Genomic DNA, 576,716 nt, shown 5'->3' with positions numbered 1-576,716 from the left:
AGTGAGATATTGGTTACTCCCACAATCTTTGCATTACCATTGCAATAGCATGTCTTGCAGGCAGGACACCACTGTAGATTAAGCATTTGTAGCTGGGTTTGTATCTACATTTATCCTTTGGTATCATTCAGAGTACTTTTCCGTAAAAGAACACTGGCCAGTAGGGGTGAAGACTCTAGGTGGGCACCAGCTCAAGATATCAATGTTCAATGAAATGTGTAGATACTGTATTTAGCAATGGGACCTTACTCTCTTTTTGTGGGGAGAAACCTATAGTCTTTGCAATAGCCTGTGCTGTTTTGGAGCTTCCATGAGACAAACTATTTGAAGCTTTATTTGGTGGTGAGAGATGCCCAGTTGGGACTCTGTCTTCTTTGTTATTTGGCAATTTCAATTAGATCACCTTCATATATGTATATAATTTAGGAAGCTTCTATCATATTACTTTTCCTTATGATCCCTCAAATGGTCCTTAATTTCAGCTGTTCCTCGCTATGTTTCTTCCCTCACTTCCTTCCCTTCTCTTCTGTGTATTATCCTCCCACTCTAGTCCCCCAATTTTTAAATCAAGTGTTAACATACAAAATGCTACAGAGCAAAGGACACTTACATGCATAATTTATAGCCCTGAAAGTCTGTCTGAAGGAGTTGTCAGAGGAGAGCCAAGGTCTTAACTTAATTGAATGGTTGGCCCAGCTTTTCTGCTTGCATTGCCAGCAAAGTGCTGATCTTACTGATGTCGCATGATACCCAAGACAAACAAAAACATCTACCATCTTCAAAGCCACATTTTGTCACTGTAAATAACAAACATTTTAAATGCACTTACAGAAATATACCTACCAGGTCCTGATGAACAATTTCTTGTTTCAAACATACTAGAAATTTGCCAAGTTCAGTAATGAAGTGGGCTCACCATAAGGAATCTGGAAATATAAAATACCTGCTGGAGTGCTACCAATCTGTCTCTCAGCCAGTGCCAAAGGCAACAGAAACACTGAGTCCCTTGTAGCATTAAAACCTTAAAAGCTGCTCTGTGGCTTAGAGATTTTATTGCCTCTTTTTATTACTTATATACCATGTAAAATGTTTCTCCATTTTGCTACCAAGTACATGTTAATCCCATAATGGCCTTTACTGATTGAACATTTTCTGTTGTTTTTACCCTTAAATGTCATATGCTAAATTTTTAGGTATCTCTAAAGCAAGTAAGTTCTCTTTTGGATGAATTTCCATTGCTGCTAATATCGTCATCATTTTAGCATCTATTATATTATTTCAATTGTCTGTTTCATGTTTAATAAAAATTAATTGTATATATTTAGGGGCACAAAATATCTTAGCAGATTTATACACTGTATAATAATCAAGTCCTAGTAATTATCATATCTGCTACCTGATATACTTAATATATCTGTGGCATAAGAATATTAAAAATCCTTCTTCTGCTGATGAAGACATATTCTTCAGCCCTTACTGTGAATCAAATGAACTAAATACAAGCACAGCGCTAGTAACTTTCTGACAATATACAAATACGATGCCAATAATTTTCAACTATATAGCCAGCCATTTATTGTAAAAATTCTCCTAAAGAGTATGTCTATGCAATTCAACCACATTAGACCTTGAAGACCTGTGATGGCTGTTTTCAAATCTGCTATGGTTATGCTGCTCTGGACACTATAACATTAACTGCTGGTTTACTTCTTTGGAAGCTATTGCTAAACTGTTTTAGTCCCCAAAACCCTGAGACCACTCTAGTCTGGATTAATTTCACTCTTGACTGGCCCTATAAGGTCCCAGTGTGTTTTATGGCTCAGTTCAAATGGGTTATAAACAGTTTTCATCCCGTAGTATCTGCAGCTATATGTGCCCACATGCTATAAATAGGAATATGTGTATATTGAAACCAAAACCATTCAGTGGGGTCTGTTTGGGTCACTTATCTGCATTTCTTCCTTCCTTCATTAAAAACAGCAGGGACAATGGCATGGCATAGTAGAAAAACGTACATGCTGCCAAGCCTGAGAGCATGAGTTCAATCCTCAAGACCCAAATAGTGGAGGGAGAACACTGATTACCATAAGTTGTCCTCTGACCTCCATATGTGCACTGTGGTTTGTGCACCCTAAAGAAAGAAATACAATTCAAAATTACAATATATTTAGTACATACTCACTTTTGTGTAGTGCGTGGGAAACAGGAAATATCATGGTGAAGAAAAGCAATGCCTGACTCTCAAATGAATAACCAAGACAGCTTCCTGTAGGATTCCCAGTCCATCATCTATTGTTTATATTCCTCCAGAAAAATTCTTTTGAACATCATATGCCAATATGGAGTGACTTCCAAAATGACTTCCTGTGAATTTTGTGCTCTTAATTATTCAGAAGTAAAACTTATATCTGTGGCTATCTACCCACGCAACTAGGTATTAAGAGTTCCTTAGGCAAATCATTTTAATGACAATTTTATTTTATACCATTATTGCATAAAATGGAGATTCTAAAATATACCCAAGACTTGCTGAATCAGGATTTCTGGGTTAATAGTGAAATATGTATTTTGAAACACATTTTATAGATAGTTTTAATTAATTATCTAAGAATTATAATATACCCAATCATATTTACCCATATACTCCCCAAACTTCTCACAGATCTACCCCCACTTCAATTTGTATCCTTCCTTTTTCAAAAAAAATAGCCCACTAATCCATTTTTAGTGCCCATATATATTCCTGGGTTTGGAGCCATTTACTGAAGCATGGATAATCTAATCAAGATTCACACTCTTAAGGAGAACTGACTCTCCCTTCCCCAGAAGCCATCAACTGTGTATAAGTCCTCAGGAGTGAGGGTTGGTAAACGTGTTTGTCTTTCATGTTATACTGCTTACTAGCTTGATCTTATTCAAGTTATGTGACAATTACAGCTGCTGAGAATTAATGAGCACATCATGTTCAGAAGGCACAACCTCTCTCTACTCCTCCCTGACTCTGACTTTACACTCCTTCTGCCCCTTCTTCCATGATAGGCCTTGAGCCTTGCAGAAAGAGGATAACAAAGATGTACCATTTATAGTTGTGTAATGCACTGAGACTTAATTCTGAGTGCTCTGATCAGTTTCTGTGTTAACCACAATCCACACAAACACACACACACACACACACACACACACACACACACACACCCTTATCTGATGAGATCTGATATATGTAGGAACATGAATTTTTGGGTCAGTTTGTTACTGTGTTTATTTAGCAAGATAATGATAGATGGTTCGCCCCGGAGCCTGTGATCTCCCAAACCATGAACACTGGGCCATATTGTGATACTAGGCATGGATTTTCTCATGTGAAATGGACCTTAAACCCAATCAGAAAACATTTGGTTACCCAATAACATTCATCTTCAACAAATGGTGCTGGCATTACTGGTTGCAGACATGTAGAAGACTGCAGTTAGACCCAAGCCTATCGCCTTGCACAAAACTTAAGTCAAAATGGATCAAAGACCTCAACATAAATGCAGCTTCACTGAACCTATTAGAAGACAAAGTGGGAAATACCCTTGAAGCAATTGGTACAGGAGACCACTTCCTGAACATTACACCAGTAGCACAGACACTGAGGTCAACAATTGATAAATGGGACCTCCTGAAACTGAGAAGCTTCTATAAGGCAAAGGAGACAGTCAGCAAGACAAAACGGCAGCCCGCAAACTAGGAAAGGATATTCACCAACCCCACATCTGGCAGAGGGCTGATTTCCAAAATATACAAAGAACTCAAGAAGATAGTCTCCAAAACACCAAACAACCCAATTAAAAAGTGAGGTACAGAATTAAATAGACAATTCTCAATAGAGGAATCTAAAACAGCTGAAAGACACATAAGAAAGTGTTCAACCTCCTTAGCCATCAGGGAAATGCAAATCAAAACAACTCTGAGATACCATCTTACTCCTGTCAGAATGGCCAAAATCAAAAACACCAATGACAGTTCATGTTGGAGAGGATGTGGAGAAAGGGGAACACTCCTCCACTGCTGGTGGGAGTGCCAACTTGTACAGCCACTTTGGAAATCAGTAAGGCAACTCCTCGAGAAAATGGGAATGAGTCTACCACAAGATCCAGCAATTCCATTCTTAGGCATATAGCCAAAAGAAGCACATTCATACAACAAAGACATATGTTCAACGATGTTCTTAGCAGCACTATTTGTAATAGCCAGAAATTGGAAGCAGCCTAGATGCCCCTCAACGGAAGAATGGATAGAGAAAATGTGGTACATTTACACAATGGAGTATTACTCAGCTGAAAAAAACAATGGAATCTTGAAATTTGCAGGAAAATGGATGGATCTAGAAGAAACCATTCTGAGCGAGGTAACCCAATCGCAAAAAGACAAACATGGTATGTACTCACTCATATGGGGATTTTAGACATAGAGTAAGAATTACCAGCCTACAATCCACACTGCCAATGAAGCTAATAAACATGGAGGTCCCTAAGAGAGACATACATGGTCCCCTGGAGAAGGGGAGAGGCTCAAGATCTGCTGAGCAAATTGGGAGCACGGGAAGAGGGGGGAGGGAGCTAGGAGAATGAGAAGGGGAGAGGAAGAGGAATGCCGAGGACATGAGGGGGCAGAAAATATGAGCCAGGGGAAAAGTACAAGATAACAAGAATGGAGATATCATAATAGAGGGAGACACTTTTGGTTTACAGAGAAATCAGGCGCTAGGGAAATGTCTGGAGATCTACAAAGATGACACCAGCTAACTATCTCAGCAACTGAGGAGAGGCTACCTCAAATGCCCTCCCCTGATTATGAGATTGATGACAGACTTATATGACCTCATCCAGCAGCTGGTGAAAGTAGAAGCAGACACCCATAACTAATCACCTATTTGAACAGACCCCAGATGCAGATAGCTGGAATACTAGCATGGGACTGATCCAGACCCCAGGAACATGGGTTTCTGTGAGGAAACCTCAGAAAACTATGGGACCTCCAATAGAAGCCCAGTATTTATCCCTAACATAGGTGTGGACTTTGGGAGCCCATTCCATACAGAGGAATACTCCCTGAGCCACGACACACGGGGATGGGCCTAGGCCCTATCCCAAAGGAAACGAAAGACTCTGATGACACCCTATGGAAGGCCTCACCATCCAGAGGCAGTAGAGAAGATATGTGACAGATAAGGTTTTAGTGGCGGGGGCGGGAAAGGGAGGAGGTGTGGGAGAAGGGAAATGGGATTGTCATGTAAAACAATCCTGTTTCTAATTCAAATAAAAAAGTTGGAAAAATTTAGCATACATATGATGGATTTTTAAAGGATAAAACCCAATTTTATTATTTTATATGTGCATACTCATTTTCCTATCACCTTGTATTGAAAATGTCTTCTCTACATTGAACGTTTTTCACAGCTGCATCAAAAATATGGTGGCTATGGCAGAATAGATTAATTTCTGGATCCTTTATTTTTATTCTTTTAGTTTAAATGCCAACTTTCATGTCGTGGCTCTGTAGTATAATTTAAAACCAGTTACTGTGATACCTCCTACATTATTCTTTCTGTCTAGAATCCTATGGATTTTCCACATGTATCATGCTTCCATTTGAACGTCTGGCTTGTTTTTCTCTCTTAAAGGATTGAATGTCATTTGCTTCTTTTTCTCCCAATTTACTTTTCCCCCATCTAATGTGTGCCATTTTATTATTTCAATGCCATCAAATGCTTCCTATTTCTCCTTTTCCCATATATTCCTTTAAAACCTTTCGACTTTCCTGTACTATGACTACAAAATTAACTTCTCTTTCCTCCCCCCGCCCCTTCTTCTTCTATTCATTAGGATTTCCTAAAGTAATTTTTATAGTGTTGCCTTATTAAATTGCTTTAATTTCAAAATTTTGTTAAATATCTTTCTCTTACTGTCAATTTTATTTTCATTTGTGGTGTGTGTGTATGTGTGTGTGTGTGTGTGTGTGTGTGTGTGTGTGTGTGTGTGTCTGTGAGAGAGAGAGAGAGAGAGAGAGAAGAGAGAGAGAGAGAGAGAGAGGGGGGGGGGAATAGTGGCAATCATGGATACCATAAGAGGAAGTTGGATCCCTGGAGCTTCAGTTGCAGGCAGTTGTGAGCCTACGAATGATGGAAACTGAACTTGGGTCCCCTGGAAGAGTGGTAAGAACTGCTTACCACTGAGCCCTTTCTCCAGCTCCACCTCCCTGCTCCTGTGAATTTTAAGAGATATCTTTTCTGGGTTCAGCAGTATTGGTAGGTGTTTGGTTAACTTCATGATTTGAAACAAATCATAAACTATTCTCTTGTATCTTGGGCTTGCTTTGGCAGCAGAGGTGTGGTTTTATTCTGATTTACTATATAAGTGAGTTGATTATTTTCTTGTATCATTTTATAGTGTTGTTGCTTTTGCCATCTTTATTACAATGTGATATGGAGAGAAGTTCTATCTTTTGACATGTCTGTTTGGGGTTCTAATTGTTTCATGTGCTTACATGTCCATTTCTTTCCCAATATTTGGGAAATTTTCTGCTCTATTTTCATCAAGTATATTTTCTACACTTTTAATATTTATCTCAGGGCTTCCTAGCTTATGAATTCTTATGTCTGGTCACTTGATCTAAGTGGTCTTGGATGCTTTACTGATGTTTATTTAATTTTTTCTTAATGCATTATTTTTCACTTTTGTATTCTATTCCTGACATTCTTTTTTGTTGAACCAGGGCATCAGTGATACTTTCCACTGTGTTTTTCATTTGTTTCTCTTTTACTTTCATTTTACATTCCAACCACAGTTCTATCTCCCACCCCTCCTCCTGCCCCCCCTAGCCTCCCTCTCAGCCCATCCCCCAAACCCCCTTCCCATAGGGAAGTCAACAAAGCCTGGGACATTAAGTTGGGGCAGGACCAAACCCCTCCCCACTGCATTAAGGCTGAGCATGGCAATTCACCATAGGGAATGGGCTCCCTCAAAGCTAGCTCAAGCACCAGGGATAGATCCTGGTCCCACTGCCCCTCAGATAGACCAAGCTACACAACTGTCTCCCATGTGCAGGGGGCCTAGTTGGATATGGAGGCTCCACAGCTGTCGGTCTATTGTTCATGATTTCCCAGGAGCTTGGTTCAGCAGTTTCTGTGGATTTCCCCTTCATGATCTTGACCGCCCTTGCTCTTTGACTCTCTTCCCTCTCTTCGACTGGATTCCAGAGGCTCACCTTGGTGCTTGGTTGTGGATCTTTGTATCTGGTTCCATCAGTTACTGGATGAAGGTTCTATGATGACAGTATGATGACAGTTGGACGGATTTACTAATTTGATTTCAAGGGAAGGCCAGTTCAGGCATCATCTCCAGTATTGATTGCTAGGACTCAGTTTTTAAGTTGTTTATTTCCAACATTTCTTTTTATGTAATTATAACTTTCTTGGAGAATTTCTCAACCATATTGCTGGTTTCTCTTGTACATTTCTGACTTTCATATCTACAACATGAATTCATTTAGCTACTTCAATTATCTGTTTATTTCCTTTTTCAAGTCTTTAAAGTCATTCATTATTTTTGGAAGAAGATCTTTGAAATTTCAAGTAGTCTAGTATCTTTTGATTTGCTATTTGAGAAACTATGATTTATTGGAAGCCTTGTGCTATCTTGCTTTTTCATGGCTTTCTTTCTAATTATGTGTTGTAATTTATAATCTCCTGGCTTGGTTACCTCTTCTGGTTTTACTTGAGGATGTTCTTACTAAAAAGATTAACCTTGAGGGTTCAACCCCTGGAAGTGCTCAACTTTTGGATGAGGTTCCTGCTTTTCCTCCCACTCACTGGGAAGCTGGAGCCACATGCAACTTGCTCCTATTATTGTACCATCCTTATATTTCTATGTACCCTTCAACTGTCCTATCACCAACATTATGATAATTGATACATATATTATTTATTATTTTGAAATATCTTATTCACTATGTCACATGGAGACAGTTACTAATCTTCAAATTTACACTAGAATCCACCTGTATATACCAATATGTCACGATTATTATTTTTTTAATTTTCTCTTTTTATAATAAGTGCATGAAGTATTGTTGCTGTTGATTCTCCCCCTTTCATGGCCCCATCCGTCTGGATCCACTCCAATGACATATGTATTCTTTTCCCCTTCTCTCCTTCTTCATCACCACTTCTTCCCACCACATGATCTCCTTTCCAGTTGCATAGCCTATAACAATACTCACACCCATTTATGCATATACACAGATGCATTAAAATATAAGATCAGAGATGGTCAGTGGTGGTGCAGGCAGATCTCTGTAAGTTTGAGACCAGCCTGGTCTACAAGAGCTAGTTCCATGACAGCCTCCAAAGCCACAGAGAAACCCTGTCTCAATGATCGGCATACAGGAGGTCACATATTTTTGTCTCTCTTGAGTCTATGTCATCTCATTTATAAAACTGCTTTCCAGAGACATCCATTTTGCATAAATTTAATAGTTGTGTTGTTCCTTACAGCTGAAGAAAATTTCATTGTACATATGTATCATATTTTTCTTGTTCATTCATCTATGAGGGGCATCTAGATTAATTTTATTTCCTTAGTGTTGCAAATAGAGCAGAAATAAATGTGGATGTAAAAGTATCTTTGTCACAGGGAATAGTGTCCTTTGGGTATATGTTCAAGGTTGATATAGCTGGATCATGATAGTTTGGCTTTAAATTTTTAAAGAAACTCCGCAGAGATTTCCATAATGGTTTTACTAGCTTATACTACCAATATCAATGAATAAGAGTGGAGTACAGAACTAAATAGACAATTCTCAATAGAGGAATCTAAAATGGTCGAAAGACACATGAAAAAGTGTCCAACATCCTTAGTCATCAGGGAAATGAAAATCAAAACAACTCTGAGATACCATCTTACTCCTGTCAGAATGGCTAAGATCAAAAAATACTGAGGACAGCTTATGTTGGAGAGGATGTGGAGTAAGGGGCACACTACTCCACTGCTGGTGGGAGTGCCAACTTGTACAGCCACTGTGGAAATCAGTATGGCGACTTCTCAAGAAAATGGGAATGAGTCTACCACAAGATCCAGCAATTCCACTCCTAGGCATATACCCAAAAGAAGCACATTCATATAACAAGGACATATGTTCAACCATGTTCATAGCAGCATTATTTGTAATAGCCAGAAACTGGAAGCAGCCTAGATGCCCCTCAACCGAAGAATGGATAGAGAAATTGTGGTACATTTACACAGTGGAGTACTGCTCAGCAGAAAAAACAATGGAATCTTGAAATTTGCAGGAAAATGATGGAACTCCAAGAAACCATCCTGAGCGAGGTAACCCAATCACACAAAAAGACAAACATGATATATACTCACTCATATGTGGACCTGCTTTATGATACAGAGTAGTGACCATGGTTTATCAGAGCTGTTTTTGATGATGTTGCTTAGAATGGTTTCCTCCCAGACGATGACTGAGAAACTAATTTAAAAAAAAATGGTGCCAAGTACCACAAGAGTAAAAGAACTGTGCTGTCTTCTGGGATTTTGTTTCTTACTTTTTTGTTGTTGTTGTTTGTTTGCTTTTTGTTTTTGTTTGTTTTTTGTTTTTTTTAAATGGAGTGTGCTGGATGTCTCTACAATTTTGTTCAAATGACTGCAGAACCTGGAAAAGCTGTTGCTGCTATTGATGCATAACATATTGCCATTGTTGATATATATAATTAATTAATTGAAACTCAAATATGTGATGAATCCAAGGTGTTTCAGTGAGTGCTCACCTGTGCATGCAAATTTGATTTTATCTTTAGTAAGTAGTAAAGTTATATGCTTGCCAAAAAAAAAAAATAAGTGACACACTGGAAGACAAATGTCCCACAATTTCAATTGTATGTGTAACCTAGAAATGATGAACTTATGGGAACAGAGAGCAGAACTGTGGCTATTAGGCTTCAATGTGGATTTTTAACAATGGGGAAACGATTGGTTTAAGGATATAAAACTGCAGTTGGACAAGAGGCATGGACTCTGTGAAGTCTTGAGGTCTACTGAGAGCATGATAAATATGGTTGATAACAATATGCTATATTTTAAAAGTTGTGAGATAGTATACTTTAAGTGTTCTCAAAACAAAAATGATGAATGTATGTGTTATAACATGTTAATTGGTTTAATTTAGCAATGCCATTGTGAACATACTGTATTCTGTATCATAATTGTGCATGACTTTATTTATGAACTAAATAAATGAATGAAAAAAAGAGTCATATTTCATCAAGAATAACAGTCCCAAAGCCACAGATAACTTACATCCTTGAATTTCAGAATAGAAAAACTGATGTCTATGTTAACTTACATCTTCAGATCAGACATTTGACTACATTCTATGAGTTAATACAACATCAACCAAGTGTGATTTCAGGAGAAGGCATCATATCAACTTCTACCAACTTCATCTGAGTTCATAATCCATTGAAAATATCCTATTCAATTCAGAGTAACTTCCTCTTGTTTGAGTCTTTCATTATCAATAGGCAATTAATCACCAGGTTCCACCTCAGTGCTATAGGAATATTTTTTAACGATTTATTCTACAAGATGAAAAAGTCTCCAATGGCATAATATGCATAATGTGTATTTTAATTAGAAGGCAATTTAGATATTTATTTAGGCTTCTGCTCATGTGCAAGTTATTTCTAATGATGGAAAACTGATTTAGTGGAACTAATTATGATAAATTACTAACAGTGGTTGCAAACATTAGGTGTTTATCCAAATTCATCAATAGACCAAAAGCCAAGCTTAGACATAGTTTGGGATGCTTTACATGAAATTCTCACTGGATTCTTAAAAGTGTCCCTATTTTTATTTTTATTTTTTCAGGAGAAAATGTATCCTCTAAGTACATTAAAGCTTTTTCAAAGTCGCTTAAATATAAAAATATATGAGCCCCTATGTCTTTAGGTTTTGGACTCTGCACTCTCCTATAATGTGCTTAATTTCAGAAAAAAAAACTGTGGTGCTAATACAATGTTGAAATATCCCAAGTAAGCTTTGTTTTTCTCAGAAATCAACCTTTTTCTGTACAAAAAGTGCTGAGCTTGATGGGAACCAGTTAGATAAAAAAATTAATTTTGCAAATTGTTCATTTAATTTCATATTCACTGTCAATGCAAAACTAAAGTAATTTCCATATGGCCACAAATCAAGTACAAGAGAAATGTACTCAGACCACATGAAGTCCATTTTAAAATGGGCTGAACAAATGGATCTTTTGCCATCCAAAACAATCTTGCTCAAGAATGCAGCTGCTTGAGGCCTCATCACAAAAGTGTCCTGGTTCTGTGCACTGTAGAAACTTTATGGTAAGGAGGGCTTCCTAGTTTGCCTGATACTCCAATGGACTAGATCATAATGGGGGAAAATGTCCATAAATTCTGGGACTCATCCTGCCAGGATATGCTTCAGGCTTGCAGTTTTAAATGTGTTTCCTTATTTAAGAACTGCAGAAGACATAACAAGTAATTCAAATCATTTCATGTCCACCACACATTTTATGAAGTAAAAACATCGAATATACACATGAAGGTACACATACATCTTTTTTTATTCTATTCCCTCTTTCCTAACCCAAAGCAATCACTACTATAAATACAATTTATGTTATTTCCATATTGGTTTTATATTATTCTTTAAACATATATGTATAACTATAAATATGATACAATATTTTTATGCTTTATAGTATATGGTATATATTTTTACTGAAATATTTTCTTTTATTCTGTCACCATTAAGCATTTTTATGCAACAATGTTGCTATGCATAGCTCTCACTAAATTGTTATTTGTGTTTGGCTAGTATTCCTACAATACAATTTTATAATGTTTATAGATGAAAATTAAGGTTGTTTACATCTTTTTATTATTATAAATAATGTAACTTTGATCATGGTTTCCTGTATTAATGTTCAAAAGTTTCCCTAGGATTATATGTGTGAATGGGATTATTGTAGTATCAAACACACACATGTTGCTTTCCATAGTATATCAGTTTACATTCCCATCAGCATATAAGAGGATTTCTTTAGTCCTTTTCCCTTAAAAAAGTTATGCATTTTTATCTCAGCATTACTTGCTAGCTCATTTCCTATAACACTGGTATTTTTAATGTGACACCAAGCCAGTCATTGGAATTATCTAGGCATCACCCTGAGAACCAAATGAATGACTTCAGGGTCTTACTTAACAGTTCAACATATATCAGAACACAAATGGTGAGGACAGGGATCTTTATCTTTGTTAAGTTATCCACTTCATTTTCTGTACTTTAACCTCTTTATGCTCTTGCTGTCTCTTCTTCTGAGCTCAGTTATGCTATGACCACTCTGCATTTGTGTTCTATACAGCTCCCATTCACATCACAGTTTACCTGTACATTTCATATTCATTTATTTACTCTTTCAGTCACTCCATTATTCACCCAAATGTACTGAGTATCTACTATTTTGAGATACTGTGTGATAAGATTTAAATAGGAAGATTTGTGGGTTAAAACGAAGGGGAGTATAAGAATGAAGGAGTCATACCTCTTGTGCTTTGTGCCCTAATTTTCCTCTTTTTTTGTCAGCAAACCTCGTCAATTGAGTCAAAGTACAAAAAAAGCAAGCATCAATTAAGTATTTACTATAAGCTAATATATCCGTGGATGAAAGTGACCTGTTTATTTGTATATAACATATTCATGTATTAATATTTTCATCCCTGCTCTAATGTAAAGTGAGTAGAATTAAATCATCATTAATGGAATATAATACCAGTATTTCCCAAGTACAAAAGCATTTCCTTTGTCTCCTCTTAAAATAATACTTTCAGATAAGGATTTTTTTTTTTCATTTAGTGAATCCCAAATTCACTTGTTCAACATCTGATCCTGAGTGATCTAAGATTCAAATTCTGATCAAATTCTACAAATCCATTGCCACTTAGGGCTGATAATAGAAATTTTAAATACCGTGAGCCAGACAAGGAAAATGAGGTGTTCCACCCTGTTCAGGCCAGACAGACAAGATGTAATTTGCTGGTGTGATATTTGCCAAGAAAACATCAAAAGAATCTTTAATCACTTTGAGTGGGCTAAGGTTCCAATGTCCATAATAGATGGTGTAACTCCTTCAGGACAAGGTCATGATGCATAAGGCTTGATACACTGCCCAGTCTTGTTTCATATTGTGAAAGCTAAGGACTGACTTCTGGATTCAGGTTTCCACAGAAAGTTTTCCCATGATGTCTCAGTGAATGGGTGGACCAAGGAAGAAGCTGAGAGGTCACAGGTTGTACCTTTCAAATGTGCTGGACATCCTTGGACTTAGCAGCAACCAAAAACACTGGGTAAAATGACACCATGGAGACATCTATGGGAATCAAAAGGAAGCAGCTAGCAAGCACTCTGTTTTTATCGGAAGGGACTTATAAATAAGATCTAAATTTAGGTGACAGTTCTGGAATGATTTCACTACCCAATCAGGGCTAATACTATCCTTACTTAAATAAAATCATGGTTTTCCTCACCATGGGTGTGACAATATCGTATTACAATTTTCCAGTCTCCTGTATGTTTTTGTTCCATTGAGACTGTGAATTCCATGAGAAGGGGCATCACAATATTCATTTAATTTAGGTATTTACAGGTTGACATATTGGTTGACACAAAACAGGCATTCAAGGAGTGTGAGATCTGTGCATTAATTAATGCTTGTCTGTTAATAAGTGAATGTGTGGGATAATGACTGAATGAACAAATGAAGTTAAGGTTAAATTTTCCATCCACACTTCTTTTGCAAAGTTATGCAAACATGTTCAGAGTGAAGAATTATAAGAAGCTATAATAAATAGAAAACAGGACCTCACAGATATTCAAAATATCATTAATTACTAGCATTTACCATATGCTAGGCCTCATTCTACTTTCTGTTAACCTATTTAACACTCACAAAAATCTGATGAGATTGATTCTGTCATGATCTACATTTAATACTCCAGGAAATTGAAACAGACGGATTCAATGGTTCATGGGATACCATTTTTCTAGGAAGTACTAGTGCTTGAATATGAACCAAAACAGTCACAAACTCCCACATCAGTGATGTTAGTTACCTGGGTAAATCATAATATTATAAAGGATTTTAAAAAAACAGACTCCATTATTTGAGAGAAATGACCCTCCCCATGGATCTGTATTCCTTGACTTAATATATTTTAGGTGTTTAAGCAATGTAACATGTTAAGCTCTGCATACAAGAAGACATATATTTGAATAATGTTAACATTTTCTTTGGGATACATTACCTTAGCTTGAGCTCTGTCATCAGACAAAACTGGGTTTAAATGCAAGCCCTGACATTTACTAATAAAGCCTTGAACACCCTGCTTACCTAATAAAGAAATAATGCTGGTAACTATGCCAAAGACTTCTCTAAGTACCAAATTCAGTAGATTCTGCGAAATGATTAGTACAGTGCCTGGCATAGAAAGACACTTCAACAAACACATGTAAACTTGCTTATGAGATTTATTTTCTTCTTTTAATAAATGGCCATCCTAGTGTGTTTCCCAACAGTACTGTGCAGTCTAATGGACCTTGGAGAGACGGTACGTGCAGCAAGAAGCTAGATTGTGCTCTTTTCTCCTCTTTGTCTCAGTTTTTCTTACTTGCAGTCCAGCTTTAAACTAAGCACTATAGTAAAACCGTGCTTTAAAAGGTCAGCTATAACTTACAAAATGCCAGCTCCAATGCTCTTTTTCTCAAACAGCCAATTTGCCCTATCTGCTACTTCGTATTTTTTTTTATTGACCACTTCTGTCTTACATTTCTCCCTTCTTGGTCTGTCTAAAATTACATTCGCTTCTTGTTGCTGCTACTGTTACAGGTTCTTAGACAAGAACATCCTCTCTTCCAAAGTTTTCAACAGAAAGTTGCCAAGGTTACAGTTCTGGCACTTTCTGGTTCCCACTGAGCTTACCCATGTTGAGCAAACATATCCATTCCTACAGCTGTCAGAGTTTATTTTATATGGATGTTCCCCAAATTGATGGCTTTGTCCTCAAATGAGTTCAAGTCTTAAATCTATTTCTTGCTAGATATGTAACTTGGCATTTATCCTGTCCTTTTCATATATAATATCTATTCTTATTGTTCCTTGTCAGTTAATGGCCTTTCCATCCTAGTATGCCACCAAATCTTGAAATTCCAGTTATTTCCTTCAGTTGTAGTCTTTACAGATTGTTTGGGATTTTGTTTGTTTGCTTAAACTGGGTGACAGCTACCAAATACCTTGATGATCCCAGCCTAATTTTGCCTCCCCAATCCTTCACTTGGCATCAGGTTCATATATCTAATAATCCACTTGCACATGTGGCATGTTTGCACATGTGGCAAGGAGCAGGTTTGAAGCACTTAATGCCTAATTGAGCAATATTAGCTTCATATTTCTTTACTAACAAGACTGTCTCTTCTAAAGTTAACACTATTGTTCCCTTTAGCACTTATCAAATTCCCCTTCTCTTCACTAAATCTTTTATATTGTCGGAGTATTCTCTCCTTAGACTGTCTTATATAAGTTTCTTTTCAAAGATCCATGTTAATAGCACATTCATTCTTTCACCCTCCCTAAGATCTATCATAGCGATTTTAATGGAGTGTCTCTCTCTCTCTCTCTCTCTCTCTCTCTCTCTCTCTCTCTCTCTCTCTCTCTGTGTGTGTGTGTGTGTGTGTGTGTGTGTCTGTCTGTCTGTCTGTCTGTCTGTCTGTCTGTCTCTCAGTTATTTACATCTAGAAACATTATTTTTGAGTGGCAGGATTTCAGATTGTATGATTCTATTGCTGGATGTGCATATATGTATGCTTTATTGTAATTGAGCTTTGGGTATTCTGAACCCCCAAAATTTCAGAAGTCTGAAGAGTTGCATGGACTTCCTAAATATATAGATTCAGAAGCCTAACAAACTCTTTTGTCCAGTTCACTGAATAGCTTAATATGACATTGAACACAAACTTTTACCTTACTATCATCAACCTGTAACCAGAAAGTATGTCAGTCATATAAATTGACAATTAGAAGAAATATTCCATTGAGATAATCTTAAGATCCCACTGGTGGAGCTCACAGAAAACTCAGACACAGGAATTGACAATGGCTACTGATAAAGCACAGTGGACAGCTTGTTACTACAAAAGCATCACTATTAATTCACCCTTAATATTTAAAGTGACATAATTACAGTAAGCATTAACTAATTTTCATGTGATAATAGTAATAACAGCACATAGCTTATAAAATCCATCATCCATATTTTAATAACACAGCCTGAATTCATAAAATAAAGCAGTCTCTTAAGTACAGCAAATAGATATATTCCACTATTAATAGTTTATAGTAATAATAATTTAGATTCCTGTGTTGAAGTTGGTTGTATTTGTCTTTTAGTTGTTGAATCTCTGAGTAGCACAATTATGGATGCTCATTTTTCAAAAATACTGACATGAGATAATCTTACATGATAAAGTTACAGCTGCAGAATAGCTACTTGCAAGATATAACTTCTAAAATCGCATACCACCCCCGAATTTCAGTGACCCAAGCTACCAAAGTACAAGACATCATGACTGACATATCACCTCTAGAACAGACATTTTAGAAAACTACCTGAGGTGTGCCACATAAAAGCAATGCTTTCAGAATCATCCTTGGCTTGGATACTTGGGTTTAAAAGCTTAAATTGCATTTCTCTTTGGCAAGTCACTTAACACCCTGCTTAAAAACATCTTAGAAGATAAAGGTAGTATCATTCATCTTTCATTGGAAGATTATGTGATATAATATGCATAAAATGCCTGACATGGAAAGAATTCAATACACAGTATCCAGTATTCTCATTTCGAATTGTTTCATGGCATAAGTCCAAAGTTTTAAATTGATCTTACATATATCAGTTCACATATATATTGATATATTCTGCAGACCATTTTTCATTAAGCAGACACTTGTAAATCAATCCTAAGAGCCCTTTACCTTTCATAGTTCAAAGTCTAGAATCAGTAACAGATATCTAGTATCAGGTGTCACCCGTGTCATGATAGTTACAAGTACAGTAGAGCTTAGTGAAGACTTTTTGAAAAGGGTAGGGCCTGCATTTAGACATGATAGAATAGCTATTGCCAATATCGGGGAAAATAGCTCTTTGTCAGAGGATATATTGTAAACAAGAAGTATCTGACTTTTCCATTGAAACAGGCTTAACTCCCAACTCTCCAGAGTCCCTGAAATAAAAGTTAACCTTTAGAGAGAAAACCATCTCCTCACCATCCTGGGGGAATAGCTCAGACCTTGCTGAAAGAACAAGAAACAGGTAGAATTATTGTCTTTTCAATTGCTGTGAAGAGATAACATGACCAAGGCAACTTATAAAAGAGAAGGTTTATTGGAGCTTATGGTTAAAGAGAGATAGAGTCCATGATCATCAAGGAAGGGAACACAGCAGCAGGGAGGCAAGCATGGTGCTGGAGCATTAGCTAAGAGCTTACCTCCTGATTTGCAAGTTGAAGGCAGAGAAAAAGAATGCTAAGTTGGCATTGTGTGGACTTTTGAAACGTCAACTCCTCCCCCTCAGTGACACACCTCCACCACCAAGACCACACCTTCTAATCCTTCCCAATATATTCCACCAACTAGGAAACATTCATTAAACTATATGTCTATGGGGGTCAATTTTATTCAAATTTATCTATCGATAATTAAGATTAGCAAATTATTGACTTAAGTTTCTCAAAGGTCTTTAAGATAGAAATAAACAAAGAATTTAATGCTGTAATGGAAGTGCTCTTTTAGTTGAATTTGGTCAACTGAAGAAAATTTCAATTTACTAAAGAGATTTTTTTAAGATTTTACATAAAGGTTCTGGCAGTCTGAAAAAACTACTGTGTGAATCAAAATGATTTTTGCCAATTTTTGTCTTAATCAGTGTTTCGTAAACATGTGTGAAAGATTTCTAAGGTTTCTGTGAAACTGACTACCTGTTTGCCCCATCAAAATGCTCAGGAGCATCCTGGAATTGCCAGGGTCCTGAAGTAGTAAACCCTGGCAGTGATATACATGGTCATTTTATGAACCTTATAATATTCTGGTAAGAAACAAAGTTAGAATTTAAAATTTCACTGTACATTATATTGGGGCTAGAGTTTAGATGGTCATCAGGAATATTGTCAGGGTCATCATCATCATCATCATCATCATCATCATCATCATCAGTAGTAGCATTTCTAGTAATGAGTAAGCATCCCATATATGCAAAGCCATCTAGTTTCTTCCAAATATCTTGTTCTGCTCTTGGTATCACAAAATAACCAGAACAAATGGGATTTTACTTTATAATAACCAGAAGACCCTTGATTATAATGAGAAACAACTATTAATTCAACCAATTAATACCATGACACTAAACTAAGCATATGCTAGCATGCTTAAGAATATTATTACCAGGTACTTTGGATGTGTCTCAGTTAGTACGGTGTTATCTTATCTTTCGCCAGTCCCTAGGCTCCATTCCCACTACATCATAAGCAGGATGTGGTAATTAGTGAATACCTGTAATCCAGTACTCAAGTGTTGGAAGCTAAAAGATCTTACATTAAAAGTCATCCTTTGCTACATAGCCAGTTTGAAACCAGCCCGAACTAAAATCTGCATACCTATAATAAACATGATAGCTATCTACTTATCATTACATGAATAAGCTGTAAATATGACTTATATATGCAAATGGAGATATTGATGGTTTGCTGCATCTCATTTAACAGGGAAATTGAATATTCTACTGAAAAGGTAACAAATGATATTGGGGCAGGTTATCTTGAGTCCAGCTTTTCACTATCCCTTATTTTCTATTTAAAACACAAACTAGACAAGCAATCATTCTACATACCACACTTTAGGATTTTATATTTTTATCCAAAGCATGTTTCAAGGTCCATTAGGGGAATGTTTCTGCCTGACCGGGTTACCCAGTCAGTCCAGGGCATACTCTAAGGGAGAAGTCTCCTAATTGGCTGTCAGTGACTTACTGTTGTCTACAGCCTTTCACACTCTGTTAACATAGCCTTCCTGAAGCAGCCCTGGAGCACATTGGAAGTATAGGTACAGTGCAGGAATAAGTGGATAGAGAGACACTCTGAATTTGAACTTTGAAACTTGAGGATACTCCCCAAATATCTCCACAACAAATGTGCTTCAGTCACATAAATTAAGTAAAAGAGTTTGACAACTTTCTGTTTGGCTCTGGTTTCAACTACTGTGATAATGACCTGATTAATTTAGTGCCTAAAGGGATTGACAAGAGTCAGAAGCTCACTAAGACAGTTCTTTGTAAAGGGAATTTTGGGGGTTTATAATGTAGCAATTAACCCTAAGAACTCACAATCTGTTATGCAGGCTACCACGACTTCTTACAAACTGCAACAGAAGAGAAAAATCAAACATTTGCAGTATTTAAATATGTTCACCTTCCAAATACATTTTCTTGTCTTTAAATATGATGTTAATAGTGGCAATCAGAATTTGGAGCTAACTTCAAAGTTTAACTTTTCTGTCTCTAAGACTTATGTGGCTTTAGGTAAGATACTTCACTTCTCTATCTTGTGTTCTTACAAGTTTAAAAACAGTTTGTTTCTTTTGCACTTTGGTAGCTTTTTGTTTGTTTTCATTTTGAGATGTGGTCTCCCATACCCCAGGCTGACCTAGAACTTGTTATGTTTCTGAACTTCTGACCCTCCTGCTTCCACTTCTCAGGTGCTGAATTATAAACATCAGCCAGCATCCCTGGATTACTTACAAAAAATGGAATTGTAAATCCCTAATTCCAAAATGCATTGTGAATTTACATGTGATTTCAGTTTACATGTGAAAACGCAACATAGGATTATTATGAGTGTCCATTAGAAAACACTTAGCAGAGTAGCCAATCAATATATGTCAACTTTCTTCCTTTCCTTGACTGGAATGTTTGTTTATGACTTACTATTACTGCTAGCAAGACACACAGTACAGGGGAAGCACACAAAACACTTCTGCATACCAATACCCAATTGATATTTCCAATCTTACATTGTTCTACTGATGCTGATTGTCTTAGTTAGGGTTACTATTGTGACAACACCAAGACCAAAAGTAAGATGGGGAGGAAAGGTTTTATTTGGCTTACACTTTCACATTGATACTCATCATCAATGGAAGTCAGGACAAAAACTTGAACAGGGCAGGAACCTGGAAGCAGGAGCTGAGGCAAAGGTCGTAGAGGAGTGCTGCTTACTGCTTGCTCCCTCTGGCTTACTCAGCCTGTTTTCTTCTAGATCCCAAGACCTCCAACCCAGGAGTGGCCCCACCCACAATGAACTAGTTCCTCCACCATCAATTACTAATTAAGATAATATCTTGCAGCCATATCATATGGAGACATTTTCTCAAGTAAGATTCCCTCCATTCAGATAACTCTGGTTTGTGTGTGAGTTAACTGATTTTCCAAGGGAAATGAAATCTGTCATATCCACTGCCAGTAGAAACTTCCCTCTGAGACTTAATATTCTTTGGACTCTTCTTGAGCATTGATCCCTGAAGATAAAGTACCTAAGCAATATTCTGGCACAACCTTTAGGCTTGCAGCATTCAGTCTTTTAAAAGTTTTTATTCTGTTGCTACTAACTGACCTTCTGGCTCTTAAGTGCTAGCAAATGCCCTTGTGGTTGAAATATCTTAGACTTTCAAATCATATTGCTTAAAAAATGGAGTACTCAGGGAGGAAATAGGATATGACAAAAATCCAATTGAGCTCATATTTTCTCATTATTGGGGTTGCTATGTGTAGTTCAGATGTCACTAAGCCTTGAGATAGGGTTGAGCCTCTCTCTCTCTCTCTATCTCTCTCTCTCTCTCTCTCTCTCTCTCTCTCTCTCTCTCTCTCTCTCTCCGTCTCAATCATATGATTACCTTATAAAATACTTACTATACTGTATTAATTTCTAAGCTCTTTTAGGACAGGACCTGTGTCTTGAATTTTGTCATAAACCTATAAGATATGCATTTTGTTCACCTAATTTTGTCAAAAGAGATATGAATGAGAGAATGAATGCTGACAAAATTACATATATTTTCTAAATCTTCTGAATCTCCTACTCCGTTCCCCTATTATATTTTTAAATATACTGAATCAAACATGAGAAAATAACACTTTCTCTACCTCTCTGAGAAAAGCAAACTAGTTATTAAATATTCCTGATATGCCAACTGTGCTTGTTGACCTCCAACTAAACACACAGTCCATTATTTAACCCCAGGAATAAAAGAACAAACTGAAATACACACACTTGGCAGTCCTCCACTCCCTGTTGTTCTTCAGTCTGAATATATATTGCAAATGTGCCATTCTTCTCTGTCTGGCTTGCAAGCCAGCATGACAGAGAATGAGTCTCCTCACATCCTGAGCCAGCAAATCAGAAAGCTGGCACCATCTGAATGGCATTACCTGGAATCTAACAGTCTAGGTTCAATAGAATGCTTCCATTGGACTATTGAGACCTTCAAATGAGTTAGCATATACAATGCACCCTGCACAGTCTTCAACACAGTGGCTGTGTGGTATCTGAGCTGACTAGCTAACTTTCTCTTGCTTTAAATCAGAGGATATCAAGTAGCTTTTGGAGCATTTCTGTTTACTGATCAGTGAACCTTCGAAAAAAGACTCAAACAATCCTATGCTACATTCCCTTCTGCATGATTATTCATTTACTGTTGTTCTAATACAGAGAAATTTACTAAACAAACAAGACTTGTATTAAATGCAAATTCATTCCCTGTTCACCCTCTCTCTCTCTCTCCCTCTCTCTCTCTCTCTCCCTCTCTCTCTCTCTCTCTGTGTGTGTATGTATGTGTGTAAATATTCACATATAAGTATTGTGTGTGTCTAAGTGCTTTTGCAATTCTATGCTGCATGCATGTGAAGGACAGAAGTCAATATCAAATACTCCCCATCTTTTTGTTTGAGACAGAACCTCTCTGAACTTGGAGCCCACAGATTTGGCAAGCCCCAAGGAGCTTCTAGATTCTACCTCTCCAGTGCTAATATTACCAGTGCACATCATCAGGCCCAGCATTTACAAAGATCCTGGAGGAAATCTTCGGGCTTCAATGCAAGAATTTGATTGAATGAGCCAACTCCCCAGTCCAGCCTTCATGTTTCAAGCTATGTTTTACTTTCATTTGAAGGCACCATTTCCTTTTTCTCCACAAATTTCACAGTTTTAAAAAATTTAATAGACTTTTATCTTTCTTGAAGGTAGTAGAATTTCCTTTTACGTGGCACATTTAAAATCACAATGAAAAGAAACAACTTATGGCAAAGCTCTATACAATACCCATTTCTTTGTATACCATCTGCTCATTCCAATAATCCATACCCAGTCCACTTGGACTTGTAATGGAAAAGTCTCAGACATTATTAATTCATAATTCATCCTATTTTTTTTTGGACTGTGTCAACACTTACTAGTCAAATTCCATGACCTGATCCTTTCTGTCTCATAATTTATTTGAGAAATCCAGAGTTTTATCAATTTAGGCATTCATTTGTCTTGAACTTTTGTTAAATTTCCTGAATATGTCCCCTTAGATATTTCTTGGCACAGAAGAAGGGGTTATCATATTGACTTAAATGGACTGATCATGGGGAATGATCATTATAACTAACAGAACTTGGGTAAAGGTAGTTACATTCTCCTTGCTGTTTATATACTATAGTGTGGATCATCTTACTTCTGATGGTTTTCAGCCCAATAACACTCTCAATGCTGTTGGGTCTTCCTTGTGCAGAACTATAAAGTTACATTTCTATTAGACTATTAGACATTCCACATCTACAAATCTTATTATTCTATCTATAAAAAATAACTAGTGATTTATCAAATAAATGATATAGCCAATGCAGAAACTTACAGGCAAGAAACTTTGCTACCTTAATGGGAAACACTGAATTTTAATTTAGTCAGAAAAGATAATTTCATAGCCAGTTATTACATTTGATCCATAAGGTAAAACAGCATATTTATACCAAAATGGTGGAAGAAAACTGTCACCACATACAGATTAGAAAATAGCATCAGGCCAGTGATAAACACCGAGGTCAAACTAAAGACAAATGTCATTTTTTCTGCTTATGTAATGCTATTATATCCCATTAGTGCTTCCTGAAAATTCACTACTCAGCCCACAATTGAGTTCTGGCTTTTCACCATCTCAATGATGCTGGAGTTATGGGAAGGTACATTGCTATTATGGGAAATCGGCTTAGTTAAGAAGATAAGGGGAAGAAAACCTATGGAATTATCTCATTTAATATAATCTCTAAACTCTATGTAATAACTACTATTATTACTCCCATTGACGAGAAAAGAAAATAGAAATAGAAAAGTCAGTGGTCACTAAACTGAACAGAATTTTCAGTCTTTAACATCTGATTCCTATGACAAATTACTCTGCACAAATCAGAGACAGTCTTTTTTATTAAATTCACACTGTTACTTAGTAATAGTATCAAGGCATTCTTCATTCCAATTCTAGTGCTCCAACCACAATTTAAACTCATCCTACTCAGCCAAATTCAATCTTTTCTCTTCAAACATTTTATGTCCATTTTGGTAAGGCCTCAATTCATTTGTAGGGTGCTATGTACATTTTCTAATTTATATTTGCCCATTTTTAAATAGTATATTTTGGGTGTCAGAGACTATGCAAAAACATTGGAGCTTAGAATGGAAAATGAAATAGTGAAGACAAAGTTCTAATTTTGTTGGCATTATTTCCAAAATAATGAGAAACACAGACAATAAACAATCAGCAAATAGATAATTATGAATACAATTAAGGAATATTACAGAGGATAAGAATGTATAATAGCAGGAATAATTTGGCTTACATGTGGTATATTCAGGGAAGGCTTTTGAATGAGAGTAAATTTAAAATACAAATAAAAAGATAAGTAGCAGGTGGTCAAACAGACTCCAATATTATCATGCAAGGTTTTATGTGTATGATGGTTTCATTCGTTCTATAAAATTGAACACTTATCCACCTTAATATTCATATCTTAGAGGTCATATCATAAAGTATATTACCATGAGATGTTTCAAAATTTTTGGATGGTAATTGTTGAAAAGGACTCAAAGTCAGCCTTAAACAACACAGTTCATTGTTTCAAACATTCAAGTGTAACTATTTATTACTGAGAAGTTTATGATCTTCCTCTAAAGCAGAGGCATAAGTTAAGCAAAGACAATAAAATGCTCCTTCCAGAAATGGTCAAGTAATTCCATCTACTGGGATGATCAACAGTTTTAGTTCCTCTCACATGTACCTCTATCAATTCTAAAATATTGCCAAATACATATATATATATATATATATATATGATGCATATGATAACTACTACATATAAAATAAACTAAAATCATTTAAATGACACATCACTGTTACAAATAAAGAATGAAAGTGGAATCTACTCACATGTTTGGTATGCATGCACTAAGTTGAGATAAATTGTCCTCATTCCAAAAACTAGATGAAATGACTCAAGACTGCCCCAAGGTCAATTGAAATTGTGCTGCATCATAAAACAAGAAAAGGAGAAAGTGAATCAGCATTGGAGACTGAATGTAACTTTTTAAAAGACTTACTATAGGAAACAGAAGGCAATTTAAAATAGTATATTCTTTGTGCGGAACAAAATTCATGGAAATTTAAACTCTGGAATATGCATATGGATTACAAGCAAAACAATTACATTTAAGAAGGAAATTCTCATTTTAATGGTATTATAAAGTTTGTCTGGGAATTCAATAGTGAATCTGCTCTAAATATCACCGTATGTTACTTCTATAGACCCATTCAAAGAAAAATGCCTACAACTAAAACATGCTCTCCTGACTAACAAGAAATTTATTTTTGAAAAATACAGATTATGAAATTGATAGATGATTTCAAATTCCTATGACAATCATTTAAACAGCCTCTGATCATACCATTTTCCCAAATCTAGGGGTTAAATTTTGTATGCAAAGACACCAATTTCAAGAAATGATTTAACTATAGCTATTATTTTGTTCCACACATCCAATGCTTTTTTGTTCTCTGAATTTAATTCATAACTACTATCTAGGTAGTCTATATATTAACAACAAAGAACATGTGGGCAGATCTTTGCATTCTTAAAGGCTCCTTTGCAACAAAATTGTAGAAAGAGATAGAATATCACAATTAACTGAAAAAGACATGCTTCAAACATCTGAAGCAATAAACAGTACAAATTAAATTGATACTGTGACAAAATTTAGTCTTCACAAATTTTGGTATTTTTTATGCATCATACTGCCATCTGACAAGAAAATTCTATCATGGGACTGTGGGAAGCAGAATTTTCATATATGGTTAGTAGAAATGCAAGATCAAGTACTACATATGAAGAGGAGACTTATTTAACAATTACGCATGCATTACCCTGTTATTTAAAATCCCCAGTGGTAGAACTCTATCCCAAAGACACAGTGAAAAAATGTAAAAATGACAAATGATGAAAGTGATTTAAAGACTGTGAACATGTCACATAGTTATTAGTTGAGGAGGAGCTGAATGATATACAGCACTCAAATTTGGAAACCACAGGAAAGAATGTATATATTACTATGTATATATTACTATGCCATGGGCCCAGAGTAGAATGTTTTGTAAAACAATATAAAGTGAGATCAGAACACTATGTAGCACTGTAGTGTTTATATAAGAAAGTGAGAATGGTTAGGAATTATAGGTATCTGTATCTATATACTTGCTTCTATTTTAAATAGACAGTATAAAACTAAAGAACTTAATGCTTTTGTAGCACAAATGAACTGAAAATTGATAACAAAAAATGTTTTTTAAATGTTTACTTGGTGCACATCATATGAATGCAGTTACAGTGACTGTGACTTCATGTGTGCATCTGATCTGTCATATTCACCAAATGTTTAGCCACAGACCTCAACTACTTGTGGCTCAAAATCTTCCTAGCCCATATTCTTCTATGATCCTTGAGGCTAGCAATGGCTATTGGGGGACAGAAAGTAAGTTTTCTTCAAGAGTGCAGCCCCTGAGACTATTTATGCTCCTCTAACTGGTCTTACAACCATGTACAGACAGGAAATACTAAGCAGATGTTAAAAACAAGACAGAGCTGAACTTGAATGAGAGAAATGGTGGGAACAATAGAAGAAAACTGAATTTGGAAAATGGAACTGAAAATCATCAAGGTACTAATTCTTTCTCTTGTGGAATATTAGTTGAAGATATATGACATTCATTTATGCTGGGGAATAATTATTTAATGATGCAAAGATATGTTACATTTTTATATATGTTGAATTTGTTTAACTCTGTAAAGCTGTGTTATTTGCCTGTCTAAAACACCGGATTGCTCTAATCAAGAGCTGAACAGCCAATAGCTGGAGAGGGATAGGTACAGCTTGTCGGGTAGAGAGAATAAATAGGAAGATAAAAGATAGAGGTTAGAGTGAGAAAGTGGGGAGATGAGGGTACCAGGGGCCAGCCATTCAGACAGACAGCCAGTCATGCAGTAAGAAGGAAAGAAATATATATAAACGTAAAAGCCAAGAGGCAAAATATACACAGGATAATTTAAGAGAAGCTGGATAGAAATACGCAAAGCTAAGGCCAGGAATTCATAGAATTCATAGTAAGAATAAGTCTCTGTGTATTTATTTGGTAGCTGTGTGTTGGGCTGCCAAAGATCAAAGAGAAAAATCTCTCTCTCTCTCTCTCTCTCTCTCTCTCTCTCTCTCTCTCTCTCTCTCTCTCTCTCTCTCTCCTCCCTCCCTCCCTCCCTCCCTCCCCCCTCTCTCTCTCTCTCAGTAGTTTTTAGTTTCTTCAGTCAGGGGTAGGAACCTATCAAATTTCTCCATCTCTGCTGGGATCCTAACTGTGACTTTAATTGTTTAGCTCTTTTTAAAGTAACCATGTGTTGAGATTGTATGGGTATTTCCTCCCTGTCATGGCTAAAAGGCCTATGTATACACAGTAAAAAGATAGCAGCATTATTTGTAATAGCCAGAAACTGGAAACAGCCTAGATGCCCCTCAACCGAAGAATGGATAGAGAAATTGTGGTACATTTACACAATGGAGTACTACTCAGCAGAAAAAAAACAATGGAATCTTGAAATTTGCAGGAAAATGATGGAACTCCAAGAAATTCTGAGCGAGGTAACCCAATCACAAAAAGACAAACATGATATGTACTCACTCATATGTGGGACTGCTTTATGATACATAGTAGTGAACATGCTTTATCAGATCTGTTTTTAATGATGTTGCTCAGAATGGTTTCCTCCAAGATGATGACTGAGAAGCTAATTTAAAAAAAATGGTGCTAAGTACCACAAGAGTAACAGAATTGTGCTGTTTTCTGGGATTTTGTTTTTTACTTTTTTTGTTGTTTGTTTGTTTCTTTGTTTCTTTGTTTTTGTTTCTTTGATTTTTTTAAATGGAGGGTGCTGGATATCACTACAAATTTGTTCAAATGACTGCAGAACCTGGAAAAGCTGTTGCTGCTATTGATGTATAACATATTGCATATATATATATATATATATATATATATATATATATATATATATATATATGCTAATTGAAACTCAAATATGTGATGAATCCAAGGTGTTTCCGAGAGTGCTCACCTGTGCATGCAAATTTGATTTTATCTTTAGTAAGTAGTAAAGTTATATGCTTGCCAAAAAAAAGTGACACACTGGAAGACAAATGTCACACAATTTCAATTGTATGTGTAACCTAGAAATGATGAACGTATGGGAACAGAGAGCAGAACTGTGGCTATTATGCTTCAATGTGGATTTTTAACAATGGGGAAACGATTGGTTTAAGGATATAAAACTGCAGTTGGACAAGAGGCATGGACTCTGTGATGTCTTGAGGTCTACTGAGACCATGATAAATATGGTTGATAACAATATGCTATATTTTAAAAGTTGTGAGATAGTATACTTTAAGTGTTCTCAAAACAAAAATGATGAATATGTGTGATATAACATGTTAATTGGTTTAATTCAGCCATGCCATTGTGAACATATGTATTGTGTATCATAATTGTGCATGACTTTATTTATGAGCAAAATAAATGAATGGAGAAAAAGATGGCTGCATTTCTATAATCAGGGCATAGAATTATAGCATAAGACAAGAAGAGAACAATATTTTTAAAAATAAGTAAAATTCATAAGCCCAAATTGATAACATGATGATAAAAACAGACTTTATATATTTTCTACTAAACTGGTGTAAAATATGATAGCTATATTCTAAGTATTGAAGATACAATTGCAGACCAGATAAATGGCCAAGACAATTTCTGGTTAAGTTCCTAGGAAGGAAAATATAAGATAGATCAGTAGGTTGTATAAGTATTTAAATCTAAGATCAGTTTCTTTATGATGCAGCATAAATGGGAATAGAAAACAAAAGAATTAATTTAAAATAACTACAGAGAGGATGGAGAATGTAGAGATAGTTGCCACACCTAAAAAGTGCCTTTGGAAAATAAGGAAAGCTGTGTAAAACAAGGTGTAAAGCTCTCCAAAGATGGGTAAGTTAGCAGATAGAAATGGCTCACCAGTTAACAAACTAAAATGCCTTTTAAATGACTAATTAATAAACATATGCATATCTCTTTTTACCTAAATATATTAGAGTCTCACAAGTATTCACTTTTCCTAGAAAGCTGTTCATTACAAAGAAAATAAGACCTATGTCAGCTTTCTCCACTGTGATACTGAAAGACTATGAATAGACTACGTAGCTATAATAACAAGGAGGTAGAAAAGAAAGTGATTTAGAAATATTAAAAACCTAAGAGTAGAAAAGAGTGTGTCAAGCAAATATAAACAAAATAAAATCTGACTTTTCAATATTAACATTCAAGGCAAAAAGTTGATTCCAAGGCAAAAAGCATTTTCAAAGACAAGAAAGTTAATCTTTACTGATGACATTCATTCTTGTGATTTTTTCTATGATGTGCCAAGCAACATGAAACTGGGTCAACTAAATAACACTTAAAATATAAACTATATCTTATTTGTATCAGTAACCAAACTATAAAATATACTTAACTAAGACAATGTAGAAATATCTATGAACAGCTCACAGACTCAGGACTGATAGCTGGGGAACCTGCATAAGACAAAACTTGGCCCTCTGGAGGTGGGTGTCAGTTAGGAGGACTGGGAAGACAATGAGACTTCTGGCAGTGGAACCAGTGTTACCCCTAGTATGCGAATGGGCTTTGGAAGCCCATTCCCCATAGAGGGATACTCTCTCAATCTAGACACACAGGGAAGGGCCTATGCCCTGCCCCAAATGATGTGACAAACTTTGATGATCCCCCATAGAAGGTCTCACCCTCCCTGGGGAGTGGATGAGGGGGCTGGGATGGGGAGATAGGGGGGGGGGGTTGGGAGGACAGAAGGGAGAAGGAACTGGGATTGGTATGTAAAATTAGATTGCTTTCAATTTAACTAAAAACATTAATTAAAAAAGAAATCATAAAAAGAAATATCTGTGAAAAAGCACACAGTTTCAATGAAAAATACAAAAGAATAATAATGCTGCTAAATAATAAATAAGCCATCTTCTAGAATATGAATATTTCTTTAAAATATTTACATTCTTTCCAGGTGTAAAAATTTAGTGCAACTCTGATTCAAATAAATGGAAAATTTTCAAACATCCACAAATTCTTTCTGAGTATACAAAGAGGAAAGGGCTATTTTTCAGATGTTATAAGAAAATATTTAAAACAAATCAAAAGAGGTTATATACTAAACATAATATATACTATTCAACATATGGAAGCAGAAATAATTAGTGCATACATAAAAGTATATAAACTGAAAGACAAATTTTAAAACAAGATTAATTTGACACTTAAAATTCATATCATGATTATTGATATAATTATACCATGAAAATTTGAGGTTATAGTGCAACAGGGACTTAAACCACTATTGGCATGAAAACAAATTGCACAATATTTTTGAAGGCAGTTTGATATATGTTTTCTCCATTACCTGCCTTAAATGAAAGCACAAAAATATGTACAGATCTAAATTATCAGTCTAATTCATAAGAATTTATAAAAAAAGAAGTAAGATACTCTTAAAAGAGATATTTAGTAATACACATAATGTTCAATGATAACTGACAATTTATACTATACAATGGGATACATCTGAGTGACCTTTTTAATGCTCATGGTTACTTTATAAAGTTATCATGTTATAGATGAATATGAGGGAGACAGAAGTTAAGTGACTTATCAAGATCACAGAGACAGTGAGCATGAAATCCAGGATTCAAACTCAGGCCCATGTAATTCCAGATCCTCAGCTCTTGAACCATGTCTCTATTCTTTGTTTCTTTTTAGTTTCTAGAGGCTGAACTCATGATATTCTTTAAAATATAGTGATTAGTTAATTGTGGCAATTTAGAAATATTCCATATAGCTGAGCGTTGGTGGTGCATGCCTTTAATCCCTGCACTCGGGAGGCAGAGGCAGGTGGATCTCTGTGAGTTCGAGGCCAGCCTGGTCTCCAGAGCGAGTGCCAAGATAGGCTCCAAAGCTACACAGAGAAACCCTGTCTCGAAAAACCAAAAAAAGAGAAATATTCCACATAGCTACAAAATCCATAACACAAGATAGAGACTGACAGGATATCTTCTTTGAGACACTGTCTTCTAGAAAAGACAAGGAAGCTGCATCCATGAAATCTCAACAATATGGTTGCCCAACAAAACCTAAATAACAATAGCACCAGTTGACCTGCCAAAGGGCATAGAGAAAATTTCACAAAACCCACCCACATATAAGGAGGTATCAGTAATCAATGGCTGCTTGAGGAGGCAAAAACTATTATCTTCAAAGACATGATACTGATAGGATATCCCTTCCCAAGTGATCAGCCCTAAACAAGTGTACATACAAATAGCACTAAATAGATGCAGCAAGAGATACGTGTATTTGTGTGAGTGTATGTCTGTGTGTGCCTATTCATGTAACAATTAAAGTAATTAAAGAAGATGTCATGAATTTGAAAGGGAGAGGGCACTGAAGAGTTGGAGGGGTTGAGGCCATGGTATAAATGGTGTACATGCAGTACTCATGCATTAAATTAAAACATATTTTTAAAACATCAGGAGTCTGTTCAAATGAGTGTAAAAAACATACTATCACTAATTTGCCCCATTAATTTAAAAAATGCACTCAAGAGAAATATACCTTTATAGAGATATTGGATTTAAATTTCTTAAGACCCTTAACTCAGAGAGAGCATTGATCTTAGTTTACTGAAGGTTGTAGTAAATGAGACAGCTGGCATATTTTTTAAAAAACATGATTATCATTGTTATTATTTGCAGACAAATGCATTAAAATGAATTAATTTAAAGAATATATTTAGCAGAAGTCTAAGTAGGTGAGATCAAAGCCTAGCCTAAAGGGCCAAATGAGAATAGCAGAGAAAGGGATGGTAATGATAATAATACCTTGGCTTTGTGTAACTCTCATCCTCCCTCACACACTTTGTTGATGTGAGCAACATTTGTAAGAGCCTGGAGAAGAAAATGCAAGTTTAATTTCTCTAGCTTGGATTTCAAGAGCTCTCACAAAAGGAACTGCTTAATAGAGAATAAAATCAAGACCAGTTTTAAAAGGCCCACCTAGACACACATATTTCAGATATCTCTTTGTCATTCTTATTAACAGAGCATCATTCTCAAAATAAAGTTAAGATGCATTTGTAAAACAGTAAGGAATCAAATAAAAAGAAATGGTGTATTAGTGTTGCTGTTCTTCTGATATGACCATGAAAATAACATTGTGGCCCAAGGTGACCTCTGTACTCCTGAATGAGTTTCAGACAAGTCTCATAAGATAATACAGTTGGCACATCCTGGCTGCATTCATTGGAATTAGTTATGGAATTAGTTTCACCTCACTCACCAGACTTGGTCAAGCATCACTGTAAAATCCAGATTTTGGGTGCTTTTCAACAGAGAATCTAATTCAATTAGTTTTGTACTAGAACCCTTCATTTTAGTAAGCATTTATGGTTATCTAGTATGGGAATTTCAAGTCTAGACTATGTGTCCTTCTTTTAAATAGTGGCAATGATGACTAGAGCAATTATGACAATGAAGACATTGAGTTGACACTCTTCTATGACAGAAATTAAAAGCCTACATAATCCAATTTTGGCTTAAGTACAATTAGAAAAAACTACTGAAGAACCAAACTTTTAATTGAAAAAAAGCACTAGTTGATAAAATGTATCCTTAAACATAGTTATACTTTAAAAAATTAACTATGATATAAAACAACTTTGAAATAATTGAGAATTAATAGAACATAGCATCTCTATGGCATTCAAAGTTTCTAGCTTGGTGAAAGAAAAAACTGTTTTTGAGCTTCAGCATTGTTTCTTAGGTTCTCAATTGTGAGAAACAATAGAGCACTCAAAATCTTCAGCCTCAGAGAACTTTTCAAGGCTCATGTTTCTTCACACGTGCCCACAAGTCCAATATAAAGTAGAAAAATTAAGTTTATCTTAAATTGTCTTTATAAAAATCTAAAACGGACAACAACAATTACTTGTTTCTGTATCTAGTGTATAAAATATTCTCAGGTAAATGCCCATTTATGGTGATACCTTACTCTGAAAACACCTCTTCTCTTCAAAGAGACCATGCCACCTAGTTGATGTGCTTTAAGATTATTTAAGACTTTGTATTTAACCTGCTATCCTAGTGTGTACTCTACTTGATTAAGTTTAACCTGCCTTTAAAAACAGCAGAGTAATCAACCTTATGATGATTTGCATTTCCCATTTTCATAGCATAAGCTATGAAGTAGTTTCAGTTTTAAAATGTGTAGTCTTTATGGCCCTGACTAAGGTGTGTGTGTGTGTGTGTGTGTGTGTGTGTGTGTGTGTGTGTGTGTGTGTGTGTGTGTGTGTTTGGGGAAATCATTTGCTTAAAGCAACCAATAGGTTGAAAATAATATTTCCATAAAGATGGAAATACACAGAGAATCTAGATACTGTATGTTATTATGTTGTCTTTGAATTGCTTGATTGCTGAGGAAGAGGAACAGTTGATAAAAGACATTTGATTATAAATGATGCTGTATTAATCCAACCTATGTATTTTGAAAATGCCTTGAATTCTAAATTTAAGTCTAAGGACGTGTTACTTTGGAAAAGAGCTTCTACTTTTGTTTCCACAGAAGATGAAAAGCTTTGGATTCCTTTCAGTCAAATATTGTTTGATCAAGCAAGACCCCCCTGAAGCAGTGGCCCAGGTGATCCAACATCCAAAACAGCTGAAATGATGCAGCCTCAGTCTACTACAGCAAGGATTGGGCCAGGTTTCTGGGTTTTATCAGGATCTCCTTGGGATTGACAGTGTTCCCCAAATAGCAGGAAGCAGTATGGAGAAAACAATACCCAAATTCCCAAATATTTTTTGTAAATGTTTGTTTCCATTTAAACGAGGTTGGTTATAAATGGTTAATGATCACAGTCAATTTCTTTCTAAAGAAAAAGGAAATATGATATAGAAATGAATACTTTGCATTGGTGTGGATTTTGGTTTATTGATACAAATCTAAGGTCAATTTTGTTATATGCATATTTCAAGTGTTGTTTAGGTATTGTGTATATACAGATAATTTTAAAGTGTAATATATAATTAAATACAGATTATAGTCACCTAAAATTTATAGTGTTAGTTAGGTTTTCTAGACATACAGAGATATAGTTGAGATGGATAGATATTATTTAAAACCTTTCAAAGACCTTCAAAGTATGGCATTTAAAATGGTTTATTAGAGTTTTTCATGACAGTGAGACACAACTGGTCCTTGCAACACCAATTACATCAGAGAGCAAGAGGCATCAAAGAAACTCGTTATGAAGTTTGCCTTCAACACGGCAGAAATAGCCATTTGAGCAAGAAACTGCTCTTGCCTTGACTGTTTGACTGTATTCTGTATAAACTGAATATGAGTGACCCACAGGAAAGTGACTGCTGAACTTGCCAAAACAAGATGGGATAGTCCTGCAGAATTCCTGATTCATGGAAGAGTCTGCCAGACATTCTGCAGGACACAGAAAAAAGCGACTGACAAACTGCCAATACAGGAGGGACAGTTTCAAATTTCCTGCTTCACTGAGAAGACTGCTAGACACTGTAGGCCTATAGGCTGAAAATAGATGCCCCCAACTTTACAGAAGAACTTTAGGTGACTGTCCAGGCAGCAAGATGTCTCTGTCAATTCTGGAGTTTATATATTATACTTCTGAGGTCTTTGATGGAGTTGAAGTCAGATAGTTATGGTTTTATTTAGTTGTGATAAATACAAAGTTAGGATAGATGATAGAATATTTTCTTTAAATTTTGCCAAATGTTAATGGACTAAATATTGTTAACTATAGTTCTTGCTTGATAACAGTTTTGTTACATATAATTTTACTATGTTAAAGGTAAAACTTTTATTTTTATTTAGACAGGAAAGAGTAGGTGATGGGTGATGCTCTTCTGTACCTATATTTCTCTTATTGGTTGATGAATAAAACACTGATTAGACAGTAGCCAGTCAAGAAGTGTAGGCAGGGCTACCAGACAAGGAGAATAATGGGGAGAGGAAGGCAGAGAGAAGCCACCGGGGAGAGACTCCATGTAGCTAAGGGAAGCTCGGATGCCACATTCTCCAGTAAGATAAGGTCATGTAGAAATACATAGATTAATAGTTATGGGTTAATAAGAGAGAGATACCCAGCAAGAAGCCAGAGCCACCAGCCAAACAGTTTATAATTAACATAAGTCTCTGTGTATTTATTTGAGGCTAAACAGCTATGAGACCAGGCTGAACAGAAACTCAGTTTATAGCTGAGCTCCTGGAGTCCAGTCAAAGAGATGGAGGAGGGATTACATGAGCAAGGGGATCAAGATGATGGGAAACCCATAAAGACTGCTGACCTGAGCTGATGGGAGCTCAAGGACTCTAGAGGGCTGGAGAGTCTGCATGGGGTCAAAACAGAACCTCTGCATGTGGGCAACAGTTGTGTAGCTTAGTCTGTCTGTGGACCCCTGACAGTGGAACCAGGATCTATCCAGCGTGAGCTGGAATTTTGGTGCCTGTTCTATATGGTGGGATGCAGTACTCAGCCTTGATGCAGGAGGAGGTGCTTGGTCCCGTCTCAACTAAATGTGCCAAGCTTTGTTGACTCCCCTTTCTTACCTTTTGGAGTTCTTACCCTTTCTAAGGAGTGGATAGGGAGGTAGGTTGGAGGCAGTGGGGGAAAGAGGGAGGATGGGAGGGAAGGAAACTTTGGTTCAGTAGGGAAAGAGGGAGGATGGGAGTGAAGAGGAACTGGGGTTGGTATGTAAAACAAATAAAAAAATAAATTAATTAAAAAGGAACAATTTTGAAAAATAAAGCAACATTTTTAAAAAAGATCACATAAACATTAAAAGCAACATGTAAATAGAGATTAAGAACTTCTGTGTACAATATTGAGTTAACATTATAGTGGGTAAGTTTTCTCGGTGAAGTAATTTATTCCCTTATAGAACTCTTAAATATTTCTGTATGGGAGAATTTTCCATCTTCTGGTACCTTCTTCAATTTCTTTCTTCAATGTCTTCAAGTTTTTCATCGCACACCATTAGTACAGGCACTAGGACCAACAATAAATGGGACCTTGTGAAACTGAAAAAAATCTGTATGCCAAAGGACAACATCATTTGCAAATATCTACAGGCTACATAATGGAGAAAGAATTTACCAATCATAAATTTGATAGATGGCTAATATTCAAACATTGACAGCAACATGTAAATATAGATTGAGAACTTACTGTGTCAGAGCCTTTTCTTTTATTTCTTTTTGAAATTGTCTCATTTTATTACTAATTTTTTAACCCTACTGACCCTTTTCAAATATATTATAGCTTCCAGTTTTATGGTTTTTTGTTGAATTCCTGAATATGCAAATGAGTGGGTCTCTGCATCTATATATGTTTCTTGTGATCTTTCCTGGACTCTTTTCCTTCTGTTTGCTTGTTTTGTCCTATTTTGATTTTCTTTCATTTGTTTTATCTTATTTTATTTCATTGTTATCCTTTAGATGCCTGCTGGTTTTCTAAGAAGGGATAGAACAGGGATTAACCCACATTGGAGGAGGGGCAGAGAAGAACTAGGAGGAGTGGAAGGAGGAAAAATAATAATAGGAATATATTGTATAAAATATTACTGTATAAAGGTATTTATCATTTTCTTCCTCTATCATGTTTTCTGTGCTATTCAATAAATAGAGAGCCAAATGATTTGTTGTGAACAGACATGACACAGAGGCAACACAGACAGGCAACAGGAACGTATCAGACACATACAACAGACAGCAGATTATTTCTGAGCATATCATTTGTCTTGTCAGTATAATGCTCTGGTCTACCTAATACACAGGCCTTAAGAGTTTACATTTTCAAAGAATGAAGCATTAATAAATGTGAAATAGAATCATCATTATAAGAATTATATCTCCATATCCAAAAATCTTGCAAAGTATTTAATATTTTACAGAAAATTGCCAATAGGCAATGTCTGAAATATGACATAGAATGCTATGGAAATTTCTGAGTAGTATTCAGGAGTGAATGTATGAAAGATGTGACTATGATTATTATCTGTACTAATTAGTTATTACCATATAACAAGTCTTCCACCAAATAAAAAGAATAATCACTTATTCTCAGTGTAATAGATCTTTAGGCTACCTGTGTTTCATATATCAAAATTAGCAACATTTGAATATAAACTGTAGGTTGAATGCAGGTCTGCGGCATATGTCTTTGTTCTTTGACTAGTTAGATAATTGAGGGAGAATTCTATTCATGATCATGGCAAAGGCATAATGATAACTAATCTCAAGCAGATAAACATGGTTTTAGGCACCTCTAGCAGCATATCAGAAAAACTTAGATTGACCCAAACAAGCCATAAGGGATGTTTCTTTATCATGGGGACATGATAAGGTTGTGACTGCATACTACTACTAAAAGGTAGCAAAAAGTTAAAAAAATAAGTGATTCAATTTAATGTGATAATGGACTCTAAGAAAGGGCAGTGGAAACTGGAGCCTACTTTGATAGTACACATATGGGGCATGGGAGTGAAAAGAAAAAGAATTATACTGAGAAAAGCTAAGACGTGACCAAAAACGAACTCATTCATATTTCTAACTTTCAGAAAGTTATGGTTGGGATAATTTATCATCTCTTTAATTATTTCTTTAAAGAATCTGAATCCACATGATTTTGTATAAATTTTCTGTAATAGACTATCTCACTTCTCTTAAGTCTGTTATCAAGAAAATAATGAGTGTTTTGTGGTTGTAGCATAATTCCTGGGGCCTTCATCGAATCATCTGTAAGGGGAGTCTTGGTAATGAGTAAATTAACTTGCAATGCCTTTAAACTCTATTCACATTCATGCATATGCTGTTCTTTTCTTCTGCAACTAAATAATGGCACAATGTGTGAGCAGGTCACCACATGAATCTGTTACATGTCAAACTGAGTTTGATTAGGTGCACGCTTTCCAAGACTCTAAGAAATACACTTGTCACTCAAACTACAGATTATCTGGTATGATCCTTTACACTAAGAAACGAAGACAGGGCACTGGAAAGATGACTCAATGGTTAAGAGCAATGGGTGTTCTTCCAGAGGACTTGAGTTCAATTCCTAGTATACACATAGTGAACTAAAACCATCTGTGATGCCAGTTCCAGGAGATCTAAAGCCATCCTCTGGCCTCCAGTAGCACCAGGCATGTGTGTGGTGTCTAGACATACATATAGTTAAAAGGCCCATACACATAAAGTAGAATTATATTTTTAATCACTGAAATCAATAATAAAAAGGCTGTGAACTCAAGAAGGAAAACCATGTGTAAAAGACAAGGGCCTAGACCAAGATGAATCAGTGACCAAGTAACCACCCAAATAGTTTCCATTGAGAAGACAGAGGCAAGGAGGAGCCTTAAAAAGGATTACTTTTCACAAGTCAGTATTACTGAATATGTGTTCCTACCAGTATAGGTGTTTTATTCATGTTACCTCTAGTGATCCCTTTGTATACACAGCATTTTATTCGCATTTCACAGATAAAGCAACTAAAGGTCATCACAAAAAATGAGTAATCCAAATTCATGCCACAATGTACTCCACAAGACAAAGGCCAGTCCTTTCAGAACACTTCTTTAAAACCATCTCTGATGTCTGTATTATTTAATCACAGCTTGCTATTTCTACATAAGAACAAAATGTTTGAGAAAGTCATTACACAAACTGCACATAGTAGGTTCACAGGGAGCAATGAAAGGATAAGGGAGGTAAGAAGCAGCAAATGGAGAAACTGGAGGTTTAATGCAAAAAAGCAAAAGAACCAATTCACAATATCCTTATAGTTCATCTCCAGAGGGGAAAAAAAAAACACAATTGCTTAGTCAGTCAAATTGGAACCTTGGAAAGAACTAATAGAGACCTAAGCCTGGATTCTCAGTACCACTGACTGGCCACTCAGCCCTGCATTCAAAACATCTCTGTCAGAGGATCTTCCTTTATAAGCCCCTTATGTAGATATTAGTATAACTGGCTTCTCTGGCCTTTCAAACGAGTGAGTATCTAGTGTAAATATTAAACTGGAGGGAAATGGCATTGTATGAACTCCGTATTTGTTCCTCTGCTGGCCCACTGAACATTAATGTTTGCAGAAGGAGCTGTTTACAACTGCTTACTCTGATCCGCTCAGCAAAGAGCATTAAAAGGGTAGTGTTTGTGTTAGGAAGCAACCATATTGGGTCCCTGCAAAAAGAGCATGCAATAAGCCTCCACTTCTTCTAGAAAGCTAAGATGCTTTTGTTTTAACCTTATAATTACATTTCTCCTTTTCCTCCCTCCAAACCCTCCGTTATCCCCCTCTCCTTCCAATTCAGAGTCTCCTTTTTCACTGTTATTACATACACATATTTACATGTATAAACATATATTCCTAAATATAACCTGTCAAGTCCATATAATGCCACTTGTATATATGTCTTCTGGGCTGACCATTTAGCACTATGCAACCACTTGTTGTGGTCTTCCCTGGGGAGAACCACCACTCCTGGTCCCAGCTTTCCTCAGTTGCCTATAGTTCTTTGCATAGGGTTGAAACCACAAAGTTCCCCCATGACTTTGGCATATTCATTAGTGTTGTTCTTGTTAAGTTGGCATTTGGTCTGTCATGTTAGTGAGACTTCATGTATGTAACCTTGGACATTACTAGGTGACAGAATCTTATAACAAGCTCCCCAATTCTCTGGCTCTTACAACCCTTCTTCTCCTTCTGCTTCAATGACTCCTGAACCTTAGGTGTGGGTGGGTTTTCAGATATACCCACTAGGAGTGGGTCATCCTCTCATCAAGGAAACTTCTTTTTACAACAGCCCAAGATGCTTTTTGAGAACATTGGCTGAAGGAAAAAGAAAAGGTAAAATTTATGGCTAAGCTTTTTGTGAACCAACTTGATGTTTACTGGAAATTTCTGGATTAGAGGAACTGGCTAGCAAAAGAATGTTTCGTTTGCTTTTTTGCTTGTTTGTTTGTATTTTGCTTACCCTCAGTGGTCTATCTAATCTTACATGTAAGTGATCTGAGTCAGGGACTTACCAACTGATTGTGGGAATCTGCTCATTTAAACATAAAATTCCACACTTAAAATTCAGTTTTTCAAATTGAATAGCATTTTGTTCTCAGTCAAAATCCATTGGCAGTAAAATACTTATTAGTTAACTCTTTTATTATCTGTAATTTAGACATTCTTAAAATCTAAAGTGTAAGTAAAAAAAAAACTTACAAAGGGTCCATCAGGTTGTGGGAATTTCTTCCACCAATAGACTTGGGTACCAGTCTTAAGGTGTGGCCTCTTGTCTGTGAACATGACCTCTTATAAGGTAGGGGGTGGTTGTGTGTTCTCCCTCCCTCCTCCCTCCCTCCACCCTCCCTCCTCCCTCCCTCCTCCCCCTCCCCTCCCTCTTCCTCTCTCTCTCTCTCTCTCTCTCTCTCTCTCTCTCTCTCTTTCTCTCTCTCAGGATGTCAGAGCAGAAGCAAGTCTTGTGGCTGTTCACATCTCCCCTGGGCAGAACAGCAGGACACTGCAGCTGGATCCATAGCAGTTTTCACCTTGTCCTATATGTGTGAGTCTGTATTTCCCATTGAATCCACATAATAAAGACTTTTGTCAAGTCTCGCATCATCTGGAGCCCAACAGGGGGCTCAAACCCAAGACCCTGAGATTAATGGATCCATCAGAAATTATAGTACCTTTAACTAATGAGGAAATTTCCTCCTTATGGGAAGATAATGAGTATTGGCAAAGAGCTTGCAGTAATTTTTTCAGAAAGATTAGCAATAGTTATCCCCAAAGTGAGATAATTAAATTCATAAAAAGAAGCAGCTGGAAGGCAGCTATGCTCACCACCATACCACCAATGCCTGCTGTCAGTTTGGAGGTCTGCTTAATCTATGGGGCCTCTGGCATTTATCCCTAGTACATGAATGGACTTTGGGAGCCCACTCCACATAGAGGGATACTCTCTCAGCCTAGACACACAAGGGAGGGTCTAGGCCCTGCTCCAAATGATATGAAAGACTTTGAAGATCCCCATGGAAGGCCTCATCCTCCATAGGGAGCAGAAAGGGGATGGGATAGGGAGGCAGTGGGGGGCAGAGGAGGAGGGGAGGGAGAGGGAGCAGGGATTGACATGTAAAACAAGCTTGTTTGTAATTTAAATAAAATAAGGGGGGAGAAGCAGTTGCATCCACTGCTTGTGGAAGGCATTCCTACATTCTGGAGTCCCTAAATTCTATACTGATGCAAATAAATCAGTAAAGGTAGGCTATAAATCAGAAAACTTAAGCAAAATGGTTCAAAGCCCTTTTAATTCTGTGTAAAAGTCAGAATTGTATGCTATTCTCATGGTGCTAATGCATCATAAAGAATCTCTCAATATAGTTATTGAATCTCAATATTTATAAAGAATTATTTTACATATTGAGACCGCTGAAGTTATTACTTATAGAACAGAATTGACTTCATTATTTATACAACTACAGGAAATAAATCAGGAATAGGAAATCAGATCCCCTGTGCGTCTGCCAGGTCCTCTAGCACAAGGTAATGATGAAATTGATTGGTTATTAATAGGAAGTATACTAGAGGTCTCAGAATTTCATAAAAAACCACCATGTCAATAACAAAAGTTTATAAAAGGATTTTTCCATCACTTGGAAACAAGCCAAGAAAATCTTTAAAAAAGTCCTACTTGTTTCTTCTATAACCAAACTCCTTTACCAGCAGGAAGTAACCCTAAAGGTATGCAAAGAAATGAAATTTGGCAAGCGGATGTGGTTCATTTTTCAGCATTTGGGAAATTAATATATGTACACCATACAACAGTAACGTTTTCAGGACTTCAATGGGCAACTGCTTTGAGTTCTGAAAAGAGTGATTCTGTAATTACACACCTATTAGAAGTCATGGCCATTATAAAAATACCTACACAAATTAAGCCGGACAATGCTCCAACATTATGTCTCTAGTAAAATGGAAAATTTTTGCATATTGTAATATAAAGCATATCACAGGTATACCACACAATCCTACAGGACAAGTGCTTGTTGAAAGCTCTGATCACACTTTAAAAGAAATGCTTAATAAACAGAATGGAGGAATTAAACCCCAAAGGTAGATTGCATAATGATTTATTAACCTTGAATTTCCTTAGTGCTAATAAGAAAGGAATAACAGCTGTGGAGAGACAGTTGACAATTTAAAAAATCTACTAAGTTAAATCAGTCTGGGTACTTCAAAATGTGTTGACCTCAGAATGGAAACCAGGATATGTGCTATTCTGGGGGAGATGTTTCACTTTTGTTTCCAAAGGAGAAGAAAAGCTATGGATACAATCAAAATTAATTAAGATTTGATTTGAAGAGGAGAAGTCTCCTGATAAGGACAAGTGATAGTGTGATAGTATCACTGGTGTTACAATCCTACAAGGTGTAAGGTAAACTCACAAGAGTTGGGGCAGGGTTCTGCTTTTGTCTTTACAGGAAAATAGAAATAGCCATCTTCAAGAAATCAAAAGACTTTGGACATCTAGATTTCTAAAGAAGAAGGAAAAGATATCCAGAAAAAATTACTAAGCAAAGAGAAATGTGATCTATGGTACCAACATTCTCTGCAGGTAAAATCTCACTACCTAAACATCCATATCTTTTTACTCCTCAGAAAAGATGTAGTTCTGACTCAATTAAAAGTCAAAGCTGGCTTTGGAGTTGGACCATGGCTCTCTCCTTTTCTAAATCCAAGCATGTTATTAAAAGAAAACCTCAGAGTTGCTGTCTCATATCAGAAAAGCCACCTTGTGTGGGAGAGAATAAAACCAAAACTCTAAGGACTATTGTCAAAACTCTGTTATTGTCCCCAAATTATATTTCTCCTCATATTCATTTTTGACTTTTTGGTAACATTCTTTGGATAAACATCTATCTTAAAATTTAAACTTTCCATTTTGATATTAATAATGTTTAAGTTTTCCACAGTGAACAATAAATCTTCCTAACAGCAATCTCTAAAGTATCCAAAGGAAGATGGGGCCCCACAACAAGGGATCTATCCAGCTCATAATGATGCCATCAAGGTGATAAGCACCACTCCACCATTGTCTTTGGACTACAGAGTGCTCAAGACAATTCCAAATTGGCTAGCAAAGATGTTCCATCTTCTTATAACACTCCAGCAGAACTGCAGATTAGAACTTCAGATAAACCTTACACACTACTCAAAGACTAGTTAGAGATGTTGCAGTTAGTCCTCTTGAGACTTAACCATTATTTTAGGATTTTTTCAGGATCCCATAGAGATACTGTCACCTCCTAGACAGCAGGAAATAATTCTCAGAAAATGCCAACCCCTCTCACAACATTTTTTTCTCATAGTATGGATAATTGTCATCTGTAAGGGCTTGGTTATAAGTTGTAACAGGGTTGGGGGTGGAACAATGAAATTTAGAGTCAGGAATATCATTTGGAAAGAAAAAAAGGGAAATAGATAGGATAGAATAATAAGGTAGATCAGTGTATCTACTTGTAAACTATCTTGACAACTATTAGTTTTCGACAATTCACATTGGGACAGATTCTTGTATATTGATACATATATAAAACTAGTTTTGTATTCCTAAGATAATTTGTATATTGATACAAATTCAAAATTATATTTATCATGTTGTGTATGCTCCTATTTGTATTTAAAATACTTTTGTACACAACTGTAAATTTTCCTGTATTCCTGAGTCTGTATTTCCCATTGAATCCCTGTAATAAAGACTTTTGTCAATTTTTGTATCGTGTGACTCTTCAACTTTGCTCATATACCACCAAATTAATCACATAGTGTTAAACAATGAGTTTGCTAGTAGCCCAATAAAACTCTATTAACAACAACAACAACAACAAGAAAAAACAATTGTGAATCAAATTGGGTTGACCCATAATCTTAATAGAAGTTCTCTGATCAAAGAAGATGAGATCCAAGGGCAAGAAAATCAGAAAGCATTCAGGGTCACAAGCTATAATGAGTTCTATAGATCACTGCAATACATACGAAAGACTTACATTAAAAACACAGATATTTTGTTGTGTGGTGTACACTCTTGAAGGAAAAGAAAAGCCAGTATCTTTCACCACAGCTTCACAAAGAAAGCTAACCTCACAAAGGACACAACAGTAGGAAGCAGTTTACCTCCTCTTCACTTGTCCCTTACCCTGGTCATCCTGAAAAAGCTCAATTATCTCCATATCTCCCTTCTCACATCTTTCCACCATCCCCCTAGAGAAATAATTTCTGTTTCCCACTTTTATTCATCATTTCATGTCACTTATTTTCTGCTTTTAGCTTTGCACTTGAATTACAGATAAACATACATTCACTTGTAATAGGTTGAGTTTAAGATATTACTAATTCTCAACCTGATCCTGGCTAATGAAAATAAAATGATGTACTTACAGCTAATGAGCCTATTAGTGTTCTGCCAGACACACAGTCTATTTTTCATCCTATTATGTTACTGAAGTTATTACAGATATACAGTGATATGTTGATCAGAATCTGCTTGACTCAACAATAGCACAAACACCAGAATGTGGGGCTAGGTGGAAGCTTAGCTTTGAGGAGTAGAAGTCCAAGTTTTGGCTTCCAATTTAAAAATCATACAAATTTTAAAAAAACTAGAACAAAAGCAATTTCTAAAAGGCAAGTCCCATAAAAGAACTATAGTCACAAAGCCAATCACAACCTTCAAAAACTGGAGAGTTAGCCATATACAAAGACAAATAACCCTAAAATGTTATATATTTAGAACAGAAGTCATAGAAATTTCTTAGCTGTTATGGACATATCACAATTAAAACCATTATTTTGTACAATTAATATGTATTAATAAAAATAAATTTTAAAGGACATTATATAATGAAAAAGGGTTAATTTTCCTGGAAGACATGGAAAATGTATCAAAATTCATGAGTTAAAAGGTGTTGCAGAGAGGGAGGAGAGAAGAGCAAAGGGCTCAGGACGAGGCTGGTGAAACCCACAGAAACAGCCGACCTGAACAAGGGGGAGCACATGGACACCAGACTGATGTCTGGAGGCTAGCACAGGACTGATCCAGACCCTTGAATGTGGATGTCAATGAGGAGACCTCAGAACTCTATGGGGCTCCTGGTAGTGAATCAGTATTTATCCCTGGCATAAGAAGGGACTTTGGGAGCCCATCCCACATGGAGGAATGCTCTCTCAGCCTGGACACATGGGAGAGGGCCTAGGCCCTGACCAGGATGATATGACAGACTTTGGGGAACCCCCATGAAGGGCCTTACCCTACCTGAGGAGTAGAGGGGGGATGAGGTGGGAGCACGTGGGGGCTTGGGGAGAGAGATGGGAGAGGGAAAAGGGATTGACATGTGAAGCAACCTTGTTTCTAATTTGAACTAATAAAAATAATCTCTTGGGAAAAAAAGAAAAAGTTTGAAAGAGAAAAAACAAAGGTGATAGAATTGAAAAACCATATAAACCCACATTATACTAAGAAACTTCAGCACCCCTCTAAAAACAAATGATATATTAATTAGGCAAAAAATCAGTGACTTTATAGATGACCATAATGGAACTATCAATCAACTTGATGAAATTTATATTTATCAGATATTGTATACAATATCACAGTATTTTATACTTTGCTTATGTTTACATGGAACACTCAATAAAGAAAGAACATAGTCTGGGCTCTAAAGTAATGCTTTAAGATATTTGAAAAACTAAAAAATCATTACTATACACTAAGACCAAAATGGAATTAAACTAGAAATCTGTAATAGAAATATATCTGGATAATGTCTAAATATTGGGTGGTTAAATAATACACTTCCCAAAAGACTGTGAGTCAAACAATAAATCCCAATTAATAACCAAATTATTTAGAAGTATTTTAAACTTAATAAAAATAGAGTTATCAGAATGTATGAATATAGGCAATAGAATATTTAATTAAAACATATAGTATTAAATATATGTAAAAATGTGTATAAGATTAATACTTGTAGAGCTACTATGGAAATCAATATGGCAGTTCCCAGAAAGACAAGAATAGATCTACCTCAAGATCTACCTATACCACTCTTGGGAATATACCCAAAGGAAGCTTCATTCTACTACAGGGATGCTGCTCATCCATGTTTATTGCTGTTCTATTCACAACATCCAGAAATTGGAAACAATCTAGATGTCCCTCAACAGAAGAATGGATGAATAGAATGTGGTACAATTACACAGTGAAGTATTATTCACAAAATAAAACACAACAACAACAACATTAAAAACTCATGAAATATGCTGGCAAATGTGCAGAACTAGAAAAAGAATCAATCTCAGTGAGTTAGCATAGACCCAGAAAGATGAATGTGTTAAATGTGTTATGTATACACTTATATCTGGATATTAAACACTAAATAAATGATAACCAAACTACAATCCACAGACCCAGAGAGGTTAGACATACAGAAAGTGACTTGGGGTATGACACATGGATCTCCCTGGGAGAGGGAAGTAGAATTGATTTTATGAGTAGACTGGAGCCAAGGGTGGGGGAGGGATCAGAACAGTAGGATAGGTGCAATGTGGGGAGAGGATATGGGACTGAAGAAGGGAATGTGGGGAGAATCAGCTAGAATCAAAGAGCGAGCTGTGGTCTGGAAACTTACTATAATATATGAAGGTGATACTGATGAAGTCTCCAAATAATGAGTGTGATAGACCCTCAGCTGCTGGCCATCATTTGTCACCAAAGGAAGCTTTTGGCACTGGAACTGGGTTTCATCCAATTGAGTAGTTTGCCGAAAGGGTCTCATGGAAATCCCCAAACAACCCAGGTTCTGGCCAAGACAAAAGTTTGCTCTCCACAAACTGACAGCAAGATTCCATCGCTGAAGACAACACCTATACACCTCATTGAATATGGATAGATCAAGCTGGTACCTTCATAGAACCCTCACTCCCATGCTGTAGTGTCTATGCATGGAAAGGTACTCTGCAAGCTATCAAAAGAGAAAAGAAACACTAACCAAACCACAAAAACTTCCATCGACAATCTCTCCTGTCTGCAAAATATGTTAGAGCACAGTTGGCACAAATCTTGTGGGAGTATCCAACCAATGTCAAACTTGGCTTAATGGCCACTCCACGAGATGGAACCCATATGAGTGAGACACTGCTTAATTAACCAAGAGCCAGAACCTATGAATCCCAGTGATCTAGAGAAAAACATAATTGCTGGTCTACAAAGATTAACAATGCTGCTACACTCTTAGATTGATTCCTTATTTAGCCATCATCAGAGTGGCTTCCTCCTGCAGCTGATGGGAAGAAATACAGAGACCCATAACCAGACATTATGCAGAGAGAGACACCTTGGGACACACAACTCTAAATGTGATGTCTCCGTTAAATCCCTCCCCTTTGAGCACGAGGAACCCCACATAAGAGGAAGCAGAAAGAGCCAGGTGGAATGGAGAACAAGGCCCTCTGAACCAACTGAGCAAGAATCATATAAACTCATAGTGATTGAAGGACCAAGAACAGAGCTTACACAGGTCTGCAACCAGGTCCTCTGTATACATACTATAGCTTTCAGCTTGGTATTTTTATGGGACTCCTGAGTGTCTGAATGAACATGTGGATCTGTGATTCTTATTTCTACTCTTAGGGTTCTTTTCCTTCTCTTGGTTTGTTGTGTCAACTTTGATGTGATGTTTTTTTGTTTTATCTCATTATATTTTATTTTCTCATGTTTGGTTTTTGTCACCTAGAAGCCTGTTCTTTTCTACTAAGAGATAGAGAGGGAGACTATGTGGGGGAGAACTAAGAGGGGTAGAGGGATGGGAAACTGTTCAGATTATATTGTATGAGAAAGAATCTGCACTTAATTAAAGGGGAAAATAAAATGGAAAACATGATTAGTACTCCAAATTTCAACCTTACGTAACACAGGAAATAGTAAATTAATTCCAAAGTGAAGAGAAGAAAGGAATTCATACACACTACAGCAAAAAAAATCAATGAAATTGAAAATAGAAAAATAGAGACAATGGACTGGACCAGTTACTTTTCTGTTGTTGCCATAAAGTACTGTGACCAAGCACAACTTAATGGAAAGTTTGCTTTAGCTTACAGTTACAGAGGGCTGGATGTCCACGATGCCCGTAATGACAGGGAAGGCATGGCAGCAGGAACAGAAAGCTGAGATATCACACATCTCAGCATTACACAGGAAGCAGAGAGAGAAATAAAAGTAAGGTAAAACTAATAAATCTCAGCCAGGTGTTGGTGGCACACTCCTTTAATCCAAGCACTCAGGAGGCAGAGGCAGGCTGATCTCTGTGAGTTCGAGGCCAGCCTGATCTCCAGAGCGAGTGCCAAGATAGTCTCCAAAGCTACACAGAGAAACCCTGTCTCAAAAAACCAAAAAAAAAATACTAATAAATCTCAAAGCCTAACACCAATGATTTATTTCTTATAGCAAGGTTCCTGTCCTAACAGTTCCAAACCCCTCTCCAGTATCAGAACTGAGGGCCAAGTGTTTAAAAACACGTGCCTATGATGGGGGTCATTTTTTATTCAAATGTTAATTTTTAAAAACATATACAAAATGGATAAACCTCTAGACAATCAGAACAAAAATAGAAGTGAAAAAAAAACACAGTTAATCTATATCATCAATAAAGTTTAGGTTACCATCAAGGACACTAAATGGATAAAAAGGAAAATTTGAGAAATTAAACAACCACAGATTTGATAACTGAGTTGATGCAGGTCAAATCTTAGACATACATCTCTCTCTCTCTCTCTCTCTCTCTCTCTCTCTCTCTCTCTCTCTCTCTCTCCCTCTCCCTCTCTCATGCTAGAAAAATATTGATCTATCTTTAAAATACATAAATCCTCAGTATGAAAACTTCCATAACAAAATATTCCATACCCAAATAGTTTCACTGCTTAATTTTAGCCAACATTTAAGAAAGATATAATTGTAAAATTTATGCAGACAGAACATTCCTCATTTTACAAGCCCAGAATCATCCTATTATGAAAACCAGACAAAATATCTTTGTTCTTTCTTTCTATTTTCTTTTCTTTTTAAATTTTTTGTTCATTTTCCATACCAACCACATCTCCCCTCTCTCCCCTCCTACTGCTCCCCCAACTTTACCCCAACCTTTCCCCTTCCACTCCTCTGAAAGGATAAGGTCACTCATATGGAGTTAACAAAGCTTGGCATATTAAGTTGAGGCAGGACCAAGCCCCTCTCCCCTACATCAAGGCTGAGGAATGGCATCCCTATCCCTCCATAGGGAATGGGCTCCAAAAAGCCACCTCCTGCACCAGGGATTGAGTCTGGCTCCACAGCTACAATCCCCTCAAAAAGACCAAGCTACTCAACTGTCACACACATGCAGAGGGTCTAGTTAGGTCCCATGCAGGCTCCACAGCTGTCAGTCTAGAGTTTGTGAGTTCCCATGAGATTGGTTCAGTTGTCTCTGTAGATTTCCCCATCAAGATCCTGACCTCCTTGTCCATATATTCTCTCCTCCATCTCTTCAAGTGGCCTCTCAGAGTATGGCCTGTTGCTTGGTTGTGTATCTTTACATTTGCTTCCATCAGCTACTGGATGAAGGCTCTATGATGACATGGTATACACCAATCTGACTAGCAGAAGGTCAGTTCAGGCACTTGCTCTACTATTGCTAGGACTATTAGCTGGGGTTATCCTTGTGGATTCCTGGGAATTTACCTAGGGCCAGATTTGTTCCAAACCCCATAATGGCTCTCTCTACCAAGATATCTGTTTCAATGCTCTCCCAATCCATCCCTCCCCAACTCAACCATTCCATTCCCTCATGTTCTCTATCCCACATCCCCTCCCCTCTTCTGAGCCCTTGCCCCTAGATTGCCCAGGAGATCTCATATATTTCATATTTCAAGTTCCCCAGGTCATCCATATATCCCTCTTAGGGTTATCCTTGTCTAGCTTCTCTGGGGCTATGGATTGTATACTGGTTATTCTTTGCATTACATCTAGTATTCAAAATGACAGCCTACAAAATAGGAAAATATCTTCATCAACTCCATATCTGACAGTAGGATGATAATGAAAATATATAAAGAACTCAAGAAACTAGACATTAAAATACCAAATTATCAAATTAAAATTGGGGTACAGATCTAACACAGAATTCTCAACAGAAGAAACTCAAATGGCCAAAGCCCACTTAAGGAAATGCTCAACACCCGTAGGCATCAGGGAATTGCAAATCAAAACAACTCTGAGATATCATCTTACACCTATCAGAATGGCTAGGATAATAAACACCAATGATAACTTATACTAGACAGGATACAGAGTAAGGGGAACATAAATCCACTGCTGGTGGGAGTGCAAGCTTTTACAACCACTTTGGAAATCAGTATGGCAGTTTCTCAGAAAATTGGAAATCAATATACCACAAGACACAGCCATTCTACTCTTGGGCATATACCCAAAAGATGCACTCTCACACCACAAGGACATGAGCTCAACTGTGTTCATAACTGCATTATTTGTAATAGTTAGAACCTGGAAATGACCTAGATGCCACTTAAATGAAGAATGGATGAGGAAAATGTGGTATATTTACATAGTGGAGTACTACTTGGCTGTAAAAAGCAATGACATCATGAAATTTGCAGGCAAATGGATGGAACTAGAAAAACCATCCTGAGTGAGGGTAATCCAGACCCAGAAAGACAAACACAGTATGTACTCACACATAAGTGGATAATATAATAAAGCAAAGGATAGCCAGCCTATAGTCTGTGGCCCCCCAAAAGCTAGGTAACAAGGATAACAGTAAGAAAGGCATACATGGATGCCGTGGGAAAGGTAAATAGACAGGATATCCTGAGAAACTTGCAAGCATATTAGGGTGGAGATGAAAGGGGGAGGAGAGAAGAGGAATGGGGAGGAGAACATTAGGGAAATAGATTGTGGAGATGGGGAAGGACAGAGAGGGAAAACAAGGAAAGAGATATCTTGATTGAGGGAGTCTTTATGGGGCTATTGAGAAACCTGATACTTAGGAAATTCCCAGGAATCCATAAAGATAATCCCAGATAAGACCCTAAGCATTAGTGGAGAGGGTGCCTGAACTGGCCTTCCTCTGTAATCAGATTAATGGCTACCTGAATTACCATCATAGAACCTTCATCCATCAACTGATGGAAGCAGATGCTGAGCTCCTAGAGTCCAGTTGAAGAGAGGGAGGAGTCATAATATGAACAAAGAGGTCAAGATAATTATGAGGATACCCACAGACATAGCAGACCTGAGATAGTGGGAGCTCATTGACTCCAAACTGACAGCTGAAGAACCTTCATGGGACAGAACTGGGCCCTCTGAATGTGGGTAACCGTTGTGTGGCCTGGGCAGTCTGTGAAGCCACTGGAGCAGAATTCATCCCTAGAGCTTGAATTGGCTTTTTGGAGACCATTCTCTTTTGAGGAATACCTTTCTCACCCTAGATATAGGGGGAAGGGCCTTGGTCCTGCCTCAAAGAGATGCACCAGACTTCATTGACTCCCCATGGGAAGCCTTACCCTCTCTGAGGAGTGGTTGATGTGGGGTGGGGGATTAGGTGGGGAAAGCAGGAGGACAGGAGGGAGTATGAACTGGGATTGGTATATAAAATGAGAAAAGATTGTTTTAAAATAAAAAAAATGTCATGTGTAAAAAACATCATATATTACTTCATTACTTAATATACATATGTCTATAATATGTAATAATATATACATACATAACTTAATTATATGTGAATAATTAGGTTAAACCACTTGGGGTGATGATAATGCTCTGCTCAAGAACCATAGACCATCTAACAGTCTAGAAACAGGCATGGATGGGAGACCTCCTTTTGAGTTATTGGTCAGGAGAGTTCAGGAAACTCTCCAAATAATATAAGCTATTGCCATTAACCTTCATTGCCTCTCATAACCTGAAAGCAATCTTTCTATCCACACAATTCAGACAAAGGATTTGAAAAAATTTAGTGGAACTGGCCTGGGAGCCTTTTCTCTGAGGACTTCTCACATAGTGCTAGAAGGTGTCATGTAAGCTGCCAATGGAGGAAATCAATCAATAGTCCTACAAAACTATGAGTTTCAACAATGACCAGCATAGCAAAAGGATAAACCACAGTTGTCTAGTTAGTCCCAGGGCCCCCATAACAGGACAGACTTTATTCCCAGTACTATAAATCTAGAAAACTTCCCGTGATTAGTGGGCAGATCTTCCCAACTGAGTTAATAAACTCAAGATAATCTCATACAGACACAATCATAGGTCAGCCTATTCTAGATAATCCCTCTCTATCTGCCCAGGTTAATATAGAGCTTTTGCTGAGATCATAATTAAAACTGACAAGCACAAATATATGTAAGCATATTAAAATATGATTGATATAATCTGTCTTTAGAGACATGTAAATTAAAGGAACAGAAATAGACATACACATAATATGATAGGAACAAATAATGATGAGGACTCAAACATACAAAAATATTTCACCACTTTGAATGAAAGTATGGTCAATTAACAAAACTTAATATGTAACCCAGAAATCATGTTTCTTAGTATTTATTGACTGTTTTGAGTAATGTATAACCAGAGATATTATCCTGATCTTGGTTCCTCCAGAAATGAATGGGGTCTGTAAAACTAACTGAAAATATCATTTGTAAGTACTGCCCTCTGGTTATAAAGGTGTGCCCTATGGTGGTGTGAGATAATACTATTGTATATGCACCCTGAAGTGATTTTTATTACTAGAGAGATAGACCACAGACAAGTAGGATGAGGATGCTCAAATGAGTCATACAGTAATAGATAAGAATCAGTGATGTCAAAAATATGTTAAAGATCACATTATATGACATATGAAGTACACAATTAAATATATATTGTATATGAATTAATATATGCACATATATTTGTTATTACTATTAGTTGAAAGGGCCTAGAAGCCATCTAAATATAGTAGAGAGCAGACATACAAACCAGGTCTTAGTTTCAAATATGATTGTCTAATAAAATATGACATGTCCATCAGAAAAATGAGTGAATCAGGATCTGGGACTGAAAATGGACAAAATAAATCCGGAGCATCTTACAATACCAGAGGTTAAGGCAGTCCTCACATGTACACATTCACAGAAAGGAGTGTATCTAAAGGGCACACCAACCATTGAGAAGAGGTTCAATAGGTACAGGTGGAACAAATACAGCAACAAAATGAATGCATTGACACATTATGTTATTGCCCCACACCACCAGAGGACACAGCTTAATAGCTGGAATATGGTGTTTATGAAACATATTTTCACAATCTTATAGAACCAATTCACTGCTAAAAGTACTGAAATCAGGATATTTAGCTTTGTCTTCATAAATGACTATGAACCAAAGCATTAAATAAACACCAATGAATCCACACAACTATAAGTAAATGGTTGACTAACTATATTAAAGGAAAAGAATAGATAAATATCTCAGCCAGAACTTTAAAAAAATAAATTTGCATTTTTCAAGAAGTAGAGCATTCTTCACTTTGGAGTTACACAGAATAACTTCCTTCTAAACAGAATATCATGGAAAAGGATGAAGAGAATATTTTTCTTTTATTATAATTTCATTATTTAAATTTAATTGTATTTTGATAAAATTCTTTCCCTCTCCCAAGTCCTTCCAGATCCTCACCCAGTCCCTGCCAATTGCAACTTAAAGTTCTTTCTCAAACAAGCACAATAAAACAATGGCTCCCCTCCAAACCAAGAAAACAAAATAAATAATGTCCAAAAGAAAGAAAAAACAACAAACTGCAACCAACTAAAAGCATGGTAGATCATATGTGTAATCCTAACATGTCGGAGGCTGAGGCAGAAGGATCTTGAGTTCAAGGCCAGCCTGTTTTACATGTTGAGACCCTGTCTCAAAGAGAGCCTTAAGGAAACCATGAGAACAAAATATTGTATTTTATCTTTGACATATTCTGAAAACAGAATAAAAATATTACATCTAAGCTAATGAAATCCAAATCATATATGGACTTTAGTTAATAATAATATGCCAGTTTCAGTTCAGAGGTCATGAGCAATGTGCCATAACCTTTATTTAAATAGATATGCTATTCTTACTTTCTGGGTGTTGAGCCTCATACATAATAAGCAAGTGCTATGTAATGTACCATAGTAAAATTAGCAGTAAACTAGGATACAGAGTAACTTTGAAAGACTTACAACTTTTTATTTTTCTAAAACTACTCTGAAATTAAATGTTTGTTAATTATTGCTTTTAAAATGCAAACCTTATCCCCAAATGTGTAGCCCTAGTCTCAAGTGCCACCATTACAGCACAGAGAACCATTACACCTTAGGTCTCATTTTGTGAAGATAGTCCTCCTGTGTATTCTATTAAAGAATGCTGCTTTCTTGTTTAACACATGAGGAGGGTGTTTTGACACCAATGAGAAAGGAAGCTACTATGGGGTCTGACACAGTCAGGGTAGAGATAAGTAGGTTACTTCACAAAAGGGTAGCAGTTCTTAAGACTCGGGCCCTGTGTTTGTGAAAGTCTACAGAATAAACAGCACAGAGAGGCAAGTTGGAGCAGGTCCAGTTTGAATGTGGAGAGAAGGGTCTGCTGGCCTTTGCTAGCTCTTACCTCAGGGGCCTCAGCATGGAGTCCTAGGACATCCTGAAGCACTCTCACAAAGCAGTTCACAACATCTCAAATTAAAAGCTGTCTTTCCCTGGTGATGTATTACCGTAAACCTTCCACAAGTAATGGTGGACTCTCAGTAGCACTTGACTTTATTTTGTCACAAGTTAAAAGAAGGCTGATAAAAGGTGTTTAGGAAGTGAGTAATTATCAAATAGGAAGACAAACTCACACGTTTTGCCTTGCAGAAATGTTCCAACATGCATCTGGGTTCAGCTTGGTATGGGTGAATTCTCACTTAGCCAAATCATCATGCTTGTGAAAATATCCAGGAGTAAGAGTGAGATAATCAACATTTATCAGAAAGTGGTATTTCTGCCTTCGGTTTCCTGTCACTTTGGAATTGTTGTATATCCATATCCATATCCTGGATCCTCAATGTGCTATGATTCCTCAGCATGAGTTACAATTTTCTATTTCCTTTTCTACTTTTTCTATTAAGGAGTTGAATTTATAAACAATTAATAAAACAGAAAAGACTTATCTTTAATGGCTTGCCCATTGACATATTTTCTTTAATCATTTTTTCTCTGTCTATGCCATTATACCCTTGTCTCTCAAGCAAAACATATATGACATCCTATGGGATTGCCATAGATGAGCATTTTAGAGACAGATCCAGCCCTCCCCCCACCACACACACACACACACACACACACACACACACAAAGAAAAAAGACAAGCCAAATCAAGGAGTTATTACATCTAACTCATCATAATAATTTTCTCAATAGCTTATTAAAAATGTAATCTTCAGGCCAGTAAGATTGCTCACTAAGGAAAGCCATTTACTTTGCAAACCTGGTGGCCTGAACCCCAGAAATTAGAGAACCTATTTTGAGGTGAGAGAAGAGAACTGACTTCAGGTTTCTCTCTGGCCTTTGTGTGCACATATCATGACCACCTCCAAAATAGCATTTTTAAAATATAATTTCAAGCTATACCTCACACCTCCTGAACTTGAGTTCATTAAGGTAGGGCTTGGGAATCAGTATATTTAAGGACAACGATTCTACACTTAACTAAATCGAAAAAGAATGCAACTAATTCCAGTAATTCTGCTGATTAACCAGTGGTGAAACACTCTGAGTCTACCCACAGAATAGAGATTAGCAATCAGGACAGCATTGCCACATCGAGTAACTCCATACAGATGAACATTGCTGCAGAACTCAGTAGCATGTTGACAGAGGTAACAAATAGATATTAGCTTCTTTATATTTCTGTTCACAATTCTCCTGCAAGAGGAGAGGACCAGGTTTATTTTATGTATAATCAATATAAGGAATACAATTTCCTTTACTTCAACCCAGGCAGGTCATCTTCCATGTAATCTAATTTGAGCAAGTGGAAAACACCGGAGAATCATTTCCTCACCTTAAGTCTTCCATACTACTTGGGATTGGCACCAAAATTTAAATACTAGTTCCTAACCCACCAAATAAATAGAAATATTTGCAGGAAATTACCTAGGATTTTACGTGGTAGGATGATTCAAATTATGAAAATCTGAATCACAAGACAAAGCATCTTCATGTTTGGAGCCCTAAAGTTCTTCATTTTCAGACAGAAGAGCTTTCAAGAAGCAGGTGCCTCCACTGGACACAATCATCTCCTAATGCAACATACAAGAAGACTGTGATGTTTCCTTTTTGTGGTACCCTACTTTGAATATTCTACAGGAGTCAAAAAACACCTTGATATTAGCTATTTTTGTTAACCAGTTGACTGATCTAAAATGAATTGCTTATCTTTGAACTTTAATTCTCACATATGAAAATGAAGGAATTAAGGTGAAAAAGCTTTTACAGATAATGGTGGCTCTCTTGTCTAATGTCACTTATCATTTGCATTACTTAGGGTGCAATTATTTGTAAGGAATTCCTAAAACAAACTCAAAGAATTATGTGCTATAAAATTCAGATGCTGAGATACTCCAGCATTTTTCTCCAGTTCACCTTGCACTAGATTCAGAATTTTGATCAGTAAGTTTCCCATTAATGAGGCAATGGAGAAGAGGAAATCTGTATTAGTACTGCTTCTAAGCCTGAAAGGGTTTGTCAAAAACCCACATTTCTGAAGATAATTGAGTTCCATATATACAAATAAATATATACAAATAAATGTCATATCTCTAACCAAAGCGCCAAATGAGATAAAATCCCAAAAGCCTTTCCATTGCCACAATATTATTCAACATTGGTTCTATAGAAGATGATATCAATGAAGACAGGGACCCAGTTATTTTGTGTAACATCTTAAAGGAGAAGGAGCACATTAATGTGGTATATGGAAAGTAGGTATTTCTCAACCTAATAGAGAATTCATTCTCTCTATTTCTCTGTCTGCCTCTGTGTCTGTGTCTCTGTCTCTCTCTCCCTTTTTCCCTTTACTCCCTCTTTATATTCATGTCTGGGCCCCCTTCTCCTCCTTAGCCTCAACATAATGACTTGTTTGCTTCCTTGCTAGATCTTGAGTCTTGCCAGCTGATCTCTCACTGTAATTCTAATTTCTGATGAAATGGCCCTCTATGACCAAATTATAGGCACAGACTTAATCTACATTTGAAGATAGTGATTTTTTTCCTTTTCTCATTTATCTCCCTCCTTTTTTCTCTCCCTCTTTTTCTCTCCCTCTCTCGTTTCCTTCCCCCTCTTTGCTGATGCAAGTTAGCAGGATGAAGCAAAGATATTATTTTGATCCCAAAACATAATGCAGATTGCCCACACTATTAAACTAACTAGCCTTATAAAACATCAAGCCATATTTGTACCTTCTACAGAGAGCCCATAAATAACAGAAAATGTCAAAGAAAAGTCCATTTCTTCCCAAGTATAAACAGATCCTTTTATAATACTATTACCAAAGGTCAGGTCTCATACCCAAGGATAGCATACTACTGGACAACATCACTGCCTTGAACACAGTTTGATGATTGTCAATGCAAATTGTCATCCATATTTTATCTAAAAATGGCCATTACCTGTGACCATCTCTGGATCCGCCTTTCCTGGAAGTTATTAAATATCTGTTTCAAATGTCAGCACAATTTCACCAGATTTGGTACTGAAAAGCATTATTTTTTGACTGCTTAGATCACCATTGTCATAACAAGAAAAGACAGGTAATCCCCTGATACATAGGGTTCTTCTGAAAAGCAGCTAGAGAGCTAAAAAGCACTCTCTTTGCTATGTGAACAACATTCTATTCTCTAGACTTTATCTCCATCACAAGGACATGGATAAAGGGGCACAACTGAAAAGAGGGAATGAATATCCTATGGAAGATTTCTGAATTCTCTAACTGTGAATAACCCCAATATAACAACTTACCTAAGTACTTGTCCATAAAGACATCTAAACCTGTGCCAGGGTCATATACTACTATGTTATAGTTTCAGATCCACCAGATCCCTAGTCAAGAGAAAGCTAAGAAACATGCTTCCAGCATTCCTCGGGCAGAAATGGCTGTGCTGGAATAAAGGGTTTCACTTTTAATTTGTTGTAGTTCTTCCTTAAGACCACTTTGGAAATCAGTATGGCAGTTGCTCAGGAAAATGGGAATCAGTCTACCTCAAGATCCAGCAATTCCCCTCTTGGACATATACCCAAATATGAATGTTCATACAACAAGGACATATGCACAACCATGTTCATAGCAGCATTGTTTGTAATAGCCAGAACCTGAAAGCAACCTTGGTGCCCAACAACGGAAGAATGGATAGAGAAAATGTGGTACATTTACACAATAGAGTACTACTCAGCAGAAAAAAGCAATGGAATCTTGAAATTCACAGGCAAATGGATGGAACTAGAAGAAACCATCCTGAGTGAGGTAACCCAGTCACAAAAAGACAAACAAGGTATGTACTCACTCATATATGAATTTTAGACATAGAGTAAAGGATTACCAGCCTATAATCCTCATCACCAAAGGAACTAGGAAACAAGGAGGACACTAAGAGAAAAATGCATGGATCCAGGAGAATGGGAAGGGACAGGATCTCCTGAGATAATTGGGAGCATGAGTGTAGGGGAGAGGGAGCTGGCAGAATGTGAGGAGGAGAAGAGGAGGGGAGAGGAGGAAACAGAGGAGCAGAAAGGTTGAGTTGGGGAAAGAATAGAGGATAGCATGATGAAAGATACCATAACAAAGGGAGATATTATAGGTCCGAGGAGATATCTGGCACTAGGGAGATTTCCAGAGATCTACAAGGATGACACCAACTGACAATCTAGGCAATGGTGGAGAGGCTACCCTAAATGCCCTTCCCCTATAATGAGACTGATGACTACTTTATATGCCATCCTAGAGCCTTCACCCAGCGGCTGATGGAAGCAGAGGCAGATACCCACAGCTATACACTGAACTAAACTCTGGAACCCAGTTACAGAGAGGGAGGAATGAAGATCAAAGGGGTCGGGACCAAGCTGATGAAACCCACAAAAACAGCTGGCCTGAACAGGGAGAGCACGGATGCCAGACTGCTGTCTGAGAGGCCAGCACGGGACTGATCCAGACCCCTGAACATGGATGTCAATGAGGAGGCCTCTGCACTCTATGGGGCCCCTGGCAGTGGGTCAGTATTTTTCCCTGGTGTAAGAAGGGACTTTGAGAGCCCATTCCATGAGAAGGGATGCTCTGCTGGCCTGGACACATGGGGGAGGGACTAGGCCTGGCCCAGGATGATGTGGTGGACTTTGGGGAATCCCAGTGGAAGGCCCTACTTTCCCTGGGGAGCAGAGGGGGGTGGGATGGGGTGCTGGAGGGGTTGGGGGAGGGTAGGGAGAGGGAGAAAAAGAGGGAGAAAAAGAGGGAGAAGGGATTGTCATGTGAAGCAATCTGGCTCCTAATTTGAACTAATAAAAAAAGAATTTGGCTGGAAAAAATTATGTATTTATGTATTTATGTATTTATGTATTTATTTATTTATTTATTTGTTTTTTGATACAAGGTTTCTCTGTGTTAACAAGCCTGGTTTTCCTGGAACTCACTTTGTAGACCAGGATGGCCTCAAACTCACAGAGATCCACCTGTCTCTGCTTCCCAAGTACTGGGATTAAAGGTGTGTGCCACCGTTGCCCTGTTTAATTTTTATGTTTCTGTATCATTTTACATTCTAACCACAGTTCTCCCTCACACCCCTCCTTCCACCCTCCTCACTTCCACCCCCCAGCCTACCTCCATCCACTCATCCCAACAAGAAAGAGCTCCAGTGGGGAGTTAACAAAGTATGGCACATTAAGTTGAAGCAGGACCAAGCCCCTCCACCCTGAATTGAGGCTGAGCATGGCATCCCCTCACAGGGAATGGGCTCCAACAAGCTAGCTCATGCACTAGGGATAGATCTTGGTCTGACTGCCAGGGGCCCCTCAGGTAGACTGAGCTTCACAACTAGAGGGAGAGCAAGGAAGAGATAACCTTGATAGAGAGAGCCACTATAGGGATAGTTGTTCCTTTTAAGTCAATATGGCTCATATTCTTCTTTCAATAATCTGGTCCATTTTACTCTTTAAATTTTCATTATATTTGTTAGCAATGGGTACTATATTACATAAAGACATTTTCACATAAGGCTATATTATACATTGAGCATATGTGCTCTCTAACTTCCCTATATTTCCCTGACTTTTTTCCATTCCCTTTCAGTCTCTTCTGTTCCTCCTAGACAGTTTTGCTTCTACTTTTATATCATATGAACATAAATTATTTTTACATATCTGTACAATGTCAAGATACCTCATATATGTATATTAGCTGTCTTTCTTATACTGTCTTAATTTAATAAGATTGTCTCCAGTTGCACTCATTTTCTTGCAAATGATAAAATGCATACTTTATGGCTGAAAAATTCTGTTGTATACATATACATTTGTATTACTTCTTTTGTTATTAGACACACAGGTTGGTTCCATAGCTATGCTTTTTTTGGACATTATTGCAATGAATACTGAGGTGGATATGTAATTATCTCTGTGATATGTTGAATTGGGACACTTTGGGTAAACACCCAGGGATGATAAAACTGGATTTATAAGGTAAATCTATTTTTAATGATTTTAAGAGCATCCATCATGATCCCCATAGTGGCTAGACTAGATTACATTGCCACCAGCAGTGTATAAGTGCTTTTCTGAATCTTTTTTATTGGAAACAAGCTTCTTTTGCATATCAATCCCAGTTCTCTTTCCCTCCCCTCCTCCCCTGCCCCTCCACCCCCATCCCAACACTTTGCTGCTCCCCAGGGAGGGCAAGGCCTTCCATGGGAGATCTTCAAAGTCTGTCATATCATTTGGAGCAGGGCCTAGACTCTCCTCTGTGTGTCTAGGCTGAGAGAGTGTCCCTCCATGTGGACAGGGCTCCCAAAGTCCAATTATACTAGGGATAAATACTGATCCATTACCTGAGGCCCCATAGATTGCCAGGACTTCCAAACTGACATCCTCTCTCAGGGCGTCTGGAACAGCTGGTTTCCCAGCTATCAGTCTGGGTACATGAGAAATCCCTCGTTCAGGTCAGCTGCCCCTGTGTGTTTCTCCACTCTTGTTCTGACCCCTTTGCTCATCAGTCCTCTCTCTCTGCAACTGGATTCCAGAGTTCAGCTCAGTGTTTAGCTGTGGGTGTCTGTTTCTGCTTCCATCAGCTACTGGATGAAGGCTCTAGGATGGCATATAAGGTAGTCACTAATCTCATTATCGGAGAAGGGCACTTAAGGTAGCCTCTCAACCACTGCTTAGATTGTTATTTGGAGTCAAAATCGTAGATCTCTGGACATTTCCCTAGTGCCAGATTTCTCTTTTAACATATAATTGCTCCCTCTATTGTAGTATCTCTTCTCACTCTCCTCAATTCTAACCCTGACTAAATCTTCCTACTCTCTCATGTCCTCTTTTCCCCTCCTGTTCTCCCCCTCTTTTTCTTCTAGCTCCCTCTCCCCTCCGCCCATGCTCCGAATTAGCTCAGAAGCTCTTGTCCCTTTACCCTTCTCAGGGGGAACATGCATGTCTCTCTTAGGGTCCTCCATGTTTCCTAGCTTCTCTGGCCGTGTGGATTGTAGGCTGGTACTCCTTTGCTCTATGCCTAAAATCCATATATGAGTGAGTACCTAGCATGTTTGTCTTTATGTGACTGGGTTATATCACTCAGGATGGTTTCTTCTAATTCCATCCATTTGCCTGCAAATTTCAAGATTCCATTGTTTTTCCCCCGCTGAGTAGTACTCTATTGTGTAAATGTATCATATTTTCTCCATCCATATTTCAGTTGATGGGAATCTAGGTTGCTTCCAGGTTCTGGCTATTACAAATAATCCTGCTATGAACATGGTTGAGCAGATGTCCTTGTTGTATGAATGTGCATCTTTTGGGTATATGCCTAAGAGTGGAATTGCTGGATCTTGTGGTAGACTGATCCCCATTTTCCCCAGGAACCACCATACCCATTTCCAAAGTGGCTGCATGAGTTGGCTCTCACACCAGCAGTGGAGGAGTGCTCCCCTTTCTCCACATCCTCTCTAGCATAAGCTATCATTGGTGTTTTTTATTTTAGCCATTCTGCAGGAGTAAGATTATGAACACCTGATTTTTGACAAAGAAGCTAAAATTATACAATGGAAAAAAGAAAGCATCTTCAACAAATGGTGCTGGCATAACTGGATGCAGGCATGTAGAAGACTGAAGATTGATACCATCCACAAAAGTTAAGTCCAAATGGATCAAAGACCTCAACATAAATCCAGCCACACTGAACCTATTAAAAGAGAAACTAGGTAGTACCCTCGAATGAATTAGTACAGGAGACCACTTCCTGAATATCACACCAGTAGCAGACACTGAGATGGACAATTAATAAATGGGACCTCCTGAAACTGAGAAGCTTTTGTAAGGCAAAGGACACAGTCAACAAAACAAAATGGCAGCTCACAGAATGGGAAAATATTCACCAACCCCACATCTGACAGAAGGCTGATTTCCAAAATATACAAAGAACTCAAGAAGCTAGTCACCAAAACATCAACTAATCCAATTAAAAAGTGGGATACAGAACAAAATAGAGAATTCTCAATGGAGGAATCTAAACTGGCTGAAAGACACATAAGAAAGTGCTCAACATCCTTAGCCATCAGGGAAATGCAAATCAAAACAACTCTGAATCTTTTGTTTTTGTATCTTTCTGTTCTTAATACCTGCTAATTGCCAGAAGTATGTGCCTGCTATCTAAAGCAACAGTGTTCTGTATATTTGTCCTATAGCTTACTCCAAAGGATTCTTGGGGCCACTTGCTGTTCCCAATAAGTTTCTATGGAGTCCAGGCCTCATCTTTACTTATTCTGGCTGATCAAATTAATACCCAAGACTAAGTTCTAAAAACCTAGAAAGACTTCTGTAACCAGAATATCACTGGGAATATGTCTGATGCACAGGTATTCCTACTCATCTTGAGTGGCTAGTAAATTATATTGGCTATCTGACTGCTCTACATGTCATGTAACAGGACAGGCAAGGGGTTTGTTAGTAACAGCTAGCAAGGTAACCCTTCTTGTCCTCATCAGAAAGAGACAAGGCTCTGAAATAACTGTCAGTAAACAAAGTCTCCTGTATGACTCAGGGAATGAATCTCAAGTTCCCTCCCCGCAGCTAAAATAGCTTCGATCCTAAATGCAAAATTGTACATGCAATTGTATTCCATCATTCACTTTGAAAGAATAGTGATTCTCTAGTAGAACTCAAACATTAAAGTAATTACATGTCCTAATTGCCTAGGTTCTCCTTGAGTTTATGCAACTTATGTATATTACTGTCCTGACACAAGCAACTCATTGCCTTATCCAATCAAAATGACATTCAGTCTGATGATCATTGAAATATTTGCTCATAAGGAGTCCAATCCCAGGATGTGCATGTCCAAGGAATTTGTGACATATCTGATTCAAATTCAGAATTATCATTGACTTTCTTCTTGGATCTTAGACATGAGATTAGAGTCTTACCTTTCTGTGAGTCTCTTCTCCAAGTCTGAAACACTGATACAAAGTCATAGCATCTTTATTCTTTTACTCAACAAATACCCATTAAACATCTAATCAGAATACATCAGGCAATAAAATAGACAAAATCCCCAGTTATGGAGCTAGTATACAAATATTTTAAAAAGCAAAGTTAAAAACATATTCTAATAGAGGCTACAGAAATAAACCAGCTCAGAGAAGAGAAATGCTTTATTGTAGGAAGGACTATGAATTTTGAGTTGCTTGTCAGAGTAGGGTTCTCTTATATGTGGTGCTTAAGCAAAGACCTAAAGCCGACCAGAAAGGGACCCATGTGGATATCTGTAGGGAAGAAGCTCATAAGCAAAGGATAGAGTCAAGACAAAGAACCTGAAACAAAGCTGTGTTTTATGTGTTCAAAGAGCAGCAAAAGAGCCAGTGTGTTTGAAGTAGTGAATTAGACAGGAGTAACAAAGGACCAGGGGCCTAATCACAGATCATTGTGGGAGCACTTGATTTTACCATGAGTGATGTAGGACACCAAGTAGCAGATTTTGAGCCAAAAAAAGTGATAGAAGATTTATATTTTAATAAGACCAGTCTGGCTGCTATATGGATAGTTGGATAAAAGAAACAAAGAAAATAACAAGGAGATCAAGGTGAAAGATGATAACTGCAAAGACCAGGGAAAGAGCTTCAAGAAGTAAGTTGTCAGAGGTTATCTTTTTGACATGCAGATCTTAAGTCTTCTTTAGCTGATCTTACTTCTTATTTATACTGCTGCCTCTAGCTCAATTTATTATAAGTTGCATTCTTTTGCCAAAATGTCTGTGGCCCTGTTCTAGATACAAGGATTGGATCTTACTGAGTATTTGGAGACAGAGAGAGAATGCTTCAGTGGAAGTCTTTTAGCTAGGAGACGGGAACAACAGTTTTCCCAACAAGAAAGAGACTAACTCATGATATAGTCTCTGGTTCACAGAAACTCAGGAAGGAACCCCCATATCAACAAACATGAGTTCCATTGCCTTCAATAGTCTTAACTAAATAAGTTATCATGTAACACTATTGTTTTGACTGCTCACTATATTGCAAACATTGAGTACGATTTTCTACAGAGATTATTATGTAAACTTTTAAACAAAACTAGAGAAAGACCCTATCATTACTCACCTGTGAAAGTTACTTTATATGTTAATATGACAAGGCAATAGTACTGAAATTTTTAATCAAGGGTATTAGATTTTATGTTTTTATTTTTCTCTGTGGGAATACTCTGTCCACGCTATCAAAATTTAGGCAAGTCCAATTTTTTGACATTGTGACATGATGTGAGCATCTAAAAAGTTCATGCTGAAAAAATGTACAATCATGCTTTTTAAATATCATGTTTTAAATAAGTTAATAATCATATATTGATCCACATTCATGGGTATCTTCATTAGCATGCAGCCACATGTAGCCTACAGGTTGGTTATGCCTGCGTAGGCTTTAAGATTATCCTTAATAATAGGTGACCCTTACACAATCAGTTCAGGAACATTAAACATAAAGATGAGTTTTTTTCTTAGACAAAAAGTGCCTCAAGACTACAGCATCAACTCATGCTTGAGTTTCCTGTCTGCCAGGAAGCCCTACAGATTTTAGAAGTGTTAGCACCCACAATCAAGTAAACCAATTCCTTACAAAAATGTACATCATGTTTTCTCCATTTCTGTGAATAACACTAACTGATAGAACTTTGACAGATAAAGGGTAAGATTAAAAGTAAACAAGTTATTCAAGGTCACACCAGCTAGTGTTAGTGATAGGAATTAGAACTGAGTACATTGAGCTGTATAACCCATCTTCTGCCTTCCTCTTATATATATGAATCCATTTAAGAATTGCTTGATCCTGGAAACCTCGGGGAAATATTTCAAGAATCTGTATACTTATTAGAATGCCAAAAAGCTATGTTTATGATTATATTATCTGGGATAACTATTTCTATAATGTATTAAGTCGCTACTATATATAAATTATCATAATGAGCATTTTGTATTTATTATGTATCATCACAGTACCATATTACATAGTTGATTGTATTGTCATTTTTATATGGCAAACATGAGTCACAGACATTAAGTAACTTGTTCAAAATTACATAGCTGGTAAGTACAGAGCTTGGCCTGTCATTTAAGGTCATTGCCCTGGTCTAAATTCTCCTGAACTAGTATGAACAGAAATCAGAGATTATCCTGCTTAAACCCTAAGGACTAATCATTACTTTTGTAATAGTCACTTGGTAATTTACTGTATAGGTTTATGTCTCTACTTGGTTAGGGTCACTGCTCCAAATCAATTAAATGTCCAGTATATTTCCTAAAAGTAATGGATCTGTCATGTACAGTCTTGATTTGGAAACCACCATTTTTGTGACTTGCTTCAGGAAAACCTATTTTTGAGGTCAATTACTCTATTTAGAAGTAGTAAGAGATAAAGAGGTCAAATCTTCTGAGCCTAGGAAATAAATTTTTAAAATATAGCACTTTTGTTTCACCCTGTGTCTCCTAAACCCCAGCACATATGCTGTTTTGAACCATAATTTCTTCATCTGGGCAACAAAAATGACCATTTCTAGGGAATTGTTTGGGAGATTCAAAAGTTAATGTGTGGAAAACATTAGGCCACACTCTGGTCTCACTAAATTTGAGCTTTATGAGGGAAATTAAAATCTCTAGTTCTGAATATTGAGTCCCCAATCTGACCTGAGTTAGATATCTCACCATGCACTGGGAAATATTTGACTGATCTGTAAACTAAAGATAACCTGAAGGTTAGACAAACATAGCCCTACTTCATAGTAAGTAAGCAAAAAAGGTTGAGTCAACACCCAGAAAGTGATACCATACCCCTTTGTTTCTGACATGTTCTATTTGTTAGAATAGTAAATCTATTCAGCTTTGAATGGAAAAGGATTAGACAACATGAATAGAAGCAGTTGGGGATTTGAGGAGAGTCATCTTTGAAAGTACCTCACGGTCTCTAACGTCATCAAAGGAAGGAATCTGCATCTACTCTCTCACCCAATGATTAGTCTGGCTTTTACAGAACACATATACAATTGAATTCAGGATAAGTTACTGCAGTAAAGACCAGACACTATGTCTAATTATACAAGCCCTGTTAGGATTATACTTGGACTTCTGTTACTTTCATTAGCTTAATTTCTGCTCTTATTACTAGTCTTTTCCAGACATGTTTTTCAAACAAACAAAACTAGAGTGTGTCTTCCTTTCTCTGACTACATTTCTGATCTAAGCAGACTCCTCTAATTAGTCTTACCTGGTACAAAAGGTCTTCTATTCTGAGACCGAAGTCTGATCCTTTAAGATACCTTTATAGGCAAAGGATGGGTTACACTTGGAAGTTAGAATGGCTAAATTTAATGACATTTTCTGTGTGCCATAAGGTCAGATAGAACCACAGGCCTCCAAGTATGCATCATGCAAAATTAATGCCCATAAAAGCAAAATTATGCTCACTGGGAAAAGAAATAAAATGAGTATTACTTGTCACCAAAGACAATAGCTTACTTTAGTAAGGGTTTACTGCTCTCTGCTGTGAAGATGACCAGTTTTCTAGATGCTGGATCTGTATGCACAACTTCTTCCTTTATCTCTACTAGGATAACAATTACTGATCTCTGATCTGCTTGGGCTAACACTTAACCACTTCTTGATAATGTTGCTTAAGTTATTAGAAAGTTCAACTTGATTTTTCTGAACTCATTTGCTCAACCAAGCTGAAAGATTTTGTTGATTCCCTCTTTTTTCCTTTTTTATTTTATTTTTTGCTTCTTTTAAAGCCAAGTATCATAGTTCTGACTGGCCTTGAACTCACTAACTAGTCAAGGATAACATTGAACCTCAGACCCATTTGCCTATACCTCCCAAGTGTTGGCATTACAGTCAGATGCCATTATGCCTGGCTTGATTTTCTGTTTTCTAAGAAAATCACAAGTTTTAATTCCTGCTGTCCATGCTCTGGTCTGGTGGCACATATTCCATATAGTGAAAATCTTCCTGTACTCTAAGCAAATTCTCCACCTCTGTTAAGAAACCAGTATTTAGGGACATAGACTTCTTTTTCTAACCTTATCTCAGCCTGTACTGCCTAGACTTTGTATGAACTTGAACACATTATTTGCAATTACCTACATCTACCATCAAATTTACCTTTTTCCTGTCCAAGTACCCTCAATGTTTTCTACCTGATAAATTAACTCATGGTGAGTTGCTGATTGCTTGAAATATTTTGATGATATGTTCTGTATAAAATTGCCCCTACATTTGAAGATAAAAATGCCACTCTACAAAGTGCATAGCAATGGTAAAATGTTCTGGCACTCTGGCAGAATAGTGGGAATTTTACTTGGGATACAAGGATATAATAGTAGTGTTCTCTAATCTACACTATAGGTGGCCTCCTGCTCTACTTACTCAAAGCACCAGTACTTTCAGTTCAGGAAAGACACTGCTCTAAAAAAGAAACAGCTAACATTGACCCACTAAGGCTGACTTTGCAAAAACACTCTAAATACTGGGAGAAATCCATGGAAAATTTGATGTTTTTTAACAAGCTTTTAATTTTTTTCTTTTAAATGAGTGGACAATAGAAAAATATGTAGAAAAGTATATGGTTCTTCCTATTCTCAGAACCAGGATCCTCTAGCTCATTCTTTTCTCTTTTGAAAGGACAGTAGTGGTCACACATCATGTTCCTATGCAATTTTGAATCACCCAAAACTAATCTTAAATACCCTGTCATCTACATGAAAAACAGAAAAATATCAAGTATGTATATTTTATATAGCATTGCTTCCAAGCCATCAGGTAGTCAATGTCTTAGAACAATAGCTTGGTAAATGAAGTTTTGGAAGTTAACCCATTTGTATGTCAGGGTGTGCCTATGTTATGCAAGTGGTGGAGTCCCGGCATTTTAAACATTATCCTAGGAAAGATCTAGATACTTTTTAATCAGAAATTAATCCAAATCATTTCCATCTTTACCACCATACAGTGAGAGGTACAAATCATCATCACTGCGTCTGGGTATAACAAAACTGTCATTAGAAAGACGAGGTATTTTGAGTTGCCAAGGTAAATGGTTTCCAACATACACACACCTCCCAAAGAGACCTTTAAATAATACATAATATATATACTGACAAATGTTCAAATGAATTGCAATATATATTCCCAAGGGGAAAAAATCAATATTCTACTTTATATTTGATTCATAGGGGGATGTGAATACACGGAAGAAAAGGTGATCCCATCTTCTGTATTTGGCATCTGTAGGATAGAGGCCAATTTCCTCTAGAATGGTTTATAATATTCCCCAACTTAGTTTACCAGACTCTTCTCTCTCTCTTGCTACACATAATTTTTGTAGAACTCTCATTAGTTCCTAAGCATCAATGTCTCTGTGCCTTTGCTTGCATCATCTGCTCTGCCTGATGGTATCAAACTGTCTTCATTAGCAAAAGCTAGTCTGGTATGGTGAGAGAAGAATGAGTTCTAGAGTCAAGAAAGAATTATTCATTTTTTGTTCTACTATTTAACATCCACATGCCTTCAATCATCATTGATTAGTTTCTCCAAACTGTAATTATTTTGCTAGAAATCTTAGACTATTAATGCCACCTACATTGAAAGAATCTAATATGGCATTGTAAAGTTACAGTTCCTAACAACTATGATTTATCATTATCATCATAATCATCATTGTCTTTTTCATGTGTATATGTGCATGTGTGTACACAGATATATGTGACATATAATCTCTTGTACATATGTATGTCTGTGTACACATATGTGAAGGCCAGAGATCTGTCAGGTGTCTTCCTTTAGTTCTCTCTGTCTTATATTTTGAGACAGGGTCTATTACTAAATCAGGACTTAATGCTTTTGATTAGGCTAGCTGGACAGTGAGGCCCCAAGATCCACTTGACTTCTTCCTACCCCAGTACTGTGGTTACAGATGAAGGCTGCTATGTCAGACTTGTATGTGAATACTAGGGATCAAATTCGAGTACTCATGGTTATATGGCTATGCTATGCTGACTGAGCCACCTCCCTAGATTGTTATAAAGTAACAATCTCTAATCTATTCCACAGATATATTTCTATGTTGCCTATAATATAGAATCTAATAGTATCTATATTATGTGTCTAGTACTAATATTGTTAGTTTTACTTGTTTCTAAATATTTTCATTGAATGTATTTTGATCATATTCTTTGCCTTCCCCAAGTCCCCCATATCCTCCCTACATTCCTACCTACCCAAGTATTTTAACTTCTTATCCATACTGAAAGCTCATTTATAGGTATTCAATTTTATTCTGTATTCTCCATGATAATATTTTATATAAAAAGGGGAATCTTCCAAAATATCTGCTGACTATATAACATTTTAAGTAGAGAATCAGTAATTAGTAATTGTAAGATGATAACATGGGAATTAAGAGTAGTACAGTTAAATAATATGTCTTGCAATTCTTATTTTATTGCAGTTACTGTTACTAAAAATAACATGCAATGAGTATTGGTGACATAGCATTCTTCCAGGTATGTGACATGTATGACACCTTCTTGTCACAACACTGTTGCCACAGGTGTTCTTAATTCCATTTTGCAGATGAGAAAGTTGAGTATCAAAGAGATTAGACAAATTTTCCAGAGTCACAAAACTGACCAAGGAGTCAAAATTCAAGAGAAGATCATTTTGGTTTCTAAAACAATGGGTCTGATTTATTAAGGGAAGGCGTGGGCAATTTTTCAAAGGTCATTTCAATGTTGGTAACCTGGCTATAGTGAAAAGGTATATATACTAAACTATATGCAGCATTTCAGTATTCATGGTTGGAAAAACAAGGTAGCTGTGGTTTCCCAGAGCACCCCCACACTCATTCACTGCATTTTAATTCCTAATCATCTTTAACTGGGAATCCAGTATCTGTGAGGAGAAAAGGGAGGATGATCAAAGGGAGGCAGATAGGTGGGCAGATGGCTGGAGGAGTATATGGCCATGTGGGAGAGTACAGGGACTGTTGCCTGCTGTGTCCCCAAAAGACTCGGTGTCCATCAAGGGAGGAAAGAGATTGGGAAACACTTAACAGTGAAACATACCAAATGGAATAAGAGCCTATTCATCCACTTGGAGCAAGAAAAAAGTAACAGTGCCCACTGCCTGTGTGGGTGTTCTTGGCCTTTTCCAGCAAGGTGTACATTTAAAAAAAGATTAGTACAATAGGGCACGAACAGTCCTATTGAAAACAGCCGCCTGCATAGACTTGGCAGATTTGTACTGTGGAACAGTTCCGTCTGACATTTAAAATGTGACAAAACTACTTAAATTAAATTTAAAAATAAGTTTTCTATAGCCCCTTATTTTCTTCTTATAAGCATGAGTTCAATGAAGATGGCATCATGAGCTTTGCATGATGCCCTTCAGAATGAAGGCTTGCCAAAGACAAGAATAGGTGGCACTAAGTGATGACAAGCTGATTAGACTGCACCAATTCTCAGGCTTGTGATCAAAAAGTCTGCTTCCGCAAGAGAATATTTGTGGGAGGAATTTGGTTTAAAGTTTGGAGCTGAGATGTAGCTCCAAACAACTGCAGCCAAATTCATAAGAGAAACATATGACCTGCTCTTCTCGATGGTAGAGCCTGACTCATTTTAATGAATAAATGCCAAAGAGTAAGGGAACATAGAAGGATATCTTCTGTAAGGTCACTGAGGAACCACTGGCTCAGGACTACATCCTACTTCCACAAAAGTGGTTGAATTGGATGAAAATGATTTTGTAACCACAAAACTCCAACCTGATAAATCAGAGAGCATTGCCACTGGCATGCTCTTCCATAATCTAAAGATTTGTGATGTATTTTGGAGACCTCATTGGCAGACTTCTTTTTCTCACGTAAGATCCTTCCTGGCAAGCAGTGCCCACGTTTCCCAAGATATTGTCCTGTTTTCTTACTGATGCTTTCTACCAGAGCTGTGTTTATCTGCTGGAAAACACATTTTCCAGGGTTTGAGCATTGCAGATGGAAACTCCCTTCTCTCAGAATCCCTGCCTCTCTCTCCTAAAGCAAGAGCATTTGCTATGCTTACCAGTCAAACATGTACACCATCAAATACATCTTATTTGAAAGCTAGGTACAGTTATTTAATAGGTTGGTCTTGTTTCTGTGTCACCTGAACTTTTGGGAATGGTCTAGAGCATTTGTGGAGAATCACTGATCTCTTAACTTCCTCTTATCTTCCCACATCAGGAACAAAACTGAGAGCCTTTTTTATATTTCCTGTATGCCTCTATATGAAGGTAGAGTGGTTGATAAACTTGAAGCTCTTCTTGAGATCTTGCTCCATGTCTCATTCACTTTCCACTTAATTCTCTGCACCAAGTACAACTGAGTATATAGAACACAAGATTAAGATAAGGGATTATGGATAATTAATTTTCTAATACCTTCAAACTAAGTTTTATTTACCACTTCTACTGTGGATTGGTTCAGCTGCCAATGGAATAAAGAATGATAAATAAATATCTAATTATTGTTCTTGGCACATTGTTTCCTTGATATAGAACTGTGCTAGAAAGGGGTCACTGGTCAAACCTGAGACTCACGCCATGAGAGGGGACCCACCTGTGACACTGCCTGGAGAATCAGGACCCAGAGGATGGGTAGCCCAGAGACCTAGGATAGAACCAAACACAACTGGCAAAAACTTTCAATGTAATGATGCCTAATGATATTCTGCTATAGTAATAGATTGGTGCCTAGTCTAATTGTCACCAGAGAGGCTTCATCTAGCAATTGATGGAAACAGATGCAGAGACGCACAGCCAAACATTGGGCAGAGCTCAGGGGCATGAAGTATTATAGGAGCCAGAGGGGTCACAGAAACTATAAAATAACCTACAAAATCAACTATCCTGAACTCACAGGGACTCATAGAACCTGACCAACAACCAGGGAGCCAACATGTAGGCCCTCTGCGTATATTTTACAGTTGTGTCACTTGCTCTTCTTGTGGAACTCCTAACAGTGGAATCAGGGGCTATCTCTGCCTGTTTGTCCAGCTTTTGGGAAGCCTATTCCTCATACTGAGTTGCCTTGTCCAGTCCTAATATGAGGGTGTGTGCCTAGCCTTACTGCAGCTTGATAAGCCATGTCTAGTTGATATCCATAGGAAGCCTGCCATTTTCCGAGTAGAAATGAAGGAAGAGTGAATTGAGGGACAGGGGGAAGGTAGAGGGAGAAACTGGGAGGGGAGGAAGGAAGGAAAACTGTGGTTGGGATGTAAATAATAATAATAAATCATTAAAAAGGAGTGGGACACTGATAAAACAAACTAAAGATCCTAGAGCCATATAGCACTTGGATACCATTGGATCTCTACCTAGAATTCCTGTCTTGGAACTGAAAATACACCCTCCCCATAAAGAAGATTCTATATCATATTATTTTTAGTACATTTTGAGTTCACTCTTCCTTAAAAGTGGTTATCTATTTATGCTTTATATGCTTCCTATGAGTGTTTTGACCATTGTCAGCTCTAAGTGGTTCTCAAATTTGTGTTGAGAAATACCAAGTACTGTGCTGCATCCAGCCTGTCCACTCAGCCAGACTTCATGCCTCCTTCTCCCTGGTCGAATCTAGTGAATCTCCCTGACCTCCCTATCTATGTAAAATATGTATGTAGCCAAGAAGATAATACTGTCTAAAACATATATGTACCAAATAGGATGCCAAATATCATAAAAAGCATGCTACCTGATTTAAAGACAATGATTAACAATAATCCATTAACAGTGGGCAATGTCAATACCCTACTTTCTCCAATAGACCAGTCATCTGAACAAAAAACTAGACAAACATCAGAATTAACTGATATCAAACATCATGTGGACTTAGCATATTTTCACAGAGTATTCCACCCAAACATCAAAGAATATATATTCTACTCAGGAAAATATAGAAGCATTTTTGCAATAGACAACATCCTAGAACACACACACACACACACACACACACACACACACACACACACACACACACACACACCTGTATAGATTTAAAGATATTGGAATAACCCCATAGTTACAGTTTTATTGCAGTGAAGAGACACCATGACCAAGGCAGCCTACAAACAAAACATTTGAGTCTAAGCTGCAGGCAGAGAGAGAGAGAGAGAGAGAGAGAGAGAGAGAGAGAGAGAGAGAGAGAGTCTGAGCCTGTGGGCTTTTAAAACTTCAAATCCTACCCCCAGTGACATACCTCCTCCAACAAGACCACAATTCCCATTCTGCAAACAGTTCATGAACTGGGGACCAAACATGCAAATATATATGAGCCCAGGGGAACAATCTCATTTAAACCACCACACTTCTATTTTATCTGACCACATTGCAGTACAACTTAAAGTTGACAGCACACAAATTTCTGGGAAATACACAAACTAATGGATATTAAATAACTCACTACTGAATGTTGAATGTATCAAGGAAGAAATTGAGAAAGAGATGAAAATTTCCTGAAACTGAATAAAAATGAAAACACAACACAACAAAACCATTGATATGTATTGAAAGCAGTGCCCTATGGGAAATTTGTAGCCCTAATTGCCTATATTAAAAAATCAGAAAAGGCATAGATAATGACAATAATACAACTCAAAAATTTGGAGAGACAAGGACAAACCAAATTGAAACCCAGTTAATGGGAAGAAATAATTAACACCAGAGAAGAAATCAGTGAAATAGAAACTGTCAGACCCCCCAAGAAATTCCTTTCCCCAAGGTCTGGCATCCAGACAAAGGCCAGAATTCCCTCAGGGGCTTGAAGAAAGTTCCTACTTGCTAAAAGGGTCATTCCCCTTATCTCTGGAAAAAGTCACTCCTCCATTGACAAATGACTGTGGTGCCTATTACCTTGTCAAGGCCCTTGCTGTCTTCAAGGCTCCCTCAGTCCCCACTCTAGCTCATAGGCTGCCTTCCTCCCAAGTACCCATTCCAATAGAACCCAAGAGATACCCCCTACCCCATTCACCCCTACCCCCACCTCTGACACTTTTCCTCCTCACTTTTCTCTGCTCTCTCATGCAACAGCCTTGGCAGCTTGGAGTAAATTTTCCCCCTTTCACCCATGGTAAGGATATTTTGGTGTCTTCACTGTACCCATTTTTTCACAACAAAGAAAATAATACAAAAAAATTAAGTAATCTAAGAGCTGGTTCTTTGAGAAGATAAACAAAATTGACAGACTAACTATCCAAAAGAATGAAATGACAAAAATTAACACAACAAAAAATGAACAGAGAAATACTGCAGCAGAAACCAAAGAAATTCAGAATGGTATAAATACTTTAAAAATGTATACTTCATTAAACAGGAAACCCTAAAAGAAATGGATGACGTTCTAGTTCAGCCATACCATCAAAATTAAACTAAGAAGAAGTCAACAACCTAAACAAAACCATAACAAATGAAGATATTGAAATAGTAATAAAAAGCCTTCCAGGTAAAAATCATGATGGGATGTGTCTATAGCACCAGTTTTACACCAGACTTTCAGAACCAGGTAAATGCACACAAAAAAAACCCTGCAGGCCAATATTTCTGGTGAATATATTCTCAGTAAAATATTTTAAAACAGAAGATAAACATATATAAAAGATTGTCAGTCATGATCAACTTGGTTTTATCTCTGAAATGCAGGGATTGTTTGGAGTATTGTGGTCCAGATCCAAATACTCTTGGAGACAGCAATGTTACAAGTTTATTAAGGCCAGGCCAACTTTTTCTCCTTGGGAATAGGAGGAGGAAGCAGCCCTCCTCTGCAGCAAGGGGGAATATTATATGGGTCCTTCATGACCTTTGCAAGTAAGGAAATCTTAATACAAAAGCAGAACTTTGGTTGCTACCATTTAGCACAAACACATTGTCAAAAGTTCTTGATATCATTGTGGTTGACCAGTTTCAGAAAGCCTCATTTTTTAAGTCATGTCGACCTAGTTCTAGAAGGTCTTTGTGGTCTGTTGATTTGCAAAACAGTATGAACAATAGGAACATAAATCTCACTCTACCTCAGAAATACAAAATATCAAGATCATGGAAACAAGAAAAAGGCAGTGGAGGCCTTATTCAATCCATATTATAATCAATAGTGAAAGCAGAAATGGAGGTGTCAGCCTCCAATGGGATAGCTGAACATTTTCAAGTCAATAAATGTAATTGACCACGTAAATAGACTTAAAGACAAAAATCTCCTGATCATCTCAAGAACTAGAGAAAAACCCTTTGGCAAAAATCTATCATTTCTTCATGATAAATCCTAGAGAATGTAGTGCTAGAGGGACTATACCTCAACATAATAAAAATTCACAGCCACCATCATCCAAAATGGAGAAAAACTTGAAGCAATCCATCTGAAGTCAGGAATTAGACCAGGATGTACACTATCCTCACTCTTTTGCAGTATTGTGCTAGAAATACCAGCTGGACCAACAAGGCAAGAGAAGGCAATTAAATGGATACAAGTAAGGGAATCCAAAAAAATCCTAATTTGCAGATGATATGATACTATACATTTAGAGATCCCAAAAATTCTTTGAGAAAATGTCTATAAATAATAAACGAATTCAGAAATATGGCATGATACAGAGTGAACATGCACAAATCAATAGCTTATGTACACAACAATAGCTTATGTAACAAACATACAGAGAAGTGGATCATAGACACACTCCCAATCACAAATATCATTAAAGAAAGTAAAATAAGAACCTCTACAATGAGATAGAAAACTCTGAAGAAAGAGAAATTGTTGATCCCACCAGGTGAGAATCAGACCACTACCACAGAATACAAACCAAATTTAAAGCAAACTTTAGTAAATACTGGACAGGACAATTGACACTAGCCAGGTACATATTCAGGACTCCCAGAGAATGGTTGCAAATTATGTTAGTCTGGTGCTTATACTTATTGAGGCAAAATCCACAAGGTTATGTTCTTCCCACCTTCTTCCAGTTGGGGCAAGTACATATCCTGACATATTTCCTGCCTATGTATCTTCCACCTACATTTGAACAACTATATCCTATGCAGTTGGTGAAACTGAGATTGTTTACAGAAGTTAAAAACACATGGCTTGTAATCTTACATGAATAACAGCCCCCATCATTCTAGGAAGTTGTATTTCCTTGGGAAAGTGAGACTTACAGGTTAGAGGCATTTTTGTTTCATAGATTTCTTAAACACAGTAGTTTAAACTTAAAACATAACATTAGCCCTCATCCCCCCCCCCTGTTGATTTGTATGCTGAGTACCTATTTATATTGGGATCTAATAATCATCAACTTTGATGGTATCCAGATGGGAATTTATGTATCTGCTTATGGCAGATAAAATTATAAAATTATAAAATTACCTGCTGGTGAATCTACCTGATGATAGATTTGGGTTTATTTAGTTTTAATATGTGTGTTTCCTGATATACCAATAGGCACTATAAGTAGCCATTTTGTCCCCTATACCAGAGAGTTTCCTTTTGACTTAGCATCCCAGCCTGTTGAGGAGAAAGGGTGACACACACTTTTCTGTAACTAATTCCTGCTGAAATTAGGACATTATCGTCAGGGCCCAGGAAGACTGGAATGCCAGTCAAAGATAGGGAAGGGCTTCAGGCAACAGGGTTTTCATCAGAAGCATCTGGTTAGCTGACCCATGTGAAGAAACAGGGATCAGTCACTTGGGCTGGACTGGTTTGAAGACAGGGTGTTAATGAGTTCACTAGACCCAAGAAAAATGATAAATGTGTGTTTCATTGTGAAACAACTTACACAGAACCATCATGGCATTCCAGAAGATGCAGTCTCTGCCCTTTCGATGTGATCTATGACACAAGAGAGAAAGAGCCCTCCTATCTTCCTGCCTCTGTTGGCCAAACTGTTTTTCATCAACAAATAAGAGAAAATATACATATACAGGACAGTATCTAACAGTCAAGTGGAAATTTTCTGAGACACATAATGACTAGAGGCAGAAGTTAAAGTTTAGAAATGTAAAGGAAAATTTTACATTTGGAACTTGAAGGCCCACAGTCCTGGTAGTTAGGGGAAGGGAAGAATCCTAAGACCAGATTAGAATAGGCAACTGGGGAAACTTATCTGGAGTCCATTTGACCTATGAAAGGTAGATCCAAGTCTTATGACTCCCTGGACTCTCTGAAACTTACATTTTTTTTTTTTAGTTTACAAAACCAGAAAAAGTTTTCAGATACATTATCCTTTGAGTCATAGCAAGTGATATGGCTTTGGGTTAAAATATATGAACATTCTTTTCTCTGTCCAGAATGTTAGATATTTACAGATTTGACAGAAATGTTTTTAGCCCAGTGAGAAGCACGTTTAAGTCTATACTTAGAAGACAACCACAGGACAAGAGGAAGTTCATGAAACTAAAAAGCTTTTGCACAGCTAAATAACAAACAGCAATGTAAATAGTTAACTCAGAGAATGGGAGAGAATCTTTCCCAGATACATATCTGACAGTGGATTAACATTAAGAATATATAAAGAACTCAAAAAACAAAGTCAAAAAATCAAATGATGCATTCTAAAAATTGGCTTGGGACCTGAATAAAGAGTTCTCAAAGAAGAAAAAAATGACTAAGAAACATCTCAAGAATGTTCATCATCTCTAGAAATTATGAAAATGCAAATCACTGGAATAGATATTAGATTAACAAACAACAAGTTGTAAAGGGAATGCTGAGAAAAGGGAATCCCTGCTCAGTATTGGTGTGATTATAAACTAGTGAAGCTACTATGGAAATCAGTGAGGATAATTCTCAAAAAGGTAAACAGTCTACCATATGACCTAGCTATATCATTCCTCAGCATATGACCAAAAGTCTGGACATTGTATTCCACATATACTTGCTCAGTAATACTCATTACTACTCTATTCACTATAGCTAGGAAAAGGAAACAACCTAAATGTCCTTCAACTGACTAATGGATAACAGAAATGTGGCACATATACAAAATTGAATACTAAACATGTATAACAACTGAAAAACTCCAGAAATCATGAACATTGCAGATAAATGGATGGAACTAGAAAAGATCACATTGAGTGAAAGAAAGAGACTGGACCTTGAATGGGACTTTGACACCTCTAATCCCACCTCCAGTGGCACACTTCCTCCAATAGGCCATACTATTCCAGCAAGGACACACCTCTCAATCCTTCCCAATCAGTTCTACTAACTGGGTAGCAAGTATTCAAACAAATGAACCTATGGTGGCCTTTCTCATTCAAACCCCCACAATATCCTTCACTATGCTGAGCTCTGCTGTATCCAGTCCCACTCTTTCCAAAACTGTAAACATAAAAGCATGATGGATTTTGACAAAAGATTTTACTTGCATCTCTTGAAGTGACTATGAGACTTCTTTTATCCCTAAGTCTATTTCTGTGATTTATTGCTTTTAATGTGTTGGATCAACCTTGTATTTCCAAAATGAACTATATTAAAATGTGAGTGTTTGCAACTATAGAGGTCTGATAATTGATAGAGATGATACATTCTAGAGAAAAGACAGCATCTTCAACAAATGGTGCGGGGAAAACTGGCCTCCATATGTAGAAGAATGAAATTAGACTAATATCTATTACAGTATGCAGTAAATATAATTGTATGTGCATAATATATATATCCATATATATATATATATATATATATATATATATATATATTATATATATGTGTGTGTGTGTGTGTGTGTGTGTGTGTGTGTGTGTGTGTGTGTATGAGTTATATATCTTAAAGGAAGTTAAGACACTTGGGCTGACAATGCTCTACTCAACAACCATAAACTAACAAAACCCTAGTACTAGGTATGAAAAATCTCTTTTCAAATAGTTGGACAGGATGGTCTAGGAGATTCCCAAAACAGTATTGACTATCAATATAGCCCTTGGTTGTCTCCCAGGGGATAGAGGTAAGCCACATTACTAAAGAAGTTGCATGCTTAGGACATTGGACTTGGATGATTCAAGTTCCATCTGACCTGAAATACTCTTTTTCTATGGTTCCAGAAAATGCTGTGTAAGCTGCAAAGGGAGGAAACAATTAAACAGTCCTACTCAGCAGCAGAACCTATGGCTCATAACAATGACAATTGTGTCAAGATATCCATAAAATTTCAATAAGTGGCACTAACACATCAGTGGTTACCAATAGCTGTCTAATTGGATTTATGACCTACTCAATAGAAAGAAAAATTATGCCTGGTACTAGAAACCTAACCAGCTTCCAAGGCTAGTGAGGTCATGTACCTTAGAAAAGAATCTACTATTGACACTTTTCTAGACAAGGATAATTCATTAGTATATTCTAAATCTTATCCTTATGGCCATAAATAATTGTAGCTATCACTTCTCATCAAAGAAGACTGTCGTTACAGTAAATGGAGGCCATCACATCAAATTACTACAATACACAATGCAAAGAACAGTGGATTGGGGGGGGGAGGCCAGTCCCCCAAAATACATCTATATCACAAATCCTGCATCTATGGCTCAGCAAAACTTTGTAGAAGAGGGGTCAGAAGGATTGTAAAAGCCAAGACATTTTAACATGGAACAGGGAAAATATTGCAGAGTGCTATCCCTAAACAAAGAACAACAGGCAATAATGATTACTGATGGAAGGCTAGTCATCCTCTCCCATGTATGAATCTACGTATTAGTTATTCAGTATAGAGTGGTAATCCCTAAAACCATATACACACAAACAACAAAAACAGACTCAGCAAATTGTATTTATATATGTTTGTGCATACACATACACATATATGTAAGAATAATAATCAAAGGAAAAAATGCTATCAATTTGAATGTGGAAAGCATAGTAGGAGTTGGAAAGATGGCTTCGGCTTCTGGCAGGACCAGGAAAGAAGAAAATAAGGAAGACAGAATGTTATATGATTCTTTTTATTTAAACTATAAAGAATAATCTTTTGATTTTTGCAGAATGGGTAGGCTTTATACTTTTTTCAGACAATCACTGAGATAAAAATGATGAACACATTACTAGTATAATTTCCCTCCTGATTGGCTTGAATTCATTGATTAGCATTACCATACTGGAGTATTTCTCCTGTACTGTAATCACCAAGGTTCAAATTCCAGACACTCAAAAGAAAATAGTTAACATGTATTAAACAATTATGAGATACTGTTCCATAGCCTTACATAAGAGTTTAAGGATATTTCATTTATAAAAATGCCATACCTTCATAATAATTTATAAAATAGGTAGTACTTTCATTATAATTCTATAGATCAGAAAACTGAAGTACTGAGATGTCAATTGTGTGACTTTCTACAACTCCTAAGTGGTAGAGCTATAATTTTAAATTAAAGTCTGGTGCTTAAAGTCCACAATTAATAACTATTCTATCATTTTGCATATTATTGGAAAAAATGAAACACTTAATTTGACATATGTAATCCTTGATGCATCCTTACTGGGACCCTGGGGACCAAAACCAGATTCTCTCAGTACTTGTCATCTAGTTCTTTATCAATCATCTAAGTACTCCACAAAGATTTATGTGAAAATCATTGGCCTATCATTTCTGAAATCAGACACCTCCTTTTTAAATAATGAAATTATAAGTACTTTGTAATTACATTCAGACAGAGATCCCTCTAATTGTATTAATATATTTTATGACCTATGACTAAGCAGACTGCTTGCATACAATAATTAAAAGTCAACTTCCAGAATTCTACTAAATATTTAACAAGTATCCTTGGCAGAAAGGCAGAAACCATAACCAAAAATCTCAAGAAAGGCTCTGTAAACCCATTCACTGGGAGAGAAAATGAAGCAGAAGAAAGTTTATATTCAAAGCAGACACTTGTAATTATCACATCGGACCACGCATCTGTCTAGCCACCTTCTGTTCACAAGATGAAATTAAAACTGTTGGTGTGCCAACTTGCTATTCCTGTTAGCTAAAATCTCCTATTTTCCCACAGGTAGAGATGTTCTGAAGTGCTATTTCATTTCACTGACATTTTGAGCAAGCCGAGCAACCCTTCTGATTTTTCTCTTGTACCTATTATGGTCTGATATAATTTTATATCCATAGAAAGCTATTTATTGCAATTTCTTTTTATTGTTATGATATTTTGCTGAGTTTCGATGGAGTAAGTTTATGTGAATACATGATTGGGTGGGAGATGGGAGAAGATATAAAAGGAAATAAATAGCTAACTTGGCTTTCTGTATATGAACCATAGGATATTTTTGGTCGAAACTATTCACATCTGTGTTAGTAATAATTTTATGACAATTATCACCTTCACAAGTTTAAAATATAAATCTTAGGAAAATCCAGATTTCTATTTTTCCATCTTGTATACAAAAGTCTAGGCATTCTTATTCATTTTAGATGTTTTAAGATGAAACCTATATACTCAAAGCATTATTGAACAAATTTTCACAAAATGTTTAACATTTCTAATTTCATAGATTTTACTAATTTCAATTATTTATGATTCTAATTATTTACAGTTGCAATATAAGCAAATATCTTCAGGCATTATTACAAAATTCTGAAGATACTATGATAAATGAGGCAGATATGGTTCTTACCCTCATAAACCTAATATCCTTCTGAGCTAAAGAGACAAAAATATATAATTTAATGACTAAACAAACAATAATTTCAGATAGTAAAAAATGATTTTAATGAACTAAAACAGAGGTCCTAAAACTGAGCATGTCAGGGTAAATGAGTAGGAACTACTTCAGATAGACCCATCAGAATGGGTCTTTCCTAGGCAGTTACCTATAATCTGAATCCTATAGACTACTTCATTAAAATAGCAAGGCATAGTTAAATGTAGAAAACATGGAGTGTTGCAAATGCCTGGAGAAAAGAATTTATTGTGTTCAAAGAGAAGTATGAGATCCAATATGGCTGAAGTAGAATATAATAATAATAATAACGGTGCTATATGATGCTGACAAAAGGCAGTGGGCAGCTCATGTAGGAATTGGTAAGGTCTAGCAGACCTTACGAATCTTTAGAAGAAAAAATGGCTTAATTCCACTTATGTAGAGATTTGAAGAGTTCCACCATAAAGAATTCTGCTTAGCATATTTAATCCAGTAGTTTCCATGCACATTTCATTACTAAAGGTATTTATCCCTATAGCACACATATTAACATCTTTGACCAAATGTCCAAAAGTATACCTGTTTAGAAAATACTGGTTGAGATGAATGTGTGGGTAAAATATCCATTATGTGTGGGAATATAAGAAGTTTGAGAATATAGTGAAACTGAAGATGAATAGAAACAGATGGATGAAGGCAACACCACAAGTCTTTGCCCTATCTTTTTTTTCCAACTTATTTTATTTGGATTAGAAACAGGAGTGTTTTACATGACAATCCCAGTTCGCTTCTCCCACCCGTCCTCCCCTACAGCACCCCCCACCCAACTAAACCCTACCTATCACATATCCTTTCTGCTCCCCCTGGATGGTGAGGCCTTCCATAGGGTGTCATCAGGGTCTATTGTATCCTTTGGGATAGGGCCTAGGCCCACCCCCATGTGTCTTGGCTCAGGGAGTATCCCTCTATGTAGAATGGGCTCCCAAAGTCCACACCTATGCTAGGGATAAGTACTGGGCTTCTACAGGAGGTCCCGTGGATTTCTGAGGTTTCTTCACAGAAACCCATGTTCCTGGGGTCTGGATCAGGCCCATGCTGGTATCACAGCTATCAGTCTGGAGAGCAAGAGTTCCTCCATGTTCAGGTCAGCTGTTTCTGTGGGTTTCACCAGCCTGGTCTGGACCCCGGTGCTCTTTACTCGTCCTTCACTGCATCTGGGTTCCAGTTCACTTGGTGATTAATTGTGGGTGTCTGCTTCTACTTCCACCAGCTGCTGGATGAGGGCTATCGGGTGGCATATAAGTCAGTCATCAATCTCATAATCAGGGGAGGGCATTTAAGGTAGCTTCTCCTCTGTTGCTTAGATGGTTAGCTGGTGTCATCTTTGTAGATCTCCCGACATTTCCCTAGTGCCTGATTTCTCTGTAAACCAGAAATGTCTCCCTCTATTATGATATCTCCATTCTTGTTATCATCTATTCTTCCCCTGACTCAACCTTTCTGCTCCCTCATGTCCTCTGCATCCTTCTTCTTCTCCCTTTCTCATTCTCCTTGCTCCCTCCCCACTCTTCCCAATTTGCTCAGCAGATCTTGACCCTCTCCCCTTCTCCAGGGGACCATGTATGTCTCTCTTAGGGTCCTCCTTGTTTATTAGCTTCTTTGGCAGTGTAGATTATAGGCTGGTAATCCTTTACTCTATGTCTAAAATCCACATATGAGTGAGTACATAACATGTTTGTCTTTTTGTGATTGGATTACCTCGCTCAGAATGGTTTCTTCTAGATCCATCCATTTTCCTGCAAATTTCAAGATTCCATTGTTTTTCCCTGCTGAGTAGTACTCCATTGTGTAAATGTACTACATGTTCTCTATCCATTCTTCAGTTGAGGGGCATCTAGGCTGCTTCCAGTTTCTCGCTATTACAAATAGTGCTGCTATGAACATCGTTGAACAGATGTCCTTGTTGTATGAATGTGCTTCTTTTGGGTATATGCCTAAGAGTGGAACTGCTGGATCTTGTGGTAGACTGATTCCCATTTTCTTGAGGAGTCGCCATACTGATTTCCAAAGTGGCTGTACAAGTTGGCACTCCAAACAACAGTGGAGGAGTGTTTCCCTTTCTCCATATCCTCTCCAACATGAACTGTCATTGGTGTTTTTTATTTTGGCCATTCTGACAGGAGTAAGATAGCATCTTAGAGTTGTTTTTCTGTTGTTGTTGTTGTTTGCTTTTTTGGTTTTGTTTTGTTTTGTTTTGTTTTTCGAGACAGGGTTTCTCTGTGTAGCTTTGGAGCCCATCCTGGCACTCGCTCTGGAGACCAGGCTGGCCTTGAACTCACAGAGATCCGCCTGCCTCTGCCTCCCGAGTGCTGGGATTAAAGGCGTGCGACCACCAATGCCCAGCTCTCAGAGTTTTTTTAATTTGCATTCCTCTGATGACTAAGGATGTTGAACACTTTCTTGTGTGTCTTTCAGCCATTTTATATTCCTCTATTGAATATAAATATATTCATGAATATGAATATATTGTCTATTTAGTTCTGTACCCCACTTTTTAATTGTATTGTTTGGTGTTTTGGAGACTAGCTTCTTGAGTTCTTTGTATATTTTAGAGACCAGCCCTCTGTCAGATGTGGCGATGGTGAATATCTTTTCCCAGTCTGTGGGCTGTCGTTTTGTCTTTCTGACTATGTCTTTTGCCTTACAGAAGCTTCTCAGTTTCAGGAGGTCCCATTTATCAATTGTTGACCTCAGTGTCTGTGTTACTGGTGTAATGTTCAGGAAGCAGTCTCCTGTACCAATTAATTCGAGGGTGTTTCCCACTTTGTCTTCTAATAGGTTCAGTGTAGCTGGATTTATGTTGAGATGTTTGATCCATTTTGACTTAAGTTTTGTGCAAGGTGATAGGCTTGGGTCTAACTGCAGTCTTCTACATGTCTGCAACCAGTTATGCCAGAACCATTTTTTGAAGATTTTCTCTTTGTTTCATCGTATAAATTTGGATTATCAAAAATCGGGTGTTCATAAGTGTGTAGGTTAATATCAGGGTTTTCTACTCTATTCCCTTGGTCTACCTGTCTATTTTTGTGCCAATACCAAGCTGTTTTCAGGACTATAGCTTGGTAATAGAGCTTGAAGTCAGGGATTGTGATGCCTCCAGAAGTTCCTTTATTGTACAGGGATGTTTTGACTATCCTGGGTCTTTTGTTTCTCCATATAAAGTTATTTATTAGACCATAAGTTTGGGTTGATTTTAAAGATGATGGAATTAGCATATAAAATAACCCTGTTTTCTTCTCTGAAGCACTGCCATTAGTTTTCAAGATTTCTTTATATCTAGACTTCTCATTATTTGTTCAAAGAAAGAACTGACAGAAAAGTGATTGGAGCAAGATCTAATTTCCTGTTTGTGGTTCACATTAAGACTATAATCAATGTGACTGGGGACACAGTTTAGTTGTTACAGGGCTTGCCTAGAATGCACAAAGTCTAGGTTCAATCCCCAGGACTCACAAACCTGTAATCCTGACACTTAAAAGCAAAAGGGTCAGAAGGCAGAGGTCAGTGTTTGAAGTAAGCATAGGCTACATGAGACTATAACCCCAAAAGAACAAACTAATAATTCATGATTATCTCTTACTCTATGCATTTTTAAAAGAAGAAATGAAAGAAATGTAAGTTAAAAGACACAGTGAAATAATAGGTAGGAGAAGGATGTTCACATTGAGTCTCTGGTATCCCCAATATAATCAACACCAGTATCTTTCCATAGCAATGCCATCCACACTTTGCAGCATACATGAAAGATGAGGACTATATGAAGTTGAAACAGTGAATGAAGAATTGGTATAACTGAGCAGTAAAATATGTGGGGATATGAAGTCACAATTGGGCTCTACATTCCACTTTAGCAGTTTACTACTAGCTTCAATTTGAACAGTATGGCAGTAGGAACTCAAAATTCTAGGACAGATGGAGAAAGAGAATTGTAGGCAGGGTCTGTTATTGGCACCACTGGCTCCCCAAATAAACACATAGAGATTTATTATTAATTATAGATGCTCAGCCAATAGCTTAGACTTGTTGCCAACTAGTTCTTATATCTTAAATTAATCCATATTTCTTATATACTCTCTACCATGTGACAGTACATCTTTTCAATATGGGATTTTTATCTCCTGCTTCCTCTGAGTCTTGATGGAATTCCTGTGTGACTCCACTCTTCTTCCCAGCATTCTTTCAGTTTGGCCCTTCTGCCTAATGTCTTCCTGCCTAGCTATTGTCCAGGCAGCTCTTTGTTAACAATGAGAGCAACACATTTTCACAGTGTACCAAAGGATTATTCCACAAAAGAAAATACTTCAAATGTCTCTGGATTTGGAAGTGCTAAGAGTAAGAGTAAGAGAAGTTTTAATTAATTTTCATTTAAATTAAAAGCAATCTTATTTTACATACCAATCCCAGTTTCCTCTCCCTGCTGTCATCCCATTCCCCCCACCCAGCACCATCTCCCCATTCTACCTCCCATCCACTCCTCAGGGAGGGTGAGGCTTCCAATGGGGAATCATCAAAGTCTGTCACATCATTTGGAGCAGGACCTAGGCCCTCCTCCATGTATCTAGGTTGAGAGAGTATTCCTCCATAGGGAATGGGCTCCCAGAGTCAATTTGTGCACTAGGAATAAATACTTGTTCCTCTGCCAGTGGCCCCATAGACTGCCCAAGAAGTTTTAAAGTTAGTAGACTTCCTAGAGGAGGCCTTACTCTCTCTGAAAAGCAGATGGGAGGTAGGGGGAGTGGCGGGACTGGGAGGAGAAGATGGAGGGGGAAGTTGGATTGGAATGTAAAAAATAAATTAATAAAAATGTTTGAAAAGGGTAATCAGACAGAAAGAATGATGCATGGAAAAGAATTCAGTGGTGATAGCTCAGAGGCAGAGCACATAGCTAGGCAAACATCACATCCCCAGTATCACCAAAGCAAAACCTTAGGTGAGGTTTTTTGACAATCTATTCTTTGTCTTATTATCACCCAAATCAGATTAGAGTAATATTAAGTAGTCTTCAATGGCATCTCCTTAAGAAACTGGCAACTACACAGGCTATGTACCTTTACCTTCGTTCTACTGTCTGAGAATTTCTCTCAGCCCTCTTGACCCTTTTTCTATTTTTGACCAGCATCACTTTCTAAGGCAATGGTAGCCTTGTGTGTACCATTTACTGCACAAAGTGGTACTTTACTTTATTGCTTTTAAACTACTACTCCTAGTTCCAAGTAATAGTACTTGTCTTTGACAAGTTTTAAGTGCTGTAATGATATCCCAAAATAATCCAGTGACAAATGACAATGCCACTTTTTTTGTTCTGAAAATCATGGTTATTGCAACTGCATTTGATCCTCAGGGGATTACAGGTTGTATGGGTCACTATATATTCTAATGGGTTGTTGTAACCTGCCTTGAAAATTGAAACACCTGATTAATACTTACTATTAGTTAAGGTTTTTGCTTTTAGAATACCGTTACAATCTAACTGTGCTATAGCTAAAACTAAAAACAATCATTTAACATCCTAGTTTATTGTTTTTTCACAATAGATTATATAGACTTAGGATTATGTCAGCTTGGATTTTGGAAAAAGTATATTAGGAAACAGATCAATGATTAGTGATCTGTTGTCTGAGATGGAGTACCACAAAAGAGTCAGTATAATGAAACCATGCATCTGTTGAGGAAACAAGATATGATGATAGATATTTTAAGCATTTGGAGTAATTTAATTTCAACAAAATTTAAATTATTACCTCAAATTCTGTAGTACATTTTTGTTGATTCATTTTCTCCTCTAAGACACAGGTGAAAATTGAAACTGAAGCTTTTTAAACCTCCATCACAAGCAACTGATTGAAATGATTCATGGATGATAAATAATGAAAAAACAATATTTCATTGGGTTGGTTGTTTTCTGAAACTTTATTTGGCCTTTGAGTGTTTTGCAGTCAATCATCTTTGTGTGGAGATTTTAATTGACTACATAAAGGCCTCTTTGACTCCAACTTACCTGAATCTGTCAGTAGAATACCATTGCATCACTTCTTCCCAGACTAACATCTTTTTAATGACACTCATCTTGTAGAAACTAAGTTCATAGGGAATCAGCATTCAATGATACTGTTTATAGATCACTCTTGTGAATGAGAATGGTTGTCATGGGCTCATATGTTTGAATATTTGGTCCCTACTTGGTGAAACTGTTTGGAAAGGAATATAAGATATGATATTGTTGGAAAATGTGTGACAATTTTGGTGGCATTTGAAGTTTCTAAAAACTCATGCTATTCCCAGTTCTCTCTGTGTCTGTCTGTGTGTCTGTCTGTGTCTGTCTGTCTGTCTGTCTGTCTGTCTCTCTCTCTCTCTCTCTCTCTCTCTCTCTCTCTCTCTCTCTCTCTCTCTCTCTGCCTGTCTTGATCTTTCATGCATTTTGTATCAAGCTCTCAGCTTCCTGCCACTGTGCATTTGTTCCACCTTCATGGACTCTAACCTTTTGTAACTGTAAGTTCCATATGAACTCTGTTCTATAACTTGTCTTGGTCATGGTATTTTATCAAAACAATAGCAAAGCAACTAAGAAACTGCTTTCCTTTAGGTTTAAAAAATTTATTATTTATCATTCGGGCCTTCAGGGGACACAGGCACAAATAAAAATAAATTCATGTCTTCAAAAACCATATGATAAAGAATATAATAACTCTCTCTTATCCTGTCTTTATTCTCGACAAGCAAAACATAGACATATCTGAGAACTTCTGTTGAGAAAATGCCTCTACAGTAGGGGCATTTTCTTGATTAAAGATCAATGTAGAGAACCTAGGCCATTGTGGTTGGTGCAACCTCTGAGTAGATGGTCCTCAGTTGTATAAGAAACAACCTGACCAAACATGAGGAACAAGCCAGTAAGCAACATTCTTCCATGGTGTCTACTTTAGTTCCTGCTTCCAAGTTCCTTTCTTGTGATCTTGCCCTGACATCCTTCAGTGATAGATTCTAACCTGAGAGTTGTAAGATGAAATAAACCATTTATAACATATGTTCCTTGTTGTTTGATCAAAGCCATCGAATCTTAAGACACTCCTATACATTATTCAACACTCATTTATCACATTCTTATTTATTATCTACTGTGCCAAAACCTATGTGAGGTATTAGATGACAGCGAAAACAGGTACATTCCCTAGCCTCAGTGAACTTTTCATTTTACAGACATTTGTGGCTTATTTTGATGTGAGACACAACTCATCTTAGATTACCCAGAGTGAAAGCTCTTTATTTGAGTATTGGCTTATGTTTCTCTTAGATAATGATTCAAGAGAGTATATGACATTTAACAGTAGGTTGAAAATAATCACCAAAACGTATGAAAAGGAAGCATTTTAGTGAGAAACAAACAGCATAACAAGAGTGATGGATGAGTCTGAGATACATGAATAGTTAATTTTCTAATTACAGTAAGATACCTGAATTAAACAACAAAATCAAAGTTGGAAAACAAGGTCAGAATAACATCTTCTGTAGTTAGTATCTAAAATGGGTTAAAGGTTTGCTCTACAGGATAATATTCTTGGAATGCAGTATAATCTTTGAAAAGTAAGGACTAGTTAAATGTTCTTATAGAGATGTTTTAAAGAGGATTCAGTGCTTCCAATTTCCCCATTATCTTTTTCTGGATGTGAGTTGAGTAAGCTTTACTCTAGCATAAGCACTCACTATGATAGGTTGACTCAGGACATGCATAAAGCAAGCAACCAACCAATCATGTCCTGAAACCTCTAAAACAATAAGCCAAGAAGACTTGAAGAAGATTGGACTTGTCAGCATTCCATCATGGAAAGGTAGGGAGTAATGAGGTCATATCCCTCTCTGATGATCTATAGGCAGTTAACTGTTGCTAGGGAGGGGGAGTTACATGGCTACACTGTGGTGATAACTTGCTTGTACAAATAAAGCTTGCTTTTATTATTTAGACCAATTAGAACTCCATTTATACCTCACCTGAAGATCTATTGACATTTAATGGCTGGTGGATATTTTCTTCACTGGTACAGCCACTGGTAAGTTGACCATACTCCTATGAACCCCTCACCCATGATCCTGTAAATAATACTAATTAAACTCATTGGGTCATTAAAATAAGATATAACATCAAAGTAGGAGAGAAACTAGTTATGAAGAAGAAGAGGATATATGGGAGTGTGAAGAAGACAAGTGAGTATAATATGGAGAGAATATGATTGAAATTCATTACATATGTGTATAATACAATAAGTCTATTATTTTGCATAATTAATATATTCTAAAAATTTTTAAAAACTGAGTCAAAATATATGTTTACTTTTTATTATCTAATTAGTTCAGATATTTTGTTTTATGAACTGAAGTGTGACTAAAAGAAAAACAAAGAGAAATTTGAATCCTAAGCTGAAAATGCTACACTTAACTGGACAACAATGTTTCAATTATACTATCATATAGATTTCAAATTTACTGAGCAAAGAATTGATATAACTAGATGGAAACCTCCAAAAGATTAATATGGCATTCTGTATACTGAATAACTAGGAAGTGAAGAAAGGCAAGAAGCAGAAAGATGTTAGAAGATTTCTATAATAATTCAGAGAAAAGTTGATTAAAAAGATCTGTACAAAGTGTCAGTGGGTGTAGAAAGAAATAAGTCGTACAAAAATAAAATCTATCTGATTTAGAAATGACTAATCTTAGGTAGGAGCAATCAAAGGGAGTGCCAATGGTGGGGTAGAAGAAAAAATTAATTATATTTTATGTATTAGTTAGGAATTAAGGATTTGTAGTTTTGTGCAATTCTAGGGCTTTCCTGCAAATCTTTTCCTTACAGCAGTGTTAAAAATTAATCAAGAACCTAGCTAATCCAGAAATCAGTACAAATGATTAGACTCAATTTATCATTTGCTCATTAAGCAGCCACTATATCCTAAGCTTCCTTCAAAGGACTGGGGATATAATAACAAAGAAAATAGGCATGGTTGCCTTTAAGACTTATAGTCTTTTGTACAATTAGGCATCTTCTGGTTACCCTTAAAATATAAATGTCATTATTGCCCATCTGATGATTTATATAGCCTTGTTGGTCATCATTGTGGTTCATATTCATCACACCTGGATAAGGCTATTGATTGTTTTCTATCTATTGGCAGCTTACAAAACTCTACTAAACAGAAGGGAATTTATGCCTCACACTGCAAAACTAGACAACTGCCTATGGCAGTGAGGCCATGAATTCAAGAGGATAAGCTACTAAAGCCAATTTCCTACACCAGTATAATTTCTAACTGCATTCTGAATACAGAGCACAACTGATTGTGACTACAAACAGGGACTATTAAAGAAAGATACAGTGATCAAAATTCAGAGAATAAATAACAGAGATATATATAATGCTTTAGGTTCAGGGAAAATCACAGCCCATGGAGTGGATGGAAAGATCGCAAGAGTCAAGGACTAGGACATCTGCTGTGAGATTGTGTCTTCTATTTATGACAGGGAAGCTGCACCTATGAAATCTGACTAATTCTATGCTTTAGGTTCAGGGAAAATCACAGCCCATGGAGTGGATGGAAAGATCGCAAGAGTCAAGGACTAGGACATCTGCTGTGAGATTGTGTCTTCTATTTATGACAGGGAAGCTGCACCTATGAAATCTGACTAATATGCTAGCCCAAATAAGACATAAACAATGACAAAACCAGTTGATATGCCAATGTATATTATGAAAATTTCACAAGGCCCTATCCCAAGATGAATGACTTCAAGAAATTAAGGGTTGCTGACAAAAAAATCTGTTTTCTCCAAAAATGAGTTTCCTGTTTATTCTGTACCAAATGACCATCTCTAAAAACCTATACATATGAGTAGCTCCAAGTGAACTCAGCATGTTGTATTTATATATGTATACATGTAACAATAATAAAGGAAAGGAGGGTAAAATTCTGGAGTCAGAAGCTAGAAAATAGTTACTACTTATTAATTCAATGCTTCATAAACATGTGATACATGTTGATCTCTCTTCTATGTCCTGAAAACATAATAAATACAACAGATCAAAGTCATTACTCTTGCAGAGAAGTGTAAGGATAAGGCCCTCAACAGAAACTAATGAGATGCTGATATCATGGCACTGTGAATAAAAAACAAAGTTAAATAATCATACTTTCTTTATGAATCTTTCAGTTTTGAGTACTCTGCTGTGGAAAAATAAAATGAACTATGATTGAATCAGAAACTCTGGAAATGACAGAATTCTGTAGTTCATAATATGGATCATTCTTTCCCTTTGCAGTTGTCAAGGGTTTTAAGAACTAAGTGACATGGTTTCATTTACATTTTTCAAAGGACCTCTATGTCTTCTGTGCTGACAATATGCCCTAGAAGGACAAGAGAAAAGCAAAGAGACATGTGAATAGTATTATGTTTCTTGTCTGTCTGTGTGAAAACAACGTTTACTTTCAAGAAGAAAAGTAGAAAATATAAAACAAGCAATTCTCTGTCATCTGTCATTTGTGTTCAATATAGAGTAATAAAACCATACTTTATAATAAGTAGTATGAAGTTGTATCAAATTTACTATTTGTACAACTGCTTTCTCCAATAAATATTTATTGAGTGTCTAATAGGTGTATTGCACTGAGCTATATCCTGGGAACTCAATTTCAAGCTTATAAAAAACTATTTTCCTCACAAGGATTGTGACATTGTATGGAATACAAACCTCTGTGCAATATATTATATATATATATATATATATATATATATATATATATATATATATATATCACAAGCCTATACAAGTGTTGTGAATGGAAAACAGACAACTGTACAAGCCCTATCTATTATATGATGCTTTTTGCAATAAGGCCACAGCCATCTGTTTCACTATTTAAGATTAAGAAATAAGGAAAATGGAAAGAATGGAAAACCCTAGTTAGGAACAATCTTAACTTAGAGTGTGAATATGTCAATTAGCATTCATTTTCAAAAGGTTAATTATAACTACAATCCTAATATCAGGAGAAGAATGAATTTTAGCTTACTCCATTAAAATAAAGGAATGTTCACTGAAAATAAATACAATACCATAAAAAATCTGATTGACTCATGGCAGATTTGCAAAGGTCCTGGAGGGGATACACATCTTGGATGGATTCAGTACTATAGAATCTACAGGGTCATCTTCTTTAGAGATCTTTCCTACTCATGCCCACTGTGATGATTGATCTTCCTTGCCAACATGACTGAACTTGGAATCACCAAGGAAACACCTATGGGTGTGTGCCTCTAAAGGTGTTTGCCAAAGCATTTCCCTGAGAAGAGCCACAGTGACTATCAGTAGCATCACTCACATTCTGGGGTTGGGTACTGATTAAAAAGAAAGTTAGCTAAGCACCAGCATTCATCTCTCTGCTTCCTGACTGAAAATCCAATATAACCAGCCTTATCATGTTACTGTCACCATGAATACACTGCCATGATGAACTATAATCTAGAACTGGGAGACAAATTAGTCTATTGCTTAAATTACTCTGTCATGTGTTTTGTTAACCAATTGAGAAAAGTATCTAATACGGGATTCACCCACTATATTCCATCTAAGTAGTGTAGAGTCCCAAAACACTATAACTTTGCCACTCTTAAATCTGTTATCACTGCTTCTTAACTTGCTAGGCAATGAGATTCATATGATAAATGATATCAGATAGATTTTCACTTGATTGTCTACACAGTTTAGGTAGAAGTAACATGATGGGCACTCATGAAAAGTATGATGAGTCAGCAATGCAAGGTAAAACATAATATGGAGCATATATATGCTTATACTAGTGGCATTTATTGGATGGATATGGTTCTTCCAGCTAAAATCAGTCCAAAAAAGTTGGTGTAGTACAATTATGAAAAAACAATTCATGTGACATGAGCAAACATATGCCAACTAAGTCAAGAATATAATCATAAAAATTCTGGACATGCTTACAAAGCTAAAGTAAGTACACCATAGCTATATGGAGAAAGTATGAAAGGAAGAAAGAAAATGTGAGGTTGGAAATAAAAGTAAAGGCTAAAGTGTGAAGGCTATTAGGCTTGGTGATTGGATCATTTGAAACATGGTCCTGTAAATCGATCAGAACATCTAGATTCCAGAATAGGTTCAGGAACTTCTCAGTTATAAAACTTGAGAAAAACCTATTAAATGCTAGTATTCGGGTGCTATGATGATTGATATGATATACAAAACTGGAGACTATAATAAGGAAAAGTAGGTTTACTTATCTGTAATATTTGGGGTTTCTGTGTGACATTAAAATAAAAATGTCTCTTGAACACTAGAGATATTTGGAGGATTTAAACAAAGTTCAGGATGGCTAGCAATTAATTTATTTTTTAAGGTGTATCATAGTATGGTAATTACAGCTCATAGTTGAATGTTATACACTACTGTGCCACTGGAGAGGCAGATCTCAGCAGCGTTTGACACTGAAGTTACCAAAGGTTTAGTGATAGGCTATTGGGTTTATTAATTTTATTTAGGCATTCTCTGCTATATTCCCAAATCATTCCATGACTTCCACTACATAAGTATTTGTAGTTACAATTTGGCAATATGAAATGAAAAGAAATATAGAGTGAGGTTAGAAACACAATTTTGGGATTCAAAAATATAAGAAAAGTAGTTGAACTCTACTTTTTTAAATAAAGAGAAGTAGTCAAAATTAATATCTGATAGAGAAGTTGGTTAAAATGTTTTTGATTCATTTAAATTAGATTTAAGAACTATAGTTAGGAAACAAAATAACTCACGCTGTCATTTTTTATTAGCTTTCTATCTGGACAATCATGTAGTCATGGAGATGCTAGCTCCTAAAACCAGTTTGAGACATATGCAAATATTTTTAAATCAAGCAAGCCTGAACCACCTCCTGTCGCAGAAACTAAAAGTCTGTATCTAATAGAAAAGCTAATCAGACTATATAAACAATTCTATTTTAAATCATTGTCCTCTGAAACTCACTCATGTTTTTGTACTCACATATTATTTGAATGTCAGTAAACAACTTCCTTTTTACATTTTATTATGCAGGATTACATAAAGTCATTTTCATGCAAGTATATAACATACTTGGTGTATATTCCCCACACTCCCTACTACTTCCCTTTTTTTCTATTTCTCATCCTGTTAGTTGTCTTTTTACCTTTGACAGTTTCACTTCTACTTTTATTCCACAAGTATACATATGATTTTATGTGTCAATATAAAATCCAGAATTTATAAAATGAACAAATAGCATTCTCTTTATAACTCTATTTTTTATTACGGAAGGTGTCTGACCAGAAATAGAGTAAAACTGGATCACTGAAACACCACAAAATTTACTCTGTACTCCAAATTGTTAGGAATATTATGGTATGGAAGTTCAACGAGAATTACCTTGATTTATCTAATATATCTTTCTTTGTCTGAAGGTGGGTAAATGGGTACTAAATAATACTCTATAAGACATTTTAGGAACCCCATGCCCACTGACTAGCATTTTGTTTCCCTGTGGGAAATTTGCCAGATCTTTTTACTTAGAGGATAAATTATCTCTGTTTTGAGATACAGCCTGGTGCTATGCTTTAAACCTAAAAGCATTTTCCAATTGTGCCTTTGCCATTTCTACGACTTGAGCTATAAGTTATCCATATCCTACTGTCAAGCACAGAGCATGTAGGATCATCCCTAGACATTGCAGCTGATCTCTGATTACTATTTCTGATCAACGAGTCACAACTAACCAGATCTGATTTTCTGGGGCTCCTACATGGTGAAGTATTCCAGGCAGGTCAGTTATCTTAGACCTTGTCACTGATCTTCCCTCACTTGTCTGAGCTGCTGAAGGACTGTGAATATCTATCAATTGGGCCACTAGAAATTTGGCAAATATATGGGTGACTCGGGACAAATTTATTCTCAACTATAGAAAGAATAGTGCAAAGTATATACCACCTGTATTTTCCACAGCCATGAGATGAGGTCAAAATGTACTTTAATTGAATAGTCAGCGGTTGAATCATAATAACAACTTTAAAAATGGCCTACCTACCAAAAGATATACTAGGCTACACACACACATATCAGAACTTGAAAAAGGTAATCAGATTGCCTTCAGAATTATTAAGAAATTAACATATAGCCCTTTCCACCAACCGATCCTCAACTAGTCCAAAGCGCCATTCACCCAGATCTCCCCGGGCTTGTGCCTGCTTGAAGTAGACACACCCAGGCAGGGAGGAGCTCCCTGAATCTGGATACAGGCTACTCTTCCTTCCCTTTCCACTGACCGATCTGCAACTAGGTGAGTGACCCCCTGCTCTTACCCAACTCCTGTCCAAAGCGCCATTCACCCAGATCTCCCTGGGCTTGTGCCTGCTTGGAGTAGACACTCCCAGGCAGGGAGGAGCTTCCTGAATCTGGGTACAGACCATTCTTCCTTCCCTTTCCTCCGACTGATCGCAACGAGGTGAGTGACCCCCTGCTCTTACCCAACTCCCTTCCAAAGCCCCATCCACCTGATCTCCCCAGGCCTGCTCCTGCTTGAGGTAGACCTGCCCAGGCAGTGAGGAACTCCCAGAGTCTGGAAACACCCCACTCTTACTTCCTGGCCCGCCCCCACACACCTGACACCTATGGGGGCCTAACTCCTTAGAGTGAGGAGACTACAAGGATAGGCAAGACAATCCAGAGCTGCTCACACTGAATTCCTGGCCCACACACACTACTGGGTAACAAGAAGAGATAGAGAGACCCATCCTGCACTCAAAGGAAAAAGATAAGGGAAGAAGACAGAATAAGAACTAGCTCAACAACAGAAAGGCCAATATGACACCACCAGAATCTAGGGACTCCACTCCAGCAAGATCTGAAAAGCCCAACACAGTGCATGAAGAAGAGATGGACCTCAAAAATTATCTCTGCAAGATGATAAGGACCTTTAAAGAGGAAACATGAAAATCCCTTAAAGAAATAGAAGAAAAAGAAAGCAAAAATTATACGAAATGGAGGAAAAGACAAACCAAAAATTCAAGAAATAAACAAATCTCTTAAAGAATCTAAAGAAACCCAAGAAAAAAGATCCAAACAAGTGAAGGAAGTTCATGAAACAGTTCAAAGCATGAAAACTGAAATAGACACAATAAAGAAAACACAGAATGAGGCGATGCTGGAAATGGAAAGGCTGGATAAACGATCAGAAACTAAAGAAGTGATTATAACTAATAGAATTCAAGAGATGGAAGAGAGAATCTCAGCTATTGAAGACTCACTAGAGGATATACATTCATCAACCAAAGAGAACCTCAAGTCCAACAAAACCCTAACACAAAATATCCAGGAAATATGGGACACCGTAAAAAGGCCAAACCTAAGAATAATAGGTGTAGAAGAAGGTGAAGAAACACTGCTCAAAGGTACAGAAAACATATTCAACAAAATCATAGAAGAAAACTTCCCCAACCTACAGAAGGATATGCCTATGAAAGTACAAGAAGCTTACAGGACACCAAACAGACTGGACCACAAAAAGAAGTCCCCCCGACACATAATAATCAAAACACCAAATCTACAGAATAAAGAGAAAATATTAAGAGCAGCAAAGGAAAAAGGCCAAGTAACATATAAAGGCAAACCAATTAGAATCACACCCAACTTCTCAATGTAAACTCTGAAAGCCAGAAGGTCTTGGATAGATATCCTACAAGCACTAAGGGAGCATGGATGTCAACCCAGACTACTGTGCCCAGAAAAACTTTCGATCACTATAGATGGAGAAAACAAGATATTCCATGACAAAAACAGATTTAAACAATACATATCCACAAATCCAGCACTGCAGAAGGTTCTGGAAGGAAAACTCCAACCCAACGGACATAACTACACTCAAAAAAACACAGGCAATAGATAATCTAATTTTACCAAACACAAAAAGAAGTAGGAGGGCGAAATCCAAACACACAATGACACCACCAACAATAAATCCAAAACAAACAAGAACCAACAAACAATGGACATTAATATCCCTAAATGTCAATGGTCTTAACTTACCCATAAAAAGATATAGGCTAACAGAATGGATACGAAGACAGAATCCATCCTTCTGCTGTTTACAAGAAACACACCTCAACTTCAAAGACAGGCGATACCTCAGAGTAAAAGGATGGGAAAAGATTTTCCAATCAAATGGGCTCAAGAAACAAGCTGGTGTAGCAATCCTAATATCTAACAAATTGGACTTTAAACTAAAATCAATCAAAAGAGTTGAAGAAGGGCATTTCACACTCATCACAGAAAAAGTCCATCAAGATGAAGTCTCAATCCTGAATATCTATGCCCCAAATATGAAGGCACCCACATTTGTGAAAGAAACGTTACTAAAGATCAAACCACACATAAAACCACACACACTTATAGTTGAAGTAGAAGACTTCAACACCCCCCTTACGCCTCTAGACAGGACCACCAGACAGAAACTTAACAAAGAAACAAAGGATCTGAAAGAAGTTATGACCCAACTGGGGTTAACGGATATCTATAGAACATTCCATCCAAACTCAAAAGAATATACATTCTTCTCAGCGCCACATGGCACCTTCTCTAAAATTGACCACATAACAGGCAGCAAAGCAAACCTCCATAGTTACAAAAGAATTGAAATAACCCCCTGTATCTTAACAGATCACCATGCATTAAAGCTAGAATTGAACAACAATACGAATGGCAGAAAACCTGCATACTCTTGGAAAATGAATAACACCCAATTGCACTATTCCTGGGTTGAAGAAGAAATAAAAAACAAATTAAAAACTTCCTAGAATCTAATGAGAATGCAGACACAACATACCCAAACTTATGGGACACTTTGAAAGTAGTGCTAAGAGGGAAGTTCATAGCACTAAGTGCCCACATGAAGAAACTGGAGAAAAGTCACATTAGAGAATTGACAGAACAACTGAAAGCATTAGAGCAAAAAGAAGAAAACTCACCAAGGAGGAGTAGACGCCAGGAAATAATCAACCTGAGAGCTGAAATCAATAAAGTAGAAACTAGGCAGACATTACATAGAATCAATGAAACAAAGAGTTGGTTCTTTGAGAAGATCAACAAGATAGACAAGCCTCTAGCCAATCAAACCAAAAAGCAGAGAGAGAGAGAGCATGCTAATTAACAAAATCAGAAACGAAAAGGGGGATATAACAACAGACACTGAGGAAACCCAGAGAATCTTAAGGTCATACTTTGGAAACCTATACTCCACAAAATTCAAAAATCTAAAGGAAATGGGCAATTTTCTGGATAAATATCACTTACCAAAATTAAACCAAGATCAGATAAACAGTTTAAATCAACCCATAACCCCTAATGAAATAGAAGCAGTCATCAAAAGCCTCCCAACAAAAAAAAGCCCAGGGCCAGATGGCTTCACTTCAGAATTCTACCAGAAATTCAAACAAGAGCTGATACCAGTACTCCTCAAAATGTTCCGCACAAACAAGCAGATGGGATATTGCCAAACTCTTTCTACGAGGCTGCAATCACTTTGATACCCAAGTCACACAAAGATATGACTAAGAAAGAGAACTACAGACCGATATCCCTCATGAACATCGATGCTAAAATACTCAATAAAATATTGGCGAACCGAATCCAAGAACATATCAGAAAAATCATCCACCACGATCAAGTAGGCTTCATCCCAGGATGCAAGGATGGTTCAACATACAAAAATCCATCAATGTAATCCACCATATAAACAAACTGAAAAAGAAAAACCACATGATCATCTCACTAGATGCTGAAAAAGCCTTTGACAAAATCCAACATCCCTTCATGATAAAGATCTTGGAGAGAACAGGAATAACAGGAACATATCTAAACATGATAAACATAATATACACCAAACCAATAGCCAACATCAAACTAAATGGAGAGAAACTCAAAGCATTTCCTCTAAAATCAGGAGCAAGACAAGGCTGTCCACTCTCTCCATACCTCTTCAATATTGCACTTGAAGTTCTAGCTAGAGCAATAAGACAAGAAAAGGGGATCAAAGGAATACAAATTGGAAAGGAAGAAGTCAAACTTTCACTATTTGCAGATGATATGATAGTCTACATTAGTGACCCGAAAAACTCTACCAGGAAACTCCTACAGCTGATAAACACCTTCAGCAAGGTAGCAGGATACAAAATTAACTCAAAAAAATCTGTAGCCCTACTATATACAGATGATAAACCCAATGAGAAAGAAATCATGGAAACATCACCTTTCACAATATCCACAAGCAACATAAAATATCTGGGGGTAACACTAACCAAAATAGTGAAAGACCTGCACAATAAGAACTTTGAGACTTTAAAGAAAGAAATTAAAGAAGATACCAGAAAATGGAAAGATCTCCCATGCTCTTGGATAGGTAGATTTAACATAGTAAATATGGTAATCCTACCAAAAGCAATCTACAGATTCAACGCAATCCCCATCAAAATCCCAACACAGTTTTTCACAGACATTGAAAGAACAATACTCAACTTTATATGGAAAAATAAAAACCCAGGATAGCCAAAACAACTCTTTACAATAAAAGATCTTCTGGAGTCATCACCATCCATGACTTCAACCTCTACTATAGAGCCATAGTTCTGAAAACAGCTTGGTATTGGCACAAGAATAGATAGATAGACCAATGGAATCTAATTGAAAACCCTGATATTGACCCACGCACCTACGAATACCTTATTTTTGACAAAAGTGCTAAATCTATACAATGGAAAAAAGATAGCATCTTTAACAAATGGTGCTGGCACAATTGGATTCAGACATTCAGAAGATTGCAGATAGATCCATACCTGTCACCATGCACAAAACTTAAGTGCAAATGGATCAAAGATCTCTCCATAAATCCAGCCACACTGAACCTTCTAGAAGAGAAAGTGGGAATTACCCTTGAGCAAATTGGCACAGGAGACCGATTCCTGAACATCACGCCTGTAGCACAGACAACGAGGTCTGCAATTAATAAATGGGACTTCCTGAAACTGAGAAGCTTCTGTAAGGCAAAGGAAATAGTCAGTAAGACAAAACGACTACCCACAGAATGGGAAAAGATCTTCACCAACCCCACATCTGACAGAGGGCTGATATCCAAAATATACAAGGAGTTCAAGAAGCTAGCCACCAAAACACCAAACAATGAAATAAAAAAGTGGGGATCAGAACTAAATAGAGAATTTTCAACAGAGGAATCTGAAATGGCTGAAAGACACTTAAGAAAGTGCTCAAAATCCTTGGCCATCAGAGAAATGCAACTCAAAACAACTCTGAGATACCACCTCACACCTTTCAGAATTGCTAAAATCAAAAATACCAATGACAACCTCTGCTGGAGAGGATGCGGAGAAGAAGGAACACTCCTCCATTGCTGGTGGGAGTGTGAACGTGTAAGACCACTCTAAAAATCAGTATGGCGGTTGCTCAGAAAAATGGGAAACAATCTACCTCAAGATCCAGCCATTCCTCTCTTGGGTATATACCCAAATAGTGCATGTTCATACAACAAGGACATATGTTCAACCATGTTCATAGCAGCATTGTTTGTAATAGCCAGAACCTGGAAGCAACCTACATGCCCCTCAACTGAAGAATGGATAGAGAAAATGTGGTGAATTTATACAATGGAGTACTACTCAGGAGAAAAAAGCAATGGAATCTTGAAATTCACAGGCAAATGGATGGAACTAGAAGAAACCATCCTGAGTGAGGTAACCCAGTCACAAAAAGACAAACAAGGTATGTACTTACTCATACATGAATTTTAGACATAGAGCAAATGTTTACCAGCCTATAATCCTCTTCACCAAAGAAACTATGAAACATGAAGGACTCTATGGGATAATTAGACCCCAGGAATGGGAAGTGGCATCAACTCCTGAGCTAATTGGGAGCATGAGGGTAGGGGAGAGGGTGCTGCCACAATAAGAGCACAAGAAGAGGAGGAAAGGAGAGGAAATGGTGGAGCAGAGATATTGAGTAGGAGGAAGAATAGAGGAGAGAGAGCAGGATGAGAGATACCATACTGGAGGGAGCCACTATAGATCCAAGAAGAGATCTGGAACTAGGGAGATCTCCAGAGACCTACAAGGATGACATGATCTGACAATCCAGATGCTGTCTGGGAGGCCAGTACAAGACTGATCCAGAGCCCTGAACATGGATGTCAATAAGGAGGCCTCTGCACTCCAGGGAGCCTCTGGAAGTGGATTAGCATTTTTCCCTGGTGTAAGAAGGGACTTTGAGAGCCCATCCCAAGTGAAGGGATACACTCTGGCCCTGGACACATGGGGAAGGGCCTAGGAGCAGCACAGGAAGATTTGGTGGACTTTGCAGAGCCCCTGTTGAGTGCCCTACCCTGCCTGGGGAGTGGTGAGTGGATGGGGTCAGGGGTAGGTTGGGGGTGGGAGAGGAGGGATGGGAGTGAGGGATGGGAGAGGGAAAAGGGACTTACATGTCAAACAAGCCTGTTCCCTAACTTGAATTAATGTGTGTGTGTGTGTGTGTGTGTGTGTGTGTGTGTGTGTGTGTGTGTATGTGTGTGAAACTAACATATAGTAAATGAGAACAAGAATAAGTGACATCATTCTCAAGAATCTGAATATTTGCATACCACCAAAATTAGACTTTAATCTCATCACATCTGTTCATTCTTTGAAACGAAGAGTTTGGCATGAGAAAAGGAAATTCTGCAGATAGAAAGAGGAAGGTACACTCAATAAATAATGACCTTTGGAAATACCTATCCAAACACAGCTTAAGAATAAGAACACTTAAGCAAATTTATTTTTTGCATACCTATTCCATTAATAATAACTTTCATACCAACTGTAATGATTAATAAAGGAAGTTTGGGATAGCAGATATCAAATTTAATGCTCTCATCACAAAATACATAGTTTTTTTTAGATATGTCATTCTACCTTACTTTTATATATTCAAATATTTTTATGTCATTAAGTGTCATGGCTAAATGGCTTGCTAAGGTTATACATTTTGACTTAGTTTCCCTTCCTATGTCTATCTACCTAGAAAGAGAGGCTGTCTGGTATTAGTGTTTTGTCTGGACTTGTGTATGTGTTCCACGTATGTACTAGGTATTCATGGAAGTCAGAAGAGGGCATCACATCCCCTGAGACTGGAGGGACAGAAGGTTATGAGCAGTGCTCTTTACTGCTAAGTCAACACCTCAGCCATGAAATTATTTATTATTTTGAATTAATACTTACTCTGATTATTACTTTGTTTCCCACGAAGGTTATCATGAAGCAGAGAAATTTTAGTAGTACAATACCTCATTTTTGTCTTTGTAACAATTAAGTTAAAATTAATTAATACACAGATATTTTAGTTTATATATTAATCTAATGAGGATAATTAGTACACATCTTCTTAGTGATATATCTACTCATAGTCTTCTGATGTTCCCCCATGCATAAGCAGCTATTGCAATGCTTAGGTCTCAAAATAAAGTTCAAACCACTAATCTTTTCTTTTGGTAACTTTTCAGAGATGACCAAATAACTATTAGCCAGACATAAGCACCAGACACTTCCAGTGTAAGTTATGATACCTAGTAAACATATTATGAGTATTTATAATTTTCTATAGTATCATTTGGCATTTTAAATCCTTGTTTTCTGCACAATATTGGGAGTCCAATAGAAAGTACAGTATTTAAATAACTGTGTTGTATGTGTCTTATTTTAATGCATCCAGTTTATAAACATAAGAACTGAAGACTGAAAAGATTAAGTAATTTTCTGTGAGTCTCAAATGAACTAAATGGGAGAACCGGGATTTAATCACTGTTTACTAACTCAAAAATATATATTCTCTCTCTTTTACATTTATGGCTACTTTCTCAACATCCCCCCCTTCTTAATGATTCTATTATTGAGGAACATGAAAATTTAAACTCTAAGTTTTGTGACAAAACTTCTGTTTTATTCATACTAGTTGTATTAGTAAGTATCAGACTCAGCTAAAAATACCAAGGATAGTACACAAAATATAAACATATTATGCCCTTACTTCAATGGAGGAAATCAGTATGATGGTCCCATGATCACAGAGGACTATTTATTGCTTAGTAATTTTTCACTTCATGCTTCAAAACGCCAGCTATCACATGGGTATGCCAACCTTATTTTCTTTGTTCTTATTCTTATGAGATAAGATTCTGACAACAAAGCAGTTTGTATTCAGAGCACATGAAACAAATGCCATAACTTTTATGAAATAGTTTTTATCTGTGGATTTCTTGATGATAAGTAGAGTCTAAATTCAAATCCAAAAACTATGTGAAAGCACGTCTATGATTACAGATGGGAAGACACATTTTTCTCTTCTAAGAACACAGCCTGAGACAAACAACCTCCTTTGCCATTTTCCCCTCTGTAACATAGAAGTGATTTCCTAGTACAGTCTTTCTATGCACTAGAAATATGAAATTTTACATGGAGGACTTGGTCTGAACTCATACATGTATAGTAAACCACAAGCCTTGGTTACAAATAATCAAACCTTACTAGAAAACCAAAGTGTTTAATTCATGGATACCACTGTGGATTATATCTCCTCTTTAACTTTGGCCCCAGAAAATGTTCTTTCTGTCTTGAAAATATATTGTGCCCTAAAATTCTATGTGTTCTACCAAATGCAAATGCCATGGTCAAAAAAATGTGTTCACTAAGGTATCACCTCAAATAGAGCTTTACATGCAGTAGGGGGATAAATAGCATTTGATAAATAATTGCATCAATTCTATTCACAATTTCAGAAGATTTTAGCTTGTAGTAAGGTGAGAATTTTCAGGTTATCTGCTCTAAAACATTACAGGAAATGGTATACAAGAGACATACCTCAACATAATAAGGATTTAGCAAGTCCGTAGCCAACATCAAGCTAATGGAGAGAAACTCAAAGCATTTCCACTAAAATCAGGAATGAAACAAGGTTTCATTCCATGCCTATGGAATATTGTATTTGAAGTCTTAGAACAATAAGACAACTGATGGTAATTGATGGGATACAAATAGGAAGGAAAGAAGTCAAAGTATCTTTATTTGCCATGGATATGACTATATATATACATAAGTCACCCTAAAAATTCCCAGCAGGAAACTTCTATAACTGCTAAACACCTTCAGAAAAGTGGCTGGATACAAGATGAACTTAATAAAATCATCAGCTCTCCTATACACAAATGACAAATGGACTGAGAAAGAAATCAGGGAAATAATACCCTCCATAGTAGCCACAAACAATATAAAATATCTTGGAATACCTATCTGCACAAGTGAAAGATTTGAATGACAAAAATTTCAAATCTTTAAAGAAATTGAAGAAGATAGCAGAAGATGAAAGGATCTCTATGCTCATGGATGGGTAGAATTAACAGTAAAAATGGCCATCCTAACAAAAGCAATGTATAGATTCAATGCAATCTCCATCAAAATCCCAACATAATTATTATAGAAGTTTAAAGGATAATAATCAATTTCATAGGGAAAAACAAAAATTCAGGATAGCTAAATAAAAATCCTGAATAATAAAAGAACTGATGAAGGTATCAATATCCCTGACCTCAAAGTGTACTACAGAGCTATAGCAATAAAACAGCATGTTACTAGAATAAAAATATACACATTGATCAATGGAATTCATTTCAAGATCCAGTTGTAAATCTACACACCTAGATTTTGATAAATATGCCAGAAATACACACTGGGAAAAAGATGGCATCTTCAATAATTGGTCCTTGTCAAAGAAAATGGCTACATGTAGAAGACTCCAAAATAGATCCATGTTTATCATCCAGCATAAAGCACAACTCCAAATGGATCAAAGACGTTAACATAAGGACAGACACAATAAATCTGATAGAAGAGAACATGTAAAATGATCTTGATCTCATTAGCACAGGCAACACAATTAGAACAGGCACTAAGTTCAATGATTAGTAAATGGGACTTCATGAAACTGAAAAGCTTTCTGCATAGCAAATGACGCCATTATTTGGACAAAGCAGCAGCTTACGGAATGGTAAAACTTTCTATCAACTGCACATCTGATAGATGGCTAATATCCAAAATATATTTTTAAAAGGATTTTAAAATGGGCATGGAGAAAATGGACATGGGGTATAGATCTAAACAGAATATTCTGAAATGAGGAAACATAAATGGAAAGAAACTCTTAAATGTTCAACATCCTTAGTCATCAGGGAAAAGCAAATCAAAACTACTTTGAAATTTCATCTTACAACAGTGAGAATGGCTAAGATCAGATAAATGACAGCTGGTGCTTGAAAGGAAGTAGAGTAAGGGGAATACTCATCCATTGCTAGTGGGAGTGCAAACTTTTGCATCCACTCTGGAAATAAGCATTGTGGTTCTACAGAAACTGGGAATAAACAACTTCAAGATGCAGCTATACCACTCTACATCCTACCACAGAGATACTTGTTCAAACATGCTCACTGCTGCTCTACAAATAATAGCCAGAAATTGGAAACAACATAGATGTCAGGGAATAGATGAAAGGATAAAGAAAATGAAACATTACTCAGCTTTTTTTTAAAAAAAAAAAGGAAATCACAAAATTCACAGGTAAATGGATGCAGCTAGAAGAAAATCATCCTGAATGAGATAACTCAGACCCAACTTAATTTGGCTGTTAAGTATTCAAGAAGAAGGCTATAATCCATATCACCAGAAAGGATTGGTATAGAGTAATGGACTGAAGAAAGAATCAAATCACCCTAGGAACGGGAAATAGAATAGTTACAGATGAATGAGGAGGAACTAGAACAGGAGGATCAAATATAGAGGGGGAGGAAGAAGTGAAGGAGGGAACAGTGGGAGGTAAAGATAAAACTAAAGGACAGTTGAGGTTTTGTATGGAAATTTAACACAGTATAACCTCTCTAAATATATATGTGAAGGTGTTCTAAATGGAATCACCAAGTAACAGATGAGATGGATCCCTGGCTGGACATCTTTTGTTGCCAAATGAAGACTACGATCCCAGGAATGGGTTACATCTAATTAGGTTGTTGACCTAAGGGTCCCCATAACAACTCAGACTATTTCCAAGGTTGTGTGTTGCTCTCCACAACCAGATGTTAAGGCCCTATTGCTGAAGACAACACCTACACAGACCATTGAATGTGGAGCTGGTGTCGAATTAAAGCTTTCACCCTACTGACTAGTGTTCATGTTACTGAAAGGTACATTGCACCAAGGTAGACACAAACACAGCCACTAACCCTTCCAACTACAATGGGGGCATGCAGGCAAGAATCATTAGTGCAATAGTGACCAGAAGTTTATAAAAGTAACCAACCAATATCTAATTGGATTTTAGGCCCACTCCATGAGATGGAACCTCTTCCCAACACTACTTGAGTAGCCAAAATCTGTAGACTAGATAGCTCGGAACTTGGGGAAAAACCAAATACTACTGTTCTGCTAAAGGAACACAGCAATAAAATGATTCCTAACCACATTCTACTATACTCACAGAACAAGGAATTGCTCAGCCATCATCAGAAAAGCTTTCTACTGCAGTACATGGGAACAAATACAGAGATCCACAGTGGGACATTGTGCAGAGAATGAGACACCTTGGAACACTCAGTCCTAAATGAGATATCTCTATGAATTCCTTCCCCTCACAGCTCAGGGAACCCTGTAGAAGAGGAGGCAGAAAGGTTGTAAGAGCCAGAGGGATGGATAAAACCAAGGAAACAAGACCTTCTAACCACAGCAGGACAGAAGCACATATGAACTTACAGATGTTGTGACAGCATGCATAGGGCCTGCACTCTTGTAAGCTAAATGGGGTCCCAGTGCTGAGAGGTGAAGTAGACAGAAGCCCACATGCCTAACCCGGTAGCTATTTCCAATTCATAACCACTTGCAAGTGTAGAATTAATTTCCCCAACTGAGTCTCATTAGGTATACAAATCACTCTTAAGGGCAGATGCCACACCCAAGAGTAAATGGCCAACAGAAAAACAAAATGAACTTAAAGGCACAATGGTATTTTGGGAGTTTGTTGTTTGTTTTGTCTATTTGTCTCACATTGATTTGTCTGGGATTTTTTTTCCATGTTTGTTCTTACCCTACAGGTCATTTGCTTATATACTGTAATTTCAAATTTTGTGCTTTTATGTGATTTCTGGGTTTGCCAATGTGTAGGTCTTGCTATCTATAATTATTCCTTGCACATTTACTTTGGCTCCTTCCTTTTCTGTTCATTTGTTTGTTTTGTACTATTCATGTTTGTTTTTATTTTATTATTTTTTGTTTTGTTTTAGATGTCCGTTTGTTTTCTAGTAAAAGAGACCAAAAAAAAAAGCTGTGGATTTGGGTGGGTGGGAAGATGCAGATGATGTAGGAATAGTTGGGGAAGAGGGGATCAAAATCAAAATATATTGTTGGGAAAAAAATCTACTTTCAACTTAAAAAATAACAACAAAAAGGTAATTAAAATCAAATGTTTCAGAGGCATCAAATTTCCCCTAGGTATGTTTGTCTGGAGTTAGACATGTATAATGTTGAGAAAATTAATAATAAGAGTGGGTTTTCATGGAAAGTGCTTTTTAATGTTTTCTTCCAAATAAGCTGAGCCACTGGGGATCAGAGTGATTTAATCTGTTGATGGACAGCTATTACATGTTTCTTTTGTATAATGATGCCTTGAACAGGAAACAGTCATTAAACAGTTCTTCTCTTGATCGCCAGCCAGACAATTATGATGACATCTTGGGTGCTTTGAATATATGAAAGATACATTGAAGAAATTACATTCAAAAGACAAGGAAATATATAATCATGATACATGTGAAGCTATAAACTTCTGTTTCAGGAGATATTGCTCCAGTTATGACTACTACATCCTGGGCAAAGCAAACCATGGTGAACTCTAGATGCCCCTGTTCACCGCTAATGCTATTCTGAAAATAGTCAGTGGCACATCTGGTAATGACTCAGCAAAAAAGCTTATGGTTGGTATAAAGTGAGGCTTATGATTGATCTTGCTTGTGGTTCATGGTTAATCCTGCAATAATATAATTCCATACTGTCATAACTTGTAGTGCTGTGATTCTTGAAATTACAAGCTGAGGAAAACCCTGATATAGCTCTGTTCTGGTTATCTAAGTAACCAGTTTGATACTCTTTGCAGTTAATCTAGGAAGGCTGTCTCTCATGAACTGCAGTTATTCCAGTGTTGCAACACTGAGCCCTCATAAAGGCTTCTCTACTGGTTTTTGCATACTGGTTATCAGTCATGGGTAAACCAGATTTGGCTGGCTGGCCAAAGAACAAGTAAGAGACAGCAGCTTCTAACTCTGGCATTATCAACAGTACTGAACAGGTTGATGAAAAATCCTACACAGTCACCATGATTGGAAGGCACTAATAAACAACACTCAGAGTTATAACACTAAGAATAGACTGACAGTTCTAGAGAACCTCAGAGAGTTAAGAACCATGACTCCCAATGCTCATAACTAAACTATTAGGAGAGTTTCAAAGATGACCAAGAGAAAAAATTTCTAGAATGTAGGAAAGACAGTAATAGTATTGAGAATATAAGACACATAAGTGAAGCTGAAACTTAAGAAGAGAAGAAGCTATGAAGAACTGAAGACAGGAAGTAAGAACAGAGGCTACAAAGACTACAAGTACCAGTTACTAGAAAGATATGGGAGATACATAAATGATTAAAGGTCTGAGGACCCAATACCCAGAGATCAAGTTCTGTACTAGATATTAGGTATTCACCCTGTGAACCTAGAGAAATAAGCCTCTCTTGACCACATAAAGCAGGAAGCCTAAGGCCTCCAAAACAAGGATTAGAGCTTTTGTTCTGGAAACAGCACGTGAGTCTTTGGGACTTAGGGCCACTAACACTAAGAGAGCTACTTGTACCTATTCATGATCTGTGCCGGCATATACTTAAAAAGAAATAGGTAGCCTTTTTTAACACATCCCGCCCCTTCTTCCTCTTTGTTATGTCACAAAAGAGTTTACTGTTACAGTAAAATTTTCAGTTTGTTTTCCAAAGGTTAATCTATGACAGCTGCTTACTAGTGAAGGCAAGCATTGAAAATATCCACAAAGAAAAATCTTCCTTGGTCTAATTTTGACCACAACATTCCATTGGGAAATTAGATTTTCCCCTTGTATAAGCACAGTGCAGTCAGATTAAGACTATACAAGTTAATTCTGACCAAGTCAAGCAAAGATGTAAGAGTTTGTTGGGAGCTTCCTTAGAAAGTTTCCTCTACATAATTTGCTTTTATCAACAGGGGTACATATGTGACCTATAAGTAATAGCTGTGTCATTTCCTGCATACAATGTGTGTCATGTACATTGCATTTACTAACTTACTTACGCATGTTAAAACTGAGAGGTTAAGTAGTTTGCCAAAGGCCACATAGATAAGACATAGCTGGGGTTTTTCAGGAAGACTGGCTTCCAAAAATGCAGGTTTAATGATTATGCTGTATACTCACTTTTACTTGCTCCACCTAAGTCATAATTCTGTTCTGCCAAGAATTGTACTACTCAAAAGAGAAAATAACTATAGGGCTTTATTCTTTTGTTTAGAAGCAAAAGTTAGTCTGTACAATCATGTACCATTGGCTTTGCCACAATGGGATTTGTCAGAAAACTGAATAAATGTGAATAGTGGTTAAAGCACATTTTTCAAAAACATTTTTAGCTCACCAGACCACTCAAATTTCTATTGCAATCACAGGAAGTAAAGGGGAAAGTACATTAACTCACCTAAATTGAGATGGATGATACAGTGAGCACATATATAGTATCTGTCACCCAAATATTTCACTCAACAAAGGAGAGAAAATTGTTTTTAATACAGGACTCTTGGAGTTCTGCAGTCATGAAAATGACTTAGTTGGATACCCATCAATGAATGTATTACACCAGCTTCAGGTGGCAGCTGCAAAGGAAGATTTAGAGAGCAGCTAGATTAGTTAGAAAAGTCACTAATATATCCAGATGACATATCAACCTTTCTCTGACTTTACTAAACCAAATAAATGGAGCTCTTTAAAGATATTAAGGATGATGCTTAAAGAATGCAAATCCATGCAATGTCATTATTTTTCTGTCCTGTTTCCTAATGACCTGATTTCCAGCTGCATATTAACACTGCTGTAGGAGAGTGCATTTCAGCCACTGGTTCTATAGTACTTAGACATATTAAAGATTCAACACACTGAAGAACTATCACAATGAGAGGTCTGATATGAGATACAATTAGAAGATACTGTATATAAAAACGTGGAATTTTTTTACAAATCAGATGGAAATAGAACAAATGTCCAAATAGCAAAAGACAGAGATGTCGAGAAATGAGGAAAAATTTGTGAGAAATCTGCATTATGTACCAGGTACTTAATATATTTTATTAATGCACAGTGTAAATTTATTGTAATTAATATCAACAAAACAGTTCAACACAGATTTCATTACTATCTCCATTTTGAAGAAAAAGAAACTAAGATGCAAAATGCTAACTGAAATTTCTTGTGGTGGCCATGTGACAGGTAAGTACTAGGGCTGCTAACTGAACTCAGGCAATCAGGGTCTAGAATATGCTCTTAGCTACTCTCTTATTCTGCCTCTCATGTAAATTTGGAAATAATAAAATATCATTCAACAGATGTTTATTTCCTTCTGTATGTTTGTTGCTATGATGTGTTCTGGAAGCATGAGGCACAGTATGCAATGAAAGGAAGAGAAGTGCTGCTTTCCAGATACTTTGGAGATTGTCATATACTTCAACACATGCTTTCAATAGTGAGGTCTGTTTCAGCAGCAACATTTCATCTTGATATCATCAAGACGCTCTACAATAAATGTAGTTATGTAAAGAATCTCTGTATATGTTCTAGTATCCTTCATCTCTCAAAGGAAATTCTTATGTTGGAAAAAAATCTTCAAGTAACTTTATTTAATAAGTTTATTTTCATTAGTGTTTTTCCACATGAAACTCTCAATTAAAGTGTATAAAGAGCATCTAGTATGATATCAGACATTTTAAGACGTACAAAAATACAGAAAATGCACTTTGCATCAAAAAAAATGAAACTTTGGGGTCCAGTTCTGGTTACCTATTAGAGGTAAACTTTTGTCTCAGCTTTTGGTTATCATTTGAGATTTAGGAGACTTCAGTTCCATTCCATATCATCCTGCATGGTCTGGGAGTCAACTGGAAGCTGGCACCACATCCATTCAATGCTCATTTCCTCTCTCTATAATACAGAACAAGTCACATCTGTCACTCACTGTGTCTTTTTTTTGTTTTTTCTCTTTATCTTATCATCTTTCTTTTATACTTCTACCAAAGAACACAAGCTGCTCTAGTTTAAAGAGTCTGTGTTTCAATGTCCTGAAAATTTATTAATAATATTTGAGCAGGTAACTTTTCTCTTTTTAGTGACTCTTTAAGGAAAACTCCCATATCTCATTCCAAACACACCCTTTTTGGTGTTTCAACCATTCTTATTTCTATATATTTCTCCAATTAAGAAACAAAGGAAGATTCTTAAAATGTTCTTAGAACTGAATGAAAATGAAGACACAGTATACCAAGACTTGTAATATACAATAAAGACAGCCCTAAGAGAAAAGTTTATGTCTTTAATTGCTGAAATTATAAAAAGCAGACCAGTCTCAAAGAAACAACCCAATGATGTACCATGAGGCACTGGAAAGATAATAACAAATCAAACCTCAAATCAGTAGTCAAAGTGAGGTAAATAAGAGAAAAATTAATGAAAGAAGATAATGAAACAAAGAATTTGTTCTTTGAAAGGTAAACAGGATATGCAAATTCTTATACAAGTTAACCAAAAGACAGTGGAACCAGAATTTATCCCTAGTGCATGAATGGGCCTAGGTCCTGCCCCAAATATGACAGACTTTGTTGGTTCCCCCATGGGAGGCCTCACCCTCCTGAGGATGGATGGGTGAAATGGGGAGATGTTGGGGGAAATAGGAGGACAGGAGGGAGAAGGAACTGGGATTGGTATGCAAAATAAGATTGTTTCTAATTTAAAGAAAAATTTATTTAAAAAACAAGTTTACTAAACAGAAGAGAAAAAAGACTAAAATTGATAAAATTAGAGATGAAAAGAGACCCACTACAACAGACACCTATGAAATCCAGAGTATTCATGAGGACATACATACTTTAACATTTATAGTCTATGAAACTAGAAAATATAAAAGAAATGTATGAATTTCAAGGTGCATGCAATCTTCAAAAGTTAAACCACAACTTAATAAATTATTTAAACAAACCTGCATCGAGCAACAAGAATTGAAGCAGTAATTAAATTTTTTCCAACTAAAATAAGTCTAGGTCCATATGAATTTAGTGCAAAATTCTACCAGACTACATAAGAATAGCTAATACTAATACTACTCAAAATAAAATGAAAGAATGCTTTTTGGCAAACTAAAATTACATTTTTATGCTTTTAATTGAAATAGAATAATATCATTCTCCCCATCCCTTTCCTCCCTCCAGTGGCTCCAAGCCTCTTTCAGACTTCTCCCATGCACCCTCACTCTCCAACAGAGAGCCTCTTTCTCTTTGATTAATTTTGTTGCATATATGCATGCATATAAGAGCCTACTTTTGTTGCTTGTATGTATATGATTTCAAGGCTGGTCAATCAAATTTGGACAACCATTAATGAGGCTCATGCTTTGGAGTAAGGGGGCTCATCACTGTTAAAAAGAAGATGCAGAAACCAGGCATAGACAGAATACATCTCGAGGTAATATGACAAACCTACAGCCACAATCACAATAAATGGAAAAATCTTGAACTATTTAAACTAAGAAACAAGATAAGTGTACCACCTCTTCCTCCTTGGAAAAAGACAGGGGCACACACTCTTCCTACTCCTATCAAGAATACTGCTTGAAGTATTAGAACAATAAGACAAGAGAAATTTAAAAAGGAGATATGAATATGACAGGAAAAATCAAATTATTCCTATTTGTAGATAACATGATCCTGAGCATGAAAGACACTAATGATACCACTAGAACAAATACTAAACCTAATAAACTCTTTCAGAAAAATAGCAGGCTACAAAATTAACATAAACACTAACATTCCTATATATCAATAACAAATATACTGAGGAAGAAACCAGGGAAAGATTCCCATTTACAATGGCATTGTTTACGTTAAGGTTTATATTGCTTTGAACAACTCCATGAACAAAAGCAAATTGGGCAGAAAAGGATTTTTTTCAGGTTATACTTCCACAGCATAGTACATCACAAAGGGAAGGAAGGGAAGGAACTCAGGCAGAGTAGGAACCTGGAGGAAGAAGCTGACACAGAGTCTATGAAGGAATGCTGTTTACTGGCTTTCTCAGTCTGCTTTTTTATACCATTCAGGACTACCCTCTCCAAGGTGGCATGAGCCCCAGTAAGCTGAACCCACCCAAATCAACCAGTAACACTAAAATGCACTGCAGATTTAAACACAGGCAAATATGGTGAGTGCATTTTCTGAATGGAAGTTCCATCATCAAACATGACTCTAGCTAGTATCATGTTGACATAAAATTAGCCAGCATGAGCATCAAGTGTGTGTGTGTGTGTGTGTGTGTGTGTGTGTGTGTGTGTACTCAATGAAAAAACTTTACAATTAAAATCTGCAATTAAAATTCAAAACTCTGGAGGGAGAAGGGAACTGGGATCATCATGTAATTCAATCTTGTTTGTAATTTTGTAATTCAAATATATAAAAAATAAAAAATTCTAAACTCTGTAGAAAGAAAATGAAGAAGACACTAAAAACTAGGAAGACCCCCACATGCTCAAAGATTGGTAGGATTAATACCATGAAAATGTAAATCCAAAAGCAATCACAAGTGCAAAGAAATCCCAACAAAAGACTCATACAAAAGAAGAGGGCAACTGATCTAAACAGAGTTTTCCAAAGAAAAGACAAAAATAACCAATATATATCTTTAAGTGTTCAATATTCTTAGCAATTATGTAAATAAAATTAAAACCACTTTGAAATTTCATTTTACTACAGTCAGAATGTCCAATATCGACAAAACAAAGGAAAAACAATGCTAGCAAGGATGTGGGAAAGGAAAAACTCCAATTCAGCGTGCAGCCACCATGAAAATTGGTGTGCTAAATTATCAAAATTCCACAAATAAACCTACCATATGACCTAGCTATACTACTCATTGGTATATTCCCAAAAGGCAAGATACCGTACTCCACAGATACTTGCACAGATATGCCCATTACCACTCTATGCACAATAGCTAGGAAACAGAAACAACTAACATACTGCAACTGACAAATGGGTAATAAAAATGTGGTGCATAGACACAATGGATTCAGTTCAGCAGTAAAGAATATCAAAATCATAAAATTGTCGGTCAGATAGATGGGTATAGAATATATATATATATATATATATATATATATTATATTATATAGTATAACTCAAGCCAAGAAGAACAATTACCATGTTCTCTCTAATTTGTGGATCTTAGCTCTGAATCTTTACATGTGAGTATAGGACCTAAACTAACTGAAGAAATCAGGAAACAATAAAAGGGAGCGTAGATGGAGGGAGAAGAAACTCCTGACCAGGGTATAATAGGACACTGGTACTATGAAACAGGATGGCAAAAAAAGAAATAACGAATGTGGAGGGAAATGAGGGTAATACAGAGGTAAAAGGAGAGAGAAGGAATTAATACTAAGGATATTTGCAAAACCTATAGGGCCTGGCAATATCACCAGTCAATAGCACATCAGCTGGAACTAGAGTTCAGAAGCCCTGGACCATTCCAGATCTCCCACTGCTCAGCCAGACCTACTCACCTGTGAAGCAGAACAGGGATCCCTAGATGGTGAAGACAGAGGAGACATTCACAAAGGATTCAGAAAAGTTCTAGTCTTTGTTCCTGAGACAGAAACTCAGAGAAGTGAACCAGGGAATATGAATGTTTCTGTGATAAATTTCCCCCAGGTTCTGTTAACATGCCAGGATATGGCTATGAACCTCTTGTAGGAGGAATGGAAATGTCTAGACTGTGCTCAGAGGGCATTGTACATGGATGTTATATTGGAGAATTGGAGCAATATGGTCTTTGAATAATATGGTATCCTAAACACAATGCATAATGACAGCACCAGCTAACAGGACAGTACAAATAGAAAATCCAAAGGGCCTTATGCCTAGATGAATATCTAAAGGCAATTAATGGTTTTAGAGAAAGGGAGAATCAGTACTTATGAATGAGCCCCCTAGTAGGTTGTGTAATCACAAGTGGCCATCCTTAAATGCATATACCCATGAGGAACACTAAACAGATTTAGCAGATTTCATGTAAATATTGAATGAGGTAACCTATGCACAGAAATAAAACACTGCATATTCTCTCTAATCTGTGGTCCCCAGACCTGAAACATTAATTTTAAGTATATAACCTGGAGCAACTGTAGAATCTAGGAACGTAGAAAGATTCCATGGACATAAGCAAAGTAAGGGGGATAGTAGGAGAGTAGGACCAAGGTACTATGAAGGATAAAATGCAAAAGGCAAGACTTCAACTTGAGAATGGAGAGGGAAAGCAATAGAGAGACAGGCTAAAGAACACGAATGATGTTTGAAAAATCAACAGTGAACCACATCATTTTACAAGGTTGATTAAAAATACACACCATATATGTATATAAATATATTTTCTAGTTTAAATGAAGTTGATAATGATCCCTTTAGATTCGTAGACTATCTAAATACTCCAGGGATGGTCAAGGGACATTTCCCTTTCAATTGTTCATCAGGAAGCTACAAAAGACACCCCAAATAGGCTATTGTCTTTTACTTTGGTTGCTACCCATAGCTTAAAGATAAGACTTTCTGAAGACCACACACACACACACACACACACACACACACACACACACACACTCTGGATACAAAATTGGAGGTATCAAGCAGGATCCTCCTCCCTTGCGGACTACCTTTCATAGCATTTGGAAAGTGTGGTATATGCTGCTAGGGGGGAAATTAATCAATAATCCTATCCAGTCATATAGTGTATGAACAACAATGACCAGCATGGCAATATAGTCACAATGGTGCAATAAAGGCACTTTTATCTTGGAGGTGCCCAACAACTATCAAATTGAAATTAAGACCCATTTAACAGGAGTAAAATCATGCCTAGTATGATAAACCTAACCAGGAACCCATGGCTAGAGAGATCAAAAATCCTAAAGGACAACATACAACTACCATTTTCCTAAATTGATATAATTCTATGTGGTGGTTTGAATTAGAAAAGTTCCCGATAGTCTTGGGTATTAAAACACTTAGCCCCCAGTTGATGACACTGTCAGGAAGGGGTGACTAGGAGGTACAGCATTATCGGAGGAAATATGTTTCTGAGAGTATGTCTTGAGAGTTTATAACATCTATCTGCTCCCAGTTTGGTTTTCTCTGCTTTATGCTTGCATTTGAAAACATGAGTTCTTCGCTTCCTGTTCCTGTCACAATGCCTGCCATTTTTGCTATGCCTCATCATAACAGACACTTGTCCCTATGATATTGAAAGCCAAAATAAACTCTCTCTTCTATAATTTGCCTTGGTGATGTTATCACAGCAATAGAAGGATAATTAATATATTATCTTATAAATAACAATATACTCATAAGTAAGTTTGCCCCTTATCTCTCATCAAAGAATCTTCTGTTTACAGAAGATAGAAGCTACCACAGAGATCTCCAACTTGTCATATTGCAGAGAATAAAGTGGTCATGTATAGTGGGAAATTACCAATACCGAGTCAGGTAGAAATACAAGGGTATTTAATAGGGAAAAGCCTTATTTACAGAGCAACCTAGCCAGCCGGCGTGGCAGCAGTCTGTCCAGCAAGTACCAAAGTGAAACTGAAAGAGAAAACGCAGTATCGCTCTATGTCACCCTGACCACGCCCTTGCAAGCATGGTCAGGCACACCTGTAGCCAGCCCCTAAGTAGGCGTGGCTACAGCTTCCCCTACAGTCATGGGTTGCCCAGTCACCATTGGCACATCTGCAGCATAATGCCTATGCTTAAGGCCCAGGAAACATCTTCCCCATCCATGTGGGCATGTCAATTTATGTGGCCATTATTCGGTTCTTGTATAAACAAGCATACTGTTAAGATTCTATGGCCCAGCATCCCTATCACATCTAGAAGACATTATCTTGTACCAGGCAGGTATCCTGATCATCTGATTCTTACAATCTTTCCAATTCTCACTTGTGCAATATTTTCTTTGTCAGGCAAACACAAAATCAGAACTTGAGCCTACTTCTAGTTGAAAGAAGAGGTTAATAACTTCTCTGATCAGACATGAGGAAAAGCTAAGGGCAATGTAGAATAATTATAGGGGATTTCTTTTTCTTAACTGAAAGTTTGAATAGAGCAGAAGTCAGCAAGCTGATTAGGTAAACATAGCTAGAAAATAAGACTGATGAGCCCAAAATTATATGTCATCACAGCTTAAGTATTTTAAAAATATTGTATATTCTTAAACTTCTAGTGATATTTTAAGTAATTCTCCCCAACCTATGCTCTTTTGGTGCCCATTAATAGTGTCTTAAGTTGATTGCTTGATACTAAGGTTGACTATACTGAGTGAGGGATGCCCTTTTTAATTGAGAGTGAATATTTGAGTGACAGCTTAGCAGGAAAGATGTTATCTTGGATGTTTGAAAAATCTACCTTACCTGCAGCAAATATAATAGTCAAAGAAAATTGTGAATTAAACCTGAATGTTTATGTTGCACCCAAAATCTATGCATTGAAACTGTAGTCCTTGACAGTTGACAGTGATCTCAAAGTGAAGACTTTTAGAAGTGATTATGGTGGAGGAGCCTCTCATAAATGAGATCAGTGCCTTTGGAAGAGATGTCAGAGACCTCCTTAACCATCTATGTTTTTGATATAGCAGCATAGTAGTCATAGCAAAGACTGCAGTCTGAGAAGCAGACACTTGCTAGTCACCAAATCTGCCAATGCTTTGATCACAAACTTTCTAGATTCCATTGGGAAAAAATTGAGATAACACATTTATATTGTTTATAGGCCACTTGGTTTGTGGTATTGTTACACAAGCACAAGTAGACTAGCACTTATTAACAATTCATATACCAATTCCTTGAAGGGTACTTCCCACTTTCTCTTCTAAGAGGTTCAGTGTGGCTGGATTTATGTTGGGGTCTTTGATCCATTTGGACTTAAGTTTTGTGCATAGCAATAGATATGGATCTATCTGCAGTCTTCTACATGTCAGCATCCAGTTATGCCAGCACCATTTCTTGAAGCTACTTTCCTTTTTCCAGTGTATAATTTTAGATTCTTTGTCAAAAATCAGGTATTCATAGGTGTGTGGATTAATATCAGGGACTTCAAATTGATTCCATTTGTCTGTCTATTTTGTGCCAATATCAAGCTGTTTTCATTACTATAGCTCTATAGTAGAGCTTAAAGTCAGAGATGGTGATACCTCCAGAAGTTCCTTTATTATAAAATGGTTTTTGGCTATCCTGGTTCTTCTGCTTTTCCATATAAATTTAAGTCTTGTTCTTTCAAGGCCTGTGAAGAATTGTGCTCAGATTTTGGTGGGGATTGCATTGAATCTGTAGATTGCTTTTGATAAGATTGCTATTTTTTACTATGCTGCTTATCCAAGAGCATGGGAGATCTTTCCATTTTCTGATATCTTTTTTAATTTCTTTCTTAAAAGACATTAAGTTCTTGTCATACAGGTCTTTCACTTGTTTGGATAAAGTTACCCCAAGATATTTTATGTTGTTTGTGGCTCTTTTGACGGGTGATATTTCTCTGATTTCTTTCTCAACCTGATTATCTTCTATATGTAGGAGGGCTACTGAGAGGACAGAAGGGGAGTGGGGAGGAGAACATGAGGGATCGGGAAGTTCAAATTGGGGAAGAACCGAGGAGAGCAAGGAAAGAGACGCCTTAATAGAGAGAGCCATTATGGATTTAACAAAAAACCTGACACTTGGGAAATCTCCAGGAATTCACAAGGATGATCCCAACTAAGAATATAAGCAATAGTGGAGAGGCTACCTTAAATGTCCTTCCTCTGTAGTGAGATTGATGACTACATTAAATGCCATCCTAGAGCCTTCATCCAGTAGCTGATGGGAGCAGAAGCAGATACCCACAGCTAAGCACTGAGCTGAATTCTTGGAATCCAGTTGCAGAAAGGGAAGAATGATGAGCAAAAATGGGTCAATACCATGCTAGGGAAACCAGAAGAAACAGATGACCTGAGCAAGTATGAGCTCAAGGACACCAGACTGACATCTGGGGAACCAGCATAAGACCAATCCAGGCACCCTGAAAGTGTGTGTCAGTTGGGGGTTTGGGTAGTCTATGGGGCCTCTGTCAGTGGAACCATCCAGGCCCCCTGAAAGTGGGTGTCAGTTGGGGGTTTGGGTAGTCTATGGGGCCTCTGTCAGTGGAACCAGTATTTATCCCTAGTGCACTAATGGGTTTGGGAGCCCCTTTCCTATGGAGGGATACTCTCTCAACCTAGTTACACAGAGGAGGGCCTAGGTCCTGCCCCAAATGATGTGACAGACTTTGATGATACCCCATTGGAGGGGGTTTTGGTGGGGGAAATAGGAAGACAAGAGGGAGAGGGAACTGGGATTAGTATATAAAATAAGATGGTTTTGAATTTACATAAAAGTTAATAAAAACAAAACTAAATAAATAGAGCCAGAATAGCTAAAATAATCCTGTACAATAAAGAAACTTCCAGAAACATTACCATCCCTGACTTTAAAGTCTACTATAGAGATACAGTAATAAAAACAGCTTGGTATTGGCATAAAAACAGACTCATGGACCAATGGAATCTATTGAGGACCCTGACATTAATCCACACACCTTTGAACATCTGATTTTTGACAAAGAATCCAAAATGGTACAATGGAAAAAGGAAAGCATCTTTAACAATTGGTGCTGGCATAACTGGATGTCAACATGTAGAAGAATGTAAATAGATCTGTATCCATTGCCATGTACAAAACTCAAGCCCAAATGGATCAAGGACCGCAACATAAATCCAGTTACATTGAACCTGATTGAAAAGAAAGTGTGAAGTAACCTTGAACACACTGGCACAGGTTAATATCCTAAATATAACACCAGTAGCTCAGATACTGAGAGCAACAATCAATAAATGAGACCTCCTAAAATTGAAGATTCTGTAAGGCAAAGGACATAGTAAATAAGACAAAATGATAGCCTACAGAATGGGAAAGATCTTCACCAAACCCACATCTGACAGAGGGATAATCTTCAAAATTATAAAGTACAAAAGGAACTAGACATCAAAATACCAAATAATCCATTAAAATGAGTTCAGATCTAAACACAGAATTCTCAACAGAAAAAACTCAAATAGCCAAAACACACTTAATGAAATGCTCAACATCCTTAAGCATCAGAGAAATGCAAATCAAAACCACTCTGAGATACCATCTTATACCTTTCAGAATGGCTAAGATCAAAAATACTGATGACAGCTTATGTTGGAGAGGATGTAGAATAAGAGGGACACTCCTCCACAGCTGGTGGGAGTGCAAACTTGTACAGCCACTTTGGAAAGCAGTTTGGCAGTTTCTCAGAAAATTGTGAATCAACATACCTCAAGACTCAGCAATTCTACTCTTGGGCATTTACCCAAAGACTCCTCAACCATACCACAAGAACACTTGCTCAACAATATTCATAGCAGCATTAAATGTAATGGCCAAAACCTAGAAACAACCTAAATGCTCCTCAACTGAAGAATGGATAAAGAAAATGTGGTACATTTACACAATGGAATATTACTCGGCTATAAGAAACAATGACATCCTGAAATTTTCAGGCAAATGAATGGAGCTAGAGCAAACCATCCTGAGTGAGGTAAGCCAGACTCAGGAGAATAAACACAATATGTATTCACTCATAAGTGGATATTAGATGTAGATGGACACATGGATCACCCTGGGAAAGGAAATTAGATTAGCTCTCCTAGGTAAAATTGGGGTGAGGAGGCAGTAAAGAGGAAAGGTGAGGGATGAGAACATAAGGGAATGGGATGGTCACGTCAGGAGAGGGACAGAGAGGGAGAGCAATGAAAGAGATATCTTGATAGGGAGAGCCGCTATGGGGTTAGGGAGAAGCATGACGCTAGGGATATTCCCAAGAATCCACAAGGAAGACCTCAGATAAGACATCCAGCAATAGTGGAGGAGGTGCCTGAACTGGCCTTCCCCTGTAATCAGATTGGTGACTATCAACCATCATCATAGAACCTCCATCAAATAATTGATGAAACCAGATACAGAGATCCACAACCAAGCACCAGACCAAGTTCTGGGAATCCAATCAAAGAGAGGGAGGAGGGAATATATGAGGAAGGGAGGTCAAGATTATGATGAAAAAAATCTACAGAGACAGCTGAACCGAGTGTGGAAATTTATGAACTCTAGACTGACAGCTGTGGACACCCCAGGGGACCAAACTAGGCCCTATGTATGTAGGAGACAATTGTGGGGTTTGAAATATTTTAGGGGTCCCTGGCAGTCTAACCAGGATCTCTTCCTGGTACATGAGCTAGCTTGTTGGAGCCCATTCCCTATGAGGGGATGCCATGCCCAGTCTTAATGCGGGGGAGAGGGGGCTTGGTTGTTCCCCAACTTAATGTGCTAGACTTTGTTGACTCTTCATGGGAGCCCTTACTCTTTGGGAGGAATGGATGGAGGGTGGTGGGAAGGAAGCAATGGGAATAGGAGGAGGAGTGCAAGGGAGAACTGTGGTTGGAATGTAAAATGAAATTTAAAAACATTTTTAAAAGCCAGGTAACCCTGCAGGGGGAGAAAAGCTGTTATTTTGATTTTACTTTATTTTGCTCTTTTCTTTTTTCAGCCTACCTACAGTAGTCAACAACTTGTATTCTGGCACCGTTCTGGACTGCAGTGACATGGTAAGTTTTTGAGGCAGAAAATGAAAATCTTACTTTGCTTGTCTTTGAGGGGAAACATCTTTGAAATTTATTCAGAGCAAGAGCCAGGCAATGGGGAAAGAATATATACTGTAATCCTCAAAGGAGTAGAACATGAATTGAATTAATATTTCTTCAGGACATAGCATTCTCTTCTTATGAATAAAATCTTTTGAGATCAGGTAAGAAGTTGTAAGCATTTTTCTCTTTTATTACTTTTTCTGATATGTTGCTTTGAATATTTGGTTTTATACTAGTAGTGACTCATGACCAACAAAGCACTCTACGTAATACCACCTTGTTGGGTAGATTCTATTCCACAGATTGTTTTTTAGTATGGACAACTAATGATTCCAGATCCCACTTGTTACTCCATTGGGTTCAATCATTTATTAATTACCTTGACCATCTTACAGGTTCACATACTCATTCCTGCATTTATTGCCCATATCTATGGTTCCAGATTAATGGAAAGAGGAAGTCTCAACCATTTTAAGCAAGTACCTTTATGAAGCCATGAAAACAGTTGGCTAACTAGTGTCACATAGTAGGTCAAAAATAAAAATGAATCAAAGAGAGAGGTCAATTAAGCATACATAGGGTTTGAAGAAACTTGAACATCAATTGGCAAACCATTTTGATTTGTGTGATTTGAGCAAAGGTTGCCCTGCTTGTTCTTCTGGTAAAATTTTATCATGCAACCCAAGAAAACTAGTTTATGCAGATCCTTCCTGTCATACACTATTTAAACTGATCGGTCAATTCAATCTAATTTGAAATAAATATGACTTAGAAAATTCTGAAAATAATTTATTAAATTCTAACAGTTATACATCTAATCATTTACTGAAAAAAGGAAAAACAAGAATGAACTCTATGTTTTAGAGTTTACCAGAGAAACAGAACCAATATGAACATGATGAATAGACAGAAGAGAGGCAGAAGCAATATCAAGATTTTTAATCATCAAGCTGAAGACCCTTAGGAGAACATAGTTCCTGAAGGAGTTTGAAGGTCTCAGAATCAGAGCAATCGATGGCCGAAGTTCCAGTGAATCTCAAGTCTCAAGAGGAACCAATGTTTCCATCTGAGCTCAAAGGCCAGAAATGACCAATATCATAGCACAAATGGAAGAAGTGTTATCTCTTAGCCAGGCTTTTACTTTTTTTAATTCAGGTTTCTAACACTTTAGAGATGGCATTCTGATTTATTCAATATATGCATTCAAATATTAATTTAATCTAGAAACACTCTCACAGATACCCTCATAATAATGCTTAACCAAGTGTCTGAGCACTCCATGACCCAAACAAGTTGACACCAAAAATGAACTATCACATTCTCCCTGGTTCTTTTTCTTCTGACTTTTAGGGGAACCATGTCCTATTAGTCCCTTCATACATTATACACATAAGATGACCTGGCTTCATTTATAGCCTCTGTTTATAGCAGACTAAATGTTGTGATATAGTAATGGGATATGAAGATATTCTTTATCTCTACTTACAAGAATTCTTGAAATTCCAACATGAGAGTTCTTTTTAGGATAAAGTAGTGTGGGTGACAATCACTAAAATGCAAATGACCATGGAAGACAAACACACTCCTGAAATAGATTCATTTTAGGAGTTTCTTGGTAATTTAAAGAAGCCCCTTTGTAAATGAAAAAACAGAAGAAGAAAACCTGGGTGAAAATCTAGGTAATGGCTTGCTCACAGACATGTGGGAGATAATTTTAGAGGTAACTGAGCAAAGAAGAGATATGTGAATTACAGAAATTGAAAACAAGGGAATAAAGGGCAAAGAATTAAGGGTATGTACTACTTTAATTTTTCTGAACCGATTCTGATAATATGATGACATAGATAAAAAAAATGATGAAAAATGAGTCAATGGCAACTTCTATTGTTCATTTCTACTGCTTGGTGAATAATAAAGATGAAAACATTAGTTTTCTATCCAGTGACTACAATAGTATCAATCTGGCTACTCATATGCAAATCAACTTCTTTTCTTAAACATTGTCTATCTCTTCCAGCCACTGTCACCTCATCCATCTTCTCCCCAGCACTACAGATTCCCTTAAGGTTCCATTATGTTTGAGAATTTAGCTTGTAATTCTTTCTTTTTTATGAAAAACAGAAGAAAAATCCCCCTGGTTAAGACAAAGTAAAGTGCTCATTTGAGATGGGAGGAGCACACCATGAAATTGTCCCAAACCAAGAAGCATTAATGAAGCAATAGGAGGTTGTTCCAATGGATATATGTAGTGTTTGTTTAATTAGTCGTTATCCAAACACCAGCACTGCGTAAGACCCAGCATGCCCTACCCAGAAGACCTACCACAAGTATCAATAAATTGTCCTTTCTACTTCTTCACTGGCCAATGTAGAATGTTTTTCAAGTGGTCAAATGATACTAATTATCTACAACAAAAGAAAGTGTGCTCCTAAATGGACCAAGACATAGAATTTGGCCCAATATATTACTCAGAATGGACTCCCAGTGAGCACTAATAGTCATTATAACTGCTGCAGCAGAGGCTATCTAGGTAAACACAGCAATTAGTTTGTGCTCAGTGGGAGGAAGCCCTGTGTGCAGAATGAGAAGTATTTGTATCTTTTTCTTTCAAAAACAATTTAGAATAATAAAATGGTACAGAAAGTGAGAAAATGGTAGACATATTGAGCTATTCAGGCAATCAATTTCAAACCATCTTGGACTCCATAAGTAGAATATAGAAAAGAACATTGAGGTAACAGTTATAGGTAACTATTGAACCAGTAATAGCCTAAATTAATATGAAGTTTTAGGATTGTTCATTAATAAAATTGTCTATCCTCTGGTAAGACAAATCAAACAAGGAGACTTTCCTTAAAATGTTTCTAAATCATTCTATTTTTATTGAGCTCCTACTGATTACTAAATATGATGTTCTTAGAAGATAATGACTAAAAAGGAGAAGATTTTGCCTTTATGAAGAAATGGGAAACATAAATATGTTTAAATATATTTATAAATACAAATATAGATAAATGAATGACCAAATCAACTATCCCATCCAAATTTTTCTTATCAACTGAACCTAATTTAACTCTCGTTACATGCTAAGGACTGTGTCATACACTTTGTGTTTAATTATGCTCTATTTTATAACATCATTGCCAATGGAAAAAGATACATTTATTGAAAATTAAGTGCAGAAAAATTCTACTAGACACTAGCTGGTATTTTTAGTGTCATGTAGAAGAAGACAATATACTTTGAGAAGCATGATCTCTAGGAGAACTTGGCAGTTGCTCCCAGAAAGCAGACTGAAGGCCTACAGAAACTGACTTGGACTTGTAAAATTAGCTGTCTGATTACCTAGTGTAAAAAACTAAGAGAATTAATGAGATCTGTTCAAAAACTGTTGGTAACCTCTTGACTGATATGGCCCAAGAATCCTCTAACACTGGGTTGAATAAGATGCCTTTAAAAATTTTAGAAAAATGTTTCCATAATACATATATTATAGAAAATACAAAATAATATATATTTTACATATTATAATCATATGTATATATCTGCTGTTGCACCAGAAGCATTTCTCATTATTTAATATCCCAGATTATCTGCTTTGAATAAAACAATTCTGGGTCTGCAATGACAGTACAATAATTTTTTCCACACTTTAATACTCCTAGTAGATGATGGTCATTGGTAACTGAGCTGTCACTCTCTAGGACAGTGGTTCTCAACTGCTGGGTTGCACCCCATTTGGAGGGCAAATGATGCATTGACAGGGATTACCTAAGACCATAGGAAAACAGACATTTACATTAGAATTCATAGAAGTAGCAAAATTAGAGTTATGGAGTAGCAACAAAAACAATTGTATGGTTGGGGGTCACCACAACATGAGGAACTGTATTAGAGGGTTGCATAATTGGGAATACTGGGAACCACTGCTCTAGAACTTACTAGTACCAATAGGCAAGATACAACTCGACAATTTAGTGCTGAAGACGTGTTATATTACTTATGTTTTACCATTATATTATTAGGGATCCAGTATTCCAAGACAATAGCCCATGGTATGTGTTTTCCGAAACTCGTTTCTGTGTTGACACAAGTAGTCAACTATCCAAGTATCCCTATCCTGCCTACTAGCTATAACCTTGCCTGTGCCAAGAAGAAACATCAATATTCTTTTCTACAACTACTTTCACTCCATCCTGCAGTCAACCTTTCCTGTATCATACTCCTTGTTTCACTAGAAGAAAACATGAAGCAGTAATACATGATAGTCATTTTGCTGTTTACCCACGGTGCCATCAGGCTGCAGAGGTGCTAGGTAAGGTCCTTATGCAGGCTGAACCAGCAGGGATGTGCCTGCATATCATGCTGACTGATTAAAAGCTTATGAATTAGCATCATAAGGCTAACATCAGAGAAAAGCTGTAGCCTGTGAACAAAGCTTGTGATTCATGGTTTCCTCCTTTTAGCTTTATTGCTATTACCTCACAGGAGACCACTGTAGTAAGAGAGTTAAGCACTGAAATGCCATTTGAGTAAGTATATTGAAGAGTCGGTTATGAAGAGAGACCTAGAGCGTGCTTGAGAAACAAATTCTAATTAACAGAATGCAAACTTAAGGTCAAACAAAACAGGAGTAGCACAATTAAGTGCAGCCATATTCCTTTCCTTCTTCTTCAGAGTACCAGCTACAATGGCTCTCTTTCTTTCTCATTTATTGACCTGTAATCAAATCTCATTGGATTGACCTGATGGTGATTATCTGACTTCAAGGACTATACAGATGATAATCATCTTTATTTATCTATCATCCTGAAGTCACCCCTACCTTAGGAGAACTATCAGACTATTAGTGTCTGTTCTGCTTTGAAATCTCAGTAGCAATAAAGAGTGCCTTCAAATGCTTGGTCATTCCTAGAAACGATCCTCACATAGTGTGTTTTATCTAGCCTCATATTTTATTAGCACTGATATTGTCTGGGAGTTCAATCCTTGAGTTGAATGAGCCAAGGAATGCTTTTTTTCTGTTTCCTATGTTGAGAATTATTTAATTCAATTGAAATTCGGTAGCTTGGGGTATTTTGTTAAGGGATTTTTTTTTCAAATACCAAAGGCTATGTTAATATGCACAAGTTAGCTGGGTGTTGGTGGTGCACACCTTTAATAGCAGCACTCGGGAGTCAGAGGCAGGAGGAACTCTGTGAGTTCAAGGCCAGCCTAGTCTACAGAGTTCCAGGACAGGCTCCAAAGCAATACAGAGAAACCCTGTCTTGAAAAAGCAAAACAAAAAAATGAACAATTTAGGCTGACCAAAGTCAAAGTACCAGCAGTATTTGAATTCAATTAACTGAATGTTGGGAATAGAAAGTAGCAGAGATCACCTTCATACATGCCAAAATACAATGTGACTGAATTGTTCATATAACGGGATATTTGATTAGATATTGTAAAGGCACAATTAATGCCCATATTATGCTTTTCTTTCAAAGGGAAAAATCACAGGAAGGAATACATTATGGTAATGGTAATACAGTCTTTATTAAAATACTGAACATATTAGAGGCATTTGTAAATAATTATTGACTAACATGTCAAAATACCTCTTCAAAAGTGTAGCCAAACTTCACATCTCCAGCTCTTGCTCTAGGGTCTTTGGTGGTGGAGAAGGTTAATTATATTTACATGGAGCCAAAGAAAACTTGTCTTTGGTTTACTGTTGTTGTTTCTAGAAGCATTTCATTACCTCTACCTGAGTTTGGCCACTTAGTATTTCATGTGTCAGCACTTTTTGGTTAGGCTATCTATTAAACTTCATGGAGAATCAAATAAAATTATCAACTTTTTTCTGGATGGAAACCACAATGGAATATAATATCAGTATTTCATTTCAGGAGAGCCATAATTTACCAGGTCTTTAATAATGTAACTCTTACAGAATGAGGAAAGGTCAGACTTCTATCCCTAAATCACCTTTATGATAATGGCAGTTTTTTGTTCTTCTCCACTGTTGTGAAATCAATCCTAGCCATACAGAGGTCAATGTTTTCATTATTTAGTGCTTGGATATGATTTAGATGCCCAGTTCCCTAGTTCTATCTAATGCCTTCTACAATATATTTCTGAAAACCTGTGGCAACAAATTTTGAAATCAAATTCATTTGGAGTATACTTCCTCAGTTTCTCCCTCACTGAATGCCATATGAAGATGGGATATAAAGCCAACACCGTGACCTCTGTACTCAGAAAAAAAATCGTTAAACAAACTAAAAATGAGAGTCATGGGTGAATTATTAGGAAATGTCTATAAACTAGAATGCCATTCAATAGCAGTAACTTGCACTTAAATAACCCACTCACTTTGGGTTAAATAAGCAATTCTGCATTAGGATGCCACATACATACAATATTCACTATGTGGAAAAACTCTAACTTTATCACATTTGTCACATCTCAAGACTAACCTAAATGAAGAAGATTTCAAATGTCAATGGTTCTCTGAATTATAAAAAAAAATTAAAATTCTAAATCTTAGATATTATCCTCAGCTTATCTAAATTGGCTCATCTGGAAACCTCTAAATCCATGTGCTTAATATATTGCTTAAAAGTAAGTCCAATGTAGCTAAGAGTCAGCTATCCATGCTGAAAAATATCAGCAATCATAATGGTTATATTATTTTTGATGCTAGAAATTTTGTCATTTGGATTTTAAAACATGGGATTTTAGAGTATCACACCATCCATTGTGCTAAAATAAGGGATTGCTTTCTTTTGACAACAGAACTAATTGGAAAGTAGCATTAAAATGACTGGAAAGGAAACTATAAATCTTCTAGTATGGTTGCTTAGAATCTGTCCTATTATTTCCAATTTACTATATACTTGGTGAAGGTGCAACAACATCTAAGAAACAAGTTTTCAAAGACAATTTCTGATAATGTACTCATGAGCAAGACAATAGCAGCATGCCAGAATTGCATACATACTCAGGAATCATGGAAGTTAGCTTACATGTTTCATCTCCATCCCTGCTCTCCACTCAGTTGCTATTTGAGTGACCTTCACATATATTTAAGGAATAGTTGTCATCCATCTTGCTTTCATAATCTCATTTCTTTTGTTTTGCTATTTAACCTAATTACATGTTAAGAATTTTTAAATTGAAATTATAATTACATAATTCTCCTTTCCTTCCCTCTTCAATTTCTCCCATGTAATTCTCTCTCTCTCTCTCTCTCTCTCTCTCTCTCTCTCTCTCTCTCTCTCTCTCTCTCTGTGTGTGTGTGTGTGTATATGTGTGTATGTCTCTGTCTCTCTGTCTCTGTCTGTCTGTCTGTCTCTCTCTCTCTCTCTCTCTCTCTCTCTCTCTCTCTCTCTCTCCCTCTCTCAAATACCTGGCCTCTTTTCTTTAATTGTAGTTCTTTGTGTATTGCAGTGGCCTGTGATATTTTCCCCTCCCATATTAGCATGTCTGTAATCTTATTTGTTGATTACCATTTTAAGTTCCAGACTCACCCAATTCTCTTACCAGATAATGATCTTACATAATGCTACCTGTTACTTTCTTTGACAATGCAAAATATTCCATCAGGGTTTTTCCTTCAATTGGCAACTTGTGAACATTTTATAGTGTTTAATTTACCTCTCCATGTACATGGGGGAATGCAGAGGCCCTCAGTACCCACAGAGAGTAGAAAGGCAAGCTTGTCCTCCATCCCCAATTCTTGGTCCTAATTATGATTACTAACAAATATAATCAGAGCACATATTGTTCAAACATTTGGGACAGTGTCCTCAACACCTTGGGTCCAGGATATAAAATCACTACTACTTTGAAATTTTACTTCTTCTACAAAAACCAGTGATATTTTTAAGCTCCACATTTTTCTGTAGGGTTATTTAAATGATCATAATGTTCCAAATGGTTGCTCATTCCTCCTACTTGGAACACAATCATAGCTAACCTTCTAACATGAATGTTCATGCTTTTTCAGGTAAATATTAGTTTTTTTCTAAATGAGGAAGAGGTAGAAGTGGGTGTCCCTGAATCATGTCCTCTTAAGCTTCCCACTAACTTTCCTTTACCCATATTAGTCTCGTAAGAGGTCAGTACAATCATTACATCCTCTACTGGATACTGTGAAACAAATGAACATAGGATCTCAGAATAATTCTAAGTGATGTTTAAACAGCATTTCCATTTTAGAAAACCCACTTATAGATTAAATTCATTTACAATAAACAGTTGGGTATAATCAAAAGTTCGAGTGTGCTTTAGACTTACCCATAAGTCTTCAGAGCATACCCATTAAAAGGAGGCAAAAATATCAATAAGAACAACTACAGCTTACTGAGGAAACATTATAATACTGGGAACCATGGCAGGTACTTTTTCTTGCATATATCTTTTAATGTCCACAGGACCCACACCAGGCAACTATTCCCAATTTACACATGATATAATCCAAGTCAAGGAAGTTAAATGGGACATCTATGTGACAAACTAGCACATATTTCACTACACATAAAGTTTGTTTTCACCATCTAGTGCAACACTGAAACTTTTCAACATAGTGTATAAGAAACATTTCCTTAAAATTTTGTTTATCAGCAGTAGACACAATGTAGCAGTAAGGCAAGGAAATTTGAAAGGAAAATGTGAGCCAAGAAGCAGTGGGCAAAAACTACAACAAGCTGGTTGTTTCAAAGCAAAGGAATCCAGTGTGTGGCACATCTTTTCAATGCTGAACCACACAAATGCTCTCTAATCAGCAGTAGTGGAGATATTTTGGGTTTTACTTTTGAGATGAATGTGAAAACTATGGGTCTAGTATCTCAACACAGCTGTTTTAAATCCCCTGAGGAAGGGCATTGAGAGAGAAGGTGGGCATACTGGAGATTTTGCCAGATGGTTCCTTTCCACATTCAACTCTTCTCAGCATATTTCATTTGTTTAACCTTATCCTGTCTGGTAACCCACAAGAGATAGTTTTATTCTGAAGACCATTTTTCCTTTACAGTTATGATGGATTTGGCACTTCAACTGAAACTGCTGTGTGTTTCATTTTAAGTCCATGTTTATTTACTTCCAACTCATGGAAGTGCTTTCCTAGAGAAGGGTATTTGTTTCTGCAGTCTGCCCCTTACTTTATCATAGAAGTTCTCAACCTGAGGTAAGAGTCCCTCTCCCAATTAATCTCTCCTCTCTTCTATCTCTGTGTAGTTGGCATTCCATACAGTTTTGAGTCTTGTCCTTCATAACCCATAATGACCTTTCCTTTTCTGTTTCTCAGGATATTTGTCCTCTCTATTTGTTTTGTCTTGAAGTCTCAAAGCTATCATCTACCCTGAACTCCTACTTTCCAGGAAGTATTGCTTCCATTTTCTGTGTAAGAATGATTCCTCACTAAAGCCCATACTTCCCTCAAGTTTCTGTTTTGGAATATTGCCAATATTTCTTCTCCAAGCTTAATTCTTAATGCTTAGTTTTTCAGCCCCACATTAAAGGGTGTGGACTCATGTATTAATCCAATACTCTTGTGTTTTGCAAACTACCAAAGGTTTTAATGGTTCTACTGAGTTACCTCTAAAATCCTTATTTTGTAAAAGGAAGGTTTAGCAATGATGGGTAAGGAAGCCTCACTTAAGAGAACTTCAATAAGAGCAGCTCCATTTGATCTGTTAATTATATTGAATTTCACAGAAAATTTTTCTTAAAATTGTCTGACAAAAAGATTTACAATATAGGGATCTAACATTTATCACTAAAATAGCTTTTGGAACTCTAACCTATTATTCAGTAATCCATAGTACTGGTATCAACAGATAACAAGCTACATATTATTCTGTGAAGAACCATAAGATCAGACAAAAAGATCATTTGATCCCCATGCTGTCAGCAGCTAATATTGTTGAATTTCAGGTTTAACTCAAGGGGAAATGAGAATAACATTGAGAATGCTAATAAATCCTCTATCATTTGACGGATGGTGAAATAATGCAAATGTGATAATGGCCTTAAGGATTTCCTTCCATAGCCAGCTGGGGTACTACAGTTTGCAGTATTACAGAAAAAAAATGAAGAGTGATAGCAACCTAGCTATACCATAATCTAAATGTCCTCCTACAAGAGCTTCCTAAAGTCTTGGGGGGAAAGGAAAATGATAGTATGGATGCTAAGGAAGTCATTGTGGCTATATATATTCTTTCAGAATAAAGTAAAGTGAGGTTAAATGGACTTAGAGTTTCAGGGAAGATAATATCTGTAGACTTTGTCTCTTAAAGTCTGAAATAACAGAATCTCACTCTTCAAATATGTTTCCTTGAATAGTCAAGAGACTTTTGACCTCAGTAACTGAGGTACATGCCACCATAAGAGTTCTACTTAATAAATACACAGGGGGTGCTGCACCCCGGGTTAATGATGTCTTATTGACTCCAGGAGAAATCATCAGAAAGTTAGAAATTCATCTACCTACAAAGAGCAAAACCTCTTTTAATATAGATGCTAGAATATGCTTTCTGTAACTTCTCATTTGGACACAACTATTTAATCTAAACAATGCAAATATTTATGGGTTTATCTAAACCTTCTCTAGTCTTTTCTCAGAGTTTCTACTCATCATAGGTTTTCAGACCATATTGATTGATTATGGCTTGAATGAAAGATTAACTACAAACTCGACTACCAACCAAACTCTGCTTTTAGTTAATATATGACATTCAGCAAGACATTTAAGCACCTTGATCTTCATTTACATTGAGAACCAGAAGATGTACAGAAATGTTCATGGATGTCAACCCCAAATATTTTACTCCACAAAACTATCAGCCACAGTTTAAGAAGAAAGAAATAATTCCATGATACAAACAGCTAAAAGAATTCATGTCCACCAGCCCTATGCAGAATACTGGATGCAATACTTCAGACTGAAGAGAGGAATAAGCATAACTAATAGACTCTAGAAAGAAAAGCACATCATTATAATTATTAAAATAAAGTACAATTAAGAATAAAAACAGCAAAATTACTGCTATGAACAAAAATTTTCAGTAAGAATATTAATAACATCAACTTATCAATCAAAGGATGCATTAAGAAACAAAATTTACCTTTATTTTGTCAACAAGAAACTCATCTTAACTTTACAGATCAGAAATTCCTTAAAGTAAAAGGAAGGAAAAAGTATTCCAAGTAAATGGGGCCAAGAATTAAATAGGCATTGCTATTCTAAATCTGACAAAATAGACTTCAAAATAAAATATAGAGAAGACATGAAAAATATACTTAAGAAAATAAATGAAGACTTGAAAAAAAACTAAATCCAGAGGGATCACCAGACTCAAGATGAAACCCAAAATGCTTTAACAGTTAGAATCAAGTGTAGGCAGCACCTGACATTTTAGGTGTAGGAAACAATAATCTGAAGAGTATACCATTCACTCAGGAAATTAGGCTAGTAATATACAAGTGGGAACTCATAAAACTAAAAACTTCTGCATAGTTAAGGAAATAATCAAGTGAGTGAAGAGGAAATTTTTGCCAGCTATACATCTGACAGAGGATTAACTTCCAGTATATATAAATAACTCAACAAAGCATCAAGAAAACAAATAATCCACATTAAAAAATGGGTTATGTTCCCACACAACTATGAACAACAGATTTTTGACAAAGAAGCAAAATTATACAATGGAAAAAAAGAAAGCTTCTTCAAAAAATGGTGTTGGCATAATTGGATGCTCACATGTAGAAGACTACAGATAGATGCATATCTCTCTCCATGCGCAAAACTTTAAATGGATCCAAGACCTCGACATAAATCCAGCCACACTGAACCTCTTAGAAGAAAAAGTGAGAAGTACCCTTGAACGAATTTGGTACAGGAGACTGCTTCCTGAACATAACTCCAGTAGCACAGACACTGAAATCTAAAATTAATAAATGGGAACTCCTGAAACTGAGAAGCTTTTTAAAGGAAAAAGACACAGTCAATAACACAAAACACCAGCCCAAAGATTTGGAAAAGATATTCACCAACCCCACATCTGACAGAGGGCTGATCTCCAAAATTTCCAAAGAACTCAAGAAGCTAGTCTCCAAAACACCAAATAATCCAATTAAAAACTAGAATATAGAACTAAATAGAGAATTCTCAATAGAGGAATCTAAAAGGGATGAAAAACACTTAAGAAAGTGCTCCAAATCCTTAGCCATAAGGGAAATGCAACTCAAAATAACTCTGAGATACCATGTTACTCCTGTCAAAATGGCTAAAATAAAAAACACCAACTACAGTCTATGCAGGAGAAGATGTAGAGAAAGGGGAACACTTCTACACTGCTGGTGGGACTGTAAACTCGTACAGCCACTTTGGAAATCAATATGGCAGATTCTCAAGAAAATGGGAATGAGTCTACCACAAGATCCAGCAATTCCACTCTTAGGCATATACCCAAAAGAAGCATATTCATACAACAAGGACATCTGTTCAATGATGTTCCTAGCAGCACTATTTGTAACTGCCAGAACCTGAAAGCAACCTAGGTGCCCAACAACTAAAGAATGGATAGAGAAAATGTTGTACATTTACACAATGGAAATTTACTCAGTGGAAAAAACAATGGAATCTTGAAATTTGCAGGCAAATGGATGGAACTAGAAGAAACCATCCTGAATGAGGTAACCCAGTCACAAAAAGACAAACATGGTATGTAGGCACTCATAATGGATATTAGGCATAGTGCAAAGGATTACCAGCCTGCAATCCACACCACCAAAGAAGCTAGGAAACAAGAAGGACCCTAAGAGAGACATACATGGTCCCCCTGAGAAGGGGAAAGGAACAAGATCTCCTGAGCTAATAAAGGAGCATGGGAGAGGGAGAGAGAGTATTACAAGAAAGAGAAGGAGAGAAGAGGAAGGTAGAGGAGGCCATGAGGGAGCAGGAAGATTGAGTCAAGGGAAGAATAGAGGAGAGCAAGATAAGAGATAGCACAATAGAGGGAGTCAGTATAGGTTAAAAGAGAAATTTGGCACTAGGGAAATGTCCAGAGATCTACAAGGATGACCACAACTAACAATCAAAGCAATAGTGTAGAGGCTACCTTAAATTCCCTTCCCCGATAATGAGATTGATGACTAAAGCCTTTATCCAGTAGCTGATGGAAGCAGAAGTAGACACCCACAGCTAAACACTGAGTTGAACTCCTGGAATCCAGTTGCAGAGAAGGAGGAGTGATGAACAAAGGAGTCAAGACCAGGCTGGAGAAATCTACAGAAACAGCTGACATGAATAAGTGAGAGCTTATGAACCCCAGACTGATAGCCGGGAAATCAGCATAGGACTGACCCAAATCCCCTGAAAGTTGGTGTCAGTTAGGAGTTCTGGGCCATCTATGGGGCCTCTGGTAGTGTATCAGTATTTATCCCTAGTATAGGAATGGACTTTGGGAGCCCATTCCCCCATGGAGGGATACTCTCTAAGCCTGGACACATGGGGAAGGGCCTAGACCCTGCTCCAAATGATGTGACAGACATTGAAGATTCCCCCGTGGAAGGCCTCACCCTCCCTGGGAAGCAGAAAGGGTATGGGATAGGAGCTTAGTGTGGTACAGGGGAGGAGAGGAAGTAGAGGGAACTGAGATTGACATGTAAAAGAAGCTTGTTTCTAATTTAAATTTAAAAAGAGAAAAATGGGTTATGGATCTTCACACAGTTCTCAAAAGAAGAAATAAAATGGCAAATAAATATCTCAAAAATGTTAGTCATCATTAGCAATTATGGAAATGAAAATTAAAACTATTTTGAGATTTCCTCTCATTTCAGTCAGTATGACTAAGATCACAAAATAACTGACAAACAATGCTGGCAAGGTTATGAGGAATGAGGAACTTTCATACACTGTTCAAACTGATCCCACCGCTCAGGAAATCAGTGTGTAAAATTCTCAAAATGCCTAAAAATAAATCTAACATATGACTCTTTGGCATATGCCCAAAAGATTCAACATCTTATTCTACAGATACTTGCTCAGCAATGCTCATTGCTTCTCTATTCATAATAGCTAGGAAATGGAAACAATTTAGATGTCCTTTAACTGAAAATTTGATAATGAAAACGTGCTACGTATACACAATGGAACACTACTCAGCTGTAAAGAAATAATGAATTATGAAAATTTCAGGTAAATGGATGGAATTAGAAAATATTATGCTGAGTGAGGTTAGCCAGACTCAGAAAGACAAATTCATGTTCTCTCACATCTATAGTTTCTAGATCTAAATCTTTACCTATGAGTATATAACCTGGAATAATTGCAGAAACAATAAATATAAAAAGGGTCCATGAGGGCAAGGGAGAGCCTCTAGAGAAGACAATAGCAGGATACAAGTTATATGAAGTAGATAATGGGAAAATGGATAGAGAGGCTTTAATTGGGGTTGTAATAGGGAGGACAATAGAGAAAGAAAAAAATTGAGCAGTAATAAGACCAAGGATCTTTGAAAGAGATATAGAGTAGTGCTAATTTATATTTACATAAAAGTAAATCATATATATATATATATATATATATATATATATATATATATATATATATATATCTTGGGATTACAATACAGTGCCACAAAATCCATAGACTATCTAATAAAAATCCAGGTACCAGACATGATACACTGCTCTTGAGTTGCTGGTCAGGGAAATACAAGGGACACCCAAAATAATACAGGCTATTGATACTACCATTTATTGCCTACCAAAATTTGAAGTTAACCCCCTACTGTTGAAGTGAAGACACCATGTGCTTCAGACACAGGACTTAAAGGGATAATGATGGATCGCACCCAAAGCCTCCTCTCTGAGCACAAGCTTTCATGGAACCAAAAGGTGATATACCAGCAGCTAAGGAAGGAAAACAGTCAATATTCCTATCTAGATAGGATGCCTATGAACCACAACAATGGCCACCATGGCAAGATATTCCTAAAGTTGCAATAGTGGTACTTATATCTTGTTATAAGTTTTCTAGTTGGACTCAAGACCCGTGTAGCCAAAGAGAAATCATACCTGGCTACATATGTGTAGTGTAGTCATGGATCTTAGAGGAGAGCAATCACCACATTGCTAGATTAGCATAGTTTTAATTGCATTCTAAATACTTATCCTTATATCAACAGTGTAGACAAAGAGGTTCTTTTTGCAGCAGAATGAGATGATTACAAAAAGCCACAACTACTCAACATGCAAACAACTGACTGTGGGGCTCTTGCAACTAAGGCTTAGGGTATATTACAGAAGATGAAATAAAAAGGTTGTAAGAACCACTAGGCCAGAAAGTTAGCTATAAGATTATGCCTTCTAGTTACCACAGGGAAGCTACACCTAACAACATGCCTGCCTAAGCAAGAGCTAAAACTTAAGTCCATTTACACAATGGAGTACTACTCAGCAGAAAAAAAAAATGGAATCTTGAAATTCACAGGAAATGGATGGAACTAGAAGAAACCATCCTGAGTGAGATTAACCCAGTCACAAAAAGACAAACATGGTATGTACTCACTCATATATGGATTCTAAACATAGAGCAAAGAAGTAGCAGCCTACAATCCACAACGCCAGAGAAGCTAGGATAATGAGATTGATGACTACCTTATATGCCATCCTAGAGCCTGGATCTAGTAGCTGATGGAAGCAGAGGCAGACACCCACAGCTATACACTGAGATGAACTCTGGAATCCAGTTGCAGAGAGGGAGGAGTGATGAGCAAAGGGGTCAAGACCAGGCTGGAGAAATCTACAGAAACAGCTGAACTGAACAAGAGGGTTGCTAATGGACCCCAAACTGATAGCTGGGAAACCAGCATAGGACTGTTCGAGACCCGCTGAATGAGCAGGTCAATTTGGAGGTCTGGAAAATCTACAGGGCCACTGGTAGTGGAACAGTATTTACCCCTAGTACACAAATGAACTTTGGGAGCCCTCTCCTCACAGGAGCATACTTTTGCAGCCTAGACACACTGGGGAGGTTCTAGGCTCTGCTCCAAATGATATGACAAACTTTGAAGGTCCCGCTTTGAAGGTCCCCCCAGGGAAGGCCTCACCCTCCCTGGGGAGCAGAAAGAGGTTGGGCTAGGGGGTCAGTGGGGGGCAGCAGAGGAGGAGAGGGAGAGAGAACTGGCATTGACATGTAAAAAAAGCTTGTTTCTAATTTAAATAAAAACCAGCGCTAAATAATTCTAAAATCAGTTGACATCCAATGTAGATGGGAGAAATTTCAGATGGTCCTACCCCTAGATGTAAGGCTATAAGCAATTAACAACTGTTGAGAAAAGCAGAATTAATCTTTCCCAGAGACGAGTCCCCAGATTACTTATGTAATACCAAATAGTAGCCCTTGAAACATGTACATGAATTCCACACTGAACTAACCCATCAGGTTGTATTCATATGGTCTAATAATTTGCTTTAATTTTTGAGGTTGTGACATAATCACAACCCTCCCTCCTAACCTTCCCTTTGTGCTTTGAAATTCGTAGCCACTTTTTCTTTTGATTTTAGTTTAAAAATATTGTGACTTTCTAGAAACAAAATAAAGTGCTTCAAATGAAAGTGATTAATTTGACTATCTAAACATTCTAGTCACAGTTTTCATTCAAAGTAATAGGGGACCAACAACTCCAGTTTCTGTAGTCACTGTGTTGTTCATGTTGACACATACTTCCTTAAGACCATAGGCACAGTAGGATTTCTAAGTTAGCACATGGGATTATTTAAATGGACATCTCTTGCTCAAGGATTCCTCTGAGCTCCCTTGTACATCATACTCCTTCTTGCCCCCCTTCTACCAGTTCTGAACTGCATTGTTTATTTAGGCTGCCCTTGCTTGACTTCTCCTACTTATCATTTAAGGACATTGTATTCCATATGCTCTAATTTCATATTGGCATTTGGTCCTTAAAGACACAAACTGATATCATTATATCAATGATAATAAGAGACAAATTAGAATGAGGAAGTAAAGATGTGACAATCAGCTCAAACAGGATTATGCCCATCTAAGGTTAATGTAAGTTGTTTTAAAGGTTGAAAATGATCTCTCCCTTAAGAGTGAATTTGATTCTGTATACAGAAAAGTCATTGCTAAGGATCAGAAAATGGGGAGCTATAGGCCAAAGAATACAAAGTAGTAGATAAGGAAAACTAACAAGTCAAAAGACCTGATCTGTAACATGACCACCATAGTTAATAATAGAGTACTATATTCAATATTTTTACTAAATTAAGTAAATTAAGACTTCTCTTGCCACAGGAAGGTAACTATGTGAAGTGATATTCTTATTCAGTTAAATATCTTAACTATTTTTATCATAGAAACATCTTACAAAATTATCCTGTACACCAAATATATCACATTTAGCTTAAAAAATGATGTCAGTGCTGGAAAGATGACTTAGTGGGTAAATATGCCTGCTGCCAAGCCTGACAACCCAAATTGTGTCCACAGGGCCTGCATGATAGTAGAAAACCAACTCTCTTACCTCTACACAAGTAATGTGACACATATGTCCACACATGCACATGCAAAGGCATACACATTCTTCCAAAATATTTAAATAAAATATATTTTAAATCTTTATAAAATAATATAAAAATAAAAGTTACAAATGAGGCTATAATTGGAATTTGCTCAAAAAATGACTAGGAGATAAAGACTTTGAGTATGACTACTTATTTTAGGAGTTCTGTAATAAAAGAAGAGTACTGGGTTGAAGGCTGGAGAAGGATGCTGAGTAAATGTTGAAAATTTTAAACACAGGACAATTTGCTGCATGCTTGGAAGATGATAGTAATGATCTCTGGGAAAAATAAATTTGATTTTTCAAGAGAAATAACAGCTAGTTTCTACTTTAAAATAGTTGGGAAGATGCATGCATTCATGATAGAAGATAACATCTAGTATTATGTAAAGGCTTGGTTTTAGATTAAAGCTAGCACAGCTCGTTTGTTCTAAGAAGATATCAAAGGACAGTTGGTAGATTTGTTTGTGTAAAGAGAAATTCCAAGTTGTTCCTATTTATTACTCACACTGAGGTACAAAGGAGTTTTTCGAGATTTGTAAAGAGAGCAAAGAAAAACAGTTGTACTAACTGACTTCAGAAGTAATCAGAGTTTCACAATATTACTCTAAGAGATGGTAGCAGATTTGATTACTAGAAGTTCAAGAGAAATTAGGTTTTGAAAAGAGGAGAGGAAAGAAACCTAGCAAAAGTAGAATGGATAAGAAAATGAGGCTGCCATTTGTAAGGGTAGCATGGATTTTCCTTAGGACAAAGATGAAAAAGCAACAGAAGATTTTAGGATATTAGTAATCAAAGACAATGAGTTGTAGTGAGTGCATGAGAATGAGGTAAGATCGGGTAGTAAAGGAGGATTGGGATATTGGTCAGATCAAAGTAATCAAGCAAAGGAGAGATTACCTGGAGTTTAGGTATTTGAGGTTGACTGAACACATATAGAAGTCAGGAAGGACTTTTTTCTTCTCTGTTTAACTGAGACAGTCTCCCTATGTAATCTAAGATGGCCTCAACTTTGATTTTCTTGTCTCAGACTCCAAACTATTGAGTTATTTGGACTACAAGGCTTGTACCAACATGCTCCTGTTTCAATTTGGGTTTCTATTATTATTATTATTATTATTATTATTATTATTATTATTCATTTTATTATTATTATTTTCCTTAGTGAATTTCTTTTTCCCTGTTTCTATGTTAGCATATATAATGATAGGACTTATTACAGTATGTAATTTTACTTTGTTTTTATTTATTCTCTTCCCCCGATATTGTACTTCTACCTCTCAGCTCCTCACTTACTGGTTACTTTCTTCCCTTAAAAGTATTCCTCCATTTCTCCTTTCATATCACCTACATTTCATTATTGCCTCTTGGTCCTCCCCTTGTGTCCTATCCTCCATGGTATAAAACATTGTCTTTAATGACAAATATTAATGTACAATCTACTGTATGCTGGGAAGAGATAAAAATTCTAGCTTTGTTCTTCCTGTCCAGATCCGAGTAGGGAACAGATGGGCATGATGAAACAGCCCAGTTGAAAGTTAAATAAAACAACTATTCACCAGAAAGATAAAGAATGGCGTATTATACCAGAGAGACCTATATCTGGATACCTTTTACCTCTTTGCTGAGAAATCAAGAGTGTGAAGCATTTACTGGACTACAGAAAATTTTCAGGTTGTAATAATAGGAGACTGCTATCTGACATGAGCTGACCTTCGTCAGAGGAAGAATCATTGTCAGTTCATGGCAGACAAGCACACAGGGAACTGGAGAAATAAATACCTGTACTCCACTCCTAACTTCTGACCTTCCACTTGTTGAATCCATTTAGAAGCTGGAAGCAAAGTTGCCTCTTGATGTGAACTACACAAGCCAAATTAAGACAAAGGCAAGGATCTAACATGGAGAAGGAAGACTGTCTGCTGCATGGGTATTTTTGAAAATGAACAACATCATGAAAAATTATGTTTTTATTAGAGTTTTTATTACAGGTCTACTGTAATCTCACTATTGAGATGAATAAATTTGATGTTTAGAGAGAATGATTTGTACAGATTCACTATGCACAGATTCACTACATAGAAGGACACCTGTATCAGTGCTCTTTACTCAGGGTTACTGCTCCTAAGGACCACCACAACTTCACAGCAAAATGTCTCATGGAGTATTTTTAAGTTGCATTGTTCTTAGGCCCACCAAATAGCAACTGAATCAGAATGCACCGAGGAGCCTTGGGATTCAGGCTATTAGAAACTGCACAGATGATGCCAATGCATGGGAGCATTAAGGACTTTTGGGTTTTATAACCACAAGTCACTTTTTCAAGCTCCAATATTATCACCAATAATCCATTATTAGCCTATGTAAAAAATACATTTACTGGTAAGATACACACAAAACATTAACCTCATAAGCTTACTATTAAAATGAAATTAATTAGCCATCAGTGAAATACAAACTACATCTCACCCCAGTCACACTTTTGACCTACTTGATGAATCCCTCTAGAAACTGGAAGGAAAAGTTTCCTCTTAACATGAACTGTACAAATGAAGACAAACTATGTCAAATTAAGATAGAAGCAAGGATCTAGAGAACAAAATTGATCCTGAGACTCTGCAAAAATGGGGTCTCTGGTAGTGGATCAGTATTTATCTCTAGCATATGAATGAACTTTGGGAGCCCAATCCACATAGAGGGATACTCTCTCAGCCTAGACACATGGGGGAGGGCCTAGGCCCTGCTCCAAATGATATGACAGACTTTAAAGATTCCCCATGGAAGGCCTCACCCTCCCTAAGGAGCAGAAAGGGGTTGGGATAGGGGTTTGGTGGGGGACAGGGGAGGAGGCGGGTAGAGGGAACTGGGATTGACATGCAAAAGGAGCTTGTTTCTAATTTAAATTAAGAAAAGAAAAAAGGAAAAGAAAAAAAGAAGCTTCTCTCACTAAAGCCAATAGTAGTGCTAATCTTTGGGCATAAATCTTCATTTTAACTTTTTTTCAATAAGGAATACATGAGCATGGCTCAAAATCCCTCTCACTTTATTATCTACCAAGAAACTACTCTGTCCATTTCCCATGTAAAAACTTAGTAATCATGTACCCCTAGAGTGCTTTATATATTTACAGAGCAATAAATGCACAAAATGCCATGTTATATGAAAAGTAAGAATTCAGGTAAATAATGAACTATCAAAATTTTATTATTCAACTATGAGAATATGAATTTTAGAGAAAGGAAAAGTAGGGATGAATAAGAAAATTGAATGCAACCTGATTACAACTTGTCCAATTTATTGACACTTGTAAATGAATTTAATTATCTTCTATCATTCACATTTAAAAGACTTGAGACTTTTCAGGTGCAAACCAGCTAATCGCCTTAGCATTTGATAAGTCTATATAGAGGATGTTTATTGGTTGCATAAAATGTATAATTAAAAAGAGGCAAACAGGATTATCTTAATCATCCCACATTGAATTACATAATATTCACATGTGGTTTATAGGTAATATTCCTAGTTGTATCAGTGAAAGAAAGCTTTGTGAGAAAATGGTAGCCTAGGAAGAAAAGTAAAGACAACCTTCAGTTGGTGTAAGAATCACTGTTATGAGAAAACTACAACTTTAGAAGAAATTAAATCCATAAATTTAACCAAGTAAACTCACTCCCATTAGTGTAAATCAGAATAAAAATTGTAATAGAAATTATTATTATAATTAAGGTCAAGGTTTATGAACAAAGTCTGTGAACCTAATAACAGGTAATTTATGTATCAGTAAAGAAATTATCATTAAAATAGCAATACAAAAAATAAACATGATAAATTCTTTAAAAACTTTTAATGAAAAAACCAGGTACTAAAAATTGAGTGTTTTGTTGTAATTATCAAAACATATTAGAAAGTACATGTACTTAAATCATAATTTTATAACAAATACAATAAATTGTCAATTAGCATGTTAGTAATATTTGCAATTTTTAACCATTTGTACTTTTAAAATTTTGTGGTGTTTACAAAAGTATCAGCAATGTTTCAAATACTAAAAGTTAAATTTTTAATTATTTATTTTATTTTTCTTTTATTTCTTTATTTGGCAATTGTCAAATAAAGCACAAAATACTCATACCCTGAGTAAAAGCCTGGATCTGAAGTCACGGGTTATAGGCCCTGGTGGAAAACCTACTGCTGTTGTTTTTGTTAAATAGACACCATGTGCTTGTCTACACAGCTGCTAAAAAAGTGTATTTATGCCCAAAGATTAGTGCTGTTGGCACTTTTAGTCAGAAATGCTCCTGATAAAGTTGGTGGCAGTTACCGTAGAGTCTCACTATTGGTGTTGAGAATAAGTGACAATTGAGTACTCATCCCTAAATGGGACATCTATATCGGCCTCTCCAAAGTTTAGGAAACTGCAGAGGCAAAACCTGAGAAGAACCTTATAATCTAGAAGATCAGATAGGATGCTATGTGATGCTGTTATCCAGGCATGACATGGCCATTGCACTATTGAGCTTATCCTATCTTCCCCCAAAACAACATTCCTTCATGAAGTTGGAGATCTTACTGAGCCCTCATCAGTGCCTGAGGATCTATAGGAGACTAATGATTGATGAAAGAGGTATAGTCATTGATCAGGTACCCATGTTCCTGTAAGCAATCTTAATGAAACTCATTGAATCATCAAAACAGTTAAGTAGCTGGGAAGAGGAATGGGACCCTCAGGAGTGGGGGGAAAGAGAGAGCAGTGTTGTTTAAATATAATCAAAATATTTATGTACGTATATGAAAATGTCACACTAAACCACATGACCACATATAATATTTATTAATGAAAGAAAAACGTACTTCTGTCCATTTTAGACTTTGTCACCCACAAGTCTTCCATTCCTGAATATCTAGAATGGTTAGATATTCAAAAATAAACTTACATAAGAACTGAATTGTTACATGGTTTTCTTTTCAGGTAGTGGACATGGTTTTGAAATATAAGGTAGTATTTTCACATCATGAATATAATAAATGCTCTTAGACTTTTTATTATAAAATGGTTAGTGTCACATTCTATAAAATTGACCTTGGCTTTTTTTTAAGCAGTGAGTGGTTTGATCAAATAGCTAGGAATTGAGGAAACAATGGAAAACCACCAGGGATTCATTGGGGCAATGTTATTTCTATGCTATCAAACTCCTTGAAACACTTGCTAATAACTCACCAGATACCTGGTTCTGTCAGCTCCTAAGTCCATTCATGACTCTCAGAAATCTATTAAGACTGGACAGGCTTAGAAAACTATTTTAAAATTAGAGATCAAAGCCTACCAAAGAGAGATTATGATAAGTAAACATCCCAGTACATTACAAAAAAAAAAAAAAAAAACCTCTGAAAGGTTGTATCTTAGTAGTTAGAGCACATCATAAATGAAAGATTTTGCAATTAGTTCATGAAATTTAACTGTAAGTGAGCTTAATCTGTAGATAAGTGAACCATTGTTATTCCAGCTTCCTCAAAGAAGCTAGACATTCTCCTTGAAGAAAAGCAGTATCATTCAAAGATTATAATTTTTCTAAAGTTATATATGAAATTATCAAGCATATCAAAGCCAAGACTGAGAAAAATACCAATAGCAGTAGACTGTGTTTATGTATAGTAGAAATATATAAATATGTGCATAAATACAAAATTACACAAGAATGTTCAACACAGTACAATTAATGATAGATGAAATGTAGCTACAACTCAAAATCCCATCAAAAGTAGGAGAGATAATCATGCACTCACACACTGGAAGCAATGTAGCATTGAAATGAAAGGGCTATTGACTGCATGCAACAAGTACTCATCAATCTCCCAAATATAAAATTGAATGAAACCAGACACCAGAATATTTAGCATGCACATGAATTTCAAAAGCAGGCAAAAATAGTCAGTGCTGACAGATGTCATATTACCAATTAGCTTTGGATAGGCTATTGACTAGGAAATTACCCACGTGGGGCTTACGTGGTCCTGGTAATATATCTCATCATCTGGATGATAGTTACACAGATGTGTAAATTTTGCAAAATTTCATTATGTTGTTCATTTAGGATTGGTGTGCTTTTTACTCTGTATGTTACACTTCAGTTGGAAAAGTTTGCATTAAATTAGAAGTGGAGTAACTTGTTGCTAGAGAAACTTCTGTGGGGTGTCCATGTGGAGTAAAGTATTACTACAGCCAGTCAAGTTCTGGTAAAGTTTTTTGGAGGTTGAAAAACCTGAATACAACACAACAAAGCTATGATACCCACCAGCAATTCTAATGACAATACATCAGATTCTGTGTCCTAAACTTCTACAACTATTATAGGCCAGTTCAACGTAAATACTTTCTTTCATAAACACATGGCTTCTGCCTCATGAGATATGCATTGCAAGAAGAGGTGTTCCTAAATAACCATTCTACCAGCTTATGGTATCCCTGGGTCTTCAAGTAAGTTCCTTTATGATCTAAAGTAAGTTCCTTTATTCTCTAAGCATCATAGACATCTCAAGAACAGAATTGTTTTCATTGTTAGACAATTTGGGAAGGGACTGCTTCTGCCATGAATATACCAAGAATTGACTTGGAACTTATTAATGTTTCTTATCAACATTCTATCTCTATATCATCAAAACCACAAAACAAGTAAATACAAATGAGTGCACAGAGAAGGGGGAAATCATACATTATGTATACATAATGGAAAGATATTAAGCTCTAAAAACTAAATCACAATGTTTAAAATAGCATGGGTGACCCTGGAGGATATTATATCAAATGAAATATTCCAGGCACAGAAAGACAGATACCGTGTATTTTCACTCAAATGTAGGAGCAGAATAATGATTAATCTCATAAAAATAGCTGAAAAGAATATGAGGCAGGAACTAAAAATAGGTTGGGAAGCCCTAATGCTCAAGAGTAGTTGGCCAAAACAAATCAGACTTCATGTTTGTTTGCCTGGTTGGTTGCTTGGTTGGTTTTTTGAGATGCGGTTTCTCTGTGTAACTTTGGAGCATGTCCTGGAACTCACTCTGTAGACCAGGCTAGAGTTGAACTCACGGAGATCCACCTGCCTCTGTCTCCCAAGTGCTGGGATTAAAGGCCTGTGCCACCAATTCCCTGCCTGTTTGTTTGTTTTTAATGTGCTCTTTTTTTGCTGGTTTTCTTTGTATGCTGTTGTTTGGTTTTCTTTCAAGAACAACAAATAACTTGAGGTTGGTAGCAGGCATTGGGAGGAGTCAGGAGAGGGTAAAGAATATAATCAAAATGTAGTCTATGAAAATCACAAAAACAGAAAAAGTAAAAAATGTAAGAATATGTTGTTTAACCTGTACCAAACCATAGTTGGATAGGAAGCGTAAGTTCCAATACATGGTGAATATGGTTAGCCATAACTCATTGTACGTGTATCATTATTGTATTATGGCATTCCTGTGCCTTAAAAATTAAGGAACGCTTACTGCAGAAATACCTGTGTGTATTTGCGTTTCAGCAACATTTCACAATAGGCAATTTGTAGATTTAAAGTGCAGTGTGAATTATAAGATTACTGGATGAAGAGAATGTGGATGATGGAGTTTTACTCAGCTGTAGGGAAAAACAAAATGCATCATTTACAGGATGCTAGAATTTCAAAGTAACAAATATTGCTGATAAAGTTGTTTTCACATGGAGGTTTGAATAATCCAAAGAGGACATTTCTATTTAAAAGATGCTAGAAAAATGGATGGTTTCCTAAAAATAGTTGCTTGATCTCACACTGGTTACCTTTCCTCACAAAACTCAACTATAATTTCAGTAATGAGTTTTCAAAGGCAAGTACAACACTAAGGCAGATATCAATAGGGACAGGTGACTAGACATCCCAGTGAGATTTGGGAAGATTGAAAATTAGGGTGAGGTAACTCATTTAGCAGAATATAAGATACTACTCTACTAGCCTACAAAGGGGGATAATGTTTTGTAGAGGGGAAAATGAGTTTTTCCTGTAGAAAAAAATGAACATGTCTTAGAGGCATCAGTTACCACAGAAAACAGGGATGCTACATGTCACAGAAAGCAATTAAACTGATTCCAAGTCTTTCTACAATTAGGCTTCAATATCTATTCTTAATTTCTTATTTTTTCTAAATTCATTGAAGGGTGAAGAAGGCAAGAAAAAATAATACATTGTGTCCTATACTCCTCATCACCTAGATTCTGCTTCGTTCTACTTGTAGGACAGAAGACAATTCAAACTCTCTAAGCTTCAGTTTATACCTATCAATTGGGAATAATAAAACTAAGAGTTCCACATCCATAACATTATATCAAAGATTTAAAAAATATTTATCATGGATCTACTCAAGATTCACTAACTAGTATTAGCTGTAGGCACTGGCAAATTTGAAAGCATTCTTTGTATCCTACTTCAAGATGTTACACTAAGAACCTGTGGCTAGACTGGTCATCGGCCTGCTAGAAGACCCTGCTACTATTATGCTATAAACTGTCATAGTATTAAACTAACTTCTAATACCCATGGATCAATGTATCTCCAAACCCTCATCTGAAAAGCTTATATTTGCAATATATAGCTATTAACACAGAGACCCACAACATCTCAACGTGCAGAGACTAAGAGATTACAGAATGCTCAGCCCTAAATGACACATATGTACTGCACCTCCTCCTCCAAAGGCTCAGGGTTCTTTGTTTGAGCAGGGCTTGAAAGAGTGTAAAAGCCTGATATAGTGGATTACTACAGCAAAAGAGTATCTTCTGGATGCATGAGAACAGATACACATAAGAACTCACAGTGGTTGTGACAGAATGATCAAGAACTGTGCAAGCCCAGACCAGACAAAATCCCAGCATGAAGATGGGAATTAACCATAATCCAGTTGAAGACCACATATCCAAGAATATCTGGGCACCACAAATTTGTCTTCATGGGCTTGTAAAGGACACAAAGCTGGGTGGGTAGTGAACAGGATTGGAGCTGGGAAGAATAGGAGAGGGAATATAATCAAAATGTCCTGGGAACTGGGATTGATATGAAAAATGAGATTGTTTCTAATTTAAATAAAATTTATAAAAAACAAATCATATTATAGTATCTATACTATCACAAAAACACAAATATAAATAAAATTAAATACATAAATTCATAAAAAAGTAATTCTCAAAGAACTAATGCAAAAAAGATAATATAGTAACCCACAATGAATTGTCAGATGTGTTTTTGCTACTTCTTAGGCTAGGTCTTCCATGAGAAATATAATCCTAAAGCACCATTCAGGGAAGGATCCCCTCCTAAGCTCCCACAAGTTATATGGCATTCTGTTACATTCACTATGACCACCAACTCAACCACAGCTTGGGCTTCTGACCTAAGCCAACCAATCTCTTTGACTTTCTATAAACTAGTTACAGTTTTTGCCCCTGTCAAAATTTCAACCAAAAGATGCCAGATCTACAGTTACAGCAGACAAGATTATGCAGACAAGACCAGCAGTGATGCTGGGCAGCATCCAGATTGTCAAGAGAAGGAGAGCAGAAGAAAAAAGAAAATCAGTTATGAAAGGATATTTGAAATGGTTTTCATTATCTATTTGTCAAAATATTTCAGTATAACAAACAGCCAGAAAGCATGTGTCATACAGTAACCATGTACTTTTGTTCATAGTTCTGTATATTGACTGGGAGAATCTACTGATGTGAGCAGGCCTTCACGAGTTCACCCATGCCTCTGCAGACAAATTTGCTAGACAAATTTCTTGCTATTATCTATGCTCTCTCACAATTACAGAGCTTCAGCTGCACAACCAAACTGACTTGGCATTATTCCATGTGTCACTGACCTACTAGCTAACATGGGTCTGAACCCAGGGCAAAGTCAGAGGAGTAGGACAGGAATTGGGCACACACTTCCCAAGTCTTTGTTTACATGATGCGTACTGATACCCTACTGAACAAAGTATGTCAAATGGCTCAACCCAGAGTCAGAGTAAGAAGGTATTCCAGGGCTGAGGATAGGGTGTTAGATCATTCATTAAAACAACAATGCAATCCATCTTCTATAGTCCCTAAGAAAGAAGAGACTATCCTTTACTTCTCAGCCTCACTATTCAAGAGTTGTGTTTATATAATGATATCTAGGTATATATCCAGGTAGTAATTCCCTTACAGAAGAGGGCTCCTTATCTCAGCTGTCTTGAGTAGAGTTCAGGCATTTTTTTTCTTTTCAATCAAGAAATACTTAAAATAATCCTAAATTTGAATTGGAATAATTTTAAAAACTGATAGACTGGCACAAAATTGGAAGTAAGTGGTCTAATTTCTGCTATTGTTAACGACATCCAGAGACTTCCTGGCCTATGTCAGCTCAAACACTAAACAACACTCCCCCCAAGAAATCTCTGGTCTGTTGGTCAGCTAAATCAAGTGCTTAAATAGTCAGGCACTGATAAACAGGTATTAATGAAGGCTTGTTTTTATTTTTGTTATTTTTTCTTTCCTCTTAATCTGCCAGAAGTCAGAAAATTCAGTAATTTTATGGTAAGTCACCAAATCACAGCACACCTGATAATTCCTATGTGGTTTCTTTTTTAAATATATGCTGTCCTACACAGACAAACCCAGTCCTGCCAGTTATCTATTTCCAAGCTGCCTGTTTCAGCTTCGGGAGATATCTGGGAATATTTCACTTGCTTCAGAACTTCCATAAATATTCAATGAGTCTGAGTGACCAGAATAGATCTGCACATTTCTTCTCTTTGCAGAACATGTAAAGAGCGGAGAGACGTTGTGCTGATTTCCAGCTTTGATTCAGAAAAATCTTGGCTCTCAGAGCCTTGAGCATCTGTAGCTCCACTCCCACCTGAGCTAATCTTGAATCAGCTGCTAAGACACGTCCAAAGCTTTGAACATTCACATAGACTCCCTAAAATCTCTTCATGTGGGCTCTCTCATCCATCAACTCTTACTAATGCAACATTTAATAGAGGCTTCTATTGACCTACTAAATAGGCCCCACTCCTGTTAAGTTATCTAAGCATGGTAAAGTATACTTCCCATGAAGTCTAAATCCTGAGGTAATTTAATCTCATTATATTTAATGGCATATTCTCAAATAATTGATTTGTATTGTCCCCCTCTAATAAATATTATAAGCTATTGTGAAATTAGCTTAGCTATGACACAATATTTTCCACCTAGTCTGGGTTCTCACAACAGAATTCCAGATTTGCTGATGGTTTTGGCTCTGATATCTGAAAACTCCATCATCATGAAAAGCCACAGATTCCTATATTTTCTGCTTGGCGAAGATCTTACTGATTTAAGAATGGCTACCCAGTGATGCTGCAACATATTCTTTATGCGGAAGAGGAACTATAAACTACAGAGTATGGAGGAGAGTGAATATTTTTATAAATGCTCTATTGACACTTATGTGAAGCATATATATAAACACAACCCTGTCTTTAATTTATAGTCCTTCTATCTCATCCACTTTGATCATGTAGACAATAAATTCAATCTCTTCAGTTACAGTCACAAGACTTTGAAAGCAGTTTAGATAGTATTAATCAAGTCCTTTTGTCATATATAAAATATCATTGCACAATCAAAGAACACAAAGGAAAAAGGTGCAAAGACAGAAGCACGATGGAATTATTCAGTGGAATTATTTGCTTTTTCCCTCAGAAAAGATGAGAGAACATGGGAGGATTCAGTGACCAACTCGAAAGACCCTAGGGTCTCAATGATCCAAGAATTCTATGAAAACATTTCTGAGTAGCCTTTCCTCCTACAACAGCAATGAAGTGAAGCTCAAGTGCATGGACATTTTGGCTGAGTCACAATAAGCATCTCTTTCTGATGTAACAAGTGAAACTGAAACAAACCGTCCTTCTTGACACGTCCAACATAGATCACATGTGGGAATACATTGTTATAATTTAGTAAAGCTACTGGAGATCAGAATGCAAAGCTAGCCATAGCCATAAAACCACACAATGATGATACACACCTTTAAGTCCAGCAGCCTAAATAGTAGCTAGGCATACAAGTCAGTCAGTGGTGGCCCACACCTTTAATCCCAGGACTCAGGAGACAGAGCCAGATGGATCTCTGTGGGTTCAAAGCCACCCGGGGTACACAAGAGTGAATCAGTCTAAAAGAATAACAGAGCTCACTCCTTTTAATCCCAGCACTAGGAAGGTATAAAAGGAAGAAGCAAAGGGTTACATGTGAGATTTAGTTTCAAGACAGGAAGAACATTGCCTCTGAGGGTTCATGGAGAGCATTGTCTCTGAGAATTCATGAAGACAGGATTATCATTTCAGCTTGGTAGAGGTAAGAGATACTGGCCTGGCTGCTTTGCTTTTCTGATCTTCAGCTTGGACCCCAATATATATCTCTAGCTTCTTATTATTTGTGTTACAATCACATACTATTAGTAGTGATAGTAGCATCCCATCAAAGTTTTTATTGAGTGGAACAGACATTGTATTTTGAAGTATGCATGCCTGTTTTATCAGGAAATGTCACTACTACCTGAACTAACTCTTTATACCTAAAAATATCTTGAGACCTGACAGCGTAGCTCAGTGATAAACCATGTACTTAGTAAACATCAAAAGTCCCTGGGGTGAGTCCCAGCACAAAACCACATATATCTTCAGTTGCTCCTAACACTATGATATATTCCTTCCCATAATGTATAATGCCTGTCACAATCTTGCTCCCTCCTACTTTAGAATTTCATCTGTAGCTATTTTCCTAAACATCTCTGAATATAATGTCAAAATATGCTTCAGTTGAGCAAGGTATGTTGAGGCTTCTTTACTTTTACATTCAACATTTCCTACCTATTCTTCCTTCATTTAATGTCCTAGCCTTTGCAAGCAACTCTAGTATAAGCAAATATAATCATTCCCTCTTGATCTTAATTTATGCATCCCTCTAGATTTCAATACATTGTAATATTTTGCTGATATGCAGCATGCCTTAGAAACTATGCCTGTGAACTCACCTATGGGTATATACACTCACATGCAGATACATTTATATGCATAATTCCTGGAAACTAGAATCCATTTAATATACACTTCATATTCTCAAGTGTTACACAGAATAACTGGCAAATGAGAAATAATAAAAAAGATGGTAGAATTTTGATAGTTTGTATAGATAAGCATGGCTTTGCTTGTCTGGACTTTCTTGGAAGTAGCTAATAACTTGTTTCCAAGTGGGTGTGTTCATATGAGAAGTACATCACTGAGATGTGTGTGTGTGTGTGTGTGTGTGTGTGTGTGTGTGTGTGTGTGTGTGTGTCTATTCCACTTAGAAAATGAATTCCTAGTTATAACCCCAGTATTATATGCTAATCAAATTAGCACCTTCCAATAACAACATTTTCAATGTGGCAACATACAAGTTGTCATTATTCTCTCATTCTTTTGTTGTGTGTTTTGTTGTTGTTGTTGTTGTTGTTGTTGTTGTTGTTGTTGTTGTTGTTCGAGACAGGGTTTCTCTGTGTAGCTTTGGAATCTATCCTGGCACTCGCTCTGGAGACCAGACTGGCCTCAAATTCATAGAGATCTGCCTGCCTCTGCCTCCCGAGTGCTTGGATTAAAGGCATGCGCCACCCACCAACACCCGGCTATTCTCTCATTCTTGAGCTATCTGGTCCCTAGAAAATAGACCATGATTGGGCTGTTGCTTTGTTGTGCTTATTATTGGTAGCTGGGTGGTGGAGGTAATTTCTGAGATCCTTCGTTCATCTTCCATTCATAGAGTCTTATATGGCAATTTGGTAGATACAATATTCTTTGTCAAGACTCAATTGGCATTTTAAAGTATTTTAATTTCAAGAGAGACAGCAATGAAACAATGATTTTTAACTGTTACTCAAAAACTTACCTATTCAGAAAATCCTTTCTTGTAGATAAATGAATTTCATGATGAATTGACTTTTATGTCAAGATGAACAGACTAGGTTCCACTCCACGACACTGGTATTTAAAGATTTCTCCAAGGCCTTTGGAAAACCTATTAGTGTAAAAGAAAAAAAAAACAAAACTATGTTCCAAATGGTGAATAAAATAAGTTTGAAATAAAATCTGTCTGTTTTAGTGAATGTTCTTTAGAGGAACTGAACCAAGGTGGTGTGTGTGCGTGTGTGTGTGTGTGTGTGTGTGTGTGTGTGTGTGTGTGTGTGTATGTGTGTGTGTCAGTGTCTGTGTCCGTATAATGTATCAGAATTTAATAAATGAACTTAAAATAGTAACAACAGCCAAATCACAACTGAGAAACCCAGTAGTTGATTCATCCTGGAGGCTGGAAGTGCTTTGGCTTGTAGTCTCACTAGATGGGCAAATACCAATTACTCAGTCCACAAGGCCAGAGGTTTCCATGGTCCCATTCTGAGCCCAGAAACCCAGAGGATTCCTGGAAAGCCAATGATTCCCTAGCCCAAGATGAAAGCTTGGAAATGCTTTTTCTGATACAAAAAGGAATCAGCAGCCACAGTACAAATCCACTCTGACACAAGAATGAAGGCCAAGAAAACATAAGATAAGATGATATTCCTTTAGACAAACTTAAAAAAATCCAAGCTGCTACCAGAAGGTATCATATACATTAAGGGTTAGCTTTTCCAGACCAATCAAAGCAATCAAGATTCTTCTTCAGGTAAGGCTTCCTATTCAGGCAATGCTAATTTGTGTCAAGTTGATATTAAAACAAATCATAATAATTCTCGGGAACCATTGAGAAAACCATGAAAAAGAAAACAAAATATATCTCCAGGATTAATAACACTATGTTTAACCTCATCTTCAAATAAATCCCAAGCGAGCAAGAGGTAACCATTAAACTCCAAGTAAGTTAAAAAAAAGTGACTGCAAGTGAAATAAAACCAGCCATCTAACCCTCACTCATTGAAGGGTTAATTCATTAATGTATATATGCTGAGAAACTGAATGCAATGACATATTTAAAAATTATTAGTCATACATTAGTCTAAAATATACAAATATGTATACATAATACACACAAGCTTCACAAAAGTTTAAAACTGTCTCAACCATGAACCTAAATACAGAAACTAAAATCTATGTATCACAATCGAGTCATATGAAAAAGGATTGGCTACCTCCTTGTTGTGAACTGGGAAATTCACTTAAATTATCATGGGAAATAATAAACACTAGTTAACACCATTATGTCTTGAAAATATGGTGATTATGAAGACATTGACATTCAACTTTCACTTCTTTGGTATCAATATAAGTACATTTTCAGATAAATGGACAGATGATAGATTATAGATAGGTAGATAGAGATGATATAAAAACAGACAGAGATAGAGATAGATAGATCACTTCTTTTTTAAAAGATTTATTTATTATGTATACAGTGTTCTGGCATGTTTACACCAAATCTCATTATAGATGGTTGTGAGCCACCATGTAGGTGCTGGGAATTGAACTCAGGGCCTCTGGAAGAGCACCCAGTGCTCTTAATCTCCGAGTCATCTCTCCAGTTTGATAGATCACTTCTTATGAGTCTCTGTTTTACAATTTTTGCAGGTATTATTTACATGTGTATTATTTACATAAATCAAGAAGATAAAGAGAAAAATCTTATATTCTATAAGCTACTAAGAATCTGTGATTCATATTTCACAGACTTAATAAGGCCAAAGTTTACTTTCTTTGTTCAGAATTTGACAGAGCTGTAACTCTTCAAGCAGTCTATTTGACAGGAGATACTCCCTTTAGCCATACCTGACATTCATATGCAGATATCCCCCTAGCCTCTCTAAATGCACTCTAACTTGCAGTTATATGTGTTCATATGCATATATTCCTAAACAGAACCACACTTTAACTATCGCATGCAAGCTACTCATCAAAATTGCCAAAGTAGAGCTATATAGTTTCATGGGAAACTAAGGTCACTGCCATAATCAAATATCCAGAATACAGTACATTAGTAAACTGGAATGATTGAGTCTAACTTTCAGAACTTAAGCTTTGCTGTGCTTTCTGTTACTCATTTCTCTGTGTGTTGATTCATTTTTCAAGTCAGTGTTTTCCTGCTTCTTTATAGATACATTATCTTTCTGTAACACATGATAGATAGGTATATAGATAAACAAAAACCAATAGTCTTTTATCTCTGACATCCCATATCTCTTAAAAAGCCAAAAGCTTACTTTCTATGAGCAGAGACAGGGCACAAAAAGGACAAAACTTCTAAAGGCTTATTTTTATATTCTAGAAGTATTAAATAGGTACATTTAATGTTATGCATGCCTACCTACAATCTTCAGCAGTGGAGCAGCAGGTTTTATATTTCAGTTTTGCTTATTCTTACTTGTAACAACTCACATCAGGAAAACCCTCCTGGGTTGTAACCACATAGCTTCTTTCAAAGACTACTGTTTTTTTTTTTTTTCTTGAATTTTTAAAAAGAAGCTTCCACTTTTCAAAGTGCATTTTACTGTGCTCTTTGGAAATTTCAATGTTAGTGTGGATGACATGAAGTTAAACAGAGCCTGGAACAGCAGGTATGGTCTCATATTTCATCAAGACACCTTGAAAACTTTTCCAGACTTAATGTTGATGAGCCCACATTCTGGCACAACTGGCACACACATACTCATGCAAATGTGTTGGCATCTGTAGTGACCACTATATTACTTCATCTAGAAATTAGAAGAAATGATATTTTGTAGTTGAATACCTGATGACACCTTAGAAAATGATGATACGAGAAGGTAATCAAGAAACAAATGTTTACTGTAGGGTTTTGGAACCATTTACAGCGAAGGGTAAATTACAAAGATATTTGGTGGTGTCAAGGGAACTGTCAAGGAATGTCCACTGGATACAGAGGAAAAATTAATCTGCATGAATCACTCAAAGCAATCAATTGCCAGAACTAACTCAGCTGCTTATAAAATTCAGATTCCCAAACTCACTACCAACTTACAGAATCAGAATCTCTGCTGGCAGAAATGAGAAATCTATCTTTCTAACTTTAACAAGGTCTTCCAGTAACTCTGATAATCTGTAGAGTTTGGAAACCACTAAAATACATATAGCACTAAAAAGGTACAAAACAGTGCTAAATAAATTCCTATTGCAGGAGACTCAACTATATTTATTGAGAATAAATTTATTTGAGAATAAAAGCTGTGATGAGGCAGGAATGATGTAGAGAGATTTCCCAGACCAGTGCTTCAGCATGAAGGACAAGTGAGATTTGGACTGACACAAAGGAAATAGATGACATTTACAGAGGGATAATACAGCATGCTCTCAGTACTGAATGTGAAAATGAACAACTTCAGAGCACCATAACAGAGCAGCAGTTTCATAGTGCTGCTATTGAGAAATAGAGTGAGAAGAGATGCTACCTATAATGAAATTTAAGTTCCCATGGCCGATACATTAGTGTTGGCTAACAGAAAAAAAAAATGGTTTTTTGGAAGAACACCATAATTTTGTTAGTATTTACAGCCAGTATTTATTTAATACTAACAGTATTTACAGAATTTACAGAAAAACAAGGTGTAGATTGGGTAGGGAGAATGGACCAAAATAAGAAATCTAGTATTTTCTTTCAGTACACAAATTAGTTCTAACCCTATGCTACCTCTCCAATACCATTATGCTATAGTTGACAACAAATACTCAAAGTCTTCAATAACTTATCATTTCCCTTGGAATAAAGGTGAAACTTCTAAATATAACTTATGTTGTGTTTTACAATTTCCCCCTGCTTATACTTTCCATCATGACTCTTGACACTTTCTTCATTGCTATATCAAAAATTTCCAGGCTCTACTCTTTCTTTACCTGAAACACTAGCTATCTCTACTGCATTCTGAATTTACTTAACTAAATATTACTTACCTTAAAATTGCCTCTTAATATTTATTGCTGTTGAATAATCCTCTTTACACTGTAAAGATTTGTTACTCAAAGTGGTTTAATAAAATGCTGAAATTGGCCAGTAGCCAGGCATGGTAACCAAACTAAGGATTATGGGAAAGAGAAGGGCAGAGGCAGGAGATGCCAGACAGACACAGAGAGAACAGGAGGTGAATGTGGCATGGTAATATAGGTACCACCACACCATGTGGCAGAGGGTACATAAGGAATATGGATTAACTTAAAATGTAAGAGCTAGTAGTTGTAAGCCTGAGCTATTGGGCAAGCATTCACAATTAATATAATGGGTAGTTAGAACAAGAAACGTTCTTTAAAAATTATCTTTTCCAAGCAGCCTTCCCTGGCCCTTCAAGTTTGTGTTTGTTTTATTCCCATAGCACTTAGTACTGACCTTGTCACTCTAAGTAACATCTATTTTTAATGTCTCTTTGGCTATAAAACTTCAGGCAACATTTAGGTTACGACATATCCTGCTTACTGTTACAGTTGCAGTGCCTAAAAGTGTACTTCATATATACATACATATGGGGACCATAAACATCTATTAAATGAAATATATTTATAATTAATTTCTTGAATAAATGAACAGCTATCTGAATACAAATAACACTAAAACAGGGCAAAAGACTGAATGAACCATTACTGAAAAACTCAATCTCCCAATTGTTTCACAAGTAACAAAAGAAACTCAAGCTAAAATTCCATGCAGTTGTTTTCTTATGCTAGTGCACCATGAATGATTCCGAACTTTCATTTTCCCCTTTACAGTATCAGTAGTTGCTAAACATATAGATCAAAACAGAAAATTTTGAATGAATATGGAAACAATAAATAAAGCCCAGTGTATCATGTTCCTTCTCTCTACAGTACAAATCTGCTACCTCAAATGTCATTGATCAGTCAGCTATTGTTGTCACACCTTCTGCCCAGAAGGTTATGACACCTGTCTTTTTAGTGTAAATGACACTTTTGCAAGACTTAATAACTTCTTACTCAGATGTTACCTTTATCTGGTTCTTTATTCTTTGCCTGAATTAAGCTCAGATGCCTCTTATTTTGTACATAATGCAACTGAGACAAATTGGAAGTAATATTGTTTAGCAGTTCTAGCCTCCTATTAAAAATTCAGTGCCCTCCAACATCAAATGAGGTGTCATTTCATATCACAGATGTGCCCTGATTAAACTAAGGCAATGTACAAAACACTCTAATTCATCTAAAGGACCCATTTGAAAGTGAATAGTTATCTGCTTTTCAAAGCAGTACAAATGAGACAAAAATATTTCTTCTTTGTTTTTCAAAAGGATTCACAGCACAATAGAATGTTCAGACAGTGATTAGCCCCAGAAAGCTGAAAACAGTTTATTTACAACTGTCCTATTTAAATATATGCTCTTGGAAATATTGTACAGGATATCAGAAAAAAGCATCAATTTTGAAGGTAAGAGATTAAAATACTCACTCTTTTCACTCTACCATTTACTAGCCTGAAGTTCAAGAAGGTTAAACAACTCAACCTGGTTCCTCATATGTAAAATGGAGGATAGTAATACAAATGTGTACTTCTCAGTACTGCTGTAATGACGGCATTCAATAATAAATGAAAAACATTTGGCAAATGTGAAACTCTCAATGAGTTTCAACTTTTGTAATGTGGACCTTGTACTACCTTTTATTTTTATTGTATTTTATTTTATTTTCATCAGGGTGGGAGTTGAAATCAAGATGCATACATACTAAGGAAGAGCTCTACCACTAATCTGCACCCCAGACTCTATTTGTTTTCAATTCTTAAGTACTAAGCCAACAGTATGATATTAGAGAATTCATGGGCTTTTGGCAACACATAGCCCTGGATTCGAAAAGCAGTTTCACTATGACCTAATTGTGTAACAATTAAGCAAGTTATTCAACATCACTTAGCTTCATTTCCTATCTATAAAATGCACTGAATAAAACCTCTGTCCTCACTGTGGTTAGAAAGAACGAAGATAATATTTAAATGCCTATTTATCACTGTGCCTGATACATTGAAAAGTCTCAGGAAATGGCGGCTAATATTCTTGTAATTACTGATATCAATTGTTCCATAATGAGGTATATTTCTGTTTCACTATTAAAGGAAACCTCAGTCAAAGCAAAACAAAAACACAAAAAACCTAGAGCTATTTCAAATGTTGATTTAAACTGTATGAACTTTTAAAATAAAGAGTTGGTTTGGTAAAATCAGTGGGAAATAAGACAAAATAGAGTATTCTCTATATCCAATGATAACTGATCCATATGGACTAAAAATTTGTTCAAGAAACTGTTTGTAAGAAAAGGAAAAGAAAAACATTTCACTGGTTGTGTTACTACAGTGAACAGCCATCCTGAACTTAGTATTTGATGTGGCTCAATATGCCTTTAAGTAAGAATCTACATTCAGTTTTAGGGTGGCACATTCCCAATGGACAGAGAAGATGGCAAGAGGTATAACATAATACACAGAGAATATCTGCACTGATAAGAAGTTGACCTACTAGCCTCTAAAATCTCTTTGACTTTGAATCTCTGCTTTTCTTCAATTTCACTTATCATAAATGTGACCATGATCAATAAAGTTTATCTCTGTGAGTATGGAACTCTCATGTGTAAAACAAGAGAACTGGCTCTAACAAACTACGACTTTGATTTAATTATAATCACCTACTATTGCCAAAGTTCAGAAGAGCTGACACAACTCTTTATCTTAGCAAAATCAACTGTGGAAATTTGTTACTTTACCTTTTCATTGTTTTTCCCATTGTCTAGGAATAGAATTATTTCTTATAATATTACAATAAAGCAATTGCCCACTTGCTCTACAAATTCACAAGACATCAAAATCATGTCAATACATTTGAGAAATGTCATTTACTCTAGCGATGGCATTCAATTTAGTATGAAACTGTTTTCAGGAAGTCTATCAGCATATTATCAAATTTTATCAAACATTATCAAATACAACAGAATTCAACTTGCCCTGATAATCAGTCAAGGGACAACAGGCAATATATTTCATAGGGATGGTTTAAGAGAAAAGAGGGTCTATTACAATTTTGACATAAATATTAGCTGGATATATTGCAGAAAACTAAAGGGGGCATGATCATTTTAGTGTGTTCAGTAATGCCCAGGAAAACCCAGATGAACCATGAGTCTTTAAGAGCAAGCCTCAAATATTAAGTTTTTATTGCGTTCTGCTCTAAAGAAAATATAGCAACTTTTAAGACTCTCTGAGTATCCCTCAAATGATAACTACTGTGATTATGGTGCTGGTTTAGAAGTTATTCAGCCCAAGGATTTGACATAGCAGAAATTATGTATGTGTGTATAACATATTGTAGACATTTTTGAGGACTAATCTTATGCCACACCCTGATAAGTGTTTATTAAATATGGTCTTATTCAGGGTACTAAAAATGAGTGAACCAGTCAGAACACAACAAAAGAGCCACAAGATCCAGATATTCTGGCATAAAAGATTGTATAGAAGTTCTGACAGCTACTAGAAAAACTAAAGCATTAGATCTCTCCTGGTCACAACTCAGTGTTCCAAAGAATGTTACCACAGCAATTCTTGGAGCTCAGTTGCTACAACTATAACATAGAGTTCCTGGAATCTCAGTCTGCTACTTGGATTACTTCGGCTACCTTTGTGCTGACTCCAGCTTTCGAAGGATTCAGCACCAGCCTGGTTTTCAAGGCTGAGCAATCAACCCACTGAAACAGGATGTAGAAGATAAAATGGGGGACAATAAAGGACAGTGAGAGACCAGATAGAAGACTATTAAAATGAGCCAGGTGAAAGAGTTTTAAAATAGGGTGGTAGTAGTGAAATCGGATATAAATGAATCCAATGAGCTATGTTATGAGGAATATAGCACAATAAATTGGCATGACATTTTCAAGGAATTTATTTCCACAATGAACACCTACTTGTTTTACATGGTTTAAGTGCTTTGTCAACTGGTATATTTGCTTCAACATGTCAACAAAAGAAAGGCCTACTTTGGACACTGAATTTCTCAGCTTTACAAACTTCGGGCAAATGTAGACATTGCCTAAGACTTAATTCCAAGAAGAGTGACAGAAAGGAACATGAAATTTTGTGATAATTCTATCTGTACCAGCAGAAAGGGTATAACATGCCTCAATCTAAAACCTTCCTTCATAAAATATTAATATTCTGAATGACAAGACTACCTAAGATGCATACTGAGTGCTATTCTAATGGCAACTGGCCAAGAAAAGTTCTTTTTAACACCATTACATTAAGCACTCTATAAAAAATTGTTTACTGCTAAAATTTGTTCACAAAAAATAGAAACAATCAATAAAGCACTTTCCTCGGCGTATCCTTATAAACAGTCTCTTGCATATACTGGTTCAATTTGTGTTCTTATTTTCTCATCCTTGCTGCAAAGGCTTTTATTTTGTCATTTTAATCTCCCAGTGCCAGAAATTTAGAAGTAATCCAAATATCCAAACAATGGCCTGTCCCATGTAGTCCCTCAGCTATTTTGATATAAAAAGTCTGTCTCTAAGCCATGAGATATCAGACAGAAAACATAAATCCCATACAATCATTTAGATACTTGAACATGGTGGTATCTAGGAGAACTAAGTGTTTCATGACTTTCCTTTTTCCATTTTAATTCAGCAGTTACCTTTTTAACACTGTTTTTCCATATTTGCTTTTTGTGTATGACTCAATTCAAGTTGCTTGTGGCCTTGAAGAAAATACTTGGGGAAACCTGACAGGTCTTCAGAAGATTTCTGGCAGATGATCCAATAGCAAATTCAATCATTTCATACTATTCTATTTGTTGAAGACTATCAGACTTTGATCAGGCAGTCATTAATTGAGAGAGCAAGCCTTCAGACTCCTTTCACTGAACTCTGAATTTGTTAATTCAATCATATACTTTATAACAATTCCCCAGTTGTTTTGATGGTCATCCTGAAAGAACAGACCTTAGGCAAAAGGCTGGCACAAATATTAAAACTACTTGACATGATTTCTCCTAAGGTTCTGCCTTTCAAGGAAATTTCATCTCCAGATTTTATTCAACTAGCTAAAAGACTCACATATTTTTAAGTTCTAATGTTCGCCTACAAACCCACAGTTATAGTAACTAAGAGCAACCACTTAGCCTCAAAGAATTATTTTTTGAAGAAATAGACTAGCTTTACCAGCTTCATTTTGCTTTCCAAGATGCTTAGGGACCTGGAATCAAACTAGTCTAAAAATCTTTCTTCTTCCATACCTTCAAATAGCAATCAAAATATCAAAGTGTTCATTTTGTTAGGAATGCCTTTCTGATCATTTTTCTGTACACCTGACATGTACACAAAAGCAACAAAGAAGAAAAACATAAGATGTCAGGTATGAAGTGTAACATGATAAATAAAAGACCTAGAGACAGATATTGGGGTCTAAGCTTCAAGCTGAAGATCAGGGAAGCAAAGCAGCCAAGCCAGTAGACCTTACTCTACCCAGATGAAATGGCAATCCTGTCTACAAATCCTCAGAGGCAAAAGGTTCTCGGATCCTGTCTCCTCCTCCTTATATTCCTTTCTCTGCCCAGCCACATCCTACAGTCTCTACCTCACTAGTGCTGGGAGTAAAGGCCTGTGATCCCAGGTGCTTAGATCACCTTTGAGCTGTTTCTTTTAGAACTGGATCAATTTCATGTAGTCTGTGTGGCCTTGAACTAACAGAGATCTGTATACCTCTTAATCCTGAGTCCTGGGGTTAAAAGTGTGTACCACTGTTGCCTAGATCCATGGCCGCTGGGATTAAAGATGTATATCACCACTGCCTGATTTCCAGCTTGAGGCTGGACTTGCTTTCTGAATCCTCAGGCAAGCTTTAATAAATCATAAATAATATATGACCACAACAAATAAATGCAGGATTGATAGAAGCATACAAAAAGAATATTGAGAGAAGACTATGCAGAAACTAGATATATATAATATGTGTGTGAATATATACATATATGTGTATTATTCATATATTTCATAAATATATGTAGTTAAAGAAGAAGAGATTAAGAATTTGGGAGGGAGTGGAAGTATACAAGAGAAGTTTGAATTGGGAGAATTAGGGATGAAATGATGTCAATACAAAACTCATGTATGAAATTTTCAAAAAAGAACTTTAAATTAAAAAATTAACATATCTAAAAACAGAAAAAAACACCTTTATATCTTAAAACTTTCTAACACTGCATCAACTACACTTGTTCCTTCTTGCAGTTGCAACATGAAGGCCATGATATAACTTCAAAATGGTAGAGAACACTAGAGAGCATTAGAATCTAGGCTATCCTGGCTCCCCCTCAGCAGTTCAGAATTATTTTGTGGTGACCCATGAATTCACTTTCTCCCTTTATGCAAAAAATAGTCTCATAAAGTTTTCTCATTATAGTTTGACAATATAATAATTTCATAACCATGTAGCTATCTAACATGTGCAGAAAGAAAATCACTATTAATTCTAAGAAGCCTTTCCTAGAACTCATAAAAATAGGTCAAATGGGTCCTCCTTCAGTGCTCACATCACCTGCAGGATCTTCAGATACAATAGCTGACAGTCACAGAAATAGAGTTGACAGAATTAATCATGAAACCTCAAATAGTACCATATTACCAGACTACACTGATACTATACTATGAAATAGTAATGTTGTAAATTCTGTATAATTATCTTATGAATAGCACAATTATATTATAGTCTTGATTATGTTAAAATGACTCATTTATCATCTATAAGTCAATATTTGGAATTGCTTCTGTGAAATCTTTACAAATTTGTCTCAGTGTCTCAGGACATGTAAGATGCATAGGTCCTGCTTAGTACCCAAGAAACCATAATAGCATTTACACCTCTAGATCATAATAGCGTTTCCACTTGACTAACTTTCTTAAAGCAGATGTTATCACCCATGCTGGACTAAACTACCTGGCAATTTTAAACACCACCAGTGCCTGGGCTCACCCTCACCAGTTGAAATCAAAATGCTGGTGAATGGCCTGGCATCTTACTTCTGAAATGTTCTGTCAAGTGATTCTTAATGCATTTTGAGGGACTAAAGCCATTTGTATACACTGGAAGCTCCATTTAAGGACAGAAACAAGACTGTCCTATCCTACCTCTATCAAACATGCATGCAGGAAAGGTTCACTAAGTGGGAAAACTATTTTCCCAAAGCTAGACATGCCGATGCTTGGATATAACCTCAGCACTTTGGCAATGGAAGGAGAGATTGGGGAGTTGAAGGTTATCATTTGCTATACAGAAAGTTTCCAGGACAGCCTGGGGTACATGATACCCTGTTTCAAAAGACAACAACAGAAGTAATTTCCCAAAACTCTACTCCAGACTACTTAATCCTGTCCACTTGAATGGAGCTCAGGAATCAGAACTCTTTTAAAGTGCTAAAGATAGGCAATGGACCAGAACAGGAGGTAGTGATGCAGCTCTCTGTTTCCAGATGTTTTGATCCCAGCACTCTAGAAACAGAGCCAGGTGGATCTCTGTGAGTTTGAGGCCAGCCTTGTCTACAGAGAAAGTTCCAAGACAGCCAAGGCTACAAAAAACCTGTTAAAGTCAAGTATTATTATTAGTTTCCCCTGAAATCACTGCACTGCTATATGTCAGTATCATTCACAAAAGGTACCTACTTTACAGGGAGCCTTACTGAGTTCATTCTACTTTGATCCAATTCATTTTGTAATTACTTTTCATGAAATAGTTTAAGTTGAGGGAGAGAGATTTTTCCCATACAAATTAAACCACAATGGTCAATATGAATTAGGTTGCTCATATCTATTATATAGACAACACATTGCCCATAACATCTAGTCTAATATGAGCCCTCTGCTGTGTTCTGCACAATTCATAGATGTTAACAGGTCACCAATGTTACTGCTCAAGTGTATCCTCTAGTACCCTCAGCCTTTTCCCTTCCATCCAATTTGGGAAATTATGCTTTTATACCTGCAATTAAATAGAGCTTATCAGTCTCTCTCTTTTTTCCCTCTAAATCTCTGGTTTATTTTTAAACTACATTTTCTTCTCTTCTGTGCTAAAATTAAACACCTTTAATAAATCTTGACTACCATTCAAAACAGTGGCACTAGATTGCATGAAATTTTCCTTCAGTTCTCTAACAAAATTTCTTTGGTCCTTTGCATTACTTTCATACCTTAGTTTTATGTCCTAATCTTTCTTCACCTAAGTAATGAGGCTGCTTTCTAGAACAGTCTTCAGTTAGTCCAACCTGCAGACTGCCACATCACAATGTCTAATGAGTTCATGATTATCACAGTTTTACACCTTTTCCTAATTATCACAACAAACACATATTTAGGAAAACAAGAACAGGCCCATGATTAAGTTATTGCCCAGCGAATGGAATTTAGAATCTTCTAGAATAACTATAATGAGTATCTAGCTGAGTTATTTCCGCAAGAAACTAATTTAATATGCACCATGCTATTTAAAAATTATGCCTTTCTGGACATATTCCTCTGATTTAAGAATATTGACAATATGTATACACATAGACACACACATGTGAACACACATATGGTAGAAGTAATCACATAATCAGACATTTGTAATTTACTGCAAAAATTATTGGCAATTATATTTTATAATGGAGGGAATAAAATGAGAGCTGGAGAATATAAGAATCTATGGAATTTAGAGGGAGAACAATGTGCAGGGTTGGACAGGTTGACCATAAATAGGACATTAAGCATTCAAGAGGCAACTTTACTATGATTTTCATTTTGAGTAGGCTAGATTAAAAAATTATACTAGCAATGAAAATAAGTTCCACATTCAGATGCCAACTCTCCTCTGCCAGGCAACTCTGTACTCAATAGCCCCACTGCCTTACTTTCCTATCATTTGGAGTATAGGAGTCCCCTACCCACTGCCTGAAGAACACTTGTCAATGAGGAGGAATGTAGAGAAGGGATGGGAGCGAGATGCTGTGCTGACTCTCCTCCAGCTACAAACTTCATCTCGCAGTTGCTCCCTTCCCTAACAGTGGGCCATATAAAGTACTGGAGAGAGAGTGGAACCCCATAGGGAGGTCCATTCTCAGCCTTTCTCTTTCCCTTCTTTCCTTTCCTCCATCTCTGGTCTAGGCATAATTTAAAACTAACAATTGACAGACAATGAATTTTGTTTGTTTTGTTTTCCTGTCACAGGCTCATTAGAGTCATGGCCTTCCAACTTCTCCAAAATATTGTGCCTGGCTTCAAAAAACCATTGACCACCAGGGAAGGTTCCCAACTTCCCATTAGCTGTCTAGTTCCATTCAGAGCTTGGCTCTTCACTAGTCCCACTCTCATGTTTCTGTTTCTGTAGTATTGTATGCAGACTGGTAGATTATTTCCTGGCATCAAGAGTATTATACAAAAGACAATAGAAAACTGCATAGATTTTGACCGATTGAAGAAATGGCTTCAGGAAATTTGTAAAAAATCCTAAATAATAGGATCAATTATTACTGTCAATGCTATAAGGAGTTTGAAGATCATATATCCTAGTGGTACTTAAAACTTCAAGTGTGTGTGGGATTGGGGGTCAGGCAGGAAGGAGATAAAGAAGGTTTAACACTCCTTTGGTGAAAGAAATTCTCATGTAAAATTCCATTTTGTAAAAGAATTGTTATCATGTGTGCATGTGGTTTTGGTGCACACGTGTTGGTGTGTGTGTGTGTGTGTGTGTGTGTGTGTGTGTGTGTGTGTGTGTGTGTGTGTGTTGTGTGTTTGTGTGTGTGTGTGTGTGTGTGTGTGTGTGTGTGTGTGTGTGTGTGTGTGTGCACATGTGAGTATGTGCATATGGAGACCAAGAGGTTGATTATCTGATAGCTTCAACTACAGATCTTCATTGAGGCAGAGTTTTCCAGTCAACCCTAGAGGTCAAAAACATGGGTGAATAATACTACTAGACAGCTTGCCCTGGAGCTCTCCCCCATCTCTAGAATTACAGGCAAGGTACCATACCTACTGGGCATTAGCACAGGTTAAGGGATCCTGACTCCATTCCTCTTGCTTGCCAGGCTTAGCCACTTCCCTATCTCTAAAATAGAATTTGTAGGTGAGCTTGATTCTTTAACTGAAATAATCTGAAACACTTAGATTCGAATCATTCAGCCCCCTGTTATCCCTCCCTCAGATATCATGAGGTATGGAACCAGAGATCTAAATCTTCCAGACCATTGCTGAAGACTTCTGATCTGTTAAAATCACCTGATAAAAACTTTATGTCAATACCAGGAAGCACATTTTGTCTAAGGTCAGACAGCAATTTATTGGTGGAATTGGAAGGAAAACAAAGGTCATCTGGGAGCCTATATAAAGTAATTTCTAAATACCATGGAATAAAACCTCAATGTGGTGGTAGATACCTGTGGTCCTAGCATTTGAGGAGCAAAGGCAGGATACTTGGGAGTCCCAGGAGATCCTCAGTTAAATAGCAAATCTGAGGCTACTGTCAGATACAGTGCCTACCACAAAATATTTTAATGTAATATTTTTCAACTTTTTCAAAAACTCAAGAATTAAACCTGGGGCTGGAGAGATGGCTTAGAAGCTAAGAGCATTGGCTGCTATTCCAGAGGACCAGGGTTCAGTTCCTAGCACCCAAATATGAGCTTACAACTGTCTGTAAGTCCAGTTCCAGAGGATCCAACAAACTCACACACACATACATGCAAACAAAACAACAATACCTATAAAATAAAATAAATAAATCATTTTTTAAAAAAATCTACTATTTGTTATAAATAAATTGGAAATTAAATAAAACACAAATGAAGTGAAAAATTCAGAGTTCTATCACCCAGAGAAAACAATTTGGGTTCTCTAGTCTCCCATATATACAAAACATATTTTTATAACTTACAGTGTGTCTTATGTGACATCACTTTAATCATTGAATATTATTCTATTTTAATATATTGTAATTTATTCAAATAATTTTATTTTAGTATAGTTTAGAAAAAATGAATCATCTGCATTAAATATTCATATGCTTAAATATAAAGCCTAATACAACATGTTCTTAAGCAGCCTAACTTAAAGGAACTGTAAAATTCAGCCACTAGTAAGTAAAAGTGTATTGTATATGTATTTTAAATAGACTTATAAAATAATCCTTTTGCCTGTGACTTTTTCAAACACCCTTGGGATTATTTATCTCTTCTCTTTCTCTCCCCTTTCGTTATCATTCCTAGCTGTCCTAGTTGCTCTCTGTTGTGATAAGACACTGACCAAAACCAACTGGAGAGAATAAAGGGTTTATTACATATTACAGGTTACAGTCTATCATTGAAGGAAGTCACAGTAGGAACTTAAGGCAGGAAACTGAGGCAGGACTATGAAGTCTGGCTTGTTCAACCACCTTCTTACACAGCCTAGGTCCACTACCTGCTCATAATGGCACCACTCACAATGTGCTGAACCCTCCTCTACCAATTAGCAATTAAGAAAATGTCTCAAAGAGGTGGTCACAGGCTGATCTGATGGAGGAAATTCCTCATTTGAGGTACCCTCTTCCTAGGGGAATATAATTTGTGTCAAGTTGACAAAAACTAACCAGTACACTTTCCAAATTCCATTTAAATCCACCTTTGGTTTTCTCCTTTTCCCCTCCATAGCACCTGTATACAGTGTTTAGGGGGTGGGGTCGGGTGGGAAAGAGGGAGAATGACAGACAGACAGACAGGTGGACACACACAGAGAGTTAAATGAAATTATGCCACTTAACAAAATCCCCAAGTACCCGGCATAAGAAACCTCCTTAGAGTTGCTGGTCAGGAGAGACCAAGAGACTCCCAAAATAAATTATAAGCTATTACTCTTGTCCTAGTTGTCTCCTAGAGATTGAAGTCCCTATTGCTGAAGACATCATAAACTTCAGACACAAGATCCAGAAGACCAAAGTTGTGTCTGTCCTGAAACCTCTTCCCTAATGACTAGCTCTCATAATACCAGAAGGGACCAAGGGAAGAAAGCAGACGATAATCTACCATGTTGTGATGCTAATAGACCTCAACAACAAATATGGAAAGATATCGCTAATGATGCAATTGTAACACTTTTAGCTTGAGGATAACTGCAGTGATTAGATTTTGTCATGAATTCAAAAGGGAGTGTGATACAGGGCAGAAGTTGAAAAGGGAGAAGGGGGTAGAAGTGGAGTAAACGCAGTACACATGTATGAAATTTTCAACAGAAGAGTGCCAGTATCTTTAAATGAGATGTCATTGCCCTAACTGGAAGAGCAGCTAAGTTCAAGACACTTAGTTAATTAGATCACCATTTTGTCTTTAAAGTACATTCTCCAAGGATTGCTTCACCATTCACCCTACTTACCCTATCCTTCTAGATGAGACCCAGCTATTTCAATACAATCTCTATGGTAGCAGGCATTTGTTTTGCGGGGAAGGCACCAACCATCTCCCAAATCATGACACAAAGGCTTATATTTAGTTATGAATTCTTGGCATTATCTTATGTTTGTTCCACTAGCTCTTATAACTTAATTTAACCTGTTTCTCCTCATGTGTGTTTTACCTTTGGGATTTTTTTCCTTTCTTTCATTCTGTATGCCCAACTCCCTTGCTTTCTCCTTGTCTAGCTAGCTGGTGGCTTCCTAGCTGGCTGGCGCCAGGCGTCTCTGCCTCTCTCTCTCGCCTCATTCTCTGGAGCCTAGATTCTTCCTCTTATTCTCTCTGCCCATCACCCCTGCCCATCCCTCTACTGCCTAGGTATTGGCAATTAAGATTTTTATTAGACCAATCAGATGCCTTAGGTAGACAAGACAAAACAGCAACACATCTTGACATAGTTAAACAGATGCAGCATAAACACATCTTGCCTAGCTAAATATTTCACAACACTTTACCCTTAAGCAAGGATCTGTCAATGGTAATCATCATCCTCATTTACTCATATGTTGCCCCTTCTTACTCATGATTCTTTGACTTCAAATTTATACATAGGTAAATTAAATAAAAGGTGAGAATTTATGATACCCTATAAGATGATTGTGACCTCACTTTACACTCATCCCCTGAGGACCTACTTAGTTTGGTCACTGAAAAAAAAGGGGTTTTTTGTGTAAAAGATGGAAAGAATGTGAAGTTGGGTAGGTAAGGGCCAGGGAATGTGGATGGAGTTGGGGAGAAAGGAAAAAAATAATAATCATATAATTAGCCCTCAATTGAGGGCTGACATATACTCAGCCTCTTAGTCTCAAGCAGGAGATACATAATCAGTTTAATCATAACATACTGTCTGCTCAGTCTTCACTGGTGATATATCACGACGACATCTACTACATTCTAAAAGACTAGAAGTTTGCTGGACTTCACAGTTGAGTTAATAATCTTGAGTGAATTAAGATTTAAAACTGATATACTACCATATACCCAGTCTGTTTGTTTAACCTGGCCTTAAGATAACAATGTAACAGCCAACCATACTTGACTTAGATTCTCATGTAATCAAATTTTACAACCTGAACTAATTCATAGCTTTAATCTGAAGACTCTTTCATACCCCTGACCCAGAGAGCAATATATGTGTGTCTGTGTGTTATAATAATCTGATGAAAACAGCAAGTCAGATGAAAGTGGCCTTATAAAATAAATAGGCACCATAAATGTTACAAGTAATATACAGATATTGCTCAATAGTGTATATCTGTTATCCAGGTCAGTTGGGGTCAGCTAGAGTGAGTAAAGTTTCATCTCTTAAAAAACTCTGTTAAAAGTTTTCTGTAAAGAACCTTTCTCCTTCCCCATGTAATGCTTTCTGTGATGTTCAATAAATGAAAAAAAGACCTTTGTTACAGGCCTAGATTCAGATAATACTGACAGCATTCAGGCAGGCATAGCGACACAGATTCAGAATCATGCAACAAGCATGTTACAGATAGGCCAGAAATTCTAAGTAACAGACAGACAAAAGACACAGGGACAGAAAAGTGGAGAATTCAGATCTGGACGCTCTTGGTTAAACTAGTCAAAGAGGAAGTGATTTGCTTTTTCTCTTAAAGTAACACTAGCATGTTGGGGATTCTGAGTTTATAACTAATGCAGTAAACACACACACATTTGGTGCCACATGTGAGGATTGTTTGCGGAGCATGTGAGGAGCATGTAAGGAATTTCCAATGCATTGAAACTGACACACTGTGCATGGCTAGGTTTGTCACCTTAGGCTCTAGGTACACAATTCACTACTGCCCAATTTTTCCTTGAGTATCCTATTCCACTGTTCCGTGATGTGCAAGCTGCAACAACAGTTTATGATCTTAAATTCAGTGGATTGTGAATGTGTGTATTGACACCTTCTTGTTACAACTCCCTCAAGGACTTGTACCTCGCTATTTCTTTGTTTTTTGTGATATTGTTTTTTAAAGATTAAAGATGTATTTAATTTTCAGAATAAAACATTTTCTCAATATAGAGTATTGAATCAGTATGTACTGTGATTCATCTGCATATAATATGTCCTCAATGTATGAAAGAATAAAATACGGATAGTCCCACAAACTTAGAGACAACATTTTTAAATTCTCACATTACCCAAAGGAAATAAAATGAGAAAACTTATATAATCCTTAACTTCAAGAGCTACAATGAAATGTAAAAACATGGAGGCAAATTAATAGTGTATTTATTAATGTTAATATCAGTACAATATTATTATTTTATATATAATCAGCACAAAATCACTAATGAATATTTTACACATTTATGAAGAGTTTTCAAAGTTTAGTGTGTAGCATATCATAGGCTCTGACACTGCTCTATTTGGTCAATATCCAGTGGCTACCATGTTGTAAAAGGCTGATTAGCAGTTATATACTTACAAATATTTTTTTCACTCAAATGGAAACATACTGCTTATACTTTTATAACCTACTTTTTTCCTTCTAATCCACTTAATGAACGTCATTTCCTATTATTGCCTGTCTTTCTTGCTGTTGCTCATTATTCTATTACAATTTTTTCCTATTTCGAACACTTGTAGTTGTAAGAGTTTGACCTAACACAGTTCCTTAATATATGGAGAATATGCTCCATTTTCTGTCATAATTGTTGTAAGTTGTTTATCCATTTGTTTCTCTTTAAAACTATTATAATCTGATTTGATCCCAAAAGATACACACAAATGTGCCTTGTGTTTATAATGATTCAATCATTTCACACATATTCTTGGTCTTTATATCATATTCAGAAAATCTTAAGTGTCTGCTATCATGCAAACATCATGAAAGCATTCATTTACATTTTCTTTCAATAGCTTTATATAAAAATGTAACCATTGTGGACTAATATTTAGTGTGGTATGTAAATAATTTCCACACCTTCCAAACTAATTGTCACCAAATTCTTTGTGGAATAACCCAGTATTTTCTGATGTTTTAATGTATAGTAGATTAGCATATTTTAATGAATAGAAAAATTGTAGCTTCTGAATCTTCTATCCAATTGTCTTAGTCTATTCATATGCCTATTATACACATTAAGTTTCGTAGACTATTTTGACATCAGGTAGGATAAATCCTCTCCTACAAAATTATTTGTTTTATATTTTTCAATGGCCTTAAGTATACAATATTTTATTCTTCAAGATAAACTTGTATATAAATTTGTCAAATTTTCCCCAAAAATATTTATAATGTTTTATTTGAAAACTATGTAAAGATAATTCATATATTTAATATTGATGTGTCTATCATTTTATACTTTGTGGCATAATATATGATAAATATTTGTGAAGTATCTATCACTATTATATATGCATATGGTAAAAATGAACTTGAGAGTAAATAGTACTGAAACCTTCTGATCCAAATTGCATTTATTTACATGACTGATTTCATATTTACAGTGAGATGTATTAAAATTGCCTACTATAATTTTTCTCCTGTGTATTTAAATGAATAACTATATAATTCAATAAAATATAGTATCTCACCATATTATTTCATTACTATTTGTTTAACCAGTTCCTTAATAATGGACAGCGTTTTGTTATCATGTCTTTGTTATCATGTAGTGTACACACTACAATAAACATTTAGGCTAACATTTGCAAAAGTCTCTGAGGTTAATTGCTAAAAATTAAGTTGTTGAGTGAATGTGAAGTTTAATTGTCATATTATAAACTGCTTTCCAGAATATTTTCAGGAATTTACAATTCAATTGACAATGTACAAATTGCTCATGTCCCAACAACACTGCATCTTGCATCTTTTACTGATCTTATAAACATTGAAATCTTATTTGGGGTGTTTGTTTTTCTTTGACTCTAAAAGGTAATGGAATTATTATATTTATATTTGTTGATAATTTTTACTCCTCTTGTTAGATTGTTTATATCTTCTACTCATATTACTGGATTGTTCATCATTTTTCCTGATTCATAAAGTACATTTGTAAGGAAATTTGCTCCTTTTCCATCTTGTATGTTGCAGATATGATTTCCTAGGTTTTAATCATAGTATGTTACTTTTATTGATTATATTATTTTAGTTATGTAGATGTTTTGATTTTTAAAATAACAGACATGTCCATAACCAAAAGTTAGATTTCAGAATCATAAACATGCCCCTTACCAAGTAAAAGAAAGAAAGAAAAGAAAAAATGAAATCCAGGAGCTGATGGGTTCATTGCAGAATTCTACCAGGACGTCAAAAAAGTATAACGATATTACTTAAATTATTCTATAAAATAGTAAAGGAAGGAAGTATTCCAAACTCGTTCTATGAATCCAATATTACCATGATACTAAAAAAAACCCAACCAAAGAGAGGTAGAGAATTGTAGACCAATATCCCTGATTAACAAAGATACAATTATTCTCAGTAAAAGACTTGCAAATACAATTCCAGATCACAAAGAAAATATGACTAATCATGGTCAAATTAGTTTCCTTCAACCAATGTGATTGCTAAACATACATAAATCAATAAATATAATTCATCACTTAAATGAAATAAATGACAGAAATCGCATGATCATTTCCATAGACACAGAAGAGGCCTTTGAGAAAATCCAATATAACTTCATTATAAAAAATCATGGAAAGGCAATGGATTTAGGGACGATAACTCAACATAATAAAGTCTGTAAATGACAAACCCCTAGCTAACATCATCTTAAATGGAAGACAAAAAAACCTCAAAGCATTTCCACTAAGAACAGGGTCAAGAAAAGGGTGCAGACTCCCTCTATTTTCATTCAATACAGAGCTGAAAGTCAGCTAGAGATATATGACAAGAGAAGGAAATAAAAGGAGTACACAGGGTAAAAGAAGGAAAGATAATTACCTTTTGCAGATGATACTATGAAATTGCCTGAGGAAAAAGTGGAGAGTACATTCTAACTATTGGCACAGTTAAGGATGCCCTGAATAGGCTCCAATATCATAAGAAATAAGACCAATAATTCATAAATGTGATCTTATAAAATAACAGTCTGTACAGCAAGAGGAACAGTGACTGAAGTGAAGAGGCAGCACAAAGAATAGAATCAGATTCTTGCCAGTTATACAGTTTACAGTAGATTAGTTCATAGACTATACAAAGAACTACAAAAACAGAACACCAAGAAAACAACCAATCACAGGAAAGAAGTTAAAGGAAATCTCTCAAAAGAAAAAAAAACAAATTAATATTAAATATTTTAAAATATGTTCAATATGCCTAACCACCAGGAAAATGCAGACAAAAGCTACATTAAGATGTATTCTCTATTTGGTTCTGTATCCCACTTTTTAATTGAATTATTTGGTGATTTGATTTGGTGACTAGCTTCTTGATTTCTTTGTATATTTGGAAATCTGCCCTCTGTCAGATGTGGGGTTGGTGAAGACGTTTTCCCATTCTGTGGGCTGCCCTTTTGTCTGGTTGACTGTGTCCTTTGCCTTACAAAAGCTTCTAGGTTTCAGGAGGTCCCATTTATTAATTGTTGATCTCAGTGTCTGTGCTACTGGTGTTATGTTCAGGAAGCAGTCTCCTATACCAATTCGTTCCAGGGTACCACCTAACTTCTCTTCTAAGAGGTTCAGTGTAGCTGGATTTATGTTGAGGTCTTTGATCCATTTGGACTTGAGTTTTGTGCATGGCGATATATATGGATCTATCTGCAGTCTTCTACATGGCAGCAACCAGTTATACCAGCATCATTTGTTGAAGATGCTTTCTTTTTTCCATTGTATAATTTTAGCTTCTTTGTAAAAAATCAGGTGTTCTTAGGTGTGTGGTCCATATCAGGGTTTTCAATTAGATTCCATTGGTCTACCTGTCTATTTTTATGCCAATACCAAGCTGTTTTCACAACTACAGCTCTGTAATAGAGCGTGAAGTCAGGGATGGTGATGCCTCCAGAAATTCCTTTATTATACAGGGAAGTTTTGGCTATCCTGGGTCTTTTGTTTTTCCATATAAAGTTGAGAATTGTTCTTTCTCTGTGAAGGTCTGTGAAGAATTGTGCTGGGATTGCATTGAATCTGTGGTCCCCCAAAGAAGGGGCAAGGGACAAGATCTCCTGAGCTAATTGGGAACATGGGGAATGGGGAGATGGAGTTAGGAAAAAAGAAAAAGGGAGGAGAGGAGAGGAGAGGAGAGGAGAGGAGGATATGAGGGAGCAGGAAAATTGAATCAGGGGAAGAATAGAGGAGAGCATGAAAAGAGATACCATAATAGAGGGAGCCATTATAGGTTTAAAGAGAAATCTGGCACTAGGGAAATGTTCAGAGATCTACAAGGTTGACCCCCAAGTAACAATCTAAGCAGTGGTTGAGAGGCTACCTTAAGTGCCCTTCTCCAATAATGAAATTGATGACTACCTTATATGCCATCCTAGAGCCTTCATCCAGTAGCTGATGGAAGCAGAAGCAGACACCCACAGTTAAACATTGAGTTGAACTCCTGGAATCCAGTTGCAGAGAAGGAGGAGTGATGAGCAAAGGGGTCAAGACCAGGCTGGTGAAATTAACAGAAACAGATTACCTGAACAAGGGGGAGCTCATGGACCCCAGACTGATAGCTAGGAAACCAGCATAGGACTGTTCCAGACCACCTGAACATGGATGTCAGTTTGGAGGTCTGGTTAATCTATGGGGCCTCTGGTAGTAGATCAATATTTATCCCTAGCAAACGAATGGACTTTGGGAGCTCACTCCAAATAGAGGGATACTCTCTCAGCCTAGACACATGGGGGGGTGGCTAGGCCCTGCTCCAAATGATATGATAGAATTTGAAGATCCCCGTGGAAAGACTCACCCTCCCTAAGGAGCAGAAAGGGGTTGGGATGGGGAAAGGCAGGAGAGGAGGGGAGGGAGAAGGAACCGGGATTGACATGTAAAACAAGCTTGTTTCTAATTTAAATAAAAAGATGTATTCTCACCGAAGTGAAAATGGCTATTATTAGGAATACAAATGACTACAAATTTTAGCATGCGTGAGAGAAAGCAGGGATTCTCACATGCTATTGGTAGGAGTGTAAACTACTGCCACTGACTTGGAAATGAGTCTAGAGTTTTCTTATCAAAACTAGAAATGGATCTATGATTTGATCCAGATATGCTGCTCCTGAGTATATGCTCAAAAGACTTTATATCTTACCATAGAGACACTTGGACATCCATGTTCATTGCCTCTCTATTAACAATAACTATGAAACTGAATCAACCTAGATGTCAATCAACTGATTAATAATAAAAATGGAGTACATATTCATGATGGAATGAACAGAAATGAAATCATGCGATCTGAAGGACAGAACTGGAATAACAAATGCAATGTATGAACTTAGCCTCACTCACAAAGACAAATATAGAATTTTCTCTCTTATGTAAGTTTCCATGCTTCAAATCTTTTGTTTTGTCTATTTCGCATGGAGTACAGGTAGAAAGTAACGAATTAGAAATGTGCCATTCGTCAGAGGGGATGTTCATAGGAAAGGGCACTAGTAGAATATAGTTGAAATCAAAGTAGAGCAGTGGTGTATTGGTGGCAGAAATGTTTAAGCAGGTAGTGCAGTAAAGGCAATGGGGAAATGAGTGGTCAGAGAAAAACTTAACCAAAATGACGTGTGCTTGAAAAGGGTACTAATGAACCTAATTTATGAATGCACATTGTAAGGAGGAACAGCAGAATACTTGTGACATGGTATTCACAGATGGGGACAGATACTAGGATCTAAGGGTTTGAGTGGGAATAGGGTCAAGGTAAAGGAAGGTAGGGGTGGGTTAACCCAAACTAAGCATGTAGGAAGAAGCCTTATGAAATCCTACTAGTTTTAATAAAGCATAGACAGTAGTTCTTTGTAACGACAGCTTTCTCTTGGTTGATAGATACAATAACCTCTCACATGTACCCAGAAAGTGAATTGGAATTTCTTCAAAGTCATTCACTGTTTCTTACATTAACTCTGTTTTGGTGAGACCAAACTATTGGTTAGTCAACTTAATCATTCTCTATCAAATAGGAGATTCTGTCTGGAGATCTAGTGATTTTTTAAAATTTTTCCATCCATACCTAAAAGTGAAGTGTAAATCAGCCAGCATCAATAAACAGATCCTGCAATATCCATATTGACCATGACTAGAAGCCTTTCCCATCATAGAGAGAGGATCCAAGGAGCAATGGTGATTGGTAATTATTACATGACCCAAACAGCTACTTGACTTTGGTTTTAATTTTTTTTAAATCTTCCACTTGTGTCCCTTTAACAACCACTCTTTCATGAGTCCCCATCTTTGACCCCAGCTCATATGACTTTTAGAGCTGACTATGCATTACTGGTGTGGAAGTTTTCAGTGCAGAGGAGGAAAGAACTTACTTGGAAAAATCAAACTTGTTCATGAAAGGAGAAAGTACCACATCGCACACACTAATCTGGGAGTGCCAGAATATGGAGGGAAAAACAGTGCCAGATATATCTGCCACATTAGCAATTTCAGCCCCAGTTACATAAGATCACCCAACACCATGGGATGCCTAGAGATTAATGTGTTCAGATGTTGTGGTCACAAAGCCTATGGTCAAGCCACTACTCGGTCAACTACTAGCTGTTTGACCTTCAGCAAATTACTTAACGTATCTGAGATTTTTTTCTTTTTTTTTCTTTCTTTCGTTTTTTTCAAGACAGTGTTTCTCTGTGTAGCTTTGGAGCCTATCCTGGCACTCACTCTGGAGACCAGGCTGGCCTCGAACTCACAGAGATCCACCTGCCTCTGCCTCCCGAGTGCTGGGATTAAAGGCGTGGGCCACCAACGCCCGGCAATTTTTGTTTGTTTGTTTTAAGGCAACAACCATACCAGTGCTTCCTTCATAAAATTGTAAGGTGAACATAGTTTAAATGGAACAAAAATACACATACAAAGGCTGGCAAGATTTCTCAGCAGGTAAAGGCACTTATTGCCAAGGATAATGTCCTAAATTCTATCCCATGAACCCACATAGTAAGAGAGAACTGTCTCCTACAAGTTGTCCTCTGGCTTCCATAAGTACCACCCCCAACACACAAATATATAAATAAATTTCATTTTAAAAATTTAAATGTATGCACTAGGGATAAATACTGGCTCCACTGTTAGAGGTCCCATAAACTGCCTAGGCCTCCTAGCTGGCACCCACATTTAAAGGGCTTGGTTTGGACCCAGTGTTTATTCCTAGTGCACAAATGGACTTTGGGAGCCCATTCTCTTTGGAGGGATAATATTGCAGCCCAGATACACGAAAGAGGGCCTAAGCCCTCCCTCAAATGATATGACAGACTTTGATGACCCCCTTGGAAGGTCTCACTATTCTTGGGGAGTAGGTGGGGGTGGATTGGGGAGATCAGTAGGGGACATGGGAGGGTGAGGGAATGGGGGATTGATATGTAATATAAGATTGTTTCTAACACGATCTGACAATCCAGGCAATGGTGGAGAGGATTACCTAAAAGCCCTTCCCCTAAAATGAGATTGATGACTACTCTTTATGCCATCCTAGAGCCCTCATCCAGTGGCTGATGGAAGCAGAGACAGACATCCACAGATATACACTGAGCTGAAATCTGGAATTTAGTTGAAGAGAGGGAGGAATGAAGATTGAAGGGGTCTGTACCAGGTTGGAGAAACCCACAGAAACAGTTGGCCTGAACAAGGGAGAGCACATTGACCCCAGATGCTTTCTGGGAGGCCAGTACAAGACTGATCCAGACCCCTGAACACGGATGTCAATAAGGAGGCCTCTGCACTCCAGGAAGCCTCTGGTGGTGGATTAGTATTTTTCCCTGGTGCAAGAAGGGACTTTGAGAGCCCTTCCCACGTGAAGGGTTATACTCTGGCCCTGGACACATGGGGAAGGGCCCAGGCCAGCACAGGAAGATTTGTCAGGACTTTGCAGAGCCCCCATTGAGGGCCCTACCCTGCCTTGGGAGTGGTGGGTGGATGGGCTGGGGGGTAGGTTGGGAGTGGGGGAAGAGGGATGGGGGTGAGGGGAGGGAGAGGGAGAAGGGACTTACATGTGAAACAAGCTTGTTCCCTAACTTGAACTAATAAAAATGATTGTTTGTAAAATAAAATAAAAAATAAAGACAGTGAAAAAAGAGAAAAAAGAAAAGAAAAAGAAAAAATTTTAATGTTACATTGTAATTCCTGAAGTCCTTTAATTTTCTCCCTCTTTTATTACTTAAAGGTAGTTTCAACCTGAATATTTGACACTAAGTTGACTATATATAACCAGAATAATCCAGCTAGTTCTCACATGTTTTATAGCCTTGTTGGCCTTCATGGGCCTTAAACATGCTTGCTTTCTGTAACAATCTAGATCAGACCTAAAATAACATGTTTTATCCTGAGTTATGTTGCTCAACGGCATTTTATTTGATTCAATTTCCCATGGGAGGGGGGAAATACATAATGAAAATCAACTGCTCAGATTTCTATTCATCAAATCAGAATGCATGGCATAATCTTTGCTGAATCTTCTTCTATATTCATTTTTGTCTGTCTGATCAATCTAATTGTTGCTATATTTAAATTGATCTTGACAGTCAGTATCCTCAAAATTCATCATCTATTTAAATGAATAAAATATCAGATCTCTTCATCATTTTGAGACTCAACTCAATTTATAAGATCCTTATGGTGAAAGGAAGCATAAGATTATAAATTATATTTTTTTTATTTTTGCAATACATACATGAATATAAACAGAGAAGAGAAATGCATGAATCCTATTTTTGGGAAAGTAGTGGTTCTTCATCCCTCCTTATGTACCTTCCATGAAAGGGGTTGCATTAGCATAACTATTTTATTTACACTTCTGTTTCTGTGATAAAATGCCTGACAAAAAAATAACTTATGTGCTTATTTCCACTAACAGGTCCAAGTCACAGCCCATCATTGTAGGAAAGTCAAGGTAGAAGTCACATCACATCCACAGTCAACAGCAGAAAAACAAATGCTGACTTGCTTTCATTCTCTTCTTCACTCCTTTTAAAAACACATTTTTCTTATCCTTATTTTCTTTTTATTAACATAGTATTTTTACTGATTATTTGGAAACTTCACATAATTGACTAAGATCACATTCACTTCCCAATCCTCCCAGGTCTACCCTCCCCAACCCTTGTGACCTTCTCAAAAACAAAAGAAGAAAGAAGAAAAAAGAAACTGAGTCCAATTTGTGTTACTGATATACACACGGGAGCATGGTCAAATTCCCAGTGGCCTGTCCCTTAAAGAAAACTGAGTCCTGGATTCCAGTTCAGTTCAAGGTTTAGCTATGGGTGTCTGTTTCTCCTTCCACCAGCTGTTGGATGGAGGACTGATGAGCAAAGGGGTCCAGACCAGGCTGGTGAAACCCACAGAAACGGACTGATCCAGACCCCCTGAATGTGGTTGTCAGTGAGGAGACCTTGGAAATCTATGGGACCTCTTGTACTGGATCAGTGCTTATTCCTAGCATAGGAATGGACTCTGGGAGCCCATCCCACATGGAGGGATACTCCCTGAGCCTAGACACGAGGCCCTTGGCCTAGGTCCTATCCTACAGAATAGGACAGACATTGAAGACCCCCATGGAAGGCCTCACCCTCCCTTGGGAGCAGAAAAGGTATGGGATAGGTAGGGTGTTAGTTGGGGGGAGCAAGGGAGGGAAAGGGACCTGGGATTGACATGTAAAATAATTTTCTTTCTAATTAAAATAAAAATAAATAAATAAAAATAAATATGTACCTCAAAAAAAAAGAAAGAAAAGAAAACTGAGTCCTTCCCAACCTACCCCAACCCCACCAGAAGCCCTCAGCTATGGATAGCTACACTTCAGCTTCCCTGCCACAATTTTTAAAAGTTCTCTTCAATGGCTTCCTGTCTAGACTCTTTTTTTGGAGGGGGGAGGGGGGAAGAGGTTGTCACAGAAGCCTTCAACGTTTGTCTTTCTCACTGTGAGTCTGTAGTCATTGACACCACGGCAGAAGAAGTTGCCTTGTCATTTATAGTCAGCAGAAGCACAGATAATGGACTTCCACATAGTTTCTGGCCCCAGCATGGGCCACAGACATCAACATGAGCACATACTATGGATATCCACATGGCCTCTGTTTGCAGCATGGACCATAGACATGGGCATGAATCCAGGTGGCAGCACAGACCACCGACATCTGCATGGTCTTCATTGGTAACACAGTGGCCCACAGACATCAGCACAGCCCTTGGCCACAGCATGGACCATAGACACCTTAATGGCCCTGGTGGCGGCATGAATCATGGACATTAACATGGCCTCAGGTAGCAGTCCAGATCTTGGACTTCGACTTGGCCTTTGTGGTAACACCATCCGGTGTTTCTTTGAACTAAGAAATGATTATCCTCCACAATACATCTACAAGAACTATAACTAAAACAATGTTTCATTTCCCCCTTTTGACAGTTGGTTATGAAAAATCTCCAAAAACTACACAGAGAAGCCCTGTCTAGAAAAAAATAATTGTGGGATTAAATAATTTTGTATTATTAATTCCAGTATAAAAACACATTTTGATGTTTTAAATTGAGATAGAATTCTATCGTTTACTCCCCATCTCTCTCCCCTGAGCCTCTCCTAGCTACCCTCTCTTAAACTCCATCCCCAAGTTGAGAGCGTCTTTTTTCCTTTCTTTTTATTGTTACATACATATACATGTATATATGTGTGTATGAAGAAATATATGTACATAAACCTGATCTGAGGATTGTGTACTAGACAACTAAAAAGGACGTTCATCCCCAGGAGAAGCTGATTATCCTCCCAGTAAGCATTAGTTGCCTATACTACTTGTCTAGGGGTGGAACCTTGTGAAATTTTCTGCCTTAAATATTAGCATATCTGTTGATATTGCCACTGTTCTGATCTTGTTTATGCACCGATTTCTTTTTTTCTTTAATTTTTTATTTTACCAACCAATGCCACTTCTCAATCTCTCCCCTTATCCTGCCCCTACTTCTCCCCATCCCATCCACCATCCACTCCTCAGAGTGGATCCCTTAGGGGAGTTAACGTGGTCTGCCATACTAAATTGAGGCAGTACCAAACCCCTCTCCGCTGTATCAAGGCTGAGCATAGTATCCCATCATAGGGAATGGGCTCCAAAAAGCCAGTTCATGCACCCGGGATAATTCCTAGTCCCACTGACAGTCCCCTCCCAACAGATCAAGACACATATTTGTCACCCACATTCAGTAGGCCTAGTTTGGTCCCATGCAGGTTCCACAGCTGTCAGTCCATAACTCATGAACTCTCACTAGCTCAGGTCAGCTATCTCTGTGGTTTGTCCCATCATGGTCTTGAGCTCCCCTTGTTTATATGATGCCTCCTCCCTCTCTTCAACTGGACTCCAGGTGTACAGCCCAGTGCTTGGCTGTGGATCATTGTGTCTGCTTCCATCAGTTACTGAATGAAGGTTCTATGACGACAATTAGGGTAGTCACTAATCTGATTATAGGGAAAGGCCAGTTCAGTCACTCTTTCCTGAGATACCATTTTTACACCTGTCAGAATGGCTAAGATCAAAAACACTGATGACAACTTATGCTGCAGAGGATGTGGAGTCAGGGGAACACTCCTCCACTGCTGGTGGGAATACAAACTTGCAAACCACTTGGAAATCAATACAGCAGTTTTTCAGAAAATTGGGATTCAAACCACCTCAAGATCCAGCTGTACCACTCTTGGGTGTTTGCCCAAAGGATGCTCAATCATACCACAAAAAACACTTGAATAACTATGTTCATAACAGAATTATTCATAATAGCCAGAACCTGGAAACAACCTAGATGCCTCTCAGCTGAAGAATGGATAAAGAAAATGTGGCACATTTACACAACAGTATAAAACAATGACATCTTGAAATTTGCAGGCAAATGGATAGAACTAGGAAAAAACATCCTGAGCAAGGTAACCCTGACCCAGAAAGACAAATATTCATAAGTGAATATTAAACTTAAAGCAAAGGATAACCAGCCTATAATCTACAACCCAAGAGAAGATAGGTAAAAAAGAGGATCCTACGAGGGACACAAATGGAGGGACCTAGGAAGGGGAAATAGTTAAGATCTCCTGGGTAAACTGGGAGGGGAGTTAGACCGGAAGGGATATGGAATGGGAACATGAGGAATCAAGATGGCTAAGTTGGGTGAGAAATGGTGAAGGGGAGCAATGAAAGAGATATCATGATAAAGGGAACCATTATGGCACTAGGGAGAAACCTGGTGCTAGGGAAATTCCCAGAAATCCACAAGGATGACCACAGCCAAGACTGCTAGTCATAGTGGAGAGAGTCCAGCCATTTCTAGGAGAGGCTGTTTCACAGAAGACTTCCTGCAAACTGGGTACGGTGGTGCACACTTTTAATCCCAGCACTCATTAGGCAAAGGCAGGCAGTTCTCTGTGAGCTCAAGGCCAGCATGATCTACATAGGATGTTCAAGGGCAGCCGGGGCTACATAACAAGATCCTGTCTCAAAAGTACACAAACAAAAGGATGAGCATATCAACTTAATAAACTAGCACCATGATTTCTCTAGTCTTGGTTCAGGACACCTAGAGAATAGTGCTACCCACAGTGGGTTCAGTCTTCTCACATGGTAATCAAGACACTTCCCCACAGACTTGCTCATGGACAAACCCAATGCATACAATCCTTCATTAAGCCTCTCTTTCCAGGGGATTCTAGGTTATATCAAGTAGATGAAGTTAGATATTGAAATGAGAATCTCCAAAATACAATTGAGGAAAACATTTGAGAATAGACCTCCAAACCTATTACATAAAATAAATGAGGAATGTGTTTTTAAATGAAAAAATATTTATTTTTGAAAATTCAAGATGATGTTACAGTTACATTATCTCAGGCATCAAAGTGATACATAATTTCTGTCCTACTTTAGATGTTAGAAATAATTTAAAAGCAACGAAAGTATTCTAACCCACTTTTGAGTTCTAAAAACTCTATGTTGTGTTTACATATTTACTTAATACACATGAGGGGTCTAAGTCTTGAAAAGTAGTAGAATGACTGCACCATGTATATTGCAGTGCTTGATGTGCAACAGAAACTAAATTTCAAATGAAAGCCCAAGAAAACTTATTTATAATTACAAAAACCAAAAGTAGTAATCAATTCAGTTTAAAAGGATAGCATGGATGAGTGGAGAGTATTATTATCATTTTTCTAAAGAATTCACAAATGTTTTAAAAATCAGTATGCTTTATAACATGGCTTCCCAAAAGCATAAGTGGCAAATATATTTTTCCTTTTATTGAAAATAGATTTTTTTCTCACACAATGGACCCTGATGATGGTCTCCCCTCCCTCTAGTCCTTGAAGTTCCTCCCCACATCCCCTCCCATCTCCATCCACCTTTTTTCTTTCTCTCATTAGAAAACAATCAGGCTTCTATTGGAATAAAAATAAAATATATTTTAATAATACAAAACAAAAACTTACATTGGAATTGGGCAAAACTAGAAGAAGGAAAAAAGCCCAAGAGAAGGCAAATATAACAGGGAACCACTTTTCCACACACCCAGGAATCATATAAAAACAATAAACTGGAAGCTGTAAGTAAAATAAATTACTTAAATTTGTTTAAGTAAAGTCCTGAATGCAGGGCCTTAGAACGCTCGGCCATCCTGACCCAGTAATGTCCCAATTTCCCTCAGGGATGGGTTGTTGTAAGATGTAAGATGAAGATGAAATAAACTCTTTCCTCCCCTGACCCCCAAAAGTAAAAATCAGACAAGACAAACCTCCAAAGATGCCTACCCTTAAGAGTAATTTGTTTCCATGGTGAGATTCCCTTAGAGAATAAATGATTATCAATTGGAGATAGCTTCTGGGTTAGGGATGAGGCCATGTGTTCACTTCTCCTTTTGCTCTAGCATGCCATTTGGTATAGATATACTGCCTCCGTCTCTGTGAGTTCTTATGGGCATCAATCCTATTGATTTAGAGGCCTTGTTTGCTTTGTGTCCTCCATTCTCTCTGGCTCTTACAGTCATTCTGCCTCTGTTTCTGTAGGGTTTCTTAATCCCTAAAGACAAGGAGCTGATGGAGACATTTCTTTTAGGGAGGGCTGAGTGTTTCAAGGTCTCTCATTCTCCGCATAATGTTCAGCTATGGGTCTCTGTATTTGTTCCCATCTGCTGTAGGAGGAAGCTTCTCTGGTCTATGAGTATAGAAAAATGTCATTAGGCATCATTTTTTTTGCTAAGGGTTCTTTTGTGGTTTGTTTTTGTTGTTGCTGTTGTTGTTTTGAAACATTAGTATAAGGATGTGTTAAGTGTAATAGGTCTAAAAGACATTAAAAGATATTTTGATAATGTAAATTAGAATAGAAGGAAATTAGGTACAAGACTTTGGACTCATCAAGAAAGAATACATAATGGAGTATTTTCTCAGAATTTGTCATATGCTAATGGACTAGACATTGTTATTGTACTTATTGCCATGAATATATTATATATGGGTATTGTACTTATTGTATATAGTTTTTTCCATATCAATTATAACATTTTTTTTAATTTTAGACAAAAATGGAGATATGAGGATGCCCAGAAGTAGATTACATAATGTTTTACTAACTTTAATATATTTATTTATTTGTTGTTTGTTTGTTTTTGGTTTTTTGAGACAGGGTTTCTCTGTGTAACAGTCCTGGCTGTTCTGGAACTCACTCTGTAGACCAGGCTAGCCTTCAACTCACAGAGATCCACCTGCCTCTGCCTCCCAAGTTCTGGGATTGAAGGTGTGCACCAACACTGCCTGACTTTTTACCCTAGGTTTCTGAGCTATCTAGTCTCAGTGTCAGATGTGGGTTCCATTTCATAGAGTTGGCCTTAAGTCAAGTCAGATATTGATTGGTTACTCCCCAAAACTTTGTACCAGCCTTGCACTAGCATATTCTGTAGACAGAATTGGTGTAAAGTCTTTTTTGAAGGTTTGGTATAAGTCTATGTTGAAACCATCTGGCCCTGGGCTTTTTTTTTTTTTTTTGGAGGGTGGTTGGTTGGGAAACTTTTATGAATGCTTCTATTTCTTTGGGTATTATAGGTCTGTTTAAATTGATTTTCTTATCTTGTGCTATGTATTGGGAAAATTATGTAATTTTATCAGATTATGTGGTGGAGTACTTGTTTTTAATTTATGTCCTTGTGATTCTCCAGATTTCCTCAGTAGAGTTCTGGCCCCTTTTCATTGCTAATTTTATTACTTTGTAAATTTTCTCCAACTTTTAGTTAGTTTGGATGAGGGTTTGTCAGTTTCAGTGATTTTCTCATAGAACTAGCTCTTTGTTTTCATTGGTTCTTTGTATTTTTTGTTTGTCTCTTTTTTTATTAGCCCTGAGTTGATTATTTATTCTGCCTATACTTTTTTCTGTGTGATTTCTTCTTTTGTCCTGGAGTTTCTAATTGTTCTGTTAAGTTGCTAGTATGAGATCTCTCCAATTTGTTGCTATTATTGTTTTTTATGTAGGCACTTAGTGCTATAAACTTGCTTCTTTGAAACGCCCTACATGTATCCCATAAGTTTAGGTATGATGTGTATTCATTTAATTTTAAAAAGTCTCTTATTTCTTTCTTAATTTCTATCTTGACCCATTTTTCATACAGTACTGAGGAATGAATAAAGGATAGATTTATGCAAGTATGTGGTTACAGATGCTCATGAATAGTAATCCAATACTGAATTACATGCTCCCCAGATCCTGGTAAGCTACCAACAATATCGCAAATACTCTGGACTGAAGTAGACAGACTTTTTTCTAAGCAACACATATATGGAGACAAAGGTCCACATTAGAGCTTGGGTACATTAGAGCTTGGCTATGAATTAAGATTCATTGAGATGGCTATGGTTTTTGAGAAAAGATCAGGAGAGAAATTGCTAGACAACTTTTGATCCTTGGTGAAGGATCCCCAGTTCAAGTCTACTAAATCACACAGAGAAACCAAAGGGCACAATTGAAATTAAGCAGTGGCCTTCTCTTGGTCCCAGACTATTGAAGAAAGAGAGAGGCTATTCTTTTTTATGTAAAGAATCAGTTTAATAGAAAATTATATATTTAGAAACTTTAATAATTTTAGCTTTGTCCTGGGGCAGGTGCCCGAGCCTCAGGTGAGTCTGGGCACTGCTCTGCCCCTCCAACCTCCCCCTGCTTGCTTCTGCCTGAAACCTCCCCAACAAGAGTGGACCTGCCCAGACCAGGAAGGCCCACCCTGAGTCTGGACACACCTCACCCTTGTGCACCCACCACCATCTGCCATCCTGCTGCCATCAGAGGCTGAGCCCTCCATCTGCCACTGGAGAGAGGGAGAGATCCCACCTTCACTCACTGGAAGAAGGGATGGAAAGAAGACAGAGTAAGAACACACTCAACAACAGAAAAACCAATATGACACCACCAGCATCTAGGGACTCCACACCAGCAAGATCTGAAAAGCCCAACAACACAGAGAATGAAGAAGAGATGAACCTCAAAAATTATTTTCAGAAGATGATAGAAACCTTTAAAGAGGAAACAAGAAAATCCTTAAAGAAATAGAAGAAAGAACAAGCAAAAAATTACATGAAATGGAGGAAAAGACAAACCAAAAAATTCAAGAAATAAACAAATCTCTTAAAGAATCTAAAGAAAGTCAAGCAAAAAACAACCAAACAAGTGAAGGAAGCACTCAAAACAGTTCAAGGCATGAAAGCTGAAATAGACATAATAAAGAAAAGATAGAACGAGGGGATGATGGAAATAGAAAGACTGGATAAACAATCAGGAAGTAAAGATGTGAGTATAGCCAATAGAATTCAAGAGATGGAAGAGAGAATCTCAGTTGTTGAAGACTTGCTAGAGGATATACAGTCATTGACCAAAGAAAATCTCAAGTCCAACAAATCCCTAACACAAAATATCCAGGATATATGGGACACCATGAAAAGGCCTAACCTAAGAATAATAGGTATAATAGGTATAGAAGGTGAAGAAATACAGCTCAAAGGTATAGAAAACATATTCAACAAAATCATAGAAGAAAGATTCTCCAACCTACAGAAGGATATGCCTATGAAAGTACAAGAAGCTTATAGAACACCAAACAGACTGGACCACAAAAAGAAGTCCCCTTGACACATAATAATCAAAACACCAAACTTACAGAATAAAGAGAAAATATTAAGAGCAGCAAAGGAAAAATGGCAAGAAACATATAAATGCAGACCTATCAGAATCACACCCGACTTCTCAATGGAAATTTGAAAGCCAGAAGGTCCTGGATAGATAACCTACAAACACTAAGGGAGCATGAATGCCAACCCAGACTACTGTACCCAGCAAAACTTTCAATCACTATAGATGGAGAAAACAACATATTCCATGACAAGCCAGACTTAACCAATACATATCCACAAACCTAGCACTACAGAAAGTTCTGGAAGGAAAACTCCAACCCAACGAAGATAACCACACTCACAAAAATAGGCAATAGATAATCAAATTATACCAAACATGAAAAAAACAGGAGGGCGAAATACACACACAATGACACCACCAACAATAAATCAAAACAAACAAGAATCAACAATCAATGGACATTAATATCCCTCAATGTTAATGGTCTTAACCTGCCCATGAAAAGATACAGGCTAACAGAATGGATACAAAGACAGAAGCCATCCTTCTGCTGTATACAAGAACCACAACTCAACTTCAAAGACAGGGGTTACCTCGGAGTAAAGGGTTGGGAAAAGATTTTCCAATCAAATGGGCCCAAGAAACAAGCTGTTGTAGCTATCCTAATATCTAACAAATTAGACTTCAAACTATAATCAATCAAAAGAGATGAAGAAGGATATTTCATACTCATCACAGGAAAAATCCATCAAGATGAAGTCTCTGGAAATCTCCATAGTGTCAGATCTCTCCTTGGACATATAATGGCTCCCTCTGATATGCTATCTCTCATCCTTCTCTCCTCTATTCTTCCCCCAACTCAAAATTTCTGCTCCTCCATTTCCTCCTCTTCCCTCCTCTTCTCCTCTCTTTCTGGCAGCTCTAAAACTCTAAAGCTTGCCGTTGTTCTGTCTATTCTCTAGTGTGACTATTCTTCAGTTTCTTCATGTGGACACTTAGTGCTATGAACTTTCCTCTTAGCAGTTCTTTCAGAGTGTCCCATAAGATTGGGAATGTTGTGTCTACATTCTCATTAAATTCTAGGAAGTCTTTTATTTCTTCCTTGACCCAGGAATGGTGCAATTGAGTGTTATTCAATTTCCACGAGTTTGTAGGTTTTCTGCAATTTGTATTGCTGTTGAATTCTAACTTTAAAGCATAGTGATCTGATAGGATACAGGGGGTTATTTCAATTCTTTTGTATCTGTGGAGATTTGCTTTGTTGCCAACTATGTGGTCAATTTTAGAGAAGGTTCCATGTGTCTCTGAGAAGAAGGTATATTCTTTTGTGTTTGGATGGAGTGTTCTATAGATACCTGTTAAACCCAGTTGGGACATGAATTCTGTTAGATCCTTTGTTTCTTTGTTAAGTTTCTGTCTGATGGTCCCGTCTAGTGGTGAAAGCAGGGTGTTGAAGTCTCCCGCTATAAGTGTGTGTGGTTTTATGTGTGGTTTGAGATTTAGTAATGTTTCTTTTACAAATGTGGGTGCCTTCGTATTTGGGGCATAGATGTTCAGGATTGAGACTTCATCTTTTTTGTTCATTTATTTTTTCCTTATTTTTTTATTAGCTCAAATTTGGAACAAGCTTGCTTCACATGTCAACCCCTTCTCCCTCCCCAACCTCCCAATCCCCTACCTTCTCCCCACCTCATCCACTCTCCACTCCCCAGGCAGGTTAGGGCCCTTGGTGGTGGCTCCCCAAAGTCTACCACATCATACTGGGCCAGGCCTAGGCCCTCCCCCATGTGTCCAAGCCAAGAGTGCATCCCTTTACGTGGGATGAGCTCTCAAAGTATCTTCAAACACCAGGGAAAAATACTAATCCACTACCAGGGGTCCCTTAGAGTGCAGAGACCTCCTAATTGACATCCATGTTCAGCAGTCTGGATCAGTCCTGTGCTGGCCATGTGCTCCCCCTTGTTGAGGTCAGCTAATTCTGTGGGATTCACCAGCCTTGTCCTGACCTCCTTGACCTTCATTTCTCCCTCTCTACAACTGGGTCACAGAGTTCAGTTCAGTGAATAGCTGTCGGTGTCTGCCTCTGCTTCTATCAGCCACTGGATGAGGGCTCTAAGATGGCATATAAAGTAGTCATCAGTCTCATTATAGGAAAAGGGCATTTAGGGTAGCCTCTCCACCATTGCCTAGATTGTCAGTTGGTGTCATCCTTGTAGGTCTCTGGAAATCTCCCTAGTTCCAGATCTCTCCTTGGACCTATAATGGCTCCCTCTGTTATGATATCTCTCATCCTACTCTCCTCTATTCTTCCCCCAACTCAAACTTGCTGCTCCTCCATTTCCTCCTCTCCCCTTCTCTTCTCCTCCTCACATTCTGCCAACTCCCTCTTCCCTACCCTCAAGCTCCAAATTAGCTTAGGAGATCCTGGCCCTTCCCATTCTCCAGGGAACATGCATTTTTCTCTTACAGTACTTCTTGTTTCCTAGTTCCTTTGGTGAAGAGGATTGTAGGCTGGTAATCCATTGTTCTATGTCTAAAATTCATATATGAGTGAGTACATACCATGTTTGTCTTTTTGTGACTGGGTTACCTCACTCATGATGGTTTCTTCTAGTTCCATCCATTTGCCTGTGAATTTCAAGATTCCATTGTTTTTTTCTGCTGAGTAGTACTCCATTGTGTAAATGTACCACATTTTCTCTATCCATTCTTTAGTTGAGGGGCATCTAGGTTGCTTCCAGGTTCTGGCTATTATAAACAATGCTGCTATGAACATGGTTGAACATATGTCCTTATTGTATGAACGTGCATTATTAGGGTATATGCCCAAGAGAGGAATTGCTGGATCTTGAGGTAGACTGATTCCCATTTTCCTGAGCAACTGCCATACTGATTTTCAGAGTGGTCTTACAAGTTTGCACTCCCACCAGCAATGGAGGAGTGTTCCTCTTTCTCCACATCCTCTCCAGCATAGATTGTCATTGGTGTTTCTGATTTTAGCAGTTCTGGCTGTTGTAAGATGGTATTCAGAGTTGGTTTGATTTGCATTTCTCTGATGGCTAAGGATTCTGAGCACATTCTTAAATGTCTTTCAGCCATTTTAGATTCTTCTGTTGAGAATTCTCTATTTAGTTCTGTGCCCCACTTTTGAATTTCATTGATTGGTGTTTTGGTGACCAGCTTCTTGCGTTCATTGTATATTTTGGAAATAAGCCTTCTGTCAGATGTAGGGTTGGTGAAGATCTTTTCCCGTTCTGTGGGCTGTCGTTTTGCCTTACTGACTGTGTCCTTTACCTTACAGAAGCTTCTCAGTTTCAGGAGGTCCCATTTATTAATTGTAGATCTCAATGTCTGTGCTACTGGTGTTATGTTCAGGAAGCAGTCTTGATGGGGAATGTACTACTGTGTATGTTTATCTTATTGATTGTTAAATAAAATACTGTTTGGCCAATGAGAGAGCAAGTTAGATGGAACTTGGAGTCAAAGAGGATTCTGGGAAATGTAGTAGAGAAGTGCTGATCCAGGCAGGAAGTGACATAGCAAGGAGACTCATATTTAAGCGAAGGAAAAACAGGAAGGGTCCTTTTTCCTGTTCGCCTTCTCCAGCGGCAGGATATGAGCCACTGGCAAGGAGGGACGCCAATAAGGTGTCCGATAAGATAAGTCTTATAAAATATATAGATGTATGATAATTGAAACTGAGCTAACAGATGAGAATCCTAGTCATTGGCCAAGCAGCATTGTACCTAATACAAGTTTCTGTGTGTTCATTTGGGCCTAACTCGGGCTGGCGGCTGGCATAAAGCTCACACATGGCGGTGGGGCTCAGGCAGCTTTTGGCAGAAAGATTTATCATAACAGTCTCTTGTACCAATACGTTCAAAGGTATCTCCCACTTTCTCATCTAGAAGGTTCAGTGATATTCTTAATATATGAACTGGTACATTGAGTTCTGACCAGGCAGGTTTAAATGATATGTCATTTCACTTTATAAACACAGCCTTTTAAAACCTCATAATAATTAGGACTGTCTTGATCCTGATGACTCCATACCACACTGGTCTTCTCAAAAAGAACATTTTTAGAGCGGATTGGTGACTTGCTGAGTCATATAAATGAAACTTCAAGATAAAAATCTTGCCAACTCCAACTAATCTTGATGCACAGACTCAAAAGATACTAAGATGATTCTCTCATTCCTGCTATGGATCTGATTTATTCTAAGAATAATAAAATTGTCACATTTTTGTCAGACTCATATTATCTCAGTTTCACATCTATGTGAAAATGTGTTTTCTTCCTCAAGATAGAAAAAGAAAGAAGGTGGAGTCAAGGAGATGAAATGTAGTCACCGAAGGAGTAAGATGCCAGAATATTACTGGTAAGCCACAACCAGGTGGTGATACACAGATTAGTAAAAATGGGTTAATCTATATGTAGATCAGGCCAGTAAGAAGCCTGAGCCATTGGCCAAACAATTATAATTAATAACAAGCCTCCGAATGAGTATTTAGCAAGCAGCTTCAGGGACCATCAGGCATGAGAGAAACCAGTCCAGTGGGACCGGGTGAGACAGAGAAAAACTCCTAACTACAGGAAGTAACAATACATAGCAAAATCTGATGGGCTTCTCTTTTTAAAAAAATTAGAAATGATGACAATAAAAGGAAACTGACGCCCAGATAAATGAAGCAATTTCCCCAATGTTTTATAACCAGTGAATGGGAAAAGGGGAAATAGATCATCTGAAGCCCACTTTCCTAGACACCACAGTGCCTTAAAGAATCTTTCTTAAATAGCCATATCAAGAAACTGCAAAACTTGAACTTATACTTGCTCAGTCAAATATAATCAGTCATATAATAGAAGAGAAAGAAAATCCAAAGAAGAAACAAGTAACTCAGAAATCTTACTGGCTTTGAAATGCTCCAACTTCCTGCTCCCTCATGTCTTCCTCACCCCCCCTCTTCTCCCCTTCTGATTCTTGTAGTTCCCTCTTCCCCTCCCCCATGCTTCCAATTTGCTCAGGAGACCTTGTCCCTTTCCCCTTCTCCAGGGGACCATGTATGTCTCTCTTAGGGTCCTCCTTGCTTACTAGCTTCTCTGACAGTGTGGGTTGTAGTCTGGAAATCCTTTACTCTATGTCTAAAATCCACATATGAGTGAGTACATACCATGTTTGTCTTTCTGTGACTGGGTTACCTCACTCCGAATGGTTTATTCTAGTCCCATCCATTTGCCTGCGAATTTCAAGTTTCCATTGTTTTTTTTTTTTTTCTGCTGAGTAGTACTCCATTGTGTAAATGTACCACATTTTTTCTATCCATTCTTCAGTTGAGGGGCATCTAAGAATCTTCCAGGTTCTGGCTATTACAAATAGTGCTGCTATGAACATCGTTGAAAAGTTGTCCCTGTTGTAGGAATGTGCTTCTTTTGGGTATATGCCTAAGAGTGGAATTGCTGGATCCTGTGGTAGACTGATTCCCATTATAACTGAGGACCTGCCATACTGATTTCCAAAGTGGCTGTATGAGTTGGCACTTCCACCAGCAGTGGAGGAGTGTTCCCCTTTCTCCACATCCTCTCTAGCATAAACTGTCATTGGTGTTTTTGATTTTAGCCATTCTGACAGGAGTAAGATGGTATCTCAGAGTTGTTTTGATTTGAATTTCCCAGATGGCTAAGGATGTTGAGCACTTTCTTATGTGTCTTTCAGCATTTTAGATTCCTCTATTGAGAATTCTCTATTTAGTTCTGTACCCCACTTTTTAATTGGATTATTTGGTGTTTTGGTGACTAGCTTCTTGAGTTCTTTGTATATTTTGGAGATCAGCCCTCTGTCAGATGTGGGGTTAGTGAATATCTTTTCCCATTCTGTGGGATGCCATTTTGTCTTGCTGACTGTGTCCATTTCCTTACAGAAGATTCTCAGTTTCAAGAGGTCCCATTTATTATTTGTCAATCTCAGTGTCTGTGCTACTGGATTTAGGTTCAGAAAGTGGTCTCCTGTACCAATTTGTTCCAGGGTACCACCTACTTTCTCTTCTAAGAGGTTCAGTGTGGCTGGATTTATGTTGAGGTCTTTGATCCATTTGGACTTATGTTTTGTGCATGGTGATAGATATGCATCTATCTGCAGTCTTCTACATGCCATCATGCAGTTATGCCAGCATCATTTGTTGAAGATGCTTTCTTTTTTCCATTGTATAATTTTAGCTTCTTTGTCAAAAATCAGGTGTTGATAGGTGTGTGGGTCCATATAGGGGTTTTCAATTTGATTCCATTGTTCTTCCTGTCTATTTTTTGTGCAGATACCAAGCTGTTTTAAGGACTATAGCTCTATAATAGAGCTTGAAGTCAGGGATGGTGATGCCTCCGGAATTTCCTTTATTGTACTGGGTTGTTTTGGCTATCCTGGGTCTTTTGTTTTTCCATATAAAGTTGAGAATTGTTCTTTCTAGATCTGTGAGTATACTCTTTAAAAGTAGAAATGAATTGGAATGAGTATAGCCACTTACTTCCTGCCTGACCCTCAGGTTTCATTTATAAAACTACTTTACAGTTATCAGAGTTGTGATAATTAGATGAAATGTATATGAGTTCTGGAACAAAATAAGTGCCCAAGAAACAGAAATTTAGTGTTTTTTGTTTTTTTGTTTTTTTGTTTGTTTGTTTTCTTCCTTGATTGGTGTATTTATACAGTAACTTTTCAAAACAGGGTTTCACTACATATCCCTGCTAACCTGCAACTCACAGAGTTCTCCCTGCCTCTGCTTCTGGAGTGCTGGGGTCAAAGCTGTGTTCCACTATTCCACACTGATACACTGATATTAAAAATAAGATGCCTCGTATTGATAGATCTTTTACAGGTAAGATAATTTATGTGTTTTAACTACAAATTACCTGTGGTTATCAAACAAGAAGCAATCTGTTGGTAAAAAAAGTTCATGTCCTGAGAAGTGTTTCCCATTTTGAAGAACTTGGTATTAATTCCCTTTGTAGAATGGTAATGTCCCTTGGGGCATGCTAAGTCCATCACTAATTTGTGTGCCTTCTATCTTTATATATTCCTATGTTCAGACACGCGCTTTCTTTGAATCCTGGTAAAGGGTTTTCCTGCCAATGATTTACAGACCTTTCAGTGACCTTTTCAGTAGAAATGGCTTCATTTTCTCAACCCTGTCATTTAAGGGAAGTGTTCTAAATGCATTCTGACCACCTCTTTAAACAGAAAAACGCACTCTATGATGGGGCAAAGGCTACAGGTCTGAGACTGGGTCAGGCACTAATGTACTGAAGTCACAGAGACAACCCAGAAAGGCCAAATAATTGAAGAAGGGAGAAATATTGGTAATTAGAGCATCCCAGCATTATGACATTAATAATACTTAAGGGACACTGAGATTTACACACACAATTCAATAGCCTAGTTAAGAAAGAGTGCAGCGTTTACTCACGAGAGAGAAAAGGGCAAGGTTTCTTGATAAATTGTGGTTCTGATTGCATAGCACAGAGCCAAAATACATCTGAAAGTCATTTCTTTCCATTTCATTACAGTTTACAAATTCTATGCCTAATTTTAGGCATTAGCACTCCAGGCTAGATGTATAATAGCCTCTATCTAATCCTATGAGCCATTACAACACAGTTTATAGTGTCATCCACAAGAGCCTCGCGGAACTACATTCTGCTTATGGAATACGGGACTATAAAGCAGATGGAAGACCAGTGAAGGCTACAGACAAGCCACACCAAAAATGCAGCACTGAAATATTGCTTTAGTTGAAAGTCCATGACACACAAGTCACTAATTTATACAATCAAAGTTCTGCCATGACTTGGAAGGAGGAGAGAACTAGACATAAATTTAAGAGAATAGTAATCAAAAAAGAGGTGGAAACAAGAGAGCAAGATAAGGGATAATATAATAGAGGGAGACATTATAAGTTTAAAGAGAAATCAGGCACTAGGGAAATGTCTGGAGGTCTACAAAGATGACACCAACTAACAATCTAAGCAACAGAGGATAGGTTACCTTAAATGCCCTCCCCTGATAATGAGATTGATGACTGACTTATATGCCATCCTAGAGCCTCCATCCAGCAACTGGTGGAAGTAGAAGCAGACACCCACAGCTAAACCTTGAACTGAACTGAAATTCAGATGCAGAGAAGGAGGACTGATGAGCAAAGGTTGGTGAAACCCACAGAAACATCTGACCTGAACAAGGGAAAACTCTTGGTCCCCAGACTGATAGCTGGGAAACCAGCATGGGACTGATCCAGACCCCCTGAATGTGGGTGTCAGTGAGGAGACCTTGGAAATCTATGGGGTCTCTTGTAATGGATCAGTCCTTATCACTACCATAGGAATGGATTTTAGGAGCCCATCCCACATGGAGGGATACTCCCTGAGCCTAGACACAAGGGCCTTGGCCTAGGCCCTATCCCAAAGAATATGACAGATTTTGAAGACCCCTATGGAAGGCCTCAACCTCCCTGGTGAGCAGAAAGGGTATGTATGGGATGGGTAGGGTGTTAGTTGGGGAGGGGGGCAAGTGAGGAGGGGAGAGAGAGGGACCTGGGATTGGCATGTAAAATAATTTTCTTTCAAATAAAAAACTTAAAAAGAGATGAAACATAATTTTTATAACCTGCCAGTTAAATAATAAAACATTTGGGGGAAATCTTGTTATTAAACAAGTTTCTCCTTAACAACTACATTTTTTCTGTTAAAAACAGTTTATGTATACCATTATGTCAGGAATTTCAGAATTCTTTCTCCAAATAAGCAAAATGCTTACAACAAAAGGAAACTGCAGAAAATGGTCAATTCAGTGACCAATGAACAGAAAAAAAGAAATATAAGAAGTGAAAATTATCTTTCAAATAAACTGAATAATACTGAAAAAATCCTTGATTTCAAATACACTAGTTTGGAATTTTTTAAAGATCAACAAAATAAAGTTGTAGATTAATATTACACTGTTTTTTTAAATATTGCTAAGCCAACACTGAAAGAAATATAACAGTACTATATTTAACTTACCTATAAAATTATGTACTATAGCAACACTAATAACTAAATAATTGCTATTCTGATTAATAGCAATTCTTGTATTTATTAAAGCACACTTAGCAGGGCCACTACTTCATTACACTGTAAACTGGCTGTTTGCTGTTGGTTGTCAAAAGCATTACAATTTACCTTTTCAAAACAGAGTTTTGCATTCACTTCAGTGGTCTGGATTATTGTTGTTGATATATCAGGAAACATAACAACAACTAATATGCATGCGATATCACGCACACATAGAAAAAATGAGTGCAATAGATACATTAAAATGTAAGTACTGTGTAAGGCTGGATGATGAAGTTACAGGCCATATTTTTCCTGTGTACTTCTCTTTACATTCCCCAATAAGCTTGAATTGCAACTTCAATCAGGTGGGCACGTTTGGTTATTTCAATTTGGCTTTCCTCTTTCAGTCTACCTTACACAAAACATTAGAAGATTTTTCTGCAAAAGCTATTTGATCATGTCAGTGTGTTAAATAAATAAATGCTTTAAAAATATTTAGCATCATCCCTACAGTAACTACAGAATTAGCCATAAATTCTTGAGCTTGGCATGCAAAGTCTTCCTCAAACTGATTCCAAATTCTCTTTGCAGGCTTATCTCCCACCACTCCCTACAGGAACCCTGCATTGCAGACAAACATTCCCTGTGTGTTTCAGTCTCAGGCTTTTGTTCTTATTCCTTGCGCTTAGACAGGCCCTCTGTGCATCTCTGCTTATTAAATCATAGCAGCTCCCCAAAGCCCATCTCAAATGCAGCACCCCCAGGAAACCTTTTCAGCATTATCTGGCTACATGCTTTCTCTCCCACCTCCACAGCACCATAGCATTTTGTTCATTCCTGGTGGCATTTCTTATACCCTGCCTTATGGTAATTAGCTGCATAATTATCTTTTCCTAGCCAAGACTGGAGGACAGACCGGATCTTATTCATAGCTGTATTGCCTAAAGGGCCTAGTAGAGTGCCATTGCAAAATAGCTATACTAGTTGAGTTAAATTAACTCCAAAGCTGCTGCAACAAATATGTTATGAGGCTAAATTATGAGGTACCTAAATCAAACATTTGGAGCCAACAAGGCAAGATAAGAACCCTTAAAAATGTAGTCTTAGAGAAATCAATTTATTCATCATACTTTTAAATTTTTATGTTCTATAGTACTAGGATAAGAAACTTATACATGCTTATCTGTCCTCAAGGCTTAAGTATGGGGAAACAAAATCAACATTCTCCCAAGCTAAAATTCTAGAACATGAGTGTTTGCAAATTTTGCTGGCTTGGAGCAAGAAAGGAAGGCAAGAAAGGGAGAAGAGGAGAGAAGAAAGTGAGGGGGAAGGGAAGGAGGGATGGGGAGGGAAAGGGAAATGAAGCTTCGTTGGCTAGGAAAACTGAATTAAGAAGAAAAGGGGGAAGGGGGACAGCTGGTACCTTATTCCTGTTTCTCAAAATCCTGAGCACAAGACTATCACACAAGTGCTTAATTAACATGTTGAACTGAGCTGAACTCCTACACTGACAAAAAAAAAGATATTGAAAAAAATAATTGTTCAAATACCATAGTTGGAACTACTCTGTGTTTAGCATTTACTCAACAATCCATATCTACTGTTATTCCTCTATAATGTAATTCTAGCACTTATTCCATAGCTACCTTTTCATCTGAGTGAAACTAGCAGGATTCTTAAAAACTCACAAATGGATCATGTTCAATACTACCTCTCTATTTCATTTGCTCCAGAAAAGCTTTTCTGAAAGCAGTGGTCTCAAGGCATGATTCTTTCATGCATTTCTCTCTTAAGTAAAAACTGAACTCCAGATTCAAAACAAGTATCTGCATCCAAAGGCATCAAGCCGACTCCTCGATGTGTAGTGAGGGTGTGTGTGTCAAGGGGGGGGGCTGAGGAGGAGAGTGAGAACCTCAAACAGGTTGTGGTGTTTTTAATGAATTGCTTAGATAATGAACAGGAAAGGGTGATTTTTCTCTTTAATAAAGAAATGGAAATAATATTTCCTACAGCAAGATACAAAATTATTTAAGAAACCCAAAGTGACATCTAGAGCATGATTGGCATGCATATTCCAGAATATGGATTCTGCTCTTCAAATGTTGGAAACGATATATTTTAGCCCAAAGTTCTTTCACATCTGTCTTCAGAATTCAACACTGACACTTCATCACAAAAGTATTCTCTTGCCACAAGTAACTGAGCCTGAAATGGAAGGCACAGCATTTTGGCTTATGTGTCATATATGTAGAACAAATTAGCCTTCATGATTTTTTTGTGGAGGAAAAAGTGATAGTTTTTGAAAACCAGACTCTGCTGAAGAAATTGACCTTTCAGTCTACAAACACACCATTTCATTTACAAGGGAGGTAAACCCTTTTGAATTGTATTTACCCAGTTACTTTAATAAAGGTTAGGCCTTTCAAAACAATTGTAAATGTGGCATTTAGCTTCTCATATTTTCTGAAGCATTACTTGAATCTTGAGACTCAAAAGAAACAATCACAAAAATAATAATAAGGAAATATTAGGGTTCTCCCCAGAGTGAAATAAAATGCACAGTCCCATATTTAGAATTTTATATTTCCAAGACTCACTAATGTCATTAGATCTCAGAAAACATTCTTAACATCTCCTTTGGGGGAAAAATGGCCAATATACTCATCAATTCATTCATAAAGCAAAGCAAATTATTGATATACACTGGTATTAGTTACTGAAAGCTTATGATTATTAAAATACAGAAGAACCATTGAGTAACAAAAAATAGAGTAATTAAAATCCAAGGGGAGAAATCTCACATTAAAATTCAGAAAGGTTTTATTTTACCTATTATTTTATATAAAAGAGGTCATATGTAAGAGACTCTAACAGAAGCACTTTAAAGCAATTGCATTTTAAAGCAATCAAGTTTTTTTTGTTTTCTTTTTTTCTAATTTGGAGAACATAGTAGCGCAATCACTTACAGCATGAGTTAACTTCTGTTGTTACTGCATGGGATTCAGAAAGTTGGAGTGTGTGATCTGTTCAAGAACCCAGATTGTGATAGAAAGAATGTTGATTCTGGAAACAGCAAGATGAGAGTTCCACTCTGGGCTCTGTTGTTTTTCTGACTGTGTGACCTTTTATGAAAGCTATTCAACATCTCCGAGACACAGTTGCTGTATTTCTAGAATGAAGACAAAAATGTTTTCATCCCACCAGATTGCTGAGGCAGTGGTATAGATAAACAATGCAATACAAAATTTATAAATGTTAGGCTATTATTTTATTTCCATGCATTTCAAGAGTAAGTAAATCAAATACATGCCATTGGAGCAAATAAAAGAAATTGACAGCTGTGGAGATGGCACAGTGTGTAAAGTTCTCACAGTGAAAGCATAAAGACTTGAGTTCAGTTCTTCACCATCCACATAAAAGCTAGGTACAGTGGCACACATCTGTAAGCCAGCATTTGGGGTCTGGTCAGGTAGTTTCACAAAAATGGTGAGCATCATGTTCATAAAAACTGTCTCCAAAACATAAAAATATTGTATATAATGATAGAAAAATATACCCAACCTCACCTTCTGGCTTCTGAAAACCCTTGTATAGGTATACACAGCCTTACCCATGCAGGCATACACACAAAAACAGAATTCTAGTACTTGAAATGAAATGCACAGAAAAAATAGAACCTGAGTATATCATATGAACTTCCATAATATTAGTTTCTTTCCTTTCCTCAAGTAAACTTCTTTAAAAATACAGAAGTTGTCTATGTTTGACAGTCGTTCAGAAGAAAATGACAAATCACCACTGTATGGTTCCCAAAAGTTACTTGCTGACATGCCTACAGAAAGATCTCTCAAGGTCAATGCTTAAAGTTGTTACATTTCCTTCATTTATGGGAAATAATTGACATGAACATATAAAGCTATACAACCCCTTGCCTATTTTAGAACTTTCTTACAGGGTAAAGAGGTTATTTCCGAGTAAGGTATTTCACTCTGGTTTGTTCAACATATTATCTAAGACACGTGGTGGAAAACCACATAAAATAATAGGAATAACTGAATTTTGTATGGTGCTGCTAATGGTACCCAGGGCCTTATGCACACAAATCAACTGGTCTATCATCAAAAAAACATCCTGTGCCAATGGGGTATCTCTGTATATACTCAAATTTGTAAAAATAGCAAAGTATCATCAGCCTTTTGCTCAGAATTCATGATCACTAACTTACAGGAGATCCAACCACTGGTACTGTTACATCTCCTAGAGTGTAGAGCCTTCCTTTTACCTCATGGCTTCAGTTGGCCTTTCTGGACTTGATCCCATTCCTCTGCAGTTTTATGGAATCTGCCAGATGCCTCTATCTGGCTGTATTTAACATCTAAGTGTCTCTTGGCCAGGCTCACTTCCAAGTTCTGAAAGGCCTTTCCTGATTTCTTCTTCTGTATTCATATTCTTTAAATGATGGTAATTTCAAAGACACTCCCAAAGCCTTTAAAAATATGATTTAACAAATGTATTGTGTGGATGGGAGTGAGTTGGTAGACATACATTTAGTCAGCAGAGGGAGCATATTGAAGAAGGAAGTGGAAATCTTGGCCTGCAAGAATTAACCAGAGAACTGAATGGCTTAAGTGTATTGTGTAGGCTGTGTTTCGCTGTGTCTTGACATCAGCTTCCAAATAACCACTCAGAGACTTGTTATTAATTATAAATGCTCAGCTGATAGCTCAGGCTTGTTACTAGCTAACTCTTACATTTTAAATTAGCCCATATTTCTTATGTACCCTCTGCCTCGTGGCAGGACCTTCTTTCAACACAGCACATTCATCTTGTTTCTCTCTTTGCCTGCCAGCACCTCCCAAGACTCCACCCTTCTTCCCAGCATCCTCTCAGTTTGGCTCTCCCACCTAACCTCTACCTGTTTATTTCCTGGCCAATCAGTATTTTTTATTAACCAATGAGAGTAATACATATTTACAGTGTACAAAGATTGTTCCACAGCAATATTGTTGTCATATTAATGCTGATTTTAGAAGAATTTACTAGTATATGTTTACTAATATCAGAAATATAAATACTGCCCCAAATATCAAAGTAACACAAGTAATCCAACTCATAAACTTTATTCTCTAGGAAACTACATAGAGTTTTTTTTAAGAAATCATAAGGAAATGGAGAGATGGCTCAGAGATTAAGAGCACCAGTTGCTCTTCCTGAGAACTGGGGTTCAATAGCCAGCACCCACTTAGCAGCTCACAACTCTCTGTAACTCCAGTTCCAGGGTACCTGACACCTCCATACAGGCATGGATTCAGGTAAAAAAATGCACATAAAAATAAATAATTAATTTATTAAAAGGTAGTTGTGAAAATGTTTTAAGGTGTCTCTGACTGTTCTGACTCCCTCTCACAAAATAAATAACAGAAAGATAGAAGGATAGATAGATAGATAGATAGATAGATAGATAGATAGATAGATAGATAGATAGATAGATTAGATAAACCAATTTCCTGTATAGTAAGTGAGCAAAAGATGGATTGTTCAGTAGTAAACTGTTTTCAGGAACCAATAAATAAAGTGCTGTAGCTTAACCTTAGGTTTACATCAGAATTTGCTTACAACATCCCACTTATCTTCTGTGGAGATTTTTCCATCTACTTCCTTAACTGGGTATTAAGAGCCCTTCCCCATCTTTTAGCACTCTACAGTATTATCATCTTTCCACTTCCCCCTTTCTTGGCCTTTTATAGTAAGCACTCATACAGGTTAGACAAACAAAAGCCAGAGGGATAGAGTTGTAGCAAAGTAGCAGAACACTTTCCCAGTATGTGTGCACCTCTGCCTAGGGTCTTTCACTAGCATACAAAACAGAAACCAGAGATCATAATTTGCAAAATGTGGACCCAAAGGCCAAAGGCTTCCCACTGACATGTTTTGTTTGGCCTGCACACCATTGTTCTAAGTTGTGTGTGTTAATGCTCCTAGACTAGTTGAATGCATTCCAGTTTGCAGTTTCCAAAGTTCTGAATTATAGAACCAGCCAATTTCCAGCATTCTTACCTATTAAAACATTGTGTTTTATTTCATCAGGGCCTGGTACTGGCTATCTGGTTATTGATTTACTATGGGCGTAACACTCATACAATTCAATCTTTCCTACAGATATCAGAACCACCTTGCTTCTTCCCAGAGATTTCCTTCTGAAAGATCACTTGAAGTTGGTTGTGCCCATAAACAGACTATCACTGTTGCTCTCACCACAGCCTCTCTTCCTTCACTCGATCTTTCAATTGTCAGCATACATGCCTCTCTCTCACATTTTGAACTCTCATCTTTTAGTGACATCTCTATAGCTACTTATTCTTTTCCCATGAAAACAAGATACTTGGCCATTTATTTCTGTCTTCTATGGTTTCTTCAATGTTTTCCAGGCTCTTTTCACAACTGACTTTCCATTACATTGTTATATATCCCATGCATAACTCTTTGATTAATAAACCTTCCTGGAATTCTTTTTCTTTAAATATGCTCTCTCATGAGAGATCTTGACAAATATACAACAGCTCCAAAATGTTTGTGAATTATCCTTCTATTTATAGTTCCCTCACATGGATCAGAAATTCTTCATAATTAATTCACAGTTCTATTGATATACATCTACCTTGAATATTTCAATGTAATATAGAATCCTTGTGGATAAGGGATGGATTTCCTATGGCTAAAGTCTATTAATAAATCTCCATGTTAAGATTTAGTAGATTTCAGAGTTATGCCTGCTGCTGGTAATGTAGGGCATAGGAGAGGTTAATTAAAACTGACAGGATGAACAACAGGTAATGGGTAGTAGTTGAGGTAATCAATTGATTTCAGTGCCCAAGACACCATTTCCTATTCACCTTTTCACCATTACTTACTTGATCTAGTCACTTAATTTCTTGTATACTGAACTAAATTCACTGACTATATGAAAAAAACTTGAGGTGCTTTGGAAATTCAGATAACTGAAACATAATTCCTTCCTTAAATTATTTAGAAAAAAATGGAAACCAAAAATCCAAGAAAGGGTGGTATTTATATAGTCTCTAATGCTGTTTATTGGCTTGTTAGCAGCCAGCAGGACCCAGACACTGGACTGGAACCCGAGTGCGATAGGGCAGGCGATAGTGCAGACAAAATCAAGGTAGGGGTCAGTTTTAGGGGATCAAAATGTGAGGCAGCTACTAACACAAGGTTTCAAGCACAAGGAGTAAAACAATATTCAGAGCCAAGATAAAAGGACTGACTCTTAGAATAAGAAAATGGGCCAATTATCAGAATGGAGGGAAAAGTCAGGGCCAGCCTGGCAATAAAGGGAATTGAGAATGAGTAAGAGAATATTGGTCTAGAACTGCTGAAAGCCTGTGGCAGAAATATACCCTACAGCCAAAATGAACAGGCATTTCTGCTGATGGATGGGTGGGAAGAAAAGGAATCCCAAAGAAGAGAGGAATGCTGAGGCTTACCAATCATCATGGGGTCCTTGGGAATAGCTAACAGGCTAGTAACCTGCCACTTAGATAATCAAATACACAAGAGAATTACAAAATGCTTTATTTCTTTGAAATGCAGTACTTTGTGAACTCAAAGGGGGAATCACCATTTTAGTAAAGAGAATTCAAATATCACACATTCAATACCTTGTGGAATTTAAAGAGTTAATATGAGCTCACATCATTTAGTACCATAAATGTCCTTGAAAACTGTCAATTTTTCTTTACAAAATCAAATCATTTTAAACTAACCACGGGGACTTGCTATTTAAGCAAACCATGAAATTAAACCTTTTGTAAAGTTGAGATTCGTGTGTGTTATGTAAATAATTTCCCTCTTGATTATGTTCTTATATTTGTGTATTAGAGCCCCTTACTGTGAGAACCTTTCAGGATAAGTGGCAACGTTGGACTTTGGCACCACTCCTGAGAGCTCAACATGCCCAACGCTGTCAGAATCAAGATATGACATTTAAAGGGCAGTGAGTCAAGGTCACTTTCATTGCTTCACAGTCCAAAGACTATTTGTAGACAAATGTACAGATATGACCAAGAAAAACAAGGTCTTTCAAATGCAGACTCATACTGGGAAATGTTAAAACTGATAGCAGGAGATGTGAGGATCATATGAGTATCCATCCAGAATGCGAGGGAACACAGAGCCTTGGAGCTGCACAATTCTAGCGCTTTTAAATATGCTTCCCAATGTATGGACTGATACCTCAAGACCAGGTTACTCTAAGAAATTAAGCTATAGTGGCAACACTCTCTCCTTTCTGCTACCTAGTTTCTGCATGGCTTCTTCATCTTCTTTTCTCCAAAAGAGAAAATTATGTTCCCTCATTCCAGATACAAGTGTAGTAATAAAGACTGAAAGCCAGTAGGAATCCCAATCTGAGTATCATCAAGAATTGGACTCAGGTTGAATAGGAAAGCTAATATACTAAGAGTATTCCTTCCCACCTGTTCTCATTCTCCATCAAAATGAATTAGAAAACATTAGCTCTCTAGAAAATAACCCAATAGAAAAGATATTCACCAACCCCACATCTGACAGAGGACTGATTTCCAAAATATACAAAGAACTCAAGAAGCTAGTCTCCAAAACACCAAACAATCCAATTAAAAAGTGGGGTACAGAACTAAATAGACAATTCTCAATAGAGGAATCTAAAATGGCTGAAAGACACATAAGAAAGTGCTCAACATCCTTAGCCATCAGGGAAATGAAAATCAAAACAACTCTGAGATACCATCTTACTCCTGTCAGAATGGCTAAAATCAAAAACACCAATGACAGTTTATGCTGGAGAGGATGTGGAGAAAGGGGAACACTCCTCCATTGCTGGTGGCAGTGCAAACTCATACAGCCATTTTGGAAGTCAGTATGGGGACTCCTCAAGAAAATGGGAATCATTCTACCACAAGATCCAGCAATTCCACTCTTAGGCATATTCCCAAAAGGAGCACATTCATACAAGGACATCTGTTCAACTATGTTCATAGCAGCACTATTTGTAATAGCCAGAAACTGGAAGCAGTCTAGATGCCCCTCAACGGAAGAATGGATAGAGAAAATGTGGTACATTTACACAATGGAGTACTACTCAGCAGAAAAAAAAATGGAATCTTGAAAATTGCAGGAAAATGGATGGAACTTGAAGAAACCATTCTGAGTGAGGTAATCCAATCCCCAAAAGACAAACATGATATGTACTCACTCATATGTGGATTTTAGACATAAAGGATTAGCAGCCTACAATCCACACCACCAGAGAAGCTAGTAAACAGGGGGGGGCAGCATAAGAGAGATATACATGGTCCCCTGGAGAAGGGGAAAGGGTCAAGAATCCATGAGCAAATTGTGAGCATGGGAAGAGGGGGGAGGGAGCTTCGAGAATGAGAAGAGAAGAAGAGGAAGGATGCAGAGGTTATGGGTGGTGCAGAAAGGTTAAGTCAGGGGAAGAATAGAAGAAAAGTTATATGATAGGTAGGGTTTTAGTTGCGGGGGTGGTAGGGGAGGACTGGAAGGAGAAGGGAACTGGGATTGTCATGTAAAACAATCTTATTTCTAATTCAAATAAAAAATCTGGAAAAAAAGAATTGAAAAAAAAAGAAATTCTTCAAAAAGAAAATAACCCAATAAAGTGGTTTCCCTTCCTAACAAAAGGAGAGTTCAAAATTAGACATTCAGTACAGAGAAATTGGTAGAGTCAAATTCAAGTCACTGGAAACAAAGCACTTGCCTCACTGAACTTTTTACCTTCCATTGAAAAAGCATGGCGCTAAGTATGTGAGAAGGTTAGAAACCCAAAGGAACTCCTATAGGCAAATGTAGGGTGCTGATCATCAGCCAAGAGAATAGAGTACAGCTTCATCCTGAGAGTTATTTTCAAGATAAGATAAGCCCAAGCTCTTCTAATATTCACCCAGGTTTCTGGGAGCATATTGGCCTTCACCATGTATCCAGTGCATTCTATGGGAGTAAAACTGCTCAACAAGGTAAATCCCCATCCCCCTAACACACTTTCCAATGTCAATGCCTTAGTTATCAGCTTCTAGTTGATATATAACCTAGTAAATTCAGATATTTTACCCTAAGGAATGTTACTAAATGGTGGAGTGACAGACAATTAAATTGACTGGCTTTGTAAAATGCAGTTTAAACAGGGAACACCAATAACTAGATAATTCTGAAACTCCCCCACAATTGAATGTTAAATTTCTGACTAAAGAGGCTACCACAGGTTAACCAAATAAAAGGATAAAGAAATCACATTTGAAAAAAATACTGATGAGAATTTTTTCCTTCTAAAACTGGTTCCTTGAGGATGGAGCCTGGTGGTACCACACTCGCCTGGTAACACGAGGCTCTATGTTTAATCCCACTGCAAAATAAAGATAAATAAATCTGGCTTCTACTTGTGCCTCATTATTTGAGCAAACCAAATCAATCTCAACTGCATTCCTGGAATGAAAACCTAATTGTGGGTTTTGTTGTTTTGGGGTGTTTGCTCTTTAAAAAATGGCAGTCTTATTAAGCAAGGTCTACCATTTATGTGAAGTATTATCTCTGCCTACAAACTTGCTTAGTTCAAGCAAATGAAGGACTTGAATAATAAAAAATGTCAAGTCATTGAAAAAAACAAATTGAGGAACATATTAGGAAATTGAAAGGTCTCCAATGCTCATGGATCAATAGGATTAAGATAGTAAACGGCCATCCTACCAAAAGCAATCTACAGATTCAATGAAATCCCTATCAAAATTCCAACACAATTCCTCACAGATCTTCAAAGTATAATTCTCAACCTCATAGGAAAAAAAATAAACTCAAGATGGCTAAAACTATCCTAAACAATAAAAGAACTACTGGAGGTAACACCATTCCCAATTTTAAGTTATACTACAGAGCTGTAGTAATAAAAATCACTTGGCATTGGCATAAAAATAGACATGTAGATTGATGGAATTGAGTTGAAGACACAGACATAAATCTACACATGTATGGGTAACTGATTTTGTTATAAAGAAGCCAAAATTATACATTGGGGGAACAGACAGTATCTCCAACAAATGGTAGTGAGCAAACTGGATGTCTTCATGTAGAAGAATGCAAATAGATTCATATTTATCACCCTACACAAAACCTCAAGTCCAAGTGGATCATACCTCAATATAAAAACAAGTATACTGAACTTGATAGAAGAGAAAGTGAGGAATAGTCTTGAACTCACTGGTGCAGCACAAGACTTCCTGAACAGAACACTGATGACAGAGCAGGAACTAAGATTGATAATTAGTAAATGGAACCTCATGAAACTGAAAAGCTTCTGTAAGGCAAAGGACAGCATCATTCAGACGAAACAGCAGCCTACAGAATGGGAAAGTATTTTTACCAACTCCACATCCATTAGAGGATTAATATCAAAAATATATAGACCTCAAGAAACTAGATATCAAAAAATAAGCCAATCAAAAATTTGGTACAGATGTAAACAGAGTATAAATTCTGAATAAATTCTCAGTAAAGGAATTCTCAATAAAGGAATCTTAAATGGCTAAGAAAAACTAAACTGATTAGCTATCAGGAAAATGCAAATCAAAACTATTTTGAGATTCTATTTTACACCTGTCAGATCAATTGGCTAAGATCAATAATACAAATGGCCGTTCATGCAGGTGAGGATGTGGAATAAGGGGAACACTCATCCATTGCTGGCAGAAGTGCAAACTTGTACAGCAACTGTTGAAATCAATATGGTGGTTCCTTGGAAAGTTGAGAATCAATCTACCTCAAGATTAGGCTGTACCACTCTTGATCGTACACCCAAAGGATTCTTCAGCTTACCACAAAGACACTTGCTCAGCCATGTTCATTGCTGCTCTATTTATAATAGCCAAAACCTGGAAGCAACCTAATGTCCCTCAACAGAAGAATTAGAGAGAGGGAGCTAAAATTGAGGGGCATTTGAGGTATGTTATGGAAATGTAGTACTATGGAAAATCCCTAAAATACATGAAGTTGATCCTAACAAGTTCTCCTAAAAACTGGAGCAATGGAGTCCCAACTGGCCATCTCTTGTCACCAAACTAGTCTTCCAGTACCAGGCCTGAATGGCATTTACTTGAGTTGTTGGCTAATGGGGTCCCATGGAAATTCCTCCCAAACCTAGGTTGTTTCTAAAACAATGGATTGCTCTCCACAAACTGACTGCAAGGTGCCATTGTTGAGAACAACATCCTCACAACTCATTAGAAATCAAGTTGGAGCCTATTTGGAGCTTTAACCCCTACATTCTAGTGTCTTTGGTCCAGGATGGTACTCTGCAGGCTACCAAAAGAGAAAGACAAACACCAACACAGTCATAAAACTTCCAACCCATAATATGTCCTACCACCAAGATAGCCTATGGCAATGGTGGAACAGAACTTGTGGGAATATCCAACCAATGCCTGATTTAAGTTAAACCCCACTCTATAAGACAGATTCCACACTTGACACTGTTTGAGTGACCAAGAACTACAGACTGGATATCCCAGAGACCCATGGCAAAACAAATACAATTGGTACTAAAAAGTAATAATAAAATAACTCCTTATGATATTCTGCTATACTCATAGATCAGTGTCTTATTCAGCCATCATCAGGGAACCTTCCTCCTGTAGCAGATGTAAACTGATGCAGACATGAACAACCAGACATTATGGAGAGAGAGAGACACCTGGGGACATACAACTTTAGATGTGATGTCTCCATTAAATCCCTCCCCTCGAAGCTCAAGGAATCCCACAGAAAAGGAAGTGGAAAGAGTGTAAGAGCCAGAGTGGGTGGAGCACACCAGAAGAGCAAAAGTCCTCTGAATCAACTGAGCAAGTTTCATGTGAAATCACAGAGAATGAAGCATTGAAAACAGAGCTCATGGCCTCTGCAAATATAGCTTTCACTTAGTATTTTTATGGAACTCCTGAGTTTATGAACAAGTGGGTCTCTGACTCTTGTGCCTACAAATGCTATTTTGCTTCTGTTTAATTGCCTTGTTCAGTCTCTATGTTATGGTTTTGGTTTTATCTTATTATATTTTACTTTGTCATGTCTGGTTGTCATCTTCTAAAAGCCTGTTCTTTTCTAATGAGAGACAGAAAAAGAGTGGATCTGGAAGGGAGGAGATGTGGAGAGGAACTGGGAGGATTACAGGGAGAGGAAATTAATCAAGATATAACATCTAAGAAAAGACTCTATGAAAAAAATAAAAATGCTTGGTTCTATGAGGAAAAAAGGAGACTTCACTAACTATAGAAAATTGACATTGCTTTCATGTTCTGTCATTACAAGTGCCCATATGTTAAAATGTGTCAGAAAACTCTCAGCAAAACATTTGTCTTGGGCCAATAAAACCAGTCTTCTTACCACCTACCTTATGTCTTCTGTCCCTTTGTGTTCCTTCCTTTTCCTCTCACTCCCCCTTCTTTCTCTCCTTCTCCTTCACACCCTCATATACTGGTTGAGAAACTCATATACCACTCCTAATTAAAATATGAATTTGAAGAGACAAACATGCCAAACAAATAAATAAGCCAAATTTCATTCAATCGTTCCTAGTCACCATTATACTCATCCACTTGCGTCTCTGAACTGAAGAACCTTATCCAATGCAAAATACTGGAGAAAGGAATGACATTATAGCACTTAAGAATTTTAGAAAGGATTTAAGGTCCCAAAACTGATTGTCCTAAAGATTCTTCACTTGTGAAAAGACCCAAGATTTGAATGTATTCACTAACAAGAAATAAGAGTCCTTTACAATTCTTATTTACTTCTTGGGTGGAAATATCTGAGATCCCTAGAGTTTGAGACTAGCAGTGTGTACATACCTGTCTCTATCTGTCAATCCATTTATCATCTATATCTATCTATCTATCTATCTATCTATCTATCTATCTATCTATGTCCCTCTCTCTCCTCTCTCTCTCTCTCTCTCTCTCTCTCTCTCTCTCTCTCTCTCTCTCTCTCTCTCTCTCTGTGTGTGTGTGTGTGTGTGTGTGTGTGTGTGTGTGTATGTGTGTGTGTGTGTGTGTTGAGAATGATGGATAAATAAGATATAGAGGCAGGACGAAAACAACGTCAAAAATAGAGAGTAGAGAGGGCATATCAAGAAAAAGGTGATTGACATCCCTGACTGACTTCTGGGTCCATTCCAGGTGTGCCAGCAGAAGAGGAGTTCTCAAAACTTCCCCAAACCCCCTCTCTTAGACATTAGAGATCCCACTTCGAAACTATCACTGAAAATGCTATTTTGGTCAAGTCATCTGCTGCCTCTTTATAGAAGACAGTAAGAAATCTTCAATCCAAAAGAAACAAGTTTTGTTATATTTTAAGCCAAGCTTCTGCCACATCATGTGTCAACTGGAGAAGATAGCAGCCTCCAGCATAAGACTAACACAATCCAGATGAGCCCTGGTATCTTACAAAATTCTAGCAAGTTAGTGTATCCACCCTAACTATCAGCCCCCAAAATAAAACATTTTGGAATTATGGGTAGGAAGTGAGGGAGGTGGCAGGATACTCAATTTCCATAGACTCAGACAAAAATATTTTGAACAAATTGTTAATCTCAATGACACTCCTGGTATGAAGGACTAATTATTTCTATGGTTTATAATAATGACAAATTCTTTTAAAGTGAGATCCATCATTTATATGAAGCAGCATCTCTGTTTACAAAATTGCTTAGTTCTATGAGGAAAAATGAGACCTTCACTAACTATAGAAAATTGGCATTGCCTTCATGTTCTGTCATTACAAATCCCCATATGTTAAAGTGTGTCAGAACTCTTTTACCTACCCCCTACTTTTTATCTTCTGTTCCTCTGTGTTCCTGGCCTGTCTTTCCCTCTCACACTCCCCGTCTTCCTTTTAGTCTCCTCCTTTTTCCTCCTTACTGCCCTCATCCTACCCTCCTCTTCTCGCCTATCATATTTACATGGATGCTCAGACCCAGACTGACAGTCTAACCTTGTGCACTTTTCTTCTCTTTTTAGAAGAGAAGAACTGTCTGCTACAGTGAATCTGAAATAACTAGGAGTAGAATTGTCAAAATAGTAATGGGGAAAACTGTTCTGAGGGCAATATGGAATGACATGTAGTGATTAAGAAGACTAAAAGATTCACATGTTCTCATTGAGCTACCAAAGAACTAGCTTTATAATGAAAGATTTTTAGGTGAACTCAATACATAGCTCTTAATGTCTATCTAAACAATAACAGAGCAAAGTCTTAAAATTGGATAAGGTAGTAAGATAGTAAAAGAGACTACTCATAAATTTGTAAATGCCATTGATAAAAATATACTCTTTGTTCTTTCAAATATTTTCTGATGTTAAGAGAGTGGGGGCAGCCAGGCAGTGGTGGTGCATGCCTTTAATCCCAGCATTTGGGAGGTAGAAGCAGGTGGATCCCTATGACTTCAAGGCCAGTCTGGTCTAAAAAAGACAGTATACACTTGATTTTTAGCAAAGCCTCAGTATGTCAGTCAATGCCTATTCTACTTTTCTTTTTATTCATGTAATAAACTACCTAACAAAAAGCAACATAGAGGAGAAAGGGGTTTGTTTCAGAATACAATTCCATGTTATAGTGCATCATTGTGGGGAATTCAAGGTAGAAGCTTCAAACAGTCATATCACACCTACAGTAAAAAGTAGTAAGAGATGAATTCATACATGCTCACTTTCTTAAGCTCAGTTTGATTTCCACTCCTACACAGTTCATGATCCTTTGTCTAGAGAACAGTGCCACACACAGTAGGCTGGGTGTTCAACATGAACTAACTAAGACAGTTCCCTACGGACATACTCATACATCAATACAGTGTAGACAATCTCTCATTGAGACTGTCTTCTAGGTGATTCGATGCTGTGTCAAGTTGGTAAGTTAAGTTAAAACTCACAGTGCCCAATCAAGATGTCAGAATCTATTAAATTACACTCCTTGATTTTTTTATAGAAAATTACAATGTTTTCCTTTTAAAGTTTGTCACTATCTCTGACCGACAAGGTAAATCCCCATTGCCCTGATATATTTCCCAACATCAATGACCTAGTAATAAGTATCTAGCTAAGATTTTACCTAGTAAATTCAGCTGCTCTGTTTCAAAAGATTACCAAATGGAGGAGTATCAAACCAAAATTGATTGATGTTCTAAGATATCATCTAAATAGTTCCATGTTTTTATTTTTATGACATATAGTAGTTGTGCAAAATAATGTATTTCATTAGGATACTTTCACTGTTGTGTATAATGAAGATTCTCGATCCTCTATTGCCTCCTCTGTTACCCCTTTCCTGTTCTATTGGTCTCCATCTCCTTCCCAAGGAGTCTTCCTAATATAGAAGATATTTAAGATAAAAAATACATTACAAGGTTGATGGAGGAACTTGGAAACTGCACAAAGGAAAGGGGGCTGCAAGTTTCAAAGGCCACTACCATCCCTAGGTATAGAGAGATAAAATGGAGGTCTTACCAGAAACCGAGACAATCACATTAAAAATATCAGAAGTGCAGTGGGCCTACATCATGGGACCTAGACCATAGACAGAAGACAGTCACCACTGGAGGTCCTGCTGCAGGATAAGGTATCGACTAAAATAACAAGCTCTTTCCTCATCCTGTCTCCAGTTGCTTATCTGCATTTCCTTTTAGGTGAACATAGCCAGAAGCTAGCTGGAAAATATTGCCTGCCGGTGTTAGGGTTCCTATGCTGCATATGATAGGGTTCCTACATTAGAAAGCAAGGTTAGACTAGTACCTCGCACCTCACGTCATCAAGACATTTGCCTTAAGGAGGCCATGTGAAGCACCTAGCACTGTGCTTGGCCTAAACCAGCTTTAATCCCATAGACTCAAAAATTGATGTTCATTGTCAAAAATTCCTACATCTATGTAGAGAGGAAATACTATTTGTATGCTAATAGACCTTTGTTTATAAAACACAATTGTCTCCATTTACATGTATGCTAAATTGTTAATGTTTCCCTTGGAAGAAGTCAAAATATTATTTCTTTCCAAATGATCATTTTATACTTCGTCCCTTCAGACCAGACTAGTGTCTCATTCTGCTGCAGAAGTTATATTCATACATGATTTGGGTGTTTGATAAGGTCCCACAAATTAATTTCTCATAAGATATAAGTTTGTAATCACTGATAGGCCAGATGTAAAGGAGTTAATGAGTTCTACTAGTGAATACTAAAAGGAGGCTTTTGTGAAGGAAGAAAGTCCCTCAACAAAAGGCTAACTGAAGATAAATGTCCCCACTGTCAAACACCAGCTGGGCCCAAAGCCTTCTGTTTATGTTAGAGAGACCTCTGTCTTATAAATGTGTCCTTCAGCCTCATAGACCAAGCATGAATATTTCAGCAAAGAATTTTCAGAAAACCTTTGCTAGCCGCTTTAGAAAATAAAAATGCAAAGATTGAGACAGAGGGAATATTTAAGCTTCATTCATTATTTGTAATCTGAGATGTCGATCATGAATGGGAATTTGTGTTTCAGTCACCTGTGCTGCCACTTAGGAAGTTTAGTCCTTGGGGACTCGGAAATTGTGAGCGTTTGAATTGACATTGACATTTAAGTTCAACATAGAGGAATAGTGACTGCAGAAAGGGTTTGTGAGAGCAATGTGATGTGCAGCAGTGGAGAACCCATTAGAAGTATTTTCTCTCCTATTCTGCACTTCTCCTCCAGCCTCCTGCATCCCCAGCTGTGAACTGGATTCCCAGAAGTTGGGTTGAAAAAAGAAAATACAAGTGATGCAAGCTAACTCTTTTCTCAAAAGCTGAATATGTTTTCTAGATAATAATGTTAATAATTACAATGAAAGTAGAAGAAATTGTTCTTAGTTTTAAAAAAAATAAAGAAAAGAAGACCTTGCAGAACACAGGAATTGAATTAGAGAATCTGGGATACTTAATTCCACTTTAAGTCAACAAGTAGCTGAATAATTTTGGTCAGTCACACCATACTGCTTCATTTTAGTTTTCAATCTACCCATAAATGATATAAGTATTAGCCAATGAGTTCTGAGGTTTCTACTAATATTGGGATTCACTGACCAACAGATACAATCTTTATTTTATGTTCCTAATAACTGATAAGTCATCCTGAAAGCAAAAAATAGGAGGAGTAAAGGGGAGGTAAGAGAGTTCTTCATATTCCTTTTGAGCTAGAATGAATAATCTTTTTTATGAACAAAAGATGTAAAACATCAGACTAGGTAGACAATGTCAGTAAGACACACAAAGATTAGACTTCAGGTTATCTGAAAAATGTTTTAAGTATATATAGTCAAAATATACATGGAATTCCAAATTCCCAACCTCATAGCTCTGCATGCTCCAGATTTGCCTTTGTGAAAATGATAAAATAAAAGCATTAACTGAAATGAAAGAAGGTGACATGAACCTGAATATTGCAACTACTTAATATATCACCATGTTAGAACCTTGTCAATACTAAACACAAAGATACAACTGATCTTTTCCAATGGGGAATGGTAATAACTATTAGCCTGGAGACATCCAAGAAAAAAATTCCAAAGCCACTATCAGGTGTGATGGTCCAGTTGCTGCAGCAGAAATGCCCTGTTAAATTATCCTGACTTCCCAAGATATTAAATGAACCAGTTTGAGACTCTTGCTCTGGAGTCTGATCCATTTCATTTAATCATTCTTCACATATGAATGTTGTGGAATATTACTTTAGCTATGTAAAGATGTATTATTTATGCTGCATTTGTTTAACTATGTAAAGATATGTTACATTTGTTTATGCTGCATTTGTTTAATGATGAGAAGATGTTATGCTGTCTGTCTCACTTTGCCTCCATAAGGCATGTAATTTGTCTAAGAAAAAGCTGAATGACCAGTTAGCTAGGCAGTAGAGAGATTGGCAGAGCTGCCAGGCAGAGAGAATAAATAGGAGGAGGGATCTAGACAGGCAGAAAAGAGAGAATGAAGGAGAGAGAGGGGCAGACGCCCAGGGCCAGCCAGTTAGGCAGCCACCAGCCAGTAAGACAAGGAAGAAGCAGGAAAATAGAATGGAAGAAAGGTAAAAAGCTGCAAGGCAAAACATGGGCAAAGAGAAGCAGGTTAAATTAAGTTATAAGAGCTAGTGGGACAAGTGTAAGCCCAAGCATTTATAACTAATAATAAGTCTCCGTGTCATGATTTGGAGACTGGTGGTCTGAGAACGCCTGTGACACACACACACACACACACACACACACACACACACACACACACACACACACACACACACCACTGTCTGGATCAGGCAGGGCAAAGATGATTTTACTCTTATTAGCCAATAAATGGGTCAGCATGGAAGGCCTAGTAATAACATATAAAGATACTAAGAATTTATTGTTTGTGCTTAAAATGTAAGCTCTGGAATAAAACAAGTACAGTTTCTGTTAGCTTTGGAAAATGATTTAACACTCTATGCCTCATACTGAGCAAGTCAGTAGTACTAACTCAAAGAAGTTTGTTACATTAGGCAATAGCAGGGGATACCAGGCATGGGGCCAGGTTCAGTATTTGTTCCCTTCCCTTACTAATCCCCATACATTGTAAAACAACAACTTATTTGTTCTAGTCTTCAATCTTTGTTTTGGTTCTACACAGATAACTGACAAATTATAACAGAAACCAAAATGCAATGTGTTTGTGCCAAAGTTGCTGTAAGACTCTATTAACCAAACTTGTAATATAGTTCTGCTCCATGATTCTGCTGGCTTCTGCTGCCTTCCATGAATGCAGAATGAGTGGTGATTCAGTAGTTCCTAACTTGTAAGACGTTTTCTTTTCCCAGAGGAACTTTGCATAACTAATAAAAATCTTAAGAATAGTCATGATGAAAGCCAGCAATTGAGAGGTCCTGAGCTTAGAGTAAGGCAATTCCTGGACAAATTCATTCTAGAGAGTCTTCATGAAAGTAACAATAGTACAGCTTTCCTGTTTTTCCAGATCTTACACATGTGTCATCACTCTTTCTAAATAGCTACTACAGACACTCTTTTGCAATACTTCCTGATATTCTAGTTTTCTGTTTTTAATTAAAATATAAATACATCATTCCCTTTTCTCCGTCCTACTCTCTCATGCCCCCCATTTGTCTCCAAAATTCAAAGCATCTTCTTTTTTCATCATTTTTACAAATACATATAAATGAATAAATATATAAATACAACATGCAGAGCCCATTTGGTGTGGTGTGCATATACATGTTTCTATGGGTGACAACTTGGTGTTAGATAACCAACCCAATGAACCCTAAGATTGATCTCTGGGGAAGAAAAGTTTCCTCTCTCAGCAGCCATTAATCACCTTCTTAATGTAGCTCTCCATGTATGTGTGAGGTCTTATGAGATTTCACCCATCCATCTATCCATATTGGAGTGACAACTGGTAGTGTCATTGTTTAGGTCTTGTTTAAGTAGCCATAGAATTGACATTTCACAGTCATAGCTTCCCTGTCATACCTAGAAGACACAATATTGCAGCAGACTTCCTGGTACTCTTGATCTTTTAATCTCTCTGCCCCCTCTTCCCGGGTATTATATTCTCTATTACAAATATTTTTTTAACACTAGCATTTCTAATGGGCAAGAAACAGAGAGGACCAGACACTACCTCAGAAAAACCTTTGTTGGGTCATTACTAGGAAAGCTTGTCATTTCCTTCATAATTTAATCCATTGAAAATGAGCTTATAATAGTCTGACAAACGTTGAGTAACTGGCTGTTTCTATCACCTTTTTTCCACTAAATAGTCAAAAACTTGCACATTCAGTGTGCTCTCATAGTACTACAAAAGAGGGTTATCCCAATGGTCTAAGAAATGGGCATGATTACTTTCTCAGTATATCTTTATTAAAGACATATAACAAAATCATCTCAGGACACAGTGTTGATTGACCTATTGGTCTTAAAAGGTAATTGTGTAGATAGATATGGTGCCTTCATATAATTCACATGAGAATGACTTCAAGCTTCTTCTAAGTGGCTCGCCTATAAATGCATAGATAGGTGCCAGTAAGAGGTCCATTGGGAGCTATTTTGGAAATGAAGAATAAAATATGAAGTTGACCAGATAGGTCTTAAAATCTGAACAATACAGAAGAGAGGGACATTAAGTAGTAAAAATCTACATTTCATATTTGCACATCTGTAGGAAGATAAGGCCTACAAGGCCAAGAGATGAGCCAACATCAAGTCTGCCTGGTGCTGTCAGAGGTCCTGAATGTGCCTAGCCAATGAGGGGCAACCATGTGATGTCAACTCCTGGGTGATGGGAGGGTATATAAGGTTCTTCCTATTGCTAAATGAAGGAGTCTTCTGTTTTTTTCTTTCATCTGACTTTCAGTGTCTGTGCTGCTGATGCCACGCCTTCTTATCCCCCTCCTCTGAGGGAGACATTAGGAACCAATAACATACATCCACTTCGATTGAAGACACTCAAACATATATCCACTGACTTAGGAAAGAATAAATACATAATCTAGGGGTCCTTGTAGGGATTCTTTAATACATAAATAAATAATTTAAGGCTGTCAATATAGGCTCAAGAAGACCTCATGCTATAGAGAAAATAAAGCAGAAGATGTGAGTTGAGTCCCCAGAATCCACACTAACAACAATAAGAAAAGAATGGTGAGTGTTTATAATCCCAAAACTAATGATGCAGAAAAAGATAGACCCTTGTTACTTGATAGTCAGCTAGACTAGCCTACTTAGCGAGTTCTAGGCCAGAGAAAGTCTCTGCTCCCTCCAACCAATGAAAGTGAACAACAGCTGGGGAATGACACCCACACCACACCTGAGTTCTCCTCTAACCTACAAACATATCTATGCATACAAATGAATATGCACATATATGCATGCACACATACATGCAAATAGAAAAATATTTTAACTTTATTGCTAAGGGCCAGACAGTAAAGTAAGTGTTATAGATATTTTCTAACTATGCGTCAGTCAGTCAAAGCAAGCTTAATGGGAATAGGAGCACTTTAAAAGGTAAGGACGGGGTTTAGAAATGTAAAGAGGAGAGATAATTATTTCTGTTTTACTTTTTTGTCAGGCCCTTTAAATTCATGGGACAAGGCAGGAGGTATATCAAATAGTCTATAAGCTCCACACCCTGAATATCTTTAAGGTGCTTCAGATATCCTGAATATCTTTAACAAATACAGCTTTAGTAATTGATTAGTTACTAAATATTAGTTACTATTTCACATCCTGCATTATGTTCACCTTGTTTCTTTTTCTACCTGCATCTTTGTATGTTGTTACTCTCCTAAAAATGACAGGAAAGTTTCCTCTCTCAACTGTATCTACCCCATGTCCTCTGCTTCTTTTTTGACGTCTCAATATCAAAAGTGTTTTGTTTGCCTCTAGGTTTGTCTTCATTGGCATTTTATTGCTGTGATAAAATGCCATAACCAAAAGCAAGCTGGAAAAGAGTTCATTTTGCTTACACTTCCACATCAGTGTTCATCATCAAATGAAGTCAGGACAGGAACTGAATAAAACAAAAACTTGCAAGCAGGACCTGATAAAGAGTCTATAGAGGGATGCTGCTTACTGGCTTGATCTTAATGACTTACTCAGCCTGTTTTCTTTTTTATTAGTCTTTTTTTTTAATTTTTGTATTTGAATTAGAAACAAAATTGTTTTACATGTCACTTCCAGTTCCCTCCCCTCCTCCCCTGCCCTCCCCCAACTAACACCCTACTTATCCCATACCCTTTCTGCTCTCAGGGATGGTGAGGCCTTCCAGAGGGGGTTTTCAGAGTCTGTCATATCCTTTGGGGTGAGGCCTAGGCCCATCCTGTGTATCTAGGCTCAGGGAGTATACCTCTATGTGGGATGGACTCCCAAAGTACATTCCTATGTTAGGGATAAGTACTGATCTGCTACAAGGGTCCCCATAGATTTCTGAAGTCTCCTCACTGACACCCACATTCAGGGGGTCTGGATCAGTCCCATGCTGTTTTCCCAGCTATCAGTTTGGGGACCAAAAGCTCTCCCTTGCTCAGGTCAGCTGTTTCTGTGGGTTTCTCCAGCCTGATCTGGACCCCTTTGCTCATCACTCCTCCTTCTCTGTAACTGGATTACAGTTCAGTTCAGTGTTTAGCTGTGGGTGTCTGCTTCTACTGCCACCAGCTGCTGGATGAAGGCTATAGGATGGCATATAAGTTAGTCATCAATCTCATTATTGGGGAGGGCATTTAAGGTAGCCTCTCCTCTGTTGCTTAGATCATTAGTTGGTGTCATCTTTGTAGCTCTCCAGACATTTCCCTTGTGCCTAAATTCTCTTCAAACCTATAATATCTCCCTCTATTATGGTATCTCTTATCTTGCTCTCTTCTGTTCTTCCCCCAACTCAACCTTACTGCTCCCTCCTGTCATCCTCACCCCTCCTCTTCTCCCCTTCTCATTTTCCTAACTCCCTCTCCCCTCCCCCATGCTCCCAATTAGCTCAGGAGATCTTGTCCCTTTCCCCTTCTTCGGGGGAACATGTATGTCTCTTAGACTACTCCTTGTTTCTTAGCTTCTCTGGCAGTGTGGGTTGTAGGCTGGTAATCCTTTGCTCTATGTCTAGAATCTATATATGAGTGAGTGCATACCATGTTTGTCTTTTTGTGACTTAGTTACCTCACTCAGAATGGTTTATTCTAGTTGCATCCATTTGCCTGTGAATTTCAAGATTCCATTGTCTGCTGAGTAGTACTCCATTGTGTAGATGTACCACATTTTCTCTATCTATTCTTCAGTTGAGGGGCATCTAGGTTGCTTCCAGGTTCTGGCCATTACAAACAATGCTGCAATGAACATCGTTGAACAGATGTCCTTGTTTTAAGAATGTGCTTCTTTTGGGTATATGCCTAAGAGTGGAATTGCTGGATCTGGTGGTAGACTGATTCCCATTTTCCTGAGGAATCATCATACTGATTCCCAAAGTTAAGCCTGTTTTTTTATTGCACCCAGGACCACCAGCCCAGGGGTGGCACCACCCACAATGGGCTGGGTTCTCCTACATCAGTCACCAATTAAGAAAATGCCAAACATGCTTGCCTACAGCATTTCCTCAACTGAGTCTCCGGCTTCATGGATGACTCACTTGTTTCAATTTGACATCAAAAACTAACTGGCACAAGTTGTCTACAGGTGACTGACACTTTCAGTATGTTTTCATGTATGTACTTTGACAGACAAGATCTAAATGGGATGGTCTGTCACATCCATTTTAGAATATCTTTTTTAAAGAGAGCTCTTAGAAACCTATAAATCACCGATCTGCCTCCATGCTTACATAACTGCTAAAACCCTAACAACTATGCTTGAAATGGTAGAGCCATTTTGTACAAACTGTTCTCTCATGCCACTCCTTCTCAGCAGATGGTAGCACTCATGTTTTATGACCTGTCCATCAAGCTGAAGGCAAAGCTTGAGCAAGGTTAAAAATTAAACAGGATTCTACTAAACAAAAAAGATTGATAATACTGCATGTGTGTGTGTACACATATACATATATATAGTGGGAAGAAGTAAGTCAGAGAAACAGAATTTTTAAAAAGCTTATTAAGGAAATAAATAGACACAATTATGGCATTTAAGAATTCCCATGAATATGGGTCTATCTACCAGAATACAGAAAAGCTACCAATGTCCAGCATCTACCCCCAAAATGATTCTTCTTCTGCCAGCAGCTAACAACTGTTAATAGTTCCCCAATTAGAAGTGTGTTCTCATAAATTCTTTCTCCTATCTATGCTGGAACTTTGCCTGACTTTTTGCTATTGTTGGGGTCTTGTGCAGTAACCAGTGCTTCTGTGGGTTGATAAATGCACTGACTATGTCATGTCCAAAAGAGATCATTTCAAAGTATTTTCCCCATCTTCCAATTTACAGTCTTTCTGCCTCTTCCCTGTGACTGTGTAAACTTCTCAATGAATAAAAACATAAAAATAAAATAGAAGTCTCATGATAAGTTGTTTCAAAGCTAAAGAATGATAAGTGTTGATGGAGTGTCTTGATCAAAGTATAGAAGCCTGAGCCTCAGAGCCACCAAAGGCAATGGTATAATTTTCAGTGTGAAACATGAATGTGCTTAAGGAACTGCTGGTGTAAGACCCAGAATCCAAAAGGTACAAAAACTCATAGTTGCAAGATTCATGGACAGGAGAAGGGCAGCTCAACTCCACAGGCCTAACAGAGTAAATATGCCTTTTGTCTGCCTTTTTGTTCTTATTAAATTTGTACTGATTGAATTATGCCAGATACATCGAAATCATATCTTTTTCTCTCCATCCACCAACTCAGATGTTACCTTCTCTGGGAATACTATTAAAGCACATCTAAAATGATTTCGTAATTATCTAGGCATTTCTTTATCTAACCAAGTTGACATCTGAAATGATCAAAATAAATTAGTTGATTTGCTAAGACTGCCATAATAATAAAATACCTCAGCAGGGGAGGCTAAGACAGTAGATTTTTTCACATTATGGAGTAGTTACCTTTCTCATTCTTGTGTCAAAATACTTGACAAAAATGACTAAAGGGAGGGTTTGTTTTGGGTGCACAATTTGAGAAGCTGTGCAGTCCATCCTGGTGAAAAAGCAGGGCAGTGGAAACATAAGGCAACTTGTCACCTTGTGTCCGCAATCAGAAAGCAGACAGAAATGAATACTTGCATTCTCATTTTTATTTGGACGGAAATCATGAGATGGTGCCAACACAATTCCTCACTTAAACCTCTCTAGAAATGCCCGCAGAGATAAGCCCAGAGAGGTGTCTCCTAGGTTATTCTAAATGCAGTGACCTTAACAAGGAAGATTAACTATCTCAGAATTCCAGAAGCTACATGTCCAAGATCAATGTTTCAGTCTCCTAAAGCCTCTCTCCTTTCTTCTCATGGCTACCTTTTCCATATCTTTCTGTTTTGTGTTCAGATGCCTGGTGTCTCTCTGTGTGTTAAGATTTCCTTTTTCTGTTTACGTTTTTATTATTTATTTCTTATTTTTTGAGATAGGTTCTCTCTCACACTCACATTGGCCATAAACACTCTACATATGTTAAGAATAACCCTGAACTCCTGATCCTAGTGCGTCCACCTCCTATGTACTACTAGGATTTCAGGTATGTGCTTCCCCACTTAGTTGATGCAGTTCTGGAGATAACATTCAGGACTTTTTACATGTGTAGTAACCATGTTACCAAGGGAACTGCATCTCCAGCCCCACATTTCCTTTTCTTACGGAGACTTCAATTATATTGAGTTAGAACCTACTTTAACAACCAGGTTTTAACATAATTACCACTGTAAGGTCACATTCTTAGGTTCAACTCCAGGTATAAATTTTTCACAGTTCCATATACTGGCCACTATACACTTCTACTTGCCAAGAAAACTTTGAAAGACAAATATGGAAATTTAGAAGTAGAATACATATAGACTACATACAAGGCTCAAAGTATCAACTCAAGGAATTAATTAGGCAAAAAATAACTGAAATGCTTCAATTGGCAAAAGAGAATACTGAAATGTAAAGTGATCATTTAAGGAAATTATTGAGACTGATATTTATGAAGAGCTTATACATCAGACATTTCTTCATTATAACAGACTCATAAGGTAGATATTATGACCTCCAAGAACTAAGATATAGAAAGTTTATACAATTTGCTCAAGGGACACACAGTTTATCAATGATAGAATGAGTATTTCAACAAAAACAATCTGACACATAGCATGAAGAGTAAAACATGATTTTTTAAAAAGAGCATGGCCACTGGGAGACCAACTTAGAGTTAATTATAATAGCCATTATCCAAGGCAATGAGGGCTGGACAAAGGTGATGAAGATAGAAAAGAAAGGAAGGGGTCAATTTAAGAGATCGTGGTGAATGAAAAGAAATAACATTAATGTCAATTGTTTCTAAAAGCTACTAGGTCCCCTGCCTATTCATTCATGACTAAAACAAAAGGAAGAAAATGAGTCTTGCAGCAATACTATAAGCCCACATGACTTGTTCTTTCCAGTCCAGAAGTAATCTAGTATTCTAATCTCAAAGGAGAGAGGCACTTGCCCCCACCAAACAATAATTTAACTACCATTTATTATATGAATTGGTGATTTACACACAATGGTTTCCTTAGCAACAAGGAACTAAAAACTTAGTTGTTTGGAATTCACATGGAATCTCTAATTTCAGAAATTATATTCTAAAAGGATTTGCTGTCTTTTGACAAATAATATATTTTGCTTGGTGTTAAAAGAAGAAAACAGAATTATTTGAAAATAGATATTCAAAGGTATTACTATAAACATTGACAATCTTAGTCAAACCAAAGAGCATATAGTTCATAAAATTATGGAGAACACGAAACTTTATAAATTCCATTAACTGCTGACTCATCATCTATATTTTTGGCAGAAAAAAAATCATCTTTATTTTTTCCGAATCAAATTCATTCACTGGGAAATATAATTGAAATGTGAGGAAAACAAATATTTGCAAAGTAGTGACTTCCATACCACATACACAACCTAATAATTTTCCCAGACTCTAGGCAAGATGGATCCTTATGAACACATATGACTTTAGTGAGAACAACTGGGGTCAAGTATAGCCAGTTTATTGGGTGACCATGTACTAATTTGCATTCAGAGATAGATACACATATCGAAGCCATTGTGGCAGCTGGGGCTACAGAAATTCATTGACCAAAGTGGGCTATTCTGCACGACAAGTTGTGTTTAAGTTTCAGCACAGGCTACAAGGGTGTAAGTGCAGCATTGAATCTGAGCACCCTGCCACAGCTTGGTGCTACATGATAATGGATAGATAACAAGGAGGCTTTTATTTTCTATGGCTTCTATAAATCTAGATAGAGGGATTGAGAGATGTCATCCTTAAACTAGTTTCTAAGCAGATGTCAAGTAGATATTCTCTATAATTTGTACAATGGGTGCCCTTTGAGTCAACTAGGAAGTTGTTTCAAAAGAATATCTCCTTTCACTGGAAATAGTCAATCATTTGCATTAGTAATCATATAAAAACATTCATGATATACCAATTCCTCATTTCAAAGAATCAATATTTACAAGGGTATCAGAAGAGGCCTGTAAACCAATTATGCTTCCTCTGGTTATATATATATATATATATATATATATATATATATATATATATATATATATATATATATTTAGTTTCTTTACAAGAAAGCTATTATTGGGGAAATGCATTGAAAAGCACTATTACTTTAAGAAGAAAAACTTGGCTTCTCCTGCCCCAGACCAAATTCAACAGGAATCATTGACATCATCTTTATTCTATGTGAAGCCCCTGGAGCAAGAACATCTATCCAAGAGCAGCAAAGTGGCCTCTGTTAACTTTTCTCTGCCCAGGGCTCTGCTTCCCCACATGAAATTGTAACTAGTCTTTTAGCACTTATTTATGCTCTCCCAGTCCTTCTCAATATTTGTTTTTTTCTTGCAAGTAAAATAATTGCTAGCAATAAATTTTAGAATGCTACCATCCATTTAAGAAGCAATGTTTTGCCAAAATGAAATCAACTTCTTTGGAATCAGACTGTTCTGGATTTTAGCCATTTTATTCATTGCAGGAATTTAGGTAATTAAATCTCTCTCAATTTTTCAATGGTAAAATGGGGAAAATAATATATTATCTCATATGCTGTATGGGGATTGCATGAAACAATGCATATAAACTTTGGCACAGCAATGAGTAAGTATTCAATCTAAGCTAGCTGTTAAAATATTAATAGTGGTAAATTGAGCCAATGGAAAAGCTTTATCTTTTTCTTTCTATTTTGTCTTCCATTACAGCAAAGCTAAAGAAACAATAAGAAGAATTTACAGATATCCACATTTCCTCGTGCTCTGAAAACTCATAGAAAGATAACCCCTTTTCTTCACTGTAGGGAGATACTCAAAAGAAAGATAGGAGGGAAAGGGATAGTCTTTTGGGTCTCATTTCATCCCATGAAAGAAAATGTGGTCTGTTATATCTGGACAAGTTCAGAACTCTTTTCAGTCAATATTGAATCTTCTATCATAATCCTGATTTTCCATCTTTTCATTTCTTCCTCGATCAGCATTAATGACCACCTTTGGAGGAGCCTAAGGTGACCATGAAAGAGAATGACAGTGTTGACTTTGCATACATACTGCTCCACTTAGAAGTGATTCAATTTGATCCTCAGCACACATACTGCAAATTCCTCTCCTGAATGGTGCATCAGTTAATGTTTGCTGTGAAATGAACCACATAAAACATGGTGGCTTCGTATAACAATTATTTAGCTCCCAACTCCATGAGTCTGCAATTTGGGTTGAAATCAGCTGGACTCAGTTATGCACTGCTCTCCAGTCAGCTGGCAGTCAAGGACATAGCTTAATGTGTCTGGAAATTGGCTGGCTATCAGCTGGGATGGAAGTGTAACTGGACCACATGTTTTTTCATAAGCCAACAAGCTTACTGCTGAGTAATCAAGAGTTCCAACTGAATCCAGAGAAGGAAACCCCCAATAAATGAGTATTCCAAGTTTCTACTTGCCAATATATTTTGTATTGCCTCATTGGGCACATTTTGCTATGTGACCAAGGCTAGAATCCAGCTGAAGCTGCTACCAGAGTACAGACAGAGGAAGACAGCAGTAAATTAGAAGACATTGCCACATGAACAAAAACAAATAGAAATTGCTTGTTTTATGGATATTTAGTGGCAATTTGGCCCTAAACTGGTGAGTCAGTGAGAAGAATTACATAAACTGAGCCATAACAGTCCACGTCATATACAGAATTCTCACTGATGAGCGAAAGGCACCTCACAGAAACTTTGGCATGCCTTCTTTTTCTCTCTGGTGACTTTGCCACATAACCCAGACAGCCATAGAATATTACACATCACTTGAGAGCTCATAAAACTTAGAAGTAAAGAATGGCAGGAGATGTAAATAATGGATATATATTCTCCCTATTATTTCCCTACATAAACCCTCCACACAGTATAACCCTACTGTAAGATTATTGTACTGTATGAGAAATGGATTACTAATACAAGATTACCAGATCATTGGTCCCCACCTCCATGTTTAAACTTAAGTCCTTTCCATTGGTCTTTGAATGGGCATTACCACCATCTTTTAACCATGAGTTCTGGTTCAATGCGATAGCAAGACAGAACACAGAGAACTACAGGTTCATGACAAATGTTCTCCCTAAATTTCCGAAGTCCTATAATTTTATCATTTAGTGTTTGAAATATATGTGTGTACACATATATGTGAATATGTGTATTGTGTTGTATATATGATGGAGCAGAGACAGAATGGGAAAGCAAGAATAAAGCCTGTTCATGTTTGTTGAACTTAATGATTGTAGCTTCTGACATTACTACAAAACATAATCTCACAGTGACCTCTCTGATTCTGTGATATATGAAATCTGCCCATGTCCTCTTCCTCAATGTTCCCTGAAACTTAGATAAAGCAATTGTTCTAAAGATGTATCCAACATGCACTGAATAGTGACAATAGACATCCAGTGTGGATGGAGGAGAGTCCAAGAGGTCCTGACCCTACACAATGGGTTACAGGCAACTAAAGAATGCTGAAAGAAAGAGAACAGTCTTCCCTGGGGAAGAACACACCGATTGGTCAGTCCTGAAAAGACACATACAAATAACATCAAGGAACTAAGCAGGTTTTATTTAGGAACATATATGTATATACATGTACATAATTACATGTAACAAGAATTAATAAAAAGGATGCTGTGAATTATAAAGAGAGCAAGGAGTGGTTTAAGGGAGGATTTGGAGGAAGGAAAGAGAAGGAGAAATGATGTAATTATATTATAATCTCAAAATTAAAAAATAATAAACAACTGTTCATGATGATTTTATATATTCATCCTGGCTTTCCCTTTAGCTGCATTTAAATTAATGGATCTTTCTTAGTCTCAAAGACTAAACAATTCTCACATTTATTCTTACAGTTCCTTCTAATAACAAATCCTATGAATTCTAAATATTGGAGCTATTATTCTGGATACACAGATTCTGTGAAAATATGACTCCATTCTGAATAATCAAAAGCAGAGACTCCCAAAGTGCATAGAAACCTTTTAAGGAACTTGTATAACTTCTAGGGGATGTTATGTGGAGAACAACTACATTGAAGTATCCAAATACAATGATTTACTAGGAAGAGAAATGGAGAGACATAATATCTTGAAGCATTAACAGATAGATTTTCATTCTCTTTTTACTCCTCATTACCCCTCAGCATTTTCCATTAAAGTCAGACCTTGAGGCTGAGACTTATTACCTTGGACAAGAACCCAATGCATAAAACAAAGAATCATAGTCTTGGAGTTTACTTTGAAATTGTAACTCTGAAACCCCTTGCAGAGCCACTTTCTGGAGCAATAAGGCTTTGGAGTATAAAAAGCTAAGATTTCTGAGGGATAAAAAAGATTCTGAGTTTTAAAGGTGTAAAAACTTAGTGCAAAGCCAGTAAGTTCTCCCATAAATAAGAGATTTAGAAAGAATGTATGATGAAAGAGATGCCCATGATCCACATTTAAAATGAAATTAAGTTAGATTGGCTGAGGAAGAAATGGGAATTGAGAGTAATTCCTGATAAAAGGGATGGTGGAAGCACTAAAATTCTTTGATAAAAATTGAGAACAGAGGCTTGTGCATTACTTCCATGATGAAGCTCAGGAAGCAAAGCTCGTAAAACTGAGCTAGATAAGTCTAGATGAAAAACTCCTAAGGCCTAAATGCATAGGTAGATACACTTATCACAAAGGCAATTTGAAGTGCATCCAAAAAGTCTCACCTGTACATAGACCAGTTCTTGTGAGGAACCAAAACAAATGTCTAGGAGCATAGTCTTCTACACAAGATTTATCTTTAGCCATCAGGCACTGAGATGGCCCAGCAAGTTATTCACAAGTAGATTGAGTACTGATTGGCTGGTCTTTGGTCTGTATCAATTGTTAAACATTTTTAATATTGTCCGAGGTGACAGTAACAAGTTAAGAAATGCCACCCTGGTGATTCGATTAAATCCCTTGAGTGTCGGAATCAATAAAGCTAAATGAAATTGATTAGGCAAAGTATTGAATGGTTAGGTAGGTGAAAGCGGTAAATATAACTAATGTGTTTTACACATGTGTATCCTGGAAAACGTTCAAATTTTCCAAGTATCCTCAGTTATCAAACTCCATGTGCGGCATACCTACTGAACTTTCTTCCCATGATTTATAAAAAAGATACAGGTGACTCTGTTCGACCATCTTTTTTGGCAAGTTTGTTTTAATGGCAAGAAGGTAAAAATTTAGTCTAAAAAAGCAAAGGCTCAGAATTCTGATGAAATATTTGATCACAAAACATGCAGTAGTGAATTTCCAATTCATAAACTAATTCTATAGTTGAGTGAAGATTATAGGTGGCACAAATCATGGAAACTAGTGTTTCACTTGATTCCAATCCCTGCTTACCACTCAAATGTCACTGGCATGCAAAGGTCTAATAACTGCAAACATAATGCAAACATCATAATAAATTCTTATGTAAGATGGGTTCAGACATTAGAATCAGGAGGATGGACAGTACCACATATATGGACCAATATGTCTCAAACTTCATACACATCTATGTTTTTTGGTATCTAATGAAGTTCACATTCTATGTTTGTGCTACTAAAACAGGTTTCTAAACATCTTCCATAGAAAGTCCAATTTACAGGCTTTGAGGATACTCATAAATAGGAAGAGGAAGCTGGGCATTGGTGCACGCCTTTAATCCCAGCACTCAGGAGGCAGAGGCAGATGGATCTCTGTGAGTTTGAGGCCAGCCTGGTCTCCAGAGCAAGTGCCAGGATAGGCTCCAAAAAGCTACACAGAGGAACCCTGTCGAGAAAAAAAAGGAAGAGAGAATTTTATTGTGAGAAGAGCTCACAAAGAGGAGCTTATTGTAGTTGTAATGAAATATAAGGATCTTCAAGGCCAGCCACTGGCTCCTACATTTCTGATGATTCATCAATCGCAGGAGTTTGTTCATGAAAACTACAGTGTAAGTTAGTTTATGCAGAAGCTACCCTATTTACTGCTTCCATTTGGAATTCCCATGTGGTTACTTCTTAATTTTATCAATCTCATAATTCTAGTATCATTATATGCTTACTTAGGATAATGACTCTTAAGGGAACCTAGATTAGATGATAAGGGAATAAGAGCTGTTCAGTCACTAGATTAAAAGATACTTGTCATGGCCTCCTTCAACTATGAAACAAAATACAGATTATGTTTTGTTGTGTTAGAGGTGTCCTTTGTGCTTGGGCACTTAGGAATTTGACATTTCCAAGTAAAGTATGCTTCACTGAAAATTAGGGGTCCAAACGAGGCTGATAAAACTCACAGAAACAGCTGACCTGAACAAGGCTCTTGGTCCACAGAATGATAGCTGGGAAACCAGCATGGGACTGATCCAGACACCCTGAATGTGGGTGTCAATGAGGAGACCTTGGAAATCCATGGGACCCCTTGTATTGGATCAGTACTTCTCCCTAGCTTAGGAATGGACTCTGGGAGCCCATCCCACATTGAGGGATACTCCCTGAGCCTAGATACACAGGGGTGGGCCTAGACCCTACCCCAAAGGATATGACAGACTCTGAAGACCTCCTATGGAAGGCCTCACCCTCCCTGGGGAGCAGAAAGGGTATGGGATAGGCAGGGTATTAGTTGGGGGAGGCAGGGGAGGAGGGGAGGGAGAGGGACCTGGGATTAATATGTAAAATAATCTTCTTTCTAATTAAAATAAAAAATAATTAAAAAAGGAAATTGTACCCCTATATTTGATAATGTAGCATATGATTCTGCCTATCCAGATATAGGTTCCAGAATATATATAGGCACTCAAAATAAGATCATGATGAATTCCAAAACAAATGAAGTAAGCGTATTTCACTTTCCAGTAGTTTAAGCCAAAAGACACTGAGAGAAATGAAGACACGAGCTGAGAAGTCACTATCAAGTCAGATTCATATTTGCACAGCATAAAATTTATAATATTGGGGTGTAGTAAAAGAACTTCAAAATAAACATAAATTAGGAAACAAATCATGAAGTCTGAGAAGAGGAGCCTGCAAGTAAGGATCCGCTAAGCTGAAGCTCTTCAAATAGGGGGATGGTAGAACCAGCTTGTATCTACTCATGAAATACAAATATGAAATGTTAGATGCCCCTCAACTGAAGAATGGATAGAGAAAATGTGGTACATTTACAAAATGGAGTACTACTCGGCAGAAAAAAACAATGGTGATGGGGAATGTACTTCTGTGTATGTTTATCTTATTGATTGTTGAATAAAATACTGTTTGTGCAGCAAGTTAGGCAGGAATAGGAGTCAAAGAGGATTCTGTGAAATGTAGTAGAGAAGTGGTGTTTCAGGCAGGAAGTGACATAGCAAGGAGAAACAGGAAAGGGCCCCCTTTTCCACTTCACTCTTGCTCCAGCGGTGCAATGTGATCCACCAGCAAGGAGGGACGCCAATAAGGCATCTGATAAGATAAGTCTTATAAAATATATAGATTTATGATAGTTAAGACTGAGATAGCAGATGAGAATCCTAGTCATTGGCCAAGCAGCATTGTACCTAATACAAGTCTGTGTATTAATTTGGGCCCTAACTCAGGTGGGCGGCTGGTGGAGAGCGCCCACATGGCAGTAGGGCTCCGCGGCTTTGGTGGAAAGATTTATCGTAACACAATGGAATCTTGAAATTTGCAGGCAAATGGATGGAACTAGAAGAAACCATTCTGAGCGAGGCAACCAAGTCACAAAAAGACAAACATGATATGTACTCACTCATATATGGATTTTAGACACCGAGCAAAGGATTACCAGCCTACAATCGGCACTTCCAAAGAAGCTAGGAAACAAGGAGGACTCTACTAAGAGAGACATACATGGTCCCCTGAGAAGGGGAAAGGGACAAGATCTCCTGAGCCAATTGGGAGCATGGGGGAAGGTAGAGGGAGCAAGGAGAATGAGAGGGGGAGAAGAGGAGGGATGAGGAAGACATGAGAGAGCAGGAAGGTTGAGTTGGGGGAAAAATAGAGAAGAGCAAGATAAATACCAAAATAGAGGGAGACATTATAGGTTTAAAGAGAAATCAGGCACTAGGGAAATGACTGGTGATCTACAAAAATGACACCAACTAACAATCTAAGCAACAGAGGAGAGGCTGCCTTAAATGCCCTCCCCAATAATGAGATTGATGACTAACTTATATGCCATCCTATAACCTTCATCCAGGAGCTGGTGGCAGTAGAAGCAGACACCCACAACTAATCACTGAACTGAACTGTAATCCAGTTACAGAGAAGGAAGAGTGATGAGCAAAGGGGTCCAGACCAGGCTGGAGAAACCCACAGAAACAGCTGACCTGAACAAGGGAGAGCTTTTGGTCCCCAGACTGATAGCTGGGAAACCAGCATGGGACTGATCCAGACCCCTTGAACATGGGTGTCAGTGAGGAGACCTGGGAAATCTATGGGGCCACTTGTAGTAGATCAGTACTATCCCTAGCATAGGAATGTACTTTGGGAGTCCATTCCACATAGAGGGATACTCCCTGAGCCTAGACACATGGGGGTGGGCCTACACCCTACCCCAAAGGATATGACAGACTCTGAAGACCCCCTATGGAAGGCCTCACCCTCCCTGGGGAGCAAAAAGGGTATGGAACAGGTAGGGTTTTAGTTGGGTGGGTGGTAGGGGAGGAGGGAAGAGAGAGGGAACTGGGATTGACATGTATGACAATCTTGTTTCTAATTCAAGTAAAAAAATGGAGAAAAATCCGGGCATTGGTGGATGGAGCACGCCTTAAATCCCAGCACTCAGGAGGCAGAGGCAGGTGGATCTCTGTGAGTTCGAGGCCAGCCTGGTCCCCAGAGCGAGTGCCAAGATAGGCTCCAAAGCTACACAGAGAAACCCTGTTTGGAAAAATAAAATGGAGAAAAAAGAATAAATAAATATGAAATGTTCAGAAATTCTGCAGAATTGATGATATTATGTTAGTAACTAGGAACCATCCATGACAGGAATATTGAAAACATAGAAATCAGAGAGTATGATGAATGGGGGTATTTTCTCTATGAATAAAAGCTAGTGACTTAACATGTATCAGTACATAACCTCATTAGCTTTAAGAAGTCCATCTGTGACCATTAGACAGATCTGGTTGGTTAGGCACCAATTTGTTTAAAGTTAGTAAGCTGGAATTGCCAGAAAAGAGAGAAGGTAGCAGAGCTACATAAGAAAACAAAAGTAAGGAGAGTCTCCCTCTGAGGAAAATCACTTCACCCCAACTAGTAGTTTAGCATTATCCCCATCTCTAATGAGGGCTGGCTGTTGTTCATTTCTTTATCTGAATTTGAGATCAATGCAAGTAAGGGTAGTATAGTCCCCTCTCTCAAGTCATTCTCCCTTTATATGAATTAGCCTGAACTGGCCTATCTTTCTTGTACTCAAGCAAAATCTTTAATCCACTATATTAATAAGACTGAGAAAATTCAAGTACTTTTCGAAATCAGCTTTTCGCTTACAGACTGCAGTTCTTAGTTGTAAATGGTGTGACTGGGCTGGAAAATGGCTTACACCAAAATACATTCTTTTTCAAAATGTTGCTTTGAACACTATGTGAAGTTTCTGATGTCTAGTGGGTATTCAAGTGGACACTAAACGTTAACGTATGCAAATACTTAGCATACAGAAATACTGACCTAAAAATGTCAGGGTTAGAGATACAAAGGTTCATGCCATTTACATATAAATCACATGGCAAGGTAAAATTCATTTTAGGAAGACAGTATATGTGGTGATATTTTGTTTATGATCTAACAAATAAAGCTTTCCTGAAGATCAGAGTGCAAATCTAGCCACACTAGTCAGCCACACAGGCAAGGCAGTGGTGCTACACACCTTTAATCCCAGCACTAGAGAGGAATTCAGTCTGCAGTCATACTGAGGACAGGAGCACCCCAGTCTTGGTAGAGGTAAGAATTCTTTAGTGGTTGGCAGTTTTGTTTCTTTGACCTTTAACTATAACCCCTATATCTGTCTCCAGGTTTTTATTATTTGTGCCCAACTTAAAGGTATGAATTCACAAAAAAAGCCATTTGCCTCTGGACTTGCAGCCACTAGCACAGGCTGGAACTGTAAGCAGGGCTCTTGACAGAGTCTCTGTCCTGCCAGCTAGCTCATCTTTTCTTTTTTTCCCCAAGCCTCTGAGTCAGTTTGGGATTTTCCTGTTGCTGCCTCTCTCTAAAACAGTCTCCAGCTGCCACCAAAACACCAGAAGCACCTGGGCTCCAAATGTCACAGGACTTACCTGCCTTAGACCAGCTGGCTTTGCCTTCAGGATGCTGCCATCACATGTGTTTTGCCACACAATCCCATGTGTGGTTTTTTAGACAGCCATCTATCTCTCTCTCCCACCATGGTTTGCAGGCTTTCCCTATAGACCCTCTCTCTCCTTGGGCTGCCCCTCTCAGCTCATGACCCCATGCTAGTGCTATGATCAAACATGCTATGCCTCAAAGTTCACTGACACTGTCAGCATATTTGGGAAGACAATTGGGGATTCTTAAAAGAAGGAAATAGTTAAAAGAGAGAGTTTTCCCCACATTAAAAATGGGGAACATTATTACAATGGAGAGAGTTAGGTCTCTGTATGATTACACAATAGATGGTTTAAAATTGGAACAATTAAATGAAGGGATGATAGACTTAACTGGGATTGACATACTGTTAATTATCACTTTGATAATATTTGATGTTGGTTTGGTTATTCTTGTTTTATCTCTAAGAAAGTTGGTTGATAAGTGTGCCAAGATACATGCCTTAGGAAAACTTATTAAAGCAGATCATAGAGATATTCACCACAGACAGAGGAATTCAATGAAGAACCAATTTTAACATTTGATTATAAGGTTAGAGAGGAACAGCCTAAGGTTTTCAAACAACTAATATTAATTTATTCAATACACAAACTGCCAAATGATAGAGGTTCAGTAAGAGCTAATTGGACCCCTGTGCCAATGTTAGAAGACTCAAGGAAGCTATAGTCTCATATGGCATGTGTTCACTACTTGTGAAGCAGATGTTAAACTCATGCTTTGTTTGTAATAGAATTATCCCTAAAGACTAGATAGACTTGGTTAATGCAGTTTTAGAGCCTGGTCCACAATTACAATGGAGTACCTTGTTCAGAAAAGAGGCTATGACAATTGAACAATGGTGTAGATCTAGAGGTATGAAAATCTTTCAAGACCAACTTCTTGAAGATGATTATAATATTATAGAAAGACAGTCTCTATATGATGACTACTCCCTGGCTTTATGCCATACAGCAGGTTTGAATGATTGGGACAGAATTAGAGAAGTAAGAAAGAAAACTGAATCATTTACTAAAGTTATACAGGGTCCAAAGGAAGCCTTCATGGATTAGTTACAAAGATTGGCATCAGCAGTAAATAGAATGGTATCAGATTCAGAAGCTAAATAAATAATAATTGAATCTCTGGTTTTTGAAAATGCTAATTCTCAATGCAAAAGGATGAGTAGGCCTTTAAACACAAGGTCAGCACAATTGGAGGAATGGATCTGAGATACAATCAACATTGAATCTCATGACCATGATGATGCATGGATAGGAGAGGTAATTTTCAGAGGTTTGAAGAAAAATAGAAATGTCAAGTATTTCAATTGTGGCAAACAAGATCATCTAAAAGGGATTGTATATAGGTCATTCCTAGAAACAATGCTTTTTATAAGTATAATCCAAACAGAATGCCCTTCCTTCTGGATAATGCAAAAGGTATGGCAAAGGTAGGCATTGGAATAATAAGTATAGGTCAACAAGGAACATTCAATGTAACCCTTTACCATTGGGAATTTCCTTGAGGGGCCTCTCACCGGCTTCTATGCCAAATTCAGTTCAGTTGTGTCCTATCATCAGAGAAAAACTCCTTCCCAGAGCAATTGAAATACCTAATGCCTATTGTAGTAAACCATACTGCTCTGGATGATAGAAGAGCTTTAGAAGATAAAACAAAATTTTAGGAGAAATCATAAATCAAAATTGATAAAGATTAGATTAGTAATCTCTCCAAAGTTAGAGTTGGGGAAGGGTTTTCATTTTATCGTTTCAGAAAAATAAAAACAACTTTCTTAAAGAATTTAAAGACATTTGGGCCAATAAGCATCCAAAGAAGAAGGAAGAACTACCCAGAAAAAAATTACCAAGGAAAGAAATAATTTGACCTAATACAAACTCTGAAGTCTCAAAAAGAAGGTGGGACCCCAAAACAACAATTCCACCAAGACTATGATAACACCACTAAGCTGAAAAACAACAACTAAAGATTGGCTTTGGACTACAAACTGCTTAGGACAATTTTGAGGTGGCTAGCTGAGATGATCCAGCCTCACAGACTACTCTAGTCAAGACTTGAGACAAGCCCTGCACTTTCCCATTATGCAGAGACTGGACAAAAAATGAGACAACTATCTCTGCTAGGACTTCACAATAAACCCATATTTTTCTTTTCAGTATCCCCTAAAGATCCTATCATCCCCAGACAGCAGGAAGTAAATGTAAGAGCATGACACCCACATTCCTAAGAGGTTGGCTAGGTAGTTTTTGGTTATTCGATGGGTTATGCATATTTGTCATTGTTTATGGGGTTGGTTACAACTTGTTATTGGTTATTGTCAGGAAGAAAGTTGAGCAAAGAGGATTAGATATAATTCTTTTTTAAAAAAAGAGATACAGATATGATAGGATAAAAAGGGTAGATTATCTACTCTGAAAAGAAAGAAGATAGGATATAAATATAATAAGATAAGAAGGTAGATTATTGAATCTACTTTTTAAAAGCAACTACTAGTTTTAAATATTTTACATTGGATTGGACTTTTGTATATTGTATACAAATTTTGTATATTGATACAAAATTAAGATTAATTTTGTTAAAACAGTCTGAAGTAGAGGTAAGAGCTAGTGACTGGCTGCTTTGCTTTTGTGATCTTCAGCTTTAACCCCAATATATGTCTCTGGGTTTTTATTATTTGTGCTACAAGTATAGATAAAGATAGGCCAGAACTAAGTCCTGGAGCATTTCTACATTTAGAAACAGGAGCAAGGAAAGGAACCAGCAAATAAGAATAAACAGCCCCTAGTTATGAAGAAAAATATGATGTTCTAGAAACCCATGGAAAGTAATTTCTAGTGTAAAGCAGTTGCCAGTTCTGTCAGGTGTTTATGAAAAGCCTACTAAATGTTGGCCATGGGATTGGAAATAGAATTCAGTAGATTTAGTAATTGGTCATAAAGAACATGAATAAAGTATACATATAGAATGTCACAATGAAATCCATTATTTTATATGCTAATTTTACATTTTAATTTAAAAATAGTCCCAGTAGCTGATGGAAACAGAAGCAGACACCCACAGCTAAACACTGAACTGAACTCTTGCAATCCAGTTACAGAGAAGAAGGAGTGATGAGCAAAAGGGTCCAGACCAGGCTGGTGAAACCCACAGAAATAGCTGACCTGAGCAAGGGGGAGCTCATAGGCCCCAGACTGATAGCTGAAAAACTAGCATAGGACTGTTCCAGACACCCTGAACATGGGTGCCAGTGAGGAGGCCTAGGAAATCTATGGGGACCCTGGTAGTGGATCAGTATTTATCCCTAGTACACGAATGGACTTTGGGAGCCCATTTCACATAAAGGGATACTCTCTCAGCCTAGACACACAGGGGAGGGCATAGGCCCTGCTCCAAACGATATGACAGACTTTGAATATCGCCCATGGAAAGTCTCACCCTCCCTGGGAAGCAGAAAGGGCATGGGATGCGGGGCTAGTTGGGGGCAGGGAAGAGGGAAGGGAGAGGGAACTTGTAAAACATGTAAAACAAGCTTGTTTCTGATTTAAATTAAAAATAGAAAAAAAGAAAATGGTGATAGCAACTATAAACAAATCTTTTCAAGAATTTTTAATGGAGAATAGAAATGTTGCAATATTCAGAGAGAAATATACAATCAGTGAAAATACAGGAATGCGTTCATATAGATAGTAGACAATCACAAGGTTAAAAAGAAAATTGATTATGCAGAACAGAAAGGAAATAATAGCAGGTAAAAAGTCCTTGAGAAGTCAAGAACAGAATAAATGAAAGGACTAGTCTTGGATGGAAACAAAACAAACACATTAAAATAGGTTAGATATATTTAATAGAAAGATAAGGAAAATTCTTCTAGAATACCTATACATGTATATATAGATACAGATGTTTTGGTTTTAGTTTTATGAAATGTAAGAGTTTAGATGTTTTTATAAAATGACAGTTTACGGGTAAAAAGCATAGGAAAGTAAATATGCAAGGACAATCTAATAGAAATTTTAAACAGTTTGAGGACATTAGTTTTAAAAGGACTTGTTAGCTAGTGGCCTCATTATCTATTGCTGATGTAACAAATAACATCTTACCTAAGAGTTCTATAAGTCAGAACTCTAACATGAGTGATACTCACATAAAACAGACATCTGCAGGGCTGCCTTCCTCTCTAGGGGCTTTGGGTTTTAATCCATTTACTTACCTTTTGAATGCTTCTTGGTTCATGACCCTTATCTTCAAATCAACGCTGAGTTTTTCTCATATAAAATCTCTGTACTCTTCAATTGAATGTTTTGGTTTTAATTTTCATGAAGTGGAAGAATTGTATGTATCTCACCAACTATAACTGAGAAACATTCCCCACTTTTAAGGGTTCATGGAATTAAATAGAAGAAATTCTCCCTATATCAAGATCTGTGACCTTAATCACATACATAAAATTCCTCTTTTTCATAAAAATTATATAGTCAGAGGTTCCTTATAGTGATTTACATACATAGGCTTTTTTAAATTGATTTTTATTTAAAATGAATATAATTTTATTTTACACATCAGTCCAAGTTCCCTGTCTCTCCCGTCCTCCCATGCCCCCACCATCTCCACATCCCACCCCTATCCACTCCTCTGGGAGTGTGAGGCCTCCTGTGGGGGATCATCAAAGTCTGTCATATCATTTGGGGCAGGATTGAGCCCCCTTCCCCCATATCTAAGGTGACAGAGTATCACTCAATAGGGAATGGGCTCCAAAAGCCCATTCATGCAGTAGGGATAACTACTGGTTCCACTGCCAGAGGCCCCATAAACTGTCCAAGCCCCCCAACTGATTCCCACATTCAGGGGCCCTGGTTACTCTTCTGCAGGTTCCCCAGCTGTCAGTCTGGAGTCTGTGAGCTCCCACTTGATCAGGTCAGCTGTTTCTGTGGGTTTTCCCAGCATGATCTTGATGTCCTTCCCCTATAATGAGATTGATGACTACCTTAAATGACATCATAAAGCCTTCATCCAGTAGCTGATGGAAGCAAAAGCAGAGATTCACAGCTAAGCACTGAGTCAAACTCCTGGAATCCAGCTGCAGAGAAGGACGAATGATGAGTAAAGGAGTCGAGACCATGCTAGGGAAATCCACAGGAACTTCTTCTTTTTTTTTTTTTTTTTTACACAACACAGGGTAGTGGTTTTTTTCCCTCTTCATATACAAGTCTAAAATAGGCAGACAACTTGATATTAATAGGACTTGGGTTTCACAAACTACTCTGACTAAAAGAAAGTTGGACAAAAGAACTGGGAAAATGTGAAAAATCAAGATTTTAGAGTATTTGACTCATGGTTGGGTCATAATAGTTAAAGAATATGACTCTGAAGAGGTGGATATTATGCAGAGCAAACAAAATGATGATTACAGAAATAGAAATAATGAAGTCAAGGAAATGAGCAGTAAGAATAGTGTATCACTAATATAATGACCTTAAGAATAATGTCAGCATTAAACCAGGATAAGAAGAAAGTAAACTATGTTCTGAATGTCTTCAGTGAATGACAATAAAAGTTTGGCTGAGAGTACAAAGAAGAGGTTGAATCCAAGAAATTAGGATGACAGAAGGTGTTAAAAAACTGGGGTGATATACAGAATTACAAAGATCGATAAAACAGCCAACACCAAATGCTGAAGGGGGTGTGAGAAAAGGGGAACTCTCATTCACTGTAAGTGCTATTGAAAACTTGTCCAGACACTCCGGAAATCAGTGTGGATAATTCTCAAAAAGTGAACTACAATTCTACCATAGGACCTAGTGACATACATTGAAAGGACTGGACATCCTACTTCACAGATACTTCCTCATTCATGTTCATGTTCATTGCTGCCCTATTCATAGTAGCCAGGAAATTGAAGCAAGGAATGAGTGATGAAAATATTGTATATATACACTATGGAATACTATTTGGCTACAAAGACAAATGAAACCATCAATTTTTTAGGTAAATGGATGGAACTAGAAAAGATTATATTGTGTGAAGTAACCCAGACCTAGAAACAGAAACATAGCATGTTCCCTCTTATTGGAGGCTCCTAGTTACAAATCTTCAGAATTGAGTCCATATCCAGGAGTAACTGAGGAAACCAGGAAAGTAAAATGGAATCACTGCCAGGAAGTGAAGGTGAGGGCACAATTAGAATAGCAATGTACAAGCAATCTGATCTGGGATGTGGGAAAAGTGGGGACTCTAATTAGGGAGGAGGGAGGAAGATAGATAAGAAGAAGGAGAGGGGTAAGATAATAGTGAGGATGTCTGAAAAAATCATAAAGAACGATACTATTTCCTGTCCACCTAAATGAAACCTATAATACACATAAGTCTATGTATAAATTGGTATACAGTTTAAATGAAATTTTACCATCTGAACATACAACGCTCCTTCTAAGAACCAAAGACCATCTTACAAAAACACAACACCAGGTACGAGAAATCCTCTTTTGAGTTGTTGGCTAGGGTTGTCCAAGAGACTCCCAAAATATTATAGGCTATTGGTATTGCCCTTGGTTGACCCTCAAAATTGGGAGATAAGTCCTTATCCCTGAAGACACCAAGAACTTAAGACACAGGGCCCAGAGACCCCTGCGCTGGAACTGACATGAATGTCCCTTCTTGAGCATTAACTTTGCTGATACCAGAGTTCTAGGAAAGAGTATCAGGCAATAGTCCTACCTAAATATGATGCCTATGAAATGACCAGCATAGCACAATAACCCTAAACGTGCAATAAGAGAACACATAACATGACGGTAACCAACAGCTCCCTAATTGTAGTAATAACTTGCTCGGCAAGAGGGAAATTATGCCTGGTACCAGAAACTTAGCCATATACTCAGGGTTAGTGAAATCATGGATCTTGAAGAAAAACTTGCAATTACTAAACTAGCATAATCCCTAACAACAATCTATAAACATGTCTCCTTATATACATGGAGAAGTGTAATCCTCACCCCTCATCAAGGAAACTTATCTTTGCAACAGACAGAGCATTACAGAAGAAAACACAATGAATCAAAATGCAGAGCTGTGGAGCCATCCCAAGGAACAAAAACATCTACAAAACAACCCCTGCACCTAAATGCTCAGGGATCATTGCGGAAGAGGCAGTGGAAAGATTCTGAGTGCCCAACCATTTGGGGGTATTGATGTGAGATTATGTCTCCTCATAACATCAGAAACTGCACCCATTAAAAATCTCACCAACATGACTATCCCAATGCGAGGTGAACAAGGAAAGAACAATAATCAACATGATAAAGAAGATGGTGGAAAGACCATGAGGCCTCAACCCTACACAATGTTTCATGACAACTAAGGAATACTGAGAAAGGGAGAAAAAATCTTCCTCATGAAAGCAGGCCAGTTGGTTATACCATAGCAAATGGTCAGTTCTGAAAACATATGAACACATTATACAGATGGAAAACATTATATTTAGGACTGCAACTACAATGAAAAAAAGAGGGCATGAGTTTGAAAGAAAACAATGATAGATATATAGGAGAGTTTGGAGGGAGGAAAGGGAAGGGGGAAATGATGTAATTATAGTATCAAAAACTGATGCTATGAACATAGTTGAACTGATGCCCTTGTGGTATGAATGGGCCCAGTCTGACAACTGGGGAACCAGTATAGGACTGAACCAGGCCTCCTAAATGTGAATGTCAGTTGGGGGACCCGGGCAGTCTGTAGGGACTCTAGAAGGGAACCAGTATTTATCCCTAGTGCACAAGTGGGCTTTGGGAGCCTATTCCCTATGGAGAGATACTCTCTCATCTTAGATACTATGGAAGAAGCCTAGGTCCTGCCCCAAATGATGTGTCAGACTTTGATGATCCCCCGTGGGAGGCTTCTCCCTCCCGGGGGAGTAGATGGAGGTGGTATGGGTGTTGGTGGGGGGAATGGGAGGGTGGGAGAGAGAGGGAACTGGGATTGGTATATAAAATAAGATTATTTTTAATTTAAATAAAAATTAATTAAAAATTTACATAAATTGGAAAAAACTTTAAAAAAATAAAAAATATCAAAAACTGAAGAGAAGGGTATTTTTCTGAAAGAAGCTGGGGTGAATAACAGAAAATAAGAGAAAGAAATAAGTATGAAACATCCACCACCCATACAGAGAAAACACATCCTATAAACTTAGGAAGAATTCTTACCTTACAGAAGACATGGGTATAATAGGAGCCTACTATCGAAAACAACATTTGAAAACAGATTTGTTTTTATTTTGTGTGTATGGGGTTTTGTCCACTTATGTGGCTGTGCACCATGTACATACAGTGTCCTCATAGGCTAGAAAGTGACATTGCATCTGCAACTGGAGTTTGAACCACTACATGGGTGCGAAAACTGAACCTGAGTCCTCTGCTACAGGAGCAGGTACCCTTAACCCCTGAGCCATCTCTCCAGCCCTCAAAACAGCTTTTGTCATAATGAAGATAAACCTCAAGATTATGTGTATCTTACTGGCAACAATAACAAACTCAAATCTCAGTACTGAAATAAATTGTGTTTGGCCTGAATTTCAGCATCAACCTTTGAAATACCAAATGGACACATATATGCTTCAACAATATTTAGCAACTGAATGAATTATTTTCTCTTTCTATGACAACTACCTAAAAGTAGCAACTTAAAGAAAGAGAGGTTTAATTGCATGCACGCTTTAGTGAGCAGTTTTTCACGACAGGAAAGACACACACAGTAGGGTTCATGACAATAGAGGTGTGTGGCCAAGACTTCGTATTTCAGTGGCAGTTAAAAAGGGTAGAGCTCATGCTAAAAACAAAAAGCTGTCTCACTCAAGGTCCATCTAGCAGTAATACACTTTACCAAGGTCACAATCCCAACACCTTCCCCAATCTCCAAAAGCAGTACTACAGTCTCAAACCCAAATATTCAAAAACATGAAACTTTTGAGGATATTTTACATCCAAACCATAGCATTAACTTACTGTCATAGTCACACTCTTAATCACTGTTTATTTGGGCACAGTTTCAGAGCTTTAAGATCAGAAAGGCACGATGGAGTTCCTCTGAGATAGAAGACCAGAAAGCAAAAAGTTGAACCAGAAGAAAAGTCAGAATATAACCCTCAAAGTCCTGCCCCGAGAGGTCTACATCTCCCAACTAACTCCCAATTCTCAAAGGTTTCATAACCTCCCAAAACATTATTACCAGTTAGGGACAAAATCTTCAAAGACATAGCCTTTAGGGAAGCTTTCAGACCCAAAGTGTAACAGTATATTTCAACTTATATATGGCATGACATAACACAGACCAGGAAACAAAGAGATCACTGTTCCATCAACACGCTGATTTCATGAGTAGAAATATAATATTCAATTTACTAATATCTGTCTATTCACTTGCAGAAGAGATAAGTATTCTTGATGTGGAAGTCTGAAATATAAAACTATTTTGTAATTTACTTATTGAAATTCTCATTAACCAAATAAAGTATAAACATATATGTATTATTAGGAAACTCCAATTATAAAATATAATTATAATGAATGTTGATTATGAAAACTGCTCCTATTACATACAAAACAATTATTAGATATTTCTAAGTGTCAGCATAAATATAGATGCAGATTAGTAAGTAATGTAAATATTAATCCATTAATGCGATACTTTTAGGAATAATATTTTACATGTTGAACCACAAAATAAGGCAAATAAGTAAAGTATTTAATTATAGTACAATAAAGCAAATAAGTGTTTAATTACAGCATAATAATTGTAAAATCAGAATAATAGCTATATTACATCATAAATTTAGTCTTTATAAAATTAGCAACTTGGTAAACTATTTAAACAATATATGACTTATTTAATTATATCTAATCTAAAACAAAGGCATAACATATATTTTTTGAGAAAATTTAAAGCTGAATGTCAGCTTGTCATCTCCAATTTGATGAGGAGGAAAAGGAAGGCTCTTCAAAATAACATACAAAAACTTCTAAGACAAATCATCTTTGATCCAGATATAATTAAACATTACACATGAATAAGGTATTTGAGAAAAATGGGTCACCTTATGACTATCTTTCTCTTCCAAATGCCTCAGTTTAACTTTATCATCTCTTTTGGTCTATTAATATATAGCAAAATGGCCTCAGGCATTATATATCATCGAACAGCTCTAAAGAATTATTATTTCTGTACTATGAGGTCAAACATTTTACTTTGTGCCTATATAAATATAAGAAATAAAATTGTAATTATAACTTGGGGTAGGAATTTCACATGTCCATTCTGTTGTAATAAAATTGATTTTGGTTGGCCTTTGTATTGACTTTTTAATATTGTTTATTTTCAAATTAGTTAAGTGTGACACGATTCCCTAGCAGTAGTTAACCATGGTGGTCCTAAAGGGAAATACACTTTGCTTAAGATAGCACTTACATTGGATTCAGAACACAAATGAACCATATTGGAACTGATTTGGAGGCTTCTGTTCTGTTAACTAGCTTTCATAGAACCTGAAATTGCTCTGTAGGCATCTGGAAGAGAAAAGTCAGCAATTCCTGTCTTTCCAAACTTTGGAATTTGCATAATGCAAAATCAACTTCACAGGCTAGATGTGCCTAGCAGTTGTGGTACAACTGTTGTGAGTATAGACAAGGGATTTCTGATTAGACCAGAAACATGTTGCATAGGAGGGAGGTCACGATGAGTACTGTGGAAATTAACAAAGGCCCATGGCTAAGTTCCTAAGCAGTAGATATGAACCTACTAATTTTGCTTTGTGAAATGAACATGCTATCATATTACCTCCCAAGTATTTGCTTATATTTCTACACTAATGCCATTCTCGTCAAAGATGCCTTTCTTTGCAGCAAGTAGCAGATAAGGCAGAGACATACAGCCTATCAAGTTGCTTAGACCAAGTGATGACTGAGTGATTAGCCTTAAACAAGATATGCATATTGTCTTAGATACTGTTCTATGGCAGTGAAGAGACTTCATGACTAAGTCAATGCTTATAAAAGAAATCCTTAATTGGGGGTTTTCTTAAAGTGTAGTTTCAGAGGTTAAGTTCATGATCATCACAGTAGGGAGCATGGCAGCAGGCAGGAAGTCAAAGTGCTGGTGAACTGGCAGAGAGCTTACATCTTATCAATAAGCAGAAGACAGAAGCCTTGCATAGGCTTTTGAAACCCTAAAGCCCACCCCCAGTGAAACACTTCCTCCAACAAGGTCATACTTATCCCTACAAAGCCACGCTTCCTAAACCTGTTTCACCAACTAGGGACTAAGCATTCAAACATATGAGCCTATGGGAGCCATTTTTATTCAAACCACTACACATATCAGTCTTTCAATGTTCAGAAAAAAAAGAAAGGGGGTCTTGGAAGAATGTAAGAGCCAGGTGGAGAGGAAGGCCATAAAATACTTTTTGTGTCCATGGTATGGCCATGGCACTAATGAACTCACACAGCTGTAATGGCCTACATAGGGTCTGTACAAATTTGAGCCACTTAACATGCAATCACAGATCTGGAAAAGACTCATAGAGCCATACTGCAACCAAAAGATAAAACAGCAGCAGAGGTTTGTTATGGGAGAGGAATTTGTTGTCTTAATTGGTGTAGCCACTGGTGAGTTACCAATGCCTAGGCAGGTGGCCCTGGTTATATCCAGTGAGTCACAAAGGAAAAGCAAAAAGACACTGCAAGCAGAATGGGGACTTAGTGGGAAGGTAAAGATAGGGTGGGAGAGGATAAGAGAAGGTAGAAGGATGAGTGTGAAAGAATAGTATACATAATGAAACTAGCAAATAATAAATTCATCTTTAAAGTTTTATCAAATATTTTTATCTTTACTCCAGTTAAAATTATTCCTTCATATTAAATCTTCCCTTAAGCCAAACAAGTATCATTGCCTTAATATGCATCTTGTAGGGCATACAATTCAGTAGTGTATAATTATGTAACAGCTATTACTATCTAATTCTAGAATTTTTAACTATAAAAGAGATTCTATTACAATTAGATTTTGCCCTCTAAATCCTCCTACCCCTTGCCTCTGGCAACTATCTATCTATCTATCTATCTATCTATCTATCTATCTATCTATCTATCTGAATTTGACTATTCTGGATATTTGTCATAAATGTAATCATATAAGTTGTGATTTTTGTGCTTAGTTTATTTTACTTAGCATGCTTTCAAGGTTCCTAAGTACTATATAATATATTAAACTTCATTCATTTTATGGTTGAATAGTATTTCATGAATATTAAACAATGTATCATTCTATAATCACATGGTGGGCATTGAGGTTGTTTCTATTTGGGGACTATTATAAACACAACATATAGTATGCATATTGTAGTATGGGCTTTCATTAGGATATTTTCTATTTGAGATATACTCAAATAAATATAGTTGCTGAGTCACATATAAACCCTTTAACTTTTTGAAGAACTAGAAATCTTTTTTCTAAAGCAATTTACAACTTTACATTAATATAAGTAATTCGGGATGGGGTTCCAATTTTTTATATTGATCACTTCTATGTCTATATACAGGTTTACTGAAACTAAACAGGATTAGAATATTTGGACTATCAATGACAGTTTTCTTGGGGCTTCCCCACTAGATTAAGTGCCCTTTGAAGAAATTCCTCCTTCCATAATATAGCTTACTGTTCATTCTCCCTGACAATCTTCAACTGAGATTACTCCATGTTTTAGATACTGTCATGTTTAAAAAGATAATGAAGCCATATGGTTTCTTTAGAATTTATCAACATCATCACTCATTCTTCCATAGTTCTTTAAAGTTTAAAAAAGGAAAACATTATTTCATTTAAGTTTTATACCATGACAATATGGTATCATTATTCCCATTTTAGAAATAAGGAAACTAAACCTCACAGATGTTAAAAGACACTAATATTACAGATTTCTAACTGGTGGTAAAACCAATTTCCAAGATTTTTTTTCAACTTTTTTTATTTGAATTAGAAACAGGATTGTTTTACATCACAATCCCAGTTCCCTTCTCCTACCCATCCTCCCCTACCCCTCCCCCAACTAAAACCCTATCTATCACATATCCTTTCTGCTCCCCGTGGATGGTGAAGCCTTCCATAGGGTATCATCAGAGTCTATTGTATCCTTTAGGATAGAGCCTAGACCCACATCCTTGTGTCTTGGCTCAGGGAGTATTCCTCTATGTGGAATGGGCTCCCAAAGTCCACACCTATGCTAGGGATAAGTACTGAACTTCTACAGGCTGTCCCATAGATTTCTGAGGTTTCCTCACAGAAACCCATGCTCCTGGGATCTGGATCAGTCCCATGCTGGGGAGCAAGAGTTCCTCGATGTTCAGGTCAGCTGTTTCTGTGGGTTTCACCAGCCTGGTCTGGACCCCTGTGCTCTTCACTCATCCTTCTCTGCATCTGGGTTCCAATTCAGTTTGGTGATTAGTTGTGGGTGTCTGTTTTTACTTCCACCAGCTGCTGTATGAAAGCTATAGGATGGCATATAAGTCAGTCATCAATCTCATTATCAGGGGAGGGCATTTAAGGTAGCCTCTCCTCCATTGTTTAGGTTGTTAGCTGGTGTCATCTTTGCAGATCTCCAGATATTTCCCTAGTGCCTGATTTCTCTGTAAACCAAAAATGTCTCCCTCTATTATGATATCTCCATTCTTGTTATCATCTATTCTTCCTCTGACTCAACCTTTCTGCTCCCTCATGACTTCTGCATCCCTCCTCTTCTCCCCTTCTCATTCTCCTTGCTCCCTTCCCCCTCTTCTCGTGCTCCCAATTTGCTCAGCAGATCTTGACCCTCTCCCCTTCTCCAGAGGACCATGTATGTCTCTCTTAGGGTCCTCCTTCTTTATTGGCTTCTTTAGCACTGTGGATTGTAGGCTGGTAATCCTTTACTCTATGTCTAAAATCAGTACATGAGTGAGTGCATACCATGTTTGTCTTTTTGTGATTTGGTTACCTCGCTCAGAATGGTTTCTTCTAGATCCATCCATTTTCCTGCAAATTTCAAGGTTCCATTGTTTTTTTTTCCTCTGAGTAGTACTCCATTGTGTAAATGTACCACAATTTCTCTATCCATTCTTCGGTTGAGGGGCATCTAGGCTGCTTCCAGTTTCTGGCTATTACAAATAGTGCTGCTATGAATATCGTTGAACAGATGTCCTTATTGTATGAATGTGCTTCTTTTGGGTATATGCCTGAGTGGAATTGCTGGATCTTGTGGTAGACTGATTCCCATTTTTTTGAGAAGTCACCATACTGATTTCCAAAGTAGCTGTACAATTTGGCACTCCCGCCAGCAGTGGAGAAGTGTTCCCCTATCTACACATCCTCTCCAGCATGAACTGTCATTGGTGTTTTTTATTTTGGCCATTCTGGCCAGTGTAAGATGGTATCTCAGATTTGTTTTGATTTGCATTTCCCTGATGGCTAAGGATGTTGAACACTTTCTTATGTGTCTTTCAGCCATTTTAGATCCTTTTGAATTATATCTCTTTCAGTCCACTGATTGACCTCTCAAGTATAAAATTATCCACAGGGATGAAATATATTTTTACAAATTGTTTTGGTGCCTCCAAATTTCTCCAAAAAATTGAAATAATGGATCTAGTTTATCTATGATAAAGCACTATCAGACTTAACCACTTAACACCAAATTCCTTCAATTGTTTTGAAAGAATCATTTGATACTGTACATGTGGAAAGGCTTAAAGTGTAGTTATACTCTATGATTGTCAAGTAGAAATTCCTATAGATTCTTCCATAAAATTTTCACTTCTTAGTCATCTGTTTCAGTATGTGACAAGGTGATACAGTGCAGAGGTTCTTCCATCTTTTATTCTTCCTGAAGCCATTTCAAGTTTAACTAGAATTTGATCTCCTTGATGGAGAATTCCATGGAAAATTACCCAAATCTATTATAGGACCCAAGGCAAAAATGATCCAGCTAACTGCTTATCTTGGCTTCTGTTAAAATTCCTGCTTGTGCAATGTCCCCCCCCCCAGTTATTTTAAATTCTTAAACAGCTTCCCTGTGAAAACCTCCAGCTAACTGTTTAATCACCTCCAGCTAACTGCATAATTACCTCCAGCTAACTGTTTAATCATAGCTTCTGTTACACTATCTGCTTGTGGAGACCTCCCCACTGCAGCTGCCAAAGTGAGATGAAGATGTGTTCTTTGACTTTAAAAGCCCCTTGGTCTAAATGGTCAGGGTATTATAGTCAGGACCCAAATATCTGAGTTCGGTCACAACCACCTAGAATAAAGACTTCCAATTGGCTATAAACTGTCTGAGTGGCCATCTCTAGCAGGCTCCCTGTAACAAATGTTTATAATGCATGCATGCCCATGCCAAGTATTTGGAATCTAAAATCCCTCAACTTAATATTCAGAATTTCATCAGATTTTAAATTATAAAAACCTTTTTTTGTTTCTTTCTAATGATGACATTAGGAATTATAATCATTTTCTAAGAAAAATCCCTTTTCAATGGAAATCTATTTAACAAAAATGTTTAATTAAATAGAATTATTTCTGCATGTAACTTTTGAGATAGAGATAAAATAAAATATAAACTAATTTAGTTTTGGGTGGTACAAGGGATCAAACATAGGATTTTACATTTACTAAGCATGTACTCTATCACTGATGAACATTCCTAGGCCCACTTATTTATATTTCAAGATTATTTTGACTTCAGTAGATTAAACTTTATGCCCAACATCTTTTCTAGATATCTCAAAGAATGAACACTATTCCTTAAAATAATGCTTAGAAATCTGCAAAAGTAACAATGTATAATGATATCTTTTTTATACTCTAACAAATAAACTTGACTGAAGATCAGAGGGTGGAGCTAGCCACTACTTAACCATAGAGGTCTGGAGGTCTATACAAACAAACAGGAAGTGAGATGGCTGAGTGGAGAGAGGAGGTGATAAGGCGGGAGGAGACAGGAGCTTGGTCTCTTTTTGGCTGAGAAGTTGGGGAGGTAAAGTGGCTGTGGTTTGCTCCCTCATCTCTCTGGTCTCAGCACTTTCCCATATTAGAACTCGTGTTACAACAATGTCCAGTAGATTCTGCTCACTGGGAAAAAGTGTAGACTCCAATTTTAGAAATTCCAAGAACATGAGTTCAAAATAGGATTTCAATTCACCAATGCAAACAGGACTTTTAAAAAAAGTGTCTCTCAAATAAAGAAATCAAGTCTTAATTTTCTGTGTCTGCCCTGAGTTGTGATGAAGTTTCAGTAAAGAAAACCCTTAACCAACACTCTACAAAAGATATATTTGGATACTTTAAGTAAAATCCCTCCAACAGCTGAAAATGTGTATTTGTGGGTGTTCCATTTGACAGCTGCACTCACATGTATCTCTTATTAATTACTTTGTTAATTTCTCCCTTGATCTAGTCCTCTTTTTTTCATTGGCCGCCTTTTGTTTTCTTTTCCACAAGCTTACTGATCATGGCGCACTTTCAATAATTTTCCCTGTTCCTTCTTTTTTTTTCTTTAAATATAAGTCCTGTATTAAAAAGTAAAGCTCTAAGACTGTGTCTTATCATTTTAATGAAAGAGTTTCATTATTAAAATGAACAGAAATAACAAACAGGTCTTGATGAAAATGGAGATCCTCTATGTTGATATTTATTAGATGCAATAATTTTAAAGGGAGACTTTGTGCACCCTCTGAAATTTCACCAGGCAAAAGCCCCAGTATGGAAGTCTTTACATTAATCAGCTTTGCCAGCAGCATAATGATGCTAGAAATTAGGAAAGCAATGTAAGATTCTTAGTCGGATTTAATAGGCTCCAGCACTGCACTAACACACTACAGTGGATCAATTGAAGTTAATTATTATACAAGATTAAACCCCAAGTAACTACACTACATCAAACCAACACAAAATACTCAAGCTGGGGAAGAAGAAAAAACAAACGTGAATTCTGGGAGGCAAGACTTTCTAAATAGTCCTCAGCGTACTAGGTTACATGCAAACATAATGGACTAATGTAATATGAAATCTAGCTAGAATATTAAATTCTAAAAGTGAAATCTAAGTTTCACATACTGTCTCTATTGGATACTTAACCTGTGAACCTAAAGGAATAGATATGGATTTTCATAACATTTCCATTTATTTGTAGATAGTTGACTTGCCTTCTGATGTTTGTTCTGATTTACATTTTTACCCATCAGGGACTCAACCTTTTATGATCATTGACCATTCTTTAAAAAAATGAGTATCTGAGGAAGCCACAGAAGCAAATAAATGAGATTTCCCATTTATTCACTGCCTGAGTCAATCAAGGGAACATGGGTAAACCGTAGAAGAGGTGCTTACTAAATAACTGGTGATAAGTTGAAAGTGCATTTTCAATTCTTCAGTGACTGAACTGGAAAAAAGAACATGTATTAGAAATGAGAAAAGTGTGACAAGGCACATGTATGTTAATCTGCATTTATTAAGAAATACTGATGTATCTTTTGGCAGGATAACATTTTTCAAATACAAGTTTTTCTTGCTGAAAACGTTTTTTTTTTCTTTTTGCCCATCCCTTCATTGAACAGTTAAATAAATTCTGTGCTCTTTTTGCTTTGGCAAACAAAACAATAGGGATTAAAAGGCTTCAGAGGCCTAGCAAAGAGCCCACAGCCTACACAACACTTGTAAGAAAACAAAAGATTACCTCTATTGTCTCCTTCTAGAACAAAAATAAATGATTTCCCTGGATGACAGAACTAAGGGAAGGTAGAAGGGACAACATAAGACTACAAATGCAAAATGATACCAGGAGTACAAGAAATAAAAGCCTCAGCAGCACTTTTATTTCCAAGAGATAGGACATTTGTCCTCCATTTTCAAGTAAAACCCTTGAGAGACAATAACAGACAGCAGAGACAAATGATTCTCACCTGTGGTTAGGCTGAAGGGACCATAGAGAACATCACAGAAATCTACTAGGCCTCATCATGGTGTAAGAACAGCTAAGTAATGCCCCAGAGTGTAATTGAAATAGCAAAAATAGCAACCTAAAGGAATCACAAGATTGATAGCAAGGAGCCTATCCCCTGATGGTTGTCTGTGGACTCTTGATACAGATAGGATAATGGGCATCTCAGAAGATGATTATAAGGGCAGATGATATTGATATGTTTGTTGCCTGTAAGGCAACCTAATCCTTTTTTCAACCATAGCAGGGTCTTCATTTTTTAAAAAAATGAAAAATTAGAGGAAAATGTGCATGGGCCTATATATGAATGGCTATTTGAAATTATGCCAAAATCCAAAATTAAATACTAGACAGAATCTTACTGCACACAAAAAAACAAACTATCATCACATAGTAGAATTAATTTCAGATATATAAGGATTTTCATAATCTTTGCCTCAATAATTTAGTGAGAATAGAGAAGTCTGTATGATATGCTTGAATTGTGGAAGAATTTGTAAGAATCTGGTGACAAGTAGTTGTCTCTACAGAAAGAAACTGGTTGGCTACTAAAAAAGAAGATTGAAATGGAAACTCACTGTATAGAATGCAGTTTATGGCTTTAAATGCATAAACTGTACAAATAAGATATATTCAAAGTAATTATTGCTAAGTTTTAAGTTGTGTTGCCTATATTGTTTCATTCACTATAGCCTTATTAGCTCCTTACCTATGGATACAGTAATATACAAAGAGGTAACCATCAGGGTAAAAATTCAGAAAAGATGACTTGAGTGCAGAAATTTTACCTTCAGACATTCCCATCCAATGCTATCCTTGAAGAGGCAAGAAGGCAATGAAAGTTGTGTTTTTTTTTAAAATGCCCAAGGTAATTTTAATGTTTAGCTATGCTTGGGGACAACTTAATTTTAATTTAGTTTTCTTCAGGAAAATGTCTAAAGAGAATCTTAAGTATATCTATCTCCAACAGATATAATGGTGCTTGTTGTCATTGTTCACAACGTTTAGAAAGGTGTCAAGGACTGAATGAATGCCACACACCTAGAAAATCTATTGAAATACCCGACTACAATAAAAGAACATCTTAGCCAGGCTCCCAACCTATAAACCCAGCTATTTAAGAGGCTGAGGTAGAAAGACCACAAGATTAAGACTACCTGGGCATTAAGAGTGAGTTCAAGTCTAGTAGCAACTTGGTGAGACTTTGTTTCAAAATAAAAAGTAAAAACTAACACAAACAGAGCAAAATATGTTATTTCTAAAGCAAAAAGAATAGCTTGACCACTTGCCACAGACACATGCAGGCTATCTACACTCCCCTGAAAATGCCCCCTCCATTCTGGTTATCCCCAAGCCAGCCACTTTCTAGGGACCACAGTCTCCTCCAAGACCCCCTCCCTTCCTTTGAGACCAAATAGACTGGAGATCCCTCCTGACCAGGGACCATCTAGCCCACTTACATGGCAAAAAGACACAGCTAAGGTATCAGCACTTACCTACACAACCCCATCTATTCTGGCTGCTTCATAGATGCTTACCAGGGACCTACACATCCTCCCAGCTCCTCTCTCCTCATCACCAGTTCTCATGACACTCCCCAAAATCACCACCCAATGGCCTGAAGACTGTGATTGCTGCCTCCCTTCCTAACACACCAGAACCCTTTAAAGGCAGAAGGGCATGAAAACATACTCTAAATCCTGGAAGATTCCAGCTGCCAATACAGATTAGTATACACAGTAAAACTTTATTAAAATAGAAGAATAAGGAACATCAGTTAAAAACAATTTACGAGTACTAATCTATATCTCAGAGGATACTAGAAAGAATATTTCAATCTGAAAAGAAGGAAGAACACATCCAAATGGTAACAAGGAACAAATAAACACTAGCATGTTAGATAATCAAAAGATACCTGAGGAGACATCATAAGCTCAACAAAATCATAGGAATTACTGTACATATTTCAATGACAACTCTAAATATTAGTGTTCTTAATTTCTCAATAAAAAGACACAGGCTTACAGATTATGTTTGAAAAGAGGATAGGATCCAGGAACTTGGGCACGTTTTTAATCCCAGTATTCTGGGGAGAAAGGCAGGAGGATCTCTATGGATTTGAGGCTAGCCTAGTTTAGGTGTAGACAGAGAGGTCCAAGGCAGATAGGTATACATAGTGAGACCCTGTCTCAAAATCAAAATGGAAAGAGTCCATCTTTTTGCTACTACTAAGAAACACACAACTCATCATCTACAATAGACACCACCTTAAGATAAAATGATGAATAAAGATATTCTAAGCAAGTAAAACTAAAAATCAAGCAAGTATAGTTCTTCTAATTTCTGACAAAATACATGGACTTCAAATCATGACTAGTCAGAGGAGATAAGAAGGAACATTTCATATTCATTAAAGGAAAAAATCCACGAGCAATATATTACAAACCCAAGCATTTATCACCAAACAGAGGAGCAACAAATTTCACAAAAGAAATGTTGTTTAATCTAAAACAATAAATTGACCCCTAATGCGGTGATAGTGGGTGATTTCAACCCACAACTCTCACCAGTAGAGCACTCATCTAGAAATAAACAAACAGAGAAGCTATGGAGCTAAATGACATCATAAGTCACATGGACCTAATAGGTATCTACAGAGCATTACACTCGAACACTAAATGATACACAGTCTTCTCAGCAGCCCCTGGAACTTTCCCCCAAATCAACAATATATTAAGACACCAAGCAAATCTCAACAAATACAGAAAATTTGCAATAACATTTTGTATTCTGATCATAAAGTTAAAAATCTGGATCTTATCAGCAAGAAAAACTACAGAAATTACATAAACTCATGGAAACTAAACAACACACCTCTGAATGATAATTGTGTAGTATGAGTCCTAATAGGTCTTAATAATAAAAATCCAGAGTCAGATATTGGGTGAAACCTGAGAGATCAGAGAAGCAGAGCAGCCACTGGAGCTCTTACTCTACTAAATAATCAGACTGAAAAGAGACTGAGTTCCTGTCTCCTTCCACCTATATTCTTCTCTCTGCACAGCCATCTCACTTCCTGTCTGTCTGTACAGACCTCCAGACCTCTATGGCTAACCAGTGGCTAGCTCCAAATCTTCAGGCAAGCTTTATTTCCTAGAGTATAAACAAGATATCACCAAGTAATTGCATCAACGAAGACATTTTTTACTATGTTGATTCTGCCTATCCAAGAGCATGGGAGATCTTTACATTTTCTGGTATCTTCTTTAATTTCTTTCTTTAAAGACTCAAAGTTCTTACTGTACAGGCCTTTCACTTTTTTGTTAGTGTTACCCCAAGATATTTTATGTTGCTTTTGGATATTGTAAAGGGTGATGTTTCTCTGATTTCTTTCTCATTGCATTTATCATCTGTATATCGTAGGGCTACTGATTTTTTTTGAGTTAATTTTGTATCCTGCTACTTTGCTGAAGGTGTTTATCAGCTGTAAGAGTTCCCTGGTAGAGTTTTTGAGGTCACTTATGTAGACTACTGTATCATCTGCAAATAGTGAAAGTTGGCGGTTGCTCAAAAAATGGGGATCACTCTACCTCAAGATACAGCAATTCCTCTCTTGGGCATATACCCAAATAATACACATTCATATAAGGATCTATGTTCACCCATGTTCATAGCAGCGTTGTTTGTAATAGCCAGAACCTGGAAGCAACCTAAATGCCCCTCAACTGAAGAATGGATAGAAAAAATGTGGTACATTTACACAATGGAGTACTACTCAGCAGGAAAAAGCAATGGAATATTGAAATTTGCAGGCAAATGGATGCAACTAGAAGAAACCATCCTGAGTGGGGTAACCCAGTCACAAAAAAGAGAAAATGGTATGTACTCAATCATATATGAATTTTAGACATAGAGCATAGGATTACCAGCCTATAATCCTCTTCACCAAAGAAACTAGGAAACAAGAAGGACTCTAAGGGAAAAATGCATGGACCCCAGAGAATGGGAAGTGGCAGGATCTCATGAGCTAATTGGGAGCATGAAGGTAGGGGAGAGGGAGCTGCCAGAATGAGAAGAGGGGAGAGGAAGAAATGGAGGAGCAGCAAGTTTGAGTTGGGGGAAGAATAGAGGAGAGCAGGATGAGAGATACCATAGCAGAGGGAGCCATTATAGGTCCTAGGAGAGATCTGGCACTATGGAGATTTCCAGAGATCTACAAGGATGACACCAACTGACAATCTAGGCAATGGTGGAGAGGCTACCCTAAATGCCCTCCCCCTATAATGAGACTGATGACTACTTTTTATGCCATCCTAGAGCCCTCATCCAGTGGCTGATGGAAGCAGAGCAAACACCCACAGATATACACTGAACTGAACTCTGGAACCTAGTGCAGAGAGGGAGAAATGAAGATCAAAGGGGTTGGTACCAGGCTGGTGAAACCCACCTGAACAAGGGGGAGCACATGGACCCCAGACTGCTGTCTGGAAGGCCAGCATGGGACTTATCCAGACCCCTGAACATGGATGACAATGTGGAAGCCTCCTCACTCTAGGGGGACCCTGGTATTGGATTAGTATTTTTCCCTGGTGTAAGACGGGACTTTGAGAGCCCATCCATCCCATGGAAGGGATTCACTCTCGGCCTGGACACAAGGGGGAGGGCCTAGGCACAGCCCAGGATGATGTGGTGGACTTTGGGGAGCCCCCGTCAAGGGCCCTACCCTGCCTGGGGAGTGGAGGGTGAATGGTGTATGGAACAAGTGGGGGTTTGGAGGAGGGGAGGGAGAGAGAAGGGATTTACATGTGAAGCAAGCTTGTTCCTAATTTGAACTAATAAAAAAATTAATCATAAAGAAAGAAAGAAAAGAAATAAGTGCTCTTATTATAAAGTTTGAGAAGAGACTGGAGGAATGGCTTAACAGTGAAAAGCACTACCTGCTCTAACAGAAGACCTGGGTTTAGCACTCATGATCATCTGCATTTCTAGTTCTAGGGGTTTTACCACCTTCTTCTGGCATCCGCAAGTACTATACTGTACACATATGGCACACACAGATGCATGTATGCAAAACACATAAGCAGATAAAATAAATTTTAAAAACTTGAGAGACCTCAAATTAGCAATGAAAACCCTGAAAGCCTTGGAAAGGTAAGAAAAAACAATACCCAAAAAGAGTTCTGTTAAATGGATGTAGTATTAGACCAACTCCTAATGACTTCTCATTAAATCCATGGATTAATGCATCTGTGAAGCCCTTCATCAGAAACACTTATATTTGAAGTAGATGGTGATTGGCATAAATAGAGACACACAAATCTGTCTAGTTGAAAATAATAAAGAATGTGGGATGGTCAACCCTAAATGAAACATCCTCCCAAGGCTTAGATACTATTGTGTGAAACGATAAATCTTTCCGACAAAGCCGCTGATCCCCACTGCCAAGTGTGTGCTCTATGCCATCTGCCCGCCCTAGTTAGGGCCCAAATTAATACACAGAAATTTGTATTAGGTACAAATGCTGCTTGGCCAATGACTAGGATTCTCATCTGTTAGCTCAGTCTTAATTATCATAAATCTATATATTTTATAAGACTTATCTTATCGGACGCCTTCCATTGGCATCCTCCTTTGCTGGTGGATCACATCTTGGCGCTGGAGGAAGTGAAGGGGAAAGGGGGACACTTCCTGTTTCTCCTTGCTTAAATATGAGTCTCCTTGCTATTTCACTTCCTTCCTGGATCACCACTTCTCTACTACATTTCCCAGAATCCTCTTTGACTCCTAGTCCCTTCTAACTTGCTCCCACATTGGACAAATGATTTTATTTATCATCCAGTAAGACAAACACATACACAGAAGCACTTCCCCCATCAGTTGTGGAAGAGGATGCCAAAAGAGTGTAAGAGCAAAAGGTTGTAGATTGCTACAAGGAAACAGTGCCTTCTGAACACCAGTGGGCAGCTGCAAAGCAATTGTGACAACATGCACAAGACCTATGCAACCTTAACCCAGACAAAGTCCCAATGGAGAACAGTCAGGTCAGCATAAATTTGCTTCCCAAGAAGAACTGTTTGAAATTGATACCTATTGGCAGAGCAGAGAGTCAGTTTTCTTCAAGAGTGTAGCTCCTGTGGAAGTGCACACGTCCAAGAATATACAGTGCAATCTGAACTTGGGGCTATAAAAAAAGTCAAGGAACAATGTTGGATGGGTAGGAAGGGGGACAGATCTGAAAAGAGTAGAGGCAGGTGTGAATACGATCAAAACACATGTCCTGAGATTCTCAAGAAACTAATAAGAATATTTTAAAAATTATTAGAGTAGCATTTATCTATTCTTTGATGCAGGAAATTGAAGAACATTGGAATATGTGTATACTTCTAAGTGAAAAAATATTTAATCAAATATTTATACATTAGCAAAACAAAAAGTATTTATAGAGTCGAGTTTAGAAAGTAGACAGGTACAGATACTCCATGCAAAACAAAACAATCAAAATATATTTTCCAAATGAAAACTATGGCACATGAAACAACACAAGACAAAGATAATGCATACATACAAAAATAGTAAGAAAGGTTTCTAAGAAAAAATTATAATTAAAATCAAAATGGTTAGGAACCTGAAAAGAGGCTATTCCATAAATGTTGCTAAAAGTGCTTTGGAGGATAGGGAGATGGCTCAGTACATAAAGTATTTTTCAAGGAAGCCTTAAAGCCTAATTATGGACCCTAAAAGCCAGTGTAGTAGCACACGTCTGTAACCTTAGCACTTGTGGGATGGAGAAAGAATAATCCAGCCAATGGAGACAAAACTGTATCAAAAATTAAGGTGGACACTTAACAGAGGAGTATATATGTATATACTATGACTGTATCCACTATATCTGATGTTAAATTCTTGCTATTTTGACTGTACCCACAGACATGTTGCACCTCTACACATAGGTGAGCGCACATGCATAACTTATATACACACTAAATATATCTTGTAAAGAAAAATATACTCACATGCTGTACATGAAAATTGTATGGCTATGGAGTATAAAGTGACATATGTATAAATATAGAAAGGAATACAATTTATACACAGACACACACACACACACATTGTAGAATAATCAAAATGACAGTGTGCCTTCAGTCTTACTACCTATAGTCTCTATGGCGAGAGCACATAAAACTCCTCTTTTAATATAGTCACCATGATATGTAATAGATTAGCAGAATTTGTCTCTAACTGAAATTTTGTACTTGTTGATTAGCACCTTTTTGCCAAATCTTTTCCCAAGACTATGGTAACCATCATTTTATTCTTTCCTTTTCCAAGTTTATTTTCACTTTCCACACATGAGTAAAATTGTATTGCTTGTCTTTCTTAAGATAATGATCTCAAGTTCTATCCACCTCAGTCCAAATTGGAGGATTACAACTTTATTTGATGGGGTTGGAGTAGGAAAGAATCCTGCTATACAACTAAGGCTAGTTTCAGATCTTGAACTTCCAGTATCTGTCTCCTGATTTCTGAGATTATAGGTGTATACTGCCATGATTGCCTCAAGATTTCAATCTATTTAAAGGCTGCCTTCCATTGTGTAGATGATCCATTTTCTTTATCCATTCACCTACTGATAGAAGTTTAAGTTTTTTCCATCTCTTAGCTATTGTAAATAGCTCTGAAATACATGAGGACATGCAGATAACTTTTCAAGATAAGCTCCCAATCAAGAACACAGAGAAATAAAATAAGGAATTTGATGCAAGATATGAGGGGGATTTCAACAAAAGGAAATGCTGAAGTAAAACCAATCTGAAATGCTGGAAATTAAAAAACATAAGTCAAATTAAAAAAGCTCCTAGCAAAGTTTCACCAGTAGAAGGTATCATAGAAAGCAAAGAATGTATAAGCTTAAACACAAGGTAAGGAACTGGAACAAGCAAAGACAATGATATGTTAATAAGTTTAATTAAAAAAGTTTTCTCCCTGCCTCCCAGATACAAGACTGATGCACATGTGTACTCACAAAGATGGTAGCAGTATGCACACAGGAATGTCCTGAGCATACTACCCTTCCTGCTTTTCGGGAGATATCCTTATCTACTTCAAGGTCATTCTTATGCCTTGGAGGTTGTGACACACATAAAGAAGCCACAGGTCTCCTTATGAGGCTATGAGCCATTCTTGAAATATCAGTCCCTGCACTTGTTCAGGAACAAGATAATCAAAACAAAGTAAATTTAAAAAGGTCAACAAGGATGGGTGAGCTAGAGGAGTTGGCCACAGATCAGATTGCTAGCCTCTTCCACTATATATTCAGGCATACACAGCAACAAAGTTAGATTAGCTAAAGTTACCTCTGTCCTACACAGAGACTCATACTGATAGACAAAGATGATGTAAAAAGATTATAAAAGAATGAGATGTCAGAACCTCCCTTTCTTTAAAAAGTTAGCTCATACAGAGTCACTATGGTGGCATACAACCGAGAAACAACAAAATGTCAGGATTAGACATACAGAAATTGTATACAAATATAAGCATTGTATTGTGCTATATTTTGAATAATAACTGCAGTAGCTTTGGCCTGAGAATATGTCTTGGGCACTCTAACCATTAAGAGTTAATAATACACAGCTTGGGATATGGATACATGCCCAGACTGGCTTGAAGATTTTTTTGGTCTAGTGTCCTTGTAGGCACAAAAGCTACTAGCCTGAGAACAGGCTATCACATGCCTCTAGATTCTTAAAATTTGGGCTAAATTGTTAATGAGTAACATTGATAACTCTGTTGATCAATAATGTCAAAATGAGGGAAAATTATTGAAAATGATAACTGTTTTGTCATCGTTTATTAAAGATGACAAAAAGCTGAGCAAGAGAAAATGAAGCACATGTCCGAAAACAAAAATGATATGATTTATGTTTTCAAACAACATGCAGGTAACCTTGCTTACTGAATTCTGTATAAATAAAGAAGTACTCTGGCTGCTAGTCGGTCAGGCTGCATGATTCTCCCATCCATCACGGCCTGGCTCCCTCCCTCCTTCTCCTGTTCCTTACATCCCCTGCTGGGACCTGAATCTCTGCTTCCTCTCTGTCCATCTCTCTTAAAATGAAACTAAAAACTGTCCCATATCTGATTTCTCCCATCAATGCTCGTGCATGCACCCATCTTCAGACCCTGCCCTCATCCAGAGCTGGACTCCAGCATCCATCCCTAACCCAAAAGCTATCCGGAATTGACAATCTCTTGCAAAGGAAAAATTATTTTGTCTCCAAGGGGTCCTTACTGGATATACAAACCTTACTTAAGGGTGTGCCCCATGCCCAGTAGTAGATGGCCATCACAAAATGAACTCAGTGGTATTTTTGTAGATATTTTGCCTCATAATGCTTTGTTTGGGCATTTTTTTACCTTACTTTAAGTCTTTTGCTTACTTATTATGGCTTCTGATTTTGTGTTTTTATGGTTACTGTGTGTATGCAAATGACATATGTGTGTATCTCTGAGTGTATTTGTATTTCTTGTGGTTTTTCTTTTATTTTTATTGGTGCTTCTTCTCTGTTTGCTTTTTTGTTCTTTTTGGGCTTTTTTGTTTCTTATGGAAGAAGAGAAAGAAGGAGTGGAGTTAGATGGGTGGGGAGACGGGGAGGGTCTAGAAGGAGAAACAGGATGGTAAAATGCAATCTGAAGATGCAGCATTCATATATGAAGAGAACATGAGGCATTTGTCTTTCTGGGTCTGGGACACCTAAGGCAGCATACCTTTTTTTCTAGTCTCATCAATTTACTTGCAAATTTTGTAATTACGTTTTTCTTTATAGCTGAATAAAATTCCATTATGTATAGGTGCCACATTTTCAGTATGTATTCATGAGTTGATGGACATCTCAATAATTTCTGTATTTTAACTATTGCAAATACAGCAGCAATAACATGAGGTTGGAACGAGGAACCCTCTGTATGTGGGTGACAGTTGTGTAGCCTGGTCTCTTTGTGAGGCCCCTGACAGTGGGGCCAGGATCTATCCCTGGTGCATGAGCTGGCTTTTTGGAGCCCATTCCCTATGATGGGATGCCTTGCTCAGCCTTGATGCTGGGGGAGAGGCTTGGTGCTGCCTCACCTTAATGTGCCAGACTTCATTGATTCTTCCATAGGAGGCCTTGACCTTTCTGAGGAGTGTATGGAAAATGGGTTCGGGTAGGAAGGTAGCAGGAGGAAGTGAGGGAAGAGGAACCGTGGTTGGTATATAAAATAAATAAAATATTTAAAAGAAAATGAAGCACCCCCAATAAACCTGTAGGACTACCATGGAAATAAGAAAAAAATATTCTACTACATAAGCAAAAGTAAGCATGAAGATTAAATTATTTGCCATTGGCAATTGATTCAGTCTTCTAAAGTCGCTCTCTCCTCCCCAAAGAACACAGATTGGGCTGAACTTTCTACTCTCTCATGGCTACTTCCTTGTTCTGTCTAACTTAGCACTTCTCAATGTTATCCACGGGACCAGCTATGAGTTGTTTCATTAATATACAAGTAATCGATTATATCACTCTGTACATTCTAAAAGTCTTAAAAGATCTTGTGTCAGGGGCTAGAGATGATGACCACATATGGCAAATGATCATAAGAATGTTTATAATTTGTGTGTCAAGAACCCAGGAAAGAGCCCCATATATATTATGCAAAATGCAAAAGATTTCATTATTACATAAAGTAATCTACAGAGTAAATGTGTTTTCAAAAGTACAAAGATATTTTTATAAAAATAGAAAAATAGGTCTTAAAATTCCTATGGAATCTCGCAGGAAATAAAATATCCAAAACAATCAGGGAAAAATAAAGTCAGAGGACTTGTTTTGGGGGGATTGTAGAAAAATCACTTAACTGCAATAACCAAAGCAGAATGATAAAGTATGGTACAAAAAAAACAAAACAAAGCCAAAACAATGTGGCACTGACATAAAGACAGATAATATATATTTAGATGCTTGGAGTAGAATGGAAAACCTAGAAGTCATCCTTCACATAAATGATTTTTAACAGGGGTACTAAGAAAGCATTCAATGTAGAATAATTTATTCAAAGACACAGTTTTACATATAAATATAACAATAATAGCCAAAGAAAAAGAAGGCATGAATCTTCAATGGGAGTAATGTGGGGGAAGATGGCAGATATTAGAGGGAGAAAACAAGGGATTGATGGAGGAAGGATAGAAAATCAGGGAAATGTTGTAATTATTTTTGAATTAAGAATTTTTAAATTATTAAGAAAAAAGTGCTGGAAAATTCAATAACCACACACAAAAGAAAGAAGCAGACTTATAGATGGTATGTTACAAAAATTAATTCAAGTTGGATTAAAGATTGAAATGTAACAGTTAAAACAAACAAAAGGCAGCCAAAAACCTTTCAACATAGGATTTTTCTCTACATATCAGTATATATCTGGATGCATAACCACTGTAGAAAACAGTATGATACAAACACAACCTGTTAGCCCTTCTTAAATCTGCACATTTAGAATTCTAGACAAGAAAATAGGAACCAGGAAAGCTGCATCCATTTGTTACAAGTTAATCGGTTTTTTTGCTCAAGTATTTCACCACCAAACATGCTGGAGGCTGGAGGTTACTTTTTTAATCCTGTAAAGTTTTTATAACACCCTTTTTATTGATCAGTCATATAATATACATGCCTATAAGTTCTAGGCATCATAGTCGTCCCCAAATTACCATTTCTACCCATTCTCTCTTTTCTAGAGAGATTACATTGATGGGTTTTCGTATGTTGAACCATCCCTGCATTCCTGGGATGAAGCCAACTTGATCATGGTGGATGAGTTCTCTGAGGTGTTCTTGGATTCAATTTGCCAGTATTTTGTTGAATATTTTTGCATCGATGTTCATAAGGGATATTGGCTTGTAATTCTCTTTTTAAGTTGTGTCTTTGTGTCTTGGGTACCAAGGTAATTGTAGCCTCATAGAAAGAGCTTGGCAATGTCCCTCCTGCTTCTATTGTGTGGAACAATTTGAGGAGCACTGGTATTAGCTCTTCTTTGAATTTCTGTTAGAATTCTGCACTGAAACCATCTGGCCCTGGGCTTTTTTTGGTTGGTAGACTTTTGATGACTGCTTCTATTTCATTAGGGGTTATAGGTCTGTTTAAATTGCTTATCTGTTCTTGATTTAATTTTGGTAAGTGTAATCTATCCAGAAAATTGTCCATTTCCTTTAGATTTTCAAATTTTGTGGAGTACAGCTTTTCAAAGTATGACTTAATGATTCTCTGGATTTCCTCAGTGTCCATTGTTATGTGCCTCTTTTCATTTATGATTTTGTTAATTATCATGCTCTCTCTCTGCCTTTTTGGTTAGTTTGGATAAAGGTTTGTCTATCTTGTTGACTTTCTCAAAGAACCAACTCTTTGTTTCATTGAGTCTTTGTAATGTTTTCCTATTTTGTTTTCAACCCTCAGTTTGATTATTTCCTGTCGTCTTCTCCTCCAGGTCAAGTTTGCTTCCTTTTGCTCTAGAGTTTTCAGATGTTCTGTTAATTCTCTAGTGTGACTATTCTCCAGTTTCTTCATGTAGGCACTTAGTGCTATGAACTTTCCTCTTAGCACTGATTTCAAAGTGTCCCATAAGTTTGGGTATGTTGTGTCTTCATTTCCATTAAATTCTAGGAAGTCTTTAATTTCTTTTTGTATTTCTTTCCTGACCCAGGAATGGTGCAATTGCGCATTATTCAATTTGCATGAGTTTGCAGAGTTTCTGCAATTTATGTTGTTGTTGAATTCTAACCTTAAAGCATGGTGGTCTAATAAGATACAGGGGGTTATTCCAATTTTTTTTATCTGTGTAGGTTTGCTATGTTGCCGAGTATGTGGTCAATTTTAGAGAAGGTTCCATGTGGTGCTGAGAAGAAGGTATATTTGGGTAAATGTTAGGCTTGGATCATGTCTCCTTTCTATATAAGACTAAATTAAATTCTAGCCTTGAGTACTATCAAATACCTGAAATAGGTTTATGCATTTTCTTGGATTTTTTAATAGCTATTCATTGTAGGAGAAAATTTCTGGTAATACTAGCTACTTTTTGCGGTCTGAGTCATAAGTCATGGCAACATTTGATTTTAAAATCAATAAAATGCTCTGTTGATGAGTTTTGGGAGAAACATATTCTCCAACCCTTGGTGAAAACTATAAATAATTGTTAAAGAATAACAACATTTGCTGAGATTACCATGTGCCTCAGAATTCCTGAGAACTTTATATGAATGTACTCTTGTTTAACCTTTACCACTGGCATAGGAGAACAATGGTTAAGACAAAGAAAGCAGATAACCCATCCATAGTTACACAGCCAGTAAGTAGTGAAGTCAAAATTTCTACCCTTACACTTTCATTCTGGTCCCCATATTCTTGGTCATTACACCATACCTCCAAGCAAGAATCATGTATTGAAATTAAAATGCCTGCAATTCCTGACTTCACTTGAGACATCTGGAGCAGCTGTGCTAGTGGAGCTGCCACCATGTTTCTGAGAAGATAAGAGGAAAAGAAAAAAGCATAAGAAGAACCATGTGGTTCAGATTTCAAATTCTCCAAGGGCGTGAAATGTTGAGGTTGCTACGAGATGACTACTGTTCTCAGCCTGTTCAGACAGTGGTTCTTTGTGTAGGTTGCTCAACAGTATTGTGCCAATCCACAGAAGGAAAAGCCAGGTCTACAGGAGGCCATGCATTTAGGAAAAAGCAACACCAGTGCTTCCTGAACTCATATTTTGTCACAGAAAGCCTTATCAAATAGTTACTCTACTAAGACAATGTAATTATGTTTAATTTTAAAGTATACAACAGTGATTTCCTAGTTTGATGTCAGTTTTCAACAAAGATTTAATTATAGGCCAAAAAACTGCATGCAACTCACTTCACAGAGTTTGCCAATCCTATATAAGAACATTACTATACCTTCACCCAGTGGTGCAGGATTGTGGTTACAGCTATGCTTACAGAGGCTTATGCTATGCTTACAGAGGCTTACGGTAGAAGATCACAAGTTCAAGATCTGCCTAATGATCATGGAGATAGCCTTAGTAACTCAGAAAGACCCCATCTTAAACATTTTTTAAAGGGGCTACAGCATGTAATTCAGTGGTAGAACATTTACTTACAGTGGATGGGACCTTGAGTTCCATCCCACACAAAATGGGAAAAAGCACTAGGATAGCAATGTATTTGTATAAACATTTTATTATAGCATGTGCAAGAGTTTTTAAAAATCATGGCGGCAACAGGACTGTTCACTACTAAGAAAATTGTTAAATAGATTATAATGCAAATGAATTTAACACTGAATGCTATTTGGCTACTGAGATTAATCCATATGAAACATATTAAAATGAAAAACAAATTAGGGAACTCTGCATATAGTGGGGCCTACAAATAACTCATCTAATTTATATAGCTGTAGCACAGACCTCTCCCTTGAACTTCAGACTTCCTACTCAATATTTCCTCTTCAAGTCTCCAAAGCACAGAAAATTCAATATATCTAAAAACTGGGTTTAGAAATTTCTGTCTCCAAAACTAATTGTTTCTCATGTCTACTTTCATAGTTAAGACATCTGTGTGTGTGTGTGTGTGTGTGTGTGTGTGTGTGTGTGTGTGTGTGTTCAATTTTGACTCCCTCACCATCACATAATTTTCTCTCCAACACACTTTCTTCACACTACACATAGTGAATTCTTCAAGTCCTATTGATCTTACAACCTAACTATGTCTCCAATATCTCTACTCATTATTTATGTTCTACCACACTAGGCCAAAAATCCAACACCCCCACCTAAACTGCTAAAATCTTGAACTCACATCATTTCTGTATGCCATTCTCACCTATTTGAATGCATCCTTCATCCTCCCCATGAAAGGTAAAGAGAGCTGGCAATCTGGAAAGCTTTTGCCCTGATCACTTTTGATCGGACAGAAAAGACAGAAAGCAGTGTAGCATTTTTATAAAGTCAACCTAAAATTTTGAAGTACCTTTTGTTTTCTAAAAGTAGCAATAACATTTTCTATCTGAAAAAGATCAATTCCAACATATGAGAATTAAACTTTCACCTAGTAATTTGTATCTTGCTCCCAAGCACAGGAAAAATGACAATAGAATGCACTTAAAATTCCTCCTGAAAATGTATCCTTGTGTGAGGGGTATAGGAAGATGATTCTTTCCAGAAAGTTCTTCTAGCAGTCATGTCCTCTTTATTCATCTTCCCAGCTTGGCTACCAGTTCACAGGTATTACAGAAGACAAAGTTCTTTTTGTTTTCTATTCACCCTATGTGATTAATGTTATATCTTGAAAGTCCCTCAGTATCTGAGGCATGACAATCCTTAGAGAAACATTCGATTATTCTGGGTTTCTGTTTTATTTCTTACTTTGAAATTCATCTTGAGTCTTCTGATTAGGACCCTAGTGTTCCTGGGCACAGAGTCCTCTGTTAGTTCTCTAATGCTACCAATATGCAAGTCTCATCACTTCTTGGTGATTCCTAAGAAGTTGACTGTCACTTGATTCCTTATGGTGATGCTTGCAACTTCATGCCAAACCTCAGAGCTAGATTTCTTTGTAATTGCCCTTTCCCAAAGAGGGATTTTATGCCCCATCTTGACGATAGTGTTTCCTGAATGTGATGGATTCCTCATGAATTTTCAAAATGAGAAAACTCTGGAAAAGAAGGCAGGACACAGGTTATCAACACCACTTCTTAATCTATAGGAGATTGGATCTAGCTCTAAAGAACCGTTTCATCCAACTTTTGAAAAACTTCAGACTTTTAGACATATCCAATACAATATTTAACATAATTCAATATGTACAATACTATTTTGCTTTTACATCAGTTTTTACTTATCTTCATTGTTTTTACATTGTCATTTCTGTTTGTACTGCTACATAACAGATCTCATGCACATCTCAGAGTAGGCATTAAGCGAAAAAAAACTTTTAAGGTCAAGAACTGAGTCCTCCATGATTTGAATATTCTGGAGCAACTGTCACCGTGATCTTGTATAGCATATGCTGTTAATTTTGTATTTACCCATATGTTGTAGCCTAATAAAGTTAAGGTTTGAAGATGTTAAGCAAAACATATAAGGATCCATAGACAGTCATGCTTCTCATACCATTCCCAGTGCCCATTTCATTAGACCACTGATTTTCAAACTATTTCTTATGAAAATATTTCAACTAGATTTGTACATAAAGCATAGGGGTATACAAAACCTTTAATGCACAGACATTCCAATTACCTCATTTTTATATTCATCCATTTCGTATATTAATATTTTGTGTCAATTTGTACTTAAACCAGCATTCCACAACTAATTATTTTCCTTTAAAACAATCAGCAACATATATATGTAGGAAGTGGACTTTCAGAGAAGAGGAAAAAGACCAACAGGTTGAGGGGCAGACAAAAAAGGCTAACAGGTGAATATTATAAAAGTACATTATACATATGTAAGATAACATCATAACAAAACCCATTGTTTTATACAATAAATATAGGTTGGTAACTTTAAAAATAAACCATCATTTACCTATGCTAACTTATAATGTCATTTATAAAATAGTATACATTTTTGAAATGATTTCACTATGTAGTCTGACTGACCTGAAACTGAATATTTAGGCCAGGCTGGCCTTGACTTCAGAGATCTACCTGCTTCTACCTTCCAAGTGCTGGAACTAAAGGTGTGTTCCACCGCACCCAGCTCATTTTGCAATTAGAACTGAAGTAGCCATGGAAGGAGTAGAATTCATCAGTATTCCACTTGGATCGAGGACATTATGAACCACACTTGGGTACATACTCTCAGACCCTTGTATGGCAAGTACACTGCACAACTCCATGTGGCATCATACACACAGAATGCAGCTGCCTTGCCTGCTACAGAATGCTGCAAATATTCAGAAAAGTGCATGTGAAAAAAGATATTGTGCCCTGATAGACACTTGGAATGAATAATGCAGCATTATATTTTAGATCACACAGAGTTGCTAAAAGCTGTTGTAGAAGATTTCAAGATGGTTATTCCTACTGCTTTAGAGTCCAAACACCTAGCATGTTTCGTTGCCTTAGTTACTGTTAGGCTTTTTAAGCTCAAAAGGGTAAGGGGGAAAAAAAGAAGTATGACTGTGGGTAGGAGCTAAACAGGAGTGAACTAGAGGGCACAAGCAGGCAAAGCATGAAATAAGAATTCCAAAAGGCATATCAAAATGTTCAATCTTACTATTAAATAATGACAAATTCAAGTAAAACCAACATGACTCCTTATTGAGAAACCTTAGCAACTATAAATAGAGAATAGCCAGAACTGACGAGATTCAGAGAAGGGAACACAAGTGATAAAGAAGTTTAATAAGCAGAAAGAGTTCTTAACAGTCTGTCCTCTGATTCTACAATACTGTACTCAGAAATGTAATCCATACTGAGTCACAAATGAAAAAAGAGTTGTATGCTAAAAGATTTACATTGAAGCCTTGTTGTAGCAAAATATTGGAATAAGTTAAATAATAAGGGATTGCTTGAATAAAATATGATAGGATGAAGTATGTGGCTCAATAGCAGAGTATTTGCATAGCATAATTGCCCTGGTTCAATTCCTAGCACACCAAGGAAGTGGCACTATTATAGGGTGTGGCCTTGTTGGAGGAAGTGTGTCACTGTGGGGGTGGACTTTGACATCTCTTTTGCTCAAGCTTCCCTCAGTATGACTCTCAGTTGACTTCCTGTTGCCTGCAAGATGTAGGATTCTCAGCTCTAGCACTGTATCTGCCTATACACTGCCATGTTCCCTGACATAAAGATAATGGACTAAACCTTTGAAACTGTAAGCAAGCCACCCCAATTAGATGTTTCCTTTGTAAGAGTTGCCATGGTCATGGTGTCTCTTCACAGCAATAGGAACCCTAACTTTGGCACCATCCAATCATAAAGCACACACATAGTTATTTAAAACTATTTTATGTGAGGTGCAAAGTCATAGAATACAACTTAAAACAGTATTTAAAATATACGCCGATGATTCATTAGTTAAGAGTACTTGCTGTTCAAGCATGAGAACCTGAATTTGATCACCAACACCCATATATAAAGCCAGATGTGGCCACACATGTATCTGTAACCCTAGCCCTATAAAGGACAGAGACAGGAGCTGATCACCAAGGCTCACTGGCCCATGACTCTATCGAGAACAGTAATCCTCAGGTTCATTAAGACACACTGTCTGAAGGGAATATGGCAAAAAATGGTAGATCATGACACCCAGCATACTCCTCTGACCTTACCACACATAGGTATATATCACACATTCATAGTACATATTGTATACACATATGTATATACAGAGAATTTAAAAGCAAGCTGTATAACAGTTTGTAGAGAATGACATTTTAAAATATCCATGCTTCTCATAAACAATAAGACTTTGAAAATAGTCCTGCCTTAGATGCCTGTTTGTTTTCTAAGGAGAGACAGAAAAGGCATGAATCAGGATGGTAGGGGTGGAGGAGAGGAACTGGGAGGAGTAAGAAGAGGGGAGACCATAATCAGAATATATTGTATGAAAAGAAATCTATTGTCAATAAATGAATTATAACTAAATAAAATCTCATTTTTTTTAAAATAAAAACTAATGTAGATATCTTAACGACAGTTTTGTTGCATATTTAACTTGGCTCCATATGCCATCACAAAATCCAAAATGTATCATTTCTTTCCATCTTTAACAATTTAATTTTACTCAGTGAAAATATGAGATCTATAAGTGATAAAACTGTCCAGGAGCCTGGCAGTGGTGGCCTTTAATCCCAGCGCTTGGGAGGCAGAGGCAGGTGGATCTCTGCGAGTTTGAGACCAGCCTGGTCTACAAGAGCTAGTTCCAGGACAGCCTCCAAAGCAATACAGAGAAACCCTGTCTTGAAAAAACAAAAACAAAAAACTGTTCTGGAATCCTAAATATTACATAGATAGATAGATAGATAGATAGATAGATAGATAGACTGATTGATTGATTGATTGATTGATGATAGATACCTAGATAGATGATGGATGGATAGATAGATAGATAGATAGATAGATAGATAGATAGATAGATAGGCAGATAAAATAAATTGTCCTGCCTTAACAATCATGGAAACATGTTGAAGAGATCCTCTGTCGTCCTGGGTCCATAATAGTCTATGATGACTATTCTCTCTGAGCACATATGACATAGTATGAGCATTAAACAGAACATTTATTGTATGAAGCCAATGATATGCATATGCATGTGTGATAAAAAGAAAGCAGGAGGGAGGAGGATGAGGAGTAAGAAGAAAAGACTGACTACTTAGACATAAAATACTTCCAAAAGGAATTAAAGGTAATTTTCATTTGTACTGCTGTACATATTCTCAAATGCTAAACAATGAATAGGTTCAATTTTTAACCAATAGACTTTATAGAGCAGTATTTAGGCTCATACCAAAACTCAGCTATAACGCAACATGTTCTTAGACTGCCTGTCCCCCACCACACACAAACCTTCCCTTTTATCAGTACCTTGTACCAGAATAGTTTCACCGCCTAAAATTCCTCTGTTCTCTGATTATTCATTCCCCCTACACAACACCCACTAGAAACCACTGATCTTGATACTATTTCTATGGCTTTTCCTTTTCCAGAATGTCATGTGTTTGGATTCACAAGGCGCATAAGCTTTTCACATTGGCTTCTTTCACTTAGTAATGTGGATTGGAGTTTCCTCCATGTTTGCATTGCTTGATACCTCATTCTTTAGTGATGAAAAATAATTTCACAGTTTGGATGTACATGGTTTATTGAGCAATTCGATTGCTTAATTTCAAATTTTGGCAACTCTAATTAAGGTTGTCCCAAATAGTCTTCTACTGTATAAGAGAAGTTCTTTCAGTAAGATCACACTATGTAGCAAGCAACTCTCTAAGCCTTCTTGCTGTTGGACATTACCATCTCTCTGACTGAATTAGTCTCTTCTCATAGTCTTCGACAGTTTTTTTGTTGGGGACTGATGATCTCAAAAAAGGAAAATGCATTCCTTTATCTTCTTTGGTCATCTGAAAGATACTGTAAAGGGTTGGTATTATTTCTTCTTTAAATGATTAGTAAAATTCACCAGTGAACCCATCTGGACCAGAGCTTTCTACTTGGATGTGTTATTCATATTGAATTAATTGTTCAGTAGATACCAAGCTCACCAGATTACTTGTTACTTTTTGGTGAGTTCAAGTAGATTAAGTAATGCAGTAACTGCTCCATTTCATCAACATTATCAAGCTGTCAGGCTTTAAGTTATCAATAGTACTAGTTTATTGTCTTCTTATGTTCATGTTCTACAGTAATGCTATATCCTTATTTTCTGATATTATCTATTCTCTGTTCTTTTTGTTAATTATCTTGGCTAGAATCATACAGCTTTTGTTGATCTTCTGAAAATTAGCTTTAGGGTTCACTTGTTTTGCTATAGATTTCCTACTTTCAATTTCAGTGACTTTTAGTCAATCTTTAGTGTATCTTTTCTTCTGCTTACATGGAGTCAATCATGGTACTGCTTCTGATTTCATCAGATATTTAGTCTTAGATCTTTCTTGTTCTCTAGAAATATTAAGCTGGAGCTATGACTGTCCCTATAAATAGTGCTTTTGCTTTCACTGTGTAACATAAATGTTTTGCTTTTATAAAATAAATATTTTAATGTCATATCCTAACTTAACTCTTGGAAATAACACCTATTCAGGGGTTTTGTTGGACATTTTTAATATGTGAGTAAGTGACTTAATTGTAAATTCCATGTATTAGTTTATTGCTTTGGTTTTGTTTTACTTATTTTGTATTAGCATACAAACAATTGGAGATCTGGAAGATATTTTTACCTGTCTTTCTGTTTTAGGTTTCTTTCATATAATTCCCGAGTATCCTGAAAGTAGACACTGTATTACTTCTTCAGCTTCAGTGAGTTTTTTGTTTGTTTTTTCAAGACATGGTTTCTCAGTGTAGTCCTGGCTATCCTGAAAGTTACTCTGTAGACCAGTCTGGCCTCATACTCAGAATCTCCTTGCCTCTGCCTTTCAAGTGCTGGGATTAAAAGCGTGTGCCACAACATGGAACTTGGATTACTTCTGTTCTTTAAATTTGTTAAAGTGTTTTTGGTAGTCTAGAATATGGTCTGTCTTGAAGTACCATGTGTATTTGAGTGTTATTAGACTGTCGTTAGAGGAAGTCATCTATAAATATCAATTTTATGATTCTAAGATAGTGATGTTGAGTTCAACTATGACCTTACTAATTTAGGCCTAGTGGATCTGTCTACTTCTGATAGAAGAGTGATAAACTCAGCAATGATGGTAACTTATCTATTTCTCCTTGAAGTTCTATCAGTACAGTCTTTCGTATTTTGAGGCTCTACTTTTAAGTGCACACATTAACTGCTTTCATATCTTCTGAGATTGAGTCTTTTATCATTATGTAGGCATTTTCATAATATATTCATCTCTGTACATTTACTTATTTTTAAAAAGATTTATTTATATTTTATGTGTATGAGTATTTGCTTTCATGCATGTCTGTACATCATATGCCAGAAGAGGGAAATACATTCCCAGTAACTAGAGTTACAGATGGTTGTGAGCCACCATGTAAAGCTGGGTATTGAACTTAGGTCCTCTGAAAGAGCAACCAATGATCTTAACCACTGAGCCATTGCTCTAGCCTCCATCTTACTTACTTGTAGCTATCTTTTAAAGACAATTTTTAAACTTTTAACTTTTTATATCTATTTTTAAACTGTGTGTATATAAGAGTTATGGTGCATACATGAAATGAATGTATAGTGAAGTCTTCATTTTTAATCTACTCTAATAATGTTTACCATTTTAACAGTTTATTTATAATCATTGACATATGAGGTTAATATTGCTATAGTTAGATTAGTCACCATCATCACAGTTATTCTTTTGTTTATTGCTTTTATTTTTATGCTGTAGTCACTTTTATTGATATCATTACTATCTATACTATTATTATTAAAATAATTTCTGTGTATTTTATCAGCTTTGTAACATTGTCCTTATGATTTTTTTAATAAAATGTAATTTATTACATGACATAACTGAGTCTTCCAGGGAAAGTGTCAGCAATGGCTAGATCCAGAACTCAAATACTAACTCAACTCAAGAGGCTGCTAGTCCCCTTCCCATCAAAGACTTTTTTCTTTTTCTGTTTTTTTATTTAATTTTTACAAAATTACAATTTCACATGTCAAACCCTTCTCCTTTCCCCCCTCCCCCCAACACCCATCCTGCCCTCTCCCCCCTCTGCTCCCCATGGAGGGTAGGGCCCTCCATGTGGGCTCCCCAAATTCTACATCATTCCTGGGGCTTCCCTAGGCTATCTCCCATGTGTCCAAGATGAGAGAGCATCCCTTCACTTGGGATGGGCTCTTGAGTCCCTTCTTACACCAGGGAAAAATATTGATCGACTACCAGAGGCCCCATAGGGTTCCCAGGCCTCCTCGTTGAAATCCACTTTCAGGGGTCAGGATCAGTCCCGTGATGGCCTCCCAGATAGCATTGCTTCCCTTGTTCAGGTCAGCTGTTTCTGTGGGACTCAAAGGCTGGTCCCCAAACCTTGATCTTCATTTCTCCCTCTCTACAAATGGGTTCCAGACTTCAGTTCAGTGTCTAGCTGTGGGTGTCTGCCTCTGTTTCCATCAGCCACTAGATGAGGGCTCTAGGATGGCATATAAAATAGTCATCAGTCTCATTATAGGGGAAGGTCATTTAGGGTAGCATTGCCTAGATTGTCAGTTGGTGTCATCCTTGTAGATCTCTGGAATTCTCCCTAGTGCCAGATCACTCTTTGGACCTATAATGGCTCCCTCTGTTATGATATCTCTCATCCTGCTCTCCTCTATTCTTCCCCCAACTCAAACTTGCTGCTCCTCCATTTCCTCCTCTCCCCTCCTCTTCTCCTCTTCACATTCTGCCAGCTCCCTCTCCCCTACCCTCATGCTCCCAATTAGCTTAGGAGATCCTGTCCCGTCCCATTCTCCGGGGAACATGCATTTTTGTCTTAGAGTGAATCGTGTTTCCTAGTTCCTTTGGTGAAGAGGATTGTAGGATGGTAATCCTTTGTTCTATGTCTAAAATTCATATATGAGTGAGTACATACCATGTTTGTCTTTTTCTGATGGGGATATCTCACTCAGGATGGTTTCTTCTAGTTCCATCCATTTGCCTGCGAATTTCAAGATTCCATTGCTTTTTTCTGCTGAGTAGTACTCCATTATATAAATGTACCACATTTTCTCAATCCATTCTTCAGTTGAGGGGCATCTAGGTTGCTTCCAGGTTCTGGCTATTATGAACAACGCTGCAATGAACAAGGTTGAACATATGTCCTTGTTGTATGAACATGCATTATTAGGGTATATGCCCAAGAGAGGAATTGCTGGATCTTGAGGTAGACTGATTCCCATTTTCCTGAGCAACTGCCATACTGATTTTCAGAGTTGTCTTACAAGTTTGCACTCCCACCAGCAATGGAGGAGTGCTCCTTTGTCCCCACATCCTCTCCAGCATAGATTGTCATGGGTGTTTTTGATTTTAGCCATTCTGGCTGGTGTAAGATGGTATCTCAGAGTTGTTTTGAGTTGCATTTCTCTGATGGCCAAGGATTTTGAGCACTTTCTTAAGTTTCTTTCAGCCGTTTCAGATTCCTCTGTTGAGAATTCTCTAGTTCTGCGCCCCACTTTTTAATTTCATTGATTGGTGTTTTGGTGGCTAGCTTCTTGAGTTCATTGTATATTTTGGAAATCAACCCTCTGTTAGATGTGGGGTTGGTGAAGATATTTTCCCATATTATGGGCTGTCATTTTTGTCTTACTGGCTGTGTCCTTTGCCTTATAGAAGCTTCTCAGTTTCAGGAGGTCCCATTTATTAACTGCAGATCTCAATACCTGTGCTACTGGTGTTAAGTTCAGGAAGCAGTCTCCTATACCAATATGTCCAAAGGTATCTCCCACTTTCTCTTCTAGAAGATTCAGTGTGGCTGGATTTATGTTGAGTTCTTTGATCCATTTGGACTTAAGTTTTGTGCATGGTGACAGATATGGATCTATCTGCATTCCTCTGCATGTCCAAATCCAGTTGTACCAGCACCATTTGTTGAAGATGCTATCTTTTTTCCATTGTATAGATTTAGCATCTTTGTCCAGAATCAGGTGTTCATAGGTGTGTGGTCTAATATCGAGATTTTCAATTCGATTCCATTGGTCTGTCTATTTTTGTGCTAATACCAAACTGTTTTCAGAACTATGGCTCCATAATAGAGCTGGAAGTCAGGGATGGTGATGCCTCCAGAAGACCCTTTACTGTACAGAGTTGTTTTGGCTATCCTGGGTTTTTTGATTCCCCATATAATGTTGAGTATTATTCTTTCAACGTCTTTGAAGAACTGTGTTGGGATTTTCATGTGGATTGTGTAGAATCTGTAGATTACTTTTGGCAAGATTGCCATTTTTACTATGTTGATTCTACCTATCCAAGAGCATGGGAGATCTTTCCATTTTCTGGTATCTTCTTTAACTTCTTTCTTTAAAGACTCAAAGTTCTTACTGTTCAGGTCTTTCACTTTTTTGGTTAGAGTTACCCCAAGATATTTTATGTTACTTGTGGATATTGTGAAAGGTGATGTTTCTCTGATTTCTTTCTAATTGGATTTATCATCTGTATGTAGTAGAGCTACTGATTTTTTTTGGGTTAATTTTGTATCCTGCTACTTTGCTGAAGGTGTTTATGAGCTGTAGGAATTCCCTAGTAGAGTTTTCCTGGTCACTTATGTAGATGATCATATCATCTGCAAATAGTGAAAGTTTGACTTCTTCCTTTCCAATTTGTATTCCTTTGATCTCCTTTTGTTGTCTTATTGCTCTAGCTAGGACTTCAAGTACAATATTGAAGAGATATGGAGATAGTGGACAACCTTGTATTGCTCCTGATTTTAGAGGAATTGCTTTGAGTTTCTCTCTATTTAGTTTGATTTTGGCTGTTGGTTTGCTATATATTGTTTTTATCATATTTAGATATGTTCCTCTTATTCCTGTTCTCTCCCAGATCTTTATCATGAAGGGATGCTAGATTTTGTCAAAGCCATTTTCAGCATCTAGTGAGATGATCATGTGGTTTTTCTGTTTCAGTTTGTTTATGTGGTGGATCACATTGATGGATTTTTGTAAGTTGAACCATCCTTGCATCCCTGTGGTGAAGCCTACTTGATCATAGTGGATGATTTTTCTGATGTGTTCTTGGAATCTATTAGCCAACATTTTGTTTGAGTATTTTTGCATTGATGTTCATGAGGGATATTGGTCTGTAGTTTTCTTTTATAGTTGTGTCTTTGTGTGGCTTGGTTATCAAAGTAATTGTAGCCTTGTAAAAAGAGTTTGGCAATGTCCCTCCTACTCTATTGTGTGGAACAATTTGAGGAGTACTGGTATTAGCTCTTCTTTGAATTTCTGGTAGAATTCTGTAGTGAAGCCATTTGGCCCTGGGCTTCTTTTGGTTGGTTTACTTTTGATGACTGCTTCTATTTCATTAGGGGTTTTAGGTCGATTTAAACTGCTTATCTGTTCTTGGTTTAATTTTGGTGAGTGATCTATCCAGAAAATTGTCCATTCCCTTTAGATTTTCGAATTTTGTGGAGTACAGGTTTTCAAAGTATAGTGAAGAGATCGATCCGCAGTCTGTAAGGCTAAGGTTTCTTTATTCAGATAAACATCAGCCAAGCACAAGCCAAAGTGTGCCAGGGGCAGCAAGGCAGCCAGGCCAGAGAGAAGGAAGAAGGGGCTCTCCATGTGTGCATGGTCCCTTAAGAAATTGGGTATTTTATAATTCTATTTCCTTTCAATTTTAGAACATATATTATCATTTTTGAAAGCATTTTCATGATTGGTAAAGAGTCTATAATATACATTACAACTAAACCAAGTTTAACTTTAACTAACAGTAGTCTGTTTCATTGGTGGCACAACATTCCAAATCTCCTTCTTGCCCTTGTGTCATTGCTAATATTTCTTTGACTTATATACAAGTGTATGTAAGTGTGTGTATTTGTAACACCTTTATACATTTATATGAACATTATAAAGACAAAATGGAATTAAATCATCACTATTATTTTGAACAATCTAGTCTGTGTCAGGACAAATAATAAGAAAACATTTAAAATGAATACTGCCTTTGCTGATTCATTTTTTCTTGTTTTTTTGTTTTGTTTTGTTTCTTGAGACAGGGTTTCTCTGTGGCTTTGAAGGCTCCTGGAACTAGCTCTTGTAGACCAGGCTGGTCTCGAACTCACAGAGATCTGCCTGCCTCTGCCTCCTGAGTGCTGGGATTAAGGGCTTGCGCCACCAATGCCTGGCATGATTCATTTTATGATGCCTTGTCTTTCCCTTTACATAGATCTAAGTCAGCATCTCCTTTCGCCGTCAAGAAATTCATTCAATAGTTCCTGCAAAGCACATCTATTGGCAACAAATTCCCTCATCTTTGCCTCACAAAATATTTATCTTCCCTTTCTTTTAAAGGCTATCTTAATTGACAACTAAAACATAAAATCTGCACATATAAGTGAGCTATCATGCAATGTTCTGTATCTCTTTACAATGTATAACATTTAAATCGGGCTAAATATATCTATTCAAACATTTATTATTAAATAATGTTGAAAACTTTCAAAAATCCTCTGCTAACTTTTTAAAGAAATGTATTCTTTCTATAGTTACTCTACCATGCAATAATCACACCAGAAGTTCTTAGTTTTAACTAACTATAGCAAAGTCTCCATTGTTCCACATTTTTCTATTATCCCACCAAATTCAGAAGTTGAGAATAAAATGTGGTTGTCAGAGTTGGGGGTGGAGGAGTGGGAGAATGATACACGTTACTTATCTTTCTCTGGCTGTCTTATTTCTCTTAGCATGATGATTTTTTCATTTCTCCTTCAGTTTTAAAAGATAATTTCATAGTCCTGAATTATAAAGTGCTGTTTGTACTGCCAATATAAATGCTTCATACTGTTGCATTCTTGCTCGCACATTTTCTGAGAAGTTAAATCTAATTCTTATCCTTGCTTATTCATAGGGCATTGCTTATTTTCTTTCTCTCTTCCCCTGTTCTCATTATGCATACATGATGCCTTATAAGAGTCGCCCAACAGTTCTCAGTCAGTTCTGGTGTTTCTCAGGCTTCCTCTCCTTTCTTCTTTCTTTTTCTCTTCTTCTCCCCTTTTTCTTCTTCCTCTCCTCCTCCTTCTAGCTTTGAAATTTTTCAATGTCATGACTTCATGTATAGAGATTCTCTCCTGAGCTAGGTCTAATCTACTACAGATAATTGAGTTTATTAGAAGGCCCTCTTTGTCTACCTGTTTCTTCATTCTTTCCTAGAAATGTCAGCTCTGTGTTTATATTATCCAGCTCTTCTTACATAATTTCTACTATAGCACTAAACCCTTTAATATATTAAGCATAGTTTTTTTTAAATTCCTCCATATTCCTAATAAACCTTAATTTGGTGTCGCTAATTACTCTTCAAATGTATATTTTGCCTTCAGTATGACTAAATGTTTTTTGATACTGTTGTTGAAAGATGGACATAATGTACAGAGTACAAAAAACCAGAGAAAAACAGGCTTTTTGCAATGGAGTTATAAGATATATAGGAGAAGAAGTACTGTAATCATATGATTAGGTCTCAGTCTTGCAGTGTGTCTGTGCCCCCAAAGTGAACTTTACAGTGCTTCACAGGATTTCCCCTTTACATAGCATAGGGCAGCAAAAGACAGCTAAAATTGGGTATTCCCTTTCCTCCACACAGACTATATGTGGATGAAACTCATAAAATTGTAGAGGCACCCTATAATTAAGTCTTCCTGGAATTTTCAACTCTCATACTTGCCTACACTAAGCCTCTAGTAATTTGCCAATTATTGTTAGATTTTTCTACCCCAGGCACTGTTTCCTACAGAGCTTTCAGCTCTTGGGTTTCTGCTCCTATACATTATGGCTCTTGTCTTTCCAATTATTGAGGTTGTAATTTTCCCTGAATCTTCCTTCTCCTCATATATCTAAAAGGAGTTGTTGAATTCTCAGCTTCCTGTTTGTTTAGCATACAACACCAGTAGTGACATGCTTTATATGCAAGACCAAAAAAAAAATAGTAATTGTCCTTCAAAACCGACTTCCTAATGAGTATATGCACTTGATGTTTTAAAACTTATTTTCAAAAAGGTCTACATGAGGAAGAGTCTAAAATGAAGGGCTGGGAATTTTATATCTAATAGGTCTTGTCCATCCTCTGGGAAATCAATGCTTTCTCATCCCAAGCAGACAAAAGGCAATTCAACTCCCAAAAGAAGGCAATCATTTCTGAACTTCAACCACTTTAAAGTGAGTGCAAGTTTCTGCCTAGAGCAGCTCAGGCACAAATCTGGAGTATTTGACTGTTTTACTCTTTTATCAGACTTAACCATTAAGAGAAGATTTTGTACTGCTTATTCTCAAATTCAAGTAAATCTAAGATGATGGCACAATTCCATAGAGCATGTCACCTATATGGTGGCAGGAGTCTTGTCAAAATAAATTACAACTTATCCAACTTTGAAGGCCCTGACAAAGACAGGCCCAATTTGATATTAGTTAGGCTGTACTAAAATACTGTATCTTCTATTCAAATGAGCAACGATGGTTGCCCAAGTGCCTGAATTCCCATGTTTATCACTTCTTCATTGGTCTAACATAATTATACTTCCAGAAGTCCATTGTATAAATATGAACACACTGCCTAAGGAAGTGAATATATTAAATTTTCTGCAAAAGTAAATTCCTTAGAAATTAAAATACAATTGAGAGTGTTTAAACTTTAATGGATATGAGAAAAGGAAGAAAATTATAGACATGAAAAGGAGCTGGGCACTGGCAAGGTATAGAAAGAGAAGGGATACAACAGTTGAGGAAGATATCAAAAAGGAATTCAAAAACTGCCAATTTATCCTTCAGCTTCCAAATGGACAGAATACTACCTGATTGTTTACTTCTACTGGGGTGTGGATGAATATCATTTTTGTCTCTTATCTGTTTCTTCATCTGTGAAATGGAAGCTGGAAAAAACAGCATCTGCAGTTGATGATAACTGAATAAACAGAAGAGAAAGACATGGACTAATGGAACAAACAGAATACAAAGGCACACATCTCAGACTTCCACTCTCAGTGATGTTACTTGGAAAAACTAGCTTTGATTAAAGCATGATTGACTGAGGAGATGAAATTTCCCAGATTAGACAGTCTACTAGATATCTCATCTTAATTACTAATAGTGTCCCTTCTAAACTGAAAATTATCCCAAGCTGGGTGATCAAGGACGTATTTACCTTAGTAGAACTGGTGGTGATAGTGGTAGTGTGTGACTAGATTAGCAATGGGCTCATCTACTAACATCCTTCAGGTGGCACATGTTATCATCACTAGAGTTTCCTACTTACTGACTCACATTCAGAGGAGTGCCCATGTGTCATGATGTAGAAATAATGGGGTTGGGAAGACTATACCAAGTGTAGACCACAGACATTTTGATAGAGGGCCTCCCAAATAAATGAGATGAGAATATCAGGAAGTACAAGGACTAGAGGTCAGGTCGAGAAGGGAGCAGAGTGCAACCATTAGCAGTGATTCAAACCACACTCAATCGAAAGAAGCACTCGCTCACTCTGCTAGACGTAGGGTTAGATCTGATCCATGGATACAAACAGCTCCCATGCCCTACATTCTCACTGGAGAAGAAAATGATATTTGCTCTAGACAGGGTCATTCAGCCACAGACTGGATTGACATTCATTGATGAGTCTGGCATTTATTTACCCTGCAACTTGTTAGGAAGACATTAGTCCTTGTAGAATGCCAAGCCCAGGACAGCAACTAGAACAACCAAGAAAGAAAAAAAAAAAAACTTAATAGCCTATTCACATAGAAAATGCAATATAAAAATTGCTATACTGATGTATTTTTTTAAGATTCATTTGATTATAAACATTGAATTGCAGCTCTCATAGCACCAGGGAGGAAATCGTTCTAAAATTGATAATGTATGTTTTTCCTTCCCAAAGTTCGCGTTCCCATCCAAATTGCACTAAATCTTTGGAGACGCTGCCTTCTGAGCCTAAAACCTATTTCCACACCTAATTCTTGTCTCTTGGTAAATACTTATAATGTATCTAGGAAATCAAAAGCATAATTTCTTTTTCAATATATGCAAAGGCATTCGTCTCCTGCAGTTGAGGGGGTGAGTTAAACGCTGCAAAAACTCAGAGGAGAGTGCATGGCAGCTTAGCTTGGCTGCTTGTCCCTCTGGCTCTGCTTTTATTTCCCAGCAACAGCACTGATGGAGGTGGGGCCAAGGTTCTGGTCTCCTGGTTGCTGTCAGGAAAAAAGCCACTGTTATCTCATTGTACACTGAGGAGCAGGTGGGGAGAGAAAAAAAACTGAAGAGATAATGAAATCTTCCCACTACCCTTTTCCCTCTAAAATCTTTTTTCTTTTTTGAATTCAGATAAAACATTCTACATATCAATCCTCCCCGTCGTTCCCTCTCCCTCCCATCTTCCCTTGCCCCCTACCATCCGCTCCCCAAGGACAGTGAGGCCCTCCATGGGGGATCATCAAAGTCTCTCACATCATTTGGGGGAAGGCCTAGCCCTCCTCGGTGTATCTGGGCTGCAATAGTATCCCTCCATAGGGAATGGGCTCCCTAAGTCCATTTGTGCATTAGGGATAAATACTGGTTCCACTGTTAGAGGTCCCATAGCCTGTGCAGGGCTCCTAACTGGCACCCACATTCAGAGGGGTTGGTTCAGTCCAAGGCTGGTTCCCCTGATTTACGACTGGGGTCCCTGTGTTCTCAGAAGGTGAGGTCAACTATTTCTGCGGGTTTCTGCAGCATGGTCTTGACCCTTTTGCTCACCCCTCCTCCCTCTCTACAACTGGATTCCAGGAGTATGGCTCAGTGTTTAGCTGTGGGTGCCTGCTTCTGGATGAAGGCTCTAGAATGGCAATTAAGGTAGTCAGAAATCTAATTATAGGGGAAGGACATCAAAGGCGGCCTCTCCACTACTGCTTAGATTCTTAGTTGGGGTCATCTTTGTGGATCCCTGAACATTTCCCTAGTGCCAGATTTCTCTTTAAACCTATACTGGCTCTCTCTATTAAGGTATCTCTTTTCTTGCTCTCCTCTGTTCCTCCCCTGACTCAGTCTTCCTGATACCTCTTGTTCTCCTCCCCCCTCTTCTTCTCCGCTTCTCTTTTTCCTACCATCTCCCTTCTCTCCCCCACCCCGTGCTCTCATACTCCCAATTTGCTCAGGAGTTCTTGTCCCTTTCCCCTTCTTCGGGGAACAATGTATTTTTCTCTTACAATCCATGCCACCAGAGAAACTAGGTAAAAGGAGGTCCCTCTAAAATCTTAACCCAAAGCCCCAGACCCCGCTAGTCTGTCTTCTGCTGTACACATGGAGAACAGGCAATCAGGAAAGCTAATCAAAAATGCATTCATTAAGGCAGAGCGACCGCGAGTGAGAGTGGCTGAAGCTTTCATTAGCCAGGTGGTTTCTGGACTGGCACAATGTGTGCTCCACAGCCCTTTGGCAAACCTTTTGTCCCTCCCTACTACCCTCCTCCCTTCTCCTCTGTCCTAACAGTCTCTGTCTTGTGCACCCCTGATTTTACATTCAAGAGAATCTAATTCTGCAGTTGACAATGCTTGCCTTCAGTCACCACAACCCTGCTCTGTAAGAGCTGCCTTCTGTCTAATAAGGCCTCTGAGTAGTTTTATAATCCTTTAAAGGTGTTTTCTTCCTTGAAAATACATTATTCTTTGTTTTCAAAACAGGAAGCCATGGCTTGCCAGAGCTAAAGAAACTCAAATGCTGACAGAGTCTGCAAAAGGAGATGCCTGTGCTGCTGGCTCCAACTTAGCAAACCAGTCTCCCAGAGCCCTCAGAATGCAAAGAAATTCTCCAGGCAACCAGGCTAAAATATGCAGTTGTGCTAAGGACTAATAACAATTACACATAGCATCATTGAATGTTGACTGGAGGTCAGGCATCGTCCTTGATCCTATTCAATCCTCTTGATAGCCTTGTGAACTATGTATTACTGTCCTCACTATGCAGATAGGCATGGTGAGATTTGAGATCAAATCAACCTATATTCCTTGGGCTGTATACACCCCCAGCCTGGCTATAAACGTGGCCTAACACAAATCACAAACACACTTAAAACATTATGAAGATTTTTTTTCTATTTTATTTATGTAACTAGCTTGGTTGTATCGTTGATGACATCGTGTCTCGGTGCCAAAAAAGATGGACATGCCTGAATACTAATCAGAGATGTGGGGATCTGACCTCTGACAGAGCAACTCTTGCTGTGAATCATGGCTTTGATTGAAAGAGTCATCTGGACCATCTCGTCTCATCTCAAATAATAAAGTTTACCAGAGAATTCAGTTACTTTTCAGAAAGTAATTATTTTACAAGGCATATAAATATTGCTCCTTCCCCTGAAAAAAAATCTGCTTTAGCTAAGGTTAGGAGAAAGAGATAAAAAAAAAAACTCTTTCCAAAGTTTGTGTTTGTTGTAGTACATGTACAATACTGATTGAGGAATCATTGAGTTTGTACTGACACAGAAGCATCTATCTGTTCCCTGCTCTTTGGGAAGATGCAAATTAGTTGAATGCCCACACACACGGAGAGGGAGACAGGGAGAATGATTTGCAGGCACATAAAAACAATAACTCACCAACTTCCCAAGCTTTATTTCACTTCTACCACTTAGAGTGGTGTGGCCCTGAACAAATAATAAATTATTATTGTTACTATTATTATTGCTTTTAATACTAGTACTATTATTATTGTAAATGACTCAAGGGGGAAGTATTCAGTTCAAATGAGCTAATGTTAGAGTACTTAGCACATGGCTAACACATTAAAAGTATTTGGTAAACAATAACTCACACTATAATTAATTTCATATATATATATATATTATATATTATATATATATATATATATGATTTGTAGCTTACACTGTAAAACCAAGGTTTTAATAAGTAATAGATGTGATTTGGGGTGGGGAGGGTACTCTGAGGAAACATTTGATGTTACTTCAAAAGTATGCTAGACGATGATGATGGATGGGAGTATCAGGGATTTGACAAAGTCAAATGTTTTCCTTATTTGAGCTTTGATATTAGAAAAGTTTTGAAAAATAAATATCCCCAAACCACATCATTTTCATTCCAAGGAATATGTTCTATTTTTAGTACAACACTCAGGAAATCATAAAAATGTCAAAATAGCCAATTTTATTTGAAAAAAAGTTTGCTTTAGAGTTCCTTTAAGTGGCAAGCACCTGTCCTGAATTTAAAATAAGATTCAATTTCCCTAATTCATTCGCCACTCCGATTTCAAATGTGTGTGCATTACATAAAGCAAGATTTCCCCACATTGTAATGTATAGAAGCAAATTGCTGATGTTCATTTCCGCTTTGTCGGCATTTACAACCTAGCCTCTTATCATGCTGTGGCCAGCCACAGACACAGTCAGCCACTTTCTATACTCTCGATAAACAGGAAATGTTACCCTAACTCAGACCTTCAGTTCTTCTCAACTGCCATCTGGCTCGTAACAGTAACACAAGGACTGTTTGCCCCCAAGGACATACCAACTACTTTTATCTGAGTGTTGACAAGGAGACAGGAACTATGGGGAAGTTCTGACAGTGAGAAGACAGGAGGGAAAATGTATTCTCCTCTCCTCCTCACGTAGTTCCAGCCCCAATTCTTCCCCATTATGCTCTGCACTTCGGGAGACCATCTTAATTGTAATGTGTAGTCATGTTCTTTATCTAAGGGGTTGCCAAATTTCATCTCTTCTCTTTTAGGCCAGCTCTGGAATCAGAACATTTTTCTCCCTTACTTTCTTGTTGATAAATTAAATAGAATGTCATTGGTCCTTGCTCTTATTTAACTCAAACACCCACCTATTGATTAGAAAGAGAAATATTCAGCATATATTATGCTCCAGGCATTGCTCTAGGTGCTAGGACTATAGCAATAAAAACAACAAGCTAACTCTAGGTGTAAGTGAATGTCTTTTATAATAATCCCCTAAGACTTTAGGTTTTTATTCTTTTGTCTCAATAGCATATGAAAAGGTCTGCTTGAAATACTGCTGTTACTGCTGGTTGTGGTCGGTAAGACATGTTGAAGGAGGTGAATGCAGGAGAATCATGAGTTAGAGACCAGTCTGGCCAACATAATGAGTTCCAGGACAGCCAGGGCTACACAGAGAAAACCTTTCTCAAATAAAGAAAGAAAGAAAAAGAAAAGAAGAAGAAAGAAATACTGCTGTTATTGTAATCAAGAACTCTTTATTGAAACTATGTTCTCAATGTCTTTTATCTCCACAATATGTTTACCAGTATATAGATGTTATGTTGTAAAATATGTAAGAGATAAATGAGTCTTTATTTTTTGTGAATGTCACAATCTAAATCAAACAAAATTATCTAAACAATTAAATTATGGTGTTATAGTATCTCAATATAAAATTTGAAATATGTTACAATGAATATAAAATATTTATATTTTAAAATATGAAATAAGCATGGAAATGTACATATCCCATTATGTTATGTATTTATTAATGACACTGTTGCTAATTCAAAAAAGATTTTGAAGTAATCTCAAGCAAAAGGCACAGAAGTTTATTACCTTAATTTTTAAATCATAAATCAAATGCCAAGTAATATATTGGAAGAGAAATGGGAAGTTCAATAGATGAGGTCACGGTGGCTTTCTACTTGAATAATTTGTCTGCAATTATTGGAAACTGCCACTTGATGGTGGTAACAATGCCTCAGTTTATAACCATATGGAATTCAAGGTCAGAATGAGGATTTACTTGGAATAAGGATACAGTGTATTTCTTCAGCCACAAAATACTGTTTTTCAAAAGTTTTATGGCTTAGTTCATGATTAAAGAGTTTTAAAAGCTTAGGTGATTTAATGAAAAAGTGTTTGCCATAGAAATATGAGGGCTTGAGTTCAGATCCTCAACACCCAAAAAAAAACCTGGTGTGGCACACCTATAATTCTAGCAGAAGGGAAGAGAGGAGAGGAAGCTCCCTAGAGTTTGTTGGCCATCCAATATAGCTGAAGCAGTGAGCTCCAGATTCAGTAAGAGATACTGTCTCAAAAATTAAGGTAACTGGGCATGGTGGCACACACCTTTTATCCCAGCACATGGGAGGCAGAAGTAGGTGGATCACTGTGAGTTCAGGGCCTGCCTGGTCTGCAAAGTGGGTTCTAGGACAGCTGGAGCTACACAGAGAAAACTTGTCTCAAAAAACAAAAACAATACAAAAAATTAAAGTGAGGAGTGATAAAGGAAGACACCTGATATTATTCTCTGGCATCTAGGCAACACACCCAAATACATACTCTTGTATATATACACACATAAACACACAAAGGAGAGAGAGAGAGAGAGAGAGAGAGAGAGAGAGAGAGAGCTAACAGTGTATTCATGAAACAGTTTTCTTCTTCTACTTCTTTTAAAAAGTGTTACCTGTATAATCTAAGATAGCCAAGATTTGATTTGCTCTGGTAGTCCAAGATACCAGTACTTGAACTCCAGTACTGCTGCCTCAACCTTGGGAGTGCTGACGTTACAGGCAAGTATTACTATATCCAGAGTCAAGAAACCCAAGAAAATTTAGATCTTGAGTGGGCCCATGAAATCCCTCATTTATTAATTTATTCAACACAACCTTTATTGAGACACCTCTAGTTATTAAACATTATACAAAGCATTTAAAAATCAATTTTGTGTGTGCAAAAGAGTTTACAATAAGGAAAGCATCTTTAAAAAGATGAAAATCAGTTCACATTCCAACTTGTCAATAATGGGAACTGTGTAATTACTTTCCATTTAACATCCTTTGTTTGATGGATGCTTTTAAGAATCTCTTTCTTTTCATATTTATATGAAATGCTTCTAATTTTTATTTTTCTTGAATCTGGGACTATGAATAATGCTTACTTCAAAAAGCTGTTTGTTGGGAGGATTCAACGGAACCATACCTCTAAACCACTTACCTGAATACCTAACATTAGGAAAAAATAAATCTCAGCAATAATTGTCATTATCATCATGATTATTGTCTTCATTATTATGGTATCATCATCATCACCAGTAGGAAGAAGTATATCCCAGAAATGTATTAAGTGAAATTCAGAATGAAGGAGTCTCTTTATTAGCGAAATTCTTTGACAATTTGATAAAAGTCTTAACAGCACTCTTTAGACCTTAGAGGGAGAAATTGTTACTTGATTTGGTTATAGTCATTTTTTGTTTTTAAAGGTATTGCCTCAATGGAACTTCCCTAGTGTAGTAAACATGACCACAGAATAATCCCTGACCCCATGCAAGCCGCCAGGTAAAATGAGTAAGTTAACATCTTGGACTGGCCTCTTGCCAAGACTGAGGGTGATCTCGTGAATTTCCTTTTTCTCTGTGCCCTGAAACTTCTCTTGAGACCAGAACTACACAAGCAAGGAACTGCTGGTGGCTTCCCTAGCCCGAGCTCCTTCCCTTACTATTGACCCCCAGGGTCTTGGTGGATAAAGTTGTTCTCTAGTGACTGAAGTCAAGAGCCTTGGGAACTGAGGAGGTAGGTGCTCCACCTCAGGCCATTCTCATCTAGAGCAAGTACTGCCCTCATGAGCGTGATTTGTGTAGTTGCTTTGCTTTCTCTGTCACAGAATTCTTAATGATGTTTGAACAAGGAGTCCAGTGTTTTCATTTTGCTCTGCATCCCATGGATTAAATAGCCAGTCCTATCTGTAGTGAGTAGTTTCTTAAAAAAAAAAAAAAAAAAAAAAAACAAGTGGGCTAAACACTGAGTGGGCTTTGATCTCTTAGTTTCCCTCCTTCCTGCTGCTACTCCCCCTTCTCCTTATTTTAGACAACATTTCACTATGTAACCCTGGCTGGCCTCAAACTTTCAATTCAAACCAGGCTGGCCTAAAATTCAAGGCAATCCTTCCTGCCTCTGCCTCCTGAGTGCTGAGATTGCAAGCATTATGTTAAGTATGTACCACCACACAAGGTGATCTCATATTCCACACGTGAGTCCTTCTAAATGTTGGGTAAACTAACTGCTTTCCTAATTGGAACCCTGGAAATGACTGCAGAAATATTTTCATATTCTCTTCTAAATGCATATTTTCTCAAAATAAAATGAGCAATAACAATAGCAATTGACTTAGCAACAGCACTGTATCGTGCTTTTAATGAATTTGAGTAAAGAAGGCAGTACAGGAAGGAAGAATGCTAGAACTCTGCGTGTGACTTGTGGAAGTGTCAGATGCCCTGTCTTTCCTAGATTCTTCACCTACAAGCTATGACTTGCAAAGTCTTCAGACATCTCAGCTAATTCCATGATATAAGATAATCAATTAACAATGTTAACAACACAATATTAACTGGATGATATCAATGATCTGTTTCCCTTCTCTTCCTTCTTTGTCCTTTTGTCTCTAATGCCTTATATGTAAAAGCAGAATGTACCCTCAACTAATAGACAAATACACTGATGCTCTAAAAGTTAATTGATTGCCTGGGGTCACATTCATAGTTGTTTTGACAGAACTGTAATTAGACTCGAGGTTTTCAGTATTAGTATAACACTCATGTTTCTAAAGACATATGTATGAAATATCACTTTAAAAAAAACGCTCTCTTGTGAACACATGGAAAGTTGGAAAGTGGACTCCTCAATAATGACACAGTTGTCCTTTGGAGCTGGATTTATTGGCCTTTATTGTGTGTCACACACTCAATGTTGCCCTGTTTCCTAAGAGATTTAGTGGCATCCATGGACTCTACCTTCAAAGTGCCTAGAATCATCTTTCCTCTAGGCTTCATGACAAAAAGCATCTGCAAGTATCATCACTTTATCGCATGCACTGGATAGTAATTCCACCCAGAAGTTCACAACCCAAAGAAAATATCTTAGTAAAGTATAAAACTCCCTCCAAATTCATATTTTCTCATACTAGACAAACAAGAGATTTTCTTAAACTAGATCATTTATAAGTTTGGTTTGTTTGTTTGTTCATTGATCTATTTGTTTAGGTTTGTTTTGTTGTTTTGTAGACAGGGTTTTACTGTACACCTCTGGCCGTCCTGAAGCTCACCACATAGTCAAGGACAATCTCAAATATGTAGCAATCCTCCTGCCTCTGCCTCTTAAGTAGTTGGACTATTTATTTTTTAAAAATCACTGATTTTAATTTTTTTGTTAATCACCCAGAATGCTGAAAATTGTTTAATATGCTTTTTACGTCTTTGCTTCAAAATATTACTCCTATGCTCATGAAATTGATATCACAATGATTCAAAAGGATATGCCCACAGCACACAGATTATAACAGATTAAAATTTCATAAAATCAGCAATTGCTATTCCTCCTTAAGAATTGGCCACAGGCTAAAATTTAACTGTCTCCAGTTATCTTTTTCATTCCTATAAAGACTCTGAATTCTCTTTCAAATAAGAAATCCAAAATTTCCCACATCTAAAGAAATGTTTAAAATTAACTTATTCTTCAAGAGAGCTACAATCAGGCTCCAAACTGATAGATTAAGAAGTGAAAGAGGAAATCCTCTGTAGCCATGTCACGCCCTCCAGGACCTCCGACTTTCCCACAACTTCATCAGAAGCCCCATATACTATCAGTAGCTATGACAGGAGCTAGAAACCCATACCTACTCACAACTTGGATGAAAGCCTCCAGTTCCACCAAGGGCCACACCCACCACCAGAACCCTGGCCTACAACTCCAATGGAAGCCTCCTGTTCCAACAGAAGCCACTACTATCCTACAACTCTAGTAAAGACCCCTGCTCCACCAAAGACCATGTCAACTGCCAGAACCCTTGCTCCAACAGAGGACCTCCTCCTCCACCAGAGGCCTCTGTGCCCATCAGAAGTCGAGCCCCAAACTCAGATAGAAACCTACTCAATCACAGGCCATCCTATCCAGAAGACCAGAGAGGAAACAAAAACCAAGGAACAAAACACCCATCCAACAGAGTCAAACTCAGAAACTGGTACCTTGATGTATAATCAATCATGTATAAGCTCAGATACCTAAACATCAATGTAAAAATACAACCAAAACCATCCAGGGCAATAGGTCACCACCGGAGCTCACCCATCCTAATACAGCAAGCCCTGAATACTACAACACAGCTGAAGCACAAGAAAATGACCCTAAAATCAACTTTATGAAGATGATAGAGATCCTTAAAGAAAAATGAATAAATTGTTTAAAGAAATAGAAGAAAAGACAAACAAAAATGGAGGAAATGACTAAATTCTTAAAAGAAAGTCAAGAAAAAAGAACAGTTGACAGAAACAAATAAAACAGTTCAAGACCTAAAAGTAAAATAGAAGCAACATATAAAATACAAACTGAGACAATTCTGGAAATGGAAAATCTGGGTAAGTGGACAGGAATTACAGACACAAGTATCACCAACAGAACACAAGATATGGAAGAGAGAATCTCAGGCACTGAAGACATGGTAGAAGAAACAGATACATTAGTCAAAGAAAATGTTAAATATAAAAATTCCTGACACAAAACCTCCAGGAAATATGGAATTTATGAAAAGACCAAAGCCAAGAATAATAGGAATAGAAGAAAGAAAAGATTCCCAGCTAAAAGGCCAGAAAATATTTTTAGCAAAGCCATAGAAGAAAAATTTTATGACCTAAAGAGGGGCATACCTACAAAGGTACAAGAGTCTTACAGAACACCGCATAGATTGGACCAGAAATGAAAGGTTCCTCACGACATAATAATTAAAATATTAAACACACATAACAAAGAAAGAATATCAAAAGCTGCAAGAGAAAAAGGCCAAATAGCATATAAAGGCAAACCTATTAGAATTACACCAGATTTTCCAATGGAGACTCTAAAAGCCAGAGGCCCTGGACATATGTGATACAGACTCTAAGAGGCTGCAAATACCAGCCTAGACTACTACCCTAGCAAAACTTTCAATCACCATAGATGGAAAAAACAAGATATCCCAGGATAAAGTCAAATTAAAACAATATCTATCCATAAATTCAGCTCTACAGACGGTACTAGAAGGAAAACTCAAACCCAAGGAAAGTAACTACACCCATGAAAACACAAGAAATACATAATATTATACCAGCAAAACCAAAAGAAGAGAGAACACACACACACACACACACACACACACACACACACACACACACACTACCACAACTGAGAAAACTCAGAAAAAGAGCTTCCAAGCAAATGTACCTAAGAAACAAGCCTTTCTAATATCTAAGAAAATAGACATCAAACCAAAGTTAATCAAAACAGATAGGGGGACACTTCATACTCATCAAAGGAAAAATCCACCTAGATGATATTTCAATTTTTTTGTCACTTTTTAAATTTAAATCAGAAACAAGCTTGTTCCACATGTCAATCCCAGCTCCCTCTCCCTCCCCTGCTAACATCTTATGCCACAAATGCAAGGGCATCCATGTTTGTAAAGGAAATACTACTAAAGTTTAAATCATGTCGCCCCTCACAGATAGATAGTGGGTGACTTCAATACCTTACTCTCACCAATGGACAGGTCATCCAGACAGAAACTAAACAAATACTGGAGCTAACAAATGTTATGAACCAAATTGACTTAACTGATATCTATAGAATATTTAGGTCAAACACAAAAGAATACAGTTTATTCTCAGCATCTCACAGAACATTCTCCAAAAACTTACCACATAGTCAAAATGCAAGTCTCAAAAGATACAAGAAAGTTGAAATAAATCCCTGCATCCTATCAGAACAACAGGCACTAAAGTTGGACATCAACAACAATAGAAAGCCTACAAACAAATTGTAAACTGAACAACTCTCTACTTGATGACTACTGAGTGAAAGCAGAAATGAAAGAAATCAAAGACTTCTAGAATTAAGTGAAAATGAATACACAACATAACCAAACTTACAGACACAATGAAAGCAGTGCTAAGAGAAAAGTACATAGCACTAAGTGCCTACATAAAGAATTTGGATAGATCCCATACTGGCAACTTAACAGCATAAATAAAACTCTAGAACAAAAAGAAACAAATACACCTAAGAGGAGTAGAGGGCAGAAAATAATCAAACTGAGAATCAAAACCAATAAAATCACAATAAAGAGAACAAGCCAAAGAATCAATGAAACAAGGAGTTGGTTCTTTGAGAAAATCAACAAGACAGACAAACCCTTATCCAAACCAACTAAAGGACACAGAGAGAAAAATCAAATTAAGAAAATCAGAAATGAAAAAGAGGGACATATCAACAGATATGAAGGAAACCAAAAGAATAATTAGGTTATACTTTAAAAACCTTTACTCCACAAAATTGGAAACTCTAAAAGAAAGTGATAATTTTCTGTATAGATACCTCTCACCAAAATTAAATCAATATCAGATAAACAATATAAATAGACCTATAACCCCTAGGGAAATAGAATCAGTCATTAAAAATCCCCCCCCCAAAAAAATACAGGGTCAAATGGTCTTAGAACAGAATTCAACCAAACTTTCAAAGAAGAGCTAATGCCAATACTCCTCAAATCATTCCACAACATTGAAACAGAAGGAACATTGCCAAATTTACTTTATAAGGCCACAGTCACTCTGATATTCAAACCACACAAAGATTCAACAAGGAAAGAGAATTACAGACCAATTTGCCTCATGAAAATCAATGTGAAAGTACTCAATAATATACTGGCAAACTGAATCCAAGAACAGAACATATCAAAGAGGATACATCCTTCATGGTCAAGTAGGCTTCATCCCAGAGATGCAGGGATGGTCCAATGTAATCCACCATATAAACAAGCTGTCAATGAAACAAACTGAAGAAAAAAGAACACATGATCATCTCATTAGATGCTGGAAAAGCCTTTGACAAAATCCAACACCCCTTCATGATGGAGGTCTTGGAGAGATCAAATATATGAGGGACATACCTAAACATAATGAAGGCAAATTAGAGCATGCCTATAGCCAACATCAAATTAAATGGAGAGAAACTCAAAGCAATTCCACTAAAATCAGGAACAGGTACCTAGTCTTGTTGTATCATGTTTTGTCCTTCTTGGTTGATATCCAAGAGAGGCCTGTTCTTTTTTTTTTGAAGGGAAATGGAGGAGGGGTGGATCTTGGAGAAGCAGGGCACTGGGAAAAGTGGGGGGAGTGGAAACTGCAGTTGGAATGTAATGTATGAGAGAAGAATCGAATCAAAAGAAAATCATTTGCAACCACATCATCTCAGCTAGAAAGATTGTACAGGTTGACATCTAAGCTATGGTCAGTTTTGACAGTAAAAAAGGCATTACTGATAGTTGTCCTAGGAAAATGAGCATAAGCTGAATGATCTTGGACAAATAAGACATCATGGTTGCTCTTGCCTTAGTTCACATACAGAAAGACATCACTCCTGGAAACCTACTGTAATTAGTTATTACTCTGCAGTGGCTTAAGACCATATACCGCTTCTCATCCACCTATGGATGACCTAGATTGTGGCCCATAGGCTGTAGTAGTTGAGATGGCTCTGCAGGTCCCTGCAGGAATTGTGAGTCAACTTTAGTGGCTCTGTTCCACAGATCTTTCATCTTACTTGGTCAACAAACTAACTGCTACCCACCCTTCTCATGACAATGACCAAAGATAAAGATGACAAGCAGAAATGCAGGAATTACAAAAGCTGGAATTGGTGTACTTTCAATCTTCTCATTGGGAAGACCAATGAGAAAGTTGCATGATCACATTACAGGATAAGAAAATAAACTGCCAATCATAATATCATGATAAATGTACAGATTCAAAAAACTGTGAATAGTTAATAGAAGTCATTTGACCTCAAACATGTATTTCCCCTATCCCAATTCTATTACTACCTCCCCCAAATAAACACGTAGGAAAAGGCCATTTGTCTCAGCTGATGTGATCTGATCATTTCTTAGTATACAGATATATAAATTTCAGAATCCATCAAGTAACCAGAAACTTTTCCAACTCAATGTAAAGAATAACTTCCTAAACAGTCGGGACCCAGAATTTCTCAACATTTCTAAATGCAACCTTTCAAAGGTAGAGCTAGCAAGTCAAGCCACTTTCGGTTGAGGGGTTAATTTCTACATGATTTACCCATGGTGTATTCCAGTGACAATTCCTAACCTTCTCAGAGGAGTAACAAAGTGTACAGTAATAAAAACGTCAACAATGTCATCTGTGGGAGATAAGCTAGAATATTCCACAATAAATTAACACTTCCCATCAGAGAGATGTTGCAGCTTATACGAATGTCATTTTGTGAGAATTGGGAGTCTCGGAGCCATGTGATTTCCATCTGCAGTTTTCAAACCCATTCAGAACCCACCAGGGGATAATTACTTCCTAAGATGTGCCCAGCCCAGCAGAATATTTTTGTTATAATTCAATTTTCTCACATACTCAGCCTCACAGCATGAAGAAGACTCTGGTCTGCTGGATAAAGCCCTAAAGGGAAAAGAGACTTCATTCTTCACCATTCAGCTGTGTGACCTTTGGGGGCTCACTTAACCTCTCTGATTATGTAGTTGTCTGTGGACTTCTATTTACCATGACATTTTGTAAAATAGGAATTAATCCTTATCAGTTTCTCACATTGAACTCCCAATATACCATGAGTCTTTCAAATCTAATCAGTGAACTATCAAACTATAACACTAGACTAGACTAGACTAAAGCAAGTTGTCAGGATTTTATAAAATTTCAAGAATAAAATTATTACTGCTCACATTTGTCAGGGGAGCAAATGAATAAAAAGATACATTTTAGGTGTTGTTGAGGCTATTTCTCAGCCTCCACGTTTTTCACTTCAACCTTGTGTCAATCACCTGACTTGGTTGGATTATGGGAGAAGTGTTCCTAGAGTAAGCCCTGTGAATGGGACATAGTCACCACACATACACATACACATACACACACACACACACACACACACACACACACACACACACACACACACACACACACACACACACACACACACACATTATGCCTAAATTCTGGTAATTTAGGACTGAATATGTTATCTTTTGGCTGTAGAGTTGGACCCTGAATAGTTACGGTGTTTTGTATGAACTAATACAAGATTATATGACACAGATTTGAAATAAAAGAATGCTCCAGCCATTTGCCTTCATGCAAGAAACAGAAGGGGGTCAGGGAAAAGGGAGATACTAGACCAAATTGTTGAACTTCTGAGTCAAATCGATTGTGAATCTAGCTGTATCTCTTGGCCTTCCAGGTGTATTAGCCAATGTATCTCTATTATTGGTTATACAAGTTTTAGAAATGTGTGCTTGCCTGCAGCATGAAGCATCTTTAGTGATAAAGGAGATGATAGGGTCAAAGTGTGGTCACTGGCTCCAAGGATTTTTAAAGAAGGTACTGTAAAAGTGTTTAGTGCAGGGAGGAAAGTGGGAGATGAGTGATATTAAAAGTAAAATATCACTTCAAAATATCTGCATCCCAAAACCTCTTAAAAGATGTCTTCAGGGCAAAATTTGACCTCTAAACACTTATGCAACATATAAAACCCAAACCATTCTGAAAATATTTCTGAAAAACAATTATTTCCTTAGATACTGATCACTTGGTATGACTACCTTTTAAGGAACTTGCTATAACTTTACTTTGGGGCATAGTAAACCCAATTCAAAAGGCTTCTCTACTGGCACAGAGATATAATCTATTAGAAGAAGGTCCAACTTAGCCTATGACTAACATTTCAGCCACAGCAAAGTCTACCCACATTGCATAATTCCAACAAAGTGTCCAGGGAGTTTATATCATATCAAAGACAAGATGGTAGAGAAATCAAATAGTGGCTCCAAGGTTGTATATATGTCATATTTAACCTAATGCAGCTCCAGATCTGAGTGAATTTTCTCCTGCCTTTAAAAAAAGAAAAGAAAACAAAGAAAAAACACCTAGACACAGAAAGTCAAAAATAGCCCTAAAATTCAATTATTCTGAACTTCATGGTTTGACTCGCACCTAGTTGAAATTTGGACAGTATTTCAGGTTGTGGAACAATCCTAGCTCATGAAATTCCAGGACTATATAACATACAAGCAGGATGAGAACTTAGAAGCCACCTTGTTCCAGCTGGATTTTGTAGTGTGTTGGGACTGAATCAGGGTTAAAAGGAAAGGTTTGATTCCCATATACAAGCACCCTCCTGTGTGCTGTCATGGAAGCGGGTACATACCATTTTCAGATCACTTACCATATTGCATTGTCACTGCCAGTGAATACATCTGCTCTAAACTTGAAATTCATTGAAAGCAAAATTTTTCTCACTCTCTTATGTCCCTAGTGATTAGCATAGCCTGTCATAAAGCAGGTGGTCAATAAGTGTTTGTTGAAGAAATCGAAGTTTCAAGTCAAATGACAGGAAAATTATCTTCGCATTGAGTAAAGGAAAAAAATCTCTCTTTAAAGGAGTATAGAAGTAACCTTCCAATGGATCAGGATGATGCTGGTTGCTATTTTCCTTATTTATTAGATATCAAGTTAGCAAGCATGAGGCTCCCCCACCCCAAACCCTACCAGCCAACATTCCTTTCTGCTTATCCAAGTATACCTAACCCAAGCCTTAGTGAACTATAAATCTCATGAAAAGAAGTGTCATTTTCACATTTCAATAAAAACTGTAATCAACCAGGCTTGGGCATAGGGAATTCTGCTGTTTTGTTTTTTACTCCATAAGCTATATTTCATAGACAGCTTAAAATTATGTTGCAAATCATAAAACAAGCATGGAATCCTGAGTCTAGCAGTGATCTACTTATTTACCACCAAAGAACGGTTGAAATTGGGGTCTTCATTGCTGATTTCTTGTGGCTGTGAAGCTACCAATATAATTTCCAACCTTGCATTGGAAAATGAGACACGAGGTTCCAAAGGTGTCTCTCTGCTCATTTGAACAGTGTAACACAAGCTTTTCAACCAATACCAATATACATCTCCCACTGTGCCTGCCCTTCTTGGCTCAGATGAGACTAGACCAACAGCTGCCACTAAGAGCTAAACATTGAAAGATGAAAAAAGGGGAAAGGATAATGGATAAGAGAGATGAAAGGAGACAAAATGGGCAATATTCAGGGTGATGACAGTGATGGAAGCTAGATTTGCTAATGCAGAGGCACTGAAAGGTCCTCCTTCCTCTCATCTTTTGTTCCTGGCCTACTTGTAGTACTCTTCAAATCAAATGACAGTGGAGATGGCCAAAAATCTTTCCTTCCACCTTTCCTCAGAGCTGGCAAAGCATAGACAGGGACCCAGCTGATTTCAGAAGCATACCACGCCCCAACATGAAATACATATCCACCCACCAGAAATTAAAACTGAAACCTACTCATTGGAATTATTCCTTTGGGTTATGGCATTCAAAGTTCCCACTAACACACCAACTATTTCATCTTAAAAATGGGGGCGGCATAGATAGACCCTCTTCCTGTTACAAGGAAGAGGTTCTTTAAATGTGGCATTTTGATATTAAATTGTCATTGCCTGCCGTTAAAAATTTAGTACAGATTCATCTACCAGATTCCATCTAATCATCAGAGACTCCTGAGGAGCTACTATGGGAAGATTTTGATGTGCAAACACTGGTAAAAACACTGCAGCAGAGTCTGAGGTCATACAGAAAGGTGGTGGGAGAAGGGCTGATGACAACACTGGGGGCTTTTGAGAGCAATTTGCAAGGTCAGAGAGAAGGGAGTTTGGAAATTAACATGTATCGATTGTTCTGTGAGTCAGATAGTAAATTAGATGCTTTTGCATCCATTATTTTACTTAATTTTTAGAATAGCTTTACAAAGAAAGAAAAGGTAATGTTCCCATTTTGAAGACAAAAACACTAGGAAGGATGTAGACTCCTGGAGTTGGTCAAGGTCACATACTACCTATGTGTGATGGAAGTTAGATTTGAATCTGGACCCATATCGTGGATCTATGATCCCCAATGATACTGTGCCATTCTCCACATTTAAGGGGTAGTCAACTTTGTCTCTGCTCACCCGTTCCTATAATGTTCCTTCTACTGGAAGAAGGAGTCCTCTCCAGATCCCAAGTTTTTCATTCACTCAAATAATGGGCTGTCAAGATGGAGATAGAGGATTTGTGTGAAAGATGGAGTTAGAGATTAGGCATTGTCAGAATTGTCAGCAATGTGAGAAGAGCTGGGAACTACTTTTGTTGTTGCCGCGGGGTTTTGAGGCCATTTATTCTCAGTTCCAGTCTATGCATTGCTAAAGTCAAAGACCTGGAGTGATGAGTGTAGGTCCCCTGTTGTTCTTCCCTGGCCCCATGTGTATTTAGTTTCTTTACTCTGGTGTAAAGTGTCACTTTCATCATGCAGATCAGAAGACAAGAAAAGGAAAACAGAAGAGGTAGGGAGGATAAAAATCTGGGTTTTACGGATTAGCTATAAGGTAAGAATGAAAGTGGTAATACCAGATCCCTTTTCTCCCAATAGGGGTTCAGGGTAATGGAGAAGAATGTATGGAGAGAATGTAAGCCATTGTGAAGGAGACTACTCTTCACCAAGACCCAGGTTGAACAGTAGGAGTTCCTAGGGTCGTTTCTCCTCATTGCTTGGAGAAAGGAGGAAGAGTTTGGGGAGAACGGTAATCTCTGAGGTCTGTACTCAATGCGGGAGGGAATAGCAGGTACATGGAAAGTCAACTTTAAGGGAGCAAAGCAGCTAGGGACAGTTGCCTCCAACCCTAACTTTCAATCCCCACCCCCATCCCAGCTCACTCCTACACTTCTCTCCTTGGTCTGCAGGATCGAGCGTCCTTTTCATTAACCTTTTAGCTGCCACCTCCATACACATACTATTTTCCTATACCCTCTGAAGCAATCAGCAGTCACAGCCCCTGCAACTGGCTAACCTGCCTCAGCACTTGGGTAGGGGGAGGGACACACCTCCTAAAGCTGCGGAACAGGAGAATGCGGGTGGGGGTTGTTCACTTGCCCTCAGATCTCTGCTGTAAAAGCTGAGCGGCAGAGACCAAGCATGCGCAGTATCTTAGGGCGCATTGTGATGGGAACTGCTTTTCTGAGTCTCTTCACAAAGACTCAAGAGTAACCACTAGCCGCCCCTCAAGACCCCTCATCTTTAAGACACACATACAAATGCAGAGACAATGTGGCTTTTTAAAAAGAGGAAGCTGCTTGCAGTTTGAAGTCTGGTCCACATGAGGACTGGTGTATTTCTGTTGATCCCATCTTCCGTGTTGACAAACGCCAGCGCCTAGGCTTTGCAGTCTAGAGCTGCAGTTTGCAGTGGAGCTAAGCAGTTTGCGGCTTTAATTCCACGTCAGATCAACTTTGATCAATATCCCCCTACCGGCCCAATTGGAAGAACCCAGTTCACCAGAGCTGAGCCACTGAGGCTTTTAGCTCTTTTCTTCTTACCCCGTCTTTAGATCCACCATCTTCGGGGGCGGGGGAGCCCTTTGGTTTTCTTTTTAATTTCTTTATCTCTTGCCTGTTTTTTGTTTTTCACTGTTTTGTTTTCGCTCCGGTTTTCATTTTCTCAGTCTCTGTCTCTCTGTGTGTATTTCTCTCACTGTGCCTCTCTGTGTATCTCTATCTCTCTGTCACTATTTCTGTCTCCATCTCTCTGTGTCTCTCTGTGTCTCTGTGTCTCTGTTTCTCTCTCTCTCTCTCTCTCTCTCTCTCTCTCTCTGTGTGTGTGTGTGTGTGTGTGCGCGCGCGCGTGTGTGTGTGTGTGTGTGTGTGTGTTTGTGTGTGTGTCTGTGTGTCTGTGTGTGTCTGTATCTATCTCTCAAAGAAATCGCTTTGGGGAACCCAGCTTGCAGCCAATGAACCCGCCTTCCAGATTGGTGTGAAGACAGAAGTGAGGTGGGGGGGTGGGAAGGGGGTGTGAGAGATCCTGGAAGAGAGGGGGGAGAAAGGAAGAGAGAAGGAGAGGGAGAGAGAGGGAGGGAGAGCAAGGGAGACAGAGAGAGAGAGAGAGAGAGAGAGAGAGGACAAGAGAGAGGGAGCGAGAGAGAGGGAGCGAAGAGAAGAGGAGGAGGCGGCAGCGGAGGAGGATTAGTGTGGGGTGGAAAGGGAGAGTGAGCGAGCGAGAGCAAGTTGAGGGGAGGGGGTGTAAGAGCCGGCGAATTCTTTTTCTTTTTCTATTATTATTTTGACGACTCCCGAGTTGCGCCCATGCTCTTGTCAGCTTCGTTTTAGGCGTAGCATGGCCAGGCAGAAGAAAATGGGGCAAAGCGTGCTCCGGGCGGTCTTCTTTTTAGTCCTGGGGCTTTTGGGTCATTCTGACGGAGGATTCCCCAACACCATCAGCATAGGTAAGCTATCCAGAGCCAGCCAGAGGGGCCAGGCTCTTCTGCATCTGAAACCCACTGCCCGAGTGGGGCTAGGGATATTACAACGTGGGTCCCTGTCCTGCATGCTTGGGGACGGTGACTAGAGATGGGGGACTGGGCAGGGATCTTGGGGACCTGAGCCGCAAGGAGCTGACTAGTATTGGGAGCATCCGAGATGAGAGAGGGGGTCTCCTGGGGCTAATGCGGTGAATGGCCAGGTTTTCTGAGCTGACCAAGGAGCAAGGTAGTCTGGCTGAAGGTTGGGATGCTGCAGGAGGCTTAGAGTCGCGGCTTTTCAGCTCGCTCTTCTGGACTTTGCCACCGCATGCTTGCAGCGGCTGGAAGTTGTCCCAGGGTGATACTGCCTGTCTGGCCGCGCCAGGATGCATAACCTGGGCCCAGGTCGCCCTGTCCCGCGTCTCTGACTCCAGTGAGACAGGATCGTGTTAGAGGAGATGGAACCCACTTTGGATCCCCCAGACCAAGGAAGTAGCTGGGTGGATGGGGCATAGGGTAGGAAGTGGGGGGTGACACAAGGAGTCGGGCAACCAGGGAAGTCACACAGACGAGGGATTCATGAATTGCTGCTGTGTCTGTCTGGAGACCAGCTCCAGGAGCCAGCCGGAAGGGAGTTCTCCCCGCCTCTGCCTGTATTTACAAGTAGAGAAGTTAGAATGTTGCTTTTATTGCACTAACCCCCTGTATTGTCATGGAAAAAGGTGGCTTGTGGGGGGAATGGGTTGGGACAGCAATGGGAATGAAACTGTTTTTCTTCCCATCCCTATCCCTGTACCCCAGGAAAAAAATGAACCAGCTGTGGGGATAAGGGTGGGGGTGGGGCTGGAGTCAGGGTTTGGGGGCAGGCCCTTGCTTAAGGAAGAACCAAGACCCACTTTTAGTTCCTTCATCCTACCTACAGCAGCCCCCTCTCCTTTCTCCCTTCTCTTTAGCTTCCTCTGTGTAGAAAACCCAGGTTTTTCACAGTGCAAATCAGAGTTTACAAGTCTTGAAAGACACAGGTTGAAAAATCAATCATCAGCTGAGCTTCCCAATAACCCAGAGGTGCCTGGCATCTGATGCTTGCTACTTTCTAAGTCACCCTGAAGTGGGGGACACACGCCAAATCTTGATTGCCTTTGCTCCTAGGTGGACTTTTCATGAGAAACACGGTGCAGGAGCACAGTGCTTTCCGCTTTGCCGTGCAGTTATACAACACCAACCAGAACACAACTGAGAAGCCCTTCCATTTGAATTACCACGTAGACCACTTGGATTCTTCCAATAGTTTTTCTGTGACTAATGCTTGTAAGTAGATCTGCCTTGCCTCCATTTGGGACCTGAGAGGACCTCATTTGCATTTTGTTTGTGATGCACCGGGGTCTGCCAGTGTGTGTGCGCTGGGGGGTGACAGCCTCAATAAGCAGACTGAGGCAGTAGTCAATCCTGGGTTCACGTTGCATAAATCAACCCTGAAGGATTCTGCTGCGGGGCTGAAAGCAGTGGGCAAAACTCTGTGATGAATTATGTTTGATGCAAAACTTTCACTTTCCTCCCTGCTAAACTGGTGTTTCCTCCCCCGCACCCTTTTCTGTTGGGGGAAAAGAAAGAAAGAAAGAAAATAGCATGGTTGTTCAGGGAAATTTCAGATGGGATTTAAAAAGAAGCAACAGCAGCTCCTTGATTGAGTCAATGCAGGGCGTGCAATACTGAAGTGTGAAAGCTGTGTCTGGTGGTAGGTAGGCATGAGCTGGGTTTGATGATTGCCTGGCACATAGGAACAAAATATGAGAATCCTGCAAACAAGTGACCTTGAGGCACAGATCAGGCTGGGCTCCCTGGCCTCTTTCTGTCCTTACCCAGAGAGCTCTGATAGGCACTGATAAGACTACAAACTGATTGCAAGTGATGAATGCTTGTCAGCCTAAAAGGAAGAGGGAAGACAGTTCTCAGGTAAATTTTTGGAAAGCCAATCCTGTCTGTGCCAGTGCGCGCACGCGAGCACACACACACACACACACACACACACACACACACACACACACACACTCACAGGCACAGGCACACACACATACAAATACACACACAACACCACACCACTCACAGGCACAGACACACACACACACACACACACACACACACACACACACACACACACACACAATTGTTAAGGACAACACTGTTCTTAATTTAGAGCAAGAGGTTGGTTGTGGGGAGAGGCTTGAAGCAGGAACACGGAACACTAAAAAGGGGAATTTCGTCAGTCCCAAAGCTGTTTTTGAAATCCTTAGTGGCAGCAATGATCATCTGTTTGCAAAGGGGGAATTTTAACAGTAAAATCACAGGAATCCAAATGACCACTAACGTGTTGGACACAGGTTTTTGTTTGGTTTGGTTCTTTAACTTGAAAGGAATGTTCTGTGAGAAACACTGAGTTCTTCATCTAAGCTTACTTTATTTCACCAAAAGTTTCTCCCAAATGCAGCCAGTTAATATAAAGTATGCCGGATGTCCCTGGATGGTGTAGTTTGAAATCTGAAGTTTCATTCCATTTTGATACATGGCATTTGTGTCTGGTCGAGTCTAACTTTGTATATGACTTTCTTCGGATCCTTCCATCTCAAAAGATATGTAATCCCTAGCAAGCTTTAAGCAGGTCTGCAAGATCATATTTTCTTTGCATTCAAAGACTTGGGATGATGGGAAAGGGGAGTGAAGAAGTTCTTTTCAAAACATGTACCAGTTACCAGGCTTAAGAACAAATCAGCTAAAAGTGCAGACCATTTTATGAACATGCTCCGAGACACTGTATTTGACATCCTTTGGTTTTCCAATACTGACAAAAAAATAATGTATTAATTTTAGTTAAGTGTGAAAGTGGCAAAAAGTCTGGCTACACTTCGTGTCTTACATCTGTAATCCGAAACCTCTCTCCAGCATTTACAAGGCATATCTGATTCTTAATCCTACTGCACTGTGGCTGCCTCAAGAGGCTGACTCTCAAATGCAGTTTCCTAAATATCAATTAGAACAGATTTAAAACCAAATGCATGAAACTAACGGGTGTATTATCACTAACAACAAATATGTATTTCATTTCCCTTCACTCTCTTTCCACTGATGGATACTGGGCTACTAGATCCTTTTGGCTTCTCGGGAATGATTGATTTTCAAAGCCATGGGTCCTGTTCTTATGATCAAACTCATCTGACACTCACCAGCCTATGGCTACCAGAACCTTACCTGAACAAGAGTCAGGAAATGATCATTGCCTTGAGAAAATCTCAGGTTGAGGAACAAGCAATAAGTCATCTATATTGGTACTGGATTGTCTTAATTCCTTACCTCTCAGAGCAATAAAGTAACAATGATGGAGAAGGAAAAGCAATTGATCAAAATCTCAACTGAAATCCACAGCACTGTTACTTACAAGGCTAGGTTATGGTTACACACTTGAGAGTGGTAGAGAAGGGGTAAGACTTAGTAGGCAACAAGAAAAACAAAACCAGAAGGAAACTACCTCCTTGGTCATGTCAAATATTCATGTGTGTATGCACAAGCACATAACACACATGGGAGAACTAGCTAGAACTCAGTGACGTGTACCTAGTTGCCTGTTGCACTCTCCAACTTCACAGCCAGCTTATAAGACAGAAGAGAAAAGCTGCCATCTTCTGTGGTCCCTGAAACAGTCACATCTTGAATGGGAATCAGATCTCAAAGCTGTCTCCTGGCAGCTGCTGCTTGGTGGCTTCAAGTGAGATGCCTACCTAGTCCAACAATAGCCTATACAAACAAAAATTCAAGAGGGCAGAGAAACCCTAGGGATGTCTATAGCCTACCCCATGGCCATGACTATTCTTTTGATTGTGGGAGCATGAATCAAATATGTCAGATACAAGCATACAATTCTAACAGTACTCTAAGCAAGCACATGACTACAGATCCCATTCCTCCAACTGGTTACCTAGTTATACAGAGGAAACAAGTAACTCCAGTATCTTCTGAACTTCCTAGGTGAAGAAATCTGTGGAAAACCTCAGATAAGTCCAAATCTGGTTTATTTATTTATTTATTTAATTTGTTTTCCAAATCTGGTTTTCTACCCCTCCTATAGTTCAGTGTGGAACTGGACTAGCAAAAAATAAAAGACCCTTGCTTATTGTCCTGCAGAATTGCTGGTTTCAGCTTTCTTTAGGGCTAGAGTGGATCTTGTCTCATGATTTTCTGCATGTTCAATCCCAAGGTAAGTATGTACTTTCTAGGGTGCAGGTATGCAGGTTAACAGAAACAGGAGGGATAAACGAACAGTAGAGCCTTCTGTACTTGGCCCTGTCCTCTGTTTTCCTTCTGCCTTGTCACCTTGCTTCATACAATGTATTCAGAAGTTGTTCTTACAATAAATCTAAGGCACCAGTTATTTAAAGACTCTACTAGCAAGCAAGCTTTTTTGCACAAGCCTCAAGAGGTTTGCTTAAGACAGACTCTAACTTCATTCTGTGCCTTAAGAGGTCAATAAAAGCCTCTGTGGCTTTGAAAGGTGGTTCAGTTGGGATCTTAGCTCAGAAGAGAATTGAAGTTTCTCAGACAGCCCCATCTGATTTAGAGCACATGTTCCCATTTCATGGGAATTAATAGTTTGCTGCCTTACTTTTCAGTTTAGCTGGGCAGATGCAGAGAGAATGGTGGTGTCACCAAACCGGTTTCAGCGTGCACATCACAGACACACATAGGCACACTCATTATTAGTGCATATGCCAAACAATGCACACACATCTTGCAAGTTACAAATCTAGCATTTAGGGGAGAAAAAAATCAAACCAATTTGATCATCCTCAGGCTTAGAAGGGTATGGAAGTATCAGGAGACTGCTGGGTTCCATGGTTTGACGTTGCTGTCCTGGTTCCTCAGGAAATACTGCTGATTCCCTTGAAGTCCCCTCCTGTGTCTTGCTGCTGTGCACTTGTGGTGCACTCCATACTACACCGCCCCAGCCTCTGCAGTGTCAGCTCATTAGCACACAGATCTCATATTCCCTCTCCGCACTGTCATTGCAAAAATTGCTGTTGTACACCTTTACAGCCAACAAATGTGCTCGTGGATTACGGACTGTTTTGGAGAAGCAGGGAAAAGGCAAATGTAACCTTAAAGGTTATTCACCACAGAATTGTACTCTAAATGCTTTGGCTGAAATAAAAATCTTGTTGACAGAAGCTCAGCATTGATGGTGGGAACGAGAGTGCAAAAGACTTAGGAGTACAAGGCCCTGATGGAGCCCCAGGCAAAAATGTCTTTTGTCGGCTAAAGCTAACCTACCAACAGCAACATTTCCTTCTTTTAATTTTCACAAGTGACTTGAAATATACCTGCAAACTGAGAACTTGCTCCTTTTATAACTGAATGTGTCTTGCTACCAAGTGTACTTAGTGAGACAGGCTTCTATCTCTTACCCACGGAGTCACAATCTAATTATCTAATTACTCTAATTGCCAGGAAGGAGCCACTTAACCATTTAGGTCCTTTTGGAAAGGAAAAGTCTCTCTTGATCACAAACTCTGCAATCGGATGGGTTTTGTTTTGGCTTTGTTTGAGCATCTGTCTCCTTCACATAAGCTTAGAAACTAAGCTGAAGACCCTGAGAAAAGGCTCTTGCCTTCCAATCGAGTTTCATGTCCTAACCATTATATTCTCTGGCTCCACCTCCCCCATCGCTAAAGGATCTTTGCACCTTTGCTTCCCTGCCTCCTCTGCTCTCTCTGCTGGCTAGTCCTCAGGAAGCTCACTGGCTTAGCTCTCTTCTCGGTCCTTTTGGCCAGCTGGCTTAGCCCACTGAAGCACGAAGAGGTCGCCTCAGTGATGCCAGTCAAAGATATAAGTCACCTTCTCACAAGGTTTATTATCATTTTTTTCTTAATCTACGTTTTGGAATGGAGGAGGGAGGAAGGTGAGGCTGTTCATTTGGGCCATAAAAATAGATGGCAATCAGCAGGCTATAAAGGTGAGCTCCCTGCAAAGTGTATTACCTCTCATACAAGACAGCTTCCTATTGATCTAATAAGTGAAGACGGGGGGGGGGGGGGAGGTTGGGAAAGAAGTAGAAAGAATTACTCTGTCATTCTGTCATTCTGTCTGTTCTTACTGAAAAATGGACCATGATTTTTCTTTCATTCTGCAATTTCAACTTGTTTTCCTCCTAAATGAAACTAGTTTTCCATGTCTCCTGACTTCTACCTCAATTGAGGTTGTTTAACCTAATTGTGCATTTCCCTCCCTAAAATTGGGTGAGAGTAGTGGGAGCAGCTTTAATGTCTTCGGCTGCTGAGATGCCTGTAAATTTCATTGTTAGGGGTACTCAGAGATGATTGGCTGCCTCTATTTTGACAGATTGAAAATAGATGGAGGGTGCTGAGGTGTCATTGTTTGTCTGCCTTTCTGGACAGAAGGTTTATCACATTTACACAACTGGCTTAAGGATTAAGAGACAACAAAGATTTTAAGAGATGACTAGACATTTAGGAGTTACAATTCATTACTCTGGAGCAGAGGAATAAACGCCCTTATCCAAATGATTTGCCTTTGAATTTGTTAGATGAGGACCACAGATATATTTTAAAAGAGCTTTTGTAAAATTTTATCTCCTATGAAGATCAAGAAAACCTTTTTTAAAAGTCATGTTTTGACTCCATCCCTTTGTATTTTGGTACTTTGAGAGCACCATTAAAACAACCAATGGGGGCAAAAGATATATATCAGCAGAATAAGGAAATTATACATGCACAAAAGCAAGTCTCTCCTCCTGAAAGCTGCTCAGGAAATATCTAGGCCCCAGACACAGAGTTTCAAATAGTCTCAGCCTAAAGTCTATAATTAATACAGAGTTAGGGACACTGTCTCCCCAAAGAATCTATGCTTAGCAAAAGGATAATGTAGGCAGGGTTTGTCTTTTTCATATTTCTACTCTGTTTATCACCATCATTTTCTTTTCTTTCACTGACTGCTGAGCTCATGTCTGATGACTGGTCTCTAATCACCTACTCATTACTTGCCCTTCCACACTAACTTTACATAGGAACATTTCTTACATTGAGAGTCTATTTTTTTTTCTTTTTTCTTTTCTTTATTACAAGGTCCTTGTTCTTACTTCATTCTCCTTGAGAACTGTACACTACTTTGGGGATACCAGCTTTTTCCTAAATACATCAATATAGCCTAAAGCAGTGGAAGAAAGGACTAAAATAACAGGGAGTATTGACTTTAAAACCTAGGACTATAAGCACCATCAAATCTCAATTTTAAGGAAAGATACTCAAATGGGAGCATCTCAGGATATGATGCTCAGATTGTCTGTTTACCTAAATTAAAGTCAGCTGGCTTTGGTTACGGAGGGCTTTTTATCAGGGAAATGATAGCTACCCATAGTAGGATGAGTATGAGTACAACAAAACTTGGAAGTGTTTTGGACAATTTTGGGAAGCAGCCCAAGTACATAGGGTTTCATTTTATTGAAGTGGCTATTGTAAGATCTATGGGCAGTGGCAGGAGATGCACTGTTCCAAAGGAAAGTCAAAGAAGACATGAGGATGATAGGGAAGCTAAGTCTCATCTAGAAAGTTTCCATTCTTTGGAATGGCATGTGGAATCCCATGTCAGTGATGGTAGCACTAGATGCACTCTGAGCCTAGCTGAGATGCATCTCCTTGTCATTCCATCTAGCCTTCTCCTATCTTGGTTCAATCATCCATTCTGGCCCCTCTCCCAATGGCAGTAATGTCCACAACTCTCTCTTCTGGATTCACCCTGCACAAGCTCCTTCTTCATGGTTCCCATCTGCCACTTGCTTCTTATGCAGTTATCCTCAACACAACACTATTTGTCCTTCTTTGCAAAAGTCAGAGGAGCACGCATGGATAAGACATGAAACACTTTGGTGATGATCTCTCACCATATGTGGCACAATTCAGTGCAAAATGGCACTTACCAACCTTTCATGTATACACCATACGTCTGAAGAGCGTGTTAAAGATTCTGATTTAAAAGTTTGCTATGGGCAAATTCCCAAGTGAAGACAATGCTGATGGTCATTAAGTTACACTTTGAAAAAAAGAGTCCAAAGCTAGGAGACTGTATTTACCGAGTAAAGGTTCTTTCAAACATAATTTTCTCATCAAGATTGGTCCACTTTAACTAACTAAACAAGGGTCTATAAGAGATACATTTGGTTTATTCTGACTCACAGATGTTTCAGTAATATTCCAATAATCTTGTGTCCATTTTAGCCAGGTAGGTGACATGATGAGATGCCCTTTGAGAACATATGCTTAGAGTTAGCTTTTGTCAGAACGTGGAGGGTGAACTCCAGGGCAGTCTGAGGGAGAATGTAGCACATGAGTCAGGCCGACAGTGTCTTAGTGACTTGCCCCATCGCAAAGAGTCACAGTTAGAAACTACATGTGCAAGAAATCTAAGGGTAGTTTGTGGCTTCAACTCTATTTCCACTTTGTTTCTCTGGGTCAAGACATGCTAGAAATAGGCATGTAGCCTCAGCTTTTCAGAGTCCTGACTTCTCTTTAAAAGGGTATTAAACAAAAAGTACAGCACAATTCTCTCTTTATCCAGAAGAGGATGAAAAATTGACTCAATTTTCAAGATTCTCAAAGTGAGGGAAGAAGTGTAATGTTGCTGTCCATCTTAGCTGAGGACTCACCTAAGGAAGAAGTTAAAAGAGTATCCAGTGACATTTGAAGACCGAAACTAATACAATCCCACCTCAAAATATTGTCACTCTAATAGTCTGCCTTTAGTCATAAACTTTACAAATTCACTTATCTGTGTTATTGCATTGGAAACCTGTGCTAAAATGTTAGTGTGCTATCTGGAAAGGAATGAGCTAAATAATTATTACCCATTGACATCTGAAGCAGATTTTTTATTTAGATTACCACCTATTACCTTGCAGACTCCTCAGAAGGAGATATCCAGGTCAGGTAAGTGACCCAGAATAAGACACCTATCTGCCAAAGGAAATTGAGCAAAGACAGATGGTAGAAGAAGGGTCAGTGAAGCACACACTATCTTTTTTCACATTTGTCCTCCATAGCAGACTGCTCCTTTTCTCGCTATTTTAGTGGCTTTTGACCCATAGACTTACTCCCTTCTCATATAGTGAGCCTGCTGCCAACACTGTGCATGGTTGTTTGTTACCATGGATAATTGTGATGTTAAGATTTTCTATAGTTACTGTGGGAAACTTTCAGAAGTAAAATCTGTTTGTGAGGGAAGGTAGTGAGCTATTAAACATTGCTATGACACACACACACACACACACACACACACACACACACACACACACACACACACACACACACACACTTCCAGTTATCCATGTTTGGCTGATCTGTTGCCAGTTACCCACTGTAAGAAAGGTCCATCTTTGCTGTTGCCTATAATGGCTCAGGTATCGGATGAAACAGGTAGAGATCAGGACTCAGCCTACAGAAAGGTAAGTAGATGGATAAAAGTGCTCATATGGTACTCTCTGTGTGGGTGAATTGTAGATTTAAGACAGAAGGGCCTCTGACATTTGCAGTCAGCCAGAAACAGTTATAGAGCGTCAATTACCCTTTCATCTCACTGCAATGTCCAAAGCTACTTGTTGATTAGTTTTAAAACAGTTATGTCTGAATTGGGCCATTTGCATCGGAATCACCAGAGGTGCTTATCAAGTATGAATTCCTAGTTCATACCCTGAAAGTATGAGTCAGAAAATATATGATAAGTCTATTTAACAAGCTTTGTGGGTGACACTAATAGCATTCACTCAATTTGAGAATCATATATTTAATAAATCATGATACTATAAACAGAGATGTGCAGATTCAGACTGAAAATTATTAAACACCCACTAAGCACCCAAGTATTCTGCCTATGCACTTTAATACATGTTGTTTCTCTGTGCAAGTGAAGTACTATTAGCTCATGTAATCATTAGCAAGTTTGGCTCTCAAGCTGAAAATGTGGGTAGGACTTGGAAAAGCTAAGAAACTAGCCTCATAGTCCCTGGAGCAACTACTCTGAGATAGAAACAACTCTGAGACAGCAAATAGTAACAAGGGAATGATTTTCATTTTTACAGTGCATCTTCCCATCTTTGCTTGTTAACCAATGATGGTTCCTTAACCATGCCATAAACTAGATGTCAAGGCAAATGTCAGTTCACTTATTAAAATGGATGTGTTGTAATCATTTACAACAGCGTTCATTGTCGCCCTCCTCCCCATGTTTTTTATCAACAAATTTAAAACCAGAGCTGAAATAATAACTACCAGTCATCAATGCTGTACAACAACGTGGAAAGCATTGTCCAAGGAGTTTTAGATGTTACATCTCAAGGAATCATTATATTTTCGGAAGTGAGTCATTCTCACTCCAATTTTATACAAAATAGAAATCAGAAGTGGTTCAAAATTCTTAAGTAGCTAGCTCAAGGTTACACAGCTGGCTACATAGTAACACCAAGAGAATTTGCTGCCTCTAGAGCCTTAGTCAATTTCAAATGGAGTTGAAATCTTAAATGATTATAAGGGCCAGTTACACCCCATAATTGGGGCATTAGGCAGGTATGCTTAATAAGGAATATTCAAGCCTTTGTTGATCTCTATGTTCCATGCCCCTATTTGAACATATACTGCTCCCATTTTTAACCTGCCATGAAACAAACAAGATACCTTCCACATTCCCTAAGACAACTGGATGTGGAACGTGCATGTTTCTGACATCTGTACCACAATATATGGGATACTCCATTTAGCAGCTAATTACTGGTTTGGAGCAAACTGTTAACTGGCCATTATAACTAGTGAGAAAAGCAGAGAGAGAAGAGAAAATCTGTACTTAGAGGGTAACAAAACCCATTTGACTTCTCTTCTTAGCAAAACATTAAGTTATACCAGCATGATTGAACTGTCTCTTGTGTGCATATCGCATAAGTAATCTTACATACACAATGCTTTACATAGTTGCTTTCCATAGATAAATGCCACCTCAACTCCAACCTTCCATCAGGAAATATTGAGGTGTATAGCAAGGGCAAAATGTTGGAATGGGGTCATTAATATATATTTGGCAGAGCAAAAGAAGTCTTCTAAGGGGGCTTGTTTTGTAGAAATTGCTTAGGTTCTCATACATACTTCCCACAAATTGGAGACACTGTCTCAGTTAAGAATCTCTGGAGAATCACCTAGGGTAAGATTCTCTCCTAAATTTCAAGACAGAGGCTTATTGTCTTTAAGCCAATATCCAAAATTCTTATTTCTTTGGAGTTGCAGATGGACCAGAAGCCACATTGGTCATACACAATCAGCTTGCATGTTAGTATATCCTGCCATAGTAAGAGTGAGAGCAATAAGTCTTCTCATAATAACCCCATTATCATAAATAAAAGCAGGATGCAAATAAAATGCTGTGCCTCGTTAAAATAGAAAATAAGAAAACAATTTGGTACCCTATTCTTGGACTCTGTCAAGTCCAGTTCTCTGTCATTTTAGGTGCTCCAATGGTAGTCTGTGTGCTGGTTCTCTTGAGGCAACAAGACAACATCTAGTGACAAGATTCAGCTAACCAAGAAACCTATCAATAGTTTCTTTCCTTTAGGTTGAAAATAGTATTGGACACTACTTATTTACCAATGGGAAAATTTTTGAACAAAGCCTTTATTGTTAATTGGACATAAATATCTGGGTACCTATAGAACCTATTCTTGAATAGAATTTTATGAATGCCAGACAATGACTCCAGGACAATGTATTTCTCAGTAAAGGCATGCCTAGAGTATGAATTAAGACCCACCTCCCACATATACCACCATACAATTTACTTTGAAGTAATAAAGTAAATTACAGAAAAGTGAGCACTTTAGATCCCATGTTTCTATTGCTTTGGGAAATAATAAATGGGGAACAGAGGTTTATGAGAGTGAGTACAAGACCAGGAGTTAAGAGAATCTGACATCAGCCACCTCAATCACTCTGGGCCTGGTTCTAGCTTTTGTAATTACTAAAGTATAGAGGTCCTTCTGGATGATATCTGAGATTTTCATCATTGATAACTTATCACTAGCTCTTATCAGATCTCTTCATTTCTAACTGAGGAAACAACATCCAAATGGAACCCCTCAACATTTTCTGTATTTGGAAAGTTCCATTTGTGTTTATTGACCTCACTCACACTGTTAGGTTCCATGACCAAATTATCCGGTCATAAAACTAATGGATAGTGTTTCTAGTTATTTATCACTTACTTACCTTTGCTCACCCCAACCTCTTTCACTTATTAATTATGAGACACTGAACAAGTTACTTGACTTCATTATATGCCTTTGGGAAGTTGAAGTGGTAGCATGTATACTATTTGGCAAATTAGTTTTCTTCTCTCGCAAATGAATTTCTCTCACTCAAACACACACACACACACACACACACACACACACACACACACACACACACACAATGTGAGTGGAGATAATAATAACCCTTATAGGGTTGCTGGCAGTTTGAAATGAAATCACAAATTCATATAAAACATGTATGATAGTGTCCAGAACTCACTGGTCATTATTATTGATAGCATCATTAATTCAAGATTATTTTGAGCTTTTTGTCCTAAAAACAGAAACCTAGTTTCATTTGAAAACTGAAATCACTTGTCACGTCAGAAACCAGATTTCCTTCCTGAACAGCTGTTCTCTGAGCCTTTCAACAGTTCTAAGTTCTTCCTCAACCAAGGATTATTTTTTCTGCCAAGAAACCCATCACAACACCCCCTCTTATTTCCAGCCCACCAACCCAACCTCAAACATCTCTCACCCATGATTCCAAGATTGCACATCCAGTTTAACTCCTGGCAGCAATAGCTGCCCAGCAATTCAATCATCAAGAAAGTCTGAGTTGCATGTCTCTACATAACCTAAGGCAAAATTGCAAAGGAAGATCTATTGTCTCATCTCCCAAAGAAGCTGTATTTTTCTAATACAATGTGCTTTTAATCACAAACTGTGTCACCTTTATGAGACAGTGTGTGTGTGTGTGTGTGTGTGTGTGTGAGAGAGAGAGAGAGAGAGAGAGAGAGAGAGAGAGAGAGAGAGAGAGAGAGAATGAATTAGCCAACAGTATACATGCTACCACTCCAAGTTCCTTCCCAAAGGCCCAAGATGAATCTATTTGTCCTATGAAAATGGTTCAAAGGAAACTCTAGCCAAGTACCCAGTGGACTGGCTCCGTAGACAGGACCTAGAACTTCTCTAGAAATAGGACTGCCCACTGAGGAGCATCAGGAAAAGCAGCAAGAAATTGCTTAGGGGCTCCCTGGCCATTTCATTCCTATGGGCTATTTATTAGTGAGTGAACTTTCTTCCTGGGCCCTAAATCAAGAGCCTGCAGAACCAATGAGAAAAACACTCCATGCATTCTCTTCCCTGATAGACACTGCTCTGCACGCAACCATTTCTCATCTCCTCTCCATTCTTTTCCACCTCTTGTTGCCACTAAGCCCTTAGTAACTCTTTGAGTGCCTTGCCCTAACAATGGTGAAAGCAAAATGGAGAGCCACTTTGGGCATATTTCCGAGTCCTTGCAATTCCTTTAGTATACAGGAGTCCAGTCCACTCTTTGTAAAAGGTATTTGTGTTGTTCTTTGGCCTCCTGGTTTCTGCCCAGAACCAACTCTCTGTCCTTTATTCTTTCTACAGCCTAGAGACTTATAGGAACACAGGGACCTGACAACAACCAGGAAAGCAAAGCTGCATTTTCCCCAGGATAAAAGTGAACTGGATATGCCCAGTTTTTCATATTCCTCACTCCTGGCTCTTGTGCTTTCCTCCGTTACACACTGGGGCAAAGGGTTGTTGTTTAATCCTTCCTTAGTGGAAAGCTGTTTCTCCCATTGCACTCGGGAGCACTTAAAGGACAAGGGTAGCTCTGAAATGGAGTACAAGAATTTGAATCTTGGCTCTCTTATCAGCAGTGGCCTGACCTTGGATAAATTACTTAACACCCCTGAGCCTTACTTTCCCATCTGTGAAATAAGGATGAATATAGCAGTAAATATGTTATACAGATGCTGTGAATATTAAATAGGAAGATCATTCGTGCTTAACATTTATCAGGATATGTGGCATATAGTAAGTGCTGAGTAAAATTGTAGCTACTATTAACACAGAATGGTGAGATGGTTAAAAATAAAGACTGCAAAATTAAACCCAGGGAGGATTGTCCCCCTGTCTCTAGCCATTCTCCAAGCCCCGAAAAGCAGCTCATCTCCCCTGTGATTTTATAGCTGAGAACAAGCAGGAAGGGACAAACTTGAGTATAAGAGACTTGGTTTGGGAGTAAAAAGTCAGAGAAAGGCTTTCTGTGACACATCAGAAAATAAGGCTGTATTCACTACTAGGCTTTAACCATGCAACAATTGACTGGAATTCCTTAAGAGATAATCCTGCCTTGTTTACTGTCTCAGACCTGAGTATGATTTCATTACTGCCCATGCTGCTTTAGATAAAGGATCATGCTGCTTTGGATAAAGCAGCATGGAAAGTGGCATGATAACCTTGGCACTTGCTGGAGTAAAGAAAAGAACACATTTTCTTTAGATATAAAATTTGTTTTGTTTTAATGTTTTAGAAGTAGCAGAGTAGAAAAGTGAACCCAAGAATCTTCACACAATGAAGGAAAAAAATGTAGTACCAATTGAGCTTTCCCGGACACACTTTTTTGTAAATTCTTTAGTTTCAGGTGATATGTGCAAGATGGATGTTTAGAGCATTTCCTTTTGAGTGGATGGCTTTTTCTCTCTTTGATGGTACTTGCTTGAGTCAGACTGGAAATAGCAAAAGAAGGCGATATGGAAAAGGTTAACGGAGAAATTTTGCTAGCATGACTTTTTCCACATTTCAGTCCCCTTCTCTCCAAAGCAAAGGTTAACCATCTAATTCCATAAGCATAGATTGACTAGAGGGGGGTTCTGAGGGCCACCAGACAATGCAGGCAGCTGAGGCAAAGCTGTTCCCTGTCTTCCTGTCATCAAGCATTGGTCTACCAGCAGACTGTCTTCGGCAGGCTGAAACCTGGGTGATAACTAAAAGCAGTGACGTTGTGGGTTTTTTGTTTTGTTTTTATGTCCCAAGATATTCATGCTCCACCAGCTTCATCTCCTCTTCTCATTATTACACAAGCCTGCTTCTGTTTTTCTCGTAGATTTTTTCAACATGATTTTCAGAAAAGGGAACTGAGGAGTTCAATGGCTAAGGGACAATGCCAAGGTCCCATGGCCAATAGCAGAAGTGGGACTGCAGTCTGGCTCCTAACTCCTGGCACTTCTCAAAGCTGTCTTCTTAACATAGTTCTTCTGCCCTTAGCTTTCACTGCTGCACAGTGACACTCTACAACAATGACAACCCTGTCAGTTTTAAATAGGTGCTAGAAAGGAAAAAATAAATCTACAGCAAGTCAATTAGAAATGCAGTAAAGCTCGAGTTTCAGGGGCCGTGTTTAATGATATCTTTCATTTAGTGCCCCCAGTGTTAACTTGTCAGCATTTACTGCCCTTTGATTTATAGTCAAGAGTAAGCAAAACAAAGGCAAAAGTGCAGTCCATTTACACAGCCCATAATTTTGGAGCTATATCAAGTACTTCTAGTCCAACTACCTCATTTTGTAGATGAGGAAAGTGAGAACGATTAAGAAGACATTTGCCAAAGATGATGCAACTCCCTGGTGGCAGAAGCAAGACAAGAATATGGACTACTTCTCAGCGTGGTCTCTCCCATCATCTTTTGCAGCCTTCCCACTGGAAAGCTACACTAAACCATACCATACAGCCTATTGCTTTTATTTTTATTTTTGGTACCTCTTTTCCTTGAATTATGTCACCTTTATAAGTTATGGTACCCAAACCAATTTTCAAATGTAATCAACCTTTTAAGTGATTATAGAAATTAAATGTCAAATTAATTCATGATCAGTGTTTTCAAAAAATACTTCAAAACTATAAATGGATAAAATGAGCTGCATAAAGTAAAAACTCAAAGCTGGGGATATAGCACAGTGGTACCACATTTGCCTATCAAGGGTAAAGCCCAGGCAAAAAGAAAGGTGAAAGAGAGGGGTGGGGAATGGAGGGAAGGTAAAAATATTGACTTTTACCATGTTTTGTGGGTTAATATTTTTATTGTACTAGGGAGATTTTCCTAGCCCTCCAGACTCAAAAAGAATCATCAATTACTATTTATACTTATTATATCACAGTTATTTTATTACATATTTGTGATACATAAAAGAACTACCCCATGTACAGTTGTACATATAACACTACTACCAAATTTTATGCATTCAGGGACACTCATTCTCAGATCACAGAAGTTTACAATTATGTGCCAATTTGCTGTAACATCAATATTGTAGCTCAGGTTTGAAAACATAGTAAACGTGTCATAAATAGTGACTTACCCTTTCTGCAATGATCACTGTTCTTCCACTAGACACAGCAGAAACTGAAAGTGGAGTGGCACATGCCTATAACCCTAGCAAAAAAAAAAAAAACCCTTTGGGATCATGTAAATCAACATCTTCATATTATATATAATGAGAGACAGAGAGGGAGAGACAGAGATATCCACGTCAAAGTTCCACTCACGGAAGTAAGACTAGAACTCACTCCTTCCACATTCCCAGAGTCCCCAAACAATCACTACAGCATTTTATTAGTTGACCTCTGTTGAAAAAGAGTAAGGAAACAACCTAGTTATTTGTAGAATCCACGTAAGCAGGCACTAATTAATTGGAATCTCGTGAAAGGATAAGGAAAATATCACGTAACTATTAATTTTGAAACTGCCAATTTCATTCCAGGTGTGGGGGAGTAACGAGTCAGGAAAGCTATAGTCGGGTCAAGCAGGAAAATTGCTCAGACTCTGAACGGCTGGCAGCCCTCCTCAGCAATGACCACTGCAGCAAATAACCTGTCTTGATTATTAACATTTTTATCTTTGCAGATGTTCATCAGTTAGGTGTTTTGGAAAACTTGGTAAAGTGAACAAAATGGCCAGTTCCTTGAAAATCTGATTTCCAGTTCTTTGAAGGGGGTATACCAATTACTGCCAGAGTACTGTTCGTTTTCTGGCAACATGCATGAAGTCCACACCAGTGAAGGACTGCACCACCATCAGCACCTCAGCTCTCACTACACCCCTTGAATTATTTTATAGCTCTAGGTGCTGAGTAAATATATGTTAGGCATTTTGATCTTTCCATTAGTTGTTTCAGCTGAGGCGAGAGCAAATAAACCCTTGTGTCTGACAACCTTTTCAAGTTCAACGGTACAGAAAGTTATTATATGAGAAACAAAACTAAGAATTCTTCAATAGCAGGATACAAAGGTGACTATAAATGTCATCTAACAAGACAACCCATTAAAATATGCAGTGTAAAATATGTTAATATGATAAACCCAAATGAGCTGTCCCTATTCTTAGCTCCAATGTTCTGGCTGTCTTCACTAACTGCCACTGGAGCCTAGATAGTGTCCATCAAGGTCCATCCCCTTCACTGATGTTAAAATACTCCTTTTGGCCTTCTGGTTGAAAAGGACCCTAGCTCCAGAGGCAGCTTTCCTTTCCTTAGCCATATCGACAGCTTCTGCAGAGAGGGAATACCCCAGCTTAGGAGCTTTGGAGAAAGCAGGGAGAGCACTCTATCATGCTGTGGAGCTCACAGAGTCTAGTGCACCTGTTGCTTACCAGCCGAGGGGCAGCTAAAATCAGGTCTCATGAATATAGAGTAGGTGGTGAAACTGAGATCACCATGATAAAAGAATCAGGGAAATGAAATTTCTACCAATGCTGTTACCTTATGATGGTGGAATCCTTCATGAACCCTTAAATGGAACAAATTCTAGGCAAGTCAAAGTCAGGCCCACTTTGCACTGTGGGAAGTAAATATATGGACACCTTAGACCAAGAAATACAAATACTGTTAGAGAAGGTTCAATACTCTCATGACTGCTAAGGCAACGATGGGTTATTAGGGAAAGTGAGGCTGTCTGGGACTAGGTTTAATCTCTGAGCTCAGAATCAGTAAGGACAAGCAGATCCTCTGACAGCCCCAGTGAAATGAGTTCTGAAAACATGCATACTCCCAGAACTGTGACTGTATTTTCCAATTAATGAGGGGTGGGGGAAGATCTGGTGTTTATTTTGTGATGTTTTAAACTGAGATGCAAAATCTCCAGTTTGCTTTAAGTAAAATCCTCACACACAAGTAAGGGGAACAGTATTTCACAGAGGAAAAGAGAAGAGAAAGAAATGCCTGGACCCCACCCCTTATTTTGCTACTACAAACCAGCTATGTGATGACTGGCTCCTCTTTAGACTTCACCTTTTCCCATTTGGAAAATAAGGTCATTAGAGTACGTGACCCCAGGAGTCCTTCTAGTTTCAATAACACTTAATTCAAGTGGTAACACAGGTTTCCTCTGGAGCACTGAGAAGGATGCCTTACTCAGGACTTCAGAGTTTTCCAGGATCTCAGAAGATGTTCCAGACTCCATCCAATGAGCCACTCAGGCCTGGCCTCTGCCATCCATAGACATGCTCTATAGTTTGTATTTCATGGACTCTTAGGCCACTCTCTGAGGCCTCTTATCCTTTATACTCCATATAGTAGAGGCAACATTTGATAAACTTGAGCGCCAGAGATGGCCAGGCTTGCTGGTGCATACTCGTAACCTCAGCATTTTGGAAGACTGAGGCAGGAGGACTGCTACCACACCCTCAATGATCAACTGGGCAATACAGTTATTGCAAAGCAGGCATGCGCAAGGTGGTGAGGTCCCATCTTAGAAGCACGGGAAAAGAACAAAAATACAAATTTCAAGCCAACTGAACCATTGAGCTGCCTTGAGAGGGTTTCTGATTTTGCCACTTAGAGCTAAGAGATTTCACATGTTGTCTAAGTACCCTTTGCCTCAGTTTCTCCATCAACAGAGTAACAGTCATAATACTGCTTCCCTTCTAGTGCAATCATCAGGATTAAATGAGGAAATTCATACCAGATGCTCAGGATAATACCTCATCCTCATTTTATTCTGTCATCAGTGTGCAGTTTCTTCAGTGTCTACAAATATCAAGCTAAATTTTAAAATAGATAAATTAATACATATTGAGGTAATGATTCTATAACTAATTTTTGTTGTTTGTTGTTGTTGTTGTTGTTGTAGGAGATAGGTTCTCAGTATGTAGCCCTGGCTGGCCTGGACCTCCTCATGTAGACGATACTTGCCTTAAACCCACAGAGATCTGGTTGCCTCTGACTCACAAGTGCTGGCATTAAAGGGGTGTGCACCATGCCTGGCAATACCATAACTTTAAGCAGAGGCTAATTACTTGACTTCTCAGAGCTTTATGTGTTCTACCTCCCATAATGACATGTATATATTCATCAGGACCATTTTTGGAAAATTGACAAATAAGAGAACTTGTTTTGGATGAGGCTGGCATTTGCGTAAACCTGTGAACATACCACTTAGGTAAATGTTACTTTCACCTCCCATAGAACCAGTTGAGTCCATGGGAGTTCTACAGGGTAACTGATACAGAAGGAGGTTGGTTCCCCAAAATGACCCCTTGAGATGGCTCACGTGTTCATGGTGCTAGGCAATATTTCATGCTTTCTGTTGAAGGTGTAAAGTAAAACTGTGAAATGGAAACAAGGCAAGTGAGGTTGCCACTATCTTCTGGCTTGTTGGATTCTGACTGTATGACTGCCGTAGGGAGAGAACAAAGAGAGCTGTTTAGTTCGGTAAGACATAGCCAAATATTTTCAAGATGAGCCCATCTCATTTTTGAGACGGAAGAAATTGTTCTGTGGATGCAAGATGAAATGATAGAAATGAGATAAGCTCAGATCCAAGTTAACAACATTGCAAGACAGGTTAACAAAGGAACATTAGCTATTCCTCAACTCTTGCATGGTGTGAGTGTGTGTGTGTGTGTGTGTGTGTGTGTGTGTGTGTGTGTGTGTGTGTGTGTGTACATATTCAAGAATTGAATGGGGAAAATGACAACAGATATGAAGGATTGGTTTTGACATGGAAACTCCATTGGTCGCCTTCAATCCATGGTTGCTTGGTCCCTTTGTTCTTCTGACTGCTTAGCACATAATCTCTGGAGCATGAATTAGAGAAAGATACTGTTCACCTCTTGTCAGCCTAAAAGCAAATATAGAGGCAAAAAGAGACCAAACTCCCAAAATCCACTTTAAAGTCATGCTCCCAGTGATACAACCTTTTCTCTGGCTTTTCTGAATAAAAGGCTCTCAACCTTTGGTGACAAGATCCCATTAATGTATCATGTCTATTGCTATTGTCTTCATTTACCTCATATTTAAGCAGTTGTGTTGGTGGTGAAATGTCATTGGTGTAGCTTCTGACATTTCTGGAAGACTCAATTTCACAGTAAAGTCTCTGTTTCTCTGATGTATATAGTCTTTCAGACCCCTCTTCTACAATAGCCCCTGAGCCTTAAGTGTGGGTATCACATTGTAGATGAGGAAAAAGAAGTACAGAAACAGAGAAGATCTCTTAAGCTGTGTGTCAGGGTCATGGTGAGGAAAGATGAGAAAGAGCATGGCCTATAATGAGAACTATAATGGCACTTTGCAGAGAGAATGTCTTTGCATTACTGTAACACAATACCTAAGATAATCAACTTATAAGAAAGAAAGGGTCATTTTTCATGGTGATTTCAGAAACTTCAATCCATGGTTGCTTGGTCCCTTTCCTTTGTTCTTATGACAGCTTAGCTTAGGACATCATCACTGGATCATGAAGTAGAGGAAGATTGTTCCCCTCATGGCAGCCAAATGGCAAAAAAAGACCAAGGATTTAAAATCCACTTCAAAGGCATACTCCCAGTGATACAAACTCTTTCCACCAGCCCAACAGACAGGTGCCTACAGCTGCTGCAATTCATAGAACACTGGGGGACCCCCAAGGTCCAAAGTGTGATAATCCAGGAATGAAATCTGGTTTAAAAAATCTATTACACAAGATGGTTGGCAAGGAAAATACGAATATTGTCTGCATTTTATGGTTATAGGAACAGGTTAGGGAAGCTAAGCTCCTAGTACGTGTCAGACTGGGATGCAAACCCAGGTCTAATCCTGTGCTCTTTCCATTCATCATGTTCTTTCCATTTAACTAGCTTTATGACAGAATAAGGAGTTCCATCTAAGCTAATTTTCCAGATAATTGAAGCAGTCATCTTTTGGCAGTGAAAGTGCTATTTTTATTTGAACCATTTTTTGAAGGAAAACTGTGCTCAATGCGTTTCACACCTCTATGCCTTATTATGCAGAAGAAACAGATTACTGCACTTTTAATCTTCCATCTATTTTCACAATTCTATCTATCTATCTATCTATCTATCTATCTATCTATCTATCTATCTATCTATCTGACTGTCAAGGCTGACCACTTTCTAGGTTACTGGAGATAGCATATTTGAAATGGGGCCCTTCTAAAAGCAGACTTCTAAAATATGGCAGCTGTCATTGAAGGAGTATATGGACTCTCCAACTACAAAGGTCCAGCAGACTGGGTCTATTTAGTATAGGGACATGTAGATCGAAGTGGCTAAATAACTTCAAAGACAAGAAATTTGATGCTGGAATTGAAATTCCCAGTACACACTCAGAAATATCAATAGAAGATTGAATTGTGTTCATTCTACTTCACTGATCCACCATGGGGAACAGAAGATGTAAGAGGCCCATCACAGGTGGAAGGAATATCTTTTTCACTGGTATTGTTTAGAAATGCCTGCACATTGTGATAATAAAAAGTATGCCCACAGCATTTAAATTCTGCACACACAATATATCGTCTCACTGTTTGCTCCAGGGTGGATGACTCCTCCCACCTCCCCACTGTGCTACCATGTTTAAAAAGCCAGGAGAGGTCTATTTCAGAAAGATTTCTGACTCAAGTAGTGTGTCTAAAGGGGTGAATCTTCACTGATCTGGAAAACATGTCCTCTGTGTGATGCATAGAAAATTATTGTGTGTTTAGTCTGTTGCTTTCCTTTTTCTTGTCCCACCTATAATTTCAAAGAAAAAAAAAAAACCCGAGTATCCTATAAGCAAGCCCTCTTTCGCTTGCCAACCCATTGGCTTGCTGCAAGTACTTGGATCTTTTCAAATTCCAATCAGAATGGGCTCTGCTTTGCCTTCTCCATCTCCGTCTCCTCTGACCCGACAAAGTTTCCCATCTTTCATCCTGTCACTTAGCTAATGGTGTGTGTCCTTCTTGCATACATTGCATAGTCACTGGTTCCTTTCACTAGTGGAGTCGTCAGCGAGATGCTCGGCAGATGGCTCTCTGGCTGCTGCTCTTGTCCCTTCACTGCAGCAATCTGTTGTTCTAAATCAAAATGTTAATAAAAAATAAAAGAACGCAGTGCCAATGTCTGTCTGATTTAAATTAATATAGAGTCATACCTTTTGAGGCAGGTTTTACTGGCACAAGGCTCTTCATATATGCTATGCATACTATGTGATTTTCCTCTCTCCCTCCCTCTCTCTCTCTCTCTCTCTCTCTCTCTCTCTCTCTAATTAAAATTAAGCACTTTCATTTCTCTGAGTCTCTCGTGGCACCTCCAACCTGTTCTTTTTAATAATAACAAAGGCCTAACAAACATTCCATTTCAGTGTTCCAGGGAATGGCATCTCACCTGGTGAACATAATTTTGAGAGATATTATATGTGATGTCTAATTATAAACATGCTTTGATTAGATGCTGTTTTCAATACTGAAATGACACGTTTACTAAATGCTTCAAGTGCAGCTCTAAGTTAGGCATGTAGTTATTGAAATCTCTTTCAATCCATTTGTTTTAAAACTGCTGGCAAAATCATTGCTAATTTGCTACTTTATTTACAAGGGCCCTTCACTTTCTATGTACTCAGCACAGTATTCATTTCTGCTGCAGCAACAGGACGGTACCTCTCTTTAGGGAAAATGTATGTGTGTGCAAGATCATCATCTATGTGAGACAAATTTTTCAGTGTCAATTCAGAGAAGGGAATACAATGATATTAACACACCTAAAGGAGGAAAACCACCTTGTCTCAACATAGAAAATATAGAAGACCATGCTGTCCATTTATTTCTCTCATGACTTCTTTATAGACACTCTTAGGAATGGTTACCAAGAATAGCAATAGCTAACAGTGATTGTTATATAGCACACAACTCTGTAAGTGATTTAAATTCATTTAACTTCATCAAAACAACCATATATAACTTCGGTTTGTATCACAAATAAAGAAGCAGGTGCATAGTTAAACCTTTTGCCCAATGGCACCCAACTAGTAGTAAGTCATAGAAGCAGAGAACACACAGCTCAGCTCTAGGACCTTAACTTTTAAACACAACACCATTCTATACTGCAGGAAGGCCCATAAATCCCAGCATCTTTGGAAGTTATTCTTTTCTTTCTGATCCATAGGATGCTTTATTTGCTCAAACGTATGTGTAAAATTACTTCTACATCAGTGGGGCTTGCAGCATGCTAAATGCACATGCTATTTCCAAGTGTCACTGCCACCAAGTCTAAGGTGAATCAGGCAGATCAAGCTGAGGTGTCAGTGCAGGTGAAAGAAAAGTGTGGGTTTGTGGGTAGGAAGGTAGTATGCTAACCACTAGGTCCATGCTCTCAGCCCTGTCCACTGAGTCTGTGCAGCAATGCTGACAAAAGAAGCCCCAAAGAGGCTAGGCCTGCTAAACCCAGTGGGAAGCAAACCACCAGGTAGGGGCTCCCCACCTCAATGGGTCAAGCCACCCAGAAACAAACTCAGTGTTGTTCTGGGGAGCAGAGCCACTACACAAAGGAAATACCTTAGAAGGCCAGCCTTCCTTCCTCCTGCTGCTCAGAAACCAGATAAACTGGAAAACACACAATAGAAGATGGTTCTTTCAGAGAGAATGCCTAGGGATTTACTGGTTTTCAGAAGTTGTTTGTTTATTCTTTGAATTTGTCTTGAGACAAGGTCTCTGCTACTAGCCCAGATGGGCCTCTGATGACATAGCCAAAGACAACCTTTACCTACCCTAGAGTTAGGAGTTTGCCTAACATTTACACAGCCATAGATCCCTAGATTTGATACTTGCCACTACAAATACAGATAGATAGATAGATAGATAGATAGATAGATAGATAGATAGATAGATAGATAGATTATAGGTGATACACAGGTGGATAGAAAGAAAGGGAGACCGAAGGAAAGAAAGAAAGAAAGAAAGAAAGAAAGAAAGAAAGAAAGAAAGGAAGGAAGGAAGGAAGGAAGGAAGGAAGGAAGGAAGGACAAATCCCTTAAATGGTAAGCGATTGAGTAGAAAGGCGATCTTTTCCCTTCTTAAACCTTGTTTTGGCAGTATATTTTTTTGTGGCCTTCCCAGGGACTAAAGAAAAATTGGAATTTGGAAAAGGAATGTTACTGGATTGCAGGAGATGTTAAATCTAAGAGCTAGGTTTCCTGGGCTCTATCACCCACTTTGGCTCTGACATATCATGGCCCCTAAAACTCACGAAAGTCTTTCTTTTTGTAAACTCAAAAGCCCCTATGATGGGCTTTCTGACATCAAATCTTAAGTGATTTTAGCCCCCCCCCCCGACTACTTGTTAATAAATCCTGTTTATTTCCCTGTTTAAACAAGGAAGCACAAGAATTGATTTGACCAAAAGAAGCAAAAATGTAATCTGTTTTGCAGTCTTACTGACCAACTCGCATCATTGGAGACAGTCCCGGCTCATAGGGCTAGATAATTGTTCTCCCCTCTGAGTCATCAAATCACAGGCTCTTTGAAACCCTGAAACAAAAAGAATCTTAAAGGTCATTCCTTCCTAACCTGCCGAGCTCCCATTTGCCTAAACAAAGCTGATCTAAGAAGTGGAGCTAAAGCCAACTTCACAGCAGCAGGTGTGGGGCTCACCTGCAGGTGCTGGGTTGAGCCCTGTGACCTTTGGCCCTGAAAAGGTTCTCCCTCCCTGAGAGCGCTCATTCAGAACTTCCTCTCCCTGCGAGTGTTTAATGATTCCAGAATGCCTCTAATGGAGGCCATAGACTTTAGTTCTGCCCTGAAAACAAACATGATAGAAATTCTCATGAAAGATGTGATAACATCTAAATACATTTGCTACCCACGATACATAGATTATGTCATACGGGCATATTTCACAGGGAAGAGAACCCAAGGATATAAAATACTTTGAAAAGTATGAAATGGGTTTCATTAAGCAGGAAGGCAAGGAAGGGTGAAAACACTAATGTGATAAACTAGGAGGATGTGTTTGAAGTTAAATTTGGGTCTACAACCCAATCACATTCTACAACTAACTCTCCTACCTTTACATTCCTAAGACTCAACTAGTTACACATTGTAGTATTGGATAATATCATCTGTTAACACACAACTGATGAAGGTGAAATGGGATATGTTTTCTAAAATATAATTTCAGTATACTTAAGTACATATTGGGCTCCTAATCTACAGTGTTATTGTACTTTGATGGCTTTTGAGGTGTGTGTCCCTGACTGTGACTCTCCAGCACTCACGGTTTGAAATGATGCTAATGTTCCGAACTGTGCTACCTGTAATACATTTAACTACTACAACCATCCATAGAAGTAACTGAAAAACTGATTTATGAACTAGTCAGAATGTCAGTTACCAAGCAACTAAAATGTTTCCTTAGAACTTTGGGAAGAGATGCAACCACAAAGAGAGAACTTCCATGTTCATCATTTAAAGGGATCCTATGTTATCAAGCCTGTCTCAATTTGGTCTAGTTACTAGGTGTTCGGGGTGGTTTCTCTAATTAATTAGCTCTAACCAACAGTAAACATGTATGGTCGTTTTCTTGAAAAATGATCCCAAGTTGTATTTCAACCTCAGTATGATAAAGTACAGTCAACAAATGAAATGTTAAGGTTTCAGTATGAATTCTAAGTTTGGGAAAGGTGCCATCTCCATTTGTATATCAATGATAATGACAGTAATGTTTGGGGATTGGATTCTCATAATATTCCTGGATAGTCTTGAGTTCTGGTTTCTGGCCTGTGCCTTTTTTTCATTGACTTTCTTTTATTTTTGAGATTGTATTTTAATTACAATATTCTCCCTGCCCTGTTCTCTCTCCAAACCCTCCCATATACCCCTCCCCTCTCTCCTTCAAATCCAAGGCCTCTTTTTTCATCAATTGTTATTTTTTTACACTATTATTAACCTGAATGTTGGTTTGGGTCTACACCTAGTTTTTTCCCTTCTTTGAAAGAAGGTTTTGGTTTGACAGGCTAATCAACCCCAAATTTATCATTTTCAGTGATTAAAAAAAAAAAACTCTATTTTGGGCCTAGAGTTCTTGTACTTCCTTTTCTAACATATTCAAGCTGCTCATGGTAGCACACACCAATCATCCCAGAACTTGGGACTCTTAGGAAGGGGAATCATGAGTTCAAGTCTAGCCTGAGCTAGGTAGTGAGACTTTGTCTTAAACACACAAGGGTTAAAGATGTAAGTCAGTAGTAGAGTACTTGTTTAACATGCACAAGACTCTGGCTTCCATCCCCAGTGCTGAAAAAGATGTTCAAGCCCACTTCTTTAAAAAATGATTTCATCTTGCTTCTTTTTCCCATCCTCCTCCTTTTGTTTTTCCTACCTCTCTCTTCCGTGATTTATGTGAATTGCCTCCATTTCCTGCCACACATTCTGTTTCTCACTGTTACACTATATTTTCCCCCCACTAATCTACCAATGTTTCTTTTTTATGCCCAGCAGCAACCACTGACTTAGCAATCCAAGGTTATTTTTAAATTCTCTGTCCTCTTCAGTCTCTCCAGGGGTACTTGACATGCTGGTTTATCCAATTTTTTTCACTTTGTTAATTTAAAAATTATCATGCGCAATAATTGATTTCATTATGAAATTTCAATAATGTAATGTCAATGTATTTGACCTGCTTTTGCCTTTTGGTTACTGTTTCTCACCATCCTCCTCCATGTAACTAGTCCCTTTCTTTTTCTAACCAGTCTTACTTTTGCCTTCATGGTGTGTGTGTGTGTGTGTGTGTGTGTGTGTGTGTGTGTGTGTGTGTGTTTAAATCTGGATTCCACACTAATGGAAGCATGCAATATTTTAACATTCTTCTCTTTTCTCCACTCCCACAGCACCTCTATTCTCCCTCCTCTCTGTTCTCATTTCTGAGGCATTTTCCTCCTTAGCTTCTGCTGACATATTTTGCTAATCCTCCTCTAATTTTCAACCTGCTCTCTTTTGCCTGGGAAGAAACAGGTAGCTTCTTTCTAGGCCTAGATCACCTTCATCGGTAAAAACAAAGGTTTGAAAACAGGATAGTATCTAATGTCATTTCCTCATCAACCATTCAGTGGCTGGGAAGGAATGAAATATGCCTGAAACAGGCTATTACATTTTTGCTGCTTTGTAGCCACTCTTGTCTGTTAGCAGTTGACAGATGTGTACAAACTGGGGTTTTGTGCACAAACTGTGTAAGACTGGGGTTTTGATGCCTTATGCATATTTCATTTATGCTTTCTTCCCTTCTATATTTGCATATTTGAACTCATGATCCTCCTGCCCCTGCCTCCTTTAGCAGATCCTATCCTTGTGTGTCCCGACAACTGGTGCAGATGCATATTTCAAATACCTGTAAGCTACATGGTGTCTTTCCTAAAAATAGATGTTAGGTACTTTCTGAAGTAATATCCTGTTGTTGAAGACATATATAATTTTAAAATGTATATTTGCAGATATTCTCCTCCATGTTCAATTTAATTTGTCTACTTAGAAAATAGAACAACTTTTATTTAGCCAAGTGAAGACAAGGCAAAGCATAAAAGCCAGGATTCACCAATGTCACTAACAAACAGCCACAAAGAACATATTTGAGAGTTCATGCTGAAGTTGTATGTCATAAAGAAATACACTATATTGGTTTAGTGAGCCCTCCTATTAATTGTCCAGGGAATATCCCTTCAAAATGTTCAAAAAGATACATTATAAAGTGCTTACTGATTTTTATTCTTTCACCCACAATTCCAGTGCTCTACATAATACTTTTAAAGGAACCTGGAGAGCACAAAGGAAAAATTGGCTACCTATGTCTTAATTCCTACACCCCCCAAATCCCCAGAATAAGAAGTTTTCCTTGTTTCAACTGAAACACAAGAATAAGGCAATTCCTGAATCCAAGTGGTACACAGTAAACACATCTTAGTAATGATAAAACAGATAAAAAAGCAAACTTCAAGTGTACAAAATAGAGACTGCTTGTCTCTGCTAAGAAAGCTGGTTGAGAGAGGACAAGAGCCCTTAAGCTGCTCCCAAAGCAAGTCACATCATAAGAAAAGCAGCTGAGATTTTGTTGGTTTCTTTTAATTTTATCACCAAAGAACATATGAATTTGAAAGATCTTGAGCACTAAGGATCTCTCATGATCCATGGAACATAAATGTGTCAGTGTCTCAGCAAAGCGTGATGTACTGCTGTCTCTCCCACAGCAGGAGAAGCTCAGAAGCTGAGTCAACAGGCTCCCAGATCTCTGCCGAAAATTCCAAATGTATGAATGTATACACAACATGACACACCCTTGAGCTCACCAGACCCCCTGCTCTCTCCCTCCACTCTGCCATCTCACCAGCAAACCATATACCACTGAAGTGTCTCACAAAATCTGCTGGCGAGGCTTATTTTTTATTGTATCATGTAGTTTTATTGTTAAGCATTTTCCAGGGCCAGAATATTCAAATCAACGGACTTGGGTATTCCAGATACCAGAGAAGCACTCAATATGTGATACAAGGTTTACCAATTTTTAAAAGTCAGAATAAAATAAATCTTGCTTCTGATTTTAAAATACACTGCATGAAGTTACCTTTCATATGTCATTCAGCAGTGCCCTGGAAGGTGTTCACATTGTTAAGTCAAAGTGAAATGGTGGTATCTTGAGTGACTGTTGGGAGAAAAACTGATCCTAAGGGCTCTAGGAAAAAAAAAACAGCTTAGAGAATGCATGTTGCCAGAACTGTCATAAAATACCAACACAATCAGGGTCTGGAGAAATTGTACAGCAGTTAAGAGTATTTGTTGTTCTTACAGAGGACCCAAGTTCAGCCACATGGAGACTCACAGCCATCTATCTGCAACTTGAGTTCCAAGGGAAGAGTTGCCCACTGTTTTGCCTTCCTTACAGTGGCTGCTTTAAACTACTAGCAGCCTGGCCCTAAGCCCATAGCCTGGGGGGAATTCTGTTCCCCCAGATGATGGCTCGGTTGCTGCTGCTAAAGGTAGTTCTAACTAAATCTCTATTGTTCTAATAAAACTAGAGATTCAAAAACTAGGGTGAGAACCTGTGAGTTCAAAGAGTTAGAGTAGTAACTGGCTAACCTTCTCTCCTTGCTGGCAGCCCAGGAAGCCACTCCCTGCCACACGAATCCAACTGAAAAAACTATACTAAATTCCTCCCTGCTACTTCCTGTAAACCATTTGCTAACCCTGCCTCTCTGGACCCAGGTTACTTTTAGTTAATTCACGTAAAAGGGACACATCTTTACACAGTTGCAACACAAACAAATGTAACCCAACTTTACAACATTAACAGTGGCATCTTAAACAAATGTAGTCCATCTTTGCCCAGTTAAAAAACTACTCCACGTTAGATGCCTTCTTTTAGCTTCCACCCACATTGCATGCTTCTGGCACACAAATGTACACGCAGGTAAAGTGTGCGCGCACACACACACACACATACACACAATAAAATCAATAAATCCAAAAAATATTACCTTGCAATTGTAAATTAAAATATCCCTGATATCCTACTTTCTATCATTGTACAGGAATCTTAATTTTCTGCTTTTAAAAATGATATGTTATGGTTTTGTTATAAAGCAATGTTTACTTTTTTCTAAACCTTTTTAGGGCATAAATGATTTTACCCTTAGAGGTCAAAGTTTACTATATTGCATTGTCACAATTCAGACTTTAAAAGGTTCCACAAAAAGCCAATTTATCCATCAAGGCACCAGGTGGGTTAGTGCCAATGACAAAGTGTTTGTTGCTATGTGCCAAAAGTTATATTTAAGTTTCTGGCACAAATTACTAATTACTTAGAACTTTTGTAAAAACAAGAAATTATCTCAACACTCTCATCTAAAGAAATACTAGTTTTCAATTAGTTTGGGTATTTTTTATATTGTTAAGGAGAAAATAGATAAAATAATATCATTAATAATAGCTATTAAACATTGATTTATACTATGCCAGGCATTTGCTAAATGCTTTTATATGTATAATGTCATTTAAATCCATACAGCAATCTATGAAACCAGTTCTACTGTTGGTCCCATTTTATAAAAAAGGACATTGAACCTATAGAAGTGAGAGTATATACAGGTCAGCAGTATCCTTTATTCAGGCAGAATAATGCCAGCATAGAATCTTTTTAATTGTTTATGATGAAGAAACAATATTTAGTAAGCATGTACATGTGCCAGGAACTGGGCCAAGTACTTTATGTAAGTTGATTCACTTAATGTTCTCATCAGCCTTATGGGGCTGTTATTTTTAGACATATTTTATGGATGAAAGAAAGAAGGGTACAGGAAGTTAAGTTTTCTCAAGGTCTTATTACTGGTAAGGGTAGAACTAGGGTATTAATCTAGATAGGTTTTATATTGAAGTCACAACCCTTTCTACAAAAAGTAAGAAACTATAAAAGTGTACAAAGAAACTTATGAATGCATTTTAATTCCCCATTATTTTCATGAAAGTCAATCCAAAGTCATTGACAACAGTAAACTGTATGCAGATCTTTTTTAAAATCCTATGGAAGACAAGTTTATCTTTCAGTGCAAAGAGTGGGAATAGATTGAAGCCATACTTCAGAAATATCCATCAAGGTAGGTTTTGTAGAAGATGAATTAACACTTCTGTGCCATTAGTTCTCCCTTATAGTACAAGAAGTCAGTCCCTCTAGTCTCAGTTGCCTGAAAGCTTTAACAGATTGCTCAAACAGAAACATTATGTCAGCATTTCTCATTGGAATGCCTTGAAACGATAGTTAAAAATAGCAGATTCTCAAGCCCAACTTCTGAGAGCACAACTTCTAAATCTGCATTCTAACAAGTGCTCCAGATCACTTGGAACACAGTTAAGTTTGAGAATCACATGCAGTGACAACACACTCGGGCCTCGTGCTCTGAATTTGGGATGCTCAAACATAAATAATGTTTTTATTTGATTTGATGATTTTATTTTCATACTGTGCAAGGGCACAATCATGACATTAAAAGACCTCATGAAATGAATTTGCATACTACAACCTGCTCTTGAACAATCAAAGTACACATGAACATACTAAGGTCTCTGAGAAACCCTTGAAAGAAATTAAGCAACTTCTTTCTAAACTGATAGCTACTAAGTGTTATTGATCTGGAACATGGAATGTGCTGCTGTGTGCCCATTTTTCTCAGTATTTTTAGTGGCCTGGGAAAGTGACATCAGGGGCCCTACCTCAGATCTCTATTATCTATTCCTGTCAGGAGAGGTCCTTGAATCTGGATTCCTAAAAGAACCCATGTGCACTGCTCTTAAGTCGTAGAGAAATAATCATCAGTTGTTCCAAAGGTTGTAACAGTTGAGGTTCATCATCATATCTGCACTAGCAAGGCTGACTAGAAACTAAACAAGTATCAAATAGGAAAACTACCTGATGACTACATTTTGATATTTTACCATTTGATCAGTCAAACAAAACAGAAAGACAAAGGAAAAATTAACAAAAAGAGCAGCTTGCTTATACAGTGTGAAGTGCTTGCCATTATGTAACTGGGGTAGAGAAATTATACACACAACAAGACCTCAATTCTAGAGCCACCTCAGAGTGTAGCAGGGGCCATAGGTGGGCAGATTCACTGTCCCACCTGCCCTGTAGGACTTCAGGGAAGCTACTTTACCACTCTGTCTTCGTTTCTTCTCAGAAAACCACATTTAGGACTAAATGAGGCAGTGCACACCAATCTTTTATCTCTAATATGATGCTTAAAATATGTGCCTACCTATTTCCCCTCCTCTCTTCTCCTGACATAGTGCTGTGATGTCAGCTTCGTTAGTGCAGCAAGTAGGCAGGAAATTTGGCTGTTGGGTTTGGAGCAGCTATGCTGTTCCAAGGGCAGTAGCCTGTAATGAACACCAATGCCAGTAATTCCAGGGCAACTGCGGAGTATTAACTAGCTCTTCAATTCCACTAGCAAAGAAACAACATGGACTGGGGTCCATAGAGATGAAAGGACAAGTCCTGCCCTCAAGTTTCTCCAAGAAGAGTGCTAACAAAACTGAGTGTGCCTAGCTTTGGCAGAAAAATGGGAATTTGGTGGGGGCCCAAAAAAGAGATTTAGCTTATCACAAAGGTCAGCGAAAGTAATGGAAACTGCATTACAGCTAAGAAAAATCAGTGAGCCCAAGGACATCCAATCTCATCTTTGTCTACCCAGAAAACAAAACAACAACACTAAAAATAAAATAAAGAAATAGACACTAGCCTAACCTAGGGCTGCAGTTCCAAACCTCAGTTTCAGCAGCCAGCACAGAATCAGTCACAGGCTTCTTTGTGCTTTTGTGCCTGGTGCTGTATTGCATATAGGACAAAAGCAAGACAACAGAGGTGTGCTCTGCCCTCTAGGAGGGAAAGCACCAATGAAGACAAACCTCTAGAGCACATGAATGTAATAAAAATAAAAGCCAGCACTGAACAAACAGATAAATACCACACTCATTCCCGTCACTCTCTCATTTGGGTTCCTGTCCATTTTTCTAAGATGGAAAATATTAGATGAGTCAAAACTAAATGTTCCTCAAGTTCCCAGCCACCTCTACCTCTGTACCTTGTCCAGGGGTTTAGAGATTATTGTCATTCTTATTAAAGCATTGACATCATCAGAATCATATGGCAGTTGGTGGTCAGGTTAATTTGGGGATAGAGCTTTCCTAACATTTCTTCCTCTTTTTTGGTCATTATTTGTTCTGATTGTGAGTAGGTTGGTGGAATAGGGATGGAGGGTCAGTTCTAGATATGCTTTGCTGAACAGTCCCTTGCCTATACATGCTCCCATCTGAGTCTTACGTTTCTTCAATCAGTGGAACATACTCAAGGAAACCTCTGCAATTCCCTTCTCCACTTGCATTTCTTCTCATATCTAGCAGCGTCTGGGATTCAACAAGATTGGGACTCCTCAGAGATGGAAGGGCGGGGGAACAGTGTTTGAGAGGTAGGACTGGACTCTTGCACTGTCATTCCATGGTGTGTCAAGACTCCACCACCACCACCTTTGAGGATAAGCTATGTCATAATTAAAGATGACTACATGAATAGCACAAGTTTTGTTTCTTAAGTAGGAAAAGGAGTGACAGGCTAATGGATTATACTAAACAAACACTGTTTATGCCCCTGCTTTTCCTCCAGAATTGTGAATAGTGAGAAACTACCTACAATGAAGAGCTATAACTGAATGAACACTTAAGAGTAAACTATGTAAGCCGTCTCCAAGCATTGGGGAGGTATGAAGCTTGGTCAAACCTTAGCCATTCAACCTAGAATCCATTGTACAGCTGTGCTTTCTTCCTAACTGAATCTGATTTGAATCCTCAAATAGATTTTTAGTATTATCTGATGCTGTCAAAGGGGAAAAGGTGCTGATGGGACCACAGGCATTTCTGCAATGCCACCCTCCCAGCAGAACAAATAGTGTTCAGATCTTGCAAAGCTAACAAAACTGCAGCATAGGTCAGCTGTAAACTTCCCCTAATCAGAGACCTCCCTGAGCCAGCAAAGTCAAGGCCATGAGCTCAGGGCCCTCAGAAGGTCACTGGAGAGGACAGTGAGTCTGCAGGATGAGTCAGGAGAACTGAGAAAGCCCAGCCAGTCCCAAGAGCCAGAGCTCTAGCACAGCAGCCAAGGCAAAAACTCTGTAAGAACCAGGAGCATCCTGATAATGGGGGTGGAGGGAAGAAGAAACACCAGAAAAGACAAAGTACCCTTCTTCTGTATTGGTGAAAGAGGAAATCAGATGTTCTTTATCCTTCATATGTTCTACTTTCAGTGCTGTCCCCACTCAAAGATGCCCTCAATGGTGACAGCTAAGCAGGCATTTCCTATATCACTCTAGCTAACCACTAACCCCTAACAAATCCACCTTTTCCAAACCTTCTCCAGTATCCCACTGTCATTCAAAGCAATGGGTCCTTCATCAGCATAGTTCTGCCTAGTCATTTCATTATAACTGATCTGGGCCAGTACAGAATTCAGGAGTCAGTGTAGTCCCCACCAAGGGTCAAATATTAAACAGCTGTCTCTTAGCAATGGAGCACTTCTACTCCAAAGAGTGCATGCAGGGAAAGGATTTCCAATGAAGAGGGGATCTGAGAGAGTAAGATCCTGCAGAACCTCACATTCGAGTCTATGCATAGCAATCCATCCCTCCCTGCTTGGTTAAGTATAAACTAGCCACGAAACCAGCAACTTGAACAAAAACCTAAATGCAAAGTAAGACCCTAGTGCAACAAGACACCTTCTTATATAGGCCTCAAGACAGAAGAACTTTATCTGAACTAATACCAGGAGATCACAAACTGGTAATTTGTAATATGATCACTTGGTGTAAGGGAAGAAAATACGGGAGTTAAGAAAATTAGCTGTACTCCAAATTGTGAGGAATAAATTCTTAAAAAAAACAAAAACCCTCTTTAAGATGGAAATTGCCTGCAAAAGGAAGGAAGAAAGAAGGTAGGGAAGGAAGGAAGGAAGGAAGGAAGGAAGGAAGGAAGGAAGGAAGGAAGGAAGGAAAGAAGGAAAAAGAAACCTTATACTGCTCCACAGGTGCTAGATAAGAGAGTATACAAGTACACAACCTAGAAGACCTACCCACAAGCCCCATCTTTTGAATCTGGTAATTGGATATGAGCAGAGGGCACGGCTTTGGTTAAAAAAAAAAAACAACACAGGTAATGATTAGCAATGGGGGATTTTTCCTGAAATGATTGAGGATGAGTTATATAGCTGACATTCCTGATATAGAATATTAGAAGCTATTGACTACTGAGAAAAGCATTTGACTTGTGACAGATTTGTTTTCCTAACACACTGTGCCCAGTCCCAATTGAGTTTGAGAAGGTAGGCATCTAGTCAAGAGTTCTAAATTCCAGACCAAGAAAGCATTTGGTGATGCTGATTCTTTTTAATGAATCTTCTCTGGCAAAGAAAGGTGCAATCTCTGTGACCTCAAAGTTGACTTGCCTGAGTAGGACCACGATCGTCTCTGGTTTCTTCCCCCTGCCTATTCTATACCTCAGCATCCTCATACTCCTTTCATTGAGTCCCATTGCTCCTGGGAGTTTAGGGTTCCCCTTCACTTTTCTCAGTCCAGATGGCTGAAGATGCCTTCACAGCCTGCAATTCCTTGTCTCTTTGCCCCGTTCCATAATAAGATTCTGTCCCTTGACTAAGAATCCTGATTCCTGCTTCCCCAAGAAACAGCTGGAAGACTTATGAGCTATTGTTATGTGTTAAATTTGTCATGGCTAATAACAACTTAAATTCCTGGCCCTTCAAATTAGAGTAGACTGATAAATAAGAAATGCAACCCTGGATAGCATTTTAAGATGTGTGTTAGGCTTGTGGCAATAATAATAATGAACAAGGGAATTACTGATGCATCTTTTCATCACGTGGTAGAAATGGCTGACTATCTTTCCCTGCATATAGGGTTGGAGGGGCTTTGGTTCATTTCAGCTTACAAAGGATGCTTAATCATAAGAATCCATTCTTCCTGCCCCATGGCTATCACTAAATAAGGCTGTGCATTTTGCATCCTGTTTTAAAAAGGTGTGCCTTTCTTAACTGACATATCTAGCCAAGGTAAAGGGGCTGCTTAATTGGTATTTCATTTTTTTCTTTACTAATGTCTTGAACTGTTCCTACTCCTAACTTCTAGCTCTCAATTCTTTATATATACATACATACATGCATATAATATATATACTATATAATAAATATATAAATATTTATGTATAATAAATATAATATATATATATTTAGTTTTTTTTAATGTGCATTGTATTTTGCCTGCATATATGTATGCATAGCACATGCATGCAGTATCCCTGGAGGACAGATGAGGGCGCCAGAAACCCTGAAATTGGAGTTAATGAATGTGGTGCACCATTGTGTGGGTGCTGGAAACCAAATTCTAGTCCTGTGTAAGAGGGACAAATGAACTTAGATGCTGAGCTCTCTCTCCAGCCCCCATACCCAACACATTTTTAAGGCTCCAGAAGAAGGCCTAGGTGATTTAAGGCTTGCCAAGCAAGCATGATGCCTAAGGCTTAGATTTTCAGTTGTCGTGCAAATTTTGGTTGAACATGGCAGTCCCCCTTAATTACAGACCTCCAAAGATGGAGACAAAAGATCCCTGGATCAACCTGGCTAGCTATGCTAGCCAAACCGGCGAGTTCTGGCTTCAACTGAGAGACCATGCCTCAAAGAATAATGAAGATGGCTAACATTAGCCTTAGGTCTGCACTATAAGCTCACACATATGCATATGCAACCTTACACATACAAGCACTCACATACTTGCATAATCACATGCATGTATAACATACACATCCAGAAACATGCCAAAAAACCCCAACGAAGTAGATCTCACTTTATCCAACTGCATTACTAAAATACAGATATATATTCATATATATATATATATATGTATATATATATATGAATAGCAACATCATAGACTTCTCATTAAATCATTCTATAATGAAATCCATTCCAGTAATGATAATCTGATGCATTCATTCCATAAATAAGCAAAAGACTGATCTTTAGCCAAATTAAGCAATAAAGGACAGCATTTCTTAAAATATTAAGTACTCCAGTAAGAGCTGGTAAATAGCCACTGGATGCTTCCAACTCTACTCTGATAGCTCCAGACCTCCACAAGATCCAGTGACGAATGGGGTGATGCCTGGCACAGTCTTTTAGGTTATTCCGGGAATGTATCCTGTATCCCGACTTGCTTCTTGTGAATACCATCCACAATGTCAAAGCAACTAAGTGGCAGGTACTGACTGTGGCCATGAATGTGGACTAACCATCACTTTGATTACAGCTGTAGCTGTGACACTGAAGTTTGTCTTAGTACACTCTGCTCCATGCATTTCTATGAAGCAGAACATCCACGACCTTCAAAAGATGGACGACTTGAGCCTCGTTTCTAAAATAGCACTTGGCAGGCAGCCTAGACTCAGATGGGGACAAGAGACACAGGCTGTGGGCATTATAGGCCAGCCCCCTGTCACATCACCTCAGGGGATCCTTGGTCTCCTGGGACTCACCAGAAAATCTTTTACATTTGAAAAGCAGAAATTATCTAGTCCACCTGAGCACCCTGGGAGCAGGTCCATATTCTTAGCTTCGTGTTTCAAGTGCTGAGTTTAGAACAAAAACTGCTGTTCAAGGTCATCTGATGAGTCAGTCTACTGAGTGGGGAAGGAAAAGAAGGAAGAACAAATAGCACACAGCAGGGTCAAATTGAGCTGTTGATCTACCTCACTCTACCAGAAAGGTCTAGGCAAACCATTCATATTCTTCCCTTGTAGAGAACTTGAGAAATTGCCTTGAAAGGGTGTTAGTGAAAAAAGGGGAGGAAGAATAATGATCCTGTGAATCCTTCTCTAACCAAGTAAGTGTCCCAGAGATCCAAGCCTTGAGATATAGCAGAATATGCATGGACAGATACTCCACCTGCTGTCTCCATTTGTATCTCAAAAAAAGCTCTCATTCATTCTTCGTTGGGAACAGTATCACTCTCCTAAGGTACTTCTGTTCCTGCCAACTTTAGACCAATGTAACTGAATTCTCTGTGACAAACAGAAGCAGTAAAAGCCCTATATCTGAATTGGGAAAGTCTGAATTTAACTTAAAAAAGAGATTTATTTTATTATGTTTATCAAACTTCGTGTAACTCCAGATCCACAGAGACCACATGAATGCACATGATCCCCTGAAACTGCAGTTACAGGTGGTTGTGAGATTCCCAGTATGTAGGTACTGGGAACTGAACCCAAGAGCAGCAACTGCTCTTAACCACTGGGCCTTCTTTTCAGCCTCACACTCAACTTTGACCCTCTCTTGGTAACATTAAGAATGGTACATCTTTGTGTGTATCTTTCTCATTTAAAAAATGTAGTGGCACAGCTACCTACCTTATGGGTTGTCATAAGGAAAAAATATTATTATAGATAAGAAAAACATTTGGACAGCCTAATACTCCCCAAGCATACAAAAATACATTGTCTGTCTTTAGAAATACTCAGGGGGGAACAAGAAAACAAGCTTTTATCAAGCACTTATTATGTATCCAGTATTTCCACATTCATTAGTTTCATTAATCCTGACAACAATCCTATGAAGTGGATATTACTTCCTGCAAGTAAAATGATAAGGAATAAAAATTATGATAAAATACATTGCTATGTTCAAAGTCTTTTTATCTTATAAATAAGTAATTTTCATTCTGAAGAAAAGCAAGATGACATACAAATAATAGGATCCAGGTTACAAATGACCATGTCACAACAGGTCAATACAGCATTAGTTTGTATCTGGTTTAATGTTTAAAAACATGCATGGTGCCTTCTATAATTTATGTTGCAGCAGCATAGTGTTTGGAAAATGTCAAGGGTAAAGAGGATCACAGGGAAGGAATACATAGAGGCTTAAAAAGGTGCCAAATGAATCAAAACTCTTTATGTGCAAATGACACATGGAAATACAGGACTGGGTTGAGATAACAGTAGTAGCATTCTAGGACACACATCTGAAAGACTCCTCAGGACACTGCAGATCTGAGCTTTCTTCCTTGGTCAGTCACAGGCTACTGCTACAGTGGAAACCCTGCTTCTCATAGCCTTGGCCAAAGATTTGATGAGACCCCAGAGAGGAGGAAGTACAGAAAGGCTGTTGTCAGGATTTTTATCCTCACATTAGACAAAGAGAATGGGGCTCAAAAAATTTTTTCCACTACACATGAAGCTTAAAATAGGGGAAACCAGGATTCAAACAAAAGTATATATGATTTTCCTATGCCCGTGGCATTTCTAATAAAATATGAAATAACAAAATTTGCACATACCTGTAGCTCTCACTCATCAAAAAGCTTCTTTTGCAATTAGTGGAGGCTACTACAAAGAACCACAACTACTAAAAACTCAGAGAATAAGTGACTGTGGGGTGTTTAACCTCAGCTGATAAATTTGCAACAGAGGGCTGCATTAAGGCTCAAGGAACATCAAAGAAGAGGGGCCAGATAGATTGTAAGGCCCAGAGGACCAGGATGCCTGTTGCTAGATAGCAGCCCCTCTCTTGAGGACATAACATGGAAATACATGGTAATCAGGAATGGAAATCAAGTGCCCATTCTCAACTAATACATCTGCAATGCAACCCCGTACACCCAAGACTTAGAAGGGGGGGGCAGAAGGATTGTAAGATCTAGAGGAGCAGAATACCTGTTGTTACATGGTATCCCCTAGATATGAGAGGGGGAAATGCATCTATGAACTCTCAACAAAAACCAGTTGACATACCAACATGAACAAAGGAAATTCTACAATGGCTTACCCTTGGATAAAGAGGTCAATTGTTAAGAGGAAAATCAGTTTCCTCCAGGGATGAGCTCCCACAATGGTGGTCCAATACCAAGTAGGTGTGTGTGTGTGTGTGTGTGTGTGTGTGTGTGTGTGTGTGTGTGTGTGTGTGTGTGTGTGTGTGTGTGTGTGTGTGTGTGTGTGTGTGTAATAGTTAAAGAAGAAGAGGTAACGAATTTGGGAGAGAGCACAGAGGAAGTTGGGGTGAAGAAGGAATGATGTAGATGCAGTACACACATATAAAGTTCTCAAATAATTTTTCTTAAATGTGCCACCTCTCCCAGACCACATTTTCACTCCTTGGTATGGCACCAGTCTTGAGTGATAGTAACACACTCCTCCTAGCCCTTTGTTATTGAAGTACACCTTGTCATGTTTGTCATATATTACAAACATCTGCAAGCATTGTGATGAGAGCTATATATCTTTGTTTAATTATGATAGACTATGTGACCAAGAAACAAAGGCTTCCCCATTAACAAAGTTAAGGGACTTTCCAAGAGCATCAGATTCTTTCATGGCCTTATTGTCTTCTTCCTCTGCTCAGTTGTCTAAATATAAGAACCCTTGAAAGCCAAGACACGTTGTATAGGAAAGATCCTATACAAATGGCCTTCGTAGCATCCAGCATGCAGCTTAAGTCATCAGCCACATAAAATAGACGATGAATGAGGACCATGTACAAAAAAGTATATCTTCAGTTCTTAATATCATTAGAACCAAAGCTAAATTTAATCAAAAGTTACAATACAAACAAGATAAAAATTGAGATAAAGCAATTAGCTGCCTCTAGGAAACTCTTGTCCTTCCCAATCATTAACTTTGCAACATTTGTTCTAGTGTCCCATTTAATAGCATCAATCAGAGGAAGTAGAAGACATTTGCTCCTTTTCTTCCTCAGTTTCCCCACATTAAACCTAACTGTTGATCTAGAGTATGTTTTTCAGAATCACCTTGGGAGCTTTTAAAAATGTGGATGCAATATCTTGGCCCCACAGTTTCTGATTTAATGGATGGTGGCAAGGCCTGAGCATTGATACCATTTTTAAATTCCCCAGAGAGTCTGATATGTTTCCAGGGTTGAGAACCACTGGGCTAGATGATCCCTGAGGTTTCTTCTTACTCTGGAAGTCAATATGTTGACTGTGGCTGGATCTCTCATGGTACCAGGACCACTCTGCTTGTCTCCCTGCTTTCTGCTCTCCCTTCCAATCCTGCCCACCACTAGATCTATCCTAGCATCTTGTCGCACCCATGTACCTATTGACTTAAAACTTTATTTACTCACTTTGTTTACTCTTGGGGCTCATAAACAGTGCTGTTTAAATCTAATTTCTAATGCTATGTGGGTCATTTTGCCTCGAAAGAAGGTTCCCTGGTACCAGTATGTGTCCTGAAAGCATGAGCTGACCTGCCTTGCTTCTAAGTTGAGAAAACCAAACTAGTAAGTAAGAGCAGTCCAGAGGGCTCCCGCTGATCTGGAAGGAATCTATAAGCACAATTCTCAACTTTCCATTTCATTGGATTCTTTCATGGCAATCAGCCTGCCAATTCCATTCAGCCCTTTGTCAAGAATGACCTTGACACTAAAGGAATTGATTTCTTCTTTCTTTGCTTTAAATAATAAGCCAACAGTTATGCAGGAGTTTTATAGGGTATTGATTTAACATACAAACTGCATTATGGCTCTTGAATGCTACAGTAAGAACCAATACCTCATCAGCCAGGAACACCAATGTAGTGACATCTTAGCATTTTCTTTACTTGTCAAAACACCCATGAGCTGTGGGCTTGTTGTAGAGGAGACATGTCAAGGATTTAGAAATGTCAGCTGAAAATATTCTGGGCTATTTTCAAAAAGACATGAGCATTTTTAACCAGTAGCATTCTATCAACAATGCTCTATCAGAATGTAGGGCTGCTAAAGAATGCTGTGACTATTACACAGGCAACAGAAAGTACCTCAAGGTCATAAGATGGCTTATTTCTAGAAGGAGTCTGCCACAACATTTCCTTGATCTGTATGTAGATGATAAGGGTTGAAACAGTATAGAATGCAAGGGAGCCTACAGATGAATCTGAATTTTAAAAAAATCCCTGTGCTACAAAGATCCTAAAATATAAATTTCAAAAATTAGAATCTGACATGGCCTTTTAGTTGTATGTAATTCAGAAGTCCTTCACCACTGGCTAAGAGCAGGGTGCTTCATTGTAAGCCTCTGGTAAATTGCCAGCAAGACCTAAGTTTATTTTTGCCTTCACTGCCAAATACTTTAAAAGAGTAGTAATATATCCACCTTGATTATGTGTTCTTTACATCTACCCCATAATCTGCATTATAGAAGCAAGTCACATTAAGATACCTTTAATAGCCACATCCTGCTGTCAGCTCCCAGTCTTAAGTCCAATTGACATCATTATTATAACTATTTCTCCCCTCTCCTTTGCTTTGACATGATCTTCAGGTTTTTCTATTTCTCTACTTTTATCTTCAGTCAACTGCTTAGACTAGTCTTTCTTTATCTTGATGCTATTTTCATGTTTAAAAATAATTTTAAGCCAGGCACTAGTGACTCACACCTTTAATCCCAGCACTCAGGGGCAGAGGCAGTTGGATCTCTGTGAGTTAGAGGCCAGCCTGGTCTACAGACTGAGTTCTAAACAGGCTTAAAGCTACAGAGAACCAGTGTCTCAAAAATTAATAATAATAATAATAATAATAATAATAATAATAATAATAATAATTTTAAGCCTGGAAGTGATGGTGCATGCCTTTAATCCCAGCACTCGGGAAACAAAGGCAGGTGGATATCTAAGTTCAAGGCCGGCCTGGTCAACAGAGTAAGTACCAGGATAGCCAGGGGTACACAGGGAAACCATGTCTCGAAAAACAAAACAAAAACAAACAAACAAAAAAAAACAAGCAACCTCACTCCAAAAAAATCAGTCAACCAACCAAACAAACAACAAAACTTAAATTTTTTATATTTTTAATTTATTTCTATGTTATGTATATGGGTATTTTGCCTGCAGGCATGTCAATGTACCATGTGTATATAGGGCCTGCAGAGTCCAGAAGAGGCTGCCAGGTTCTATGGAACTGAAGCTGTGGATGATTGTGAACTACCATGTGGGTGATGGGAATCAAACCAGGGTTTGCTCCAACCCCCATTCTCACTTTTATAAGTTCAGGCATTCTGCAATTTACAGGACTACCAAAATGCCTCTCTCCTTCCCACTCACTCCCCCTCTCTCTGTGTCTCTTCTGCCGCACAGTCTTCAAGACTCCAAGCCCATACTGTCAAGTCCATTTTGGACATATTCACTAAAAGTCTAATGGACCCTTATTCCCATTCTAAGCTCAAAATCCTCTCTTGTGTTATTCCACTTGCTATGATAACTTTATAACTTGACTCCAAACCCTGTCTCTTTTGAATCTCTTATCTATCACCCTCATTTTCCAGATTTTTCTCTTGAAAATGTAAATATATATGTGGTATTGCTCTATATTTTCCAAATTAGTAGGGCTTCTTTGTGCTTATAGAATAAATCTACCCATTGTCACATAGTATTCTAGATCCTCAATAAGCTGTGCCCATCTCACCTTTCCAGTTTTTCTTCTGTTAATTAACCCACCATCACTCCACCCACAAACAGCTCATCCCCACTTGTTTTATGATGTATTACTTCTTAAATATGCCATGCAAACGCATGTCATGATGTTTTATACTACTTCCAGTAGCTACAAAAGAACTTCCGCCTTCCTGTTTCCAAAGAGTATTTTTTAAAATATCACCTTGTCCAATTAAAATGTCAATTCTTCTATAAAATCTTCAGGCAGAATTAATTATGGTCTCCTCTGAACTCTGAACTTTCTATAGATCATAATTCTAGCACTCATCTCCATTCTTTTTATAATTAGCAACGTGAGTGCTCTTTATTTAATGATTGGAAATCTGCCTCCTTCTTCATGCTTAATATCACAGACTCTGAAATCAGACAAGCCAAGAACTGAGTATTTGTGCTCATAGTTACTGGAAGTATGGTTTTAGGCAAGTGAACTGGTATATCCTAGTTTTGGTGTTCCGTACAAGACTTAGACATACACAGTGTTACAGGAAGAATATATGAGATAATCTTCATAAAACAATACCTGGCACACAATAAACACTCAACACATGTTATATGTGACTAGTTTTCTTTGGTAAGCTGATATATGGCCTTTAATAGAATGGGCATTCAATAAATGGTTACTGAATAAATTAAAAATAACATGGATACTCTGAGAATACTTGCTAAATAGATTCTTCCTTTATTAATTTTTGTATTCCTTTCAGCATCATGAAAATTGGGATATTTATTGAATTTCTTTTTCTGGTGTGAAACCATTGCTTTCATAATTGCAATAACCAAAACCTTTCTAAATGTTCTTTAGCACTTAAACTTGAAACAGTCTCATCATTATTTCCAACAAGTACATATTTTTGAAATATACATTTCAAAATTTTCTCAGATAAATTCAAAGACATTTTTCTAGTCTAACATTGGAAGAGGATGATCTAATTTATGTGATAATTATTCACACAGTAAACAATAACTTTTAAGGTCTTGTGGTAATTGAAACCAGTGTGTTTAAAAGTATCAACATTGAAGCAATATTCAGCAATGTGTCTTGCAGTTGAAACTTTTGAGATTTAATTCATTCCAAATTCCAAAACCAATATAAATTTGGAGTAATGGTATTTCTAATTTTTGCTTCCTTCCACCAATACTCCATCTTGATGTTTTGACCTCTATTTTAGTTTTAATTCCTGAAAGGTTACCTTTAATATTCACCTCACAGTCATCTGTTTAACATTCCTTGATAAAGAATATCTTTTTTTAAAAGACAATAGTTCAGTGGATGAAAGTGACACTATGTAAGCATGAGAACTTGACTTCAAGTCCCCAGAACCCATATGCAGCAGAGTGTGGTAGCCCATATCTGTAACTCCTACAGCAAATTTAGGAGAATTCCTGGGAGCTTACAGGCCAGTTAACCTGGCATATGCACTGGTAAACAGCATAAGACCCTGTTTAAAACAAGGTGGAGTGCAGGGACCAAAACTCAATGCTGTTCTCTGACTTTCACCTATACACACATGCATGCACTCACTCGTGCATGCGCACACACACACACACACACACACACACACACACACACACACACACACACAAATACTCATGTACAGAGGCTCATGTTTCTGAGCACACATGAGCAAAGATAAAGAAGAAAGACAAATTCTAGCATACTCTAAATAAAATGCTTGTTATTTGAGAAAAAACAATTAGTCTCTTTTTACTTAGTGCTAGAAAAATAATCAGATGAAAATACAAAAATCAAAGTCATTTGTGAGTAAATATAAAAACCAGACACTGTTATTAATATCATGATGGTTATAATTAAAGACAGTATAACATGAATTTAAGAAGCTCTGAAAATGTTTTAGTTCAAGCAAATACAATTAGCATTATTTGGTGATAGTCTGTCATTCCTACATATTTTATACTTCTGTTTCTAAGCATCCATCCCCATCGACATTTGAATGATTTTAAGAATTTCAGAAAAAAAATAGTGTAATTGGCATTATGTGACTGTCTGAAAGGTTTCTCATGGTTTCAGGTTTTCAGAGAAATACACTCTATACCCCAAAACTAAAGAAAACTTTATATGTATGCATCCTATCCATTTAAACACAAGTATCAGGGATTAGGTGATAAACAGATCTTTAGCATCCATCTGAAAATCAACCATTCTTATGACTAGCCTGAACAAAGATTGCGGTTAGCACTTTACATTTCAATTTAGATTGTAAAAAACATTTGGAATGAAATTATGAAAAACATTTCAGATGAAAAAAGATGGAAATTCCCTAATGATAATAACTTTAATATTGATATTAAAATACATATTAAATGCAGAGAATATTGAAATTTTCCACTGATAATCAAAAAGGTAAATTCACAATGCAAATAATCATTTTTGTGTTCACTTCATCATTGATTATCCATAAGAGCAGAAAAGAAAACTCATAGTTATCAGCAACTTTTAGCATCCTGTACCTTCTCCTGACTGACCCTCTCCACACATGAAGCTGAGAAACTAGGTAATATTTTAGTTAAATATTTTTATTAGTTCTTTGACAGTCTTATATATGTATACATTGTATATTGGCCATATACACGTCCACTCCTCCCCCAAACTCCTTGATCCATGTCTCTATTCTAGCCAAACTTCATATCCTCTGTTATTATTTTTAATAATCCACCAATTCTAATTTATGCTGCTCATACAGTCACAGGTGTGGAGCCATTCACTGAAACACGGTTGACCTACCAGAAGCCACAAACTTAGAGAAAATCACTTTAGATAATTGTTATTTTTGGTCACATTTTTATGTTCATGAAAACCTGATAGGGACACTAATGAAAGCTTAGACTTATTTATGGCCTTCTTACCTTTGTTTCTCAAATTTATCTTCCTTTATTATCTTTTGTACCTCCTACAGCCTATATATTCCTCCTCTCTTGATTCCTCCTCTCACTTGATTGTCTGGCTAACTGATTTGATGCTAGATTTTAAGACTGAGTTGTCTTGTCCTTATTCATTGAAGGTATTTAAGACTTCTGTCCTTGACAAGATCACAAAGTTTTTGACAGCTTATACCTGTTATTTCCTTTCTATTTTCTGTTGTACTTGCCATTCAGACTATGGGCTACTTCAGGAAAGCATCATGTCATTCTCATCTTTATCTCTCTAGCAGTTATTGCAGTACCTGTCAGTGGAGATATTCACCTAAGTAATAATTGAATAAATGGATAAGTGAATGGATGGATGAATGGATGGATGGAAAGATGGTGGGTCCAAGGAAAGTTACTTAGCTGGCTGATTAATGGATTTCACAGTACTTTCCAACAAGGATAGTGGCTAGCTAGTGTTAATAAATTAGTTAAGAACAGTTATTGAAAGTTTATTGTCTGCCATATTCAGCTATCTGGAATCAGTAGGGAATAAGAGACTATGGGTCTAGAATTGAACATTAATTGTGTATATCAGTCACAAATGAAACAATCATCACATTACTTGAGTTTGTGTCATTATCTGTGTACAACTCAGGTAAACCTTTTTCTCTAGTGCATGAGGTTAAAAAATGGAGCCAGGATATTGTCATTTTTGTATGAAGTTCTTGTTCTTGGTTTGTGGAATGGCTCAATTATTGGAATGTGTTCTATACAGTCTTTGTTCTTCCCCTCCCTCGTGCTTTTCAGTCAATGGCAAATGAGTTTGAGCAGCATTATGACTTCTAATGACATTGTTGAAGCCAACTGGCTGAAGACTAATGGAGAAGGACTTAGCATACGAGGAAAGAGGAACATTCAAGTCTTTTTTTTTTTTTGTACTTTCCTTGTTAGCCCTTTTCCTCCATTTTAAGGACTTCAGCTTTCCAAATTCCAGTGATATCCCCTGGTACCTCTTAGGGAAAATCAGATTCAGTAACAGAAGCAGGGCAGCAAAAATGAAAAATGGAAATTATCATAATAGCATGGGCTTGTTGCCCCAACACTGTCAACCTCTCAACAGTCAACCTCACAGAGCTGCCCTATGCTTGTCAATGAGAAGATAAAAGGGATATGGAGGAGGCATTTTATTGGACCATTTCAGCTGCTCATTTTAAATACACCCTTCATCAAATATAGTGAGCTGGGACTTGGAGATCACAGACAGCTGGGCTGCTTGAAAGGGGGAACTGTATTATGGCAAATTGTATTATTCTACATTTACTGACTTCCAGGGTGTCTGGGAGGGACTCTGAGGTCCAAGGGAACATTTAAAAGCAGGGTTTTGAAACACTGCCATGATGGTGATGAGCCCAATGGCCACTAATGGGTTCAGTAACATGAAACTTTGGTGGCTGGGAATTTCCTTTGGGGCTAGCATAGATATTTTTTAAGATACAAAATACTTGGCAAGTGAGACAGAATGAATATTTTTACAAAAAGATTTAGTAATTCCAGTGAGTGAACTGCCTGGCTTCAGTGAAGCCTTCTGGTATTAAGGGTCCATTCAAAAGCAGATGTCTAGACCTGTGGTTTTATGCACATCACTATGTCTGACTTCCTTCACTGTCATCCTTCACCCCACAGTACTTGGGGGTAACACCACTAGTCCAAAGGCCAAAACAAAGAAATTGTCCTAACAAGGCTGAGGAAAGTAGGTTTCCTATGGGAGACTTGGGAAAAGCAAGGTGTGACTGGAAGGAAGGAAGTTAGGGTTGCCAGAGGAAGAGGGCAGTTTAACACAAAGCTCCATAAAGAAGACCATTTGATTATATAACATGGGTTTACAACTTGGGTCACATGTTTTATTGAAGCTGGATGGCCATAGGCAACCTACTTGGTTAATTGAAAAGGAGGAATGTCTCACTGGAGATGAAAAGTTAGATATTCTGTTGAACCCACTAAGACTCTGCCTAGCTGCACATTGGGTTGGGAGAGTCTGCAGTGGAAAATAGAAGAGATGGAAGACAAATTAGATACTAAAGACTGACTTCTCTTTACACCTAGAAAAACTGAGGCATGAAGTGTATCTAAGGTTTTATCCTGAAGACTAAGACTAAGGTCACTTTGACACCCTAAATATGCAAAATTCTCATTCTTCTATGTATGATGCTTATAATATATTCATCATGATGTCTCTGAAGCTGTAGATGACCCTGAAAATTCTAATAACTACATGTAGTCATACCCTGATTCTACTATTGCCAGTATAGCATTTCCTTCCTTGAACTTGTGTGTCTGTAAGAACTCTGTGCTAGGCAGAGATCCATAGACAAGCACTGCGCTAAGCTCTATGAGTCTTGAGGAAGAAAGGGATGATGGACTATACCAGCCAGAGGTGGTCAGGATGGGTGAGCTCACAGAGACACCTGACCTGAGCTTGCAGGAGCTCATGGACACTAGACCAACAGTCAGGGAGCTTGCATGGGGCCCACCTAGGCCCTTTGCATGTGTGTGGCAATCATGCAGCTTGGTCTCTTAAAAAGGCTTCTAACAGTAAGAGCAGGATCTCTCCCTGGCACTTAGCTGGTTTTTGGAAACCTATTCCCCATGCTGGATTACCTGGCCCTACGTTGACCTAAGGGGAGGAGCTTGGTCCTGCCTCAACTTGATGTGCCATGCTTTGTGCAAGTCCATGGGAGGCCTGTCCCTTTATGAATGGAGATGGAGGAGTGGATGGGGAGGGGAATAGATGGTAAAGGGGAGGGAATGGGAGAAGAGGGAGAACTTGCTGGTATGTAAAATAAATGAAAAAGTGTCATTTAACTAAAAAAAGAGCTCTCTGCTAACTAAAAATTTAAGTTAATCTAGACAGTAGTCTCTACCCTGATCAGTTTGCATTTTCTTTTGGGAACTGCTCATAGGTTGAACACAGAGCTCCTCAGTTTGCCATGCTCCCCTAGCAGAAAGGAGAGGCATGGGTTTAGTAAAATGAGTCCTTTTGGCTTAGCACAAAGATCATGTATTTTGTGCTTACCTAGATCCAAGTTGAGATAACATCCTATGTAGGCGCCTAGCATGGTTTCTGGCAAAGAGTAAGTACTCATCAGGTGGTATTCATTATTATGATTATTATGAAGCAAAACTGTGTGCCAAAAAGATTAAAGCTCTCTAGGAGGTCTGGATCACTAATCAGATACTAAAAGGGACATAAGAATGCTAAAATAACAGGGTCAGGCATTCATCACGGTATACCTCTGTAACCCCAGCACTCAGTTGACAGAGGTAGAAGGATAGTGAGTTCAAGGGCAGCTTTAAATACACAGTAAAGTTAAGGTCAGTCTGAGCTAGAAAACCATCAAAAGAGAAAAGGAATGTCTACTAACTGGTTGAATTGGGGAAGTAGGAAATATTGAAAGTTCCTATATAAATGCAACTTTTCAGCATTTTTATCTGAAGTGTTCAAGACCTCTTGCCTCTATGTAGTAGTCCTAAAAGGTTTTCAATGCCCCAGTGGGCTTCTCAAGACAGTTCTAAGCTCAGGAAAACAGTGCTTCATGTTGAACACCAGCTACTTGAAGGAAGCTTATGGGGACATTGCCTAATTCTCCTGAATTGTCTATGATCTTCCCAATTTACCACCAACTCTCTAACACAAGCTAATCCATGTTAAAGCGGTTGCTGTAGTGCTTGCCTGTAACCCCAGCACTTAAGATGCTAAGGCAAGGCCAGCCCAGACTGCATAGCAATACCCTGCTCAAAAACAAAACAAGAGCACCTAACCCATCTTGTGTCTCATGCCCCTAGGACCCAGCCTTACATAATACAAAACTTAACTCATTTTGAGGTTCTAATGATTACTAATACCCTATTTAATCCTGGAGAATCGGGATGTAGTATTTTCATTTAATGAGCCCTCTGTGCCAACATAATTCAGTTTCATAGAAATTTCTGGAACCTGAGTAGGCTGGCCTGGGAGCTATTCATGGCCATATAGGAGCATTTTAGTAGTCCTTAAACTATACCATGTGGGCAGCTCTGCTTCAGATCATTCTAGCAAGTTAACTGGGTATAAATTATCAAAATAACAAAAATATGAGAAAATTGCCTACTCAACCTATGTGCAGGGCCTCCCAGCTGTCACTTTATTTAATCATGTAGACATTTTGAACACCTACTCTGAACCTGGCACTGAGCTGGCTGCTGTGGATACAAAGATGACTATGACACATTCCGCAGCTCCCAGTTCTATGGTCCAGCTGGGGCCCAAACAATACTTCAAGCTACTGATTTGATTGGCAAAGGAAATAAAACAGCAGGAAGAAGGCTAGCAGCTGTTCACTTATAGTCGCTCACCATCAAAGACTTCCTTCCCAGGTTTCAATACTTCTTTTTGTTTCACGAACAAAGGCAATGATATTCTTTCCATGAAAGCACCTAATCTTAGAGGTAAAAGCTAAACATGGAGCAAATGTTCAGAGGAGTAAGTTCTTTCCTGCACAAGCTGATATCCTTTCCTCTAAACAAACCAATATTGCATTAGGCTTTGAAGAGGAATCCACTAACAAAACATGTTTTTACCTTGGCCATTCAAAATATTGGCATTCCAGAGAACCCTAGGAAAAACAGGGGCCATAGACACCAGGTAATATTTAATTGAAATAATTTCTACTATAGGTCAGAACCATCAACTTAACTTTAATGGAATTTTAAAATGTCCATGGCAGAAAAAAAAAAAAAAACTTAGACACAAATGGCATACCTTTGGCCACATATCCACAAAATGAAAAAGGGATCAGAATTGAATGAACTTGAATGCTTTTTATCAATTTGTCTACTCAGTCAATCAAATTTCTTGTGCACCTACTGTGTTTCACATATTGTACTAAGTTTGGGTTATGGTAGAGATCTATAGGCGGTTCTTACTCCCATCTTTATTGACAAATGTTAAACAAATAAATTCATTATTATCAACATGATCCAAACTCTGAAAGTTAAGTGCAGGAAATTATGAGATCAATCTGGCCTTTTGAAAAAAGAGGAGAGACCATGATTCAGACTAAGAAATAAAAACAGAGAGTAAATCTTGTAACTGAGTACAAATTGCCATGTGGCTGTTGATGGAGGCCCATGGGACAGCATGTAGAAGGCCAAGTAGCCCTAAGCTATCTCAGATCACTCATGCTTCTCCTCTCCAGCCTGGACATTTTATAAAGCAACACCTCCAATGGATTTTTAAAGCATTGGTATATATATAGTGTAAATAAAGGTATTATAGCCATGTAGACCTATTAAAATAACAAGTTATTTCTCTTCCCCCATGCCAAATAGAAAAACAGATAATCAGTGTTTTAAGCTTTGCTAAAGGGCAAATCCTCATCCTTTTGTACAACACTAAAAATTAGAATAAACTTGTACTCAAAAGTATTTGTTTTCAGGAATGCTTATTGAAAATAACTCCATGTTTTATATATATAAATGAGAAATAATAGATTGTTTGCACATAGGTATACATTGTAATATGTTATCATACAGCAGTTGTGCATTTACCCCTCTTTTCACCAATTACAAGAAGTGTCTTGGCCACAAGTGCAAGCCATTGAAATTGTATGGCACATGCTAAGCTCACAGGTTTGGAGTCACGAATCCTTTGATGTGGAATGATAATTCTGAAGCACTCAGGGGTCTTCATCTTTTACTATATTACCATGGAAGTACCAACAGCCTAACCTTTTTAATCACCTAAGATTAAAATTAACTGTTCATAAGAAAATAAGTATGCTTGCCAGGGATTCAAGGTAAGGAGGAATGATAGGGTTTCAGTTTTAAAACAAATGAGTAGTGTGATGAGGGTCTATTAACATATTTAATACCATGAAACTGTACACTTAAAATAATTAAAGTGGTAAATGTCATGCTATCTGTATTTTATCACAATAAAATTTAAACTACTAATTTTTAAACTATGGTCATTCTCAAATACTATGATCATAATCAAAGCAACTCTGTAACAACCACTATTTCTTTATTATGCATTGTAGTGTTTAATTCTCACAAGATCTATTCCTATAAAAACATTAGCTCTGTGGAAGGAATTACTGTGTTTGTCTTGCTCACTCTCCTAGCCTCAGCATGGAGAACACTTATCAGCATGGAGCAAGAGCTAAGTAAATAGTCAAATCAGTCTTTTTCTAGAGCCTACTTAGGCACTGGGGAAAATGCTTCCACCTTCTCTTTCCTGTAGGCCTCATCCACTTAGGTCTTTATTATCTCTTATCTGGAAACTACAGTATATTCCTAATTTCTTGTCTTTACTGTCACCATTCATAGTCACCTCAAGTTTGTATAACTCTTCCTGACATAAATGAAGCCTAAGGATAAACTTTGGGTACACTCTTCCAAATGTCACAGACCCAATTTAGTTTACATCCTGGGTCTAACATTTGCCTTCTATTCATGTGAAATCCATGAAGTCATGCAAGTTCTGGGTCTCAATTTCATCTGTGAAACGGGAGTCACTTGGAAAATCACTTCTTGTCCCTGAGCTTTGGTTTCTACTTTGTCTTCTAGGTCTTTTCAAGTACTTAAGTATTCATGGACAACACACTAGAACCCCAAATTTCCAGTTCTTAACAGCTTATGTCCACTGACAGGAGTCCCTTACAAAAGTCTTGAAAATAGGTCTGATAGCTCAAGAATTTGCCAGACTTTCAGTTTCTAAGGGATCTGTTAGCAGGCACCAAATATGCAGCATTCACTGATGTCTTGCCTGTTTTGAAAATTCATTCCTACTATTTGTGCCTTTATGTCTACCAAAGTCCTTTTATGCTTAAGATATAGAAATGAAAAAAATGAATAAAACGCCTTCTCTCCTGCCAGAGAGTTTAGCGATCAGAGGCTGAGGCCATAAATAGCAAGTATTTGAGGAAAAGCATTAGCTCTATAAAGCTGTTACCTGGTGGATAAGACCTAGAAGGGCTTGTATGGATACTTGCTGCACAGATACTCTTTTGCAGCATTTACTTTTTCTGAAGAGAAATAACACGCCAAAATTAGGGAAACAATTGTCCCTGTTTTATAGTCAAAAAGCATTCCACTTATTTTCTTCATGCTTCCTTCCATTTCCATAAGTAATACGTGGGGTGCTAGAGAAATAATACAATGCAAACAGCTGATGTTCTGCCAGGCTTGCTTACAGATCATCATCTCTTCTGTACCCATTCCTACTTTTGAGCTATCACCTACCCAGATGCTAGCTAGCACTCAGGTGCTAGGGATCTACCTACCTGGCCAGCAATGGAACTCTAACTGATCCCTTTGCAAGTTGCCCTGTGACTTTGGCCTCAGCAAGACAGCCAGTCTCTAGCCACTTCATTATCTCTGTGTCCATGGTTATTTCATGGAGCAACATTCTTCACCATGGCAAGTACCCTGCTCATGCCACTCTCCAAGGTTTCTACTTTGAAAGGATTTGTGCCTCTCTTCTGGACTCTAGTTGACACGTGTTTCTAACTCTGGAGATCTGATGGTATTATTATAAGCCGAGTGGAAAAGTGACATGTAGAAGGAAGAACTCTCCATGCAGTGGGCCATTTCAGAGTGAGCGTTTTAGAGGAAGCTGCATTCTAAGCAGGCAGCCAGCACTGCCATCCTGGCTCTTTGAAATTGAATAGGTGACAATCCAATTACAGCATGTATCTGATCATTTCATACATTGTGGAAACACATTGAGATCAAAGGGCCCTTCATTTCACAGGCATGGAACATTCCCTTCCACACTTGGCCTGCTCCAGATGGGATCTTAGCACATAAATAAGACAGCGCCGTTTAGTAAAATAACTCTGTTCATTAAGAGCTAAGGTATCCACTGGTAAATGTGTTATGCCATCAAAATAGTATTCAGGGAATACGACAAGAGGATGCAAAATGACAAAAATCTCTTCTAAAGAGGCCTAACTGGATTGCAAACTCAAATAGCAAATATGCATTGAAGGCCAGGATAATTGGTCCTTTATCTTCTCCTTATAAAAACAAAGGTTTATTTGCCCTTTAAATGGTCCAATAAAATTAAATTGGCACCCTGTAGTGTGTGCTGAATACATAATCAGAAATAAGAAGCAATAATAAAAAAAAGAAGAATGAGAAAGCAACTGCAGAAAAATCTAAAATTTGGTACACGTAGCAAAACAATGTAGGGATGTATTGCTGTTTGCCTTAACACCTCCTTGTTGTATAGTGAATCCTAGAGCAGCCACTTATGAAAGCTGGACATTCCCAACTGAATCCACAATACCTATGAGGCAAAAGCTGCCTGGCTTTGGAGCACCCATGAAAGAGGACCAAAGCAAGGCAGGGCTAGAAAAGAAGTGACTTTCTAAGAAAGAGAAATTCATAACACGTTAAAAGTAAATGAAGTGTTCATAAAAGGCAATGATTTCTTATATTCCAAAGTCTTTTAAAGTATATTCCCTGTAATCCTTCCAAAGCTGCTTGTGTTAAGATCTTCAGAGAAAAAAAAAGCATAACAAAAAGCCTCCTAATACATAAGCATGCAGCAATCCAACCTCCCTGAAAGCAGACGGTGCTTGCTAACTGATGAACAGAAAACACAGGAAATAATAGTAATAATCAAAAACCCTTTGCTTTCTGATTTCTAATTTTGATGGCCAGCCACGTAAAGATTTATTTAATGAGTGACAGCACAATGACAATACACTTCAGTATTAATTGGATGAATGAGAGAGATGGGAAATTATGTCATCATTCAATTATTTTTTGCACCAAATGTATTCATTCATATATTCAGAGAAGTAATCATGCAAGGAAGGATTTGACTTGGAAATTTCAGAAGGCTTTACAGAACTTTATCTTATACAATGGCTGAGGCGCTCAGGTAAATAAAGAAAGGGGGAGACATAGATGAGACTCAAAGACAGCTTCCTTTAAACCGTATTTGCTGGAGGTTCATGGTGAATAGAGAGATATCTGGAAGTCATCTCACTACAGCCCCACTGGAATAAAGAGAAGTTCTCCTGAATATATTAAGTACACGTGTATCTTGACAGACAGTTTCTCCAAATTTTATAGCAGCCTCTCCTAGAATTTCATGGGGACCAAAGATTCTTCACAGCTGAAGTTTTATTTTCTGTATAACTTTCTCAGACAGACACCAAAGGAATCTGCCCTTAGTGTACTACCCTCAAATCCCATTATTGCTGCCTGTTTGACACTTATGTTCTGACACCACTCTGGAGCTGTAACTCATTTTTAGAGATAAACGAAAACCAACATGAGATGGAGATTTGGGCTAAAGTGGAAGCCTCAAAGGTCAAGATGGCAGCATTGCTTCATTGTTTTAAGGAGCCTAAGTCTTATGAAAATAGATTTTAAACCAACTTTTCCTTGTAAAATCCCACAAGACAGCAAGACCCAAGTGGTGTACATAACCAAAAATCACAAGCAAAGAAAGAATACTCATAATTGTCTAGTTGCTGGTGCAGAACTCTGTTTTCCCCCCTCTCCCCATAGAGGGTGTCTTCTATAGGACTTGTGGAGTATTTAACTAAGTACAACTGTAATTATTATCATTCCTGTAAAATGGGTTTCCCATAGATCTTCATATTTTATATTCATTATGGATAATACACAAAACGTCTCTTTGGGGTACATAAACACTGTCAGTTTGCTGGTGAGAAGCTTGAGCTCAGACAAAGGTAAAAATGAAGGTCATAGATGGAGACAGCAGTGACTTGGGAAATAGTACTGGAGAATTTTGCTTCTCAGTACCAATTTATGTCATCAATTCTCTAAGTGTCTAAAGTACGAATCAACTTATGCAAAACCTGACTCAAAATGAGCAGAACACAGTTCTTCACTCTCCAAAAGCTCCTTGGTCATTGGTGGAAGTTGAAGGCTCACACACATGAAGCAAGCAGACCTCAACTATGGTCGGGTGCTACTATCAAACATGGAAATGGTGATATCAGGATGAGTGCTGCTGTCACTCAGAGAAAGAATAGGTCTCTTAGAGGCTGAGCTAGCTACCTGTGGCTCTATGGGGGAAGAAGTTTCATCTAGGTTTCTGAAGGTGAGCAAATATCAGACTGGCAGAGACTTTGAGGAATTGTGTTTCATGATTAGCAGGCAGCATGCGCAGAGTGGAGAAGCCATAGAAAGACCCGCTGGAATAGAATGCACATGAGGAAGAACTATGGGAGATAAGTTTGGATAATTTGGATAAGTTTGGATAGAGATAAGCTATGAGAATGGGGAGATATGGAATAGAAATCAAACACTACTTTCTGAATACCTGTCATATGCCTATTACATGTAGCTTCTTGCTTTATGTTTTCTTGGCATGAATTTTAAGATGAGAGATTTGAACTACATCTAATAAGCAATATGGAGCAGAGGGCCCAGGTTCAGAGTTCCAATACTTAAAATGAGATCTAGTGTGCTTAGCTGTCTTCTGTGAATGTCCTTAGACAACCTCTAAGTACTAACTTGAATGTTCTTATGACTGAACATGAAGCTTTTCTTGGAAAATGCCATTGTTATCTGAAAATCTGATGCTTTTAATTTTGCATGACAGTTCTCAAGAGAATCACAGAGTCCTAGTTCCTCTTCCTCTTTGAGCAAATGGACAACTCCAATGTGGTCAGATGTATTCATTGGTAGCACACAAACTTTATAAGTTTTTATGACCGAGCAGCAAAGCACTGGAGAGTCTGCTTATTTTGACTGCAGAAGAAACTACATGTTACAAATTTCATGTGCTTACTTGATGCTAGCCATTTCTAGCTATTTTTAGTCAAATTCTTCCCCATGGAGCAAGTTAGGTGCTTCAGAAGATACACACTTCCTTTAAAGCCACCGAAGGAGCAGCTGTGGGGTCTGTGGAAGAAGATTCAGATGTTCTGTGTTGCAGCAAGAGGTTAGAGTGGGAATCCATTTAAATGATGTTCTGCACCAGTGGTTTCGCTTCTTGCTTCCCAAATGGATTCAGTTCTAAAACACGATGTATAACTTGGCAGAAGTGCAGGTGGCCTGAGTGCTAGCGATGCTAGTTAAAGCTCATATAGCCAGACTGGAACTGAAGGCTGGATGGTGCACTGATCAACCTAACCCCATTGTCTGCAAATGTTTCTGTGGAAGAATGTATTCACCTTCTTAACTCCAAAGTTCCCTAATCATTCCTAGCTGAGAAAAAGGGAGCAGCAAATCTTTCAGCTCTCAACATCAGGTACCAATTCAGTGATATTTCAGTTGTGTGAGGGCCAATGCATTTACCTGGTGCTCGGAGGGGCTAAGGAAGAGAGAGGGACTGGACTGGAAGAACAGGAAAGTGAATAAGATGCACCTCTCACAGGCTCTAAGCAGTGAAGATACAAATTCCATGGAGGAAAGCAATGTTCACCTTGGGAGAGTATGGTGAGATAATGGTGTGAGGCCATACAGAAACGCATTTAACAGATGTGTTCGATAACCAGCACTTCAGTTTCATAAAAGAGTATTTACTTTTACCATGCATATACTCTCGCATTTCCTGTCCTACTTCATTTAGTTTTTAAATGTTAGGTCATGACTCACTATAATGATTTCATAAGTCACTAATGGGTTGTATCCTGCAGTTTGCAAAAACATTACTGTAGGGAAAGGGGAAAGGGATTAGTTTTCATTCACTGTTTCTATTCCCTGAACTATCCACAAAAAACCAACAAGAACACACACACACACACACACACACACAGAGAGAGAGAGAGAGAGAGAGAGAGAGACAGAGAGAGAGAGAGACAGAGAGAGAGAGAGAGAGAGACAGAGAGAGAGACAGAGAGAGAGACAGAGAGAGAGACAGAGAGAGACAGAGAGAGAGATAGAGACAGACGGACGGACACAGAGAGAGACAGAAACAGAGACAGGCATTCAGAGAGACAGACAAAGAGAGAGAGACAGAGAGACACAGACCAGAGGAAAGGAAAGAGCAAGTATGAGGTTAGGTTGTGGCAGGAAGTCTTCTAAAGGGGACAGTATCTATGATTGCCTGATATTGCTCAATAAAAAAATGTAGTTTATGTTTGCTGAATTGTCATGTTCAAAGCACATAGACTGCTTGAATTTACATATCTAATCTAAACGTAAAGAGGCTCAGAACTTACCCTGGTGGGTGGCAGTGGTGACAGAGGTTGGTGTTGGCTGTTTTACACATTAGTTCCAGGGACTAACCTCTATAGCATGTGCCTTTACTGGCTTAGTTATCTTTCCAGCATTAAAATTTTAAGACAGAGTTTCACTTTGTTGCCCAGGCTAGCCTGGAACCCACAAAATATACCAGGCTGAACTTGAGCTACCATTGTCTCTCTCACCTAAGCCTTCCATGTTTAGGGATTGCAGGCACATGCCCCTATCACACCTAGATAAGTTATATTAATTTAACCTTAAATAGTCACATATGGTTAGTAGCTACCGGATTGGACAAAACATGTCTAGTCACTAAAAGTAAGAAACACATTTTGAGTAACAGCCCATCTTTCATTGGTGGCATTTTACAAAAGCTAGAGCTTTTTTTCTAAATTAGTTCCCAGAGATGAAATTCCAGTCTTCCAAGGAATGTCTTTCTCTCATTAGTCAAAGCCATCTGTGACATACAATAGCCAGTTTTAGAGGACTTAGATTGACTGTTCTCAATGAAAATAGTTTTCAAACAAATAGTAGTAGCCCCCTCAATGAAAGCCCTAAAGTGACAAATACCTTTGCCTGGACTTTTGAGGTACAAAATTCTGCACAGACTCCAATGGCCAAGACAATGAAAAGTAGTCCATACTCCAGTAAATAACCTGTTCATGTTTCTGCAAGCAATCCTAAATACGTTCAGTGGACCATGTACAAACATGGAAATTGGAGGGCGATCTTCTTAGGAAGAAGGGTTTTGCTAGACAAGGAAGGGGGAGGGTGTGATGGGGATTGAAATTGCTAAAACACATTACATATATTTATCAAATTGCTAGCAAATAAAAATTTGAATTAAACTTAGCAGAAATGCCTTTAAACTCACTTTTTTTCTCTAGGTGAAAATACTTGTTGCTTTTGGTTGTTTGCTTGCCTGCTTCAGGCTGTTGAGCCATATTTAAAGGAATGGAAACTGTATAGATTTCTATTGAAGTAATAAGGTGAATGTTTTTATGACCACCATGCCTGGGTGTTATGAAAAGTCTGATGGCTTTTACAGAATAGCGTTTCCTTAAGACTGCATTTGGAAATTTTTCACAAGGCTACTTTACTTTTTTAACAAAGAGTCTCCTGGAAACCACGTATGTTAAGGACCATGGAATTTAAGAGCTGGTCAGGTAGCAGTTATTGTACCTGCAAAATGAACAGGTGATTTGATACCTAACAATAAAGAGTGATGAGTCAACTTTTGATCTTAAGAAATGACACAGTGCTAGAAGTTACAGGAAGAAGGGTTTTCCCTTATTTTTCACCAAAAAGCACATCTCAGTCTCAGTATATTCTTTACCCCTTAGAATCCTCTTTTTTTCACTTCCTCTCCATGAAACTCAATGGTAAATAGTAAAGACACTTGGTCAGAGATGGTGAGAAAACAATTCCATCTCCATGCTTAGGAAAAGGTCAGTGTTAATCATTCATACTGCTTAAACTGCAAGTGTTTGAAGGATACATTCGCAGGACTAAGGAACTCTAGTCAGAGTATTTATTAACTAATCTTCCACATCCTAGAAAACATAGCAGGCAGAAGGAAATATATTTCCAAGCAATAAAGTCCTTAACTCTGCCATCTTTAGCATTTAGTCAATAACTTAGATAACACTACCTAAAGACAGCTGGTCAACAGTAAACAAACTTATTAATCAAATCATGTTTTTAAATTACCCCCAAGAAAGTATATCAAATCCATTAGGATATTATAGAAGTCTTACGTATAAAAAAATCTTGACAGCATATATCCATGTTTGTGAGGTACCAGCATGACAGAAATTCTTTATATGAATGTATGTATAGGAGACCATGAAGTCCAGAAAAGGTCATTGGATTCCCTAGAGCTAGAGTTACAGGCAGTTGTGAACTACCTAAAATGGGTGCTAGGAACTGAACCAGGATCCTCTGCAAAAGCAGTATGTACTCATAACCACTGAGTCATCTCTCAAGCACCGCAGAAGTTTTTAATAACATATAGACTTATAAATTCAAGACCACAAAGTATGAATATATCTATAGAACCATATAGTGGGCTTCTCAAAAAAACATCATTACCATTCTAGGTGGCACTGACAAATATGTTTTGTGTATACCCAAATGGGGATGACACAATTCATTTTTGTTTGTTTGCTTGTTCATTTGTTGATGAGTTCAACCTCACTAGCAGTTGTACTCTGTCCTTTCCACAGACTCCAAGTAGGATTTGAGTAGGATTTGACAAACTGGAACATATTCAGAGGAGGATGATTAGAGTGATGATGGCCCTGGAACTGGATCCATGTTACACATCTGAAGAATAGCTGGTACTAGGGGTAGTTAGTCTAAAGAAAAGGAGTTACATCTGCATATGTCTGATGGTCTGTTAATAGAGTATGAATTAAATATTTGAGTTTCAACCCCTACCTCTAGGAAGGATAAACAGATGGTGGAAGCTACAGGGAGGCAGATTTGTGCTCAGTAAAATAAGGACATTTCTAATAGAATCATCTAAAAGCAGAATGCACTGTTTTCTGACAGGGTGAGGCAATAATCATCAGCAGTATTAAAGAGGACATGATATGCCAATCAAGTTATAGAGAAGATTTTTTGCACAATTTAGAAGCTGAGAGGGTTTGGCCTAGTCCAACAAATACAGTAAAAATATGAGAAAGGCCAGGAATAATGAAACATGCCATTATCACAACAATTTAAGAGGCTGAGGCAGAAGCATTGCACGAGTACAGAAGTTCATGCCCCACCTGGATAACAGAAATATAGAAAGACTCTGTCTCAAAGAAAAATAATGTATGAGAAAATCAAAAAATAGGAAGTAGAAGTGTGAATTCCTAACTGATAATTGGACTAAGTATTTTATTACTTTATATGATGTTTAAATTGTGAATTTTTCATGCCTATAAAAATGACATAGAGACCACCATGGTAAATCAAATAAAAGCTTTTTAAGATTTGCTTCTATTTGGAGGCCTACCTCACTTCCTCCCCTACAGCATGAGCTACAAAATGAAAGAAATGCTTTTCAAATTACTTGGGACATGTTACCAAACTTGAAGGTCTCATCCATCCATGACAAATTCTAGGGTGGATTCTCATGTATCATAAGAGCATCCGTTTTCCACCTCGCTATAGAAATTATTTTATTTACTATGAATTAGTTTTTCAATTAAGAGTCTTGATAGCTCACAAGTGAGTTGAAAGTCCAGATGGGCCCCTGACTCTGTTAGATGATTGACAGTGATATGTGGTGAATGGCAGAGACCAACGCTGAGAAGAATGAAATCCTGTTGAGTTATTTCTAAAGACTGTGTTGATTCCTGGGAACTAAATACCAATACTTCTTACTCACTGAATGACTAAATCCGTGAATAAGCAAACAAATTTTAAACCAATATATGACTACTGAGCTTCAAATGTTTAACCATATTATTGCAACAGAAAAGTGTTGAGCTATTATAATACATTCCTGAACATTTCTAACACTGTTGTTCTTGAAAGATCATTTATAGTTAAAGGTGAAAATGAATTTTCCAAAATACATGCATTTGTATGTTATTGTCTTATTTATAAGCCATTATATTCAAGTAGGATCAAATGTTGATAATGGGTGTTTTCTTTGTTGGCGTTTAGATACATGCCATGTAATTGCAAAAATAACTAGTTAGATTGTCAGAAGACAGTGCACTCATGAGAGTAGAACAAAATGTTCAAGGGAATTAACCCCAAGACAGTAATCAGACTGTGGAATCATCAGCTGGAGAGTGGGGCTGACACCTTTTTCTGACTCAAAACTATAAACACTCACTATGGTTATGGAGCTCCAAGACCAAAGGCCATCAAGGCTAATGGGACCTGATCTGTATAAAGCCAGGGATGGTATAAGCTAAATTCCCATCCACACAAGCTCTGTCACATCTGTCTTCCATCTAGTTCCCCTTCTCCTCCATCCACAGGTTAAATATAGACAATTAAAATGAAAGACCAGGGAGGGATGGGGGTGAGGGGAGGGAGAGGGAGAGGGGACTTACATGTGAAACAAGCCTGTTCCCTAACTTGAATTAATAACAAAAAAGGGAAAAAAAAAGAAACTTTAAATAACATGACTTACCTACTATAATGGATGCAACACTGTGTACTAGCACAAAAACTGTGTATCTCAAATTTATGAAAATGTATGCTGTCCACAGATAGCACAATGCAATCAGTAAAAGTGGAACAATTCTGACCCTGTATCCCCTATGTTATATTTATTCAAATATACAGAAAACATAAAGATATATAACTTACAATTTATATTTAAGAATAAAAAATGAAAGACCAGGGATGTAAGTACTCATTTGATAGACTTTGAAGTGTCTGAACTATCTACTTAAGTTTCCACCATAACAGGACCCTTTGGGGATTTTGCAAACGTCCATGTATTATCATTGGGTTATGTTTTTTTTTTTTCTATTCAGGAAGGAAGTCATGAGTTAAATTTGTGGTTCTCAATATGTGGGACATATAGAAGTCTCCTGCAGACAGGAAACAGGTTTTGAGGCACTGTGAGTTATCTTTACTATGGTGAAGAGCTACTCATGAAACTCAATGGGTAGAAGCCAAAGATGTTGCTAAATAGTCTAATAGTGTACAAGACAACTCTCAAAATGATGTTCCAAAGAAAATATTGATAATGTCAAAGTTGAAAAACATTGAGGTGACTCATTTACAAAGTTCTTTTCATTGGTCCATTAACAAGTCATTCACAGGAATAGTATTCACAGAAATGGAAATTAACACGCTATGTTTTGACCAATAAACCAGAACATAAAGGAGAAAAGGAATGTGGAATTGGAAAGGATACTGAAAGCATGTGCCCAGTTAAGAGACTGTTGATATATGATAAGAAAGACTGAGAACATGCACTAAAGGTGAAGACAGGATAAACACATTTCATACTTTAGAACAGTGGTTCTATGGGCTGTGACCCTTTGTGGATCAAATGACCCTTTTACAAAGGTTACCTAAGACCATCAGAAAACACAGATATTTGCATTACAATTCACAACAGTATCAAAATTACAGTTATGAAGTAACAACAAAACAAGTTTATGGTTGGGGTCACTACAACATGAGGAACTGTATTAAGGGGTCACAGCATTAGGAAGGGTGAGAACCACTGTCCAGACCATCAACATGAGGAACTGTATTAAAAGGACACAGCATTAGGAAGGGTGAGAACCACTGTCTAGACCATCAACACGAGGAACTGTATTAAAAGGACACAGCATTAGGAAGGGTGAGAACCACTGTCTAGACCATCGACATGAGGAACTGTATTAAGAGGTCACAGCATTAGGAAGGGTGAGAACCACTATGTAGACCATCAACATGAGGAACTGTATTAAAGGGTCACAGCATTAGGAGGGTTGAGAACCACTGGGTTAGAGGCTCATTAGATGAAACATTACAAAATAGTAGAACAAAGGAATGAGGAAGACAGTGATGACAAATATGGCATTTCAGACTTTTTCCTGAGTGACTGGATGAAAATGACCAGTCAGAAGAAACATGGACAAGAGAGAGGATTCATGGGATGAAGATGGAAATAAGAAAACAGTATGCTCAGTCTGTGATACCATGCAGAGTTGGGAATGCAGATCTGGAACTCATAAGTACCTACTTAAAATTCATCCACATGGAAGTAAAACGAGGTGAAATTCTGCTGCCTGGCACATAGAAGGATATGTCTTTTGTAAATATTTGTTGAAAGAACATTACATTTGGTGTAAAAAGAGGGCCAAGGACAATGTCTCTGAAATATCTTCATTGAATGGTTGGGACAAGAGGAAACTGAAAAGGAGGAGTGAGAAGGTCAAGTCAACAGACTTATTTTTAATTTATTTTATGTGTGTGGATGCTTTGCCTGCATGAGTGTGTGTGCACCACATCTGTGCCTGGTTCCCACAGATGTCAGAAAAGGGTGTCAGATCACCTGGGACTGGAGTTACAGATTGTTCTGAGCCACCATGTGGATGCTGGGAATCAAACTCAGGCCATCTGGAAGAGCAGCTGGTGGTCTTAACCACTGAGCCATCTCTCCAGCCCCAACATGGCCAGAATTTAATCCTGTGGAAGTAGAATTTCAAAAGGCAGGATTTCATCAATGATATCAAATGGTGCTCAGCAGTCAAGACCCATGATAACCATTAATAAAGCTGGCTATGGCTCTGATGAAGGTCATCATCTAACTTGCAAAGCAGTTTCAGTAGACAAATGGAAGCAGAATATAGGTTGCATAAATGGAGGACTACAAGGTCTCCATCATGCCATCATTAGAATGAAAGAAGACTTAGAACAAAGTTTATAGAGATGTCAGGGATTTGGGGGTGCTTGGACTCTTTCAGCTAATGGTCAGCCTGACAGGAAGAAGGTGACTTAGAGACTAAAGATATACATTTGTATGCATGCACGCACTCACGAGCGTGTACACACACACACACACACACACACACACACACACACACACACACACGCACACAATGTCTTTTCTGTGTTATTGAATATCTAGTAAAAATCAGTGAGAATTTGTAGAATTGAAATGATATGTATTATTTGGCACTTGAGAGACCCAGAAGATAAAGGTGGCTTCATCAGAGGTGTCTCACAGTTAAAAGAGTGAGCCCCCTTCAGTCTGAGAGGATCGATCCACAGTCACCAAACTAATTTCACTGTATTTAGCATATTAGTTTAATAATTACTACCATAAAATATTACCCCCAATTCACAGTTCTAAAACAGCATACATGTATTATTCTCCAGTTATGGAGGTATGATGCAGATTTTGTCATATTAAAATTGAGGTGTTAACAGGACTGCATTGTGATCCAGATGCCATGAAAAAGAACTCATTTGAATGCCTTTTCTGACTTTAGAGGGCCCTCACATTCCTTGGCTCATGATCTCTTTCTGGTTCCAAAGCTAGCAATGCATATTAAGTCTTTTTCATAACCTATCACTCTAATATATACTCTTCTATGCCTCTGTCTTCCACAATTGCTTCCACCAGGGCCAACAGATAATCCAGGACAACCTCACTATTTTAGGATCTTAATTCTACGTATAGCTTTAATTTCCTTTTACCATTTAACTTCACTCACAGATTTGTGTGATTAAGATATGGACATATTTGGAGAGGGCCCAATTTTGCCTACTGCATAGGAGATAGAGATATGCTTATGGGAGACAGAGATATGATATAATCTTCCCTGTGGTACACATTGCCAAAGTTATCAACATCATCTTCTCCTACTCTGTGTGCAATGCTAGGAAGCAGAAATACAATGGAGAAAGGTATTCCCTGTCTCAAAAGCACATGGAGTATCCATCACCTTCTCATCTTCAGTGTAGGTTCTCCTTCTCAAACACTATGTGAATAGTTTGTTATATGGATCTTTCCAGTTTTTTTTTTTGCATAGTCTATATGGTATTACTTTCGAATTATTCATTTCCTCCTTTGTTCTAACTGGCAAGTCAAAATATAGGCATCTTAGTTCCTGTTTTCTTGAGGGCCTGCCCTATGTGTGAGTTGTCAATGGACTAATGAACAAAACCTTTCAAGTGAGTATGTCTCTCATGTGTAAGAGTGACCTCATCCCTGACATAACACGCACACACACACCACACACACATACTCATTTCACCAGACTATAAATCCACTGTGAACTAATGGAGCAGCTTTAAAAATCACTAGTCTATATGATCTCTTCAAGTCTCTCTGAGTGCTGTGCTTCATTGATCTGCTAGAATTCAATACACTCTAGTATTACCTAAACGGGCTTCTCATGATACAGCCAGATCAGTTCTTTCAGAGCTCTATTGCTCTGCTTTGTGCTTGCTTCACATGTTAGATCAGCAAGAGACTTCAGTTCCCTTTTTTCTTCTTGATTCAAAAGGGTATGAAAAGTGTTCTGTAAATGATCCCCAACATTGTTATTTGGATATTTGGAATAATTGAGTTGTTTGACATTTTTAATCATGCTTTTTGGAATACGGGTGGTGTAATTAGATGTTATATTGTGCATTTATGCTACCTTTCCCAACAATACAGATTTGGGGGACTATAAATATAAGTGTGACATCTGGGTCCAGCCTTGCTAGTCACTCTCCACTAAAGGGAACACAGCTGGAGCACTACAAAACTGTCACTAGGAAAACAGGAGACAGCCACAAATGACATCTCCAATGGGAAACATTCAGTTTTATAAATGGGAAAAGGTATTCCTAAGAGAAAGCTAATATTTTTTCATATCAAGAAGGTTCAGAGACCATAGGCCAGAATAGTATTTTACCTTCACACAGGCATTATATAGAAAGAACAAGAGGCAGAGGACAATAGCAGATTTTTGAGCCAAATTAGTGGGATTTCTTTTGTAACCCATTATTACCCAGGAACAAGAATGAGAAAGAGCAGTGAAGAAATGGATCAGACAGGCAAAAGAAAAGACAAGCTGTGTTACCTAAGGATGCAGTGTGAGGCTGGGGACAATGGCTGCTGGGGGGTAAAACAACATGATACACTTGACAGCAAAGTGTGCTGAGGGAATAAAAGCTGACTATATGAAATTAACATACTTCATGCTTTACTTATTGATATTGTTTGTTGGATTTTCTCGTCAATAATATATAAGATTATGAGAACAGGATAGTTTTTCATACTTCTAAGAGTGCCCATCTAGCTCATAGTAGAAATTCAGTTAACATTTTTGAGTAAATTAAGAGCTAGTGTTAACAGAGTTTCTCTATAAATACACACTAGATGCCTCTCATCAATTAACTCTCTTTAATTTTCACAACAGTGTTAACATCGGCACTATTACTATTTCAATTCTATAAAAAAGTAAAAGGTCAGAGGCACAGAAATAAAATAGTAATTTACTAAGCAATCAATACAAGATTTCAACGTATAGGCTTATGTTAGTTATTTTTCCCATTGCTATGGGAAAAACTTCTGACATAAAAATTTAAGGAAGGGTTTATTTTGACTCATAGTTCAAGGGTAATTCCATCATGGTATGGAATTCATGGGGACCAGGAGCATCAGATGGCTGGTCACATTGTACCCATAATCAGGAAAGACAGAGATGAAGACTGGTGCTCTGTTTGCTTTGTCTTTTTTATTCAGTCCAGGAAACAAACCCATGGAATGGTGACGCTCATGTTTAGGGTGGCTCTTTCCATCTCAATTAAACAACCTAGAAACTCTCTGAAATGCATGCTAACAGGCTTGTCTCCTAGGTGATTCCAGATCTTACCGAGGTGACAATAAATATTATCACTAGAGTCTAACTTCTAAACCTACATATGTCACAATGATCCTACCCAAGACTCACAGATATTAATTAATCTACACTAAGTCATGCAGCCAATTGGAAGCAAGATCTGCTTGTCTTAAAATATGGTGCCTTTATCTCTTTACTTAAGCCTTTTAACATTGGTAAGGTAAATTTATCTCCCATCTGTATTTTACCAAGGACTGTCCTTGTAAAAGAAATGGGTATAGTTCACTAAGGATTCAGCCAAGGAAACAGACATCCTGTAAAAATCTACAAGTACCAAAACTAGGGGCTGAGAGTTAAGAATTGAAGGTAAATTACTTTCATTCTAGGCAAATCCTAATCCACACTGCCCTAGATAGCATTGGAATAGGGATGCTGAGGACACACTGATAAAGCACTTCTAAGAGCCTGATTCATAATTCATTGTGTGACCTTGTATAAGACACTTTTAATACCCCAGTTTCTTTATGATAGGGACTGTCAGACAAGTGGAAATCTCTTCACACACATGAGCTCCACTTTGTCTCTTTTATATATTTGTCTCTTTATATAAGTATTGGAGTTTTGTACATATAATTTCATTTCAAGCAAGGCTGGTGGCATACATCTTCAATCCCAGCTCTTGGGAGTCAGAGGTAGACAGATCTATGTGAGTTTGAGGCTAGCCCATTTTACATAGAAAATCCAAGGACAGTCAAGGATACATGATGAGATTCTATCTTTAAAAAATCCACTTCAAAGAAGGTTTCCAACACCAATAACCATGGTTGGAAAAGTAATAAATAAGGAAAAAAATCATTAGATTCCTTCCAGATCATTCTAGGAATCTAAAAACATACTTTCTGTTCAAAGACCTGAGAATTTTATACACATGTACGGTATTTTCATCATTTCCACCCCTCTCTCCTTCCAATTCTTCCAATGCCCCCAACTCCCTTTCAAATTTATGACCTCTTCTTTTTAATATCAATGTTATATATTATATATAAAAGTATACCAATATTAATATTATAAGCATACACATATACTGTGTGTGTATGTGTATGTGTAAAATGGAGATTACTCAAGGATGATTGGCAGAATCTGCTATGAGAAGCCCTGCCAAGGTCCCCTGTACTCCAGCTTCTTTCCGGAGCTACTACAACTGTCCTCTTGTGCCTGCTTTCCCGTTTGACCTTATGCTCTCTGGGCCTTCTACTCATGCTATCTACACTTGTTGCAGTGAGTGGAGCAAAGGAAACCCTTTGCAAGTGTCAGTATTTGCTGGGACTTTGCTTTACATAAAGACAGTAGAAGATGTACTGATGTTCTCTTTACGCTTGTTGATAGCCACTGTCATGTGTCTGTCTCTAGAACTTGGCAAGAGTTTGTTAGAACAAGTGAAATAGAAGAGACACATACAGCTAAAAGTTATTAGCTATGTTACAGTTCTTGGATTGAGTGATGAGTTTCTTGATGTTTATTATACTCTAAATAAATAAGCCAATTCAATGAAGTATGAAAGCTTCATAAAGGACTCCTTAGTGTCAAAATAATAGATATAAGAGGAAAACAACACTTATTTTTCTATTAACCAGAATCTTATCACTTTAATTTCTTTTCATTTATTTGACTAAAACAAACTAGTCAGAATGGGGTTCTCCACGCAAAAAAGCATGTTACATCTCTTCAAAGCCTGTTCTATGTAGGGCTCTGGGATCTTCCTTTCATGCTTTCTAGTAGGTATGGAGCTGACAACTATCAGTTGTCCTCTGGATCATTTTGTTTGAAGGACCATGATTGTTTGTTCGAGCCTTTTAGTTCCATGACCATTAATAGGCACAGCTTCTTTCCTGAATTATAAATAAAATAAGGATGCTCAGGTAGTTGAATTTGAGTTTCAGATAAATCACAAATAAGCTTTACTGAATGAATTTGAAATATTCGGATACTAAAATCAATTTATTATGTATATGAAATGCAAATTTAATTGGACATCTATCTTTATTTGCTAAATATGAAAACCCTATCGCACACAAGTGAATATATATTTTATGACTCTTTTGGATTTGGGCTGCAAGGACTGTAAGTTTTAGAATACTGATTTCTCTACTTAGTAGCTGAAACACTTTTGGTCTCTAAATTAGCTACAAAATAGTAAAGGTATCAATAGTTCATGAAGTCCATGGAGAAATTAAATGAGATTATAGTTGTACTACTAAACATAGTGCCTAGATAAATATTATTTACCACTCATTGATTCTTATTATTTTAAACAAACATTTCTATTACTGCGGTGTGATTTTTATCATTAGTATGGCTGTTAACATTATTATTGGCCAGTATTTGACCTGATATCATAAGCCTTCCATAAACTTAGAATGGAATTTTCCTTAGTATTTCCTTTCATGACAGCCAAAGATCATTTTGTTTCTAAGTACTCCCTGTGGCTCTCATCTTGGAGTATCCCAGATTCATCCACTAGCTGCCATTGTTTTGAGGCCATTTGGAATTTCTCAAATCAAGGGTGGTGGTCTACTATGCTAGAAATGATGGACTAAATGTTCATCTTTGAAATGCCTTCCTCAACCTAAATTAGTTTGCTTAATGAGTGACCCTAATCTGCATATATTTAAACAGCGTTGTGGAAAGCTAGATACCACAGATATCAAGAACTCGATTTCCCATAATGTGGTGAAAAAATGATTTTGATTGGTCTCTACTGACAACCTTCTACGTTCAATGGCTTCTTTCCGCATGTTGTTTACTGACTTTACTATTTTTCCTCTCAGGGAGGCCCCCCAGCCCTGTAATTCTCTTCTCTAACACACTCATTCCCATCATCACTTGTCCTTCTGCTTTCCCACCCATTCTCAGTAACTAATTGAACATATTAATTTGTTTCATCATGATAATGACTTTAAAGATTCTACTTAATCCCTCTCCCAAGCCACAGACTTTTCTAACACCATAAAATGAAAGAAATGAGCCTACCACTGGAATCTATGGTTTCATAGCAGATAAGGGAGACCAGGCAGGACCTCTTAAATCACATTGCATTATGCTTGTTATGTCTGCTTCGCATGAATGGAAGGGAGCAGTGGTGCAGATAATCTAAAGATCATTTCCACTTGGTTTGGGAATGCACCACACAGTGTTGTTGTAGCTGATTTGCTTTGCTAATTATGTTCTACTGAAGCTAATATTGAAATTGGTTCACATTTTTTAAGCTCTTCTGGGCCAGAAGAGAGAAGAGGCAGTGGCATGGCCCATTTTGAAATGAAGGAGAACTGACAACAATGAGGGGGCTGTGGAATTTTTCTATGTAGGCTAATGAGTCGACCAGAAAAATGGAATAGGATCAAAGTAGAACTTGGCCAATTATACCTGGGCAGAATAAGCAGCCAACTGCCTCCTGTGGTTCAATGGCCACTGAAAGGTCAGCCATTGCCACAGCCTGTCCACCATCTGAAATCCTCTAAATTAGCACTCTACGTGAATGGTCTTTATCATAATAGAACTGTGGTTATAACACTATATAACAGCAAGAAGAACACATTTCCAGGCAGACACATTTGCAGTTAGTCTGACTCAATCTGCATCTACTAGGAAGAAAAATCTGAAGTGTGTCTTCATAGTGGCATGACCACACTAAGGGGTCATTGGGCAACCATTGTGGCAAGATAAAAGCCTGTAGTGTCTTGGAAATGAGCAGGAGACTTATAAGAAATAGGACAACTGTCAACTCTTTCCTTTCTGAGTTTCTTGGCCACTGTAAACATAGATAATATGTAACTGTAGCCAATAAAGTTTTCTCTTGCTTAATTATTTTCCTGTGGGGTACCTGGACTGTCAGAGGAATCTATAGATTTCTCTAGAGTCTTGGCTTCTTTTGGTTTGTTGTTGTTTGTTTGCTTGCTTGCTTTTTGACATGGTAATTTAGAGATTAATTGTGCATTGGCTTTCTAACCTTACAAGATGCCCCAGGGGACAACTGACCTATTGAAATGTGTTCCTCTCTTTCTCATTGCAGTCTGCTCCCAGTTCTCCAGAGGGGTGTATGCTATCTTTGGATTCTATGACCAGATGTCAATGAACACCCTGACCTCCTTCTGTGGGGCCCTGCACACATCCTTTGTCACACCCAGCTTTCCCACTGATGCAGATGTGCAGTTTGTCATCCAGATGCGCCCAGCCTTGAAGGGGGCCATTCTGAGTCTTCTGGGCTACTACAAGTGGGAGAAATTTGTATATCTCTATGACACAGAACGAGGTAAGGAGACACATCTACTCTACTCTGAATATTCATGTGATAGTGATTTTAAAACTTCGTCACACATGCACCCCTTTCAGTGCATAAAGGTTACTTCTCCTTTAAATTTGTTTTTAACATGCAAAATAAATCAAACTTGAAAAAAATAAATCAATGGCAATTTTAGAACCTAATTTTTTAAGTACTATGCATACATCCTCACTAAGAAGTGACTTGGGATATACCCATGGATATTATTTTTGTTAAAAAAAAAAAAAAACTCGTCCAGAAAACAATTTATTTGATATAAAATAAAAAAGCAGAGAATACTATCAAATAAAGTTTTTGATCTAAAGAATAAAAATGTTCATGTACGTGTATGATCTTCTGTGCCACATAGTATATGGAAGCCCAATCTGGAAGATTTCAGAAAATGAAACTTGTGAGACTATGATGATTGCCCACTTAAGATACACTAATTGTATGTTGAAACATACACGTCAGAATACAACTAGATGCACCCTTCAAATCCAATTGTTTTTGGTGTTTTACTCAGTGAAACTGAGGGCCATTGCTATTGTGACATACCATAAATGTTCTTATGTCAGTCATTTGCCTGTAGACTAAATATGAGTGGTTCTCTCTGACTTCATGGTTTCAGATTCAGGGAAAGAAGAAACAAATGAAAGGCATGTCTTCCTGGTCCTTGGGGTAGCAGAGAAAAGCTCTTTCTGATCAACATAATTTGAGATGCTAATTTGCTCCTAAGGAGCAAGAGTATTGTCCACATTTCTCACACTTAGCTGCAGCACCAGATTATATCACGAAACACACAAACTTGTGTTTACCTAGAATACATACCAGCAAAGTGGGCTTGAAATTCACCGATCTGAATTGGGATCTGAGAGTTCCAACCCAAGATCTGATACTAGCTAGCTTTCTCATCTTGATCAAGTTTCTGGTGCTCTCTTGACCTTGGTCTCCTCACCTAAGACATGTCCGTTTTCTTCTATAAAATTCTATGACTCTGTGGGGCTTTTTTTACAGTATACAACACACAAGTAACTTTGTATTTTGGAACTAATTGCAACTTATATATAACCAGTGAATTAATCTAATGATTTTGCAAGCTACTATCTACTCTTGATGATATATTCTACCTCTATGACAGATTCATATATTCCAATAGGGGTCAGCAAAAAAGATCATTCATATGACAATTCATGCTATACTAGATTCTGGTTGCTTTAAAGATTGTAAAAAGATAGAATGCCAAAAAAGCAGAGTTTTCAGAGACAACTGCTTAGAATGAATAGGCCTCTATAGTAGAATTTCTTGAGGAAGGGAAAACAGAAGCATCATGCGGCCTCAACTCTAAATAAAGAACTACCAAGTACTTGGTCCTGAGATCATATACATACAAATAGCATTATATGGACTGAGCAGTTTGTATTTCTGTATCTTGGGATATTTTTATACATGTAACAAACAATTAAAGAGGAAGAGACCATTAATTTGAGAGACAGCAATGGGTAAGGGTACATGAAAGGGTAAGGGTAAGGGAAATAATGTAAGTATATTATAGATTCAATACTGAAAATTATATTTTAAAAAATATGGCAAAGGCAAAGTAAGGAGCTAGCTCTGTGTGTTCAAGCAGAGCCTTGATCCACTAGGGTAACAACATTGTTTAAAATTTCTAATTCACCATGTACTCTATTTTAATGTATTTCCTTCAGCTCAAAATGCTGAGGGTGAATTAGTTAATTTCTATATAGTACATATAAAGCAATATGGAGCATTGCAGTTTTTAGAACTGAAGGCTGAAAACCAGCAGCTTCTATCCTGAAACATTTTTTTTTTAATTTAAGATAATTTCTGTTAATGCTATAACTCCATTCATTCCAAAGAAGACCCAATGCATTCATTCTCTCATGATCACCTATAAACAATCTCTGCTCATTAGATCTCTACTGTGAAAAAGAAAGCTGATACCATCTAAGTCTGCTTCTTATCCATCCTTTAATCCTTAAACCATCTCATTAAATAGTTGGAGCAATTCTATGGTCTGACAGCCAAAAAATCCTTTCTGATTCATGCAAATCCATGTTTATTTCCTCTTGTGCTATTTACCAGGTGGCACTAATGTGTTTTGTTTTTGAGAAATATATTACATAAACTTTAACATTAACACCCATTTTGGAATGTCTTCTCAAAACATTGCACCAAAACCTATCCCAAAATTTTAATAACTTTGATACCCACGTGGGAAAATATACAGTCTATTCTTCATGATTCAGTATGCTTATGCCTCAGCCAATTAACTGTCCTCTGCAACCTTATAAGATCTATTTCCTGAAGGTAGTTCCCTTTTGTCACTATTGTCAAAATGTGCCAGTTCCATGTCTCTGAGTTATCAACTGCACTTACTCAACTACTGCTTGAAATATTCTCCTATATCTTGATTATGAAAATTGTTTCAAGGTTTCTAACTGCACAACAAACTGTACTTCCCTCCTTATTCACTTAGTAGTTGTTAAGTTTATAATGGTAAACAAGACACATATGGTTCCTACTTTCATAAAGCTTACCTTCTAAGAGAGACAGAACAATAAAGTAAATAAGAACTCATTATTGTACATTTAGATAGTGTTCTATGAAAGAAGCAAAGATTACAATACTTGGACCTAATTTGTAAAGGATGTTCCATGATAGCCTTATTGATGATGGGCATTATAATCTGGCAACTAAAATATTGAAGGACACAGCCTAATGTGGAAACAGTCAGTGCAAAGAACCTGTAGAAATTAATGAAGACCAGTGTGGGTAAAAATTAGAAGAAGGGAGGATGGTTTTAAAGAAGACTACAGAGATAGAGGAGAGCCATGTTTTAGTCATGGAGTATGACCAGGAATCATGGTAAGGAGAGTGGATTCTGCAGGTGGGAGGTATTGCAAGATTCTAAGCAGAGAGGTCAAATGACTTAATTTCAGCTTCTGTGGTTAATAGAGTGGTGAATTAAGGAAAATCAATGGGAACAAAGCCATTGTAGTCATGCAAGTCAGAATGATGATAACTTGAACAAGGCTGCGGTAGAGAAAAGTATAAGGAATAAAACTGGTGATGCTCTTTACTGAACCAGTTTTGAGGAACAGAAATCTTGCCTACCTCTAAACACCCAGAGAACCCTTTTGTCCACACCATTCACTTATCACTTAACATGATGGCCTCTGCGTTGTTACTTCATCTGGTCTGACATAAACTCCCCAACCCCTTAACTCCAATGTGATTATAAACAGATCTTTAAACAACTCAGTAACGGATCTGTTCTGTGTTTTTTATTCAGTGATATCTATTGCTTCAGTAATCAAATGATGGGGAGGTATTATAGTATCAAATACAATTTTATAATATTTTAAATTACACTAGATGTGGAAGACCAAGAGAGACAGAGGAAGCACTGAAAATTACTCCCAAATAACCTAAATATACAGTGTTGTAACTGGTCTGGTTATATCCAGGGATGAATAAGAAGCCAAAGAATGGGTTAAACCTTGGAGGTCATTTAAAAGATATGTTGCACAAACATGGCTGTTTTTCTCTGGTGTTATCAAACACTGAATGACTCTGAGGGGTACACTGGCTCTGCTCTGATTTCTGTCTACAGAGGAAGGTCTGATTCAGGATTTGCCAGTCACTGCTTCACTTAGTTAATAAAATGTCACCTTGCTTCAATAACACCATGTTAGAAAATATGCATTTGGTTCTATACACATAAAAGGTCAGTTCTTAGGAAAATTATGAGGTTGCCTAAGTTTGTCATCTACCCTCTCTATAAACTTTCCTTTTATTGGCATCCCTGTTCATTGTTTACCTAGTGCTCCTCACTGTACAATATCTCTGTGACTGCCCTCCCCGCTAGGAGCAAAATTCTGTCTCTGCCTACCCTTCCTCCACACCTTCACAAATCGTCATGTCCTGCATTTTGTTCCTCTTGATTAATAGTTTTTCCCTGCTAATGACAACACCTCAGCTCACCAATTTATTCATGCCAATTTATGTGGTTACTAATGACTTCGTGTATTCAGGAGAAAAGAAATTTCTATTCAGGCAAGGAACTTGTGTAGAAATAGAACCTTAATCCAAAAAAATGGTTCCTTTTATTATTATCACTTTTAATTGGCACACACTAGTTTATGCATATTTATGAGAGACAATGTGATATTTTGATACATGTATACATTCCGCAGTGATCAAAATTGGGGTAATTAGCATATGGGTCACCTTATCTATTTATCATTTCTTTGTAGCGAACATATTCACAAAACTCCCCTGTGGCTATTTTTGAAACATACAGAATGTTGTTAACTATACTCATGTTTCTGGGCAACAGAACACCAAAACCCATTCCTTCTTTCTAATTGTAAATGTGTACCCCTTGACCAACCTCTACAGACTTTTCTGCCTCTGTCTCCGCTATTCTATTCTCTACTTCTACAAGTCAACTTTAATCCTGAGCTCTCAGGTACCAGGAATCCAATTTGGGAGGGTGCTCACATATACACATTCCTATACAGAAGATTCTAAAACCATCCCAAGAAAGTTGGCCACTTCTGCCAGTTATTACACATATTTTTTTGGTTGTAAGTATTCTAAATACTAACAATATCCTTCACAATAGAGACACACCTGAGAACTGAAGGCACAGAGTACTGGATGCCTCTTCTTAGCTTCAATGGTCAGAACCCACGGAGATGAAAGAATCCAGCTGAGCTGTGACTGTGCGCTTAGATAATGAGGTAATAGGCTAGGTACCCTTTGAGACAACTAGTGCCAACCCTCTTCCCAGCATTCAATAAACTCCTACTGTCTCCCATTCTGAATCTAAAACTCACTACTCAGTTCCCAAGTAACTCTTTGAAAGTCAACAACCTTTGAGGAGACATGGCTATCTTATTTTAAAGGTTGTGGCAAAAAGTGGGAAGCTCTAACAATCATTCTGTTGGTCAACATTCAATTCTTGAGCTTTCTGTAGCGTTAGGTTGCTCTAGATCACTTACGGGATTTCAAAGAAGCCGTGTTCATCTCTGCCTCTGAGGAATTGACAACCCTACTGCAGAAACTGATTTGTTTCATGGCTCCATGAAAAAAAATCAAAACCAAATGTTGCCATCCCTGTCAATGACATTTGCATTCATTACAGCATGGGCCTTGCAAAATAATAAAGATTCTCAGACTGCTAAGATGCTGGGGAAGTTTTAGAAGGTCCTTTAGGTCTTAAGTAGTAAAGAGATTCCCTAAGACAAGGAGAAAGAGGGCTTTCCTCAGAGGACCATGCATATTTTCAGACTGGTTGAATTGGAATTCTCCTGAGATGAGCAGAGCTTCCTTTTTTCACACCTTTCTGCATGCTGTCATCCACACTGTTTACGTGGTTTAACTTCATAATGCTATTATGCCAGCTAAGGCACAAAATCTTCCCTTTCACTGTCTTTTATTCTTGCTCTTTACATCCCTCTATAACATTTCTTCCCTCTTCCTCTTCAAACACACACACACACACACACACACACACACACACACACACACACACATGCGTGCACACACACCGAGACAGAGAGACAGGGAGGGAGGGAGGGAAGGAGGGAGGGAGGGAGGGAGAATAAGTCAGTAATTCTCATATGTTATTGTCTATATGCACATTCTCTCACACTACAAGCACATGCAAAAGAATTCATGCTAGGCAGGCTTCTACCACTAAGGTCTATGACTAGATGTCCAAATTTTTTGTTTAGAAAGTGTCACATTAAGTTGACCAGGCTAGCTTTGAATTCAGTTTGTAGCTCACATAGACATGTACTCAAACTGGGGTATACCTTAAGTATTCAATATATACTAGTACTTGATTTTATAGATTATCACATTTCATCATAGTAACATCTATACATCTCTACAACTGAGGGAACTAAGGCAAAAAAGAACCTTCAAATAATAGTTCTTAGAGTTATACAACACCAAGGTAATAAAACCACATATCACCCTAGATCTGCCACAGTCCACAGACTATGTGCTTTTCTCTTGTTGGCATACTGCTTCCCACTGTCTTAACATTTAAAAACACAAATGGCCTTTTCCTTCATTTTTCCTGTAGCAGTTCTTCGAAGGATACAATTCTTGGGTCCTCTTTACTTCAGATGCAGTTCGGTTCTTAATTTACTTCTCATACCATCGTGCTCACAAATAAATGCAATATATTTGTTGTTGTTATTTTGTTGTTGTTGTTTTTGAAACAAGATTTCTCTGTGTAGCCTGGGATATCCTGGAACTCACTCTGTAGACCAGGCTGTCCTCAAACTCACCTGTTTCTGCCTCCCGGCTGCTGGGATTAAAGGCATGCACCCACTATCAGTTGGCTTAAATATTGTATCTTATGGCACCAGAACATTGGGGATCGAGGTAGACAGGAGGCAAAAGACCCAAGTTAAAGGACATATAAGTAAAAAAGGTGGAAGCAGAGAAAGGGCAAAATTCTGGATGCAGGCAGGATGCAAGTTTGAAATAGACAAATATTACAAGGCCTGGATCTAAAGCAAAGAGAATTCATACACTCATCTCTATGGCTAAGACTGTTTCTAGACCTCAGCAAGACGTGAATGTGAAAGTTCACAGTGCTAAGGAGCTATGTCTAGCTGTGGCTGCCAGCAATCAATGACCAATGGTTGGGTGACGATCAAAGATTGCCTCAAATTTCCAGTCAAGTACTGAGAGTAGCAGGTTTCGCCATAAAAATAGGTCTTGTTTATGTTTTGTTTTGTCTTGTCTTTTTCTCATCCACTCCAAGATCTAGTGAAAGGATGTATGAAGGTAATAGATGGCTCCAATTCTAGTCATGTCCAGTTGTTTTCTGGGAAAAGTCAAGTCAAGAGAGTTTATATTGGAATTCAAGGTACTTTTTATATCTGAATAAATTAGGAAGTCCCAGAGACTACATTATCCTGTGAGAGACAGATACTAAATTCCCCTGTTTGAGCAGCGGTAATTGGGGTTGACAGGACCTAAGACAGTTGGTAGTTTCTACAGGCTGCTTAATCTATTGTGATGAGAGCAACTTGAGAGCCTTACAATAATACTAGTGAATGAGTATTTGGACTGGATTGTGAATAAAAGGCTGTACATATGTCTATAATGAGGGTTTCATTGAAAATGAAAATACTGAAGCTGTCAGATTTTTAATACTTCGATTTGCACATCCTTGACTGCTTTGGGGCATAAAAAGAGAAAGTGCCGAGCAATTTGTTGTCAGCTCTTGAAATAAATTATCATTTAAACACTTCCTCTCCACAAAGGTTATTAGCTTAGTAGCTCCTTCATTCCTGGGGTTGGACTATCTGTAGGGGAAGAATAAAAAATCTCACAAGACATTAAAGTATCCTTTCAAAAGCTGAATAGTAGTTACTGGGGAAATTGTTCTCTTAGTAGCTTAACATATTTTTTCTGTAGCTCTCCAATGCTGCAGATTAGACTGCAGCAACTATTAATAAATGCTGTCATATTTTACAGCTGTCATGCAAAGCTGAAAAAGGCTTCGCTGTGATTAGATCCTGTTTACTGTAATATTTCCAGCTCAGACTCAGAAAGGCAGTTTTCCTATAAAGGTATTTCCATAAGTAGAATATTTTTCCATCAAATGACATGACTAATTTTAATGTATCATTAACTCCTTGGTGGCAGTGAAGTTGAGGTTGAATTGATTTCACAGCCAGAGGTACATTTGTCTCCAAAGACACATTATACCAAAATGTCAAATTTTCTCTCTTGGGTTGTCCTTCAACTGCAGAGATGGTACTCCTGTCACAAGATGTGCCTTGGAGAATCCCCTCCGTCTTTGAATGAGAACTCTACGCTGTACTAGTCACCTTCTTTTGTTCTACCTTTCCTGTGACTGACTGTACTATTTGCAAGACAGCTGGTCAGGATTTAGTGGAGGAGTTCCTTCAATAGACTAGCTAGAAATTGTGCTTCCTGCTCCAGAATGTCATCATTGGAGCAAAAGAAATAAATCTTTCATTCCACCACTACCACCATGAGCGTCAGCTGTTTGGAACTGTACTCACGTCTTTGGGAAAAGAAGGTGACAGCTGGCAGAGTTGAGTTTTTTTTTTTCCTCTGACCTTCCATTGCTTACATTAGGTTCCTTGAGGAATTAAGCTTCCATAAGCTGAATATCTACTTCTTAATGAATGAATGTTATTTAGACCATTAGGGTCTAGCTGCGATTTGCTACAATTGCTGGGTTTGAGCCTGAGAGAATATTGAAAATGAGATAGATGGTGTAGTAATCCTGCAACTGTGACTTTGAGGTTTGTCTCGTGGAGCCCTGTAGACATCAGTTCAAATGAAGGCACAGTATGGGAATTACAGAAGAGAATGTATATGGAGTCTTTAGTGCCTAGCCGAACAGAATAACATGTTCGATGAATTTTAGCTCTAGTGATTTTATTATAGTGTCAAAACTTTCCCTCATTGGAGAAATAAACTTTGGCCCCTCAGGGGACATATGGCACTACATAGACAAATTTTAGTAGTGGGGAGAAGCCAGAAATACTGTTACACATTTTGTAATGTGCAAGACAGCATCCCCTCTCCCAGCTTGGAACTACCTGTTCCAAAATGTTTATTGTGGGAAGGCAGTGATTCAAAGGACTGGTTGGAGGAACTCTTCAAGAAACTGACTGAGAACCAAAATAACATTAGTTGAGCGTTTCACTGTGCCTACATTGTCATTAGCAACAATGTTCAAAAGGGGGTAATCCTTGAGTATGTATAGTTCACATCATGATAAGAGAAGAGGGTTAAGAATAATGCACATGACACAACAATGATTATGAAATAACATAAGGCAAGTGCTATAGTGTGTGGTATGGATTTCAAGTCCCAAGGGAAACCAAAGAAGATAGAGTACCTGATGTGCAGGCTAGAGTTATCAGGGAAGACATCATGGAAGAAGACATGTTTCTGAGCCCACAATGGAACTGCTTCATGTAGCAATGACTCACCTTCATTGTTAATGCCAAGCTGGCCTCTAGAACCAATACAACATGGCATTCCTATCATCTCTCTCCAACATAGATCAGGACAAGACACACAATTTTAAAAAAATTAAAAAGGAGCACTGTTCCTTTTACAAAATGGAAAGCAATTACAGGGCTGTTGAAAATAGGCAGTAAACAAAGAAAGGGAGAGCAATACTGGCAAAATTCCATTTCCTCAACTAATGCTCCAGCAAAAGTGCAATTTGCAGCAAAATCCACAGAGTTCTCTCCCCTTGTCTTGCAGTCAAACACATTGTCTGGTATCAGCATGGCTACACAGGATGCCTCAACTCAAATTTACAAAAGCAAGAGAGACAGAATATGAACTGCCAAGCAGGTGGGGGGCAATAGGGGGAATAAATATGAGCTGCCAAGGCAGTTGGGGGGCATTTACATGGATCACAGCTTGTCCATTCTGCAAATTCCCTGTGGAGCACCTTAGTTCATGGAAGAAGAAGGACTCAAATAAAGACTACTTGACTTCCCCATTTTCTTGGATTCACTTCAATCAATGAGTTGCCAGTGTCTGCTGCTGTCCTGCTTTGTCGACTCCACAAACGATGAATTCTCTGGCGCTAACTGCCTCAGCAGGCTTTCTCGTCAGTAGAAGAGAGGCTAATTAAGATCATGTCAGGCAAGGAGGGTGACAGGCTATGTTCATGAGCCACACTGAGCTTTTAGAAGGTGATTCAACTTCACTGCAGGCAGGCAGCACTTGGCTAGGCACTGATTTCCTAGTAGGCCTCCAGTTATTTATTCCCACATGTGCTTGTGTTAACAGGCTTCCGGATTGTTAAGGATTTACATCCTTCTCCTTGGGGTAATTAGGTGCCAGTGTGTTTGCTTTCAATTGCATTACTCTGGATCTCTTTCATTTGAATTTTTAATGTGCTTGTAAACAGAGACAACAATTAATAGTCAGGTCATTTCCTCTACTAAATCATGGGTTTGTGTGCAGTGTGTCTTACCGGCATATAGCATATAGAGGTGAGCTTAGGACAAAAAGAGGAAACTCTACTTCTCACAGAAGGTAGAGAATGGGAGAAGCATATGGAACTCATTATACCAAGTGGTAGATTAGACTGAAAATATAAATAGCTTCCCCTCCCCCAAATAGAGGTTTAGACAGTTTCATGGATAACAGACCTACAGTGAGCTATTAAGAGGAGGAGAGACGTTTGGAGGCTTCTCTGAACTGAGGATGTCACAAATTACATAGCAAATTTTGTTAAAGCCATATTTACCTTCTCATAGGCATACAGTCACATGGAATACTTGCATTCTATCCCCTAAGATTTAACAATTTACAACATCTATGAGGTATGAAGGAAAGCTCAGAAATAGATGCAAGTTATCCAGGAACAGTCTGTCTCCTCTCATATAATCAGTCTCTAACCACTGTCAAAGGTAAACACAGCTGGACACCCAGCAGCTCAGAACAGATTTTAGTCAGTAACATACTACTGCAGTAAGGAAAGAGTTCAGCATGAACTGAACTCATTTTCAACTTGTACAAAAGTTCCTGGGTATTTTAGAGAAAAAGAGAGTAAATAGGAGCAGCTGAATAGGGTTCTCAATCAGGTAAGTGAAAAGTTACAAATAACCAGGAAGCTTAGTCCACAGGAAACTCATGCGGTTTTGATAAGTGATACTCACTGAACTCAGGCTCCAACCATCCATTAGATGCTGGAGTACATAGGCATTATATTTAGGAAATGACTAGAACAAACAATAAATTCATTTTTCAGCCTTGAGTTCCTCAGACAGGCATTTTTAAATGGGCTATGATCAAGGTAGGAATGTGGTTTTGAATTTTTAGAGATCATGTCAGAGTTTTGTTCAAGTTCTGATAGGCCAAGCTTGAGATTCTCTCAAGTACAAGGCTTCGAGCAGTCTGTCAAGAGTTTAGTAAGGACAGAATTGTTGTCACCACACACCAAGAACACCCTGTTATAAGAAGTGAGTGGTCTAGTTAATGGCATTGAAAGAATGGATCATCAAGCCAGGACTTTGGTTCTAAGCCCATCTCTGTCATCAAATAGCTGGAATCAAACTCAAGTTACATGGCCTTTTTAACCTCCAGTCTCCACATCTATAAAATGAGGGATGCAGTCTATTATCCTATAATTAAAATTGTTCATCAGTGCATGACTAGGGTTGTATATGTGAATGAAACAGAGTGCCTCTTCATAATAGGCTCACAGTTTAGAAAGATATCCTAGATATATATGTAAATCAATAGATTCTAGCATGAATGTTAAGTGTTATAAAATCCTGGGAGCTACTATAGCACTTCCATTTCTAATGAAACTAGAACTGCCTTATTTCTCTTACTAGGAGTTGAAGATGAAAATAACTATCTACATTGACTTCTTTAACTAGCCAGACACTATCAGAGCATCTACATGCTTTTCCTTTTGGTAATCTTTCTCTCTCTCTCTTCCTCTCTCTCTCCCTGTCTCTCTCCCTGTCTCCCTGTCTCTCTCCCTGTCTCCCTGTCTCTCTCTCCCTCTCCTCTCTCTCTCTCTCTCTCTCTCTCTCTCTCTCTCTCTCTCTCTCTCTCTCTCTCTCTCAGTTTTTTGAGACAGGGTTTCTCTGTGTAGCTTTGGAGACTGTCCTGGCACTCGCTCAGTAGACCAGGCTGGCCTGGAACTCACAGAGATCCACCTGTCTCTGCCTCCGGAGTGAAATGATGGAGGTGTGGGGGGACACTACTCTGCTGGCCTGCTCAGTGCCTAGCTCAGATAAGGGGCTCTTATTCTTTTGTTTTATTGTTTTAATTTTTCTTTTTGATTTTAAAGATAGGGATTCACTGTAGAGTACTGCTCATCTGGAGCTTAATCCAAGCCACCACACAAAGCACTACTTCCCTAGCCCAACAAACTGAGACGCTCCTGGTAATGGGCAGATTTTAAAGACTCTGAATGGTCCCTGAACATCAACCAATACAAAGCCATTAAATGCTAAGGACTTTCAAGGGCTGGGATGTAGCTTTTGCACTATTTCATGCAAACCACATGAATTCTCTGAAGATAAGAGTAAAATGATATTATCTCTACATATGCAACTATAAAACTAAAGACAGAAAACCTTCTTCAAAATCTCTGTGTAGGTATTGTACAAATAAAAAAAAATGATATAGTCAGTTAGATATTAGTCAGGAGAGCTAATATAGTCAGTTCTTGGTTAGCCACACAAGAGGCAACCCAGGCCTTGATAATCTGAAGGGCATTTATGTGAGAATAAAAGAATGTCTTGTGAAAACAGATCTTCCTTTTTTTTTTTTTATTCTAGCTTGTTAGGCTTGCCCAAGTATGGAAAGTAAGGAAGATATTCCAGGGAAAGGGACTTTTAGGATATCACTTTGATTATAAATTCCCCACTGGAATTAAGAGGACTCTGTAGGAAACAAAATCATGGTCTGTGAAACCAGAATTAGTTAGGAGTGGTGGAGACAAAAATGGGGTAGTATCGCCCGGTGGTGGTGGCACACGCCTTTAATCCCAGCACTCAGGAGGCAGAGGCAGGTGGATCTCTGTGAGTTTGAGGTCAGCCTGGTCTTCAGAGTGAATGCCAGGACAGGCTCCAAAGCTACACAGAGAAACCCTGTCTGGAAAAACAAGAACAAAAAAAATGGGGTAGTATCAAAACCATCAAAACAAAGAAAAAACAAACAAATGCTGGTCAGTACCATACCTGAAATCCTAATGACTAAAAGACAGACAGGAGGCACAAAGAGAATGAACAAGGAGCACTTGTAGGCCTGATAAGTTTTGCTAAGGAGATTTGATAGAAGACATTTTATTCCTGAAGAAGCTCAAATTGCATCAAGTGTGAAGTTGCCAGCTCTCCACAAGCAAAGCACAGACTCATTCCAAAGATGCACTTTCTGCCACCAAAATGCTGAGCTGAGGCCTCCAAAGCTTAGCTGGGTTCTCCTCTCCCTTCAGAAGCTCTCAGCAGGATTTTCCTGCTGAAAATCCAAAGGAAGACTGACGGGTTTCCTCTGGGCACAGAACATGGAAGGGACCAGGACAGTGCTATTTACCAAAGCTGTCCATTCTTTCATTTTTTATTCCTTTCAATAACACAACGGAGCCATGATTCATCAGCAAACTAGAGTTTTTCAAAAGAAAGAACTACAGCTTTATTAAGTGATTTTTATCCACCTAGCACAGTACTAAATAGTAATGTTAAAATTTTTATCAGACATGTCAAGCTGGAAAGGCTTTGGAAGTTCAGTTTGAGAACTGGGATTCTAAAAAATGAATCAGCCCCATATTTTGTCATGTTCATGAGTCTTCTAATCTGTAATTCTACTTTAGAAAGTGGTATTCTAAAAAGATCTAAAGGCTAGTCCAAAATTTATCACATTAAGACCTTTCTACCATGTTTCTATTATTATTATTATTATTATTATTATTATTATTATTATTATTATTATTATTTGGTTTTTCCAGACAGGGTTTCTCTGTATTGCTTTGGAGCCTGTCCTGGAACTCACTCTGTAGACCAGGCTGGCCTCAAACTCACAGAGATCTGCCTGCCTCAGCCTCCCAAGTACTGGGATTAAAGATGTGTGCCACCAACACCTAGCCCATGTTTCAATTATTTTATCTGCGTAATGATAGTATAAGTGTATATATACATGTGTGTGTGTGTGTGTGTGTGTGTGTTATACCCTGTCTCATAAGAATAAAGGAGAATGACATGATGTAAACTAAAATCAAACGCTGGAAATGACCAGGCCATTCCCTGAAGCTAAAATAACAGCTCTGTAGATGAGTGCTTAGGATATGAGATGGGTTCATGCTTTTGTGTCCACAGAATCACAGTTGTGTTTGTAAGGTACTGCCCAATCAAATTGGAAGAGTTAATGCAACTTCCCATGTTCTTCCTGTATTTACCTGTTCAGGCAATCCAACCAGTTCTACCCATTTCCTCTGTTAATTAGCAAGTCAATAAGTCAATGCATCAAATAGGAAAAATCTACAAATGATTATCAGACAAGTGATTCCTACAATAAATGTTTTTGGCCATATCATGGCTGCCAAGTAAAGCTACAGACACTAGGTTCTACATTGCATGTATGTTTCCTCACTTTCAAAATGGATACCATAATTGTCCCTAACTCATAGCATTGCTACATGCATTACAAACATAAAAGGCACCTAGAACAGTTCCTGGCACATGGCATCTGTAACTGCTAGCCACTGTTATTGAGCTCTTTCCAATAACAAGTGGTGCTGCTTCAACAGAGAAAGAGCCTTAGTGCCTGAGCTCCCCTAGAACTGTGCTACAGCGCCAAGCTGCCTATCCTTTCAGTGGGCTAATTTAGGTTCTACTCTAGCAGAGTCACAACGTGTTCCCATGAAAAGAGCTTGGAAACTCATAGAAAATGGCAGAAATGGCTAAGGGACAATGGACTCAGACATGACATTTGTATAAGTGTAGACACCCTTGGGCCCAAAGGACAGATGGAAGCCATGTTTGGGGAATTGCTAGACTTATGATCAAGAAGTAGCCTTGTTTTTTTTCCTGTTGTCCCGACTTCATAGCCAACCTTCCATCTGTTCTACATATGACTAAGAGTAAATCCATTGATAAAATATAATGTGGTAGAAAAATTCAGACCAATACTTTTTTGAGGGTTTACTCAAAATATATTTTAGAGAATAATAAAGCCAAAGGAAATTGCATTCTCTTAATTCACATTGAGTACAAATGGCTAAAGGTAACTTAAACTGAGCAGAAAACTTCTTTAGAAAGTACTGCATTCAGTGACACCATCCAAATATACACACACATTCCTTCTTAGCTAAGCTGAGAGAGCTCAGTGTGTCTTTTCTGACATATTCCTAATTTCCCTTAGACTATAGTACATAATAAACCCTAGAAATTGGAAGTAAAGCTCAGTTTGCAATCATACATTTCAGCTTAAACTGCTGCATATTAGAAATTAGGAATTAAATTAGAATCTAGTTCCAAGTTTCCTTCCAGATTCCCTTTTGCCTACAGACCAAGTCCTTGAGGTTATTGCCAAATGAAAGATTGGATAGACCCAGTCATCTGTGGGTGTTAACCTGAGGTGGGGGGGGCTATGACAAGAACAGATACGAGAGAGCATGTAGAGTCTATATTCATTTTATGGAAATCAAGGAATGGATCCTTTTGTGGTCTTAAGGGTGAAAAGATAAAAAAGATATGTTATTAACTATGATTGTTAAAGCGCTGAAGACAGTATCTTCCAGACTGTAGATTCTCTCATCACTTGTTCTTGTTTTATTCTGTTTGTCTCAGACTGGGTTCTTTCGCTACAGACCTGGCTCACTTCATACTCACTGTCCTCCTGCCTCAGCCTCCTGAGTGCTGGGATTACAAGTAAGCATCATTATGCCTGGCTTCATCCCTTAGTCTTAAGGCTTGGTCCTCCCAAGCAGAAATCCATAGTACAAACACCATCTTTTCCAAATGCAGAGACAAGTGGTCTGAAAATAGCTTTGTTTATTTAAGGCAAATCTTAGAATTCAGTTTTCATGGTGACACACATCTACCAGCTGTGTGAAGTTGAGCTACCAACCTCTCTGTGCATTTGTAAAATCCCAATGGTTATAGTATCTACTTCTTTGAGCTGCTACAAAAATGAAATGAGACACTGTTGAACACGCTTAGCACAATATCTGATAAAAGGAAATATGCTCAATAACTGGTAGCCATGATTGCTTATGATAATGATTAAACTCCTTCAAAAGCATCAATATTAAACTAGAATGACTAAATGCAGCAATCACCTTCATAAGGAGGAAGACACACAAAATTGGGACTGTAAGAGGAAATTCTAGGTGTTTTCTCACTAAATCTGTCTACCTTCCCATCAGTTTAACAAATCATCTTAAATGAAATGGTGGAAAAAATATAAAACTAGAGGCAAAGGTAACATTCTTGAACCTATATTTCCTCCATAGCCTCTGATAAACTTTCTGGAGCTCTAGGGATATGATTTCTATTCCTAAAATTATCTAGTTTGCTCTCTGGGTGTTCCAACATGAAATTAGCAAAATATTTCCATACACTATTTGCTTTCATGACCTCAGCTGATATGTAACTTTGAAATTAAAACAAGTGTTGCTTGATGAGGATCCATTGAAATGGAAGAACATTCAGTTATTCTAATTAATATTGCCCAAAATAAAACCTACCATTTTTCACTTCCAGGCATTTTCCGGTGTCTTTTATCATTATTCATACCCAGTAAGGAGGGCAGGGCAGATGTATTGTTGGTTTGGAGACAAAACAAATCTATATCTCCAAACAGGAGAATGATTTGCTCTAGATTATACAGCTAATAAAAAATAAAAGCAAGCAGGACTGGAGCCCAAGTTTCCAAACACTCTATTCAGAAATTTTTCTTCTCCATCAGACTGTCATATACCTTTAAGGCAAGGACTTATTTTCTTAAGGACCATGAAAGATTCATACTTGAGCAGAAAGTCTGAGTGCTAATGAATAACCAGTTCCTCAGACTAATATCTTCCCTTGATGGAGCATTTGCTATGTGCCAGGCTCTGCAATAAGCCTCCAAAATGCATCGTATCCCTCAATCTTCAGAGTGGTTTTAGCAGAGAGAGATTGCCATGGTTCTCCTTTTACAGATGAGGAAGTAGAAGCCAGGAAAGGTTAAGTGATTTGCTCTCCCGTCACTGTCCTATGAAGTGATGGAGCTAGCAGGTGTACATTCTGTTTCTTCTTCTGTTTAAAATGTTCTTCCCACCACTTCACACTGACAGCCACCTTCAGCTCTCCTATTCACAAGGAAGAGATGGTATTTGTAAAGATGCTTTAGGGCAGAAAGATAAGTGGTACTCTCTCAATTTCTCATAGTGATAGAAGGGAGAGCTACACAAAGAAAGCACATCTAGCCTATTCTGAAAGATGAGAATTTGCAGCTCTCAAGGGGATACAGAGTCCAGTAGAGAGGACTTGGGCAAGAGGACATTGTCCCTCAATTACTCACACCTTGCTCTCCAGTCTTAGCTGGTTCTCAGTCAAATTCAAGAGTGAAATAACATTTGTCATTTTTTTAGTTTTGTCCACTTCTAAGTTTCTAGCTACATTCTCACTTACCCGCATCCATCATCAGAACTGCCCTGTTGTCTTTTATCAAGAACTCTACCAGACAGATGGAGCCACATTCAGGTATCTGTGGCTGAAGAGGACAATAGTCCCCATCTCAATGGCATTGCCTTTCCTAAGAAGTGCCTCGCTGCTCTTCCAGAGAACCCAGGTTTGGTTCTTATGACCCACATGGTAGCTAACAACCATCTGTAACTCCCAGTACAGAGGATCTGACACCACCTTTTTAAGGCCTCCAAGGACACTGCACATAAATGGTACTCTGACCCAGCTGCACACAAAGCAGCCATACACATAAAATAAAAATTAATACCAAAATATTAAGTGTCTTCTAAACAAGGAAAGCAGGGCCAGTTAGGAAAGACCCAGCCAGGGGAGGGTTATCATGACTCATTCACTAATTATTGAAGTTGACCATTTTCATTTTCTTGACATCATAAATCTTTCCCCAAGGATACAAATCAGTGCAAATCATGCTAAAGACAGTAAAGGTGAAGCTCCCAGTAAAGGCTGGGAAAGGGAAAAATCAGTCCATTATTTTAAGATCTCTTGAGATGCTGTAAATACACAGGCAACACAGAACAAAGATCCCCTTTTCCCCCCTTACATTATTTATGGGCCATCTAAAAATTACATTCCCGTTCTCTTTCCAGCACTGAGGGAAAACATGCATATTCATGATCTGATAAATATTTAAGTGGGATTTATTTAAATGAGAGAGACCATTTACAAACATTCCCTGGCTCTCAGATCTTATCCTGGGCACACAGAGGGAGGAAAATTCCCTCTGGTAGATTCAAAACCTCCGCTGGCCACCTGTCCCCACAAACTTGGAGCTCTTCCTTGAGAACTGGTGAATGTCACACACAGTATTTTAAGGGAGCCTTCTGTACCACCTCCCTCCAGTCCTGCCTTCCTGTTGTGAGGTCATGTCATAGGATCCATCATTGGCAAAATTCAGTAGCTGGAAGTTTATGTAGAGGCTACAAGTTCAGTCACAGCTTTCTTTGCCTGTACCTTTCCTGACTCCCACTGGAATACCCACCACTAATAGCCACACTGCCTGTGGGTATAACCCTCCACACTCTAGGGGGGATAGTTATAAGACACACTTGGTAACTTAGATTATTTGGCTGTTAAGCATTTTGATGTTTTGGAAGCATTTTATAGGTGGACTAGCAAAATGGGTCCGCAGATAAAATTGCCTGCTGTCAAACTTGATGACCTTGGTTCTATCTGTAGCACCATGTTGGAAAGAAAGAACTGACAGTGGAATGTTGTCCTCTTCCCTCTGCACATGCATCATGGCATGTGAACACCTGCGCTTACACACATACACATATGTCCACATAATAAATAATTTTAGAGAAGAAAACAAATTTTAAAAGGTGTTTTGGAATGCCCCATTTTCAAGGATTTTATACATACTGCGCTTTGCTTTCATTACCTCCTTTGAGCAATCTTGCTAGACTTTAAGGTAAAAAATATTTCCTCCCTCTGAAAGATTTTTTTCAAAGTATTAGAAAGATGCTGTTTGCCCAAAAGAAATAATACAGCTTGTAAGTTGTAGACTTAAGGACTGGAACACATGTCTGACTCTAAAATCTGGAGTCTCTGACTACCTCTGACCTATGAGAGCTCTGGGAGAAAAAGTAATGATAACCCAAAAAGAAAGTCAGTGCTAACATAGCAACACTGCAACTACAGGAACAGAGAGGCAGCACCTCCTCACTGCTGTTATGCAGGAGATATTCTTTGTATGAGACAAGGCTCTCCATTCTGGTATCCATTCTTAGGTACCACCAAGACCTAGCTGTAGGGAAGTTTTCCCATCTCCCAAAAGAAATTCATCTATCTGGTGTCTTATTTCAACACCTTATGAAATGTTCAGTGAACTCACCTACTAAATTAATCTGGTCTAGGGAATTGCATACTGGTTAATATCTCAATGTACAACCCATCCCAAGTAATATACCTGTTTTAACAGAAGTTTCTAATTATTTCATCCAGGGACATTATACATGGCTAGGATTGCAAGCAATGAAAGAAAAAGCACCGGGTTTCTCAGGTCAAATAGTTTGTACTACCCCAACTATTCCTAAGCACAGGGCTGAAGGACTAAGGGTTTTGAGGAAGGAAGAGATAAGACAGAGAAAACTATCACATTTTAAGACCATTCTTTGTCACCTCTATGTGACAAAAAAGTGATGTTATTAAAGCATTTTACATAAGAGAACTAGCTTTATCTGCCTCTTACCACCAACCTTCCAATTTGGTGTGCTTGCTTTCCTCTATCATTTTCTGGCCTTTGATATATGAAAAAGGAATACATATTGGCATTGCCAGACTCTGTGTTCTCTGGGAGTGATCTGGGCCTCAGAAGGTACATCACAAGCAAACAGCAAGACAGACTGCAGGGTGCAGCCAAACCACTGCACAGACATCAGGGCTGCCCAAATGTAATTAAGTGCCAAGCACAGACCCCCGAGAGTGGCAGTGGGAAGAATTCCATGACCAAAAGGAAATATATTAGGGAAGTGGAGTGGAGAAATGCTTACAAGCCTAATTAACAGTTTGCACAACATCAAAATTTAAAATGTTGCCAGTATCAGGGAACTTTGTGGATTCACACTGGAGAAGCCAAGCTGGACCCAAGGGAGGGGATCATACTAAACTCTTGCTAGTCAAGCTAGTCCAGTGGCTGAGGCACCTACCGAGACATAACAAATCGAGAAAATAACAAAATTAGAACACCAACAGGAGGGCTGGTGCACATGCAAGAGAATTACAGAGCTGAGGAGTATGACCTCCAGAAATGAAGCCATTGAATGGTAATCATAATAGTGATGATAATGACAAAAATAGCAGACCTTACTGAGAGCTTATTATGTGCCAGGCACTGCACTCTGTATTTTACATGAATTGACTCACTTAATCCTGACAACAACCCTATGAGGCTTGTCACCCACATTTTATGAGGTGCAGAAAGATTACATAACTTGCCCAGATTCATGCAATTACTGAATGATGAATCAGAAAAATCAAACCTAGGCAGTCAGGTGCCAAATCCCATGTATTTAACTGCTAGGCTCTCCCATTGCTCTAATCCAGTCTTTCATCTCACTTGATTCTTTGATTTGTTTTCCTCAGGTACAGTCTTGCTAAGGTAACACACAGATAACTATGTAGACCAGGATAGCCTTGAACTCAAGGCCGTTTTGCATCTGCCTCCCAGGTGCTGGTATCTAATCTGTTCTTGAACAGACTTTCCCAAACTTGGAAAAGAATTACAAAGTCCTTCCCAACATCTTTACCTAGGCCCTCTTAGCACAAGGGATACCCAGTTAGTCAAGGAGACAAAGGCACTTTATGGGCCTAGAATAGAAGGATCCTTAGGGGCCTTCTCAGCCCCACCAGGCTCTCAATGATTTAACAACCATTGCTCTATTGTCAGTATAGCAGAACTAAGATTTTAGGGTTTGACTTTGGTCCTTGTGGTACAAACTAGAGCATCCATATCTGTTAGTTCTTTGAAAATTTTGAGGGATCCTTGGAATGACATGAGTTTTCTGCTATCTCAGTTAATAGCATTTAAGGATCATCTTAAATAGCACCCCCATGTCTATGAGGCCATTCTAATTTGTCCATGTGGAATCATTTGTTCTTTTTGGTCTCCAACTCTGCCTTTCCACTATTCTATCCAGAACACATATGCCTCTCCTGCAACAATATAAGGATGAAGATCATTTATTCATATTTATATCTGATACATCATTTCACAAGACACACAGATTTTAATCTAACAAAAGAAGCTATTCTAACTTGTCATTTTTTGCATAAGAAAACAAAGGCCAGAAGAAGAAAAGCACTCATCCTAGGGTAACAACAACAGCTCATGGCCTATGATTTCACACTCAACCCATTGCTCCATCTACTGCCCAAGGATACCTTTCTGGAAAATCTAAATGGGTTTGTTCCAGTCTTCCATATGTTTTCTTCTAACACATATACCTGTAGTCCAGAAACTTCCTGGCTCAACACTTTCATGGTTCATTTGGAAAACTCTAATTCCTCTTCCTACAACATACTCCCTTCCCTTGAAATCACATCTTTAGTCTCTTTCTCAAACTCCTATGTGTAGGTGATAAGTTTCAGAATATTATACCATCAGATTGACAGGTACAGCTGCTCCTGTGTAAGAATTGAGAAACCTTGGACCCCTGTGTCTTTCCTCCCCAACTCAGTAGCATATCTACTGCATGCTAATCACAGTGCACAGATATTAAGTCATCCTCACAATAACCCTAAGGCCCAGGCAGTGTTATTTGGCCTATTTTGCAGATGAAGATCTTAAGGTTCTGAGAGCTTAAGTGATTCTTAAGATTACACAGCTTCTAAGTGACACAACTGGAATTTAAACCCAGTCTATACTTAGTATTCATGCTCCTAGTCTTTACTCAGCTGACTCTGGAGTAACTGATGTACTGCTGCTGCAAAAGTATTTTCTCTAAGCTCGGCTATTACTGTGTTCTTTCTCTACTGCTCCTCAAGCTACACTCTCTAGTACAGTAGCTATTAGACACATATGGCTGTTTAAATAGAACTCTAAACTAGTGATAATTAAATGAAATTTAAACTGCAGTTCTTTAGATTCACCAGCCACAAGGCAAGTACTCAAAAGCTTTGTGGAAGCAAGTGGCTACAAAATTGGGCAGCACACAGACTGGAGAGATAGCTTAGTGGTCTGTCCACATTGCTTGCTGCTCTTGCAGAAGACCAGAGTTTAATTCCCAAAACTCAGGTCAGGAAGCTCACAATTCCTGGTAAATTCATCTGCAGGGAATCTGGAGACTCTTCTCTTCTCTTCTCTTCTCTTCTCTTCTCTTCTCTTCTTTTCTCTTCTCTTCTCTTCTTTTTCTTTTTTCTTCTCTTCTCTTCTCCATAGGCACCTGAACTCATATACACATACCTATCCACAAATGATTTTTAATAAAACAAGTATTTTAAAAATTTAACAGCACAAAAACAGATTATTGATATTATTGTAGAAACTTCTATTGGGCAATGTATCTGTAGAAACTGAGTCTCAACTCCTCTGCCTAGTGTGTCAAGTGCATCGTGATTGGGTACCTACTAGCTTTTCAGCACAAAGACAGAAAACAAAAGAGTAGAAAAGTGAAGCTGGAGAAAGGTGTGGGGGTCTGAGGATGGTAGCCCTGCTACAGCAAACAAGTGAAGTCATATCCTATTGTATACAATGGATTTCCTCCCTGAAATAGAGCCTAGTCGATACTAGGCTCAAACATGACTCTGTAAGAAAGCCTGAGAGAGAGATCTTAACATCACATTGGAAATTGGGTGCTTTCTGCAGTGACAAGGATTCTGATATGTACAGAAAATACCTGACCTTTGCAATGGGATCGCAAAATCTCTGGTCAATCCCAATTTTGACTATCAGTCACAACTTTGCTTAGTATTGGAAATGTAATAATCACACTGCTGTTTAGCATTACTGGGCTGAATTGTCTGCCAGTAAATCAGTCAGTAGTACATATTCTTTTGAGTTTTGTGAGAAGTATGATAATGAGGCAGGTGAGATGATGGTCTGGGTGTAAGCTTCAACACATACTCTAAGTGATTGTGTGCAGCAGATACATTTCAAACTCTTTGAACCATATGATCTCTGAAGTCCCTTCAAGCTTTGAAATTTAAACTGTGACCCACACTAAGAGAGGTCAGTAGTCAGTTTCGACAAAATACTCAGGAAGGTCCTTACAGTGCTCTGCAGGTTTCCTAGGTAAGTAATGTTTTCGTCATCATGAATAACTCTGATTTCCACATAAAGCTGGCTTTGAGACACTGCAGGGTCTCTCCCCACCAACAATGAATGCTCCCAGAATCCCTAGTTCTGGACAGTAGTACCATGGATATTCATTAGTCTCGAAATAAGTCATGTAAAAGAACCAGTGGATTCAGGATTTGGTTATTGGTACAAATGTTGTTCCTATCACATTTACTCCAGGGAAATAGAAGATTCAAAGCAGGAAGCAGATGAAGAGGACAGAGAGGAAGAGACAAAGGGAAAGAGGGGTGGGAGGAGAATATTCTGAATAATTCAGATAGCATCTTGCCCAGCCCCAGTAGAATAGCACAGCAAACTGTCTTTCCTCGAACTTTAATCCTCCATAGACTTCTCTAAGACCCAGCTTTTCTTCCACATCAACAATGCCTGGAGACCTGGCATTCCACCCCATGGCTCAGAAATTTTTCAAGACCCTGAAGTACCTCCTTCAATTACCAAGGAAAGATACAATTTTGCTCAGTGGGTGCAATATTATTACATATATTTTGCTCTATATTTGCTTCATGGAAATCACAAAGTCCTGTCAGGCAAATACAGAAACACACTCAACACTGTTTGATGGATCAAGACACTCTATTCCCACTGTGCCTGAAACTGAACCTTTGCTAGATTGCAGGTGCTTGTAAGTCCATCCTTCAACTGAAGGAGAAATATCACACTGGAGATCAGGAGCTTCTGCATCACAAACAAGTGCTGTAATTCCTGAGGAAAAAAAGCTCCCAGGCCAAAGCAATCATCACCATCTTGATGCCCAATCAGAGTGCACTCCCAGGTTCATCTTGAAAACACAGGCCCAGGGCCCTGGATTCCCAAATCCAAGCAGATCACACAGACATTTTCTTTTTACTCTACAGTTTGTTTCATTTTATTGCTTGCCCAACAGTTGGCCCTAGACTGTACAGAAACTGCTTCATCTTATTTTGTGTGCTTTTTAGTTCAGTGGGTGAAGCAGTTCCATGGCTAAAAGCCAAATTAAATATGCTCACTTCTTTTTATTAAAAAAGAAGGCAGCTGAGGATTAGTCCATCAAAATTCTCAGGGAATGAACTGTTCTAATTAAGAGTCTTCTAATAAATGCTTGAGCTGGAACTAAAAGTATGCTGAAATAATTCATTTACTTTGAACTACTTTTGACAATTTTCTGATGTATCTTGGTTCTTTGTTCTGCATACAAAATATCATTGAGTTTTGCATGGAACCTGAGTTACCATTTTGAACATGTATTTTCAAGATCCAGGATTGCTAGTGAGGAGAGGTATAATGAAAACTTGAATGAAGCTCAGGACACAACTTGGGGAAATATCCCATTTCAGAGGTATTTTAATAAGTCAATGGCATGGGGAATTTGTCACTTTTCTATTGCTGTGATAAAACACCATGACTAAGGCAACTTCCAGAATGAAGGATCTATTTGGCTTATGGTTGCAGAGGGATAAGAATCCATCATGGTGGGAAAACACAGCAAGCACGGATGACAGGAACAGACGAGAACTCACAACTCTAACCACCAGCAGGAAACAACAATCTGGGAATGCCATGATATTTTGAAACCTCAAAGCCCACTTCCATTGACATAATTCCACCAGCAATATCCCAACTCCTAAGCCTGCCCAAACAGCACCACTAACTCAGAACCAAGTATTTAAACATCTTAGCTGTTGGTACCATTCTCATTCAAACCACTACACATGAGTATAGAACAATATTGTTAATGAAGGTTCTAGCTACATACAATGTAAAACTTTTAACATTTCCATGTATTTCCATGCCTGAACTCTTGAAAGATAAATATATTTATAAACAGAGGCAGAAAGATGCTAAGGAACTTGCCCAGGAATGATATTAATTACACTTCCGTAACTTCAGTCTACTAATGATTCCGGTACCCCACACTGTGACGTCTATGTCAGTTCTTCCTTCACTATAGCTCATTGCCTTCCTCTCAAACATTCCACGCTGGCTGGACCGTGTAGGAGTAATATCTGAATATGTACTCAGCTTCAGTAGCACTAAGAATAGCTTGGGTGAAAGTCATCGATAAGATAATACTGGTTGCCATAATAATGTCCTTAAGCAACCCAGTTGTGAGCCATTTATTTTGCATAATATGATGCTAGCATGCTAAATGCTTGTTTGCATCTTTGTTTTGAGGACACTTGTCTGTGGGATATTTTTTTCAGAAATGTTTTATCTTCTCCCAACAATACAGTGCTAGGCTTCTGAGAGGCTAAAGAATGCTATTAGAAAAAGCATTAGAACATGTGTTCTGAGATTGTTTGTGTAGCCTATAGGTAATTAAAAAGTAGTCACCTCCATTGGTTGTTTTAATTAATCTTGTACAAAAGTGGGTCCTGAAGTTCATCTATATCACCAAGATACCTTAACACTGGCCACGTAGCTGTGTTCCCTGTGGTATTTAACAAAGCTCACTTATCATCAGTGTGCCCTGGAAGCTTTTTACAAACCTGCTTTCCCAGATTAATCCCTAACATAGTGAACATTGCCCACCCTAACAAATTCATATGATTACTATGAAGGTCAACTTATATAATTTTATTCCTGGGACTGAGGGAATTATCATCATGGTGTAGAGCATGGCAGCCCACAGGCAGACACAGTGTTAGAGAAGTAGCTGGGAGTCCTACATCTTGCAGGCAAAAGGAAGTTGACAGAGACACTGGACAGTATCTTGAGCATAAGAAAACTCAAAGCCTTCAAAGTGTCCCATAAGTTTAGGTATGAAACTGAGAAGCTTCTGTAAGGCAAAGGACACAGTCAGCAAGCAAAACGGCAGCCCACAGAATGGGAAAAGATGTTCACCAACCCCATATCCGACAGAGGGTTGATCTCCGAAATTTACAAAGAACTCAAGAAGCTAGTCTCCAAAACACCAAATAATCCAATTAAAAAGTGGGGTACAGAACTAAATAGACAATTCTCAATACAGAAATATAATATGGCTGAAAGACATAAAAATAGTGCTCAACATCCTTAGCCACCAGGAAAGGCAAATCAAAACAACTCTGAGATACCATCTTACTCCTGTCAGAATGGCTAAAATTAAAAGCACCCATGACTGTTTATGCTGGAGAGGATGTGGACAAAGAGGATAACTCTTCCACTGCTTGTGGGAGTGCAAACTTGTACAGCCACTTTGAAAATAGTGATGGCAATTCCTCAGGAAAATAGGAATCAGTCTACCACAAGATCCAGCAATTCCATTCTAGGCATATAACCAAAAAAGCACATTCATATAACAAAGACATCTGCTCAACTATGTTCATAGCAGAATTATTTGTAATAGCTAGAAACTGGAAGCAACCTACAAGCCCCTCAACTGAAGAATGGATACAGAAAATGTGATACAGTTACACAATGGAGTACTACTCAGCAGAGAAAAAAAACAATGGAATCTTGAAATTCACAGGCAATTGAATGGAACTAGAAGAAACCATTCTTAGCCAGGCAACCAAGTCACAAAAAGACAAACATGGTATGCACTCACTCATATATGGATTTTACACATAGAGCAATGATTACCAGCCTACACAGGTAATCCACACTGCCAGGGAAACTAGGCAACAAGAAGAACTCTAATACAGACATACATGGTCCCCTGGAGAAGGGGAAAGGGCCAAGATCTCCTGAGCAAATTGGGAGAATTCGGGGAGGGGAGAGGGAACTAGGAGAATGAGAAGGGGAGAAGAGGATGGGTGAGGAAGACATAAGGGAACAGGAAGGTTGTGTAGTAAAGGGAAGAATAGAGGAGAGCAAAATAAGAAATACCATCAGAGAGGTAGCCAGTACAGGTTTAAAGAGAAATCGGGCACTAGGGAAAGGTCTGGAGAGCTACAAAGATGACACCAACTAACAATCTAAGCAACAGAGGAGAGGCTACCTTAAATGCCCTCCCCTGATAATGAGATTGATGACTGACTTATATGCTATCCTATAGCCTTCATCCAGCAGCTGGTAGAAGTGGAAGCAGACACCCACAGCTAAACACTGAACTGAACTGGAATTCAGTTGCAGAGAAGGAGGAGTGATGAGTAAAGGGGTCAAGACGAGGCTGGTGAAACCCACAGAAACCGCTGACCTGAACAATGGGGACCTCTTGGCCCCCAGACTGATCACTGGGAAACCAGCATGGAACTGATCCAGACCCCATGAATGTGGGTGTCAGTGAGTAGGCCTCAGAAATCTATGGGGCCTCTTGTAGTAAATCAGTACATATCCCTAGCATAGGAATGGACTTTGGAAACCCATTTCACATAGAGGGATATTCTCTCAGCCTAGACACATTAGGGAGGGCCTAGGCCCTATCCCAAAGGATATGACAGACTCTGAAGACTCCCCCATGGAAGGCCCCACTCTCCCTTGGGAGCAGAAAGGGTATGGGATTGGTAGGGTGTTAGTGGGGGACATGGGGGAGGGGAGGGAGAGAGAACGGGGATTGACATGTAAAACAATCTTGTTTCTAATTTAAATTAAAAAATGGAGAAAAAAACCCTCAAAGCCCACTCTCACAGACACACTTCCTCCAACAAGGCCATACTCACTCCATCAAAGCCACACCTCCTAATAATGACACTCCCTATGAGCTTATAAGGGCCAATTACATTCAAACTACCACACAGACATATAGATGGATATATTTAAAACTCTAACACACATTAGAAACATCTGGACAAATGGCTTAAACTCAACTGTGCTTCAATAGGTCTAGAGGAGGTTCTCCAATAATCTATACTTTCACAAGTTTCCAGGCAGTGCTAGTGATGCTTATCCAAGCAACATACTTTGAGGCACAGATATTATTTAGAATTCTGTGGCTATCTTAATATTTAAAGGAAACATTTCAGAATGTATAAGACAGGAAATCAAACAAAAGGAGACAGAAAAATCTGTGATGTACTCTGGTCTCCCTCTGTACTCATCCCCTTTCCCTTCATTGCCCACACAGGGTCATGTGTCCACGCTTCTTAGTCGCAAAAGAAACCTTCCTGTTGTCTGGCAATCCATCATGTTATTATCAGTTTGTATTTCTTCCTCCTTCCTTTCTCTAGAACTAGAAAGCCTTCTGTTTTGAAGTCAGTGAGGGCACATCAAAAGGGGCACCTCTCTTGTCACTTCATAAGATACTGTTTCTCAGAGTCACATTCCCAGGTGAACAGTGGCAGAATCACTTGGTATATTATGAGGAATAGAGAAGAAAAATCATTTTCCCTAGGTGATACCTAAGATTCTGAACTCCAGAATGCCTCAGGTTATTGGGCATTTTTGATGTATGCCCACATTAGAGAGCTGCTTATATATGGAATAGCATGATGGGCAAGAGCTCTAAGGATCATCTCACTTCCCTTAACTGACCTGTAGTCCCCCTTTCCTGAATTGTCATGTCATTAAACCTCATGAAACCATGATAGGGCAGCAGGTTCTTCCATCCTTTAGTTTTCCACACAATGCCTCACCTCAACCCCATGTGATATATCTCAGGTTGTTAAAGCACATAATCCTATGTGCCTGACATGTACCCAAAAAGTAAAAGGGTTGTATTTAAAGTATGCTTTTAATATATTTTCACTCTCTGGGTTTTTTCGTTTTGTTTTGTTTTTATCTCTAAAGAATCTTTATGGCATACTGGAGATATCCAAAGCCTTTAAAGCCCTACTACTCCATATTGGTTTTTATCTTTTTAATATTCTAAGAAATATCAGTGTGTGTGTGTGTGTGTGTGTGTGTGTGTGTGTGTGTGTGTGTGTATTGAGACAGGTTATTGCTCTGTAGCCCAGTCTGGTATAGAAATCACTAAATATCTCAGGTTGACTAAAAAAGATCATGGCAACTCATCTATTTCCGTCTAGTAATTGTGACACCATAACTTATATTGAAATAATGAGTTAGATTATGAGAGATAGAATTCAAAATAACTGAACATAACATTAATTATAAAGATGGCTAGATACAAAACGTTTCACCCCTCCTCCTATAGCACTAAATATTGTCTCTCCCATTGTCTTCCTCTGTTTCTGGAGTTGGAGACTACTTATCAAGTTTGGAGATAAAATGCAGTCTTCTCACTTGAGTTGACAGCTATGAGTAGGCCTGTATTTTCACTTTTTGCTTTATTGTTGAGTCACAGCAAATGCATGTATTGTGTCTTCTGGGATAGTAATTATATCATGCACTTTCTCATTATGGGCTTCTCAATATAATTCTTCATGAAGGTACATTTACTAATGAAGTTCATAAAATACTGTGACACATAGGTTGCTAGGACACAGATCTAAACAAGATCATCATCTTTATGGAAGGGGTCCTACATGATCCAATGCCCAGCTTTGTCTTCTAAATTCTGTCCTCCTCCTCCAATAGAGTAAGTAAATGTATGAACATAAATGCATAAGAGTACATGTGAGAAAATATGTTTCCACTAGACATCATAAATCAATCATGTTTTTAATTTATACAGAACAACTATTTTTCCAAAAACTTTACTGAATCTGTAGGGAGGGGAAGAGTTGACATGGGTGGGAGGAGTCAAAACAGGATGTAGGTGAAAGTAATTAGAATGCACTGCATACATGTATGAAATTGTTAGAGAACAAATGTACTTTGTTAAAAATTATTAGGATATATTGATTGTACAATGTAAATAGATTTCACTCTGACATTTCTATACATGTGTACAACATACTTCAATCATATTATCCACTCTTCATACTTTCTTTTCCCCTTCATATCTGTTAACAGCCTTCGTTTTGATTCTAAGCCCTATCCTTGTTTTCTGAAATTCTACACATAAGGGAAAACATTAGATTTTTTTCTTTATGAATATGGTTTACTTGACATGATGCTCTTCAGTCCCATCAAAGCCTTCTGTAATTTTGTAGAAGATCCTAGTTAATGATATTTTTGTTTGGTTGGTTGGTTGGTTTTGGTTTTGCATTCCCATTCAGAATTATGCAACTGTTATTGACAACTTGAAAAAACTCTGTGAAGTTATATATTTTGAAGGTGGTCAATTACAAGATGGAGTTGATGGGCATTCAAAATCTTTCTCTGACACAAATGCATCCTTTAATCTGGCTGCCACAGCTTTCAGTACCGTTATGGTCAGAAGTCATCCTTTTGGGTTAGCATATTGAAAAACCTGCACTGTGTTAAGGCTTTACACATCTATTTGATTAGTTTCTATCAGTTTGAAAGGTCTTGAGGAGGCAGGACAGGTGGCACACTTAGTGCTAGTGGATAGAAGTAGAAGAACTGAACAAAGTGCCCTAGTAAAGAGAACTAAATAACCAGGAACTAACATGGAGGTCCTGGAACCCAGGTGGTAGGGAGATGTGTGTTCAATTGGAACATATGAGCTGAAACTCACAAAACCTACAATGTTTTAATCATATAAAGATCATTTTATATAATGAAAGCCTGGGCAGTTTTAGGCATTGATTCTACTGCTCATGAGTGTCATCAAACACCCAAGCTCTTCTTTCAACTCTTTTGCCTTAATGCTTGCTACCTCGTTGTCACAAGGTGACCCTGACATCAATACTCTTAAGAGACAGAAAAATGAGATGAGAAAAGAATATAATCATGTCTGTTTCCTTTTATCAAAAAATAATAACTTTTTCAGACAATCCCAACTCACTTCCATTTCAATGTCTTTGGCCAGAACTGTACGCCTACCTCACCTACTCAACACTACTGCAGAGGATTTCCTTGTAAAAGGGGTATATAATAGTTCACATTGCCTTCAGAACTCTCAGCAAAGAGGAAGGAAATTGCACTGAGTAGGAAACAAAAGTCTGTCAAAAACCAAAACCTGGTACTGAGAGCTCTAAGTCAGTCCCACAAAATATTTGTTGGGCACCTGGTAAGGTTAAAACACTGTCACGGGCTTGGAGACCAGACTTTTGTCTTAGGCTGATCAGAATTCAACTAAATAAAACTTTCCTTGCAGAGGTACATTTCCAGGGTACATGTCCAACTGCATCTACTTTTCTTTTGTTCCTAGCCACTGACACACACTGAATTTTGGAATTATAATTTCTTCAGCTACACCCAGTCCTTAAATGGAGCTTCACAAAGAAAGGCCTTTGAACTGTAGCTATCAGGGTCATTTTTTTTCAAAAGCCATGCATTGGAATTATTTTATGCATGCAAATCCCTTTCTGCTTTTTTAATTGGATTTATGCCTGGATGTAGTGTAAATTGCTTTTGAAGATGGACTGCAGAATAGATTCTAGCTATGGACAGCAATACAATGGCACAAGCATGTTTGGTGCCAGTTCACCTCCACACCATTATTTCTACACAGCTCCAAGCTCATCCTAGTTTCTCAATGCTCAATACAAAGGAAGTCTTCTAGTCTAAAAAGGGAGATGTAAAGGCCTTTGCCCTTGGCTTACCATCCCCAATAAAAAGAGCAAGGCAAAATATTAAGAGTTCTTCAATTATTTCCATTAAAACTGTATTCTTAAAAATAAAAACATGTTCATTCTTAGGGAAAGTTTCTCTCCAAGAGAAGATAAATAAAGGACTCTAGGCAAGACAGAGTCATTATGGTTGCTTGATGATGAAAGAAATAAACAGAAACTTCCTTCAATGTAAACCCAATCTTAGTAGCCACTTGTTTTTAGTCAGAGTAGGAAAGAACCTTGGAGAAATCAGTAAAATCGCTTTGCATCAACTCTTTAAAATCAAACTTCTATAGCCTTGCATCAATGACCTGCAGAATGCAATTTGAGAGAGAATTTTATTTCTAAAAATTTGTCTTTGGCCTATCATGATGAAAGTTACACTAATATTATTCTTGGGGCCCTTCTAACATTAGGTTTACTCAATTCCCACAGAAGGAAAATAGCTTAGCTGGAATTAGTTTATCTGCTCGATCTTCTGACTCCCAGAAAAGATCAGAGCTCATAGGCTATGGTAGCCTTCAGTAGTACACTTTTGTCTTAAGAGCAAGGAACATGACAATTTGCAGTCTGAGAACATACAGAATTGTGTGGGATGTCTTAGGAGAAAGTCCAGTTAAACAAGGAAGAACAAATGGCCACTAGACTCTTAGGAAGTATATTGAAAGAAAAGCTGGATGGCCTAGAACATAGCTCAGTCCATAAAGTGTTTAACATGAAAGCATAAGAAACTCATTTCACATTTCCAGTCCCCACAGTGGTCCATACCTGTATCCTAGCACTGCAGAGGAGGAGACAGAAGAATCCTTAAGGTTGACTGGTCAGTAAGTCTAAATATATTCATGACCCCCAGGTTCAGTGACAGAGCCTTTTTCAAAATGAAGTTGAAAGAGCAATTCAGGAAAATACCCTACATCAATATCTGGAGTTCAACATGCACAAGAACACACATACATGTGCACTGGCATATACTAGTGCATATGCCCACAGAGACATGTATACATATACAATGGAGAGAAGGGGGGTAGAAAATGGCAGATCCATAGAAGAATTCAGACAACCATGATGCCTGTCTTGGACAAGCTCATATTCAAATCAGAGAAGTGTACTTGGACTGGGGTATTTAACCCTTCTCTTAAATGAAACATGGTGATGAGGGGACTATTTTGTGGTCCAATCTATAGCAGCATTATTTGTAATATCCAGAACCTAGAAGCAACCTAGATGCCCCTCAACTGAAGAATGGATACAGAAAATGTGGTACATTTACACAATAGATTACTACTTAGCAGGAAAAAAATCAATGGAATCTTGAAATTCGCAAGCAAATGGATTGAACTAGAAGAAACCATTCTGAGCAAGGTAACCAAGTCACAAAAAGACAAATATGGTATGCACTCACTCATATATGGTTTTTACACATAGAGCAAGGATTACGAGCCTACAATCCACATCACCAGAGAAGCTAGGCAACAAGGAGGACTCTAAAAGAAACATACATGGTTCCCCCAGAGAAAGGGAAAGGGACAAGATCTCCTGAGCAAATTGGGAGCATGGGGGAGAGGGGAGAGATCCATAAGAATGAGAAGGGGAGAAGAGGAGGGGTGAGGAGGACATAAGGAAGCAGGAAGGTTGTGTAGGGGGAAGAATAGAGAAGAGCAAAATAAGAGATACCATCAAGGAGGGAGCTAGTATAGGTTTAAAGAGAAATCAAGCACTAAGGAAATGTCTGGAGATCTACAAGGTTGACACCAACTAACAATCTAAGCAACAGTGGAGAGGCTACCTTAAATTCCCTCCCCTGATAATGAGATTTATAACTAACTCATATGCCATCCTAGAGCCTTCGTCCAGCAGCTGGTGGAAGTGGAAGCAGACACCCACAGCTAAAAACTGAACTGAACTGGAATTTAGTTGCAGAGAAGGAGGAGTGATGAGTAAAGGGGTCAAGACCAGGCTGGTGAAACCCACAGAAACCACTGACCTGAACAATGGGGACCTCTTGGCCCCCAGACAGATCACTGGGAAACCAGCATGGAACTGATCCAGACCCCATAAATGTGGGTGTCAGTGAGGAAGCCTCAGAAATCCATGGGGCCTCTTGTACTTGTAAGATCACTACTTATCCCTAGCATAGGAATGGACTTTGGGAACCCATTTCACATAGAGGGATTCTCCTTCAGTCTAGACACATTTGGGAGGGCCTAGGCCCTGTCCCAAAAGATATGACAGACTCTGAAGACTCCCCCATGAAAGGCCTCACTCTCCCTGGGGAGCAGAAATGATATTGGATAGGTATGGTGTTAGTGGGAGGAATTGGAGGAGGGGAGGGAGGGGGAACGCAGATTGACATGTAAAACAATCTTGTTTCTAATTTAAATAAAAAATGAAACATGGTGACACAAAGCTCTGGTACAGGGTTTTCCAGGCACTGATAGAAAGTAAATAATAAATATACATCATGAAAAATTTCATAAAGAAATTCAAGAGAAAGGATGAAGTTGATGAAGGGACAGAACATCAGTGAACTAAATGACCATGTCCATTCAGACCTCACATCATTTAGTGTGCATCCTCTGTGCTTGTGCTTGCCCATACCTCATAGGAAACTCAATCTGACATCTTATATAGACAGAAATTATTGGAATCTGTAGCTGGGGAGAGTGACAATGGGGTGTGGTGAGGATGGAAGAGAACAGGTAAGGGAGGGAAAAGAGAAAAAGGAATAAATGAATTAGTTGAGGGTTAAAGGTAAAAGGCAGAGGAATGTGAAGAAGTAAAAGAAAATTCTAGACAGAAGACATTGGATATTAAAGTAATTACCACCTACACTAACAATAAATAACATTTATATAACTTATTATATGCCTTATAAGGCCTGCTGGAAGCACTTTACACACATAAACTCATTTAAATCTTTGCAATAATCCTATGAAGTTGATTCATTGTTACTACATTGTACAAACTTATGACAATGAAAGTGCAGATTGTTTTATATTCGCATAGAGTAATCGGTTTCACAGTGGCATGTGTGACATCCTTCATTCTTACTGATTTTCTTCTTCCACTCTCCTCTCCCCTCCCATCTCCCTCCCTTGCTCCCCAACGAAGTACAGAGATTTAAGTCAAAATTCCATATTTGTAAAGCAGAGCCAATGGAAGAAGAACAAGAATGATCTCCAGACTTCTAGGTTACATAAGCCAATAATCCTTTTACTCAAGTCGGTTTAAGGCAGGTTTCTGTCTCCTAAAACCAAAGGCGTTCTTAGTTAAGTGAAATGTACGAGCTCAGTTAATCTTGACAACTCAATGCATTAGGTACTATTATTATTCCTGGTTTGAAAATGAAGAAACTAGGGCACAGAGAGGTTAAATAACTTACCCTGAGTCATGCAGCTAACAAGTAGCAGAACTGTGAGCTGAACTCCTGCAGCCTGACACAAAACTCAGTGTGAATAGTGACTATACTAATCTTTTGTGGAAAAAAATAGAAGGCCATGCCACCAGTGAGTGGTGAATAGTGGAAACCAAAGGTAACTTCATTCTAAGAATTTGATTTAATGAGTAACCTGGTAAACACATAACCACCCTTTCATATTCCAAAAAATCCTGAGCAACACAGGTTGGGTTTCTACTTGGAGGCTCCTTTCCAGTGGGAAGCTAGGATTGCTGATGCGATGCAGCTTAGACTCTGCAGTGAAGAGTCTCTTACTGAAACCAAATCTCAGTCCCAGGATTTCCTATGTCCTTTGTCACTGCCTTCCAGACTGGGGACCTAACTCAGTGGTGGATGACATGTCTAGCTTTTATAAGGCCTGGCAATTAATCTTTAGCAACACACACACACACACACACACACACACACACACACACACACACACACACACACACACACACACACACATAAAGGAAGAAAGTCTCTTTCAGTCATAAAAAAGAAATTGTGGTGAAGACATTTTTGTTGCTAGTACTAGAAATATTTCTTAGAACAAGAAAACAGCAGCACACCTCCCTGGGAAGCACCATACTAAGATTCTCAAAGCCAACATCAATTGAGCAAAGCCTACTTTTGATCCCTATATGCCTGCAGCCTTGCCCCTCAGAGGCTTGCAGCATCCTTGGAGGCTTTTAGACAATCCCTGTGCGCTCTGCTTCTTCCACAAGTGTCCTACAGTTAACTGCAATAGCTTCATGGCAGAAGAATGTGAGTATGCCTTTAATGCCTTTATTGCTGTTGTTTTAATGTGCAGAAAGCCTGCCTGCTAGGGATGAATGCTAGCTAAGGAAAGATGATTTATCCAATCAGAATTCAAATGGTTAAAAATAACAAATGACTTTCATTGCTTTAAAACTATTAGGTGGCTCCCCAGATAATTCCTAGCTGATTTATATCTCAGCCATGATGTTTCTAAATAGACAACATCAAAAATTTTATGTTTAGTAATTTCATACTAAAACAACATCAGGATGTACTTGACTTAAGAAGCAAACAGTATTTTATTGTCAGTCTCTGTGAATGGTTCTTGTTTCCCATTCATTAAAAATTCTTAGAGATGGAGTGGTTGAACATATAGGAGAGATTATGGAGTTTTTTAATCAATCTTTGCTTATAGTGCCATTCCAAAATATGACCTGCATGACACAGTAGATCTCCATGCAACCAGTTAATAACAAGCATTCTGCATATTTTATAATTACGTGCACCGACAACACTGTGTGGTTGAATTTATTGTGCACTGAAGTCTAGTTTCATACACACTATATTACAATGAGTGTTATGGAAGGGTTCTTTGTGTCACAGGGTGCCTATTTGGGTATTTAAATAGCATGCACCGGAAGTGTTCTGAGTTATGGTGCTGCTGAGAGAGGGACACCATCTAAAGTACACTGTGGTTTAAGTAATCTGGCCCATAGCTGTAACTGCAGCTCATTGACTGGGGATTAGGAACTACAAAAATAGGAAGCTAAAATAATTCCAATAAATCCCCAGTTTATTAGGAGAATATTGGGAGCAGCACTGCTTGGTTCTGATACTTTTACATGAAGGAAACAAATCATAAGCACATACATAAGGGCCATGGTATTATTTTTTTTCAATACGGAATGTAATGGGCAGAACTTGGAGAGAAAAGATCCAATCTCCTCCATCTGTACTTTGTCTCCATCCTTCATGATGTTGGAGTGTATCCCTAAGATAAGTCATATGTGCATAGAATAAAATGTGCCCTTTCCTTGACACAAAAGATAATCAGCAAGTGAGGCAACATTTCCTATTGATTAAATTATAATATCAAAACCCCCAAAATATCAAGTAAATAACTGTTATTTGACACACATTTATTTTTTCTTCTAACTCATATACATACATACATACATACATACATACATACATACATATGAAAACCAACCAAAGGCCATTCTCCCTCCATTCCAAGGTGAGAATGGAATATATTAAAGGTGTCTAGCAACATACCAAGCTCAATGCTTTAATTGTTGAGATTATAATTCTCCCTTCCCCTTTCAAATTCAAGGCCTATATTTTGCTAATTGTCATTAGGTGCCTGTATGTATGTATGTATGTATGTATGAATATATATTCCTACATATAACCTCCTGGGTCCATATAATGTTATCTGAATATGTCTTTAGGGATGACCATTTGGTACTGTACAACCAATTGGTATGCTCTTCCTCAGTGATTTTCCTCTGTGATTTTAATTTTGTATACCACTTTTGACCATAGACTACTATCCTTAGACAAAAAGTCTTTGCATCTCAACTTTAACCACTGGTGTGAATACATTGCCAAGCATAATGGGGTGATGTAACTCTCCCTCGATTTTGCAACCAGATGAGGGCAATTTTGGTTATATGTTACCTGACTACTCATCCAATATCCTTATTACTCAGTTGTGCCACCTATAGCTTGTGCTTCTCCTGGTTAATTTACTTTGAGAAAAGTATACATTTCTTGGCTATAGTTCTCTTATACTATGTTCACTAAGCAATTTTTTTCATTTTCCCCATCACATTCCCAGTACCACTCTGCCCATCACCTACACCCAAATTAAACATCTGTTCTGGTCTCCAGATACTACTCAACACACTCAAACTCTCAGATTATCTGAATGGGAGGAGAGAAATCATGCTATATACCCTTAGAAATTACTTTGACACAATTATTCCAATGATATGCAATAGAAAAGACAGTGTTAACTGCAACCAACAAATCTAAATAGGCATAATTGGCATTACTAATTCTTGTACACAAATAAATAATTACACCACTTTCCATCCAAAGTTCAATTAGGTCATGCAAAGTCCATTTAGTTTACTGGAATAGAAAGTGAAAACCTTTACCAGAGCTGACAATGCACACAGTGATGTACAGCCTGTACCTCGGGCATATCTTCCCATTGTTCACAGAAACTGTTAGTACACAGTCACAAATGGGGTAATGTCCTTAAGGATGGCTTGCTAAATTTAGGATTCCTCACCACTAGTCCCTCATATTATGTCTTACACAAATAAAATACTGGATTTCACTTTATGCAGTGATATATACTCTCTGCTTATCAAATGTAGTCAGCCATACCTCTCCAAAAACATACCAGTAATAAGGAAGAATCTGAAGTTACTACAGTATACAGCCTTGCTACTTTCCATGGAGTCCATTGGGCAGAAGCATAGCCACCACCTGGATTCTTTTTAGATGTAGAATTCTAGGCCTATAAAAGCAGAGTCCACATACATAAAATTCTCATTCGATTCATGTATAAACTATTGGAATATCTGTTCATCCCATTACATTATAGCAGCAGTCATATTGCATGTTCCAGTTCATAAACACCTCTTAACCCTCCTGACACTTTAGAAAGCACAAAGGAAGATGCATAATTATCTCCTATGATAATCTATAAGCTAATCTCAAATTGTGCAGTTTCCATTGCAATAATGCAATCAAAGAGAAGATCACGTGAATTGGGTTATTGATGGAAGGCTATTGGAATAAGGAATCGTTCATAAGCTATTAGTCATTGTTTGGGAATATACTGAAAACCAGTTATAATAGCTAATATTTATCAAGTACTTATTGTTTGTTGATGGCCATGGCTAGGCTTTTTCACATATAATCCAGTTTAATCTTCAGACCAACTCAGTGTGCTAAGTATTATATGGTGGCTAAATGTGGCAATGTTAAAATCAGGTTGTCTGGGTTTAATTCCTGTCTTTAATATTTGCTGGCTCAGTGATCATAAGCAAGATGCTTAAACTCCCTGTACCTTGGTTTCTTCACCTATGAAATGGAGACAGTATCTCACAAGTAGTCATGAGGGTTAAAACAATTAACATGTAGAAAACACTTAGAATAGCATACAGTCACCATCCAAGAAATACCCAAAGTTACTATCTTTATGTTACAAATGGAGAAATGTATGTGCAGAGATGTTGAAAAACTTTTCCAAAGTCACACAGCCAGGGAGTGGGTAGAGCTAGAACATGAACTCTTCTTTGTGAGATACAGAACTCACACTGCTCAACCGTACATTGCATGATAGAAAAATCTTTCTCCTGTCTCATGTCTTGTATGATAGAAATAAGATACACTGGAGACTAGACAGATCCTTAGTGTTCTGTCCTTGCCTCCAGCACCATATCTGTCTTTGGGCCTCAGTTTCCTCCTACATATTCTCACCCACAGGCCTCAGACTATAGATAAATGGGAGTTAGGTGTGATTGAAGGCATTTATCTAACTGGTACAGTACACTGCTAACTTTCTGGGAATCATTACACATGTCTGTCACTCTATCTGCTTTGAGCCACTCTTGTATGTCTCAAGAGATGTCAAGGTCAGCATGGGCCCATGCCCTCTCTTAACACTGACATCTTTCCTTATAAACCAGAAAGTTCCACTGAAGGTCTTTAATCTCTTGACAAGGTCATAGAAATGCTGTGAAAATAGCTACTGCAAAGGTCATGGCTTTCCCTTGGCACTTCCACCCTCTGTTTAAACCTTAAAGGACCAGTGTTCGGTATCACACATTCACAATAGGATTTCTTTTCTATGGCCTGGGTTTCTAAGGACTATTTCAAATCCAGGTTTGGGAGCAAAAAATTCTCTGGTGAATCCCTTTAGCATTTTTCAGCTACAAGTGTATCCTATTACTTCCACAGGTTCATGAAAAAATATAAAAATCAAATAATTTTGATGCATTTATATTTTATTGTGGTATATATTCTGTGGCACTTTATAAAGGTAGGCTGAGGGACCAAGAAAGAATGCTTTCTAAGTTACTGAACAAGCTCTGTACTTATTATCATTGACCAACCAAATTATGAAATCAATCACTTGTTTTCATAGCAGCGTTTTGGTCCCAAGTAAAAGCTCATTCAAATAAATAAAAGACTATGTCCAGGGAATCTGTGTTACCTGGGTTTGAATGACAGTATGGTGTGTATAGGCAATAGCATTAAGGATAGATAACTTGTTCACAGGACATCAACTGCTAGGAATAATTTCTCATCCATGGGCATGAATCACATGATTTGCCATTGAAAGATTGAAGGAAACATGTACCCGGAGAATGGAGAAATGCTATAATTTCAAAGATTCAGACTTTTCCTGAAATCCCCTTGGTGATCCCAGCTTCATATTTGTGCTCATTGTAAATAGGGTCACTCTGCAACAAGGTAGCATTCTTTGGTTCGACATTCTCTACCCCAACTTCTGACTTCCATCTACCAGTAATACACTTCAAACAAATTCTTCTATAGGGAGGCTCTCTCACTAGTCCCAAGGCTCTAGTTTTAACACCAAGCCCATGGAGAATTTGCTGAAGGCTTGTAATGTGTCTGCCTATTTTCAGATTCCAAAAGAACACTTGGCTTTCTTTTATTTGTTAATGCATCTTATACAATAAATATATTTTGATCATGCTCTTCCCCTTTCCCCAGCTCTTCCAAGATCTTCTCTCTGCCTCCCCTTTCCTCCCTCTCAGAAACAAAAGCAAAAGCTGAAAATCAAAGCAAACAAACAAGAGCTAGTAAGACAAAAAACTGGGCAGGCCCCATGCCCACGAGTTGTTGGCCAACAAGAAACAGATTCCATGATTTTTTGGCCTTTCTTTATAGTTAAGTTTCATTCAACTAGGCTCTAATAAGTCAAATGGCTGGAATTTCTGTCCAGATTTTTTTCTAAAGAACCATTTACTAACTATGATCAAGCAACAGCACAGATTTAATAGAAATGGCAGTTTCCTTGCATTGTTTCAGGATCAGTGTACACATGGCTGGTTTCCTCCAATCTTCACTTCTCCAAACTTGAGTAACTAATATCTATTCATAAATGATAATCTTAAGACACTCAAAGATTCTTGGGCAACAAAAATAACTACGCAATATTCATTTAGTCATTTTTCTTATGAAAGGAAATTGGAAATCTATGTTTTAGAGATACAACAGTATTTCAATAACAGTAACATAACTATAAAGGGGCTTTCTGCTTAGTACTAAAGTACCCAGCAAATCATCTAGATGTCCCCGTTACTCTTCTGCTTTCCTCCTACTTTACAATTTTCTGGGCATGCCACATACCCTCTGGCTTTTAGTGTATGCATTTGTAAAATAAAAGAAGGTTAGACTTGATTAGATGATATATGTAAGGTCTTTCATAATTCTGATGTCCAATAATTGCATCATCTTTGTAATCCCTTGACTGACCTCTGTATATATATTAAGCACAATTCTAACAGAGTCTATGTCAAAGGAAAAGTATTTAAGTCAATGTCCTTCTGTCATTGGCATTTGAAGTTCTTAAAGTCTAGGGAGTAATCTTAGCACAAATTGAGCAAGGTATTTTGCTTATCCAACCTATGGCAGGCTACAGAAAGTCAGTGAAGAGTATCTTTGAAATGGGTAGGACCACTCCCATAGGAGACCAGGGCACATCTATTTGACAAGCACAGGGGAGCAGCTTGAAAAATTCAATAAAGGACAGTTTGGCAGCTGCTTCCCAAAGGCTACACTGGTCTCAAGATACTGTGAAATTAAATTTGTATTATTAATTGAAAAGCAAGAAGAGAACTTCAGAATATATCAGATAAAAAAAATGCACAGATAACTCTACTTCCTAACAGGAACACCATAGTCTTAACAAAAATATCTTCAGATTTCCTTTGCCAGTAGGTTCAAATGTATTTCTACAGCCTCTCCCCCCCAAACAGATACATAGCTAAAATGCCAAAAAACAATCTCCCAAAGTTCTGCAAATGTTAAATATCTCTGAAGACACAATTTATGCCTCAAGTACTGGTAGCCCTGGTATGCTTTCTCCTACAATAAAGGGGATTTTCTAGCTCCTTACCTGAACCACATTTGTTAAATGTTGGACTCAGTTCTAGTAGTGTGAAAAAATTACTTTCAAATCAAATGCATACCGCTTGACCTGACTATGAACCCCCACACACCCAAACACAATATCAAATTCTGTTACTAATTCTGCCTAGTGAAGAGCAACATATCTGTTCTGGTTACAAAGGAGAATGATGTCAAAACTAACAAAACAATAGCAATGAACAAAAGACCAAGATATTAAAAAATTCATAACTCTTACAGTGTCTATATCAGTTCTGTATTCCAATATATGAATTTTCTACACAGATCTTAAAAATGCTTCATGTATAAAAATAAATACCAAGACTTTGGAAGGCTTGGCTCCTGTATTATAAGGCATTAGTTCCTGATAGTACCAATATGACTCTGCACTGTATCATCAATATCTGTTTTTCACAATTCCTTAGTTTTAATCCCAGGCCTGTTTCTAGTGGCCTGCTTTTTTGAAGCATAACATAAATTATAGGAGGCAGTCAGTATAAACCAAATGCACAAGTTAATGTATAATGAAATATCCTTCAAATCACTGCCAATGAGAAGAATCTCTCTAGCTACCTTGGAAGTTCTTTGGGCATTAGCAAACACCACGTGTACATTTTCCTTGTTTATTTTAGTGAAGATGTGGGTAACATGAAACCCTCCTTCTTCTATTGTTTGTGTGCCTGGTGTGTGAGAGAGAGGGGGGAAGAGAGAGAAGGAGGGAGGGAGAGAGGGAGAGAGGGAGAAAGAGAGAAAACTTTACAACTTGTTTGAAATGAGATCTCTCTTGTTCCCTGCAACTGCACACATCAGGCTAACTGTCCAGTGAACATATAGAAAGATTTTCCTGTCTCTGTTCCCCATCTCCCTGTTGGAGTGCTGGGACTAAAGATGCGTGCAATAATGTATTGGATTTTTACATGGGTTCTAGGGATCTGAATTTAGGTCATCGGTCTTGTGAGGAAAGCACATTATCCACCCAGTCATCTCTTCCCATGCATCAGATGCTTTTCTGATGCCACAAAGGTTCCATTTCTTTTTCATTTCTAAAAATTTGCATTCTCATTTTGGTTTGATTGAGTGATTAATTTTTTTGGTACTAAGGGTTGAACTGAGGGCCCTGTGCATGCTAAGCAAGGACGCTGATACTGAGTTACACCCCAGCCCTTCCAGTTGTTTCTAAAGCTGGAAACCATCCTGTCTGTATGAGTGTCGGAAAGAAGCAATTCCACATGGGTAAGTATTTTTATAAGCCTAAGAGATGGAGATAGAAAGTGTTGAGAGTCAAAGGCAATACACGAATAAGAGATAAGCATAAGAAGCTGGAATCATCTCCCATTTCCTCTAGGACCCTGTCTTTTCAGTTAAATTAACATTCCCACATCATGTAGATGCATTCACATACAAAATATAAAAAGCTTGTAAAATTAAATATAAGTGACTTTAAGTGTATGCATTATGCAGTACTGTCCATACCTTAGATTCCTATCCTTGCTGCAAATAATCAAGAGTAAATCTCAAAGACTGGATAGACAGAATGGACAGAGAAGGAAAAGCAGGAAGAAGCAGGCTTTGTTAGACTAAATGTCTAGTGAGACTTCTACTTTCTCCTGCATTCTGTTAAGTGTCATTGATATTAGTGTTCTTGGACTATTCAGTGGGAATTAGGCAAACTGTCATAGACCCACAGACTGATCATGCAACAGTCTAAGGCCTATTTTGAAAGATGCATTTTAAGTTCTTTCCTTATTCATCCCATAAGTGTATGGATAATTTAAAAGCATATCTGTCTGACCAATTGGCCAGTTTGATCTTCAATATTGAACAATCAGTAATTCAGCTTTATCCAAGGCTTTCTGCTTCCCTATGCCATAAGATCACAAAGTGAACAGATATCATACATAAAAAATATCACCCAGGTATAGGAAAGGTGATTCTTTCATCTTGATCACATTCTTATGTAGTATGAAGGAAGGGATAAATCAACATGAACAAATACCTACTGTGTGACAGGCATACCTCGTCTAGAACATGTTTTCTAGAGATAGCTGGGTTGATCTATTCTGAAAATAAATGGCTCATTGGAAAAGACAGAGGTCTTGCCTCTGGGAATCAAGAAATGCAACAAAATATTGAGCCAGGAAATGCCAGAATTCCCTGTCTGGGGGAGTATACTTTGTAAAAAAGATACTATCACAGCCTTTGCCAGCTGAATAAAAGAATGACATAAAACACTGAAAATGATGCACATCTTTTGAAATGCTCACAACAGTAAGATTTCCCCCAAGCTATATTGAACTTTCTTAGCTAGCATCCAAGACAAAGTAGGGAAATTTGGGGTTGGACCAACACAGTTACCCCTATGGAGATGGGCCCCTTGCCTCTCACTTCCAGATAAACTTCTCTCTGGCTCTGGGATACAGACTGATCATACACCATTTCCTGAAAAAGAATTCCCCTCTGTCGTGCTTCAGGGACGTTGGCAAAGGACTGGAGAGGATGCTTTGTGATTCCTCTGGCATTCAAGTAACTTTCTAATGCCCAATGTTCAGAGCCAAGGGAGATCTATCCAAATGCCTGACCTAAAAGGACCGTGGTTTTACTGCTTTTATAATTAGGATAATTAACCTCCTCTGCTCACTCATTTTATTACAATCCAAAAAACTCAAATTAAAATGGCACAGGGGACTCTCAAGCTCTGGGGACAGGAAATGCTTTATGAGTACCTTCATATTCATTTCAGCCACAATTATGGCAAAGCCAGAACAAAGTTGGCATGGCAACTTCACCTTGACACAATCTGGAGCCACTCAAAGGCTCCTTTAAGACTTCCATTAATGCCAAAGTCTTATCAGCTATAAAATTGTGTACTACTGCATATCACTTGCTGACTAAATTAAGGAGGAGGTAGGCAGGGAAGAAGCTTATAAAAGATATTATTTCTCTTTATTGTCATATTGGGTTTTTTGTACATTTTGCAAAAAGACAAAAAACTGTATGGCTTATAAATTGGTAGAAATTGATATGAAATTTATGGAAATTATTCTTTCAAAATAAGCACTGAAGGCCATAGTTCAGGTGAATTTTAGAAACTGGAAAACAGCAGTATTTCACTAAGGACAGAGGGTATGTTGCTGTAGTTTTCCCCAGGTGGCTTTAATTACCCACTCTCCACTCTGAACAACGTTGAAGGTTCTCTAGCAGGTGTCTACCTCCACCATGCCACCCATGCAGAGAGAAATAAATGAATAGAGTCCCACTAGATTGTCTCTCTGTCCTATAAGCTTCAGTCCAAGAATTTCTCTGCCCATGGCCCTTCCTATTTTTGTAGGAAGCTGCTATACTCTCTAGTCTGGTTACAGAACTGTGAAAGCCTCCGTGGATGGTGGGAAAGACAAGAGAATAGACAAAATTTGGATGTCTGCTTGAAGTGAATACAGAAGAGTCTATTTCAGCCTAGTGATGCTGGGATTTCCCCTGAACTACTTTGGTTGTAGCCTTGGACTATCCCCAGAAGGTGGAAGTCCTGATGTGTTACTTGTTATGCCATAATATCAGCTGCATAAATTTCTCAAAATGCTTTTAAAAGGCTTTTTGTGGGCATATATTTAACAAGCTGGCCATTCTTAAAACTCTGTCAGTTCATGACCCAGTTTCCTCCTAACTCATCAGTGTTCATTCTCCCTCTGTTGTATCCACTGAATATTGAGCTTTGCATACACCTGAATTGCCCATCTGTGTTAACAGCCAAGCTGTGGGTGTGAGTAATTATACAGTAGTGACAAGACCATTACTACTCAAATTGTGATGTGCTAATGGATCATATGGGAAGCTTGTTTAAAATGTATTCTAGTTCATTAAGCATAGGGAGTGACTGAAGGGTCTGCATTTCTAACAAATGGCTTCTACGATGCCAATGTTGCTTGGCCATAAGGCATATATTAAGTTGCAAAGGTACGGTATACTTATGATTTCTTCATTGAGATTGATATTTCCACAAGTGGAAGGAACATATATCCCATTTCTGAATGAGTTAAACCCAACTAGTATGCTTAGAATAAGAGACTTGTACACAAGCCTCTTTTCTTAACTAACAATAACTTCCTTTACTATTAAGACTAAAAGACATGTTTTATAGGCAGATCTGTACAGACTTGTGGCATAGACTACCCTTCTTTGGAGTTGGGTTGTTAGCATAAGCCATCTTGGGTACCTTCTCTGCTTTGTGAAGCCAACTATGCAGACAGCCTCATTCTGCACCCAGAAACTCCATTCATCTAATCCACTTTCACAATGGCTCTGGATGGCTGCTGCCACAATAATCACTCATGCTGTGATCTGCATCAGTGGTTAAGATAGAAGAAGCAGCTACATCATGCAAGGCACAAGCCATTTATTTCATACTGAGAAAAAATGTCTTATGTCCAAGTGGGGCCAGTTAAACTGGGCAATTGTCACAGTTCTAAGGCTATAGTCAATATGCCTTTTACACTATTGGGTTCCTCATTAGAGACCAACTATCCCTTGAGGATAGCTCAGCTATCATTAAGCCTACCAACACAACACTGCACAAGGAAAGTTCATTTCTTTTCTAAGGTATGAACTGTAAAATTCCCGAAGTTGCTTAAACATAAATTTTCAATAGAAGATGACTGTCTTGTTTCTCTCCTAAAATAATTCCCAAATCACCACCTCATGTACTGCTGCTGACTGTGTTCTTCACTCAAAATAGCTAATGAATCTTAAAGAACATCTGGAAAACATTATATGTTTCAGCGTCTACAAAAGTTGGTAGAATGTGCATATACATGGTGAAATGGTTCTATCTAAATAATAAATACATACCCTCATTGTTTTGTGTTGAGAACACTTAATACTCATTCTGTAGTTTTTGAGAACATGTCACTATTAGCTATAGACACGTTCATATACAATAGATCTCTTGAAATTAATTCCTTCTAATTGTCACCAGTACTACCCTACGACCCATCCTTATACCCATCCTAGCTCCTAGTTACAATTATTCTACTCTTTACTTCCGTGGGACCAATGTTTTTAGAATCCATATATGAATGAGATAGTATGATACTTGGTTTTCTGTACTTTGCTCATTTCAATTAAGATAATACCCTCCAGATTCATCCAAGTTGTTGCAAGTAACAAGATGCTCCCTTGTTGATATTTGGAGAGTTAAACACTGAAGATTGGAAGGTTTCCCTAAGAAGATTCCAGAGTATTATGATTATCCGGCTTCAATCCAAAATATAAACATGTTTTATGGCCTAAGGGAGTTGTCAAACAGTTTTAAGACACACTGGCAAATTTAACACAGATTTAAAAGTAGGCCAGCTTGAAGATACAGAACAGCTCCATGCCTTCGCATCCCAGTGGCTTCATGGAAACAAGTGTTACTCTATAAATCCATTACTGCCTCTGGTGGGGTCTCCTCACTAAAGAAATAAACATTTACAGTTAACAGATTCCGATGTTCTATAGCTCTTCTCTCTCTAGGTAAATACCTCTTCAACAGATCAATACTTTCATGTACATATGACATTACAACTCTAATTCCCACTCAAAATCACATATAAGAGCTAGCATAGTGGCTAGTAAAAGCAAACTTCTAGTTAAGAATTCAGTCATTCTCTCTTACTGAGTACACTGCCTGAATGAGCACAAAAGCTTTGGAGTCGTGGCTGACTAGTCTCTCAATTCATCAACCATTGTAATGACTGATTTAATGATTACTAAGTACATTTTATTCAAGTAAATTTCTAGCCCTTGAACTTTGCCAGCAATCCAATATCAGAGATATGACCTTAAGGGTGACTATGGACTTGACCTCTGTGAACCCCCTATATATTCTAGTTGGCTGAAGCAGTTCTAAATTCAGTCACAGCCATGTGATTGTTTATCCTTTGCAAAACATTAGCCCAAATGGACATATCCAGTGACTAAGTGAAATCAAAGCCAGAACTGGTAGTGTCAGTTAGCTTCTTGCTGTCTAGTCTTTGAGTCTATACTTTTTCCTCAAGATTGGCTGTCCAAATAGTGAGCTGAGCTGGCTATAAGTTTCATTGATTTAAGCCCCAATAACTCCAGTCAAGGCACCAATTTCCAAGTGAAACAGTAAGCAGGAAGAGTAAGTGTAAGTGTCTAAAGAGAGACACTCTCATTTCTTTCTCCTTCATCGATAACATCTGTCTTGCACTTACTTCTTAGTGCAATTGAACTCTTTTCATCTATCCTTCAAATTCTGTCTGGTTGTAACTATTTATACAATCATTATGGGACCCCTAGGAATAGAATATCATTTTTCTTAAGGAACTGAGTTCTAGAATGGGAAAGTAACAAACCACAAGCTGATTGGGTTTAATTATTTCCCTAAGATTTTCTAGGATAGTAAGTCCTAACTTGCAAACAAATTAGGGCATTTTTAATATCTGCAAAGAAATACTTCTGAATCTTTTTAGAATGACATGGCTGTAACATAATCAGAAGGATGGGCTGCCAAGATAGAAGGGAAAAGGACTATTACAATAGCCCAAACATATACTACTAATAGGTTAAAGATAGCCAGCAGTCCTGGGGATGTAAAGTAGAAGGCCGACATATGAAACATGAATTAACTTTACTTCACATATGCTTAGGACAATGAAAGAATCCAAGGTAGCACTCCGAATTTATAACCAGGAGATTAATAAAAATAAGGAAGTCAGAAGAAACAGATGGATTGGACACAGGGAAGCCTCTGAAGCAATCTGAGAAATACCAAAAAAAGATGACAAAAAGCCACTACAAAAAATCTGTTAGTCTAGTGGTTTCAAATCAGTTCTATGGGTGATAAAAGAGATGTCATCATGCAGAGAAACCTATGTGAAGAATACGGAGGCTCTTCCAATTGATTGTATGATATGTGTTCTATTAGGCCCAAAATACCCAAAGGCATTTGTTGGACACTTACAAAATACCACATTCTAGTACTGTCCCTGCATATGAGAAACTACAGTAAAAATTAGTAATTTCCCATGCCACACACACTAAAAACACATAGAATTATTTCAAGATCACCCTATTTTGATTGTCCGTTTTCTTTCAGTTGGGTTTGTCCAGAAGAGAACACAGAGGTATTTAGCAGTGTGAAGGAAGAATACAAACTAATGTTTCATCCTGTTCACATCTTGGCCTCCAGACAAAATGATTGAGTTGTATCTGAGTTGCAAGACATCAGGCTGTCTGAGGTGAACAAAAGCCTTCCACATCTCTTACAGTTTTAAAATATGAGAACCAGAACTAATGATAACCTTGGTCTCTTCATGGTACATAGGAGAAACTGAAGACCAGAAAGGAAAATAGTCTAGTCAATGATAGGTCCTGTACTCATGTATTTTGTCTTTTAGTTTTAACTTTCTGCTGTTTTCTGGACAGGGATTAATTTTGATACACAGCAAAAGCTTAAATTCAACAGAAGTGTTGTGACAGATACATCCCTCTTAGCTTTGCCTGTGAGGCTTTCATGACTTCCTTGTGGAATCCATTCTCTGTCCTTTAATCCCTTTGTATGGAGATGCCAGAGAGTCCACCGCAAGTCTGGGCATTAAAAAATACCTTCTCTTACACACTGGGACTCCTATTTGGTACTGGGGTCCACTACAATATACACTTGTTAGAGCTTCTGCCTTGGTTCATCTTTCTTGTTTCCACAAATCCTCATGTAACACCTATAGTCTTCACATCTCTATTCTCCAGTGATTTTTTTCTCGATGTCCTCCTAGCAAGACTTTGCCTCTACCCAATAACCTTCTATTCATCAAGACTCAGGTCATATTTATCAAGGAAAGTATCTGCTTGAGACAGTTTTCTGGGCTCTCATATCCATCCTGTAGACTATGTTAGGGTGGCCAAATGCCATGCTAAAATTTTTATTTGTATGAAATATTTTTTTGTGTATTGTGATGTATAAAATGCCAGCTCTATTTGTCAGGTATTTTTCTTATTTTTTAAGATTTGTTTATGTCTATGTGTGTTTTGCATGCAAGTATGTGTGTATGTGCACCTCATGTGTGCCTAGTGCCTGTGGATGTCAGAAGAAGGCATCAGATACCTTGTAACTGCTGTTATGGATGTTTTTAAGCCATCATGTGGGTGTTGGGAACTGAGCCTAGATCCTCTGCAAGATAACCAAGTACTCTTAGCTATTGAGCCACCTCTCCAGCCCTATATCTTTTATTTTTTTAACATTTTAAATTAATTTATCTTTTACATTCTAATCCCAGGTCCCCCTCCCTTCTCTCCTCTGGCTCTCCCCCCACTCCCCACTCCCCACTCCCCCCACCTCCCATCTGCTCCTCAGAGAGGGTAAGGCCTCCCCTGCAAAGTCCACTAAGTCTGTCCCATCATCTTATTGAGGAAGGTCCTCAGATTTTAAGCTGAACTGGTTTCTTTCTTTCTTTCTTTCTTTCTTTCTTTCTTTCTTTCTTTCTTTCTTTCTTTTTCTTTCTTTCTGGCAGGATATGTTGTCCAGGAAAGACAGAGTCATATACCTATTGTTTCCAGGATTTTATTTTTAGACCTTCTATATCCTCTAGGCAAAAGTCTGCACTTAATATTACCTTTACCTCCAGCAGTATCAAGATCAAGAAGATGCAGCAGTCCATGAATGGCCAGCCATCAGAACAGGCCACATAATTTTGTAAGCAGATCCAAACACTTTTCATCCTTTCCATAAATCCTCTCCATTTCTCACTGTTAGCCACCATTCTAGCCTCACATCTGGAGTTCAAAAATGTTAAGAGTTTCATCATAGAAAGCACTCCTGCTTAATAGAAATCAAGCACATTTTTTCCAAGTTCAAGTCCAATCTGGGTCAGTTTCACTTGACTACTCCACAGGCACAGGGCACAACATAAACTACTGTGATAGAAGGCAAGATTAGAGGATGAGTACTTAACATAAAGTATGTTCACTCCTAGAAACATCATCAAAGGTCATCCTGTGCTGTAGAAGAGGTAATAGAGTGGGCAGTCTCTTTAATTTGTAGTCACTGGGTTCTCTCCATAATAAACTGCACCAGGAATGTAGGTGCATTTTGGTCAGTTGGCAACAGCTCTTCCCTCACCTATAAATAGAGCCTTTTTAAAAATATGTATATGGCATTTTCTCTGCTGTCATTCAATTTAAACTGCCAAGCACCTGTCCTGATTGAGTTCTATGGCACTCCCCCTCTCCAAGTACCCAAGAAATGCTAAGCCACTCACCAGTTTCTTAGAAAGGAGACTTAGTCACAGAATCAAAAGTTGGAAATTACTACTTCCAATGGGGCTAAGAAAGCAAGTGAGAGAATAGTAGTGGACAGGAGCATTTATTGAATGCTATCTACATTGGTTGCTTTTCTCATTACTGTAAGGAAATCTCTGTCCAAAAGGAACTTATGGGGTTTATTTTGTCCATCATAATGGAGAATGCATAGCACAGGATTGTGGGTCTGCTCACTCTCAACTGAGCAGATAATAAAGTGGTAACAGGACAAGATTTCCTCCAGTGACTCCCTTCATCTAGCTATTCTCCATCTTCTAAAGGTAAGAGAACATCTCAAAGCAGCACCAGCAGCTGGACACCCAAGTGTTACATATACATAAATCTGTGGGCATCATTTCCCACACAAACCATGACAACATCTATTAAGTGTTCAGCAGTCCACAGGGCCCTTGGTGATTGTTAGCAATCTATCCCAGAACAATTACCTAAGCACCGAACATAAGTATAAAAGACTTATACATAGCACTGTAGGAACTCCTTCTAGTCTAAATCCCAGTTGCTTTTATATTTTTATATCAGACCTAGAGTGGCTGACAATCAGAGGCTCGCCTATTCTGCTTTTCCCTCCAGATGGTCTTCTGAATTCCCTTGCAACCGATAATGCGAAGCAAGCGTACATTCACTCAGTGACACTGACACATCTCTTTGGGCATATTTCCTCAGCTTAGGATGAGGAAAATGAACTACATAATTCACCAGCATGGAGACAAGGTTCATAATGAAGAACAGGAATAAAAAGGGAAATGGGAAATGCAGGATTATATGCACTGCCAGCTTCAGAGCCACCCTTAAACTTGACAAGTAGCAGTTGCCTCCTTTGGTAAGATGCGAGGGTAACCGGAACACGTAAAGTTGCCAGACAACAATTTATCAATTATTGTTGTCTAGACATTCACAGTTAAAACTTGATTCTTTAAGACTTTTAATTCCAAGTCTGGGAAATCTGAATTCTCCAGGGTGTGGGGTTCACAATTAGAAGCATTGGACAGTCTAATACAGGTCAAGAGCATGCTTCAAATTGAAAGAAATATTTTTAGGGAAGAGTTAAAGGACACAAAGCTTGAGAGCACCTTATGTTCATTGATTCCACAAATTAGCTGAGGGCTATCCTAATGATGCAGCTATGAGGAAGAAAAGATTCACAGAGGGTCAGTTCTTAATTAAAGAATGACTTAAGCAAACACAGTTATGAAGAATAAAGGCTCCAGGAAAATCTTAATTTGCCATGGGTAAATTGGGCTGGGTGTGAATGAATATTTGTTTTTATCATATTCCATAAAATTCACAGATTGATGTTCATATGCAAACAGAGAGGGTTTTTGACCTGCCTATCTAAAGCTCCTCACATATAGAATAGTTTCCGTATTAACATCTCAAGTTGCGACAATCACTATATTGATTTTTATGATACTAAACTGCTCAAATGAAGTGAAAACAAACAGTAACAACAAAACAGTAAAATATGGGTCCAATTGTGCGGTGGGACACTTTTCATGAGTTATAAGGAGAAGTACATTTTATCATCCTCTGAATTATTGGCTCTGAGTTCAGATTTTTATACATCAGGCCTCCTAGACATGGCAAAATGTAACACAAAACAAGTGATTGGGCTCCTCGTCATCTCTTTACTCTGCCTCTATATCACTCCTACCTCTGGCTCCTCAGCTTTACAACTGGGGTCCCTGTGCTCTCACTAGGTTTGGTCAGGTGGTTCTGTAAGTTTCTCCAGCATCGTCTTGACTCCCTTGCTCATCCCTCCTCCCTCTCTACAACTGGATTCCAGGAGTATGGCTCAGTGCTTAGCTCTGGGTGCCTGTTTCTTCTTCTATCAGCTACTGGATGAAGGCTCTCGGATGGCAATTAAGGTAGTCATCAATCTCATTATAGGGGAAGGGCATCAAAGGCAGCCTCTCCACTACTGCCTAGATAATTATTTGGGGTCATTTTTGTGGATCTCTGAACATTTCCCTAGTGAAAGATTTCTCTTTAAACATATACTGGCTTCCTCTATTAAGGTATCTCTTTTCTTACTCTCCTCTATTCCTCCCATGTCTTCCTGAACCCTCCTATTCTCCTCCCCTCTCCTCTTCTACCTTATTTTTTCCTACCTCCCACCCCTCTCCCCCCTTGCTCCCAATTTGCTCGGGAGTTCTTGTCCCTATTCCCTTCTTCAGGGGACCATATATGTCTCTCTTAGAGTCCTCCTTGTTTCCTAGTTTCTCTGGTGGTGTGGTTTGTAGGCTGGTAATCCTTTGCTCTATGTCTAAAATCTATATATGAGTGAGTACATACCATGCTTGTCTTTCTGTGACTGGGTAACCTCACTCAAGATGATCCTTTACAGTTCCATCCATTTGCCTGGGAATTTCAAGATTTCATTGCTTCCCACCCCCGCACTGAGTAATACTCCATTTTGTATATGTACCTCATTTTCCCTATCCATTCTTCAGTTGAGATAAATCTAGGTTGCTTCCAGGTTCTAGATAATATATACATATATATATATATATATATATATATATATATATATATGCTGCTATGAACATGGTTGAACAGATGTCCTTGTATGAATATGCATTATTTAGTATATGCCCATTTTTTAGTGGAATTGCTGAATCATGAGATAGACTGATTCCCATTTTCCTGAGAAACCACCATACTGATTTCCAAAATGGCTGCACAAGTTTGTAATCCCACCAGCAATGAAGGAATGTTCCCCTTTTGCCACATCCTCTCCAGCACAGACTGTCATTAGTGTTATTAACTTTAGCCATTCTGGCCAGTGTAAGATGGTACCTCAGAGTTGTTTTGATTTGCATTTCCCTGATGGCTAAGGATGTTGAATACTTTCTTAACTGTCATTCTGCCATTTTAGATTCCTCTATCGAGAATTCCCTATTTAGTTCTGAACCCCACTTTTAATTGGATTATTTGGTGTTTTGGTGACTAGCTTCTTGAGTTCTTTGTACATTTTGGAGATCAGCCCTCTGTTAGATGTGGGGTTGGTGAATATCTTTTCCCATTCTTTGGGCTTATGTTTTGTCTTGTTGACTACATCTTTTGCCTTACAGAAGGTTCTCAGTTTCAGGAGGTCCCATTTATTAATTGTCGATCTCAGTGTCGGTGCTAGTGGAGTTATGTTCATGAAGTGATCTCATGTAACAACTTATTCAAGGATACATCCCACTTTTCCTTCTAAGATGTCAGTGTGGCTGGATTTATGTTGAGGTCCTTGATCCATTTGGAATTAAGTTTTGTGCATGGTGATAGATATGGATTTATTTGAATCTTCTACATGTCTGCATCCAGTTATGCCAGCACTTTTTTTTACAGTGTATAGTTTTAGATTCTTTGTCAAAACTCAGGTGTTCATACGTGTGTGGGTTAATATCAGGGTCTTCAACTTGATTCTATTGGTCTACCTGTTTTTGTACCAATACCAAGATGTTTTCATTACTATAGTTCTACAGTAGAGCTTGAAGTCAGGGATGGTGATGCCTTGGAAGTTTCTTTATTGTACATGGTTGTTTTTGCTATCCTGGGTTTTTTTGTTTTTGTTGAATATTGTTCTTTCAAGATCTGTGAAGAATTGTGCTGGGATTTTGATAGGGTTTGCAGTTAGTGCTATGAACTTTCCTCTTAGCACTGCTTTCAAAATGTCCCATAAGTTTGGGTATGTTGTGTCTTCAGTCTCATTGAATTCTAGGAAGTCTTTAATTTTGTTTTTTATTTCTTCATTGACCCAGGAATGGTAAAATTGTATGTTGTTCAATTTCCATGGGTTTTCAGGGTTTCTGAAATGTGTGTTGTTGTTGAATTCTAACTTTAAAGCATGGTGATCCAATAAGATATAGGGGGTTATTCCTATATTTTGTATTTGTTGAGGTTTGGTATATTGCCGAGTATGTGGTTGATTTTAGAGAAGGTTCCATGTGGCACTAAGAAGAAGGTATATTCTTTTGTGTTTGGGTGGAATGTTCTATAAATGTCTGTTAAATAAAATTGGGCCAGCACTTCTGTTAGTTCTTTTGTTTCTTTGATAAGTTTCTGTCTGGTAGTCCTGTCTAGTGGTGAGAGTGGGTGTTGAAGTCTCCTACTGTAAGTGTGTGGGGTTTTATATTTGATTTAAGTTTTAGTAATGTTTCTTTTACAAATGTGGGTGCCTTTGTATTTGGGGCATAGATGTTCAGAACTGAGACTTCATCTTGATGGACTTTTCCTATGATGAATATGAAATGACCTTTTTCATCTCTTTTGATTGATTTTAGTTTGAATTCTAATTTGTTAGATATTAGAATTGCTACACCAGCTTGTTTCTTGGGTCCATTTGATTGGAAAGTCTTTTCCCAACCCTTTACTCTGAGGTAAGTCTGTCTTTGAAGTTGAGGTATGTTTCCTGTATACAGCAGAAGGATGGATTTTGTCTTCATATCCATTCTGTTAGCCTCTGTCTTTTTATAAGCGAGTTATGACCATTGATGTTGTGGAATATTAATGACCATTGATTGTTAATTCTTGTTTGTTTTGGATTTGTTGATGGTGGTGGCATTGTGTGTGGATTCTACCCCCTTCTTTTGTTGTTTGGTAAAGTGGGATTATCTATTGCCTATGTTTATGTGAGTGTAGTTAACTTCCTTGGGTTGGAGTTTTCCTTACAGTACTCTCTGTATGGCTGGATTAGTGGACATATATTGTTTAAATCTAATTTTTCATGGAATATCTTGTTTTCTCCATCTATAGTGATTGAAAGCTTTGCTGGGTATAGTAGTCTGGGCTGGCATCCATGGTCTCTTAGTAGAATATCTATCCAGGACCTTCTGGCTTTCAGAGTTTCCATAGAGAAGTCAGGTGTAATTCTGATAGGTCTGCCTTTAAATATTACTTGACCTTTTTCCTTTGCTGCTCTTAATATTCTTTCTTTATTCTGTAAGTTTGGTGTTTTGATTATTATGTGGCATGGGGACTTTTTTGTCATCCTGTCTATTTGGTGTTCTGTAAGCTTTTTGTAATTTCATAGGCATGTCCTTCTTTAGTTTGGGAAAGTTTTCTTCTATGATTGTGTTGTATATGTTTTTTGTACTCTTATGCTACATTTCTTTGCCTTCCTCTATACCTATTATTCTTAGGTTTGGCTTTTTCACAGTGTCCCATATTTCGTGGATATTTTGTGTTAGGGATTTGTTGGACTTAAGATTTCCTTTAGTTGATGACTCTATTTCTTCTAGTGAGTCCTCAAGACCTGAGATTCTCTCTTCCATCTCCTGTATTCTATTGGTTGTATTTACATCTGTTGGTCCTGATAATTTACCCAGCTTTTCTATTTCCAGCATTCCCTCATTCTGTATTTTCTTTGTTGTTTTTATTTCAGCTTTCAAGCCTTGAACTGTTTGAATTGTTTCCTTTACTTGTTTGGTTGGTTTTTTCTTGGTTTTCCTTGCTTTCTTTAAGAGATTTATTTCTTGATTTTTTTGCTTTGACTTTTCCTCCATTTAATGTATTTTTTGTTTTTATTCTTCCATTTCTTTAAGGAATTTTCTCATTTCCTCTTTGAGGGTCTCTAACATCTTCATAATTTTTTAAGGTCCTTCTCTTCCACTTCATCTGTGTTGGGATGTTCGGCTCTTGCTGGTGTAAAGTCCCTAGATTCTAGTGGTGTCATATTGGTCTTTCTGTTGTTGAATGTGTTCTTATACTGTCGTCTTCCCCTCCCTTCTTTCAGTGGGTGCAGGTGGGGTCTCTCCCTCTCTTCTGGTCTCCCAGTGAGTGTAGGTGGGCCACTCTGGATGGTCCAGTCTCTCCTGGTGTTCTGGTCATGCAGGGGGAATAGGGGGGCCAAGTCTCAAGCTCAATCTAAATCTTCGGGCATAGTTGGGATCAAGACTGTGATGCAGGCAGACTCTGGATTGTCTGGGCTACTGGGGTGGGTCCACTACACACAGATCAGACCCAGGCAATTCCAAGGAGAGGATTGGGGGGCAGGGGTTGGTCTGGGTGTAACCCAGACTCCCCTTAAGCAGAGTGGGTAGGGGGGGCAAGACTGGGATGCAGGCAGGTTTACTACATGCTGAGCACTCCCAGGATGTTCCAGAATATGGATAGGGGAGTTGCGCCTAGGTGGAATCCAGACTCACCTCAACTGGAGGGCATAGGGGCCAAGCACCCCCTTCATATTCTATATCAAGCTTATCCATGTCTTTATTTTGCAACAGCATACAAGATAACTTTATTTCAAAGTCCATGAAGATCAAAGAAGTTTAAGAAATAGAGAATATAAGGTTGGCTTTGAAGCCCAGGTGAGCACAAATATAAGAACAAAAGAGTAATTTTCATTTAACTAGTTTCATCTGAATGAACAAGAATACCAACTTCATAAATATACTAGACACTTGCTTATCAAAATGTATTGGAAGCAACAATAGAAGTACAATAAACTAAGTTAAACTAGACATTGCATATATTCTAGATGCAATAAAGACATATAAAATATTTTTAAAAGATGATGAAATAAGCCATATTCAAGGAATAAATTTGAACCTAAAAATGATAAATGAGAAAAGAAAGAAGAAGGGAGGGAAAGAAGGAAGGAAGGAAGGAAGGAAGGAAGGGAAAGAAGGAAGGAAGGGAAAACAGCAATATTGTCAGATATAATCATGCATGCCTGTACTCATAGCACTTGTGCCAGGGTCAGGACTGTATCAGTCCCAGGCTACAGAGGCCATCTAATCTGGACTGATTTCTTTGGGCCTGCAATTGGAACCAGATGAACAGCCCTGAGTCTATCCCTGAGTGGGGGAGTGTGTATCTGGAAATTCCTAATGGCATTAAGGATGAGACAGAGACATCTTGTCATCTCAGGAGGGCTCTCAATTCATACTGGAGTCCATGGTTTATTTAAGCATACTCTTAAATAACTTTCCAATAGTGGGGGTGATAGCAGAAGTCATCTATTATCATGTATAAAGTGCTGACTAGGAGATGCTTCCTATAATCCTAGGGATAGTCTCAGAACCCAAGCACTCAGACATTCCACAAGGGCCTGTCTTGCTAGTCACTCACTGGTTTCTAGGCACGTTCCACCAGCCCCATGATGGGTATGTGTCCACCCAGGGGCCCAGGTCCATTGTTATACAAACTATGAACCATTTCCCACCAAGGCCAGGCATCCAGAGGTAATCAACCAGCGTCTGAAAAACAATGGGTGACTCAAGCTCCTGGAATCGAGCTGAGGTTTGCACCCCAAAATATCATAATCCATCTTCAGGCCTGGACATGCTTGGAGATTGCAAGGTCAGCCTTGGCTATGTAATAAATTCAAAGCTAGCCTATGCTACATGAGATTCCAGGAGGCAGAAGAGGTAGTCATAAAAAGTAAGCAAGAGCTAGCCATTAGATATGCTTGTAATTTTTGTCACAAACCCTCTAGGAAGCCCTTCTAGGCACAAATGTCTATAAATGCCAATTGGCTCTTCTGTGAAGGCTATTCATAAATACCAGCATCTGTCGTTTGGGACACTGTTAGAGACCCTGTCAGAAGTACATATAAGTGTGGCTCTGAGTACAAGTTCTGAATAAGAACAGGTGGAGATAGCCCCTACTAAAAGATACAAAGCAAAAATGTTCATCTTTGGTGTATTCTTTTAGATATCTTCATTACCAATTTCCATATGCCAAAATCCTGCTGATTGTTCCAGTTTTTCACAGAGAAAATACTATATTTATTCTGCATGAAGTATTTTTACATTTTGTTTAGACAGTGAAAATAGTTCGGGCCCTTTCTCCCTGGGACACTGATTTTGACAATGTAGGTTTGAGAGTTTTTTGGATCTGCCACCATCCCTTATATGAGGTCAAACTCATGGTCATGGACTGAGTACTCTAGAGCAGATGTTAAAATGGCAATTCACATGCCAAAAGGTTCTTGGTGAGTCTACTAGTTGGCACCACTTGTGAGGAGCAGAGAAGCATGAAGTTATCTACGAAAAGAAGAGCTGTGATACACCCGTGACAAGGCATTAGAGCGCTGAAGGTGGGGTGGTCCATTAGCTATCCTACTGGGAGTTTGGGGTGATTATGTTTTTATAATTTTGCTGCTACTGGTCACCGGATGCAGGATGACCTGGGGAGTAGATACAATCTTAAGTCAGGTGTCTCTCTTCCACCAGTGACTTTCCCAACAGCAGAAGTAGTAAGCCCTTTGGTAAAGAAGGATGACCTAGTTGTACAGCACGGCACTGCCTTTAACCAAGATAGTCTTCTTGTTTGCCAATAGCAGCCCAATAAGCAATGCACTAGAATTAATTGGTCATGGGTATGACCCAGTTCCTCATGACGAATTGTTCTGTCTTTCCTTTACCGTCATCCTCCAGTGTTACTTTGGTCAAATGCAGGGGGAAAGCTCACAATCAGTCAGTTCATCTGTATGGCAACTCCCACCATTTAAAATGAGAACCAGTGAGGGCACGAACAGCAATAGTGGTCTGGAATCCAGTTGAGATAATGTGCTACTCAAATCAAAGTAGCTTTGGGAATGGTAAAGCTGGGCATGTGAAAACTCATGCAGAGTAGATGACAATTTTGAAGCTGCTAAAACAGCAGGCTTTATTTTTACAAAGCCAGGGCTTTGTTGCAAACCTCACCTCCTACAAACACTAGCACCTGGTTGTGCTCTGCCAAGTCAAACATTTCTTTCTTTTTCCCTCAAGCTTCTATTTATGCTTTGGTCAGCTGTAACAGAGTCAGTGAAACTATGATAAATTGGGTATGAAAACAAATAAAAAGATCTGCTTGGATTGCTCGCTGACATATACTGAACTGAATTGACCATTCCCCCAGAGTTCTACAGTGCAACAGCCCCATGCTCAAGAAGACACAGGGAAACTCTGCATGGAAAATGACACCACAGTGCTAAGCCACAGTTGTGACTTGCTCAGAAAAATGTAAGACTCACAGTCAACTGGATCCCAGACACATACTCATCAAAAATCAGTGTGCTTCTTCTGCTTAGGTTCTGATTAGGCAACACATTCCCATGGTTCAAAGAACAGAAGTATAAAAATATCTATAAAAACCGTTGCTTATTAAGAGAAAGCACATAGCAAGCAGATTGTTGACCTGTCATTTGAATATTCTAGTAGCTTATGCTCAGAGAGGACAGCATGTGCTAGACTTTTAAAACCTTATCGATTTTACCCTTGCAGAGAACAATACCTGCTTCTTATAAAAGAGCCAAACATTATATAACCAAATGACAGTGAATGTGGAATGTCTTCATGATCCTGAGTCTCTGAGAAAACACTAGTAGTTTTTGAGGATTTTTTCCACAACCATCAGCCTTTTCAGCAAGAAAAAGAAATAAAATAAAATTACATTGTAGACGCTAACGTTGTTAGATTTTTCCATTATACATTACATAGTATATTATATATAGTGGAAATCATTCCTTGTTAATATATATATATACATTGTTGGCTATTAAACTTTAGCATAACATTCTCTCTCTCTCTCTCTCTCTCTCTCTCTCTCTCTCTCTCTCTGTGTGTGTGTGTGTGTGTACTATAATGTACTTAATCCATTGTGTTTTGCATTTTAAAATATCTGTGAACAGTTATTCAAACTGCTTTTTTCAAAATTGCTTGTAATTTATTTGTCTTGAATTCAAAACAAGTCATGTTTGGGAAAAATTATTAAGAAGCAGTTAAAAGAAGCTTTATGGAAAGAGGAGAAACACCCAGAAAGGTCCACAGGTAGCAGGGTATGCTTGGTAAAGGGACAAATTTGCAGTTACGCTAAACAGGTAACAAAGTACTCTGTTAGTAAATGAAACCATTTTCCAGATATGAAAGAACATGAAAACAAAATAAGTAGGGACCAGTTCAGGATCAAAGAAAAGAAGATAGAAGTAGGTTAGAATTGAATGAATGTTATAAATGTTAATTTGTGCACAGTAAGTTGTAAAAGCTTTATCAGAACTAACAGGTTTCTACTGAATCCAATCTCTACACAAATTAATAAATTTGGCTATTTAAATATATTATCAACCCAAGCTGGTATTCATAAGGCCCTGAACTTTGTTCCCAGAAGCTCTATCCTGCTAAAAAATAACCTGTAACCAAATAAGTAATAATCCCATTGCCATCTGAACTTCCTGTTCAGATGATATCTGAAATATCAAGATCAATAAAATATTGAAAAGTCAACATCCTGTCATGAGTATAGCAGGGGCTATAAAGACACACCCCTCTCTAAGGGCTTCTAGGCAGATAATAGTATCTAGTGTGGAGAGACAGTTAATCATTACTGAAGGTGGGAAAGTCATTTTCTTCAGTAGTATAGTCACTAGTAAGATGGTCACACTCTTATGAATAATCCCTTTCCCATATCCTTGTAAGCAACCCTAATGAAACTCATGGATCATTTTTTTAAAGACATGAAAATAGAAGAGAAACTAGTTAAGAAGAGGAAGGAGGTAGTGGGAATGGAAGGGGGACAAAATAGGATAATGGAAGATGAATATGATAAAAATGCTTTTTATTCATGTACAAAAGTGTCAGCATGAAACCCGTTATTATGTAAAATTAATGCATGCTTAGAAGCATTGAGAATTATCCATAAAAAAGAGTAGAACTGAAAGAAAAATGGTTATCATCACATCAAAGAAATTGTTGAAGGTTTGGGACACCTTTAACCCGAAGAAGAGAAGGTTAAAGTAAGACATGTTAACAGCTTTCAAAAATGGGGAAGACTGTCACATGGAAAGGATATTAATCTTGCTCTATGTCATCACAAATTGTGGACAAGGTCCATTAAGCAGAGATGACAAGAATTTGAATTTTCTACTAAGCATAGGAACACTTGTGCTTTGCTAACGAGCCTTTTTAAAAAAGTTTACTTCACAAAAATCAAAGACTCCCTATGTAGTTTCATCAGTTATTATTCAACCAATATTTTCTTCATAAATAGTCCAGGAACAAAATTCAACACAGTCCTTACTGAATTTTCATAAATTCTTAATTAGTGGCATTCAAAATAATGAGGTCTTATTATACACTGCTTAAGAAAGTTTTCCACATGCTTTAATCTCTTTCTTCCTATGCATATTTCTTAATCCCATGCCTTGGCCCACTATGTGCCCTCAACTCCCACTGAAGCAGAGAGTACATCTAAAACCCACATGAAAATGTAAATCTGAGAAATAAATATGCGTGGTTGGTTTTATAAGAGTAAGAATTAACATTTAAAGCAATGGTAATTTACTCTGATCTGTAATTTTGAGCTCCTGTGCTGAAATTGCTCATTTGGAAATTACCCAGTGCTTGGGTCTCGTTTGTGATCTTCTTCCTGCACACACCCAGCACACAAAGGAGTTATAATGACCGGCTGAGTCACTGCTGCCATCTCCCTGAAGCATGTTCTCCAAATGTCAATACCATTTTCTATGGTACAGTGAGGACGACTCTAAACCACAGCCTGCTTACACCACAGGGTAGGCCCAAGACAGCAGAGAACTTGGAGTATGTTCAAAAGGCATTGCCATCTCCCTCCATCCTCTGCTTCTGTGGTGACTGAACTATGTCACGGATAATTTGGGATACGCAAATCATCTCTATCATTCATTCCTATTGGGAGTAGGGAGATTGTTTTGATAATATCCCAATAACACCGTCTTTTCTTGATGAGATTATACTTAGATTATGAATTCATACAAGAAGCACAGCTGGAGATATGATATAAAATCGAAGATGTGACTACTCTAAAAGAGTATATATAAAAATAATGCTTGTGCCATTGGGCTTCATTCTTTAGAGACACTGCTCTTGGGGGTTTGTTTGCTTGCTTGCTTGCTTATTTATTTGTCTGGTTTGGTTTGGTTTGGTTTTGGATTTTTGAGACTGGATCTCATTGTATACCTCAGGTTGGCCTTGGACTTTTGGCAACCGTACTGCTTCTGTCTCCCAAATTCTAGCATGGTAAGCACAAGATGCCTATAATTCCAAATAGGTTAGCCCAAACTCAAGCATCTTTCCTTTTTTTGAACAGAGCTCATGGGTTGTTAGTTGCTAATGGTTGTTGGATATAAATTAGCTAATGTAGAACCAGGAACTCATGGTAAATTTTATTCAGGAAAAAGAAAGAACTCCCCAAAATTAATTTTATTGAATATTTTTTAGAATCCCTATGTAATCAAAGAGTAATAGTCTGTATTGGAGGCTGTCTTTCACAAAATTATAGTGATATTACCTGGGAGACACAATTTATCTTGTTGAATAGTCATATCCATGTATGGTTCAACCTGTTTTAATAAGGCTCTATTGCTAGTAAATTTATTTCTAATTCTTTGTTGTGGGTTTCTTTCATCCTCGAATTCTGAAGAATTCATAAGTGAAAGATGAAAGAAATGAGCTTCAACTGCAACAGAGAAAAGTGCAGCCAGACACAAGATGTTCTTGTCATTTATTCCATAGATGTTTTGATAATGCATATCAAAACAAAAATGACCTGATAAACACCAATCTCCATGGTGCTCACAAATGATTGCATCTTCTTTCATTTAAAACAAAACACCAAAATGGAGGTGCCAACTATCTGGAGAGTTGGGTTGGAAGCTGTGAGTTCACCTGCTCTCTCCAGTGAATCAAGTTTGAAAAGACCCAATGGACTGTGAATAGAAACTCAGTAGAATCCGTAACACCTACAGAAATATTTGTAAAAGGAAAAAAATTAGTATAGCTGTTTTTCCTTCCTTCAGGGTTTTCCATCCTACAAGCAATTATGGAAGCAGCAGTGCAAAACAACTGGCAAGTGACAGCAAGGTCTGTGGGAAACATAAAGGACATCCAGGAATTCAGACGCATCATTGAAGAAATGGATAGGAGACAGGAAAAACGATACTTGATTGACTGCGAAGTCGAAAGGATTAACACAATTTTGGAACAGGTATGTCTGAGATTTAGTTCACTCCCAGCCTGCATGTTAAAGCATTATCCTGAGGCAGTTTCCATATCTGCTAATAAATTAAGTAGCCAACAGACTTAGCATGCCAACGGTTTTCATAGTCTCTCTAATCCCTTTTTCCTCCCTAGTGGCTGCAGAAAAAAATGAAAAAGAAAATTCCAAGCTGATAAAAAATTGCATCACATGATTAATTTGAATGTCTCTGCAATTTAATGCTACATATCAGATAAATCCGACACTCTACTCCTCTGTTTAATAGATAGCTGATTGTTTCAAAGTAACCCCCTTCCTTTCTTGTATCTTCTTCACAATAGGGAACAGACAATAGATTAGGCAGGCTGACAGGTAGGAATTTTGTTTCTCATTACCAGAATATGTACTTCTCCAACCCTTTCTAGGGAGCATCAGCTACTCTTGATGAATGTGCATAGATACTATTTACCAGGTTCAAATTGCCTATGCTATTCTAAATTATCCCTCTGGGGTAGTGGAAAAGAAAGATAATAGTTTAAGGTGTTTTTAATTTCATAAACTTTATTTTAGAAAATCTTGCAACTAAACAAAAATATTACACACCAAAATTAACCAGACCCAAAGTCTATACAAGTCAATGACCTTCTATTCAGTTAGAATTGGCGTTTGGGACAGAAACTGTGAAGAGTCACATTAAAATTTACACTTTCAGTACCAAGTATATTTTATGCATTTATCCACCACCAAACCTAGAAAGATTCAAAGTCAGAATTAGAATTAGAAAAGCAATCAGTTCTATATTCTCTTTCATAACTCATTTCCATTACCAGTCCTTCCTTATCCCCTTAAATTTATCTTTCTTGTTCTCCTTTTTTTTTTTGCATGTTATAGTGTACCTTTTATACTGTGTGTTTAAAAAAATAAAAAAGATGTCATAGGAAGGAAACGTTCTTGATTTGAAAAGTGTGAACATTGTTTTAAAAGAACAAGCTAAGTATGCACAAGACCTTTACAAGCTCAAATCAGTCAAAACCCCAGCACTCAGAGCAGGAAGTGAACACAAAGCCCCACCCCTAACCAGGAAGCTGTTTGCTGGGAGAGAAATTCAGTTTTCTCTAATGGAGTGTCACTGGTTATATCAACCACACTCCAGGGAGGCCTCTTGCCCAGGAAGAGTTGATCAATACACATTGGATTCTGTGTGTTTTTCGGGGCTTTTTCTTTTGTTTTGCTTTACGAGAGAAAGCAAAGTGAAATTGGGTAGTGGGAGAGGATCTAGGAGGAGCTGAAGAAGGGGAAAGAACATGATTGGAATATATTGTTTGGAATTCCCAAAGAATCAAATATTTTAAAAGTCTAACCAAATTAAAACGTGAATAAGATAAAGTGGAACATACAACCCAATGGGCCAGGATGTTTTCATTATTAAGCACAAATACAGAAATCTTAGACTAAGATTACTAGAAGTATTTGTCCTAAGCTAGATGGAAACTATGTTTGGGATAGAGGACCAAACAGGAATGTAGCAAACATTTACTGTTTTCCTCAAATGTCTCCCTTTGTTGGTTAATAACGAAGTGCCTGTCTTACTAGGAACGATACTATAGGGGGAACCTCCTATTCTAATTCAACCCCAGTGTGCCTGGGAGCCAAAAGAACTTCAGAGATGAAAATTATGGTGAGCAGCCATTACCTGTTAGAGCTGCTTTAGAGGAAATGAAATATTAGCACTTTGTCAGATCTATCCCTATTAAAAAGACAAAAAGAAAAAAGAGAAGAGGGAGGGAGAGGTGGAGACGGGGAAAGCTGCTGATGCTACAGGCTAGAAGTACAAAGCTGCCCCCTTGTTAAGTTCAGCACTGCTTTTAATGGATGGTGGCTCACAGAAAATCTAGAGCAAGCCTGGTTAGGTCCTCAACTAACATTCTCCTGAGCAACACAAATGATCCATGCTCTCCCTCACTGAAAAAAAAAAAATCCAAACTTCCTTTGATTTTCTCTGATCTTAAAAATGAAGAATCAGGTCAGTGATGCTGCTATATGTACTACATGCCCTCCAAAATGTTTAGACCAAAATAGCCTTTTAGTGGGTGACCTACTTAATAGGTCCAAACAGAAGAACATCTTGCTTGTCACACTTTTTTGTTTTCCTTCTTTTCCATTGGGGACTTCGGCTTCTTGAATATCCAATATTCTCTGAAAGGTATGGACCGGGAGGCTTTCAGTAATGGAAAAACTGCTGGGTAATGCTCTGAGTTCTATGTACCTCTGAAACCTTGGGCACTTAACCATCTATACCCTGCTTTCCTCATTTCCATAATGGAAAAAAAAACAAAATTTGCTCTACCACACAAGATTAATTCAACCACCCTAGAGGGCACAAAGTTTTGGAGAGAAAAATCAGTATCACAGAAGGAAAATCAAACTCCTGAAATTTGAAAAGTCTGTTTTTTCATGTTTCACTTTTCTGTTTTCCTTTCTTTTTCTTTATGTACCCCCCAAATATGTCATTTTATTCATTTATCTCCTTAAAAAATAAAATAAGTGTCAAGTTGTTTGATTTACTTACCATTGAGTAGCTCCTATGAGACCATATGTTTTACAAAGTAGGGTTAGAATGTGCCACAAAGTACATGGTACCTAGTAATGGAGAAATGACAAGCTAGACACTTGATGAAGCATACTCCAATAAGCTTCACTGAGATTTAGCTACAGTTCCATCCAAAGCAGTGGCTCTCAACCTTCCCAACACTGTGACCCTTGAATAGAGTTTCTAGTGTTGTGGTCACCCCCAACCACAAAATTATTTCATTGATACTTCATAACTATAATTTTTCCACTGTTATGGATTTAATGTAAATTTATGGTATGCAGGGGATCTTCTATGCAACCCTCAAAGGAGCTGCAACCCACAGGTTAAGAACTGCTGATCCAAAGGAAAAAAAGTACTTGTAGCCATATAATGTGATTATTAGACTACACATTTTTAAGTCTTTAAAATAGGAACTCTGTTTATTCTTCTCCTACTGATAACAAAATTGTTGCTATTTATTTCCTTTTGCTGAAATTTAAATTTCTCAATAAACAGATTTCTTAAGTAAACAACTTCAGCATGCTATTTCTTTAAAGAAACACTTTTTAAATAAGTTGAATCCTTTCATTGGTGTTTAGTCATTTTTGTGACAAACATCATAATATAATACATATTGTCGGTGTATTATATGTACATGTATACTATATTATATGTATTATGTTAAGATGTACAGTGATAACAATCATAACTCAATGAGCATCAAGCTCGAAAAGACAGCTTCAGATTTTAAGTGTTTTCAATATCATTTAGGGTTTTTTCCTGGAAAAACTTGGACAGACTTCTACAAAATCATGTTTCATTTGACTATCTGAGACAAAAGAGCCTCTGATGCCGTTATAGCATGATTGTCAATAGATCAGATTTAAGCATAAAGTTCATATTGTATGCCATACCCATCAGTTATTGATGAAAATATTGTAGTGTAGTGCAATTTTTCAAATGTCAGCAGATTTTCAATAAAGCTTTAGATAAGATAATGTCTACACTGCATTATATACACTATTATTTTCCTACAACTATTTATACAGTTATATGATCAATAGAAATTTTTCTAACATGTCTTCCAAAGTTCTTTTTTTAATCCTTCCTGGTCTTCATATAATAATAGAGAAGAAGAATCAGTTAGATGCTGATCTTTCATTAGTGTCTCTGTATAACAGCTAAGCTACAAGAAAGGTATGATACATTTATAGCTATGAGAATTACCATAGGAATTGACAGAGCAAGAGGCAAATGAAACCATAATAAGTAAGTTCTTAGATCTCAAAGAACATTAAAAAACTGTAGATCCTAAATACAAGAATTGGAGCACTATTTTATTTTTCCTATGTCAATAGTTCTTTTTTAAAATCTTGTTTGGGGGTTATAATATAATACAACATTTTTCCCTTCCCTTTCCTCCCTCCAAGCCCTCCCATATATCCTTCCAAATCTCCTTCAAATTCATGGCCTCTATTTTCATTAATTGCTATTGCATGCATGTATGCATATGTATGTACATGAGTGTGTGTATGTACCTGTGGGGGTGCACATGTATGTGGGTGCATGTCCATTTGCGTGCATGTATGTAGAGGCCAAGAGCTGATATACTGTATCATTGTCCATCATTCTCCACTTTATTTATTGAGGTAGGTTCTCTCACTGAACCTAAAGCTTACTCTCAAGGTAATCTAGCTAGTTACCTTGTCCCAGGAATATAGTCTGAATGGATTCTGTCACTTATTAGCTCTTTGACAAGGCCTCTCTGTATTTCTATTTTCTCAAAATAACACTTAAATAAAAGCTATACTTAGATGAGTTAATATGTCTAAATCATTTGGAAAGTTCTCTGATATATAGTGTTGGTATTCCACTTTGATGCCAAAACAAAGCACTTTCACACAAGTGTCTCATTTGAACTTCACAATAGGATGCCAGCAGGGAAGATATCTATATTCCACATTTATAGATGATAGATTGAGGCTTTGAGACTTCTAGATGACTTGTCAAGATTTGACTTCCAGTTCATTATAAGTATATAACAGGGGAAGTATGAAATGTGGGTCTTCTGACTCCTAGTCTAATGTCCTTGTGTCAAACTGCATCATCTCCCTTAATTTCCAAGATACTCACTAAATAACACATCAAACTCAAATGTGGCCCACTCATCATCTATCTTAAAATGATGGCAAAGCAATTAGAGATGATCCAAAGAAGAGTGGCCAGAAAAAGATTTAAGGATTAAAAACCAGGGCCTGTGAGGAAAGGCTATGTGAGTTGGGGTTGTTTATCCTAGTGAAAGAGAGCCAAGGGGCAGTTTAATTGCTATGCTCAAGTATAAGGAGTTACCATAAAGAGGACACTGACCAACTGTTCTGTATGCCTAAGGACAGTACTAGCGCAAATGAGCTTAACTGGACTAGAGAGACAGTCAGCACTAGGAAGGACTCATTAGAAAGAAAAGTGGAACAAAGGGAAATCTCCCAAGTTCAGACTGTATAAAGGCAAGGAATTAGTGAAAAGTTAAGACTAACAAAGTCATCATGATTGTTTTTCTAAAATGCACAAAAATTTCAAGTTCATTTTGTGTGGTAGCAAATAAAGATCCTTATAGAAGATTTAATGAATAGGGCAAAAGCATCATTACTTGGTATTTGTGTTTCCAGGGCTCACAACAGGTACAAAACTCCTTTTCTAAGGTGGCATCACATTTGTATGTAACCTAGTTATAACGACATGCATAGTTCAATTCATTTCTAGACTGTTGATAATAACGAACAAAATATAAATGCTATATGTATTTGTTATGTTATTCGGGGGATAATGACAAACAATGGATCTATACGTATTTAGTAAAGATGCGGGTTCTTAAAGATGTTTTTGATGCCATTTTGGGTGAAGTCATAGATATAGAGCCCATGTTGATCAATCAACTCAAACACTATTTGAGTATCAACTAGATTTTCAGAACACTTAAAATACTTAAAGGAACTAAAATTCTTGTGCCACAGATGATAATTGGGCATTCTAAATAACAAAATGTACTAAGTGATCATAGCATTCCAGATATCACCTATGCAATATGAATATATATATACATACATATATATATATATATATATATATATATATAAGTAAAATATAAAATGCACACACATATAAAGGTAAAAATGCATGCATCCCTGTAAGGCAGATTGAAATATTATCTTCTCTTTAAAGATGAAGAAAAGAAGACCTAGAAGTCATACATTTGAACCCAGGGAATCTGGCTGCAGATGCAATTAATCACTGCACTAATTGGCCCTGCATTTTTCAGTTTGAGTTTATTCAACCAGAAGTTATAAGATAAGCATCCTGATGAGGCCTGAAGTGGCTTTGTTTACACAACAGGCATTTCACAGATATTTTCTCCACTTGATGAGGAGTCATATCCCATTAACACAGAGAATTGAAAATACACCCTCAAATCGAAGTGCTCATTTGTAACAAACAGGTTCATTTACTTACAGTACCAAAATAACCCAGCTTTGGAATGAGACCCACAAAGCCATATGTCATGAAAAGGACTTGCCCAGATTGATCTGTGTATAAAACTAGCATAGCTAAACAATAAGCAAAGAATTGTGACCTCCATCATCCTACCAAATTCTTCTGGCAATCTGTGACCAGCAATGCCCCCACCTCACCCCACATCTCCCATAACACCTAGAAAGCCAGGACTCCTTGTACCACAAACTCTGAAACACAAAGATCTTTTCTTTCCCACTGGTCTTTTAAAATTTCATTTATTTTTCATTTTACATACCAACCCCAAGTCCCCTTCCTGCCGCCTCTTCCCCTCCTATCCCCAGCCACTCCACAGAGGAGATAAGGCCTTCCTTGAGGAGTCAGCAAAGTCTGGCATATCAAGTTGAGGCAGGACTAAGGCTCTCTTCCCTGTATCAAGGCTCAGCAAGGTATTCCGCCATAGGGAATGGGCTCCAAAAAAACCAGTTCATACACCTGGGCTAGGTCCTGGTCCAACTGCCAGAGCCCCTCACCCAACAGATCAAGCCACATAACTGTCACCCACATTCAGAGGGTCTAGTTTGGTCCCATGCAGGTTCTCCAGCTGTTGGTCTATAGACTATGAGCCCCACTCACTTGGGTCAGCTGTCTCTGTGTTTTTCCCCATCATGGTCTTGACACGCACCCCCCTTGATAGTATGATCCCTCTTCCATCTCTTCAACTGAACTCCAGGAGCTCAGCCCAGTGCTTGGCTGTGGGTCACTGCACCTGCTTCCATCAGCTACTGGATATAGGTTCTATGATGACAATTAGGGAGTCACTAATTTGATTTCAGGGGAAGACCAGTTCAGGCACCCTCTCCACTATTGCTAAAAGTCTTAGCTGGGATCATCCTTGTCGATTCCATCTGCTTCTAGCTTTGTTTATGAAAAGAAGCTGTAGAACGCTGACTGGACATACAGGCCAAGCCAAAGCATACCTCGTTTTAGAAATTTTTAGCAATCATATGTTTGTGGCCCTTTACTTGTACTCTGACTATGGGCCCAGAAAATGTGAAGAACAAGTGTGCTTCTACTCATCCATAGCTCTCATTGCCTAAAAACAATAATGCCCTTTTCAGAGGATGCAGTTTGTTTTTGGAGTCAATTTTTCTGTACTTCCCAGGCTTGTTCATCATAAATGTAGCTCTCAAGTTGATTATAATGGGATTCTTTAGTGAGGTGGGGTTTAAGAAGGTGGTTGTTTTTCAGTAGTAGACTCTCTTCCCCACTAATTTGACTACTATGGAAAGTAAATTAGGCATCTGGTAGAACTGGAAGAGAGTGATACTCTCATTACTTCTTTGGAAGATTATGTCCTTCCATGGTCTTACTGGAGTGCATGAAAGAGAATCCCAGAAAACATTCCTGATGCCTGCACATATTTTGCTTTAATCTCTAGCCATTCTCTTTTATGCTACTGAAAATTTGCAAAATAGTCGTAGCTGCAGAGATTCATAGTCAAAGTGCTTAGTGACTATATGGGGGTACAGAGGTGTCTCAGCAGTTAAGAGCACTGGCTGCTCTTGTAGAGGACCAGACTTCTTCTGACCTCATCCGGCACCTACATGCACAGGGTGCATATACAGACAAGCAGGTATGCCCCCAAACACAGAACTAAAATTTAATAAATAATTACATGACTGTTGAGTGCTCAGCCATAAATGGGACATAGCTATTACACCCTCACAGGTTCAGGGGACAGTGCAGAAGACAAGGTCAATGGGGGAACAGAAAGAACATCAGAGCTGGAGGAAGAGGTAGATGGTCACGTTATGCTATCTGTCTGGTATGAGAGGCTGTTGAACAACTGAACTTACAGCAGCTGTGATTCCCTGCAGGCGACACACACAAGCATTTGTTCATTAACCTCTTGCTATGAGGGAGGAGGGAAACTCATGAGGCCCCACCTATGTCTTAGTTTCTATAGGCAGTTAATGGTTGTTGGGGAAGGAAGGGATACTTTCTTCAGTGGTATAGCCGCTGGTAAAGTGTCCATGCTCTTGGAAGAACCCCCCCACTTCCATGCTTCTGTTAGTAACCTTAATGAAATCCACTGGCTACACAAAAAAGGCATGTTATAGAGCAGCTTTATTTTCTATTGCCAGTGAATATCTAAATCCTGTAATATGTTGAAGGTTTTCAGTGTATAATGTTAAGCAGGAACATGAAATCTTCATGCCTTTAGGGTAAGAACTAGAGACCACTAGAAACCGGGATTGGATAAGTAACAAAGAGGGTCCTTGAAAAGGATTAATTAGACAAACAAATTACAAAGAGAAACTTAAAACGGTTGGAAATAGGGAAAGCAATGGCACATCCCTGTAGCACACACTAGGAGTAGAAAGGAAGCCAACATGTATTTTTTTCTACACACTCATCTATATTTGTAAGATTGTCCTTAGGAGACTGGCAAAGGGGAAACAAGAGGGATGTCTCTCTGGCTACTTCTAGATTCAACAGTGAAAGACAAGATCCCATCCTTCTTTGTTTCCCTGTGCCATTTCTTTCCCCATTCCCATGCTTACCATTGTGGAAACACTTAAATAGATATTTTGAAGCAAAAATAAATGCACATCCAAACTGTAAGACAGCATTGCCAAAGCAAAACATATTGCTGGATTACCTGAAAAATAACCACTGTAAACATGACTTCTCTCAATTTCAACCTAATGTCCTCTCCAGCTTTAGGTGACTTGGACAATCACTGGCAGTCAAAAATAAACTTGTTCCCTAAACATGCAACAATGTTTATCCTGGGAGCTGGTAACTGATGGTAGAATTCTACATGGAGGGAGTTTAGCTTTGGCTTATTAGAAAAGAGGGCTTGATTATCTGGTCATACTCCCCCTAGACTGGCTTGGTGACTATTTAGAAGCAAGTCCCCTCTGGGAAAATAAAAAGAAAAAACTCATTCAAGATCATTACTTTGAAACAGAGAGATTCTTGTTTATTTCAGAGGACAGAAATTGCTGGGCTCGGAGAGGAAATGTTCCTATTAAACCAACAGTTTCTTCTTCTCATTTTTTAAAATCTGATAGCTCATTATTCACTTGATTATTTCCTAGGAGGCTTGGAGCGATATTTCAAAAATCAACAAAAATTCAAATTACTTTTCATGAACTTCAGAGTTCCTTCTGAAAGTTCTCAGGGACTAAGATGAAGGAAGATATCCAGAAGTTTTGTAAAACAGAATATACAAGCTTGAGGCAGGGTACCCGGGTTTTAGCCCCAAGCCATAGGACTTCAAAATGTACCTGCTTTCCTAATCCCTAAGCAAATGTCTTAAATGTTCCAAGAGACTTCCAGTTCCAAGAAACTATGAGTTCCAGTGCTTTGAAAACAAGATAGAGAATTCAATTCACATGCAATTGATGGAGGGGCTAGGGATAGTATATATCAGTGGTAAAATATGTGTGATATTCTGGGTTTTAATCTCCAGCACTGCAATGAATGACAAGGAGGAAAGAAGCTATGGGAGAGAATGGGGGAAGGTAGAATGGGTGAAAAAAGGAAGGAAGCAAGTTAAAAAAAGAGAAAGGGGGAGGAAAAGAAAAGGAGAGAGGGAACAGATCTATTTTGTCTTACCTCATTCTAAACGTGCTAAATGGAAAATAGTAGGCCTTCCTTCCTAGGGAAGTTTACAATCTAACAAGCTGATAAGGAAACAATAATTCTGGAAGGCAGAATCTGACAACTATCTTAAATGTATAAGTCAACTTTCTTACTTTCTCAGATTGCCAGCTAGTGACTGTCATTAAATGGTTTTTGCTGACTGAGGTTCTTGAGAGTCTGAACATCAGGGAGCTTTTCTGAGACTTGGGAAGACAGATGATAAGGAGAATGAGATAATATGCCCTTAAGGCCACCACACCACTGGGAAGTTCATCATTTACCTCTATCCTTAGAGCGCAGAACAACGCATGTCCCTGTTAATAAGAGTTTATGTTTGATCAAAGCTAGTACCACCTATGTATAGATATAAATATCACATCAGCCCTTCCAGAAAATGCCCAGGGAAAATTCCTATTAATTAAAGGCGTCTGGTAGTTGGATTATGATTAACTGAGATTTGTTTGTTCATTACAAACCTATCCTAAGTCCCTGGCTATATCCACATCAGCTACTCTCCTCCTGCTTGCAGCCCTTTACACATAGAAACATCAAGGGAAAACAAAATAAATGTATATTGAATCAAGTCATAATCACCCCTCCCCCTTAAGATCAGAATTTTAAGACTAAGTCCAGTACTTTATTCCCAGATCTTAAACATAGGAACCAAGTACAACAATAAAACTGATGTAAATATCACCTTTGTTTTTAGTTGACCCTGCTACAAATCAGAGGGGAATTCAGAATAGCTATATTTAAAAACAAAAATAGAAAAAAAGCCTTAACCAAGTATAGCTATGTTATCCCTCTACGGGAAGTGTGTGTCTTTTCTGTTGGCACAGAAAGAAAGCCCCCAACATGCCTGAGTTTGTGTGGCTTCCACTGTGAACACCTTAGCTCAGTCTTAGCAGACACTGAGAATTTGATAGTCCTGCGGGTTTCAATTACCGGCTTGGAAACACGATGTATTTTTTAAATCACCATTGGGCTTTATTAGGAAATTTTCTCAGATTAAGAGCAACAAAAATGTAGTAATTAGGAAGTTTTTCATGCAGCTGCCTGATTACAGGAGCCTTTTCCGAGATTCCACCAGATGTTACAACAAACTGTTGGAAGAAAGCAGCGAGAACCACAGTTCACAAGAGCAACACAAAAGCTAGCTATTGTTCAAGCCCACACTGCCACAGGACCCTTATATTTAAAATAATTTAGACCTCTGGGCTCCCCTACAGAGAGGCACCAAGCAAACGCAAAATAAGAAGAGTAACAAAAAATAGAATGTGTAGATTTGACTTCCTTACCATGCTAACAGTGATAGGCAAAGACAAATGATAGAACTATGCAAATAGCTGGACCTTCATGCTACTGAATGTGGGAAACAATCCTAAACAAGCATTATGGCATTATCATACTCTCACTTGGCCCTCCCAGATAGACAAATCTTCTTGTTGAGACATCATTGCCTCAGTCTAGATATGGCAGGGTCAGACTGTCTTTGCCCAAAGGTCACAACAAATTGACAACTGAAAGGAACTGAAGGATCAAGGCAAGACCAGGTATTAAGTAGATTTTAACAACTAGTGTCATATCACTAGGAGCAGAGCTAAAATAGAAGACAGTAGCCAATCACCACTCTTCTATTATCAACCTTTGTCATTCTTTTCTTTTTTGAGACAGAGTCTCACTATGTACCCTTGGTTAGCCTGGAACTAGCCCTGTAGACCAGGCTTGCCTCAAACCCACGGGGATCTGCCTGCCTCTGCTTCCTGAGTACGCCACCATGCCCAGCCAATTTATTTTTAATAAACATATATAGCTATTAAATAGACTCCCACATGAGCAAATTGCACCCCTGTTTCACTCCGAAACATAATAGCAGCTGATCAAGTGTTTTCTGGGGGAACACAGCTTGAGGCCAAAGATTTAAACTCCACGGAAGCTCTTTTTAAAAATCATGTCTGCCCTCGCATGGCCTTCTCATCTTTTCGTCACTTTAGTGATGTCAGTTTCTCCAAGGCGTTCTAAGATGCCTATTGGGGCAAGTCTACAAATATAAGGCGTTATAATTAGAATCACGTACCTCACCTCATGAGGAGTACATGAATGGAGGAACTTGTAATTGTGCAGCCTGGGAACTCCAAAAGGACTTATACACCAATAATCTGAAAGAGTCTGACCTGGCTGAGGCAGAGAGGAATTCAGTGGCACACCTGTGAGAACCGCAAGGAAAGTGCTTAGAACATAGTCTTCCTGTTTGTCTTTGCAGAATGATGTTACATTCCCATGGTCATCCTTAAGGTTTAGATTTGAGAATGTCATCACAACAATGACAAATACTTCATTTTTATTTTATTGTAGTTGAATAGGCAAAATACAACTTGCCTACCACAGTGAGGTGAACTGGTCACACGCAGTACTGTTCACACTAAGGGGCATGAACTGAAATTGTTTTCATGTTTTTAGTTGAATCTCTTGTAGAATTCTTAGCTGTAGTCGTATCTAGATTATTGTTAAGCACTGGGAAAGGCCAAGCATGGTGATACAGGCCTTTCATTCTAGTACTCATGAGGTTCTGCATCCCAGGGAAGCCTGTTCTACATACCCAGCCCACAGCTAGCCAGGGATACATCGTGAGACCGTCTTTAGTACAGTGGAGCAAGAAGTGGGACTCCTAACAATATTTGATATTGGTAGAAAATATGCCTACCAGCTTTAAGACCATGAACACTAGGAAAGGGCAATCTGAGCAAATAATTTGTGCATTGTATACTGTATATGAGTTGAATAGATACCTACCCCTTTAAAGGTAAAGAAGAGAAAAGAATCACAATACAGTGTGACCTCAGTACTACGATGTCTTAGATTAAGAGAGAAAAATCACACATGTTGAAGGAACATCTAGACAGTCAAAGAGGATACTTACAGAAAGCTTCTTACAGGCCACTCCTAAGTGCCTTGCCTTCAACTGATGTCACTTCAACAGTTCTGAGAGTCCTTTGCACATCTCTTGGCGTATTTCAGACTACTGCTTGTGCTTAACTTGAGAAGGTCCTACTCAATACATTGCTCCTCCTCCCTCTTCTGTGGCCAATGGGAAATCAATTGTTACTTGATGGGATGCTTTGTTTCAGTTTTCTCAAACGTGCAAAGGAAACACGTCCTTTTTTCCAAACACATTAACTTAATTTCTTTCCCATCCACTCAAGCACTAATGCAATCCTTCAGACACTGACCTGAACCCCTTCACCATTTGGTATCCATGGCAACCACCACCATGCTGTTCAGAGAGAACTGCAAGCAGTGGCCAGGAAGTACACCTCCCAGCAGAGCCATTAACTCTTCTGCATTAGCCACATCAATAAGGGGAGGCAACAGGCATTTGTGTCTTCAGAGAGGAAAAGTGTTGTTCACACCTTTTTCCCAAGGAGTGAGACTTGGGTTCAGCTGTTTTTCATTCTCCACCTGTTGAAAACAAAGCACTAAGTGTCCATGTTGGAAGGAAAGAACAGTTTCTCTTGAAAAAAAAAAGAAAACTTCTTGGTGATACATTTCCAAGGTGACTCTATCATATGACTCCACCAGAAATCCCTGCTAACTAAATATAGATAGGGATTAATCTCTGTCTCTCTGTCTCTGTCTCTCTCTCTTTGTGTGTGTGTGTGTGTGTGTGTGTGTGTGTGTGTGTGTGTGTGTGTATTCACACATGGAGGACAGAGATTGGTATCAGGTGTTTTCCTCAATTGCTTCCCCATCTTACATTTTTAAGGAAGAGTATCTCCCTGAATCTGTAGCATATTGATTCAGCTAGATGGACTGACAAACAAGCTCCATACAGCGATCCTCTTCTCTCTGTCTCTCCAGCACAACGATTACAGGCACACACTGCTGCACCTCAGTTTTATGTGGGTACTGTGAATGGAGCTCACTGGTTTGGCTAACTAGGCTAGCTGACTGGCAAGCCCCAGAAATCATCCTGTCATTGGAGTTACAAGCGTCCCCTGCTGGACTGAGCTTTTACATAGGTTGTGCAGATCTGAACTCAGGTTTTCATGTTTCTGCTACAAGCACTGAACCATCTCCCCAGCCCTATAACCAGTGATTCTGAAATCTTGTCAAGATAATATGCATGAAATCCTACCAAGTTCCTTTTTAATTTGTTGCCATTATATGAGCTGTAACTCATCCTCTTGACTTTGTTAACCTATGTCAAGAATATACGCGTGAATGTAGCCTCTGATAAGTCAACTGTGTTCCAGTGAAAGGTCACACATCCAAGAATATTTGGATTGCACAAATTTTGATCTTAATGGGAGGGAAAAGAAAGTGGGGGTAGGAATGAATCTGTGAAGAATCCAGGAAGAGAAGGTGAATATGATCAAAATTCAGTGTGCAAAATTCTCAAAGAACCAATTAAAAAAGGAATATCATGTGGCAATCTTATGGCAAGAAATGAAATTGTAAACTGCAACATTAATAATAATCATGTTACTAGAGTATTTATGAACCAACAGAAAACCTTATAATTTCTCCAAATATAGAGAAACCCATCCTGCTTGCAAATTTTCTTCATGAGTTCCATAATATTTGTTCTGCTTCTGGCTTTATTGAAAAGTTGTGAGGTGGTGATAAATGTCCCTTTACTTGTTCATGGGAATGCTTCTGTCTACAATCCCATTATAAGATAGTTCAGCATTGTCCAACATAGACACTTGGAACAAAGAGGTTCATCTCAGACTCTGCAGTTTATGGTAAGGACCCATCACCTAAGTATCCTTTCCATAGACTCTCCATAAGCAGGAATACTATGGAAAGTAGGAGGAACAAATACATAGCATTCTATTCTTATTTGCATCAAAAGAAGGAACCCAGAGGCCACTATTCTCAGTCCTTTCCAGTGAATCTGCTTCAACTTAAGGAGGTGGCTTCACCAAGACAACATTTTGTTTTGATATTGCTTATGTCTCAAGTCTTGGGTGAAAACCAGCCATAAGTTTAAAGAAAAGGTGAAAATAAAGGCACCTTTCATCCCTCAAGACTAGAGATTCATCCCAGTGAACCAATAATTGCAATCTATCATAAGTGCATTGATTAAGGAGCACACAGATTGTAAGAGGAAGGCAAAGGAAACATAATTAACTCATCCTGACTCAGTCAAGCAAGAATCCTGTCCACTCATGATTGAGCTAACTGGGTAATCTAGAACCAAGTAAAATTCATCTGTTTTTGTGGAAGGGATGCACACTTTTTTGCATATGTATGGCAATGCTCACTTACTTGTCAGGATGAATGCCAATAAGCAGCGACAAATGAAAATTTGGAGCAGATTAAAATGTCATAAAGTAAAATGGCAGAAAGTGCCTACTGATAGCATGGACTATGGGGGCTACAGTGATGACACGGCAGTTAAGAACATGTACTATTCTTGCAGAGGACCTCAGCTCCCAGCACCCACATCTTTGCAACTCCAGCTCCAGAGGATCTGACATTGTTGGGCCTCCAAGGGCATCTGTAATCGCGTGCACATACATAAACACAGACCCACATGTATACACATAAATAATATATATACATACATACATACATATCTAGATATATCATGGCCTATACTGGTCAGAACACAACTTGACCTTATTTACCATAACCTTTGGATCCTCTAGAAACAAACTTTTTCCACCAGCCAATAGTGTAACATGGTATCAAAAATGACAAGCTACTGCTTAGGCACTCAACTACCTTTTCATTTTCATTGAGGTATTGAGAGAGGGACTACCATGCATAACTGTATCACAATTAGATAATAAAAGAATACAGATTGACGGGCACTGGTGGTGCACGCCTTTAATCCCGACACTCAGGAGACAAGCAGGTGTGAGTTCAAGGCCAGCCTTGTCTACAAATCAAGTTCCAGGACAGGCTCCAACACTACAGAGAGAAACCCTGTATAAAAAATTAGAAGAACAAACAAACAAAAAAAATCCCAAGAATTTAAGAGTGTGACTTCAGGGCCAATATTCTTACAGACATTATGCCAATACAAGGACCAAAAGCCAAGTATGCACGAGTTCCCTTGATTAGACCCTCTGTCTACTCCATAGCATTCTACCCACTTTCTACCCAAACACAGGGAACTGGTGCTAAAGTTAAAGATAGACTATTCACATAAAAGTATCCTTCTACTCCATTTCTGAATCATTTTCATTCTTGTCATTCACAAACATTCACTGAATATCTACCTATAGAGCACTACATTGAAAAACACAATATGAAGTAGAAAACTGGGGTTCTCCCCTCAGGAAGTAGGATGGTGAGACCCATATCTGTATGGAGTAAACAGTTAGTAGATAGTAAAAGATGAGAGCTCAAGACCATATAGAAATCCACCAAACACAAAAATAAGTGATCATTGGACAACCAAAACAGAAGATAGGATGGATGAAGACAGGATTTTGTGCTTTGTTCATGCTGTATCCCCAGCTTGACAAATACTAGGTATTGATGATATTTGGGATCTGTGGGTTGGTTGGTTGGTTGGTTTTTTTGTTTAGCTTTGTTTTGTTGTTTTGTTTTGTTTTTGTTTTGAGACAGAGTCTCTCTATGTAGTACTGACTGTCCTGGAATTAGCTATATAAACCAGGCTGGCCTCAAACTCACAGAGATCCACCCACCTCTGCCTCCCGAGTGCTGGGACTGAGTGCACGTACCACTCTGCTCAGCAGTACACATTTGTTGAATTAAATAAATTCAGACCCTGACTTTTTGTGCTGAGAATGAGGGGGAGCATCAGTTGTCCTTTGGAGATAATTCCCAAGCCTATAAGCATTGTGGACACAATGTGGCTTTTAGGTTTGGAGTACAACGGGAGCCTTCTTGACATGTAGAAATGACCACTGTGCTTATGATTTAACCCTTTGTAAATTCCCAGCCAAGCCATGTATGGGTATTTCCTAGTGGTGAAGATTAATATGGATGCAGGGCACAACCCTTAGAAATGTTTCAAAGAAACACAACTCCTGCTATTTGTTTTGCTCATCTAATAAGGCCGAAGTCAGATAATGATTTAAAAATAAGATCTTTTAGCACATTTTAGTTAATACTGAAGGATAAATAGTTATTTCTGTCAGTAGTCATAGGTTGTAAATCTCTGTTTTCTATGTTCATAGTCAGCTAAGGGGTGGGGTGCTCAGCTCAGAACATCATTTTTTTGTTGAAAATGTTAGATCAGGAGAGAAAAGAATTTCCAAATAGTCATTTTGTATACCCTTAAGTGGTCAAATTACTGTTCTTCCAAAACGTTCCACTACAGTGTAATTTCTTTTTCACTTATTTCATTTTGAGCATTTTTATAAATTCTGTCTAATGACTTTTGGCTTCCAAGGCTTTGGAAGATAGATGCAATTAGATGAAATTGGGCGTTTTTAGGGTAGGATGACCATAGACATAATATATGCAATAAGAACATACCAGAACACTAAAGGGAGACCTAAGCATTCATTGAAAAAATTAAGTGAGAATAAGTCCATCCCACTGTAACTCCGACTTACTTTCATCTCAGGTTCCACAATACCGTGCCAGCATGTAGCATCAAGGATAATATATTTCCAATATATTTAACATATTATAATTAATATTTGATATTTTAATGTATATTATATTAATAATTAATATTTGAGAATAAGTTAAATGAACTGGGCCTGATTTCACAATGTTAGGAAAGAGCCTCAACATGTGAGTGCTGTGCTCTAACTTCTTCCAAAAACTCCAAAATCATTTTGAGCTCTAGAATGTACCTCCTAAGCATTAGAAAAGCCCAGCTCACTACACTGAATGGTGCTGAACATACTGCCCCCTCTGTCCTGGCCACCATCTCCCAGGTATAGTTCGGAAGGTACCTTTTCTTTGTGACATAGTCTCAGAAAAAATTTTTCACAGCTCACACCTAGGGTAACCTTATACCCACAAACCAAAAACCTTTGATTAGGAAACTTTCTTGTAATTCAATAATAAACACTGACTTCCAGAGTTTTCCATGTTTTCAGAATGTTTGCACAAGGTATCATTTGACCCTCTGAGGTAGGTAAGATTCATAGCAAGTTGATTTTTTTTCCCATTACAATGAGAAGCAGGCGCACAAAGGTTAAACATCTTGCCTAAGATCACGCATTTAAGATTGCTGCATTCCCTTCCTTATTTCCTGGAAAATTCAGTCTGTTTTATGTACCACTCGAAAAGAAAGTGTATTTGGAAAGGCAGCAATGGAACTCTTGTTGTACAAGGTTAACTGTGCCCTACCAGAGACAGCTCCCTTGCTTTCCAAAGGTATGGGTAATAACCTTTACTTTGCTTAGCCATTTCTCTCCCCACCCCTTCCTCTGTTTCCTGAAAGAACAATTAAGATCCATCTGGGACTAATTATAATGATTCTTGAATTTGAACTTGCAGCTATTACCCAATTGAGGTCACTTATTTTAAATTAACTTGCCTGGTCAGAACACAGGTTTGGTTATCTTCAGAACACAGTGCAGAGAGGCCCTGGCTCACTCCAACTTTTAATTAACTAGCTAAATAACACGCACTGTGACAAACTGCCTAAGATTTGATGGAGTCGTTCATTTGCATTCAGACAAGGATCAAAATACATTGTCAGAGCTTCAGGGACTGAGTCCTCGAAACCTTCACACAGTCTCTTGTTCAAGGCTGTGCGCTTCTTCCCTTTGGCTCCCTCTAATTATTTTTCCTGTGCTTTTGTTCTTATTAGCCAACATTCATCACAAGTGCAGCTTGTGACTCAACAATGACAATTCATGTCATATGCTGATAGGGAATCGAAAATTGGAGTCATAATCATATGAGCCAAGCACAAAGCTTCATGAAATAATTAAGGAAACCAAAAGGTGATTCCCAGGATGCCCAGCTACAAAGACGCCATTCTAAAGAGTTGAGCCTCAACTGATCCCCACTTAGGTAATCGTACGTAATAACAGTAGGTAGTCTTTGTTACATAAAATGCATGATGGGAGTTGATCATCCTGCAATAATAATGATAGTAATGATAATTATTATCAACAGTGATTAGTAGTAGTCGTATAAGCCTGATTTTGACCTCCATCTCCAACACGATAGGCCTATGAGTCCTAAGGCAAGTTACCACACTTTTCTGGACCTCAGTGTCTTAGCCTGAATAGTACATTCACAATAGGGCCTACCTTATAGGACCATGGTGCGAATTCAGAGAAATAAAGTTCTTGACTTAGTCAGTAAAGTGCTTGCTGCACAAACCTGAGGATACCCAAACCCATGTTTAAGTAACAAAGTTGAGGGTGGAGGTGGAGACAGGAGGATCCCTAGGACTTGCTGGCCAACCAGTTTAGCTGAATGCGTGAGTTCCAGATTCACTGAGTTCACCCTCTCACAAGAATAAGGTGGAGCAGCAATTAAGGAAGATACCTAATGTTGACTCTAACCTACATACACAATATACAAAACATATACAAAAAGGTACACACAGAGAGAGAAAGAGAGAGAATCTTAAAATAATTATTTTAGCTGGTTAGGGTGGTATACTCCTTTAAGCCCAGTACTTGGGTGTCTGAAATGGGAGGATTGCTATAAGTTCAGGACCAGCCTGAACTATATAGAGATTGTAGGCCAGCCTGTACTACACATTGACATGCTACCTCCAATGAATAAATAGGTGATAAATAGGTAGGCAGGTAGGCAGACAGATGATAGATGAAAGAAACATTTAAGAGAGTGCCCTGTTATATTAGTCACTTTCTGGTTGCTGGAATAAAACACCATGACCAAGACAAGGTATACAAAGAAGAGCTTATTTGTGCTTACAGTTTTAGGGAGATGAGTCCATCATGACAGAGAGGCATGGCAGTAAGCATCAGGCACAGTGGTTATAGCAAGATGCTGAGAGCTTATATCCTTTACCACAAGGATGATCCAGAGAAAGCACTGGAAACTGTATGGCCTTTGAAACCTCCAAGCCTTCCCCCAGTGATGTACTTCCTCCAGCAAGGCCATACTTCCTAATACTCCCCAAACACTGCCACTCTCTGGATCTCAAGTGTTCAAATGCTGAAACACAGTCTTGAAAAAATACTAGTCTATAACAAAAGTAGTATTCTGTTATATCCCACCAAATGGCCATTGTCCAAGGCCTTTTCCTGTCTGAGATCTATTTTTCCCTTCTCCCTGAGGGAGGGCTAAATACAAGGCACATTACTTTGTGGTTGATTTACCACTAATTTCTCACCATTTTGCACCTACATCTTCAACACCCAACCTCCAGTTGCAAACCTCAGCTCCTTCTCTCTTATTTCCAGTGCTATCATAATAATCAGCATCCCTCTGTACCCAAGCACTAATGTATCTCCATTCTTCTCACTCCATAGCTGCAGGGTGTTTTTGTTTTGTTTTGTTGTTTGTTTCTTTGGAGTTGAGAGACATGAAATCAAGAAAGGCTTTATTCAGGAGGCTGCCTGTGACTTGGGTCTTGAGGAATAGGTATGATTTCTGCACAGAAAGATGAAGAACATAACCAATATATGACAAACACTATGCTCTGTCTTAAGAGCTACAGATACATTATTTTACACATTTCTTGCTTTGGTTCGGTGAAGTAGCTATTAGTGATAGATGCCTTTTCCAAGTATACTACTCAAACCTAGAAAGCATAAGTTAGTTACTCAAAGTTACAATGAAAAGTAGGGTCTCTAACCCAGCAAAGTAGCCTTCCTTGGTGACTACATTACTTTATTTCTTCCCATGACTGTATGCCCTATTGTAGCACACAAAAAATGGCCCAGAGACTGATATTGGGGTTCAAGCTTCAAGATTAAGATCTGAAAGGCAAAGTCACTAGCTCTTACATCTACCAAGGCTGAAATGGAGGTCCTGCCTTCCCTGACTGGAAACTAAATGTCTTCCTGTCCTCAACGTGGTTGGAGACTAATTGCCCAAATGTGGCTGGAGACAAAAATGCCGTAGACTGAATATCTGCTCCTATCTTATATACCTCTCTAGAGCTGGCATTAAAAGGTGTGGGGTTCCAAGTTCTGAGATCTCCTTTGTGTGAGCTGTTTCTCTTTTAGACAGATTCAATCTTGTGTAGCCATAGGTGCCCTTGGACTCACAGAGATCATCTGCCTTTGTCTCCTGAATCCTGGGATTAAAGGTATGTGCCACCACTACCCAGTTTCTATAACTAAGTAGTATGACTGGCTTTCCATTTTAATCCTTCAGGCAATCTTGAATAAATAATAAATAATATATCACCATACCCTATATTCCCTAATATACAGATGGAAAACTAAGGCTGGGTTGTAATGTAACTTTCCTGGGCTCATAAAGCTAATAACTGATAAATTCAAGGTCTATTGCCCTTAGCAAATCCCTTTTAATTACCATTGGACCATTTGCATGACCTTGGCTTCTCCTACCATCATTTCAATCACAACTTTTTTATATAAGACCTGGTTACCTCACACCAAATATTTATATTATAGTTGCCTCAAATACAAATCTCTCCAAGAACCTATTGCTGCCATTGTACTAGACCACAGCAAAATTCCTAACTGCATTCTAAATACTATCCTTACACTCACAGATAAGCAGAGCTCTCACTCTATCACAGTTCTTTTTACAGAAGATAGAAACTATTACAGAAAGTCACAACTGGTCAAAATGCAGAGAACAATTGATCATGGGGTGCCTGGTGCCAGTTGATACATCTGCAACACAACCCCATGTCTAAGGACCAGAGAACATCTCTGAAGAGGGGAAGGAAAGATTGCAAAAGCATCCTTGAAATTACAGATAAGTTACACCCATGAAATCTCAACAGCATGGCCACCTAAACAAGATCTGAACAATTCCAACCCCATTAGACATGCTAATGTGAAAGGGGAAAAAAAATCTCACAAGGCCTCTACAAAGCTAGTTCCAGGACAGCTAGAGCTTTTGCACAGAGAAAACCCGTCTCAAAAAAAAAAAAAAAAAAAAAGCTATAGGCAATTAATGACTGATGAGAAAGGGAGAATTAGTCTTCCCCAACAATGAGCCCCTAATTGACTATCCTATACCCATCATTGATATATATATAATATATATTATTATATATATATATATATATATGCAACATTGATGAACTCAGCAAGTCCAGTATATATAGCGTAACAAAAATAATTAAATAGAGGCCATGTACTTTAGGGGGAATAAAGGGACTGAGATAGAAGGTATATTAGAGGGAGTAAAGGGAAGGGGGCATGAAATAATTATAATTTAATTTTGAAAACTGAAAAAAAACATAGATTTGCATGGTGGTACATGCCTATAAGCCTAGCACCAGGGAGGCTGAGGTAAGACCATGAGCTTGAGGATATTCTAGACTATAGAGACCTTGTTTTAAAGTAAATAAATAAACATTTTCATTTAAAAAGTCTCTCCTTTAGCTTTGAAGCACTATAAAACAGCCAGCCTCTCCTGAGATCAAGAGAGATGGCCTTCTACAATATATCTCTCTTCATTTTAAAATAGCATTCTATTTAAGTTACCTGTTTATCAGGTTCCCGCTTATAAAAGCCAAAGGAAAACATTTTTTAGATTTCTCATTGGAGACAAAGTGCTTTCTATCTATAGCAAGTTGAGTTAATCATTCTCTCCTCAGTTGTACTTTGTTCATATTTCTGTTCTCGCACTTCTCCCACTGGGTTATAATCATCTGTTAACTTGGCTGTCTTCCCCATTCAAGTGTGACATCCTCCAGTCTAGGGCCCAGATACATTCCTGTGACCTCTGTCTCCTCATGGTCTATTCCCACAATTGGCACAGACTGAGCACTCAACAAGCATTCAGTAAAAGAATAGAAAATTCAAAGGTAGTCGGTAGAGGCAGCTTTCCATGCATTAGGGACTCTGATCCACATTCCTTCTGATTCTGGTGGTGTGCCAGAAAATGGGCTATTGTCAAAAGACCAAGTCTTCATTTGTAGTCCCAACTGATTTCTGGGTTAATAATTCTGGCATTGCTGACTTTAAGCTACCCATGGTTTGTTAACTGGCTCAGAAAAGGTGAATATTTAACCAGTAGCATCCAGAAGCCCCCTTGCTTGGCTGAACATCAGCAGCTCTTCGTGAGTGCTCAGAAAGGCAGATGAGCTGACAATGAGGGCAAGACGATGGCAGATTCAAACAGAAAGAGTGAAAGGCCACAGGAAACGTTTCCGGGTTTGAAGAATTGTATGTTGTGCCCGCCCCATGAACTAAGCCTCAGTCATTTGTCATCCATTTGCAAACTGAGAGCCACTTAAATGACATGGCTCCCAGAAGAGGAGGGAAGCTGCCAGCTAAGCAATTATCCTGAAAATCACATTGGGTTTCTGAGAGATATTTCCTTTTATTTGAAAATATAAAGATGGTCATTCACTTCGACTATCAAACATTTTTACCGATTAGGGTGTCAAATACTGAAAACACGATGCAAATAGAAATGTATTCAAAGAGGCATACCTAAGGAAGCTGAAAAAGAGACCACTCTATTCTCTGTATCCATAGCAGGTGCTTTCTCTCCATTCCCTGTCTGGAAGCTTCATGAGTCTGAGCTCCACCCAGGTCTCTCATACTGCACTCTATATTCACACTTCAATTTTGCACACAGTAATGCAGCCAATAATTAAACAGCAAAGTTTGAATCCAGAACCACATATCATCAAGGTTCATGTTTTTTTCTAATACATGACCTCTAGCAATTATCAGGCAATTTCCTATAAAAATGATGCTATATAGTACCATGATGCATTGGCAAACACTGTGCCTTTTTTTGATGTACCAAGTTTAGAAGACCTGTTATAGTCCCCTGTTTATATAGAAGATATATTATACTTATTTCATCATAGGCTCGATAGATACTCCATTTTTTAAAAAATTCAAATGACAAGGCCACTCCAAGGCGTCTATTCATCACCCATAAAGTCTTTGCAAAGGGCCTTTGTCACAAACTCACAAATTAGAATGGTTTGAGCATAAATAAGCATACAAAGTCTAGAATAGACTTTAAGAATAAAGTTGTGCATATTCAAACAAAAGTCTCTGTGAAGGTTGCCACAAGTTTAAGGACAGCCTGGACTACACTTGTTCCTGGGCTAGCCAGGATTACATAGTGAGACATTGTTCTAAAAAAGAAGAGAAGTAACATTAATTAACTAAATGCATTTTAAAATGGGGTTGGGGGCTCACACACACGCACCATGGTTTAAATCAGAAGACAACTTGCAGGAGTGAGTTTTCTCCTTCCACCCTGTGGGGTCCAGGGATCAAACTGAAGTCATCAGACTTATTTTCCCTATCTGCTGAGCTGCCTTGATGACCCTCCCTTGCCACTTCTTATTAAATCTTCCACACATTGCATTAATCGATAATAAATGCAATATGAAAGTCTGGGAAGCACAGAGCTACCCCCAAAGAATGATCTTTGTAAAAATCTTATCTTTTAACCCTCACATTCTAGCATTTTATTTCGTGCCTTCTTCAATCCCTTTCTCTCCACACAAACTTCCCTACAGACAGTGTAAGCATTAACAAGATTCCACTATTGTATGAACATTTGTCTTGCCAACAAAAAGCTTCTGTCTCTGTGTGTCTGCAACATTCACGCAACACACCCCTCCCCCCACTGCCATTGAACTGACTTTAGTGAAGGTCATTGTTTTTCTCCACCACACTAATCCAGCACACTCACTCAGGATTACTGCAAAACAAAGCCCTGCCATTCCGACATAAGAGAGTAAGTGTGTGCACTTATTACTTACTAGGAAATAGCTCTATACATCACTGATACATTTACTAAGACGCAAACACTGAAGAAGATGACTACCTATGATCACACTGAAAATCTCTTTGGGAAGGTGTGGCATGTGCTCAGGCTTGTTTCTGCACAGCTACCCCACATTGCTGAAATCATATGGTGTGCCATAAGAAAACAATGACTTTTTTTTCAACTAAGGAAAAAGGGAAGGCAGATGTAAGCCTGAAAAAATATCTTTTCATTGAACATAGAGAATGTGATCTACTAGTAATTTTTTTCTTGGAGACAGAATATCCATACAGTAAAGGAAAACTGCCTGGTGAATTAAACCAGAAATCCTCCCCACAAACACAAGCCCCCTTACCCAAGCTTTCACATGATACTTAAATCAAAGAGAAACAAATTAAGGTGAACATCAAGGCATGTTCTGTACTCAAAGCAAGATCAATCTTTCTCCATAGATCCTTTTCTGGCACTGATGTAGAAAATCCAAACATGGAGCTACTTAGGTCTGCAAATAACCTAATCTGCATACCAGATGGATCTAAGGGGGGGAAACATACACACTTCTTCACACACATATTTTTTTCTAAAATGTGAGCATAGAAAAACAGATGCTTTTGCCTCCCAGAGGATATGTGGGCCTCTCTCAAGTAGTCTTGTGGAGCAATTTCATTTCAAATTTCTAAAATTATGAAAATGTCTAGATTAAACACGAAATTGGGAAAAAAGGGTCTCTGCGAGAAAACCCAACTGAATGTCTTATAAATCATTTTTAACTACTCAGAGATAACTCTGTTTCACAGATAACTGGATGAGGGGCAAGTTAAGAAGGGAAAATCACCCCCAAATGAGTAAACTATGATTCATTGATTTCCTTCACAGAAAGTTTGACAGTGTCTACATGGCCCAGTGATAGTATATATGAGATCTTTCTTCTGCAAGCTAACCTCTGCTCAGTGAATGAGAACTGTAACTGGGTTTCCCCCCCTTGGAGATGCTATATATATGAAGATGAAAATACATTTCCCTAAAACAATGAATTTTATCTACATTTCACACATTTCTCCTTTATTACATTTATCATGCCTGCCATCACAGCAGACCATCTATCATCCACAACAAATCCTACAAAAGCTAAATGACTGCAGAACATGGATGTGGGAACTTGGTATTTCTTCCTTAAATGTCACATCTGAGTGTGAAAACAGCTTTTTATCCTTGAAGTTCTGAAACTAATTCAGAAAGATCTATTATAATTACTGTGAAAGCAAAGTTGAATATTCTTTTGGTTACCAGAGTCATTAAATAAGAAAGGGTACAATTTATGCCTCATTCATCTGTAACAGATGGAAAGAATAAAGATTGAGGATTAACAGAACAAGAACATTCTTATTAACTATCCAGTCCTTTTGTGCACCAAGTTATACTCAATAACCCCATCCTTCCCTATTTTCACAAGCCTCTAAATCTAACAGGGAAGGCCAAGAAAAAAATATAGCACATTTCTCACTGAGGCCTCATTTAACTTCCATCAGTAGGATTCTAAGCAGCTCCACAGACTATCTCAAGACAACTGGGGCTCACTCTCTTAACGACTAGAACATTTCAGTTGGAAGCCTTCTATAAAACATATTACATACTTCAGGGATTTTCATCAGAAATGTCTGATCAAAGTAAACTATTGTCTGATGACTCAGGCACTCACAACAACCATCCATGAATATACTGTGCCGTAGCACAATGTTGTCTGTTTTTCTGTTGTTGTTTCTTCCTTCTCCTTTAAGTCAGTCTGTCACTTCCTCTGGTACTAATGCACTTCTCCTTGATATCACTCCCTGCCTCCACACACACACCCCTTCTAGCTTGCAGTGTTTAATTTACTGGGAACTGGAAAACCAAGATTGGTAAGAACTATGTGTTAAATCAGAGTTAAGAAGGCACTGAAAGCAAGGATGAAGAATTAATTATGGGCTTCAGTGCAGCAGCTTTGTGACACCTAACTGTTCCTATCTTTAGATAACTTTCCCGTCTCCTCCAACTCAAGGCTAACTCTAGAAAGGGTGATGGGAGAGAACTACCTTCGAATAAGTCCATTTGTTCTGAGCACACCATCTGGACATGGACCAAAGCAGTTATTCGAAAAGCTTTAAGTTTTCCTAGAGCTGAAAAATGCAATGTCTTGATGAACAACCCCTCTCTATATGGAAGTGATGTGGCATATTTCATTAATCACATAACAAACACATTTGGAGATATTATCCAGATTGATCAGAGCAACCCTGCTAGAAGAGCAAGTTGCTAAATTGTGTATAAGTTCATGGAGGCTCAGAAAGTTGAGTCCACAGTCAACCAGTGAGTGCATGACCAAATCTAACCTCTGGATTGTCATCCAGGCCTCTTCTGATGACACTACCATTGTCTCATGTTCCTTCTTGCCTTCCTTATATGGAAAAGTACAATAAGCTTCGCTTCCCCTGAAACAGACTTCCTTATTTTTCTTTGAGTTTGTCACATGTCCTTAGGAATATTGTTCATTTTTCTTGAAGAATTCAAAACCCTCTAGCTTTATTATGTTGAGGGTTGTCAGTGAATTAAAAATTCAACGAATGTATGGTCCCAACTTGCCACCAAAAGTTAACAAATGTCAGCAGCAAGGATGTTTCTCACAAGCAGACACTGAAGCATACATCCCAGAAGACACCTAACAGCTTATTTTGTGTCATGGCAGCATGAGAAATCACCCCTCAAGACATTCATTAACCTTTCTTTTTCCTTCATAAATAATCAGTCTGAAATGTGGCTCATATTTTAAATTAATTGAAAACATCTCTCTTGTGCTCTCTCATTCTCTTCCCCCGCTCTCTCTCTGTCTGTCTGTCTCACAGACACACACACACACACACACACACACACACACACACACACACACACACACACACACACACACACGCACGCACGCACGCACACAAAGCAATGACTTGAGTTCTTATAATAACAAACATGATACTCTACTCAAAGGTACCATTCCATTTCTATGGGCCAACCTAAACCTTCCCTTTTTGTCTCATGCCTTACATATCTTGTCTTCCTTCTCTGCAAAAAAAGAAAAATTAGAACTATCATCAGCATTTAGCATTACTAAAGTGATTGGAAATTGAAAATATAGTAAGTCAAAATGCAGATAATATCCTTAACCTACCTCAAATCCTAGCTCAGCCTAATCTACTTTAAACAAACTCAGAGCATGTATATTAGCCTCTAGTCAGATGAAATAATCTAACACAAAGCCCATTTTATAAGAAACTGTTGATTGGCTCATGTAACCTATTGTGTTCTGTACTAAAACTGGAAAACAGCTAGCATGGTTCACATACTGTTCTAGAACTGAGGATGGTGCTAAGCAGTAGAGTGTGTTTCTACCATGCACAGGCCTGGCTTCCATCATTATTAGTTCAGATAAATAATGTACAACCTCTCTAGCATGTATACAATTTAGACACCACCATAAAGTTGAAAAACTCATGAAGCAAAGTGAAACATGACATACAGTCATGCTGAGGGCACTGGTTCTGAAGCAGTCCTCCAATTCTGCTATTTGCCAAAATAGGTAGGTGCACCAGTCACTTATTTTAAACCACATAGTATTTGAGAGATCCTATTAACATCTTTCTATACTCTTTAAGCAACACCTATATTACTTATATTAACAATTACTGCCACATAAATAAATACTAAATAAATAGTTGCACTGCACCGTTTGGGGGAACAGAAACAAGAAAATAGTCTGCATATGTTCTATTTGAAATGATTTTTCAGATGTTTTTAATGTGGGATTGTTTAGATGTGTGGATGTGGAACCCACAGATGTGGAGGATCTAACTGCACTGCCAGTATTTCCATGGGAAGAAAGAGCCAGCTTTTAATTCCAGATTTACCATTTCCTGGCTCTGTGGTCTTGGAGAAACTATTTAAACTTCCTTTGGGCTGTGATTCTTCATGTGTAAAATTAGACTTCAAATTTTCTAGAAATTACTCACACATGCAACATCTAGTACAAAGCAAGCATATTTTAGACATTAAAATAAGGGTGGTTGTGATAACTATTATTATTGCAGACTTTCATATATACCTCCAGTTTGCTATGTGGACAATTCTGAGACCTTCACCCATTGTTTTCATACCCCTGACAGCTGCATCCAGCTGTATCCAAAAAGGAACTCGTAATAAAGCTTAGCTCTACAGCCTCTAACTTGCATTACTTCCTCCTACGGTTTGTTGCAAACATCCATTGTATTTATAGTTTTCCCTTGTTTTACTTACCATATTAGCTTCAGGTTGGTACCTAACTTAAGCACACACCAGGCTATTCCTTTAATCTGTGTACTGCCCCCTTCCTTGTTCCCTTTATCTAGGACAGTGCCTGTGTCTCGATGCTTTGTAAAATGCTTAATGAACCAAAAATTCTTGCTGTCCTTTGTTACAAGGAAATAAACATATGCATTTAGAAAAGAAAAAGACAGCCAGTTCATTTGGTTGGAAAATATTTAGCCCACTGCCATAATGAGACAGTGAAGAGTACTTTGTAAACTGAAGGCTAAGTATGTAATGCAGCACGACTGATGAAAATAATGATAATTATGATGACTCTGAGGAAGTGTTTCTCATACTCACTACAGCTGCCATTTGAGACCGGATGATTATAGTTGTGGGGACTGTCCTAAACATGGGAAGACATCTAGCTGCAAATCTGGCTTTATTCACTATATGCTAATAGCAAACGTCCCAGCAATGGCAGCCAAATGTGTTGTCTGACATTGCCAAATGTCCCCTGAAGGAAAACCCCTCTGAATACCCTAGGGCATTGCCTTCAGTGTCAAAAGATATACAGATGGCCACACATCATTCATGCTAAGGCAAGAAAAGGACGGCAAGCATTTAGAAAAGTTTTCAATAAGCAAAACAACCTCAGTTAACCTGAAAATCCCATTAACCCCATTCTTTGAGTGCTCTATTCCCTAAGCTTTCCAGATAACCAAAAAAAATGTACAGTACATTCTATTTTCTAATTTGTATGCTAAGTTCAGCTCATTTTCCATCTCAACAGCTAAGTACAGAAATCCAGTTCATGGGTGAAGGATCATCAGCTTTGCTTTTGCCATTTATTTTAAGTGACAATGGTGCTACTGACCTGGAAGTTTCAAGTGTTTTTATCCCCTTGTTTTGACATTTTAACTTTGATATTGACAACTATTCCTGTTTTATCTGGCTACAAGTGAAATATAACAAAAAGGAAGCTACTCTGATTAGCAGCAGTTCTACTGTATGTAAAAAAAAAAAAATCGTACCACATGGTTGATCATTTAAAAGCATTCATTCTAGCCATCCCACTGATTGTGTAATTGAAAAATCCCACTGAATAAGGAATATTTCTCATTTCTTCTTTCTGCAGGTTGTGATCCTGGGGAAACATTCAAGAGGTTATCACTACATGCTTGCTAACCTGGTAAGAACAAAAAATAGTTCTAGTGTCCCTGGGCACTATAGACCATTTAGTTTGTGTCATCTATAATCAGCCATAAAGGAAATACAGGAAGCACCTAATGTGCTCTCTAGATGCCTAGAGAAATAAATTCAGTAAATACACAACCAGCCTATGGTGGCTTTGTATTCTATTTTTGCTGTCTCTTTCAGCAGCAAAGCTCTCTTCTTTTCTTATTTAAAAGATAATTTGAGTTGGGCCTAGTGGAACCAGCCTATAATCCCAGCTACTTGGGAGGCTGAGGCATGGTCAGAATTCAAAATTTTTCCTGTGCTGCCTAGCCACTTCAAGGTCATTCTGGTAAACATCGTGAAATCCCATCTCAAAATAAAAACTTTCCCAAAATGACCCAGGAAACAGCTCAGTAGTAGAGTGCTTGCCTGGGTAGAAGCAGACATTTCTTGCAATCTCTGACACCACAAATAATAACAATAATGGTAATAGTAATCAGATATAGTTCCTCAATATTCTTAGATTCGATTTGGATGTCAACTGTTTTAATTAGGTTTGTAATGTAAACCAAGAGACAGAGGATACAAGATGACTCCCAATGAATCCAATACCAGTACATGATGTGTGCTGCCACAGACTAACAAATCTTTTCAAATCAGATACAACATGATGCACTTTTCTATTTACACAAAACACAACCTGGATCTGAATATTCAAACACCTCATGACTTTAAAATCCATGACATCCAAGAAGCTAATATTCCATCAAGGTCACCCCATACCTCTTCTTATTCGGAAAGGACAACTTGTGTAGTGAGTGACAAGAGGGCTTATAAATTAGAAATGCCTATTGGTGAAGATACTATATAATACTGTTTCTACAGACTGAAAAGGGGTTGTTAAATTATCACTATACTACTATGAATCTATTAAATTATCATGAGTCCAAACCATAGTTTTGTTTCATTAGCACAGCAAAATCATGATCATTATAAAACTGTTAAACCAAAAGAATATTTGCAATGGTAAATGATTATTGTAATTGTGCTCTTAGATTTCTTAAATTAAGGGAAATATCTTGTTTTATTTACAATTTTTTAAATGAAAAAAAAAATGCTACTCAAGCCTCTTTCTTAGAAAGCATCCAAATGATACTGACTTCTGATTTGGTGTACATCTTCACTAAGCTGCTCAAAGTGAAGCCCTTCCATCCAATTTGGGGATAAATGAATTGACTCTTGTAGGAGAAAAAATTCCAATCCTTAGTTCATATATAAAAATACTCGATTTGGGTTTTAGGCAACTGGTAAGTAAGCGATGTCTTAAGTCAATGGAGATTAGACTTGGGTGTGGCAGGGAATAACGGATGCTATACCAAGGTACCTAAAACAGTTTTTATGAGTTTTTCAGTTTCTTCCTAACCAATAGTCCACTTTCATTCTTCCATTTTCCTACCTTCATCCCTCTCATTTTATCTTTCCCTCAGCCTTCTATGTTCCACAAGGCAGTTATATACAGCATAGTGTTTAAAATGTGGGGCTTTATATATTTATTGACAGTACATGAGGTGACTTTAGATAGTGCTCACACCAGTATTCACTTACCGAAAACTTTTGTCTTTAATAAACATTAGGAAAATAATTAGGACATTAAAACCAAAGTTTTTCAGACATACCTCACGTGGAGCTAAAACAGAGTTAACAAAAGTGAAACAGTGCTTAATGTCCAAGTAAATAGAATGTGGTTTCTTTATACATCTGCAAACACTAACTACGGTCATGAATAGTTGGCCAAAGTTTGAGAAAGAATACTGAGTTGGAATTTAGAATGTTTTGGTTGACTTGAATAATATAGAGACCTCAGTTTCCCTGCTGTGGATGTAGAGATGGGGATAGAGAAGATTTCTCCCATGTGTTAGGTGGGACCCTTTGAATTGATGCTAAAACATAATTAGAAAGGCAAGATGGTTCTTGAGAGTGATACTGGTGAAAGACAAGGAAGGGAGACATTAGAAGGAAGGAAAGGCTTCAGACTACATTATACATCCTGATGCCACTGAAGAAGGGAAAGAAGAAGAATCATCAAGAAGAGCCACAGACTATAGTGTATTTCTGAGAAAGTCTTGGCCAGGACAATGAAGAACTCCTTTGCAAAGACAGCAAATAACAAGTCATTTCAGCCATTCTTTTATCAACTAGTAGCTGGTAGATGTCAAGGAATAACACATATTTCTCTTGAAAGCTAAGCAGATCTTGATAGCACCTGAAGGTAGAGACTACCAGTTCACTGGACTCCTTGAGGAAAGTTCTGCTTGAGAAGATTCAAGTCCATTCATGTCAGTGATTGTCTAGGTTGGTCCTCTAAAATTCCAGCTAGGCCTCTGTATGCCTAATAACAATCTTTCAGATTTGCTCTGCTTTCAAGGTTGAAATCCCGACCAGACCCTCCCCCCAAAACTAGCCTGCAGAGTGATGGAACAGCAAGAGAGAATTGCTATCTAACATAGTGGTGTACTCCTGTAAACACGGCTATTAGAAGATACAGACAAGAGGATTTCAAGTTCAAGACCATCCTAGGCTGCATAGTGAGACCATGTTGGGAGTACAATGAATAAGGATGTAGCTTAGTTTTATAGTGTTTAGCCAATATCCACAAGGACACAAAGGCTTGAGTTTGTTCAAGAGAGAAAGGGATAGGCAGACAGACACAGAGACACACTAATAGAGAACAAACTAAGAGCAAGAGAAAGCTAGAGCAAGATAGAAATGAATGGTGAGCTGAATCTGGAGCACACTATTCAGGATAATGAGACCTTAGGAAGATGCCTCCTACAAGAACACGCAAAATCTGTTCCTTCAAAAAGAAAGTAATGTATAGTATATCATGTCAGTGTGAGTCATGAAAACATGAACTCATTCATTGTGCTTTGAGCTGCCACTTCTTCCTCTAGTGACCTTCTTTTCATCTGAACTCAGCCATGTAGTTTCCATAGGTCCCTGCACTCCATATTATTTGAGCAATAGGTACAGAAGCTCCTACTCAAGTCTGATGCTAATAATGAAATAGATAGCCCCTCTCGTGGTTTCCAGAAATTTTAAAGCACATAAAAATACTCCAAACACCTCTAGCAATGACATACACATACAGAGTAAAGCAAAACCATTTAGAAGTCATTTAGATGGTCAAAAAAAGGAAGTGGAACTAAGATGTTTCCTTCCAAGATGAGCCATCTGGCCTTTGAAGATGAGCCAGCTGGGTGAAAACTGAGGATGTGTATATACTCGGGGGAACAAACTCTAGGCAGTCTTGGTGTTACAACAGCATAGAAACACTCCTTTCTTCTACACATGCCAACCCAAGAACACTCACCCTGCCTGAGCTTCTTATAATCACCTGCACCATCACTCCAAGTGTCTTGTTGGGTTCTGAGCTCCACATATCTATGAACGAGTTCTATGTCCTTTTACACAAACCTCCGTGGAGGCAGTCTTAAAAGGAGGAGGTGGGAATCCCATGAATGAATCAACAGAGGCTGTTCCTGGGTCAGTATGTATACTATAAGTGGAAAACAAGCTGCAGAAAAGCTCATCTTGCTAAAAATCTCGGTGAGAAACAAAAGATTCTACCAGGAACACAAATCAGAGAAGTGCTCTGGTCAGGCTAGAAGTAGGCATTCCAGCTAAACAAGTAACTCTTACAAATTCCATATCCCTTGGTGGTGTCTTCTCTTGCTAGAGGTTGTTCTGTAATTAATTGTTTTATCTTTTAGAGCAGTGCTGTGACTCTGATCTAGTCCCTGGGGATAACTAATATGTATGCAACCTGTCAGTTAAGCTGCATCTCTTTCCCATATGGCAGGGTCCTAAGTCAGGACCTTTTACACTGTACTGCCAGGCATTTCGTGTATCATGATTTGATTTCTTCATATAGGCCGACAAGAGTAGCTTAGATACTGTATGTAAAATCCGAGTTTAAGTTTAGGGATTGACATCATGAGTGAGGTAACCCAGACCTAGAAAGATAAACATGGTATATACTCACTGGCAAGTGGATATTAGGTGAAAGTGAAGGATAGCCAGGCTTTAATCCACAGCCCCAGAGAGGCGAGGTAACAAGGAGGGCCCAAACAAGGAAGCATGGATTTCCCTGGGAAGAGGAAATAGAAGAGATGTCCTGGGTAAACTGGGGGTAAGGGGGATGGAAACATGAGGGTTCAGATTGGGCAGGTTGGGGGCAGGACAGAGGGGGAGAGTAATGAAAGAGATGTCTTCATGGGGGGCAGGTATTTTGGGCTTAGGGAGAAACCAGGTGCCAGGGAAACTCCCAGGAATACACAAGAATGACCCCAGAAATAGTGGAGAGGGTGGCTGAACTGGCCATCTCCTATAATCAGATTGGTGACTCCCTAATTGTCATCATAGAACCTTCATCAAGCAGATGCAGAGATCCACAGCCAAGCACTGGGCTGAGCTCTGGGAGTTCTGTTGAAGAGAGGGTGGAGGGATTATAAGAGCTGGGGAGGGGATCAAGGTCATCACAAGGAAACCCACAGTAACAACTAACCTGGGCTCATAGGAGCTCACAGACTCTGGACAGATAGCTAGGGAACCTGCATGGGAGCAACCTAGGCCCTCTGCATGTGTGACAGTTGTGTAGTTTGGTCTATTTGTGGGGCTTCTAGCAGTGGGCTCAGGACTTTTCCCCCGGCACTTGAACTAGTTTTTGTGAACCCATTCCCCATGCTTGCTTGCTTCACCCAGCCTTGATACTGGGGGAGGAGCTTGGTCTTGCCTCAACTTAATATTGCCATGCTTTGTTCAAACCCATGGGAAGCTGGCCCCTTTCTGAAAGGAGAGGGAGGAAGAGTGGGTAGGTGTAGAGGGGAGGAGGCAGGAGGAGAGAAGGGGGAAACTGTGGCTGGATGGAAAGTAAATGAAAACATTTAATTAATAAATTAAAATGTAATATTAAAAAGATTAGGATTGGCATAAAGGAAGGAGGTAGAGTAGCATGATGCAAATCAAAGTACTGGCCTATGAGCTAAGAGTCAAGTTTAAATCCTTAGAGTTCATTTATCTAGCCATATCTCTGCACCTATTTAGTAATTTCAAGATAGAGGACAGAGACCAGATCACTATTTCCCAGAACGGTTATTTGCATGTGTAAGACCCCCGGAAGCTCAGGCCTCCAGGATCTCAGCCAAGGACCTCGGTCACCCCAATCACCAGGCGGATTCGAAGGCTTGATGCAAACTGCATGGGGCTTTATTAAAGTTGTTTAATGAGCTAACCCCATGTTAGCTCGTGTCTTTCATCCATCCACCATGGCCGATAGCTAGAAAAGACAGCTGCATAGAGATCTTGTAGGGCAGTGTAAGGGGAGTGTCTAGGGGTATGCACAGGCTCAGGATTGCTGTGCCTCCAGGCTTGGAAGGTTTGCCCTGTGTTGAATGGTCAACTGGTTGTAATGGCCCATAGGCCCTCCCAGGGTGGTTGCTATGCTCTGTGTGTCATTGCTGTGCACTTGTCCGAAAAGCACACCCAGAGTCGTAAAGCATAGTACCACCAGCTAACTTCTGATTGGTTCCTTGCCACAAGGCAGGCATCTGACCTCCTAGTGACTAAGGCAAGGTCACACAAGCATGTGTTCGGCTGTTATGGCTGCCGAAATGGGGAGCTGGTCCCTTCACATGAGCTAGTGTTAAGTAGTACATGGCAAAACCTCTTTAAAGCTTATTGATTTTGAATTTCTATTAAATATATGTATTAAAATAACTATCGCAACAAATCTATGATTTCTGAGACACCATTTTTTAGAACAAAGCAGAAATAGCTGTTTAAATCTCAAAAGCATAGTCAATGTAAAAAAATTTAGGTAAATTTGGCTCAGATACAGATTTAAATAGAAAAATGTGAAGGTGGCATATTTAAGACTAAAATGTTGAAACATTCCCAGGTTACTTCTAGTATAGATTTCTGCTTTCTTAGATGTCACCCAGGTTGACTGTGAAGGAGAGTGTGAACACAGCAACTGGGGAGATACTATGCACGTAGGTAGGGGAGCAAAACCACAGGCCTGCTGTCCTCCAGGCAGACTGAAGCATTAAAATCAGTCCAGATGGGTAAAAGCCAAGAGGACCTGTGAGTGCCCTTAGCCACCTTCTAAACAAGGATGAGAATCTGAAGAACTAATCAACATAGCCCAGCCGGTGATACAAGACAAATTAGGTCCAGGTTGAAATGGTCCAACGGCAGATGTTCAGGACACCCCAGAAATAAGGCCAAATAATCAATGCACTTGAGGTGCCTAGGGGGAAACGTGAGCCATAGCAGGACACATTCAGTGCTGCATCATTTAAGCACTGCTTCAGAACACCTGACAGTTCCCCAGTGTTGGGGACAGCTACTGACCCTGCAAGTGGAAGACAGGTAATGTCAGCTGGCAGGGGTAGAGAATGTCAAGGACAGGCAATCAAGCAGGGTATTGTGCTGGGAAGAAAAGGGATAGGTGTTAATGTGTCTTGGGCTCCTCCCTGCTGTGCTTGCTATTTTCTGGGAACTTTTTTGATCATCATAAAAGACCTAGAGTAGAGGCTTCCTGCCTGCCACCTTCTCAAATCTTTTTTGAAAAAATCAGGAAATGGACTCAGAAAAGGTACTCAACTCCAACTCGCCTCAAGCCATACAGACAATCTGTTTGTGAAGTCCCTTGGTCTTCCGGCTCAGTCCACCCATGCATCTCAGCAAGACAAAAGTTCAGATTCACAAAGGTCATATAAGAGTTAGTGCCAAGGCAGATTAGTGGGATGGCTCAGTAGGTGGAGGTACTTGCCACCAAACCTGATAACCTAAGTTCCACCCCCAGGACCCATGAGATATAGAGAGAAAACAGACTACTAAGGGTTGTTCTTTGACCTGCATATATGCAGAGATATAAAAATATGAAACACATGCTATACATTTGTGAGAATGATGTGATCAAAGACATAGGAGCTTTATAAACAGCAAGAGTAAGCTGAGCATGGTTTGACAGGCATGTACTCTGAGCACTTAGGAGATGCAAGGGGTAGGATGCTTAGAATGAGACACTGACTGACTCCAAAAATCAACAAAGAAAACTAAAACAAGGAAAGCTTTATGAATCTGAGTTTTAAAGCTGTCCAAAAATGAAATGCATCTAAAACAGCATATTTTATCCTCCACCCCCAATCCATTCTTGCTCTCCCACTTTTGGTCTCTCACTCTTCTCTTCTATAGCTCCCCCTTTTCTTTTCCCTCTTGCCATCTCTTTTCTCTGCATCTCCCTCACACGTATAAGAGCATGATAGGAGAAATTGGGAGAGAGATATTAGATGATACCATTTTTTTAATTTTACTAAGTCAAAAATCATGACTCATAAAATAGAATGCAAAAGTATACCCAAGAGGAACCTAGGCTTGAAGAAATGTCTGTCGTGCTTACCACATCTTTGAGTGAATGTAAAACAGAGAAGAACCTGCTTTGTTTCAAGAGAAAGCAAATGAGACTGAGTCAAGCTGCATGGCTTGCCAATACCAAGCAGTCCCTTCTGCTCCCTTCCCTTTCCAGGTCTTCCTGTTCTGTTCTTTGCTTCCCCTTCCTTTGTGCTCCCAATTGTAATGTTCTATATAAAAATCCAAATGCTCAAAGACACGTGTTGTGATCTTCTCAGCAGATGGCATGTAAACACAGAGGTCACTGGGTTGGAGCCTGGTTTTGTAGGGAAGGGAAGTGGGCTTGGGGGGCAGAGGAAGCTGCCACTGGTCCCAAGTGCCAGGAAACACAGTCACCTCCCTGGGTATTCAACCTCTCTGGTGGCTCAGGATTCAATTTCTTCTTGAAATGGAGACTTAATACAGTCAGAATACCAAGAGACAGAGGAATGGGGGATTTGGGTGAAGCCTAAACTCCTATCATGCTGTGGCAGTCAGCTTAAAGTAGACTACTTCAGATACTAATTCGTCTTCCTCCAAAATGCTTCCCCACGCCTCTCTGCATCTTCATCCCTTCCCTCCTTCCTTCCTGAAATTTACAACAAAAGATCACCACCTAGCCAATGTTTTAACAAGATGAGTTGGTAGAACTATGCCATCTCTCCCAGGCTTCTCAATGCTGTTTCTAAAATAAGGCTACATAGTAGATTTATACACAGGTGTTCCATGATTTTATGGGGTTATACCATAGGTTGAAAATATCATAACTTGATAATGTGTTTGGTAGTCTAAGCTACTGAATTTCATAGCTGAGCCATACAGGACACTGCAGAGTGTTGTCATTTACTCTGGCAGCTACATAGCTGAATAAGAACAGCTCACTGCCTCTGTCCCCATCACTGCAGTGTCATACTGATAGCCACAGAATAGATCAAAACTTCAAAAATAGTTTGCAGTGATGCATAACAGTTTTACACAATTCATAAGCAAATAAAAATATTAACTCGGATCATCATCAGGTAGGAACCGTCTATACTTGGACTGTGGTCCCTCGGTCACTTACAAGCAAACTCTCTTGTAGTTTTCATGTGGAAAATGTTAGTGACAGAAACTAGAATCTAGTTTATTAGCTTCCCTGCCAGGAAAGCTTTCCTTTTATTCTGGCCACAGTATCATCCGTGATACTATCTTCCTGTTGTTTTTAGTATTAGCTCTTTTTCCCCCTTCTCTTTCCTTCTACCCAAATCCCATGCCCCCACCTCTGTTATGTGGGACAGTCAGGTCTTTAGATCTTAGGCCATGCTTTCTCTAGAGCTCACCTTTGGGCTTCCCGGCAGGACCAAAATCTATTTACTTAGCAAAGTCAACCTTTTCCTGAAGAACTAGATGTTGTAAACAGCAACCCATTGTGTCTGGTAAGTATTGAGTAGAGTCAGTACTCAAACAGTGCTTATTCTTTCTTCCCTTCTGCTTGTTTTATTGTTGTTTTGTCCATGTTCTTCTTATGTCAAAAACTAAATGCTTCAGTACATCTGTTTTATGAGATGAACCCATTTATTCCTAAATCTTAATAGACCATTAAAAGTGCAACAAAAGTAAATTAGTTAAAAGTACAGTAGTCAAATGTAGACACATCAAATGTAAGTCTTATGTATTGGTATCATGTTAAGTAGACATGAGCCAAGTCAAATAGTTACAAAGATGGATGGTAATTACTGTTTCCTCCCTCCTATCATCTGGCTGGTAACATTCAAGTCAATCAAACAACACTAGTCTATACATATTTGGGGTAGTAGAACCCTGAAAGTATGCACAGTTTCTTTTTATTTTTATTTCATTTTTAGTTTACAGGGGTGGGGTGGGAAGAGCACACGTATGGAGGTCAAGGACTACTTGTGGAAGTTGGTTCTCTCCTACTATCATGTGGGTTCCAGATATTGAATTCAGATCATCAGGCTGGATGGCAGGTGCCTTTACCCACTGAGGCAACTCACCAGCCCCTAGGGATTTCTATGTATGTACGTATGTATGTATGTATGTATGTATGTATGTATGTATGTACATACGTGCGTACGTATGTATAATTTTAGTGCCCCAAATTCAATTCACTCCACTACAAAGAAGACAGAACACCATGTCCTCAAGAAACTTATAATCATATTGATGAGAGCAATCTTGCCTAGCTATGGAAACTGTCCTGGAGAGAGACAAAGAATGAAGGGAAGTACAATGTAAGAAATCAGTACTGCATGTACTGTAGTCAGAGAAAATCTTGTAGAAATGTGTTTTCAAAGAGATGCTCAAAGGGGTGAGACACATCCATTTACCTGAGAAATCAGGAAAAGGCCATTTAAACAGAACATCACATGCAAAGATTCCGATCACCATGTTTTCCTGAATTGTCAAAGTGTAATTTTATCTCAACCAGAGCAAGGCTTTACTAGGCAGGTTAAAGAGCAATAGAAAATCATTGATACATTTCAAGCAGGAGAGGGACATGATGCTTCAAAAATCATCAGAGAGACAAGGGGATGAATTTTACAATAAATACATCATACCTCAGTAAAGTTGCTAAAAATAAAATAAAAGATATCAGAGGCTATTTCCTCACCAGTAGCAGTTATAAAGTCACAATTACTTTTTTATCCTTACAAATAGCTCCAAATAGACTGAAGTCGCATGGGGGGGGTGATCAAGTATATGGTTCACCATTCTAGCCACTTAGAAGATTTCATAGTATATTTGGTGACTGGATTAGAGAATAAAACAGCTAGTAAACAATTCAAGTAACCTGTAATCAAGTGCTAATTGGTATGGTGTAATCTTTCTCTCTTGACATTAACCCCAACCCCACCCCACCCCCGCCCCACCTCCACCCCACCTCTGCTAGAGAATGAATCTGCTTTTCAGAAAAAGACTTGTGTCTTTCATTAAGAACTGGTAACATAAAGCCACTGCAATTACTTTGCATTTCTGTGTTGAAGCATCACCCTGATGAACAATTCAAATAGCACTAAAGGCAGAGCCAGCCTTCATGCAAATGATAAGATAGATTGTTGGTTGTCCTTGGCAGTCTTCCAAGCACACATTCTATTGCTTTTCTCTTCCCTCCAGTAGGCCACTTTCCCATTTCTCACCCATGATCTATTATCAAGTTAGTAAAAGTCACCTAACTCACCTTGTTCTTGTTTTCCTCTATGTAAAAAATGCACCATAAGGACAATTGTATGTGCAAGAAATATTGAAAATAAATACTCTAAAAGTAAGCCTCGACTGAGTTTATTTCTGGGTCTAAGTCATCCACACTACCTGGAGGAAAATGATTTGCTTACATGTTAATCAGTGGAGATCAGATCAGAGAATACCAAAGTCATCTGAAACTTTTGAAGTTTGAATCATCAAATTTTGGAAGCCTGTGTTGAATGCTAACTGTTCAAACACCAAATTTGTAAATAATGAGCTTAGAGAATTAACCAGGAACTGTTTATAAGACCTGGAATAAACTTCTTAAGCACAAAGTCATGGCTTGTAGGGGAAGCTGTAGCCACGCCTGCTTAGAGGTGTGCCTGACCACACCCCAAACCTTTCAAAGACCTACAGAAATATGGCATTTAAATGGTTTAGGGTTTTTCTTGGCAGTGAGACTCAAGTGCTCCTGACACACCAATAACGTCAGAAAGGAGGATGGGCATCGAAAAAACTCATTTTGGAGTTTGCTTTCAACATGGCAAGATTAGCCATGTGGGCAAGAAACTGCTCTTGCCTGGAAGGTTTGTTGCTGTATAAACTGGACACGCAGGATCCACAAGAAAGTGACTGCTGAACTTAGAAAGCAAGACAGTACTGAAGGGTTCCTGTTGAAATGGAGAAGTGTGCTAAACACACTGTGGCCTATGGGCTGAAGATGGATTCCCCAACATTACAGAGGAACTTGGGTGACTGTCCAGGTAGTGAGATGTGTCGGTCAATTCTAGAGTTTATATATTATCCTTCTGTGGTCTTTGATAGAGTTGAAGACAGATAGTTGTGGTTATAGTTTTCTTCAGTTGTTATAAAAGATAAGTTATCTTTCTTTTTATTTAGACAAAAAGAGATGATGGGGAATGTACTGTGTATGTACATCTTATTGATTATTGAATAAAATACTGTTTGGCCAATGAGACAGCAAGTTAGACAGGACTAGGAGTCAAAGAGGATTCTGGGAAATGTAGTAGAGAAGTGGTGATCCAGGAAGGAAGTGACATAGCAAGGAGACTCAGTTTAAGCAAGGAGAAACAGGGAAGTGTCCCCTTTTCCCCTCCGCTCTTCCTCCAGCGGTGCAATGTGATCCACCGGCAAGGAGGGGCGCCAATAAGGCATCCGATTAGATAAGTCTTATAAAATATATAGATTTATGATAATTGAGGGTGAGCTAACAGATGAGAATCCTAGTCATTGGCCAAACAGCATTTTATCTAATACAAGTCTCTCTGTGCATTAACTGGGGCCCTAACTCAGGCGGGCGGCTGACATAGAGCACACACGTGGTAGTGGGGCTCAGCAACTTTTGGTAGAAAGATTTATCGTAACAATGGCTCATCTTATACAGCCGAACTCATATATGAGCAACAGTGTTCTGGATCAGAAAGATACAATGTGTTAGAAAGGTGATCCTGCTGATGAAATCAAGCATAGCTTACAAATCTAAATGAGTTCCTTCACTGCCCATGTTTCTGGTGAATATTTCCATCATTATAGAGGCAAATAGCAAGTTGCAGATATTTAATACCTAGAAAAGGAGAAAAGAATTTTAACTCACCATGTATATAAGTAGGATTCCTTTCAACCTATCTCTCTCTGCTTTCCCTCGCATCTTCTAATCCCTTCCCTGTGCAAAGTTCACGGAGAGAACCAAAGGAAAAGACACCACTGTAGCAATTAGGCAAGTAGCACTGATTTTGATATTTAGTGTGAGCCCACAAAAGTAATTGAGTATCTAATCATGAGTTGTAATTGTTAAAATCCCCATGAAAAAATAAAATGAGCTTAGCAGAAATTCTACTTAGTACAACAGGGACCTTGGGATCTTAGAGTAACTTAGCAATGACATTGTAGGGTGCATGTGCAAATGTGCTTATTGTACAGAATGGAATGTGATACTAAAGAAGACAAAGGTCCATATCAGTCATCAAAAGGAACAACAGCTCAAGAAATCACTAGAGAAAGAGGAAAAGAAAAGAAAAAGGAGCGCAATTTTTTATAGAAAATACAGCCAAAACTGATATAGAGCTTTCTTAGTCATTATGTTGCTAATTGAAAATGTTGGTAAAGATGCAGAAAAAGGATAATTCTTTTATTTTATTTATTTTTACATCCTAATCCCAGTTCTTCCTCCTTCCTCTCTTCCCACTCCCCCCACCTTCCCCTCATCTCACCCCCCCATCTGCTTCTCAGAGAGGGTGAGGCCTCCCATGGGGAATCAACAAAGTCTGTCGCATCACTGCATTGAGGCAGGACCCTCCCCCTCACCATGTCTAGGCTGAGCATGGTATCTCTCCATAGGAAATTGGCTCCAAAAAGCCAGTTAATTCATTAGGAACAGCTCCTGGTCCCACTGCCAGTGGCTCCACAAACTGCCCAAGCCTCCCATTGTCTTCTACATTCGGGGAACCTAGTCCAGTCCTATGCAGGTTCCCCAGCTGTCAATCCAGAGTAAGTGAGCTCCTATTAACTCAGGTCAGCTGTTTCTGTGGGTTTCCCCATCCTGGTCTTGATCCCTCTGCTGATATTATCGCTCCTTCTTCTCTTCAACTCGACTCAGGGAGCTTGGTCCACTGAGTAGTTGTGACTCTCTGAATCTGCTTCCATCAGTTACTGGATGAAGGTCTCAGGAGATCCTATTTCCCCTTCATAGGCAGGTCCACGTACGTTTCTCTTAGGGTTCTCTGTTAACTAGTTTCTCTGGGGTTATAGACTGTAGGCTGGTTATCCTTTGTTTTATGTCTAATATCCACTTATGAGTGAGTACCTACCATATTTGTCTGAGAAAATATAATTCTTATACATGGTTGATGGGAATATAAATTAGCATGGCCATTTTGGTAAGTGATAAGGAATTGTCTCAAAAAAAAACTCTAAAAATGAAACTACCATGAAACCCAGCATTGCCACTTCTGGGTATACCAACATTACTTGACTTGACGGATTTTACCTCCCAATAACTGCATCATACATTGAAAGTACAGTAAATCAAAACTGCATCTCAATCAAGTCACGACAATGGCAAGGACTTTATGACCCCAGATTCTAGGGAAACTGAGTCAGGTTGATTGTGAGTTCAAAGCCATCACAGGAGAGAGAGAGAGAGAGAGAGAGAGAGAGAGAGAGAGAGAGAGAGGGAGAGGGAGAGAGAGAGAGGGAGGGAGGAAGGGAGGGAGGGAGAGAGGCAGAGAGAGAGAAACACACACACACACAGAGAGAGAGAGAGAGAGAGAGAGAGAGAGAGAGAGAGAAAGAGAGAGAAACAGAGAGACAGGGGAAGAGAAAGGTACATTTAACATACCTATCTCACTGAACACTATAGCTTGGTTCCACAGCCCACTGAAGGTTCTGCTTGTTTACCCTTAATGTAGTGCCTGACTGGGAATCACGGCTCACTGCAGCTCCTCAGCATCCTAACAGTATCATACTGCATAATGCTAGCCCATTTGCTCATGTAATTGCTCACAAACTGAATTTTTGTCTGTCAACTCAGTTGCATTAGTGTTTTGCTGATGCTTTGGGAGGAACCAGGCCTCAGTCTGCAAGATGCAATGGAGTATGTCTGTTTATGACTCTAGTTGTATCTAGGAATCTGTGAAATAAATCAAAACTTATTCTCAAATGATAGAGCTAGATGGAGAGCTAAAACACAGGCAGATTTCCCTCAACCAGTTCCTTCCCCCTAACTTTCTAGCTTTCTTCTTTGTCCCATTTCTCCTCTTACTTTTATTTACTTACCTATTCCTACTGTTTGGTAACCACTCTTATCATGTAAGATATTTTACTGAGGTTTTAGAGATACTGGGCATTTATGGTGGTTTGAGTAAGAATGGTTTAGTCATTAAGGGGTAGAACTATTTGAAAAGGATTAAGAGGTATGGCCTTGGAAGAGGTGTATTTCAGAAGTCCATGTTAAGCTGGGTGTCTTTCTCTTGGCCTACATATTAGGATGTACCTCTTAGTTACTTCTCCAGCACCCTATCTGTCTGTTGTCATGTTCCTTGCCATGATGATAACAGACTATACTTCTGAAACCACAAACAATCCCCCAATTAAATTCTTCCTCTTATAAGAGTTGCTTTGGTCATGGTGTCTCTTCCCAGCAATAGTAACTCAAGCTAAAACAACATTAATATACAAACTTGAGATTGGTGTGTTGGCAGCTCTAAAAGAAAAGTCCAGTAAAACATTGGAATAAAGCAAATGCCTTCAACATGGTGATATTTTAAGTGAGTGGGAGCCAGCAGCCATTAACCTCTTCCCCAGAGACAGAACCCTTAACTTCTGTCACTAACTTTAACACCCTGTATTTTCCTTTATATACTTTAGGTGCCTAGTGGACATTTCCATGGTGTCATGGTTTTCAGAGGTATAAATGAGATTTGAACTCGATATTCCCACAAAATGTTTTCAAGTAGCCAGCTCACAAAATGAAATCTACAATTTAAAAAAAGTGAAATGTCTTGGAAAGTTATGATAGGAGGCATAGCTGCATCAAGAAGCTGCAAGTATCTGCTGCGATACAAAAGGAGACACCCACTACTCTCCTTTGAATATAGCCTTATTATTCTTTACCACACTTAATCCTGTGGTGTGGGGTGGTTATTGTTATCACATCAGTGTCCTTGATGAAGTTGTTGGGAGACACTTATCTGTTTTCCATACACTTCTGATTGTGTTTACTCGGATAAGCTACAGAATGCAATAGAAATGCTTTGGATTGCATTAGAAGGCAAGGAGGAGTGTACCGAGTGCTGCCCAACAGTAGGCGCCACTCTGTCACCTTCATTCATTCTACCCATAACTTTCATATATTGGCGTTTCTGGTTTTACCTATTACATTGCTTTATTTACAGAGATTGTAGTGAGACTGGGAAAATAGTCCCACTTCTTTAGATTATCAGGAGAAGTCCAACTTTGGAGACATTTGTGAACAAGAAAATTAGTGGCTCCAGCTGATTTGATAAAAAGACAACTACAGCAAGCTCCAGTCAGCTGCAGCACGTTCTATAAAATCACTCCACTTTGATTATTCTCTTCCTCAGAACAAACATTGCCTTTAAAAATCCTTCTTGCATTATGAATATAATTTTGGTGATCTCTTTGCCAAAGCTGCCCATCTAATCCCAATTTTCTGTACCTACAGGTTGCATTTGTGCATGCCACCCATAAAATCTAGCATACTGGTGGAAAAGTAGCATTGGGTCATGTTAGAATACAAACAGAAAACCCAGCAATAATGGCCCAATTCCTACCCTTACTTACTAAGCAGTTATCTCCTGACACTCTTGTCTCTAACGATAGATAACCTTCACACAACTATTTTCACATTTCTCTTTCCGGGTGTGGTGTGGATGTTTCTGTTGTACTATTTTATTTCTGAACTTTTCAGTCAACTTGGTATATATTCCCTCCCACTTCTGAGTCTATAGGTGGTCATCTCAAGAAGTGAACATTAGCCAGAGTTTGTGAAAAGGTGAAATGCCCTGAAATGGAATAGAATGAGTGTGATAGAAAAGGCTTTGAACCTAGAGTCAGCCCGTTCCTGCTCAGTAGCCAATGCTGTTCTCTAACCTTCCTTTCTGTTTTCACTATCTTCCCATTTTCATTTTTCCTTCTACCTCCCATGTAATCAGTGAAATTTTCTGTTCTATTTTTCTTTTAGAGAAAACACACTGGACTGGTCTCAGTGAGTTTCAGCCAAAAATTCTTGTCAGCACAAGAAGTGAACCTTAGTTTTATCTATGGATGTTCAAAATGCCTGAACATTTTGTGACAAGAGGCAAAGCAAGAAGGAAACTTCTTCATATCTGCCTTTAATAAAAATATTAATCTCCAGTTTCCCCCTTGCCACAATCTCCCACTTCTTCCTCCTCTTATACCTTAGATAGTTGTCAGTAAGCTCCCTTATATTACTATCTATAAGTAAGTTATCCAAATAAGCTAGTCTATTTTCTGTATCTACAGACTGTATTTACACATATCAAAATGTAACCTAGAGATAGGATCAGAAACATGGTACAGTTTGAACCATGGTAGAAAGAAAACTCCTAACTCCGTGGTTCTTTCCATCCACTCTCTTCCCATGTGGATAGTTTTGGGTCACCTCTTTTATTTTGGTTTTTCAAGACAAGGTTTCTCTGTAGCTCTGGAGCCTGTCCTAGAACTCACTCTATAGACCAGGCTGGCCTTGAACTCACAGAGATTCACCTGCCTCTGCCTCCCAAGTGCTGGGATTAAAGTCATGCACCACCAATACCTGGCTTGGGTCGCCTCTTTTATCGTGTTTTCTTTGCTAAATTTCTCCATACAATAAAGTTTCTTTGTTACTTGGGATTTTAACTACAAATGTTAACAGTTCAATCAGTGGTATTTAATATAAAACTATGTTTGAATACATGTTAGAATGGAAACTGGTAAGCCATAAATAACAGACCACTTTTGCCTGTTAGATGTCAATTATAAGTTCATTGTTTTTTCAATGATATTTCCCATTTCTATTTACTCTTTTTCTAATACAGAATTTGTTATCTTCTCTATGAAACTAGTATCTTTCCAGAGATTTAAGAAGACTCCCTTTCAATATACTTAGCTTTTCCTATGAGGTCAGGCAGACAACTGAAGCAGTGAAATTCCTTTACATGATGAAATAACAGTAAATTGTAAGCTATGATCATCCAGTGCCTGTCTCTACATAGGACTATTTTTCCTAACTTCCCTCATCCTGCCACTGTGTCCTTCCTACCTCTAACACTCACCCATTGCCCTACTCACATACCCTGGTGACTGGCTGGACTCCTGCCTGTCATTACTGTTCTTATATTATTTTTAAAGATTAGCACCAATCTTAGTAAACAAGGACCCTAAGAGAGACATACACAGTCCCCTGGAGAAGGGGAAAGGGTCAAGATCCCCTGAGCAAATTGACAGCATGGGAAGAGGGGGGAGGGAGCTTCGAGAATGAGAAGGGAAGAAGAGGAAGGATGAAGAGGTCATGAGGAATCAGAAAGGTTGAGTCAGGGGAAGAATAGAAAAAAGGATATGTGATAGGTAGGTTTTTAGTTGGGAGGGGTGGTAGGGGAGGACGGGAGGGAGAAGGGAACTGGGATTGTCATGTAAAACAATCTTGTTTCTAATTCAAATAAAAAAATGATTTTTTAAAAAAAAGATTAGAACCAATCTTATACCCCAATGGCAGTGAGTGTCTTATATGATGAAAATTATTTAATAAAATAATACAGAAATTGATATTCCCCTGAATACTTTGAATGTTATTCATAGATCGCAAGAGTTAGACATCTCTTGTCTTTAACTGAGATCCCGAATCTTGGAAGAGCTGGGATCTTTCTTTTCCTCCATCTTGATGTGTCTTCTCATGGTTGTTAAATGATTCATAGTCATAGCTCTTCTGTCAAAGTCATGGTAAATATGTGGCAAAATCAGGCTTGATTCAATCCACAAAGATTATAGTATCTCACAGTATAAGCTAGATCTTTGTAAAGGAAAACATTGATTGAATTGCTAAGTTGAATCTGAATGAAGTTAGTCCCGGATCTAGCTGAATCCTGCAATTTATTCAGCACCTCTTTCTCTGAGCTTGTTCCACCACTGACACTCTTCCTTTTATTTTCCCTTCACTGTCCAAGTAGTCAATGTTGATTTTTGCACTTGTAGAAATTTTAGAAATAGATGGTCTCATTATTCTCAGCTTCATACCATTTTGTGGCAACTCTTAAAAGTAAATTTGGTAAGAACTGTAGATTGGATAAATTCCTTACAATACTGATAAAACAAATGAATGTGGACCAGGACTCAGCCATCCCCTGCCCCTATTCAGAATGTATAGGCCAAAACTTAGTATTTTAAGTGTCTTTCACCTTTTTTTCTTTTTTTATCATCCAAAGTTTCTAAGGTCTCTTCAATAGTATTATGTTTATACAATCTTTAGATAGACTTGGCCACAAAACCATCCTCAAGGTCTCTTGTAACCAAGCAAGAAGATAATTTTGAACAGTTAGAAACAATCACAATGATCAATGTCTTAATCAGATGGGTATATAGTGAGCTAGTTGCCAGCTCCAACTTCCTTAGCTTACCATGACCCTCCTGTAACCATCATTTGAGCCTCCTTTTCGTATACTCTATGTGTTTGGGGATATCCTGTTCTGTTTAGTGTCTTTACTCTGGTTTCAGGGATACATAACTTCAATAAAACACTATGAAGAGCTGTGTGTGTCCAACCCAATGACTAATATCTAACCATAAATTATGAAAAAGCATAGTGCTTAAAAATTTGGGAGATAGGGGTCTAGCAGTGTTTGCCTTTATATCTATACTCATCACTGCTCCTCTGTATTCCTCCAAGTCCTGCCATTCCATGCTTTTAGTCTACTAGTCAGCTTTGTTATAATATGTCTGCTAATCAGCTTTGTTATAATAGTTATTTCACTAACTGTCGGTAGTTTGGGGACTCAGTTTGTAACTTTATCCAGTATAGTTGTACACAACAATAGACTCTAGTAAGTTACTTAAAACTAGAAAATAAAGCAGGTCTCTTAAAAGTGGAACAAATATAGAAGACAGAGCAGGAGCCACCAAAACCTTCTTTCTTGACTTTCTTCTGACACTGACCCTCCTCGAAACCCTTTTATTGAACCTTTTCATCATCCATGTGTTCAGTGATTATTTGATTGAGTTTCTTTAGAGAGACTTTAAGAGCCTTATCCCCAGTTTGACCACTGTGAAGACTGTAGTTCACCTACCTAAAGAAGAAATCTGACAAAAGCATCAGGGACCTTATCCTTCACCCATAATAGTTTGCAAATAGGTAGTCAGTTTCTTGTGCAGTATCTGTTACCACCCAATATGTTTTCACTTGGTAAAATTAAAACTATTAATTAAAGTCATATTCTCTATTTTTCTTCATTTGGGGAGTAGGGAGTTGAGTAATAGACTTTCATAGCAATGATAGCCTCTGCTGGGTTTTATACACAAGCTTGTTTCTCTAGTGACTTTAGTTCAGGGGTTAGCAAATTAGAGAAAATAGTGTCATAGTATTTCTCATGAAGGGATCCTTTAGGAGAAAACTCATCATAACAACTTAATATTAACTTTAAAATGCCTTGTGGTTATTAGGAAGGAGGAATGATTCTTAATATGCAAGCCAAACTAATTGGCTCCTTCTCCAATATTCTTAAATTCATATCTCGCAATGAATGGGAGATGATGGGGATTCTAACTAATTACTGAGAAAGTGTCTCACTAAAATATTTTCTAAGACCATTTTCAGAGTCATTTTAAAGAACTCTGAAATTAAGGGAGTAAAGTCAGTGTTGATGATTGGAGAGGGAGACATGGAGCATTTCTGAGTACTGGTTATATTTGGGGCTCAGTATTTGAATGTTAATTAATAACTGCACTTGAAGATATATTCATACTTCTTTACCATACTCCAAAGAAAGTGTTTTGAACAGACAACAAGAAAATAATTTATAATAATATGGGTAATATAGACAGAATGCATTTATCAAAACACATCAAATATACTTTAAGGATTTATTTATTTCATTAAATATAAATTTTAACCTCAAAAAGAAAAAAACTTTACTTGTATATACACATTTACACACACATGAATGCATACCACAAATACACAAAGGAAGGAAGGAATATATAAGCATGGGATTATTGGCACATGTATTAAATCTTTGGGGGTAAAGGATACTAATATCTGTACTTACTAACCATTTATTTTGCTTGATATATATTCCAAAAGTGAAATTGACTTGTGGACAAGAGAATATTAGTAGTAAAATATGAATATTGACTATAAGGGTGTTCGTTGTTTATTACTTTCAAAGTTTCTGTATACTTGAAATTTTCTTACACTATAAAATGTTTGAAGTAAGGTGGAGCTAGGAGATTGCTCACTTAAAAGAATGTAAGGACCTGAATTCAAGTCCCTAAAAAAAATGTATGAAAGGTGGGCATGTTAATGCAGGCATGTTATCCAATGTGGGACAATGGGTATTGGAAGAGACAGGAGAATCTCTGGAGCTAATTGGCAGCCAACATAGCCAATCAATGATCTCCAGGTTTAATGAGAGGCCTTGTCTCAGAAAAAAAATGAAAATGAAGTGCAATTGAGGAAAACACTCAATACTGACCACTGGTCTCCACACACATGTACACACATATGTATGTTCATACACATAAGCGCATGAACACATACACACACAAAAATCTGAAGATAATCTAAACTTCAAAGGTTTATTTTTCTAAAAGAATTACATACATGAGTACTGTATTTACAGCATTTCTACCTTCTCCCTTTCCTCCCTTTTCTCCTTCAATTCACTCTTAAAATGAATATATTTTCCAAATTTTGGTCTCTTGATTTGTGTAAGCAGTAAAACTGCCACAGGCACATTCCACAATTTTCCCAAATGATAAATAAATCCGTTTCCATTGCCAATTTCTTTTTCTTGTTTTCTTTTTGAATGCAAGAGCAATGAGGTTCACAGGCTATACACCTGAATTCCAGTAACAGCCATGTTGGAAGAAAACTCAGAACTAGCCAACTCCTATATTTGAAATATAAAGGAAATTCCCAGCTGCTACTATCTTTTTCCTCCTTACTGCCACAGAAATCTGCTTCCTATAAGCACATTTTTCTTTTTTTTACTGAAAATAGTTTTTTTCATACAATATATTCTTCTTCTTGTTTCCTCTCCCCCAACTCCATCAAGATTTCCTCCACCGTCCCTCCCATTGATTTAGAAATCTGGCATTCACTCATTAAGGATTCTAACACATGAGCAACAAAGCACAGGAGACCCATGTCCAACAGAAGTTGCAGCAATTCCTGGGTAAGGTATCCCAGAAGACACCAATACCCAATGGAGTTGGCAGTGCCCATGTGGAAAGGCTTAGGTGTGAACCCTGGGGAAAGCACTTTGAAGAACTTGGGTGACAAAGACACCAGATGGTAACCAGAGCAAGTTAAGGAGCAAATGGTGGATGCTATACAGATGTCAAGACTCATTTATGGATTCATGTGAGACGCACCCTGGGGTTTATGCCATCATATACAAGCAAGCTGTCAGCTTCACTCACTGGTAGTTCTGTGAATCAAAAATGTCTAAATATTCATCACAAGAATCTGAAACACTCGGCTATGTTCAGCAAGTTAAGGTGAAGAAAGATTTTTTTATAGCACTTCTTAATGGTCAAATGTCTTCCACATTCTCTAGTTACACAGCGTTAAATATAACTCTACTGGAAGACTGAAAATACAGGTAAATGAAACAAAATATTTGCTTGAAAGCAGAACCTATGCTGTTGGTTCCTGTGGTGCCTAAATCGAATAAAGTCACAGACAGGAAAATGGAAGTATGTACCATTTCTCCATTGTGCCTATAGTTTCAAAAACATGATGCCTTATAAATTAGATTCACATCAAAGACCTCCTTTATTGTTAATAAGTAACCCCAGGGAAGGAATCCTTCATCTTATCCTTAGTCTCCAACAGATAATGTAAGAATCGTATGTCTCTCACAGTCATGATCCCTTTCACTGTCTTTCCAGGGTTTTACTGACATTTTACTGGAAAGAGTCATGCATGGGGGAGCCAATATTACAGGATTCCAGATTGTCAACAACGAAAACCCGATGGTTCAGCAGTTCATACAGCGCTGGGTGAGACTGGATGAAAGGGAATTTCCTGAAGCCAAGAATGCACCACTAAAGGTAATGCTCCATGACACATAGACAATGAAGGACAGCTTTCCATAACTTTTCTATATGGATGTTATACACTCACAACCATTCTGTAAACAAGTGGTCTTCCCCCAGAAGTCATTCAAATATGCTTCAAAAGACAGCTGCAACTGATTGTATTGCATAACCCCACCCCCAAATGAACTATAGAGAATAGGATCTTGTAAAAATCTAGTTTTGAAAATAAATTAACCTTAATTTTTAAATGAATTTCATGTCTAATATTCTCATAGTAATTTACACTATTACAAGAACCTGAATCAGGCAAAGGGTGGAGGTGGTGGAAATAGGTAAAGAAGATTGATAGTCTGAAACAGAAAATTGGATTTTACATTATTTATGTGATTGCTCCATGATAATAAGTTCCATGAATCTCAGAACACCCAAGTGAATTAGTCCGTAATGTAGAATATGTATTACCTCTATGTACAGAAATATTGAACAGAAACAGTTGCCTGTGTGCAAAAGTGTTTTTAAAATAATTAGATTGCCTAAGTTGCTCATTTTCCCAAAATCTAGATAAGAATATTAAAAGCAGAAAGTCATATTTAGGGTGCATATTTTCCCTATGTGTTCCCTATGGTTAGAGATCTTATTATTTACTCACGAGTTTAAAATGGACAAATTAGGGGAAAATATTCATGCACAAATGGCTATAAATATATACATTATATTTGAACTGATGTGCTGAGGGAATGAGTATATACATATATCCAATTCAAGTATGAAGCTAATTTTTAATTCTTTGCTGTTATAGTGAAAATGTGTACTATGGCCATAATATAAGATGAGGAGTCAAGTACTGTTAAAGCCTTCCTTTTTTCAAAGGGAAACTGAGGAAGGTTTCCTTTCTCATACTTTCAAGTTCTCCTTTCTCCTTAATTATAATAGGGTAGAGAAGAACAGCAAGGGTCATAGTTAAAAGAAGAGATGCATTCTGGACTACCCTAAATGGGTCACATCAGAATGTAATTCAAGTACAAATTTTAAACAATTGAAATGCCCTAGAAAATTCATGAGCTAAACATAATTTTACAATTCAGTAAAGTCACTCACTAATTAGGAGCTAACTGTATGGTTGTAGTACAGACTACAGTGCCAAAGTTTCCAGGGAGGTCCCATTTTAAAGCACCCAGCCCTTTGGTCAGACCTGGTGTCACCCTCCCAATGAGGAATGTTTTATAATCAAATCCTTTTTAGTGTACTAAACTGGTATGATTCCTCCTGCTATTTAGGTGAGCTTATGAAAGATTGTATTTCCATTAAATTGCCTAACCACACTGCTTTGTGATGTTTCGATTTAGCAGCTATAGAAGACAAAGATACATTTATTCATTATTTTAAGGGTTCTCAACAATTTTAAAAACACAGTGTTAGATGTAAGAAAATGAACAAAGATAAAAGATATAAAGAGAGATACTGCAGAGTAGATTATTTCTGCTCTGAAGATGTATAACTTGTAGAAAGGATAATGAAAACCATCTCAGATACCCATTAATAACAATGAGTGTGTGTAATGCAACGTGCTAGTGTTTACTACAAATAAATGCTTAATGTTATAAGTAAAACCCTATAAATGGTTTAAGAAAGTATTGAGCCTTGTACTGAATGAATCAAAGTCTCTATTTTAATACTTGATATAGAATATATAGAGTTGGGGAAATTTTTCTAGAAATTAAAATCCAGATGTTATTTAATCTATATTTTATAAACATTTCTTTGGGGGTTTATTTTATATGGAGAGGGCAATCTCATGCATGGGTAAACAGAAACTGAATAAAGTACAAAATTAAACTGTTCTTTTAGAATAGCTTTAGAAGAGCTGCATTAAGACTGGTGACAATTTATGCAGTTGGTTAGAAAGAAAATCATCACCATTGGCTTTAGGTAGTGCTAGAATGGGCAAACACAAAGATTTTTCTTCATGAAAGAAAATATGCCCCTATTATAGTCATACTTGATGACTTGCTTCTGAATGAAAAGTAACATGAGAAAAACAAATTGATAGTTGTAGAGACAACAATGTATTCGCTCCCAATTGTATTTGGACAGCCTTTTATACAGTAAGAACTCCCCTTAGGACATTTTGCTACATTTTAAAACGTCAATAGATTCCATATTCTACAAGTATTCATAACTCTTGCAAAACAGAGGCCAGATTATTGTAATCATGCTTTGTTGATTCATTTAATAGAAAAGCATCCACCATTTCACACTGCAGATAATCTCTTCTGTTAAGTGACTACCCTCATCCCTAGTAGAACATATCACTGTATACAAGGAAGAGAAAGTAAGTATTCTTGCCTGAAAAAGGTAGCATCATGAAGCATTGCCTACAAATTGTTGATGTTATCAGATTTAAAACTCAATAACAACTGTAATTTTCTACAATTGAAAAGCATCTTTGGTTTTTGCTACCCCCTGGGAAACAAAAACTGATTTATTGCTGGCCAGAGGTCCTAGCTTGCTGCAAACATGGTCCAGACAGAAATGATTAATGTTTCCTTCCAAATTAATTTCAAGCTGTCTAACTTAGCTATTTCCATTTTTCCCTAAGTAAACAACAGATCTGAATTTTCTATTACAAGCAGCAATAACTCAGTCTTGCTTTAGGATACGCTGTTTCCTCTCTAATCTATACATGCCATCCCTTAGCATCACATGCATTTCTTCCCTTATAAAGGACCCAGCCTCTTGTAGTCACTCACTTGATATGAAGCAATATTGAGAGCAAGAAAGAAATTCCCCTTGAGCCATTTGATCTTAATAATCCTACCATGTGCACACATGAGGTAAGAGGCATCATTGTCGAATGCATCAACGTCAAGCTTGCCCAGAGAGAATTTCCAACTCACATAATTAGGATGATATCTTTGTAGAGTGAAAGGTAGAGGTGAATGAGAATCATAAGGAACAAGGCAAGTTTGAATGATGTCATTTATCATGTTATCTTGTTTTTCATGCATCTATTTTAGTACACATCTGCATTGACACACGATGCAATATTGGTCATAGCAGAAGCCTTTCGATACCTGAGGAGGCAGCGAGTGGATGTATCCCGCAGAGGCAGTGCTGGAGACTGCTTAGCAAACCCTGCTGTGCCCTGGAGTCAAGGGATTGATATTGAGAGAGCTCTGAAAATGGTAAAGAAAATTGTTTATTGGAGTGGATGGGTCTTATAAATGACAGAATAAAAATGAGACCTCAGTCTTGAAAGAGGGTGTACTAAAAGGAACAGCATCTCATATTGTACAGAAAAGATAACTATGGAGGCTCACCCCAATCTAGAATTCCAGCAATAAAATGTTCTACAATGAATTTTGAAAAATATAGTAAATTTAGGGCAAATAAAGTTTTGGTTTGATGCTGCACTGTAGAAGGTAAATGAAACACTTGGTACCCTCTGAAATTATAGGTTAAATGTATAAGTAGGTTCAAAATAATATATCTTCTACAAATGTGACGTTTCCTAGGGAGACTTGGATATTTTATAAGATGTTCCTAACTTCAAGATAAGCATTACAAAGGACAGCAGCATCCTTGGGCTCATCAGACAAATTATGAGCCAAATGGACTGTGGAACTGAGCCAGTGTGATAGTATTTCTGTTGTCAAAAAGAACACTTGTACTATTCTGCATGGTAGAATGCAGGAACATGATGCATTTCTAGGCCTACTTAAGAGGCTTTTGCCCAGTGCTGCAAAGAAAAAGCCTAAAGAAAAGTACAAGGAATCAATGGATAGACCATCAAATAGATCACTTGTTTTTAGTATTTACTGGGTAGGAGATCATCTAAGGCTTCAAGCAGTGTCCTTTGAACAGATTCCACTATTTACACTAGAAGCAACATCACCCATTCATTGCAGCTTTCCAAGCAAGAGCTCTTTCCTGAATATTTTACTTTATGCCTGACACATGTGCCTGCATGCATTAAAATGAGCCTTCAAGAGGACAAGAATCTCTTCTTTCCAACTAATTATCTTGGTGTTTGGGACATCCAAATGAACAAAGAGATAGGCCATCGTAAGATAACTCTGTGCACAATCCAGCAATGAAGAATTGGGAACAGCCTCATAACGTACATCGTTTTGTGTAATTGGCTCACTTACTGCTGCCTTAAACTTGCCAAGTTGGATGCATTCAATCAAAAGAGGTTAGTAGCCTCTGTGTCTTTCTCCAAGAAAGAGATATGAGTCATCCTCCTATCATGCAGACTTTTATGCCATTATGTCAATTCCCTAACAAATGCCCTAAGTGTAGTTTTATGGAAGTAGCACTGCACGATTTTGAAGAGCAGTTAATTAAATTCAACCTTCCTAGCAGTTACAAGATTTGTATTGTCAGGTGGAACATAATGATGAGTGAAATAGAAAACTGCCTCAGAGTGAATCAAAAGGAGTTTTCATCAACAAAACCTCATGGGGCAGGAGCCAGCATTTCTAATTGATTGGCCATTCATAACACAAACCCCACCTTCCCCAAAGAGAAAAGTGGCCACCAGAATAGAAAATAAGAAACTTGGCTACAAAATAATTAGACCAACTATCCTATCACACAGAAAGTTTCTGCATGTCTAACACACAGATAAGTTGAAATGATAAGCCCAGTAAGTCACCTTCCTTTTCTTAATGGTCACTCACCTGATCACAGGGGTCCTTCAACTCTTTTTACAGACCAAAGTGTTTGTACTGCTCCAAAACATCTGGGAAGCAATGGCCTTTTCCAAAAGCATATGATTCCTCAGTAATACTGTGCTATTCAAAGGGACTTAAAATGAGGTTGATCTAAAATACTACACACTTTACCACATTAAAAACTCCCATTTTATTTGAGGTTATCAAAAGTGAGATTATATAATGTACAAACATCCTTTCTATGACTAACACATAGTTGTTTCTCAATAAATCAATTTCATCCTCTAAAGAAATCTAGAAACAAAAATCACTGTTTTTAGATAGAAGCATGTATATGGCCTGTTTAAATAAATATATACCATGCTATCCATTCTGCAGTAAGTAAGCCCCTATGGGTATGTATCAGGCTCTATATTAGTATGCAAATGAGATAAGCTAAGGAGATCTCATATTTGAATTGCATTGCATTTGGTGTTGAGAATATAGAAAATGGTTGTCTCTTATCTTGAGATGCTCCCGATCTAGCATGGGAGGCAGAAAGATATAGATGATTAAAATTATGGGTAAATCATATGCAATTCTATTTGGATTAAAAGGGATTCTAGATGAGGTTGTAGGAACCTGTCACTGACATTCAATACCAGACCACATCCCTAAAAATATACTTCACTTAGAGTGGTAGTCCAATTCTATTCCTGCTCACCGAAGACTTGAATCATGGTCCTAGCATCTCAAGGGTATCTATTGACTGTATGGTTCATAAATCAAGTTCAGATAAACTAGATCTTTTGCAATGTGTAATTTCTTTCTTTTTAAATTAAAAACAATCTTATTTTACATGCCAATCCCAGTTCCCTCTCCCTCCCATCCAGTGTGTAATTCTTAATGATACTTGAAGGCCTGAGTATGTGAAACAACGAAGAATTTTTTAATAGGTCCTACACAATTGTCTCTGCTCTGTCTGACATCACAATTTGGGCTAGTTCCATCCTTCTGGATAAGTCAGTTGTGCATCAACAGAAGTCCATTTCTTTACCTAGAACTGGCATTTCATGTGGTCTGCAAGCTTAGAATTTAGGTTTGTTTGGTCCAATGGACAAACTGCCATATCAGAGTAGTTCCATAGTCTCCTACTGGTACTAAGAAATCCACTTCTTAAAAAAAAAAATATTCCCAAAGCCTTGTTATCAATTTTCTCTTTGGTAGTAGAACCCCATTACTGTCTTTGACTTGTTTGCTAGCTTGTCATTTTCTATAAATGAAGAGAAAGGCATTTTGCCAGTTTATCCCAAGAAAGCAAAAGAGATTATTTTTCTTTGAAGTCTCTGACCCTTACTAAGGAAGTTAAAAAAATCCAGATAGACTGACAGGCAGACACCCAGTCTTTATTTGATATCTCTGAACTGTAGAGCAGACAAGGAAATATGTCAATAGATGCGGCCTCTTATTTTCATAAGACTAGACCCAGAGCCTGGGACCACTATAGCATATGTGGGCTCTGAAGTTGGCATCTCAATACAGGAATGCAGTTCTAGCACTTCTAGCTTGTTATCTATCATTCTGCATTCCTGGTCCCATAAATCTCACAAATGTTCTCAGTCTTTGAATTATCTCTCCATGGCAATTATGCTCTCTGCTACCTGTCTGTGCCTCGGCATATAGTTTACATAAGGGGAAGGACTACCTTTCTCACAGTAGATGTCCATTAATGGGCAACCCAGTGGGAAAATAGCTAAATTCAACTGTTCAGCTTAGAGCTGGCAAGAAGACTCCAGGAGTTAAGGTGCTTGGTGCACAAACCTGACGATCTCAGTTCAATCCCAAGATCCCATGGGGGAAGGAGAGAACCAACTCCTGAAAAATCTACTCTGACTAAACACACACACACACACACACACACACACACACACACTGTAGAACATGTGCACCTACCTTCATAATTCATATCATACACACAGAGTAATAAATAAAATTAAATGTTATTATATCTAGACTGCACTATAATATTTACTACATGCCAGCCATTACTTAGATCTCATTTAATCATCTAAATAGTTCTGAGAGGTGGATACTTCTGGGATTTCCCATTTTACAGAGTAGGACCACAGAGTCATGTTGTGGAAACCAGATTATTTTCAAATATTGAAATATGAAGATAAGACACAATGATGGCCCCCAAGAAACGTAATGCAGAAGAATTCATTAACCTAGTTCAGCCTAAAGTACACTCTTAAGAAGGGAATACTAAAGATATCAAGTCTATAGCACTGGTTATAGACATCTCACTGAATCATACACATAACCACCTCTGATATCTACTCAAAGCATCATAACTTAAAGGCAGAGCAAAACATGTTGTTAAGAAAATAAAGCTCCGTGAAGACTTGATCTGCTGCATGAAATTCAGTAACCTGAAATGAAAATTCTCAAAGATTTCATCCTAGAGACCTAGAGACAACGATGTAAAAGCTAGTGAAACTTTTGCCTCTTTCCTTTTTACCAGGTGCAAGTACAAGGAATGACTGGAAACATCCAATTTGACACTTATGGACGTAGGACAAACTATACCATTGATGTGTACGAAATGAAAGTCTCAGGCTCTCGAAAAGTAAGTAACCAAAACAGACAATAAAAGAAATGTCTCTCCAAAGATAAGAGCATTTCCATACAAGAAGATATGTGGGAAATACACAAAGAAAAGCCCCACTTGGTGTTTGTGTCTTTCCATTTGCTGAGGAGTATAGATAAGATACATAGAGTTTTGTAATCAGAGTGTCCAAGTGCATGTTTTCAAAGGAGGCTGACATCCTGAGTCTAGTCAAATAAAAGTAGTAGACTCAAATTATTAACAGTTTTCTGAACAAAGGGAAGGAATCACCAACTTTACAGGATGCTATTAAACAGAATCTTCCAAAGCACATATGATTTTTAGCAGAGAAAAATAAAAAATGGGTCTCTTTCCGTTTTCCCAACCCACCACCAAAAAAAAAAAAAAATAACCAAAAAAAAAAAACTTGGGACAAAATACCTTTCTCTGTAGCTGAATTTTATATGACCAGTTGGCCTCTATCATACTAACAGTTGAGTTAGACTCCAGGCTACTCACTGGCTTTTTACTCCTATATAAGAGCATTCTGCAGTTCCAAACATTTTTCTGCTAAAGTATTTTGCAGAATGTCAAGTAAGGGTAAAGTGAGAAAAGGAATCCTCAAGATAAAGGAACAACAAGCACTGCTCTGTGTGTGTCCTTTCAGTTCTGAGGGCAGTAACATATAGAAACAGGGCACCAGTCCTTGTAAGTCTCCAGCTACTTGAAGTCCACTTGGTGTTTTTTGAGAGAAAAATAGGCATCCAGGTTAAATGTTTGTTTTTTCTTTCTAGGCTGGTTACTGGAACGAATATGAAAGGTTTGTGCCCTTCTCTGATCAGCAAATCAGCAATGACAGTGCATCCTCAGAGAACCGGACCATCGTAGTGACTACCATTCTGGTAAGTGTGGACATACAATAAATAGATTTTCTCAACAGCATTCTCAAAAGTATCATTTGGTTCTAAGTACTCTGAACAGTTCTTAACATATTATTCAGCCAGTGTTGAGTTCCTACATGCAAAAGTTCTAACATGACGGCTGTTTAGGAACCCTCAAGAACCTCTCCATGATGAACAAAATGTTGCAATACACAATAGAGTTTTATTCACTGATAAAGAAATATTAATTTATAGAATTTCCAGGAAAGTTTGCAGAACTTGAAAATATGATATTAAGTAGTATGACTGAGGCTCAGAAAAACAAATACTACATGCTCTCTCTCATGTGCAGATGTTAGTCTCCAATTGCTAAGCATGTGTATATAAAGTAGAGTATGAGTAAAGGCCAAGAAACTAGATATTGGGTCCATGAGAGCAAAGAGATGTTAGTGGACAGGTGGGAAGGGAAACTGAGCACATCATGTGATATTAACATGGAAGGGAAAATACTGATGACAAAATGTACAGAGGGGATGGAGGTAGTTGTGGAGGGAAAGGAAGAGGTGGAGAATTGGCCAGAACTAAGTATGTATGAAGGTTCCATCAAAAAATCGAAAGGAAGGAAGGGAGAAAAGGATTGAGGAGATGGTTCAGTGGGTGAAGTTGCTTGCCACCAAGTCTGATGACCTGAGTTTGATGGCTAGCACCTGTAGGTGTGAAGGAGAGAACCGACTCCTGCAAGTTGTCCCTCTGACCTCTACACAAGCACCATGGTATGTGTTCATTTGCCAAGTACACACAAAAGAAAAACAGAGAGAAAGCGGAAAGGGAATGGATGAATGAATGAATGAATGAATAAGAACAATTTTACATTGTCCTCTTCTACTTATCCCCTGAAAGAACTCTGTAGACAGTTGTCATTGCATGAAAGAAAATCAGATAAGGTTCTAGTGTCTAATTGTGCAAGTCATTGTAGGGAGACACTGTAGCCCTGCTTCCTAGTAGCCCCGCCTCCTAGTAGCCCCGCCTCCTAGTAGCCCCACCTCCTAGTAGCCCCGCCTCCTAGTAGCCCCCTGATAGGTGTGCTGGGACACGCCCATGAGGGTGTGGTCAGGGGAGTTCTAAGGTGACTCAGGAACAATTCTTAAGGGACCATGCACTTGTGAATGGCCCCTTCTCTCTGGCCTGGCTGCCTTGCTGCCCCTGGCATGCTCTTGCTTGCGTTTGAGCTGGTGTTTATCTGAATAAAGAAATCTTAGCCTTACAGACTACGGATCATCCTTGAGCGCACGTGGCACGCAATAATCAACAAGTCACAATTTTTCTAATCCTCAGGATTTAATTTTTGCTATTTGTAGGATGGAAAAAATAATAATAATTTCCTACCTATATCTTAGAACCATTTCAAGGCACAATTAGCCACATAGAGTTATTCCACAAAATTCAGTGCACTACAGACATTTGAGGGAGTAGTGTCAGTTTTAAAATGGTTTTCCAAAAGCTACTTTTTAATGAAATACATATCTCAGTTAAAAACAAGTATGTTATTTAAACAATATGTATCAATTACTCTCCTTCACCTTATCCTAGGAACTGTATATAGCTCAGCAGATGGAAAAACAGAGTGAGCCAAACATTCCAGCTTCATGAGAATCAGTGTTTCCCTATGGCCTGCCAGAGCTGGCTATACCTTCTACTGATACATCCTTAGAAACCAAAGGCAGTTCATCTTTCTGTAGTAAAGGAGATAGTACTTCCCAATTCGACAAAATCAAAAGACTTTGCTAGTAAAAACTGGTCCTACTTTCAAACTTTAGGGGGAAAAAGACTTAAACATTTCCCTACTTCATTAAATTAGCAGTTAAGGGCTCCAAGGAATACATGGCTCCATGAATAGTTGATTGAGGCTCCTTCCTTATTAAGTCAAATATTTAAAAATAATCATTTCCATACTCCAAGCCTCAATGACAATAGAGGGGGGAAATGTCTTCCTATTACATTTACAATCTCTTAGAAAAAATGGATAAGATTAATCTTCTGTTCTTTTTTCTTGTCCCAAAGGAATCACCATATGTAATGTATAAAAAGAATCATGAGCAACTAGAAGGAAATGAGCGCTATGAAGGCTATTGTGTTGATTTAGCCTATGAAATAGCCAAACACGTAAGGATCAAATACAAATTATCTATTGTCGGTGATGGGAAATATGGAGCACGGGATCCAGAGACTAAAATATGGAATGGCATGGTTGGGGAACTTGTCTATGGAGTAAGTATTTTCAGTTCCATTGTTATGTATTTCTATGCTTTTCAACTAACAAAATTGGTGGATTTAATGTTCAAGCTTTAGATTTATCAGACTTGAGAATTTCATAAGTCTGTGAAACTGAAAGACCCCCACAGGCTCAGACCCCCAGGATTTTGGCCCAGGACCAAGGTGACCCCAATCACCAGGCGGGGGCAAAAGCTTGATGCAAACAGCAAGAGGCTTTATTGCAGTTGTTTAATGAGCTAACCCCTTGTTAGCTCGGGCCTTTCATCCATCCACCATGGCAGATGGCTGAAGAAAGACTCCGAGAAACCACGGGACAAAGATCTTATAGGGCAGCGTAACAGGAGTGTCTAGGGGTATGCACAGGCTCAGGATTGTTGTGCCTCCAGGCTTGGAGGACTTTCTCTGTGTTGATTGGTCAACTGGTTGTTATGGCCCATAGGGCCTCCCAGGGCAGTTACTATGCTCTGCATGTCATTGCTGTGCACTTGTCCATAAAGCACACCCAGAGCTGTAAAGCATAGCACCACCAGCTAACTTCTGATTGGTTCCTTGCCACAAGATAGGCATCTGACCTCCTAGAGACCAAGGCAAGGTCAGGCAAGAACATGTTAGGCTGTTATGGCTGCTGAAATGGGGAACTGTTCCCTTCAAAACCAAATAGATTCTTATGAAAGGTAGCCTATCAATATCATCCTTTGAGAACAGGGTTATTTTACCAAAAAGAAATTAGAATCGAGGGAAGTTATGATGAGACCCATAAATGGAACCTTAAATCACTCCTATTGTCTCTAAGATGTTAGCTTAACAGCTACAGGATGCCCTGGCCTGGGTGGTGAATGGCTCCTATCTAAATAATAATAGACTTGGGCTCAGAGTGGGTTTACTCTCACCCTGAAGGCTAAGTGACACTGCAGCTATGGAGCTCCTGATGGACAAGTAGTACATGCAGCTATGGAGTGTCTTTAGGATTAAGGGAAGTAATTGCTGTCTACCTTCTATACATAATAGAAGTCTTCTGCCATCCTCCCCGCTTTTGGTTGATTATTTAAGGTGGTGTATGAATAAACTGAGGCGCATTCAGTATGAACTGAATCTGCCTTCCTGACAGCTATTCTATGTCACTGACTCTTACCTCTTTTAGCTAGCCTTTTCCTCATCTATGCTTCCCCACTCAGGAATGGACCCAGGGCTGCTCTGCTGGTCCGGATCACAGCCCTACAAACACCAGTCCACGAAAAGTAACATGGCCACATTAAGCACAGCCTGCCTTCTACTGTATTCCTTCTGTATTTCACCAACTCAGTTACCAGAACCACCTACCTATGTAGTTGCCTGAGTAGTATCGACATCTTTCCTCATTGGTCCCCTCATGTCTAATGAACCAGTATGCACTATGAATTCTATTGTTTCTCAAATCTAAATGCGTTCTTCATCCCAACCAACAACACTACCACCCTGGTTAAGATTTTTACCATTTGTTTACCATTTAACTATGTCCCTACCTCTAGTTTTACACTAGCAAATCAGATGCACAGTACTGCAATTTACCACTCTAAAAACCAGTATAAAACTTTAAGACAGCTACAGTGGTATTTTCAGAGCTCCTCAGTGATTTGGCTTTAAGTGGTTTTGTTCTCAGGGAACATCAGATCTTAGAAAAACCAGTGAGGCATATGAGCATAAGTACAGTTAACCACCAGAATTGCCCATTGAGTAAACCAATCGCTAACAAACTAACCAAAGTGAAGGTGGTGGCAGGAGATATTTAGTTCTAATAAACAAGAGTCACTTGCACATATTAGTACCTGTTCAGACAACAGATACTAAGAAGACAAATGAATTGAGGGAGGGGGTTGCTGAAAAGCTATAGCCAATAAGAAGCAAATATCCATGTATCTATTGGATTGAAGATGAGGAATATTATTCCAGTGGTAGCCAGCACAAACTAGGGTGTCACTCTTCAATCATAAGAGACTACTGGGGTTAGTCAATATGTTTTTGAGAATAGGCCTTTGGAAACAAGCTTAAAGGAAGGAGCTTATTTCTAAAAATAAGGACAGAATGGGAACTAAGGCTAAATGAGGCTGGGCCCCAGGTATCAAAACTGGGACACTGTCCTCTTGCCAGACAAACAGTACAGTAACTTGTACCCCCGCCTCCATCTGTGGGGTTGGATCTGGTCACCACCTGTCTTAGGTCAAGTTTGGCCCTGGGAACTGGGGCAGGACTGAGTTTCAGATGAAACACAAGTGAGTCCAGAGATCAGAAAGAGGATTTCTACTTCCAGAGAGGGGCAGACAACCCAGTTGATTTCTGAGGACGCTGAGTCTCTCTCAACCATTATGACATAGGATACTAGTCTCTCCCTTTCCAAGTGACAATGTTTTCTCTTTCTTGTCCCTTGTCTTCTCAATACTCAAAGGATATTGTCATGCCTATAGCTCTTCCTGCACTTAATACATGACCCTACACATAGGGAAGCCTCACTTTTGTTCCAATGAATCAAGACCTGTATACAATAATGGTTGACAAAGGTTCATTAATCTGAGCCCATGGTGGGGAAAATAAGGTACTATTTTTGTTATTATTAGCCAGCACTTATAGAGTATTCATTGGCTGCTACCTACTGTGCTAAGTACTTTACAAGCATTATGTACCTTAATCTTCACAACATGCATTTGAAGAAGTTCCATTAGTAGCCTCATTCTACATGTGAGAATGTTTAAGCTAAGAATTGAAGTCACATTCCAAAGACCAAATATCCTTCAGGGTCTGTCTTAGTTGTTCCGGTTGCTATAAGAAAGTATATTAAACTAGTGGCTTATAAACAACAGATATTGATTTCTCACCATTCTGGAGGCTGGGAAGTTCATGATCAAGGATTCCATTGTCTAGTGATGATGAACTTTCTGACTTATAAATTGTAGCTGCTTGTTGCATCTTTACATTAGGGAAAGGGGAATTGGTCTCTGAAGTCTCTTATATAAGAACACTAATCCTATTCATGAGGGCTCTGCTTCATGGACTAACCACTTCCTAAACACCCCATTTCTTAATAACATTATCTTACAGATTAAAATTTGAACATATGAAGAGGGGCACAAACATTCTGTCCATAGCAAAAGCATAGTGATTTGAATCTATGAAGTTCATGTGCTTTTAATCAGTTCATTATACTATCCCATTCTAGAGGGAAGTTATTGAGGCTTTAGTATAGGAGCATGGCAAGAAATTGAGTATGTCATTTTCTACTGCTCCAGTTATCTGATGTGATCTAGTGTGTAAATTTGCAAGTCCATCAAAATAGAATGGGCAGTGTTCTGCAGTGTCTCCAAAGAAACCTGGCATGGTCTGGAAATAGACCAGTGCCCTCCTAGCATTCAGCAAGTCATGGTGACATCGGATAAGAGATTTCCTGACATTGTTCAGATGAAGTGCTGTTCTCTTGTGGTGCTTTGGTTTCTCCTCTGGAATGTCCTCTCTGCTGCATGGTTTAATCTCTACACATCCCTTTCTCTTTCTACTTCATCTATTTGTAAGTGAAGGAATTTGAGAAGTACAGAGCTCTTTGTTTAGTAATTCAGACCTCATCGCCTTGATTTTGAAAAGGTGAGATTTCTGGAGTAACCTTTCTCTCATTCCTCTGCTGCTCTGGGGAGAGCTTTCCTTTCTGCCAGAGAAGGCTCTTAAAGGAACATCCTCTCACCTCTCCTGACCTAGACGAAGTCTCTGATGTTTTCCGAGCTGAATAATACAAAGTGATTCTGGAGAACTGACAGCAAACCAATCCACAGAAGTCGACTGCCAAACTCCACTTTCCTCTGAAACCTAGGAATATAGAAGCTAGGTTTTCCTGTCATGCTTGCAGGAAAAGCTTGCTGTCAGAGATATCATAAGCTAAATGTGCCTTTATCTTTATGTAGAAGTTTCAATCTTCTGGCATTAGAAAGTTTTCAACGTCTCTGTTCATGACAAAAATGGAGAAAAAAATGAAAATACAGGCTTGCATTTCTGAAAGACCTGACCTCTTGTGGTTTGCAAGTTACTTCAGAACAACAAAGTGGGGGGAAACCCTCTGATGATTTCCCAGAGTTCTTAATGGACAAAAAGATGGAACAGGGAATGACTATTTGTATTTAGCAGGAAAACTACACAGATAGGCACTGCTTTATCTTTCGAGTGCTGCCTTTTGTATATAGTATAGATCAGAGAAGGAAAATGACGAAGGAAGTCAGAGCCAGAGAAGGCTTTGCCAAAGACATTTCTATATCTACCATGAGGTCCTAAGAAAAAGTCAAAAGGAATTAAATTTGTTAAAAAATAAAGAAGTCAATTAGTCTCTTTTCAGATGGTTCCTGAATGGGTTTTTTTCCTCTAAAGAAATTCAAATCAAAGTTGGTGTTGGGGCACCTTGTATCTCTAAGAAGGTTATTTTTGAAACAAACGTCAGCAGCATGCAATGTGCCCCATTATGTAAGTCCTTCAGTACATTGTGGTCTTGAAGCTGTCCACCTGCTTTTAGCAATTTTGATTTGGAGCTGGATTTCTGTAACACTGCCACATAATAATCATTCCAGCTCAAATGGCTCACACACCACCAGTTTTTACTGCTCCCAAGTAGCAAATGTTTTAAGAGGGCATTCTCAAAGAACATTTTGTGGCTACCGGGATTCTTAAATATTCCTTAGCTTACTATCTAATTCATTTTTACAGATGACTAGGAGATCCACCAGGGACTACACATTATCATTGCCCACTGAGTAAACCAAGAAATTGAAGCCTCATGGAGGACAAGAGCAACGAAATTTCTCAGGGAGGATGGGTGGTGGCAAATTTTGACAATATTACAAAAATCACAGTTTGGCAAGTCTAAAGCCTGTCCGGAGGCCTAGTGCTCTTTCCACTGGTTTACATTGGCTCAGTTCACTACGCTTATAGGTGCCTTGATGTTATTTCAGTCAGATATGCCATTTCTTCCTGGCTTTGGAGGATAGGGCTTGCATTCTAGCTGGATTATGTGCTATTCCATCCAAGATACTCATCACGTTTCTATGTGCCCTCTGGGACAATATAATACAAATCTCTAGCTATCGCTTGAAATATTTAAAAACATAATGTAAATAGCTGGGAGGCTCTGTCCTCAGAGAAGATATATGACCTAACAAGCTTTAAAAAAAGAAAGAAAGAAAGAAAAAAAGGCAAGAAATGGGCTAGAAGGAAATTGGAGCCCCAGTTATGAAGAGGACACCTCCCAGTGGGCCACTGCCATGTTCCTTATGTTCTTAGCACCTAGAACTAAGAATAAAGAGTATGTGGGATTGCTTTTGGGAAAGGCCAGGAAAGATATTATCCAGATTTGTTCATCTGACTTCGAAGGCTGCAGAAAGCTCAGGAATGGAGATGTGATTGGCATATGTTGATTCCAGATCACAGTCCAGACTACTCCCCACTCCCAGGAGAAATGGAAACTCAACAGATACTGATGTTTCTTTGCCTAGAAGAAATTACCTTGGATTGTCACTATCCTAAGATAGATTTATTTTCCATTAACAAAGGCAGAAAGTCAATCTGTCCTTCCAGTTAAAGGCAGAGAAGCAAGGATCCAGTAACAGATGCTGTAATTCACTTCTAGTCTTCTGACTCCACTGGGCTCTGGCAGAAAGGACTGAGGGTTTGCTAAAAGGGCTCCTCTACTGAAAGGACACAGACTCCAGGGAAGAGCATTAATGATACATGAAAGCCTGCTATTCTGAGCAGAGGGGTGGGGAAATATTTCCAACCAAATTTAGCATCACATGGCCTTCATTCAGCTCCCAGGATCACTGGGTCTTTAAATCCCCGGCTCCCCAAGGACAAGGAGTCCAAATCAATAGACCCATACTGGGACATCTGTTCTGGATAAAGAAATGTGGACATCCTGTTGTGACCCTGCTTGTTGTTAAATAGGCCCCATCCCTTTCTCCGGATCTTAACAATGGCAGACAACAAGTCCCTCATAGAGTACAGCCAATAAAGCAGCTTAATCCCTGTCCCCAACACACAGCAATTATATTCCTATTGTCCAGCTTAATTCTGCTCTACTCTTTTTTCTAACACATTTAAATTCTCTGGAGGAAATGCCTGCCCGAGGCCACTAGAGCTTTCTGCATGATTCAAGGAGGAGGGATCACATCACCTCTGCTTCTCTTCCGGAGCATGTAGTGCGGTCTGCATGACCCATCACTCCCTTTCTTCCTTTCCCCTTCACTATCAGGAAGTGCTTGGAAAGAGTGGCTGGCAAGCTCCTGCTCCAACATACTCTCCAAATGGGCTGCAAATTTTATATCAGCTAATCAGACGAAAACACTTTAAGATGGAACAAGCCTTCCAACTCAAACAATTTGTAAAATTACAGTTCAACTAAATGTCATCTCCGCTTAAAACTTGTCAGCTTAAGTGGCATGGTCCTTGTGACCATGCAGTCTGTCGGGGTTTAGAATTTATGAAATTTACAACTTTGGCCGCCCACTTATGAAAACGATTATAAAGCCCCTCAAGCTAAATCCCCTCCAGTAATGCAGTTGCTTGGGTTTGCCACTGGTTAAGTGGAAAAAAAATCAAACCTAATTTAGTGTGTTTACTGAGCCCACACAGCCATTCTTAAGCTGCTTGATTAAAATCCTTTAAGTAGTCAAAATGCAAGTTAAAACACTAGTAGACTCTCACCCTGAGCTCTTACCATTTGCTGGTTTTGTCTGTCACCTGGAGCACTCTCATATGGAGCACTTACCCACCTAGGGTTCTGAAAGTGACTTCCCTGCTGCTGTTAGCAGCACAGGCTTGATGACAAAAGGCTGCTGGAGTGGCTCAGGACACGAGAAGAGAGACACTTGATCATTAAGCCAGAAGCTCACCTGCCTCATAGTCCTAGCCATAATTCTTCATGCTTGGCTTCAATCACCACTGACTTTCGTTAAGAACAAGGGAGGAATTTCAGGGTAGTAGATTTGATCCAAGCACAAATGTTATATGAATGTATGCATATTACATACAAGTATTTTAAAAGAGGGATTTTGCTTGAGTGGTTACCTTTTTTTAAGGTATTCATCAGTATTGGCCTGTTTAAATTTTAATGGTCCTTTAAAGTAGCCTCCCTTGTTCGTATGCATGGCAGTCCCAGGAGAGCTACCTGAGGGGTTTTGAACACTTATAAGTAATCTGTTTCAACACACTCCCATTGATAATCTAGCTTATTGTTTCACAGACATTATGGCAGATTATTTTATAATATGGAGGAAGGGATAGTGGTAGGAGAGGGCAAAATCTTCTCCAAGGCTGGCTCCAAGGCTGCCAGTTCTGTGACTTGTCTCTCACCAAGGATATAAGAAAAAAAGTAAGAACTGCTCAGTCTCCAAACTTCTTACTGTCTGGGAGGCTCACTCAGCAGCTCTCTTACCTTCTATTGGCTAGTCCTTCTTCTAGCTACTTGTAGCTATCCCTCTGTCTTATTCAATCTAAAGGTCTTTATTAAGGGTTCTTAAAGATACAAGGGAAACTCTTGTTTTGGAGCCAAGTCAAATAATCAGTGAGATTTTAAGTGAACCCAGATTTAACATCGTCATCCATTGGGGCATATATACATTTTTTTCTTTAAAAAAAATTCCGGAGATCCCAGCACTTGCTAGACTGAGACAGAAGGATCACTACAAATTTGAGACCACCCTGAGCCATGAAGTGAGTTCAAGGTTATCTTGGGCTACATAGTAACATGCTGTCTCATAAAAGGAAAAAAAATGGAAAGAAAAGTCTTCCCAGAAAGAAATAATTCAGAAGGTTAGAAATACTAGGTTGAAAGAAAGAGGCAAGTACCTAGCGGGACATAGTCGCCCTATAGGTGTTTTTGTTTTGTTTTGTTTTGTTTTTGTTTTTTTTTTTTGAAAGTACTTTAAACTCAGAATATCCTCTTTTGGGAATCTGTTCTTTTGCTAAATGTTCCTAGGAACTAAACAGCAAGTGTCATTTCTCTGTTTAGCCATCTCTTGTTAGTGTTTAGTGGTGCTTACCATGTGGTGGGTGTTACAGTTGCTGAGTTAGTTAGTGGGGGGTTTTGGTAAGGGTATTTTTGTTTTGGTTTGGTTTTGTATTTTAACTGTTATCTCTTTTCTTTCTTTTTGAGACTATAATATAATTACACCTTCCCCCCCTCCTTTCAACTCACCAAACTCTCCCAAATCCAGGATGGGGTATGGCTTTACAGTTAAAGAGGATCAATTGCCTCAGCCTTCCATTCTGTACCTACTTGAAAAGAGCCCCGTTCCCTCAAATTCAGTCCAAATAAAGTGATTTTCCTGCAGCAAATAACCTCTTACTACTACCTTCGAAGACAGAAAAAAATAGCAAATCCTCCTAGAAGAATCATGACTTACAAGACTAAAAAAGAAAGAAAAGCTAGTTAAATTAAGTAATTAAATTCAAATGAGAACTTACACTAGATGTGTATTTGTATCCTCCAAGCAGGAGGCAGAAACTTGTTGGCAGTGAGAGGAGGTGCCTTTATGTATGAATTCTCTTGGCATGACAAAACTCTAGCCGATTCAAGCTATCTTTGCAAAACCCCGCACTGGCTTTCTGGCCAATTCCATTCTTATCAGCAGCCTTTGTTCCTATGACCAGGTGTAGCCCTCAGCCAAAGGATAAAATGGGTAAAATTTGTCATTGGCTCTCATCTCATCTTCAATGTGGAACTAAAGGTTAAGGAGTTAACTGCAATATAAGAGTTGAAGCCACAGAGATAATGTTGAAAGAAGAAAAATAAAGGACAGAACCTTGAATATCTGTCTTATTCCACAAACCTTCAGCGATTACCTCCTAAAGCAGGCACTTCTGCAAAGACAAACTATACCTTGGGGAAGGAAGAATGAAAACTAAGAAGGAAAAATAGGCAAAGAATATTCACAGAGATAGACGGAGAGTCTGTTGTGTCAGAGAGCCAAAGGAAAGAGTATATAATATAAAAAGCCAGTAATAACACATGAACAGTTGATGTCTGACAGGATGTGTTTGAGTCTGGCAACCAAATTTCCAGTTCAAAATATAATTTCTATAAGTTAGAGGGACTAAGATTTGATCTTGAAGCAAAAGTACTGTTTTAATTCAGAGATAAATGAAGTCATAGTTTCAAGATCATTCAAAGTGGTGGGTAGAGGTGCAAAACAGTTAGGATGATGGGGGAAGGGGTGGAAGGGGTGTCTTTTGTTAAATAGAACTGCCTATGATTTCAACTGAAGAGGTATTGTATGATTTTCCCTGGGAAGATGTGAACCAATGGCTACTTATCCCCAGTGTAGCACCAATGACAGGCAAAAGCAACAATTCCACCAACATCCATCTTGGCACAGCAAAGATTTTATTGGGGTTACTCACACGAGTGTGGGTGAAGGAGGCATTTATAGAAGCATGAATAGCCCAGAAGAGCTTCATCATCAAAAAACTCACTAATTGCAGACCAAAGTAGTATGTAGTATCCATAGGCTGGTTAGTGTCAGCTGAAAACATATGCTGGTTAAGAGAGTGGATGGAAAGTTTAGTACCAGAGGTCTAAACTCAGCCTCTCTTTCCATTGTAGTATTCAGTATAAGCCTCAGTTACTGCCTTGTCTGTTAAAATATACATCATTTGAAGAGAGAATGGTAATTGTACCAACCTCAAGGTTTCTAGGAAAGTGAAGTAAAATAATATGTATAAAGTGCTTACCACAGTGGCTCGTACAGAGTGAGCCCTCAACAAACTGTTCATCATCTGCATTTCCCCTTAAATAAGGAGCACTTCTCAACTGGTTTGAGTTGCCTATACAATTCACCAAAGCAAATATCATTTTTTTGGTAAATATACGCTAGTTCAAACTTTGTAATTCTTCCTCCATTCTCTCCCCACAGGGAGGGATATTGAAACATAACTATATTTATCATAGAAAAATTGAACATACTTGGTAATTTACTACGTATCTGATATGCCATACTAAAGCCATCACCTAGTCATATACATTTTCCCACATGTACATTTTAAAGCCTGTTTCTATACTAAAACCAAATGGCATTCTAAAGGAACAATTGTAGAAAAATAAGTGCAGAAAATCCTAATGCCTTATTTTCCTGAGATCAATATAAAAAGGTGACATGCCTTTACATGTGTTAATTATTCAGTGCACTGCTAACATTTATTTATCATTCTGACATGTGTGAATGTTGTATTTATCACCAGAAAAGATAGCTTACTTAATGAATTAATATATGTTCTAATAGCTGTTTTATCCTTCTATCTCCAATTCAGAAATATTGCATGTTTTCATATGCTATGTTCAACAATCAACAACTATTTAAGGAATCTATGATTTAATATAGAATCTACTGCAATAATAGATACAAAACCAAAAATCTGGGTCCCTGTCTTCAAATGACATACATTTTGAAAGACAAGGCAGTAACCAAGACTTATACTGAATACTACAAGGGAAAAGAAAGAAAATATGAAGGATATCATGCACAGTATACAAAAAATTCCAGTCAAATAAGGGAGGTAGATATAAGAACATTGAATATTAAAAGAAGAAAAGTTAAATTAGATATATGTCATCAAGAAGTACAAATTGAGATGTGAGGTAGCAAAAATGAAATTAGGAAAAATGGAATTGGTTTCCCTAAGCCAGTATGCTTTGGAGGACACAAGACCAGGACTTTTTCCTTATTTTACCATCAAACTAAAGCAATTCAGAATCCATGGAATGGCCCTGCCTCCCTAATCTTAGCATTCACAAATTGGCTGGTTATAGTGATTGAATACATTATATTTCAACCAAAACCATGTATTAAGTGTCAAATGATGAATGAAATGCTGTCTGTAAAAGTGCTACATGTCTTTGTTTTTCAGAGAGCTGATATAGCTGTTGCTCCACTCACTATAACTTTGGTCCGGGAGGAAGTCATTGATTTTTCAAAGCCATTTATGAGCCTGGGTATCTCCATCATGATAAAGAAGCCTCAGAAATCAAAACCAGGCGTATTTTCATTCCTGGATCCTTTAGCTTATGAAATCTGGATGTGCATTGTCTTCGCTTACATTGGAGTCAGTGTAGTTCTCTTCCTAGTCAGCAGATTTAGCCCTTATGAATGGCACTTGGAAGACAACAATGAAGAACCTCGTGACCCACAAAGCCCTCCTGATCCTCCGAATGAATTTGGAATATTTAACAGTCTTTGGTTTTCCTTGGGTGCTTTTATGCAGCAAGGATGTGATATTTCTCCAAGGTTTGTTTGTGTGTAATACAGAATCCTGCTTGTATTTTGTGGTCATACTCCACTCATGTCTATCTGGTATTCACCTGCATCAACTTCAGAGTTCTTTCATTTACCATTCCATCCAATGACAAATTATCATCAAACCATTTTGTTTGCTTATGTGGAGGAGGTGAGTGTGTCTCTGCTGATGTTTTGAATGCCTAAGGTTTGCTACAATGTTCATAGATACACAAACTGGATAAAATTAACTGGCACATAGTATTACTGTGAAGGTTTCCTCATTAATTGAGCTGAAACATTTTTCTCATTTGCCAAGAGACTAAATCTAGACAAAACATGAGAGAAGATAGAACGTTTCTTTAAAATCTTCCTGCCTTCCCCTATTAATATTGTCTCTTTGTTTTGCTCAGACTGCCTAGAACTATGCATATACTCAAGTTTCTTAGCTGAAACTATAGAATTTCTCCAAGAAAACAGCAGAAAATCAGTAGGAATCTTAGTGATATGGCCACATTTGTAAATAGTCTGGCCATTTCTTATAAAGTTAGTCATGGAGTTAAAATGTGACACAACATATTTATTGTTATTTGTACCCCTAAAGTAAAAGGTAGAAGTGCCCATAGTAGCTTTAATTTTAATAGACAAAAGATAGAGACAAAGCAAGTGTTCAACTGGTAAATGGATAAAGAAATTGTGGCATATCCATTCAATGGAACACTAGTCAATGAAAAGAACAGACTATTGTTGCATACTAACAGTTCAGATGAACTTTGAAAACATGCCAAATTGAAATCATGTAAACAAAACATGCCACATACCACTCAACTATATCCCATAATAGATCCTTCCACTTGTCCCAGGTAGGCAAATCTATGGAGATAAAAAAGACAGTTAGTGATGGCCAGAAGTTGAAGGGAGAAGAAAGAAAAGATAACAAAGGCAGGACTGGAGTCTGGCCGAACAACTACAAGAGTCAGAAACAACTTATTTAAGTTTCTTATATGTTGTTCATTACAAGTTTTTTATGTTTGTTGTTTTTAAGAAATATAGCACTAAAATGCTTTGGCCTGGATAAGATTTTGACACTGACTTATATTTGCTTGTGGAACATACACCTTACTTGTCTCATTCTTTTCCCCACTGTGCCAGGATTAACTACAGATGGACATGAGGGAGCTGATGGAGGTGATATGAAAATGCTCCAAAAATAGATTGTGATGATGGCTGCAGAACTCTAAATTTACTTAAATCATTGAACAAATACAATTCTCATAAATATTAATACTTATACTGGTGAACTGTATTAGATGCAAACCTAGCAAAGCTATTGAAAATATTGAGCGTAGTTCAGGATGTAGCTTAGTAGTAGAGACCTTACTTAGCTATCTTTGGCAGCTTTTTAGAATTGCCTGCATGGAGCTTTCATGCCTTATGCATCCAAATTACTCTTTTCCCCCTTTTATATTAAAAAATTGCCACCCCCAATCTGCTTGGTTGGGTTCTTCAAATTATTTCATTTCCTGTTCCCTTTGTGTTCAGAATGTGTCATTTTGTGATATCATCAGGGAGTTCATTTGATTTCCTAGTTCCTTTTTTGGTTTTTGTGAAATAGTCACTTCAAGAGACTATGGCCTCTGAATGAGTCTATAATTGAAAGATTTCTAACATGGCGGCTAATCTGTGTTGAGACAATGCTGAAGAGTCATTAAGGCTGGAGATTTTCTTGGTTTCTGTAAGTCAATTTTCAAAACTATATTTGTGATATTCCCACCGGAGTGCTGCCTACAATGCTGCATACTCAAACAGATCACAGCAAAAGCCATTTTTCCAACTATTTATGCACATTTCTCCATTAAATAAGCACTAAAGCTGATACTGAAAATGACACGTTGGACCAGTTTGGTTTTTTGCTTTAATTTCTGGTGGAAGAATTTAAGCTATGGCTTTTCTATAGTCCTGAAATATAGCAAATACTTCCAAGTCTTTTAACATGACCCACAGTAAGAAATAATTTTCCATCTTGACTCACTATACATAAATTATACCAGACATTACCCTTACAGTATGCCACGCATGATGAAATTTTTCTATCCTGTTGAGTTGTTTTTAAAGCTGGTCATGGTTCAACCCACTAAGGGCATGAAGCCTATAGAACACTTGTCTAGTGTAACAACTATCGTTTATGGTGCATTTTAGTAAGAAGTCATTACCTCCAGGAGCTCTATGTTTTCTAACCTATGAGCGATCACTCCTATGATGCTATCTTTTGTGCCCTACAAAAGAATTTATCTCTTGAAATCTTTTATTAAAATTTTATGCTTCTTAGCATATTACCAGTAAGAAAGAAATGTGTTTCTCCTTGTCCCGAGAGCGCTATTAATTATATATTTGTGAACAACTGTGTATCAGCTCAGCCTATTGTAATATGTTTCTCTATGAGCAGATTTAGAGAGGCCTGACAATAGTTCAGCTGCAGTGTGAGGTGTGTGGTTGCCTTTCTTGTAAGCAACAGCATGACACTTCGGTTAGTGACCACACTCAGAGTAAAAACTCTCCAGAAAGCAAGAATGTGAGCATAGACTATACACTGCTACTCTCATCAAAACGGAAGTAATTCAAGGAATTGTCCTTGAGATTATATTTCAAAATAGAATTAACAAGTATTAGAACAGGAGGAAATGTCAGAGAAACAGAAGTCTAAATGCTGCCATTTCCTAAGGAAAGCACAACCTTGCCTGGACACCCACTGTGTGTGGACACATTATCTACAGTCTCAACGGGATCTTCATCTTTAAACCATTGCCACAGTGTAAGCAACGTGCTTATTTTTAGGTTGAAGAAAGTGGCATGGATTAAATAATTTTCCTAGGCACACTGACAATGACAGCTAGAACTCAAACCTAGCTCCAAACCCCCAGACCCTTGTTCTTTCTACTGTATGCTGCTTAGTTCATATCATAGATGACAGACATTTCTAGAGGGCTGATACAAGGGAACACAAACAACTTCCCGGAGATTTTTAGGAGCTGGCAGTACAATTGCTTCCACAACTACTTCACACTGCCAATCTAAAGGAGCACTATTGGCTTCCTGGCTCCCTTCATGCTAAGGTACCAGAACTGTTTTCCCATTTCTATCCCTAAAGAAATACAGCACTCATTGTTAATGAGAGTGGGCAGTGTACATTCATAAGGCTGCTGGGCACGTGCTTGCACAGTGCATAAGGCTGCAAAATCAGCAATAAGGTGTTATGAGGAAAACTGCTGGCATCATTCCATTGTCACCAAATCCAGTTATTGACAGTTACCCAGAAGCTTAGAAATTCTGCATCAATATTAGGCTTGATATTTTAACTGCTCTAATTGTTCCCAGTGAATTACTTTGTTCTGCATGAAGCTGTAGGCTGAGTCAACGTTACAGAAGGTAATCGATGTAATAAGCCAAGGTTATATTCATACATCAACTGATTTATCAGGGTTGAAGTCCAGAGAAGGTGTGAATGCATTCAGTTTAACCCTCTCCATCCTGAACGTGCAACTGGGGGCCAGCCCATGAGGGTAGCCAGATGGAGAGAGCAGAGTGGTTAAGCAGGAGGTGCTAAAGTTAGCTTCAGCACATTCCCAGGCTGCTCTGCAGTTGTGTAACCTGGGGCAACTGACTAAGCCTAGCTAAACCTCAGTCTCTTATCAATAAAACGCAAAGTGCAGTTCCTGGCCTAGGAGCTCTATAAATGTTATCTATTGTTACTATGAAATTGGATTCTTGTAATCATCATAGTTTAGCGTACATACCAGTTACCATTGCATTTGGTCAGAGTTCCTAAAACTATGGAGGAATCCAACTAAGTGCTGGTGGATAGCAAAGTGCTCCTGAGAGTCAAGCAGCAACATTCCTTCTTGATCCCATTGAGAGCTTTTAAGGGTTCCATTTCTTGACAGCGTTTTGAGCATAGTATCCCATAATGCATCGCTCACACTGACAAGAGGCTACGACTTTTTAAAATCTGAAATTTGTTTCCTTTGTGAAACTTTGATAGAGCCACTTGTGTCGTCTAGAGTCCAAGTCCAGACAAATGCTCCCCCTGCTGACTTTCTGTGAAGCTGCAGGGACAGCTGAGGGCTAGCCAGGTGGAAGACGTGAGGCTTAGGAACAAGTACCAAAAGGAAAATGGAGGGCAAAGAATAGACAAACTTGGACCTCACCACTGGGTACAGATTGTGCCAAAGGTATTTTTTTATTAAATTTTCAAGATAGCAAGTCCTTTGAAAGTGTAGGCAGGGACTCTGTCACAGTTAGACATGGGTCCTACAAACATAGATCCTCCTTGAAAAGAAAGGTGCGTAGAATAACAAAAGGTTTGAGGGGTATGAGCTGCATTTTAAGTGATATCCTTTCCTTTCATGATGTACACCGCTCCCTTCATCCTACTGCAAATTCACTTTACAGCAGTGATGATGTGTTGATACATTAGTAACGCAAAGGCAGGATTTTTATGACAATTATTTCACGACTTTGGCTGAAAGCCGTAGTTTTCAGTCTTTGGGATGTGGTTACTTATTTCCATCAGAGAAGGCTGTAAGAAACAAAGATTGGGTCTGCAGATTTTTAAGAGTCTATGACAGTCCTTATATTGAATGGAGAATGGAAATGAGGAATGAGAAGAGAGGAATACTTTCGAAAGAGAAGAGAGGAATGATAAAGATTTAGATGAAGGTAAATGTTTTAGCTTCCCTTATCGTCTCATAAAGCTAGGATAGTACAGATTCCAAAATTTACTTACAGGATGAAGGTTATGGTCCATAGCTCACTTTTATTGTCATTTCAGATGTCATAAAATACATTTTTATTATTAAGGTAGGGATTCCAGTTTCTTATTATTACAGTTAAGAAGAACATTGTCTATTGTTTGATAGATGTGTTTGACAATATTTTACATGTGTTTTTTCTTTTATTACTAATTTATTTTCATTAACTTCAAACCTCTTCTGACCCTTTTGTGAAAGGTATGACATACACACTATTCTCTGCTTTTAAAAACATAAGTGTGCAGCCTTTTATAGCCATTTCATTATGCTAACCTTGAAATCTGTCTTGTGCAACAAAACTACTTGATTTGAATGGTAAGCATTTTGCAGCTGCATTAATGGAAAGAAAGGTACTTGGAAATGATGGGTCTTTCGAATTCAACTCGAACGTCTTGTCGTATTTTAATAGATCCTTTATAAAATGTGATGGCGTTGACCCATCAGTCACTTTTTCTATAGCCTCCATGTAAAATGTGGGCTTAAGCAGCCGTGGTTTCACTAATGAGAAAAAAGGGAAATGCAAAAATGCTTCTGGAGCTTCTTCCCTGTGGGCTCCACTACGTCTTTCCTCAGTACAAAGATTTAAGCAAGCACGCCAGGAAAATGGAAGAGGATGATTTAAATCCCACCAAATCCTTTGTCAACTCTACTACTGTCTTGAGGAGACATTATCCAACACAATCTTTTGCATTCTATAATGATTACATGGAAGCTATTTGTTTAGGTCTGGAAGGCTATTTTTATCATCTCTATGAGATATCCTCTCAAATTTGCCATGCCCATCCTTACCAGCATGCCTTGCAACTTGATGGATTAGTTCCAGGACCCCTGTCAGATACCAAACCCTGCAAATGCTCAAGTCCCTTGTATCGAATGGCACAGCATGTTTGCATATAATATATGTACATTCAATCACTTCTAGACGGGCCATAATACCTAAAGCAATGTAAATGCTAAGAGAAGAGTTGTTTAACTATTATTTGGGGACGCCTAAGGAGAAATGACTGTCTGTATTTCATAAAGATAACGTTTTCCCAAATACTTTCAATCTGCAGCAGGTTGAATATGTAGAGGTGGATCAGAAGGATGCAGAGAGCTGACTGTATGCCATGGATTAACCACATAATTGCAAAAGTCAATAACCAGTAGACAAGAAGGCATAAAATGACCATTTTGCATGTAGGGTTATTTTTCAGTCATGTCAACAACCAATCTCAGCTGAGTCATTGTGATCAACCACACAATGATGTGAGTCAGTATTAAGGTGGCCAAAATAACCAGATTATGATGTGCAGCCCTGATTTAAAATCAGACAGACATAGCCACAGTCCATTAGCCTCAATAAAATGGCACAATGTAATTTCCATAAATTACTGTAGTTTCCTCCACATTTCAAGCAGGCAATGCATAAACTGCCATTAGTATTCACAGCATGTTATACCTCTTTCCATAGCAAACTCCAAGTCTGGAATGACTCCAAACTCAGGCTTCTCCCTGGTCTCAGCAAAACCCATCATTCCACATCAAGATGACTTTTACAGGTGCAGTCCCAATGAACAACAAATAATAATATACAAACATGTTTGGTTTTACTGTAACTATATTTCTTAGTATTGATTTAAAAATCTGTAATTTTCACACCAGTCTGAATTTTCTTATCCAAATCTTGGCTATTTTATACTACAAAATATCTGGATATTTCTCTTCTTAAAATTTTAAAATCTGTTTGCGTTTATTCATTTATTTTTATTTTATGGGTGAGTAGGAGTGTGTGTGTGTGTGTGTGTGTGTGTGTGTGTGTGTGTGTGTGTGTGTGTTCAATAGTATGCATGTGAAGGTCAGAGGATAACTTGCAGGAGTCAATTCTATCCTTCTTCCACCATGTGGGTCCCAGGGATGGTAGTCAAATTATCAGGTACCTTTACCTGCTGATCCTCACCAACACTCCTTGAATCTCTTTCCTAGTATGAAAGGACAGACATATTCTTGTCTGTTTTACTTCTCTGTGCCAATTTCTTTATCTATGAAATGCCCTAGCTTGCTTATCTTTAACACAGTCCTGACCAACAGAGACGAAAGATATAAAAAGTTGGTAAAGTTTGCCACAAAGAACGTGTTCAGTAAATGGCAGCTCCTGTTTTATCATTTTTACTATCCTATGGCTATGGATGCCATTTTGAAGCATTAATATTCTGTGTAGTAAAGTAATTTTCAGAGTCAGGTAAGTCTATATGTTTAGAAATTTGAATATGGCAAACATGAAGAAAACTTATGAAATGTCTACATTCCTAATTGAAGCATTCTGTATACTTTTAGCATTGGGAAGGGTGACACATTCTTTTCTGACTCACGCAGATGTGTTTATCTCTTCTGATTAAAAGAAAAGTGTTTCCAGATGCAACTGTAAAGATGTAACTATTAGCTAGAAAAAAATCTGTTGCAAAGCAGATTTTCACATTTAAAGAGCTAAAGTGATTGTATTTGACTGTGTTTTAGGCATCCAGAGACCAACAGAAACTGCAGACTTAGAAGATAATCAAATAGATATTTTATAATTAACCAGTAAATAGTACTACTATTTATCAAAACACTTGCCAGAAGTATCAGATTTATTCCCATAAACAGCTGATTTTTCCACATTCTAAGAAGAACAAGGGGTTATCTTGGGACATGGGAATTTGAACTTGCTGCAGAGTGGTAAAATCATAATGCATGCAGAGAAGAACTTGATTTGTCAGTTCTCAGCCCAGAACTGCCCTCTTCCCACAGAGCCTGGAGATGTTCCAGGCTCCTACGCTTATTCTTTACTTTCTAGCAGAGTGGGAGCTCTTTCTGTGAGCTTTTCTAGGCGTGGAAGAACATAGCCTAAGCAGGATGGAGCTTTGCTCCACACTAGAACTGTGCTAAGGATGATGTGGCAGTATTTTATAAAACCTGCCGAGCAGATTTTAATTTCTATAGACCACACCAGCCTCCAACAATACTGCAAAAGAAGGGAAGACTCCTAATCACAAGCCATTGCCCATCATTGAGCATCTGTTGCCCTCTGACTCCCCACAGTCCCTCTCCATGAGCATCACTTGTGATGGAGGGACATAATATCTCTGATTATACCATTAAGCTTTTATAAAAAAAAAAAAACATGCCCAACACCAAGAATTCGGATCTAACTAGTCTAGATAAAACTATAGGCAAGGTTTTCATTTTGTTTTGATGTCTTTGGTGGGTTTTATTTTGTTGTTGTTGTGTTGTTTTGTTTTGACCCAAGCAGATGCTCTTAGACACAGGCAAAGTTGAGAATCACTGGTAAAGAACAATGCTTGTTCATTTCTCAGTTTGGTCTGTTCATCACTTGCAACAGAATCACCTATGATACCTAGGAATCACATATTCTTGGGCATGCAAATACCCCGAATCTACATTTTGGCAACCCTCTCATAATGCCAAATGAACAGTAATGTTGACAGAATTTTCCTTTCAGAATTCATCCATATTTAGCTACATTCCCTAATAATGAGATGAAAACATAAAGAAAAAAGTTCATTTTATTAAAACTTACCCACCTTTTCCATACTAACTGAATACCATTAAGAGCACTGAAGACCACGTGGAGCCATGGGTCCAACCTTCCTAATGCTGCGACCTTTTAATATAGTTTGTCATGCTGTGGTGACCCCAACCATAAAATTAGTTTCGTTGTTACTTTATAACTGTAATTTTACTACTGTGGTGAATTGTAAGGTAAATATCTGATATGCAACCCCTGTGAAAGGTTGAGAACAGCTGACTTAGAGGGTAGTTTCAACAGTGAGATAGGATGAGAGGATGGGTTTGTTTGTCTTAGGATTTCAGAAGAGGAAAGCAGCCCTTTAATGCCTCTCAAACCGTACGATGGAGGGAGTTTCCTCAGTTAGGCCAGTCCCCAGTGGCTAAGATTCCATGTGTGAAGAGGAAGTGTTTTGATCTCCTGATCCTCATTAACCATTTATGTGAAGATGAGAAGAAACATTACCATTTGGTACCATAGCTCATGGGTGACCAACTCTACAAAACAGTTGTGTCAACATTAATGTATGGAACTCAAACTAACAGTGCTCATTTGCCAGTATCTCCCATTGCTGTTCAAATGTGAAAAGATTTGGGATCCTGCGTTTTGCATATTACTTGATGTCACTTGATCCTAAATTGACTACAAGTATAATCACTTGTGCCATATCGGAAGTCAGGCTATCTAGGTATCACCACCCAAGCTTTGATTTCACTGATCTTGGTTAGACCACAGTATTTATTCTTTTATATGTGTACCCAGAAAAGTTCATAGAAAGCAAAAGCAGCATGTAAAATTATAAATGAGAAGTGGTATTTTATGTGATTAAAAAGTTGTATTTTAAATCTGTGCTAGTTTTGAATCACTGAGACAAAATACCAACTGCAAGGAGGAAACCTTTACTTTGGCTCATGATCTCAGGATTTTTAGCCCATAAGTACTTGGCCCCTTTGCTTTGAGCATCTGGTGAGGCAATACATTATGACAGGAGCATGTGGCTGGTGAGACCTGTTCGCTTCCTGGTGGCCAAGAATCAAGAGAGAAGAGAAGGACTAGATCTTATCATTCCATTCAAGGGCACCATATCCTGTGACCTAACTTTCTCCAGCTAAGTCCCACCTCTTAAAAGATCTGATAGCACAACAGACAGATGAACAGCCAAACTTTCAGCATATGACTGTTTGCGGAGACATTGGAGATCCAAACTAGAGAAAACTTGGAGAGGCCCAAAGAGTTTTTGCACATGTCATCATCATCATATGCCATCATGACATGGTATTGTCAACATGTGACTTTTATCTGATGTTTTGATTGCATGTGTCATCAACTTCCCTCCTCCATTGCCTATAATAAAATCACTCTTCTTTCTATACATAAAGACAATGACTTTTTAAAATTGAGATCCGGGCCCTCTGGGTCTGGACTTGTTTCTGTTTTGTTTTATAGGTCACTTTCTGGGCGCATTGTTGGAGGAGTTTGGTGGTTCTTCACCCTGATCATAATTTCTTCCTACACTGCAAACCTTGCTGCTTTCCTGACTGTAGAGAGGATGGTGTCCCCCATTGAGAGTGCTGAAGATTTAGCCAAGCAGACTGAAATTGCATATGGGACCCTGGACTCTGGTTCAACAAAAGAATTTTTCAGAGTAAGTACTTTGCCGTTAATTCAGCCTGCTGGTTTTCATTTTAGTTTCACAAAGACAATTCTGCAGTGCTTTTAAGTGAGGCTTGTAGGAAAGGGGAAATTTTATCAAAGGACAGTGTCTTAAATACTGCTCTGCTTGGTTTTAACCAGATCCATTGTCCATTAGAACTAAGACTCATGGGAGAACTAGCAGGTGACATGTTAAGAGCACTGAATTTGAACTCCTAGGTTTGAATCTCAACCCTGTTATGAAGTGAGTATTTGTCCTTGGGCAAGTCACTTAACTTCTGTAGTCTTTTGTCCTCTTACTTAAGTAATTAGGGTTTTGAACTAAATAATACCTCTTCTTTCTAGCTTTTATAAAAGCAGTGGTTTTTTTGTCTCAGTGGTTCACACAAGTTAGATAATTAACTGTATGGTTCTGACAAGTGATAGACTAGGAGAAATTATATATTCTATTTTAGACTTGGATTTCTGTTGAAATGCATTATAGGTGTTTCAAGTATATACATGATGATAATGCTGTTTTCAGGGCACTTTATAATTGTTTTCATTTCTTGAATAGATTTATTTCCTCTGCACCCTGAAGGCCACTTCTTATTGAGGAAAGAGCAAGTTATTCATGAGCGAAAGATAGCAAAGCTATGTAACATGCACTGCCATTGTTAAGATCTCGAAGTTTTAGTTGCACCAGAAAGAAAAAGGGGCTTGGTTTAAATTAGAAAATGAGTCAATACTGCCCCTGTCCTCTACTAAACCACTGTAAGTGGTTGTAACCATGATCCAAATGCCACTTTAGTATAGACAGGAAAACATTTGTCACTATCTCCAACCAATAAATGACTTACTGTATGGCAGGTGTAATTACTAGCTTTTCCTCACAGGTTTAGAATAAAGCTGATTTGTTTTAATAAATCAGTAAGCAATATATTTCTATGTGCATTGTCATATGATTTCATGGAAAACTGGGGGGTGGTGGTTAACATTATAGCAATTAACTAAAACCTGCTTTTGCTCCCTGAAGGATAGGAGGATAGTTCTGGAACCCTTACAAGAATTCTCAGTGCCTCAGGAGACCCACGTCTCTCTTTTACCACCTGTTGACAAAGTAGATCATTATGCCCAACTAATGAAGAAGCATCAAAATGATGCTAAGACCCTTTGAAACTGATCTGGCCTTGACTCTCCCTTTTATGGAAGTCCCAGGAGCTTTTTTAGAAACAGTCCCTTACCTCCATGAAATCACTCACATGTGTCAGGGCTGGAAGCCAGGGATTTCCATCTGTTGAGTACGAAACACATAATCAGCTCCATGGAAATTTGGTTTGGTATCAACCTTCAACAGAGCTTATGTTCACCATCCCAATAGATAGCTAGTTGCTATATGAATTAATTGACCATTTAGGATATCAAAAGCCAAACTTGGACCCTCTGATAAGAAGTACTTGTTCTACAAGAAAACATTTTTCCTTTGACAAGGATAAAAGGTTAGGGAGATATGTGTTAAATGGTAATCAATACATGACATCAATTCCCATTAAGCTTTCAAAATCCATTCATCCATACTGTAGGCAAAAGAGCATTGTTGAGAAGATTTGTTAGCAGGCAGGCTGGAAATTGTGGCCATATAATCAGTGTGCCCAGGCCTCATCCTCCATGTACTTTGAGCCTGTATCTACTGATCCATGAGATGATGGTTTCATTAAAGAGGATCACATTACTGTAGCCGATTTGAATCAACATTCAGTGCTGAACAAAGCTACTGTCCCATTCTAATTGCTTTCTGGATTCTTAGGTTCACAAACTCCTGTGACCTTTGCAACCAATGAGTAATTCCCAGGGAAATGAAGCTGTTTTGAAAATCTGATTCGAAGCAGGCAGATGTAGCAAAGTGTAAATCATTTCTGATCTCCTGAATGACACTTTTTCTTTTCCCCCCAATGGTCACTAGTGGTCACTAGTGACAGCATCAGGATTCGTAGGGTGGGACAGAAAAGCACAAAAAGGTTGGTGTTATACGAGTGAGGCCAAGTTTATACTGAAATGTTCGGAGAATTTACCAAAGAGAATACTGGGTACAGTACATGAACCCAGCCTACTCATCTCCAAGCCATTTCTCCTCACTACACTCTCTACCCCACCCTCCAGTGCAGAACATCCCACCTGCTCTCAATGGAGCACAATAGCCAACCTTCGAGAACAAGATCTTGATGGCAATAGTCATAGCCCCTCACCTTCAGCTCCTAGTTACCTCAAAGAAAATTTTAGGAACAGCCCAAACATTAAAAAAAACTGGAGAGCATGCCTTCTGGATTTTAGACAACAAAACAAGACCATATGAAGCATTAAAACACATAACATGAGCTCATTTCTTTCCCTTTTACACCATACTAAAACCGCAGAGACCACCTAGTAATAACAAAAAACAGCCTAGGGCCAGCCCTCTAGATCTTCCAGCATGAGAAAGAAAGAAATAAAATCAAATTCACTTCTAATTGCCCTGTAGACTTTTTTTTTTTACTCATCCTAGGTAAGGCTGTCATTAAAATGATGGCGATTTTAAGTGATCCCTTTGTTTGTTTCATTTTCTAAGCTTTCTCTAGCTGTCATTTTACACTTATATAAAGTCACTGAAACTGTGGGGCCTGCCCCATCAGGAAAGGCAGGAAGGAACTGAGCAAAATGCATGCAGGTGGAAGAGACATCTGGAATATTACCAGCAGCTCTCTGGACTTGAAAATTGATTTTCTTAGACAGCAGCTCCCAACCGAAGGTGGAGGCACACATGCTAAAAACCAAGCTGACAGCTTTATTGTCACAGGCCAGAAAAATGCCACTATGGTTTGAAAAGCTACACCAAAACAATCATTCTCCACTGGTTTCTGGAAATTTAACCTGATACAGATTTGTATTAGGAAGTAGTATTGCGAGGAAAAAGCAACTCTAAAATCATCTCTGCCTTCAGACCTCCTTAAAATACCTTCTCAAATGCTTGGAAACATTGCCATTAATACTGATTCTGGGCTAAAAGGAGAGATTTTAAGTGGAATGCTTAAGAAAGTGAGTATACCACGATGGGGAAACCAACAGAAACAGCTGACCTGAGCTAGTAGGAGCTCACGGGCTCCAGACTGACAACTGGGGAATCTACATAGGGCAGAACTGGGCCCTCTGAAGGCGGGTGACAGTTGTGTGGCTTGGGCAGTCTATGGGGCCACTGGTAGTGGAGGCAGGATTTATCCCTAGCGCATGAACTGGCTTTTTAGAGCCCATTCCCTATGGCGGGATACCTTGCTCAGCCTTGATGCATGGGTGCAGGCCCAAGTCCTGCCCTAAATGATGTGACAGACTTTGTTGACTCCCCATGGGATGCCTCACGCTCCCTGAGGAGTGAATGGGGAGTAGGGTGGGGGGAAAGCGGAGGGAAGCAGGAGGAGGGAAGAGAGGAGGAACTTGGATTGGTACATAAAATAAAAAAAGGTTGTTTAAAAAATAAAAAAGCCATTAAAAACAAAGAAAGTGAGTGTAGGAGCGGGGGAGACGGCTCAATAAGTGAAGTGCTTGGTGTGCAAGCATGAGGACCTGAGTTCATTTTCCAGCACCCACATAAAAAAAAAAAAGCCCAATGCTGTAGTATGCACCAGTAATCCCACCACTGCCACCACTGCAGGGGTAGAGACAGACAGACACATCTAGGAATTCCCTATCCAGTCATTGTAGACAATTATTGAGCTCCAAGTTCAATGAATGACTTGTCTCCAAAAAGTTCACTGGGGAGCAACTGAAGAAGACATTCAGTGCCAACCTCTGGCCTACACACACATATTCATGTGCTTGAAATGTACACATTGAACGTGCATGCTTGCACACACACACACACACACACACACACACACACACACACACACACACACACACACACACAGGAAATATAAAAGGAGAAGAGTACAATGAGTGGGGAGTTTCCTTTGTGCCCAAGGATAAACAAAATATCTGACCATTATTAGGAAACCATTGAGGTCACCTTCTTTGTTTTGAATTGAACTCATTGCAAGCCCAACAAAATAATGTACAAGCACAATTTTACGTGGATCACACATTTCTTTTTTTTTAAAGGATTATGGTCATTTCTTTTCCTTTTTTAGTTATTTTATTTTTTAATTGGAAAGAAAATTATTTTTCATGTCACTCCCAGTTCCCTCTCCCTCCCCTCCTCCCCCCCCACAACTAACACCCTACCTATCCCATACCCTTTCTGCTCCCCTGGGAGGGTGAGGCCTTCCATAGGGTGTCTTCAGAGTCTGTCATATTCTTTGGGGTAGGGCCTAGGCCAACCCCCTTGTGTCTAGGCTCAGGGAGTGTCCCTCCATGAGAGATGGGCTCCTAAAGTCCCTCCCTATGCTAGGGATAAGTACTGATCCACTACAAGAAACCCCATAGATTTCCAAGGTCTTCTCACTGACACCCACATTCAGGGGGTCTGGATCAGTCCCATGCTGGTATTCCAGCTTTCAGTCTGGGCACCAAGAGCTCTCCCTTGTTCAGGTCAGCTGTTTCTGTGGGTTTCACCAGCCTGTTATGGATCCCTATGCTCATCAGTCCTCCTTCTCTGCAACTGGATTTCAGTTCAGTTCAAGGTTGAGCTGTGGGTGTCTGCTTCTACTTCCACCAGCTGCTGGATGAAGGCTATACAATGGCATATGAATTAGACAAAATCTCATTATCAGGTGAGGGCATTTAAGGCAGCCTCTCCTCTGTTGCTTAGATTGTTAGTTGGTGTCATCTTTGTAACTCTCCAGACATTTCCCTAGTGCCTGATTTCTCTTTGAACTTATGTCTCCCTCTATTATATTATCTCTTACCTTGCTCTCTTCTGTTCTTCCCCCAACTCAACCTTCCTGTCCCATCATGTCTCCTCACCCCTTTTCTTCTCCCCTTCTCATTCTACTAGCTCCCTCTCCCCTCCCCCCATGCTCCCAATTTGCTCAGGAGATCTTGTCCCTTTCTCCTTCTCCAGGGGACCATGTATGTCTCTCTTAGGGTCCTCCTTGTTTACCAGCTTCTCCGGAAGCCTGGGCTGCAGGCTGGCAATCCTTTACTCTATGTCTAAAATCCACATATAAGTGAGTACATACAGTGCCTGTCTTTTTGTGACTGGGTTACCTCGCTCAGAATGGTTTCTTTTAGTTCCATCCATTTGCCTGCGAATTTCAAGATTCCATTGCCTTTTTTCCCCCCGCTGAGTAGTACTCCATTGTGTAAATGTACCACATTTTCTGTATCCATTCTTCAGTTGAGGGGCATCTATGTTGCTCCCAGATTCTGGCTATTACAAATAATGCTGCTATGAGGATCACACATTTCTTCAGTATCTGTTGGTTATCTACGATATGACTTTTCAAGTGCAGGAATAAAAGAGAAAATTCCTTCCACAAGTGCACCAGTGCCAAGTATGTTGACATTTTGTGATGATTGGAAAAATGTACCATTAATCTTCCTGACTTCTACATTTCCTAATGTTAAGTAGCACACCAAACTATAAAAATATTTTTGTTAAAACTTTTGTCACTTAATACTATGATGCAATTGATGTTGTGCCACACAATATATCCCGGTGGGTTCAGCCAAATATCATTAGCCTGAAAACCAAGCTGGGCTTGGTAGCATATACCTGACAGTCCAGCATTCAGGAGGCTAGGGCAAAAAAGTAACTCGTTTAAGATCATTCTAAGCAACACAGCTACCTAAAGGTCAACCTGGGCTACAGAATGAGACATTGTCTCAAAAAATTGTGTGGTTAAGGTTTGAGAATACAGTCAAGTCAAGCCATATACAAGAGAACACATAACAAAACCAGAAAGAGATGAGTTGACACTAAATGATGTCAGGTTGGAGACATAGTTATACATACTACATTGTAGTTTTAGAAAACAAAAGCAGTCTTTCAATTTTATGTGGCTGTTTTGATGTCTTACCCATAAAGTGTCTTTTCTGTCATATGCTACATTAGATAGCAAATGCCATAGATTGACCTTATAGGTCAAGGCTGGAAATGGAGTGACAGCCACAAAGTAAGGATGCTGAGGCCTCAGAGAAGAGACAAATACATTGAGATATCTGTTGGCTTTCCCCATCACTTAGCAAACAAATAATTCACTCCAAGAGCTTCTTTGCAGGCAAGGAGGAGGCTGAATAGAAAGAACAACCTCCAAAGAAGTATTGACCTAACAACTTAAGCACACAACTCAAGCCATATCTGTATCTTGTCTTTGAGAGACAGAGGAAAATGTGTTATAGAAGAAAAGCTAATAATAATATAGATTATATTATTTATTCATCATTCTTTTAGTAATTCTCCTTTTGAGATTTTCTTTGATCCAAGCTTCATGCTAAGCACCAAGGAGCTATACATCTATGTAGGCAAAATTAAAATCCATATTTTTGTCGGATCACCTGAAAATATCCAGACAGGCTTTTCCACCATCAAGTAGATGATCATCCCTCCAGTGAAGCTGTTCATCACTATTTATTTTCCCAGCTCCCCAAGATAAGGTAACCTATGCATATGCTCCACAGTAACTAGAAGCAGGGTTACTGCTTCTCCATAGAATAAAAGACTTTTATCCTCCAGGAACTCATAATCATCTATCAACTTCTAAGTGGTCTATCAACGTCCAAAACACAATTGGATGTTACCATGTTCCATCCATATAAGAGCCCTACAATGTAATTAAAACAGGAGGTATTTTATCTATAACATAGAGAAGACAGCTGAGGCATGATGGCATTGTGACTTGCTGAATGACACTCGGCTAATGAACAACAGCTGGAACACGAACCCTAATATTCTTAGTCCTCATTAAGTTCTGATGTATGTTCATGAATCAGCCTTTACTGAGCACCTGCCCATGCATCTGTACCATGTCCTGGTTGATCTTTGTTTTCACTGCCTTTTAGCAGAAGAATCTTGGCCTGCTGTAGTGGCACATGCCTATAATACCAGCACTTGGGAGGCTGAGGTAGAAAAGCCACAAATTTGAGGCAAGACTGTATATAAGACTGTGTCAAAACTAAATGTGAAAAGGGAAAACCTTAAAGAAGATTGTTTTTCCATGCTCTGGCATCTCCAAACTGATCCAAAGAAGGAGGCAAAGAAAGGGAAGACATTTATAAAACTCAAAGGAATGTTGTAAGCCCAGTAAATTCCCACCTTTACATGATTTGTTACACTTTCTGACATGCTATGACTTACATCATGCATGGTGGATAAAACAGAAAGGAAGAACAGAATGAAATTTGTTTTAGTTCTATACTCAACAATGACTTTCCTAATTTTCCTTGAAAAGGGGATATTGCTCCTCAACTTTCAAATTTGTCAATAATACAATCCCCGCTCTACTTTCCTCATTGGGTAGGTGACAAGATAATATCACCAAACATGCTTTAAAACTATGAAAGGTTCTATAAATCCCAGGATATATTAGAAGAAGTCCCCAGAAATAGGGCAATTAAAATAAAGTCACTCCAGAAAAGGGTCTGTACAGATCTGAAGGGTGTTTCTGAAAAATAAAATAAGAAATCTTCCACTGCTTTCTCAGTGGAAGAGATGTAGTTTTTCTTCTTAGTCTTGTGAGATTGGGGGTGCTCATTTGCATCCTCTCCCCGTCCTCCTGGTCCCACTTCTACTTCTAATTATAAATTACAACTGAATTCATCTGCTAGGTAATCCACCATTAGCCATTCCTTTGGGGCCCACAGATTCGACAACTTCAACATGCACGATTTAGAGCTGTCCTTGAAGACCACCTAGAAACTTCAGGTGCTTTCAAGGTGGCATGCAGGCCATCTGCCCAAAGTACCCAACCATATGGATGTTATTAGCCTATCTCTGTTCATCCTCCCAGGTAACCTACTTGCTTATGAGAGCATTTCACAGCCCAGAAAGCCTAAGGGGGTTAGATCTCAGTTCTCCTTGAGGCTGCCAACTCTCTCTGACAACATCAGGGTAATTAACATCACACAGGACTCCCAGATCTTTGCAAGAACTCTGAAAGTCTCTTCCCTAGAATTCATCTCAGGAGCTCACTTTCTGTTTTTCACCTGACAAAGTCAAATCATAATAGCCTTCCAGTTAAGGGAAAGAGGACCCATCTGTTCAATTAGGCTTTCCTTGGGTTCACCTGGCAAACCTACACAAATTAATTATTTATAATTATTCCTTGTCGCTATGTAGGATGCTGAAAACTTGACTGTAAGACTTGACATCTCAGTATACGCAACCTGTAGGAATAATGGACTTGGATCCTTAACTGCACTCCGCTTTTAAAAGAAAAGGGACAAATAACAAACAAAACTTTTGGTTGGATTTTTTCCCTCAAAGTAAGCATATGACAGTCTATGGTCATATTCATTTCATTCTTCCACATCTTCTATATTTTACCCAGAGTAAATAAATACTAAGTATCCACCATAGCAGTGGTGGCACCAGGAAACTGTATAGGAATGTAACCAAATCCCTGCCTTTAAGAAACATGCATTTTGCTGCATAGAGAGAAACAATGAACATGTGATGAAACACAGATATAGAATAATCTTTAAGAACTGCTAAGAGCTCTAAGGTACAATGGAGAATGACTTGTGATTAGCTATGAATATTTGAAGTGAAAGCTTGAGGGTGGGAGGACTCAGAGAATGTCTCTCTAGGGAGTTAGCATTTAATTCAAGAAGAAAAGTCATGTGAAAATCTGACATGTGAGGATAAGAAAGAAAGAAAGAAAGAAAGAAAGAAAGAAAGAAAGAAAGAAAGAAAGAAAGAAAGAGGAAGGAAGGAAGGAAGGAAGGAAGGAAGGAAGGAAGGAAGGAAGGAAGGAAGGAAGGAAGGAAGGAGGAAGAACAGGAAAAATCCCCAAATGCTTTAGGGGACAAAAAGAAAATCATTGTGTCTAAAAAATGAAAGCCCACACTAAAGTTACAGGGATAGAGACTGATATATCATATTTAGGATACATTTTAGTAGTGAATTTATGAAACCTTCCAATGGATTATATGATAATTGTGACTGAAAAGAGCTAGCCAAAAATGTTTGGTTTTTGACTATATTTCTCTCCAGTGACCACTATTGAAATCTTTAAGTGTTACATCTTTTAATGACTCAGACACTTAGTAAACTATGGCAACAAAGGCTGAAGAGGCATGCTAGAATTGAAGTATTGAAGAAAGTTACCTGTCTGAAGAGAAAATTGTCTCTATTACAACCTTTTTTCATATGAAAAGTAATTTAGCATGTTAATTGACATATAATAATATGTGTACTTATTTAAGGAATATGGTATTATAATCATAAATGTGTGCAATGTATAATGATCAAATTAGAGTAAATATGGTATCCATTGCCCTCAAATATCATCATTTCTGTGTGTCAGAAAACTTCAAACTCTTCTCATCTAGTTATTTTGAAATATATAAATAAAATATCAGAAATATTTTCCCTACCCTATGTATACTGTACTATGATACGTAGCACCTACTCTCTTGCATGAAATGGCTTATGTATAAGTTTATGAAAGAAGGAGTTTAGAAATGACTTTAAGACAGCCAGGGCAGTGGTGGCACATGCCTTTAGTTCCAGCTCTCAGCAGGCAGACCAGGTGGAGCTCTGTGAGTTCAAAGCCATTCTGGTCTACAGAGTTTGAGGCAGGATAGCCAGGGCTACACAACACAGTGAAACCCTATCTTGAAAAACAAGAGAAATGATTTTTAAAAGTTATCTCTAAAAGATAGTACTGCATTGAAGCAGTTATAGTAGGGTAAACTGAAAATTGTTACTCAAGTCAAAAATCCTCTACATTCTATTTTAGTTCTAATTGTATCCTTTATATTTAGTATGTGAAGATGATGTTCATTAAAACAATACTCTCTGAAGAATATTTTACATTCTTTGAAATGAGTCTGAGGAACTGACATTGAAAAGCAAAATCCATCCATACTTGGGCAAATAGTATCAAATGCAGGAAGTTTTCATAGCTGATGTTTCATATTTTAAAAGAACCCAATTGCATTAGGCACTATTTCAAAACAAGATCAATGATCCCTTAACATGGTAGCAGTATGAATGGAGTAACACAAAGAGACCCAAAGCCCTCTTACACAGAGGTTTGAAGTCTGATTTTAAAATGTTTGAATACAGCCACTGTCCTCAGATAAGGCCAACAGAAAGACACATTCCCACATACAAATTGGGTACTTGTGATTATTATATTATTGAAGCCTGTTATATACTAAAATAGCAGGAAGGACAGTGCCCTACGAGCCAGATCCTAAAGGATGCTTCTGTTCTATTTGCTCAGCCTTGAATTTCAGCCAATTTCATAAACAAATTTAAGAATAACACAATCAATATTTGAGAAGTCTAAGGATGTGCCTAAGTGGTAGAGCACTGGTCTAGCTTGGGTTCAGTCTCTAAGGGTGCTGAGGGAACCAGGGAAAATGGTGACTATTAAGAATAAATTAAAATAAACTCTAGTAGACTTTGATAAATCCATGTTGCTCAGAACCAAGGAAAAGTTGTTTAAGTTACTAGAAGTTTTTGATACAACAAACAGAAAACAGCTGTAACTTCTCATGGCTCACTAATGATCCTAACTCAGAGCATTGCTATCTGGAAGCATCCAACAAACAACCAAATCACAAGTTGTTAAATTGTTTCCCAACATTACATTTGGACAAGATATTTAACCTAAAGAGAATACGTAACAAAAATACTACACTAAGGGACAGGAAAAAAGTTCAAAATGTTATATTCTAGAGTAGAAATATGAGAAAAAGATAAAAGGAACATTTTGATAGAGCAGCGATTCTCAGCCTTCCTGGTGTTAAGACCCTTTAATACAGTTCCTCATGTAGTGGTGACCTCCACCCATAAAATTATTTTTGTTGCTACTTCATAACAACTGTTTTGAACTGTAATGTAAATATTTTTGGAGACAGAGATTTGCCAGAGGGATCCCACAGGATGAGAACTGCTGTAATAGAGCAATCTAAAGAGAGAATGGCTGACCTCAGTGAGCTGTTCATCACTAGCAGTCTTTAAGAATAGATTGATGGCCAGTTGTTAGAGATGTTGAAGAGGTATTTTAGTATTCTATTTTATTGAGATGGAGGGTGGGTCTTGTCATGTTGCACAGGCTTCTTTCAAACTTTTGGGTTTAACTGAACCTTTTATCTCCCAAGTCTTGGGACCACAGTTACAAACCAGCCCAATCTGTCATAGGAACTGTATTCTTATTGTTGTTTGGTTTTTGCTGTCTTTACTTGTTTTCTGAGGGAAGACCTCACTATATAACACAGGCTCATCTTGAGTTTCTGACTCTCCAGCCTTCATCTCCAAAGTACTGGGGTTAGATACATGCATCACCACAACAAAGTTGGGTGCTATTTTAAAATACAGACTACTGGGTCTTATGTCCCCACTCAAGATTCTGGTTTCTAAGTACAAATCTCTGTAGGGAATTTCAAGCAATCTTATCTAGTTGTAGGCTGAATAAGAAGACCCCTGGAAAATGACAAATGTGGAGGAAATGAAACTACAGGTGAATAATGCCCAGAGACTTTTAATTTTTTTTTCTAATTTTGTCCTACATTTTTGTCCTGTGATGCAGATAGCCCCTTCCTTTTCCATTGCCCTTTTATTGGATAGCTCTGGCTTGATGGGGACTGTTTTATTAATGTCTATATGGACCATAAAGGGAGCCCTGTGGTTCAAGCTTCCTATCCTGAAAGACTGCAGATAGGCAGGTCCAAACACCAGTTACCAGTGAAGATTGTCAATCAGTATGACCTAGGAAATAGAATGGAACTACAGGAATTACTGAGATCAAAATGAAACTGCAGTTGGGAATACAACAAGAGCCTGGAAACCAGTCCCCAAGTGAAAAAGTTTGCCCTAATTTCCTTTAGCAGACCCTCCCTTCCCTTTCTTCCCCTGATGGGGCTTTGAGTGATTGAGATTTTTATGTTAGGGACTTTACAGAAACTTCAGGAACCTCTTACCTCAACTGTCTCTACCTGGAAGAATTTGGGCAACTATCTCTAGATACTAGTAGGAAAAGGGTCTAGAAAGAAAAGTACACACGAAATTTCATAAAAAGGAAAAAATGAGACAGAATATGTTAGAATACTCAGGACCTTAGAAATGAAAGCCTGCATGTAGAGGTTGCTCTTTCCCCGTATAACTTGCATCCATGTCTCAAACAATCTGGGCTTTGGTGGACGTATATGTGATTTTGTCCTTACATTTGTGTTTGTGGTAGGGGTCGGGTGCATGTCCCATGGCAAGTGTGTGGAGCTTGGGGGACAACTTGAGGGAGAGAATTTTCTCCTTCTCCCGTGTGAATCCTGGGATCCAATTCAGGTCACCAGCACCTTGGTGACACGTGACTTTACTTGCTGAGCCAGCTTGCCATTCCTGTAGTCAGGTTTATTTTAATTTTTTTAACAGAAGCTAAAAGAAATCCCAAGCTTCAAAATCCTCCAGTCTAGAGCCTAGGAAGTAATAAAGAGAAGCCTCCCATGAGTGAGTGAATTTGACCAGTGATTGGACTATGAGCCGAAGCCTACCTTTACTAAGGAAGACTAGTATGATACATCTTTCTGAAAAACAGTCCTATGATCAATAGCAGCTTTTTAGGCCTTAAATGAAGCAGTGAGCTTTCTGTAGTCTCTTCACCTCCTCTCCAGTTTATTGATGCTACACTGCCATAGCCATTTTAATGTACTAAGGTTACTGGGTAAACAGAAGTATAACTGTTGTTGTCAAAGTTTCCCATCCATAGAGGGGTCATGAAGTGTCTATTTAATATAGGCAGCAGGGTGGTGGTAGACTTCCAGCTGTTGAGCAGGAGAGACATGCTCTCCAGCCCAGAGGCCAGGTAGCCTAGCCTTCATCCACAACTGTAGCCATAGTCAGTTGATAAATTTTCTAATCTGTGTAGCCTTTATGGACTAAAACTGAATGTGGGCATCACTAAAATCCCTACAAGTTTAAGTTGAAACTCTTAATGAGTTACACGAGTGCTCCTCCACAAATCATTTGTACCTCTGGTGAAAACTTACAAAAGAGCCTGATCCTTCTTTGTACCTTTCTTTTGGTTGCCATCATCACTTGAAGAAAAAGCTGTGGGTACATGAAAGAGCCTTCTGCCATAGCTGGAGAGCAATTTTCTCTCTTTCATTCAGTCCAGATCAGTTTTTGTAAGGTTGGTCCAGTTTTTCCACATTTTGTTCCACTGGGATTCTTGTTGTTACCATGGATACCTCTTTCTGCCCTTGGCACTTTGGGGATGCAGCAGAGCATCCATTATATCAAGACCCCCTACCTTGAATCACTTTGTACTGCCTTTTTCTCTTCCCAGGCAATTTCTGGGCCTGCCCTTCTGCCAACTTAAAGATTAACGAGGACTAGTTTAAAACATTAATGTTTTGACGTCCTTCCAAATCTTTACCTATACAGCATAGCCTGAACTCCACTTGAAATAATCCATCAATCAGAAAATTCACAACAAATAAAAGAAATTGGTGGAAATTATTCATATTGTAGACATATTCTTCCCTGGATAACAGAAATCCCTTAATGCATTTTGCTGTTTAGAGATCATTAACTACTTGTCAGAGAAAGCTAGGCAAGAGGATTTTCAGAAGTAAGCATAGATCAGCCTGTGCACTGGTTAAGAAATAAAATATGATTTTTGAAAAAATGAATCAGCTGTATGACAATTTTTCTAGGAATTTATCTGTTATATAATATAAGGCACACTCTTATCTAGGCAAAGCAGCATAAACCAGGGAAAGAAGAGTTCAAAGAAGTTTAGATCATACTTCCATTAAGTCAGTTACATGGGCATGGTTGTGTTATTCCGACAGTCTAACAGTTCATCTTAGAGGCCCCTTTATACGCATAGGTCATGTTTTCAATTCTTTGGGATCCATACCTTAAGGTACCATCGTGGTGCTAAGACAAAAACAATGAGAAACTTAACAATTCTGCATTCCTTGATTTTGTTTAAATTTGTAGCTTTAATGTTGCATTAATAATGGCCTGTTTTGCATATCTGTTTGATTGTACCGTCTTAAGGATTCATTTAAACCTGGGGAGGACAGCATGACTCCTACCTGCCTCTCATTAATAACATACTTTTCAGCAACTAGATAATGAATGGGTTGGATATAAATCAGTAGAAATGCAGATTTCCATTAGGTGGGAAAAGGAGGAGCAATCTCCAAGTCATTTTGAGGTAGAAGGGAAAAAACTGCACATCTTAAAGAGAGATGACTACATAGGAAGGCTTGTGATTAAATATTCTGCTGTCTTTACATATCAGACAGTGAAAGAAAAGTTATCCTAGTAGAAATTAACTTTTGCAAATGACTTTGAATTTGTGGAATTAATGGAAACAAGTAGTTAATCATGGGGAAGAAGAAATCATGACTCTTGGCCACAGATTATCCTAATGGCTGAGATAGGGCTGCATATACAGTTCTTAACTGTGTTGACTTTAATGTAGAGACACACTTGGTAGGGACGGGCAAGGAAGATAGTGATCAGTAATTCCAGCTGATAAAAGTCTGCAACTGGTTGATCAGAGTCAGCATAGAAGGCAAGCAGACGTGTCTTAAAGGGGAAACACATAAAATGTATTATTGGCCTACACCACTCCTCTGCAATAACAGCAGATAATAACATTCTTGCTCAGGATTTAGAGGGCATGCTTTTCAAGTTACTGTATTTCTTTGGTGATAAGTTGCTGGCACAAAAATGAGGATTTAAGGGAAATGCATTTCAAAGCAATGACTGCCAATAAATTATTCCACAGGCCCCAAGTTTCTCAGGCACTAGCAAATACATGAAATTTGGAAATACAATCCTAGCTTTCAATTTCCTCTTATTTGTATAAGTCCTTTAAAATTCAACATGGCTTCTTCCTGCATTTGGACTACTGATCTTTACTGAAAAAAATGATAGCCTAGTCAACCTGAAATTCAAGTCAAATGAAATAATAGTGTGATCTGGTTTTCTGTAAGAGGTTTTCAGCCTATGAATGTTTTTTATTCTTTGAGAATTTCATACAGTACATTTTTATCAGATGCTTTCCTATCCACTAACTCTTCCCAGGCCCTCCTACCCATCAAACCTCATGTTCTTTTCCTCTTAAAGAAAAGGCAAATGCCACTAAAAAACATGGAGTCCAATTTTTTAGCTAACTACTCATGAGCATGAGGCCTACCTTGGAGTGGTTGATGTACCCAGTATCACTCCATTGGAGAAAATTGATTTTCTTTCTCTTCCAGCAGCTGTCAATTGCAAATAACTTCTTGGCTAGGGGTGGGACTGTGTGCCTACTTCCCTTTTTGTGTAGTGATTTTGTCTGGCTTGAGCCTGTGCAGATCTTGTCCCAGCCTCTGTGAGTTCACCTACGTATGTGCCCTGTTGTGTCTGGAAGATGCTATTTCCTTGCAATTGTCCAGCACCTCTAGCTCTTACAATCTTTCCAACCCTCTTACACATAGATCCCAGACCATTGGAGGAAGAGTATGATAAAACTATCTCATTCAGGGCTAAGCACCCTAAAGTCACTCATGTTCAGCATGTTCACACTCTGATTTTATTTCTGCTCAACAGTAGATTTCTAGTTGAGGCTCTAAATAAAAAACAACTTGGCTTCATCTCATGATTCTTTTTCTTGTTTTGTTTTTGTTATTTGTTGCCTAAAGGGGTTTAACTTACAAATCTACAATTTGGCAGCATTTGCTTTAGTTTGGGACTTTTGAAATAGCGTGGCCCAAGTATCTGGTGACTATATGACAGCAACCAAGCCAAATGGCTTTGACATTCAACTTGCCTGATTCCCAGGGAATTACAACCATAGAAAATATTAGTCCTATTTTCCTTTGGTGACTCAAGGCAAATGTACAGCAGTGACCTTAACACAAATGTAACATAGGGTGAAAACAGTAGGTAAAAGCACCTGCAGACACTTGACAGTCACTTAAAATTTTAGAAGAAATATCTCTGAAGGTCTATCACTTTGAAGTTTGATCATACACAACATCTCAACCTATCTAACAGAGCAGATAAAGGAAAGAACACTTGGAAAATAATGGGGGATTTTTTGAGTATTGCTCCTTAGCTGCTCATCCCAGTTAGAATTATTCCCTTGGGAAGGAGACTTGAAGAGACTCAGTTCAAACAACTTAACGTAACAACTTCTAGAACTAGAGAAATAGCGTCAAGCTGGCTGAAAATTTAAATAGCATTCTCAGTTTTTTCTAACAAGCATTTTCTTGTGTAATAATCTGTTCCTTGGAAGGAAATTGTGGTTCTTGGATAAATATAATGAGAATATTCTTTCATAGCATACCTAGACATGGGAGGCCATTTATTTTCAATTTTACACAAATAGGTTAAGTTCAAAAGAAACATTCTCAGCATGTGCGTGAGGAATTTTTGCCTGTAAAAATAACACAGCTTAGCTTTCTCTAGAGAGGCTTTCCATAAACACAGGCTGGCTAAGCAAATCCAGTGCAACAAATAAGCAAGAGTTATGTTTCTCCATTTGAGGCAGTCATTGCCTCCATCAACAGGAAAAAAGCAAGAAAATTTTATAAAGTAAACAATAGTAGTTCTTTGGGTCTTTTGGCTTCAATTCTAAGACTTGGATACCTGTTTAACTATTAAAATTTAAATTAATTAAAAGTGAATTTAAAATTCACTTCTTTAATAGTACTAGCCACATTTCAAGTAGACATGTGTAGATAGAAACTAGCATATTAGACAACACAGCTATAGGGAGATCAGTTGCATGGCACTTCTGTTAATTCTTTTGGCTTTGAGCATAAGAACCACATTTTATGCACCACCATTCCCCACTGCATCTAGTACAGTGCCTGATGCAACTATTAGATGGTGTTTTCTATGTTGTCATGAGTTATGCTAAACTTGTTATTGGCAGTCTTTTGCTTCATCATCTCAGTAATACTGTGAGGCAGGTCCTATTATTATCCTCATTTTCCAGATGAGAACCCTGAGGCTTAGTGAAGTTAACTGATTTGTGGAATATCACATAGCTAATAGGTACCCAAGCCAACTCTGTAACATCAAGATCAGTGCCCTACAAAGAAAAACACCACATCACTGGAAGTTTCACCATGGACAGGCATGCCCTTCCAGAGCACTGGTGATTAGGTAGTTCATCCATAGCACTCATACTGGCTAGGGCAGAAAAAAGACAGCTTGGGATCTGTCCATAAGCATGAAGACTAGGAATGTAAACAAGTATGCTGGTTTGTGTTTAGGTGCTGGGTATTAGATTAAGTCGCTATTTTGTACTTATCTAAGTAGATTAACAGAAAATTAGTGTTTTTTCTGGCATTTTGCATATGAAGACCATTGCTTTGACCTCAGTGATAAACACTCGAGGAGCATAACCATCCTATGAAGTCATCCTCACTTGCTGAATTTACCAGAAGGTTCTATGAGCTTCCATGCAGCATATTTGTGCCAGAACACGCAAATGCCAGCAAATCAATTTTCCTGCAGCTTTCACAGTTGGTGTTTGCCAGACAAAACCCTAGCCAGCCACGTTTTTTTTAATCAGCATAGTGCCTTTAGAAATAATACTTACTGGAACACATCTGACACAGAAAGGAATAAAAGACTTAAATCTAAATCCATCAATTCAAAGTGGTGAGCCACCAGAGAAGGTAAAATGTGAATATTTGAAATTGAACATTTAATGGCCCCATGTGGCCTTATAAGGTACTTTTTTTTTTTTTTACCAAGTATCTAATCAGTCAGATCTGGTTCGATCTATACCTCAGTGGCACTGAGAACGCTAAATCTGACACCATCATCACTGTTATATCTGTGCACATGTCATCATGTGCCCCAGTGTTATCTGCCTTGCTTTCCTGCATTAGTTACTTTTTGTGTTGCTGCAACAAAATACCTGTCAAAAGAAACATAAGGGTATATTTTTGGCAGACAGTACCAAGTTATACAGTCCATCATGGCAGGGAAGGCATGGCAACAGGAACATGGGGCAACAGTTGCATGTTATTCACAGTCAGGAAGCAGGAAGGGATGAGTGCTACTGCTCCATCTATTTTTCCTTTTTATTCAGTCTGGGACCCCAGCCCATGGAATGGAGCTGCCTACATTTACGGTATATTTCCCCTGATCAGTTAAACTTTTCTAGAAATACCCTCATAGATACAACCAAAGGTATGTTCCCACTGTGATTCTAAATCCTATTGAATTTTTAATAGAAAATTAACACCAACTACTCACTCTATGATGCATTCAAATTTTACTCCTTTCTTGTGTTCTTCCGGCACAAATTTTCTAACAAACCAAATCATACAAATTGCTGGGTTTTTGTTGCTGCGATAAATGTCATGACAAAAGCAACTTGAGGCTAGGCAGATGGCACAGTGATTGGGGCACTTGCTTTGCTTCAGGAGGACTCACACATGGGGTAGCTCACAGCAGCCTGAAACTCCAGCTCTAGGGAAATCAGATGCCACTAGCTTCCAAAGGAACCCACACTCATCGACATACCCATACACAGACACTCACATACACACACACACACACACACACACACACACACACACACACACACACACTTCTTCACAATTACCATTTTCCCTTTCTTGGCTGTAGAAGTAGAGAGAAGGGAGAGAATCTATACTTCCTTGTAAAACAATCTGAGTTTCAATTTCAACTATTCATGTATGTATTAAAATTAACATTTACTGATGGTACTCTATATGACAGCCATTGTTCTAAGTGCTAAATGTGGGTATTTTCCCATTGTGTGCAGTGAAACAAATGAACAAAAATAAACAAATGCTGTTTCAGACTTTACAAACAACAACAACAAATTAACAAAATAGTACATTTTCATTTAGAGTTAGTGCAATGAAAGGAAAAAAGTAGATAAGCCAACAAAGTGCTAGTGGTGCATTTTATCAGGGCTGATTGCAGAGGACTTGTTTTTGACACCTAACTGAACTGGAAAAGCAGGCTACTTTCAGGCAACTGGAATATGCTTAGTCTCACTTGGCAAAAGATGCCAAAGGTAAATTGAATCAGAATAGAAGTCTGACTTTGTATGCCAGCAAGGGACAATAGAGAGGTCACTGGAAATTTCGCTGAACCTATCAGTTTGGAAAGGAGCCATCTGAAATAGCATTCCTTAAAGTAGAAAAGAACCTGCCGTGAACTGTAGAAGATAGTGTGAAAATGTTAGGCAAAGTCATTTTCAATGAGTTCTTGACAGTTGAGGGCAAAGCTCAGCGTCAAAGCTAAAAAGTGACGTCTATTTCCACTGAAGTTATCTAAGTGCCCAGCCCCCAAAATAACTCAGACAGGATCATAATCCACCAATAGAAAAGCTAATAATAGAAGACAGCAAGCATTTCCTTCTCCTCGCCTCCTACCAATACTCAGTCACAAGGCAATCATTGATTGAAGCAAAAGGGAACTGAGACACAGTACTTGTCTGTATGTTTGAAGGAAGGACAATGAAATTGGGGTTTGGGTCATGGTTTAGAAATGAAATCATTTCCGGTGTTCCTTGATCCTAATCGAAATGGAAATATTCCCTTTGCTAAGTGGGGGTTGTGAAATTCAATGATTCCCAATACACCTCATCAAAAGTACTTCAAAGCCTGTGTGAAAGAAAAACACACAATCAGATGTGCTCTTCCTCACATCTGCCTCAAATTGTCTTGTTCCTTTATGTGATGCAAAAATTAACGATCAGGATCTATAGCAGGGTTCCAGGGAGTAACAAGAATATTCTTGAGAGAAGCAGGGCAAGACTAATTTCAAAGTTACTGCCAATTCCCAAAAGCTCAGAAAAAAATACTTTAGAAGATAAGTTGCTCTCTTTAATCAAAGAGGAGATGGGCAGTCTTCCAGTAAAGCAGTTGAGAGTTTTAGGGAAAGATCTGTCTGAAGCCTTCAATTCAGCAGACTTGGGTAGTGTCTCAGCATCATTCATTATTATGTGATCTTAGACAACTTGTTGAATCAACAGCAAATCTTCAAATTTCCATATCCTCTAAGGTGGCATGCTGCTTGGAACTTGCCTTAAAACTAGCATAGTTTTTCCAAGGCTTGTCTATTTGAAGTGACTTTATGGTGGGTGGATAGAGACAAATAGATAGGCTAATGTCTTTTCTAGTATCTCTTGCCCATTGGCCTCTCCCCCTTGATTCCCTAATTCATAAACCAGAACTCATTGTTTCATTCTACTACCAATATTTATTGAGCCCTACTGGGCCCAGATGCTGTTCTTAACTCTCAGGTTCCAACAATCAATGAACAATAGCTGCTGGAGCCGCCTCAAAGGGCTCCTGAGGTGCATAATTGAGATGATGGTATGTGTTAAATCACCTTGGCAGCCAGAAAGGTGTAGACCAATATAACGTTGAAATATATCCAACTTTCTTCTACTTCCAGCAATAAGAAACCGAAGGAGTCTCTGAATAACGAAGGGTGATGCCTGCAAGGGTGTGTGCCAGGCCAAACTCTTGCCACAAAATTCTCTCCTTCATGAACTTAAACCTACTATTAGAAATTTCCATTGTCTGAGTCACAACTAAGGAATGTCTGGAGCTTGGTGTGGTGGTGGACACCTGTACCATGAGCACTCAGGAGAATAAGACAGGAGGATTATAACCGCCTGGGCTACCTAGTAAAGCACTATAGGAAAAACACAAACAAAAAAAGAGATTTGGTGGCAGTGAGACTTCTGACTCTCGGAACTTGACAAGAGGACTACACTATTCATACCTTACTGTACCTCTTGCAGTCTCCTACCATGCCCGCCTCACTAGGGTATACATGAGCAATACTCTCTTCTAGCTCCATCCGACCTTGGGAAAGACAAAGGCAGAGGGAGGGCTGGAGCTCTCCAGAGCAACTGCACCATCGGCTTCTTTTCCCTCTAGCACCTTGCCTTGCAAAAGTTACCTGTCCATATCCCAAGTATTTGATCTGCCAGGTAGCATTTGCTTGTAAATATTCGGAAGGACACACACGATACATGGATTCGGTGAGTGCCCAGTTCAGTCAAGGTGAAAGCCAAAGATCCATTTTTGACTTTGTGACAGCTGTCAGTACCACAAGGGCTAAACAACACAGAAGGAAACACATTATAGGCTACAATTGCAGCCTCTTAATTAAAGGTTCAATCTAGTGATGAAACCACTAAACTGTCAAACAATATTATAAATTTAGAGGGAGAAAAAGAAGTCCTGGGAAATCTTAATCTTACCTCCCTTGCTTTCTCTCCTATATATAACAGACTAGTCCTAAATGGAGCATTTTAAAATGCCAAGAATACCAGATTCCTTCTGGGGACATACATCCCCCCATTCAAATCAAAATGTATCCCTTAGAAAACACAAAAGCCCATATAATATCAGTGAACCACTCTATGATGACCGAGGCTGCTGTCAAAAAAGGGATGTGAGATGGTTCTCTGAGGGGGTCTGACAATTATATTATGGGGAAGGTAGGAGTTGAGATCTCCAAAGTCAAATCTAGTCCTTCCATGGTATTTGGATACAAGGCAGTGATTTATTGGCCTTTTCTTGATTCATTCAATTAACTCTAGATTATCCATATGAGGACAAATGTCTGTTGAAGGGAAAACTGTTTTCCTATCCAGATAATGTTAATGGCCCTATATCAAGCACATTTGTGGTCAACTCTGTTGGCACATTTTAGGAACAGACTTTGAAAACAATAAAAATACATCTGGAAGATTATGACCAAAAAAGGAGAACTGATTAGGATTCTTGTCAGACAATATAAACAAAAATAGTGTCCTTATATGTATAGCCTACAAAGAAGTAGTCAACAGGTAACTTTGTGATGGTTGACTTCAGACTATACATTGTGTGGGAAAGAGAGCTCATTTACTCTGAATCACTAAATTGAGGAAAGTCAGACCACATTGATGGCTCTTCCCTTTAATTTCCATTCATCTACAGACATATCTTGAGAAGTTGCTTAATACATGCTAGGTATTACCACCAGATCCTGAGGTGGGGAAGACCAAAAGAAGACATGCTCCCTACTCAGAAGGGCCCAACTTTGTCTGGGGATCACCTTTCCTATGCACAAGGATTGGTGGTAACTACTATGGAAAGATGGAAGAGGAAAGCAAGGGCGTGATTCAAGCAGAAGGAAGAAATAGGATAAGATAAGGGAGTCTTTTATTATAGAAGGCAGCCCAACAGAAAAACCATTACAGATAAACCTATCTTGTAGGAGCTAGAGATACATCATCAGCAGAGGCATTTGAACAGAGGAGGCATCACTGGAGGGGAGGTTGAGCAAGATGACTTTGTAGGTGCCTCTATTTCTGCCACTGTATCTAATGACTCCAAGCAGATGTTCTATTGACCAAATAGATATTCCATTCTAACACAGAGAAAAAGTAGAAAATCATACTAAATAGGTTTCCCCATGAATAGGGTTCTATTTCATGGGGATTTTAATGTTTAAGCCTCAAAATACTACAAAACATAAATTTAAAAAGGAAGATTAGGCTGGTAAGATGGTTCAGTGGAAAAAGGCACTTTCTACCAAGCCTGATGACCTGAGTTTAATCTCCAGGATCCAAATAGTGGAGACAGAACCAACTCCTGTACATTATCCTCTGGCCTCCAAGGCATGCCATGGAATGTGTGTGTGTGTGTGTGTGTGTGTGTGTGTGTGTGTGTGTGTGTGTGTGTGTGTGTGTGTACATGTGCACATTTACATAACAAATAAATAAATGCAACTTTAAATTTTAAGGGAAAATGACCACACTAACTTTCTTCCTCCACCAACAAAAATGTAAAACCGAAAATTCAAATAATAATGATTTTTCTTACTAGCAGATCTCAGATGTTCTGCAGGAATATACCTTGAAAACCAATAATACTGAAACATGTGATAGCATTTATAAGATGAAGTCATGATTCTGTAAACATGGGTCTAAGGTAATTTCAGATGCTATTGAAATATATTCTGCCACTAAAGTAAATTTGTCTATCTTTACTATAAAAAGACATGATTCTTTCCATTTCTGGTGTTCTAGAGATTATTCTAAGAATACTTTAACCCGTCAATTTCTAATAATCTTTTGAAGTGGGTGTTTCAAACCCATATCCTTTTACAGATGAGGAAATTAAGATGTAGAGGCCAGAAAATTCATGCCCCTAGCAAGAGGGACTCAACCCCAAGGAGTCTGGCTCCATGCTCTTTTGCATATACTTTTGAGATTATATTTCCCTTCTTCCTTTGCTTCTGTCCAACCCTTCTGTGTATCCACCCCTTGCACTCTCCTCTAATCCCCATGCTGTTATCATAGCACTGTAGAGTCCGCTGTACTTCTTTGTGTCTACAGAAGAATTCTTTTATCACTGAAGCACCACTGGATTATAGTAACAGATAACAAACGCCACCATTACAGAGATGCAAGGGCATATAGGTGACCTGGGTGGCAAGTGAGTCACTAATCACTGGCTGCCACCTAACAGATTTGCATGTCCCAAGATTCAAATTTTTAGCTGCACACACACACACACACACACACACACACACACACACACACACACACACACACACAGAGAGAGAGAGAGAGAGAGAGAGAGAGAGAGAGAGAGAGAGAGAGAGAGAGTTTACATCTTTGACCTTCATGCTTTATTGCATGCAAATAGAAGTGTGGCTTCGGAAGTCATTAGAGCAGAGCACTAAGTGATCTGCTCTAGCGGATTAATTAATCTGTTCCTCCTCCATTCATGTATTTCCTCTTTTGATTTCCTTTGATAATTACCTGGCAGTGCTGTTTCATAGCCTCACCACATAAGTGATTCTATTTTTTCCCTTTTTGACAAAATGTGGTGCTCTATGGGATGAAGGGAATGAATCGTGGCAGGTTGGGGAAAAAATGAACTTGTTATTACAGACCCAGCCATAATTTTTTAAATTGAAGTTCAGATGACTAAACTAGCATTAGTCCATTTTATTGCTTTTGGCATTTCAGCCAAAATAAAATAGTCTCTAAAAAAAGAGAAATTTCTAATATTTATTTTTCTTCTTTTTGATCTGAATGCCATACTGTTAGTGAAATACTAGCGAGGAAGATAAATGCCTCTGCTTAATTTTTCTCACTTGTGAGCAATTTCTTCCTTCTCATTCTACCATCCTTCAAAAACTAGTCATCACTCGTTGCCCAGTCACTTCTGCCACTCACTGACTTGACATTACTGTATCCATTAGTAGATGCTATGTGTATAACACATACATTCAAAGTGCCCACTTCAAGCACAACCCACCATATATTCTAGAAATGCATCATTACCTAAAGGAATAAATCTTCCCATCTGTGTCAGCAATCAAAGAAGTCAACTAAATGATGAAGTAAATTAATTCAAAACAGAGCATGCTTGGAGCAGAATTCATGGACTTTCTTTTGGCTTATAAATTTATCCATATTAGTAATAGCTGTTTTGCTAATAATATAGGATGCAAACTGTTCAGCAACATCCTCCTCCCTTATCTGATTGGGCTAAATGAAGAATAAAAGAAATCAATTTATTTTAAAAATGCCCATCATGGTGTTGTCTTTAATGACTAGGAGGGAGAAAATTGTAAATATAGTATCTTTACAGATTGAAGGGTTATAAAATAGGTGTGCTTATTCTGGCAAAACCATAAGGAAGTACAAGTTGGTAGTAAAGACCAAATTATGACAGTTGTTACCTTAGCAAGAAGGGAGAGGTATAACGAGAGCGAAGACGATCCGTAGTCCGTAAGGTTAAGATATCTTTATTCAGATAAACACCGGCCAAGCATAAGCCAGAGCGTGCCCAGAGGCAGCAGGCTAGGGAGGCCAGAGAGAGGGTCCCCACGTGTCTGCCACCCCCTTAAGAACCTAACACACATCATCCTGAACCTCTCTTGACCATGCCCTGTCAGGCGTAGTCAAGCACACCTGTAGCTAGCTCCTAGGAGGCAGGGCTACAGTGTCTCCCTACAGAGAGGCACATGACTCTGGAAGACAAATAGGTCAAATTCAAGTAAGTACATGGCTTACTTTAATTTTTAGAAGGCACATGAGTGTTCTCAAGTTATTTTTATGTGTGTATCTTACTTATTTACTTTCTCTTAATTTGGGGTAGCAATGAGGCAGGAAATTGCTGTTGAAGGATAGTCAGTGACAAGTTACTTCATTATGACACTTAGAAATTGCCTTATCTATCAGATGAATACAATGTATATATGAACATCCATGTCTATGGGTCACATTTAGATCTTCAAAGACATTGATTATTAATTTTGAAGTTATTGTTATGGGCAGATACCAAGTCAGATTACGTACCATTTTTCTGGTCTTGAACTCTCTGTCCTCCTGTCTCAACCTATCAAATACTGGAATTACAAGTGTGTGCCATCAACTCAGGCTTATAAGTAGTGTTTTAAATACGTTTGTAAAGCAAAGTGTGTATCCTGGCTTAGCAGGTTGATAGGTTTAGCAAAAGATAAGCTCAATAATCTTTAGATAAACTTGAGTTCTAGATTTCTACATATTAGAATGCTAGTTGTGGTGGCCATTTTTATTGTCTTGATTTTGGGGGGTTTTGTTCAAGACAGGGTTTCTCTATGTAACCCTAACTGTCCTGAAACTTGCTCTGTAGACCAGGCTGGCCCCAAACTCAGATATCTGCCAGCCTCTGCCTCCTGAATGCTAGTATTAAAGGCATGCACCACCACCACCTGGCTTTGTCTTGATACCTTTTGACAAGCTCTGCAGCAAGGACTGAGCAACAGTCAAGGAGTTACTTCTGTGGGAACAGGAAAGATTATTAGAAGCCATAGAAAGCATTTGTTCTGGGTCTTGCAGGAATAATAAGGTAATTCAGGCAAAAACAAAACACATAATCAGAGGCATCAGACATGAAACTACATGGCTAACTTCAGTGAATAGTCTGCAGTCCAGTGTGAATAGATCCAAGGAAAGTGCAGCCATGAGCATAAGTACCCTTGGATATCGGATATATGATTTACAATTTTGTCTTATAGATTTTAAGAAAATTTCAGAGAATCATAAGGAAGGTTGAACTGAGATTGGGTTTGCACCTTGTAAGGATCAGTTGAATAGATAAATTAAGCAAGGAGATTTGTAGGGAGACAATAGAGTCAAGACCAAAACAAAAGATGGAGGGTTTGCTCTAGAGAGAACAACTGCAATGATAATGGAAAGATGAAAGGACAGTTTTCACAGCATTTCTACATAGCAATAGTGAAGGAGACAGGGAAAAGGCAAACCAAACTGTCTCGTTAGGTGTCCAGTGGTTGAGTGGTAGCAAGAGACAGGCTTTCTAATGAAATGTTTTATAAGAAGTTATCTTTAGACTGTCAATTGGAAATGTCCACCAAAAGGCCTTGTTTTCTATTCCCTCAAAGCAAATATGGAACCTAACCTCTTAGATCCACTTTCATTGATCCTATCCTAGTCTTGTCCACCACCATCTGTACCCTGAACTCTTAGAATAGCCTTCAAAGTAATGTCCCTGCTTCTACTCTGGCCCACCTTCTTGTCCATTCTCTACCCAGCAGTCAGAGAACTGTTATAAAATATTTAATTGGATGTTATCACATGCAGGCCTCCTCAAAATCTTCTAACAGTTTCTGATCTCATGTATAATAAATCCAAACTTCTTAATCATAACTTACAAGCTCTGACTAGATTATCTTCCTAAACTTGTTTTCCACCAGTCTTGCTTTTGCTCATTCAGTTATAGCCACCCTGGCTTCTTTTTTTCTATACTTTATGCAATCCAAATGTGTTTCGTGAGATACATACAGTTTCAGTGACTCCATGAGGTTTTCTATGGGTGTCTAATTGCCATAAGTGTGAGGCTTAACTTTTATGGAGGCAGTTCTGGTAATTCTAGGATCTATGTGGACAAATCTGAGCAAGTCTCAAAAAAATGCATTGTTAGAGGGATATGACAGGAGCTGGAGAAAAATCTCTTAATAGAAGAAAAATTTAAAATGCAATGCAGATGACCAAAGTTCAAAAAAGAGCAACTAAACGACTTATCAAACAAGCCAGGATGGGTGCCAAAAAAAGCTCACAGAAGGACACTTGAAATCATGGTATGTGTTTATTGATTTTACCATACTATCTCATCCCTGATTAAGTGTCATCTTATAGCTTCTTTCTAGGGTTCTCATTCCTAAGGATATAACTACCAATGCAATTGGAAGTTCTGGGGCCATTGTGGTCATTTTTCCTTTATAGTCTCTACAGGGATACACATGGAGCTACAAACATATTAAGTATTTGACACACATTCTAAACTCAAATGAACTTTAAAAGGATTTAATTCAAACTGAAATAGTAAAGACAAGGGTGATTTAGACTGATAGAAATAACTAACAGTTTTTGTGATGCTTCCACTTGAATGGAAAGGACACTATTTGTTCTATTATATACTTCACAACCCCAGTCACTACTCAATAAATATTTGTTGCAAGGGTAGACGCATGACTAAATACACTAACACAACTTCAAACCCTATTATTCAAAACTAATGCTCCAATGAGAGAAAGCAAACATTTTGTTTATTCTGTCGTGGTCATACTTCAGTAGTGCCATGTTTATATCTAAACACTCCAATTTAAAAGAGCCATCACAAACTTGAATGAGCCTATGGTTGAAAGAGCAAAGTTCTGAGAGTTTTGGAAGCAGTAACAGCCAATAGAATTAATCTGATGCGATCAGGAAGGGATGTAATAAAACTCTTGCAGTATTTGAAGGATCGCCATGTGGAACAGCACACAGAATTACTTTACATAGCTCTATCAGGTGGTGCCAAGGAACAGAGTTCTAGAAAAATAGAAAGATCAGCTCAGAACAAGGAAGCACTTTATTGTAACTGACCTCCCATGCCATTCCAATCATCTCTTTCAGGTAAATACAGAATTAAAATATGGTAGAAAATCAAGGGGGGATTTCTTTACCAAGCAGAAAATTCAAATGAGAAAGTGCTTTCTAAAGCCAGATTGTAACCAGTTAGTAGGTCCATGAAACCAAGTCTTGCTGGCCAGGACTAGAATTTTTAAGTGTATTTGAAAATAGCAGAAAGCATCACAGTTAGGATGATAAGCAGTTTGGAGAAATTTGTTTTTAAAACATGTTGACAGCTTTCTGAAAGTGTGAGGACAGTCACAGTGTAGCATGGCTTTGATACTGTGGACTGCAATAAAAATTGTTTGGGTGCTGGTTAAGAGCAGTTGCTGCTCTTCCAAAGGACCATAGTTTGTTTCTCAGCACCTGTCTTAGGGTTTCTATTGCTGTGAAGAGACACCATGACCACAGCAACTCTTATAGAGGAAAAATTTAATTGTTGTGACTTACATTTTTCAGAGATTTAGCCCATTATCATCATGGCGGGGAGCATGGCAGCATGCAAGCAGACATGGTGCTGGAGAAGAAACTGAAAGTCCTACAGCTTGTAGCAAACAGGGAGTGGACTGTCTCACTGGGCATGGCTTGAGCATATATGAAACCTCAAAGCCGGCCTCTACAGTGACACACTTCCTCCAACAAGACCACACCTACTCCAGTAAGGCCACACCTCCTAATAGTGCCACTCCCTTTGAGAGCCATTTTCTTTCAAACCACTCCAGCCCCCATGTCAGGCAGCTCACAACTGTCTGCAACTCCATCTCTAAGGGATCTAATATCTAGCCTCTTCTGGTCTTTGAGAGGGTCTGCGCATGCGCACACACACACACACACACACACACACACACACACACACACACACACACACACACACGTGCACACAGGTGTGCACACATACATGCACAAAAATGAAAATTGAAATTTAAAAAACTACTGCACTCTTGTCCCTTCAAGATGTCATATCTGGCCATCCAAAGAATTCTTATCTTTTTGTTACAGAGATCCAAAATTGCTGTGTATGAGAAAATGTGGTCTTACATGAAATCAGCAGAGCCATCTGTGTTTACCAAAACAACAGCTGATGGGGTAGCCCGAGTTCGAAAGTCCAAGGGAAAGTTCGCCTTCCTGCTGGAGTCAACCATGAATGAGTACATTGAGCAGAGAAAGCCATGTGATACGATGAAAGTTGGTGGAAACCTGGATTCCAAAGGCTATGGTGTGGCAACCCCTAAAGGCTCAGCATTAAGGTGGGTGGAATAATATAACAATATCCGTGTTGTTATAGTATTCCACCTACCCTGATGCATTTTGTTGTCATTTTCTTTCTTGTGGATTTTGAGGTAACTTTTAAAAGTTTAAAATCTACAATATTCCATGGAGTTAAATAAGACGGTAAATTATGGTTTCATCTATTTAATGCATCCATTTTTTTTAATGTTCTCTCTCTGTGTTGTCCTCTCTGACTGTTTGTTGCTGTTTTAATTTTACAGTTCAACGGCTTTTTCAATTTAAATGGTAAAAGCCAAGTTATGGTGACGAATGTTAATTGCATGGATGTGGTGTTCTTGTTACTTTTTTTCTCAAAGACAATTTCCCCATCCCGCACACTTCAGTTTTGAGCAAATGTTATCCTCCATGCCACCTTCTAATATTTAACCCTGTATTTGCTGTACAGACATTTTTATAGCTCCACGTTCTGTGAAATTTAGCCAATTTGTCCTCTTGTGCTCCTTTTTTTATACGTTAACGATTTCCTAAGCATTTGTGCATTTTCTTACAAGTTATGTTTTATCGTTTCAAGAAATGCTGTTAACCTGGCAGTATTAAAACTGAATGAGCAAGGCCTCTTGGACAAATTGAAAAACAAATGGTGGTACGACAAAGGAGAGTGCGGCAGCGGGGGCGGTGACTCCAAGGTCAGCCTCAATGTCACCACAACCGGGTACCCTTAGTGACGAGTAATCGGCAAGACTGTTATCTTATTACTGAGGAGAGAGCACGAGACGCACACAGAAAGTAGAATGACCAGGTTATTCCCCTGCCTGGCAGCCTTGGGAACCAGAAAGACTTTAGGGCACTGCCCATATTTTTGATCTAACTTGGGTCCCTTCTTAAACTCCCAGACAGAGGCTCCCTGTCCACACCCCTCTCCTTCCCCCACATGCCAAACTGGTTTCCATAGGAAAGCCATTATAGGGTTGCAGTGCGCTAGGCTTTCAAAAGCCCAAGGGTGTCCTGTGAGACACCCCATCTGCCTCACTCAAGTTGAATAAGAAGCCAGATCCAGCCACTGAGATGACAGGATACAATTTGTTTGGTTCTATTTTTTCTAGGGTGTGATGACTGCTTGTAGAAGTTGCTTGAGTGAGTGGAGGTAACTTCTTCGATTACCTGTATGCGTGATGGATTGTTCTTCTCTGTATGTGGGGGCTGATTTAAGTAGGCCCTACTTAACTTGAAAAGCAAAGAGAACGATCAATTTCAAGTTAAATGGGGTCTTTCTTTAATAGGTCACCACATACAGAGACTTTGCAAAAGGGCTTTTTATGTATTTAAATGTGTGCGTCGCCTATAATACTACTTGTGTGTGAATCCCTGATTTGGCTTCTCTTTAGCCATGTTTTTGGTTCAGGTAGGTCTACTTGTTATCCAGGTTGTCATCATGAGAATACCCATCTCACTTGCCATTCCTTTGGTTGCTAATATTCTTCGGGGCCATCACCCAAGCAACAGGAAATAGGGGCCCTCTCAGAAAACAAGACACCAAGTCATGGAAAAGCACTTTGGGTAAGTACAGGAGAGGACCTGAAAACAGAATCCTCCACGGTCCAAAGGGCTTAAAAGTGATACTGAAACATGTGACATCAACTCTTGCACAACCAAGATACCATGGGCATCTTAAGGTGAAGAATAGTATTTCCCAACCACAGAGCAACAGACAGGCAAGCCAAACCTTTTTGTTCCTTCAGAGACAATGATTGTAATTCTGCTCCTCTCTTTCCCTCTCCATCCCTCGGGATCCTGGCAGAAAAGCTAGTTTGCCAGTCTGCAGTATTATAACATGGGTTTGGAAACACTGATCCAAAGCACTTTCAAAGAAACATATTTTAAAGCAACTACTTCTGTTTATAATCTTACTGGGCATTAGCAAGGCCTTTTCTTGTAAAACCTTGATTAACAAGAATACACCGAACCAGTGGCCTGAATTGTCGGTCCCCATTCCAAACTTCACATTGATGAGAAACATTAATGATACCCAAAATGAGAAGACCTCAAGGAATTGAGTTTTTAAGTAGTTGCCAAGTGATAACTGCGGCTAGATCATATTCAGTTCTTTCTTCTGTAACTTCTCTCCATCTGGATTGACCATCAAATGTTACAGGCTACTTTGCTGAGGCACGAAAGTGGATGCAAGCATTTTAAAGCAGCATGTCAATAGCCAAGAATGAAACAAAGTGAGTATTCTTACTAACAATCCCATCCATCCCTATGGATTCCAATTAATCAAGGTTTTACTATGTGCCAAAAAGCAGTGACTTCCTTTCTCGCCAATGTAAACTGATGACACTGACAATTTAGGCAATCATTTGCTTCATTTGATTCTTACAATGGCTACCCTGATGCCCAAAGTATTTAGCACCTTCCTCCCAGCAATTTTCTCATGTTATTAGCAAGCCATCGAAAACCTGATTCTATTATTCAAGTGAGTTACAGAATGAAAATGGAGCTGGACTGGATATGTTTTTCTCATGAACTCATCATTCAAAGGATCCATGGACTGAATCAAAATGACTCTAAATAATCCACACAGTACAAGTGCCCAGAAGTTTTACAATAACTAGGTGTTTGATGTTTTACACACACACACACACACACACACACACACACACACACACACACACCAAAACAAAACCTGCACTATTTGACTGATTTAATTTTCATGAAATGTTTTGGTATAATGAAGCCCCCAAAATGTTAAACCAGCTTTTTGGTAAACGTGACAAGCAATCAAACTCTTTGTTCCCTTTCTTAATATTGCCTCCAAGTTTGAGCTAGTGACTTTACCGCTAACTTACAATTCCCAGATTCTCTGAAATTTGGGGTGCAAAAAGAAAATACTTTCAGTAGATAATAATTGTTTCAAACCTTTTTGGCCATAGTGCTACCTGCCAGGCAACCATCAAATAACTTTTCTTGGTCTTCCCTTCAATTTACCTTTTGAAACAAGTCAACCCTGTTGTCAACTATGGCTAATAGTGTGATCAGTGCTGCATATCAACAACTGCTTGTTCCACCTATCAATTCCCAAGGAGCCTGCCTTTATCTTCCTTCTTGCTAGCTGCTGTTTTCTGAGTCTGAGCACAAGAAGGAGCAAGAAACCAATGTAACTGACTGTTTCAGCACCACTTTGTGACATCCAACCCAAGTCCATGGAGAAGGTAGAAATGCACTGAGACCTCACTAACTTGGAGTGCTTTTATTAGTAATATGGAATAAACTAGACAAGAACTAGTCTACACTTGAAATTTATATTTTTACGGATGTAGACAAGAGAGGCTTGTTAAGCAAATGAAGAATTTAGACTATACTGTCAGTTGAATTTTTCCTTGAGAGAACAAACCTATTTTTTTCCAATGCTGGGAGCACTTGTCAGATATAATCAGACTCATTAGAAATCTATCTACTATGATAGATAAAGCAATGGTTTATAGCCGGTCTGAATTGCAAAGTGGAACCAACGTAAGAAAATGCCATGCTTCAGACTTTTTTTTGTAATTCAGGATTTGCTTCACTCATTCAGACAATTCTTCCCTTGTGCTAGTTCATATCAAGGAAGTTTTACCCTATTAGTCAAATGGCTGAGAATTACACTTCTCTATTGACTCTTGTCCCCAGCTAACACAACAAATGACCACTGAATGTAACATCATTTCTCAGGAAAGTGAGACCCAGAGATGGTGTTGATTTTGAGAAGGTCACATAGACAATGCCATCACATATCTCTTCTGACTTTCAGGCCCACACCTTCTGATTATTTTGCAGAGAGCAAGTTATTGAAGCCACCCACCCAATGAACAATGCAAATCTGATTGCATGTGTTAAGTTTCTATAAGAATCAGGTTCATTCTCAGTCACCTTGGTTACTAGGCAAATGGCATATTTAAGCCATTCTAGCCCTCAGTACTGATTACTAAAAATGACAATAATCACAAAGCCTGACATTTATAAGCACTTCTACTATTTCAAAAACACTTTTACACCTATTATCTCTGAAACCAGGAAAGGGGGAAAATACCTGTATTACTTATCTCTCTGTCTTGCTTCTACAACCTTTAAATTATGATAAATGGGCAATTATGTAAAATTGTTGACTTTTCTCTCTCTAACATGAGACATCATACATTCTGAGCATAGTCTATAAAAGTTACTATGCTATGGAGGGAACAGAAACTTTTCATGCTGTTGAAAATGAGTATGCTCTTAAACTAATGTGATAGATACTCTTCTCCTTTCTGAATACAAGGAATTAAGAAAAGTTGGAGCAGCCCTGAACCAGGTCTATAGGCTAGAACCAAAGCCCTGCTTGTCTTTCCCAGTGTCTCAACACTGGCCTAGTAAATCCTGGCCAAATTATACCTGATCAGTCCTTGATCATCTATAAATGCACAGGGAAATAACATGGAAATAAAGACTGTAGTTTGGAGATTTTCAACCTACAAATCACCCTATCGAGCTATTGGTTAATTGTAGCCCATCTGAAAATGCAGTAATTAAGAGGCTGTAGGTTGTTTCAGCCATAAACCCAGATTATCAGGGGGTTGCAAGATAGCCAGTGAAAGTGTGTCATTGTAAAACACAACAGATAATGATTTTGCTGAGTCCTCATATAAGGGCATCAACCTTCTTCCACAGCTATCAATCATGCCACATTTTTACATTCTTTTCGTGACTCCACCCACCTGACTTCATGATGCCAGCTCAGCTTTCCTATATACCTTTACCTTAGCAGAGCAAGCAATGTCAGTAAAGCAAGCTGTTTGCCCCTGAAGTGATAAGATATTACAACTGCATCCCATCTCAGTATAGATTTCTATCAATGGATTTAAATAGACTTTTAGTATCTGTACTGTTGACAGTGAAAAACAGCACATAGTGTATGCCTTTGAGAACAGTGAATCCAAAAGTTTAAATGGGGTCTGAACTCCTTGACTGCAGTAAGAATTGTACCAAACGTAGGTACCTTCACTTGTAAGACATACAGGGAAATGAAAGACAAAAAGCCATGCAGGGAAGCCACCATTATTTAAATAATAATGGGATGATCATTATGGTGTGAATATCAATTAAAAAGCAGTTGAAATTGAAATATATAACAACTAGAAGAAATTGACAAATTTGTGTCACACACATTGAAAAAAAATCATGGAATTTATTTTAATAGATTCAAAGGCTCCCTGAAATTAAAATTAATTGTATCTACTTTCATCTGTGCTTTTAAAGTACATTTAAAGTTTGTTCTCCTAAGAAATTCAACAGTTTGCTTCCTCTTCCCTATATCTAGCAATCTTTAAAAAAAAATCTTATGCATTTGCTTAGCAAGTCTTCAATTCAGAGACAGTAAAAATGGCATTTAGCCTGTTTCGAAATTCCCTGAGATCCATAGTTGGTGATACCTAGATGAATGAGCCTGTAACTGTTTTTCCCGAACGTATAAATGAGATCGTCAGTTCTGTATGTATTTCTTCTCCTGTGTATGTCTACAATTTTCCTCTCCTATGCCACCATCTCTTAATCACTTCTCTTCCACACCCAGAATTCTTTGACAATCTTGGGCCTTAGGGAATGGATATGAATCTGCATCTGCCTTTATCTGCAACAAAATGGATCTTTTTACTGGCAGGAGCCATTCCTACAGGTTGACACATTTTGGATACCCAGGGTTAAGATGGATCCCAATGACACTTTATTGACACTGTTATGTGTATAGGCAAGAACCATTACAGAACGCTGGCACTTCCTGGGTCTTAGCAGAAGTTCCTGTGAATCCCCAAGACTGGTTTGGGATCAAGGAGTTGGGTGAGTATACTATCCTCTTCATTGGTTTGCATGTTTCTGTGCTGGTACTGCCTCCTGGAAATATGAAGATGCTGACAGTTTACTTTCATGGTAGTGACTAAATTTACTCCTTGAACTTACTCAGGTCTTCCTCCCAAGAGCAAATCCTCACTTTCTCTCAAATGGCTGCTTCAAGCAAGGGACCTTAAGAACTGAACCAATCCAGTACTACCAAAACCAATAATTTTGCATATGATGCTAAAAAATAAATTCTACCATTGGAAAAAAATGTAACCCACAAGGAAAAATACTGTTTATTTCATTCTTTGACTTAAAAATAATAAGACTGTGTGGCCTTAAGATGATTTCTATGATTAAGACATAATTGATTGCATATGTTGTTATCCTGATAATATAAATATGTTTCTTATTGAGAAACAACCAAAATATCCAACACAAGAACTACAGAAAGAAAAGCAGGAGTGAAAAGCAAGAAGGTAAGAATGATGTTACCCACTTGCCAAGAGGAAGGACACTGTTGCCATGGCAAAGATTGAAATGATGCATATCTATGTCTATGCCCTTTCTTCCCCTTGAAGATCAAATCACTGGGTTTCATTTCATTTGAAGAGGTTGTAGAACTATACTGTCTGAAAGGTAGGACAACCATGTAAAAGAAACATGAAAGATTTGATGCACAAAAATTATGTTTTATGAGGGTGGGAGTTGGGGTTGGTGGAACAGGGTGGGGGGAAATTTTATGGAGAATAGTTAAAATCCATTCTCTTTACTTTTTAGAGAGCGGTATAGCATTTGGCCCTTGGCACTTGAGGCTGGTACCTATTAGTCTGAGGTGGCAAAATGTGGTCTAATTGCTGAATTTACTTTTTTATTCATTTTATCTAGCACTTAAATACTTCTCAAAATATATTTAAAACAACAATATAATACTGTATTTTAGTATATACATATTATATATACATATGTGTATATAATCATATATATATATATTATATATATAATATATATATATATACTCTTAGTAAAACTGCTAGTGTTTCCTGTCTAGCATCACTATTAGGAATGCAGGAATGAAGTGTGGTTGCCAGAATGTGTGCTGTAAGAGATTGGCATTTACCCTTGATCCAGCAATCTGTACCAAGTTTGTTAGTAGGTCTGATATATTGCCACCATTTATTTCAATCTACATTTAGATACAAGCTAAGACTGATTATTTATAGCCTGAATACTTCCATGTTTTCAGAAACACTTATCATTTGAATTTCTGGCCTCTCTTGATACTGCTGGAATCAACTAAAGAAAACACGCTTATACACGATAAACACCAAATTGATAGTTTGAACTTCTGATTCATGTTAAAATGGAATTTTTAATCTTACTTGGACAATAAGGGAGAGTCACATTTAAAATGGAATTTTTCAGTGAAACATATCAATTAGTTATCTGCCTTTAGTATCTTCCCTGGTCCCTTTGCCTCTGGTGGGAACAAATTGAGTAAGGAATCTTCCCAGACAATTTAGCCCATGTGAAATAATCCATGGCCAGTAATTTTTTGTAATCCTGTTTTAGTTGAGTAAGTCAGACCAACGTCTAGTTTTTTGACAGAAATCCATCAGGGAAATCTATGATCTGTAGAATCAAAGGTTCTCTTGCTCTGAATATGAGAGGTTATCATATGGAAATGCCATTGCTTTTAACTCCATATTTCAAGTTTCCTTCTGAGGCTGGCATGCAAGCACAGATGCTCATCAATATATTTCAGTCATTAGCATTGTTAGGCCTTTAGAAAAATGACTCACAGCTTTCAACTCCTAATGTTATATGCATGTGTTATTGAATTTGCTCTTTGCACTTATATTAAATTATGATCCCATTAGCAAGGAGTTAAATAGGTTTGAGCTACATTTGTGAACTATGTGGTTATAAATACTCTCTCAGAGGTGGCTTCTAGCAGTTAAGCAGTGCATAACTGCAACTCATTGGATCTTCCTCTGTGGAAATGAGGGTCACTTGAACAGTCAGAGTCTAGTAATGTCAACAGTCAAAGTGTATGGAAACGATTCTTGGTGATCTAATGGCACAAAGTTTGAAATGACATGAATCCTTATTCTGCTGCAATGCTACATGCAGGAACTCCTGTGAAAAGTGGGGGGTAGCATATTTTTAATGAGTCCAGACACTTGCACAATTTAGGGCCTATTTGGAACTGTCACAGTTTCCAATAGCTGCCACATAGACAAGTAAATCCCTTCGCACTACACATAACTCATGTTAACTAACAAAAAAGAATACAAAGGGCTTCATGGTAGATCCTATCACTCAGCAAGGATTCTTCTCTCTTAACCATCAATTGGCTCCCACAAACCTGTGCAATTTTATATCTGCCCCTGATTGCACATACTTCTTATGTGAAGTGATAGTATGGCTTCTCCAAGAGAGGCCAGAATGAGAGACTGGGAAGGGTGGTGCACCACCATCTGGATGACTGATCACCATGACTACCTAAAGTAGTCTCAGTTTTTAAAAAAAATGGCCAAGAAAATAGAGAATAACTTTTCTCTCTCCACTGGGCTGAAGATACTCCATAGGGGTTGTTCAGAAAGGTATCAAGAAGCAGAAATTAGTAACTTAGAAGCAAACACTTGGATGCAGGACAAGGTGGTAGAAATTTCTCCAACTTAGTTTGTGATCATTTCCATTTTCATCACCTAGATATTGTGTTGTCAGAACAAGTTTCTAATTACATCTATAAATTCACCATCCTTGCTCATTAATTCTTTTGCATCTGTGTGATCTTTTCTTTTTCTATAACCTATATATTGGCACATATATCTATCCCTCTTAAGGGAACCATTGAAGATCTTCAGGAATCATTAATTAGCCAGGCATTTGCTCTTTCAGTATTCCTGTTCAGAAACAGGAAAGGTTTAGAGCAGAATATATCATCCAGTCTCTCCAATGGATAAATGACAGGACACTATAGCAATACTTTCTATATTTCCCAGGATCAGAGTCATACCCACAATTTAAACTATTCTCTCATGCATTCTAAGTTACCAGATTACTTAAGGATATCAACTTGGTAATGAACTTACTTAGACCCAAGTTCTCTGCTTTTCCCCTATAGACAGGCTCAGCACACTCTGATAACTCCATTTGAATACAACATGACTCCAAGATGCTTCATTTATTATTCTAATACTTAAGGAAATCAAAGTTTAAAATAAACTTAGCAGTTGTTTTAACCAAAGGCTTATTTATTTTGGTTATACAATACAGTCTACATTCACAGAACAAAACGTGGCACTCGTATCCTTAAACTGTCTCCATGTGTAAGGCTTACCACTGTTAAGACAACATTGATTCCTTGAAATGGCTGGGTGAATCAGAGCTTAGAATTTATACAACCATCACCTGGATGGGATAAGTCTGGACTCTATATACAGGCAGTCCTTTGTAGCTGAGTTATTACCAGGTGTGGATGGCTGACAAGCAGAAATTTTTATCATCTACTCATATTTTCTTTGAAAATACAATTCATGGGGCTGGAGAGATGGCTCAGAAGTTAAGAACACTGGCTGCTCTTCCAGATGTCCTGAGCTCAATTTCCAGCAACCACAAGGTGGCTCACAACCATCTGTAATGCGATCTGGTGCCCTCTTCTGGCATTCAGGCATAATGCAGCACTGTATTATAATAAATAAATCTTTACCAAAAAAATACAATTCATGCCAGGCTTGCTTGGAACTTATCTTTCTCAGTTCATGGGAGGTAAAGGCAGAAAGAAGAAGAATTCAGTGAGAGCGTCAGCTAAATATGAAAGCTAAGGACAACTTGGGCAACAGAAGAATAGAGAGAGGAAGAGCAAGGAGAGGGAGGGAGAGGCTTGAATGGATAAAGGCACCTGGTTTTGAGTCTGATGACCAGAGTTCAACCTGCAGAACCCACACGCAGGTAAAAGGACAGAACTGACTCCCACAAGTTCTCCTCTGACCTGCCCACATGTGTCATGGTACACACACACACACACACACACACACACACACACACACAGAGAGAGAGAGAGAGAGAGAGAGAGAGAGAGAGAGAGACAGAGACAGAGACAGAGACAGAGACAGAGAGACAGAGACAGAGACAGAGACAGAGAGAAGAGAGAGAAAGGAGTTTTAAAATAAACATTTTAAAAAGAATTAATCATCAAATCTTTAGAAATTACAATATTCCTCCTATATTAAAAGATGATAAACAAATGGCAACTCCTGACTGTCCTCCACACTCAGAAATAAATATCCTGATACAGGTCACCATTATGTTCACATATTTTAAATACTGTAATTCACAGATGCCCATAATCCTGTTCATGATTTCTGTGCCATAAAACATTTTCTTCTCTGGAGAACCTTATGTTCTTGTCCCAACCTCCAAACATTTTTTATACAAAGTAGAATACCAAGTTGCTTTGTAAATAGTTTCTATTTCTTCATTTCAAATATCTCAGGAATTTTCATATTTTACAAAAACAAAAAACCCACATTGTCCAAAATTAACAGTGTGAAATTTTTACAGTGGAATTTTAGAAATAGTGAAGAATATATGGGGCCTGGGGATATTCCCAGATCCCATCAAATTTCATCAGAAAGCCTTCCAGATTTCTCCTTCAGCTTGCTGACCAATGTCTCATCTTATGAGGGAACTGCTCAGCACAAAGCTCATAACAAACCCTGTAGACAGCAACAGTTTGGCTAATTTCCATGATAGAAATCTGACCTACTTGGTATAATTCTTTCTGCTCTCTATTGAGGTGAGCCCAATAAATATTTCTGACTTCTCTAATTCTCTCAGGTAGCAGTCAAGGCCTTCAGTGATTGCTCGAAACATTACCCATGAGAAGCATTGCTGCATCACAGTAACAGGCCCCAGCTGGAACATACACCCTTGCTAGATTGATAGTTATTTGGAGAATTGGGGTCCCTGGAAAAAATCATCATGGACATCTAAGCTCAAAGAGAAAAATGAGGAGAGCTACCTACTCTTGTCTATATTCAGTGGATAATACATAGAAGACAGTTCAATGTATATCCATTTGCCTTTTGGCCTTCCCTGTGATATATAGGGGCTTAAGCAGATTGTTTGACCCCTGTGCATTTCAGTTTTATAATTTATAAAGTGAGTACCATAAATCTGCCTTCTTGGGGTGGCCGTTAAACAACCAATAATAAAATTGACTATTGTAATTATGTAAAGGAACTAGGTTGAAAAAAATGAAAAACTAAGAGAGTTATATTTGAAATGCTATTTTACTGAGAAAATATAAGGAATGAGGCTACAAATGCATAAGCTATGATCCATACCTTTGAGAAGCACATGGTATAGAAGGAGTCCCAATACAGACCCAGAAATGAGGCAAGATAGAAGATGATGGAGTGAGAAGAGAAAATATTTGATCTAGGAGGGAAAAACAGCACCCTGACAAAAATAACATCTAAGATGACCAAATGCACACCTAATTCTCTTTTCTTCAAAACACCGGTGTGTGTGTGTGTGTGTGTGTGTGTGTGTGTGTGTGTGTGTGTGTATTTAGTTGACTTGAATTAGACTTCACAGTACATCCAGCAAGGCACAGGAAGGGGGAAACCCATATGACTCAAAGCATGCTTACTTTGCCATTTTGGAAACTTAGTCTATCCCACAGCAACACAGCACAGGGGAGCTCTCTTCTCTTCTCTTCTCTTCTCTTCTCTTCTCTTCTCTTCTCTTCTCTTCTCTTCTCTTCTCTTCTCTTCTCTTCTCTTCTCTTCTCTTCCCTTCCCTTCTCTTCTCTTCTCTTCTCTTCTCTTCGTGGCTCTCCTCACCTTGTTGAGTGGCATTATCTGTGATTTCTGATGACAACTTTTATGTTCCTTGGGTGTGCTGCTGCTTGAAATGTTTAGGTTGGCCCTCGTTTCTATTTTGAAGCTCCCAAGAGCACATTGGTTCACTGCCAAATTTCATTAAGCCTAGGTTGTTAAGGGGTTTTGTTTTGTTTTGTTTTGTTTTCTAATCAAAGACTAACCTTCTAGAGGTTTGTGATTTGTCAGAGTTCTTTACTGTCTTTGTATCTCAGAGGAGATCTGGATGTTCTCAGGCTCAACTCTAGAGTCCTTTGGAACCAGAGGATGCATTCATTGTTGTGGAGACCGTCCTGTAATTATAGGATGTTTATCAGCATGCACGGCCTCTACCATTGGATGCCTGTATCATGCCCTAGCCCATTTCTTGACAAGAATGACAGCAGGCATTACCAAATGTCCTCTGGAGGACAAAAGGCCCTGCCCTGCCTGCCTGCTCAAAAGCTATTACACTAAGGTAGCCTGCACTGTAAACTGGAATAGGAAACAGTTACTAGCTGTTCTGTGAAAGCTACTGAATGGCCCAGGGCAGGCATAGGCCATTTGACAGAAGGAGAACACTAATATACTGAGATAGTAGTCTGGACTTAGGCAAGAGTATTCAGTTGACAGTTCAGAATAAGCCCCATCACAACAAAACTCAACCATTCTCCAAAGCAGTGCTTACAAAACATTGTGTTCCAGAACTCTCCACAGACTTAGAATTCATTGCAAAAATCTGAAAATATTTTGTTTATGTTTGTTGTATCTATTAATATTCATCATGTCCAAAATGGAAACTTCAAAATTTTAAAGGAATATGTGCATTGATTTATTTTTAAAATAACACAGTACATGTTACGATAAATAATATACTTTCATGAAAACAACTATTTTCAAAATAACAGAAAGTGAAACTGGTTCATTTTTGCAGATCTCTTAATATTTAGCTTATATTAAAGGATGGGAATATCATTTCTATTTCTTCATTAAATTTGTTATGATTTCACATATCAAGTAGCCTGCAAGGAATTTGTATATCATGAAGGAATAATAGTGAGAAAGGGCAATTTATGCCTTAGTATCACTATAAAATTCTTTGACTTCATGGACCCTCTAATGAAAGGGTTTCAATGATCCCCCAGGGTCTCTGAAACACATTTTGAGAAACAGTGCTCTAAACCCACATATCCCACTTTTATCAATCTATGTCACTTAAATGCTTATGAACATCTTCTAAAACTGGGGTATCTAGAGGATGGAAGCCTCCATTAACCCTAGTGTGGTAATGTTAATCAGGCTGCACTGTTCCTAAGATCTAATAAAAGCAGCAGTAGTGAACAAATTGAATGAGGTATGTTTAAGAATGCAGAACCTTGAAGGAGAATGAGGCCTGATAAGGACACAGGCAGAGAGCAATAAGAAGCCACTGAACCTTTTGCAATAAAAAGGAAGTACACAAAGGATATATAGGCCTGAGGAACCCAGGTCATTCCTCATGTCATTAGATAGCATCTTGCCCTGTATCTAGAGGCAACTTTCACCATGCTGCATCTCATACCAGAACCTGGCTCAAAGCACAGCACTGGGAGAGAAGTGATGGTGATGGCATTACAAATAATAGAGAAGCAAAGAAATAGCAATGGGGAGTAGGGGAGAAGGCAATTCCCACATTGCTCTTGGGGCCATATATGGCCTCGCTGACATTTAAGATAATCTAAGACACAACTTTCAGTGTCAATACTATCTTAAGGAGGCTCATAGTTTTGTGTATGCTTTGTTGCAATTCTGGATAATACTTCAGAAACCTGGGATTTGAGTGCTGATGGGAAGAACTTGTTTAAAGTATGAAAGGATCTCAATTTCCTTGTAAGACATGGAATGAAGATATTCTGGCTACCATGCCCTACCCTAATAACAGAGTGTCACCTCCTTGCTATTAAAGGTTTATTGATTTTCAAATCCAAGTAATCTGAAATTGCATACTATTTTAAATGAAGATGCATATCCCAGAATATCTCAAACTTAGATGATCCCTCTACTCTCAACTGCAAATGGAAAAATAAAGGAAAAGTTTTGAGAGCTGGTATGGCAGAGACCAGATCTCTGTGATTATAGGAAGTCTTGTCTTTAACAAGATATGTTAATAGGTTCAACTTTTCCAAAGGAAGCTAAGAAATGTTATAGCATGCCCATAGTTACAGAAATTTTTGTGACTTCTTCTGTAGGGGAACCTGTAGCCACGCCTGCTTAGGGGCTGGCTACACGTCTGCCTGACCATGCCCTTGAGCGCAACATTCTTCCTTTAAAGTCAGTGGCTTTATACCAAAAAACACTAGCATTGGCAATACTGTTCACGAGAACATGAACACAGTTTATTGCCTCATCATACAATTGACCACCCTTTCCATGTAACACATTTTTGCCCAGAGTTATTAGGGAGACTTCGTTTTAAATTCAATAGCTATAAGAAGAAGAAAGGGTAGTGGCCACTATTGCTATCTGATAGCCAAACAAAACTCTCCGGAAGAAAAATCATTGATGTAGGAGCAGTAAGATTTCACACATTGTGCCCAATGGTTCCAAATACAGTCTTTATACATTGAGTAATGGAGGACCAGGGGGAGCAAGCAGTAACCTAGCCTCCTAAAGATGCATTAGTCTCTCATTTAAGGAAGTCTTAATTTATCAAACTATTTCCCACAGTAGCACCTCAACAGTGGCAATGTCAATTGGCCATTTTACATAACCCTGTATTAATATTCTGCTTTGAAAGACCCTGTTCCACTTTCTGGGGATCTGACTTGATTGTAGGCATATCAGAGAGACATATAGTCAATAACGCAGAAACATCCCATGGGCCTGTTTCTCTGCTATTGAAAATGCTCCTCATCAAAAATTTGAAGGTATACATTGAACGCTTAATGTTAAGAATAGTGTATGCATAGGAATTAGAATGTATGGTTGTTGCGTGAGGATATGTGTGTAGTTCGGTTCTTCAGTAGATCGTTTTCAGCTGGACAATAGATTCATGTAATAGGAGACAATTAATACAAAGGCATGCTGTTTATACAGGATTTGTTTTCTGTTCAGATCCATCCATTTGTCTTGGTCCACAATATACAAATGTTTCCCTTTCTAGCCCTGTCCCCTTCCTAGCCCCCCCCCCCGCGCCTCCCCCCACACCGATGACTTGCTTTCTGTCTGGAAGTACAACAAGACACCCGGTTAGATCAAACCTAACACACCTCCAACACAAAGTTACTGCAAGCTGCCGCCGACAATTGTCACTTGAGGGGAGACCCTCCTCACTACACACAGCCTATCTGAGGAGTGCCTTTTTTTCTATCCTCATTATTTAACAGTGTGTGCCGATTACTCAAAGCGATATGGGCAGGCCCTGGTAAATATAGCGTTGCTGTAGTGTTAACTTTTTATAAGGAAATGCTCAGGTTGCCTGCAGTGTCTAAAATTCCTCTGTGGCCAGGGCCCCCTGCTTTATCGCTTTCTATAGTTTTAAAGTAGTTTGAAGCTTGAATAACATAAAATAACATAATATAATGTTATTTATGTTATTTCCCACGTGAAGAACGCCTGTAAACCTTGCAGTATTGAAACTCAGTGAACAAGGCATCTTAGACAAGCTGAAAAACAAATGGTGGTACGATAAGGGGGAGTGTGGAGCCAAGGACTCCGGGAGTAAGGTCAGTCGCTGAAGGTCTTTTTGTACTGATTAGCAATCACATTTTCACCCACTCTTTATTTTCTACCCCCAAACGCCTTTCCTTCCCAACACACACACCCTGGCACAGTGGGACCCCTTCATAACGTCAGCACCATAGGAATAAGACAAACGCCAACCTCACAGACCTGCCATGTGACACCAACCCATTATGATATGATCAATTATGGTTTAGGGACTCAATCTGGCCCAATGCACTTCCCAAGCTATAAAATAATGAGCTGTGTTATAAAGGGGTTTTACTGTAGTTCACATTTCGAAAGTTCAAAGAGAAAACCACAAACCTTAACAACAACAACAACAACAAAAGATCCACTGGTGGCAGTACTTTATCTTAATATCTTGCAGTGTCAGAGACTGGAGTTGTAAATACCACTGGTTATTAATATATTATGTCTTTGCCATCAGAAAACAGTCAAACAAACAACAAAGACCGGTCTCTGTAACCAAAATGATTAGCTCCCTTCCAGCTGCTGTCATATTAAATTCAGCATCTGTTTGGATCTCAAATCTCATTAAGTCTGTCACACTTTTCTCTTCCAAAGGTGTCGTTTGAATCTCTGTATGTAATACTTTGAAAATTTGGTCGCATGCTCCTTAAGGGTATACATTGTCAAGGTTAACATCACATTAATAAGCATGGAACACTCTTCCCCGCCTCCTTCCTGCCCCCCCTTTGCTCCCCAAAGAAAGTTCTTTTTAGTTTCAATGTTTGCCTTTTCCTTTTTCTGAACTAATATTGTGGTATCAGTTAATTCATTTCATGAAATGCCACTCATTTTCCCCATGCAGTGAACCATTTTGCTACTGGTTTTCTATATCCCACATCAGGGAATTCTATAAAAATTCAACACACAGAATTTGAAACTGTTATTACTGCTACAGATCACATGGGTTATCATAAAGGATCTTTTAGCACATTCAGTGTCATGCACATATACATTTATGACAACAGAAGGAAGGTTCTAGAAATTGGTCCATTTCTTGATTGACTATGGGCTACCCTTGCAGCTAGCCTAGTAAGCTGCCTTAAGGAAATGACTGCTGTCCAATAAGGGACAGAAGTTCTTACAATTCACCTAACTGTCATTCATTCTAGAAAAGTGACTATGTGTAAGGCTGGCATGGAAATAAGGCACCCCACATGCATTCCTGAATGCAATTCAATTTCAGTTGGCCTTTTTATTACAGTAAACAGGCATAGGGTTGACTCCTATGAAAATAGAAAGACATGGCCATTTAAATATATTAGAACTAGCTGAGCCATAGTGCTAATGGGCAGCAAGGGCCAGCATCTGTCCGCTATGTCATCATCTAAATAAGATGTTCAAAATTCACAGGCTTAAAAAAATGACTATTCTATTCAACTCCTTCCAGCAGCAAAATGGTTACATTCCCTCTAAAAAGACTACAAAATGCTATTTTATTTTTATTTTTTCAAAGAAAGACTCCTGGCCCTTGGTGTGTCCTACCTCAAGGTAGGGCTCAAGACACCAATTTTTTTCTTTCTATTGTTCAGCAGTTCAGTTTTTTTCTTTTTTCATGCAAGCAGCTACCTTAGTGAAAGTTGCTGGGTGACCTAAAAGGCACTGACCGCCTTCTTCAATTTTTCCTCCATCTTAAATAGAAAACAGATAGGTGGAGCATTTTTGTAATTAGTCCAACATTCCCTGGAGTAAAATGTTAAAATGAACTGAACATTTTTGTTTTTGTTTTTGTTTTTGTTTTTTGCTTTTTTGGTTTTTGTTTTTAGTCATAAATGATCTAGAAAATCTTCCTGATTTGTGTGGAGCCAGTTGAGGACACAATGGACCCTCCGGATGGCTCCCTTAAACTTTCAGGAAGACGGAGTGAAGCCAACTCTTTGTGTTGTACCCTTGTTGTAGCAGCACAAAGACCTTGTTCTAGCAGCACAAAGACTTGCTGCCCTGATTTTGAACTTAGCAACCAATTCTCCAAGGGGTCAATTTATCAGTCACTGGGAAAAAAGAGGACTTAACCCTTTTCCCACAAATCCCCATGAAGTAAATCCCCATACAAGAATATAAGGGACCTCTAATATTCTCACCTAGTAGCTTACAGACTAATTGTTAAGCAAGTTTGTCACAGGATTTGTCACAAGGGGAAAGGAGGCATTTTGAGGCAGAGAGGGGAAAGAGTGCTTCCGTTCCAAAATGAAAAGAATGTGACATTTGTAGGGATGATGCTGCAGCTCAACTCTGGAAAATGGTGTGTGTTTAGGCTGGCAGAGAGATACATTATGCTTGTGTTTGCTCTTTTGTTCCCCTGAACACATGATGTCTTATTTAGTGGTTGAACACTGTGTTAAACATTTGGGGATACTAAGAGGCATAAGGAATGAGAAGCAAAACTGTCAACAGAAACATAATCTATCATCTTGCTGGTCATTGTGAAACATCAGCCAGTTGCCAGAGCTGAGTGCTAACACTTACACAATGTTTAGTTATTTTACAACTTAGAACTGTCCTATACTGTTGTGATGTGTTATGATGCCCTACTGCCTTTGTTTTCCTCAAGAACTAATCGCCTTGTTCATTTTTCTTAGGACAAGACCAGTGCTCTAAGCCTGAGCAATGTGGCAGGCGTGTTCTATATACTTGTCGGAGGTCTGGGTCTGGCCATGATGGTGGCTTTGATAGAATTCTGTTACAAATCTCGGGCAGAGTCCAAACGCATGAAACTCACAAAGAACACCCAAAACTTTAAGCCTGCTCCTGCCACCAACACTCAGAATTACGCTACATACAGAGAAGGCTACAACGTGTATGGAACAGAAAGTGTTAAGATCTAGGGGTACGGTTAAGGTCTAGTAAACTAATCAGCCTTACGTTTCTGTGTGTTAACCTTTTGTTGTTGTTCCTTCGTGTGTTTTTTTTTTCCTTTGGTTTGATTTTAGCATTGTCTCTTTGCTACTATTTAATTATCTGTAAACAATGATTGTGTGCTCTTGTCAGTGAGCAGTGCTCTTCTAAAGGCAGAATTATAATTAAGTTATGGTCTGTGACACAAAAGGAGAAAAAAACAAAAATTCTTAGAGCAGTACTGTCCAATACAAATGTATGTGAGTAGCATTGTGAGCCACATGAATAACATTTAACTGTTCTGGTAGTTAAAGTTTTAAAAGTAAAATAAGTGAAGTTAATCCCAATGACTCATTTCACTGAGGCCAAGATATCAAAATACCATTTCAATGTTGTCAATTAAACAAGAATATTAAAAATGAATGAGACATTTTATGTTATTTTATTCATAGTACTCTTTTAAATTTGGGATGCTTTTGTACTTAGGACTTACCTCAAGTGATATTAGCAACATATCAAACATTCAATAGTTACATGTGCCCCAAGACTGCCACGTCAGACAGTACAGTTCTAGAGAAAGCAGATATTCTGGAACTACCATTTAAACTAGGAAATAGAAGCAAGACCCTGCCACCTCAGGTAGGGAAGTGCTTCCATGAAGGAGTTGTGGTTCTTTTAACTAAGCAGTGGAAGCATGAAACAAATTTCTTAATCTTTGAGTCCCTTTGTTATCCCTTCCTTGGAACTGATGGTGCTCAGGTGAGTAAGGGTCTAGGTTCCTTGCTGGTGACGGAACCAAAATTAATACTTAGGAAAACCTGACTCCCAATAACTCATCTAAGTTTTGAGGCAAGCATGTATTAGAATAATGCCTCCATTCTGCAAGTATATAAAAGAATAAAGTTTACCACCTTCCAAGTACATTTGCCTAACTGACTTGCCTATGGAAAGGGAAACAGAACAATTAGCAACTTCCTATACCTTATTTTAGATGGCTAACTTTGACATCATCAGTAAATGTCAATATGCTCTAATTTCTATTAAGACTTCTACATTTTGACCTTCTTATATGTATGCTTTCAAATATACATTTAGTCCATTTTTAAACATTTTATCCAAATAAATGATTTGCTATCACTATGGAAAGCATCATTTTATTTGAGGAAGTTGCTAGCTGTCCTATTGTCCTACATATTGCAGCCTTTGGCTACTACACACTCAGTACGATGAACTAACCTGTTAACAAATTGTTTCCACTGTATTTGTGAATGTTCAACCCATAAGTTCATCTGTCATTAGCACTATTGGCATGCAATCATTTAATGTTCTCGTGTGCTAGTGCTTTGAGTTGATGATACAATTCAGTTGGGGGTACACCATTTGCTTTTTTTCATAGGAAAGTACAGGAGCAATTTCAATATAGCACAATTACTGCAAATCCCAGGGAGTTGAAGTCCAATTATTTAATACATCTTAAGAATGTATAGCAGTTTTCCAAGTTCTGTCACCTCTATTCCCTCAGTTGTGATGAAACAAAGCAGGCAATATTTTCCCTTGGGTACCTAAAGCTCATTCACAGCAAGTGGCTTGTCCAAATACAACTTAGGTACTGGCAGCTTCATGCATAAAGTGCAGCCCTGCCTCCTCAATCTGTAGTCTGGGAGTCTTCAGGAAACTTGAAAACTTAGTGAGATTTTGTCAATTTGAAAAGAGATAGTAAGTTTATGTCACAGCTATCCATGAAGGCCATCAGATGGCTCAGCAGTTTAGAGCACTTGCTGTCCTTGCAAAGGACTAGCATTCAGGTCCCAGCACCCACTTGGCAGCCGACAACCATCTGCCACTCCGGTTTCAGGGGAGCCAATACCCTCTTCTGGCTTCCTTGGGGATCATGGCATGTCACAAATGTGATGCACTTATATTCGTGCAGACAAAACACTCATGTACAAAAACATGTAATTAATATATATTGTTAAAAAGCCATTTGGAAAACTTCATAGATCCTCTACACCCCATTTCGTGTGCACTCCATTCCATATAAGACTATTTTATATGCACACATATATATTTCCCTAGTTTCTTGAGAAAGAATCTTTTATAACAGATCAGGGATAGAAGAATTACAGCCCTACTGTCCAATTACTATATCTTCACAGTCTCTTATTAAATCCCCAGAAAAAAAGTGTTTTTAGATCATAAATTGCAGGGGGATCTTATGAGAATGTGGGTCCTAATACAGAATAAGGAAAAGAAGGAAAAGGGGGAAGCTGAAAGAGAATGGAGGGAAGGAATGGAAGAAGAAGAGAGAGAGAGAGAGAGAGAGAGAGAGAGAGAGAGAGAGAGAGAGAGAGAGAGAGATTATCAGTCCTTTGAACATACCTTCATACCCTTAAAATTGGAGGCCATAGAGTACCATACTAGTTGCAAAAGCCTCAAAACCTTGCTTGCCATAATTTGTAGCTTTCTGGCTTTCTTTTAGTCAGCTTGAGTGTGCTACAATTGTGGAGCAAAATTATGACTAATTGAGATAAGGTTTCATTTTAATAGACACCAGTACCTTCTTGGTTACAGCACAGTTACCCAGTTCCTTAGCAGTCATCTCTGGCATAATAAAGAAGGCTGAGAAGAACCTCTGGGGAAAAATAACCTTCCCAGCCCATTCTGCCCATGTTATTATGAGACTTAGCACCTCTCCTGTTCACCTTTGATTTCCAAACAAGTCCTACATCTCTCTAATACCTTCTGATCTCCGACCTAGTTTCTAGTTTTCTGAGTTGGCCTGGGTGGTCATGGTCTATTCAGGAGCATGCGGGTGAAAAGGTACCCCAAAGTTTTACTTGCCTTGTTAAATTATCAGGGCCTGACTTATGAGTTTATAAGACCATTAAGTGATCAGGAAGTGTGAATCAGTTTAAGCCACCCAGAAGAATAAGATCCAATAAAATATGTCTAATAAAAAGGCACCTTAGAAAGGATTTGGAGTCTCCACTCATTTTCTATGGGTAATGGTTATACCATGATTACTGGTCTCAGGAGAATATATGGCTCAGTGTCAGATTCTGTTGCTCATCCACTTGGGAGCAGAAGTTCTCTAGACAACCTGATACCTCTCTAAGTTACTGACCAGGCATTAAAAGTAAGCTCTACCTCCAAGCATTCCCTGACAAGTGACCCCAGCTCTCTGCTCTCTGGGATAACTATCTTAACTGCTTTTAGAAATCTCCCAGTTTCCTCAAGGCTGGGGAAATCTACACCTAACTTCTTTGGCTTTTTCAGTGATGTTTTTGGATCTCTCTCATTACTAAGACCTCAACAAGCCTGGAATTGGGGCAGTTCCATTTTTCTTCTAGGTCT

The 576,716-nt window shown here is 38.1% G+C and overlaps 1 protein-coding gene across 2 annotated transcripts; it reads left to right on the top strand.

Moving 5' to 3' along the window:
• The first annotated feature begins 305,314 nt into the window (after positions 1–305,314).
• LOC100770349 (glutamate receptor 3) lies at positions 305,315–573,352 on the top strand. Of its 2 annotated transcripts, none has more exons than XM_035450026.1 (15): positions 305,315–305,423; positions 306,588–306,746; positions 377,334–377,573; positions 441,496–441,683; positions 471,665–471,718; positions 493,984–494,145; positions 497,151–497,318; positions 501,313–501,417; positions 502,191–502,298; positions 504,339–504,545; positions 515,457–515,833; positions 525,623–525,821; positions 554,854–555,101; positions 570,388–570,502; positions 573,107–573,352. In XM_035450026.1, exons 1-15 carry the CDS (start codon positions 305,315–305,317, stop codon positions 573,350–573,352), a joined length of 2,685 nt encoding a protein of 894 aa, XP_035305917.1. The 2 variants fall into 2 exon arrangements, with proteins under 2 accessions (XP_035305917.1, XP_035305919.1); XM_035450028.1 differs by lacking the exon at positions 570,388–570,502 and adding an exon at positions 555,656–555,770.
• The last annotated feature ends 3,364 nt before the right edge of the window (positions 573,353–576,716 follow it).

Source organism: Cricetulus griseus, chromosome X, assembly GCF_003668045.3.
Source record: "Cricetulus griseus strain 17A/GY chromosome X, alternate assembly CriGri-PICRH-1.0, whole genome shotgun sequence".
Classification (NCBI taxonomy): Eukaryota; Metazoa; Chordata; class Mammalia; order Rodentia; family Cricetidae; genus Cricetulus; species Cricetulus griseus.
The sequence above is the reverse complement of the archived record's forward strand: the minus strand, read 5'-3'. Positions and strand labels throughout refer to the sequence as shown.

Coding starts and splice junctions, on each gene's coding strand:
- LOC100770349 (XM_035450026.1), top strand. CDS start 305,315: ATGGCCAGGCAGAAGAAAATGGGGCAAAGCGTGCTCCGGGCGGTCTTC. Junction 501,418..502,190: donor AAGTCTCAGGCTCTCGAAAA/GTAAGTAACCAA, acceptor TTTTCTTTCTAG/GCTGGTTACTGGAACGAATA. Junction 555,102..570,387: donor CCTAAAGGCTCAGCATTAAG/GTGGGTGGAATA, acceptor TCCCACGTGAAG/AACGCCTGTAAACCTTGCAG.